This window comes from Siphateles boraxobius, unplaced genomic scaffold, assembly GCF_051911475.1.
Source record: "Siphateles boraxobius isolate OS27281-9 unplaced genomic scaffold, OSU_SipBor_1 8, whole genome shotgun sequence".
Lineage (NCBI taxonomy): Eukaryota > Metazoa > Chordata > Actinopteri > Cypriniformes > Leuciscidae > Siphateles > Siphateles boraxobius.
The window spans coordinates 5,887,082-6,297,500 of record NW_027509208.1 but is presented as its reverse complement, the minus strand read 5'-3'; the positions used below and the strand labels follow the sequence as shown (position 1 = coordinate 6,297,500).

Genomic DNA, 410,419 nt, shown 5'->3' with positions numbered 1-410,419 from the left:
AGGCTGCATTTCTTTGATCAAAAATACAGATGATTTTTCAGCAGCCTTTTCACTAGTCTTCAGGGTCACACAATCCATCAGAAATCATATTCATATTCTGATTTGGTGCTCAAGAAACTTTCTTACTATTATCAGTGTTGAAAACAGATCTATTTATTTAAAATAAAAAATCATTTGCATCATTTAAATATTTAAAGTATGTCTTTAACAAAAAGAAATCTTACTGACCTCAAACTGTAGTGTACTGTATATAACGTGACATAGAAAATCATCTAAAACCATCCCAAGAGTTATATTTGAAATGCATGTTACTACCAAGTGTAAATGCAGATGTGTCTGACATCTGATCAAATCACACAAGAGCAACTTAATGCTAGATATAAACAGGACCTGTGTCCTTCTCAACCACTTCCAAATTTCTGGACATTTTCAGGAGCTGTACCGGGATCACACACAATGAGCCACTCAGTCTCTGTCGAAGTGTCACATGTAACTGTCTATTAACTATTAATGGGAGTAACAACTGTCACTGAAATAACTGAAATAAGAGCCACTCCTCTTCACTAATCACGTTCAAGATGTCAGTAGTCTGTGGCGAGGGTCAGAGGTTAGAAATGCCATTCGGCCAAGCAGATACGGAGCAATTATGAGCAGCCTGCTTTAACCTTGTGACCCATGTGGGCCCACTGGACAGCTGGGATATATTGGGAATAAGTCAAAGCCATCATTTCTGTAAGCAGAGGAGAAATGATGGGACATAATTGACACGGCACCACTCCAAATGCCTCCGGCATGGCCCCAGTGAGGGGTCTGCCTAGGTCCGTGGGTAATGGCGTGAGAGAACATGCTCAGGCCTAACCAGACGTCCACAGACACAGAGGGCCAGTCCAATCTATTTCAATCAGGAGGGAATGTTTCACATTTTATTACTTTTTCAATTCTCTCATTCCGATCAGCCTGGCCCAGATAACAGTACTATTAGCCCCTTAGATCAATGTGTTTTTATTTTCCCTGCCCCTCTTCCCCCTAATGCAACCCCCTCCCTCAACCCGTATTGGGTATCGGAAAGCCAAATTACTTTATCTCTTCTCCCTTGGGAAGGCTGCCAAGGAAAAGTTGATTTGCAGCAGCACAATGGCACTCCTTATCCTCTCATCTTCACCACCCTCTTTCTCTCTCCCTCTTTTCATCTCTCTTTTTCTTTTTGGCTGGAAGAAGGAGCCAATCAAAGTGCAATGAAAGAGGAAGAGGAAAAAGATGAAGACAAAAAATAATTAGAGTTCTGGCTGATGAGCGCAAGAGGAAACCCACGGCTGAGTAGGGAATTGCGGATAGACACGGACCCCCCCCCCCCCCTCTCTCTCTACGCTGCAACCAGCACCGCTTCACTTTATCTTCCAGAATTACAGCCATTTATCAGTCTGTGCAGAAAACTGTCAGCCCATTACACGCTCTCGCATGCAGGCGGAGGGGGCCGTCCCATCAGAAGCGCTTCTAATGGCTGCGGCAAGTGGCCCTGACTGAGGGTCACAGAGGACATTCATTAGAAAACTGTAACTTGGCTAATCGCAGCTCACTTAACACCACATCATGGATGAGTGCCTGCCAATGGCACAAAAAGAGCTCCATTGTGTCGTCTGGTTTAGGTAAACAGTGTAAACGCACACCAAGGAGAATGAATGACAGTTCTGGGGTAGACACAGGGCACTTTGGGAGACAATTGCGAGTCCTACCAATTCCTTATCTACTCCACCACAGCTATTATCCTAAAAGTTAAATCAGGGTCCCTCATCATAATAGAAGAAAATAAGGTTTCTCTTGTAGCTCACGTTTACATGGTTATCTTTGCCTGTTGTTGTGAAACGAGTTTGTAGGCCTTGTACAGTAGCAGTGTGTTGGAGGTAAATATGATCAGGCAGGTTTAATGAGAACTCTGGGAGGAGTGCAGAGCTTTCAGTTTAATATCCCTTTTTTCAGAAGTTTAGCCTTAGTTTACACTGTCATTTACGTATTAAATTATATTTTTTTAATTTATTAAGTTATATGTTGACAGATCTGATTTGTTCCATGACAGATCCCTGTTGAATATCAAATTGAAGATGCAAATTGTTTATAGATTCAGTATGTGCATGCAGTGGATGTTTAATTATTTGGGGATGCATCTAAATTTGACAGCATTCATCGCATACAACATTGTAAAAAAAAAAAAGGAACAGAACTGTTATTTTTTAATGGAAAAAGGCTATAGCTGAGCTCCTCATCTGACGGGCATACGAATTATACACAGCTGCTACTGTAAACACACTCACGATGCTTGCCTCACCTCTGGCTTCTTCTGATTGGTCCACTGTTTTGAAACTGTCCTTTATAAGCTGCTCAGGGTAGCCAAGTCTGCGGTTTTCCGAATTGGGCTACCTTGAAACTGTTGCTGTGGGTTCATTTTTATTCCCCCATGGATTAAGGATTTGGCATATTGTATAAATATGTAAATAAAATGCTGGTATTTAAATGTTTTATATTCTACCAATGATGCAACTGCTAGAAGTTTTGTGAAGGAGGTTCACAGGTTTGGAGCCTTTGAGCTGTGTTTATGGTCACGAAATAGTTTTTTTTTTTTTCATTTGCCTATGTGACTGTAAAATTTATAGGAATTGCATATTTTGAGTTATAATATTTAGGATATGGTCATTGGGATATTTTTTATATGGCAATACACTGACCAGGCAATCCTAAAGCTGCTGCTACATGAAATAAAACTTATTTTAACTTGACATAGCTTAAAGTAACAACAGGTAGTTTTTTGCTCTCGGGCTCCCCCTACAGTTGGGAAACAGTATTGTCCTCTACTACTGTCGTAAACTGTCATCCTACATGGACGTGCATTTGTTGACAACCATGATAGCCCTGAACACTGTAGGAGGAGGTCACATGCAGGTGTTCTCGCGTGTGTGAAATGTCTTCATCCCAGGTACAGTGGCATATATTTCAGCATGTCATATGAATATAATTTCATGTGTTTTATTTTTTTTATAACGACAAATGATCGCGATGATCACTTTTACAAGCCAGCGTCATTATAGTAGCAGCCTAGTCTATTGGTTACCGTTTTTCTGAATCTATATGATACTTCAATGCAATCACACAGAAGTATTGCACAAGAACAAAATGAGGGTGGAAATTAGTCATCCGAAAAAATTGCGACAAGAATCCCGTTTGCCTCTGCATCTAGCAATAATCGGAAATTACACAATCAAGTAACTTTACACATGTAACAAATGAGAAGCTATTAACTCAATGATAATATTATTATCTTCCTCCTTTGTTTGTACATGTTGAGTAGACTACACTTTTTAGGTCAAACATTTGCTATTTGCATTTCATTGATTGCAAAGTTCCAATCAGAACGAGAATGCTAAAAGAACGAGAATAGCGTTTACTAGCTACCAGATTGATAATTCGCTACTCTACTATCATTACTTCATTCATGAAGATAAACGGAGGATAAAATAGCTTCCATAACATAATCAGGCAGCCAAAAAAACAAAGAGATAGTATGCACGCAATATACTTACTGGTCCAAAAGCATGACAGCCAAGTCAGCATCTGTCGGGAACCCCTCCTCCTCTTTCAGCTCACGCCAGCGAGAAAAAGCTGGCCCAATGTTGATCCTCGTTCTGCCTTTTATGCGATCACTTTCTCTTTTTCTCTTTTTGCTTTCCTCCGACAAAACCTTTGCTTTTTTTTTTCTCTGTGCTGCTTCGGCCATGACTGTATAAAATTTGGCTCGCACGTCCGACTTTAAGGAAGTGGGGGTGGTGGTGGAAGAGACGTATATGCCGTGAAGCATTCGAATTATGTAGTTCTCTTTGTTCGCCGGTTACTACCAGAAACCCGAAGTTTAAAAGTACAATTAAAAACGCTACAGACCCCGTCAGGCTATGGCAGACGTGTCATTCAAACTATTGTAAGTCGATGTACCATCACAAGAGACTTGGAAATGTATTATGAAGGTTGAAAAGTTACCTGTTGTTACTTTAACTTGACTTGACTTAACTTGACATCTTAAAAATGCTCATCTTAAAAATGAGTTCATGCGTGAAACACTGAAAAAGCAGCGCGAGGCATCACAAATGGTAAATAATGTCTGTCTAGGGGGCCATTCACACAGCACATTTTTTTGCATATAAAAATGTGAGACACAAAGCAATGGAATGGAAATGAATCTTTTTAAAAACCTGAACTACTTGAACATTGTATTTTTACAGCAGCGTGTCGTGCAAGCCGCTGCAATGGTCAAACATGTCAGTCTAGCGCAGGGGTCAGCAACCTATGGCACTCGGGAAGGATAATCATAGAAATTTGATGGATCTGTGCGCTAGCGCAGGTTAAAATCTCACAATTTAATAGCTCCTAAAACAGCCTGTGTGATTATGAGGATTGATTACCTCAAAATGTACATCCGTCTGCAAGTTCGAGGGTATTTATTTAAATTAAATACATACACCTCTTTAGCTATTGTCACGCGTCAGTGATTATCTCTCTACGTGCGATTGTTGGCACCCGTGCCATAGGTGGCCGACACCTGGTCTTGCGCATGTTTACAATGGAAACACTGGAATGCAAAAACAAGTTCTGTGTGAACAGCTCTAGCACGTTTACGCCAGAAAAAAAATATTTTAAAACGCAGCGCAGCAGAATGCAAAAATGAGTTCTCTGGCCAAGAGTACAGCTGCTTATTAGGGTGCATTTAATAAATTAATAGGGATGATTGATTCATTGACAGAGCGAAGAGCTTGTCTGCTTATCTTCATCTGTGTTTGGATCAAAAATCATTTGGCTTGGCAACAGTAAATGGAGGTGTATGGATCCACCTGTTCCATTAAATTAGTTCTTCCCTCCCTCCAGGTGACCCGTCATTGTCAATATTACCAATGCAGACCACTCACCTCAGTCTGACTAAATAGTGTTTGACTTCTCGACTTTAACCGCTATAATTGAGTTCATTTCACAGTTAACCTTTTTAGGAAGAAGAACCATGGACCTTATTTGCAAGTATTGATTGCATCACATGCTAAACAGTCTCTAACATATTTGAACGTGGTCTTCCTTAAAGCCATCTCCATATCTCTAAGGGGTGTGAGGCCTTTTCCATAAGCTCTATAATCTGCATTAGCAAACATTTGGATAATGCTATTCAAGCTGTACTCCATTGTGCTCACACTAGGGAAAATTTAGGTTGATGCAATAATCATTCTACAGAGAGACACATTCTTATTTAAAAAAAATCTATTAGTTATGCTGCATTCCATTCAACTCTGAAAAGCTGGAATGCTTTTTTGGAAAAGTGCAAATAAATGGCTCTTGGATATTCTTGCAAAAGTCCATAACTCCAATGTTGCAGAGATGTGGGTGTATGATTGGAGATCATGGCAGCACCTAAGGATATTAACTAGTTTAATATAAAACAATCAATTTTAAATAACTAAAATACCTCAATAAGTCAAAGTTACATCATTACACAATAAAACCTAAACTTTGGAAATATGTGCCTCTACCTACATTTCTGCAAAACGCTTACATACAATTCATTGAATTTTCCAGCTGAAATAAATATAGGCAGTAAAACATAATTACATGCATGGGCAGATGAATGAATTAATTATGTATTTGATTAATTTCACTTTGAAAGTGTCCCAAAACAAAATATTATTTTGCAGAAATGATGCCACAGACCTGTTTAGCAAACCTGTATAGCGAACATATGTGTAAAACAGGCAAATGACCTTCTGTGCACATGCTGAATAGATACTAACATTTATTTATCCTCCACAATATGGCTGTTGGGAGACTTTTGGTTGAGCACCTCCAGTCCAAAGGTAACTTTGTTGACATTTAACTAAACTAAACTAAACTAAACTAAAAGTATGCTACTTAATGATGTCCCTTCCTGTATGCAGTTAAGTAAATAAACTATTTAAAAACCCATTTCCTGTGTGATAAATTTCCTTAATTTATCTGCACACTGAAACTATATAAGTGTTCTGTTCGTATAGCCTTTAGGCAAAAATAAAATAAATAAATAAAATAAGTTCAGTAACATTCCCAATGACTGGTAAAGGAATGTTCCTCGCACCAATCATGGTTACTGTCTTTAGCCACTTACATGCTAATGACTTTAGCATTACCTAAAACACTCTGTAAATCTTCAGTTTGAGAATGGTGGGAAGCTTAAGGAAAGGCCATGTATGAACCACAAATGAAATGAGATCTCCACAAAGAGCTCCTTAACAAGGCCAATTTATCAGGGCTGGAATGATGAGCCAGAGGAACCAGCATGGCACAAAGCCCTGCTGAGACTGCAGTCTCATTATACCCCTGCAGCCCATGGTCTAAACCTACCACTCCACATTCAACCCCTGCGCGACTGCTAACAGACATATGCAGCGATCCGTTTCACAGGGCCTCTTCAGTTAGACTGGCTGATTATTCCAGAAGATTTAACAGGGCTCTGTAATGGTGGCAAACCCACTTGACATTGGGCCTAAATGTTTGGGTTGACGAGTGTAGGCTTATTACGCTTATCACACAGACAGACTTGTCTATTCTGGATCAATGCTGTCTGATTATTAACTTCAGTACATATTATTTAACATAGTTCAAAGTGAAATGTACCATTGAAAGTGCTATAACTCCACTTTGTGCCAGAATATTTCTGTAGGTTTTAAAACCTGTGCTCAATTTCCTCTCCCAGGCACTGATCCAGAACCATATGAATAATGGCAGATATGAATAACATGCACTCCATCAAATGAAACAATAGAAAGCCTTGAAGGTTGAAAAACAATGAATTCTAATAAATACTGGCTGCTGCATCGATTTGTTCTTCTAAATTGTTTTGTTTGATTGCCTGGCTGTTTCTTTTCAATGAAAGCAATGTAATAAGATGAGTTGTAATGTGTCCAGCATCAGGTTTGCTGACGAGGCCCATCTGAACCTTGTTCATGTATCAAATGCTTGACTACTCATCAGTTTGTGGATTTGTATTTCTATGAAAATCAATAACCTCAGACTAATGGGTTACTCTATCTACAGAACAAGTTGCAAATGTTACAGGTCTTGTATGATGGCCTCTTGCCATGGGACCACTAAGGTCATACAAATTTATCTTTGCCTGCATCAAAAGTATTAATACACTTCATGCTTATACACTTACTGCCACAAAAAAAAAGATTTTGATGAAATCAGATGATTTTGATTGGTTTTTCACATGCTAGATGTGGCCTACATCTAACTTTGAGCAGCATTCAATAAATAAATAAAAACGAACAGCTTAATGGTTCCATTGCATCCGAACATGATGTATAAAAAATTTAATTTTATTGTTAGCTTTCCAAGAGCTCAGCAAAAAGTCTCCAACAGCCAAATTGTGGAATAATGCTTTTAATAAGATACAATTGGAAACATCTCTTGCAAAAGGTAAAGGTTATTATTTTTTTTAATTTTTTTTTTCAGCAATCAGATAACAGGCCTTGACTAGGTATTAAACAACAATTTATTTAAATGTAGAGTATTGTTAAAATTTTGTATTGGTTTAAATTGAATTCATTTATTTTTACCACTGAAAAAAAGCATAGTTAATTAAACGTTGTCATACAAACAACCAAACAGTAACAATAAAGTCTCACGATAGTTGTAATCTGTTTGTGTTTGATTCGCTAAAAACGGCTGATTCATTTGAGTCATTCATTTGGGAATTGGACTAGTTGTGCTGTATGTGTTTGATTCAATAAAAAGTTTTTAGTTGGGGAATCAGACTACGCTGGTAAGTTTCACTTTGTTGCATAACACAGTCTCATGGCAATTTGTAACTATTTTACATATTGCCAATTTTGGTTGGTAATTCATATGAATTCATACAATCTCATTCATACGTTTTCATACGATCTGCTTATGCCCCACTGGGTTAGTTTTAGGGGACCTTCATGCTTAAGTTTTTCGTAAAAATTTGTGGCGTTTTCATACGAATGACATGGTCAAAATTCATATGCATGAATTTTCTCATGAGATCAGCTTGGCGTATCCAACTATTTCTTCATCTGAAAAAGTTGTGACTCCATCGGCAGCATGAATGCATGCTCAAGAACTGCCATTAGGTTCTTGTATAAAAAATTGGTTCTGATATGAATCTGTAGTGCTGTAGGTACAAATAATAATCTCTCTTACTGTATTTTCATACGTCACAAAGGACACCGCCTGCTATCCTTGGCTAGAATGTCAGCTTCACTCGTTTTGAACCTGAAATGTACAAGCATGGCAGAGGATGTCAAATGAGCAGATAATAACAAACACTGAAAGTGTGTGTGTTGGCATGTGCGATACGTCCTGCAATCATACATGCTTTGCTCTGGCAGCCCATAAGATGCTCCACATATGGACTTGGCAGCTTAGCGCTGTCTCTTCCTGTGTTCAGCAGGTGACTGTTAGCTACCTGTCTGCTGGTGCTAATTAGCCATCTCTTCCTATCACCCAGATGCCTTCAGGAAGTATCACACATGTACACAGACATGTGGTGTACAACAGCCAAGAGAATATGGCGGTTGCAAAGTAAAGGATTCAACTCATGCCATTTGGTATTTATTGGAAGACATGGAAAAAAGGAATTCTCAGGGCTTTAAGAGCTTTACTTTACAATGTTTGGATTCCTGCAAAGCCATTACACAAGTCATTAACTAGAATTCTTGTTTCTAAAGTTGTACCTCAACTCTGCCTCCAAAATTACAGTCTGGACTCAGAATTAAAGAATTTGTTTGGGTTCTACTTGGAATTCTTTATAACAGAACGGATAAATTTATGGCCATGATCAATAATGCACAGACATAATATTTGAGAATAACAGCTTGTACTTGCTTCTGTTCCGTCTACAAGAACAGATTTGGCTGTATGCTGTCAGATAAAATGTTCAAAATTGATTCAACAGAAAAAGCTTTCAGAGAATGCTTCAGTGAGTATAGTCTGAAAAGTTTAGTCATGCTCTTTGGTTAGGAGTTAATAGAATGCCTTTTTTTCTGGGTGAATGTACTCGATGACCCTGCGCTCAAACACAGAGATGCCCGCTATTCAAGAGATCTGAAAGAAAAACAGAGAGAAACTTCAGAAACAGAGGATGATGCTCAGAAAAGGCTAAATTCATCCATGTCTTTTCTATTTTGTTCAGTACTGCTGTGAACAGTTGTAACCTGTTGAATAAATCATGGGGCAAAAAAAGTTAAGCACGTTTTGCATTAACAAAAAAACATTTCAGTATTTTCATCACACAAAGCTATCATATTTACATTTATGCATCTGGCAGACACTTTTATCCAAAGCAACTTATATTGCATCTAAGGTACAATTTTTTTCAGCTCATGCATTCCCTGGGAATCGAAACCATGACTATGGGTTACTAGCGCCAAGCTCTGTTGAACTACAGAAATGCTGAAGCACACAGCTTCAGAAGACTTAGAATATAGTGCAATTGTATAATACCTTATGGTGCTTTTTACAATAATTGTATGGCTAGCTTTACAATAATTGTCCTGCCAACATTTTCACTGACCACACCACAAATGTTTTTTATTAGTATTTTTAGCAAAACATTTATTTATATTTGTTGGAAAATGTTATATTTTTACTGAATTTTGAAACTTAAAAAACATAAAAATCTTTTTTGTTGTTTTTTTTGCAAAAAGCTGGAAATTGTAAAAATAAAATGTAAAAATGTATGAAAATTACAACATACCTGATACAAAGCATTAGTGTTTGGTTTCTAATTTTTACAACACATTCCTACTGATACTTTCAAGACCATTACAAGTTATTTTTGTTATCAGTAGAATTAACACAAGCAGTGTTAAATACATTACAGAAAACAAAACATTTCATTTCGTAAGGCATACAAAATGAATGTATGGGATCGATGAATTTACATTTTTAGTAGCAATGCAGCAGTGTCCTGAAAGGAAGAATGACTGTTCTGTCAACAGGTCCAAAACTGACTGTTCATCCTTTCTGTTGACCCCTAGCTGAAACATAACCACTTGTTATGCGATACACCAACAAGAATCTATATATCCAATAACCTACACAAGAAAAACTTTAAATCATCAAAGACAGTCAGATCATCATAAACTGTAAATTACATTGTGCCTTCGGCAACAATGTGTCCTAGTCTCATCATCCTTCCAACAGTAATTCTCCAATAACTCTTGTGCTGTTAGTTTATTGCTGAGTGTTTTATGTGCTATAACGGGTGGCAAATTTGATTTCAGATGCTGATAGTGATGATGTGATCATCATGCAATTTACTAATAGCACCAGCTAATAATTCATACCCCACATTTCATGTTGGGTGGAAGAAGAAAAAAAACTTCAGGTGCTATAAACCCTAAATGTTGAGACAGTATTACAGAGCAGTACAACTGTCTTTACAGTCACTTTTGACCAATTTAATGTTTCCTTCCTGAATAAAAGTATTAATTTCTTTAAAAAAGTACTAACCCTAAACTATATACTGTGTGTGTGTGTGTGTGTGTGTGTGTGTGTGTGTGTGTGTGTGTGTGTGTGTGTGTGTGTGTGTGTGTGTGTGTGTGTGTGTGTGTGTGTGTGTGTGTGTGTGTGTGTGTGTGTGTGTGTGTGTGTGTGAGTGTGTGTGTGTGTGTGTGTCTGTGTGTCTGTGTGTGTATGTGTGTGTGTTTTGGAGAACAATTTCTGGGATTAATATAAACCACATATATGCGGTACACTGGCTGTACACACTAATACATTTGTGCATCTCTCTCCCCTATAAAAGCTGATCTAGTAAAACTCCATTGTTATTTTCTGACAGAGAGGATGCAGGTTGATATTGGCTCTCTGTTGCTGTAGTTGACCCTGCGCCCTGCGTTTTGCTGAGGGAGGTGGAGATTTGACACTCAACGGGTTATACTGTAACACCCCTGCTGCTCCTCTCCCCTTGGCCTGCCTCACAAACCCTGCATCTGCTCTTTAAAGCAGCAGCTTTAGGACTCAAACATATGGTGCTGCAGTGTAATCAGCCTCCTTCACTTTCTGCAACTCAAAGTAAAAATAAAGCTATTTGCTGGTGCATAATATGTTATCACTGCCGCCTTAGTGGAAAACCTTCTCATGGAGCTTGAAGACTACACATATTTAAATGTGATGACATTTTTTCCATGTTAAAATTCTTTCTCATATTCCATCTTAATGAGAGACATTCCGAGGTCAGTAAGATACTGTTACTCTTATTCAGCAAGGTTTCATTACATTAATCAAAAGTGCAGTAAAGACATTACAAAAGATTTCTATTAAAAAAAAGGATGTTCTTTTGAACGTTCTGTTAATCAAATAATCCTGAAAAGAATTTTTTTATCAAGGTTTCCACAAAAATATTAACATTGATAATAATAAATGCATATTAGAATGATTTCTGAAGGAAGTAATGGTTGCTAGAAATTCAGCTTTGCCATCACAGGATTAAATTGCATTATAAAATATATTAAACAGAAAATAATTCTTTTAAATTGTAAAAATATTTCACAATATTGCTTTTTTACTGTATTTTTGTAGCCCTTTATTTTACAGTTCTGCTCCCTATGTTCATACTATGTACCTCTTATAGGAATAACAATAACTGGGTAATAACTAGGTCCTAACCTAAACCTACCCCTAAACTTAACCTTCACCCATGTAGTTACATTATATTACCCAGTATTTTCTAAGGTAAATACACTGTAAGTACACATACTGTAAAATAAAGTGCAACCATATTTTTGATCAAATACATGCAGTATTGGAGCAGGTAAGAGACTTTTTTCAATTATTTCACATTAAAAATCATTCAGACTTTCCATTACATCAAAGCAAACTCATGAAGCACTGACTTTGAAATCTGCATAGTTTAGGACAATAACTTGCAATTGGACAGATTGATTCAATTGATACAAATCTGTGTACATAAACATAGTCGATGCACCTTTAATCAATAGGTTCAGTCTTGAGTGACTGGAGGCCGGTTTTGAGCATGCCACCCGATCTGATCCAGAGAAAGTCAAACCCCCATTTATGCTAACTCAGCCTCTGACCACAGCATTAGCCGCCCCGATTCTTGACACGATCTTGTGTGGCCTTGTACTTAACATGTTAATTGCTATTACATTTTCCAATGGCTCAGTGAATTGTTCCCTGAGTGTGGTCACTGACATCTTGACCTATTGTAAATTTTACTGTGATTTATTGGGATCGTCCGGCGGTCGTTTCTATCGTCATAATGGTAAAGCTCTGTGATGAGACCTCATGAATATTTCAGAAGCCCAATTAAACTACTGCTGACCCCAAAGAGCTTCAGAGCTCCCATGGAGCCAGGTAACATCAGGACAGTGTGGGCCGTATAGCTATCATCTTTCTTCCACCAAACCTAAGCCAGCTTTTCCTCAGCTTGAGCATTTTCAGTGGTCATCAACTTATCAAATGAAGAAGCAATATCTTTGTTGAGGCTCACATACCCATTCGCTTATTCATATTGTTTTTTAGGGTAATGTGATGAAAATGCTAAACAGAAACTGTAATATTTCCATTGTTCATGGAACATGACTTCTGCTATTCTCTGACGTCTGTTTTCATTGTTTAAAGATGAAAGGAATGATTTCCATTCCATAATGGAATTTAAATTCAAATGTCAACAGCAATTTCTCCTGCTGTACGCCCATATTTCTGCCGCTCGGAAAGTTTGGGTGCCCTTGCTTGCCTTTGCACCTCCAGCTGTGTTTTTTTTTTTCTTTGGTTTGCATCTTGTTCAGTTCTTCCATCACAGAGATCTACAAGCATTGAATTAAACAGCAGGCTATCTCTGTTGAAGGGAACTTTGAATAAATGGGGACACCATGTTGGCTGAATTAAACTCTCAGTGATTTTGGTATAATTTCACTGTTTCACCTGAAGCTCCTTGTGGACTTATTCCCCAAGTGAAATCGCCGTCCTGCATACAGATGCCCGAAGTAGATATGAGTCTCCGAAAGGGGTCGCATGAAAATGATGGACATTTTACACACCAGGTAAAAATAAGTTGTGCATGTGAGGGTGTTTCTTCAACTGCTGGCATTTTTATCTCCATATATCTCACATATTTCAACTTCTTCTTTTGTAATTTTTAGTATTAAAGTTGTCTTCATATTTTTTCTCTTTTCCAAAGGTCTTGAAAAATGAAAATCTATTAGAAGAAAATATTCAATTATTAGCTATCATTAAAATGAGGGTTGAAATAAACATACAGTAAATCATTGTAATATTTATTGTGTGAAGATATTTTTTGCACAAATTACAACTGTCCCTCATTTCCCCATAATTTCCACCAAAACCACAACTTTACCCACAATTGTTTTTTTTCTTCAAAAGTTGGTGTACTTTGTTACAAAGGATACAAAAACAGAAAAATGGTATATCAGAACATTTGTACTGTGCATTAATTTTGTCAAATTATACAAAAGTGTAAATATTATTTACACTAACGTGTTAGTAAGATTTTTTTTAAAGAAATTAATACTTTTTTCAGCAAGAAAGCATTAAATTGAACAAAAATGACAGTAAAGATTTCCAATAAAAATGCTGTTCTTTTTAACTTTATATTAAATAAAAACTAGAAAAAATATTACTGTTACCAAAAGAAAAACTATAAATCATCAACATTGATAATAATAAAAAAAAATCTTGAGCACCAAATCAGTATCTGAATGATATCTAAAGGATCATGTGACTGAAGATTGAAGTAATGACTGCTGAAAATTCAGCTTTGCCATTACAGGAATATATTACATTTTAAAATACATTAGAATGGAAAACAGTTGTTTTAAATTGTATAATATTTCGCATTATTACTGTTTTTGCTGCATTTTGATCAAATCAATGCAGTCTTGGTAAGCATAAAAGACTTCATTCAAAAGCATCACAAAATCTTACAGACCAAAAATATGTAGTGTAATTGTGTGTATTTTGGATACATAAAATGCTAATAATGAAATAAGTGGGTTTATTTTCTAAAAGTGCTCACCAAACTGGAACTTGACTGTTGGCCATCAGATGCTCTTTTATTTTGAGCTGATGACTGAAGTGTGGATGAAGAGGTTCACACTCTTTAAACGGTCACACACAATCTTACTCTGCGCTCATTTCTCTCCTTTTTCTTTATTCGCTTGATGTTATGCTGATGAGAGTTCGCTCCCTGTGATGGCCCATTTGACCAAATTTCTCCTGTGAGGGTCATCGGAAATTTGATTCAGCGTCCCCGAGGGAAATAAGAATGGCAGAAGGAGGCTGGCCAGGCCCAGGTTATAGAGCCACTTGGGACGGGGAAAAGAAGGAAAGTGGGGTGGTTTCCCATCAGGCAAAGCAATAACCTCACCTCCGTTAGGCGAGCAATAATATCGCCACAGGACCAAATAAAACTGTGAAAAGCTTCACATCAACACCACTTTGAAAGCCCACTGACTTAAACAGTCACAAAATACAAATGCTTTTGGCATTTATGAGCCGCTGTCATACAAGGGCATCAGTAATTCCACAGAAATTATTTCCCCCGGCAGTGTTGCTAAACTCTCCAGTTGCCTCTTCCACCACACTGTACAGCAACAGCTGCTCCATTAACAAAAATGTAGTCCTAGACTGACTTCCTGCAAATAATGCAGTTTTATATGACATAATGTCAGATATTGTACAAACAACACTTATATAACAGTTATATTAGCTTATTGTAAGTGCCTGCAGGTAGCAGTGTACACCCAGACTGACCCCAAAACACTGATGATATTTTATAGCCCATTATATCACCGTTCTAATGTGTCCCAGTCTTTACTACATTGTGATAAAATGCATCTATGTATTGAAAACAGACTTTACTGCCTCTCTGCCCACAAAATCTTATTTTGTAATTTATGCTGGCAATCAGTTTGTAACTTTGTGTTTTTCTTACATTAGGTGATATTAGAGATTGATGATGTGATAAAATTTTGACTTAGTGGTTGTGTTTAATTATTATTCATGTAGAGACACAGGCAGGACAGAATTTACTGCATCTGTACAGAGCAGTGGCTTTTGCACTGTGGTAATTTGTGAGGTGGATACAGGCGGTTAACACACTCTTTTCTAGCTTTATTTTAACTTTCTTTGGTTCTATCATACACCTTTTCCACTGGCGCTGGAGCCAGAGTTCATGTTTTGAAAATGTTTTTTCACATAAACAATTATTTAGTAAGCACCTTTATGCCATAACATGCTGCCAGTCAGAAGTTATAGGCTAATTAATAAAATTCATAGCAATCAAATAATGTGTGAGTGAATGAATGAATGAATGAATGAACGAACAAACGTCACTGTTACATACCCATATGTTAACCAAGACTGCATTTGTTTGATCAAAAATACTGTAAAAACAGTAATATTGTGAAATATTATTACAATTTAAAATAAGTGTTTTCTATTTGAATATATTTTGAAATGTATTCCTGTGATGGCAAAGCTGAATTTTCAGCATCATCACTCCAGTCTCACGATCCTTCAGAAATCATTCTAAACTGCTGATTTTGTCCTTAAGAAACATTTCTTATTATTAATAAATATTGAAAACAGTTGTTAGGATTCTTTGATGCATAGAAAGTTCAAAAGAACATATATTACATCTTTACTGTCACTTTTGATCAATTTAATGTTCCATAACTGAATAAAAGTATACATTTCTTTAAAAAAGTACTAACCCTAAACTATACTGTGTGTGTGTGTGTGTGTGTGTGTGTGTGTGTGTTCGTGCGTGCGTGCGTGCGTGCATGTGTGTGTGCGTGTGTTTTATCACAAAGAATCTGATGTAAACATTAAATGTAAAAGGGGCAGAGAGGCCGTAAATTTATATATAAAAATGTATAAATTTGACTATTGCCAAAAACTACATTGTCCAAGCGTACATGGTCAACAGAAAAAACAGCAGATGTGAAAAGAGAAGAGTCGACCTTAAATGCAGTCATCTTTGGTCTGATTCCTCTAAAGCTGGGTGCACACTGTACGATTCATAATAGTCCTGTAGGACTGCTGCTTGTCAGACTGTACTACCAACATGATCCCCACTGTTAGCCATCTAACAATGTGGGATACAGTTGTCATTAATGTCAGGCACGCAGAAAGACTCATCCGGAGTATGACATCATCAATCAGTGTAGTTATGTGTGTTGCATTTACATGCGGGATAGAATTGGTGCCTATCAAACAAAAACAATCTCTAGCGTGGATTTTTCTTGAAAGGAAAACTGAAAAAAAAAAGACGATGTGTGTGGAGCAAGCGGTGGTTTGTTGTTATCTCACTAATCAGATTCGGCGGTCCTATTATTTTTTTATTTGACGTTGTAGGAGAAGTCACACTACAGGACTGTGCGGCAAATCTTCTGACAGTGTCAGAATTTCGTCCGATGTAAAATTTGATCGCAATGGTCATTAATAGGCTGTCGGTGAACATACATCATACTAAAGATCAAAGACTTCAGATTTTGCCCAAGGATCTTTAAGGATTCACAACATTTGTCTCAGAATCGTACAGTGTGAACCTGGCTTAATTCTCTGTCTGCAAAGAGACTAGAACCAGTCCTCAGCACTGATTAAAGACTATTGTGTACTAACAGTCTGCCCCCATCTACAGTACCTAGAACACATACAGAGAAAAATACAAAGTAACTGAACTCCGGGTCCATAATGCTTATATGTCAGATTACCATTAAAACAGTCTCACTAGTGCCCTCTTATGGAGACCACAGTGTCACTCACCACAGTGAAAGTGGAGCATCGCACATGTTTCTGTCTTCACTGAACCGCTGAGCTCTGACCTCACACTTTCTCCTCCTGGAAGCTGAAAAGCAAATTCACTTCTGTTTAACCCCGGGGCCATGGTACTGTCAACTCTGAGGATAGAGAGAGAAAGCCATTCACCCAACTGATCAGCCACACTGACATGGGAAAGAAGCATTCATAAATAATGTAGGCCGTGCTGGGAAGAGCTCCATCAGGTTCACAGCCTGCCGTGGTCGCTCAGGTTGAAGACGAAAACCTTGTGTCGCCGTGGACACTTAGATCTGAGAATGACATTTGCAGAAACAGAGTGAGGGAAGCTAAGGACAGAGAAAGAAGGAAGGCAGAGAGGGAAAATGACAGCATGATGGGGAGGGAACAAAAAGTGGGCAAAGTGAAAGGAGAAATGGTGATAAAAAGAAGGGGGAGGGAGTAGGAACTGGTATGGAGGCTGATTTAGCTTCTATTGAAGTGTTCCAGTGGTGCTCGGGGTTAAAGAGCAAAGTGTGATGGATACGATCTCATTAAAATGGGAAAGTGAGGCTTTAATTTCATGCGCATGTTCCATCTTTATTAATGTCAAAAGCAGCAGGTAGTCAATTGCATTTGGCCTTCGATCACTGCCTGTGCATGCCCCAATGACAAATATCAAGCCATGGCATTGCTCTGAAGGAGATCGTTGTGAGTATCACTGGAACAAATTACTAACACATCACCAGGTCAAACCAGAGACACACGCAGAGAAATCAAGAGCATGGGATTAAGGCACATCTAAACAAAATCGCTTAAAGGGCTTGTTCACCCAAAAATGAAAACTCTGTCATCTTTTACTCACCCTCATGTCGTTCTGAATCTGTATGACTTCCTTCCTTACTTCTGTAAAATACAGAAGGAGATATTTGAAAATATTTTGAAATGTTATTTCAATTTAAAAGAACTGTTTTGCGTTTTTATATATTTTAAAATTTAATTTATTCCTGTGGTGGCAAAGCAGCATCCATTACTCTAGCATTTTTTGTGATATCATAAAAGTCCAATTTAATGCATTTTGCTTGCTGAAAAAAGTATACTGACCCCAAACTTTTGAACAGTCACCTATATTTTCATTTTTTTAATCTTTTTTTAAAATAACCTATTTTAACTTCGTTGTATGATCAGTTTATTTGTTAATTTGCTCTGAAGATGATACATCTTGTCCTTACGGAAGTGAAGGCACCTTCAGATGCCCTGCCTATAGCTATTGTTTTATGTAAATGTAAAGTGTGAGGTGAAGATGGTCGAGGGAAGTGCCTATATGCAGCCACTCTGTTGGAACATTGAACCTGCTTCTCATTGAGATGTAGCTGGCCTGTTAAATCCACATGCTTTACAGCACTTGTCAGTTCGATTGATAGCTACACATTCACTTCTGCAGGTGAGAAGAGGGGTAAAGCGTAAATTTTACGCACATATTTAATAACGTTGGTCACAAATCATAGGCAGGAACATGCATCACAGTATCCCAAAGAAATTGAGGCAAAATCTGATGTTAGAGAAACAAGCGCCAGTCATCCGAACAAACCCATTTCCCATACTCTTTTTAAAAATAGGGGACTAAACATCACTCTTACAATTCAGGGGATGACATCCATTGAATAGGCAAACAAGAAGTCCTACATTTGAGATGAAGTACATTTACACTACATTGCTTGGTAATATTTGCATAAAACTGTTATTTAATGTGGTTAATGCCATTCAGAGTATGTAAATGGTGTCAAGTGAAAGTCAAGTGAAAGACTATAGTGGAAGCGGGAAGTGTCAGTGTTTTCTCTTTCTATAGATCTCTCCGATGCTTCTCCATCACAAGCCAAAAACATATTGACTGATTAATTTTAGTGTTTTACTAGGCATCAAACTTTGCTCAAAGTATATTTTTTCTTGTAATATATATTGTACCCAGATATTTGTGATACTGAAAATAAAGTTTTAACAGTGGATTGGTAACTTAAGCAGGGAATGCAACATTGAAAACCCGGAGTGGAGCTAGACTGAAGTGATTGAATGTTGCGGATGTTGTGAAACTTGCATGGGTAAGACAGTGAGAACACACTGAGAACACTTACCATACAAACACTGTGTTTACAAAGTTAAAATCTACTAAAATATGTTATAAAATATAATGATGTGTGTAGAGCAAAATTGACTTTAATGCTCCATGACAAATATGTCCATCTGCTAAATAAATAAATAAAAGGTTAAATAAGTAAATGTTTCTATTTAGACAGACAGACAGACAGACAGACAGACCGACAGACAGACAGACAGACAGACAGATAGATAGATAGATAGATAGATAGATAGATAGATAGATAGATAGATAGATAGATAGATAGATAGATAGATAGATAGATAGATAGATAGATAGATAGATAGATAGATAGATAGATAGATAGATAGATAGATAGATACTTCTTGGTTAATGAGATCATCAGCAAGCAAATCAGTAAAAGAAATGACAATGGAGTGAGATGAAAAAAAAGAGACAAAATAATCTTGCAGAAGGTGGATTTGTGCAGATTCTGCCGTTAGAAGGCAGTGGAGGATGGCATCCCAGGGGAGCCTCCGTCAACTTCTAACACATACCTCATTGATAACGCACCGCCATAAAGGCTTCATAAAGGCTTCATAAATATGTATTATATTAGATACAGCTGCAGCCTAGATAACATTCTGCTCCATTCCAGGTCTCTGGTTTGAATGATTGCATGTCTTGTTTTAGAAGCTGATTCCAACAACCTTAATGTGTTTTTAAAATTGGGCTTTATCACAAATAACAGATTTTTGCACATATTTTAACTGATCAAATATTGCTTTTGATATATTTTAAAGCAAATTTTGATTGTTTTTATATAACTTTATGGTCTTTTAAAGGGAGACCAGCTGACATGCCTGTAGGCAATACATCAGAACTATGAGGGTGTAATTGCTCTAATTTTGTAGCTATTGAGTCCCTCTGGAATACCTGACAAATCTGACCTCCTGCATCACGACACTATACAGACAACACATAGAGAGAGGTCAGAGGTCAGGTCCAAGCTCAGGGTTGACCAAGCAGTGAGAGCTGAGTTTGTGCAGCTGCCGTCTTGCTTGAACTGGCTTTTATCACACCCGTGACCTTTTTCTTGCAGAGCCACGGAGCAATGCTGTTATGCTCTATATGAAGGGCTGGGCCACCTTTTAAACGATAAAAAGACAAGAAATCCAAATATATTAGTCTTGAACTATTAAAAGATACAGAGTACAACCTTTTTTAAAGGGTAAAGTTCCCCCAAAAAATGAACATTCTGTGATCATTACTTGTTCCAAACCTGCACAACATGCTTTCTTATGAAGTTATTTATAGCACAAGATTTTCAGTGAAGAATGACTTAGATCTCAGTCTGTTCCTTATACAAACCTACTATATGGCTTCAGAAGACTTTGTATATAATGCACAATTCTTTTTGGAACTTAACAGCCCCATCTATTTTCATGGAAGAGAGAAACTCACACATTTGGCTAAATTATTCCTTTTCCATTCCATGGAAGAAAGAAAGTCATAGAGGCTTGGAACGACATGAGGGCGAGTAAATGATGACAGAATTTTTATTTTAATAAAAATGCATCCGTTCCTGTCCTCAGGCATGAGAAGAATGCTATTGTTGCATAAGCGCAACAGAAAACCTTCTACCCCCGGCTCTGATCAAGTTCCAATAATGGATATATGTGCTTGAGTTCTCTCTGTAAGAGATGGTCTAAGGTTTATAGAGGACCATTGACTGGAGAACAAAACTAGAGCTCACTTCTCTAACTATGCTGGTAAAAGTAGCTGCACTCTAGCCATGGTGGGCCCATGAAGAGGGTCTCTGGAGAGTTACTCTGTGTTTGGACACCTGTTTGCATTTGCTTTTCCCCTCTGAGTGAGAAAGAGGGGACTATTGTGACTGGCCACCCACAAGGCAGACTGAAAAATATCTGCCACGCAAAGCAGAAGCGCCCCCTGTTTGATTATTGTGGTTTTGATCAACCTGAGCGCTCTACTACAACAATGTAGCATGTTCTGACATAAAATGTCACTTTTTATATAAAATGTGTTTGTTGAGAGCCACAGTTGCAGCTGGAACTCAATGCCACATTGTTCAGTGGGAAATGTATTCAAATGTGGAAGAGATCAATACCCCATGCTCAAAGTAAGCGTTCTTAATTATTGGACGTGACAGAGGAAGTATTGAATTTCTCCTGTTCTGTTGACCCAACACACTGCACTGACATTCTGCCTCCCAAGAGGGACTGGGCTTCACTATCAGCCTGCAGTGTCTGTGTGTGTGTGTGTGTGTGTGTGTGTGTGTGTGTGTGTGTGTGTGTGTGTGTGTGTGTGTGTGTGTGTGTGTGTGTGTGTGTGTGTGTGTGTGGTTGTGTGTGTGAGAGAGAGAGATGATCAGAGAGTGCGTGAGAGATGATGTCAGAGTGGTGCCGCCTCTAATACAAGCTGTGTTCCAAAAACTAGTGAGCTGACGAAAGAGATGGCAATTTAAGACACATTTCCTAAAATGCTGCCTCTTAAGATATTTCATTATGTCAAAATTTAAATTTCCTGATGAAAAGATAAAAAGTGAAATATATTGATTATAAACATTATAAACTACATAGAACAATACTGCATTGGAACAAAGCTATCAACTCCTGTAAATAATGTATCCCAATTTTCAATCAGAAAATCCATTTACAGTTTACTAAACTCAGCATCCTCCAAAAATAGACTCCACTACTGTCTCTTTCTTTGATTCAAAGCAGCTGATAAGCATGTGCCCAGTCATCATTCTTCTAACTAATCTAACTCTGACCTCTGTCCATGTGTTCACTCTCACCTTGTCTTTCCATCCCCAATCTAAAGACCTCTTCAGAGAAACTGTGCGCTATCTTTAGCAGCCTACACAATACAGTCTCCTTCCCTTGAGAAAGACCCCGTAACTGATACCAGAGCCCCTCAGCATTGTCCTCACGTTCACTTAAGACTTTGATTTACAACCTGTGTCAGGTAGCCAAAGCTCTAAATCCGCATCCTGCGTGGGGAGTCGGCGGAGGAACGCTGCTGATTTAGGGTCTAGGCAGAAAGGCTACGAGCGTGGATATTGGTGTCATCGCATGAATGTGATCCATCCTATTGTTATCTATGCAAGTTCCTATAGTGCGCTGAAAATGTCAAATGAGCTAACTGTTTCCATTTCAGGAGTCAGTCATAAAATATATGAAGTACTGGCTCAAAATCCTCTCTATTGTAATATGGCAATCTTTTGGACAGATTATAATACCTTTGCACAATTATTCATATAGTCTATATAAAATTGTATTAAATTAAAATTACTCACCTTCATATTGTTCCAAACCCGTAAGACATTCGTTCAGCGAGTACTTTGTTTGGGCAAAAAAACAAACCATAATTTACCACTTTATTTACAAAATACAAATCTCCAACGTGCATCTGTTCTTGTGTCAACACAACACGCATGTGTCGTGGTGCTTTCACACGTTGAAAATAAAGTGGTAAATTATGTTTATTTGTGCAAACAAATTACGCTTCATTAAATTGAGGTTAGACCACTGGAGTCACATGGATTACTTTAATGATGTCTTTACTACCTTTCTGGGGCTTGAAAATGCTAGTTGCAGAGGACAGAAAGCTCTTGGATTTCATTAAAAATATCTTCATTTGTGTTCCAAAGATGAACGAAAGCCTTATGGGTTTGGAACGATATGAGGGAGAGTAAATAATGACATTTTTGGGTGGACTAACAAATCTAAAATCTAAATTTACATGATATAAAATTCTAAATCCTTAAGATATGTTTAGGTTTTAAATTTTCCTGTTGTATAACTTTTGTTTTTGAATCTCAGAATCTCAGTCTCAAACTTTTGCCAAAAACTGCCATTAATAATAAACAAACATATAAAAAACAAAGAAAGGTGCAAACTAAATAGATTTGATGTCCCAAAATTCAGTAATGTGTGCAGCATTCTGCAGAAACTAAATCCTTGTCATGCCCACCTAAATAACATACATCATATAACTGTGAACAAACAGATTTTGTTGAAAATGATGTAAGTCAATGAAAGTGAATGAGTCTTGTCAATTAAACATTGTCCATCACTTAATTTGTGTGATTCATTGTTATTTGCGGTACATAATAGCTGTACTGCACATGTCTGACCGTATGCTTGTTTGTGCATGTTCAGGCCACAATCAATATATTTCTGACATTGTTGTGAGGTCAAGTGCACTGCTACAGGAAAGCTAAATCAGTAACACTCGGGCGTCTGCTAACATTGACATTGCCTGACCTTGTACCTAAACGCCTGTTATCATCAAACAGAGATAATGCAAGTCTGCACTTCCTTCAGGGGTCAAGGCCTCTGATAATGTTTTATGACCATCACCACTCCTCTCAGTGATTGGTATAATTGATAGGGAACATTTCATAGATCTTACAACAAATGAAGCATATTGTGCTCTAGTAGGAATGTGCTTTTGCACATGAGCACACAATCACACACACACATACACATATGCTTTGCCCCCTGTGAGTTGAGCTACAAATTGAGAGAGCACACCAGTAATACCCAGAGAGCAGAGAGGCTGTGACCATAACTGTCAGCAGCTAATAAATGTGTGAAACTGTGGTCTCTAATTTTCTCAATGACATGAAATAATGGGCAAAGCGTTCACTTCTGTGAAAGACTGTAATGTACCACTCATGACTTCCAGAGTAAACCATTAGCGCGACAGGCAAACCACACATGCTCATATGTCTTCAGATAAACTGAGCTGTTCGGGCCACCGTCATTTTCACATCATACGTGATTATAGGACAACTGTCACTTTTCCAGTTTTTTCACAGGCAAAACGTATTTATCCTCTGGGAAATATTGGCGTTAGCTTGCAGTGCTGTCAGATATTGGGTAGTTGCCATGACATGTGAAACAGTGGCAGCGGTACTGCAGTGTGACATTCATACTTGACCAAGGTGGCCAGAATTCTGAAATGAAAACTGGAGATATTTCTGTAGTGCTGCTGTCAATATATCATTGAAATTACAAGTGTTTAGTATAATGAACAATACTAGCTTTTTCATTCTACTCTAAACTGTAGTTAGAAACGCAACTGTATGACTGTTCGGAGTATCTCACAGCACCCTTCTCCTAAAACTAACGATCATTGACTGACAATGACTTTAGCTGAGACTTGTATTTTTTACAGCATTTTTTTATTCAAATTCATATATAATTATTATGCATACAGTTGTTGGACTTCATTTATCGGTGAATTCACGTTGATTGGGTCACCTTTTTTTTCTTTGAGATGACTGGGAAAAACTGTCCCAATCCTCAACCTGAATTAAGCCCTATTGAAAGCCTACATGAAATATTTTACTTTAAAAAATATATATTCACACACACACACACACACACACACACACACACACACACACACACACACACACACACACACACACACACACACACACACACACACACACACACACACACACACACACACACACACACAATTTGTGGAAAGAAACATTAAAAAAAATTTTTAACTTTCATTCAGCAAGGACACTAAGGACATTAAGTGACAGTAAGAAAGTATAATGTATAATGTATGTATAATGTTACAAAATTATTCTATTTCAAATAAATGCTGTTTACTTTGTATTTATCAAAGAATCCTGAAAAAATGTATCACAGTTCCAACAACACTATTAAACAGCAATACTGATAATGCTAAGAACCATCATTAATAATTGAGCACCAGATTAGTATGTTATAATTAGCTTTGTCAATATACAGTATTAAAATAGAAAACAGCACTTTTAAATTGTATGTATATATATATATATATATATATATATATATATATATATATATATATATATATATATATATATATAACTGTAAAAACGTGTATATATAAATCTAAATAATTCAAATTCTTAAAAAATAAATAGAAAATGAGAGCCTTAATGATCTATTACATAAACACACACATATACCAGACCATATACTTATCTACACAATTTATCAGGGGGAAAAAAACAAAATTGTAGTCATGTTCATAATTTTTAAAGGTTGTCTTGTTTTTCACATTTTCATCCACCCCCACCCTAGAGCTAAAAACATTAGCCAAATTCATTTTCTGCTTCATTAGGCCTCAGCGAGTTTAATATCGATAGAAGTGTATACACTGTAATTCTTCTGAGTTAACTATCATTATGTTATTAGTTGATTCAGCTCACTTTTAATCAGCGAAGTGATTTATTCTCCATTAGAACCCCGCACCTACTCCATCTGCAAATTTGCTGAGCTAGCCATACCATTAACTTTGATATTAGACTTAAAAATCAGTTATACAAACATACACTGAGACTATATTTCACTTACACACACACAAACCAACAAAAAGAAAATCACTAGAAGCAACCTAGAGAAAAACCTCTGTTGTGAATCATCTGAAACTAGCCAACACATGGATCCTAATTAATTAAGCATTCCAGTCCCTGGTTTGAGAACTAAAAATTTGGGAAATATTCTAAGGTTCTTGAAATGCAAATGCTTTTATAGACATATTCCTTTCATATATCAACACCAGCATATGATTTTATATTTAACCCTCTTGCTCTTTTGAGACTGACTTTGTTTTTAAACACAGTCAGACTCAACAGACCTCTCTTCACACTGGTACCTTTCCCACAGCTTTTAAGCAGGCTCGGGTAACCCCAGTGCTTAGGAAAACCCACTCTAAAACCAGCACATCTGGAAAATTACAGACCGGTATCCCTTCTTCCATTCGTCACAAAAACACTTGAATGAGTTGTTTTCAACCAGATCTCTTCCTTTCTTACACAGAACAACCTATTGGACAACAATCAGTCTGGTTTCAAAAGCGGACACTCAACTGAGACTGCCCTGCACTCAGTAATTGAAGCTCTGAGACTGGCAAGAGCAGCTTCCAAATCCTCAGTTCTCATCCTGCTGGATCTGTCTGCTGCCTTTGACACAGTTAACCACCACATCCTCCTGTCAATCCTAAAGATGAAGGGCATCTCGGGAACCGCACTCCAATGGTTCAAGTCTTACCTCTCAGGTAGGTCCTTTAGGGTGTCGTGGAGGGGTGTGGCATCTAAGACCCAGCATCTAGCTACTGGGGTGCCTCAGGGCTCAGTGCTTGGACCACTCCTCTTCTCCATCTACATGACATCACTAGGATCTGTGATTCAGAAACATGGCTTTTCCTATCACTGCTACGCTGATGACACACAACTCTACCTCTCATTCCAGCCTGACGATCCGACGGTAGCTGCTCGTATCTCAGCCTGCCTGACAGACATTTCTGGCTGGATGAAGGACCACCACCTTCAACTAAACCTTGCGAAGACAGAGTTGCTTGTAGTCCTAGCCAACACTTCATCACAACTTCTCCATTCAGCTAGGCTCATCATCCATAACTCCATCAAGGTCAGCCAGGAACCTTGGGGTTGTAATTGATGATCAATTGAACTTCACAGACCACATTGCTAGAACTGCCCGGTCGTGTAGATTTGCCTTGCACAACATTAGGAGGATCAGGCCCTTCCTAACAGAGCATGCTACACAACTCCTTGTCCAAGCGCTTGTTCTATACAGGCTGGACTATTGTAATGCTCTTCTGGCTAGTCTTCCAGCTTGCTCTGTCAAACCTCTGCAACTGATCCAGAATGCTGCAGCCAGAGTGGTCTTTAATGAGCCGAAGAGAGCACACGTCACTCCTCTCCTCACAAAATTCCAATGATTGCCAGTTGCCTCTCGCATTAAATTCAAGTCACTGACGTTTGCCTACAGAACAACCACTGGCACTGCTCCCTTTTACCTAAGCTCATTACTTCAAACTTATGTGCCATCCAGAAACTTGCGCTCTGTAAGCGATTGTCGCCTTGTGGTACCATCTCAAAAAGGCACAACATCTCTTCCTCGGACCTTAACCATGACTGTTCCCTGCTGGTGGAATGATCTGCCTAACTCAACCAGCGCTGCTGAGTCCATAGCCACTTTCAAGAAACTGCTGAAGACGCATCCTTTTCTGCAGCACTTGATCCAGTAATACTAACACTCTCTTTTTTCTTCTATTCTATTTCTTTTTTTTTAAAGGGACTGCGTTAGATTAAACTGAGAGGGGTCATAGCACTTACATATTGTTGCCCTACTGTTAGTTTAACTGCTTCCATTGTTCTCATTTGTAAGTCGCTTTGATAAAAGCGTCTGCTAAATGAATAAATGTAAATGAAAATGTTTTTATGTTCGGAGGTCTCCAAGACCCCAATAATGTAAAAAAGTTGTCTTTTAATAAATCAGAATAAACAACTGTCAGGAGTGTACTGCTTAAGTTTGTATGCCAGTCACATATATTGCATTTATTCTGTTATGTGGGTGGCGGATAAACCCAGGCGCAGACAGGATGCGGTTGACACAATGTTTAATAATAGACAAAAACAGGGAAAACAAAACCCACGAGGGGGCAAAACGGGACTGGAACAGGAATGACTAAACTAGACTAAGGGTGCTTTTACACTGGGCTCGTTTGCTGCGGTCCGAGGCCGAGCGCGATTGTTCCCGACGCCCCCCGCAACGTTGGTCTGGTTTCACACTCAACTTGATTCTATTGAACTCTGGTGCGTTTGCGTGCATCTTACGTCATTGGAAACGTGCACGGCGCATGATAGAAAACACGACGTGGGTCAATATATTGTGTATTTTTATTAATTTGGTCCTATTATGCATAGCTGAGTAAACAACACAGGTTTACTGTGTGTGTGTGTGTGTGTGTCGCATAAGCTGTCTTTCCGCTGCTTGCAAATGGACTCTTTTGAGGAGACAGTGAATTTCCATTAATGTGTTGCCCTGATTGCACGCACTATGCGCGAATACACAGCAGACTCACTCTTGCTCGTTTGCAAGGTAAATCTACATCCCTTACGTGTGTTTTATTTAACTAAATACATCATAATCGGCTAAAACGCATTCGCAGGTTACTTTGCTTCCTGAACAAGTGCGCATCCGAGTCCGTGTTGCTTTCACATACACGCGAACCGCGGGCACGGTTCGGCAGCAACCGAACTCAGACCACCTCCTCCAGGTAGTCTCGGGTTCGGTACCCCAGTGCGCACCCGGGTCCCATGACAGCGTTCACATTAACGATTTTTCATGCGAACCGTGCCCCGTTCCGAACTAAACTGCCAGTGTGAAAGCCCCCTAAGACTTGACAAACTGGACTATAAACTAACAACAGGTACAGTAATACACTAGACAAAACTCACAGGTAAGTAAACACGCAGATAGGAATCACAATATCAAACAACGTCAAACAAACAATGAACCGACACAGGACAGCAAACACAAGGGGATTATATAGGGAACACTAATGACGAGGACAGGTGAAACTGACTAGACAATAATGACAAGACGAGGGTAACAAGGGGGCGGAGTTACATAACAAGACAACACAAGCACATGGCCCAAATAACAGACCATGCGCTGTTACACAAAACATGATTGTCATGATCCTGCCTCACGACCAGGGAAAATCAAGAACACTAAGGCAGAATCATGACAGAACCCCCACCTTAAGGAGTGGCTTCCAGACGCTCCTCAAGGGGACATTAAACACGGGATATGACAGACTGTGACAAAGACACAAACCAACAATACATGACAAAAACTAACAAAGGCATACACGAAAAGACAATTACCGGGTTGGGGTGAAACATCAAAAACAATAAACAAGGCAGGGTAGGTGGAGGAAACACAAAGTTCTTAGGGGGCAGTCCAGGGTGAATAGGTGGACTAGGGGTCTTGGGTTGACAAGGTGATGATCTTGGGCGGGGAGTCCGGGGAGAACTGGATGGGCACACACACGAGGAACAGTCCGAGGGGAGGTGGAGACAGGGGAAACAGCCCGGGGACTAGTGGCAACAGGGACAAACGGAGAAACAGTCCGGGAATTAGTGGAGACAGGGGCGACCGGGAAGACAGACTGGGATACTGTATTGGCGGCAGCAGCAACAGACTCAGACACAGAGGAAGAGGAAACGGGACTCCTGACGGGGAACATGGTAGGCGAAGGGGCAGGACTGGGTGCAGCGCTCTCAGTGGCAGACTTGGGTGCAACGCTCACAGGGACAGGATCAGGGGCAGTGCTCACAGGGACAGGATCAGGTGCAGCGCTCACAGGGACAGGATCGGGTGCGGCGCTCACAGGGGTAGGCTTGGGAATAGAGCTCACAGACACAGTAGGCTCGGGGCAAGACATGACGGGCACATCGAGGATCTTGACAAGCTTGGCAAGGTAGTCTGCTAGAGTCTCGGCAGCAACAATGATAGGCAACCTCTGACGAGCAGACACCGCTTGCAGGACTGCTTCTGCAGCTTGATCGACCGCAGCTCTCACAGAGGCAGATTCGGTAACCGGGCAACCAGCTGCTGATTCAGGAACACCGCTTGCAGTAGCAGATTCAGGAACAGCGCTTAGCGTTGCAGCTTCCGGAACAGCGCTCTCAGCCACAGACTCTGGAACAATGCTTATAGTTGCAGCCTCAGGAACAGCGGTCGTGGCTGCAGACTCTGGAACAGCGCTTACAGCTGCAGACTCTGGGACAGCGCTTACTGTTGCCACCTCAGGAACCACGCTCGCGGCTGCAAATTCAGGAACAGTGCTTACAGTAGCAGCTTCAGGAACAGCGCTTACAGCTGCAGACTCTGGGACAGCGCTTACTGTTGCAACCTCAGGAACCGCGCTTGCGGCTGAAGAGTCAGGAGAGGGTGATGGGAAACAGGAAGTTCCCTTCCTTCTCTTTGGCCGCGGGGCAATGGTCACAGCGGGGCCCGCGATCGGCTGGCCGGGCTCAATGGGGGACGAAACAGGAATAGAAAAGACCACTTCTGGTTGGGTCAGCTCAGATGACAATGACTCCGAGGGGGCATCCCAAGAAACCCGTCTCCCCCGTTTACTGCGGAGGTCAACGGGTGTGGAAGATGCCTCTGGAGTCGAAACAAGGTGACTCTGGTCTCCCAGCGTCACGACGCCAATCGTACGACCCTCCGGGATGACAGGAAGCGTGCCGGGTGAAGACGACATGGAGGGAGCCTGCGAATCCTTCCTTGACAAGCAGGCCACCATATCCGGGAACGGGCGGCGAACCAGACTCTCCCGTTCAGCCAGAGAAGGCAGAACGTTTAGGCCCGCGATGAGGTAGCGATTGACTAGAGACTCAGGCAAGAAGAACCGCCTCTCCTCCGCGACCCGGGCATACTGTCTCAAGGTCCGCTCACCCTGGGAAGGAAACGGAAGCTTTCCATTCCTGGAATCGGAAATCGCCTCCTGCCACCAATGTACAAGATGGTCAGGATGATCGTCAGGCATACTGTCATCTGGGTTCTGTTCTGGTCGGTTCATTCTGTTATGTGGGTGGCGGATGAACCCAGGCGCAGACAGGATGCGGTGACACAACGTTTAATAGACAAAAACAGGGAAAACAAAATCCACGAGGGGGCAAAACGGGACTGGAACAGGAATGACTAAACTAGACTAAGACTTGACAAACTAGACTATAAACTAACAACAGAAACAGGTACAGTAATACACTAGACAAAACTCTCACAAGGTACTCACAGGTAAGTAAACACGCAGATAGGAATCACAGCATCAAACAATGAACCGACACAGGACAGCAAACACAAGGGGATTATATAGGGAACACTTAATGACGAGGACAGGTGAAACTGACTAGACAATAATGACAAGACGAGGGTAACAAGGGGGCGAGTTACATAACAAGACAACACAAGCACATGGCCCAAATAACAGACCATGCGCATGTACACAAAACATGATTCTGTCATGATCCTGCCTCACGACCAGGGAATATCAAGAACACAAAGGCAGAATCATGACATATTCATGTTATATATTACAAGTAATGTAACATTTTTATAGAATGTTAAAATAAGTTCTCATAAATTTAGGAAAAATCATAAAGGATCAACCTAATACCATTTTTAAATCTATTAAAATAGTCTTCTATTTGGGGTCTCTAAGAGCAAACAGAACAAGAGTGTTAAGCTTTGAATTCCTTACATTCACTGGGAAAAATAGAGGACGAAAACAAAGACAGGATAGAGAGAATAAATGAGTGCATGTGTTATTTATGTGAGCTGCTTGGAAATGCTGCTTATCCGCTTGCGATACTATAAAGGGGAATGTGGGTTCCAGAACACACTGAATAAGATTTGTTGGGGGGGAAGACACATGGCAGGGTTTTAATGCTAAATTGAGTTAGATAGGCAGCGGCCTGTCGGAGAATGTGTGCAGGATGATGAATTATATATGAAGTTAATCTCAGCATGTCTTGCAACCCTTGATGGCTGCCTGGGGGAAAAAAATAAGCAAAGTGTGGCGGCAGTGGACAAGCCTGACACATTTTCAGTCTCTCTGCTTCACACTCTGTATCCGCAGCGCTGGCAGGCCAGGCAACGGTATCTAATGAACAGGGGCAGGGATGGATGGCCGACCTGCACACTCTGTGGGAGATGGCAAGGCTGTGATATGCATCTGTGATGAACATGTGAGGTGGGTTTGTGTAAAGGAGAGGACTTTTGATCATGTGTGGTCTAGACCTGTCCTGACATGTTATACACTTAAAAAAAAAAAAATGCTTCCTACCCACAATGAAGTTCTATTACTTTTACAGTCTGGATAAGGATTTGTAAAAGAAAAAGAAAAAAATTATATATATATATATATATATACAGTTGTGGTCAGAATTAATGGCACCCCTGGTAAATATGATAGAAAAGGGCTATAAAAAATAAATCTGCATTGTTTATCCTTTTGATCTTTCATTAAAAAAATGCGCAAAAATCAAACCTTTCATTGAAGTAAAAGAATTGAAAGTGGAGGGTAAATCCCATTATATAAAATAAGTACTTTTCTCCAAAACACGCTGGCCATAATTATTGGCTCCCTGTTGTTAAGTACTTTTTGTAACCTCCTTTTGCCAAGATAACAGCTCTGTCGCTCACGTTTGACGTAACGTCACTGCGGCCAATCCCTGGGTGCCTCAGCACGGTGAGAGTTTGTGGAAAGAGTACTTTTTTCTCTTTTTTTCCTTCAAAAAAGAGCAACACAAGCGTTGACCCTGCATACTTTTCAGGATGTCATTCCGCTTGTGCGTTTCTGGATGCGGTCGTTCCCTGGGCCAGCAGAGGGCCACAATAGTTGCCTCTCGTGTTTGGGCATTCAGCACGCTGAGGCAGCCTTTGTGAATAGTTCATGTTCCCATTGCGGGAATATGACTATGGCAGCGCTTAGATCGAGACTCGCTTACCTCAAGGGAGGTGCAGTCCCCTCGCCTATGCCCCGATCTAGTGTCTATTCTGGACCTCAGAATAGACCTACTTTTTTGCATGGCCAGGGTGATCTGGGGATCACCGTGAGGGCTTCCCCGCCGAGGCAATCTCGGTGGGACCCTCATGCCTAACAAGCGCTGCTGCCGACAGAGCCTCCAAAAGAGCATGCTGGTCCTTCACATGGACGACCAGTCGTGTCTTTTGGCGCTCCACCTGACGACCAGATGTCGGTTGCAGCATCGGAGGGGGAGCTCCAGTCCCCTACTATAAAGTAATTTACAAAGAGCAACTTCTTGCCATAAAATAGAGAATATTGAGTATTAGATCCTGGACATCATTAGCCTGGGAAAACCCAGACAAACTTCTGGCAAATTTAGATTTGCTCTGCAAGTTAGTCTGGCGAAGAGCCCATTCAAGCTAATTTCCAATCTATCCAAATCGAGGCACCAATCACAAACGTTGAGGCGGGCTTTACAAGATGACGATCGATCTGATTGGTTATAAGGTCTATCCAATTGCGCCCAGAGGCTTTTGAGTGACGTCCGTTGATGACGCATCTTTGGAAGTGAGCTGTCAATGAACCTTCCCCAGACCCTAACTCAGTTACGACTGAGAAGGGTCTGGTTTTAACCAGGCTAGGACATCATCAAAATGTTTATATAATTTATTTATATATATTTAAATATAATTAATAAAACATTTAATAATATACACTACTGTTCAAAAGTGTTGTTAAAATGTTTAATGTTTTCGCTTACCAAGGCAGCATTTATTTGATCAAAAATACAGTAAAAACTATAATATTGTGAAATATTTTTTACTTATCTTTATTTTAATTTTTAATATATTTTTTTTTAAAAATTAAACTTTCGATACATTCTTGTGTCAATGAATAAGTATTAATTTCTATAAAAAAATCATACTAAATCCAAACGTTTGAGCGGTACAGTAGTGTACTTCATGTTATATTTTTACTTATATCGATAACTTAGACGCAATATGATTAAGTGTTAATAAAAATATAGATAATACAATTATCTAATTATCTACAATTAGAAAAAATATATTTTTAAAACTCCTTGTATTTGCAGTCTCATATAAATAGTGCATTAAGATAAAGAAAGAACTAGAAACACAAGCTTTCTGACCCGTGCAAAGTCACTGCACTCATGACAGTATTTATAACGTAATGTCAAGGAGCTCTACCATATATTAATGACATCTAACTCTTTAATCAATGCCAGATACACACAAATGCATGCAGACCTCTGATTTACAGCGGTAAAACCCAAACGAGAGTGAAGGGCATCATCATGTGCACTGTGTGATATACCAGTCAGGCCGAAGCGGTTTAACCGTGACACATGGAGCCACGACAACACCATCCAAGTGTGTGCGTGTGAATTTATGACATTCCGTGATGACTGAACGCACCTTCTTCTCTTCAATCAGTCGTCAATCAGCGAGTTTTATGAGTGATATCAGCAGACTGGCAGTGTCACAGTAAATTGGCGGGTCAGGGCTCACAGAGCTGATGGCTGTTGAAGGGGAGACAGCACACCAAGAGCTGAGTATCCCGTGCTCTCGGGCCACAACAAAGAGAATCACATAAAAGTGTGTGAGGTGTGTGGTGTTGTTCAGGTGCAAAGTAGTAACTCAGCATGTGCTGTCATTGTTAACCCAGAAGTAGTAGGGCGGCCATAAATCCACTTTGTTATAAAGGAATAAATTAATGTGAAGAAGATGTGACATTTTCATTGGGGGAGGCTTCAAGGAGTGGACTGCGGTTATGTCTCTTTTACTGGGCAGAAGGTTGTGGACCACATGTGAAATAGGAAGTTATGAGGTTTGGCTTTTTACAGAGACACTTTAGACAAACACAATACTGTCTAAAAAAAAAAAAATTCTTCTACGAAGAAAGAAATTTTCTTCTACAATGATCATTTTTATCAAGCTCTTACATTTAAGTTCAGTAATTTCACTTAAATGACAATTAATAGGTCATTTTCATTGACATTTAATTGAAATGAATGAACTTAAATATACGAGCTTGATAAAAATTATCATTCTAGAAGAAATTTTCAGATGGCACTTAGAGGCTTTTGCATCTGAAGTCTTCATATATATATACATATATCTATTAAGGAATTACATAATGAAAGGATTAAAATGGATTTAAGGGAATAAAGAAAAAGAAAAAAGAACATACTTATTATGTACATTAATTTAAAATATTTACAATAATATTTTATTTTAAAATATGCATAGGCTACAGTCAAATGTCTAATATGTAAACACCGCAAAACGTTTCTTGTCTCTTCACATTCAATTATGAATTACAGAATCACGTAAATAACACTGTCTATGAGTAGTTTCAAAGCTAGTGCATTAAGCACATATCTGTGGTCTCTGTCATAGACAACATGGTCAACAACAGCAGCTCTTAACACTGTAGAAAACTCTGTGGAGGTGACCCTCATGTCTGCCTCTTACTGTGCACTGACTGCAGGCTGTGTCAGTCAGTCATAAAGACATATAAAGGAAGTTCTGTGCTTTTTAATCTTTTACAGATTCTTTTTGTCTGTTTGTGAGTGGCAGCGCATGTGAAAGTCGCGTAGGACAGGTAGAGTACCATCAAAGGAAAGCTACACAAAATATTCTTAGAGGGCATATGCAAGAGAAGTTCTACTTGATCTACTAGCTGATGCAAGCCTGAAATATTTCATGTTTATTCCATATGACATCAAGGCACTGGGGAATAATCATATATTCTATAAGTGATACTAAACATGGACAGTGACTTTGTCGCCATGTCAAATTCAGAACCATAAAGCCTAAAATGAATGTAAAAATTATTTAAACAATTTTATAACTCAAATAATATAAAGGTTTTAACAGAAGAATGAATGTAAATGCTTTTATAAAATTATAATGAATTTAATTATAAAATGCACATTTCTTTTGGCTTTTGGCTTTTAACTGCCATTCCCTTACATTGGTAAGTGTTCACTGTATCATCTTTTTTTTCCTTCTTTTTTTTAAGAAAATGATGGAAGAGCTGATTTTTATATTTAGATTTTTTGTGTTAATCAACAACAAATAATCAAAACAAATGCTGTCAAGAGAGCTTAAATTGTACCAAACCCAGGCCATGTCCAGACTAATACGTTTCTGTTTGAAAACTCATATTTTTCTTTCCGTTTAGGCCTTCTGTCCACACTGAGACGGCGTTTTAGCAACAAAAACAAAGCTTTTTAAAAACACTCTCCAAAGTGGATACATTTGAAAAGGCTTTTTGGCATTATGTGGACTGTAAAACGCATGTATTTAAAACCAATCATGTAAGTTTAGTCATATGACACATATTGTAGGCTACCCATAATCATGTTTATACTGGTATTTTGCCAGTTATGTGCTGTTCACTTTCACACAGTTGCTAAAATATGTTACTTTGCACACTCTTCATATTATAGTCCCGCAAAGATGACAGAAATTACTCGTATTTGCTGTCCTGTGGCAAAACATGAGAGCAATGCGTTTAGACAATGGTGAGTGAGTCTGACCTGGACACATCAGTGAATGGTGAGATATTTTGCTGAATAAAATGATCCCGCCAAAAGAATTGCGTAATAACTTGGTTGTCTTGGAAATTTTATTAGGGTTTACGCATGCGCTGAAAGGTGATTGTAGCGTTTTCCGATGTTTCAGCGTGGATGAGAAACTTTAGGAAAACCCCTGCATACGCTAATGTGGGCGGAGAGCGGTTTGAAATGAAAACTCCTTTTTCAAATCTATCCGGATTAATGTAGACGTAGCCCAAGAATATTCCTTTAAATGGCAAAGAACACATCAATATCAGAGGTTCCACCACAAACAGCTTCCATACATTCAAACACTGATGATTCAACAGGATAATCTAATAATAATGTATCTGTATTTTGAATCCACCAGTCCAAGAGTCGGTTTTTGATGGTATGGCTCTATTTATGATTAATTTGTTCTGGCCAAAACAAGCACCTTGCAAAACACCAAACGCCAGAGATTAACTAGAGCTGTCGACGTCGACATCACGCTCCAAACTAACGACAACAGCGTCACTCATGAGTACACGTTCTCCTCCCGTGGTACACAGGAGCCCAACAGTGTAGCGAAGCACATTCGTCTGGATGCTATAAGTCCTTTGTATCCCAGGCTCTTAATGACTCCAGGAGGAGTGCGGTGAGTAATGAGCAACTGGGTGTTTGATGAACAGCAGGGTAATTCTGTAAGCCTCCGCGTCGAGGCCCAGAGGAATTGAGAGCGGGCCACAGCTGAGGCTGTCGGCAGCCGCTGACAGGCCCTGAGGTTGATTAAAGTTGACCTTGATCGTGAAGTGAGGAAGAGGGAGAGAGAAAGAAAGGGAGAGAAGCACCGCGTGTGGCTGTAACCCCAGCTGGCCGTCCAGCAATCACCAGAAAACAGCGGCTGTTGCGCGAAGAGTAATTGCAGTGGAAAAGACTAAAGGAAATCAATGTAGACCGATCGATAGCAATTTGATTTTTTTTATTGCTAATTTCTTTTGACGAAGGAGGGGGGTGCGAGATTGATCAAGTGCATCCGTACTGTATCGGCAGACTTTGTTATTCATTGAGAAGAAATGCCCAGCTGACTGACTGATAAATTGGCTGAGATCATTAAGTGTGAATAAATGCTTGTGATGAACACAAAATGAGCTTGACGGTTAACCTTGATGTGGATTCTTCTTGTGTAAATACACAAAGTTAGGGAAAAGGCATTATAGTGTCCTGTGAGGAGATATAGAGTAGGCCTACTTTTGAAAGCCGAAACTTACCGACTACGTCTTAAATACCTAAATGTATTGCTATATTTGTATACAGTTGCTTCAAATCAATGCCTCAAGTTAGACTTATTTCTACAAAACTTATATTTAATTCAAAACAATACAGATTTGATCAGAGAAACATGGAAATGATGATTCACTGAATCAATGAGGCAGTTTGCTCTTGATAATCTACTGCTTTTCTTGAAGTTATAAACATACCTGCTGCTTATGTCCTGAGCAACTTCGCTGTTGTCAATTATGGTGATATGTAGCCTACAATCTGTGAAGTGGCAGAAATCCATTGGCTCCATTTTCACTTCCTGACTCCTGAGTGAGAGGCAAACAAAGACCAACGATTACACATCATCCTGAATCAAACTAGTCCCGATTTCCATAGAAAAGTCCTTCTAGGTAGAATTCATACACTACCATATAAAGTTTAGGGTTGGTTAGATTTTTTTATGTTTTTGAAAGAAGTCTCTTATGCTCACTAAGGCTGCATGTCTTTATCAAAAATACAGTAAAAACAGTTATACTGCGAAATTTCAATTGCAATTTAAAATAACCGTCTTCTGTTTTAATATATTTTATTCCTGTGATGACAAACCTGAATTTTCAGCATCATTGCAGGCTTCAGCATCACATGATCCTTCAGAAATCATTCTAATATGCTGATTTGATGCTCTAGAAACATATTAATCATTATTATCAATGTTGAAAACAGTTGTGCTGCTTAATATTTTTGTAGAAACATGTACTTTTCAAGATTCTTTGATGAATATAAAGTTCAAAAGAACAATTTATTTGAAATCAAAATATTTTGTAACAATATAAATGTCTTTATATATTTTGATCAATTTAATGTGCCCTTGCTGAATAAAAGTATTCATTTCTTCTTTAAAAAAAAAAGATCTCAACGGTTCTCAATTATTTTTGTCTTAATTTGGCTAACGTCTGCAAAGTGATAGATGAATTTGTGTCAGAATACTGTAGAGTCTGATTGTTGAGTACCCAGGGTCATGCTGCTGATGAGGTTGTTACAGGGAGAAATAGACTGAGTTCCTCTCATTTTCTGTCATGGCATTTTCTGTTACACTGCTCCTATCGCTATCAGAAGCTGCCTGTTAAAAGATAAAATCATCTTACACTGCCCTTAATAACCACAAGTAAACAATCAAGTCTGGAAAACATCTTTATCTATGTGCTTTCTAATATCAGTTAGATACCGTGTTATTTTCTTTGCACTGAAGATTTGAAAGAGGCACCTAATCAACAAACAGATGCATCTCAAACGGTCCTCTCCGTGGTCTTATCCGGCGATCTCTGGCGGTGGACACACTGCCCTCTGAAGAAAGGCCATTAATCAGTGTTACTTCACCTCGCTGACACTCTCTCACTCACTCATTCAGTCACTTACAGCCAACTCTGTGCCCTCTTCTCCCTTTCCTCAACAATGAACGGACTCAATGAGCCTGTCAATCACTGTTAAAGCCCAGCCCCCCAAAAGAGTGTTACCTGGAAAGGTTTCCACAACCACTGAAATGACTTCTTTAAACCTTTTAGCTCAAAAACGGCTTTAATTTCCAGCACCTAAATTGTGCTTGTGGATAAACTTTGAGAAAAGGGGCCTAATTTCCATAACAGCGGGTGTTTGAAATGTGATTTGGCCTAAGGGGGAGGGAGATATGTTTGACCTCTGCTGCCACGCTGGCTCTGGCTGCAGTCCCAGTGAAGTGGCACTGACACTGATGCTGCTGACGGGTGGCTGAATATGTGAGTGAGTTTAATAGGAATCTCAAGACCAGCAACACACCGTGTCAATCACGAGCTGGTATGAGGTGTGTTTGGAGCTCTGACATGGGAGTCAATTCTGCAAATATCCACTTCCCCAAGGTTACATTAAGAGCATTCATCACCAAAGGTCATCGTTTTAATACACATATTGGAATCCGGACAGTCGTAAAAATGCACAACTACATCTTTATATAGCATCCCTCAATGGATCCATCTTGCAAACTGTCTTTTTAGTATACCAAAAAATGTAAATGCCCAAACATCCATCAGAAAAAGCACTGATTTGCATTGCCGTTGGAAATAACAGTGCAGTCTGAGCAGCGGAGGAATTTTTTTTTTTTTTTTAAGATTCACTGTATGACCCAAACAATCGTCTGTCTGATCTGGTTATGATGAGATGAATGATTTATGATGGTCTCCACACCCCACATAAAATAAAAGAGAGCGAGAAATACTAAAAGCGAGACTTCGAAAGACTCTGGCAAGGTTGAGAGGACTCCCTGTAAGTGCTGAATTAATTTATGACTCTATCTGAGCTTGAGCAGAGCTAAAATATTCGCTTCGCAGCACTGATTTTCTTGCCTTCTGTCTGAGGCGGCGTCTGCGAGCCAATGAATTAGCATCGCAGCTTAAAGTTGTTCACACACACACACACACTCGGCCCGTTAGCAGGTATCTACCCCGCTATGAGTGGAGACGGGGAGTTTTGGAGACTTCTTTCTGCTGCTTGGCTGCTCTCATCTCAGACTTGGCAGTGAACTTGGGGTCTGAGTCTGGGAGATTTGAAGACTACATAAATAGAATTTGGGATTTAAAGACTCTGCATGTTAGCACACGAGTGAAACCATAATTTGGTTTGACAAATAGGTAAGGGATAATGTAGGCTACAGACAGCCGGAAATCATCACAAAATTAATATCTGAATATTTTGTGAAAGTGACCAGATGAATGTACATTATCCCTGGAATTCTAATTATTCTGTTATCTTAAGCTTCCACTAAGAAAGAACTTCTAAAGACCTACTAACAATCTGCATTTCAACCAAACATATTTAGATATTCTCTTACCTGTTGTTGTTTTTTTGTTGTTGTTTTTTACCTGTTCTTCAAGGGGACGGTTTCAATTTTTTTTGCTTTAATTGGGGACTCCTATACTTCCAGTTATTTTTTTATGTTTTATGCTCACTACAGTATATTACATTTAACATTTTTAGTCCTTGGTTCCCAATTTTATTACAGTTGATATAGTAGTAACTGCGAGATGGCGCTAATGAGCTTTTCTAACATGTTGATATGAAAAGAAAGAAGTTTTATTATGTATAACTGTATACAGTACATATTTTGACATGGCCAATGGTAAAATATACACTTTAGCATCATTATACGCTCAATGCTTCAACTGACCAATCAAAATGAAGTAGCTAATATGGAGAAATGTGTAATATACCATTCAAAAGCTTAGGGTCAGTAAGATTTTTTTGGAAAGGAAGCATTAAATTGGTCAAAAGTGACATTAAATATTATATTTCAAATTAATCCTGTTCTTTTGAACTTTCTATTCATCAAAGAATCCTGAAAGAAGCATCAAGGTTTCCACAAAAAAAATATTAAGCAGTAGAACTGTTTTCAACATTGATAAGAAATGATTGAGCACCAAATCAGCATATTAGAAGGATTTCTGAAGGATCATGATCATACTGAAAATGTAGCTTTGCCATCACAGAAACTACTGTATTTACTTGTATCTACACAGTACATCATAATAATACAGTGTAATATACAGTCATTAATATACCTTGACAATGATTTACTGGTTTAAAATGTTTTTTGCAAAGATGCATTTATGGATACTAAATTGATCAGAGCTGAGTAAATAAATGCAATTAACTACAAGCGTTCTTTAATTCCCATCTCTCTCTCTCTCTCTCTCTCTCTCTCTCTCTCTCTCTCTCTCTCTCTCTCTCTCTCTCTCTCTCTCTCTCTCTCTCTCTCTCTCTCTCTCTCTCTCTCTCTCTCTCTCTCTCTCAATTTCTTCCTTTTTTACTTTCTTAACAAACAGCACTTTAAGTTGTTCAGGCACTGATAAGCTAAGCCGCAGCGACTCGCCGTGGCATTGAATGAGTCTGGTTCCAATACATCCCCTGCCCAGCCAATCAATCACTGGCAAGCACAGCAAACTAATCATTTATTGATGCCACGGCACAGCCATGAATTTCTAATAGCATTCGTCTTATTTAACAGTCCAGATCAAACAGAGAAAATCCAAACATGCTGGAAGGGAAGGGTTAGAAAAAAAAAGAGTTAATTCCTGAGCATATCCTTCTTTTTGGCAGCCAACCGACAGATATTGATGGAGAGGGCTGCCGAATAAGAGAGGAGGGCAAGGTGGAGGCATGAAGGGAGTTTGTGTGTGCGTGTTTGTGTGTATATGTATTAGGGTGCTGGTATTACAAATTTGAATTTCATGGAGCGTATTCAGATCAGGGCAGGTGAAATGTTTCTCTACCTCGGGGTGATGAGAAATAGATTTGATTATTTCATTTCTTTTTTTACTACTTCATCAATGTGTATGAACTGACAACTGGACTATGTGCACGTTCTGTCAGTATTTACCCAACTTAATATGCTTATTTTTGTTGAAGACAAGACAGGTCATAGTTTGCCTCACAAGAGTGATTGAGAGACCGTATAGCTGCATATAAAATGCTAAATATAACATATTTCAACATCTTTTTTTGACTTAAACCCATTTTAAACCGCGACCGGAATATGATATAAATTCTCTAAGTTGTTTTAAAGTGAGCTTTAAGTAAAAGTGTAATATTAATCTTTTAAATTGTGTGATGTAGCTTGATGCTACTTGTTGCTATTAATCCACCTGCTGCAGGACCCGTTCTATTCCATAATCTAAATAGATTATCTAAAATAATTCACATAAGGTAAGGTCCCAAGAATAGTTTTTTTTGTTTTCTAACAAGACTTAAGATAATAGGTGGATTATTCATGTATAGTGGGATGACCAGAATAAAGGCTATAATGGCTGAATTAAAACACAAGAATAAGGATAAAAGAAAAATGAAGAATAGTCGTCGATTGACATCAATACAGCATGAATGACCAGTTCTCCTCGCCAGACATTAGTCAAAGACCGTAAATGGGTGTTTACAGGGCAATAAAATATTTGATAAGCATCAATAATCAAAAGCGAATTTCTGATGGGTGCCAGCTCCGCGCCTGTGTGTCAGAGAGGTCATGCAAAGATAGCAGATGCACACAAGTCTCACATTACCTGCGGGGTCGGAGGAGGTTTGTTGGACCTCTGTCGCCCTCTCCTGGTGAGCACTGGATTAAATGTACATCTGAGAACAGTATGTGGTGACAGTGGAGTCAGATAGCTCTGCTGAGGAATCACACATGGAACAAGTAAATGGAACGAGAAAAAGAATCTCATATTCATGTTTCAGACAAGATATCAATGATTTATCATAATAGCCTCTGATTGCCCAGACACAAAGCAATGTTATTTTAGTATCATGTTATTTAGTATTGAGATACTATTATAAGTTTTTATTAATATTTTGAATTAGTTACTTTTATATTTTCCGTTTTCATTTTCATTTGAACGTTTTAGTCATTTTGTTGTGCATTTTGTCATTTGTGGTAGTTTTTTTATATATATTTTTCAGTTTTAGTTATTTTAGTACAACAAAATGAGAAACATTGCTTAGCAACTGGCTGAAATAAAAACATTTTTCTTATTTTATTTTATTTCAGTTGACATGTATTTCAATTCATGAAATGATCTTAGTGCTTTAGTTTTAGTTAACTATAATAACCCTAATGTCTCCACTTAAAACAATTTGAGCTTCCAATTCAATTCAACTTAATTCAATTCGATTTAATATATTTCTTATCAGATTCTTCCAACACTAAATGATTTAAGCTATGCCATATTCATAATGTCTCATTTGTGACTTTTTTTCTCTCTCTTTAGACAGTTTAGGAGGAAACACTGGAGACTAAGTTGTAAGTTAAATGAAACAATTGAGAACGTTCACAGACAAGGCTTAGATTAAACCAGGGGTAGGCCTTAGTTAAACTAATAAATTTAAGAAGCATTTATTAGAATATGCCTTAGAAAAAAACATTACTAGTGTTTACTTGAGACAAGACAATGGCACTGACACAGTTTAAGATATGTCAGTGCAAGTTGCTTTCAGTTAAAACAGCTCAAACGTGCATTTTAGTCTGGGACTATCTTAAGCCTTGTCTGTGAAACCAGGAACAAGTCTCCTGAACTATGCAACCTGTTTTAAATGAATTGAGAAAAGCATGATAAACTAATCTGGATGGCAATGAGCACAAACAAATATTTATTTTTTCAACTATATTCAGCGTGGAAAAACCAAGCTGAAATATTTCATACTAATAAAGACACATCCGATATTTCACACTGACCTTTTCTCAAAGCTAAGTGCTGAGTGTGCAGTTCAGCCCCGTCTGTCATTTAAGCTCAGCCCGACAAACACTTATCTTTCTCCGCAGCAAAGAGCCCCGAGTGTGTGTGAGTGAGTGTGTTCATGTGTCTGCATGAGTGAGCATAATATACTGTAATTAATCAGAATGCAGCCTGTTTGACTCCAGAGAAATAAGAGATGTCTGGTGCTGTCTACATCATCTCCACATGCTCAGTCTGTTCAAGGACATCCAAAACTATATCCATCATCATATTTGGTTTTTTTAATTTTGCTTATTTTGTTTTGTCCATGCTGCAATCTTAATATGAATTGTATTGCTTTGTAAAAATAGTGACATCTTTTCTCACTCCAATTCAATGAATATATGTGTCCAGCACATTGGACCTCATTCATGAAACGAAAGCAGAATGTGAACAGTTTGTAAAATCATTCTTATGTATTCAATTTAATGCAACAATTTGCACTGGAATGGTTGCATGAACATTGACATTTCTTCTGCATCAATGAGGTCCACTGACTGTATTTTATATGGCTGGAGCACAGAAGGCCTGACCTGATAGCACTTGACTCCTGCAGAATCCTTATCAACTATGCCGACACAATTTGTCCTGCTATGGACCGCTGCCTTAATCTGTGGAGAAACATGACAAAATGATTGGTTGGGGGGGGGGGGGGGGGGGGGGACACAGCTCAATGGAAAATCTCTGCATCTGCAGAAGCTATCTGTGCAATTGTACAGAGTAAATGGCAGAAAGTTTTAAACATGTCATTGAATGTCAAAATCCCACCTTGTTTTTTTAACCAACTGTTCCGAGGGATAAGCACATAGTGAAAGAAACGTCAAAGGAATATGTCAACAACTTTTCATGTGAATAGAGATAAGCTCCAATTCGTTTCTTGACTCAAGACATATTTTTTATAATCAAAGACCAATTGCTGCATGTTCCTGTATAGGAAAAATGTCAAAGAAATATTTTAGAAAATACTGCCTATCAAAGAAGGATACATCAGGCATGATGATTTAAAAAAAAAAAAAAAGAAGATTCTAATTATACACTTTTATTCCTTTTATAATATAGCAATTTTGTTGAAAGCAGTGAAAAGATCTATCAATAATCACTATAAAAAATACTACAATAATACTGATTAGTAGTAATATTACTACTATTATTTTAGTCATTTTAAATTAATTATTAAATTATAACAATAATTTTTATCATATCCCAGAGCTGTTTCTGAGGTATGCAAGCAGAACTTTTCAAATGTTTACAAAAATGTTAGTTCTTCAAATATTATACTTTGTATTATATCATTCCCAGAATATTTCCATTGTACATTCTGTGCGGAGTACTTATGTGTCTATGGACATAAAAATCATGTTGGTTAACTTGAGACTGTCAGCATTTGCTCTTTTTTTTTTTTTTTTTTTTTGCTTCACAAATTAAAACAGATCTAGGCAAACATTCACATGACAGAATAACTATTTTCAAAACTATTTTTATATCTAAAATGTCAGTATAGGAAATATACGAGGCAAACAAAATTACTGAAGTCACATTTTATTAGTTATTATGAGAGAAATTTATTGACAGTAAAATTCAATTATTTACTGTACCACTATTAGGTAAATGTATAGTATTTGCATATAGTACTATATACTATTGTATATAGTATTGTAATTACCACAATTATTTACATTTTATTGTTAATATTTTATATCACAGCTAATGTCATGAGCTTCATTCTTCCGTAACTGTGTGTTGAAAATACATGATGACATCACAGTTTGGAGATTTGTTGAGGGTGAGTCACGTTGTTGGACACCGGTCGACCCCAGAACCTGAGTCTGCTGACCCCTCCGTCAGGAGCTATGACCAAACGCACATGAGTCACAGGCCCACAATGCACCACAGACTCCCCAGAAAACAAGTGCCTGTGGTGTGCCTTCAGCTAGATGAGGAAGATTGTGATCACATTTACAGAGAACAAAAAGGAATAAAGTTGAAGATGAAGGCAAATGAAATTTGTGCAATTCATACTTTTTGAGGAGGAAGGAGAATTCTCCACTTGGGGCTTTTGTCAGAGCGCCACTGGTTAAGAATTAAATTCTTCTCCTCATCTGGGGTCAAACTGCAGGCCTCGATCTTGCAGGAGTCTGGAAAATTCCCTAAGACAATAGTTGTTTTTTTAAATAGCCAATATAAAAAAAGAAAAAGCACATTTCAAGCTTGGAGTTAAAACGGTTCAAAAGTTTGGGGTAAGTAAGATCTTTTAATGTTTTTAAAATAAAGACTCTAATGCTAACCAAAACAGTAATAATATGAAATATTATTACAATTTAAAATAACTATTTTCTATGTTAATGTATTTTAAAATGTATTTATTCGTGGATGGCAAAGCTGAATTTTCAACATCATTACTCCAGTCTTCAGTGTCACGTGATCTTTCAGAAATCATTCTCTAATATGCAGATTTGGTGATCAAGAAACATTTCTATTATCAATGTTGAAAACAGTTGTATTGCTTAATATTTCTGTGGAAACCGTGATACATTTATTTCAGGAGTTATTTTATGAATAGAATGTACAAAGGTCATCTAAGATGGAAAACATTTAAACAGAAAATGCAATAAAATTAGAATTAGCGTGCTTAAAATAAAAAAATACAAAATATTGAATACTTCTGGTACCTTTAAAATGGTTGGTGTCCAGCTCAATTTTGCTTATGATGCCAGGATGTCCTAGTCTGAGAATAGCCCACTCACAGCCTGGTACCTGCAATATGCCTTTCTCGTCCACCTGAAAAGCAATATAAGGGCCCTGCGTGAGGTATAACTGATATCTATGATGTTTCCTAAAATGACAAGACTGCTTTTACCATTAAAATTTTGGGCCGATCCAGGCGTCTGGCTGTCTCCCACCCATCACCCATGTTGTCAGCTCTCCCTAGGGCTACGGAGAAGCACACATTCAGACAATCACAGAGTGCTAATCTAGATCTCAAAATCTCTCATTTTATTCCATAATCTTCTCCAAAGAATCATTAAATAGTCCATAACTTATTTATTGGGAAGTGATGTTTAATATTCATAAAAATTGAGTATGGATTGTTTTTTATGATATGCCTGATTGAAAGCAGAGTTTGTTATCTGTAAAAGCAGTCTGCATTTTTGATGTTTCTCTTGGCTCAACAGAAAAAAACAAAAACATAATGCCTTTTTAAAATGTTTCTCAACTTGTCAGCCCAGACAGCAACATAGTCTTGGCCCACATCTGGGCCGTGTGGAATCCACGTGTACCAGGTGTGGATCTGGGCCAACTCTATGGTTCTGTCTGGGAGTCCAAAGAATCACTCACCAATCATATTGCGTGGGTGACCGTAGTGGGCATCGCTGTAGCCTACGCATACGCCTCCATTAACCAGGGCAACAAGATCCACTAGGTCTTGGCCAGGCACAGTAGACCAGTCCTTCTTCCCAATGCCATACACTTTCAGCCGTGCAATGCCGCCATCTGCAAACATCAAACAAAAAAATTAAGCTGAAATGTTTTTTTGACGTTGTATTTTAATATGCAGAAACAACTATAAGTAGGTTGATATTCCAGAAAAAGCGTAAAAACTGTATCAAAATATTGCTTTGTTTGTTTAAGCATCCTAACCAGCCCAACACAAACTCATTGGCTCAACCAACAGAGAGCAACAGTCAATAGAATATAAAAGTGTATATAAACGTTAAATATTTTGTTTCTATATAAAGTCAACATCAAATAAATTGTTTTATATTTCTCCATCGTTTTACATTCAATTATGTTATTTACATAATTGGGGTTTATGGGGTTCTTTCCCCTCATTAAAGCCATTAGGTACTCATTTGTGTACCTTTTGTCTCTTTATCAGATTTTCAAATACTTTTATGCTTCAAATCAAAGTTTGTAATTTTGTGCTTCATCTCGTAGCAGGTTCATAGCTTATAACATTTAGACTTTTTTTAAACACTGTAGGAAAAATACCCACAGACTACTGAAAAAAAGTAGCACTTTAAAGTATGGTTTAGTTCAGGACTAAAAATTTGACTGCAATGGCTGGCACGGGGAGTGCTATTATATTTATTTTCTGTTTGGTGATGCAATTACAAATTACAAACTTCAGCTTTAATTCAGAGCTAGAATTCTTTCAACAATTCGTTGAAAGAATCTTTTCCTGTAAGCACCTTGGGCAAGAAATAATCTGCTAAGAAAAATGAGTAAATAAAACACCACATAAAACCACAAATTTGGAAAAAAAAACACATTCACTCCAGTTTTAAGGTGGTATATAAATAAAACGTTAATATTTTATTATCCTTTTACAAGCCTTCATTTGTATTCATTTTACAAAATAAATGGCTCTCTAAGATGTTGCTCCGTTGTAGCATCTCTCCCCAGGCAATTTTTTATTATTATTATGAATGATCACATTCTCTGTTTTGTCATTTTTTAAAATTGCATCAAATGATTCATGTTGCGGAACATGTATTACCTGGATATATGTTGAGGCGGATATGGGTAACTCTGTGTGGATAGGTGACACTCAGGTAGTTGTGGCATGATTCATAGTAACCCGGCTTCATCTCTGTCATCGGGACAATCTCCTTCCAGCTGTCTGAGTTGAGCTGTTCAACAAAAATTCAGACTAAGTGCTGTTCCCTTTGGAAACACAGTCTGTAGATTTTATGCATTATCTAGCACACTAGACGATATTTTACACCTTTGCCACAGCTTCAAACTGGCTTGGGGAAGCTGCCATGCCTGTACGATCTCCTTCAAGAGTGAACAATGGAATCTGATCTGATTTAGAAGTGACATATATTAGATATAATCAAGGTAACCTTACACTTTATCCTTTAACATATACTTACAGGCCACAACCATAGATACCTACCAAGACAGGCCACTTGAATGGAGGCGTATGGGGCATAGTTCCCCGTGAAGAACGATGTGTCCACATCAAAGCCATGAATAACTCCTGGAACTCCTAACTGTACAATGCACCAGTCGTGACCTTTAACACAAGATGAGAGACACATGCATCTTTCATGAGATCACCAAATCTGTTGTAAGTACAGACAGAGCACTCTTTGAGATTACAAAACATGCCCCGAAATCCTGATCAAATGAGGAAGCATCTCAGTGTTGCAGTACATCTTTCTCACATGAGTTCATTTTACAGATCTTCAGAGAGACTGGATGGATGATAGAAGGACGTAGCCTGCAGCTATTCTACTCTAACTCATCCAGGTTCAATGGAACTCGCTCATTAGAGAGAAATGAGGAACACACAGAACCCTATTTCAGTTATACAGTGAACTTTGATTTGTGAAAATGGACTAATACCTGGAATTCTTTTCCTCCGGGTTTCCCAGCCATCCATCCATTTCCCATATTCAGTAAACGCTGAGGCTATGAATTCTGGAGGGTCTCGCTTCAGATAATTTTAGAACAACATTTTTAATATCAGATAATTCTAGAAAAGTTTGAATACATGAATATTACCTGAGTAGCCTACAAGCAAAATTACTTTATACCTTCAATAGATTTCTGGCAGGGGCAAACCACTCATCTGTGGCAAAAATCACCTTTAATGACAACAACGTTAGTACTTTATTAGCAAATACAGTGTAACAAAGAACATCCGAATATTTAAAATGCAGTGTTTTTCACCTTTCCTCCAGCTGTTTCACATGCGAGGTTGTTGAACTGCAGGAAATGTGGCTGACTGCTGACCGCCTTCTGTATAGGTCGCGTTGCCATGTTTATGCTGATTTGAGCTAATTCTTTGTTTAAAAATTAATTAGTTTAATATCACAAGAAGCTAAAAAGAGGTCGGTAGAGAAGCGCTAACTCGCTGCGACATAATAGGCTGACTGATAATATTTAACTAACGTTACCCTCTCCAAAACAAACTGTATAACAGAGCGAAGTCCATCATTTATGATCAACTAACGTTGAATTTTATGAAAGTAAAGAGTGGATTTTTAAATACACTCACGGGTCATCTGTAGTAACTAGAGTTAAGAACAGAAATGTGCAGATTGTATGTCTAATTTCTGGTTTATTAATACTTTGAACTTCATTCTCTACCCCATGTCAGTAATGTAGTCTTTGTGGAAAAACAGCGCCCTCTGTCGTACAATAACTAGATTATTTTCCATTTATTACACTTTTATAAATCTGAATTTCTGTTTTAACAACCTACATGTGGTGAGATTTCTTTACTACCACTTTACATTGATGTAATTATGCACATTTTATGCTGTCTCGTTACAGACTGGAACACTGCAATCACAAGGGGCATTTTACAAGCTTGAATTCAGGAACGTTTTTTTTTTTAAAACACACTATTTAAAAAAAAAAAAAATTAATTTAAGATATTTTCAAATAATGTAAAAAAAATAACCTAATTTACTTATATAGTATAGATATACTCCCACTGGAAATTTAACCAAGGTTAGCCTACATTTACATCTATATCGACCCAGGATTGGGCCAGGAATGAGTTTAGGCACTATAAAAGATACGGTTCATTGTGGCCTTCATAAAAACAGGGCCAACACATGGGACACTGCGATCTGATTAACATTTATAATGTGCAGACAAGAGTGAAGTCATAGCAATCCTTACCACTTCAGAACACCATATTTTTATGCCACAATGTTTTCATGAACTAACATCTTACTCATAAGACCATATATAAAATAAAAAAACAAGACACTTAATGTGGTAAAATAATTTTAAAAAAGACAGGGGACATGACAGTAAACAAATTTATTTTGTCATCTGCACTTTACAGTTGGAACTCCGGGAATTCAAATATCACATCCTTGCCTGTGAGCTTCTTGTAGACACCAGAGAAGGTCTCAACCTGAAACAAGAACCACAAATGAGCTTAAAATTAAAATTCAGTGAAGAGGCTAATTAAGAAATTGTGACAGTTACTTATAAATTTAAATGTAGAGCTGAAAATAAAGCTAGAGTTTACTAATTGATGGGTTTTTCAAAATGTATACACATCTCCAGTTAAAGTCAAGGATCAAAACAATCAAAGAACGATTACTTGCACAAATCAAATTTGGATTGCCTGATAATTCATCAAATCCCAAAATAGAACCCCAACTTTAACAATTAATAGTGTACACTGCATGGTTTACCTCCCCAGTAACGGCCCAAAGGGCTCTGGGAAGATGTAGGAATATACAGGACGCCGTCCACACCAGCCAGAGGCCAGGGACAAGCTTGCTATCCAACGTCGTGGAACGGGACTGTACGTCATGGCACCGAAGTGCTGCGCTCCCTTACGCCACACGGACAGAGCCACATGAGAGCCATCTCACAGGATGTCCACGTTGGGTTACTGCATTTAAGGATAGTACTCACTTTGTGTTCAACGTTGTTTTGCTGTGCCTTGTCGAGGTGGACCTTGATGAGCCTGCTGCTGTCCAGTTTCACGCGAATCCTTTTGCCAACAATTTCGCTGGGGAAGACCAGGTCCTCAAGGATAGCATCATGCACATTAGTCAGAGTTCGGCTAAAGGAGAAGACAGATTAAGTGGACAAGTTTAGTGTTCATCCACTAAACACTAGGTTCATGTCACCTAAAAACACGAAACATCCTAAATATAACAGATTTTTAATGTACACTGCATGGTTTACCTCCCCAGTAATGGCCCAAAGGGCTCTGGGAAGATGTAGGAATATACAGGACGCCGTCCACACCAGCCAGAGGCCGGGGACAAGCTTGCTATCCAACGTCGTGGAACGGGACTGTACGTCATGGCACAGAAGTGCTGCGCTCCCTTACGCCACACGGACAGAGCCACATGAGAGCCATCTCACAGGATGTCCACGTTGGTTTACGTCACGCTAACAGGCCAATCAGCACAACTCTGATATGGTAGGGAAATTCACACTGAGAAAGCAAGCACTACTAACCCTGACTCCGCAAACACAGCTTCCAAAATGCAACAAGACGACATTTACCTCCTGGGACGCTTCTGCTTGTTTTTTGTGCGGCTTTTCCTTGTGGGTTTAGGCAGGATTCTTCTCTGGAAAAAAATATCAAGATTAAAACCATTAATTTGGTTGTCAACGTGCTAATTCTTGAGCAACATCACATTATTGTGGGTCTAAATGGCATGTGCACTGCATGGTTTACCTCCCAGTAACGGCCCAAAGGGCTCTGGGAAGATGTAGGAATATACAGGACGCCGTCCACACCAGCCAGAGGCCGGGGACAAGCTTGATATACAACGTCGTGGAACGGGACTGTACGTCATGGCACCGAAGTGCTGCGCTCCCTTACGCCACACGGACAGAGCCAAATGAGAGCCATCTCACAGGATGTCCACGTTGGTAAATCAAAATCACACTAAAGCTAAGATTCATGTTATAGTCAAGGTTTAAGGACCCCATGAAATGACTTGACAAGTGTTATCTGGTACAGTGCAAACACTGTGCAACTGAAACAGAATGTCTGGCAGGATATAAAAGGGCTTGTTACCCTTTTAGAAATATCCAATAGGTCAGTGCAAGGTGAAGATCATCATTTTAAATCTAAAGAGCATTTGATTTGGACAAACTAATTTTAATAGAACATATCTGTGTAATGTGACTGACCAAATCAAATTACTCTAGTGCACTGGATTGGACATTTCTAATTTTTAGTTGTCCAGTCAAACTACCAGGTATGCACAATTTTTAAATATAAAGAGCATTTGAATGTTAACATCTCAATGTGTAGAATCACACTAGCATAAACAATGGCCTCAAACGAACAGACTTGACTAAAAGCCACAAGTTTAATTTGGATTTAATGAGGTCATTAAAAATTCCACTCTAAATGACAATAAAAAAATAATTTGCACTAAACACTAGGACAGTTTTAGCAGCAACTAAATGTACAACAATACATACAAAGTACAGCACACCTAACACTTGTTCTACATTAAAAATCAAATGCTTAAAAAGGACGAGTCTCACCTGTGCGATGAACACCACATGCTTGCCGCTGAATTTCTTTTCCAGCTCACGCACGAGCCTCACCTGGATCTTCTGGAAGGACTTCAGCTGGGGCACCGGCACAAAGATGATGATGGCTTTCCTGCTACCACCAACCTCAATTTCCTGCAAGAGAGAGAATGAATAGTGTAAACTAGCACACGATGCATAAATCTACGAAAGACTGAACCTAGTGTTCAACAAGTTTTACTTTTTACAGTGGAGGGCATGTGCACTGCATGGTTTACCTCCCCAGTAACGGCCCAAAGGGCTCTGGGAAGATGTAGGAATATACAGGACGCCGTCCACACCAGCCAGAGGCCGGGGACAAGCTTGATATACAACGTCGTGGAACGGGACTGTACGTCATGGCACAGAAGTGCTGCGCTCCCTTACGCCACACGGACAGAGCCACATGAGAGCCATCTCACAGGATGTCCACGTTGGTTATGTCAATTATCAGTTCTAACAGCTATTTATTGTACTAATGCTGTAGCTGAGCTCCTGCAATGGTTATCATCCAAAATTAATGAACCCAAGTTTTTACCTTGGCAGCAGTGATGTGGAGCTCCCTCAGCTGAGCCTTCAAATCAGAGTTCATCTCCAGCTCAAGAAGAGCCTGCATGAGACAGACTGAAGTTTATCATAAGAACGGTCGAAGAGGAGGATACAGATGCATGCATATCACATTTTTAAAAAAAAATGAGTTAGTGAATTATACCTGGGAAATGCCAGACTCAAACTCATCTGGCTTTTCGCCATTTGGCTTTACTATTTTCGCACTGGTACTGAACATGGCCTGTGTCTGAAACACAGAAACAGACTTGTAAGAATAAAAACACAACATGGTATAGTAAGATTAGTTCACTTAAAATGATGGTGTCATTTACGAACCCTTACTTTGCTCCAAACCTAAACTTTCACTATTATACACAATAAGATTTTAGAAAGAATGTCTCAATCTACTTACATTTTACTAAATATGAATGTGAAAAGAGTTTGAGGCTGTCAGGTCATACCATTACACAAATCTTCTCTAGTGGTACACAGATACAAGTCACGGGTTTGGAAAAACATGAACATACAGGTGAGTAAATTCAAATTGAGTGAACTAAGTTACACTTCAAGAGTGACATACAATCTAATGCATCTGTACAGATAAGCAAAGTGACATGCTATTCATAAGAAAACATAATTTAATCAATTAACCCAAATGTCTCAGCATTTAATCGAATAATTAATCTTATTTTTATATTCTAACCACGGCTGTTATAAGTAATTCACCGGCTACCCTTAAGAAAAACAGTTTCTAGTAACTCCAAGGGTGTTCTTAGCATGCCGTTAGCATTGATTAGCTAGCACAGAATCACTACATTTACATTACAAATTTTAATCTATCACAAATATAAGTCTTCGAGATATAGTACTTTACTTAATAGAGGCATTTTTGGGCATATTAGAACACCACATGGGCCGCAGTAATACTGTAGTACAGACACGTCTGCTAGCACATCTTAAATTTATAAATTCCTGTTTCTAAAATAACCATCCACTTACTTAAATACTCGCATCTAACGCATCTCAGTGTAAACACCATATGAAGCTCATGCGTGGAGGTAAATATTACTTATTTTCTACATTTTAACTTGATATCCCTTTAGCTGGGCACATTCAGTAGACTCACCTCTTTCAACGACGGCCTGGGAAGAGGCCGTATTCTCGCGAGAGGCCGGTAAAAGCGCGTTGGTATGTTGCATGATGGGAAATGTAATCATCATCCTCGACTGCAGAGGGCGCCCGTTCTTCTTATGTATCATGTTGTGTAAAGAAATAGTTGCAATATTCATCATCATTATACAATATTATAAATAGTTTCAGGGATTCTGGCTAGTTTTTTTCTTTTCTTTTACTGACTTGCTATCTATGAGGAAGTATAAAAACACACGTCTAATCATGTTTTACAGTTTTCCTCTCAAATGGAGTTCCATTGTGATTTTAAAAAAGTATTTTTTTTAAGTTCGCTAGTACGACTTCATTTCCTTTTTTGGAATCATTTAACAACCTTCAGGATTTACTACAAAGATCCGCTGTTCATAAGCATTTTTTACAGTGCTGTATGTTTACGATTCACTAAAAAGAACCGGTTCATACAAGTCATTCGTTTGGGAATTGGAATTGAACTACGCTCATAGATTGTAAAAAATGGCTACGCTGTTGTGCCGTATGTTTGTGGTTCAAAAAAGAATCGGCTCATAAGAGTCATATGTTTTGAAATCGGACTGGACTGGTCGCGCTGCACGTTTTCGACTCACTAAAATGAGATATCTCTCTCATTTAACGAGTAGCATCTACTACATCATATTGCTCTAAACGGTCACTTTTAATAAGACTGAGGTCATGTAACTCAATGTTTCTATTGCTGCTTTTAATATATATATATATATATATATATATATATATATATATATATATTTTTTTTTTTTTTTTTTTTTTTTTTTTTTTTTCAGTGTTGTCTTCTTCCTTCTTGCAACATGTTCACCACACTCCACTTCAGTTGGTGGCGGTATGGCACTATGAACTGGATCGGAGGTGGGGAATTATAATGTAAGTAGAAGAAGCTGAGAATCTGAAAATCGTTTGGTAATAAACTGGATTTGATACAGTATCGGGCGTTGGGATTATGTAGTGGGGCATATAAAACCACTCCTGTCGCTGCAATCCAGGTAGAGATGGGAGAGATGCCTCTTAAATTAAGAAGAGAACAGTTGGCCCTAGTATATTGGGCAATTTTGAAGGGTCATAAAGAGGATCATCCTAGTAAGAAGGGGCCAGTTGTTCAAAATATTTAATCTGGATCAAAATGATCCGGATTTGGAAATCCCATTTTTTCTTAATCAGGATCAGGTAATCCGTCTAACTTTTATGCCGGTTTTTCAAAGCAACATTGGACTGGATCACCCTGATCCAGATACACAGTTTACAAGATTACCAAATCCGGATTACCAGTGCTCTTAATGGGACAACATATCCTTTAGCTATGTAAAGAACAGGTAGAAGAGCCAACATGGAGTCACTGTAAATGCTTCTTATTTTGAGACAAAACACAAAAATAACAAAAACATCCACTTCCATTCATAAATTTATTTTATGACCCCTCATCTGAGCCACAACAAATAAAAAACAAATATACATTGTGGATATTTTGAAAACGTCTTAAAACATTTTTCTGAATGAGGGACTGACTGGACGTATAGTATGCAATTGTTAGAAATTATTTTTGACAGGCTCATCTCTAATGATTGTTTCTTTGAAATTAATATACGGTGATGAATGACAGAAAAATGGAATTATATTATTTTTGTTTGTTATTGAAATTATTTCATGGGGACAAGATCATTTTTATTTTTACTTTACTTTACTGAATGGCTTTATTGGTAGCCTATGTCTACTTTATCTACTTTATCACTGTTACAACGGTTACACAAGTCAAGTGCAAAATATAAATAAAAGTATATATACACTAAATGATACAAAAGTATTATTTGACCAATTTAAAAGTTTTACTACATTTTCTTCTTGGAATGCACTTGAAATCCTACCCCCTGTTGGGATCAGGATAATACTGTTTTTTTGGATCAAAGTTATCCAAATCATACTGACAAGTTTTGAACAACACAAACTGAAGGTTTGATCCAGATTAAAATTAGGATTGGATTCCATGATCTAATCTGATTTCAGACTCATTCTTTCCCTTTTGAACAACCCATGTTCAAGATTTGATCCAATCCGATAACCAAAATCCGATCAGTTTACCTTTGAACAACTGGCCCCAAGTTCTAATGCCCTGTCAAGAGAAGGAGATAAAACAGAGCTTAAGTTTTGGTTGGACAATATTGCTAGAGAAATGGAAGTTAATATGTTAAGTGTAAATCCAACGATAGCATATTCAAGATTTCCAGCTTGAAAAGGTAACAATAGATCTAACACTATTGAAAGAAAGAGAGAATGGGATTAACACATATAACTGTACATTTGAAATATATGTGGGAGGAAAATATGGAAATAATATTCAGGTATATACAGATACATACAATCCCTGCATACAATACAGATGCAATCCCTGAATTAAAACTAATAGAATTAGTGATGATGTTGCTGTGTATACAGCTGAGCTAATTGCTATATGGTTGGCTTTATTATGGGTGGAGGAATATGGATCGAATGTAGTGATATGGTCAGATTCAAATGCAGTTTTAATAAGTATAAATAATCTGCACTCTGAATCCAGGCAAAATATTGTTTATGATATAATGCATTTAGTGAATAGATTGATAAAGTCAGGAGTCAGATCATGTTGGGTTGGGTCCCAGCCCTTGTAGGAGTAATGGGGAATCAAGCAATAGAAGCAAGCAGGAGGAGGATATTGTCTCAAGAATGAGGTATGGACATACAGGATTGAACAGCACATTAGCTCTAATGAGAAAACATGCTGATGGTAACTGTGAATGATAATCAAGAAACCATAGAACAGGAACGAAAAACACAGAACAGTTAGCGGAAGTAAAGATAAAACTGAATGTTACCGATATATTGCAAAGAAATCCTGGGGAACAATGTTTTAGATGTATTTTTTATTTCTTGAAAACAGCAGGATTATTCAATAGAATTTAGCTATGTAGAATTCAGACCCACACTCCTATTCAGAAGGTGGCGGTAATGCGGATATAAGGTTTGCCAACCGCCAAAAATAAAAAAGAATAAGAAGAAAAGCGTTTGTTCAGCCGACTGTTAACGTGGATGCACATTCTGTGGAGGATTTGCTAGCGAAAGTCAAAACCAGTGGATCCATAAGCATTTTGTGAAAGTATTTGTCAGGTTATTTTTTATGGTCATTGAATTGTCATTTCAAATGCCACGACTAAAGGATATTGTAATGTTTATTCTGCTCTGAGCAGAGACTATGTTGAGATTGCCTGGCTTTTTCAATGTTCTACGCAGGACTCTCTGTAACGCTGCAGAAGATATGGGCAAGAAAGGAACATTTTTCTACGCTGTGAGGAAAGGATTTAAACCAGGAGTATACCAAACATGGTGAACAGGCAGCTAACTGTTATATGACTATTTTCTGTACTTGTGAGCGCTTGTTGCACTCAGCATTGCATGACCACGCATTATTTCTCTCCTAAAGGGAGGAATGTAAACATCAGGTGGATAAGTTTCCCTATGCAAGTTATAAGAAGTTTGCCTCTGAAAAGGATGCTTGGGGCTTTGTGAGGAGCCAATCTGCAGCACCATCTTTTGAAAGACCAACTGGTAATATCAAAGATGTTATACACCCCTTGTATACCTGAAATATTGATGATGCGTCATTATGGCAGATCTTTATAAGGGAAAGTATACTGGAGGGAGAGGGGTAAGATATGCATCTATTTGTGTCATGTGATATGACCATATATTTCATGCTGAAACAGGTTGTTTTTTTAGCACGGTAATATTCTTCATAGCAGGTCATTTTATTTTATGTGCTGGTTATATTTATCCAGATCTAAAAATGTATATCAAACATGTTGGTTTACAGATTGGTAATTCAACATGTAAATTATTTTACTAAAGATTAGTCATATGAATTTAAGCATAAATGTAAGACAATACTATATATATATATATATATATATATATATATATATATGAAACTCGAAAAAATAGAATATCGTGCAACAGTTCATGCATTTCAGTAATTCAAATTAAAAGGTAAAAGTAATATATTTAGTGTGTATACATATGGATGATTATACTTTTCAGAGGGCCGACATTTCTGTATTTAAAATCCTTTTATTTATTGATTTCATGCAATATTCAAATTTTTTGAGATTTTGAATTTGGGGTTTTCATAAGCTGTTAGCCATAATCATCAAAATTATAACTTTTGCACGATATTCTAATTTTTTGAGTTTTACGTGTATATATATTTCATATATTCCAAATATTATTATTTTTTTATTGCTAGTTTATGGAAAGATTAGAAATATGTATTTGTAAATAGTTTTTTCCCTCATATGTTCAAGTTTTTTATTAGAAATGTAAATCCTTGCCCAATACCCCATTATAAGAGACCGTTTACCATTAATACGTGCCATGTTGTATCACTGGATCATATTTCTATTGCTTATAGAATTTCAGTTGATAGCAGATGTCCTGAGATGTAATTATTTAATTAATTAACTTTATTTTTGCCTATAATGACAACGTATGTAAATTTGTGGCACAGCTTACCCCACTCATTTGCGTCTTATCTCTTATAGCTGGTCACAGTTTCTTTTGGTGTGTGTGTGTGTTTTTTTTTTTAAGCTAATTTAAAAACCTTTTTTGCCTTCTAGTTTATTAAATGGCATAACCATTTAAATGTTCCATAGGAATATGAGGCCTTAAAATCTGCTAATGATAAAGAATATCAAAATATACATCGCAGTAATTTACCCCAAAACTACTACGCAGATAAATGCGTATATATATGTATTAATAGGCTGCTAAACTATACTATAAAGCAAGTCATTGACATTAATTTTTGTTTGAATTTAAGGATGTGACTATGAGGTTCTGCCTCCTAGAAACGTGCCTGATTCCTCAATGGCTGTACCCCTTGGAAATAAAAGAGCCCATGAGGACTCTGAAGATGAGGGACCTTCCTGTCCGAAACGAGTGAAACTCATTGAGGTCCCACTGTCAAAGACAGCTGCAGCCAGTAGTGATGGATTTACGTATATGGGTAACTATTGTGTGTACTATCGTCTTGTTGGAGATAATGGAAATTTTAAATTTAAATCAAAACCGAATTAGTAGACCAATATTAACGTTGTAAGTTTAACCTTAGTTAAATGAAATGGGCTACTTTTTGCTTGGGGGGGTTTTCAGGTGATTCTGTAGTGGTGTACACAGATGGATGTTGCTCTGCCAATGGAAAACGAGGAGCGCGTGCAGGAATTGGTGTATATTGGGGTCATGATCATCCACTGTAAGTCATCTGATTAATGGCATTCTGGAAAAACAAACAGTGCAACTTCAGACAACAATGCTTTCATACCCAGTGTTCAACAAATAATTATAGTTCAACATTTTTACTTGCCTCACTGCAAAATAAATATTTTTTAATTGTTTGAACTTTTATTTCTTTTCTCAGTAATGTGGCTGAGAGGCTTTCAGGGAGGCAGACCAACCAAAGAGCAGAATTACAGGTAAAAATTGTGAGGTGCTTACAAACAGAGTTCTTTCTTATACCCTGTTATCGATAACTGTATCACTAAACATTTAATCACAGGCTGCATGCAAGGCACTCGAGCAGGCCAGAGAAATGAATTTTAAAAAGATTGTACTATACACGGACAGCAAGTTCACCATTAATGGTATGCACTCCCTGCTTTTCTGTTCAAAAACTTGTCTGGTCATGAATCAGTGTAGTACTGTTTTTTAATATATATTAATTGTTATAATATTATTTATTTATTTATATATATATATATATATATATATATATATATATATATATATATATATATATGTGTGTGTGTGTGTATATAGTGTGTTAAATTATTTTTTTTGCTTTTCCAAAGGCATCACAAGTTGGGTAAAGACCTGGAAGTCTAATGGCTGGAGACTTAAAAGTGGTGGGGTCATAATCAACAAGGAAGACTTTCAAAAGCTGGACAAACTAAATGCAGACCTTGAGGTCGTATGGGTATGTTTTATCTGTACGATATGGCATCTGCTATTCTGCGCGTATAACTTGTGCGTTTCAAGCATGACGTCCCAACCTTAGTGTATAAACATTCTTTTAGCATGTAAATGTGCAGCTGTAGACTTTCTCAGTCCATCAATTTTGATAAACGCAATATTTTTTGTAGGGCTGTGTTGAAAAAATCGATTCACCAATTCTGAATCGATTTTCATATTAATTTCTAAAGATCGACCTCGTCATTGAATTCACGCATGCGCGCGAAGTGGAAGGACATTAAAACAACGAACATGGCGGTCAGTAGCCTAACGTTAAGCAAACGGTTGCTTTGAAAACTCCAGAAACGCTCAAAGCTGCGATCTGTCTTATACCCGGAGTACTTGAAGGTTTTCACAAAACTGTGACACACTTGTGTTTTCTAAAGGTTTTGTAAGTTAAAATTTTATTTACTACTAGGCTACTGTATCACGTGCCGTTTGAACTGACGCGCTACAGAGATCTGTCACATTTAAAAGCGCTAAAACGTTGGAAATATTGACAGAATCTGACAGCTGAGAATTTGTTCCATATCAAAAGTAACCACCTCTGTCTAGTCTGTCGGTGTCAGTGTCCTCTTTGTCCGCGATTTTTCTCTGCATGAGAAAATGCAGTGGTCCAATCAGTAGTTAAGAGCCTGAACTTGCTTATAGTAATTTTGAAATTATTGCACATGAGTGGAAAAAAAATACAGCACAGAAGAATGTTTAATTTTGCGTGAGATTTCTTTGTTGAGCGTCAGACCGTGAGATTGAGGCTGAATGCGTGAGTGTCACGCCAGATGCGTGAGAGTTGGCAACCCCGACTCCATTAATTTGCAGTTGAATGACTATAATAATAGTATCAATATGTTGCATACCTGTAATTCAGGTAACAGCTGGAAAAAAATGCTTTTTTCAAAAACACTTATCTAAATCTTGAAGATCGGATCAGATCGGATCGAATCGAATAATGATAATCGATTCAAGATCTTGAGAATTGGAATCGAATCGATTCTTGAAATTTGAATCGAAACCCAGCCCTAATGTTTTGCTAAAGCTGATATCTCAGATGATTAAATGGTTAGTTCACCCAAAAATTCAAATTCGTTCATTAATCTCTCACCCTCATGTTGTTCCTAACCCGTAAGAGTTTCGTTTATCTTCAGAACATAAATTTAAGACATTTTTGATGAAATCCAATGTTCAATAACGTTTATTGAGAAGTTGAGTGATACCTGCAGGCTATTTGTTTTAATTATTATATATTTTTGAAGGAATTGTGTTAGTAGCATATCATGTATTTCTGTGGTACAAACATTTTTAGGACTGTCATTACAGCACTAAACATCAGAACCCTTCAGCTCGCTTTCCAATGTTGTCATCAGTGCTTGGCATTATACAGTGAGCAATAAAACAAATGCATGGTATAGCCAGTAAAATTTCTCTTATTCCTCATTTCTAGATGCATGTACCAGGTCATGCTGGGTACACAGGCAATGAGGAGGCAGACAGACTGTCCAGGGTGGGAGCAGCAAAGCCCCCATGTTAGCACACTGTTGTCACATTCGTTTTATAATGATGCATTGTTTTAGGTGCCTGTGGCTCTAGTTTGCTTATCCTTGATGGCTAATGCACTTTTTCTTATTTTGATCTTGTTTTGTTAGTGTTGTGATGTTGCAAACAACACTTGAGACAAGTTTTCTTATTTTCTGAAGATTGATGCCTATCTAAAATGTTTGTTTTTGATTGTTCTGTCAATTAAATTGTCATGTTCCTGAGATTGATTCCTGGTACTTATTTTTCCATCTCAGAAACTCTTTTTGCCTATAAGCACTTAGGACATTTTTTGGGTGCATTACAAGTGAAAAAAATAATTGTAGTGAGTGTGCCGCTGTTAGTTTCCAACATGACTAATAATGTGCCACGGTAATGTATTATTGATCCTTGTCTTTGAATGCGTCATCTTGTTTTTTTAGTTTTTTTTTTTACAAATGAGTTTTCAGCTGAGAAATCATCATTGCTTTAAAATGCTGAAATGCCTCCACACGAACAGCAGATGTCACTGCAGTTCATGCTGAACACTTGATGGACTAGATCTTATCTTTACAGAAAACAAGTTTTGCTCCTAGTTATTAGCGAGTCTTTCCTCTCTTCACTTGTTTTTTTTTTTTTTTTGAAGTACATGATGGTTATCCTAATAAAATTGTTTTTATTATTTTTCCTGATACCTGGGGGTTGCGTCATCCCATTCCATCAAATTGTTTTACAGTGAAGGATTTCTAAACTTTCCAGGGAATATTTCACCCAAAAATGTAATTGTTTACATATCCCCATGTTCCAAATCTGCATGACTGACAGTCATGGAGTCTATACAATGAAAGACATGTTTATGGCCCTCAAAGTTTATCAATCAAAAAAAATACCTTGTGTGTTCTGCAGGGATGGACAAGGTATGGCATGAGGGTGAGTATATGATGACAGATTTTTTTGTTTTTTATGTTGAGTGAACTAATCTTTAACATTGAACAGTGAGAGTCCTAGCCTGTTGTCCATGTTCAATGTTACAGAAATTCTCTCAGTGTTGTCGGGTTTTTTTTCTCAAGCTTTATAACTGTCCTGTCCGGTTTTCTGCTTTAAGCCTGCGTCTAGACTGAAGCCTTGACTGTTGTCTTAAATAGAGATAAGCTGCACAGCAGGCTGAGAAGGAGTGAAGGCATCTTCTCTTTTATGAAATAAACAGAGGTGAGAATCTCAACACAAGGGCCTCAGTGCGGTCCGTCCTGACCTTCGCTTGCAGGGCTCTCGGCTCCTCTGAATTCCCGCTGAGATCCAAGACCTTCAGAGCGGGATGTACGGACAACAGTTATAGGTCAGAAGACTCAGACTGTCCTTGCCTGCTGAAAACAAGGAGGATTTAGTGCTCGTAACCTTTCACAGCTTTAGGGTTCTTGAGCCTACCTTGTACAGCAGATTCTCAGATGTCTAATGAAAGTCTTATTTTGGGATCTGAAGCGGAAAACTGTCCTCAAGCCCAATGGAGAATGTAGATTAGCTCGTTTTGTAATATTTATGGTAGTTGGTTTGTTTCAACTGCTAACGTTTAGATCTCATCTGAAGGCTGTTTGATAATCAGACACGGTGATAATTTGTTGGAGATTAAGGGAAGGACGAGGTGCACACACACACACACACAAAACACCCCATCATTACAGCACATCTGGTCTCTGCTCTCTTCAAAAACAATGTCACGGCTGACTCGGGCCCTCAAATCTGGAAGGAAGTGTAGGGGAATTTCCACTAATCAATCCAACAATCACACGACGAGGGCTCTTTGTGTATGGACTTCAATGGAAACCACATTCGGAGCAGACACAGCGAGTCACAATCAAAGCCGTTACCACGGGAGCAAAGCTGCAGCTTGTAACCGAACAGACATCTGTTTCCATGACAGCTGTCTGGAACGGCATCAGCCTAACTAACTGCTGCCTCAGAACTAGTCTGACTGTTTGATATCTCTTGCGATAAAGACAGAGACGATTCTGTCAGAATCCCTCGCAGCTTCTTGTTATGATGCGTTAATGCGAAGAGAGAAGTTTGCTTTTGTGTTTATTTTGTTCTTGTTTGAAGCTGCCGGAATCAGAGGATGCAAAATAGTGGAAAGGAGAAGAAACACCCAAGAGAAGTAAACATATGGAGCGAACTACCCCGGTGAGCTCGATGGAAGCCTCTTCAGAGCGACTGAACTTCTGCGAAGGGTAGCTATAAAGACAAACAACTTAAAAACAAGTTAAGCTGAAACGACAACATTTGTGGCATAATGTTGATTACTACAGCAAAAAAAAACATCTGAGTTGAGAACAACAGTGAGAGGCACACAATGGAAGTGAAAGGGGCCAATCTGTCCCTTAAGAAAATTAACCATGGTTTAAATAAAACCACAAAACAATGGTAACTGGTAATGCACTAAGTATTAAGTAACTATAGTTTAACCGTGATATTTGTAGTAAAACTGGGTATACAAATGGTAATCAATCCAGCAAAAAACAAACAAACATGGTTACTACACCGTGGTTAATTTTCCTAAGGGGTAAACATTAAAATACTTATTGTTGCTATATAAGCCACCAAACGTGTGCACCATGCACCAACAATATGCATTGTTAAACAATTTTAGTGTGGAAAATTGTTGAAATTCTAAAATTCACATATATGCATTTATTATCTCTGTATCTTAATGATCTTATTGTGATCAATTCATCCATGCATAGACTGTTTTGGTTTGTTTGTTTTGTATCAGTGTGATCTTAAATCAGAATGTCAATCTGATCTTCCGGTCCTAGCAGAGGAACTCCTTAGAGTAACTCGAAATCTTTTTTTTTCTTTTTAAATATAACATATTTAAATATGTAGCTTGTGCTATCTTTCTTTAAAATCGAGATGACTTGGTTTGATCATTTTAATGAAATAATATTCAAAAGCTTGCATTCAAATCTGCCTCTATTCAGTACCAATGGGTTGAACCAAGTCCCTTCCTGCGTGCACTTTTTAAAACATTCTTTTATGATCCGTTTCACTCAGATGTGGTCTACTTCACAATATGGAAGACTTGATCTGTGGCTACTTCCATTACATTGTGACTTTAAATCTTCCATAAACTGGTCAGATTTGCTTCTACTGTAACCTCCTCACTCTAACCTCCATTTTTGCTTTGAAAACGAGGGACGAGTCAAAATTATTTTTTGTGGCATCAATATTATGCAGTGATGTGTTGTCGATTGAGCTTAAGTTGTACTGAACTCAAAATAGTCCTTTTTAATAAGCCAGTATTTCCAGTTCTGCATGGTTTAGATGCCCGCCTGGTGATCTGCTGTTTGCAAGGGCAAGGCCTTCCCGCAGAGAGTGGCTTGACAAGGTGAGCTCCAGCACTGCGGCACTCTGCAGCTTTCGTTCTCTCTCGCTTCACCCTCCCTATCTCTCAGACAGTACACCTGCTTAGGAGCTCTCCCAAACCCTCACTACTCTGAGATACCACCAAGCATTAACCACTGCATGGTCTTATATGCACATCAAAACGTAAAGTCCTTGACCCAAATAGTGCAGATGGCCATGCTCCGAACTGCCACTTAAAATCAGTGAGCTCAGGAGAGTCTGCCGTGACGCCTGGCCTTCAGGCTGCCTCAGACTGTGTGCGTATGAGTCTGACTCATCAAGCTACCAGAGAACTCAATTTAATCCCACAGCAGGAGAATCATTCTCTTAAAGCTGAAAGTTCCCCACCACGTGCTCGCACATGTACCTTCTCACACATAACGAAAGCGAGCCAGTCGTGCTGGATTTTTAATGATACATTTGTCAAGCAGCTACCGAGCAATATTTCCAGCAATTGTAATGGAGAAAAACAAAAGGAACATCTGTGTCTCTGTCACCCTTACTTGCACAAAAAGTTGTTAGATCGTTTAAAAATCTTTTTTTGTGTTCTCTCTCTCTCTCTCTCTCTCTCTCTCTCTCTCTCTCTCTCTCTCTCTTTTTTTTTTCTGTGTCACAAATATCTGAATGTCATTTTGTTACACATCACAAGAAAATACCAAAGCAGGTGGCATCTGTAAAAGCATTATGTTGGAATTTTCTCAGATTTAAATTCACTTAAAAATATTTTTGTGCAGTTTGACCTGAATGGTCATTTTAGTGGATATGTTAAGTCAGTTATGCAGGTTTAGTTCTCACAATTACAACCAGTAAGTGTCCAAATAATATATACATATACATACATATATATATATATATATATATATATATATATATATATATAGCTGCTTATTATCTTTCTTTATGATTAATGCAACTTGTTTCGATATTTTATTATTGCAATAATATTCATACCGTACATGTGCCTTAAGTTTATATATGGTATATTCTGTAACCATGCAGAAAGGAAAATATGTAATTTGTTTGTAAATGTTTATTTAAAATCATACCTCTATGTAACTACCTAAGTCCTCACCTTGATGAGGCTGCCAGTCAGATTTGGCGTGATTTCAGCTGCCCTTGACCATGAGACGAGATACCACAGAGAGGAAAAGACAGAGAGTTAGAGAGAGAATGGGAGCGGGGGTGACAAGGTGAAGAGCAAATGATGCCATTAAAGGCAACAGCTGCTTGCTGAAGCAGGGGCTGGACTGGTCAACCCTGCCACCCATAATGATAACAAGGTCAGTGGGGTCACACTGCTCAGCATCCTACCACCCCACTCCCCCATCCATCAGATTTCCTACCTCTAATTATGCAGCCGCCTTCTAACCAAGCATGAGATATTATTACACTGAGACGAGACCCCCCTCTCCTTAGATGCATAATGAATTATAGTGAGTCTTCTCTGAAGGGAGGCAGATTGCGACAACAGCCAAGCACAGCATCACTGAGATATTACAGCATTATAGCATCTCTTTTTCAAGCTCAGAAATGCACCAGCATGGGCTTGTGAAGATATTTCATCCTCATAGAGTTATTCAGTTTGTATAATGGTATCCATCAGAAAGCATGTAAAACATAGGGCCTGTCCAAATACCATCTTGCAATCTTTGCACTTGACCACTTGTCTACTTCCATGACGCATTTCTGGAATTTGGCCAAAGTGTTCAAGTGTAACTGAAGACTGCAAATGTTTAAATTTCACTTCATTTTCAAACATTTTACAAACTACATATAATCGCTGCAGTTTCTGCACCAATCAAATGTGCAACACTCAGTTGTACAAACAAATTATATGTAACATAATTAATTAAACTTACACTGGAAAGTTTTCCTAGACATGATGCGAAATCTGGGTATGTAAGTTCCTGAACGTGATGAATGATGGGATACACTTTAGCCTCAAAGACCGCTCCGAAGCGGTATTAGAGATAGTGTGGATGCACTTTTTCAGACCTGGGACAGTCTTGCTCGTACACTTCTTGTTGCGTGCACCAGCTCTTAAGTGGCCAAGACCGCAAGTGTGGGTATTTGGACAGGCCCATTACTTCCATCCATGTAGCAGTCTTAGCAACTAGTAAGCAGCTTTCTTTTAAAAGCATAGACAGTTTCAAAATTCATGTTTGAGGTCTGACTGTGCATAATTCAAGTCTTTTGAAGGGATGCCCCCCCAAAAAAATTTCAGTCACCATTTACACAAGTCATTCCAAACCTGTATAACTTTCTTTCCTCTGTGGATTTTAAAAAATGTCTCAATGTTTTTTGCCCATAGAATGATGATTTGGACCTGACTTTCATTGTATGGGGAAAACAGTTAAAACATTCTTCAAAATATCTTCTTTTAAAAACCCTTTTGAAATTATCAAGGAGAATTAGCCTTCCTGATTGACATAAGAATTGACATGATGACAGAATGTCAATTAGATAATCTGTCTGAAACGGAAGCCTTTGTGATTTGCTGAAGTTTAGATGTAGAAGACAAACAGCCTAGGCAGAACAGCATATTTTTTAAACCACTTGTTAGGATTGGGACATGTGAATTTGCATGAGGAACACTGTGTTGTATTAAACACTGAGTCGCGCTCATGTTCCTCCCGTGGCACCTGAGGGGCTTTAGAAAATAAAATCATAATTGCCACATCAGCCCATGAACCTGGTTTACCTCCATGCCCACAGCTCTGCCTGTGCACTGGTAGAGTCCCATGTTTAATCTTAATGAGCGTGAGATGCAGGCAGACACACAGTGGGGCGCAGGGCCCTGCTGAGCGCCAGGGTATTAGCAGAAAAGAGAGGGAGATGGCGAACAGCGAGATACAGCAGAGGAAGCATGCAAAAGCATGAAAAGAGATGAGAGTGTTAGATTTTTCATGTTTGAGGGCTCAGAATACATAGTTGTAGGATGTGAAATCAGGAAAGAGCTCTGCTGGACAGGAAGCATCAATTGACAAAAATTCCACAGATATCTAAATTCTCTGGGGAAATACTTTGTAGTTAATTACTTTGTTTTGTTTTGTGTTGTCTTTAATATTACCTACAGCATTTGATATGTTCCACAATATTTGTAGGCCTGTCTAATTATGTTAATTATGGTTTTAAGATCACTAAATGACCAAAAGTATGTTTAGCTCTTAACCTTCTAAATTACAGATTTGTTTTTTTTACAGTATTTCCAGAACATTCTTACGAATGTTTATATCGATGAACATAATGTTGTATATCGATACACAATATAATGACTTTCTAGGGAATTCTGTGCTTTCAGATGTTGCCTGTTGCCCATGTCTACGTCTGAGTGCAATAAAAAGGTTATTGTGACATTCTTTTCGTAATTGTGAAATGATTTTTTATAATTGTGACTTTGTATTACAATTTCAACTTTTTCCTCATATAATTGCTTATTTTTTATTTAAAAAATAAACTTTCATATATTTTAGATTCATTGCACACCAACTGAAATATTTCAAGTCTTTTATTATTTTAATACTGATGATTTTGGCATACAGCCCAAAATTCCTATCTCAAAAAAATAGCATACAGTATTACCTCACAATGTAGGCTACTTTTATATCTGACAGTTGCAACTATATTTCTCACATATGCAATCATTTCTTGTTATTGTGACTATTTCTCATAAGTGTAACTTCATATATCACAATGTGACTATGAAATGGATGTAGATTGTAGAGAGCTGTATATTCTAACAAGAATCAGACATTTATTTAAAATGTATTTTAGTAGAACATGATATCTGGTGCATTAACAGCTACTTTAATAAATTTATTTCAATTCAGATATTTGAATAAATGCTGAGCTTATACAAGATGGTTAGAAAATAGAAAATTTAAATTGACCGATAATCAGTTCCAGGATAAATATTGTCCCTTAATAAAATGTTAATTTGTGATATTGCAGTATAGTGGTGATATAAAGTAGATAAAAGAGGTGAGTTGAGCACATATGGAGCATTTAGGTGGCTAATAGGGGATCTCTGGAAATTTGGGATCACAAGAAGTGATCGCAAGTGTGGCTTGCCTGATTTGAGTCGCTATAGACAAACAACAGGCAATCTGGATGCAGCTGATAACAGCACAATATGAGTGTAAAATGAGATGAGGAAGAGTGCTCTTATGTGCTGAGGGAGCCTGTCTGCACCATCGCCATATTTTTCCCTCTCCTCACTCTCACTACAAAAGACAGGACAACAATTGTTTTTAGTTGTTCTCTGAGGTATTGCTTAAATTGAAAAAATCAACAGACCCAAACGTTGAAACTTGTTGACTCCTTTAAAGAGAGAGGACCTTCAAAATTGGATCCATTTACCCTAAAGTCAGTTGTTTTTTGGTTTTTTTGGCCATGGTCCAGTTAGCTTCTGCTGTTGTCATGCTATCTTTTACCTTTGTAGAATCCTTTCCTCGAACAAAACGATTCCACTGGCTAAAACTAAACTTTTTTTTATGGCTACTCTACACACTGCTTGATTGGTAGTTTAATTTATAATGTAATGTAAAGCTTCAATGTATATTTATTCTTAATTTATGAAAATGTTAGTTTTAAAACTGATCTTTTTAAATACATAAAGTATCACATTACATTACTAAACCTAAAAATAATCAAAGTAAATATCTCCCTCTCTTTGTTTTCAGTTAGCCTACAAGCTTAGCATTGTGTTAACTGGTTATAAAATCTCTGAATTAGCTAGAACAAGATCATGATAATGGGATATGTTTTTGATCAAGCACTGTGGAAGGAAGATATGATTTTGCAAGATCTTCACTTGAATTGCCATTTAATGACTAAATAACTTAACTAAATAAGAGCAAATAGCATGTATAGCTAACTTTTCATTATAATATAGTACAGCTGTATAACATGTTTTACTAATGCTCACAGTTGTTTTTATAGGGGTTCCTACAAGTGAGAAATAGACTATTTTTCGCAGTGAGCTAGCTGCTTTTCATGTCACAGCTCTGGATAGTTGCTTGTGAAAGTTTTGTGGTGGTTCTTGTAGTCACAACAATGGACTGTAAAAAATACGACTCATGAATGTTGTTATGATTAGTCACGTGACATTTACGTGGTGATTGGTTAAAAAATATTGATATGACATGGCTTTCTCCATGGCTGTATGTGTATCTGAAAATGCCCCCTATACCCACATGCACTCGCTACATTACTCCAATAATATTCCACTCAGTGAGTGAATGAAAACAAATGACCGAATTCGGACACTGAGTGCATTGGAAGTGCTGCAAACATCTTTTGGCGAGACATGGGGAGGAATAAATTCAGACCAACATTGCATGTGTATTCTTTAGCGGCTAGCCACTGAGTGTACAGTGGTTGTACACTCGTTATTGAGGTGCATTATGGAATGAGTGCACTCGATAATGCCCGCTATGGCTTCAAACCCCATTACAAATGGCTGTCACTTTAAATAAGCATATGGTGCAATTTCAGACGCAGCCCAGATATAAAACAGCATGAAATTCTCAACAACACCCCCTATCATCTGACTTCTCACAACAAGATCTCGGTCTGATTTATCCATCTTCACACTCTCTTTCAGTCTCTCTTTCTTCCTAATCTTAGCCAGTTATGCATAAATGACAGACAGTAATCTTCTGATAGAAAGAACCGAACTGAAGGCGGTGCTGTAGATAATACAGGCATGTTATGGAAACTCAGATGCTGGCTAGTCTGAGTCTCTGCAGCTCATCAGCAGACAGCAGGGCCTGCCTTCAACTTAATTAGCTTCCCCTGAGATCCTCGTCTGACGGCATCAACCTGAATGAACAGAGGCATTTCCGTGCATGTGTGTGTGTGTGTGTGTGCAAGCGACAGAAAGATGGAGAGAGAGCGACAGAGTGTGCAGACCATGTCCGGTCAAGTGAATGGAGAGAGGGGCACCATTATCAGCCCATCAGATGTGAAGGAATGTCTCCCCGCTGTGGGGCTGGGTCTCAGAGTGGCCCTGACATGCAACGATAGATGGATGGAGGGAGGAAAGCGAGAGAGGGAGGTTGATCTTGGCCCACATCTAGCTGTGCAGCGGGGAAGATGCAAAGAGAGGGAAGGAATATTGTCTCTGTTTCTTCTATGAGTCAGAGGTTTTGTTGTGCCTCATTTTCTGTCTCGCTGGAGCATGGCCTTCTGCAGCACAACTGCACCAAGCATGTGGGCAAACAAGCAGGCAGTATAGCATACCATTATTTTCTTTTTTAGATATGCACTCCCATGTTTCCATAACTCTTATAAGTGAAAAAGAGATGACTGTGATCTGCTAAATAGAACATTCATTGATTCTTGTCGGCCATAGGTGTATTTGAAGCATAGTTAATGGTTATATGATCAGACGCACCCGGTTGGTTGCTTAATTCATATATAGCCTATTCACACATACACAAAATGTATAAATGGCAAGTTAGAATCCACTAATTAGCCGATTGTAACCATAGAAACAGTACACTGCTTGAGTGCTTTTCATTATAAGTATCGGAATGTTAGTGCTGTCGTAATTTATCATATTATTATACATTTACAGATTACAAATATCAATGCTAAGGGTGCCAAAAGAAGAAAAAAAATCCTCAAAAAGGCAAAGCAACATTTCATATTGTTTTCACAATAAACAGTGTTTCTGCTGCATAACAGAGCTGCGGCTCTATGATGAGCATTGTGTTGTCCTGCACTCTCTGCCTGAACGAAAGCTCCACCCCTACTGGTCTACCAGTGCCCACGGTGTCTGATGTGCCCGCTGTGCCTGCTGTGACCCCATGGATAACTTTGCAGTGACCGCAACCACTGCTGATTGATCATCAGAGAGAAAGAACGAGAGAGTGAGGGAGGAGCATTCCACCCATATATAATGTTAAGCTGCCAAGTTGAGCAGATGGCACAACTCAGTGCATGAGTATGCGTCAATCCCCCCCCCCCCCTCTCTCTCTCTCTCTCTCTCTTTCTCTCTCTCTCTCTATCTATCAGCAAAGATTATAAAGGGCATTATGGGGTAAAGCAGTACTCTTGCTTACTACATGTTGTAATTTTGCATGCTTTCAAACTCTAAGAACCTTCTCTATTTTATTAGCTAAAATGCTATAGTGTAACCTATGTAAAATATATATGTGTGTGTGTGTGTGTGTGTGTGTGTATCAGTGGTGTGTTGTATTGTAACAAAGTAGGCTACTTCTTTACAGTAGGCTAGTATTTTTTGGGAGAATCTACTTGAGTTTTTATATTTCTGTCAACTTTTACTAGGTTTACTTCACATCCTAAATAAAATGTTTACTTATACTCCGTTACATTTCCCCAAAGCATATTCGTTACTTACTACAAAAAACTCGGAAGAACAAAGAAGACTGCAAGCAAGCATATGCAAACAAGTGCTCGCAGAACCTCTGTGGATTTCATTGCGTCCGTTGTCCGTTGGGTCATGTGCGCTCACTGCTCTCGCTGTCAGTATACAGTACAAGAGCGGCCTCTAGAGGCGAAATAAAATCTTCGTGGTTTTTGTTTTGACAAGTAACATGAGGCTGCACGCTGCACAGAGCGGGACACTTCAAAAATGGATTTAAAACAAAGACAACCAAACGGTATTTTATACAGTGTACAATACAGTACATGTTTTCATATTATTATAAAGTAATTCGTTTATTGACTAGATGCTGCATTAGCGAAGAACAGTTGTCGAGGCTGAGAGGATGCTAACATTAGTAGCCTTCCTCAAACTATTAAAACCTGCTATGGTTAATACAAAAATACACAGCTGACTCAAAAGTTTAATGTCACAATTGTTAGCATCTTTGTATTAGTGTATATCCATTTGTTCGCTTTTATGCATTCGGTATGCAGCAAAGTTGCATATTTAAAGTAAGCTAATGACGGTATCTTCGTGCAGCCGACAGAAACATAAGTCCAGAAATTTTTTCGCTTTCAGTTCGTTTTTATCGTCACTGTAACACATTTTGATTAGATAATCAAATGTTCTAAAATGGAAGCAAATAACGTGTATGTGTCTAATTTCAATGCTATGGCCTTTGTGTAGATATTTGAAGATGCCCATCTTTAAAGGGACATTGTGTAGGAATTTCTCCCATCTAGCGGTGAAATTGTATTTTGCATTAAAACGAATTGTGCTCTCCAGCGGCTTGCTTTTTCAAATGCGTGTTGCATCTAGGGTAGCTGTTATGTACCAAAAAGCTATGACAGGATGTCTTCTAATAGCACTACGTCGAGTTTTCCTTCCGGTGAACAGGTTTGTTATTTCAAACTAGAGGCATAAAGTCAAGGGAGAAGCCCATAGATAGAGAGTCCATAAAAGCAACGGGACAAAATATTTCAACAAAGTTTTTGAGGAATAGGGTGATTCAGATTTGTTTTGACACTGCTACTAGAAGATTTACAACTGTCAGACTGTCGTCAAGCTCAGTTTGAGCCTGCTCAGTCGCTCAGCCATCAGGCAGGAAGTGCAATCAAAGAGTATAGAAGTACCAAGAGGCGAAACTTAATAGAAGGTTCCATTGCAACAAATGCGCCCATGCGCAGAGCTGCAGTTCCGCCATATTGGACTGAACGCAACACAGCTGTCATAGAATTGAACGATACCGGTTCCAATTCAAAAGCAGGTAAGGGAACTAAATAGTTTCTAGTTTTTAATATCTCCATAGCCTAAACTAAAACGGCGTGTTGAATAATGTACAACAAAATAATGCTTATGGATCGGGTTATAATTAAACAATTTCGTCATAGAGCACGAGCTGTCAAATAGGCTATTTACCCGATAACTTTTGGGGATAACTCCCGTTTTCATACACTTCACAATTTTACAACACCTAACAACAGCCCATGTGTTCCTCATGAAATGATTAACAAATTCATTGAACAAGCCAAAACACAATGAACAGTGAGTTAGGTGAAAGGGACAACACATTAGTCAAGAGAGAATATTTAATAGTAATAGAAGATCATCACAAAATGAACCGTAATAAAACTGGTGACGGTAAGTAGATCACATCATTTCTAGCTGCATTAACTTACACACAACAAATCAAACATTGTGCAAGTAAAGTGCACACATTTACTACAAATATAATTGCAATGGTAAGTATATTAGCCTAGCTGTTATGTTTTAGTCTTTAGTTTTATTATAATTTAATTCATCTTGACTGATAAAAAAAAAACTTTGTACAACACATTTTAGGCTACATTTGATACAGAAAGAGAGAGTTAATGTGCAGATTTACAGAGTACTTGGCTTTAAAAAAAAATTCTGTTGCGCTTCTGTTTGGGCTGTAACGTTAAGAGTTGTCGATTTTGGGTCCGTAATATATGATGGATCCTGACTCTATTGAATAGTTTCACAATGTATACAATTGAGTTTTTGCATTTTTCCTTGTCACACAACTTCCCTGCACTCATGTTGTACATCCATATGCCGCTATTTACGTATGGAGACGTACGTACGCTGCTCACTTTAACGTTAATAAAAACCTTTTCTACTTTACCTCTCTGGATCTTTGGGGAATCTATAAAATGCTAGTTGATTGGTTGTACACTGGTAGTTGTTGCAGTTGATGGCAGAACACTGTTTTCTTTGTTTACAATTATTTCCAGACATAATGCTGTACAGTTGTGCTAACGTTAAACCCATTGGTTCAGTCCAAAATGGCGTCAGTGCGTCAGCAGCGCCATCTAGTGATTGTTACCAAAACTGCAACGGAGTTTCGCCTCTTGATACTTCTATACTCTTTGGTGCAATAATCAGGCTTCGGTCTTCTCCGTTGAAATCAAATCAATGGGGTCGCTGTGTCCATTTCTTTTACCGTCTATGGGACCTACCCGTCACATGTATATAAAGATAATAAATTCTTCGTTTACGAGTATAAGTCACATAATAAGCAGAGGTATTTGTAGACTATTGAGGACATATTTATGAATAAAAATATTGATTTTAGATAATAAAATACCTAATAAACTACACATTGTCCCTTTAAGCATGACTGTTAAATTAAATGGTATCACTTTACAATAAAAGTCCATTTGTAAAATTAATAAGGTTAATACAAGTATTTTCCATTGTTAATTTCAACATTTACTAATACATTTTCACATGTTAAAGTTGTCTCTTACATTAGATAATGCACCATGAATTAGCATGAATGATCAAGGTATAATTAATATAATAATTTTTTTAAACTTACAATAAACATTTGACTATTTTTTTTAATTCAAAGAAAACCAAATGGAAGAAACAGAGTTAAAACTGAACACAATATTGCTGCTCAAACTGTATAGAACTATTTTTAATAATATTGTTTTGCTCCTTTTGTATTTTACATTTATATGTACTTTAAAAAAAATTCATACTGAAGTACAATAAATATTTTCAGACTGAATAGCTGCTGTAAATTCAACTTTGCAATCGCTAGAAAAAAATGTGTTTATTAATTTTAAAAACTGTTATTTTAAATTGTAATGATATTTTACAACATTACTGGTTTTAATATAGTTTGATCAAATAAATGCAGCATTGGTAAAACTTGGAGATTAGACTTTGAGCCAAATTTGTATTTGTATTTTTTTTTTTTAAGAAAAAGTTCACAAAAAATAATCTAATATTTATCTACTTAATCTTTTTTAATAATTTGTAGTAGTCTGGACCCGACATTCTTCAGAAAAGCTTCTATTGTGTTCCACACAGGTATACAAGTTTGACACAACGTGAAGGTAAGTAATGACAGAATTTTCAGTTTTGGGCAAAATAAGTTGTTAAATCTAATGTTGCAAAAATATATTAAGTGTGTGGATGTCACATATTTTTTCAGTGGTAAGACGTTGTGTTAATTTTTGATATAAAAAAACCCAACAATTAAAATGTATAATTTTTAGCACGTTATTTAAGCAGTTTGTCCAGCATTGTGACTTGAAGCTACAATATGTAGGGGTCGCTAACCTCTTTCAATAACTAAGGTATAGATTGATGACAGTGATAAGCGGAATCGTGGAACTTGCCGTCATGCCGATGGATCTAATAATGTTTACTGGTGAGTGAAAACATTCTTGTTTTTTAACATGACTTTGGTATGAAGCAGGGCGAGATTGCTAATTAGTGACAGATCAGCGCCACACGCGAGTCCTGCGGATATTAGGGATGTGCACGAATATTCAATATGTAATTATTAATCGAATTTTACTACGTTGCTTTGCTGGCCGTTATTGCTGTGAGTCCATGATAAATCCTGAAGCAATAACTCACAGTTATAATCAAATGCACTGGGTGGCGCAGTGAAGCGTGTTTAACACATAAGTTGATTGTATTTGATTACATTATGTCGTCGTCTGCCTCGCGAAGTTTAGAATTACTTAGATGAACATGATATTACAAAATGGAATTACTTTTAATCAAATTAATTAATGATACTAAGCTATAATAATATCACCACCACAATGAGAAATCACATGAAATCCAAACAGCAGTTGAATGATGAAAGACAGCTGTCCATCACTGCATGTAAGAGCAGCTGTACCACGAGTGAGCCGAGATGATGCCGGTAGAGATCCACTTTTGTGACACGACTGTAGCGTGGTGTCGCGACGCCTCCCCACATTTGTACTTTGATGGGCGTTCCTCAAGTTTACCGCTATGGGTGTGGTTTTGAGCCAGCGGCCGGTCTAGAACAGAGGACCTGCGAGAGACTTCCCCCCGTCTACATATGCTCTGCTTCTATTGGATAGTCGCGTCGCGTTCAACGGAATTCATTTGCATAAAGATGGGCATCGGCCAGCTTTTTGACGCGCAGCATTTTTCCAAATGAAGCGCTGCCTTCCCGGGATGCTTTGCGGGCGCGTAAAAGTTGCGTGACGTCACCCATAAGCCCAATTTATACTTCTGTGTCGAACTTACCACGTAGCTACGCCGTAGGCTGTGCGTAGCGCGCGTACCCTTCGGCGTACCCTGACGTGCACCTCTCCAAAAATGTAACAACGCGTCAATTCTACGCGGACGCAAGCGCTGTGATTGGTCTGCCCAAACCGCTTCCTCGGGTTTCACATGCTCCCTCTGCGTGCGTCAACGCGGACAACGACGCAGAAGTATAAATTAAAACCAAAGTGTAGGCTACGGCGTAGAGGCTTCGGCGTAGGTCCGACGCAGAAGTATAAATCAGCCTATAGGAATAAAGTGGAGCGCGGCACAACAGAAGTGTCACACGGACAAGTGGCTCTGCACCGTTATGGTGCGTTCACACCGGACGCGAATAGCGCGTCAGGCGCAAGTGATTTCAATGTTAAGTCAATGCAAAGACGCGTTAAGCCCAATTTATACTCGTGCGTTGAACTTACGGCGTAGCTACGCCGTAGGCTGTGCGTACCCTCCGGCGTACCCTGACGTGCACCTCTCCAAAAAATGTAACAACGCGTCTATTCTACGCGGACGCAAGCGCTGTGATTGGTCTGCTCAAACCGCTTCCTGGGGTTTCACATGCTCCCTCTGCGTGCGACAACGCGGACAACGACGCAGAAGTGTAAATTAAAACCAAAGTGTAGGCTACGGCGTAGAGGCTCCGGCGTAGGTCCGACGCAGAAGTATAAATCGGCGTAAATCAGTATTACGCGCGTAAAAAAATTCCTGTGGCGCGAATGAGGCGTAGAGCGCGGCGCGGTAGACGCAAATACGCCTCATTGAGCGTATGGCGCGTTAAGCGCGTTGCGCGCGAATGATTTAGTTAGTGCTATTTGTGCATTCACGCGTTTGACGCGAATTCGCGTCTGCCGCCCGAGTTGAAAAATCTGAACTTCTGCGTCAATTCGCGCCGCGTTAAGCCCAATTTATACTTCTGCGTCGAACTTACGCCGTAGCTACGCCGTAGGCTGTGCGTAGCGCGCGTACCCTTCGGCGTACCCTGACGTGCACCTCTCCAAAAATGTTACAATGCGTCAATTCTACGCGGACGCAAGCGCTGTGATTGGTCTGCTCAAACCGCTTCCTCGGGTTTCACATGCTCCCTCTGCGTGCGTCAACACGGACAACGCCGCAGAAGTATAAATTAAAACCAAAGCGTAGGCTACGTCGTAGAGGCTCCGGCGTAGGTCCGACGCAGAAGTATAAATCAGCCTTTAACCAATCAGGAGCCTAGCTGCATGCTGGGGATATTATTGTTTTTCATAACATGAAGGTGCAACAATATAAACACGATAACCAATATGCTGACTCGAGTGCTGATTCTGTACGATATCTGCGCAGTCTGCTTTATTAGCGGGTTTTCCCGTTCGCACTGCTTGAGCTTATGCTTTTGTTCTTTATATTTTTTTGTTTACACATATTGTTTAATGTTTTCAACTAAAAGAAAACCTTACGCTATATAGTAGGCTTGTGTATCTTTATTCCCTAATCGTAGCCCAAGCTTTTTCAGAAATGTTGACAAAATTTTAAAAAAACTTATTTATTATTTATTTTTTATTAAAAAAATAATGTCTTTCTCATTAAACGTCATTTAAATAAACAAATATTCAAATACAACATTTTTTAAAAATGCCCATCCCGCCGGATATAAAGAAATAAGGGAATTTCATCCGCAAGTTCTAAATTCCTACTCACACAGGTCAGTTTATTTGACAAATTAGTTATTTGAAGATTTAAACTTGTGAGGTAACACAGCATTGTTTCACTTGGTCTAACATTACACTATCATACTAAACAGCGTGTTGAAAGTTATAACGTCTTTCTATGTGTTTGTTGGCTATATGAGACTAGCAGTAAGCTAGATCAACATTAGAATAACATACTGATCATATTCTAACATTTCATCATGTTGTTGAGCTATATAAAATTAATTTGTTTTATATACATTTCCTCACTTGTCTAATAAAGTATATGCAAGAGTGGCGTCTCTGTCTAGTCTAAGTTTGTCGCAAAGCTCTCGGGATCTCGAAAACGCCACGATGGTATTGATCCTCGTTTTAGTTCTCCTTTTGTCCCAAAGTCTGCTTGCCATGATCCATAATGTTTGAACGAAACAACAACATTGCCTAAACATTATGCAATCTGTCGCCATGGTTACTATAGTAGTACAAGCGGAAAACAAGGATAATGTGGATATTACGTCATTGACAGGCGACAAGGGATGGGCACTATTTAAAATTGTGAATTTCTCTGAATTTACAAATTCTTGGAAACATTTAGGATAATGTACATGATTGAAAGAAATATATAACATTATGCAAATGGTTTTTGGATATTTTGATACAAAATTCTTACATATTGTACCTTTAAGTGAAGATCAGATCAAGTTCTTGCATTATTTTATACAGAAATACATGCCAAGATTCACATATTTTTACCTGCAACTGTATATACAGCTATTTGCAGAGATTGACTAAATTAGCATCTCTATGTATGTAGCCTTAACAACCATATTCCTTTGCTGATTAGATTTATGTGCTGATCGCTGCCAGACGCAGTCAGGCTTGTGTAAGCATCTGTGCCCACTACTGGCCCTGGCATGGCGAAAAGCGGCTGGCACGAACCGAGCTGGTGTTGATACAGTAGTAGAAGTTTTTCGCCGCAGGTTCACTCAGGCTGAAGAGGAGCAGAGCAGTATGGGTAGCATGAGGTCATTCAACCGCTGCCCATTCATCAGCCTGCGCCACCAAGCCCCATAGCTCCTCTGTCACCTTGACAACACAGCCCACAGCAACCTGCCCTGCATGAAACCTAGCTATTGATTTCTTTCGCTCGTTCTCGGTCTGTGTTCAGCCGTTCGTTATTTCTCTCCCTCAGTCTCTTTCCTCTCCTCACCACAATGTCCCTTTTTGTGTTTCTAGCTCTGTATACTACCACCAACATAAGTGAGCATTCTCTTTGTTGATTTGGGATCAGTTTCAATTAAGAACCAGAGGAGAGATTCAGGATCGGAAAAGCTCGTTCTCTTAGTTTGGCTTCAGGTCTGAAGTCAGTCTGACACGAAAGGCAGGAGAGCACTAAGAAGTGCCATTACCAACTGAGGGCACTGCGGCATTTCAGATGGAAAGTCACTAAGGGAGAAAGAGTGGGAGGCCAGTACTTGAAAGATTTCCTACTAATGGGATGGGATACAGGGGATGACATGCAGCAGTGCACACGTACCTAGTCTTGTGTTGCCAGATTTGACGAAACGGCTAAAGATTTGGTCCATATTGTGGCTAATCTTAATAGATACTTCTACAAAAATAGACAAACAAACAAAAATGCCTTTAAATAAGTGTGCGGTTGTACAGAAAATACTGGAAAAATTGAGAAAATGTGAATAGACTCAGAACAGGATTTTGGACAAAAGTATAGTAATAATTGATTTTCATAGACATTATTCAGAAATAAAATATACAGTTCATGGATGTCGAATGCTACTTACAGCCTCAAAATTATTTTTTTCTTTTTTGTCTCTAAATTTGTAAATGTTTGCATATCATTCATTGTAAACATGACTTAGTGGACTGTTCAGCCGACTTAAGGCTCCAGACTCCCGGCGTGGGGGCACTAGGAGGCCCCCCTAAGCCCAGAGTATGGAGCCCCAACTCGGCTTGGCTCCCGAGATACACCCGCTCAAACTCCCAGCTTGACTCCAGTTACAACTCCAGTCAAGCCGACTTTAGGATCCAGACCACCCACCACTAACACCTACCCATCCCACCCAGGACTCTAATCAAATGGAATTTTTTTAATACTTCCCTGTCACTGATTAAATATATTGATGTTTGACTTTTTTTAAAATAAATACATTTTTATATTTTGTGAATCAATGATGATGTGGGCTTATTTGGAACACATGTGGGCTTAAATGGTGCCAAAGTACCAATTAAGCCCATGCCGGACTTCTGACTTTATACCTAAATTATCTTAATTTTATATTCTAAATTGTACATCAACTAATTAATACATTTTCAAATGAGAGGTAAATCTTGCATTTTAACATTATTTTTCTTATAAACTACGTCAATATCTATGAAAAAAACCTGGACTTAGATTTTGGTGGGCTTAATAGGTACACTACCCTATACATTAATGTTGTGGAATTAATATTATTTCAATTTTAAATACTGTTTTCTATTTTGATGTATTTTAAAATTTAATTTATTGCAGTGATGGCAAAGCTGAATTTTCAGCAACCAGTCTTCAGTCACATGATCCTTCAGAAAATAGTCAATGATAAAACAGTTGTGCTGCTTAATATTTTGGTGCAAATCATGACACATTTTTTTTCTCCCGGATACTTTGACGAATAGAATTTGAAATCGAAATCCTTTGTAACATTATCAATGTCTTCTCTGTCACTTCTGAACAATTTAAGGCATCCTTGCTGAATAAAAGTATTCATTTCTTTAAAAAAATACTGACCCCAAATTTTGTACGGTTGTGTATCTCAGTAATTTCTTTGACTGCATTAACATTGTGTGCAATATGCATCAGATGGTCAGCGAACGCACTGTCGACAGTCTATTTACTATTCGCCATTTACTTTCATTCTAGATTTAAAACTCAAAAATCACTTTATCCTAAAAGCAATGAATTTGCATTGCAAACGAACAACTGTAGCTTTCACATTTCACTCTCTGCTCTTTACTAAGCTGACCCCTGCTGATGTACGCTGAGCTGAAGGTTACGTTTGGTCACATGACTACCAGCTTTGTGGGCGTACAAATCAATATGTGACTTGTCGGCAGCAGGCGCACCCTTGCCGTAGTGCGTTGAGCTCAGAGTGTTAAAGGTTAATGTACATTTGCTTTTATCACTATGGCATTGTTTACATCTGTGTAACATGTGAGAAACATACCACTGTTGGTGAAATGCAACAACACACCCTTGTCCAGGTCTGGGAACAGAGCGAAGTGAGACTGTTAAAGCCAAGAGTGTAAAGCTGTGCCCTTGCTTAATGACCTTTTCCTCTTTCGTTAGTATTGAGCGCCCATCTCCCCTTCGCCTGAACAGCAGCCGTCTGGGCTGCCCACTGCTCCAGTGTCATCCAGCCTGGCTCATGGATCTTTATTAAATGTTAATCAGCCTCCTACAGCCTCACCCTACAAGATTTTTACTCTCACTCCCTCTCTCTTCTGTGGGTTTGCTCTCCTTCACCCAGCGGAGCTCTCATCCTTTTACATCAGTTTGAGAGCATTGGAATTTATTTTGTTCTTTGAAAAGATGCCAGATTGATTATTTTTGTCTTTTGTCTCTTTAAGGAGATATGTTTATCTGTAACTGCACAGATGACCTGCTAACTCTACATGCACTGAAAGAACCAACTCAAACTGGCAAAAGTTTCCATGCTGGTCCAGGTTGGTTAGTGCTTTTCTGGTTTTGATCTATAACTTTTGGAGTCAAACGGTTAGGGATTGACTTTTTAGTATGGCAGTACCGTTCTATTTGTGTTAGAGCTTGGCATAACTAGAACTTCATTATATAACTCTCCATGGCAGATACAAATTTTATTCTTAACCATGAATTTTCTAAAAAAAAAAAAAAAAAAAAAAAAAGACTTTTAAATTGTTCCTAATATAAATACTATTTGAAGCCTGGTTCTTCAAACAAACAAAAACAAAAAATGCTGTTAAGGAGGCAATTTAAAATATTCACTGTTTTAGCTGTATTATATTTTAAGTCATCTTAGGCCCTGTTGTAAGCTTTCTGAGAGTTGGTTTAGAAACAGACTATTGGCTGTTTATTGGTGTGTAACATGAAATATTGGCTTATCATTTTGGGTAAAACTTATATAACCATTATAGAATAATAGCCCGTCATTAATAGTCAACAGGAAGTAATGCATGACAAAAGAGTAGTACTAATTAACACTTGAGCTACTATTAACTAATATGGAAACAAGCTGAACTAATCAGTAAGAAATATTACATTTAGAAATTCCTTTTTAGTTAATCAATAATAACTGAATGAGATCAGATTAGCCTCATTAAGAACTATTAACTATGACAAATTATAAAGAATTGCCAGTTATTCCTAGAAAAACAACGAACAAAAACAAGCCCACAATAAACTGAAATAAATTCAAATGATTTTTGCTGAAAATAAGACCAAAATATTGCGACCTGCACCTGCTATATAGATCAGTGTTAATAACTTAATAAACGTTATTATAAGTGTACATGGCAACACTGCTAGAGCGTACCCTGTTAAGCGGTCTTTTCAAGAATAAACAAAACAAAGAATGAATAAAACTCCTTTGACTGTGCTTTAGTTAATATTGCTGAACATAAGTCTTTTGTCGCTATATTACTGTATTTCTTTGCTCAGTATAGTGCATCGGTTCCCAACAGGGGGGTCGCGGCCCACAAGGGGGCCTCAGCGAGCTCTTTGGGTGGTCGCGCCATAATTTGAAAAGTGTTAAACAGTGAGCATTAAAGCTACAGTAGGGAGTTTTGAGAAAATGTTGACTTAGCCTGAAAATTTGAACAAGCACAACTTACAGGTCCAACCTCCTTGCTCTCTGCTACGCTACAGCCCTCCCTCCACAGCTCCTCCCCCACAGCGGAGCCTGCTGTGAACGCGCAGGCTAGTAAACAGGACCACCGATTACGGCGGATTATAAAGAGTTATGGAACATTCACTAATAGGGACGAAACATCAACAATATGCTTTACATTGACTATGGCCTGCCCAGACTTTGACTACAAACTTGGTCCTCAAATCATTATGTATTTTGCAATACATGTAACTTTATAAGGTTGCACTCTTTCTATAAGTTATAAATAGCTACTAAGATAACGTTAAAGGATTAATTCACTTTTATAAAAAACTTTTGCTGATAATTTACTCACCCCCATGTCATCCAAGATGTCCATGTCTTTCTTTCTTCAGTCGACAAGAAATTAAGGTTTTTGATGAAAACATTCCAGGCATTTTCTCCATATAATGGACTTCAATAGGACACAAACGTTTCAAGGACCAAATGACAGTTTCAGTGCAGCTTCAAAGGGCTTTAAACGATACCAGACGATGAATAAGGGTCTTATCTAGCGAAATGATCGGTCATTTCAAAAATAAATAAAAAACGTTAAGTTTTATAAGCACAAATGCTCGCGCTCGAGCTGTGCAAGAGAGGGGTGTTCAGCGCGTACACGAGCGTGATTGACACTGCCTAGACATTCCTCCTGGCTCTGATTGGTTGTTTCTGACCGGGAGCGGTGTATTTCTGCAAATGGCAGTAGGACCACAGCTAGAGGAGCTTGATTTTTTTCACAGATTATCTGTCTCATATTCTACTTTCAGGACATAATGACAGTTGTAACAAATATTTATTTACAAATGTTACCTACTGGAGCTTTAAAGCAGCAGCAATTCGTAACTTTTTTTGTTCAAAATTTACTATATTTATATCATTAGCGAGTACATCATGAATCCATTTTCAAAACCGTGTTTTTGTCTTATCTTAAGTCACTATGGTACACCTATAATAAGTGTTTATTTTGGGACTATTTTACACTGGTTCAGGTCGTATCGCTGCGGTGTATTCCAGTGCCTTCGTGACTCGTCATAGACATAAACAGAGAGAAGGAGCTCCGGCTACAATGTTCTTCCGCAAGACGCATTATTCTGTCCATAAACGCATGTTTATTAATGGCTAGAGCGCCAAACGATCATGTTACATTAGCTGATTTTATTCAGGATCCCCTGGCTGACCAAAAAATGGGTTTTCAACGAGGTCCCAGACACCAGTCATATTGTAATAGGCTATATTAATTATTTTTTCCCTGCACACAGTGTGAATACTGATATTTTTGTTATTGCATTCCAAATAGGGCCAATTAATAGGCTACTCCTAGGCTTACGTTTTTGAATTTACAAATGGCCTACTCATGTTTTTGTTATAGTATTTTCAATATTATACGCTATTATTGGTACATAAACATATCTGGTTATAGTAATAAACATACTATTTGTTTAAAAACAAAATATTTTGTCATCCTTGCTGCAAGCTTACAAGAGCGACAATATCATTAAATGTGAAGGGGGGCCCTAAAATATTTTCTTGGGAAAAAGGGGGGGGATTCCCAAAAAAAGGTTGGGAATCACTGGTATAGTGGATACCAAACACACAAGATGCCAGAACGTTGCTATAGTTACCTAAGTGTTAATCATCGCAGTTTCGAGAGTGAGTTGTGTTCCATACACACATGGAACTATAATTTATAGGACTCACTCCTGAAACTTTAGTCTGCACATGGCCAAAAAGTCAAAAAAAGAAAATTGCCCAAAATATTTGACTAAACCATTATACTACAGCTAAATACAATACTACCTTGTCACTAGGTGGTGATAGTGAATCTGAAAAAAAGCAACAAAACGACTCGGTTACTAACGTAACCTCGGTTCCCTGAGAGGAGGGAACGAGTATTGCGTAAGTAAAAAAAAAACTCCTTTTCTCGAGAATATTGAAGTCTTTATGTAAAACGCATTGCAGCTGCACAGCTGACAGCAATGAACGAAGGAAGCTCGGTCATTGGCTGTGCTGCGGCAACTTGCTCGAACCAATGACGGGGCGACTCTGAATGCGCGACCAATGAGCGCGCTTCGTGCCCGCGCGCGTCAGAGCCCGCCAAGATGGGCGTGGCCAAGAGCTATTTATTGGGCGCCCCGTCATGAGAGTTCTTTAGGTTAAAACGACTGAAGCGAACTAACCAAGCACAAGCACGGCAGCTTACGCAATACTCGTTCCCTCCTCTCAGGGAACCGAGGTTACGTTAGTAACCGAGTCGTTCCCTTTCGAGAGGTCTCTCCTATTGCGTAAGTAGCTTACGCTATGGGAACACCATGCAAAACGCTGTGCGTGCTGAACTTCGCCTTATGATAGCCAGAGGCAGGTGCCTGAGCTGAAAAGCAAAGTTATCATCCAACTAGCCGGCAGAGGCGAGCTTTATATGTGGGAAAAATACAGAGCGGCTAGAAGGCGCTCAGTGTGACACAAGCACATACATAATCTAGATACGAACTCGTAGTTCAACTAGTATCATGCTGATAGTACATTGGAATGCAATGTCGGGACCTGTAGGTTGTAGAACCTGATAAATGTGGACGTGAGGCCCAGCCTGCCGCCGCACAAATATCCTCGATCGGTATCCCGCTCGACCATGCCCAGGAAGAAGCCACACTCCTGGTGGAGTGTGCTTTGACTCCCCAGGGGCATTGAAGTCCCTTAGCTTCATAAGCCAGCGCTATGGCCTCAACTATCCAGTGAGAGATTCTCTGCTTTGAAACGGCGGAACCTTTTGTACGGCCGCCAAAGCATACAAACAGTTGTTCTGTCTGTCTGAATAGGGCAGAACGCTCCAAATACACTCTGAGAGCCCTAACGGGGCAGAGTAGATTAGCGTCGTGTTCGTCTGCTGGAGACGATAGCGAAGTTAGGGAGATAACCTGTGCTCTGAAGGGAGTGGTGAGCACTTTAGGAATATACCCATGTTTCGGTCTAAGGACGACCCTGCAGTCGTTAGGTCCGAATTCTAGGCAGGCAGCGCTTGTCGAAAGCGCGTGCAGGTCGCCCACTCTCTTGACCGAGGCGAGTGCCAGCAAGAGCGCAGTCTTGAGCGAGAGCTGTTTAAGGTGCACGGTTCGGAGTGGTTCGAACGGGGGCCCTTTAAGAGCGTCTAGGACAGTAGCTAGGTCCCAGATCGGCACTGAGGGGGGGCGTGAAGGGTTCATCCTCCTAGCGCCCCTTAGGAAACGAATAATTAGGTCGTTTCTTCCCAATGGACGTTCCATAACAGGGTTGTGTGACGCTGTGATGGCCGCCAGATATACTTTGTATAGAATATAGAAGCCCTTGTAGAAAAACGAGTACGTTCGTAATCTCGCATGTCTCAGGGTTCAGGCCCTTGGAATTACACCAGTCACTGAACACTTTCCATTTCTGGGCATATAAGCGTCTCGTGGAGGGCGCCCGCGCCTCAGCGATGGTTTTTAGCGCTCCGCTCGTGAGGTTCCTGGGAACCCGTTGAGGGGCCATGCGTGAAGGGCCCACAGATCGGGGCGGGGATGAAATATCATCCCGCTGGCCTGACTGAGGAGGTCTGGCCTCAGTGGAATCGGCCGTGGTGCAGATTGCATTTGCATCAGATCTGGAAACCATGTTTGGTTCTTCCAGAGTGGGGCTATCAGAAGCACTGCGTTTTTCTCCTCTCTGACCCGACTGATGACCTGTGGCAGCATCGGGGGAAAGGCATATAAGGGGCGGCTCGGCCAGCTCTGGGTGAGCGCGTCCGTGCTCTTCGTGAAGAAAAGAGAAAAGAAAAGAGCGCGTTCTCCTTGGAGGCGAAGAGGTCGATCTCCGCTTTGCCAAAGGTTTTCCATTACCATTGAATCGTCAGCGGGTTGAGAGCCCATTTTCCTGGGAGAATCTTGTCTCTGGATAGCATGTCTGCCCCCTGGTTCAGGGCGCCTGGCACATGCGCTGCTCTCAGCGAGCGCAAGTTGCACTGGGACCATAAAATGAGTCTCCTGGCCATTGAATGCATGGAGCTCGACCTGAGTCCACCCTGGCGATTTATGTACGACACTACCGTCATGTTGTCCGTTCGGACCAGGTAGTGTTCGTTTTTTAGATGTGGAAGCAGGGCTCTGAGAGCCAAAGCGACCGCTTTCATCTCCAGACAGTTTATGTGTAGGCGCTTCTCCGGGTTTGACCAAAAGCCGGAGACAGGCCTCCCTCGTAAAGGGCCCCCCAACCTATTTTGGAGGCATCTGTCGTTATCATCTTTCTCCTTGTGTTCACACCCAGACTCACGCCTGACTGGTACCAGTCGGCGGCTTTCCAGTGCGTCAGGGCTTTTATACAGCCGTGGTTCGCTCTGATTAAAAAGTGGCCCGAACGCCACGCGTGAGTAGGGACGGGGCTCTTGAGCCAGCATTGGAGAGGGCGCATATGCAACAATCCTAGCTGGAGTACGGCTGATGCTGAGGCCATGAGACCGAGCATCCTCTGAAACCGCTTGACGGGGGCGCGCGCGCCCGCCCTGAATGATGTTGCAAGGCGCCGGATGGTGAGCGCGCGCTCTGATGAGAGAAGCGCTGTCATTTGCATCGAGTCTAGAACTATTCCCAGGAAAGAAATCCTCTGGCTGGGAGATAGTATGCTTTTTGCAAAATTGATTCTTAGACCCAGGCATTCTAAATGGCTGATAATTTAAGATCTGTGTGTTATTAACTGACTCTCTGATTGTGCTAGGACCAGCCAATCGTCGAGATAATTCAGTATTCGCACTCCCCTTCGTCTCAAGGGGGAAAGTGCTGCGTCCATACATTTCGTGAATGTACGGGGAGCCAGGGACAGGCCGAACGGAAGTACTGTGTACTGGTAAGACTGTCCCTCGAAAGCGAATCTCAGAAACGGCCTGTGATGAGGCGCTATTGGAATGTGAAAGTAAGCATCTTTCAGATCCACTGAGAAAAACCAATCTCCTGGGCGTACTTGCGCGAGGATATGCTTGGTTGTTAACATTCTGAACGAGCGAATCATTAGTGCTTTGTTCAGGTGTCTGAGATCTAGGATGGGGCGGAGACCACCATCCTTTTTCGGGACGAGAAAATAGCGGCTGTAAAAACCTGCCTCGCTCATAGAGGGGGGAACAGTTTCCACAGCGCCCTTTTCTATTAGTTTGCGCACCTCGGTGCGTAGAACCTGTGAACACTCCTTTCTCACTTTCGTCTCGACCACAGTCGTAAAACGTTGTGGTCTGCGAGCGAACTGGAGCGAGTATCCGTGCTTTACTATATTCAATACCCATTTCGGCATATCTGGAATGTTTTCCCATGCCGCTGCGTGTACAGATATGGGCTGAATACAGGCTAGGGGCGGGCCGCTGTGACGTAGGGATCCGGCCAGCGAATCGCCTGAGCTCGTAGCTCTCAGAGGCGTGGGCGCGCGCTGAGCAGCTGAGTGAATGGGCGCGTGTGTGCTTACAACAGCGCGCTATGTCTGTAAAACTCGCAGCCTGAGCTGGGGTTGTGTTTGACACTGTAAGGACAGTGTTTATAAGTGGGGGTGCATAAACAGTGGTAGGCACACGCGTCACTTTTATAATGTTTCCCGCTTTTACTGGGGATGAATTCATAAATGTGTGAACAGTGCTTGTGTGTAGTGTTGCGTACATGACCGTAGGCACGTGATCTACATTCATGGGGCGCGCAGCCTGAGCTGGGAATGAATTTGGCACTGTTTTGACAGTATCTGGGAATGCACACTTTGTGGACATGTGAACCCTTAGTGACACAGGCAGAAAAAGACTCTTTTTGTGTTTTTTTTTGTGTTTTTTCTGTGACTGGCCCATTGACTGCTGTATGGACATTTCCAGCCGCCTGTAAGGGGACTGGGTAATGTTTGAGCTTTTGCAGAGAGAGTGGTCCGGCTTTTGCGAGACACGCAGTCTCTCTTCTCATTCCTGTGGCTAGGACGGCTTTCGAGGCTCAGGGTTCAGCACAATCTTGGGCCGAGGACCCCGTCGCTCAGGAGGCGGCTTGCGGTTGTGGGAGCGCGAGCGGCGTCGAGCGTCAGCATGAGGCGCGGGCTGAGAGGCGGTTGGAGCTGTTCTAGCCCGCTGCGGCTGTGGCGGTCTCTGTCTGCTCTGCGATGAGCTGGAGCGCTTGGGCAGGAAATGGCGCATAGCTTGTGAAGCGTTCTGGGCCTCAGTGAAGCGTTCGGCGAAACCTTTAACCGCCGGTCCAAACAGCCCGCTGGTGGAGATAGGCGCGTCGAGAAACGGCGCCTTATCCGCGTCCTTCATCTCCGTCAGAGTCAGCCACAGATTGCGCTCGAGAACAGTCAAATTAGCCATGGCACGGCCAATAGACTGGGCGGTGGCCTTCGTGGCTCGCAGAGCTATATCAGTTGCGCTGCGTAGGTCCTTAAAGGCTTCGGGTTCGGGGCCAGACTCGTCCATAGAGCGGAGAAGCTTAGCTTGGAACACTTGAAGTACCGCCATTGAGTGAAGCGCTGATGCAGCTTGGCCGGCGGCGGCGTAGGCGCGACCGGCGAGAGCAGAAGTAGTGCGGCAGGGCTTCGAGGGGTGGGAAGCTTTGGCTTTCCATCCGGTGGTGGAGGGCGGGCAGAGATGATTGGCCACGGCCTCCTCGAGGGGCGGCGTTCCCTCGTAGCCTCTTTCCTTCGCGCCGTCCACAGAGGAGAGCGACAAAGAAAAAGAAGGCTTCAGACGCGCAGAGTGGGGGGCTTTCCATGACTTGGTGAGTTCGTCATGAACCTCCGAGAAGAAGGGAGAAGGCCTTTGCCGAGGGGCCTGCTGGCGCCCCTGCAGAAACCACTCATCCAGTCGGCTTCGTGTTGGTTCTTCGGGAGAAGACCAATCGAGCCCGAGGTCCTCTACGGCCTTCGAGAGGACGCGGATAATCTCCGTATCCATGGTGGAGCCCCCGCTCGTGCTAGCTAGCGTCGACGGGGCGGGGTCGAGAGTGGAGCCCGGCCAGTCGTCCGATGCAGCGTCGATGGACAAGCTGTCATCCATTCCCCCATCGTCCTCGGACGCGCCGAAAGTCACAAGGCCCACCGCTCTGCTAGAGGGGTGTGGGTCCGGCTGGGTGAACTGAACCGGCGGTGGGGAAGGTAAGAGCGGCGGTGAAGCACGCGGAGACTGGCTCGGCGTGACGTCACTGAGCTCCGGTTCAGGAAGCCTCTGTCAGCGGCGCTTTTTCTTAGTGCGCGGCTCAAACAGAGGGGTGGCGGCGATGGGCTCGCTCACGGCGAAAGCGGCGAGGCGAGCCCGCAGTGCGGAGAGACCCAGGTCATCACATTCCGGGCATCCGCCCTTGGTCAAAGCAGCTTCTGCGTGGTCCCGGCCCAGGCAGCGAGCACAGATGATGTGACGATCCCCGTCCGGGAGAAGGTCTCTGCACGACGCGCAGGAAGGCATTTGAAACAACGCCTCAGAAAATTGCTCTTTTACAAGTGTCGCGGGGCGAACAGATGTAAAGATACTTGCGTGTGTGGCACGCCGGATGGCTCAGTAGGATGGGGTTCGAAGGCGGCTGAAGGTGCCGACGTCCTCGTAGCAATCCCGCTGTTATGCTTTTCGACAGCGGCGAAGGCTTCAATAATCCGGAGGATCCAGCGAAGAAGGTTTTCGCTGAAGGAGCTTAAATCGAAAGAACTCTCATGACGGGGCGCCCAATAAATAGCTCTTGGCCACGCCCATCTTGGCGGGCTCTGACGCGCGCGGGCGTGAAGCGCGCTCATTGGTCGCGCATTCAGAGTCGCCCCGTCATTGGTTCGAGCAAGTTGCCGCAGCACAGCCAATGACCGAGCTTCCTTCGTTCATTGCTGTCAGCTGTGCAGCTGCAATGCGTTTTACATAAAGACTTCAATATTCTCGAGAAAAGGAGTTTTCCCATAGCGCAAGCTACTTACGCAATAGGAGAGACCTCTCGAAAGGGAACTTGGAGTTTTGTGTAGTTTTTGCATCCGTTGCTGACAGATACATTTGCAAACATCTTCATTAATTGACATTTAATGCAGTGTACTTTATTCTTGATTTTATATTAATTTTAGTTCCTGCTGGCTGAGCTATTGAAGCAGCCTAGCACAGACGCCAGCACAACAGCATCCAAACACGACATATGCTGCCGATCATTACTTTGGTCTTTTCGTCAGTGAAGTATGAAAGGTTTTTGGTCTTTCTTGAGCTCTCTTACCAGCCAGTTGGCAAAAATACCATTTACGTCACTCTCATTCACAGCTTTTGTTGCAGCAACTCTCTGCTCTACGGCTCCCCTCACAGTAACTTCATTTCCTGGTGTAATCTGAACCACCTCCAAGCGCGATTGTTTCATTCTCGTTCAGATGACCGCCCGAGTTATTTCAGTGTGTGCGTGCCATACACCCACTCACCCATCAGCACTATTCTACTTTAACACCTCCACTAATGATTTCTTTCATGTACCAGTAATGGTGTTGATTACACTGACTAAATCCTATAGAAGATCTTGATTATTTCACAAGTGATTATCCTAATTATGACGCACTGTTGTCATTTACATGCATTGCAGTGGATAAAGTTGCATAACAGATATTAAAATTGTTGTTTTTCTTAGGAAGATTTTTTTTACCCTGCTTTGAAATGTATAAAATGGCAGTTGTGTTATCTTAAAGATGTGTGTGTGTCTTTAAATGATACAGAGAGAAATAAAGGGTGAGAGGGAAAGATCAGGGATGGTGTCGCTGCAGGGCTCCTGGGATTGATTGATGGCAGCCGTATTTATGCCATCAGGTTCCCTGTGTGGAGCCAAAATGGCTGCCTGTTCCCACCATGAGTACAGGCACCCCCCGCTGCCGCAGCAAGCTAAAAAGCACACTGACTTAGAACCATAATGAAAGAGAAATATGAGCAGAACTCACATTTTAAACCCCGAGAAGCAAGGGAATTTTGTCATAATTTTGCGCAGGTTTGTAGGTGCTTTTATTATTATTGGTAAATAAAAATATTAAACAAAATAATAAATATTACTATTTTAATATTTGTAAAAAAAATACTACTACTGCAACGACTACTGCTTCTAATAATAACATCTAATATTACAATAATACTAATAATCATTTTGCTACATACTAATTTATTAATTTTCAAACATTAAACATTAAAGTCGTCATGAAATCAAAGTTTACCGTTCATATTTTTATACATAATATTGAGGTGTTTATTATAAATGATTTATCTGTGCACTAATTTTTTTTTTTAAATTCATGTACGCTTATAATCTTTAATCAAATACGTTACCCTTCCCTCCCCCTTCGAAACAACTTCTCTTCTCTTCCGGTCAAAAACCTATTAATAGAGGGCGTGGCTATTGTGGTCTGTCTCTTTTGACTTGGCTATCAGCCGCCTCATCTTGGTTCACGGGAGGCTCATATAAATATGGGGTGATTCCTTCCGGAAAATTTGGCTGCCCATCCTCGTTCTCATCGTCGGGTTCCTCAATTAAAAATGCTTCATGGGAGGGTAACGGTGGTGAGTCTGGTGGAGAGAAATCCTCCACAACTGATTGTAAACTGCCATTCAAATCTGCCTCCATTTTATTAGCAACGCCCAACCTCCAACGATCCAATCAATTCCCAAAGGACGAAGGCCCGCCCTACATTTCTTTCTAATTTCAGAAGCCGTTTCACTCGGATATACGTCACAATAAGGAAAAAAGGACAATCTCAACTTCCGTTTCATGACGACTTTAAGCTTTTACACCAGAGAGCCCTTAAAGCTTCTTTTGTTGCTGATTTATAAGCGCTTCTCATTACAAGTTTGGTAAGATGATTGGATCATGTTGCATTACTAAGGATGTGACCCAAACTCACAGTAGATGTAGAGATGAGTTCATATGGAGCAGCATTGTTGTATACCAAGTCGCTCTGGTGTTTCATTGTCTCAGAGTAAAACCTGCACTGCTGGCATGTGTAAAAAAAAAAAAAAAAAAAAAAAAAAAAACACCAGTGCTGTGCTTGACTGAGAAACACGCAGCACATATATTTATTTTATTAAGTTGCTGCCTTTGTGATTTGATTATCATACTAGCCTATATTGCAATTTCCGTTTTATTTCGATTAATCGTGCAGCTCTAGTGTAAATCTATTTTGGTACATACAGGGCTCCAGGGTTCCATCGCATACACTGCTGCATCAGAAACCAGACCTGAGTATGGCTATATCAGGGAAACGGAGAGGTATTTCCAGTCCGGTGGAATGGAGCTTGATTGAGCTTTAAAAGTTGCAGCTGGCTCCAAACTGAAGTATATACAAACTGAAAGTGCAGCAGTCTTGGCGAGAGCTTCCTGTCATCAGTATTCCTCCTGTGGGGCTTCCTAGCCGCAGTTCCATGGTTATGCTGCAGTTAAGCACTCTCTCACACTGTCTGTCGCTTTCTCTTTCTCTCTCTCTTTGACTGTCGGTTTGGGGGGTGGGAGAGAAGGAAGTGACCTACATAGCACCGTTCCCTCGCCTCGGCTGTCTTTTGCATTTCAAGGGATAATGAATAATTTACAGCTCCTCTCCCTCTTGTGAAAACGTGACAGCCTTCAATACAATTAACGAATTTAACAAGCCCCGGTGACAATCAGTGCACTGCCACTCAAAGGACCCGGATAAAGGCTTGGATCCAAGAGCCCGAGGCACATCATTGGAAAAGAGAGAGAGAGAGAGAGAAAATAACAGTGCCACAGGTGAGACTTTATTGGGAGCAGCTCACAGAAAGCTCAATGGGGCTGTGCAGCACATAAACATCAGAAAGGTTTTTACTATTCAACACAACGACAGCTAGAGAGGAGTAAACACTTTATAGTGCAGCTACTGGAGAATTACAGTCTGCTTTAGCGAGCCTTGTTTGTTTCTATTCATGTTTGTGCATTCGCATGACTCTGGCCTTGAGGAACATTATCAGGTTCTTCGGTAAGGGATATAAATTTTAACTGCGCTTTCCGGTTGGAGTTCAACTGAAGTCAAGGATCTGTGCCAGTGTCACCACAGCCCACTGCCTCGCTGGATTCCAATTATACTGCAGTGGTTGGAGCACAGTTTCTGATTCGGAAACAAACACGCACACACACTGAATCGCTGGGGGAGTGTGTAATAGTTTTATCAGGGTGAGCACAGGCACACAAGTTCACTCCAGCCTGCAGCTATGGCTGGGCTCCATGGGAGAAAGTCAATTACGGCAGGATGAGCCAGCCCGGGGTGAACATATGGGAGAGAGATAACGCAGGCAAGATGGCCGCTACACACTCCCAGCAGCCCCCGGTGCCCAAGTGTCACGTGCCGCTCTCTGCCCTCCTCCATATTTACCTCACACCACAGCACCAAACAAAGACCATCTGGAGACTGTTGAACAGAAATACAAATTCATAGAAAAGCCACTTTTTATTTATTTATTTGTTTTAAAGGTGCATTGTGTAATATTTAGGAGGATCTGTAGACAGAAATGCAATGTAATATTCATAACTATGTTTTCAGTGGTGTATATACCTTACATAATAAACCGTTATGTTATTATTACCTTAGAATGAGCTATTTCTATCTACAGGGGTCCCCTTACGTTGAAATAGCCATTTTTCTACAGTAGCCCTAATCGGACAAACTACTGCAGAGCGCTTTTCATCACTATGTTGTTATTCATGCAAAGAAGCTAGCTAAAGTCAGCGAATAAAACACGGACACAATAATGAACAAGTAACAATAATATTTGCAATAACATCGTTTTACTGAATAATAAAGTAAACATAATTTCTTAATTTATCTTTGTAAATAAATCTTTTCCTGTCGGCCACCGTAACTTTTGTTGGTTGCAATTCGTAACCTCACCACTAGATGCCGCTAAAATCACACACTGCACCATTAATGTAACAAAAATTAAAGGGGTGGTAAAACACGATTTCACTTTTCTAACTTTAGCTAGTGTGTAATGTTGCTGTTTGAGTATAAACAACATCTGCAAAGTTACAGCGCTCAAAGTTCAAAGCAAAGGGAGATATTTGCTTTTTTAAAAATTCAATTTCTAAGGACTACAGCAAACAGCCGGTTTTGGACTACACGACATTCCATGGGATATGCTGACGTCAGCATATCCCATTATTTACATCAGAGGTCTTCAATCTTGCTCCTGGAGGGCCACTGTCCTGCAGAGTTTAGTTCCAACCTGCTTCAGCACACCTGCCTTTGTATATTCAAGCGATCCTGAAGAGCTTGATGAGCTGATTCAGGTGTGTTTGATTAGGGTTGGAACTAAACTCTGCAGGACAGCGGCCCTCCAGGAGCAGGATTGAAGACCTCTGATTTACATAAACCCCTCCTCCGAGAATACTTAAAGGGTAACTTAACCCCTGGTCAAAGCCTGACTCCACCCACTGGCAATATTTGAAAAATGCTGGAAAAGTGGACAGAGCCCAGCGGAGAGGGGCATGCACCTTTGACGTATCTCTTTGTATGGAACCTGCCTACGTCACCAACCACCCCTTACGTCACGAACCACCGCAACCACCAATAGGAAAATTCAACTGCAGTAGCCACCGTTCAACCTGAAGAGGGCAGCACTCAGACGTTTTTACACCATATATTGTAGAATTAAAACAGTTGTGAGTGTGTGTGTGAAACACAAATGTCAAAAAAGTTACTCAAATCATTGAACAGTACTAATAAAGCCCCATTCTTACAGATCATTAATTAAAAAAAGTTGGTTTAGGGTTTAGTTACCCTTTAATAAGCGGGGCGAGGCCATTTTATATTGCTGTTTTGGAGATGAGTTGTCGCAATGGCGTTGAAATGCTGCTGTTATTTTGATCCGGATTGCAGGTCCACTTTGTTCAGCCTTCCTAGGGACGGAGGAGTTAGGGATCAATGGTTAAAATTTATTTTTAACTCGGTCCCTCATAATTATAATTTATGACCCAAATCTCCCTCTCTGTGCTGCACATTTTACGGAGGAAGGCTTCCACGATCTTCGCGAGTTCAATGCAGGATTCGCACATCAGCTTGTCCTGAAAGATGGAGCAGTTCCAACTTTAAAAACAGAAGCTTTTGTTTTACGAGCCACAACCTGTAAGTATGATTTAGTTTTCGTTGTGTGTTTTCCTGTAATAGTTCGTGTTGTTAATTGTACGTTGTAGAAAGGAAGTAAACAAATGACAACGCTGTTTGGCTCTGCAGACCAGGTTGTTAAATGCTCATTCATACTTAATGTTATCCGACAAACACTTAACATTACAAACTTTTTTTTAATCTCAACAGCGAACTTGGAATTAGTGTAAATTATTCTTTGATTAGAGCTTTAATGTTTATCTACATGCTTGTTTATCTACAGGCATGCTAAACATGGTTCTGTGTTTGATTTGGCAGCCGATGTTCAGTGTTCGTTTTGGGTTAATAGGTCTGTCGACAGATATTTGGCTACAATCGTTCTAAAAATACAAATGTAACGGTGGCATACAGTCAGAAACGATCACTATAGATCCGCAGTCTTTACTCAAAAAAATCCCTTTGATGACTGTAGTATAATTTGTTAGAACGAATATATGAAATTCTTGTTTATGAGGCTTATTTTTTTGTAATTCTATAATAATTAGTACAATAAAATAACAGCGTATCTAAAAAGTAATGCGAGAACAACAAAAAACAAACCTTTCTGAAACGTCGTTTAACAGCCGTTCTTGAACAGGTTCTGCTCAATCATTTCACTTACATTCTCTGGGTCCGATTGGTTTTATTGACGCCATTGTTTATAATACACCAAAGCACAAACTACCGGTAAAGGTACGGGGTGTGACGTTTCCGGACAACGTGCACTAGACGGTTGCCGAATCACAACACACTGGGCCAGCTAACCAATCTGAGCCCATTGAGTAGTTTTGAGGGACTGGCTTCATAGAACCCGGAAAACATCAGACTGTATACAAGGAGGGGCAGAGCATTGTAGAATAAAGGTAAAATATATGAAAAATAATGCAATTTTTAAAAAAACGAAGCATGAACACATGTTACAGTGCACCCCACAAACACAATCAAGCCTTAGAAAAAATGCGTTTTACCACCCCTTTAAAGTCGGACCTTAAAAGATGAAGAAAGGATAAATTTGATTCCAATTATTTGGAATAGTTCATTCTAAAAAAATTGTTTTGATCATTTACTCATTATCATGTCATTCCAAACATCAATAGCTCTTTTTCTGATTACATTTCTTGATGCATTCTGATGTAGTTAGTTAAAGGGATGGTTCACCGAAAAATTAAAATTCTGTCATCATTTACTCATTATCATGTTCGAAACCTGAATAACTTTCTTTTCTCTGTGGAACACACACACACACACACACACACACACACACACACACACACACACAAATGTTTATTACATAGACGGAAGTTGTATTTTGGGGTTAATTATCCTTTTAAACTTTTAACTATTTGCTACGTTATTACCATACAATTGCTGAATTCGGAACCGCATACTAGTATACTGCTCTTACTACTTTTACAATATCTTTCTATGACAAAATTAGTAGGAGTAGTATGCAGTTCCAAAATCACGACAGGATTCTGATCATTCAGATAGTTAGTAAAGCTAGTAGCTAGCCACATCAATGATTCAGATCTTTTGTACTCTTTTGTGCTGATTCACCCAAAAATGTAATCCTATAACCCTATCCTAGCAGTCTACTAACACTATGAGATTGTAGTACAATTACTTATAGTTAGTAGAATGTCTAAGGTGGACTATCGAAATGGTTTAAGCCAAAATAGTTTTTGGAAAAAAATGGATGAACTATCCTTTTAAACTATATTTGCTAGTTGCTATATCATTCCCAAAGGATGATTTTGATCATAATAATCTAGTTAATCTAGTTAATCTTTGATCATAATAATCTAGTTAATCTAGTAGCTAACTGGTCTAGCTAGTTATCCATAAACCTGCTTGAACTTGCAAGGACATTTATGCTGATCTAAGTTGTTGTTTTACATGGAATTATTCTTGACATCCAGGGTATCCTGAGCCCTAAATGTTTGGATGCTCAGCTGACAATCTAATAATAATTGCAACTTCAGTAGCTTTAGCACTTATGGGCTTAGAAACCATTTGCTGCATTGTGTAACCAAGGAGAAGGTATTTGTTCTTCTTTGCTTTCTTGTTTGTTTGTGGGTGATAGACGTGAGTTGCGATTCAATGCACGTCTCATCATAGCAAGCTCTCAAACAATTATGAGGAGAGAGGATGAGAAGAGTTATATTCTCTCTCTCTCTCTCTCTCCCTCTTTCTCTCTGTTTGTCTCTCATACACACATGGATGCAAACCCGTTCAAGTCCACACACTTATCCTTGTTAAACGGACACCGAGAGCTGCCCGTTGGCACAGTGAACAAAGTGGCGGGGGGGTTGGGGGCTTAACAAAAATTCCCTTTTCTGCAAAACCATAAGTTCTTCACTGCTTTGGATTAGCCTTCTTCCATTTCATACTGTGCCTGATGTAGATTGCTCCTACAACCGAAAAGAGGGAGAGAGAGTGAGGGAAACGGAGAAAAGAAAAGCAGCATGTCAGAGCGTGAGTCTGTCAAAAAGCAATCAGCAGCGTGAGTGCCTCGCCTCCTGCAGACCGCTGATTATGGCATTAGGCTGAGCCCAATTCTTCCCCTTGTGAGGCAAATCATTCCGCCTGCAATAAAGAACTCTGAGACAAAGGAGAAGTTAATTAAGATTAATTAACTTTTTTAATGACGCTTGTACACTAGAATTTGTGCGTGTGGCCAAAGGCGTTTATTTCGTCCAAGTATACTGCCATACCTTCATATTGTTCTCTCTTTCCCTGCCTTCCTTTCTCTGTGCTTACCTTTGTTTTATTCCAGTTATCAGCCCTTGATTTTATTCGGCAGTAAAAAGACTCTCAATGCCGCATAACTAGTTAAAAATCTACATTACTATAAATCTGGTTTGCCTTGTTCTACTTTGTCTGCTTCACAGTGTTGGAATGTTACTCCACAGGCTTTAATGTGCTTGTCTTCAGAGGCTGCTCAGTGCTTTTAATGAAGCCCACAGCACTGGAAGAGCAGTAAAGGCAAATGAGACCCTCCAGCTAATTCCCCATTTCTTGTGCTTTCTTTCCTCATGGTCAACTGACGATTCTAGGGTCAGAGTTTTAGGGGTGCTGAGCACCCAAAGCCCCACTGCCACCACCCACCCTCTTTTCACACAAAAACAAAAAATATGTCTATTGAAAAAATACTTAATAATTTTAACATTGGTTCAACTAACTCCAAAATCCAGATTTTTTTTCTTCTATTTTTGAGACCTTTTTCAGAACACCAGCTTAATTGTGAGAGTTCACACAGACATCCAAAAATCGAGCCCTGGCATTGTAGCCACATAAGCCCACATTACCCCCCACCCCCCACAGCCATGTGCATTTAAATGTGAGGTAGTTGGGGGGCATGCTCCCCCGAGAAAATTTAGATTTCTCTGACCTACATATGTGCAATTTAAGACTTTTGAAGGCCAAAACAATGGATAATAAATATCTTTAAAACCATGTCAGTGTGCATTAGATTATTTGTGAACACCTGCTCTCTCATCTTAATCTTTATTTTTCTCTCAGTCTCCTTATCCTGCCGTATTTCTTCCCCTCCTAAAGCTGAACTTTGACTGATAGTCTTTTCATTTTCGTCTGTCAGTGAAAAAAGTAAACATAGGCTCAATAATTTTCTTAGATAAGTTAATTTACTCAAGGCTACGAGATCAGCATTGCCAATAGGAACCTTCTACAAGCTTTGGAATTTGAAAGGTAATTTTAAATAATACAAATTATAGGCTACGTTTAACGCACTTAGTGGGATTGGCAGACGTTCCCTTAGGCATGCGTTGTGGAAACGCGTCAAACGCATATGCAGCATTAATGCACAGTGATTTTGAACGAATATTTAATGTCAATAATGGTTACATAATATTAAAACTAATCCTGCTATTGATAAGACTGCCGACCCTATAGAACAGTGGCAAGGGAAAACAATGTCCGGCGAAATATCGAACATTAAACTAGCTTTACCGCGTTCAACCACCGTGAGTGCATTTCACGCATAATCACTCGCGTTCAGCGGGGAGGAAGGGAGGTTGGTCGGCCAGTCGATCCATCTCGGGACCAGCGAGATTCGTTGAGATCATAATGAATCTATTTATTTAATAATTTATCTGAGGTGCCGGAACGCAGTTCCGGACCGTTTTGGCCCACTTTAACCCCTGCCCCACACACACACATACACATACACACACACACACTCTCACACACACACACACACACACACACTCACACACACACACTCACACACACACACACACACACACACACACACACACACACACACACACACACACACACACACACACACACACACACACACACACAGAGAGAGAGAGAGTAATGCTAGGAGTTCAGGAGTTAAGCCTGGTTCAGGTTAAATCCTCTGTGTGTGAGGAATGAATAAATAAATACAGCAAAAGAAAAACATTAAACTTTTCGCTTATTCTCTCTCCGTTTATGACTACAGTGGTGGCGACCCGCTGGACTAAAATAGTCAGAAAATAAACACTTATTATAGTTGACCATGGTGATTCAGGATACTGACTCCTGTACTCACCGATATGGTTTCGGAATCGGAACAACTATAGGTAACGTTAAAAGGAAAGAAGTGTGAGACACAGCTCTGGAGCAACTAAGTTGATTCACATTTCACAACACTACATAACTGGTTCTCACTCTGCGTGTGTTTCGTGCTGGATGACGGCCGTGCAGACTCGTGCTGAGCGGTGTAAGTACAGAGGAGTAGAAGAAGAGAAGAGGATGACACCATTTGCTAAGTGGGGCCAGGGATGTTTTCATTTTCATCCTTAAGACATACATTTTACACCACAAACTACGAAGTATGCTTTGGACATTATTTAACCTTGTCAAAGACTAACAAAATTTTGAGAATAACAACATTTCTTACTCCAAGTTTTAAGGGTGCTGAGCTCCTTTTTAGGGGTGCTGAAGCACATGGGGAGGGGCTAGCCTCGCCCATGCTGATAGTGTTTTTTTACACTCCCTGGAATACTGCAGGCTCAGAGAGAACATTTTCATGTAAAAAGTACACCAGATAACTGCGTTCACATAAGTCACTTTGCAAGTATAGATATCAACTTATCCCACTAACCCATATCCTAACAGTCTACTAATACTCTAATGGGAGTTAGTTGACATGTAGTCTCAAAGTTATTTATAGTTAGTAGAATGCCTGAAGTGGACTATCAAATAGGGTAACCCAACATAGTTTTTGAAAAAAATGGATGAACTATCCGTTTAAACTAGTTGCTAGTTGCTATTTCATTCCCAAAGGATGATTCTGATCATTCTAATTTAAGTTAAGATATTAGCTAGTTTCTAGCTGCATCATTCTCATACAATAATTTTTATAGCTATTAATCATATAGTTGCTAACTGGTCTAGATAGTTATCTAGCATAAACCTGCTTGTACTAGCAAGGACATTTATGCTGATCTAAGTTGTTGTTTTTTGAGCTGGGAATTGTTCGATGTCTTGATATCCAGGGTATCCTGAGGCCTAAATGTTTGGATGCTCAGCTGACAGTCTAATAATAGTCTATTTGTGAACTACTTTGCAGTGCATGTGCACACACTGTAAAAAAACATGGGCTTGGTCTAAAATATATTAGTAAATTTATCAAGACATCTTTTTTTTTTTAATAAGTACCTTTATTCAGCAAGAGGCGCAAAACTGTTCAAATGCTGTTCATTTAAACTTTGTATTAATGGAAAAATCCTGTAAAAAAAAAAAATACTAAGCCGGACAACTTTTTTCCGCTTTGATAATAATAATAATAATAATAATAATAATAACAATTTCTTGAGCACCAAATCAGCATTTTAGAATGATTTCTAATGGGATCATGTAACAATCAGCTTTGCCATCATAGGAATAAGTTACAATTTAAAATATATTAAAATAGAAAACATTTTTACATTGCAAAAATTTTTCACAAAACTCTTATCTTTTTGAGCAAACAAATGCAACCTTGATTAGCATTAGAGAGAATATATATATATATATATATATGTTATTTTTTATTTTTTTTCTCTCTAATGCTAATGCTCATCAAGGTTTGAATATTTGAACAGAAAGATAGATAGATGATTTTTCAATTACATATATATATATATATATATATATATATATATATATTATTGAAAAATCATTATATCTATCTTTCTGTTCAAATATTCAAATAGTAGAAAGACTAAAATAGTATTTTCTTTAAAAACGTACTCCAATAATCTTTGAAAAATATTTTCTAGTGCACATAAAAACAGATCTAGCTGAGCTTTGTGATGTTGTTTGTTTTATTTCCATCCACACATTAGAAACCCTTCTAACAGTTTTCCAGTGTTTATATGCCACCGCGCTCATACCAGTTCTCAGCCCAACTGACTGTCCGAGATGTGAAGTCTGCAACGGGAAAATGACTTAATGGCTTGCCATCTTTTGATTTTGTAGTTCTACAACAATTTGCAAAATGATCTAGCTTGCACTGCTTTTGAAAATTTTACTCTTCCAATCCTGTTTCAATGAGTAAAAGAGAGGAGGAAGGAGAGAATATGAGGGAAAAGTGTGTGTGTGTGTGTGTGTGTGTGTGTGTGTGTGTGTGTGTGTGTGTGTGTGTGTGTGTGTGTGTGTGTGTGTGTGTGTGTGTGTGTGTGTGTGTGTCTGTCTGTGTGTGTGTGTGTGTGTGTGTGTGTGCTGTGTGTTTATGCCTGTAGGGGGCTGGGACAGCCGCTGCACCCCAGTGTGCCTGCTGCTGCTTTACATTCTGCCGGTGTAGGCTGAGTCTCTCACAGCAGCAGTAGCAGCCAGCCAGCCATGCACATCCCTCATTCAGCCTGGCTTCTCATTTATCAGCTCACTCAACCAGCAATCTCTCTCTCTCTCCCTCTCTCTCTCTCTCTCCCAAATATCCTCTCTTTCTGTTCCCATTGTTCTGAACCTCCACATCCATCGTGGTGTGTGTGCCTGTGTGTTCATGCCTGTATAAATATTCAAGCCTCTTTCACTTGGTTGATTCCTATTTCACAGAAAGGAATTCTAACATTACTGCCCCCTTGAGGACAGACAAAGCAATTACTCGATATGTTTCTTTTATTAAACATTCTTCCATTCTTCCTCAGCAGAGCGCAGTGTTATCCAACGCGAGCTCTGCTTTGCTGCAGGCGGCTCCGTCCCAAACCTCAGCCCTATCTTGAGCGAACATCACACAGCCGAGATGAAAAAGAGGGAAATCGATGCAGGGAAGAGTGCGCCGTGTAGAGAGCCTGCTTTGCTTTGATCGAAGGTTGACTGACAAGACCTTCAGCCCTGTGATCTCCGGTATTATGAAGGACTGGAGCCGTGGTGGCACAACAACGTGTGTTTGTTGTGTTTTGTGTATTTGTGTCCATATGATTCTTTAAAAAATATTTACTCAAACCTAGCAAGCCGCCTACGGAGCCGGCATTTTAAAACTTCATCGGCGGTCTCCTGACACAAAGTCTTTTCATAAGGTCATCGTAATTATGCTGCCGCCTAAGATACCTTCTTTAGGTCAAATTTTAAAGCAGAATCACTATGCTACTATACTTTACACAGAAGGCCACCCCAGAATGCTGTGCGATGTGCATGGAAACAGCATTGCTATTGTTAAATGATAGTCCATCCAAAAATGATCATTCTGTCATTATTTACTCACCCTCGTGTCGTTCCAAAAACTGTATGCATTTCTTTCTTCTGCTGAACACACACAAAAAAAATATATTTTGAAGAGTGTTGGTAACAAAGCAGTTTTGGTTCCCATCGACTTGCATCGTATAGACAAAATACAATGGAAGCCAATGGGAACCAAAACTGTTTGGTTACCAACACTCTTCAAAATATCTTTTTTTGTGTTGTTGTGAATTGCTGATTCTACCGTTCAGAGTGCTGTTTGTGTCGCTTCTCAACTAGGTAGTAGACAATGAGGCAGCTAGTTAGGTTTTGGAACAAGGCTATTTATATAGCCTACATAACAAAATTGTATACAAACACACAACTGGCACAGCAAGGTGGGTCAGGACAAGTCTGTACTCTCTCCTCTTGCCTTCCTATTTCAGACGAGTGCAGAGGGGTGTGAGACAGAGGGCTCTGTCTGTATCTAAAGCCTGCTGGGAAAGGCCATACTCTCATCTCCCACACAGTAGAATACATATGCACCAAAATCCTCTTCACTTTAAAACAACCTTCCCCTTCAGCCTCCTCCGGTACAACCGACTAGGGAGGGAGTGAAGTTTACGGTCGTCTTATGAAGCGTGTCCTCTTGTCTACCTTTGCTGAGGATGGTGACCTCAGCTGGGGCTTTGAGAGATGCCTTGGCCCAGAGCATTGTGGATACTCTAAGACTGAGTGACACACACAGCATTGAAGCACTGGAGACGTGCTTTGCTGAACCATGTGATCCATGTCACTGCCTTGATGGGAAATATACAAATATAAAACCACTGACATTACCTTGCATTGATGTTTACATACAAGAGTTTTCAGCTGAAAACCTGCATTACCACCGAAAGAGAGACCATAATGTGTTTTGGTTCAGAAAATTCATGTCTGTCTTAGCTTAAAGGGGTACTTCGTTGACAAAATGGGCTTTCAATAAAACTTTTTCAATATAAAACTTCATCACCTATAATGCACTGGACATTCAAGACCACCCCCACCAGTCTGCTATGGATGCGCTTACCAGAGTCAAAAACCGCCTCGCTTTAGGTAGGAAATACTTCTTAGCAAACTTTTAGTCATAAAGGTGTCGACTTGCACATGGGAACAATACAAGAATTCAAAGAGAACTTTTGTGGGAAGGAGTTACTTTTGGTTTCCAGTGAAGGATCCACCACGTTGTAGGCAGTGGCTAAAGGCTTCAAAGAATTGGAGCGAACACCGCAACAGAAACAATTAAAAACCTCTGTTTTAAGTCAACATTTCACACCACAAACAGTTTTTTAGGCGAAATGGAGGGGAAAAACTGAAAGAAACTGCCGTTCTGTTAGTTCCGCCCAACCCCCGAAGCAAAACGCTGTCACAGACAGGTAATAAAGCTGTTGCCATAGCATTCCATTTTTACCATATGCATTTTAAAGAGTATACATAGCCTACAATAAAATTTTTAGTGATAAACCTTTTCTTACAATAACTGTTCTGGCCTCTGTCGATCCGAACATCTGTAGACAGGGATACAAAATCGCGGAAGTTTAATCTGTAGTTTTCACAAAAAAGTGGCAGACATTTGCATCTGTCTAGGTAACACGGAGAACAAGTAAACATTGTTCATTTACATGTTTTTGAAAGAAGTCTCTTATGCTCACCGATAATGCATGTATTTGATCAAAAATACAGTATAACTGTAATATTGTGACATATTACTATTTAAAATAACTGTTTTCAAACTTAATATATTTTAAAATGTAATTTTATTCCTGTGATGGCAAAGCATCCAGTCTTCAGTGTCACATGATCCTGCATAAATATTCATTGTAATATGCTGATTTGGCACTCAAGAAACGTTTCTGATTATTATCAATGTTGAAAACGGTTGCATTTTTTATATTTTTGTGGAAACACTGATATGTTTTTTTTTTCCTTTGATAAATAGATAGAAATTTTAACTTTTCAACACAAATATTTATCTGTTTCCAAACAGGTTTCCTAAACACTCCAAATGCCTTTTACTCTGCCCGTCTTCCAGTGCGCAGAAAAAAACAGGTATCCAAATGGCTTACTTCTAGTTGTCTATGCATGTTAAATTGTATAATATAAGTAGAAAAAATATTTGATTAACATAAAAAACATCACCTTTAAATTAAATTTACATTTTGAAACACTGCTTTCAGTCTGCTTACATGATCTTATGATCATATACACCAGGTAAAAAGACTAAACCCTTTAGCACTGGTTTCAGACTGATGACGTGGGTCGTTTTGAGCACGTTAGCCTTGTAGCCAGGCGCCTCTAAACACCGTGGGCAAGAATCTCACACAGAGAACAGACTGAGTCAGTGGCATTACTGCAATTATCCAATTAACCACCATATGTATTAGTCAGTGTGCACCTACACCTCTTGAGCACATATGGCTGTTGAATGAGACTATTGGTGCTGCTTAAACCTTCTTCACACATTGCAGACAGACACGGGGTGGGGCTCGAGAGCTTAGGGTTAAATTAAATATATTCTCTAAGCTTTATGCAAAACGCTTTTCTTTTTTTAAATCGTGCTAAACAGCTTGAATGTACAACTATCAGAAGTGATAAAAGAGTGGCTTTCTTTCTCCATGTTGTCTTTAAAAAAAAAAATTGTATGGCTGGCTCATATATAGTGTAGGAGAATATGGAGCTCACACCCGAGGAGGTGTGAGCTCCATATTTGATACTTGAATTTTATCACAATTTTTTGGAAAATTATGTATGGATATTTAAGTAAACATAATTTGCTTCAAGCCAGTGTTTATCTTGAAATATCACTAACAATATAAAAGTTACTCTTACGTTGAGTTTATAAAAATCATTAAAGATTTCAAAGTGTTCCATGACCTGAAGAGGTCCTTTACTTGCTAAAAAAGTATGTAGAAGATTGTGTACAACAGGTTTTTCAGGAAAGTTTTGATCATGTTGATAATTTAGGGGCTTTAGTATTATGCGTATCAAACATGATTTATTAGGCTTAATGGAGTTAACTACATCCTAACACCGGATTCTATTTAGATCAATAGCGCATAAAGCCTCCCATGCTATTTGTAAGGAGGGCGAAGTTGCTGCCTTTTTGTAGAAAATTCTAAAAATATCACTTATAAGGTTCCAAGATGGCAAGGATTAATAATATGTGCCTCAGTCAATCATCTTCATCAGAAAGAACGGACATGTTTCACCAACAAAGGGAACCCAAGGCTTGTCCTACAGCTAAACCAACCTTGAAATTCATACTAGTCTATGCTGGTCTTTTCAGCAGGGAACTTAAATAGGGACTCATGTTAGCAGAGGTGACAAGGAGGTGCTGTGTAAAGCAACATTTGTGTGGATGCTTGCTAGCCGTCTGCACCCCCTCCCCTCCTCTCTTGCTAAGCGGCTGCTGCATACTGTTAAAGACCCGGGCTTTCTTCTCATATCTGAACCCTACACTAACGCCCATTCTTTCTCTCCCTGCCTCATTCTCTCTTTCTCGCTCTATCCAGCTTTGCTTTTAACTCCACGCTGGTGGAGACTGTTTGTTGACACTGAGGCATATCGACAGAGATGTGTGAATGACAAACCGTGCTGTGGGTTTCTCTGCTTTCCTCCTCCTCTTGCTCTCTTTTTCGCACTCCTTTTCTCCCTCTTTCTCGCACTCATTTCACTCTTTCTCTCACGCCTCTTAGCCCCCTCATCTCTCTCTCTCTCCGTCTCTCTCTCTCTCTCCGTCTCTCTCTCTCCGTCTCTCTCTCTCTCTCTCTCTCTCTCTCTCTCTCTCTCTCTCTCTCTCTCTCTCTCTCTCTCTCTCTCTCTCTCCTCTCTCTCTCTCTCCCTCTCTCTCTCTCTGCGAGATACATTATTCAAGCCAGGCAGTTAAAGTAGGTCACACCGCCATAGCCTTCAAACATGCCTGGATCGGGGAGGTAGCAGAGGCATGTGCACAGACAAATATACACACACAACACGTTCTCTCTCACACACAGAGGTGGTGTCTTTTCCAACTCCCTTGTTCTGAATCTTCACCAAACCACTGATTGAAGTGTGGAGTTCAATCGCACAAAAACAGGGCAATAGTGTATGAGTGGGGGTGTGTGTGTTTTTGCATGTGTTTTTGCATCACCGTTCGATGCATATAGAGGAAGTAAATTTGACTACAGAGAGGTTGCGGAAACACTGATAGATAGATAGATAGATAGATAGATAGATAGATAGATAGATAGATAGATAGATAGATAGATAGATAGATAGATAGATAGAATGATGAAAATGAAATAATCTATATGTCCATCCATCCATCCATCGCTCTGTATTTACATTCAGTCACTGTGCATACCATTGTATACATATGCACATAACTGTATGTGTGTGTGTATAAATATATACAGTATATTTATATATAATCTATATGTGTGTGGGTGTTCATTTCGTATGTATTTTGTGCACACAAATAAAGAACACAGACTCAAAAGAAATCTTTACATACTTCCACAAAGAAGACAACAATTTGTTCCGTCTAACATTCATTTCCTGTTTACAAAGCTTCATATGCTTTCTCCAATACCATTCACAGTAGAACCGAGCCAACACTAGCTATAATCATAAGAAAAACGCAATATGGTGGATGAAACAGACATAGGAAGACACTCACACACATATCCAAACACGCGTACATACAATGGAATGCTAAGACCAGCACCTGTCACTGTCACATGGCATCCAAACCCAAAGCTGATGATGGCAGTTGGGTGAATGGATCTGAACCACCCTGCCTCAGCCAACCCCTCACACCTCTGACACACTCTACCCTTTCTCTCCACCTCTCTGCAGCAAATGAGTGTGAGAAACGCTCCCTCCTCTCTCCTCCATCATCATCTCTCCAGCAGGCCATCTGTCAGCGCTAATGAATGCACACTCATTTGCATGGCTGATGAGCGCTCCTCGTTTGGCGCAGCCTGAACGGAAGGTCGCGTTCTGTCGCTTCTGCAACAGCAAATTTTGGCAGCGAAAAAAGAGAGGGAGAGATAAAGCGAGGCAAAGACCTACAGAGAGATTAATGATGGAGACGGCGAGAGGAAAGAGAAAAAATCGTGACTGAAAATGGATCCGTAGAAGATCTACATCTTTGAAATATATAATTTTTTAACATGCCTCTACTAATTTATGTTCATTATACAAGTGTCGCTTTCCATACTTCATATATGTATTTTTATGCATGTGTCACTACGAGTAGGCCCATGTATATGTGTGTGTGTGTGTGTCACAGCCCTACACAGCGTCTGTGGAAATAAATCAGCTCCTATGAGGCTTCCCAGCCTATCACAATGCATTTGTCTCTTTCACTAGGGAAGACATGTCTGCACCCCTCCGCTCCTCTCCCTCGCTGCCTCAGCTCTTTCCCTTAGCGTGTATGTGTGTGTGTGTGTACATGTCTCTTCCAGTCTCCTCTCCTCCCAGCCTCCCCTGCCTTTCTCCTTTAATTACCGCTCTTTCCTCCCTCCACCCACCCCTCTACCACCCCCCCCCACACACGCACACCCCCAAATCCCTTGCTCTCCATGGCAGAGGCTGCTCTCGTTCCCCCTGCCTCTTTCCGCCTGTCTCCTCACTTCCCACCACAAAGCCTGTTTCTGCTGGTCCTAGAGCAGTGTTTTTCATTTTCTCGGGTTTAGGATTAAGAATTTGATTTTTGATCCCACACTATCTCTTGCAGAACGTCGAGATCTGTTGGATCGGTGGGTCCAGACAGGCTCCTCCGAGCACTGCGGCTACAAGAGCCTCGTTATTGGTGTGATTTAAACGTGCGTGTGTGTGTGTGTGCAAGTTTGTGTGTACGCTCACAACTGTGTTCGGAGTCTATCGATCGGTCTGTTTTTCCAGGCAGACAAGGCGTAGACCATTCTAAGAAACCCACTGTGGCACGTGCACATTGAACGACGCGTCGCATGTTCCTCGCTTTAGAGAAAGCCGCCGACATGCATTCATAGTCACAATAGTTAGCCTTGCTTGTGAATACTGAATGCGAGAGACATGGGTTCTGGGATATCAGCCAAGTACATATGCATTTCGTCTAATGGGAGTCTGCTCTCATATGCGTGATTGCCACAGGGTTGCGTTTCACTGCGGCCCAACAAGAGCAATGCCCATGAGGAACAGCACCCTTCACGCCTGTCCCCAGCACCGGCATTTTAGACACTCTCCCTTTCCATTAATTAGCTTCTCCATTTTCTGTTGGCCACTCTGACATTTTCCTGCTGCTAATTCGCTGATTAAACCTATTAACGTGATTAGGGAGGCATTTCCAAGACAGCTGCCATTATATGTGCCACGCCGTTCAGAGGCAACTAGGCTGCCTTGTTTTTCTGGGGTTTACTTGCATGTGTAGAGAAAGCACTGGACTGATGTTTTTCAGGACCAAGAGCTGTCCAATATGTTCTTTATTTCAGCACCAGGAGCTGTCCAGTGTTCCCACTTGTTTCAGCACCAAGAGCTGTCTGTTTGTGTTTCAGCACTTGGGGATCTCCAGATTAAGCAAAAAAAAGGATACAATGGTAGTTGTCTTAAAATGCTTTTCAAATCATGTCAAATGGGTTCAACATTTCGAAAAGCACTGTAATTTTTTTATGCCATTCCTTTTGCATCTCGGTTTTTGATTAAAAATAGAACCTAACTAAATCAGTTGAGGTTTTCTTGAAAGAGTTTGTAAATGAAGCCATTGTCAGCAGGGATTCAACGCAGACGTGGCCGTTGTATACCACGGTGTTTGCTTAATTTTCAATGAGGCACATTTTACTGGCACATAATTCATATTCTATATCAAATACAGACTCCCACACAACTGCACACGCTAGCGCATTCATATGGCTTTGTAGACTCTGTAGTCTGTGGGGAGAGCAGAGCAGAGACTGTCTACAGCTGAATTAATATGGGAGAGACTGATTAAGGTTATACATTTCCAGCCTGCCCTTTGTTCTCTGGCTTCGGGCAGACTGGGTTTGTTTATTTTGCAATACTTTTTTGTTTTTTAGCCTGGCAGCCTTTGCATCTCCAAAGCCGAGGGTCCGTGCTGTCTGTCTGTCGGTCAGATGAGGTGGGTAAGTCTGGCTCTGCATGCTCCACACTCGCTGCTGCTGCAGTGTCGCGTCGCTTCTGGAGACTGGCTCACACGCTTCTCTCTCTACCGCCTCACACATTCTGCTCACAGCTCCCTCCCTACGCTCCAACTCTCTCACTCCCCTCCTCCCTGTCTGTCTGTGTCTCTCCCTCCCTCCCTTCCTCTCTCTCTCTCCCTCTCCCGCTCTTTCTACTGCCTCTCCAGAGCGGCTGCAGTTCCCTGCTCCTCCACTCTCTCTCCCTCCATCTCTCTAAGTGCTGGCGGAATACCGAGCTCAGACAAAGAAAGCTCAGGAGAACAGACGAGAGAAGTGAAAGAGTGTGCTTTGAGGGACAGAAAAAGCATTTTAAAGAGAAACTGCAGAAAGACGGGTGCAGACTTTCAGACCTACGGTGGTTGAGGAGACAGAGGGAGGGAGAGAGAAAGACAGTGTCGCCATTTCAGTAGGTTTCACTTTGTTTACTTCTTGTTCTAGTTGTTTAGCCATGCTGGCATGTCGTGGCCTCATAATCTATGTTCGTTTATGAACAAGGAGTGTGCATGTTTGTCTGTGTGCGTGTGTTTTTAAGAGAGGAAGACGTTCTAATGCATTCATGAAGGCATCACTTTTGCATTCCAACACACAGAGCTGCAGAGTAGCTGTCTGACAAAGTAAGCTCCGCTACCTCTTTGCCTTTCAAACTGCAATGCTATGGCTATCTGACCGACTAATGGTTGTTCCCAACTACATATACGCATGACACTCAATAATTAGCGACCATACAATTGATTTTTTTACCTTACTCTGACAGTTGTTTCTTATGTAATACTTTTAAGCAAATCGTGATTTTGAACACTCATCTTTTTGGGCTAATTGTGAATGTTTTGCTGCAAAATGAAACGTCTGTCTTAAACATCTTCACCTCAGGATAATGACTGTGACTCTGAAAGTTGAGTGATTTGAAGTTGAATGTGAGTTGCGGCAGGGCTTTGCTGGATGGGGCTGTTGTTGATTTACCTGTGGAACAAAGAGCAGAGAAGAGTTGCTTGTACAACTGGTGCTCATTAAACAGCCACTGATAATGCAGCCATAGGTGTGAATATATTGCACAGAGGTGTTATATAATGTCAACCAGTGGCACGACACAGGCCGGTGTGATTTAGTATGCACTGGACCTCCATCATGTTTGCTTTATTATCTAATAATAATTATTATTACATTATAAATTATTATAATAATTATATTATAATTATATTATTATATTATAATATAATAATACAACTTTATTATTATTACTATTGTTGATGTCACGGCTGTTATTTGTATAAACAAATTATAATAATTTATAATTAACTTTATTACAATTATTATTATAAATTATTATTTAAGTATTATGGTCATTTATAATGATTAACTTTTATTAATTAAATATGATAATTACATTAAAGTAATGTTTTTAAAATAATGAAAGTTTTATTATTTTATTTAGTTAATATGTTATGTAATTAAATCTTAAAATCAACTAACAAAAACAAATAAAGCATAATTTTTATTAATAATAATCATTCTTCTTGTTAGTTGGTTGTAAGATTTCTTAATGATATTAATTAAATGTTTGCATAGATTATCGGGTGTGCAAATCTCACACACAACGATAGAAGCCAGTGCCTATATCTGCATCAGTGATGGAGTATAATTCTAGAGAAAGATTTAGTATATTATTCATTCAACCATCTGAGCACATGTTTATGCAATGATGGGTGATATTGTTGACTGGGGCTGTTTTGACGGTTGCCCTTTTCAGCTGATCTGAAAACAGTCAAATCTAGTCAAATAATAGCTAAAGAGAAGTTCAGGTGGGAGGTTCTGGACCTGGATCAGCAGTGAGACATCTCAGCAGGAGTTCAAGAGAGAGCTGTCACACTTATGAATACTGTATGTGATCTCACATGATTCCGGCATATGATCTGTTTACTCTTATAGGTACCTAACGATGCTTGTTAGTTAAGTTAATCTTACCATAGCAACATTCTTAGAAACGCAGATATGACAGTGACAGTGTCGTTACACTTGCAAAATGACTAATATACTGCGTTTCTGCTTCTTTTATTCCCTTCTTTGTGTTCTTGTTTTTCCTTTAGCTCCTGGTTTGGTTTGGGGAACTAACTGGCTAACTACAAGAGATGACATTAGATTATTGCAACGCTTCTGTAGAGAAATTAAAATGGCCTTACTTGTATGCCTTCCTGTCAGAAAAGTGCCGCATTTAGGATCAGAACCTGAGCAGGCTGAGGGTAAGCTTGGGTTTGAGGTGGAGAAAGAGTCCTCAGGAGAAGATGTGATTTGTCTGGCTAGAATCTCCATGACCCCAGAGGGTTTCCTTTCCTCAGTGAGCCATTTATACACTGAGGAAGAGAAAGGCAGTGAGAAAAAGAGAGGGAGAGGGAAACAGAGGAAAACCTTGCCTATTTCACAATCTTACAGGTTTAATGAGTCGCCAACCATCCCCACCACCCCTTAACCACCACACACACACATACACACACACACACACACACACACACATACACACACACACACACACACACACACACACACACACACACACACACACACACACACACACACACACACACAAACACAAACACTAACCACTCTGTCTGATGTGTGGCATTGGCTCAGACAAAAATAGCATAGTTGGTGAAGTAAGCTTGGGAAAGAACAAAATTGGATGGATTTCATTTATGTGTATATTATATATACAAGCACATTATCCTGACCTCATTTAGTTATGCCTGTATGTTTTGCTCATTTGTCTGTAGACTTTTTTCTGAGTTTGTGTTTTGAGAAATGGTTGACCAATTTTCAGATTATTCCGATTTTTTTTTAATAGTGGTTCAGTAGCGCATGGATTATTTTTTGTTGCATTAATTGGAATGTCACAGCTGTCTGAGCGGGAATCACATTCTAGTCATAATAATGCCATCGCAATGCTAACAATGGATTTGAGTGCATTTATGTGTACAAAAATCAGCTTGTTATAAAACCAAACACAAGAAAACATAAATTTTTTTGGATGTTAAAATGTAAACGCACGTGAGAACATTAAGCTGAAGTTCAGAATGAAACTGAGGTAAAATGCAAAAATCTGTCTTGGTTGTCAAATTATTTAGCATAATTGGCTATATTGGCTCATTGTTATTGCAGTCTTATAGGGCGATGACATAATGCTAGCATTAAGACAGAGCTAGTCTGCGCTTATGCTGTCAAAGTGAGTGAGATTTTGTTATTCCAGCCTACCTATCAAACTCTGCCAAACTCCCATCCAATTCCCCCTGTTTCCAGCAGATGTTACTTCAAGCTGGAGTGAGACTCTGGGCTTCTTGGTACTAGCATGGCGCTAAGCAAGCCATTTAATAATATATTCATGATTTAGTGTTGAAGTTGAAAGCTGTCACTCAATCTACTGTGTGTGCGGTACCAAAAAGTTTACAGGAAGTTTAAGTAGCTCTGGTGGTATTAATGGTGGAGTTTTGCTGAATCATGTGGTGCTATAGGAATGTTGTCAGGCTGACAGACAGGCTTTTATTGGCTGATGAGCATGGACACACACATACTCACCCAGCGGGCCATTCAGTGCTTACACCATGCTCATTAAGACTGAAGAACCATAATATCTCAATTGTTGGGTTTTTGTGTGTGTTTTTTTTTTTACAGTTTATGAATATTTATATGGAAATTTTTGGCTGAATTAATGAATCTGGTGCTAGTGGGTTACATGACTAAGGTATTCACTCTGCAGTAGTTTGTGATGATGATATAATAAAGATGTCGTCTTGTTCGTACATCAAACATAATTCTTAAGGATATTTTACAACTAAAATACATGAAAATGCAAAAGAATTTAAATAAATATAATCACAATTATAATAATGTTTTAATTAAATAAATAAAATCAAATATAAAAAATACATTTTAGAAAAAAATCCTTGACATATTTATTCAAAGTAAATATTAAATTCTCTTAAATATGCTTTCACTCTGAATGATTTAGCATCACCAAATATCCTTGACAGACTTCAGTAGTGAATGGCAAAGTATCACTATATTGAATGCTTGAAAATAAGCATTACTAAATAGCGTTCATGAATTGAAAAACATCTTCTATTCTGAGAAGACAAATCCAATTTTACATTTTTTTTTAACTTTCCCACTAGTAAATTATCTCTCTGAACAATGCAAAGTAGAATTCGGTAACGAAAAAGACCAATGTAGCTGTGAATCAACAGTTGCATTATGAATAAAGGTGGCTTTTTATTTATATATGGGTCATGATGTAGAGCTTATTTGGTTTTTTGGAAAGCTATGGATCTAAGATTTTATCACATACAAACATGTTATTGAATATGAAGGCTATAACACTTTTTTAGATTATTCTATTGCCTTTTTCATGGGAAGCCCTGATCTATATTAGATGCTACTGTGACCTAGTTGAGTACAGGGAGGGAGGGAAAAGAAAGAAAGAAAGAAAGAAAGAAAGAAAGAAAGAAAGAAAGAAAGAAAGAAAGAAAGAAAGAAAGAAAGAAAGAAAGAAAGAAAGAAAGAAAGAGAAAATGAAAGAGTGAGACAAGGAAAGACAGGGAATGAGAGATTTGTGTGAGGGTGAATAAAACATTCAGGGGCAGCCCAGGTTAGATCCCAGGATTCAGGATCAGCAGGCATGCAGTGTAAACAAACCCAGCCTTACCTCTTACCCCTTGTAAAATTCTGCAGCCCAACAGTGTTTCAGGCTAAATTAGGACCTTAAATAACTTAATATAGTTTCAAAATGTACTTTTTTAAATGGATAATTGTTATGTTCAAGGGAAATGGGGAATATTAGGAAATATCTAATCACTATCAGGATTCAAAAGGCTTATAGGCTTATAAACCTTTTTTAAGGTGAAAAATACTTCCTATAACTTTTATCGTCAAAGACCCTGTGTCCGATCAAATGTTATTTTACCTACATTCTTCAGTCACATGCTAGAAGCAGCCAAATTACAGTACTGTAACCAGCAACATGGACAAGTTGAATGACATGGGAAGGGTAACACTTTATTTTGATAGTCCAATTTTGAAGGTTTAGTCCACTACTTACTATAATTAACTTTGCAACTGCATTTCAACTAGCAGTCTTTAGAGCAGAAGTGTAAAGAATACCTGAAAGCCATATTTTAGAGTGAAAGTACAGATAACTTACAGCGAAAATATTCCCATTACAAGTTACAAGTCACCAATTCCGATACAATCAAAGATGCACTAGTCCTCAACACCTAAGAGACATGCCAGTGAAAAACAAGAAACCGTTGATTTGTGAGGAGAGCAATCACGTTTATTTTCTAAAATCGTAATAAAACTGAACACCACAATATTGCAACATCTACAAACACTCAAGTTAAGCTCAAGTGCTTAAAAAAGAACATAAGTAAACCAATATCCTTTAAAAAGAATTCTCTTCAATATAACGAATAAATAAAATGTTAAGTGAAATGAAATAGTCAAAGCCTTACTAGAACTGGATGTGCTGGTTTTGTCCTCATCCTCATCTCATATATGAAACACCTGCGATTCAGCAACTACCTGCTAATGCACTCACATATGCATAAAGTACACTTTATTTTGATGTTCCCCAAACAGACATTCTTCTGACTGTAAGAAACTTTGTAAGTACATGTCAACTTATTCTACTAACCTAACCTTAACCCTAACCTTAATCTAACAGTCTTGTAATATACTAATGAGAGTTAGCTGACATGTAGTTGCAAATTAATGAGAGTTAGTTGACATGTTAGTTAATGTTTTGATTACATTAAAATGAATTAATTAATTTTGTTGCCAAGTTACTTATACAGTAGTTAGTAAAATGTCTAAACTGGACTATCGAAATAAAGTGTAACCAAAGGAAGTTAAAGTCTGAGCTCTGTCCCAAATGATATCTGGCATCAGAGCAAGATAGCTTTTTCAGGAGGATCTAGCCTAGTATTCAAGTAAAATACCATTTTATTAGGCTCTCCTTAAGACCTAAAGCATAGATCTTTACACATCAGTTTTATTTCCCAACTATTTACATTCACTTAAGACATAACTGACTGTTAACGTGAATACTCCCCAAGATGGGTATTTTGACATGTAAGTGTGTTTGACCGTTCAAGTGCAATAAGCCACGTAACTTAATCCGGATCACACGTTGTCTGAGAGGCAGCTTTCTTTGTGCTCGCTTCGGGTGTAAGCACCGAATTCAGTTCTCTTGCACATTTATTTGCGCTTTTAATAACTTATCAAGCACGTTCTGCTTTTTATTTTCTTTATTTTCATTTTCTTTCTTTATAAATCTAGTGTGTCGGTAACTTTAAGCAGTCCTTTACATACATATTTACATACAGCCATCAATTGACAGCCTACTCTTCCGTGCTGTGCCTCCCTTGATATGCACAAGTAGACAAATTGGGGATTTACCGTTGCTCTCACAAATACAGTCAATCGTTCTCCAGCCATATCCACGGGTCTGATCATCGGGACATTGTAAAGTTGGTGGCAGCCTTTGAAAACGAGCATTGGTATATAAACACCCCATAGACTCCCATAGATCCCCCCCGTTCCCCATAGACCGCATACACTCTCCAAATCAGTACTGACCTGATTTTCCCATATATGCACAGTGACTCAGGAAAGCTATCGAGTCTGTTGAAAGCACAACGCATACACATGGCTATCCGATAATGGCGATGATTCACTCAAATCGGTGAGAGCATCACACAACATGAGCTGGGGCCACATATGGAGGCCTATTTCCTGTTGCATTTGCAGACCCGTGGAAGGGAGGGGGGAGTAAATGGAGGGGTCTCATCATCTTTCTTTTTGAATGTGAACAGGATTCCTTTTGTGTGTGTGTTTGTGCAGCGGGGGCATTTTCCTTAATAACTAATCTGGGGTGATTACACGAGTTCAGCTCTTAAGAGATCATCTGGTTTCTGCTCACTCTTTACTTTGTGTTGTTCTAAAAAGAAATGAGGATTGAGTACATTAGAGAGCTCAAATGGGCATGGGTATTTTGGGTCTGCAGACATAGACACGGGTTGCTGGGGTTGTTGTTGCAGGAGTGTGTTAAGAGAATACAAAGCATTCTAAAGAGGTGAACCGGTTCTGCTGCCTTGGCATAGGAAGAAGATATGGCTCTCGAATTCGTAGAAGATGACAGAAGGATGTTTTATTTTTGTGTGTGTGGAAGTGCTGTCTTAATTGCTTTTTAATGTTTATATAATCAGTCACGCATCCTATTGTGCACTGCAAAAAAATCATTGTGATTAATCAATCAATCAGTATTTTTGTCTTGTTTTCCAAGAAAAACATCTAAACATCCTTTAAACAAGATCAAATTACTTTAGAAACAAAATTGAATAGGATATTAAGATGTTTAGTTTATTTTTCTTTCTCTTTTTGAAAATCGTTTTTTTCCTCACTCTTACAATAAACCTCACTTGTTTTGTCAAATTTATGCTTAAACAATTTGCCAATGTGGTAATTAAAGTTGACATGAAATGAAAATTAACTTCTATATTTTTTAAATGCATGCTATTGATCTTATTGTAAATTATTCATCCATGCACCTTGTAATTTTTAATCAAAATGTGATAACTTCACAGACTTCTCCAAACATTTAGTCTACACTCTGCCCCTTTCTTACAATTGACTGCAAGCTTGCATTCACATCTTCCTCATCAAATCAACAATCAATGGATAGAACCAAGTCCCCACCCTAAAAAATATATCCCCAAACTACAATTATGGATTTTAGCATTTTTCTAGTCTGTCACAGTAAGTCCGGTCTCTAGTCTGACTAAATCATGTGCGCACTGGTGGCATCTGTGTTCCATCTGTCGTTCTCACCTTCGGTTGTCATTGTCGACCAGCCCTGTGAAAAGTTACATAACAACATCATACTGTACAACAGGGCTGGCATGATGCTTCAGTAGAGCATCACATCTTGCCTGAACCAACTAGCTATGGGGATATTTATATAAAATGTATAGCAGCACACACACACACACACACACACACACACACACACACACACACACACACACACACACAGACACACACACACACACACACACACACATAGATGGTAAGGAATGACCAGTCAGTAAATTAAGGAGTTGGCTCTAGGGTTTCTTTCCAGACACTGTTTGGGAGTGTCGGACAGAGAGCTCATAGAATGAGTCATGAAGTGGGAGAGCTGTTATTTTTAACACGCGCGCTCACGCACACACTCCGCCGTGCCTCACACAGGCTGCTATGCAATTGGTTCACTGGGGACAGTCCTGTGATGGAAGACGTGAGGCAACACCTCCATTAGAGTCCAGTGCAGGCCCTCCAGCACAGTGACTCAGCTAAAACACACTGCTAATTATTCATTAAGACCAAATGTGCCCACAGTACACAGCCTGCGTACAGCTCTAAGCACACTGAACAACATCAGATTCCCTTATCCCACATACACGTTGTGGTAGATATGGGTTTTTAACAAGATGAGTAATTTTTGTCATCCTTTGGTGAAGGAGAGCTAGATGAAAATGGCTCATTATTGCAATTATTCATTTTAGGGAAGCGAGAGAGAGCGGGAGAAACAGAGAGTGAGAAGGAAAGAGAGAGAGAGGGAGTCTTGGCTGGTGGTAATTAAAGCACGTCCTTCTCGATAGGACGCAGCGGAGGTCTGGCTGATTGCTCCATGGTTTCTCCGTCTCTGAATGCGTTGTGAATGAGACAGACAGGAGCACGAGCGCTGCATGCTGATTAAAATCATATTTCCTCTCCATCTCTGCTCAATCCGCGCTGATTTGCCTCACTGATTAGAATTCGCTGGTGACAAAGTTGGAGACAGAGCCCAATGCAACATATAGCTAATCACATTCCAGCGCTGCACCGGGCTCATAAAGATGGGGAGAATTAGCACTCATACGCTTTTGGACAGATGTGCGCTGAACCCAGCCTGGAATTACTCATCAGTTGACAAAGAGCGCTTTGGATAGCCGTATGGGTTTGGTTATAGATGTCAGGCTCTCGTGTGGTTCTGTTGGTTTTAAGCAGATAATAGCTCAAGCTCTGTTCCAAAACCTAGCAAGCTGACTCGCTTCCTACTGCCTGGATAGGCGCCCTAATTGTAAGTGAATGATTTGAAATGCTATGTGGGAAGAAATTGTATGCACCACGTAGATGACACTCTACACACAAAGTGCATAAGAGACTCAACTCACAATTGATTTCAATTCATGTGACACCAAAAGAACAGCACAATACTCATAATAATAATAATAATAATAATAAATATACACAGATCACATGAATTTGAGGCAAAAGTGACTCTTTCATTGTCACATTATCATGAATTAATTATGTTTCTAATAAATTTCTAGAGTTGGAAATACAGTATTTATGAGTTTCCTACAGTAAAATTATCAAGGGAAGTCGTTTGGGGAAACTCAGAATTGTTGCAGTGTTGCGTGTCCATATGAAATTGGCTTCATGGCTTCAAACAAGTCAGTTGTGAATGGTAATGAACGATTTGGCAAAGTTTATGTCCGACAGAGCTTATAGCCCATGCATGCTGTAATATCTCAGAGATAGTTTCACTTCCTTTGAAGGTCCTCATGGGAATTCCTATGCTCACTTTGGAAATCGCACTTATGACATGGTGTGCATTCAGGTGATTTTTGTAAATGGAGTTATTCTTGAAAATGATTATCCCTAGAAAATGATGGGAAATTTAGTTTGGTTGGTCAAGTCTCCTCATAAACCATATGAAATAATGTATTTGCTATTTGTCTTCATCAACAGTACATAAAATACCTACAAACTAAATTGTACAGTCAACGTTCACAATTTCATCTTATCGTGATAACATTGTTCTTATGCCGTAATTGACACGGTCCCAATCAACTTGTTAAGTCTGACGTCAAACATCAAAGTTTTCGGGTACAAACACTCTATCAGATCCCAAGAAGCAAACAACAAATGGTGCTTATATACACTCAGTATTTAATATGTCACGACTTTCTAATATGTCACGAGATTCAGAAGTCTTAGCTTTTAGAAAGTAACTAATTTCCCACTTGACTTGCCGCAATGCATTATTGGATTGCTTCTGTAAAATGTCTACTTTTTGGAACATATAGGACATCTTAAAATGCAGCCTTCGTAAGCAGCTCAATAGGTTCTAGAAGCGTATGCCTTGAATTGCTTTAACAATCGAATGGCTCTTTTACCTTCACAAATCTAAACAACCACTTTGACGCTCTTTGGAATTGTTAACAGATATGAGATTCCAGGCTCTCTTGTACAACTACGCTTGTTAGTGTGTGAAATACACATGTCTATTTGTAAGAACTGGCCGTGCTTTGTGCTATCCCAAATGCACACAAGAGCACATGCTCAGCAGCTGCAGGGGTAAGGCGTGGTGAGCCCAGTAGGATACTGTAGTGTAGCGCAGGAGATGTAATTAACAGGTATGGTGTGAAAGTGGCCAGATCAAGCTGCAAGGTGCCCCGCATTGAGAACAAGTTCATCATGACATTTTCACCTCCATTATGTGTCATGGGATGGCATTTGTGCTGTATTTAATAGATGTTTTGTGTGTATTTCTTTGTGTGCATTAATTTGGAAAATTGCTTAGTGTAGTTTGTTGGAGTTTTCTGTTGTTTTTGTTCTGAGTTGCCTTTTTTGTTGTGATATAATTATTGAATAGGACACAAATAAAAGCGACAGAAATTCTTCCACAAATTCTGGAATTAAAACCTGTTCACACTAAGAACGATAACCTTAGAGATTTGGTTAAAAAAAAAATCATTCTTAAAAGAATAGCAGTGCCCACCCCACAACGATAACACCTCAGAGGAACAATATCATTGGAATCACTTTCAAATTGATTTTTTCCAACTGATGAATGATAAAAACATTGACAGCCAATTAGAATCCAACCTGCTTTAAAGAGCTTGAGCAATTAAATGAAACTGACGAAAAAACTGCCGCGCATGCATATGATAAATAGAAAATTTTTTTGTGTTTGGTGTAGACGCTAATATAGATTGCTATACGGTAGTTATCTTTATATATCTCATTCTTGATGTGAAAGGCCTTTTTAGTATTGAATATATAAAGTATTGAATTATAAAAAAAAAATTCTCACTGTTGACTCAACTGTTTTCAACTTTGCATTTAAAGTAACACCAGGTATCTTTTGCTCTCGGGGTCCCCCTACAGTTGGGAAACAGTATTATCCTCTACTACTGTCGTAAACTCTGTCATTGTGCATTTGTTGACAACCATGATAGCCCTGAACACTGTAGGAGGAGGTGACATGCAGGTGTTCTGCTTGCTTCGCGTGTGAAATGTCTTCATCCCAGGTACAGTGGCATATATTTCAGCATGTCATATGAATATAATTTCATGGGTTTTATTTGTTTTCTAACGACAAATGATCCCAATGATCACGTTTACAAGCCAGTGTCATTATAGTAGCCTAGTCTATTGGTTACCGTTTTACTGAATCTATATGATACTTCAATGCAATGTTTGAGTGGTAGATAATAATCATATATCGTCAATATTATAATATCAAGCTACCATACATAAATCTGCAAATTTTACAAATCGATTTGCATTATAGCTTGAGGCAAGACAAATAATCATTACCTGATTCATGAAGATAAATGGAGGATAAGATAGCGTCCGTAACATAGTCAGGCAGACAAAAAACACCCCAGACTACGGGGTGTCATTGGTTGTTGCGTTAAATGTTACCCAGATACAATAGTGCTATTTTCTGATTGGCTAACAACACCAGACGAACAACACCAAAGGAGACCCGCTTGAATTCATGCCTGTTCTACAGTGAGAGCAGCGCGGCCAGAGTTTTGGGCGCGGCGGCATATTAAATATATTACAAATAGTTTTTCAGCGTGAGAAATACAATGTGTGGCGGGAGAGCGTGACAAAAGACCGAAATGAGTGACTGTCACGCTCAATGCGTGACACTTGACAGCCCTGCGATTTTAAGGAAGTGGGGGTGGTGGTGGAAGAGACGTATATGCCGTAAAGCAGTCGAGTTTTGTAGTTCTCTTTGTTCGCCGGTTACTACCCGAAACCCGAAGTTTAAAAGTACGATTAAAAACGCTACAGACCCCGTCAGGCTATGGCAGATGTGTCATTCAACCTATTGTAATTCGATGTACCATCACAAGAGACTTGGAAATATATTACGAAGGTTGAAAAGTTACCTGGTGTTACTTTAACTGGAGTCGGAAAATACCTTATTTATGAGTTATCAGCACTTGACTTAAGGGAAGTTGTGTTTGAAGTTGTGAGTGGTGAAACTCAGAATTTGAAATTATACTGGAGTTGCTGCGTTGTGACAACAAAAGTTCATGGCTTAAAATAAGTCGGTTGTGATTGCTAATGAATCTTTTTTGCAAAGTTTATGTACAATAGAGCTTATAGCTCACACATTTTTAAGTCCCCCTGTGGTTAAAATCAAGCTTTTAATGTTGTTTATGTCTATGTGGTGTTTTTAATATGCTTTAAGACAAACCATTTTCTCCTTAAAACTGCAGTGAACCAAAGACGGTCTGAAATCGCTGGTGTTTCTGACGTCACAATCTACCTTGTAATCAATCATGTCAACGTGTGATTGTCACTGAGTGGATCTCTGAGCTGGTGTGAGTGAGTGGAGGCAGGGAAATGTGTATATTCATAGAACCGCGTTCACTAAATGAGGAATGGGTGTAGAGTTACATTCAAGCTATTTTAAGGCATGAAGAATTTTTTTCAAGGAATCAACGTTTAAATATGTAATTTTGGGAATTATTTTATAATTGGTAAAATTATTGACTACAGGGGGACTGTTAATCGCTCACTTTTACAGTTTGCTTTTGTGTTTTTGTTAATGGTTAGGCAGCAGTATTTTTTAGTATTATTTTGTTCTGAATTGGCTTTTTTGTGTATTACTGAATAGGAAAATTGTGAAAGTGAAATTAGGATTCCACAAATCCAGGAATAAGAGTTATTGGGGAAAAAAGGTGATCACATTTGAATGCAGCCATTACATGTAGCTCTCAGCTAGTCGTTGCTGGTATAATTTGATGGGTAACATGCGATTTCTTCCTGTCAGACGATTCTGGCAGTCTGGGTGCTCACGTCTCCTTCGGGCCTGGCACCGACTTAGGTTGTCGAATGAGGGGCCAAAAGCTATTTTCCGCTGAACTGCTCTCTCTCTCTCTCTCTCTCTGAGGACATGAAGTCTCAGGAAGCCTTCGCCTTTCCCGTCGCTGGGAGAGAGGACTTCTGGTGCCTCCGTTGCTATTGACGACGTGTTGGTTGGATCCCACGCGGTTGCCAGGCATCATTAAGACCTGATGGCACGGGTTTCTCTCTCCATAAGCAAGCCTCGAGAATGGCAGGGGCAATTAAAGCTCTTCTCTGCCTGATGGAATAGAATGAGGCCTCAGGAGAGAGAGAGAGAGAGAGAGAGAGAGAGAGACAGAGAGAGAGAGAGAGAGAGAGAGAGAGAGAGAGAGAGAGTCAGAGAGGTAAAGAGAGAGAGAGAGAGAAATGAGATAGAGAGGGAGGCATTGTTCTCCAGCCCTACCTTTGATGAGGATGCGTTAGAGTGCATCAGGGTGGAAGATGGGTTCGTTTCATTGTTTAGCGCAGAGTGTCTTCGTGGATTGCATCCATGTCATGCACTGTATTGCTTGAGTCAGACTCCAAGCTCTGAGAGCCTTCCATGCAATGGCCATTTGCAGATTAACTGCATCTGGCAAATCGAGACAATTTCCATTAGTACTTAAATTAGGAAACTTACGAGAAATATCCTCAGAGCTCTGGTGCCATCATCTCAAAACGGGAGATGTGCCAGCATATGTTTTGAAGGAAAGGAAGCTTTCTTTTCAAAATACCTGCAATTGCATGCCTCTGATGTAATTGTAATTTCAGTCTGATCTAGTTTTCTCGCTCGCATTCTGCGTATAACCTATGGCTTTATGGCTAGTCATGTAGCTAATAATGAAGAGCTCTACTGTGCATGTGCTCTGATTCTAAATGAGGGCTGGAAAATGTGAGCAGCCCACACTCTCTACTGTGTGGGGATTGGAATTCTGGCTAGACTCTTTGCAAGCATCTGCATTACATTTGCACACACATACACACTCAAATTTGCATTACCGTCGCATTCACACTGAGTGAGTCACACCGACTGATAAGGTAGAGCAGAAGTCTAGACTCTTTAAAGCTATTTGAAGTATTGGGTGGCCAAACATTTTCCAACACTGACCATCGGACTTTATTACCCAGCGGACAATGCTAGCATACTACCATGCTACTCTCACTATTCCTGCAGTGCTACTAGATTTGTCAAAATGTGTTGTATACAGTACATACAGTTTGAACTACAGTATCATGCAATGCCATTGTGATAGAGGAACGGGGAAGAAATATACAATACCATTCAAAAGTTTGAGGTTTTTTTTTTTTAATAAATTAATAGTTTTATTCAGCAAGGATGCAGTAAATTGATCAAAAGTGATAGTAAATATTTTATTTTTATTATTCCAAAAGATTTCAAACAAATGTTGTTGTTTATTTCACATTCTATTCATCAAAGAATCCAGAGAAAAAAATAAGTTTCCACAAAAACATTAAGTAGTTCACTGTTTTCAACATTGAATAAGAAATGCTTATTGAGCACCAAACCAGCATAATTTCACAGGAATACATTACATCTTAAATGATTAAAATAGATAAAAACTATTTTAAATTGTAATAATATTTCACAATATTGCTGTTTTTACTATATTGAAATAAATGCAGCCTTGGTGAGCATCTTTTAAAAACATTAAATCATTTTTTTCAGACCAAACTTTTGAACCGTAGTGTAGGTCACAGTTTTTAATATCTTTTCTTTACTCATTATTTGATCAGGCTGGCAAATGTAAAGAATCTTTACATACAAAATTGATTTAAAAATTCTAAATGTTTTTGTTTAAGAGCTGACAACTGGACACCAGGTCATGTGACAACAATAGAGCATATTACTGTTTAAAATGTTTAAAGTAAAATAATGTTTACAGTTTTGAGTACTATTTATAATAATAATAATGGAAAGTCTAGACTATATACTGTGCCGTGTTTAGTGTGTAGTAAGCAAGTATTCCATACCGAACATAGCTGACATCTTTTTAAAAAGAGAGTATATGAAATGAATAATGTCTCATGACGTGATTGTTTCAGGGCTCTTGTAGACATGATGCCATCTGAATTGGGGCCAAGCAACCACCAGCCAAGCAAATCTGTCCGGTCACACCACATAAATCCAGAGCAATCTCAGGGTCCCTGACACCAGCACACTAATGTAACATGGACAAACATGTGTCTTGAATCAACAGTAAATATGATTTTGGATTTATACGTGCCATGTTTTTTTTTTTTTTGGACTGTCCGGTGGCGTGATGTTAGGCAGGGTTGAGGGGAAATTAGCTGGAGAGATTGCATGCCGAGTCTTGAGGGTTGTAGGGTCATGTCTCTCTGACTGGGTCACTCTGTTCCTGATGACTGAGCGTGATGCACACTCACACAAACACACATGCACACACTCTCGGGGGGGCGGAGAGGCTCACAGTGGTGCTGTGCATCTGGAGCAGTTTTTAGATGAATGGGATGTGACAACAGCACTGCCAGGCGAATGCCTGGGCAAAAGTGTGTTTTTTTTTTTTGACTGATGCTAAAATAGTGAAAATTCTCTAGCTAGATCATTTAAACACCATCTTGATACACAGTGACTGTAGTCTGTAAAACTTATTTTGATATCCTGATCATTTATTAAAGAAGTAGTTTTCCCCCAATTAAAATGCCGGATATCCAATACTGTCAGCGGAATTTTGTCTGATACCCAAAAACCATGCAGTTAACAGCAAATATTGTCTGATCCCCAAAATCAGTTAACAAAACTATTTTTGTCTGGTACCCAAAACTGTATTAATTATTGCTTCATAGCAGCATCGCCCTGTGACGTTAAAAACATAATATCTCTTGAAACATCACAATCATTTAAAATCAAGATTAAACAACAAAATTGCAAGAGCAATAGAAATAAGTAAATAATAAATAAGATAATAAAAATGAACAAATTATTCTATGATTAAATGGAATTATATGATTATGATGATTAGAAATTAAATACAAAAAACTAAATAAAACACAACACAGATGTATAGTCACTCTTTTGAAGCAACAAATGCATAGGTTGCTATTGAAAATCCTTAGATCTTTCATTACCTCCAAAGTGTCATTACAAACCAGTATACCTCTCTTTATTCTGTTGAAAATAAAAGACAAAATTTTAAAGAATTATACTGGTCACTCTTTTCCATGAAATAAGATGCTCCAGAAAGATGCAAAAGTACCATAAAAGTATCAAAAAGTGGTCCAAACAACTAGGCTTGCTATGTTTCAAGCTATATGTAATAGATTTGTGCGAACAAAGCCCCCGGCAATTTAAGTTGTAATTTATTGCCAATTTTCTCCTTCAGTAAGCTTTTAATGCTGTGACCAGTCAATGAGCTGAACTCACAAACCGAATCAGTCTGATTCGTGAACATTTAGACTGGTTTTGTGAAACACATTAAAAAATTCATTGAAAAAGATCTGACTCAAAAAAGAAGCCGTTTCTCAATATCTGTTCTTAAGTGATCTTGCGTCCTTGTGTTCCCGTACTGTCATCATCAACCGTCAATGCCTCACACAAGAGATTCCTTCTGAAAACTCGCAAATATGTGTTGGCACGTGAAAGCCATAAACATTTAACGTTTTGTTGTCTGCAGTATTTTAATTGGCATATTTAAAATAATCTTAACATTGACAAAGCTTAACATTAAATATACACAAATACAAATACTCTAAATACAAAATTAACACAAAAAAAAGTATTTTTAATAGGTTATGACATCTGTGATGTTATGTTTTATTTATTGTGTGTTGCGTGGCGCTGTCAGTTGAGCAACAAGATTACAGCGCATCTCAATTCTGACAAAGATGCGTTCTGTGTCCTCGTTTTCTTCCGAGTTCGTTCTTTCAAGGTAGCCTGGCTAGGCCAGTCTCCATGAGAACGCAGTCAGTTCTTTGCCTTCTTAGAATTAAGAAACAGAATGTTTTTCCAGGCATAATTACTTATCTCATGAACAGATAAGCTAGGGCAGATTGTAACGAGGTTAGTAGGAACTTTAATACGAGGAACTTTAATATCAAAAATAAAACAAATACAAAATGACAGTAAAAGACAGCAGCCCCTCACGGACGACTGCTGTCACGTATAACAAAACAAACACAACACAAGTGCAGGCCTGGCCCCTCTCGATCTCCACTGAGAGACACGAGACCGGTTCGTCGCGCAGGTGTCGCTCATCAGTCATCACGCCACCGGCCTCGCACCGCTCTCTCATGGCCCTCGGCCTCGTCCTGATCGCCACACAGATGTTAAGTAAATAGCAGCTCCATTAATGTTCCTCAAGAAAAAAATGTCACAACTTGAGGGTTAGTAAATTATGTCAGAATCTTTGGGTGAAGTATTCTTTAAAATCAAAACCTTGGCAATCTTTGATAAACCTGAGGCTATAATGTGTGCAACGCAGCCCGCAGGTATGCAGGATTCGCATGGGGAAACGTTGCTTTCGGATAGGACGTGCAGAGCTCTGAGACTGCAGACTCTTCTAAAAGAGCCCACACTTCTCCTCTCAAAAGAGAGAGAGAATTAGATTTTAAAGCTGTATGTCTCACTTTATGTGAGACAGAAGGGTGTTGGGCATGAATACTAAACAGTGTTTTCCCCAAATTACAAGCAAGCTGGGCCAGTTCGCTGCCACTGGGGGACAGCTGGAGCTCATATGCTTTGATTTGACCAAGTGAGGTTCAGATGAGAGCTTCCCATATTCCCCCAGTATGAGTGATTGTGCGATCTATCAGTGGAAAGAGGGGCGGTGTGAGAGCGAGCGCATATTTTGTTGTGTGAAGGAGGCCTTAGAAGGTGTTACGTACAAAGATCCGTCTTACTAAGGAAATTCGTTCAAGTCTGTATTTCTGTCATTGAAAGGTTTTCAATAGACATCTCCAGCATTTGGAGAGCACCCTTTGTGTCACTGGCCTTGGCGCTGACAGATACTTGCAAATCTGTGTCTGTCTGTCTGTCTGTCTGTCTGTCTCTCTCTCTCTCTCTCTCTCTCTCTCTCTCTCTCTGTCACACACACCACACACACACACACACACACACACACACACACACACACACACAAACCCAAATGCACACATTAACAGGATTTGCAAGGAGCATGAGATAGAAGTGTTAGCTTGTTGCCAGATAGACGACTAGAGCACTCAATATGTTATTGTGTGTTTGTCTGAAAGCATATGGTTTTCTGAAAAAAAGTTGTTGTTTTCATTATATTATATTATATTATATTATTATAGCACCTGTGAAAAAAGTAACTTTACTTTTTTTATTTCATAGTTAAAATAAAACCTCCCCAGCGATTTACCTTTTGTACAGTGTTCGATCTAAAGGCATAAAGGCAAAGACATTCATATTTCTCAAAAAAAAAAGAGATATAAATAAATATAGGTGACTTATGAAAAGAGCATGTTTCAAAACTTTAAAAGCTCTTCCTGTCACTTATTATATTTTTGAACAAAAGAAGAATGACAGATTTTTTTGTTGTTGTTTTATTTTTTCCTTGTTCTGAGACTGTGATTAATGGAGGCTTTGAATAGCTTCAGACATCTGTATGTCTTTCCTTATAAGTGTACCTCATTTCAGTCTGCAGATTTTATACAACTGCAGTTCATGATAAATTATTATTTTCCTTTAACAGAAAATGAGTTTTGAGGAACAGCTTTGAGGGACACACAGCGGACAATTCTGCCTAATCGCACCACACAGGAGGCGCTCCTCAGAAAACACATCTGTCCCACCATCAACCAGTAAATCTCAGGTAATGTGCTTTGCATTTCGTTTGTTCTTGGCAGTAAAGTTGAATTGTTACACTACTGTTCAAAAGTCAGGTATCAGTACGATTTTCTTTTTAAAGAAATTAATACTTTTTATTCAGCAATGATGCATTAAATAGATCGAAAAAAAATGTATCACGGTTTACACTGAATTAAGCTAACTGCTTTTAAGATTGTTGTTGATTGATTTCTGAAAAATAGAGTAATTCAGCTTTGCCACCACTGGAATAAATTACATTTCAAAATAGAATGATAAAATTAAAATAGAAAACAATTATGCTAAATGGTAATAATGTTTGACAATATTATTTTTATTTTAACATTGAAACATCTTATTAACAATCAACTTTAGAATGGTAGTGTATATTGAATAATTTTTTGTTGTCTTTGTCCTGCTTTTTTTTTAAGCAATCTTGCACACTATTACACAAGAATTAAAGTAGTTTAAATAAGTTTTTTTTTTATTGTTTATATTTTTAATGGCTTAATAACGTTATGTATGCTTAATAAAAAATGCCGGACAAGTGCATATTTCGTAATGACACTGTACATTTTAAAAACTACAACAAAGAGGCATGATAAATCTTAACATAGGGATATTGGTCATGGCATGTTATACAGTGATGTTTCCTTGTGTTTAGTGTGCAAGGCCCTGCAAGTGCCCAAATTTGTGATCATTATAAACTGATTCACATTGTTGGCAACTCGGGTGCAAAATTATGCACACCATAGATTTTCATACAATACATTTTCAACAAAAATCGTGATGCATTATGGCCGCATGTACCACATGACCCGTGTAGTTATCCATGATTCACAGTCTGTATTTTTCATAATAAACATATTCTTTTATCATCTATGGTCTCTCATGCTGTTCATAACCATCCCTGCTACAGACATCATTGCCCTTTTACTCTTGGTTTTACAGTTGCTCAGATAGTTGACGGAGGTCAGGCTAATTGCTGCTTCTTTTCTCCAGATGGAGGTGGATGCGGCCGAGAAGCGTCATCGAACACGATCTAAAGGTGTGCGAGGTACAGCGCACTCACATCGTATTAGCTGCAGTCTCAACCTACGGTCAAATCCATTCCCCCACTTTCAATCCATAACTGTGTCTTTATTGTCTTTCAAGAATTATCACTGACGTCATTCAGTAGTGATTAAAAAGGGTTTATTGATTGGACAGGTGAAGAAGGATCTGTGAGGCCGGAAAATTAGTCTGCTCATAATAATATTATTCCATTGGGTGATGAATCTCATGTTGAGATGTTTCCTTACTAATTGTTCTCGCTTTCTTTTCTTTTTTCTTTTTCTTTTTGCAGTTGCAGTGGAGGCTGCACAAGAGCTGTTCAGGTCAGTCTGCATACAGTATGGGAATCATTCAATTAAACTCACTATGCAAATCAGTTCACAACCTATTTACTTTCATAATGGGATTTCTGAGCAAAACAGGATATTCAAGGTGAAGCAAGGTATTGTATTTTGGTGTACACTGCTGTTCAAAAGTTTGGGGACAGTGAAAATGTTTTATGTCTTTTGAAAAAAGTCTTCTATGGTCACCAAGGCTGCATTTATTTGTGTAAAAGTACAGTAAAACTACTGTAGAAGTAAAACTGAAAAAACATTAACTGTTTTCTATTTAAATATATATTTAAAAAAAGTTATTTTTTCATGTCATGGCAAAGCTGAATTTTCAGCATCATTACTCCAGTCTTCATATCTTGATTTGGTGCTCAAAAAAACATTTATTATTATTATGATCAATTTAAAAATGGTTGTGCTGCCTAATATTTTTGTTTTTCTTTCACAATTCGTTGATGGATAGAACAGCATTTATTTGACATAAATATCTGTGGTACCTTTATAAATGCCTTTACTGTCACTTTTGACCAATGCAATGCATCCTTGTTGAATAAGTTCTAACATACACCTTCTGGTGCTACTTGGACACGTCATCAGTGAAGAACCGTCAACAGGTGTTTCGGGTCTTTAATCAACAGACACCCTCGCCCGGGCGACCCTGCCGGGGGTGATCAGTCCCTGGCCTGTGTCCAAGTGGCGAGCTTCTCCATATACATGGAGTAGCTACTCCACAGATGTAGCTACTCCGTCTCCACTCCACGTGCTACTCCACGGATCCCCCCTCCGGATCCACAGCCATCATGAAGCTTTTTCGGCAGCCTCAGAGATGTTCTTTATGGCTCGTATGCACAGTTGTCCTTTAACACCAAGGAGTTTAAGTGTTCGGAGCAACGACTGACCAGCAAAGCCCCGGCAACCAACCTCCACTGGCTCACTGCGTGCTTTCCAGCCGCCACTCCTGCACTCGTCCACCAGCTCCGCACACTTGTTTTCTCTTGCGCTCATTTGCCTCCTCCAATCTGTCTTCCCAGGGGACAGTTAGCTCCACATTGAGCACCTGCCTGGTCGATTCCAATGTTATCACCATGTCTGGGTGGAGTGAAGTGGCCGTGATGTGATTCGGGAACTTAAGCTGCCTTCCCAGGTCCACTTGAAGGTGCCAGTCTCTTGCATTGGCGAGTAGCCCATCTGAGGAGCGAGGCTGCTGATGTGCTTTCTCCCCATGTCTGACAAAGGAGATGGTTTGCTTGGAGGGATGCTGACTCTTACAGCTCTGGATCGCTGCGGTGATTGTATCTGCCAGAGCCCTGAGGACCTGGTCATGTCTCCAGCGATACCGCCCATCCCCCAAAGCCTTTGGACAGCAGCTGAGGATATGCTCCAGTGTGCCACTCCTTTGGCACAGTTGGCATGCTGGGTGAATCGACCAAGCCCCAGCGGTGTAGGTTGAATGGGCTGGGTAGCAGATCGTAGACCGAACTTATGAGGAACTTGATGCGAAGTGGTTCAGAGCTCCACAACTCTGCCCAGGTGATCTTGCGCTGTGCGGCGTTCTTCCACCTAGTCCAGGCGCCTTGCTGTTTCCTACCGACCATCTTGGTCAGGCAATCTTCTTCCGCCTCTGCCCGCGACCTTGTCCTGCACCAACTGAAGCTTCTCCCTCCCTCTTACTTTGTCATAGCTTGGCTTCGGAAAACTGCCCAGGCCTGCATGCCCCACCGCCACGCTGCCAACCAAGACACCATGCCTCAGCCGCAGGGGTGGTAAAAGTACTCAAAAATTATACTCGAGTAAAAGTATATATACCTAAATAAAAAATGACTCCAGTAAAAGTAGAAAGTCCTCCATTCAAACATCACTTGAGTAAAAGTACAAAAGTATCCGATTTAAAACGTAATTAAGTACCGAAAGTAAAAAGTAAATATTCAAACTGTAAATATCAATAATTAAACATTGCATATCACTCCCAAAACAATTGATCTGTTTTAATTGAACAAATTATTAGATACTGCAATTAAGAATTTGTTAGATTTGTAATCATAAGAGACAATGAAGCACCTTGCATCAATTCTAAACAATTTCATTAAGTTTAGTGACAGCATATTATGGTGCAATGACTGGTAGGCCATTCTTTGATACAAATTTTACAATTTCAATTCAATTATTGTGGTTTGATTCCGATCTTGATTCAATAGATTCATTTTGATAAATATTTGGCACAGTAGATGCATATTAATTTTTAAATTGAAAGAAAATCTCACCTAATTCTGTAAACATAGGCTACAGAGAGCCCTGTCAGCTGGTATTATTACATGTTAAAAATACATGTGATTCTTATTATAATAACAACTTTATAATATTTTAATGATATAAGTAAAAATATAATAAATATATAGTGCACATTTAACAAAACACTAATTTATACTAATATTACATATATTATAAAATACTAATTTTTCTAGCCAACTAACATGCTATGGTCATTAAATGTTTGTTTTTTTTCCTGAGGTAAATGTAACGTTATGTGACATATTGTTCTCCAGCTGTTTTATTGACCTATTTCCACGGTTGAAAAACACTGATTTATTGATATTATGTATAAGGTAGGCTATATACATTTCGGTAAGTTGTACTGTATCTTTCAACATAGGCTACCTATTATTGTTCATTTGTGTTTATTTACAATTAACTAGTAGTAAAGAGATTAACGGCACCCCATATAGCAGGCGCTAGCTATCGGTCACGTCACATTTAAAAGCACCAAAGCAGTATTTATTGTTTAAATTTCGTAATAAAATTGACAGAATCTGAGAGCTGAGAATTTGTTTCATATCAAAAGTAACCAACTCTGTCTTGTCTGTCGGTATCAATGTCCTCTTTGGTTCGCGATTTTTCTCTGCGTGAAAAAATGGATGTGTGTCGTGAGAGCGTGTGGAAAGTGTCAATTGCGTGAGTCTCACACTGAATGAGTGAGAGTTGGCAGCTCTGCAATAGACATGTGCCATAACATTAGCTGCATCAAACAGAAGATGTGCAAGATTCAAGGTAAGCGGAAATCTCGGGATCATTGCTGGGCAGAGCTGCACCTTCACCTATTTCTGCGGTCATCTTCCACAATGGCGAACTGACTGCTATGTGAGCGTATGCTGGCAAAGAGCTTGCGCGTTCTTTTTTTCAAAATAAAACCAAGTTTTTCATTGGTTTGGAAAGCCAGTGTAATAAATACTTGGAGCAGGCATGGGGAAATGTAACGGAGTAAAAAGTAAACTTTGCCTATAATATTGTAGTGGAGTAAGAGTAAAAGTAGATGCAAATAAAAAACTCAAGTAAAGTACAGATCCCCGAAAAAAATACTTAAGTAAAGTAACGAAGTATTTCTACTTCGTTACTTACCACCACTGCTCAGCCGTGCCTCCGCTCTGTCCACCACTTCCTGTGCCTGCCACTTCCTTCCCGTCTTAATGCAGATTCCAGCTGAGGAGACTTTGGCATCGGAGGAATCTCGGTACATACAGTAATACAAAAGTTTTTATTTTATTTTTATTTTTATGTTACTTACTTCAAACCTTTGATTAGATACCTTAATAATTAGATAATTTTACGACCAGAAATGTGTATATACGAAAGAAAAGCGGTTGATTTGTTGTATCTCGCCTTGCAGTTTCTGTCTTTAAAGACTAAGGGACAGATTTACTAAACAGGATAAATTAGCGTGAGAGCGCAATTCCAAAAAAGCACCAATAGGAGTGGAAAGTTCTGCGCATAATCTACTGATGACATGCAAACTAAAGAACACAGACGCAGCCGGATCATTTCCATAATGGCCAACGCAATCTACCAAGAGCAGCCCAAATTAGCATCTGGTTTCAGACATGCTTTTATTGACCGGTAAATAATGGCTCAAATACCAGTAAATGGACCAGCGCAAACCTTAGTAAGTCATCTTGCATGATTCATTTAAATACTTTCCACCCATACATTTTGCTTCTGAAAGGAAAATTCCTACAAATGAATATACAATAAGGTCAGCCGCAAAAATAACCCTGTCCACACCTTTTCAGTGAAAATTTTTCGCTGCTTGTCTTTAGTCAAGCTGTTTGTAAATCTGTCCCTAAAACAGTTGTATGACGAAATATGCATTTCCGTTCAAGGTGGCATCAAAGTATAATATGGCTAATTGATAGGTTTTGATGTAATTTATACAGTATGGCAAGTACAGGCAGAACCTATAAATAGACCTTTCAGTCAAATTGCCATAAGTGAGAACATATGATCTCCCAATTAGTATTAGTAAATATCTCTGCACTCCTAATGAAATCATGCATCATGATGAGAGCGAATGGTCTGTTTTTCCTCCAGGGCAGTGAGTCGTTTTACTCATATCTGCCTGTCACTTTTCCCCCTGCATATCTTTCCCTTAAGCACAATTTACAGGCCTCCTAAATGCCAGCATTTTCCTCATTAAGAATGGTTTAACACCCACGCTGTTGTTAAAAAAGACTCTTTTTTTATATTTTGATGCTACGTGTCCAATTACAATGACAGTGGCAAGGACACAAGGGTGTGCGACTGTGTGAGTGTGTTATGACCAGTTTTCCAGAGGCACATGTCATCTTTATTATGGTATCAGACCAAGCAGAGAAGTGAAATTCCCTCTCTCTCCTTCCCAATCATCAGGGCAATCTGCTTGATCAGCAGGTCCAGGCCTGTAGCTGCAGGCATCTTTAACACCAGTTACACTCACTGATGGGTCACCAGCTTGATCAGACACAGATCCCTAGCCAACATAACCAAGGGTAGATGCAACTCATGTGCTAGGCTAGACATGTTCCCACTCAATTTCCTACTCGTTTGCTATATTTGAAGCTTAAAATAGCTTCAGGTCTAAACATGTATTGTTAAACACGCACAGTCCAATTTCAAGACTAAACGTGGTGTTGGGGAATCTACTTTGAAACTGTAGCTTTCCAAGCTACAAGCTACTCCAAATTTGATGTAGTTAAACTTCTTTCATGCAAACTTTTGCAGAAAGTAGTTAGTTACACTATAAGCTACTAACAGAAAGTAGCTATCTGTTGTACACTGAAGCTACTTAAAGGGTACATTATTTTCCAATATATATAATTTCCGATTATATCATCATCAGAGACATATTTACAAAAACTAAAATACAGCATAATTTGTATTGAATATTAAATTATAATGTATATTATATTATAGTGTATATTATATTAAATTATATCATATTTAGTTTTATATTTATATAAAGTCTCATTTCGAAATCCTTCCGAAATCAATCTAATGTGCTGATCTGGTGCTCAAGAAACTTTTCTTATTATAATCAATGTTAAAAACAGTTGTCCTGCTTAATCTTTTTGTGGAAATCATTTTTTATCTCAAGATTCTTTGATGAATATCCAATATTAAGTTTAAAAGAAAAGCATTTAATTGAAATAGACATCTTTTGTAATAATATAAACATTTATTTACTGTCATTTTTGATTAAATGTATGCGTCCTTGCTGAATAAAAATATTTTGAACAAGGTTACTGACCCCAAACATTTGAACAGGAATGTATTTATGCGGTTGTTCATCAATATAAATAATTAAAAATGTGTGGGTTTTCTGGTTCATTTAGTTCTTTAAATGTGAACACACAGTACAAGCATGCTGTTGCAGTTGTGTGTGTGGTGTGAAAGCAGGCCTCACTCTCCAGTACTGGTAGAACTGATAGACACACAATTACCACTGCCAGTCAAGTAAGTGCATAATGAATACTTTAGGCAATCAGTGACACTGTAACTAATCTGGCTAGTTTTATGACTTGGATACTGGTTTGCTGGTCTGATCCTTTGCTCAAGCGGAGCAGAAGTTCTAAACTTGGATGTTTTCCCTCATGGCTTTTAACTGGCTGTGGACCTAAATGGAGCAGCCAGAGAGCCATATACAATATGAAATATGAAATATGGAGCCTGGTGAGTCATCGGCCTGGAGGACACTGGGAGCTCTCTAAATCTGTAATGAAGGCTGATGTGCCACGGTTCGAACACAGTCAGCAAGAACGAGCGTATGTGTGTGTCCATGTGCGTGTGTGTGACGTCAGCCTTGTATTAATTATTTCTCTTGTCCGCAGCTGTCCCACACCTGGGTGTGATGGTAGTGGACATGTCAGCGGCAAATACGCCAGACACAGGAGGTAAGAACTGGCCTTTCATTCATATGAATGTGTGCCCATCCATCTGAAAGTATCTTGACCACTTACAGAAAAGCTCAAGACCAATAGCAAAATTATGTCAATTAAATTTGAATCAGGCCTTTTTTCTTCCCTTTAGAAAGAAAAGCGTGACATCCTTTAAACAGCACAAAGTTGTGAAAGTGCAGTCAAAAGATTGAAATGAAGAGACTACAATGAACTAGAGCTGGCATTTACTAAAATGGAGCATTTTAACAAAGTATGATATTTTTTCTGGATTGAATTAAGCCATTCCATTACAATATTGTTCAATCCTTTACCGCTACAGAGTACTTAGCATTAGCATTAGCCTTCAGCATTAGCAGTTTTTGCTTTGTGGCCTAAAAACTTGCAACTGGACTGTTAGCTTGCAACACAACCTTACCTCTTTAAACATGGCTGTTGTTGGGTTAGTTCTCTCAAAAATTAATCCATATGATTCAAGCGGTTCACGTATAATGAGACAAGATCGTTTTATATGATGAACAGATTTAATGTAGCCTTTTATTCAGTTAACAGTGATCAATGCACAACATAAATAAAGCTCATCAAATATGGTAAACTGAAGCTCAGACGTGGTTGCTTGGAGCACAAGAACCAATAAGGTTTGTTCTCACATGTCAAGCATGTACAGTATGTATTATATTTTGTTCATCATATAAAACAATTGTGTCTTTTCAGAAGACTTTTACAATCTCTTGATGAACTTCTTGAAGCATCAAAGTTTTGGTGGAATAGATTTTCAATGGATGGACAGAAATCTATCAGATTTCATTAAAAAATATTTTCATTTGTGTTTTGAAGATGACTAAGAGAGACATGAGGATGAAAAAAATATGACAGCATTGTTCTTTTTAGGTGAAGTATCCCGTTCTTCGGGGTCTTTTTAACACGCAAATGACTTTTGCTGAATTTTAAAAATGTTCTCTTTGTCCAAATGGCATGAAACTTTGTACGGCTCTCAACCCTTTCGCACACACACACACACACACACACACACACACACACACGCACACACACACTAGGGTGACCACCCGTCCCGCGTAGCGCGTACGCGCACAGCGTTTGAAGCCCAATTCATGCGTCCCGCAAATTGAGACCGTGTCACGCATAATCAATGCTTGCTCAAAAAAAAGTCGGTCGCTCTATATCCTCGAGCCCCAGGCACCCAAACGAACATTACTTGACAGTTCAGCACGCTACTGTTGCCACACCCACGTGACCTCAGTTGAATTGCTGACTAGGTTGTTGTCAACTTTTTCATTGTGGTCATGACAGCGCAGTGACTTCTCGTTCCGTGAACACACACACACAAACAGAGGAATACATTTGTGAGACAATAAAAACTGCTCTCTTATAATTTGTCACAGGGTTCTCAAGTTTTATCAAAAGCTTGGAGTGAGATAACATGCGGTTAGGGGAGGAGTCCTAATGGAGCCCCGCCCCCGCCCATCCCCGCCCCCCAATTTTACCCATTGCTCATAAAATAACCAGCACAAATTGAAATTATATATATATATATATATATATATTGGGCTATATATTAAATGTTCTAGCCAAAAAATGTTAGACGAGCTTTCTTCCAACTTACCTTCTCCATCACGGTGTGTCTTAACCACGTGTTGTTGGTTACCTAGTAACGAACGTACGGTGGCCGAGAATGTTCTGTCAACTTCTGTGTGTTCGCGCATCTATGTTGCCTAGTAACGAACGGAGTCTGGCCGAGATATGTGCTGGCGACAGGAAACTTCTCTTTGTGTGCCTGCGCCTCGTATACAGCGTTATATATAAAGCTTGTAGGACAACTTGGTTGGCATTGCCTTTTCAGCGTGAGAAATACACGTTGTGGCGTGTGAACCGGTTGAATTGCGTGTGTCTCACGGCCAATGCGTGAGACTTGAGAACCCACATAAAAAAGTCCAAAATGCGGAACCACCACAAAAATAAATTTGGTGACAATGACAAATCGACAATGTGAACACTCAATCTGAACACACACACACACACACACACACACACACACACACACACACACACACACACACAGGGAGAGAGAGAGAAAGAGACAAACGTTACTGATTTATTTGCTCATTCGTTATGTTGTTCAGTTCATTGCATTTTGATGTTCATGTCATGTATTTGTACTCAATATATAATATAACTGTACAAATCTGTTCTGTAACAGTTATTAACTGAAGTATAGATTACATTTGTACAAATACATGAGATTGAAATAAATGATAAACTCTAAAAACTCAACTTTTATCTTTTTCAGGTTTGATTCTAATCATAAAGTAACATTATGTACAAAAAATGCTAAACTTTGACAAAAAAATAATTTTTATTGTTAGAATTGTGATTTCATAATATTTAGATATGAATCCAACTGGAAAAACTTGAAAAAGTTTATCGTGTATATATATACGTATATATATATATATATCGTGAAAAGATATATTTTAGTTAGTCAAATAGCAAATAGCATATAGTGGAGCTCTATAGCCATCTAGTGGCTAAAATGATAATTTTTTACTTTTAAAACTACATTTTCCAAAATATGGGCAACAATTTTACAAAATGATCTATGTTATCCCCATAAATGAAATTTAGAAATGTGGGTCTTTTTTAAATAGGTTTTTATACAAAAACAGCTTTTTATGTAAAATTCAATTAAAAAAATTCATTTATTTATATAAATTTAAAATAAATCATAAATCCTCCAAAAACTGCACAAGTGTTGAGTAAAAACATTAATAAACTGAGTAAAATTATATTTAAAAAAAACAAAAAAACAACAACTATTATTCTGTTACAAAATTGCATGTTATTGCCTGGTTTCTCTGGAGACCCCAAATACCACTAGTGTCAGCCCAAATGAAGAACATCAGAGGGTTAAAAATAGATGTAAATGGGCAATGAGCCACACTGCAATATCTAACTCTCATTAGCATACATCGGGAATATGTTTAGGATATCTGATGATAGGCGCAACATCATTAATATTCTATTCAACTTGTCAAACATTTTAGCAGGATTGTGCTGTTTGTTTCCTCTTTGACAAAATGCCTTTTTGAGGACGAATTGTGCAAGGAATACAAAGGGCACTGTTACAATGGCAACTTGAGATAATTAAAGTTTATACTTTAATACTGATATAAGTCCAGGGTTTGAAATATAGGTTTTCATTAAGAAAAAAATCTCATAGGAAGCTAATAGCATCTGATTTGACAACTGTTGTCAAAGTCACTCTCAGTCTGATCCACTTCCATGTTTAACAGTCTCAATCCTCTTGATGCTATTTACTGTACCTCAGAAGAAAGATAGAAAACAAGCAAGGCAGAACAGAAAAGATTGATGGATTCGTCTACTGTGTCACCCCATCAGCCAAGCCCTGTGAAACACCAACCAGAATTGCATTTCTGCTACAGACAAATGGTACCTCCAGCAGACCTCACTGAAAAGGCAGGGAGAGGGCGAGAGAGTGATGAATTACCCCCAAATGAGAGGGTGGGGAGAGAAAGGCGTTCCGACTGTGCTGTCAGAGCACGCTAACATTTGGGGGGCATTTGTAGGAACATTGTGGGAATGGCAGGGTTGTAATGAGGACACTGTGTTACCTGAGCGGGCTATGCAGTGTCTGCCGCCCTTTACCACTCCATTAAAAAGTAATAATGACAAAACAACCTCAGTCTTTGTCTCCTGCGGCATATATTGGGTTATATCACAGCAGAGGTTCGCACCCCTAATGTATAGCTGCTCTGATGGGGGTATGAACTGATCTAATGTATACATTGTAGGTTTATGTATTGTAATGGCCTCTCAGGGCAAAATATCATTATGAAACTGATGTGTACATCAGACTTTTCCAGTTCATAATGGAAAAATGTTACCTTCGTAGGTACAACAGCTTGTCACTTGGGCAATACCCTTAGAGGGACAACTTTGTACCTTATTTACCCTGAAAAGGTTCATGGTAGGGTGCATATTACTACTATAAGGTACTAATATGCACCTTTTAGGGGTAGATAACATACAAAGTTGCCCCTTTAAGTGTACCGTGCCAAGCTGGTGTACCCTTAAAGTTACAATTTTGCATAATTTTTTTCTGAACGTGTATGTAAGGGATTTATTTTGTGATAATGACTGGCTGACTGACTGTACATTAAGTTAAAGTGTAATTCTTCCTGTATATTATTGTAATACTTCTGCTAAGATAAAAAATAGTACAAGATAAAAAAAGACAAATACCACAACATTTTCGTAACAATTTTATAATTGTTAATTTATAACAATAAATAAATATAATTAATATAAATATAATAAGTTGTGATGAAACGGAAGTATCTATTTATCTATCTATCTATCTATCTATCTATCTATCTATCTATCTATCTATCTATCTATCTATCTATCTATCTATCGCTCCATCTATCGGTTGTTGTTTTGATGGAGGCAGATCAGAGTGTGAGCTCGCTGTCGATTGTAAGAATATGGATATTTGGAACAATCTGACCACTGAGTGTCATGATCGATGTACACGAGAGGTCCACAATAATATTAGTAAACAGAGTGGACTGCTAATGGTGAACTGAAGTCACATTATCTAAATTTTGTCTGCAAAAAAGGCCTATTGTCTATAGTGTAGAGATACATGAAGCACAGCTCACACAGAAGTCAGAAACCAAGCAGCTTTCTGTTGATCAATGCAGCAAATTTGCAGAACGTTTTCACCCTCACGCGAAATTCACGTAAATTCCTATTGAAATGAACGACGGAAAATGTGCCTGCACCTTAACTTGTTTATTGCAATTAATAAAGACATCATTATTTCATTTGAACGATCAATAAATATTAATTAGATGACATAACGTTTACCCAATAGTCGTACCTGATTTGAAAAGCAAAGTAGGCAAATTAAGTTTTGTATAATTATTGAGTCCAAAAAGTAGTGAGACAAATTTTTAAATGTCATGTCTAGTTATAATGGCTACTAATCCCCTGCAATGGACCAATGGTGTTGCATTCATGTTAAAATGTTAGAAATAACATGTGTGAGGGACCCTTTAATATGCCATTTTCTCGTCAGCTAAAAATACCCACCTTAACACCCTCCGTGATGCACACCACTCCTGAAAACGCGTTATCTGCACATTCTCCATTTTAATATAGCCTTTTTAGCAAATGCAGGGGCTTGTAATAAGAGATGTGTCAGTACAGGTGTGACTGCTATGATTTTAACAGGGTTTAGTAATTGCTTTGTGCAAATCATGTTTAGTACCCCTTCTCTCTTTTTTTCTCTCTCTTTTTTTCTTTCTTTCTTTCCTTCTCTCCTCCTCCTCTCCATCTGTGACTCTCTCGTTCCACTTTCCTATTTTTTCCTATTTTCTCTTCATCGTTTTTATCTTCACCACATTCCTGGCTCTTTGTTCCTCTACCTTTCCCTCACTTCTTCTGCGGCTCTTTTTCCATCCCTCTTTCTGGTCTTATTTCTCCTCCTCCCTCCTTCTCTCCCTTTCTGATGGATGACTCACATAGGCTAAAGCCCAGAGCTGTATAATTCAGGGCTTGACAGGTAGCACTCACTAAAAGAATAGGAACTGAGCCAAGAGCTGGTGGCAGTGGCCAGAGAATGGTATAGCTGTATGCTCTCTCTCGCTCGCTCTCTCTCTCTCTGTCTCATTTTTTCCATCAATATAACACCTGGCTAGCTCTACACAAGTCTGGCCTCTCCTCCTTTGTGGTAGCCACAGTGCATAGATTTTAATGCCAGCCTTTTTTATCCAGCATTGTATTTTCTCCCAACCAAAAAACAAAGAAACCATGCAGATGCAAGTGTGAAAGGCCAATACATGGCTAAAGAAAGAAAAAGCAATTGTACTAAAGCTTGTGGGAGAGACCATGAAAATCTAGCACAATTTAGACATTCAAAGGATGGATAAGCAGAATTTCTGATAATAAACACAATTGAGTTTACAGACCTTGACATGACAAGTCTGTTCATTCTTTGTTAGAAATGAGATGAAATGGAGAAAAATCAGCTCTTAAAATGTGAGGTTTGATTCTTTTGGGACACGTTGTTTTCATTGAGAAATGATCTGAACGTCTATTGACAAAGGAACATTTATGATTAAGGCCATTCAACTTTGCTCTCAAACAGCAGTTTGGTTGCGTCACAAATTGCCATTCATAAAAATTCACATTGGTTAAAATAAAACAGATGCGTTTAAATGTCAAAATATGTTTGAATCGAAGAGAGACCACCTTATTGACTTGAAAATGATCAGAATACATCAAATGTCTGCATTTTTGAACATAGGGCATTTTTAGCGCTTGCATCTCCGTTTTTTGTATTTTTTTTAAGAATAGGGAATAATGCAATTTTTTTAAATGCTGTATTCTGAGGTATAAAAAAAATGAGTCTGTGCATCGGTTACTTAAGAACCACTCATGTAATATGCTATTTGCACTAATGGAGTGTTTTATCAACATTAATGTCTTTTGGGTTGAATGGAAGTCAATGGAACTATGACCACAGACGTTGAGATTGTTGAGCCAGAGCTGCTTATGGATCCCTTTGTCTTTTCCTTTCTCGAGAATTTATTGAGATTTTGCATGATGGACGCTTACAGACGGCATTCATTTATAGCCTTAGGCCATAATTTACACCTTCATTCTATGTAGCAGGGAGAAATCATATTTGTGTGCCGGTAACTCACCAGCAGCATGCAAACAGATGGGCTCTGGACTGTGTGGGCGGCACATGCAGTTTTGTCCTCTGTCTCCTCTTCTCACTCACTCGCTTTTTTTGATGGGTCTTCAGAATGCAGTCTATGCGGTCTGTTGGCTTCGTGCTCGTCAAGTCATTCTAAATGATCTGTTCTATACATGCCGAGGGCTTGTTTGTTATCTGTGAGGGATTTGTAATTTGCCCAAACTGTTAATTCAACTGTGAGGCTGAGCCAGATGTCTTTTTCATGTACTATAGTCAGACAGCGTAAACATTATACAACAGGATATTTCAAACTTTTTTGAACCAAGGACCCATTTCATAACCCCAAAGTGTTCACTTGCAAGCATTGCAAACGGTATAATTGAATCTCATGTGTGCAGTCTCTTTGTGATATACAAATCTCCAGATTTTCGATCAACTTTGCAATATTGTATTCTTAAATACAGATTTTTGGAATATTTTGTAACCTCTGATCAAATTAATTTTATATAATAGTCAGTTCTAGTTCTCGAAATTCGATTGCCTGAGTGTTCCAAGAATTTTGATACATTGGACTGAATACATGAATTTTGGACTTTTCATTGTTTTTTTTCAATCCGCATGCTTAGTTTTGCACGTTTCAGACAGACTGTCAGTCTGTGCATTTGTTTTTTCATCAGCTGTGTCTGAAATCGCCTCCTTATACCCTTATTTAGGGCATTATTTGAGAGGACAGCTATTTGTAGTGGTGTCCGAAACCATAATGGATGTTATCGAGTGCACTCATTCAATCCCATAATGCACCACAAAAACAAGTCTACAACTGAAGTACACCCAACAGCTAGAGAATACCCACAATGCACTGTGAGGGTTGTGCTGAATGAATTCCTGCAACTCACCAGAAGATGGCGCCTGCAGCTGAATCATCCATCCATTAATTTTCCTAACATCTGGCCCAATGTGGGTACAGTGTACATAATACAGGTATAAATTAATTTTTATGTATTATTAAATTGTTTAATTAAGGTTTATACATGCTAGTTTCCATGACAGAGTTCAAGATTACTACTGGAGATGCCAGTTTGCTACAAATTATTCAAATTATTATTAAACGGCAAGCACTATGAAAAAGCGGCAGCCCTTTCGGCACACTTAGTGTCCGAATTCACTCACTCGTTTTCATTAATAATATAGTCCACTATATTATGGAGTGAAAGTAAAGTTGGGAATAGTGAATTATAGGTGCAATTTCAAACACAGCTAGTGACTCTTTCTGCAGGTTACATCGATAGACCAGTAGGGGGCGCCAAGTAACCATCTTTGTGTTTGAGTCATTTAATCATTCATTCAAATGATTCGATCAATAACACTAATTCATTCTGGAACAAAACAAGTGGCTTGCTGTATGCTGAACCATGTACTAGCATGCTGCTCACTATGTCTGCCATAGAAAGATATGATAAAAATAGTAATGGAAGTACTAGAATGCGGTTCTGAATTCAGCGGGTGTCTTTATGTCATTGAATCATTCATTCATTCTTTCAAATGATTTGTTCATTAACAATGTTATAAAAAAATTGTAAAATTAGTAGACTTGAATTCTGTTCCAAATTCAGCAACTTTCTGTCATTATTAATAATTGAGTCTGTCACTGAATCTTTTATTTAAACGATTTGTTCGGTAACACTGATTCATTCAGGAGCAAAACAAGTGATTGACTGAATTCGGATAAGCATACTACTACTTTACGATTTTTGCCTTTAAATGGTTGAAAAAGTAAGAATAATATGCTTCTATTCTAAAGTAAATTCACTAATTTGATTGATTAAAAACACTGATTCATTCAGGAAAAGAACCCGACCTTTATGAGTGATTCATAGTGAATAACTGTTTACTTGCTGTGTACTTTTGTTATAAATATAAGTGTTGTGTCTTTTCTTTTTTGTCAGATTTATAAATATTTTGTGTTTTGAATATAAAATACTTCGAAGATTTTTGTTTATTTTTATGTTAATGTAAGATATTCATTAGAAATATTCTTCCGAAATACAGTTGCACTCTCTCATATTGCTTGCAGTGCAATTTTTGCTCACATATTTAGACAATTTCCTCCGCAGACCCCTTGGCTATTTGTGACAGACCTCATTGCTATACAAGTTTCTGATGTGCGTCTATGCGATCTTAACCCATGTAACACGCCTTATGACATAAAGGATCTCTTGATAATTACTAAACGAGCTGCTTTTCCCGCTGGATGAATCCTGCAGTAAACACCCAGTAAATTTCCAATCTCGCCTTACTGTATCTCTTTATCATCCATATGATATCTCATGTAGATCTGAACCTGTGCGAAAGGCAGTATTATGCCTCCGAACAACATGGTGAGATGTAAAGCCTCACTCCAGGGTCAGACTTCACGAGTCTCTTCGGTAAATTGAAACCACCAAGGACATAATCACCGCAAACAGCCTCTCAGCATGTGTGGTAGTGTGATTGTACGCTGTGTTTTTAGGCAGAGGGGGAACCGGTGCTCCGCAGTGACAGAGAAGGCAACTGAGCTGCAGAGACAGAAAGAGCCCTGCAGAATGCACAACACCAGCACCTCCTTTGTTCTGCTTTTTGGGAGGGCGCAGAATGAAGGGAGGTTAGCTGGGAGATGTCTGTCAGGCACAGAATCACTGATCTCTCTCTCACTTTGTCTGTCTGCTCAAATGGCAAATCCCACTCCTGAGGGGGAGATCACCATGGTGACAGCGCCTTGCCACGCATGCCTGTGGATGCTGCAGTGTAGGAGCGCAGAGCAGCCGCATGCTCCTATGGCAACTCCACCACGAACAGCCAGCTGTACCTGCTGAATTCGCTTCCACGGCCCAAAAGTTTATACTCCGCAAGAACATACCTGGTGCCAAGGCGGCTAGAATCGACAATAGACCACAGTCTGAACGGCACGTGTGTATTCTTGGTATTCAGGCCAATTTAAATTAAAGAGCATTTCTATTGGCTAATCTGCGGACGCTAATTGTAACAGAACGACTATTTGAAGTCTTAATTAAAAAAGAATCTCTTGTTTTTAGAAACAGACGGAGAAATTATTTTCGTTCATCTTTCCGCCACTTTGAGAATAATATTTACTCCATTATTATGACGGTTGCTGTGGAAATGATCAAACAGAGCTGGTCCGGGCTAATATTCTGGCCATTGCTGGTATTAGTCAAGTTCATCAGAGGATTTGTCCACCAGGAGCTGTCTGACTGAAGTCATTATTTCTCCCAGCAGTGCTTGCAGATCTCTCTCTCTCTCTCTCTCTCTCTCTCTCTCTCTCTCTCTCTCTCTCTCACTCTCTCTCTTTCTCTCTCCGTAATTACCTTAGTCCCACTCAAAGCCTGCCTCCACCGCTTCCGTATTCAAATATGGTTTAATTACCTGTGGAATTTTAATTGGCGTGGCCTGCCAGTGGGAAACGCGAAGGTGTCCAAGGTCATTCCAAGTCGTTCGCGAAACGCTCTCACCCACACAGACGACACTGGCTGCCTGCCCGCACAACACGCATCACATAGAAGTGCAGGCTCTATAACCAGCACTTGCTTTAACAATAAAACGACAAAGAGAAAATGGGCACCTCACACCAACAGGCCGACTGATGCATTGTAGGGTTATGAGGTTAAAAAATGTGATTTTATGGTCCACATATTTTTAGGACACAATGTGCCTACCACAGTTATTGTTAGTATTGTGAAATCAGAATTAATGACTTTAAAATAACAGAATTTAAGGATTTAATAAAATATTTCTGTCATTTTGTTTGGTTATTTTGTTTTGTTGTGCTTTAGTTGTGGCCAATTCACTTTGTAAAAATTTGCTTTTAATGTAAAATTTTAAATGTTTTATAATTATATAATATTTTTACCTTTTACTTATAATTGTATTGCTATTAAATTATTGACATTTAGGGTTTGACTTGGACATTATCATAGTGTCAAATGTTATTTATTATATATATATTATATATATTATTCAGTACTTAGGTTTTTTTTATTTGATACTGTTTTTTTACAAATCATCAAAAAAAAGAAAAAATTCACGATAAGCTTTTTCCTCTGTACAGATAAAAACGTTATGGAAATGATTCCTGTTCTAATGGATCCGCAGAAACGAATAAAAATGCTGTATTATGCATGCCAGACAAGTAATTTGGCTGTCACTTTGTAAAGTAAGACTGCGCGCTTCCCTAAACACATAATGTGCATGTGCATGCCGTCACCGTTTTTACAGATTCACGTTTTTGAAGTTTACACTGAGAAGATAATGGTATCGTTTTAAAAAATGTGCCCTTTGAAACCTATTTCAAAGTTTGCGTTCTCAGGCCACCAAAACACAGTTGTCGTGTAAATAAACGTCCAGAACACATTAAAGGTTTTTTGTTTTCAGTTGAAAACTGTGTTGTGTAAGCGGCCCCTAAGGCCCTGTTTACACGAGAACAATCGCGGGTCAAAACGTAAAAATATTTTATCAGTGCCTTTCGTTTGCATGGCGACGGCGTTTTTGGGGCTTAAAAACGCAAAAAAGGGAAACCACCCTCCAGAGAGGAAATCTTACAAACGCTACACAGTCGCGTTCCAGTCTAAAGGGTAAAAACGCAAATCTGCTCACGGTGGCTCTCGTCACGTACGCTTTCACGTCACAGGCATGCGCCAGTACAGGAAAATAACAACCAGCATGTCAGATTATTTCCATACATCGAACCATCAAGCTGCCCTAGCAGCTCTGATAAACGTACAAAAGTCTTTTTGCTGTTCGCTTCGCCATGTTTTGATTTCGCGCTACTAGGGAGAGAAGTAGAAGGAAGGTTGTACGCAGGCGCGTGGACTTGGTGTTGTTGTGTGGCAGTGCTTCACATTGCCATGCCTGGAGTGCATACTACATTGAATTTCACACACTTTTGCGCCCCCATATGCACGCAGATTCCCCCCCCCCCCCCCCCCCCATAACGCTCGTCTAAACGCAGAATAAAAAGTGATAACGCAACTCCACTTTTGCGTTTTCTCTTCAGATCGTCTCCGTGTAAACATAGCCTAAGTTAATAACTAATGATGTTTACAACTGGAATGAATCAATCAAATACTTACTTAAGCTAGACAATGACTTTCTTCTAGATATGCTGTACAGTCAAAATAATATTTACATTCATTTCTTATCACTGTAAAGCTGCTTTGAAATGATCTGTATTGTAAAAAGCGCTATGTAAATGAAGGTAAAAAAAACACATTAATGGTTACTGATACCAACCACATGTTTTGTAATATTGTGAATAACCGTAACAAGTATGGTATATGTCATCTTTTAAGGCACAGCCGTTGTCAATTATATTATAAGTCACGCACAGATCCATATTTCCAGAAGTCCTTGGTCTGCTGGTGCTGAGTTGTGCACGTTAAGGCAGTATCTGAGGATGAGGAAGATAACTGCCGGCAAAAGGGATTTAAATCTAGAACGTTTCACAGTACGTTGAGCCCTGACCAAGCGCAAGAGCCACAAAAACAGGTTATAAAAACACCACTCACGTTTTTTATTGTCCTCTCGTCATTCAGAATGTGTGTGAGTGTTTGTGATGACGTACTTTTCTGATTCTAGGCAACCCAGTTTATATCTACAAAGCCTCACTCTGATGTGAATCTCAACTCCCAGTTGTTAACTGAGCTGAAGGTTTGAGGTTATGACTTAAAGGAAGCTCGAGGATAAGGTTAAATGAATAAAAGCATTAGCAAGAAATATTCTTTGAAAATAGACTAGCTCCATATATGGGATTTTTCCCAGAACTTTATTTTTTATTTTTTGCTTTAGCAGAGGCCAGAAGCCAGATTATCTTTAGCAACACAGTGTTTACAGAACTTACACATTATCTGAAATAATTATCTTCACATCATTGAATAAGTCAAAAGCTCAAAATATTGGTAAAAAGAATTCATCATAAAACCACATATAAACCTTTTTTGTATGAATACTAAATAATTGATTCATTGGGATGCCACATTCAAACCACATATGGTTGCACATGCTGTTTTAGTGCAATTAAAATGGAATTTCTCAAAAACCTAATGATTATTATGGGATTTGTATAATTGAGGTCTAAGGCTAGAATGAGCTTTGCCTTGTTTATATTTTGGAGGATGAGTCTCATAAACGAGTCTTGGCGGTTTAGGAATAGCACTGTCTTGTGGGACCAGAGTTCAAGCAGCACACGCATTTACATGAATAAATGTGCCAGTGGTTATTAATGCTTTGTTATGTCTTAAACAATTCTAATACTTCTTATCTCTGAGGGCTGAGCTTTGGCACAGACACTCTTCACACATTCAAGGTAATTTTTCAGCACTGTTGCGCATAATTCTCTGGGTTTTTGTTTTCTTTTTGTTGTGCAGCGTGTATGGATGCCCCTTGGCTAAGAAAAGGAAAACCCAAGAGAAACCTCTGCAGGAGCCAGCTTCCAAACGCCGTCCATTTCTAACGATGGCTGATGGAGAGCCCGCCATGTATGAAAGCTATGAGCCAGAGGCCATAGAGGAGGGAGAAGAGAGGGAACAGGATGTAGAGGAAGTGGAAGAAGAGGAGGAGGAAGGGGATGAGGACGGGGATGATGAAGAAGAAGAGTGCTCGGATGACAACGACGAACCAGGAGAGGAAGAAGAGGATGAGGAAGATGGAGAGGTGGAGAGAGGGGAGGCAGAGGAGATAGAGCAAATGGAGGAAGAGGTAGAAGAGGATGAGGATGTGGTGGAGGAGGACGGGGATGACGAAGAGCAGGAAGACGACGAAGATGAGGACGACGAAGATGAGCACGAGGAAGAGGAATACTATGAAAATCAGAGTCATCAGCAAGGTAAGCAATGTTGTCTGATTTATTGCATATCCTGAATGTTCGTATAACCATGGATAAACTTTCTTAAAACATTATTTGAACATTCACAGAACTTTCATAAATAACATGACAACTGTTCTTAGAACACAATGTGTGTTTGTGCGTGCGTGCGTGTGTGCGTAAAATATCTTTTGATAACTTTTAAAATCTTATGACATGATCTCAAGAAAAAAAATTATATTCATGTTACTGAAGAACTTAAAGATAATCAAAAGATAATCTTTACACAATGTTAGCCAAAGTTCCAAGAATGTTCCCTACCAGCTAGGACCAGGGAACACATTTATGTTCTAAGAATGTTTGCTAGTGTTCCCATTATGTTATGAAAATGTGTTGAAAATTCCATAAACATTAAAAATGTCCAGGTTTTTTTTCTTTCTTGGTTATATGAAGATTCTGGAAACCATTAGGAAATGTAATGTTTAGAATCTACAGAAAGACATTTAGTTTCTCTGACACACAGAATGCTGCATGAAATATGAATCAAGGGCAGCTTATTGTAGGTCAACCAACATTTCAAAGTATAATTGACAGAGTATGCAGTCATTAAAGTCAATGTTTTATTTCCGAAATTGCCTGTTTTCGTTTCAAGTCATGCAGTATATGTAATTTGCGGAATCACAATAAAATCTACATACACCCCTGCAGAGAATGGCCGGCCCTCGCAATCCTAATTAATGTGGATTTTACAGCAAGGAACAATCCAACTCCCCTTACGAAATTGAGGGAAAGCAGATGTGACTGCTTCCTTAGTATGCGTCTCACCCTCATTCTCTGGTGTCCTCAATCGCTTGTGACAGTGCTTTCAGAGTAATAGAGAGAAGAGGCTCTCTGAGTTATTAACTTTGGCCCCCCTCCACACATGCACGCAGCCGTCCCGGAGGTGTCAAATACACTCAACCCCCCCACCCCTCCCCGGTGAAAATGGGCTCCTCCTGAGGATATTTCTGGCTCTAGAAACAGAGCACCTCATCCTCTGCTTATCCCTGCAGTCTCATCCGCCTCTGTCCCAAATACTAGCAACACTAAAATCTTTTCAGTACAATTGAGAGGCTTTCAGAGCAGCCTGTGCTGCTTACATGTTATGAAACATACATATGTCTTCTTGTGAAGCATTTAAAAGGCTGCCTGATGATTCATGTACAGTACAGCTTACCATATTGCAGTTTCTCTAAAATGAATCCGTTTCTTTTCAGGAATACTCAAATATATTGCGCCATAGTGGCAGTTACCATCTTACTAAACTGCATTTGATTATTCAAATCAATTTGCACTTGTGTCATCGAGCTGTACGTGAAACCCTGGCATGACATTTGTCTTAGATTTGCTGCATCAATGCTATCGCTCATGAGACGTTACATTTTCATAATGATAGTGTTCAGGCGGCTTCAGATTATAGAGAGGACTGACATTTCGTTTGTGAATTTATCTTGACGCACAAGCCGCTTGCTTCTACAATAAATCAAAAGGCCCTAGTGCGCAACGTATTCGAGGGTGTATTTTTGGAGCGGTTTAGAAAATGTCTACAAATCTTCAAGCAAATTCCATGTATTGTTCTCCTTTTTCTACAGACGACAATTATTCCTGTGGTGGACAATCAAAATCCAATCAAATACTTGAGAAGGACAATAACAATAACAACAGCATGAACAATGAGGAGTATGAGAATTATGACGAGCTGGTGGCCAAGTCCCTCCTCAACCTGGGTAAAATCGCAGAGGATGCCGCCTACCAGGCCATGACCGAGTCAGAGATGAACAGCAATTCCTCCAACAGTGCAGGCGAGGATGACGACGATGACGAGGATGATGGGAGCGAACAAGGAGGCCATAAGGGAGAGTTGAGTGTCGACTTGGATAGTGATGTGGTACGTGAGACCGTGGACTCCCTGAAGCTTCTGGCCCAGGGACATGGGGCCGTACTTCCCGACGAGGGATACGCGGACGGCGGGTCTGGGGATACCTGCCCAGCTGGCCATGCTAATGGACGGGGCCACCCGGAAGAGAGCGAGGAGGAAGTGTGTCTCAGTAGCCTGGAGTGTCTACGAAACCAGTGCTTCGACTTGGCTCGTAAACTTAGCGAGACCCAAACGTCCGAGCGGCCCATGACGGAGCACCAAGGTCACCAGGCCATGCTACACCACGTTGAGCAGCAGCATCTGCATCCACATCAGCCTCCAATGCATCACATGCCCAGGTATGACAGTTGCCAGATGGACCAGCACAGACCCCTTGAGAGGAACTACTCAGACATGGTCAATCTGATGAAACTGGAGGAGCAGCTCAGCCCCGCTTCAAGAGGCTACCCATCTAGCTGCGCTCAGGAAGGGGATGAGGACACTACATCAGTGGCTTCCGAACGCTCAGATGAAGCTTTCGACATGACTAAAGGCAACCTGTCCCTGCTGGAAAAGGCCATTGCTCTGGAATCCGAGCGTGCCAAGGTTATGCGAGACAGAATGGCATCAGAACAGATGGTGGCTCGGAGGGACAATCAGCGCCTTCATGGAGAGCACAGCCCAAGGCAGAGCAGCAGTGCAGAAGAACGCAAGGCCCGACTCCATCACGATGGCGCAAAAAGAGCGTATTACCCTAAAGGTAAAAATAAAACTTCTAATGAGATTTTGCATTGCAGCAGAGATTTCAGTAGCTAGTTCCCTTTCATTATCAAGTTTATATAATATGGAAGCCATATTCTGCTACTGAGGAAACAAATAAAAATTATTATTCTATTATTCTGGTAATTTGTCACAACTGTGAGAAATAAAGTCAAATTTGAGATATTGACATTTTTTCTGGTAATTGTACCTTTAAATCTCACAATATGACATTATATCTCACAATTGCACCTATATATCTCACAATGTGACTTCATATCTCACGATTGCGCCTTTATTTCTCCTAATTGTGGCTTTATTTCTTCTAATTGTGATACTATACTTCCAGATGTGACTTTATATATTCCAGTGTGACATTTTATTTCTTATTTTAAACACTTTCTCACAATTAACAGTTTTTATCTCACAAATGTTAGATTTAAAGTCAGTATTTCCTTTTTTATTTCTTTATTCCTGGTAATTGTGACTTTAAATCTCACAATGTGACCTTACATCTCATATTTGCAACTTTATATCTCCTAATTGTGATATATCTCACAATGCGACTTCATCCCCCATTTTCACAGACAAGGCTTAAACCTAGTCCCAGACTCAAATATATTTTAACTGTTTAAACTGAAGGCAACTTACACGGACTTATCTTAAAATATGTCTGTACCATTGTTCTGTCTCAAGATGCACACCAGTAATGTTTTTTTCAAAGGCTACTTAAATTTCCTAATTGAACTAAAGCCTAATACTGGCTTAATCTAAGCCCTGTCTATGGAACCAGGTTCATATCTCACAATTTCGGATTTATTTTTTCCTATTTGTGATATTATAAGTTTATTTCTCATAAATGTGAGATATATTCCATTGTGAATTTTTATTTATTTTTAAAAAAATCGCACAATTTACAGATTTATTTTTTATTCTTATTGAAATCAAACGAGTGTATTTGTTTCCATAAATGAGCGTATTTGCAACAGTGATCTTTTGAGTATGAAAATAATTTTCTCATCCTGCAAAGCTGTTGCAGCATTTGTTTTCCAGTGTCTTGGGTCACTTAACATTCCGTCACACACTACGCCAATGACATTGATGACTATGGGGTCACTTTGGTGAGACAGAAACATTTTTGGGGCTTGTTTTAAACATCCAGGTCTCCCTGGTAGCAACTTCCATAATGACAACAGCTTATGTTGCTAAAATAGGTTGACATGGTAACATCAGAGACTTACCTTGTCAGGCATGAGTAATGGCAATCTGCATGGCCTGTTAGGAAAGCAAATCTTATCCCTTGGATTCCATACATGGTTTATTACCCTCAAATTCTTCCCAATCCACTCCCACTACTTTGGGAGTCAGCCATCTTCTCTGATATATGCAGATATTAGCAATCAGAAACGACAGGAGCATATAACAAACAGTTTTTATGTTATTGAGGATCCTCAGATTACCAGTAGTTACCCAACCTAACTGCTCTTCCTTTCTAGTATTTCAAAAGGTTCATCATTTGTCTCTGCTCTGAAGGCGCTGCTTCATATGTTTCATTACCTTCCATTTGCTCAATTTGCAGTGTGTTTTCCATTAAAGATAGTGTCTCTGTGCTTCCTATCGCAGTTTGCTGTTGTTTTCAGTGCACGACCACAGCGAGTCAGAGGGTCGTGTAATTATAGAATTACACCACGATTTCACACCTCGTCTCCAGAAACTATTCTTGGCTCTAATTATTGGAGCGTCGTTATTAAACATGTCGAGTGATCTCACTGTTATGACTGACAGGGTGCATTATTATTGCATGCTTGTGGAGTTTTACAGCAGTTATTTTTGGCTAATAAAAGAGGATATAGTACAGATGTGTTCTCTTAGCTAAACCGATTTAAATAACAGAGAATGCATGTATTGTATTCACAAATGTATTGATCAGCCAATGGGTGCTATGATGGTTCTCTGCTATCATTTGCTAGTTTTCTCTTTTTGGTCTCATGGTAGAGACTACGCACACCGCGAACCAAAACCAGTGAAAGATTAACATATTATCTTGCCGGTTTTCACTTGAAACTTGCAAGCTAATAATGGGGAACTGTTATAGTGGAAATGTTTACTTATTTAACAGCATGATTGTGAATTGGTCACTTGTATGTAATATCGATAGCACACATTAAACATCTTGGATGGAGTTAAAATGATGTGAGATGAAAACATTGAAACATTTATGCGTATAATGTATATTTCCTTATATTCTGATACCTAGTACCTAGTTTATGTTTTCCTACACACTGTAGGGTGAGTGTAAAATCAGCTCTTTTTTCTCAGTGTGCACAATTGTATATTCCATCTTTATAAAACTGTTTAGGATGGTAGAGATTGTTATGATAATCACCCACACATACGGTATGTATGGATGTTGTAAGGGCTGATATTATATTATATTATTATTATATTATATTATATTTATTATATTACATGTAATTAGTTGCAAATATATCTAGAATTGTTAATACATTCAAATTTTAAAGATAATATTTTTTTAAAAGTTATCTGTAATAATGTGGATATTTTGTCCTGCTGTACAGCAAAATTAAAATGTTAAATGTTAATTATTTTGACAGTATTGCACTTAGTTTAGTAAAATATTGCTTCAGTCAAAAAATACATTCTACATATTCTAAATTCTGCTGGGAATAAATAGACAAAATTCATTGAAATGAATGATGTAACTCTTTGTTGTATTGTCTGACTAAAGAAATTCCTCTACTGTGACAGGTGGATTTCTTTGAATTAAAATCCAGTAAATTCTGTCATTCTGATTCATAATCAGGGCAGTCAATTCATAAATTTATAATTTTTTCGAGAACACTGGTCTCCTGCATCACTGTCCCTCCTCTCAGCCACAAGTCTCATTCAGGCTATATCCTTCCAGTGTCCAATTTCAAAGCAAACAGCAAACACAGTGATGTTTGAACATAGCTGTAACAGGAGCATAACTGTTATCACAAGGAATCCAGACGGTTAATGGGATTTGCTTACTCTACCTGTAACAGGATATGCCAATAACTGTCTTTGCTTGCAGACTCAAGGGGAGAGAAAAAAGAAAGCAAGTGTCCGACCCCGGGTTGTGATGGCACGGGCCATGTCACGGGTCTGTATCCACACCATCGAAGCTTGTCCGGCTGCCCCCACAAAGACCGCGTGCCACCAGAAAGTAAGCCGAATTTATATGGCCGTTTGCACTTGATAAATGTTCCCATGCGTGTTTGCTACGTGCTGTCTGTGCTGTGGGCATGTTTTACCTCTCTTTTCTAGCATTTCTGTAATGCATATGAGTGCATTTCCTCCTCCACCCAAAGCAGTGGCGCTCTTTTTCATACAAACAACCTTTGCTTTTCTGGATGTGGTGATTGTGTAATTTTAGCCTGTTTTCTCAATATGGATATGCACTGATCTCTTGGACGCAAAGCAGATTTTTCAGCCCTACCTTTAGTCACACCTCTAATTGGATGAGGATCATGTCACAGGCGGGTTCTGATTAGTCAGTTTACTGCAGGCCCAGAGACGTAGAGCTGCAGGATGTGTCATAGACAACCTGATGGCTAGACTCATTCAGTTCACCAAAAATAAATCCGTTATAGTTGAAGAGAGATTTATTTTCCTCTAATGCCAATGCTTTCACACAACGTGCATGCCATTAACACATTGCATGCCTAGAATCTTCTTTCACCATATGGTGATTAACTTTATGATTAACTGATTTCAGCTGGAACGTTTCTTAGGAGCATGTGCATGTTGTTGTCACTGAACCCGTTCGGCTTAATGGAACACAAGGCTTTCATACTCACTCTGGATCCTCCTAACCTTCTCTCGCCCTCTCCTCTCTGTTTGTCCAAGTTCTTGCTATGTATGAGAATGTTCTAAAGTGCCCCACGCCTGGCTGCTCGGGACGCGGCCATGTAAATAGCAACAGGAACTCCCACCGCAGGTGAGTGGCTGGAAGGGACGTGGAGAGAAGGAACTGGCCGCACTGTGGGGACTGATGTTCCAGTCTTTTTACACATTTTATACAGGGAATTTGAGGAATAAATGGATATAGATGGAGCCTTGCATTCAGGAAGGAGAAGAGGGACTGACTTGTTTGTGTTGTGCTGAGCTTGACTGGATGATAGAAACACATAGCTCCAGGCTCAAATATTTTATTTGCACATTGGCAATTTTGACATGCAGACTGAAATTCCCACCTGGAAGGAGGGGCATGGTGAACTTTTGAAACTTACAAAAAAGCCTCTACAATTAATAAAATGAGCTAATATATAACCCTAATAAAAAATTCTATTTAATATTTATTTAATTATATTTAACTGATACTGTACATATTCTAATATACAATTATCCATATATATATCCATATACAGTTATCCATATATATATATATATATATATATATATATATATATAAAGAAGCTGTTTGTTACAAGATTAAACAGAATTTAGCATCACAATATGACTGCTTCTACTGCTCTCTTCATTTATAAGTCGATTTGAATAAAAGCGTCTGCTAAATGATTAAATGTAAATTTGAATGCCTCTAAAAATTTATAAAATAAATAATTTATTATATATATACATTATATTCTAAATTATAATTTAGTTTAATATTCATTTTAATTCTATGTAATTGATACTCTATATAATTCTAATATATAAATATCATATATAATTGAATATATAATATTTTTGTTTTGTTTTGTTATAAAACTGTAATGTTATAATGTTTTTACAATTACAAAATGAAGCAGAGAACTTGGCCTTTCCGAATCTGAATTTTCTTACGAATGAGAGCTCCACACATACAGTGCAACACTTATGCAGTTAAGATGTGCCTCCATGTGGACATGGTGTACATTCAGACAGATGCAGTCTCCACCCGAAGTCGCTGCAGGCCATGTTATATGGAACAGCTCCTATGGGACACACACATGCACACACACATTATTAGAAGGGTTGAGCTGAAGAAAACAAAATGTATAATAGAGGAATATAACAACCTTGTACATTATATATGGTTTGGCTACACATTCCTCATTGCATGGTTGCCATGGCAACTCAGCATAGCGACAGCCGTCCTTCTATCTGTCAGTCACCACTCGCTCACATTTTTCCCCCATAAAGTTCCATTCCTGCAAATACACAAGTACCCTGTGCTTATAAGCTTTATGTGTTTCTGAAATTGCAGAGCGTGGGGGGGGATCTGTTTGTATTTTTGTCTCATTTGTTTATTTTTTATATTTTGAGAGTGACTGAATGGTTTCCGTATTACCCGAAAACAATAAGAAAATTGCAGACGATAAGAAGACATTTTCCAACCATACAAAGGATTACAGAGAGAGAGAGAGAGAGAGAGAGAGATGACAGAAAAGTGGGAGAAAAAACAAACGGAGAGGGAGATAGAGAGAGTAATGAGAGGAAGAAACAACAAGGGAGAAAGAGTGCGAGTGAGAAAAGAGAAAAAAAGGAGAGCAAGGGAGCGTGGCTGGATGTTCTGAAGCTCAGTTTGCTGTAGTGTGTCTCTCTGAAATGACTGCGGTATCTCGCTGTGAGGAGCTTTCTGAAACCAGCCAGCCAGAAATGCCCAGCAGATATCTGCAAAGCTTTGCCTTCATACTATAGAACTAGGCCACATGAAATGCATAATTCATACATAAATATCCCCATGTACACACGCATACTAGGATTTTTCAAACACGTTGGAAGTCTGTATTTCTGTGAATGTCATAATAAGCGGACTATTCTATCTGACAGACTTGTCTCCATGTGCTGGTATTATACATTCCCTCATATCTCACTTTGTTCTTCAACTTCTGCTATCTGCTAGGGCGTGTGTGTGTGTGTGTGTGTGTGTGTGTGTGTGTGTGTGTGTGTGTGTGTGTGTGTGTGTGTGTGTGTGTGTGTGTGTGTGTGTGTGTGTGTGTGTGTGTGTGTGTGTGTGTGTGTGTGTGTGTGTGTGTGTGTGTGTGTGTGTGTGTACGTACGTGTGTGTGTGTGTGTGTGTGTGTGTGTGTGTGTACGTACGTGTGTGTGTACGTGTGTGTGTGCGTGCGCATGCCCTTACATGCTGCTCGTAACGTAATGTTAACACTACATAAATTGTTCTGCTGCTGTTGCAGTCTCTCGGGATGTCCCATAGCCGCCGCCGAGAAGATGGCAAAGGTTCAGGAGAAACATCTCCCCTGCGAAAGCTCCAAGTCCAACCAGGCATCAGACCGAGTCTTGAGGTACTGCGTGACCCTCCGTGAAATATGTTTAATAAAGATATAATGCAATAAGTCTGGCTTTGACTTGGAATGGTACTTTAAATCAATTCACATTTAACTGTATTTGTAGTAGAGCTTTATGTTCTAGATTCCAGAGTACAAGTTTTTCCAGTGCAGCTTTAAAAACAATTGTATTTCAATCTATTGGTCTATCTATCTTATCATTTTTAAATCCTAAAAATAATTTGAAGAATTCAAAAATGTAAATAGTTTAAATAAATGTAAATATAACTATAAATTAAATCATTTAAATAATATGAAACTATAAATTAAATAAATGAAAATATAGCTAAAAATTAAATAATTTAAATAAATATTTATGAAAAACCAAATGGAGGGAACAATCCATTTAAGATAAATCTGTTAATACAATGTTAATACAAAACAGGTTACAAGTAGTAATTCACAATATGTCCAATATGTCCACCCAACCTTGATTCCCTGTCTTTTTACTTGTTTCAGGCCCATGTGCTTCGTGAAACAGCTGGAGATCCCACAGTATGGGTACAAAAATAACGTCCCAACCAGCACTCCACGATCCAACCTGGCCAAGGAGCTGGAGAAGTACTCCAAGGCCAGCTTTGACTACAGCAGCACTTATGACAACCAACCTCATGCATACGGCAAGAGGTCTCTCACCCCAAAGAGCCATGGGCGGGACACTTCACCCAAAGGATATGATGGCAAGCTTGTCTTTATTCTTTCCTCTGTCATTGAAGTTGGCGAGGTAGCAAGAGTCAGAATTGATAAACTGGCCTTTCTCTAGGGGATCAGATTGAAATAAGATTAGCATTAGTTGTGTACTGCCTGCCTCACATCCTTGTGGTATTTTTCATTAAAAAAGGTTACTTTCTGTAGTCTATTTTGAAGTAAAGGCCTTCTCTTAATAAACGCATTAATTTGGCTTTTTTACAAGCATTCGTCGAGTTCAGTGCTCCTTTATTGGAAATCCTACTTTACTTATTGTCGTCTGAAATGATTAATAACCTAGGTGCACAAACCCAGTGAATAGATTTCCAATTTGCATGCAGATCCTTTAATAGAATTATGCCTGGATGGATATTTTTGACCACCAAATCCATGTTTGTGAAGAATGTAAAAATATATAGATATGTTAATTTAATTAATAATTTTTCATGATATTCTATATATGCATACTGTATTAATGCATATTGATACTGAAGGCAGTTATGTAACCTTTTTGCATGATGCCTAATGTCTGGGTGTATGTTTTTCAGTTTCCTCAAACATTTTGTTTCTCTGTCTTTAGTTCAAGCTTCATTTTTTTTTTTTTTTTGGTTTTGTTTGGTAATGTTCAGCGCCGTAGCTCTCAACTGCAGCCCTGGTCTTGATAAATGAGTGCACTTACATTTGTGAAGGAATCAAATTAACTGGAACGATTCTGTTCAAAATGGTAGCAGTTGATTTCACGCCCAAGCCAGAAATTTTAGAGATTTCCTGTCAACAGAATTCGGCTGGATATTTTGGTACGGTTTCATTAGCTGTGCTTAAAATAACTCATTTTCATTATAACTCATGGTTATTACATCAGGACAGTCTTGATTGCCCATAAGGAGCATTACAGCATGCCCTGCAGTGATAATATAGACAATGTTATTGAAATCAGAACACATACCACATCTATGAAATTAAAGAGCATTCTTGCAAGTGATGTTACATGCTTGCATGCTTTATCTTAGAAATTCAGTTTTTGATAAATGAGACAAATGAAGAAAATTAAAACTTGGAGAAAAAAAATAATGAGAATAACATTCAATTAATGTTAGGAATTAACGGCACTTAATTTAGACTCAGTTGGCAACATCAATTAGTTACACCCAGTTTAGTTGTATTGGCAGGATTGCTATTTGTCTCAATGCAAAATGAGATGAAGAATAAGATCGGATGGGAGAGTAATATACATCTTGAATAAGTGATTATAACTGCATTTTAGCAGCTGATTTGTCAGCTTCCAGTATTTGAGGATGCTCAGTTCCTTAATCAGTAACTGATTTTTTTCAAAGATATTTTGTCTGGATGCAGACCAAATTGTCCATGAATGTGGCTTTATATAAAAAAAGAAATGCTGTTTAAATGCTTTCCGTGCAGGTCTTAGATTTCATGTTAACAATGTGTAGCTCTCTGCATGAAACCTAGATACACTGTCAAACCATTTCTCCTCCTCTCCTCTCTCTCTCACTCTCTGTCTCTCTTTCTCTTTCTATCATTCTATCTATCTGTCTATCCGACTATCGGTCTGTCTATCTATCTGTCTGTCTATTTATCTCTTCTAGTATTCCATCTCTCACTCTCTCTCTCTCTTTCTCTTTCTATCATTCTATCTATCTGTCTATCCGACTATCGGTCTGTCTATCTATCTGTCTGTCTATCTATCTCTTCTAGTATTCCATCTCTCTCTCTCTCTCTCACTCTCTGTCTCTCTTTCTCTTTCTATCATTCTATCTATCTGTCTATTCGACTATCGGTCTGTCTATCTATCTGTCTATCTATCTATCTCATTCTAGTATTCCATCTCTCTCTCTCTCTCTCTCTCTCTCTCTCTCTCTCTCTCTCTCTCTCTCTCTCTCTCTCTCTATCTGTCTATTGCCCCATCCATCCATCCATCAATCCATCCAAGTGCAAGCAGCCCTTCTGACCTGGTATATGTGTGTGTGTGTGTGCAGCCAAGCGCTACTGTAAGACCTCCAGCCCGGCCAGCAGCACCACGAGCAGCTACGCTCCCAGCAGCAGCAGCAGTCTGAGCTGTGGAGGAGGGGGAGGAGGAGGAGGAGGGGGAGGAGGAGGAAGCAGCGCCAGCAGCACCTGCAGCAAGAGCAGCTTCGACTACACGCACGACATGGAAGCCGCCCACATGGCTGCCACCGCCATCCTCAACCTGTCCACGCGCTGCAGAGAGATGCCCCAGAGCCTCACTGGGAAAGGCCCGGAGCTCCTGGCACAGGTGAGGATCGACAACTTATTCCTGCCAGTTCTTCTCTCCCATGCTCACCCACTTGTACTGCTAATATATTTTTCTTTCTCTCACTGGGTATTTCTTAGTTTCTCTGCACTGCCTTGCTGTATGACTGTGCTTTGTGCCGGAAAAAGCCAGGTAGTGCGGTGAAATGAGGGCATGCCCATTTAGAGTCATTCTGGGCAAACCCCTGGTTCTCTGGCCCATTTGCACAGGGTGTGATTTAATACATTGAATGACAGCAGCTCCTCTGTTAGCTCCTGCGGGTCCTCTCTGCTACAGTCAGGGTCATCATATGAGCCTAATGGTCTGAGCGAGCCATGATTGCTTTAGTGACGCATCGATTTCAGACATAATCTGTATGGTGATAAAGAGAGCGAGGGGATGGAGAGGGCCAGAGGAAGCTGGCAGCTGCAGGAACGCTGGAGTAGTGGTGCCCATACCCTTTCTCACAGAGGCAAGTAGAATTAATGTTCGATTTCAGCCGTGGTCCAGGCCAAGCCAGCTCTCCCAGCATCCCTCTGGGTATATAGGAAAGACAATGACCTCTCTTTAAGGACAGTGAGGCAGCAGGCTGGAGGGAGAGGGGATGAAAATGAAAGGGAGAGAGAGAGAGAAAGAGGGACAGAGGTAGTGAGCTGCAGGGCTCTGTATATTCACAGCTGTACATGGAGATGTAGGGCAGCGCAGAGAAGATGCTTGCACACTCTTCTTTCATATCTTTTTTCCTCCAAATCCTTTCCCACAATGTAAAAAATGGTGGTTGTAGAATTTAGAAGAAATGGAGAAAAATGAAGGCTACTGTTTCAATGTTTTTTTTTTCAGTTAAATTCATCTACTTTAAAATTGTCAAAATCTGCCATCATTGTAAATCCAGAAAGACTTTTTTTCACGTCATTTCATCCTGTTTTAGTGAGGAATGTGCTGTACAATACCATATAATAGTTTGAAGCCTGTGAGACTTAGCAATGTCTTTAAAAGATGTCTCTAATGCTCACATGCATTTAAATGATCAAAAATAACGTAAAAACAGTAATATTGATAAATATCATTACAAATTAAAATATATATTTTAAATAGTTTCCTTTTTTTTAAACAAAAATCCCTTTAATGGAAAGCTGAATTTTCAGTCAAAAGTCATTCTTATATGATGATTTGCTGTTCAAGAAACATTTTTTAAGGAACTGAAAACAGTTCCTTAAAAGCACAGTTGAAAACAAAACACAGTTGTGCTGCTTAATATTGTTTTGGAAATAAAAAAAATTCAGGATTCTTTGAGGAATATAAAGTTTATAAAGAACATAGTTTATTTTAAATATATATATTTTTGTAACATTATAAATATCTTTGTCCCTTTTGATCAATTTAATGTATCCTTGCTGAATAAAATTGTAATATATATTTTTTTTATCATACTGAACCTAAAGTTTTGAACGGTAGTGTACAGAACAAAGTGTTTGTTGTCTCATAATATTCCACATACAGACCTTAAGACTTTGTTCAGTACATTAAACATGACAAGGTTAGTCAACTAATAATTTTAAGGAGTGGTACAAACACAGCTTGACATCAACACAAAATCAGCTACAACAGTGTAAATAAAACTGCCAAATGGTCAAACAATGCAACCATAAAATTATTCATCCCCAATGCAGGGTAGTTTTTTTGTGCATATTTAAACACACAATAAAAGCTACATTTGACAGTTCAACTAAGTGTATTATAACAGAAAATCTCCTTCGAGATCCTTTGCTTGTGTTCCTGTAAGTTGTTTAACAACTGTTTAAAGTCGGCATAAAACATTCGTCTTTTCTTCCCTATTGTGATGTATATCTGAGTGAAATGGCTTCTCGAATGAGAAAAATAACGCGGATGACTTAAAAAACAACAACAATGTTTACTAATAAATAATTTATATGATTTTTATGATTTCATAAGTAAACTAAAAACAATAAACAAAAAATGCAATTTACAAACAATGTTATTTTTACAAATAATAATTAAAATATTAATAATTAATAAAATAATAAATGTTTTACTTGATGAAAGAATTAGATTTAACAGTGCGTATAAACCATGTACCCATCCTCATCTGTCATTCTTCCCTTCCATACCCTACTCTGCTTCTTTCTCATCCTTTTACCTCTTCATTTTCCCCTTTACTCTTTATTCTCTTATCAATCCTCTTCCTCCCTCTTCTCTTTTTCATGGCAGAGCCCTGATGACAGAGATGGAGATGAGAGCGGAACCCTGGATCTGAGCCGGGCTGGAGGGATGGGGGAGGGCAGTGGGGGTACAGTGCTGACCCCCCTGCAGCCCATGTCGCCCCAGCGGCAGGCCTTGCTCAACAGCCACTGCTATCAGATGAGCACAGCAGAGTGCTGGGACCTGCCTGTGGACTACACCAAGATCAAACGCCTGGACGAGGACCACAAGGAGGTACTGCCCATCCCCCCCCCCCCCTGAGTCTGGCTGGACACGGACCGCAGCACTCATTCTACATAGTGAATTTAGATCATTGTCAGCAGCACTTATTTTCCCACTGTTTTTGTTGCACTGTAGAATGTGATCAGTATTTAAATAGATCAATATCTGAGAGTTTGGCACTAGCAATTACCAATTTGTATTATTAAATAGAAGATAATCCAAATGTGAATAAATAGTAACTAGAAGTTATTTTTATGGTTGATTATGTAACGTAGTGTAAATACTATGGAACTAACTAAACATTATTGTGTGTTTGCGTATCCCGACCAGAGTTGGGTATAATGCGTTACAAGTAACCTAATTAATCTAAGTAAATCTAGTAATCTAATTCCTTTTCGTGATAACGCAGTAATGTAACTCATTACATTTAAAATGTATGTAATTTGATTACAGTTACTGATGTCGATAAAATTAAGTTACTTGCGTTATAAATATATTGTTAAGAAAAAAATATTTAGTAAAATGCATTTCTAATCACGTTTGACCGGCTGCGTCAGTTAATGAGCATGCGCTTTAATGCATTACCGGAGAACACACTTCATGAGGCACACACGCGCACACACACTCAAGGTCTCTCGCCCTCTCCTTCTCCGCTGTGCGCGCGCTACACAGTTTGGAGCACAGTCTCTTCTGTCTCGCATGCTCGCTCGCTCTAGATTCCGGAAGATTTTAACTAATTTGCGGGCATCAGGGAGCCGCTATCAATATGCGGGAGACTCCCGGAACTTCCGGGAGACTTGGGATGTCTGCAATATTAAATTACGGAAAGAACAGAGTTTCACTTTGTAGTGTATTTTTGTAGTTTTAATAGGTTATCAAAGTAATTTGAAAGTAAAGTAATGAGTAATCTGATTACTTTTTACATGCAGTAATCAGTAATGTAATCAAATTACAATTATAAAGTAGTAATTAGTAATTTGTAGTGGATTACTTTTTTTGAGTAACTTACCCAACACTGAACTCGACACAGCAACCTCGACTTAACCAATGGCGTAAGCTTAGGGTGGAGCTACAGTATCTGTTTCTCTAACCAATTGCTGAGGAGGAAGAGTGTAAAGGAAACCTGTTTGAAAGCAATCATTATTTGTGAAGTTCTGTTAGTGATGATTCTTGTAGCAAAAGTAAGAAATTACACACTTCACATTTAAAAAATAAACTTTCTAAATGTCAGTCACATTTTCATTGTGAAGGTTTAATACAACATTGTTGCAACAACTAATATTAAATTTACTATAAAACTATGACTTAAAATTCTTAAGAGGAGACTTCTCTTTGGTTGTTCACATCTTCTTTTACCAGGCATTTGTTTTTTGTAAGCAACTAACTTGCTTATCCCATAATTTACTCACCCTTAAAGGGTTAGTTCACCCAAAAATGAAAATGATGTCATTAATGACTCACCCTCATGTCGTTCCAAGCCCGTAAGACCTCCATTCATCTTCGGAACACAGTTTAAGATATTTTAGATTCAGTCCGAGAGCTTTTTGTCCCTCCATTGAAAATCTATGTGCGGTATACTCTCCTTGTCCAGAAAGGCAATAAAGACATCATCAAAGTAGTCCATGTGACCTCAGTGGGTTAGTTAGAATTTTTTGAAGCATCGAAAATACATTTTGTTCCAAAAATAACAAAAACGACAACTTTATTCGGCATTGTATTCTCTTCTGGTTCTGTTGTCAATCCGCGTTCATGAGTCCGCTATAACATAATTGTTATATGACATAATTTTCATTTTTGGGTGAACTAACCCTTTAAGCCATCCTAGGTGTATATGACTTCTTTCAACCGAAAACAATCTAAGTTATATTAAATACAGTAATATCCAGGCTTTTCCTAGCTTTGTAATGGCTTTGAATTGTGCCCGAGTTTTTGAAGCTCCAAAAAGTGCATCCATCCATCATAACAGTAATCCATACTCCAGGGGGTTAAAGGGTAACTAAACCCCTGGTAAGAGCCTGACTCCACCCACTGGCAATATTTGAAAAATGCTGGAAAAGTGGGCAGAGCCCAGCAGAGGGGCGTGCACCTGAGACGCATCTCTCTGTAGGCAAGGGCGTGGTTAGCTGGTACCTTCTGACATCAGAGGGTACCACAACTTCGAATAGGAAAATTCAACTGCAGTACCCACTGTTCAACCTGAAGAGGGCAGCACACAGACGTGTTTACACCATATATTGTAGAATTAAAACACTTTAAACCCAAAGGTCAAATATTGTACTCGAATCAATGAACAGCATTAATAAAGCCCCAGTCTTACAGATCATTAACTAAAAAAAGTTGTTTTAGGGTTTAGTTACCTTTTAATAAATGCCTTCTGGAGCAACGCAATGGATTTTGTAAGAAAAATATCTATATCTAAAACTGTATAAACTATAATCACTGGCTTCCGTGAATGTCTGTGCTCACGATCACGAGAGAGTCAAGTTCCGGCGGAAGAGTGACCTCTGACCCGACGTATGATGTAGGACGTAGCATCTCTTTTATTAAAATCCACTGGCATTTTTCTTTTAAACTTCTCATTTTAGACTTCTAATTCGTGACCTGTGTTTTGTTTTGCTCTATCCTCTGTGCTTCCGCGTTATTCACTTCTCACCGCGGCTTATGCTATGCCTACGTCATGTGTCGGGTCAGAGGTCACCCTTCCACCGGAACTCCTCTCTAGTGAATGCGCGTACGCATGTTGCCGGAAGCCAGTGATTATAGTTTATAAAGTTTTAAATATGTTAAAAGTAATAATATTTAAAACAATATTTTCTTACAAAAACCCTTTGCGTTGCTCCTGAAGGCATTTATTAACCCACTGGAGTCAGATGGATTATTGTTATGATGGATGGATGCACTTTTTGGAGCTTCAAAAATTCAGGCATTACAAAGCTGGGAAGAGCCTGGATATTATTTATTATAGCTCCGATTGTGTTCTGCTGAAAGAAGAAAGTCATATACACCTAGGATGGCTTGAGGGTGAGTAAATTATCAGATAATTTTCATTTTTGGGTGAACTATTCCTTTAAGAAAGCTGTATTTCCTTTTATTGTAGTGATTTGAAGGACGGTAGGACTGTAAGGACATCTAGTGTACAGTACTGGTACTGCATGCCTTGAAATAGGAATTGGAATTATTATTATTTCAAAAGGGATTTGATGTTTTTGCTAAATTGTTGGGGAATTTGAATTCATGTAAATTTGGCTGTATGAGAGTTTTTTGTGTATTTTTTTTATATATGTAAACCGCATCGTATATTGTGAAATTACTATCAGGCCACTGTACTATTCTTCCTTCTTATTCTGCTTATATCCTCATTTCCAGGATGACCTGGACCCCTTTCAGGATCTATTAGAAGAGCAGCAGTATTCAGGAGACGTGTCCCTCCCCAGCCCCAAACACAAATTTGCTCCCTGCAAGGAGAGCAAGAAGGAGCTCCTCACGTAAGCATTACATCTGCGCTGGATAAGGACTAGTTGTTTACATGTGATGCTGCAGCATGATTTTTTAATATATTTAGTGTGTCCGTTGTGCACTACCGATGTTTTTTAAAGAATTTTATACTTTTAATCAGCTAGGATGGATTAAATGCGTGAAAACTAAACTAAAGATTTCTATTTCAAATAAATGCTGAAAAAAAAATTTCCACAAAAATATTCAGCAGCACAACTGTTTTCAACATTGATAATAATACAAAATGTTTCTTAAAGCACCAGATAAGCATATTAGAAGGATTTCTGAAGGATCACGTGAAACCAAAGATTGGAATAATTATGGTGAAAAATTCAGCTTTGCCATCACAGGAATAATTACATTTAAAAAAATATTAAAAAAGCAAACAATTATTTTAAATTGTAATAATATTTCACAATATTTCTTCACAATTTTACTGTATTTTTGATAAAATAAATGCAGCCTCGGTGAGCATAAAAGGCTTCTTTAAAAAAAATTTTTTTTAAATCTTACACACTTTATAGACTTTTAAACTATAGTTTCTACAACCTAAAACAATATTTTTTATATAAAATTATTCTTCAAATTATTTTCCAAGTTAAATGTTTACTCAGTATTTTATTTATATTGTGCTGGCCATCATATTAATCATCCTTTGACTTACTAACACCACCAGTCGTGGACACAGCATCAAGTATCTTTTATTTATCAATGCCATTTGTAAAAACATTTTAAAAAAATGATATATATATATATATATATATATATATATATATATATATATATATATATATATATTATTCGCAGTCAGTGATGATAATTTATTAAATATCAAGTTAGTAGTGTTCAGCTCACCTCAGCATTCATGTAAAATAAAACAGTTTTTATGAGGCTACTAATTCATTTGTGTGATATATTTTTTTCAAAGTACAATTCATTTATTTGAATGTAAGACTTTTTGATGATAAATATGACCCTGAGTGCACGTTAGTAGCAGCTGTGCAAGTATGCCATGTCTCATACTAAATCCTCTCTCAAGGCTATCAAGCTGCCAACTGGCTGACAAGGGCATGCGTGGTATGATGACATCTAACTCCCAGGATCTGAAGTAAGCCCTCGTTGTCTCGTGTTTACACGCCACCTCAGTTGACCTTCAAAAATGAGGTCTATCTGAGGTTACACTAATTTTTTTCATGTTTTCATTGCTTGCAGGTGCCCTACTCCTGGCTGTGATGGCTCCGGGCATATCACAGGCAACTATGCCTCACATAGAAGGTGAAGACTCACAGATATGCACATAAAAAATTTATTTGACCACCAGTGGATTAAAAAAATGTTTTTCTTGCTCTGAAGTCTGTCAGGTTGTCCCCGGGCAAAGAAGAGTGGTATTAAAATTATGCACAGTAAGGAGGACAAGGATGACCAGGAGCCTATCAGGTGCATTTTCTTTAAATCCCCTCATCTGTCCAAAGTAACTAGAAGTTGAATGTTACTTGTAGTAATTTACAGTTGTAAAGACCAATTGTACTGCAGTAGGAAGGAACCTCACTATATGTGTGTGTGTGTGTGTGTGTGTGTGTGTGTGTGTGTGTGTGTGTGTGTGTGTGTGTGTGTGTGTGTGTGTGTGTGTGTGTGTGTGTGTGTGTGTGTGTGTGTGTGTGTGTGTGTGTGTGTGTGTGTGTGTGTGTGTGTGTGTGTGTGTGAACTCGTCCCTGCTGTGCCCAATGTCTGTAGGTGTCCTGTGCCAGGCTGTGATGGCCAGGGTCATGTGACTGGGAAGTATGCATCCCACCGCAGTGCATCCGGCTGCCCGCTGGCCGCCAAGCGTCAGAAAGACGGTTATGTGAACGGAGCGCCTTTCTCCTGGAAGTCTGGCAAGACAGACGGCATGACCTGCCCCACCCCAGGCTGCGATGGCTCTGGCCACGTCAGTGGCAGCTTCCTCACCCACCGGAGGTACACCACTGTGGGATTGATTCTCAACAAGGCCATCATATAGCAAGAAATCATTTCCTTAATCAGTATTTTTGCATTGTTTTTCAATAAAAATATCTAAACTTCCTTAACTTCGTTAACTATTCAGATTGCTTTCGATAATTGAAATAAAGCTGAAATAAAATAAAATATAAATATTAGATGAACTTAAAAAACAATAGAAATGTTGATTTCGCTACTAACTAACATAAATAAGATAAAGTTGAAGTGCTAAAATGAGTCAATTTAAAACTTAATTTATTTTTTAAATAAATGAAATCTAAATAGATTTTTTTATAACTAATAAAAATTACATACAAAATTTCTAAAACTAAAACAAACATTTTAATTTGAAAACTTGGAATGGATAAAAAATGGAAATATGCTAAATAAAAGCTGAAAAATATGACTATAATAGTATATAAATAGTACTAAAATATGAATGCATTTCAAGACAATCAATGTTTGTTTTTCTTAATACCACATTGACATTCTTCTTTCTTATTTTTCTTATAAATAATAAAAAAGTTTAAGGGATTTTGTATGTTTATGCTTAAAACAAGAAAAAGAATTGCCAGTGGTTTAAGAAAAATGCTGTTAATTTAAGATATATTCACTAAAACATATTCATGTTATAATTATAAAATAATTTGTTCAAGTAAATTTATCTTGTTTATCTCGTTTTAAAAATTGCTAGTGGTTTAAGAAATATACAGTTCATTTAAGATATTCACTAAAAACATACAAATTATTGTATGACAATATGATATTGATATAAGTACATTTATGTCAATTAAGGATGTTTAGATAAAGACAAGACAAAGATGTGGCAGTAAATGTATGTGAATCAGTTAATGTTTTTCTTAGCCTTGGAAAATAATGTAAACATTTTTCATCATAGAGTTTAATCTTTCTTATGTTTTATTTGTATGTCTGTAGTCTGTCTGGCTGTCCCCGTGCCACATCTGCTATGAAGAAAGCTAGGATGACAGGGGTTGAAATGCTCACAATCAAGCAGAGAGCAAGTAAAGGTACATCGTTTTTCTTTTATTATATAATTAATAATGGAATTAAATAAATTTTACTCGCCATCAATGCCATTTTTTTTACAGTGAATGTCTCCATGTTCCCTTCCAGGCATAGAAAATGATGAAGAGATAAAACAACTGGATGAGGAAATCAAAGACCTGAACGAATCAAACAATCAAGTAGAGTCAGACATGATCAAATTAAGAACTCAAGTAAGAACATTTGCCATCTCTCAAATCGGGCATTGGCCATGTGTTCAGTCACAGAGATGCCTTTGTCTCTCTTTCTCTCTCCTGCCAGATCACCACCATGGAGACTAACCTGAAGTCCATCGAGGAGGAAAACAAGGTTATAGAGCAGCAGAATGACTCGCTACTGCATGAGCTCGCCAACCTCAGCCAGTCCCTCATCAACAGTCTCGCTAACATCCAGCTCCCTCATATGGTAAGAGCTAACGGACATGTGTCCTCAACTAGTGGTAAGAAAAAATCAGTGATCAAGGGACTACAAAGTCAGGATTCAAATGTCAAATGCAGGAAGGAAGTTATTAAAGTTTGTTCATGTATGACCTACAATAAATGTGTATCTGCATAGAATAGTCTTTTAGATCATATAGACTGCCTCTTGTTGAAAGCCAGGGCCTGAGTCTGCATATCAGACGCTACCAGTAGGGATGAAATTCCGGTTTCTATTGTTTCTCCCATCTGCTTCTTTATGTCTGTTGTTGAGTTCCTCGCAGTTCCATATGCTTCTGTGCTGAGGTCACTCCCCTTTACTGACCATTGTAGAAAAACAACCACCACTCCAACGACTGCTTTTCAGTTGAGTAACAACATGGCCGCTGTGGATCAGATGGTCCAACATGATGGAATCACAGAGCCTTCATATACACATTGAGACGGGGCGCGATTGGAAAAGCCTTGTTCAAATGTGGCAGCCATGTTAGTAAACAACTGAAACATGTCTTCTTGAATATGGCTCCTGAATTCTCCACCCCCACCGTTGATGGATGCTATTTAGAGTGCGCACGAGGGGTCCTGCACTAACATCAGACGACTGTTGCCTATTCATGTGTCATGCCGCTCAACCAAAACTTGCACTGCAAAAAATAATGTTCTTCCTAAGCATTTTTGTCTTTTCTAGTACAAATATCTAAACTTTCTTAAATCAAGCTACATTTACTTGAGAAGCAAAATGACGTATTAAGGGACAGATTTACAAAACGGGGCAAATTAACACGAGAGCGCAATTTCAAAAGAGTGCCGATGGGAGTGGAAAGTTCTGCGCATGATCTACTGATGACACGCAAACTAAAGAACACAGACGCAGCCGGATCATTTCCATATTGACCAACGCAATCTACCAAGAGCAGCCCAAATTAGCATCTGGTTTAAGACATGCTTTTTTGGGGCAGTAAATAATGGCTCAAATACCAGTTAATTGACTAGCGCAAACCTTATTAAATCACCTTGCATGATTCATTTAAATACTCTCCTCCCATAAATTTTGCATCTGAAAAGAAAACTCCTACAAATGTATATGTAATAAAGTCAGCCGCAAAATTAACAGCCCACGCCTTTTCAGCGCTAATTTTTTACTGCGTGTCTTTAGTAAATCCTGACAGTAGTTTTTTAACGCCAAAAGAGTAATAAAAAACTATCTGCAAATGGGGTCGGAAAAATAGTCTTGTTTCCCCTTTGAATAAAAGGGTTAGTTCACCCAAAATAAAAATAAAAATTGTCATGAGTTACTCACCCTCATGTCGTTCCAAACCCGTAAAACTTTCGTTCATCTTCAAAACACAAATGAAGATCTTTTAAATTAAATCTGAGAGATTTCTGTCCCTCCATTGACAGCTACGCAACTACCACTTTGTCGCTTCAAAAAGTTCATAAAGAGATTGTAAAACTAATTCACATGAATTTAGTTCAAATTTTCTGAAAAGAGACACGCTAGGCTTTTAGGCTTTTATTCAGATAAACATTGATCAGCAAACATAAACAGAAGCTCAGCCATACGTGCTTGACGCACGAGAACAAACCTCTTACAGAAGCTCAAATGTGCTGCGTAACACAAGAGAATGAACCTCGTTGGTCCTGGCAAGTCAAGTAAACATGCTTGAGCTACTTTTTATCATAACTGATGTGTGCGTTTGTAACGGAGGCCAGCTAGTAGTTGCTGTGCGAGTAAACCTCACTCCTCTGATCTCAAAAGGTTCTCTAGCGACAGATGCTAGGGGCTGCAGTCTTTAGCCTCCTTGTTAGAGCGCCTGACTCTCATGCCGGAGACCCGGGTTCGAGGCCCGCTCGGAGCGGGTCGAGTGGGACCCGGGTGGAGGGGTTACATGTTGATGAACGTTTATATGTAAGAAAATTTGGACTTAACCGCTCAATTCATATGGTTACTTTTAATATCTCTTTATAAAAATTTAAAAGCATATAGTGGTAGTTGCACGGACTTTCAGTGGAGGGACAGAAATCTCTCAGATTTCAGGATTAAAGGGTAACTCAACCCTAAGTTTTAATTTAGAAATTTATAAAATTTACAAAATTTCACAATCTTGTGAAATGTAATCCCTTGCTGTCTGGTTTTTAGATTTCGTTCGTGTAAACATCCATATGCAGCACAAAACTCCGGCATCATCCATGAATTCAGCGTTACCTAGCTACTTCTATGACAAGACCCCTGTTCCAAGATGGCGGCGGTTTTGACGCATGCTTAGAACCCCAAGGCGACATGTAGTGTTTATATCTATGGGGTTTGGTGAGCTGGTGCCTGCTTAGTCACGCAGTACCACAACATCCAATAAGAAAATTCAACTGCAGTAGCTACGTTCAACCTGATGAGGGCAGCACTCATACGTTTTTACACCATATATTGTAGAAATGTAAAAAAATTGACTCAAATCAATGAACAGCATTAATAAAGCCCCAGTCTTACAGATCATTAACTAAAAAAAGTTGTTTTAGGCTTTAGTTACCCTTTAAAATATCTTCATTTGTGTTTCGAAGATGCATGAAAGAATTGCGGGTTTAGAACAACATAAGGGTGAGAAAATGATGATAGACAATATTTATTTTTGGGTGAACCATGAACCAAGTTTGTTTTTCTCACCCCATTGGCAGATATTTAGTCCTATTTTATGCTTAAATTCACTTCATTTGGACCTTTTTTTTGTTTGTTTAGAAAACATTTAGCTTCTTAAGTAAATGTATTTTTAGATATTTGTACTAGAAAACAAGACAAAAAAGCTGAGGTATAGCAAATGTTTTGCGGTGTGGTGTTCTGTACTTCCACATGTAAAGTCGAGTATGTCAGTTTTATTGAGACCACTGACCTCTGGCGTTTAGCCAGGCTAATAGTCTTTTCTCTACACCTCTCCCTTCTGTAGAAACCGATGCCACTGAAAGAGGCCCCTGTTAAAAATTACTGCTGTTTACAGATGCCCCACAGAGTAAGAGATTCATTTTCCATAGTCTAACTTTATCCTTCTCCTCACTATCATTTCCCCCCCCCTCACTAGTCCTCCCCCTTATGTAGCACACACTACGATGTGTATGCATCATGAAGGTCCATACATATTACCAGAGTGTATCAGTGCCACACATATTGACCACTTCAGGGTATAGCGATAAGAAAGCTGGGGTTGATATATGAGCCATATTTATTTTTTGGTAGTAAACTCATGTAAAACACATTATTTTATCAGGCACAGTGATGCTCATCGATACCTGTCTGCTACTCATGGCGATCTGTTTAATATCACTCGTGAATGCCAGTAATACTTACATACTCATGAGCATGAATCTCACACCAGTGCATGCATACATAATGTATGTGCATTAATTCTTTTGTTATCCATCAGATATATATATATATATATTTATTTATTTTATTTTTTTTAGAAACATTGCAGTAGTTCGTTTGATTTTGACCAACAAACAATCACCATTTTAATGTGACTGGTCAAGCCCTGCATTTCCAGAGATCTATTTTCTATAAAACCCTAGCTGATATTTAGTTTTAAAGGCAGCGTTGTGGGTTCATTCCTCCCTAAAATATCCTCTTTTCCCTTCCCTTTCTGTCTTAATTGTGTTTGATTGAAAATGTATTGATTGATTTTGTTTTCAACCTCCAATGATCCCGATCTGTTCCGCAGGAGCCGATGAACGAGCAAAACTTTGACACTTATGTGAGCACTTTGACAGATATGTATACTCACCAGGACCAGTACCAGAGTCCGGAGAACAAGGCCCTTTTGGAGAACATAAAGCAAGCGGTTCAAGGCATCCAAGTGTAGCTTTGTGATTGGCTATTGGCCGAGTCATGGGGTCATGTGAAGAGAGCGTTAAGAATCGATAAGAAACAAAAGAAACCCATTATGTAAAAAAGTATGGATATGATTTTTTTGCTGCTGTAATTTATTGTATTATTTGGCATTATTTATGATTCTGTTATGCTTTTGACAAAAAATACATAACTTATTTGTTGCCTTGCTTTAAGATGACGACTACCAATGGCAAATGTTTTGAGGAACATTCATGTTTTGTACATTTTTCATATGACCTGACATAATGTGATGTACTGTTTATAGCTGCTAATGTATGCACATTTTATAGTGTATATGTATTTATTAATTGTAAACAAAAACCATCCATTATTTTAAATCTAAAGAGGTGCAGAGGGGATACACTGAGGGAATGTAAGGGCAATCAGCTTCGATCTGAGCTTCCCTTTATGGAACTAAGAACTAATGTGCTGCGCAGGCTGTTCAATGGGTGTACAGTGGTACATTTTTGTGGTTGAATTTTGGGTACATTTTGTAACAATATTGAGAAACGTCTTTTGGTTTCGGAATCATATTTATAGTGGTCAGTGTGGGCACTCTAATGCAGTATGTGTATTGTTTAATTTTTTGCTTGTTTTAGTTTGTTTTTTTCCGTTTTAATTCCCAAATTAGATGGAAAAATAGAAAAAAAAAAACTTGTGAAAGCAAACATCATGACACGGAAACTCACTGGTGTAAATCCCAAGAAATATTTCAAAGTGTGTTCTCTAAATGTAACGCCCGGCTGCTTGTTCAGGCCAATAACTACAGAAAATTTCAAGGAGACAATCCAACATTAATTATTAATTTAATGATCGTAAAATGTTAGTGGTAGTATGATAGAATATCAGCAATATATGACAACGAATCAATCATTTATTTAGATATGGGATGCAAAAGTTTGGGTATATGCAATTTCTTATTCTTACCATAGTAGAAGGCTGATGAATCTTTTTACTAAATGTAAAGTATTAAGTTTTATATAAATCTTTTAATACAGTCATGTTTTAGGGTTTAAACATGGGTGATCAAGTCCAAAAGGATGAATGCATTATGATTTAACATTTCTCATGTTCGATTTTGCACAGGGACACCTTTGTTTCCATGTTTTGGTGTTTTTATTTGTTTCAGGAGACCAAGGAGGTGCCCAGACGTTTGAAATGTGGGAAGTTTTTTTTTTTTGGTTTTGATTTGTTTTTTCTTTGAAGAAAGTAAATCTGTGTATGAATGTTAGTTTACCAGTGTGCTGGATATACAGGGTTAATGTCACCATCCATACGTCATTGTGTCATAGTAATGGAGCACTTGTCTTGTAGATTTTGTCCAGGCAATCATGTAGAGATTCATCTGGTCACGAGTGCACAACAAATACAACTATATCAGCAATGCAAACAATTAATGAACTCCAATCAGTTATACACAGTATTAAGAGAGGTCAGCTTGCCTTCTGTGGTTACCTGCGATTCACTTTCATTGATTCTTTATTTTACGTTCATGAGAAATCAGCGGCACTTTAAGCTCTACGAATCAAGGAAATTGAAGCAGGATGCTTTTCATTTTTTGATAATTAAACGATGAGGCGTCGTGGCACGTGTCTAGATTACAGTAGAGTGTGAGGGTTGTTTACTCGCTATAAGAGGGTTGTTTACTGACACGACCGGTTTATATTACTCCATCATATCTTAAGGACATGTACAGTTATAGTCTGGGAACCCCACGTTCGTCTTCGTTTAGTCAAAGCCCATTGAAAGCATCAAGCAAAGCCAGAAATAGGGCTGATTTTCAGTGGTGGACTTTAAAGCTATTTGTATTTATTCGAGCATGAGTCAAAGCTGTCACAGTGATTTTTAGTGTGAATTGACTCTGGTTGATGCTGACATCTTACGTGGGACTTTGTTTCGGAAAATCTATTATTTTTTATTAGTAAGACTAGCATTGCGTTTTCCGAGAGCTCATTCAAAAGGTGCTAGTCGCTCTTATTTATCATTCTGTAATATTCAGACATCTCCTCCCCAACCACAGCTCATTTCTCTCTCCGAAAGCTTTGTGTATGCAGCTAATTTCCCAAGATAGTAACGCTTTTAACACACTGATAGCAAAATACAATATCCTCTCATCCACTATCATAACTGATTTGACAGGAAAAGGGATTTTAAGCACAATTCCGCTGCTCATTTTCAGTTGGCACATATTGTACTATCTACTTCAAAAGGTTATCTGTGACTATTTAAATAGAAACTATCTATGGTGTCACATGCTTGAATGCAGAATACTTTTCTTATTAATAATTGTGAAATCATCAGGTTACAAGTTTCCATTTCAAATGGATTTTAATTAACCATTTTAAACCAGGATTTTTCTATTAAAAAATAAAGAAGCATAGCTTTCTTAATGTCTCTTGCTCTCTTCCTCTATCCAGCTCTTTAGCTATCTTTTTCTCTCTTATTTTAATTTTCAACCACATGGCATGATTTCTGTTGGTATGATACTTTTTTTGCTCTAAGTGTTTAAGATCACAAGTTGCAGTGATATTTCATTTTGAAATTGTGAACTTTGTACAATTTTTATCATGCTGGTGTTGACATCTCTTACTCAATAAAAATTGTGTTGCCACATTACATGTCCCTTTTTGTTCAACATACCGGTATAAGTTTGTAATGATTTTTTTGATTATTTAAAACATTACTTAGTTTGCATCAAGGATGTCTATAATATATAGAGTAAACAATCCGTTAGCATTCATCTCAGTTGCTCGACTGTAGCAGAATCAGATCCCCCAAAACACGACTTCCATCTGATCAGCATTAAAAGCAGCAGAGATGGAAACATTATCCATTACAAAATAGATCTGTTTCTGTTACAAAACATCTACAATAATATAAAGAAATACGTGGTGCTTGGTCATGTGTTTATTTTGTCATACTCCAGGACTTTTGAATGGCTTTTTGCCATCACAATGATAATAACCAGTTAGGTATCCTGTTAATTGTCTTACCATTGTGTAAATAAGCTATAATTAATAGTCACTGCATGTGCTGTGCCAGAGCTTAAGCAAAACGTATTTCTAGCATAGTCTACCTTTTATTATAAATCTTTATTTATATATAAATGACAACATTGTAATATTCATTTTCAGTTTCACAGAAGGACCTATGACCCATGGCCTACAGGAAACATAAGGTATGTCCCACATAGGAGTAAGTTTGCCCTAATTTGTTGTAAAATGGTAATGTGTGTATCAAACGTGTTCAGTAACTTACACTTTTTGTCATGACAAAAAAGTCAGCAATTTCACTTTCATTTCAATGGCAGCCGCTGTATAGAACTGCTGACTCTAAAACAATCCTTTATAACCTGGTTGGAACCACTGATCTATATAATGACAGATCAATGCTTGGAACATACACAGCAGCACTATGACTGCACAAAGTGTGTTTCAAAAACATACAATTTAGCCTATTTATATATGTCACTGAATACGTTTGACGTAATTCTGTAAAACTAGCAGTTGGAAGAACCTGGACCTGGAGGTGAATTACAACCATGTTGCAGGTTTGAATATTAATTGGAGAACGTATGAGACCCCGCAGGACGTCCATCAAGCATCAATTAATGACCTTTTTAATATTCATGAGCTACGGCGAGTCCCAGCCAATTAGGTCTTATATATATCTGCAGAGAGCTATCTGTATGATTCCATCTATTACATTTCAATGGCAGTTGATGTAGGCTATAGAACCGCTGACTCTAAAATAATCCTTGAACACCTGGTTGGACCACACACCGCAGCACTGTGACTGCACAAGCACATGTCCACACTGAACCCATTTGCAATACTGTTGAAGGCCGCCAAGGTGCGCAGGTTTCCAGCATGATGAGACAGTCTGTCACATGATGCAAACTAAAGATGTCTGCGACGGAAGAGGACACGGAACTCCGAGATCTACTGATCCAAAACTTGGAAAACAGTGGTGTTTTGAATAAAATCAAGGTACTTTTGCTGTCTATTTCGAAACACGCTTAAAGTCTTTATGAGGCTGGAAAAATCCCTGTCTCATACGGGACATATTTCGTTTTCTAATCACAATTTTTGTTAGCAGCATAGCATAGGGATGCTAAAGTTGTTATGGGAACAAATGGACAACAGCCACTGTTGTGATAACATTGAGTTATGGTTGTTCCCTATTGGTCTAACTTTCTTGACAACCCGAATTAGTGAAATATATGGAACCTTCCTTACAAATACCTTCTGACGAATAAAGTAAGATAAGTCTCTTTCAAAATTATGCATAGGTATTATCCTGCTATGCAATATCTCCTTAGGTTTAAACATGACAAATGTGTTAACTGTTCTTTATGTGGAGTATGTCCAAACATTGGTACACCTGTTCTGGAAATGTCCCTACACCATCACTTTCTGCAAAGATCTGTCCCCATACATTACTGTTAAACTTATCACTGGTTTTTCTTTGGTATGTAGGGATGTGCTGTTTGGTCTCCATGTTAACAAGGGTAAAAAAACAGGAAGAAATATACCTAATTAATCTATTGGTCATTTTAGGGAAATATCATATTCACAAAGCCAAATTTAGTAATTCTAAACCTTCCTTTATTGCTTTTGGTAAGGAGGCGGAACAGTACATCAAATCCATCTATCATTCAAAAAATAAGAAGGCTGCTAAAACCATTCAGTTATGCTCTATCTTTAATATATTTATTTGAAACTCCCCCTGGCTCTGTTCTTGTTTAATATTTTGTTTTCTGTATGAATGACTCTATAGGTATGTTCTCACTATTTGTATCGTTAAGATTAAAGTTTAAAAACAAAACAAAACAAAAAAACACTGAGTTATGGCAGTGCGCCCTTGCCTTATTTTCCCTCATATCACTAAAGATGAGACCTCAATGTGTCATTGTTTTTCTCAGCTGTTTTAATATTAAACTAATCATGCTTCTTAGATAACCGGCAAGTCTGCAAAAAAGTCTCTTGATTTATCTTATTTGGGCAAGGTGAGGAAGTCATCTAAAATTATCGGGCCACAAATAATCTGGTTTAACCTGTAATATAATTGTTTTACCCCGCTATGGATGAAACCACCTTTTTAGATCTTGTAATTATACCGTTTTTGTATATAATTGTGTTTCTTTATTGACTCTGCAGCTACAGTAACATCTCTGCAGTTTGAGCTGTACTGATCCCTGATCTGTTTGGTGCTGTACTTTTATAAATATGTCTGACTAAAGGACATATGGACTGATGATAAGTCTCTCTGGTTTACAGGCAGAGCTGCGTGCAGCGGTTTTTCTTGCCTTGGAGGAGCAGGACAAAGTTGAGGTAATTATAAATAGATTATCTTGCTGATTAAATGCTGTTACATTCATTGTGTTTTTTTGAATGAGTGCTCTGCAAGGTTCAATGTGTCATTTAGATGTCAACTCTTTTAAACAGAATAAAACCCCTCTTGTGAATGAAAACCTGAAAAAGTCTCTCAACACGAAGGATGGTAAGTTTAGATTCCAAAAAGTTTCGCTGTGATGAGATGATTTACGGGTGGAATACATACATTACACAACTTTTAGGATCTGAACAGGAAACACTCTGCATCATACACTTGCCGATTTTGTAAATTGTTATAGAGAAAAATTTGGGCATCAATCAAACTCTAAACGACTGAGAATCAAACACTACTAGACTTTCATGTTTTTCTCAAAAGCATGCACATGCACCTCATTGTTAGGAGACGCATGACAAATGAAAACCATGTCAAACATGTTTGATATCCTCCAACTGGATGGAATCATACTATGAAACTAAAAGAAAAGGTACATTTTGTGAAAATAATTGTTAGTATTCTTTGATGAATAGAAAGTTCAAAAGAACAGTATTTATCTGAAATAGAAGTATTTTGTAACATTACACTACCGTTCAAAAATTTGGGATCAGTACGATTTTTTCTTCTTTTTTTAAAGAAATGAATACTTTTATTCAGCAAGGATGCATTAAATTGATCAAAAGTGACAGTAAAGACATACAAAAGATTTCTATTTCAGATGCTGTCTTTTGGGTCAAATAAATGCAGCCTTGGTGAACAGAAGAGACTTCTTTACAGTATATACCGGTACTGTAAAGTCAGTGTCCAACAATTTATCTTCTTATTTTTTTCTACTTAAATTTATCTACTTATCTTATGGTGTTTTACTGCCAGCCACTTAAAGGCCCGGGATGAACTGTGTTTATAAAATGATGAGAAAACAAAATAAATTCAGAAAAATAAGCAGAAAAATAAATAATCTAGTGCTTGTCTAAACTGTAGGCAATGCATTACACGATTTAGACCTTTTAACAATATTTAACAAGATCTTTTATTTAATAAATATACAAATTATGCATTTTCAGCTTGTCTTGCTCTTCTTGCAGGGCGCTTGGTAGCAGGTCTTATCACTGACTTCCTGCAAGTCTTCAATTTAGACTTCACTCTTGCTGTGTTTCAACCTGAAATTAGCACGGTATGTCAGTGTCACGTAATATGCAACACTGCCATATATATTCAGAAGGGTTTTCAAAAATGTATGCACATGTGTTAGTATATCACATTCAAATCAATTAATCAGAAAAGATATCATATGTCATCTGTGATCTCACATCTCTTTCATCTAAAACTAACGTACCCTATTATGTGCTGTTTAGCTGAATGGGCTCGACAGTCGTGAAACTCTGTCTAAAGAGCTTGGCATCTCCGAATCGGAGGTGAATAAAAACACCCCTCTCCTGCTAGAGTTGGTGAAGAGGGGCCGGCATAAGGACAAGACCTCCATTTTCGAGGTGATTTTTGATGCTCTTCATTTCAGCCCGTCTGATCAATCCATGCCTTTCAGATTGAGTTACTCTCATTTTCTCTCCTGTCTTCTTTACTCAGGGAGACCGGGTGACTGACAGATCTTTTCCCAAGGTACTTTACCACCACTATCTGGTCCAGTCCATACGTTATCTCTCTAGATCTCTTTGTAACCTGTTTTTGCACCCACATGTACAGTAAGCACAGGTAGGGTTGATGCATTCTCAGGAGCAGATCCAGTCTCAGACTAGTAATAGTGCTAACCCACTCATTTCACTTGTGGTTGGAGAGCACGTCTTGGGTTGATTCATATCACCGGTTTACCCCCACATCACAAACCCTAGGCAATTTATTCAGGTCACACAAGGGAAGCATAATGTAAATGAACATCTTTAAGTGGTGCTGCAAAAAAAGGTTTTCCTGTTAACATACTTGTGCAAAACAAGCTTGTCCTACTTCTAGACTTTTTGTCTTGTTTTGCAGGCGCTTTACGTGCATTTGTTTAATCATGCCACTTGCGTTGCATGACTTCTGTCGTGTCAGACGAGACTTCAAGCACTATAGTCTCATGATTATACATTGTATTATCGTGTCTTGTTTTTAGGTGCTCAATGTGATTACCCCAAACATGTGATTTATATGAAAAATGTATATGAAAATAACAAATATACAATTTTATATATTTAAATATACATTTAAATAATTTTCAATAGATAGTCTATATATTCTTCACAGTGCAAACTGCAATGATTGTATTAATGTTTGTGGATGGTGTTTAGGAATTATTGCCACGTCAAATTGCTGATGCCCGCAAGAAATTTGACAGTCATGACAAGGTAACTTTTTTTTCATTTGTTTATTACTTTATAATAAATACAATGTACCCTTATAGCATATAATTATTATTTATCTATAAAATAATAAGTATTCATTACTTTTTTAGTTATTTTATTATTAATTTGGTAATAAGAAGTCATTATAATTTATATTATAATATTACTTTAGTAATTAATCACCATAGGATTAAATAAATATAAAAAACATTAGTGAGTGAATTTTTTTTTTTATCTTTTGATTTGATTTTACAGAACCGAAGTGGGGAGATCAACAGAGATGCAGTTATTGGCATTTTCGCTGATCTTTTCCCCCAGTTCAGCAGGTTTGTTTCAGCATTGTGGACTCTAAATGCCACGAACTCTAGGAAATATCTGAATTTACTGGTACTGAAACCTTCATTTATGTAACGACTGAGAGTGTTGGCATCTTCCCACATTGCTGGTTTGCTCTTCTGTAATCATATCTGCTTGAGGTTCTTGTTGTTGTGGTCATGGCCTTTCTCGTGACTTTGGAACAGAGTGTATTTCAGAACGGTGTCGTGTTAGCGGCCCCTAAGTGAATAACTAATGATCTTTGCAACAGAAGTGAATCAATCAAAACTAACTTTAGCTGGACAATAACTTTATTCTTGAGCGGCTGCAAAGCCAAAACAATCTCTGTTACTTTAATTTCCTATTATCACTGTAAAGCTGCTTTGAAACAATCGATATTGTTAAAAGCGCTATATAAATGAAGGTGACTTGACTATTTCAGCATACAAATCCGAATAAAGGTCTCTTAAATGAACAGTTCACTTAAAAATGAAAATTCTGTCATTTACTCACCCTCAAGTTGTTTCAAACCTGTATGAATTTCTTTCTTCTGTTTAACACAAAAGAAGATATTTTGAAGAATGTCTGTAACCAGACAGTTGATGGACCCCATTGACTTCCATAGTAGGAAAAAAAATACTATGGAAGTCAATGGGGTCCATCAAATGTCTGGTTACCAACATTCTTCAAAATATCTTCTACTTTCAGCAGAAGAAAGAAATTCATACAGCTTTGAAACAACTAAATGATGACAGAATTTTCATTCTTAAGTGAACTATCCCTTTAATGTGAAGGTCATTATAAAAGATCAATTGATATTATTTATTTTTCTGTAGTTTTAGCCTAGTGCATTTCTGTTGCGATTGCTATATAAATTGCCACATATTTCACTAATTTGATACTTTTCATATTTGCATATAAAAAGAAACATGCTGGACAGTTACATCACTGAAGAACTCAGAGCCAAAGGCAAGGACACAAACGATAGTAAGTTTTTGTGATCGTGTTTAGTTGTCCACCATTTTAGGGTTGCAATCTTTTTTGACATTTCTTGTCATTCATTGTAATAGTTGCTAATAGAGTTTTGTCTTCCACTTCTTTCTGTTTTCTATAACTTTACATAGCTATAGACTTTCAGGACTTCCTGGGAATGTACAAATGCTTCTTCATACAGTGTCGAAGTGTGGTAAGGAACCTTAAACGCATTCTTTTTTTGTGATGTCTGTTGTGTACCAATATAATGAGGTCAGTAATATCCTTTATAGCTTACCAGTGACAGTAGCGATGCACTTAACTCCTCAAGTAAAACTGCTGAAGATAGAATCATTTCATCTTCCAGCAGCAAGGTAAACTGACTTCCTGTGCTTCTGTGTTTGTTTTTCTGTCTCTGCTTATCTTTCTCTCACACACTTTCCTCTCACCTTCTGACTAGATTATAATATCTGATCTTTGTTGAATATCAAATATGAGTTGCTTTTTGTCATGTCTAATATTCTGTCTTTCACTCACCTGTCTATTTAGAAAAAAAAACAACTCTGAAACCACAAAGCCAAAGCTGGCTTTTGTTAGCCTGTTTACGTGCAAATCCCGCAATATGTTATCAAACATTTCTGTTTTATAGCACGCACAATTTTTATCTCTTTTTAATTTTCATTTCATCCGGCCCTTTAAGTTTAACCTTAAAACATAATTTGTTTTATGAATAGAAGATGCGTGTAGTGATAGGTAGCAGTGTTTCCTGTGTGTGATTCATTGGCATATCTTTTGTCGTTCATCTAGATGGTGGGTGATGTACAATAGTAATTTCATGCAGTCATTGTATTTTGACTCACAAAGGGAAAGGGGTTTTACCACATCGTAGGCAAGCGCTTTGACCTGCACAGAATGTAGTCTCGCACAACAAGGTGATTGTTTTAAATTAAGATTTATACACACATATGCCCTCGCTAGATTTATTTATTTTTATTCATTTTGGTCCATAATCTAAAAAAATATTTCTGTTTTTGAAAGAATTCTCATGCTCATCAAGCCTGCATTTATACAGAAATACAGTAAAAAAAAAAAAAGAAAAAAAACTGTAATAGTGTGAAATATTATTACAATTTAAAATTATGATTTTTAAAATATAATTTATTTCTGTGATGGAAAGCTGAATTTTCATTAGCCATTACTCCAGTCTTCAGTGTCACATGATCCTTCAGAAATCATTCTAATATGCTGATTTATTATTAATGTTGGCACCAGTGATGCGTTTTTTAGGATTCATTTATAAATAAAAAGTTAAAAAGAACAGCATTTATTTAAAATAGAAATCTTTTCTAACTAACTTAAATCGTTACTATTACTTTTTTTTAATCAATTTAACACATCCTTGCTAAAAAATAATTACTGACTTTTGAGCAGTAGTGTATTGTTACAAAATATATTTTAAATAATCGCTTTTCTTTTTTAACTTTAAATTCGTCAAAGAATCCTGAAAAAGTATCAGAAGTTATAAAAATAATATTAAGCAGCACAACTGTTTCCAACATTGATAATAAATCAGCATATTAGAATGATTTCTGAAGGATCATGTGACACTGAAGACTGGAGTAATGGCTGATGAAAATTCAGCTTTGCATCACAGAAATAAATTGTTTATTCAAATAGAAAAATTTGAATAAAGTATATTCAAATAGAAAACATTTTTTTCTGTATTTTTGATCAAGTAAATGCAGGCTTGATGTGCATAAGATAGTAATAGAATAGTAATTTTTCCAAACTTTTGACAGGTACTGTGTGTATGTATAGTTTTTTTTATTTTTTTTATTAATTCGAATTGTTTATTATGGCCCTAAATGAAAACAAAAATAAATACAAAAAATTATTAATTTTTATGAATTGTTAGACATTAATTACTTCTTCCCAAATTTCTTGTCAGGGAAAGTTCTCTGAATAGATATAGGTGTCATCAACTTTTGCCTGCATTTTTTGTTGCGTGTAGTCATCTGTGCATTTTCAGTTTTCTGTGCATTTGAAAATCTGTAGCAGGTCATCCTGTTTTTGTTTTTGTTTGTATGTTTGTTTTTTACTCGTCTCCTTCCAAATCTGTGTATGATTTAGTGAGGCTAGCATGTCATTTTTGTATAAGGGAAGCTGATGGTTGTATTCTGGTGCTCAGATACCCAGGTATAAAGGATTTGTTAAACACAGTTCAGCGCAGGAAGAAAATGCTGCCCCAAAGGTAAAGCACTCGCGCGTCAACTGTGATACAGGAGCTTTTGATCAGCTCAACCATGTGGCTTTCTTTAGGTCACATAAATGATTCATAAATGAATGGTGTCTGCACACATTTAGCTGTTACTAGGTAGAAGTAACCATCATGCCAACATTTAGATTTGTGCCCTCTTTCCATTATTGTCATCACATGTGAAAGTGAAATTTATTTCCCAAGACACAATTACGGCTTCGTAGTCAAGATGGAGATGCAGAAAGCGCTTATAATGTGTAATGGTGCTAAACGTAGCCCATGGTTGAATTGAAACCATCTTAACTCTTGATATAGTAAACTGGCTATTGCAGAGCTGATTTAAGCTAATACACAATAAAAACGAGATTCGTCTTTTTAAAAAAAGAAAGCAACTTTTAGGGGAAAGGGACTGACCAGGCTTCTGCTAGTCACCCAGGACTAGTGTGAAAATATTTTAACACTTACTAACACCTTTAACTTTTTTGAACAGTTTACCAGATTATCTGCATGTGTCGTCGACTCGTCTAATCACTTACTTTTGGATAATGTACACTAATTCTGAAACATTTCGTCTCAAGTAAAAACCCTCTTGAAAGTTGTCCTATACAAACTAATGGCTCAATTTGTGAGTGGGTTGAATGACGCTGCATTTTTTTCAGCATAAGCTGACGGTTAACATTGATGTGAGCCAGTTTCAGAATGGGCATTTTGACAACCCACTGTTCTTGTAACTTAAGTTCTTTTCTTTTAATCTTTTAATCCTCTATTGACATGAAGTTCCAGGCAATTTTACTTGAGAATGTCATGTTTTAAAACTACACCGGTGAATGGGGACTTTTTCTTCTTTGATTTCTTTTTTTTTCTTGCTCATAAAACCCCACTCGTAAACATAACACTCCAATTAATTATGGGATACCGTTGGATCCAAACTGAATCGTACCCGTAGTTACTTTATATGAGCATAGCAGATGATGCTAATTGTTCATGTTGATCAGATGAAATCTGTAGCTTGTGACCTTTTGATGTTGTTATTATTACAGTATGTTGATTATATTGCGTATTTGCCATAGGCTGGAGAAAGAAGACCTGGTGAAACACTGGGGTCTCAGAAGAACAGAGGGTCTGTTCAAGTGTTTGAAGGGTCAGAGGAGGGATTATTAGGGGATGGGGAAAACCTTCCCACCCCACTGAGGAGAGCACTGGAATTTGGACTGGAGGATGAGGATGAGGAAGGAGACTCATTCTTCGATGATCCTCTTCCTAAACCTCAGAAGACCTATGGCTGGTAAGGATACAGTCACTAGGAGAAATCAACAATCATGGCTTCTCATGTAGACCATTTACACTGACAAAGTATCAAGAAGTCATTCATTTTAAATGAAAGTTGGGAATTATACGTGACAAACTGTTGGTTTTGACTGCAACTTAAAAGAAAATGAAGACGTAAATTGTTTAATTCAGAAATTTCATGTAAATGTAAATATATAAATCACTGTTCAAATTGACAAATAAATAAACAAACTGTTTAAGTAAGTCATAGTTAAAATGTTAGTTAAATGTAACAATAAAATAAATGTTGAAAAAATATTCCCAAGTGTAAACTGTCCAACGGCGTGTTATTTTGCTCAGATGGCAGATAGAAAAACCTTTGGCAAAAGTATAAAGAAGAGCAATTTGTAAATATTATATATAAAAATAAGTTAATATGTTTATGAATTTATATGTTTGTTACATACAACTGCGTTTAAAAAAAAATGAATTAAATTAACCATTTCAAATACATATTTAATTGTCAGTTTGAAAAGTGTTTTTTTTTATGTAAACGAATACATTGACAATTACTCTATTAATCCTCTACATGTTGGAAACTTGACAGCTTGAGGCCATCTACACTGGACGCGAGTAAGCGACATCTGCAAATCCATTTGTGCTTTGTGTCAGAAGTAGCACAAGCACTTGAAGTACGTCAGAAATAGAACAGGGCATCAGTTTACTGTTGGGATTTTGTCGTGTCGCATTGTATCTAGTGTAGACCGCATTACTTATTATAATGGATTATATTTGCTTTTGTCTGCTATAGCTGCTTGGGTTCAGTGCAGGTGTAATGCATCTGAATACTGCGTGTAGGTACAAATGCCTACTAGCAACCAACAGTACAACATCCTCAAAACATTTAATTGCTGTCAGTGTGATCGCATTTATTACAGTCTTGGTTTGAGTGTCGTTGTGGGAGCAGATTCAGAGCTTTGAACAAGGACTGTTTCAGTGCCCACATGCTCTACTTAGACTGAAAAAGCTATAAAACCACTGACGCCTTTGATTGTAATTTCAGAAACATTCATCTGGGTTCTTTTTGTTTTTGAAGCACATAATTGTAGTTCATTTTTTACTGTTTAAATATGATGGGGCCCCCATCCATAAGTTACAATTATAAACAAGACCTCAAATAACTGCTCATACTGTACTGCAGAGAAGTGTTTTTGTTTTTTCTGACCTGTATCTTCTCCTTTTCACTCTTGCCTCTTAATCCTACACGTGAAAACAGTGGTTTATCTTCGTCAGATAAGCCTTATTCAGGACAGAGACATAACAGGTAGATCATAGAGCTTTGTGTATGCTTTGCACCTTGTCCCTCTTTTGCTTTCTGTTCCTGTCGCTCTTTCTCTCGCCCTCTTTCTGTAACCGTGTCTGTGCTCTGTCTGTGTTTTCCCCTTCCTGAGAAGCCAGCTCTGGCAGAGGGAAGGAAGTCTGTCAGGGCGATCCTTATCCCAAATGAGGAGGGGCACTAGCCTCAATGAGTGAGTGTGCATGGAGTGATCACACTGCCATTCAAGCCCACTGCATCCATCTTAACCCATGGGTGCGAAATCAGGCTGTTTACCCCCACTGGGGCTGTTTGTTTATAAAGCAGCAGAATACAGTGGTCAGTTCAGTATTAGAGAGCTACAGTGCCTAGCATAAGTGAATACACCCATGCTAAAGTTGACTAAAAAGAGGAATAAAAAATCATCTTTTGGGAATTGATCTTAATGCCTTAATTTAAAAAATGAGGACAAATCCAACCTTTAAGGACACCAATTTTCTTTTGTGAATGAATAATGTATCAGAAATGAATAAATGTATCATAAATAAATAAATGTTCTTCCTTAAAATACAGGGGGCATAAGTCAGGACACCCCTATGTTAAATTCCCATAGAGGCAGGCAGATTTTTATTTTTAAAGGCCAGTTGTTTCATTGATCCAGGATACTATGCATCCTGATAAAGTTCCCTTGGCCTTTGGAATTAAAAAAGCCCCACATCATCACATTCCCTTCACCATACCTAGAGATTGGCATGGGGCACTTTCCATAAGATCATCTCTCAATGCAAATCAAACCAGCTATTAGGCTAACTGAAATAAAACCATGCCAATCTCTGGGTATGGTGAAGGTTATGTGATGATGTGGGGATATTTTAATTCCAAAGGCCAGTGGAACTTTATCAGGATGCATACTGTAGTATCCTGGATACATGAAATAACTGGCCTTTAAAAATAAAAATCTGCCTGCCTCTATGGGAATTTAACATAGGGGTTTCCTGACTTATGCAACCTGTATTTTAAGGAAGAACATTTATTTTTTTACGAGACATTATTCATTCACAAAGAAAATTGGTGTCCTCAAAGGTTGGATTTTTTCCTCATTTTTTAAATTAAGGCATTAAGATCAATTTCCAAAAGGTGATTTTTTTTTTATTCCTCTTTTTAGTCAACTTTAGCATGGGTGTGTTCACTTATGCTAGGCACTGTAAATAAGCTTACACACAGAGTAACAATCGCATTCAATAACTGAACCGCCTACTTTAAATTTTCAAGACTCCTCACACGTATGTTTTAGAGCTTGACTAATTAATGTCTTGTTTATTAACTAACGTCATGTTAACTGTGATAAGACTTTCCAATATTATGAAAATTACCACCTTTGATTTTTACTTTCAATTCAATTACAAGTGTTGTTTGCGCCTATCACAATTTTGTGATATAGTTCATACCATAACATGATTACTTGATACTGTCAAAAAGAAACTCCAATAACTGGTACCCAAATTACAGGGGTACCACAGTGACTACAGTCATAAATGTTTTTTTTAAAAACATTTTACCTTTTATCCTTGTCCCTTTTTCCTTGTCTGCATTTGTTCTGCATGTTTCCTTTGTATATCTCTCTCTTAATATTCCTGACCTTGTTCTTCCGGGTGTCATGTGTATGTGTGGATACAATGTTGCTCTGTCTTGCCTCAGCCTGTCTGCTATAGGCAGTGATAAAGAGGGAGATGGAGAGGACATGCTTTCTGACTGTGATAACAGATCTGACTTTAAACCCAGGTGAGCTGGGATAATTCCTGTCTGTCTCCTGCCATGTAACTTTCCTCTTCGTCCACTTCTCATATGGATGTCAGCTCGCTGCACAAAGTGCATGCAGTCTCATCCTGTCTGTTTTTCAGGAGAGAAGGCTCGGGCAGCAGTTTAGGAAAAGCTTTCACCACAGACGCGCAGCTAAAGAGCGCGGGAGGATCCATCTCTGCCGAGAGCAGCCAAAAAGATCATTCATCTGACAAGAATGGTAGCGAGCCAGTTGTGAAATCGATCACGATTCCTTCTCAGATGATTCTGGATCGATAGAAATGGAACGCTAAATATGATTATTTAAAAGTGCAAACGAAGTTGTGCTCTGCGGAAACATCCACCGTGCATATAAAAACTGTGGCTTCAGAGATGGAAAAAAGTTTGAATATGGTTTATTTTACATCTTGAAAAAACAACATCAAAGGATGAAGAAAAAAAACCCATTCAGTCTTGAACTAAATATTTAAAAGGAATTAACGTATTTGCATAGAAATTAGGTCAGTCTGAACATTTTCCATTACACAAAATGAAAGCTGCAGAGCTGCTTCTGATATTGATAAAACCCACTATTTCTATTTGTGGGCGGAGCTGACGTATTTTAGTGTGCCATTTAATCTTTACACAGAATTTACCCTATTCAAAATTCATGAATCATCTGAGTCAGATCCTGACTCTCTGAATTGAAATTGAATCAACTCACGAAGTGCATAAAGATTCCCATGACTGAAATCATTTTGACAGTAATATCTTTTCTCCTTGATTGTTGTCTTAGGTACATCTAGTTCTAAAGATAAGGGTGTCAAAGACTTTCCCACACCAAATGAGAAAACCGGATCCCTTTTGCTGGGTAGGAACTCCTCAGTCATTATATATTTTTTTCAATGACATAAACATCAAACAAACCGTCTAAATGTCACATATCATTTCATTTTGAAAAACATGCTTTGCAGATGAAGACTATGACGATGACTTCAACAGGTGAAGACTGTGCCCATTAGGTGTTTTACTGCTCCCATGTTATTTTGCTCCATCTGAATCTAATGAAGTGTTCTGATCCCTCTCTCGTTTCTCTTCAGTCATCGTTCTGAAAACTCTAAGAGTGAAGTGAGCATCGATGAGGAAATAGATGAGGTCTCGATAGAGGGGCCTGACATCAGTGATAAGGTATAGTTGTCTCCATCCTCAATATTTGTGTTGACATTGCATCTTTAACCTTGTTTCAAAAGGATTTTAAATGACTATGGATCTTGATTGTTTTTGAGGTAAACTGTTCCAATAATAAAGCGTGTAAAGAATGTCAGTTAATTATGGTCCCACTTCAAAACTCTCTGTGAAGAGGGACAAATGTTAACAGTGGCCTTATTGATAAGCGTGCATTGTGTAAAAGTCAAGAAGTGAGAATGGGATGTTTTGTAAATGGAAAAGATGGGTGGTTAAAGAGGCCCAATGAGGCAGTGAGAGGAAGTGGCATTTTAAAAGGTTTGACCCTGACTGTGATTTAGCATCTTATTGATTTAGTTTCTCTCATTTGTTTTTTTTTTCTTGTAGCTTGATGAAACCACTCAGGATGTGAGCGTCTCACAGATAAGTTTGGGTGCAGACTACATGGAAGATGTTGCTTGACATCTAACTGTCAGTTCCTTATTTTGTACTTTACGTATTTAGTTGACATAATAAATAATTAAATACCATGTGATTGTTGCCTCTTCTCGTTTTTTTTTTCTATTGCCATTACAAAAAAACAATGGAAGGACAGGAAGGAAAGGATAGAATATTGAGTTCTCATTTAAAAAACAAAAACAACAACAAATCATTAAGTTGTGTAACTGTTTTAAAGTCAGTGAGAGTGTCGTAGAATTGGCACTGAAATTAGACTATGGACTGTGCATAAAGGCACAGGCAGCTTTGAAGGTCTGACATTCACACCTCGACCAACATGTTCCTGTACAGCTGCAGTGAAGCGCCGCCTCCTGCTTACAGGTCAGATAATTGTCATTCTTGTTATATAACGTTGCCCTGCCCAAGTTGTCTTTCCTCATCAGAAACCAGAAGGAACAGAAGTCAGAAACCTCACTCTGCATTCCATTAGACTTGTGTGTAGATACGGGTAAGTCGCTTCTTTTTTTTTGTTTCAGTCACATGCTACCTTTGTATTTGGAAATGCATGTCAGTGCCTTTTTTTAAATTATTTTTATTACCTACATATTTAATTATGCAGACTGGATATTTATGTTAGTCTTGAGTTGTGGGCAACAAATTAGAATCAATTTATATTTAAATTGGAAGGTTTTAGTGTTCAGAATTTGTATTCAAGGAGACACTTAACTGTATTGGCCCATTTGTCTGAAAATACATCTTTACTTTTTTTGTATTTTTTTTGTCTTTTGAAATACTTTTTTTCAAGCAATGAATGGATCTGCATAATTCTGTATGCCAGTAACTACTTAAGTCATGAACAACATTCTAAAAAAAACAGCAACCGTGTAAAGACTTAAATATTTTTATGCCTTAGATCCTCTATACTTTTTTTCCCATGTGCACAAAGCCCTTTCTCTGTATGTTCTTGAATTAACATTGCCCCTGTTAAACAACTACGACATGCAAACATAAAAGACGCTTTTATTATTGTTGTTTGGATCTATGATAAGCGCAGAGTTTTTTTCAATTTCTTTTAGCTTTTTATGTTTCCTGGAACAAAAAAAGTGAAGAACACAAAACAGAGAAAGTGCTTTGTGAACGTGGAAAAAAACTTATAGAGGAACTAAGGCATAAAAATATTTTAAGTCTTTTTTATATTTCCTGGAACCTGTGTGACATGACGTTATCGGCTTTCCGTGTTTGATACTTGGTTATGAATGCATGGAAAGTAGTAATTTGGTTGAGAAATGCTACTCTTTTTCTAAACGAACATCCCCTCCATTACTAATGACCACTATATAGGTTGTATGCATTGAATCTCTTGCTGTGTATGTGACCTGATTTTCTGCAGATATCCTCATTCTGCACAGATAAAATGTCAAACTACAAACCCATGATTGCACATGAGCTTTTCCTGGTGTAGAGGGAATCGTTGGATTTAACCTAATCTGTCATATAATTCAAAACGTCTGTCTCTGCATTCTTAGAGAAAAAAAGAACAAAACTATTTGTTAATTTTAATATATCTCTCATATTCTAGTCTAATATTATTAATATTTTTGTGCCTTTTTTTTTTTTTTACTTCATTGAGATAGGATAGGATAGTATAGAATAGAGAACTGACATTAAGTGATGTGGGAGAGAGCGAGAGCGAGGGGGACAGGATTTATAAATATACCCGTGCGGGAACTCAAACTCGCCCGATATTGTTATTAGCCCTCATATGTTCTTTGTTTCCTGTTTACACTTATGACCTTTGGGGTCTATATGACCCCAAACATGTATAGAGCGATTGTACAAAAAATATACATTTTAATAATACAAATTATTTATCTTTTTTTTTTTAATTTACATATATATATATATATATATATATATATATATATATGCTGTGTTTTGAGGGATATGAAGTACTTTTTTATCTATTAACTGCAAAATAAAATTTTATTTTGGTAAAGTTTTATGAAAAAAAAAACAATGATGATCAAATTTAAATATGAGTTGTTTCTGGATATTGATCTAGGTGTTAGATGCATAATTCTGCCATCTGCTGGTAAGATGTTTTTTATAGATAATATAGTTTTAGCCAGAAAGGGTAATTACCATATACTTCCAGCAGAGGCCCCATAGAGATCCATTTTCTGGATGTGACTTACTGCTCTTATAACAGATTTTGTTAAGAATATATATTTAAACGTTTTAAAATACATTAAATCAGTATTTTGTCAAAGTTTAGAATTATTTTTGTTGTGGTTTGAGGTCTTTTGAAGTGTCTTGTTATTGCAATAATGCTAAATAAATTAGCAGTAATGCCAAATAAATTTGCAATAATGCCACATAAGTTGCCACTAAAAGAAAAGACTTGATTGCAATTACATATTTCAATAATCGAAATGTATAAAATTACATTTCTTATTCTATTAACTTTAGAATAAGAAATTAATTTTTAAAAAGTAAATAAAAACAAACGGCTATTGGCGGATAGAAACAGGAGTGAAGAGTAAACACTTCTGTGTGTCGGTGTGTTTGTGTGCGCGCGTGTGTGTACTTTTTTTTTTTTTGCTCTAGCCTTCTTTTTATTTTTTTTGCTCTAGCCTTCATTTATGTGTGAACATTTTTAGATTCATGCAGGAATTGTTGATTTTATTTGCCAATTTCAATAAAAAGGCTCTCTTTTGTAGTCACACCATGTGTGTGTGTTTGTGTGCACGCATACGTGTGTTTGTGCGCAAGTGATCATGTTCGTTCCACATTGCATTTTTGACAAATGAATTTAAAAAAAATATATATATATTTTTCCATTCATTTCAATGTGGGGTCATATTGACCCCAAAGATCATGTTACTTTTTTTCCTTATTTTCTTTTACCTACCTTTAGAACAACCAAATCAAGCCCGGTTTTTTTGTGTGTATAGATAATGTAGAAAAAGTGACAAAATTGTATGCATCTGAGATGAAGGGAACCATGTTTATTTACTACGGAAAAGACCCCAAAGATAAATGAGGGTTAAGCTATTAGACAAGCATCTTATTCAATTATGTTAAAAAATCTGGTTGAATATACCATCTTTAAACTTAGATAGTTCCACTTTAGATTTCAGTCAAGTGGTTTTATATTGACACGTGAGCTCAATTTCGTCTGATGTTCTTCATCTTTTCTTTCCTAACAGGTGAAAATGAATGATTTCAACTATGAAAGCTCCAGCTACCCTGATTATGCAGACATATATAATGATATCGAGGAGCCGTGTTCGATCGAGCGCAGTGTCAACATTGAGAACTTCCTCCAGTTGTTTATTCACCCCATCATTTGTTTTGCTGGTTTCATCGGCAACACCCTCGTGATCGTGACGTATGCCCTCTACAAGCGGACCAAGTCCATGACTGACGTGTACCTGCTGAACGTGGCCATCGCTGACATCCTGTTTGTGGTTGCACTGCCTTTGATTATCTACAGCGAGCAGTACGGGTGGACCATGGGGAACTTGTCCTGCAAGCTGCTGCGTGGCATCTACAGCGTGAACCTGTACAGCGGCATACTGCTCCTGGCTTGCATCAGTGGAGACCGCTACCTTGCCATCGTCCAAGCCCGCCGCTCTTACCGGCTGCGTTCAAGCACTCTGCTTTATAGTCACCTGATCTGTGCAGCCGTCTGGATTCTGGCCTTGCTCCTCTCCCTTCCCACCTTTGTGTTTTATGAGCGTTACCAACCTGGCCCAAGTGAAACCAGCATTCCAAACCGTACAGACAGCGGCGACATGCCGTATGTGTGCTTCTTCTGGTTTGAGTCGAACGAGACAGCGCGTGCGATGAAAACCGTGGTGCCCAGCTCTCAAGTGGCGATGGGTTTCTTCTTACCACTGCTGATCATGGGATTCTGTTACTCCAGCGTCATCGTCACTCTCCTTCGGGCCAAGAACTTTCAGAGACACAAGGCAGTGCGTGTGGTCCTCACCGTGGTCTTTGTGTTTGTGGTCTGCCATATGCCTTACAATATAGCACTGTTGTATTACACCATCAACATGTTTAAAACGCAGGAATGCAGCCATGAGGAGGCTGTCTCATTGACCATGTCCATCACGAGAAGCCTGGCGTACCTGCACTCTTGTCTCAACCCCCTGCTGTATGCCTTCATTGGAGTGAATTTCAGAAACCACTTCCGTAAGATCCTACGGGACATCTGGTGCTTGGGGAAGAACTACATGTCAGCGAGACGGTCCTCACGCGTCACCACTGAAATGTACATTTCCACACGGCGCTCTGTGGACGGCTCGAACAATGACAATGGCACTTCGTTTACCATGTGATTGGGTGCTGATTAAGGGCGACGTACCCAGCATTGTAACTGACAGACTGATTAGCATCAGTCAAAAATGTTGTTCCAAACCTGTATGACTGTCTATTGTGTTCATGTTCTGACTGGAACAACATGATGGTGAGTAAATGATGACAGCATTTTTTTAAGGAATGTATTTTTCCTTTGTTATTTTTGAATTTGAGAAATTCTACCAATTACAAGCAAAAGAGGGAAAAGTGACAACCACATATAAAATATTTCCAGATGAGATAAATGTGGTCGTTCCTTCTTTGCAATGTGTAAAAATAACAACATGTAAAAAGTCCTCTGTATAGGCTACTAATTAATTTTTCAGTCGAAGTGCACTATATGTAGTAGGCTACTAATGCAGAAGTATATTATTTTTCTATGTGTAGGCCTACTGTAGCCTACTATTTACGTGTTGTACATATCTTTACCGATGCACAATGTACCTGAGATATAAACACTGTTTTATCTAATTAAATTAGGCAAAGTATTACAATAAAAAAAGAATGAAGAGTGACATTCTAAAATATGAACAAGTGCTTCTTTTATAATTCACCAAGCCCATCTCTGTAACAAATAGATCAAATGAGTCAATTTTTTTGTCTTTTCTTTTTCTTTCTATAGTTTGTCTGCGCTGCAATAATGCATGAATATCATTTCTGATATCTCCCAGTCACGTGACCCTAGCCGATACCCAGCCATTTTGACGGAATACATCCGTCAGCTACTCAGTGGCAATGGATCTATTATTAGGGGTGGGCCACCCCTAATAATAGATCCATTGCCGTGGGTAATATATATTATTAGTATATTATTATACTAATAATATAATTACATAAAAACGTTTTGACATTGGGCTACAGTGTGTTAGGTAAATGCATTTACCAGTAACGTTACTGACTCTGAAGCTAACTGAGCAGTTCCACGGCTCTCTTCTCTACTCTTTACTACTACTTTAATACTGTTTCTAGCTAATGTTGGTAGGTGTTTTTTTGACTGCTACAAAAAAAACGTAGAAAAATGTAGTCAACCCATACACCGTTAGAACCGTGAAAAAAATCCACAATAGTTCTATCATAAAGGGCGACAGCTAAACGTTTGATTAACAAATGATTTTCTGTTTAAAGCAACAAAAAAATATGTATATATATATATATATATATATATATATCGTAAAATTGGGAGCCTGATGTGTCCGGCTAAGACGAGCTTATGTTATGCTGAATGGTAGTGCACACACACATTGCGGATTTCTATAGCAACAGTGGATTTATAACATTTGATCCCAAACTCCGAGAAATCATTCATTAGCCTTCGAGGTGACAACTTACCTGATCCAAAATGAAGACTGCAAAGCTGGTTTGAGTTGGATTGTGTTGAGTTGGAAGCCAAACAGTAACACCGCCATCAGCGTTTTGCCTATTTATTGCCGCCAACCACTTGTTTCTCCGTTTTGTGTCTTTTGGGATACGGTATAAAGATATTCCTTTTGTATGATCACGTATCTGATCGCATCCAACTGCACAGCATCGCTCGGGCATGATAGAAATATTTCGCGACGAGCTGTATTATCACCGGCAGTATAGCATTTTCTATTCCGTCAAAATGGCTGCTCCAAATGGCGTGACGTCACGCGGGACGTCCCTATAGTTTGTCTGCGCTGCAATAATGCATGAATATCATTTCTGATCTGGTTAACATTTTTTTGAAACTCATCATATAGGTTTGAGTGTTATTGTTTCTACAAGAAGTCAAGCACACAAAAGACTTGCACATTATGCCATGACTTTTGAGACGGTACCTTGTTTTTTACCTGGATACACCTTTGCATACCCATTTGCATTACAGTCCTCTACAAAAATTAGTCCCCCAAAATTGCAGGTTGGTGTTTTCTTTGCATATCTTCACATATATGCGGAGAAAAAGAGAGATTTCCTCTTTTCCCCAAGTTTAGGGTTACAGGTAACATATTCTCTTTCCCAAAAAATCAAGCTAACATGATAAATGCTTTGCTTCAGAATGAACTTCTCCATTACGGAAAGAACACAGAACTACTTCTATTTGTTTTGTCATGTCCCAAAGCTCACTTCTACAATCTATATTTCTAGAAGTGCATGAATAACACCTTTCCACAGAGTGGATTGGAATCCACTGTTGCTTCAATGTATATAATGAGTGATTAATAATAAAGGATAAGCATTTCTACTTAAATCATTTCTATATTCAATGAGTGATTCAAATATACTTTTAATCATATGTTTGCTGTAAGTGTTAACCAGCTGCTTTTAGGTAAATTCTGATGTGACCCTCAACATGTGTTGTCTATATATCTGTTTCTAGATGAGTTAAGGTTACAGGGATCCAACTATACGTGACTTCACCTGATTTACAGAATTGTACCACTTTCATGTGTATTTGTCTAGAAACTAAAGTGAATAGTATCTGTACTTCTTCCTGAGGAGGGAATGTATTATCAGTATATTTTGGTAGTTTGTCCTGATGATAGTTAGCTCAGGCCCTCTTCAACATTGGAGAAACTGCGATTCCAGTGCTTTTGTGTGTGCGTTGTATGTTCTGTGCAGGACTTGTATAGGAGCTATGGGACACTTCGGCATGCAACAACAGACCTGAATACGCCTTTCTCCGACCTCCGAGGTCACCGCAGACCTAAGTCTAGGAATTGTGCGACAACTGTCTTGACTAATGTCGACATACTCTCATCTATCCATGTGTGGAAATTTGCTTAGACTATATGTTCTTAGCCAATCAGAAACTGCAACCTGAAGCAAGGACGTAGACCTTGGTGAAGGGTATAATTGCTGTGATCTTTGTCATTTTAAGCGGGGCGGCCTACGAACTCCCGTGTGAGTCTTGAAGCTGACTTCTGCTGTTGAACCTGCTAACTATCAGTAAAACTTTTCTTCAATTTATTATAATTCTGACTCCGGGTCTTCTTTCAAATATCTGGTCCTCGGATCCTAAACTGTTACCACCTAACACCACCATTTAGTCCTTATTTGTGTCTTCACTGGGGGGAAAAAGCTTTGGAGCTGCATGAGGGTAAGTAAATGATGACTGAATTATTTCATTACATTTTTTAGGTGAAATATCCCAAACATTTAGTTAGGATCCTGTGATCATCAAAATGTTTTCTGTGCAACACTGTCCTTGTTAAAATGAGAGACTGTGGTGTGTTTTCTAACTTCATTTGAGTGCTGATTAAAAAGCATCCTCTGTTGCCCCCTATTGATGTTGAACATAAGAGCACAGAGAACTCCAATAGTTAAAATTGCTGCTCAAAAACTATAGACATAACAGAGACAAACATTTGCAAAATTTCAAGGAAGCTACTATTTTATTAAAATAAAATAAAAATTTCTTATCGTGACAGATAGCTGTTGCTATGTGAAAATGATCATTAATAAACTTATTTATTCTCATTATGGGATTTTACAGCGCATTTCTTTTAATTGGTAGGCAGGGGCTGGCTCGCAAAACTAAGTTCAAAACAATGCATGAAGAGATTTATAGAGTGGGGACGGTGGCGGTTCTAGAGGTGACAACAAGCTTGGCCCCCCTTGTGGAGTGTGAAATAATTTTTACAAAACTGTTTTTTTCCTATCGTTGTTATCGTTGTATGTGTATTATTTTTTTATTATTCTATCTTTGTGGATTTGCTTGTTCACGTGACAATTCGCATCACATTCGCGGGAATCGCGGCAGAATAAGTCTGTCTCCTGCACGCGTGAGAGGAGAGAAGGAGAAAGCTGGTAAATGTCAGTTCAGTTGCAAGTTCATTCTTTAATGTGCGTATCGGGTGTGCGATGTGTATTGTCTATTAAAATATTGTAATCAATGTTTTAACTGTATACGAGGCACTGTGAGCTGACATCGCATTTGTCTCTCGTCGTTTCACTGCTGTGTGCGGTTCATAGGTAGGCTATGTCCCCAAATTAGTTTATGTCTTATATTTATATCATATTATGTTCTTATATTAGAATATCACATCTGCAAGAGTGCTGTTTTCCCGTGCACAATTGCAACTGTGATATTGATCTTATACAACAGTTAAATTAACAATAAGTTAACATTGGGCGTTACCTTTTAGACGTAATATTGTCAATATTGTTTGTTTTCCCTTTATTTCGCCGACTAGAATTTCAAAATGAAACCGTAGCAGAGTCTCAATGCAACAGAAAGCAATGATTTCTTGACTGAAATCCGCGTTTTGAAGGAATCATTTCTCCTTTCCCGAATGAATCAGCCGTTTGAACGAACTGGTTGAATTAATGAATCCCTCAACTCACTTATTAAGACCGTGGGTGCTTCTCAATATCCCTCCTCGTCTCCTCGCTCCTCTGTCCTCCATCCTATGACCCGGAAACCAATCAAGCACAGCCATCTTGAAGGACATCTCAATTCTCTAATTGCACCGCGAGGAGTCGAGGATGAGATATATCCAGCTGCAGACCCGCAGCACCACCAGTTTCAGAACCCCAGTGCCAGAACCCCAGCGCCAGAACCGGAAGTGAGGGAGGGGCGGAATTATTTACAATGACACAAGCATGGTTATTTTTGCAAGTATTTAAAAATATTAAAAATTGTTGCACCTTTTAAATAATATTTAGGGTATGTTTATATTACACAGTGAGTCACTGCTCGTTGTATGAACTATAACTGGTATGTGACAAATAAAGAGCAAGACAGTGCTCGTGTTGTTTGAAGACGTGAGAGTGCGCGCGCGCGGCCGGGGCTCTCTCTCTCTCTGCTCGTTAAGCGCCCTGTCATGCGCAGCAGTCATTCTATTCCGCCAAAAAGCGGACGATCTGACGGGTTTTAGAAGATTTAATACAACCTGAAACTAAAAAACAGACCCGACCTCTATTTGAGACCGGACTTATATTTACCCAGACCTGCAGCCACACCAGGCGTGTAAAGAGACAATCGTCTATTTGGGACTCGGCTATTATTTGAAGTACGGTACATTTTTATGGTTTCTTTTAAAACAATGCCGGATTTTCTCTCTCTTTTTAGATTTTTGACATTATTTTACATAAAGAAAAATGCATGCTGCACATGTTCTTGTGAAATAAAGTATATTTTATATAAAATGACCATAAGTTTCAAGCATTATTTTCACGATCAGGAAGTAACTCTCATAATACAATAAAACGGATAACTATATAGAATTATATTACACAAAATCAATGTTTTAAATGCTTATTGTACTATACCTTAATGTATCATTATAATAGGTATAAAGTATGACATTTCGTGTGTAATAATGACGTTTCGTGTCTAAGCAAATTACGCTCCAAAACGTTAGGTGGCGTTACTCGGTTTAGAACGTAAGCTCCGCCCCTCACTTCCGGTCCTGGCGCTGGTGTTAGAACGTAAGCTCCGCCCCTTACTTCCGGTTCTGGCGCAGAGGTTCTGAAACTGGTGGTGCTGCGGGTCTGCAGCTGGATACTATTGGAGAGGATCGAGGAGTGAGGAGGCTTTCAGAGGAGTCATGAGCGAGGATACACAGGTGTATCCTATGCGGAAGTGTTTTATTGACTAAACGTGACGCACGTATACATTCTCCTCCCCCTTCACATCGGTCACAATAATTTGAATTTATACGTTACCCTTGCTGTTTATATAAACTACACATCTCACATATTTCAACAGGGTATCTTGCTTTATTATTATTCATTATGCATTTCTTAAATAAACAAACTTCAACAACATAAGGGCAGATTCTTTGAGCGCTGCTGATGACGCTATGAAGTGACGCTCGAGTGATCAAGTATTCCAATGTATAAAAAAAGCTTTCATTCAATTCCTCCGTCCTCACTTTCTTTCCTTGCGTCCTTCCCTCACATCCTACAAGGGGAGGAGCTGAGGCGCTAGGAAAGGAAGCGAGGAAAGGAAACGAGGATGCACAAATAAGAAATGAGAAGCACCCCGTGACTTTCCGCCGCCCACTGGCGATTTTAGTTTCATATTTAAAGTACCCTTTAATCAAAACGTTAAAATTAGAAATCATTTCATGTTTAAATATTGATTTGAAAAAAATATCATAGCTTTATTTATGCAATTGTAAATGGAGTGTAAATATATTAATGCCGCTTCTGTGTCACCTCTAGACTGCACTGCACAGATGGATTTTGATTAAATGATTTAATTTGACTGGTAACAGTGGTACTGTATAATTATTGTATAATTAAGTATTATTGTATAAATAAGTATAATTACTGTATAATTTGAATGTTAGTATTTGACATAAAAGGTGATTCATAACTCTAAATAAGTTTAGAAAGAATGTCCATATATAGGTGAAAATGCTCCTGGAAATCAATTTAAGGTGGCAAATTAAATTAATTATAAATTCATTAAAAAATTAATTTCGGTCCCTGCTGTTAACTGACCACTGCATAGAATATTAAAAAATATGAATATCTTTGTGAGTCTGCTGTCAACAACAAGCCTAAACCAGCCATGACACCAGCACAAAAACACAATCAGAAAATATCATCTAATCATCAACAAAACATTGAAAATATTGAGATATATTTTTGTCAATATTGCACACCCCAATGTACGGTATGAATTTTGATTTCTTCAGGTCTTAAAAACCCTTAAATTCGATTGTAAAAAGTGTGCAGGAACCCTGTAAACGGTTAGACAGTTACCTAGCAAGTCAGTTATTTTCAGTAAATTAATTAATAAGCTTCTTGGTCCCCATTGCTTTTGCTCTATAGTTCTCACCAAAATTAAGAGAAAGAAGGACTTCATGTCAATTACAGTTACTGTGACTAATACTGAATATGTAATGCAAATGTAAAAATATAATGGAAATGCAAATACATTGTTGAATGATTATAAACATGGTATTTTGCCTGTTAATGCCTGCATTGCAGTGCAGAAAATGATATGACAACAATAAGGTCTAAATGTAACTGACCACTAACAGTACAACTGGCCCCAGCTTGCCCCCCCCCCCCCCCCCCAGTTGAAATGGTCTAGAACCACCATTGAGTGGGGAAATATAAAAATATATAATTAATAAATTGCACACAAAAAAATGTTTGGCCTATATAGCCTATTACAACGCTTGTCGTAAAGATAATGGTTCTTAATATCTAATGATAGCTGTCATCTCTGTGATGTTTTATATCCCCGTCACGGTGCATTATAATTACATTTACATGGTGAATCAGTTTACATTTACATTATAAAAAATTATTCAAAGGGCGAAAAATTACAAATGCGAACGAAAAATAGGCTAGGACTATTCTGAATCTTTTTTCAAGTCATTTCGTACATTTCCGCAGAATATAATTAAAATGTTAATAGCCAAATTCCCCAAACAAAAATTTGCGCACCTCCTATCCCCCTCCCCCAAGAAAACAAAAAGTAAAAAAACATAATAGGCTAAATAAATAAAAATAGGCCTACTAAACAAACAAAAACATTGTTCATTCATGTACTTTTTGGAACCTATTCTTATTTATTTATTTATTTCCTTTACATATATTGGAATGATATGTGTTTTTCCCTCCATTAACATATGAATATTGACTAAACAAAGTGTTTATTCATAATATACAATTCCATACACATGATTAAATACATACATAAATATGTGGTAGGCCTACATACATTATAATAATTACGTGCTCAAACAGCTCTTTTGCCTTTACTTTTATGCAAAATACTACAATATTTTTTAAGTCTTGTATAAAGCGAACTTTTTTTTTTTTGGCTTGAGACCTTTTTATTTTATGTAATTCTTAATATTAACAAATGCAGAATAATTTGTTAAGGTTTTGAAGCTCTTGTAGTCGAACATTTCTACGTCATGCTGCCGGAAGTTCCGGCGGAGCAGGGCGGAAGTAGGTACGTGGCTGCTTCAGCTGACATTCTGCACGATGGCGACAGAGGTTCAGAGCGGCGACCTCAACAGTGCAAATTCAAGCCGGCTCGAAGTTTCTATCGACGGTTTGACTCTAAGTCCGGATTCCGAGGGCGAGCAGGAACAGGCCGAGACCCCCGCCGCCCGCTCGGCGGACCAGAGCGCCGACAACCCTGTGAGTGTCGATGGAGAGGAGGGCGAACCTGCCATCGAGAAGAAATGGGGCTTTGATTTAGGCGAGCTCTACGGGCTGGCGCTCAGGTTCTTTAAAGGTATTTTATGTCACTATATACACTAATATGGACATTGATTGAACACAAACGTTCGTTTGCACGGTCATCTCTGTGCTACAGATTGAATTCGCACATTTGTTTAGATCTAGTGAGGTCGTGTTTTTTTTTTATTAGGGTCCTTTTCATTCTTAGTATTCGGTTTGGAAAAAAGTTCTGCTTATACGGGTCTTGTTGTTAACTTCTATCGCAGTGTTCAAGGGTTGAGGTCCTCGAGAACTGCCCTAACCGGTGACAGCACCACTGTGTGTCTGTCATGTGCCTGACTGATGGCTTAAACTCACAAAGACCATGACAGATTGCATAAAGATTCAAAAAAGACAAGTGAACTACAAGTGCTGAACTTGGTTGGTCTCTTTGTCAGTGAGGTGTGTTAGTTCAGCACTTTTAGGTTGTGTCTATTAAAATGTTTAGTCCTTTCAGCAGGTCTACACCCATTTCTTTTCTGTGGGCTGATGATGAATGAAGTGTGGCTGTGTCCATCAGCTGTATATTCTAAGTGCTGTGGCTCTCTAATTATGCACATTAATGCACAACTGATGTCCCAATCAAGATGTTGCAGTTTCCAGCTAATGCAGAGAACTAATGCCACTAATGTATCTTGCTCTTGACTTTCAAAGCATGCACAAAAAAGTCTTTTACACAATTTACTGAAAACTCATGATAATATTTTCATGATTTTGACACTGTATTGACTTAGAAATGTGCATTAGCTGACATTCTAAACTGGGGTTTGTGGGAGAACTATAGGGCGTTTGTGAGTTTATGTAAAGCTAATAATTAGATCATAAACATGTGAAACTGAAATAAAGTATTTAGAGTAAAAGCAATAGAAATGAAACACTTGCAGGTAAAAATAAAATGTATGATTTTTTTTAGCAAATCATGTGACCAACAACCGACATCAGAGAACAAAGTACAAATGAGTACCTCAAGTAAATATTTTACCTAAGGCATTCAACTGTCAAAAAAAGTTTGGAAATCCCTTTTCTAGTGTAATGGGAACAATTAGAATTTTTAAAGCCACATATTTGTGATGTTTTTTCCTTAGAGAAAGATGGGAAAGCCTTCCACCCGACCTATGAAGATAAACTCCGTCTGGTAGCCCTCCACAAGCAGGTGTTGCAGGGGCCTTACAACCCAGATGCTTCCCCTGAGGTGGGCTTCTTCGATGTGCTGGGAAATGACCGCAGGTAAGAGTGATGATTTGAACTTTGACCTTAATGTGCCTCCTCACTGTTAGTCAAATTAGCATTTTTAATGAATATGCTTTTTTAAATCGATTTTTCAGAAAAGAATGGGCATCTCTGGGCAACATGGAGAAGGACGAGGCCATGCTTGAGTTTGTAAAGCTGTTGAATAAATGTTGCAATTTATTTGCTCCTTTCGTCGCATCACACAAGATTGAAAAGGAGGAGCAAGAGAAAAAGAGGTCAGACTTGCAGATAAAGATGAAAGATTTTCTTTCTTTATCTTTTTGTCACACTTTTAATTTGGAAATAGAGATATAGGCTTCTCTCAGAGAGATCCACCGTGTCCACAAAAAGTAATTGGTCTCCAATAAAGAATTGATCACCCTAAACCAGTGTTTCCCAAACTTTTTTCAGTCGAGGCACCCTTTGAAAATTTAGAAAAATTTGTGGCACCCTACACTAGTGTTGTCACGATACTACTTTGATACTATACCTTGAAATGTATTGATTTTCATACCACAGGGAATAACTGCCGTATATAGGCCTACTGTCATATAGATATTTTTTAATATTATCAATTTTTTTGTCCATCCATTTAAAGTCTAGGAAATCATTAATTTCTTCTGCAGAGATCACTTTACATGATGACATATTTAATTAAGTCTTTTATTCATAATTCAGCAAAACATTGCTCAATTACCATTGCAAATCTCACCTAAATGTTTGCTCACTCAGTGTAGGCCTATTTGTGTTTTTATATTGGGATAATTTTGTTATAATTGCATAAGATAGCTTGTTTTTAATATATTTTATAATGTAATAATTTCACAGTTAATCTCCAAATTAATGTATAAACAACATAAAGACAGTATATTTTAAATAATTGTTTAATGGCATCTTTTTTATGAATGAAGCCCAGTATCACTGATAGCAATACTGCTACTGATGTCAGGAAAACACAGAAATTGAATAAAGTTATCAAACACTTTACAGTCTTCACTGCATAAATAATAAATTAAATATAGATGAATCCTTATTAAAGCTACAAGCGTTCTTTAGTCAAGAGCAGTGAGTAATTTTCTCTGTTACCTGTTCTTTGATTCTGTTGTCACTGCTGCACTTGTTTATCTCACACGCGTCCCATCTTCTCACAACTCTAATTTAAGATTTTAACTAATTTAAGACTGCTCTCATGAGGATACTCAACAAAACGGACATTTTGGCATAACTGTGTGTTATTATTCGTTCAAGCACGAAAGAGAAGTCGATTCTGGCACGCGATGCGCGTCGTCCTGTGTCAGCAGGACATTCACAGACAGCGCGTTCTCTTTTGTCTTTTCGCGGTTGCATGGTTTAAAAGCATTTGCATGAATAAGAACGTGATTATATAATGTAAGGCTAGCCAAAGGATGACATAAAAAAACGGATGCTGCGTTAATTGTGTTTAAATATTTTTTAACGCGTAAAACTGAAAAACATTAATCGCACGCGTTACCGTTGACAGCAGCACGGACATAACCGATGTGTTTGTGAATATGCGGCAAGACGGACGTTGTGACAATGTTTCGTGTGTATTTGACCGTAAGCGCAACAAGCCATGAAAAAGAGGCAGCTTTATGTGTGGACGCTGGGAATGAAGCACGGGAATGAAGCACGAGAATGAAATCATGCGGAACCCCCGCAATTCAACGAACGCAGAAAACTTATGATTTGCATTTTTTATTATAAATTTGTGTGCATTATTTGTTGTTAACGATGCGAGATTGATGATACATTTATTATTATTTTTTTTACACATTTTAGCAATTTTAAAATGTTTAATGGAGTTTTTACACGGCACCCCTGCTCTCGCCAGAAGGCACCCCAGGGTGCCGCGGCACCCCGTTTGGGAAACGCTGCCCTAAACAATGTTTAAAACTTGAACACTCTATGTAACCTCACAGATGTCTCTCACGGTGTGCATGTTTTCTTGTTTTTGCTGAGAAGGCAGGAGGAAGAGGAGCAGCGGCGCAGAGAGGAAGAAGAGCGTGAGCGACTGCGGCAAGAGGATGAGAGGCGCAGGCGTGAGGAAGAAGAGAGGCTGAGGAGAGAAGAAGAGGAAAGAAGACAAGTTGAGGAAGAACGACTCCGTGTAGAGCAGCAGAAGTGAGTCACACCAGTTTATTATTCCAGAACTGAACTAAAACGCCATAGTTTGAAAACTACATGTACACTACACCACTTTTGCCAAGATTTTTCCCCCGATTCGCAGTCTGGAGGAGTTGCGGTGGGCAAGTCATGTAATCGGTGTGCGGCTAATCATCACTAAAACCGACTATCACAGCAAGCCCACTTCAACTGATTCCATTCAGTCTGAGAATATCAAACATGTTTTGATATTTTGAGCCGAATATTGTTTTCATTTCTCATGCGTCTCTTAGTAGCGAGGCGTGTGTTTCTGCATGAGTTTGTTGTGTTTGGAATGCTTTGGAAGTCTGGTAGTGTGTGATCCTCATTTGTTTAGTGTATGATGCCCAGTTTTTCTAACCGTTTCTAACCACCAAATGTTTTTTCTAACCATTTACAAAGTTATCAAGTGTATGATGCCTTGTGTTTGTAGTCATTCCAGCCTTTAGAGTAGAGCCCAGTTTTGCCATTGGTATTTGCCATTTTTCCAGTCTCTTTGATACTAAATCGATATCTTAGGCAACAAATACATGGTCTTGGGCCTTGGCTGACCGATAAAATTAATTTACTAGGACTGTCAACACTTTTAATAATTCAAAGGGAATCTGTTTACTCATGACAGATGAAAAGGCGAAAAAGTCTTTAGCACCGCTTTGTAGGGCTGGGCGGTATATCAAGTTTGTACGACTTCTGCAAGTGAATCTCTGCTAAAATTAAAGCTTCCGTGAATGAACAACCCAAACAGACGGAGCACAATAGAATAGTAGCGCAATAATTCTGACTGAAATATACATATTGCCAAAATATTTGTCGTAGACATAAATGTGCCATATGTGGAATTTTTAACCTACAAGTAAGTATTTTTTTAATGAAAGTGACCATTATATCGGGGTAATCAAATGCAGGTTAATATAATTAGTTTGTGCTTTTGTTTTTATTTTCATTTTTAGTTTAGCTTTTAGTCAGTTTAAAAACAAAAGCATTATTTTTGTTTTTAGATTGTAATTTTAGAATGTAATGTGATTTTAACCACCTTTTTGCACATAATATATTGCATAGCCTACATTTACATTCACTATATTTGTTTCCATATCCTTCCATATCAACATTGTTTGTAGGATATCATTGGGCAGGATGTGAATTTCTTTTTTTTTTTATAAATACAGATTTTCTTCATCCAAATAAAAGAACTTAGAAAGTACAGATATATATATTGTATATCACCATTTAACCAAAAAATACAGAGACATGATTTTTTTTGGCCATATCGGCCAGGCTTACCACTTTGAACAAGCTTTCAATCATCTGAAGTAATAAGTCTTAATTTCAGCTGACACTAAATGGGATGAATAACTTTTGTGGTGCTTTTTTAGTACTGGTATGCTATGCGACTCTAGTGAGGTGCCACATACTTTATTGTGCACTTTTTTTTCTCACTTTCTCTGGTGTGTTAGGCAGCAGATCATGGCAGCGCTCAATGCGCAGACAGCAGTGCAGTTCCAGCAGTATGCAGCACAGCAGTACCCCGACAGTCCCGAACAGCAGCTCATCCTGATCCGACAGCTTCAGGAGCAGCACTATCAGCAGTACATGCAGCAGCTGTATCAGGTGCAGCTCGCTCAGCAGCAGGTGAGGGCCCAGCATTCATTCTCCCACTCCCATACATTACACTGCTTTTGTGATCCTTGATTACATTTTCAAATTCTACACTACTGTTCAAAAATTTGGGGTCAGTAAAACTTTTTTTTTTTCCAGTTTTTCACATTTATATATATATATATAATATAACATTTATGATTTCCATTACACAAGAGTAGATGTTAAAACTTCATGCCGATTTGTACTCGGCTTTCGCCAAGATAAGCACCAACTAAGGTGTAGCTTTACAGTAACCTATGCTTCTCCATCCATTTACGCTTCTTTCCAAATGGTGATGTGAATCTCCTTCTGCCTAGTGTGAATAGTATTTGCACACACAATGGCTGCAACCACAGTGCGGTCCCCTCATGACAACCGCCTGGATTGAGCAGAGTAGGGGACATCTCTAGGGTCTTCAAGTGGGCACCTTCCGTCCTCAGTGTTTCGTCGACTAGCCCACGACACCTCAAGAGGGCTCGACAGTGACTCTGGCGTCCCAGAGTCACCCCCCTCCGTCCCCCACTCAACTCAGCCCAGCTTACTGACCTTTACATCCCTCCTGCTGCTGAGACTGCTCCTTTGACCTAACCACAATCTCTCACAACCTCTCCACAACCCGACCATACGCGCCAACCCGTTTGACTAAGGCTGTCGAGCCCCACTGCGGACGTTAAAGCGGTCAGTGACAACGGTTCCGTATTGCATACTACCGCAAAACACAATATCTGTCGAAACACCAATCCGCATTCACGCAAAATACACAGGAACGTAATAACTGTAATTACTATGCAAACTATACAAATAAACCAACAGACTCATCAAATTTTCAAGAATTTTTCGAAACCATAGCATGGCGGCCTGTACATAGCCAGCCAGACTCTTTCCGTCTCAACCACAGCCAGTTGCTGCTCCTCTCTGCTGCTTCAGATAAGTTCTTTACTGTGCGACGCAACTCTTGGCCACTGAATCCGACGTCTCTGAGGAACCGGGGATTAGTGTGCCACAAATCCTCGACAACCCACTTCCACTGGATAAACGCGGACTCTCCATCCTCGCTGTTCTGCTTCAGTGGCCAGCTAAGCATACCGCAGTTTCTTCCTCTCATATGCCTCATCTACAGCATCCTCCCATGGCACTGTTAACTCTATCAGTTGAACAATGCGTGCTGATCCAGACCACAAAACAATATCTGGTCGTAGGTTAGTGGTGGCAATCTCAGGTGGAAAAATAAGCCGTTGATCAAGATCAGCCAGCATCTTCCAGTCCCTAGCAGCTTCCAGTTGTCCTGAGCGAGAATTGGTTTTAACACCTTTTCTTGGTGGTTGCTCGCCTGGGCGGAGGAATATTGTCTTCTGTGTGTAATGTTTTGCTAGAACAGGTGGCAACTTATTGGTCATGTTACGCTTGTCTTCCAATGCTAAAGCCAAAACCGACCTTGGCTAAGAGCCACCTTACATCCTGTCAAAATTTGCCTTAATGTGGCAGGTGATGAACACAAAGGACAAGAGGGATCCTCTCCTACCCAGAGGTTTAGGTTCTGTGGTGATGGGAGAACATCATATGTTGACCTGATAAGGAAGCTGATCCTACTCTCTTCCATTGACCAAAGGTCTTGCCAGCCCATCTTGCATTGTTCCACACTCTCCCATCTCATCCACTCTCCCTGCTTGGCCTGGGAAATGGCCTTTATACACCTCATCCTCTCCTCCTGCTTTCGCACCTCGTTGACTACGAGCTTCCTCCTTTGAGCAGGGGCTGCCTTGTGCCATTTAGGAGGAGCTAAACTGAGCCCAAAACCCCCTCTTCCATGCTGTACCTGTCCCACGATATCACCAATTTGAAGAGCAGCCTTTGCCTCTTCCACAGATTTCTTTGCTGACCACTTTCTACCAGTTTTTAACACAGGTGCTGCCTCCCTTACACATTTGTCGCGTGACTCTACTAAGGTCATTTCCAGTCTGACCTTGGCACACTTAAACTCCTCGGTTAAAGCAGAGACTGGCAGCTGCAATATTCCTTTACAATAAAGTCCCACTCTGCTGAGGCAGCGTGGAACTCCCAACCATTTCCTGATATATGAACTTATTAAGGCTTCCAGCTTATCCACTGTTGTCAAAGAAACCTTGTACACAGTCACTGGCCACAGCAACCTCGGCAGTAGACCAAACCGAAAGCACCAGAGTTTTAGTTTCCCCGGTAAAGCGCAGCCGTTTATGCTCTTCAACCCTTCCACTGCTTGTCGTCTAACTTCTCCCACTCGAACTGTGTCCTTTAGATCCCCATCGTACCATCTCCCAAGACTCTTCACTGACTTCTCAGAAACTGTTGGTATTGCCTCACCATTAATGAAGAATGTTTTATCTACCACCTTGCTTTTAATTATCGAGATGCTCCTTGATTTAGAGGGCTTAAATTGCATTCGTGCCCATTCAATGTTATCGGTTAACTTGCCCAATAACCGATTAGTGCCGGCTACTGTTGTAGTCATGGTTGTCATGTCATCCATGTATGCTCTGATTGGTGGTAGTCGCATCCCAGAAGCCAAGCGCTCTCCTCCTACTATCCATTTTGATGTCCTAATGATTACTTCCATTGCCATGGTAAAAGCCAGTGGAGAAATTGTGCATCCTGCCATTATTCCAACCTCTAAGCATTGCCATGTAGTGCTGAATTCTGGAGTTGAGAAATTAAATTGCAAATCTCCAAAATAGGCTTTCACTAAATTTATCAACATCGGTACCCTGAAAAAATCAAATAACAATAACAGTAAATAATGTTAAGTAGGGATGGGACTATTACCGGTTTCACTATAAACCACGATAAAATGTACTGACGGTTAGTAATATCGTTTAAAATTCAATTATCATTAAAACCGTGTTTGATTATCGCGATTTTAATGACTCACAATAAATCCTGTCCAGCCAGCAACAGTCTGACGCAGGCGCGCAATGTTGGGGTTTTTCTTTTTATTCGAGAAGGAATGGCGGAACGCGGTGAGCGTGTTCGGGAGATTTTTCAGCCTTTTAAGAGGAAAAAAATCTGAGGTGTGGTCATATTTTGGCATTTACAAAAATCCTGAGGGAAACTTAATCGAGGATGGTCACTCTGTCTGCAGAACATGCACAAAAAGAGTCGCTGTAATAACACTTCAAATCTGCCGAGTCGTCCTGTGACCATCATTCACTGTTGTAGCGAACGCAAGGCAAATTAACTTTGACCTCAATACTTAAAACTACGTCTGGGAAATAATTGTGCACAAAATGTTGTTTTGAGTTGAAATATTTTATCTCACTCACTTGAAATAAACTTGAAGCTTCCGCAAAGAAAAGTTCGCAGCAATAAGTGGCTTTGAGCCAAAGACGAACGAACAAGTTCAAACAACACTATTAAGAGTGACATTTAAGAGATAATAATGTATATTCAGTGTACACTTATTACATCGATTTTTTTTTTTACCACATAATTACAGGGACATATTGAATAGAGATTAATGTCTCTATTATTACCTGTTAAATCCATTTTGTACAGCGTACAAAACTCGTCCAGACAAGATGATCACAACAATATTATCAAATTCTGTAAACAATAAATCAACTCGGATTTCATTTTCAATACAATCAAAAACGGAGACGCAAGATGACAAGTTGTATTTGAATGAAATTAGAGCGCGCGTCCGTTGTGATATACATGTATGTGCGCTGAGTTATAATGCGTTGCTATCGACGACGGTCATTATAAGGAAATGCCACATAATAGAATCTTGCTTTAAAAAGTGCATAGAGCAGCTCGTTTTATTTGTTGTTTGTTGATTCTCAAATATAAAACTTGTTGAAATGTTTTCAGTGTGATCATCAGTTCTTTTTTAACACTTTCATCTTGTTTTAACAAAACCGTGATATTGATAATCACGATAATTTCGGTCACTATAATCGTGATATGAAATTTTCATACCGTCCCATCACTAATGTTAAGTAATTGTAACAGTAAATAAATAATGAAACAAAAGATTTCTGTTTAAAATAAAGTGTTCTTTTGAACTTTCTATGCTTCAACAAATCGTGGAAAAAAATGTATCATGTTTTCCACAAAAATATTAATTTGCACAACTGTTTTCAACATGTAATAACAAGAAAAGTTTCTTAGACACCAAAGCGGTATATTAGAATGATTTCTGAAGGACCATGTTACTGAAGTAATAGCTGCTGAAAATCAGTTTTGCCGCAGGAATAAAGTACATTTTAAAATATATATTCTAATAGAAAACAGTTGTTTTAAATTGTAATACTATTTAACAGTATTACTGATTTTACTGTATTTAAAAAAAAAATCAAATTAATGCAGCCTTGGTGAGCATAACAGACTTCTTACTGATCCCAAACTTTGGAGTGGTAGTGTGTATGTGCTGATTTTCATTCAATATGAAAAGTTTTAAAACTCGATAAGCCTGTTTATTTAGCTTTGCACTACTATGTAATTAGTTGCATTTTATTCACATTCAGAACAGACCTGCAATCCAATAGTTAAAGGAGAACTCCGGCGCAAAATGAACCTGGGGTGTAATAACACATTGGTACCGAGTCGACTGTTCTCTGGGATTTGTTTTCATGATAATCGAGTGTAAAGAGTTTTATCTCTAAAAACTGTTTAGCTTATAACGCCAGTATATGGGGCATATAATAAGTAAAAAGAAATCGCTAGTTAATACCACTAACAAGGCTCAAAATAGCCCCACACTAACACGGTAGCTTAATGAGGGTCTCTACATACAAACCGAAGCACTGAGAACTTTGTAAGTGTACAGACAGTTTAATAATAATATACTTTATAAAGACAGTACCATCGCGGAGCCATCTTTGGAAAACAGTCTCGACCAGTCGAACCACGAACGCCCTGCTACAAGCTGAACTGTGACTTGGAATCTAACAGTTCAGCTCACTTAGCACGGCGTTAGTGGTTCGACTGGTCGAGGCTGTTTCCCAAAGATGGCTCCTGCCTGTATACGCGATGGTACTGTCTTTATAAAGTATATTATTATTAAACTGTCTGTAAACTTACAAAGTTCTCAGTGCTTCGGTTTGTATGTAGAGACCCTCATTAAGCTACCGTGTTAGTGTGGGGCTATTTTGAGCCTTGTTAGTGGTATTAACTAGCGATCTCTTTTTACTTATTATATGCCCCATATACTAGCGTTATAAGCTAAACAGTTTTTAGAGATAAAACTCTTTACACTCGATTATCATGAAAACAAATCCCAGAGAACAGTCGACTCGGTACCAATGTTATTACACCCCAGGTTCATTTTGCGCCGGAGTTCTCCTTTAAGAACGACTGGTATAAAGAACAAAAATTGCAGTGGTAGCATTTGTTTTGCAGGTGTACAGTTATCAGGGTATACTGTTTAATGTGTTTTGCACACCTGTCACTGCAAGCTTAACAGGTTTTATTGTCATGTGATAGACTTTGACTCACTAATGCAATTTCTTTTGGTTTCTGTTGTCTTGTACCAATGTCATATTGCACTGTTTTCTTCAGGCTGCTTTGCAGAAACAACAGGAGGATGCTATAGTGCTGTCTACATTAGAGGCCAGTGAGGTGTCAGTGCCTTTTGCTGGAGAGGAGGTTCCCACACTGAATGGAAAGGCAGAGTCCACTGCTGACAGCTTAGAGCGAGAGCCAGACCTGGAGCCTGCAGACGAGGTCACTGAGAATGGACCCACCGGTGAGTTGATTGATCAGTTTTGTTTATTTCTACAACTTTGTTTGAGATGCACGGTATATCGTCTGCTATATGTTCATTTTTAACGCTATCGTTATTTGGCCGATATATTAAAGCAGATAAATAATGGATTATTTCCTTCAGCTTGTTCACCATGATGGTTTTGAATTGCTTGAAATATGATTGAATATGGAATCACTTTAAAAAGAAAAATACAGTTTAGTGCAACATGTGCATATAGGCTACATAAAATTATAATGAGAACTTCCTTATGTATGAACATACATTTGTTTTTGTAATCAGGCTCTCAAAAATGATATAAAAATTTGGATTTAGATTTATCGGCCACTATATCAGTTCTCTGCTCTCAAATATAGAGAATTATCGGTATCGGCCAAAATTTTCAAATCGCTGTTAATGTCAACTTGAAAACAAATTGGATTTACCTTTTTAATGTGTATTGTGAATCATTCATCAATTTGCATTATTTTAGAAATAAATTGAGGTGGGCCTGAATCTAGGGTTTCCCGAAATCAAAGCAGGTGTTCCGAATACTGGAAATTATAGTAGAGCAGCAGAGTCTTGAGTTGCCTGATGAAACATTAAAAACTGTTCACTGCCAGGAGTGCAAAATAATTAATCTGTAATGTTCGTTATTTGAATAGAAATCATCACTCATAATGCATTCAATCAAGTCTTCTCCGGTTTATTTGTGTTCACATACATGCAATACACATCATCTGCCAGGGCTCTTAGTCCAATGGTGCGAATATTTGGAGAAATAACGATTTATTATCACATGTTTGTAAAATATTTTGTCATACAGAATAACATTTCTATATATTTTCCACTGAATTATGCGATCTGAAGAGCTCATACAGCGAACACAGCGAGCTCTGTCTCTTCTCTTCCTGATTTGCATCAGTAATGATCTCAGCGCTCTCTCATTCGCTATACAGCTGTCAATCATCTGCTGACCATTCTGCATGAAGCGGTTATGTGTATACTGCCTCATTCTGACCTCCGTGATAGGGCTGTCGCGATAACCGCAATATTGCAGTACCGCGCTACTGACAGGCCAACCCCAGAGGAATGCAAGTAACCGCAGCAACCGTGAACCGCGTTTTCTTTTTTCATAAGGCCACCCTTCGTAGTTCGTACCATGTGTATTGAATGTTAAATAGGTTAATAATGATAACAAGACTGTTTCTCATGGTGATTTGTACAGAGGATTCGTGGATTTGGACTTAAGCCTAAACAGACAGTGAATGTGATCGACTGAGCGCGTGCGATTACCTGCGTCTGTCTTTGAAGTCATGAATTTGTGAACTTGTGTCTGAAAATCACTTTTTCATACTGTAGTGTTTCATAATTCGATGCATTTCAATTTAAAATAGGGCTGGGTTGAAAATTTTATGAAATTTTAACAATTCATTTTATTGTTTATCTTTACTGTACCTGATATATCCAAACAAATCAATATCAAATTGAATCAAGATCAAAATTGATTCGATTCTCAAGCTTGTAAATTGAAATCAAATCATGAAGTTGACACACTGACACACGATCTGTGTCAATACCCACCCCTAATTTAAAATACAAATAAAACCATCCATTATTTACCCATATTCCTGGTTCTCAGACTCTCCCCCTGTAATAGCAGCCCCCTCAATGTGGACCCGGCCACAGATAAAAGACTTTAAAGAGAAGATCCGTCAGGATGTGGACTCTGTGATCACGGTGGGCCGGGGGGAAGTGGTGACAGTCCGGGTCCCCACCCATGAGGAGGGCTCCTATCTCTTCTGGGAGTTTGCCACCGACTATTACGACATTGGCTTTGGAGTCTTCTTTGAATGGACTGACTCTACTAACGCATCGGTCAGCGTGCACGTCAGCGAGTCTAGTGACGAAGAGGAGGATGAAGAAGGTGAGGAACGTATGCATATGTCTCTAGCACAATGCTTATCTGATGATATTTAATTGTGCTCATTTCTTTTATTTTTACATTTAGATGACCTAAATTACCCATCTAATGCTCTCTTGAAATATTTATTTAAACACCAATAATACTTTGAAATGCATCTTTAGCAAATCCCAAATTGAATATTCATTATGCAACGTGTTCCAGTTACACTCGATTTTCACATTTGAACAATTTACAACATGTTTGTGGACAGAGTATTGCAACAGTTCACGCTTTTATGTAGATTTGTAATAAGAAGAGTCTGTAAGCCTGTTATCATAGAAACTTAGAGGACTCTCTGCAGTTTTCTGCCAAAATAAAAGCTCAAAGCTTTAACCTTTGCAAGTGAGGAAATTAAGTCAAATTAACCCCTATAATGGGTGTTCATATTATTTTGTCCAACCCCCCTGTATATTGCCATTTAGGTATTTTAGTTTGTAGAATCTTATTTCTTTTGGTAAAATTGTATATAATTTGAATATCAGATTATTGGTATCAGCCATCATTTTATTATTGGTGCATTTTTAAACTCTGGAAATCAAAAGGCTCCTTTTGATATAAAGGCCTGGATTGGTTGTTCTGTGATTCTGTCACATTTTCTGGTTGCACTTCATTTTACAGTACAAGTACTTAGTTAGTGTACTAACCTAAGAAAGTACTGGTTAATATAAGGTAACTACATGGGTTAAGGTTAGTTTTAGTTGTAGATTCAGGGTTAGTACCTATGTACTATAATAAGTGCACAGTATATACATGCGGAACAGGACTGTAAAATAAAGTGCTACCCATTTTCTGTAAATTAAGTCCTGCTCTCTTTCTCTCAGGTGAAGGGCAGTCTGAGGAAGAGAAAGCCAAGAAGGAGGCTGGGAAACCACAGGTGGATGAGATAGTGCCGGTGTACCGGCGGGACTGTCACGAGGAGGTGTACGCTGGGAGTCACCAGTACCCCGGCCGTGGTATATACTTGCTCAAGTTCGACAACTCCTACTCGCTCTGGAGGTCTAAAACCGTCTACTACAGAGTATACTACACCAGATAAGCCTGGAGTCAAGACTGTGGGACAGGAATATGTGCGTGTATGTTAAGAGATAGTTGGAAAGAAAGAAAGATCAAAACAAGGAAATTTACGGGATGTCTACTACTGGGAGAGGGACAAAGAGATTTAATATTGAGTGTGTGTGTGCGTGTTTCGATGTGTATGCAAACTTTATGAGTGTGTCTGTCATGCTGTTTGAGTCCAGGAAGAATGGGCCATGTACATGGCTCCTCTGTTTTGCACTCTTAAAGATATACTCTAGGATTTTGTGCTTAATGTCACTGTCCTCTATACCCAATGTGACTAATTTCAGCCTCTGTCTTCTAACTTCATCCAAAGAGGTGCAGGGTAAAGGTGTGTGTCCTAATTAAAACGGCCTACAAACATCATGTTTAGGTAATACACAATGGAGAAAACACACCTTTCTCTTGGAGAACTTCCTTATTTAGGTCAACACTGAGTAAATCCACCAGTAGTGTGTATCTATACTCGTGTTTCTCCCCCTATCAGCACACAGGACCGGAGTGCATCGGCGAGTGTGAGATAAAACGAATGGACAGGACTTTTCTAACGATGCAAAGATGGATCTGAAGGTGTTTACGAAAGAATATTTTGCAGCATTTTCTAAACCTGATGGATTGTGTCTAAAACATGTAATATTTATGAATCTCTGTGGTAGAGTAGGGTCATGTATGTGTCTGTAAGTTCTATAACATTTATCTCATCTCTACATCATTCGCTTATTTGCTTCCACAGAGCCCCAGATTTATTGTGTTCTTTCTTTTGTATTTTTTCCTCTTTATCATCAATGTGAGATTTATCAGTGTTGCCTTTTAATGTGGCACAGCTAGTAGTTCAAAATATTCTTGCCTTTCAGTTTGGTTATTTTATGCATGTAGTTACAGACAGCCATGTCAGAACTTAAAACTTAATGTATATTGATTTAAATTTTTACTTGTCACACACTTATACTTTGTTCTCTATAACAGAAAATAACAAGCATCTCTCATTGTCCTTTCTAATAATAATGAAGTGTTTGTATAGCTGATGAGACTAACTATCAAAAGCAGCATTGCTGATTAACATTTACTGTTATTTATTCAACCGCATTGAAGATTATTACAGTGAAGTTGCTGAGAATTTGCAGACTTTTTTTGCTTCAAAAATATCTGCTCTAGCCACTCTGAATTCGTAACTGACTGTATTGGTGAGTGAAATGTTTTCGCTTTCATGATTGTATATGTCAAAGATGCCTGTGTAATGCAGGTCACCGCTGTCCAACTGTGATCAAACATCCATATATACAGATACAGATGCTGTTACACTGTTTTCACATGATGAATAAAGAGGGTGCTGTGTGTTCGAGAGTTAAGAGCTGTGATGATTCAGTGTTCATAGAGAACGTCATACTAAAGCTGTCCAAAGACTAAATTAATGTCACATGTACAGTCGATTGGTTACAATAGTTCCTGTGTTTATTCTTTCCATGTATTTTTCTTTTTCACTTTTTTAATGCTGACTTCAGGCCTTTGTATAGTGAAATGTAACATTTGGGCATGGTATTCAAAGTACAGCTTTTGGGAAAAAGACCATGAGCAATAGGGTTATTGATCTTAAAAATTGTCTTCATATTTAAAGTGGAACCTCCAGGGATGTTCTGATCATAAAGGCATGAAGAAGTGTTTTTCTATCGGTTCTGCTAGTGTGATCTGATCTGTATGCATTTGAGGATGAGTGTCCTGAAGCATATCTTTGATTAAACTTGTGTTCCTCTGTATGTACCGCCTGATTCTTTTCTGATGCCTGTCTATTCATGTGCATTGTTCACATACTCATACGGTGTGTTGCAAAATACCCATTCACTGATTCTTGAGAGATTGAGCAAAACATGCAATACAAATGTATCTGCTTTTCTTCAAATAGAGCAAAATAGATTATTGCTAAAATGTTTTAAAAGGGTCCTTGATTATGATTTCACTTTTTTTTTAACTTCAGTTAATGTGTAATGTCGCTGTTTGAGCATGAACAACATCTGCAAAGTTACGATGCAAAGGGAGATATATAATATATATATATATATATATATATACATATATATATATATATGACAATCTGGTGAAGTTCAAACTGAGCATGATAATTTTAAGTTAATTTTAAGGATTTTAAGTTACTGTGAATGAGGCATGGTTGTATGTGCCAGACGAGCTGGTCTGAGTATGCGGTTTAAAAATGCTGTATTGATGGCAGAGGTCGGAGGAGAATGGCCGGACTGGTTCGAGCTGATAGGAAGGCAACAGTAACTCAAATAGCCACTTGTTACAACCAAGGTTTGCAGATGAGCATCTCTGAACACACAACACGTCAAAAGTTGAAGATGGGCAGCAGAAGACCATACCTGTTACGTGCTGGCAGGAATGAAGCAGAGAGTGAATCCAATCGCAAGCACTTTGTTTAACAAACAAGTAATCCCGAGGGAACTCCGAACAGGAACACGAAGACGAAGACAGGAATAGCAAACATAACAACGTCAAGAACTCACAAGGACTGAATTAAAGCACAGGGCTTAAATACACTAGCAAACAAGATAACAAGGGGGCGTGGCTAATAAGAAACACCTGGGAACAATTGACAAGACGCATGGCAAACAAGATACTTTTCGCGAAATTTAGCGATTCTTTTCGAGAAATGTATTGATTCTTTTGAAAAAAAATTGTGATTCTTTTCAAGAAATGCATTGATTCATTTCAAGAAATGCATTGATTCATTTCAAGAAAAGTATCGATTCTTTTTAAGGAAAAGTAGCGATTCTTTTTTGGGAAAGAAGCGATTCTTTTTTGGAAAAGAAGCAATTATTTTTGTAAAAGTATCGATTTTTCAAAGGAAAGTATCTATTCTTTTTAAGAATAGTATCAATTCTTTTTGAGGAAAAGTAGCGAGTCTTTATTGGAAAAGCAGCGATTCTATAAAAAAATAGCGATTCATTTTGGAAAAGTATTAATTATTGTGAAGGAAAGTAGCGATTAATTTTAATGAAAGAATCGCTTATTTTAAGAAAAAGTAGCGATTCTTTTCAAGAAATGTAGTGATTCTTTTTGAGAAATGTAGCGATTATTTTCGAGATTGTTATTATACATTTGTTACAGTGTAGTTACATGTTTTACAGTGTAATTATACATTTGTTACAGTGTAAATAAACATTAGTTGCAGTGTAATTATACATTTGTTACAATGTAATTACACATTTTTACAGTGTAGTTTTTCTTGTTTTTCTTTTTAATGAAACTAGCGTTTCTTTTTGAGAAATGTAGCGATTCTTTTCAAGAAATGTAGCGATTCTTTTTGAGAAATGTATCAGTTTATTTGAAGAAATATATAGATTCTTTTAGAGAAATGTATTGATTAATTTGAAGAAATGTAGCAAATCTTCTCAAGAAATGTATCAATTTATTTGAAGAAATATATAGATTCTTTTTGAGAAATGTATTGATTGATTTGAAGAAATGTAGCGATTATTTTCAAGAAATGTGGGTATTTTTTACGAACGCGCTAAACGCTGCCAATCACAACACAGTGGGCTAGCTAACCAATCACAGTGTTTTGCTGGAGGAAGTAGGGGCTTCATCGAAAATACGTGTTCAACCAGACTGGGGAGAGAGTAGCAGTAATAATGTAACATATGTGAAAAATAATGTGTTTTTTTAACAATCAAACATGAAAACATATTTTAGTACACCACAAAAACAAAATCAAGACTTCTTAAAAGGGCATAGGACCCATTTAACTCAAATGTGGCATTTCACTTCGTCTAAAAGCACCTAACATCATCTTCATTAATCATAGGTCAACTCCATCACACAAATTTTCAATTTATTTTATTTTTTGTTGTCTGTGTATTATTCAATAGGTGGAGCTAGATTTGTGGATATGAAGCCTATGATTCATATTAAACATTATTTAGAATGTCTGATACTGTAGGCCCATGTTGACAGATACAGGCTAGACAAAAAAACACCATTTCATTATGTTCATTAATGAATCTGCTTTTACAAACAATGAGACGATAACAATGGTAGTTTAAAGCAGGTAGTGACCCATCATTGTAATTCTGTCAGCCATAGGTCATGATTTCCCAATGCAAAAGGAAGTTTCAGCAGGTTCAATAATAACAGGAATATGACTATCTCTATAACCCCATCCAAAACTGCTACCTCAGCTGATTCCATTGACACAACAAACAATAGTCCACTTCCTTAACACTGCAGCCGAACAAAAATCTTATCTGATCCTTTCTAGCACTGTTTTTTTTCAAAGAGCATACTTGCAACCACAAGATGGAGCTATAGTGTAGATATGAAACATGGGCAATTCAAAACATCAAATTTTTCTCTTTTCACAAGAAAAATAGATAGGCAATTCATGAGCTATTTTTTTATTTGTATTTAATTTTATAATTGTATCTTTTGTAAACTTTTAAGTCATACCAAACTTATTATTTTATATATACGCTGTATTATTTCTAATAACTTAATTCACATGAGGAGAATTTATATGGAAATCTGTTCATCTTCTTGACTTTTAAAAGTGTTTTTACAGATTTATTTGGAAATGCTACTGAAATGTTTCTTATTTAATATGAAGAATTGAATCTGTTTAACGTACTTTGTAAGACCCCAAACAATGTTTTGACACCCTTTGAGAGGTTAATAAAATAAATATTGTATTTAAAATACAAATACTAGTAAAAATAAGCATTAATCAGTATTAAATGTGCTGTATATTTACTTAGTTTTAGGAATTTAACCGGTTAAGGAAAATTCAAGAAAAATGACTGAAAATGCAATAAAGAGCCTAGAAATCCTTGATAATTGGATCATCCACTCCAGGGTTTCCATGCAGCAGGCGCTACAGGCAGGTAACCACTCCCTCACAGCGCTGTGGATTCGCCGATCCAGTTCCAGTTGATACAGGTGGTTAGGAAGCCTTTTCCTTGTTTTCCATATACTTTCTATTCACTTTTCGTCTCGACTCACAGCTTTCAAAAAGCATGTTCCCCGTTGCTCCCGAAAACCAGCGGCAACGTCCCGGACTGCTTCTGCATCTTTCAAAAATTATGGCGGGACCTTTTGTGAATAGACCGTGTTCTCGCGGCAACTTTTGGGACACAACGTTTGGATTTTAGATCGCCTCAACCCGATCTTCATCTCAAATTTAAACAGGGTTTAAAATGCCGTTCCCCGAGAGAACCGTTGAGCCTCAGCTGGTGAACAGGTTGAGAGGGAATGATGTCTCCGAGAAGAGCTTCATAACTCCGGACGGTCGTAGAGTTCGCAAACCAGTTTTGTTTTCTTCTTTGGAAGAAGTTTGCTGTCATTCGCTCACCAGCATCCTGTATCAACTGTCCGATCTTTCGCGTCATGCCAGTGACATTTTCCTGGGAATTCAGACTCAGGCTGGGTTGATCTCGCAGAGGACATCAAGGATTCAAGTGCGTCTGGAGAGATTACAGCTCACCGCGCGCAAGTTTGATCCCAAAACAGTTAAAATACGTAAGTTTAGAGGCTCAGCCATGTATTTTTTGCCTTTTTTAAAGGTTGGTAAGACTTTTGTGAATAAGTCATTAACAAACATAACGTTATAGCAGATCATCAGTTAATAAACATAAAACTCGACCCATTTCATATAACTTACAGTAATTATGATTTCTTAAACATTGGCGCACAGTATGCTTGTTGACTTATTTGTGAAAGTTGTAGGCTGTTACGTGATTCTTGATTATGAAGAACACGTATCTAATAGTGTCACGTGCCGATTGAATGCCAAATGTAACTTTGAAAGGATGCATTATGGATTGGGTCTGCAAGACAAAAGGCGAGTGTGCATGATATGAGACAAGCACATGGCGTTTTGTTGGTGTAATGATTTGAGGTGAAGAGAATGCAGTTTCCCTTAAGGGCCGCTGTCCTGTCAAACGTGATAGATCTGCTTTAACTTACCATCTGCGCCCACCGACACCCTAACAGCAGCAAACCCCCCAAAGACACCCCACCTTCTTAAAGTTGCGTATTAGTAAGGATTCATTAAAGTGATCAAGATTTCTATTTCAAATACATGCTTTAAATCGCCAAATACATCTCCAAAATCAGCATTATTAGAATGATTTCTGAAGGATCATGTGACACTAAAGACTGGAATAATGGCTGCTGAAAATTCAGCTTTGCCATCAAAGGAAATTACATTAAAAAAATTATTAAGGTACAGTCATTTTAAATTAAACTAATATTTCAAAATATTACTGTTTTTAGTTTACTCTATTTCTGAAATTTTAGCCTTTAGATTTCTTTCAAAATCATAAATCTTACCAACCCCAAACTTTTGAACTCCAGTGTAAATGCATGAAGAAGTGTAAACTGACCATTTTTTGTACAAAACTTAAGTTATATAGCTACAAGAACTTTTATACAACTGTTTTTTTTTAAACTTATTATGGAGACCATACATTTATATAATTTGACCAGTTAAATTTCTAGATATTTCTTCTCCACCAATGAAAATGGCATTAAACAAAGCCATCAGACGGGAACAAAGCATGTTAGCTGAGTGAACACTGTTTCCTCTCCTCTGCTGATGCTCAGACTTTCTAAACTGCATTCTCACTGGTAAGAGAAACCCCACTCAGAGTGCTCCATGGAGCGAGAGAAAACGCTGATGCTCCCCACTCCACTTCCACTTTGCACTGTTTGCTTGCACACTGATACAAAGGATACAAACAGTAAAACATACTCTTATACTAAGGAGTCTATGGATTGGATTGTAATTTTTACTTGTAAACTGGCATGTTACCATTGACAGTCTTCTAAAAGAGGGTTGTTAACTGACACTGCTAATGAAATGAGTCATATGTGAATGGTGAATAAAGGTTCCCTCAAGTAGAGCTCTTCTTTGGATGTTCTGGCCTTCTGAGGATTGCTAATAATGAACAATTCAGCAGTAACATGTCACATCAGTCAGACAGACAGGATGCATGACTCACTGCGGTGCTCAGTACTGGAATTGACTAGATGGTCTCATGACAGTTCCTTAGTATTTGATGAATTGTTTGTCAATTCTTATGAATGCATACAATCTCATTCTTACATTTTTGTTCGACCTGCAGACACCCCCTTAGGGTTAGAGTTAGGGGTGGACCTTCATGGTGATGTTTTACCTACAAATTGTATGTTTTCACACAAGTCAGAATGCATACATTTATATGATATCGCAAACTAGTACTATACTTACAAATTCTCTTTAGATTAGCTTGGAATTGATAGCAATCTCTCACATAGTGCCATCCTCATTTTGGGTCAAAATAAGAATTGTATTTTATTGAATATACTGAGTAATTGTAGTTTAATAGATATTTGGTAGTAGGGCGGTTTCCCCCCCCAAAAAAATCTGCGATTTTTTTATAAAAAACTCGATTTACGATTTTCGATTCGATTTTCCCCCCCCTTCCATTTAAAACAAAATAACTGCAAACTGTAAATATATTTTGAAAATATATATTTATTGTAGTTAATTAGTGCATCAACATAAACAAAATTGCACTGTCACTGTGCAACAAAGATTGTGCAAGATCCAAATTATTTGTAGTGTATTTGGATTGAGCTAATAAAACAACAAAAAATCATAATGATTTATTGTATTTAATTAAAGTGCATCAACATGAACAAAATTGCACTGTCACTGTTCAGTGTGCAACAAAGATTGTGCAACATCCAAATTATTTGTAATGTATTTGGATTGAGCTAATAAAACAACAAAAAATCATGAGGTAACTCTTAATGGAATTGAACATGTACAGTTGAACAGTAACACCACTCTCCATAAAAAATGCATTTTAAACATGCATTTTAAACAACATAAAATGCATTTTAATTGCATTTTAAACATTCTTTGCGAGGAAAATTAGCCTATCAACTACAGCAGGCTTGAGGCAAGCTTGGTTACAGGTGACAATACCCCCACCCACACTAAAGACCCTCTCCGATGGGGCGCTAGTTGCTGGAATGGCCAGGTATTTTTTTGCCAGATGACTGAGTCTTGTGAAGTTGGGCTGATGCTGCTTCCACCACTCAAGTGGGTTAGTGTCAGGATCCACCTCAGGACCCAGTAAGTAGGAGGTGAGCTCTGCTTAAATTTTCTCCTTTGTTGACTGGTGGGACAGTGATGCAGCAGGTGCTGCTTTCTTGAAGAATGCAGCTAAAGTTTTCTTCTTAGGTGGGCTCTCTTCTTGACACATTTGTACAGTAGGACCTTCTTCCTCTGAGCAGAGGGCAGAAAGCTCAGTGACCGCTCTTTTCTTAACAATGTCCAACTTGTCCAGGGTAATGTAGGTGGTACGGAACCGTGGATCCATTAGAGAAGCCATGTCCAGGAGCTCGTCATTCTCAGGGTCACTGTATTTCTGTTCAAGGTAGCACATAATGTTTCTTTTTATTGTAGCGGTGAGATCTACATCTTTCTCTTCTCGCTGAAGGAGACTTGTTTTGAACAGATGCAGCACAGGTTTAATGTATGAAACGCTTACATAAGATTCTCCGGACAACGCGTCAGTAAAGTCCTGAAGGGGTTTGATCGCTTTATTTGTGGCATCTAAAACCTCCAGACCTTGCCATGTAGGAACAAGATGGCGGGTCTTTTTATCAGCACCCAGAACACGGACGATGGCTCTCTCTTGTTCGAGAAGACGATCAATCATTTTTTGGCGCGAACCCCATCTTGTCAGTGACTCGGTTACCAGTTGATGAGGAGGAAGACCCAGCTCTGCCTGAACCTCTGCCATGTCCCGTCTTTTTTTCCAACTGTATGAAAAAGCAGAAACTGCCTTTTTACACACTCCAATGGCACGGTCAATCCGTTCATCTTTCACACCATTCACTATAATAAAAAAAGAACTAAAAAACAAAAACAATATTTAGTTTTAGTAAGTGTACATTTTTTAAACATTCCCTACACACACAGCTAAGGTACAAAATACAAATTATTTTTATCTTTATTTTAGAAATGTATTTTTCCCATATTTATTGTAACACCATACTTATACCATATAGTCTTAAATGGTAATAGATAAATCAGTGTAGTACTAGTAGTATTGACCAAAAAACTACCTTTTAAAATAGTCAGGGGAAATGCATATAACAATGTTGAGTTGAAAAAATATAAACTTATTTTCACACAAACTTACCGACAGCATTGTGCAGTCGATGTCCAAAGCACTTGAGGTTTGGCCAATTATTGTCCTTCATAGCCCTGATTACATTGGAGCCACTGTCGGTCGTCATACAGGAAAGGCGCTCCTCTGAAAGGCCCCAGGAGTTCAGAGCATCCTTTAACTCTTGTGCAATAGTTTGGCCCGTATGGTCCTGAGGGAAATATGACGTTTGGAGACAGACGCTTCGCATCTCCCAGCTCTCGCTGACATAATGAACCGTAAGACACATGTAAGGCTGCATGGTTCGGCTCGACCACAGGTCAGTAGTGGCAGCGTAAAAGTCAATTCCCTTCAACTCGCTTATTATCTTTTGCCGAGTGTTGTTATACAGCTGAGGAAGAGCAACATCAGAGAAATACTTGCGGCTGGGTACTGTATATCGAGCGTCCAAAACTTTCAGCAAGTTGTTAAACCCTCTCTTCTCAACAGAGTAAACTGGCAGCATATCCGTAGCTATGTAGAGGGTAATTGCCTCCGTTATGGCTTTCCACCTTGCCCCGCTCTTCTCATACGGTACACTGCTTGAAAAGCTTTGTTGAAGAGTTGTTTGCTTTGCTAACGGGGTGCTAGCGCTAACGCCACTAGAGTCGTTTTCTGATCGAAGGCGGCGACACTTCTCCCACTCAGCCGCATGTTTTCGCTTTAAATGCTGAAACAGATTTGTCGTACTGCTACCAGCAACAACAACAGCCTTTAGACAAAGTTTGCATCGAGGTATTTTCTGTTCCTCATCAGATTCTGTAAATCCATACCAACTCCACACTACTGACGTCGATGAGCATTTCTTCGGAAGGAGCTGCTCTCTTTCTGCCATGTTGTTGTTTGTATATGAATACGCTGCCGTCGGGGGAGTGGCAGAGGGTTGCGCCGTAGGGAGCGTGCTACGGAAACTCTGAAGGAAGATTTGGCGAATGCAAAATGTATATGCTATACTGATGAGGGAGAGAAAAAAAATCTAAAAAATCGATTTTTTGAAAATGTGAATCGATTTGACCTACCAACTCGATTTTTATTTCAAATCGATTTTTTTCCCAGCCCTATTTGGTAGTGTCATAGTTTTTGCGAGTTTGAGACCGATGTTTCCAGAAGAGTTGCAGTTGTGTCAACTTGTGTGTGGGATTTGGAAATTGCAGACTGTCACCACACCCATGTTAGGTTGCATGTTTTCTGTGTAAAGATACAGTCTTTTTTTAAAATATGGAAATAATATGTGGTCATACACAGTGGTTGTCATATACACCCCTGGTAAAGAAAGATAGCATTAGAAAAGCTTGTTTACATTCTCTCCATCTCAGTTCATTTATAATACCAGATTTGGTTAACCAGAATTGATTCATTTTTTGTTTCTTGTGCCTTAATGTCTTATCTTGATAATGGTTTAAGGTAGGAGGAAATAGACTTTGGCTCATAGCTACTGTTTGTCAATGCTTAACCATACAGACACTGTTAGCCTATTCAATTCAATTTATTAATTTGCAAAGCACATTCACAATCAACCTTGGTTGACCAAAGTGCTGTACATAGAAAAGAGAGAAGGAAAATAAGAACAAGAAACACTTAAAGTTACAAAAGAATAAAATCACAGGAGAAAAGATACGTTTTTAACGTGGATTTGAATTCAGCTAAGCTAACGTAGGAGCTGTTCTAACAGGTAGAGGTTGTTCAACTGCGAAGACTGCATTGCAGGAGAGATCGTTGGACAGTCGATGATGATTCCGTGATCTAGCATTGATCTGAATGGGTAACAGTTACGTCGGGAATGTATTGCTTTGTAATCCTTATATTTGAGCATTTGGCATTTAAATGAAGGACTGTGTGTGTGTGTGTGTGTGTTTGTTAGTTAAAGGTCACTATGTGTATGTTTGTGTATAGCTAGCCTTGAAGGTGTTGTGCCAAGGCCAGCTTCTGTTGGCCTTGAAGGGGAAACACCTGATGATTAGTCAGGCTTGTCATCATAAGTTCCTTTGTTTTTCCAGACTGCATTTTAAGTTACTTTGCAAAACTTACTTGATTTTAGTATTTATTATTTTTTACGTTTTTAATTTAGGAGGGGACAGTAAATTAACAGCCAGAACGCATTGAAAGTTTCCTGTTTTCAGTTGTGTTTTGTAAGTGGCCCCTAAGTTAATAATAGGTTGATTAGTTAGACAATCCGCTATAAAACTGAAATCTCTTATTTATGAAAGTGGCTTACATAGAATAATAATAACAAAAAAAGAAAAGTATTCTTGCTATTAAGTGCGACAGGCATACCTTTGCCAACTGGCAAATTTAGTAACTTCAGAATAAAGATCATTGAAATAATTTTTTTGGTATTACCACATTACAGTTAAATGTATTTATACCACGGCTTGCTGTGGTGAACATAAACTGTCCCATAGTCCATATTTCTGTAGGGAGGAGAAGTTGTGAGAAGTTTTTTTTGTCTCGTTCCAGTGATTGAGATATCTGGGTGATGGCGTCGGATATGCGTTAGCATGCTAGATGTATTTCCACTGACATACCCAACAACTGCTAAACAATGCCGACACACAGTCCTTGTCTTATCCACCACTCTCTCGCCTGTACTACTGTAACTGACTGGGAAACCGAAGTTTTCCCAAACTTGCGATCTTAAAGAGGCCGGCGGGTCCTCTAACTCTTGTGGGTCGCCACCACTTGCCATACTCGTCCTTAGTGCTGCTATCTCTGACTCACTCACTGAACCGTCGACCTGACAAAAAACTGCATACATACTGCGGAGTTCGGCTACATAGGCGCCAATCAGAGCTTCAGAGCTAAGGCGGGGCTACAGATTAGGTGTCCCTACAGAACCCACGTATCTAACAGTAGTTCCACATTACATTACATTAATTTGCACGCAAGTTTTATTTATTTTTACACCGTGTATTCTCTGTGTAAATTCATGCACCGAACCGTGACGCCCATACCGTTTCGACTCAATGCGAATACATGTACCGCTCCACCCCTAATAGTATGCAGTTATCATTTTGTGGTTCAAACACACCATTGGTTAACATTTTTACTTGCCCTGCCACACTGTTGGTTGTGAAGATCTTTCAGTTTCAGTGTGTATTTGATGGTAGTTTTTCTCAACTGAATTGGTGAAAAGCTTGTGAATTGAGTCTCAAAGCAGCTCTGGAGATGAAGTTTATGTGTTCATGTTGACATATATTGAGACGGCAGACGCTGAAATCTACATGATTGTCATGTGCGTGTGAGTTTGTGTATCAGGCGAAACCCCGCCGTTCATTCACACAGAGACATGCAGAAATCACTTATTAACAACATGCACTGACTGGCTGTTGTTGCATTTATTTCTGCTGTGTGATACTATGATAGGCTCTTAAAGTCCCTGTAAAGTCAAAATGAAGTATGTCTTCTGGCTTTGCCATATCACAGAAAAATGTGTTATTAGACACCCAGCCAAATTTGAATGATAAAAAAGCCGGCAAGTACATAAAATAAACTATCAAAATCTTGAAAAAATGAGCAGTAGTCTCTGCTCTCAAACGCTGGGGGTGTGTCCGCTGGCTGCGCTGAAACCACGCCTACTCGTAGTAAAGCTGCCGTTGCCACACTTAACTGTCACCCGCTACAGCCGGAATGGATGCTCCTAGCAACTTATTAGGTTAATTATAACATAAGCGCACAAGGCAACTTACACTCATTGGTGGGCACGCACTGCCGATGATGTCACCAGTTGTCGGTGCGACGGGAGGATGAAGGCCGAAGCGGGAGATAGTCATTCGGCCCCATTAACAGTAACAGCGGATTATCAATGAATCCCAGTTGTCTCCGACGAAAGTTTATAAAACTATCCCGTGTAAAATGATCACTACAGAGGCGGGTTTTGTCGGTGATCCTCAGCTCTCCATCAAGGTGGCTTTTCACAAAATTAATCCACCTCTTCTTGATGTGATCATATTTAGTAAATTTAAATAAGGACACCGATTCTGTTTTGTACGTGATCGCATCCAGGTAGTACGCATTTCCATGACATAGCTAACTAGCAAACTGTAAGCTGTAGTAACTAATAATACTGACAGTAACTCGCGATTGAGCGGCAAACTGATGCGAATGTGCTCTATTTATATTGTTAGGTGAGCGGCCAGCCTCAGGGGCTCCAGTGCGTCATCAGGTAGGGGCGGGGCCAGGAGCTCAGGCACTCCAGTGCGTCATCGAGTACCCTTTTAGCCCCGCCCAAAAAATCCGTAAAATATCAATGGCGAAAAACTGTTTAACGGTCTAACTCCACAATTCAGTACTTCACAGTTCACAGTCTTTGTAATGTGTTTTAGCAATACATTTCTAACATTTATAATGTTTAGATTTTTTTTTTAAATTGCCTTTACAGGGACTTTAAGATTAATCCATATCGAATAAAAATGTCCAGAGCTTTTCATCAAATTTTATAATGATCTCGATATGATATTGTTTATCGCCCACCCCTAGGCTACTGCCACTTTAAGAGCTGCACGAATCCAATATACTGTTACACATGCGTTTTATTTCTCAACTGCGTTTACGTTAACTTAAGACTTAAACCGACTAGGTGACTAAGGATACTCGCCAAGATTTAAAATAATTTTGTGTGAATATGTCCATTGAAGTGTAAGAAGACGTGAAAGAGAACTCAATTCAGCATTCACACGCTGTCTGAAACGCTCCGGATGTGTGCACACATAAAACATCTCAAACCCAATTCCGAGGTCTCTTTCGTGTCTTCTTGCTCTTGAATATTTCAATTGGTAAGGCTTAAAAACATGTGCAAATGGTAAACTTTCGTGACGTTGCAGCACTGGCCGGTCGGCCAAGTGACAGTTTTGTCAACTGTTCCAAGCGTCGTTTACACTGTCCCCGGGCCATCAGGTAGTTCTTATTGTCAAGCGCTGAGTATGCCCTTTTAAATAAGGCAAATTGCAATGCAAAGGGACAGTCAGAGGATCATTAAGCTCTAAGGCACAATGATGAAAGCTCTTGGATCACCACTTGCACGCTTTTCTAACCTTTTGGTTACCAACCCAAATTGTCTGAACCACTTAACCACTCCAGGACGACTCCATAATAATCCGGCTAACAATATGGTTTACAACCTTTTTTTGGGTGATGCAATTCTGTTAGATTACAAATACATTGTTTTATTACTGTAACACTGGTGGTTTTCAAACGCATACAAACACACGTCTCCTACTGAGCTGTGGAATTTCTCTGTCTGTCCTCCCTGGATATTTTTAGTGTGTGTGTGTCTGTTCCTTCGGCTCCACTCAGGCTTTTTCTAGGTCTGCTGCTTGACTTTGTTTTGCATATGATGGTCTAAAAGGGTGGAGTTGATCACACAAACAATAGTGTTCCAGTTCACTATCTATAACTACAGTATATCAGTGAGTAAACGATTACACCAGTGTGCTTGCAGATCAAGTGATTGCTGTGTTCTCTGGGTGTTTACTCTACAAACCTCAGAGGTCTAATTAGGACTCACTTAGCCGTAGTTTTTATCGTTGTTATCCGATTGTTGTCAGTGTCTTTGCATCTATTAAAATTGCTAAAGTAAATTTTTGTGAGATTATCACAGTTAAGGCTTCATAATTCCTTGTTTTTCTCACGGTTAGGAATATCTTTTTTTTCTACTTCTCTTTCTTTAATTCGCTCTCTTTGTTTGGTGTGTTTTGTATGCATGGATTTAGAAGGGATTTCTGGGTCCAAGTCCAACCCAAAGCCAGACCCAGGGAAAATCATCACATTTAACCTCCGGAGCACTCGGCATAGGAAAAGAGCAGAATCATTCTTTCATTCACTGACCACCATCAGACCTCAGCCCCTGATATATGCAACAACGGCTGGTTTTACCCACACAAAATCAGTGTATCTAGAGCCTACATTCAGAGAAACTCACTAATATACAGCCTCGATTGCATATCAGCTGTTGGCCAAACTAGGCCTATTCCCAAAAGCCTGTTCAGCCGACCACCAAATTGACTGATTCCCATTATATACTGCATTATACATAGTTTCCCATGATACTTTAGCCTCTATGATCTGCGTGATCTTTTAGACTTTTCCTCAAACTGACGGAGGGAATAACTAGAAATTTTACTGGCTCTATATTTCAATATTTGTTTGGTTTTGAGCCAAAGTTTTGACTTTTGACTTTTTTAGGGATGCGTGATATATCAGTATCGTATTGGGTAGAGATGCACCGATGCATCGGTTGCCAATATTTATCAGGTTTTTGATCCTTTCTAAACCATCTGCATATAGGCTAGTCTATAACAAAGTCTGATAACAAACTAAAACTGAGTTGTATAACGTATGTTGCATAATCCAATGTTTTTCTCTGGGTAAAATTTTGAAATACTTGCCAAAACAAAATGAAAACTGTACAAAATATAGCAGGGCTCGAAAAAAAGGTCTCAATGACATCAGCCTAATATTCATGTGTTTTTATTGTTAATCAAACAACAAAAGAAAAAACAACCACTGCTCTTGTCTAAATTAATATATATTTAATTTACACATTGAAGTATATGCAGTGTTGTTTTACATTGAACTACTTTATTAAATTTTTGTACCTGAAAACTACTGTTAGACCTACATGAAAAGAACTGTTTATTTATGTAATTATTTGGGCCTGATGAATGTTAAATAGATCCAGTCTATATTAATATATAATTGTTTGTTAAAATCATATGGCAAAAAAACTATTATTACAGGTAGCTAGCTGTCAGTATTGGTTATTTATTTGTGCTACTCAGTTCCACTATTTTTACTTTTAGATTGCCGTCATCTAATGCTTACTTAATAATTTAAAAAGTGCTAAATACAATCTTTGATTATCTCATAATGAATATCAATTTATATCCATTTTCATACTGTAGCCTATAGCCTAATGTTGTGATGTCTAAATTCCTTTGCAGCATTGTAGCAGTGCTTTTTTGACGAAATAGTATTTAATTTTAATACTGGACAGTTAATTGTGGTCATTACATACATACTATATAGTTTTTTTGCTTGAGATTTAGGAAACAGTCCAGAAAGCAAAGTACAGTAGACAGACAGTGAGCTTTAATCTGCAAAGCCTTATGTCCATTTAAAATTAATTATGTCCATTTTTAGTCGCTTTTCTTCCCTGGCTCATCCCTTTGAAACAGGGAATCTACCCGTATAAGTGCTGGGATTTTAAGCTTGTAAAAGCCATGAGGATTAAAGCCAGATAACATCAGGCCTGGACATGTTAAAGTATGATTTCTCTTTCTGCTTGTAAATGGGACATTTTTCCCAGTGTGAAACCCCCTCACGTGTGTTTGAGTGGTCTTAGGAAAGTGCATTACTGTTATGATAGTATTTTCGGTACTGTCGAAACATCTACATGTTTTTATGTTTGATGCCTCTCTTACACAGCATCTTAGTACACAAAACCACTGTGTGCAAACAGCTATAGAGCAGATCCTTCCACGTTGCTTGATTAGTTCTTCTCCACCCAACTCACCCAACCCCAAAAAATGTATCTCTGTTCAGGCACAGCTTGTAAAGCATGTCCACAGGGCAAGGTAAGGTGCAGCCAGAGCACTTACTTTAAATGACTGCACACAATTCCAAATGGTTGTTTTGGATTTGAGATGACTTTGCATGTCCTTGGTGCTCATTGTCCAAATTTATTGAAGCCTGACAATAAGGACGGTAGTTTGTGATCATGATCCTTTTTTGCATCTATTTTGCAATCACTGCAATGCCAATTACATGCAGTGTTATTTAAAAAATAATAATAATAATAATTGTGGAAGTGAGTGGCTGAAGGTTCAGTCTATCTTTGAAGATTAGAAGATGGAAATTGTGAGATGGATGTGTGAATGTTTTTTGCGTTACCCATATGCAAAGATTTTGTAACCAATCTGAGGGATATTATTGATCCAAAGTTGCATGACACTACCTGTAATTGTTTTGTTCTGAATTATTACGGTTCTATTAAAGGGCATATTGCAGGTTGCAGTACCCAGTAGGAGTGTAAATATTAATCGATTCGTATCGATGCATCGATTATACAGCCGACGATTCGATGCATCGATGCGTCCGCAAGAGTATCGATTAATGTGTTTGTTTTCCCGCCTGTCTATTTTCAGCATCCGCTCATATGCGTACAAACGATTGTTGTTATGCACTGGGCTAACGTAACTAAACTGCCAGTGTGAATGCACCGTCAGTCACTCAGTGGGCGATTTCCAAGCTAGCAGTTACTAACGTAAACAAAAAGGCGCTAACGTGTACAAAAGGCTACTTCAACAGCTTACTTGAAAAGTCTAGGGTGCTTTCACACCAACTCGGAAGGGGCACGGTTCGCATGAAAAATCACTAATTATGTAAACGCTGTCTGTCATGCGGACCCGGGAGAGACCGGGGTACCAAACCCGAGACTGCCTGGAGGAGGTGCGCTGAGTTCGGTTGCACTCGAACCGTGACGCGGCTCGCGTGAATGTGAAAGCATCACGGACTCGGGTGCGCACTTGTTGCTTTTTACATGCTTTTTAGCTGATTATGATGTATTTAGTTAAATAAAACACATGTAAGGGATGATAGTGTTAATAATTTACCTTGGATAAGAGCGAGAGTGAGTCTGCAGTGTATTCGCACACACATAGCGCGTGGACTCAGGGCAACAAATTAATGGAAACCCACTGTCTCCTGCGTTTGCAATCAGCAAAAAGCCAAATGCGACACACAGTAAACAGGTGTTGTTCACTCAGCTGTGCATAATAGCATCAAATAAAATAAAAAAACACACTATATTGACCCGCCTTCTGTTTTCTATCATGCGTCGTGCACGTTTGCGATGACGTAAAATGCTCGGAAACGTACCAGGATTCGATAGAATCAAGTTTTGAACTGTATGCAGTAACTGTTATATTTGCTGTTCTATTTGCAATGCATTGAGCACAACATACACATTATGTGAATAGAATACTGTTCCTCTATTCTCAATAAAAGACAAATTATAAACATTTTTGTTGATTTGAAACTTAATAGATATCATGTAAAAATATCGATTATTGAATCGTATCGAATCATATCGCATCGGGGGGAATTCTGAAGTATCGAAAATAATCGAATCGTTGGCTTAAGAAATCGGTATCGTATCGAATCGTCATGTAGGCTCCGATTTACACCCCTAGTACCCCGTGAGTCAATGTATAGAAAAATTATGTAGGAACTAGATTCTCTTTAAATATTCATAAAACGCTACTAAGGGTTCTGGAGTCTTTTTTGTGAGAAAAATGTACTTCCGTATCTGAAAACCGCCTAACGGGAGGGAGTACGGCCAATTTAAACAATAAAAAAGCAATGGATCGCAATGACAGTTCGGACGCTGAGTAAATTGTAAATGTTTACTTGTATGACGGTCCTCAGCCATATAATTATGAGACTGCTATGCATGCAGCCAAGAGAGCAGGGACAGGCCAGGATTAGACAGAACAACGGTCAGAGGAGACAAATTGAGTTGTGGTGTGAGGAGAACCCATTTTGGTGACCATGAATAAAAAAATAATCATGATCACAATTGTCTTTCTGTATAAAAACTTTATATGTAGAAACAGCCAAAATAAAAATTAAAAGTTCAAGTGGTTTTGAAAGATTGAAAATTAATTATAGAACTTTGTATGATAATAATAAGTTTGGGCTGCAGACTAATAGTTATTATCACGGATCTCTGACGGATCCGTGACCATCATGTTTCCCGCCGGCGGCTGAACCACATGCTGACGACGGACCGAGCGGAACAGATGAAGGTGCTGTGACCGTGTGCACCGAAGGAACCGCACCAGCCCGGAGTCTCACTTGGTTCTTGCTTTGACTACCCATGTTGAACTCCATCATATCGCCGGGATTATAATCATCGGGTCAAAAGGGTAACGCTATAGACGTCTCTTCACCTGCACAAAACGCACCCAGGCACCTTTTTCTTGTTCGGAAACCTGTGGACTTGATGTCCTGACAGCATGGAGTTTGTGCAACCTCCAAAACACAATAATTTACCATGACGATGATAAAATGAAATACAATAACTACCGAAAACACACTGAATCACGACCGCTCCTACTGAATCCCAACCTACTCTGCACTGAGCAAACGCAGAGCCCGGCAAACGACTCCCTTTCGTGACGTTATATGACGCTACCTTGAAATAAAAAGCTTTTTTTTTTTCAACACGGTCAAGGAAACTTTCATTTTCTACTAAATTGGTGCCATTAAGTCTTTCAAAACATTTTTAAATTCTGCATTAACTTTTCATATGGTATTTTCATACAAGGTTATACATTTATTTAAAAAAAAAAAAAAAAAAATCCAATATGCCCTTTAAGGTGTGTACTGCACTGTTGTGGCGTTTTGGTGTTTGTGGAAATACTATGTTTTCCCTTAGTTAGATGCAGTCAGGTTCACCACTCTGGACATCTGGAGCTTAAGTAAGATGGATTAAAGACAGAAGGAAGATTTGAAATCACACGCACATTGAGGAGCAGAGTTACACAAAGAACAGAATACTGTAAGTTGAGTAAGGCGGATGAAAGATGCGCTTATGTAAGGTTTCAATGGACTGACGGACTGTCAGTCTTTAATCTTTAATCTTCGATATTCTGCCAGGCCCTGGTAGAGAGGCTAGTCAATGGTGTGCCTGTTTAAACACTATGTGGGTCCCAACAATGCAACAAATGACATCTAAGTATGTACATTTTCTAAGTACTGTCTTCCAACGTCTCAGAAATGTCTTTGGTCTGCATTCTTGTGTGAAATTAAATCACAGAATCCGTTGGACGGTTTGCTTTCTGTGTCTTCTTTTCAATGTCCTTTATTTATACAATCATTCTGCAATTGGAAGCTTTCTTGATGTCCTTGCCTTTCATATATCGGCTGGTCCAGATGTGTGTGTCCATTTATTGTTTTGTTTTTAAGTCCTTGATGTTCCTCTTGATCTTGCTCTCTCAGATCTCACCAGCCTCACCTACCTGAGTGTGACCTGATCCATCTCATCTGGCCTCGACTGACCTCATGTCCTCTTATGAAGCCTTTACTAGCCGGCGATGTATTGTAAGCCATGTTTTTAGAGTTTAGAGCAGTTTATAGAGTTTATTTCCCATCCTAAAGCCAGGTGGATTACTGGTGGCATTACAGTGCTATGAGGACCTTCTGCTCTTGTAGACTTTGAAAAATATGCCTTTTGTAGTTTAAGTCCTTGGTTACCGGGATTTACGGGCACTGTGGGATTCAAATGCATGAAGAAGCCATGTGCTTTTCATCTCAAAATTACATTAGATTGTAACTCTGTGAATAGGACTATTGATTCATGGCAGCTTTGATTGTCCTGTTTTTCTCAGTGGTCACTCCAGATTGGGTCTGGAACTACGTGTGTTTACTTTGTGCTTTCACCGGCCCACGTGCCCAAGGTCTGTCTGTAGGCTCAGGTTTGTTTTTCCATCAAAGAAGCCCTGGGGCAGGGCAGAGGGGCTGCTGTGTCCCGTAACATGCTCATGTTAGCGATGAATGTGATGAAAGCTGTGTTGTCCTTGTTCTCAGGCCTAATCCAATAGCCATTGTGTTTTCAGGGCTATCTCACTGCATAATACAACGGATCAAACAACCCATGTGCTTGCGGTGACATATGTTGGCATGTGCCCACGGCCCGCACATTCATTAATATGGGGGTCCATAGAAGGTAAAAAAATGGAAATATCTCCCATTTGGATGTGTGACAAGTTTTTCTCATTATAGGACAATTAGGTAAAGGTATGATAAAGATTTATTCCAATGAAAATATCTCATCATTGTCAACTAGAATTATTGGGTATCTTTTCCCATGCGATGAATCAATCAAAATAGTGGTGGGCATTTACTGAGAACTCCTAAAGTAGACATTGCAGAGAGTCAGAATGAGGGTTGAAAATCATTTTTGTGAATGAAAGATACAGTATATTATATGAAATGTCTTTTTTTAATGTGCAATTTTTTTTACTTGCATCTATAATTGAATCTCAAATGATAAAAAAAAATTCTGATAATTATGATTTTTTTTATATATCTATATATTTTTCTGAACTCTATTTATTGCTTCTTTTTTAAATTTCTCTAAAATACTTTTTTTTAGTTCTTGTCTAATCACAACTGACTAGAAAGGTAATGGGAATTTACTGGTCAAAAGCTGTGGAAAGTGGGAACCCTGACTTTCTGCTGATCACTGTGATTTTTACAAGTTAGACATTTTCCTGGTACAACATATTTTGTTGAAGTTTTGTTCACGCTGCACATCAACAGAAAACAGCACAGACTAAAAGATTTAAGAAGCCATATCATTACTGATTAAAATCGAGAAATGAATATTGTCAATCCAGAGCTAGTGTCCAAAACAGCTGACGTTTGTTTTAGCTTATTCACTTTGTGTGCGTGAAATGGACGCTGAACTTTCAGTTACTGATTTTAGCTAGGGTTGCACGATTCTTGCTGAAATGTGAATCACAATTATTCTCCATGGGAATTGAGATTCTCTTACACTATTCTCATTTTTTCAACCAAAACATTTATTGCACTTAAGTAAAAAAAAAAAAGAAGTGCTGTCTACACAGGACTTTCAGTTATAATAAAGTGCCGAACTTAAAAGTAACAAAAAACAGTCTCTTTTCCTAACTCGTACTGTATTTTGTAATGACGTTTGAGGTGGTTGTAGAGATTGGTGGTGTTACCTTGCGCTGCTGCAATGATGCACTGCTCACAGATTATGACTCTCCAGCTTTAAACTCGGTACACCACATGCCACAGTGCAATGTGCTCTGTATTGTTACATAATCACTCTCGCTGTCGCCACCAGAATTTTCCACACCGGCGTTAGTTACGTGCATTTACGCGTAATGTTAAGTGTTTACTGCGTGTTGTACGTTGCCATGACGTTCACACGTGCACAAAACTGCTACGATGGTACCTCAACGTTTCACAGACACACCGTGAAACATTGCAAAAATAGGCTGAAACCACTGAAACGTGGTGCCTGGGAAATGCAAGTTTCAAGATAATCGGCTCTCCAAAGATTACAAAAACTTTTTTCTTTTTTTTCGTCCCGTATTTAAAGGCAAAATGTGCCTCCTGAATCAAAGACAGAGTCTAGAGAACATGCGCTGTAAACGGGCGTAATACGCGTTAAAAACTAGGTTTCAATGGGTCTTTCCAGTAACTAATGATGAACATAAGGCGAACTGCAGTTTCATTTGCTCACGCGGTGGGGTGGACTTCTGACTTAAAGATATAGGCCTATTGGTTTTTGTTTTTAAATTTGGATAATCTCTTAATATAATATACATTGTCAGAGCTTGGTAGACGGGTAACTATTATATTTGTAGACGTTATTAGACAGATTAAATCATAGATTATAATTAATGTTTTTTTCAAATTAATTTATTGTTTATAAATATGAATCATATGTATAATAAATGATCTATCTGTCATACACAATTTATGGCATTTAAAAAAAGTTTTAAAAAGTGCTTAATTATTTAAATAAAAATGGGACGAATAATTACATAATAATGTAGTAATTTAAGTAGTAAATAAATGCTTATGGCACACCAACATATACATATACACTTTCTACATAACTGAAGAGTTATATATTAAAAAAAAATCAAATGTAAAATAATGTGTTCTGTTGCAAGTTCACATACTTGATCTCATGTTTTCTCATGGTTTATTGTTGAGCTGGCAAGTTGTCATGTTGAAATAATCAGTTCCAAGACCTTCACTCATTTTTATTTTATTTAATATTTTATTTGATTATTATCATTATTTTTTATAGGATGTATCAAATTTTCTTAAATTTTTATGCAAAACATAAAACCGACAAATAGATTATCAGATAGCATGTCATATGGCCAAAAATAAATGCAAAAAAAAAGAACAAACCTGTTTAGCCCTCCAAAACCATTTCAGCTCGAAACCAGAAAAACCAGTTTCAGACGAAAATTTTTGGTATCAGAAATTTTGGTGCATCCCTAGTCCTACCTTATCCCTACCCCTAAACCTACCAATACCTTATCCCTAAAATCAGACGAAAATAATATGTGAATAACACTAATGTAGAAGCACCTAATCCTGGTTTTAAGCTAACTTGAAGAAAAAAAACCCAGTAAACTTGACCCTCAAATCTGATTAATTGGAATGTTGTTCCAGAATCAACAAAAATGTTGATCCAAGAACATGTTGTACATGTATGAATCACGTTTACTGCCATGATCAGCCTTTCAGATATCTGGATGTTAATCTGCTTGAAATTACTCATTACATGCCAAGTGTAAGACAAAGAATGAAATGTAGTTAAACCAGAAACATGGCAACCAGCTCCCAGAAATAAGATAAGGAAAGCAATAAAAGCAATTATAAACATGAAAAAAAAAGTTTTAATTTATGAAGCATTTGTTTTATTGCAAGTGTTGAAGCTATTGTGGTCCAGGTGGCATTTATCTTGTCCATGTGTTCATGACTGGACTCCATATCTTGATCCTCTTCTCATCTTAGAGACTCATTTATTAGTCAGTTCTGCTGCTGCCGTGACAGAAGCTTTCCACATCAGTCTTAATCATGTCAGAATGAGGCCTGTTGGACTGTTTTTGGATTAGGGTAAAAAAACACCCTCCCTTTTGTTTGAGGTCAAAGGTGCTTTTCTCAGAGGTACTGCCCGTTTGAAAGGACAGATCATTAGCGTTCCTCCCAGACTGGAGAGCCTCTCCCATGGGCTGTTTGCTGGAGGCATAAGTCCAGGAATGGAAGTGTTTTTGTTTGGTATGGTATGGGTGGTGTTTGTGTTAGTTCAATGCTCTATAGTGTTGTTTGGACACGAACCTCAAAGCGGCCACATGAGGAATGTGTTGGGCATGGCACGGTACACCCAGGCACCACATAAACACAAACATTACTCAGAAGAATATGCACTAACAGTGCACTGGAGACTTGAATAACGCTGTACAGTTATTTCCTGAAGAGCAGGTATCGGCAATATTTTTGACATGAGGTGCTAATTGTTTATTTATTTATTTATTTTCTTGCAAATCATAGTGTCATATGAATTAGTAATACATTACTGTTCAAACTCGGTAAAGAGATGATAGGATTTTGACTGATTTTCTGTCTTGTGCTTACCAAGGCTGCAGTTATTTAATCAAAAATACAGTACAAACAATAATAAATTGTGATATTTTATTACAATAAAAACATTTTTTTTAAATATAAATTTATTCCTGTGATGACACAGCTGAATTTTCCAGTCTTCAGTGTCACTGATCCTTCAGAAATCATTCTAATATGCTGATTTGGTGCTCAAGAAAAAGTTCTTATTGTTTATCAAAGATTAAAACGGTTATGCTTGTTGATGTTTTGTGGAAACGGTGATTCCATTTTTGTAAGAACAGCATTTATTTAAAACAAAAATATTTCATCTTTTGTAACATTATAATCTTAGTTTTTTAGATCTTATAGATCTTAGTTTGCGGCTAAATGTGCTTTTTAACACGGTTTCATATCAAACACGTCCCTGCAGTTTAGCAACAGTAGACTGCATTTTACAACACTCACTTATATGGAATATTTGAATGTTAAGTTTGGGTTTTTAAGGAAGATTAAAAGCGCACCGCTGTGAATGAAAGGAAGGTGCGCTGGATGGAATGCGGAAGCGGCACAATAATCGATTTATCTCAATTATCTTGTTTTCATAATAGGGCATAAAAAAATTTGTTTGGTTCCGGTTTCCGACCGACCCTGTCAATTTATGTGCGACCCAAATTTATTTTATGAGCTTGGGGAAGAAATAATACAAATTAAATAAATACACAAATAAAAAACTTTTGAGGCGAACTATAATTTATGTTTTTGTACAGCACCGTATTTGTATAGCCTGTTGTCCTCCAGCAATGCTAACAAACGAGGCAGCCACGGGCGTTCACACATCGTTGTTGTCATGTAGATGCACTGCTGCGCTCGTGACAGGGCGCATGAACTGAACGAGCAGAGATCGAGAGAGAGCCCCGGTCGCGCGCGCGCGCTCTCTCTGCGGAGCCAGGCGAAAGTATAGGCTTCACCGTCTCAAAACTAAGCACTTACTTGCTCTCTGTCCCTCGCACATATTAATGAAAATACATTGACACGATGGCAAGGTTGGAAGACTAAAGTTTCATGTGGCGCATTCCGAGATTTCTTTTTTCCTGAATTACCGCTGGGTGGGAATTGTGCTAAAATACGTTGCCTTATCTTCTCTGAAAAGCGTTCCACGCATTCAGCTGACATATAAACCACACTTTAAAAAAAACTAAAAAACTATCCAGTGATGAAATGTTTTCTGTGATGACACAAATCTTGTGGGATGTCCTAACCGCCGGGATAATCACACAACTCACACACGTCCGATAATGACACGTCTAATTCACGAAATAATGATTCATTTGTACCGATTCGTTTTAATGAATGGTTAAAACAACTGATCTTTCCAACACTGAACTCACGAGACGTCTGTCTCGGTGTATAACTAATCGGTAACACTTTACAATAAGGAAACCCCGTTTGCCCCCGCGCGCACATTTAAAATCAGCGTGTGTGTAACATGCTGGGACACACAAGGTGGTAGAGTACATGTACAGACTTTTTTTGCGTGGGTAAGTGATGCTCTTAAGCAGGTGAGCAGGGCTCATGTCACCGAAAACATAAAGCTCATTGTGTCTGAGCGTCTGTGTGCCGGAGTTATAGCTCGTGGGCTGCTGTCGTCGCTCAGTAAAGATAAACATAGATTTTCCAGCCCCATCTGTCGCTCAGTCTCGCTCTCCAACCCCTCTCTCCTTTCCTCACTCACTCCTCCAATTTCTTGTCACTTCTAAAGCTCTTCTCCCCCTCTCGCTCCTTCTCTCGTGTCCCCTCTGAACTCTCTTATTAGACTTCATTTTCTCCTTCACTCTTCACATGACTTGGATTACATAGTTTGAGGGTGTGTGTGTGTATTCATATACGTGTGTGTGTGGCGTATAGCCGAGCCAGGGCCTCACGTCCCACTGTGACCAAGCTCTACAAAGGAAATGCCACACAGACCCCAGAACGTTTTATTTACCGTGAAATGCTCTTACAACAGTAATGCTTTGCGACTATCTAAAGGAACCAGTTTACCAGGGAGATTTTGCCCATGTGAGAAGTTGTCAGGAACATTTAAAAAGATCTGAAAATGTTTTCATTTACTGAAAATGTTTCCCTAAAAATGTTCACGTTCAAATTTTGTCACTTGCTCACAATCATTTCGTTCCAAACCGGTATGACTTTCTTTATTCTGCAGAACATAATATAAATATTTTTTTTAATTCTTTTTTTATTTTTATTTATTATTATATTTTTTTTTTTTTAGCAAACTGGATGATCCAGTCAGTTGATTGAACTCAAGAACCGGATGAGTTTTATTCATGAACAAATCTTTCAGATCTTTTGTGAAGTAAATTGAAAAGATTGTCGTTGACTCAAAAAACCAATTCATTTATAAAGAATGATTCTTTAGAATGATTCACAGCTTTGCTCAGGAACTGTCATGTACACACCAAACAGGTAACAACTTAAATTTCGGACTGTTTTTCACTTAAAACCATTGTAAAACTTCGGAAGACTTGTAATATAGTGAAAGAGTCATATAACCACTTTTATTGTTTTTTTTTCACTCGTCATTTTGAAGCTTGAATGCTTCCGCTTCGATGTTCATTCACCTTTTATTTATTGAAAGGAGTGGCCAAAATTCACCTATTGTGTTCCAAAGAATAAAGTAAGTCATATGGGTATGGGAAAAAAAGAGGGTGAGTAAATGATGACAGAATTTTTTGGTGAACTATCACTTTAAAAAGTGACAATATATGCTGTTGACACTTAAACAAGTTGTCTGGAAGCAAATGCTTCATGGAGAGTGTTGGCTTTTTTGTGGAGTGAGTGTGTGTGTTTGTTACAGTGTGTTAAAAGTTACTAATTTCTCCTCTCTCTTTGAGTCCCTACATATGCTCACTTTAAGAGAAGGTCAGACTCAGTTTCAAATTTAAAACAACACAAGATGAAACAAATAATAGGGAAAATCTGTGTAACTTCCATTCTATGTTTACCTTACCACACTCTTTCTTTTTTAAACATGCATATGCACTGAATACACACACACTAGTTGCTCTCCCACAACCTGCTGACATATATGCTCACCATAACAGTCGCTTTCTAACGGGAGGATGTTATTTAGGAAGAACTGGCGGTGTGGAAAAGCTTCAGCACACAGGCAATAAAATGATATCAAAACACATTTCACACACTTTCAGCTACAGGACCCCTCTGACACACCTCGACCCCCCTGAACAAACATGCTTTGTGTTGAAAAGTGTGCGTGTGTGGTCAAATGTGTTTTAGATTTATGCCTGTTCAGCATATTTGGACTGACCATTGCTAAAGAGTAAAGAGTTTGCACTTTTCTTCCAGACATGGTTTAGTCCTGTGGGATGAGAAAGAGCTAAAAATACAGAAGTATGTTTTCTCTGTTATACTCACTCTCCTGTTTGTCTTTGTCAGAGTGTGTGTGTGTGTGTGTGTGTGTGTGTGTGTGTGTGTGTTGAGTCTGTTTTGCCTTTGGGTCAGTGTGTCTGCAGCACAGCAGCTGTGTGTGCATTGTTAAGAGGGGGAAGACAGGAATTTGAGGATGAAAAAAATATGTAATTTATTTTCAACAGCAAACAAAAATTACTTAAAAAGCTCTAGAGGTGGCTTATATGAGAATTTTTTTAAATTAAAATAATCTTAAAATTTTGACGGATAATGATAAATACTTCAAAAAAAAAATCTTGTCAAAAAAAATGACAAAATAGTCATCAAAGATGAGAATTGTTGGCCTTGAGAGCCAAAGTAGTGATTTATATATATATATATATATATTATAAATAAATACATACACATACATATATATATATATATATAAATACTCTTTATATACTGAATGCTGATTAACAATGCTAAATGTATGGAAAAACACAAAACGCGCTACACGTTAACACGTCACAAACCTGGTGTAATTAAACGATCATCATCTGTATGATGAAAAATAATTGTATTTGCAGCATTCTCGTTTTCTCATCTGCCATTTGATTAGCACTGGTCTACTCTCAAATATATTTTACAATCAAACTATCATAACAATGTCATTTTAATTGCCTCATTTCTCTACATGATGTCTTATTGATGGTACTTTTTGTTACTACCATAGCAGTGTAAAGGACTACACTGGTCTTCTGATGTGATTTGACCAATAGCTCAGTTTTGCTTTTGATGTGAACAGCATTCATAAATATGTTCAGCTGCAGGGCAAATCTCAAACTTCTCTGACTGCCCAAACATAGAGTGGTTTGTTCATTTCCCACACTGACTGAAAAGATGCTTGCTGCTGTTTTAGATGGATTACCAGACAGCAGAGGAATGCTGTACTTGCCTCAGTACTTCAGTAGACAGAACAGACCGGACTCATCTGTCCTCATAAAACACAACATCTCATCCTGCAGAGAGAAGGACCTCTGACACTCTCACAATCATGGAAAATCCCTCGCAAACTCGCTTCCTCTGTGGATGAGCACTGATACTTTGTGAAACATGACCGGGACACAAAGCATTATGTTGCTTTCCTTTGTGGTTAGTTTCTCTGGTCTCAGGTTGGAGAAATGTAATGGTTTGGTGACAGTTGGCTGATCATATCAAGGTTTGATCACCGCCTAGCCCACATATTACGTGTAAAGTAATTAAACTCACAGCTTCATTGTTAGTAGAGAGATAATGCACAGACATTATCTGTCGAGAATTCATTCAAATAAATATTATAATTCTTTCAAACACATAATGTAATCTTACCACACTCTTCATCTATGTGTCTGATTTTAAGTATGCATAATGCTAGATCTAACGTTTCGTTCTGTCATTTGAACCCTTCCTGCTAAATTCAATCAATAACAGCTTTAACTTGTTAGTGTTGGAAAGTGACCATGGTATTCCATGATTTTAATGCATTTCCATTTCATGTTGGGTGGTTCTTTGCCTCCACATTGTGCGCATTCAATTTGTGTAACGCACACCTAGCCATGGATTATTCCTTACATATAGTACAGACTTTATATTCTTTTATAAAGAAAACTGTTAGCATGTTTTATGAGTTGACCGAGGTTGTCCGAATTTTTATTTGGTACCTTTGAAACCAAATATGACTATATGATTGGTAGGAGCAGAAGTTTCACAGATGTTCTGTGGTGTTTTTAAAGGCCCTCTGGGCTTTAGGTCTCTATTATTTGAGTATCCGAATGAAATCTGATCTAAATATTGACTGTGTATCCCAAATGTTCAGATCCAATTCGTGTTTCCCGCGCTGCTGTTTCGTTTTCGTTTTTTTTCTTGATTATTTAGAAACCAGAATTTTAATTTGTTACTTCTTACATTATACAATATGAATAAAGTTATCAAATATTGCTGTTCGGTTGAAATGATTGAAATACATTTCAAAAAAAATATTTATAGAGGTATATATTTCGAACATCAACTAAAAATATCAAGATATTTTAGCTATATCACCCAATCCTTATTTGATCACATTGTATGCATGCCTTGAATTGGGGGTGTGTTGACAGTCATTGTTATTCCACTTCCGAAAGCGTTAGCTTTATTTATGAAAGCTCAAACCTAGTTTAAACAGCAGTATCACTAAATACATTCACTCAAATATATGAATCATCGTTTAGAGAGTAGTTCGTAATCTTACCACACACAGTGTAATGTCTATCATGTCTAGAGTATTATTAAGAAACCGTGAATAATACTAACAATGAAGCTGTGAGTGTGGAAATCTGGACACTTCACAGGAAACCTTAGATATGCTTTTCTTGTGTTCTCCAATAATCAAGCAGACCTGAGAACAGGAGTTTAGGGTGTATCATGCACCTTCCAATGAATCATGACATATTTAATCCACATGCAAACACCACTAGGGAGTGTTTGAAACGTTGGGAAAAGGATTTGATCTCAGTTTGCTGTTGCTGCCCTGAGCAGGAGTTCAGGTTCTCTGGGCGGGGCTCTTGTTTCGCTTTGAATTGCGACTTGTCTCGTCTTTCACCTGCTTAATCACTTTAGGATTCATCCTGAACATGTGCATCTATGTGTGGAATTCTGCCCTTTAAATGTGTGTGTATGTGAGACATGTGAAGTGTGAATGGAAATCAGTTTGATCGTTGGGGAAGATACTTAACAAGTTAAAAGGTTAGTTCACCCAAAAATAAAAAATCTGTCATTAATTACTCGCCCTCATGTCGTTCCAAGCCCATAAGAATTTAGTTCATCTTCTGAACACAAATGAAGATCTTTTTGATGAAATCTGAGAGCTTTGTTCTCTCCATTGACAGCCTAAACAACTGAACCTGCGTCATCCATGTTCGGTTAAGCTTCTGTTTATGTTCGCTGATCAATGTTTATTTGTGAGTAAAATCATAAATGAAACCTGTTCATCATATAAATTGATCATGTCTCTTCAGAAAATTTAAACTAAACCGCTCATTTCATATGGATTAGTTTTACAATCTCTTTATGAACTTTTTGAAACATCAAAGTTTCAGTTGCATAGGCTGCCAATGGAGGGACAGTAGGGACTCTGTCATCTTCATTTTTGTTCCGAAGATGAACAAAAGTCTTACGGGTTTGGAACAACATGAGGGTGAGTAAATGACGACAGAATTTTCAGTTTTGAGTGAACCAACCCTTTAACACACATCTCATGATGACTTTCTTCTGTGTAACACAAAGGTATTTTAATGAATGCTGAAATCCAAACAACATTAAAGCCCATTGATTTCCATTGTAAGAAAAAAAAGACATTTTTCAAAATATCTTCGTTTGTGTTCCACAGAAGAAAGAAAGTCATACAGTTTTGGAAATAACATGAAGGTGAATAAATAATGTAAGAATAATTTTTTTTTGTTAACTATCCCTTTAATAGCACTGCAACTTTTAGATAATTACTCCCAACACGGATAAAAAAAATAGAAATCGCTATTAGTCGACAAAATATATTTTAATCTTTTTCATCTCTTCTGAAAACCCCACCACAATCCCCATCCCTCCTCTTCCTCTTCCTCTTTCTCTTTCTGTCTCTCTTATCTCTTTATCTTTTATTCACACTTGTCTATTGAGTGGATGAACATCAAATAAACCTCACCGTAGCTATTCTGAGGCTCGCCTGTAGCCTGACCCCAGTTATCCTGCTTCAGTCTCTCTCTCTCTCTCTCTCTCTCTCTCTCTCTCTCTCTCTCTCTCTCTCTCTCTCTCTCTCTCTCTCTCTCTCTCTCTCTCTCTCTCTCTCTCTCTCTCTCTCTCTCTCTCTCTCTCTCTCTCTCTCTCTCTCTCTCTCTCTCTCTCTCTCTCTCTCTCTCTCTCTCTCTCTCTCCTATAATCACAGCAGTGTGCAGCTGGAGAGTAGGGGGATGAGTGGGGTTAATCAGCCCATGAAGGGCTGTGGTTTCTGGGGGATCATTGGTCTGCTGGGACTCCTGGTCTGGAGCTTCTGAAGTCTTTGTCCTCCTCTGACAGGGAGGTAATTTAATAGCCTTTATAGTGTCCAATTTAAATGTCAGTCTAGAGACGAAAAAGCTGGATATCTTTCTCTTTCTCTTTTTTTGTGTTTTCTCCTTATACTTTCAATTGCTTACTTACATTTTCTTTATCCGTTTTCCTGTTCTTCTCTACACATTCTTAAAATATGATCTATTATAAACTATTAAATTGTGCATATTATGAAAGTTGTCTTAAATATCTTATGCAGAGCTATGGCATTAAACTAGGGAAAAAACAAATCAGTCACTTTGTAAAACATCTACCTGTGTAACTACATGTGCATGTGCGATTTATTTGCTGAAATACTTTTAATTGGAGATCAATGAAGAAAGATGCTCAAACAAACGTTTGATGTTAATGACAGTTTGACGCATAAGAAAACAAGAAAGATATTCTGTTTAATAGGCCGTGCAGTCTTGGCGTCTAATTTTCAAACGTATGATGTTTTTCATTTTCGTTCACTGGACATTTTAGAAAGATTAGTTTTGCCCAAGCCCATTTAAATGGCTGTATTTCTATCCCTCATATCCTTGTTTTCATTCATGTCAATTTACATATAACAGATTCGTTTGTCTTAATTTCTTTAAATTTGCATTTTTAAATAAAGTCTTACATTTAAAGGGAAAGTTCACTAAAAAAATTAAATTGTCATAAATTCATATCGTTCCAACCCTGTATTACTTTCTTTCTTCTGTGGAACACAAAAGATGATTTTTAAGAATGTTGGTAACCAAAGAATGATGGTGACCATTTCTCAAAATATCTTCTTTTAAACACCACAGAAGAGAACATCATGAGGGTGAGTCAATGATGGAATTTCTTTTGGGCGAACTAAGTTATTTAAACATGCAAATATCCTGCTTTATTATACAGACACCTCAACTGTAACATTTTTGTCAGAGTGTGTGTGTGGTTTGCTGGGGTGTGTGTGTGTGTGACAAAGAGGGGGAGTTGGGGAGTTTATTGTAAGCACTCACTAACAACATAACAACGTGTCTTAATTAGCCTGGGAGAGCGTGAGGAGGTGTGTGTGTGTGTTTGTGCGAGTGTGTGGTGTTAACTAAAACAGCTGCTTTTCTCTGTACCTCAGACATGGGGCCCACCAAGGCCCATTTCCCCCTCTAAAGTCACCGTGAAATCAAAATGGGCAATTCTTATTTTTGTTTTTGTTTTGTTTTTTATTTTGATGGAATATTTCTGTATTTATTATAAATTATTTATCAATGCACTTTTTTTTTAATGCATGTAATCTGTGTATATAATTTTAGTATTGTAATGTCAAAATTGACAGTCTAAAGTGTAGTTGCCTGTAGATGAACCCAGAAGAACTTCCCAAATCCCTGTAAGTGGTACATCAGCACCTTCCTCTCTTCCCTTTTTCTTTCTCACCCTCCCTCCATCCCCCCTCTTTCTGAGAAGCATATGGTGGAACACCCAGTCTGTCTTTCATGTGGTGCTGAAGTGGGTCCTGGGTCCCGAGTCCGACCTCACCACCCCTCCCACTGAAGACGCCTCTGTACAGAGACAGCGATGCAGGCGTGCTGGTGGTGGTGGGGACAGGTCTGAGTGATTCTGACCCAGAGTGCTTGCACATGTGTCACTCAGGGTTCTGTAACAAGGAGGAGGATGTGGTCTCACAGATCCACCTGGAACCCATCAGAACTGGCAGCTGCAGTGACACAATGACTTCACAATTGGTGATTGGCTCATTTATTTAGAAGGCGGGACTTATTCTTATACATTTTCTCCCATTCATATTAATATGCGTGAACCAACTGGCAGCTGCAGTGACACAATGACTTCACAATTGGTGATTGGCTCATTTATTTAGAAGGCGGGACTTATTCTTATACATTTCTCCCATTCATATTAATATGCGTGAACCATCATAGTATACAGTTATACTTTTTATCCTAGACCTAGTCTTTTAATCTGAAGAAATGAAAATCTATTAAATGAAAATTTAAAACTATGAAAACCTAAATGATGTTTAAATGATCATTAGGATTTTTAATCTATTGTGTAAATTATTTATATAATTTTTTTTTATTACAGCTACGATTTCACACCAAACAGTTTTTCTCATATTTTGCTCAACAGTGAAATATTTGATGTGTGAAAAAAAAGGGAAATACCACTTGTAACAATGCTGTTAGATTCGCACTCAGCGACATTCAAATATACAAAGAGCAGTAAAGAAAATCAGCCAATTAGCTGTCATTAAAACTGTCACATGGTCCTGAAGGACAGGGACCCAGCCCACGTCACTTACTCTCTGTGCTCCCATCATATTTAATGGATGCTATTGATCTCTCACCTCTGTCCCAGAACTGGTTTTGGACTCATTTTATACATGCACTTCCTTTCTGTATTCTTTCTATAAAAAGCTTCTCATTCCGTGGCGTTAAGGATGATGGGTATACAGGGAGCAATAAGCTAATTTGAGACACTTCTACGCTATATTCTCTCTGCTCAGGGTTGACCCAGGACTGATGTGGGCTGGCCATGCCAAAGCAGCATAGCGCTGGAGTTGGAGTGGGTCTATATTTACATCATTCAAGCCCACACCCTAAACTATCCAAACGCTTGAAATTATACTCTGCTTTGAAATGTGAAGAAGGAAGTTTGAATTTGGTGCTTGTTGGTTTAAATTGGGGTGAGGTTCATCCACGGTCTGCACTTCTCTGTGCCTCTTTCATTCGTCCTCCCCAACTTTTATTCTTGCACTGATTTCCTTTGTGCAAAAATAAGGAGCACCAGTCGTAGGGTCAGACATGTTACTGATCCTCTTGAGATCGCACACACATATCAGCGTCTGAGAGTCTCATGTCACCACTGATGCCAAGGCTAAATATGTAGTTTGTGTTCTCAGTAGTTCGAGGAACAGTTGTTTAGCCCCTGTCCCATCTATGACATGTAATTGACACTTGACCTATAAACTTAAGTTAATTCTATCATTGTTCCAATCTCCTGCTTCTTATCTTGTTCGAGGCATCGGTTTAATATTTCTGAAACGATAGCTAGTGCCTGTTCTGCTTGACATTCATTTAGAGGAGTAAACAATCTGTCAGGTGTGTCTAAGGGTTTTTAGGCTATTGTATTGTTCTAGTCATATAATAACCTTGCACACACATAATTAAATGCCACACGTTATTTTCAATGCTTAATAAAAGTTTGATTCCGCTTTGCAGTGGAACGCTCTAAAAAGTTTTTGTTGTGTGGATGTTTGACCCACGGATGCCACAGTTGTCAAGTTGACCGGCACAGTCCTATTTACCAATTTGATTTGTATCAACTTCTTAGAGAGACTTTATTTGTTAAATATGTGTAACCTTTTCTCATTGTGCATCAGTTTCCCATCAGACTCAAGGCAGTCATCAGTAGTAAACCCATAAACAAACTATCTCACAGTGGAATCCCTTGTTGCTCTGCGGGCAGTGATGGAATGAGATGTGGAGTCTTCCCATGCTGTCTTTGGCCATAATGAGACCACAGGCACTAGGAACTGTGTGAGAGTTGGTGCTATCCAGCATGTGGCAACACTTTTTATATTCCCCAAATCGTGTCTCTGCTTTAAACATTGTTCTGCACTCAATATTATTCTTTCATGCACGGTTCTCATGACAAATAGAAATGCAACTCAAGAGTCTTTTTGGAGCAAGTAATTAAAATATTGACTACAAGAGTCACATGGGCTAGTTTGGGGAAAAAATAGGTGATTTGCATGTAGAAAATAAAAATGAATTGACATTAAAGCTGTGTAGAAATAAGTATAATGATTGTTGGGAAAAAATACATTTATTAAAAAACAGATATTCTAAGATGTCAGATGCCATGACCCCGCCCCCACCCCCCCAATTGGTCCCCACATTCAATTCAGATTCACAACTCGGGGGAATTTTTTTTTCGCTGATTTTCTTTTTTAATGTTTAATATTAAGGAGAATTTAGAATTATTTGAAATGATTTAAACATTACAAAAATACTGTGCTTTTTTTATGGGTAGCACAAAAAATAATGAAATTATCTAGACTGTTTAATGAACACACGTGCAAGTGATGGGTGAAGTGTAGGGCTATTTAAAAGGAGTATTTAAAAATCTCCAGAGCTTTCCATGGAGTCCTGTGCACACAGATTTCATAAGGGCCTGGTTGTGGGTTCAAGTCACTTAGTAGCTATCGATTATTTTAGTAATCGAGTATTCTACTGATTATTCCATCGAGTAATCGGATAAAAAGTTGTGGTAATAAAAATAGATCCAAGTGAACAACAGCCTTTAAAATGACTTAAATATACAAATAGCTAACACTTTACAATATGGTTCATTAGTTAACATTAGTTAACTACCTTAGTTAACATACTAAAAATGAACTATACTTCTACAGCATTTATTGATCTTAGTTAATATTAATTTCAACATTTACTAATACATTATTAAAATCAAAGGTTTTATTTGTTAACATTAATGTACTGTGAACTAACATGAACAAAAAATGAAACTCACATTAACAAAGATTAATAAATACAGTTACAAATGTATTGTTCATTGTTAGTTCATGTTGGTTAATACATTAACTAATGTTAACTAATGAACCTTATTGTAAAGTATTAGTAAAATGGAACAGTGCATATATTATTTTAACTGATTCACCGCCTTTGTGATTTCATGATAGCACTATGCTATATTATGATTCTAAATGGTTTTAAATAGATTGCGTAGCCTTAGAAAACGGTGTAATAATGCGGTTCATGGATTCTCGTCTGTGGAATACGCCACTTCCGGTATTTTGCCGGTTACTCGACACGGGTAAATTGCAATCGAGGATTTTTTAAAATCGAGTACTCGGCTTTAATCGAGGAATCGTTACAGCCCTAAAGTCACTGTTACCTACTACCTTTATTAACCATTGTTTAAAAGTGAAGGTTGGTGAAAGCCCAGTGAGGTTCTTTATTGGCATCTGTTCTTCCATTAAGAATCTTTAACATAACCCCTACTTTTGGAAAAAAAATTTTTTAAGATTGGTCAAGTGTCTGAGCTGGTGTGTGACCCAGAAAACTTAATTAATAGCACAGAACCATTCTTATTTCCCTACTAATTCCTCTATCCATGGAATTAGCTGAAAAATCTTTGCTAAATGGCAAGATCCAAGTGTCCCCATGCATCTTTCTGAAGGAGCCTCTCCAAACCAATAGATTTTCTTTTGTTGGTTTGTTTGAGGCAAATTACATTATGAGCTCCATCACCCTCTTCACCCGTTGATGTTTAAGCGTTCCTCGCCTAGCAACCGCAAGCCTCTTCAGATGGTGCGTTATCTCCCTGGCAACCTGCCTGGCAGGGGTCATTGCGGTCAGGCTTCTGTGAACCCCCCCAGAATCCTCTCCCAGTGCGAGGCGGGCCCTTAGCATTGGGGTGTGTGTGCGCGCGTTTAGAGCACGTGTGCTGTAGTGTGGAAGTGTAGAGGAGGTGTGTTTGTGTATGCGGGTTTGGAGCAGTGGAGTGGAGAAGCAGGGAGTGTTTGTGGAGCTCAGGGAGAATAAACGGACATGGTCATGCCTGTCAAAGGGATCAGTTTCTGGGGTAACAGGACGAGGAGAAGCCCCTACTCAGGTACTGCCAGTGAGGGAGTGTGTTTTGTTTATCATGGGTCATAACTAAGTGAGTACTTTGTGTGTGATTTTTGTGAGTGATTTACTTATTACTTATATTATAATTTATTCCTATCTGTTATTTATATAATTTTATACAGTTATTCATGCTGTCCTGTAGAAGTGGATTTATGCATCTCACTGACTCTTCTTTGTCCATGACTCCTCCCCTGACTCTTGATTGACAGCTGACACCTCATTGTGCAGTTCTGTGAAATACAGAGTAGGTGCTACTGTTCGCTCTGCAGGAAATATTATCTAATGCAATATAGATCACATAAAAATGGTTTGACTATCACTAACAATCAATAATCAGGTGTCTTATTTCTTTTGTGTGTGTTAGAGAGTTGGATGGAGATATTATGTTAGTGAAATTTGTATTCCTGACCTATGTACTGTATTGTAGGCCTTTAACAACAGTTTGCCAGAATTGCCGGGCGGCTGTGGAGGGGTATGAAGTGTCTTTTGTGTGGTCAATCAACTACTTCTAGAGGTTTTACTCATCTTTAAACACACACACACACGCACAGTTGTGTTTTTTATGTTTTATAGGGACCTTCCATAGACATAATGATTTTTATAGTCTCCTTTTTATACTACCCCTAAACCTACCCATCACAGAAAACGTTCTGCATTTTTAAATTTTCAAAAAACATCACTTAATATGATTTATAAGCTTTTTTAAAGGTTTCCCCATGGGGACAAAAATGTCCGCACGAGGACAAGGATTTCGGGTATTGCCATCTTTGTGGGGACATTTTGTCCCCTATTATGTAGGATTTACCAGGCCACACACACACACACACAGGATAGATACCCCTCCTCCAACTGCATTCCCTGTTTCCTTCACACACATATGAGCGTTTTGGCAGTGTTCATTATCAGGTTTGCATGTCCAGCTGTGCCTCCAAAAAAGTGTTAGATTTGCTTGAATTTAATTTCTTTTTAATTGGTGCAGAATTGCCACAAGATGAATTTTAAAACTAACTGACATAAAACTTTTATTTATTTATTTTTTTGTTTTGAGTTGTTTATTTAGATCATATTTAATTATTTTAAGTAATTATTTTAAAATAAAAATTAATTGCTTTAATAATTATGTTTGCGTAAAGAAAATGATTCTGGCTTCTGTCTGCTGTCATTTGTAAGGCTGCTACTCAAATAAAAATGTTAATTAGATTATTTACATGATACTGAATAATTTATCAGAATATTTACTAAGTAGAGCCCTTAAATGAAGATAATTAAGTTAAATAAACTTAAGAAAGTATTGTGGAGGACAAAATCAATAAGATATACATTTTTTCAACATTGAAATATATATAGTCACAAATTAAGAGACCCTTCCTCTGACAAGATCATAAGTGGTCACAGGAGATGCATGTTAATACCGGTGTAAACAGCGATCTGTCTCTGGTGACCAGTTACGATTGGATCACTTGAGACGCATGTTAATGGGGACTAAATGATTACATATCATGTACTTACTATTTAGACATATCCCCTTTTATAAAATAACAATGAACATAATAGTTGTAAAATGGTTTTAAAAAGGCCACTCACTGAATAGCTTGAGAGAACAGTATGCACGCTCAAATAACAGAATTTCTTTAACTCGGCTAATGAGTCTCTTTTGTCTCTCTTCTCCCTCAATGCTGCTGTTCCTGACTCTGTGTGAATTGCCCCTGCTGCAGGTGAGTCTTACAGTCTTTATTCATTATATTGATTCAATTTATCTGAACCGAATACAAAACCTTCCATTCTTAAGACCCCATGAAATAATATAAAATTTGTTAAGTTGACTTTTATGACTATAAGTCCATGTTTGTTAGGTTTAAGGCCATCTATAAGTGTAATTCTAAATGTTGACTTTTAGCAGATATATGTACATATTTAAAATTGACCGTCTTTGTCCTCCTGGAACAAGAACAACATATTGATTACTCATTTTGCACTCACTCATTTTGTCCAGTCAAATAGCTACTTTCTAGAATGAGAATGATGTGCCCCCTAATACATGCTACTTTTGACACTATCATATCACGTGCATGACTGTGACGTACTGTTAAAAATTATTGACTATTTCCAAAAAGGTATAAGCCCTTCTGTATGTCCTGCCTAAACTTTTTTTTATAGTCAATGGAAGTACAAAAATGAAAACCGCTCCCATCAGTCCATGGTGTCTTAAAGATGGAAGTCAAAGGTCAACTTATAGTTGGAACATGCATTTTAAGCTGGAACGTAGGGCTGCACGATTTGGGGAAAAATGTCATATTGCGATTATTGAGGTCAATATTGGGATTGCAATAGCGATATAATAAACAAATGAGTCATGAGTCTTGCTTGGTTCTCAAGGAAAATGCACACACAGATTAGTGATAATGCTGAAATGTGTATTTCTCAACTCAAACTAACAAAAACAACTAAATGATTGGTAACACCTATAATCAATAAGCCATTGATGTCTGGATAAAAATTTTACTCTGTACACAATTTTGAACATTAATTATAGCCATCAAACATTACAGTGATTCCGTCATTACAATTGAAAGCTATCAATTTTTTAAACCATTTATTAGGCTTCAAAAATATAACTTGCTGCATAAATTATAAATTATATATAGACTAATCCTTATTAAAGTTACAAAAGTTCTTTAGTCAAGAGCAGTGAGTGTTTTCTCTGTTCCCTTTGTTCTTTGATTAACTTTAACGACAGAGATAATTAGTTGCTACTGTGTACTGTCCCTTTAAGACAGGCCGCTGCTGACAGAGACGCGGATCTCACACGCGGCTCACACTCTCACAAGTCACAACTCTTTACGTTCATCATAAGACTGCTCTTATGTTATGAAGATACTCGACAAAAATACATTTTGGCGTAATTGTGTGTGTTATTGTTCGTTCAAGCGCGAAAGAGAACTGTATTCTGGCGTGCTGTGTCTTTCTGTGAGTCACAGTCCCGACATTCACAGGCAGCGCGCTCCTTTGTCTTGTCGCGCATGATTAATCTGAAAGCATTCGCACGAATAAGAGCGGGATCATGTAACATTAGCTAAATGATGACAAAAATGAACAGATGCTGCGTTAATTGCGTTAATAGTCCTAATTTGTTTAGGCTATTTTATATAAAATCGCAGCATTTTGCATCATATAATCGCATAGGCTTGACAACGCGATTACGATTGCGATATGATTAATCGTACAGCACTACTGGAACGCTATATAAATTAGGAAAAAAATACACACCTTTACCAGTGGCATTAATTTGTCTTTTCTAGATTCACAATTCAATAAGACATAATAGTTTAATAGGCAGGTAGTGTACACTGATGCTGATAAAGTTTTTGTGTCAGAGCAACCACAGAGAGAAAGATGGAGACTGATGCCAGTGATTTAATGAAAGTGTGGCTCTACTAACATGCATCACATGACATGATGCACAGCTCTGTGTGAGTGTAAAACAGGAAATGGGCTCTTATTCCTGGACCTCACAGGTCACACAGTGCATGATGAGGACTGCTGTTTGTGAGTGGCTGTCCATAAAACTGCAGCGGATGATTTACACCCTGGTGCTATACCTGGGAGCGGGGCAGAGCAGAAGGATGGGAATGTTCTAGAAACTGGCTTTAGATTTTCCTCAGGGTTGGGCCATTCATGGGGAAAAACACTGTCGGTGATGGTACATGGCACTGCATTGAAGTTCATTTGTGTGTGAGATGAATATTTTTGTGTGTGAGATGAGTCTTTAAAGGAGTCTTTATTGGAGTTAAAAGGGGTGGTTGATTGCGATTTCACTTTTTTCATTTTAAATAGTGTGTAATGTTGCTGTTGGTGCATGAACAGTATGTGCAAAGTTTCTGCGCTGAATGTTCAACCTAAGCAGAGATATCGTCTTTTAAAAATCAGGAAGTTTAATGCCTACAAAAACGACTCGAATGGGACTACAACGAGATACTCCCGGGTTTTATACGTAACTAACCCATAATCAACCCTCCCTCCGGAATATTCAAAAAGGGGGCGTGGCCAAATTTCTGCTGCTTTGTCGAAGAGGAAGAGTTATAGTGGAGAGCTGTAGCCATGCCGTCGAAAGTGTGTTATTTTCACCCAGCTGTCAGGTCTTCTGTGTTCGGGCTTCCTACGGACGCTGTAGTTCGTCAACAATGGCTACAATTTATGTTTGATTATGTTCCTGAAAATTACAATCGTAATTTAGCTCTCTGTGCTGCGCATTTTACGGAAGACAGCTTCCAGAATCTCCACAAATTCAATGCCGGATACAACAAGAAACTGTTACTAAAACATGAAGCAGTTCCAACTTTAAAACCAGAGGCAGCAGTTGCTGGGCCACAACCTGTAAGTAAGACTTAAGCATTTTAAATGTATTTGCATGTATAATTTTAGTAATGCTTTAGTTTTATCAAGGTCGTAAACAAATGCCAGTGCTGGCTTTAGTAGCCCCTAGTTATGCTATTTCGTGTGTCTATGACAAACGCGTACAAACATTTTGGACCTGAATTTGTAATTATGTACTAATTTTGTAAATGTATTTTCCATATATACTTAATGACGTAATTTTTCGATTTGATCAAGAACGTAAACAATTGCCAACACTGTTTGTAGCTAGTTAGTTCTTTGCTATTTTGTGTGTATAAGACAAACGTGTATAAAGTTCAAAAAATTATATGTAATCGCAACAGCAAACTTCAGCTGCTGTTATCAGATGTTTTCACTTTCTGTTGGTATTTTAACACAGTTGCCACATGTACACCTAAAGAAAACGGTACACAGAGTAAACTAAGTTTTGTGAATAGATAAACGGTTGTTCATTATATCGACAAAACAATAACTTTATAAAACGGTATTACTCAGTCATTTTTTCAGTTATATTAAACATTTAATCAGGAGAAAACCGTATCTCAAAAGCTAACAAGCAGCAGTACCATTTTCAAATAACAGCATATTGAAATTCTTATATAATAATAGTAGAATAGAATAATAATAATGATTCAAAAATGTACCATTCAGAAACGTTTTGTAAGAGCCGTGTTTGGGGATGTTATGCTTGACTCTCTTTATTGCCGCTTTCTGGGTCCGATTCTGGCTCAAGCTGATACGCAGTATTGACACCATTATTTACTCGTCTGTAAAAGTAATGGGCGTGAAGTTTCCGCCACGCAGTTTAGCCAATTGCAACACAGCGGCCCAACTAACCAATTTGAGCCCATTGCCTGTTTCCGAGGGAGTGGTTTCATAGAATCAGGAAGTCAACCGGTCGTTCAAATGACAGAGGAGAAGGCGGCTTACAACAAAGGTGAAATTTATGAAAAATAAGGCTTAAAAAAAAAAAAAAACCACGAAGACATGTTATACTGCAACCCATAAACACAGTCATGCAAAGAAAAAAAGCAGTAAACCACCTTGTATTTATCAATACAACATTACCTAAAAAAAAAAACATTTATTTTTTCAGTTTGTTGACTTTTTTACACTCATATTTTGAGTCTGTAAACAAGCACCAATGCTAAAGTTTTCTATGTTTCATAATCATTTAACAACATGCATTCTTTACTTCAATGAGCTCATTGTTTCTGCCTTAACTTAATGCATTGTTTAACAATGAAACTGAATGAAAATTTATTGAAATGCATTACACACAGTCCCCCCTGATAACAGATCACTCTAAATTGTAATTTAGACACATGCATTTTCTGTAAAGCTCCTTTGAAACAATATGTATTGTGAAAAATGCTATACAAATAAATGTGAATTGAATTAAATATAAGCTACTGTGGTGCGGTATATATGCCTCGCGCTCAGCACACATGAAGCTTGCGCAAAGCACTGGCAAAAGTAGCCTAATGATTATGGATGTGTCGGGAAACGATAGCAAGGAGATATTTTAATTGTTTATTAATGAACAAGTGTTTTCTAAACGTGTTGGCTGCAAAGATGATTATTGCGAATTTGCGATGCTGACTTTTCATTCCTGCAGTAGTGAACGCACGTGCCCGCGCCTATATGGATTAGGTAATCAAACTATTTATTTCTAATTGTTTCGTTTAAAAGTAGACATATTTTGAACATATATAGAACTATTTTTCATGTATGTGAGGCAAGTATCCTATACGCTGAGTTTTGGTTTATATGTGACGCGCTCCAGTTCTTGTAGTCGAAGGCGGATAAACTTTCTACTCTCGAGTGTATTCTGTGCGCTTTTAAGTGCCTTATCAGATTTACCGTGTTACCGGTCTTGGCAGCAATTATCTTGTCGAAAATATTGCATCGTGTGCTTATGGCATCGAGTCGGGTACATAGGTACACTTTTGATCATTTCCACATATTTTCTATCTATCTGGGTTGGACGCTTACGCTCTCACACACACACACACACACTACAGTCTCATGTGCGACAAGGCACGTCTCTGGGCAGCCGCGTAAACTAGTGTTTTTCCGCCACAGCCAATCATGCTGCATGTTTATTGTTTCACAGACGTTGACGAGATTAACCACTTATGGCTCGTTTCCACTGAGCAGTACGGTACGATACAGTACGGTTCGGGCCGGGTCGGGTCAGTAAACCATGATCCAGCTAGCGTTTCCACCGCCAACCCGTTTCCACTTCCAGTACCCTACTTGATAGGCGTGGTGTTTTGCCGGAAAGAAGCGATCAACGTCATTTTCGCGCGAAGAAGAAAGCGACAAAGTAAACACCAATGGATGGCATACAGCAGATCTTGTCCTTGCTTCTCGGCATGTTTGTCACAAGAAGACAAGCGCCGACATTAGGCATTTCTCAATACCAAGTATGTAAAGTTCTCAGCAGAATGACTCCCGAGGACGCGAGTCCGGTAATTCTCCAAATGGAACAGCGCGTTCTTGAAAGCGTCACTCAGCTCGCTCTGCATGTACATTTTAGGCAACAATAAAACGAAATATGTTATAAAACACCACTCTGCCTCTTTTCGTTTTCATTTAAATACATTTTTAACATTATAGGCACACAAATGTGGTTCAGGCAATGTATAGACCTGATTATATACATGTTTAACGTTATCCTATTTATAACAAAATGAAATATAAAACACAACCCTGCATCTTTTTGTTTAAATTTAAAAAAATATTGAACATATTCCAGGCAATATGTGCATTTGTACAAATGTTGCAATAAACAACATTACAGTGATAATCTCGTAATAAAAAATGACAAAACTCAACCCTATCTCTTTTTGTTAAATTTCAGTTCTATCAATAATAGCCATTATAAAAGTATAAATAAAAGGTAACGTTACAAGAAGCTATACAATAAGAAATAAAGCAAACAATTCAGTCGAATATACAAATTCAGCGCTAGTCTAACGTTAACTTTACAACGGAAAAGTTATAGCCTAAATATATGAAACTTCACTTAGCCCTCAGCCAAAACGATTGGCCAGGGAACGAATTATCGATTCACGAGACCAAAGATCACCCGTTAGATATACACAAGACGAATTACCACTACAGAGTCAGCGGCAAACGTCAGAATGACTAGCCGAGGAAAGGCTGTTCCAGGTGGGGAACATGAGCGCCGAGCGCCCGGTGATCGCCTGGAATGGATCAAATTATCATAAATCATTATAAATAAACCGCAGATTTGAGCTTTAAACAACTACATTCTCGCCTCAAAAACTCTTAAAACTACATTTCGTGAAAGAATAACCGTAGTATTATATTCCAACTCTATATTAAAAAATGGCGCTTCTTATGTTGCCGTTCCCCTTGTAGCTCGCGCAAGTGACTATACTCTGTCAACCAGTCAGCGTTCTGCAGTGAGTCTAGCTCCTCCCTTTAGTACCGTACCACTGTGCTAGGTACCCCAACGGACGAGTACCCAAAAAGTGGTACGGTACGGTTCGGCTTTTTGGTACCATTCACAACTTTTGACAGTGGAAACGCAAATAATTGCGTACCGTACCGAACTGTACCGTACCGTACCGCTCAGTGGAAACGAGCCATTAGGTACCGAAACTTGGTACCGAAAAACAAGACATGTTTCGATACTCTGTAGTATCGAGGCAATTCGGTCGGTACCTAAAAAGTACCGAACTCGGTACCCAGCCCCACCCACCTGTGAGGAAATGTGAGGTTGAGTGTGAAATAATCCAGGCATGAGGTCATTATGAGAAAGTGAAGCTTGCGCCCCTACGTGTGTGTGTGTGTGTGTCTGTGTGAAAACCTTCAGGCTTGTTTCATTCTATCCGTGTTTCGTCTCATGGGTTATTAACTCTCATTTATTACTGTTCATGTTATTACTCCTTGTTCTTGCCTGAGGAGAGAGAAAACTATCAATCTCTGTCCATAGTTTCGCTCTCGCTCTCCTTTCCTCCACCTTTCTCATTCCTTATTTTCAAACTGTATTTATCTTCTTTACTGTCCAAAGGGAATTGAAATATTGGAAAGGGAGAACTTTTGTCATTTATATACTCCCGGTCCTATCAGTAGTTTATAAATAATGAAATCATATACTGTATATATATATATATATATATATTATATAGCATGATATATGTATACTACTCTTCAAAAGTTTAAGGTTGGAAAGATTGCTTTTAATGTTATTATGCTCACCAAAACTGCATTCATTTAATTAAAAATACAATAAAAACTGTAATATTATGAAATAATATTAAAATTTAAAGCAATTTAAAAAAAATATATTTTAAAATGTTATTTATTAATGTTGAAAGCTGAATTTTCAGCAGCCATTCCTCCAGTCTGCAGTTTCACATGATCCTTCAGAAATCATTCTAATAAGCTGATTTGGTTCAATGTTGAAAACAGTCTTGCAGCTTTATAATATTTTTGAGAAAGTGGAATGTATTTTTTTCAGGAATCTTTGATAAATAGAAAGTACAAAAGAACAGCATTTATATTAAATCTAAATCTTTTGTGACATTATAAATGTATTTACTATCACTTTTACTCAGCAAGGATGCATTCAATTGATCAAAAGTATTCATTCTTACTGAATCCAAACTTTTGAATAGTGTATATCATATCACTTAAAGTCCCCCTGTGGTGAAAATCAACTCTTTTTTTTGTGGTGTGTTTAATATGCTTTAAGACAAACCATCGGCAAATTCATCAGTCAACAACATTGCTGAGTATTTTCTCCTTAAGGGCCCTTTCACACCTACCTTGTTTGGTCCGGACTTTTCAGTTTGGTCCGAATCAAAATTACAGGTGTGAAACCTACCCCGGACCACGGTCCGGACCAAACAGTGTGAAAGCATTTCTGTATGGTTCGGACTTTCAGACCTTTTACAGGAAGTTCCGGTGGTTCCCGCAAAGCCGAAAGAACAGAAGGTGGCAGGAAAAATGAGCCATGGTTGCGCATGGGGAGAGGAGGAGACGAGGATTTTAATTGAAGTATGGTCTGATGACATAAGAAGTCAACTGGAAAAAACGCACAAAAATGCAGACACTTTCCAAATATAGTTGCAACGATATGCGTCTGTTCATTCATGTTGTCAAAGTTACCCACCGAATTGATAATACGCTGACGTCAGACGCACGTCCATTTACAAACCAATCAATGTCAAGATGCAGCCCACATAGATGATGACGACAGGACACAAGTATGTCACGTAAAGTTCTTTAGTGCGCTCGCATAATTGCAGTGTGAAACCAAACCAAAACTTTCTGAAAGTGTAAAATGTATCAAAACGTGAACTTTGGTTCGGACCTTGGTGCGGACTTTCAGGTGTGAAAACGCCCTAAAACTGTGGTGAACCAAAGACCGTCTCAAAAACACTGTTTAAAATCGCAGGAGTTTCTGATGTCACAAACATGTTGTAAAGAATCCCGTCAACATGCGGGCAGGCTTTAGCATATCATGAACTGCTGGAGTCTCAAGAGAAGCAGGTTATCCCGGTATATTTTTCTGTTAATATGAAAAATCAGGTACATTTAGCAAAATAGCGGGTGAATTATGTGTATGGTGTATATTGCAATGTTAGGAACTATATGCCTTTCTCCACTGACGTTCTAAGTTGTTGAAAGCATTTCTAAATTAAACCAGTTTTTCCACTTGCCATTGTAGTGTTTACTACAGTGAAGTTGATCGAGTGGATCAGGTATTCTGAGCCCGTGTGATTGAGTGGAGGCGGGGCTCATTTGCATAATCATAAATCTGCATTTACTAAATGAAGCAAGGGTGTAGAGAGTTATATTCAAGCCATTTATTTTTTATATCATGAGATTGTCCTTTTTTTATTCTTTTATAGGTTTAACAAAGTAGAGTCAAATTAATAATTAGAAAAATTAAAACAACGCTACAGGGAACGGCTTTGTGAGAGAGATTTTATGAGGCATGCAACTTTCCCAACAGTCTCTTCACACCTATAGACGGATAACGACCTGTCTGCCTGAAGCTATCTGTGTTTGAATGTCCAAAAGGGATATATCATGGAAAACAGGATTCCATTGCAAGGGAGGAACTACTACGAGGAATGTTGTTCTGGGCCCAGCAGAGAGAGGAGGCCCATACAACTTTTGTCAATCTATAGTTTACATATAATCTTAAAGATACAGCAGGAAACCCATATAGCGTGATTAATCCTAAGAGTTACAAAAGATGCTGCTCAATGTTTAAAAGCTAAATTGTTGCTTTTGTTTTTTTGGAAGAAGGTTTGATTAACATTTGTGGTATTTGAGTAGGTATGGCCTTTTCGTATGGATTCTACTCTTTCTGTCACAACTTCTGTCTCCTTGTTTTTTTCTTTAGCTCTATTTGGTTGACTCTGTCTGTGTATCTTATCAGTCTTTGAGAGGAGATATGCCGAATGACTAGAAAACATTCCACTACACATACTCTGTAGAGCTGTCTGTCTTTTTATTCTCATCATCTTGCTTTGCACTGCGTCTTGGTCCACAGTGATGTTCCCTGTTTGTTTTGAGTCTAGTAATTAAGTTGTTCAAAATCTACTGAGTCTGAACATCTTCTCTTAATCAAGCACACATGCCAACAACTATTGTCTCGTATTGTGATATAAATCTTTTCTGACAACTGTGATCATGTGGCCTTCACTGTTTTCAGCTAGATATGGCACTTTCCACAAATATGTTATTGTTTTTAAAACAAATCTCATGAACTATATTTTTTAAATTGTGACCATCAGAAGTAATATATAATTTGGTAGAAAGACAAGTAAATAATCTTATTCCATTTAGCACAAATTATGTTAAAGAAATAAATATCAAACATTTTGGTAAATATACATTGATTAATATTTGCTAAACAAAATTGGTCTCAAACTAACTTGAACTAGAAATTAAAATGTACACATACAGCCTTCTGCAACCCATTCATTGTAGCAAGGTTTTTTCCATTTATATACATTTTGTCTGTTTAATTCTGTGTTAAATGTTTATTTAAAGTTTAATGCCATAAAGTCAAGAAATCAGAAAAGGATGATTTTTAAACTATTATAAACTTCATACATTTTGGCAACAGGCTGGCAAATTTAATTAAAAATGAATGCAAAAATGAAACTGCATATTTAGTTGGATCTCATGAGGTTAAAAAAGGTTAACCACCTGCATTCACTGGCAATTTGTTAAAAAAAATTTTTTTTTTAAGAGTTTCAGAACCCTTTTTATGTTGTCTTCGTGGAAACTGCCATTTATATTCTTCTCTTCTTCAAAGTAAAACAAAGAGACCGTATTAAGGTGAGAGTGTCACTGAAGAGAGGACATGGAGGAAAAAGCACGGAAAATAATCAGGCTTATTGTACTATGAAATAGGCAGAAAGATGATTTAGAACTGATAATGTTTACCCCTGCATGGTTTGATGCAAAGAGACATGCATGACCAGCTTCAAGAGTTTTTAAGTTTTTAAAATATGCATCATCAGAAGTTTATAGCCCATTTTTGAAGCGTTTAAAGTGTAAATCGGGCTGTCATGACTCATGAGGCCTTTTATGAATCTCTTTATGACGGGCCACAGATTGACATGGGTCATTCTCACATAAGGGTCGAGGCCGTATCCCTCATTAAAATCTCAGTGGCCCTCTGTCACTCACGTTCCGCTGTCGTCTTCATCGGCGTGCGTCGGTTGTGTCTGACAGCTGGATGTGTGTGTGCTTGTGTGAGTTTTGCATGCTTCCCGCTGCAGAGGGCAGAGCGCCAGCCCTATTGTCAAGGTAACAGACGGCTCTCCGCCATGCGTCTGCCTGATCAGCATAACACAGGCTGACTTTCTCTCTGCCTCTCTTTTGACCCCTCTTTCTCTCACCTCCTCTTAAATCAGACAGTAATGGGCCTGCGGAGAGTGAGACCGTATGGTTTGCTTACAAAGGAAGGTGGGAGAGAGTTGTAAAGATCTCCTGTACTTCAACTTGGTTTATTTAAACAGAAAGGAGACTGCCGTAGATTAGCTTGAGGCCACGGTCCCTAACACTTCAGCGGCTCTTACTCACAGTCTATGCTTCTCTTTTCCTTTCTCCTTCAGTTAGATTAATCACCTCAGTTTCTCAGTCTCATAAAAAAAAAATGTCCCGCTCATGGTCATCCAAAAAATGGAAGTGAATAGCGACCAGCCTCAAACCTTTTAAAAAAAGAAGCAAAAGTTATCACAGAATGATCCCATGCAACACAAGCCATTTATTCAAAGTGTTCTGAGGGTATACAATATGAAATTGAATGTATTATTTAAAGAAAATCCCGACATGGGCCGTTGGCCTGTGCATGGCTACACGTTACACCGTGTCCTAACCAGACGCGATGCAATAAGATTCCAGGGACAAATAATTTGTCTGTCCACACTAGACGTGACGCGACTGCGAGATGCGTCAAAATCAATCAAAACCCACAGCCAATCAAAACAGCGCGTGGGCGGAGTCTCGCAGCAAGTGCAAGGCACCAGAGAGTACTAATCTTGATGGCTCTCGCAAGAAAATGGATAAGTAGGCTACATGATCAAATTCACAAATATTACACCATTTAAACATTATTAAAAGTTGCGATGCCGCGACACGCAATAAAATGTGTCTTTTCCATGTTAATCTGAGTTTTTGTCCTAACCAGCCTTACATTTACATTTATTCATTTAGCTGACGCTTTTATCCAAAGCGACTTACAATTGCTATATATGTCAGAGGTCGCACGCCTCTGGAGCAACTAGGGGTTAAGTGTCTTGCTCAGGGACACATTGGTGTCTCACAGTGGATTCGAACCCGGGTCTCTCACACTAAAGGCACGTGTCGCCTTGACAGCGACACGCGACTATTCTATTTTAGAAACGGTTTATATTTTTCTGCGACGTAGCGCCGGAACAACAAACTCAAAGTGTGACGATGATAATCTCAGGTTCTGTTTATGTGCTTTTATTTAATGTTAGAAGCGTGTAATGTGACTTTGAATATCATTTAGTGCTCACAGCTTTGTAGCTGTAAAAGTAACAATGGATAATTCACCTCAGATTTTGAAATTAACCCTCTGAGGTCGACTATCGCGCGGGTGATAGTCTCGCTTTTTTTCTTATCAGTGCAAAAGAAACTCAAAATACTCTGTTGATTTTGATCTTACATATTAAGTGTTGTACATCATTAGATCCTGATAAGTGTCTATTTTTTTGTGGATACTCACAATAAAAACAAAGTGTTGTGCTTTTCACCAAATAAAGAAAAACAAACATTATGCGCGTTCAGCCTTCTCTCCGTCAGTGAGGTCCATTCTGAAACGCGCCTGAAAATTATTGGTAATTCCGCGAATACTTGTCATACAGGCACAAGTGTTTTTCCATAATGAAGCTTGAACTCTCTTCTTTTAAATTAATTAATTTATATAAAAAAACAAATATTCTCAGTTTATGTAATCTGTATGAAAAGAGAGAGATGTCAGTCTTTTTCTTTCCAGCTCATTATACCTGATTACGCGTTAATGTGCCACGCCCATGGAGAGTGCGCGGTATTCAAACGCAAATGATCTAAGGCAAGCCATGCAAACATGCCAACACCCACCAGCTGGATTATAAAACACATCGTTTTTAGTAAGTATCTTACTACCGCTGTGTACACAGCGTATCCCTACGCTGTGAGCAATAATACTATCTAAAAACCCTGTAAAATGTACCAGAAGTGCTGGTAGTTTCATTTCGAGGAGCAACGGATCCAGCTGATGTAGTAAGTCATTTCTTCTTAAGTGCTTTGTTCTAATCGCGATATTGAATAATGTCTGTAAACCGCAAAAAGACTGTTTAAATATGAATTGCGTGTCTGTGTATAGGCTAAATGATGAATGAACGGCACAGGTGGGCGTGCTTTGTTTACTACAGTTATACAGCGCGTGTCTGTGCCGTTCATTCACTCTCGCACCTACATTAGTAAACATGTACATGAACACATCCAAACTATATTGCTATCCTACTAAGATGAGTAAAAATAGACTGAAATATGTTGAAATAAAATGTCTGCATAAGCAACAAACTGCAAATTAACATGTGTATGCTAATCATACACAATATGTTACAGACTAAATATGAATGTTTAGACAAGATTTTGTGATTAGTTTTGGATAGATTATAAAGTTTTGACTGTAAAAAAAGACTACTGTCACATTAAATAGGTACGCTTTTGTTCACCAATTTCTGCTCATATGTTAAATATACTATAGTATGATGTTTTGTCAAAAATAAAGTAGGTATTTTGAATTATCAACTAAGATGTTATTATAGTGTTTGTTCCAATATTAAAACTAATGAATCCTTACCTTTTTTAATACTTATGATAAAATGTATACTTTTTACAAAGAAAGAATACACTTGAAATATTGTTAAAATTGTAATTTTTGTTGTAATTGTAACCTATTTGTAATTGGTTAAAATTTTTAATTGTAAAATATGTATATATAGATAATTCATTTTGTCCTTGCATTCTTTGGGATCCTGTGACACTCGTATGTGAAAGGCTAATTAATATGCAGCTCATTATGTATGTGGCACATTATCTGGCCTTTGTCTTCTCAGGTGTGAACACGGCTCCACGCATATTGCCTTTCCAAACAAAAGGTGTCTTATAAAATGTAAATCAATGTATTGTTTTGTGTAAATGATTAGGAAGGATGATTTCAGATCATTTTGAAGCAAAAAATTCTAGGCAACAACACCCATTAGTCAAAAGTCTTGTAGACACATATTTAGTATGTGTTTTGTGGCCTTATTTCAGAGACTTAAGTTTTAGTTTTTTCAATAACCACGCATAAACATTATTCTCATAAAAATACAAACATGTACATACATGTTGCTCACATATTACGGTAGCCCCGTTTGTGCTATATAGAGTGAATTTACACCTTTGCCATTAACATGTTTATAAATAATTGGAAAAAGCACAAATGTCAGAGCATGTCAGAACACCTCCAGGACCCAGAAAACACCTCAGACCCAAGAGAGTTAAACAAATGGAAACAAGAACTTTCAAACTGTGAACGAACAAGTGTATTATTTGACAGATTGTTTTAGTAACTCAGTAGCCTATGTATTTGAATAATGTTTAAATGGTGTAATATTTGTGAATTTGATTATGTAGCCTACTTATCCATTTTCTTGCGATTAAGATAAACACGCTGTTCTGATTGGCTGTGGGTTTTGATTGATTTTTAAGCATCCCACAGTGTCGTCTAGTGTGGACAGACAAACTATTTGTCGCTTGAATCTTATCGCGTCGTGTCTGGTTAGGACACGGTGTAAGTCTCACAAATCACAAATCTTGAGGATATTTTCTTTACTTGCTTACTCAACTCTTTTACAAACTTAGTCAAACTTGAATGCTTTTCAAAGATTTAATGCCACCAAAGGACCATTTAACAGTAAGTAACAGAGGGAATCTGGCACTTCCCACAAGTCATCATCCTGTTTTCAGGCTCCACACTGGTGATTCTCCTCTCAGGAGAACCGTTGAGGTTTGTGGCGGGTTGCCAGATTGGCTGTCAACAGATCAATGGAACGTGTGGAGCCCTCGCCAGTTTAATTCTCCTCCTGATTGTGACTGTTTTCTGAGAGGCTCTCCGGGGACGCCAGGTCTCTTGGTATGCTAATCCAACGGCATTAGATAAGCCCAGCTTTCACTCTCTTTTTAGCCGTTGCACAAACATTAAGACAAATGAGAGATTTTGTGTCCAAAAGAAGTTGGAAAAGTCCTCACTCATGAAAAAGATTTTGGCTGCTTATACAACACAGTATTCTTTATCAAGGAACTGGAAATCTCAATTATTCAGATAAACACCCAAGAATAATCAAAGTTTTTTATTTTTCAAGTTCAAGTATTATAATAATAATAATTATTATTATTGTATGAATATATTTTGTATATATAATATATTTATATAATTGCATTTATTTTTTTATTATTTTAAATCTATTTTAAAGAATGCACATATTTAAAAAAAAAACGCAAATATATTCTATGTTAAGACCCAATAAATGTATTGTTGAAAATAAAGACTTTATTTTTTAAATAAGCAACTTTCTGTTTAAGTGTTAAATATGTTTGGCAACTTAAAAAAAAAATTATATACAGTATATCATTTTTGTTGCAATATTCATTCACATATTTTGGGTAAATTAGCCTACCATGTAATCAGAGAATCAGACCTGTTCTTGTTAATTTGATGTTGGACTGAATTAATTTAAGGTTGTATTTGTTCAGTTTAGATCAATTTTTATTACTGTAGGTGTTTGCGGAGCAGATCTGCTGTCCTCTTCTCATTCCAGTCCTGTGAGCTCACTGCGATGATCCTGCACTCCTCAGAGTATAAAATACCCAAAGCGGTTCAAACTATGCAAACACCCAAACACACACACGCACATATTCATACGTGATGGTTATGAACACGTTGATTTGCATGGCTGGCTGCATTCCCATACAAGAAGACATGAGTGACATTTATAGTATTTTTGTTAGAAAGACAGGGAGAAGAGAGATCATTGATATGTGATATTTTTTATGCTAAAACTAACCACTTTCTGGAGTTGTGGTTGAATCAATCATATGTTGTATAATATGTTCAAGCCGATCTAAATTTCTCAATGAATGTATAGCTAGAATTTGTCCTCCAACACTGTAGAAAATATATAATGTGTATTTTATGCAGCGGTTTCCACTTGATCCAACCCTTTAAAATGATTGTCAAATTCAGCCATGTTGCAAAATAGAAGTCGAATTGATTCAGTCATATTAAATAATATTCATGACTTGCACAAAAAACAGCTAATTTAGATAATAACACAAAAGGTTTACTAATATTTTTTTTTACAGTGAATATTTATGAATTCAACATGAGTTGTCAACAAAACATGCACTGTCACAAACCTGGTTTCTTTTCATTTTAAAACTTGTTTAACAGCATGCTTTTAAAAACTCGCACAAAGCATGCAAACATGGCAACAATAGTTACCACACATCCATTTAAAACACACCTACACGCCAGCTGTCACTGTGACTAAAACCGTGGCTTAGGGTAGAGCAGATGACTTCTGCTAATGAGTAATATCTCCAGATATACTGTGCATGGTTGATGTTGTAATACATCAGTGCCGTAATAGCAGTTGTTGGGAACTGAACGAAAAAATCACACAGGCATGCACTTAAAGGCCCTATATTGTAAGACCTTTGAAGCTGATATCTTGAACGGTATTCAGGGTTCCTTTGACCTTTATAGGCATAACATACTGAGAATATGTGGAGAATCACATACAATCACTCTTAGTCTTAGCCAATGAAAGCTGTGACTGAGTCCAGACCTTCTGCCGTCAGTCTGAAGCTCTGGCTGTGCGAGACTACTCTCACAGTAGCCTACAGCTTCCTCTTTTATCCAGGATGGCAAGACAGGAGGAGGAACAAGGAGCTGAGTAGCCCTTCTGGCCTGACGACACTCTTTTTCCTTTCCTTCCTGTCATTCTCTCCCTCCCTTTAGCAGTCAATCCCACCAGTGACAAACGTAAACAAAACCACTCTGTTGTGACATGACACACACTTACAGGAAGGGGAAAGGGTTGCGGACAGGATGGCCTGAAGAGCAGATGGAATCTAGACATCACCCCCACGTCACATCACTCCATCAGACACGCACACAAACGCACGTTTACATAACCATCTAGATCAGGACATGCCATAGACACATACATTGTTTATTTTATTTAAATTTGGCATCGAATTGTTGTTCATCGAATTGTTCATCGAAGAAGCACAACTGTTCTTAACAATAGCTATGTTTCCATCCATATTTTTATGTGCATTTTGGGATATATCGCATAAAGGCTGGATGGAAACCAAGATGCGCATAAATTCTAAAAGTGAGCATAAAAAAACGTATGCACTCAATTGAGGTGGATACATTTTTATACAATAAGACATGCAAATAAATTTTGATAGAAACACATTACCAAATGTATCCCTCATGTGACTGCCTCAACAGTGGATGTGATTAGATAACTGGACTGACCAGCGGATCAAATGTTGGTTTGATAATCTTGAAAAGATTTTTTGCCAAAGTCTGTCATCATAATGATTTGGTATAGTGATAGGTCTTAATTTGTGTTCCGCAGATGAAGTGCGAGATGAATTCGCAACTTTGGATGGAAACATAGCTATTGATTATATTATGAACGGTTTCTTGGGCACCGAACCAGCGTATTAGAAAGATTTTTGATGGATCATGTGACACTGAAGACTGGAGCAATGGCTGCTGAAAATATATTGAAAAAGATTTTTGTTAAAAAAAATGAAGCCTTGGTGAGCATAAGAGATGTTTTTCATACACATTACAAAATCTTACTGACCCCAAACTTTGAGGTTTTGCTAATTTCTTTGGAAATAATTCCCTCAAAAATATATACATGCCAAAAACAGTCTAACTTCTAACGTCCCATCATGTTATTTCATATTTTTACATTTTTGTGCCTTTTTTCTGTAGCTTGTTTAAATGGCAAAATTTTATACTATGTATCAATTTCTTTATTTGTGTCAGTTTCACTCTGTTCCTGTGCTTTAAGGTTGCATGTCACCTAGGTTGTTTCATTATGAGCCAACGTGAGTGTGTGTACACAAGGTCTGTATTGTGTTTGTCTGCGTGCATTAGTCATTAGGGAGTTTAAGCTCCCTGATAAAGGCCCTCGTGTTTTAGAGCTGACTCTATCAGGCCATCTGACTGGTTTTAGATGGCTTTTGTTTCTATTCACTGAAACGTCAACATCCTCCACCCCAAATGAGGAGCGCTGAGTGCAGGTTGGAGTCAGCTGCATGCTGGGTCACCGTTCAGGGGTGAGGGGTCAACACCTGCCTTACTTTGAGCTTTAACATGTTTGGGCTCTTTGTTATAGGTTTTATTGGACTTCTTTTGGAAAGAGCTCATTGGCATTTTCAGTTTGACTTAAATTAATTGGCCAGGTAAATTCCTAATGTAATTAATTGACAATTATCAGTAACATTCATGTTAAAGTTGGATGCCTTTGTTAATGCACATGAAAAACAGTATTTGTCATGGCATAAGATAATGCATATTTGGCAGCTGGCAGTCATTTTATGCTTAATTTAGTCTGTAGTTTAGAGGAAAGAGCCGTTTCTTTGCATTTGAAACGTTGCACCGCACCCTAGTGGTCAATAACTAAAAAATACAGGATCCAGAGTGTCATGACTAAATGGATGGACATATTTAAATGATTAGTAAGACTTTCCAATGAGCTAGTCATTGTAAGTTCATGTTTGCTCAAGTCCATGAAATAATATTAACAGATGCAACTTTTGTATCAGTAGGCTAAATGTTGAAACGAACATTAATAAATGCTTTTGATTGATTTGTCAGGGTTAGTGCTTAACTAATACAGCTAAACAAATGGAATCGTATTGTAAAATCTTACCAAATTATTGTATTATTATTATATTGAAAAAAACATTTATTGTGTGTTTAAGACAAGCAGATGTAGAGTTTAAGCTTAAATTATCTAATGGTACTAAAGATACTATTGTATTTCTTGCTCTCTTTTTTTTTTGTTATAGCCTGGTATAAGAACTTAAAGAAAGCATTGGAAACATGGTGCTTGTCCTCAGCAGACACTGAGTTTTTCCATGAAACTTCCTCCTGTGGGCCCTGTGCTTGTTTGACACCCTCTTAGGAGAGATACAACTCTCATCCCAGTGATGATTCTTTCTACCAGTTATGAACTAGGTGAAAGAGTTTTTGGGCCGAGGAGATAGAATTCTGTCCACTGATAGTTCACCCAAAAGAAGATTTTTTTGTCCATACATTGTAAGTTAGTAGTCACCAAAACTGTTTAGTTACCAACATTCCTAAATATATATATATTTATATGTGTCTTTTGAAAAATTAAAGTCACATTGCCAAAGAATGACATTTTTGGGTGAGCTATTCCTTTAATGACAATAACATTTGTTTAAATATACCACTGGTTTTCACATTGACTTCATTCACAGGACAGAGTGACTCAGAAACAATAAAAACAATCTTTTTTGGGGTGTTTTATGGCTTTTGGTTTCATGACACACGCACACAGACGTGCTTGGGGAAAAACACACGCTCACGGACACATCCTGTGGAGTACCTGCATGCCAGCCTGTTATTGTGAACACTCTATAAACCCATTTTCCACATGGACAAAATGACATGTTATAGTCTGAGAAGAGACCTTAATAGTGGCTCTACGCTATGAATTATAACATTGGGAATAAAGTTTATTGAAAACTGACAGACCACACTTGTGTGGCACATACACTGCCATTCCAAAATGTGAGGTTAGTAAGATTTTTTTTTTAAATATATTTTTGAAAGAAGTCTCCAATGCTGCATTTAGTTTATCAAAAATACAGTAAACGGTAATAATGTGACATTTTCTTACAATTTAAATAACTGTAATCATTCTAATGATTTGGTGTTCAAGAAACAATTATCAATGTTGAGAAAAGTTGTGATGCTTAAAATTTTTGTGGAAACCATGGTATTTTTTCGGGATCCTTGGATGAATAGGAAGTTCAAGAGAACAGCATTTTTCTGAAATAAAAATCTTTTGTAACTCCATAAATGTCTATACTGTCACTTTTGCTTGCTAAATAAAGGGATCTCCGGCATCAATACATGCTCAAAAATATTTGGAGCATCAGATACAATTGATTTGTATTTTGTTTTGTTTTTAACATACTTTAAGTGCCACAGAAACAAGCACACAGCCATCTTTAGAATTTTGTCTTTGAACTTCCGTTTATGCGGTAGTTCTGTTATTTCACGCTGAAACATTATTACATTACAAGTCAGAAGTATGGAAACACTCAACTGAATTTATGGTTCTATGATCTTTTGATATGATTAAAGGAGCCGTATGTAAGAATGTGGCCAAAACTGGTACTGCAATCACTTTCAAATTACTGTAGAGCGGTGTATCCCCTCTCCCTCCTCCCTGACTCGAGGTTGCCAGATAGGCTGCAGGATACAGCAGGAACGTTGGCTGCTACAAGAAGCTTTTTCTGTTAATTATGTTTATGCTTCAAATGAGAGATGTTTTGAAAAGTAATTGTATATCGCAAACATTTACTAATGGCGATTAGCCAAATATAATCGTAAAGATGTACGCTCGTATGTGACAGTACATTGTTAGAACAGTAGCTGTTAGTCTAACTTGTAACGGACCGGTAGGTATCTGTCATTAACTAAGTACAAGCACAAGCCTCTGTCACTGTGTGTAACCGATATCAAAGATACAGCTATTCATTTAGCTGACGCTATAAGTGAAAGCGACCAGCTGTATTTTTTAACTTACCCTGCAGTACACGTCCATAACGCTAAAATATGTGATGTGAAAGATTACGTGTCATTCTATTATTTTTGGCTGTAGAACTTGCATGATAAACAATAATGGGCGTGCTAATGTTGTTTTCCTCAGCGTCACATCATAATGACAGAGAAACGGGTTCTGATAATGCATTGCTAATGGTAGTAATGACGACTCGCCGTTTTTATTACCCAAACAATTCCTTACCTTTTCAATTCAATGACCCACCTCCTCCATATGAATTAACGTAACGTTACTTTGCACGAATATGCATAGCTTTGTTCGACTGTCATGAATATTTGAAATGTCCATTTACATCAAGTACAAGTTAGCCAAACATAGATGAATCTTACCTGTCCAGGAGAAAATTAGCAACGTTGGCATCTGTCTTCAAATTCTTCTCCGTTTTCAGCCGTCTCCATCTTTCAAAGGCATCTCCTATACAGATCCTTGTTTTATTTCGGACTTTGTCACAAAGTATTTTGGATTCATAACAAGTTTTTTTTTGTTTCGCAACGTTAGACATTTTTTTAAATCCGATTCCGACACGTTTGTAGCTGCAGCTGTGGTAACTAGCAGAGCTGGCAACCCGGATGCAGCAACACTTCTGACTTTGTGATTGGTAGATAGGTGGAGCGTGGCACATCAGACCAAAACACAACATGAAAACATCAACATCAGTTGAGGGCTGCAACTTCACTTTTTAAATCACAATATCCTGGCCGGACTACTGTTGTCAGTGATATAAGTATTTGAAATGAACATGATTTCTTAATGTCTAGTGACATATCAGGGCCATATGATTAATTCAAATACATTTCTTACATACAGCTCCTTTAAATGCTTGAAATTAGCATTGTAGACAGATATATCATTATGTAAAAAACCTCTTACATTTGTTTTAATAAATTTGATTATTTTACTTTTACAGTATTCTTAAATATAGATATTAATTAAAAGTCTTTAGGTTGTCCTGGGTTTGAAAGGGTGTGCATGACATTATAACATGCTTTTAGATTACAATTTAGTGTCTTGTTAACTGATATATTGACCGAGGGGGATTTATTGATCAGTAGTAAAGAGTGTTGATCGTATTACCCAGGGCAGAGATTTTGATGCGTGCGGAGATTGAGCATGTTTACGATGAAGATGATAGATCAGATAGATCAGAATTGCTCCTTTCATTCCTGTGCAAGCATACCAGAGAGAGAGGAATGTGTTAAGGAGGTCATCATGGGTCAAGAAGTATTTGCGGGACCTTGTTCTGGAGGTGATGGCCAGCCTCTCAGGTTCATGGGAGCTAAAGGTCAGAGGTCACCCAGAGGGTTCTGTTAGTTATGGGTCAACTCATGATGAACTCTCTGTGAATAGGAGCAGAGAAAGAAGTGATGAGAGCACTGATAGCTCAACTTATCTTTAATGGCTTCTTCCTGTTCTCCTCTCCTTCTCTGCCCGCTTCAGTGCCGCTTTATGATTTTATCTTTCTTTCCCACACAAGTACAAATCCTGCAATTCGGTAGTCAGGCCACATTGAATTAAACAAATATTTTGCAATATTCTCCCAACATAAGCTTACTGAATTGCAAATACACACGCACACAGAATTTATATAGTCGTATACAGACACTCTTCATTCTCACACGGACAAATAAACCCAACTCATAAATGTGGGGACAGAGCAAAATAAAATCCTTTCCTTGGCATCTTGGTAAACCGTTCCCAAGTGTCCTGCCAATTTGGAAACCCCTTCATTTAGTAAACAAAATCTCCAAGCAAAATGTGGTGGAAAAATGTTGTTGTCTGGAAACAGAATGAATATATATCCCAGACACACTTTTAGATGCATTTAATTAAGGGACTTGTGGTCTTTTTACATTTTTTAACTTGTTTATTTATTTATTTTTTAAATTAAAATGGCAAGTCCATTTTGTTGGCTAGCCATTTTGTTTGCTAGCTAAGCCACACAGGTTAAGGTTTTTGTGAATGTGAAACCTTTACCTGCTGGTCTGGTCTGAGCGTGTGAAGGTGAAGAAAAATATGCCTCTTCCCCCTATTTTTGGGGTACTGATCATGTGTACAGACTCATGACATGTCTTCCTTCAGAACTCTGCTCAGGTTTCCTCTCTGACCTGCAGTCAACAGCAGTATGCCACAAGCGTGTCAGAGGTTCGCTATGTGTTCCTGCAACAAGCAAAACATGTGTAGCATCAGTCTCATTTTTAACTTCAAAGCAGAAGCCTGTTGCTGATTGGATGTTGTAATGGACAATAAGGCCTGAAACATACTCAAGTTATAAATGCTGGCTTGCATTCTTTATTGTGGCAGTAAAAAGCATTGTACTCAAGGGGGCGATAGAGCTAACTTTGTATGTTATTAACTAGGACGGTTTATGTGTTCACTACTGTCCAGAAGGTTGGAGTCAATGAAATGTATATTTTGTACAGTAAAAACATTTATAATGTTATAAAAGATTTCTATTTTTAATCATTGCTAAACATTCTATTCATCATAGAATCCTGAGAAGAAAAAATAGATCACAAAATATTAAACAGCACAACTGTTTCAACAATAATAATGTAATAATAAGAAATGTTTCTTAACCAAATCATCATATTTGATTTCTGAAGGATCATATGACACTGAAGACTGAAAGTTCAGCTTTGCCATAATAATTGTAAAATATATTAAATTACAAAAGCGTTATTTCAAATTTTAATAATATTCCACACTCAAAGTATTACTTTTTACTGTATTTTTGATCAAATAAATGCAGCCTTGGTGAACATAAAAGACTTTTGTGGACAAATTTGTGTCAGTAGTTTGCCTGAAAGTGAAAATCAAATTGTGAAATTATTAAATTAGTGTGAAGCATTTGACCTCTTTGAATGATGCTATTTGATCAGATCACTGCTTTATTAGTAAATAACAGAATTAGCTTGATAAATGCAGAAGCTGTTGTTCAGAGTATGTCTTTATTCCAGATTCATCGTGTGTATTATCTCAGCAGTTGGGCGCTTGGCCCTGGTGAATTATTTACGACGTGGAGGGCCGTTGATTGCAGTGCTGAGGATAAAGGTTGGATCATCTAGCTGTGTGTTTTATGAGAGTGGAACTGTTTGTTATTAGATGTGGATATATAGAGGTTTTCTAGAACAATTGGACCTCTGTGTCGCAGGCTGCTGCGGGGGTGAAAGTTTAATTATTAATTATACACACTGTATTTACGACCTGAATTTGTTTGCTATTCCCAATGTGAAAGTCAAACAACCTGATTGATTTTACCATGTAGCGTGTTTTGAAGTTGGACGGACACTGGTCAGTCTGTTGTAAATAGAGATTTTCTCTTTGATTTGATAAATTTACACAAATGACATGCTGGTTTACATGCTCATAAATTCAGATCTTGGACTTTCAGATAATATAAAAACAGCTAACAAAAAATACCATGGAATTGCCACATTTTTTAGACATGAACCATCCTAATTCTATGGTGTTATTTAAGTAGTCTACCTGCAGATTTCTCAGCCCTTCATTTTCCTCTGCCTGTGGGCTGTGTTTTAATGTTTGTGTGTTTGCCTACACAAAACACCTCTTCAGTGTTTTCCTCCTTCACACGTCGCTGGCATAGTTTGTGTGTGGTTAGCTGGATATTCTGGTCTAGGCAGGTCTAGCTGGCTGATCTGCTGGTCTTTACTATTGTGTATGGGTCAGTGGATGTGTTGGTCCTGAAGTCTTTAGTCGGTAAGGCAAGTCAGTTTTGACCCAGGATCAGACTTCTTTGACAGATTTGTATTGGGAAGGACCCCAAAAGATAAGGATCGTCTTGTGAGGGGACAATATAAAGTAAAATGATTTAGTAATAAATTATATAGTAATTAAAATATAAAGAAAGCTGTATATTTGTATGCATAAACTTATGTGTGTGAAAAATATCAATTTTGATATTATGAAATTATATTTTAATATAATTAAATAAATATTTATTTATATCTAATTACTATATGTGTGTGTGTGTGTGTGTGTGTGTGTGTGTGTGTGTGTGTGTGTGTGTGTGTGTGTGTGTGTGTGTGTGTGTGTGTGTGTGTGTGTGGGTATACTGTATTTCAAGAAATATATCGTATATATAAAAACATGCAGCTTTAAAAATGTTCTTGATATTTTTACTATATAAGCTACATGTTTTTCCTGATATGTTTGCTATATATATATATATATATATATATTAAAGGAAACTATATGTTTTCCCATATGCTAATTATTAATAGTAAAATATTATCAATTTAAAAGATCATTAATATATAAATTATAGGTATATAATTTTAAACATTGCAAATAAAAAGATCATTTGAATATATGTACATTACATTTCAAAGAAAAATGTACAAAAAATTTATTTAAAAATCATAACACTGTATGCGCATTTCTTTTTTCTTAGTGGTAGGATACGTTTTGTAGAATATGTTTTCTCTACACACCAGTTTGAAATCCTCTGCCTTAGAGGATAGTAAGAGAGGGAGGGAAACCCAGAGGAGGAAGAGAAGTGGAGAGTCCAGTCGCCCTTCCGTGGTTGCCGTGCAACTGGAGGGGAGGGGCAAAGATCAGAGGGATAGGTTGGGGGCTGGTTTAAGGTCATATTTCACCAGCGCTCTAGTTGTTTGTAATCCTAAACTTTCAATCCTACAGTCAGTGTATGTGGGTGCTTTCTCTGGACAACTGTCACCCAGAGATCAGGGGAATTCCTGCTCTGGCACTCTGCAAGACTGACTTCAGCGAATGAGATTGTATCGCCCATGGGTGTTGAAGTCCCAGGTGAGCGACAAACACCCTCGCGTAGTGAGTGCTGTGACGTTGGAAAGTCAGGAAGAGTATCCGGTGGTGGCTGTCCTCAGCGGCAGGGAGATAACATGGTACACAGCTACAGACGCACCTGATCCTGTTACCGGCTAATGGAAAAGGAAAAGAACATGCGCGCTCATCCATCATCCTTTATGAAATTTATGCTGGGGAAGTCTTCAATCCAGGTGTCTTAGACGCAATTTCACATGGGTGTAAGATGATCACTGGCTTGTGATAATAGGAGCATTTAAAAGTACTAAAGCTAAATGTTAAACCTTCTTGAGCCTGATTTTCTTCAGCTGCAACTTGAGTTTTAAAGGTTTTCACCAAACCCCCCGAAAAATGGTCTTATTGTCACAGTGGTGTGGCTTTTAAACCGGACCCAGTCTTCTTGGTGGACTTCAAGCTTCAGTTGGGGGAAGACTAGCGATTTTCCAGCCTGCTGCTCGAGTTAATTACTGCTTGTGGATTGCAGCACTCGTGTTGGGATTTCTAGGACTCACATCGGAGGTTTTCCCTATCTAGCGAACCAAAAAAGACCGAAAGTTGTCATCCAGGTTGCAAGACACCTGTGGATGTGGACCAGTGAATTTCTACGTTTGGTAGAAGTTTGAGTTCATTTTGTGAAGCAATTTTTGGACAACCGATTTTCTTTTATTCCGCAGGAGCCTCATGGATTTAAACCCCAATTACTTCATGATCCTTACGTATAAACCATGTGATGTAGTTCTATACTTTTGATTCCAGACTTGTGAGAAACAGTTCGTCGTGGCGTCCTTAACTTTTGAGTTTTTAAGTGACCTTGACCTTTTTTGCCTAATTTTTGAGAGGGTATGATGAGGGACAAGCGTTCTGGGTCTTTTAGGAGGGACAGGGACAAGACAGAGAAGGCCGCCCCGATCTCTCGTGCTCTCAGCTGGCTGAGCGTGTCCTCGCTGTCACAGCAGACCCGGAAACTGTTCCGCAGCCAGAACAACCTCCATAGACACTCCCAAACTCCACATGGAGGGGATGAAGACGGTGATGACTGGGTGTATGAACCCCAGCACTACACAGGTGAGGATACACGGTTTCATGGCATTCGTGTGAGCATGTGTATTTTGTGGTCCGAGATCTGAAAGGCTCCTGAGCTCTCCTCATTAATGTCAAGTAAAATTAGGTAAAAAAAAGTGTAAGGTTAGTGTTATTTTAGATCCCTTATTACTGTTTTAATCTCCTGTTTTTATCAAATTTTTAATAGTCTCTAAATTAATGTCAGTAAAATCTACATGAATAATAATTATGAAATATTTAGGTTTTAAATGCATTAGAGCACTTCAGTTTCATTTGGAATTACTTGTAATTGTTTTATTCTTGTGTAGGACTGAGAATGTTGAGATGAGATGTTGGGAAATAAATTGTTCATTTATTTATTTGTTTATTTGTATTAAAATATTAAATTTATGTATATGCATATTCATTACATTTTTTAAAATAGCCTATATATAAGCACAGTATACACTTACTGTCCTGTTTAGAAATATACTTTGAACTTTAAAACTTTCATTTAGATATTTTCCTTGCTGTATATAATAAAGTAGTGATCAATTTGCTCCATGGGATGTCTGGCTTACCAGCTAAAAGATTCATCTATTGTCTTTGGATTTATTGTTCTTGCAGGAAGTGAGACAGTAAGTTGTTTACAATGAGGGAGAACTGAGGTCACTGTCTTTTTTATTGCGGGTTTGTCTTTGTTTTAGCTTTTAACACGTCTCCCTGAACCGACAGGTTAAGTGAGGGCTGTAGGGCTGGACTGGAGACAGTTGACCGGAGGGCTTTGAGTTCAGAAATGGGAAGAGAGTGCTAAAAAAACGGATATAGCGACTTACACGCCTGCGTAAATGGGTGATGTCACTGACTGGTGGTGATTTGGGTGTAAGAGCCAATGTCAATTGTGTGTGTGTGCGCGGAAACAAGGGGAAAGTTGTAGTCGCTCCGTCAGACACAGCTGTTCAAAGCTGCTCTTTCAATTAATAGACTGAATTACCTTTTATTTGTTTATTTTTAATTACCTTTTAAATGAAAGTAACATCTGCATGAAAGTTGAGTTGAGGTAAGTAAAGCAAAATTACTTGGATACCAATGTTTTTAGCTGACAATTATGAATATAATTGGTTCTTTATGTGTTAAAATATGAAGTTTGTATGAAAACAAATGTGAGTCGATTAAAACTTTCAGGTGTTAATCTTTCCAGGGTGAAACTGATTTTCAAAAGCTGATGAAAAGAACGTCAATCTCATGCATCTCTCTTTGTGTTGGCCTAAATGTCCAGTGGCACATACTTTGCTTTGTAAATCTAATGACAAATCTGCCACTCCTCATGAAAGCAGAAACTCCACCCTGATATCCCTGTAGACTTTGTGTTTATTGGTTGACCAGTTTGAGTGTGTGTGTGTGTGGTTTTGGAGCGGAGCTGTAACTCAATGCTGGTTTTAATGAGATATTCTATCAGGGTAGAGTAAAGTTACTGTAGGGGTGACGAGTCTTTCCTCCGCTGACTCTGTTAACTCCCACGCTCCTCTATTTGACATGACTTATGACAATCACATGTTTTGTAGAACAAATTTGCTTTTCATTTGTGTTCCATCATGAGCATAGTGATGCTTTATCAATGTGGCTTTACAAATACCGGTGCATTTATAGTAGTCTTCATTTCGACAGAGTTCTGAATCATTTTGTGTAAAGTAGGGCTGAACGATTATGGAAAATAATCTACTTGCGATTTTTTTAACCAATATTGTGATTGCGATTTAATATGCGATTACTTTAAGTTCTTTAACTTCTGTATTAGTCGACAAAGACAAATAATAAATCTTTATACAGTAGGGATGGGAATCTTTAGGCAGCTCATGATCCGATCTAACACATTTAATTAAACCAATTACATGTTAAGAATTTTAAATGGGCTATAAACTAATATAGCTTCAAAATATAAAAGCTAGTAAATAAAGAGGAAAAAAAAATTACAAGCAATAAACAAAGAGTGCTTTCAGTATTTAAAAGTAGGCTGTCTGAACGTTTTCCATTCAAGAGCTTGGATGATTTCCCCCCTCAGTTTAGATACGATAAGCTGCATTCACACTAATGCACATATCTCTTTTGAAATTGTAAATGTGGTTTGTCCTGTTGGTTTAAGATATAACTGACCGTGTTTACATTAATTTCGCGTCAAAAGCATGTTTGTGTTTAAAAAATAAGCTCAGACTCGATTCTGAAATTCTCTGAATCGCTCCAGAATTGTTGGAGAGAGAATAAATAACACAATATCACATACATAAAAAATAAACTGTTTTTTCCTGTATGCCAGACCTATGCGTAGCGGGCCAAGTTGATGCTTGATCTGCAGACTGCTTTTCTCTCGCGTGTCACGTGACCAGTGTAATCGCAGCTTTTGCGGTTAAAAAATCGCATTTCATCATATCGCGATATTATCGCAAATGCAATTAATCGTTCAGCCCTAGTATAAAGTCATAAATCAGATTTTATCAATCAAATACTCCCTTTTCAGCAGTTGGCATAATATAAGCAGTGATAGATTGTGACATTCTCTACTCCATTAAAAGCATTTTAAGCAGTATTTTCCTAAATATTTTATTGTTATTATGCATGCAGTTTTTATGAAGTTATATTAATGTAGAGACTAGGCCTTTTAAATTGGAAAAATTAAACCATTTTTTAATTTATTAAACTTATTTTTGGTCACAATGTACCATTTAAATGAATAGCAAATCAAAGAAAAATAATTGTGGCTTTTTCTTTAATATGCATGTATATTACATTTAAAGTCAGCATGAAATGGAAGTTGCAATATTCTCTATTGTGATCCCTTATCCCTATATCCATGTGAAATGACTTCTTGAACAAGAAAAAATGTAGAGCGGGAATTGATTGGATTGTTGGAATGTTGGATGTTGGATTGTTGGAATGAGTGACAGGTTGTGCACCCTCGGGCCGGAAAACACGTCATCAGAAAAGAGGTGCTGTTTCAAGAAGGGGGGAAGCTATTTTGATTAAAGATTACGAGGGCACGTGAATTTTAAAAAACAATGAGGGTGCACGGATAAATCATTTATGATAAATACCGCTGTATTCAATAAAAAATAAGAATTGTCAATTCTTATGTAATGGCGACTTTAAACTCATGACATGCACATATGCGTGCAGACACACATGCCCAGTGTTTTCCCTGAGGCAGGAAATACACTCCTTTTCCATAGCAGAAAACAATACAGGAAAATTCTCCAAAAGCCCCTAAATTTCAAGTCTATATTACAATCCTGATGTTACCAAGCGTACAAGCTTCTAAATTTAAAACATATATTTATTCTTTTGGCACCTATGCTGGTACATGCAGGCCTAATTAAACTGGCCTAACTGCTGCTCCTGCGCTCTTTATTTAAATGCATCCTATAATTTTGGGCTGTCAGGCCCTTGTAGTTGACCCATAATTTCAGGGTGCGGGTTGCCCGGTCGGTCAGGATGTTTTTGTCGGTTACTATGGCAGTGAATTGACTGATTGTTTGTGTGGCTGTCCTGATTCTCCCTGGGACAGGCTCACATGTCTCGAGACAAATGTCTCAGACCGAGAAGTCTTGGGACACAATCTCTGCTTTTGCTGCTTGTGGATTAATGCGATTTTGTTGATTTTGTTTTTGGTGAAATGAATTCACAAACCAGTGCAAAACGTGCATCTATTTAGCCATCAGGGATTTTCATATACACTGACTGGATTAAACCTCATGCATTTTGTTTGAATTATAAATATCCAAATAGTCTCTCACTTTATTAATAAAAAGTATTTAAAGAATATATTTATTTTATTCTGTTGTACAGTAAAATAGAAAAATGAATTGAGTAAGTTAGATAAGAGATCTATGTTAGGCTGTTATTAGAAGATTAATGTGGAAATGTCTCAGAAATATGCAATCTGTCTGTATAACGATATAAAAGCATGGTTAATCCAAATATTATGTAATAATTTCTAAGATAATTCTCTCAGTGCGATCGAATCTCGTTTCGTGATCGACAGCGACGTGATGGCGTGGAGGGTTAGTAGTCTTTAAACGATTCATTAAAGAGCCAGCTCATAAGAGTCATTAGGTGTGCGCATCGGTGTATGACATCAAGAACCGCGAGAACGATGTGAACGCATACGAAGCCGTCTGCACTAATCGCTCTCGCGGTACTTTGATGTTAAACACCGATCCGACTGCACAGCGCTGCTTCAAGTTGAACACACGGGTTTTAGTGAATCGTATTACATTGGTCAAGTTGTCTGTTTGTTTGGCGCGCACGTGTTTCTTGCCATTTTTGTGGTACGCGATCTTTATATGTTCTCACGTTCGTTTAGAGTGCAAAGTCATTTACTACTCAGTTAAAACGTGATTTATTTTGCCTCAAACCACAACCACAATCATAAACTACTTTTACACTTATTTACTACTTCGTTTCCTTAGTTTTGCCCCTTCCAAAGTATTGTCTGATGACATCATCACAAGAATCTGTTATTGGTTGTCGAGTTAAGATTATTAATTAGAGAATGTGACTGTCATTCGTACAAGATGACTTTGATGGCTGCATTGGATTACAGCATTCAAATCTAACTTTTTTTCTTTCTCTCTTTGTTCCTATGTGCGGTTTCTGATGGGCTGCTCTTTGTGACACTCAGGTAAGTGAACCTCTGTCTCTGTACCTCAGTAAATGACAGTAATTCTTAATCATACAGAATAAATACTCAAATAGAAGCAAATAAGCTTCTGCAATGGCATTGGTAACTGAAAACGTTTACGTTGGTGTGATGGCACGCCACTAGGTGTCAGTATTATATATTTACTCATTCGGCAAATGCTTTTATCTAAAGCAATGGGTGGTGCATTTTAATGTGCATTTTTTTGTTTTCTTTTGTTTAAGAGCTAGCTAAACAAAATAACTGTGCTCTTCCTTCAGTGTGCTCATTTCTGCTTTTTTCACATACTATTGGAATTATCTTAAACATGACTTGCTGATTTGAACCACCCCTCAAATAGTAATTAGAGCATTTTGGAGATGATTTTGATACCTATATTTCCGAGTTGGGTTGACCCATTACCTTTTAATATGGTGCAGAAATTGTTGTTTTGTCATTTCTTTGTATGTACATTTCTACACTTAAGGAAAGTTTTAGTTAGCTAGTTTACAATAGCTAGTATTACAATTGATAATGTTGACCCAGTCTTTTACAATAGGGGGTATATGTGCTACTGGCACACATCAATACAAACTATTAATAGAGCATGTAATTGAATAAATGTACCAATATGTACCAAAATACAACATGCATGCATGAACAAGATCATCACAGTCACAGTGACAAATTACATTTATTTATTCATGGCCTCTTACATTTCCACAGATACACATACAAACATTTCTCATTCATGCCTGTAGGACTTATTCGAACTGTTTGCAGCTTTTTGTTTGGGCTTTTAGTGAGCATTGATTTTTCCTCTTGCCAAACTCTGTTGTTGTCACCTACCAAGTGTTTTATATCACTGTTTGTCACTATTTAGCTCATTAGCTGCTTTCATCATTAGTCTTTGTACTGTCAATTCTTACCATTGGAGAGAAGTTTCTGCTAAACCTCATCTATAAATGTAATCCTAAATGCAATTGAACATACTTTTTTCCCCCGAATGAGACTCCTTTTTCTTAGCTCATCAGTTGTCTGTCCCAAACCATGTCAGCGGAATTTTTTTTTTTTTTTTTTTTGCTCTGTTCTGTGTCTAGGTCATTTGACTCCTCCATTGGAAATCAATGAACCCTTATAGATACCACTAATTTGGTTCACTAATTTGCTTTGAGTCCACCTGATGTCATTTCCTTTTGGCCCCTCTGCTCTTCTTAATGATGATAGTGATCAAACCTGTACCTTATAGTGTCCGCTCCTGTAAATGACCAGAGTCTAAGCTACATCCATCCATAAATGTGCAGTAAAGCTGACTGTGGCACATGCAGCGGACATGTAAGCACACAGCTTAGAGCAGTCAAAGATCTCCATAAAACATGTATTTGGCACACAATCGCAAACACACAGGACTGTCTGTGAAGGGGGTTGATGCTGAAATGGCTAGCCAGGATGGGTTTGATAACACAGCAACACAGTGTGACGAGGGATTAAGTGATTGTGGTTTATCAGAGCACAGTTCAAAAAGGGGGTAAGCCTAAGCCCTCCCCTGTCCTGGAACTGCTGACTGTCCGAAAACATTTACAAATGCACACACGTGCTTGTGTAGGTGTGTGTAACTGACACTGTGCAGTAGAGTGTTTTTATTTGCTTTTAACAGCACATGAATTATTATTGCGCGAGCAAAATTGAGTCCCAGATTTTGTACTGTCTGAACGTGTAATGACAATTTTTTTCTTTTATGACCTCAGGATGGTAAAATATCTATTGGAGACTTGCTTAAAAAGTAGGTCATCAGGTTTTTTTGGGTTTTTTTTGCATACTGTTCTATGAATACTGTTTTTATGAATAATGCTAGGGCTGGGTTGACAAGTATTTCTCATTTTGATGATCTAATATCAATTCTGAAGTCCAAAGATTGATCTTTTTAGTCTATGCTGCTGTTAATCTTCTGATGCGTGAATAAAGCTTCACTAAACATTATTATTAACTCCCATCCAACAATCGCTATTATAATCATGCTTCTGTTAAGAAAAAAAATAATTATTTTCAAATGTAATTTTGGCACTCTTTAATGTAGCGTGACAGATCGCTGTCAGTTTAAGCGGCTGCATGAAAGCGCACGTGATCATCTCTTTCTCTTTACTAGTTATAATAACACAAAAAACATGCTTGAACCTCCGAAGGGATTTTGAAAGACATCGCCTGTTAGTGATGTCTTATGATTTAATAAATCTGTCGTAGGTTTTTATGACATCCACCATTTAAATGTTTATATTTCAACAATAAATTGGAGTAGCAGCATAATATTATATTAATAATAACATAATTTAATTCATCAGCCAATACTCCTGTCTTCAGAGTCATATGATATGATCCTTCAGAAATCATTCTAATATGCTGATTCATTATTCCCATTATGGGAAGATTAATATTTTTTTTATAATCTGTAATACTTTTTTCAGGATTCTTTGATGAATCAAAAGTTTAAAAAAAGAACAGCAGGGATGTGTGAAATTGATAAAAAGGGATGGTAAAGACTTACATTGTTAGAAAAGATTTCTATTTTGAATAAATGCTGTTCTTTTTAACTTTTTATTCATCAATGAACCCTGAAAAAAAAGTATCACAGGTTCTAAAAAAATATCCAAAAGAATCTAGATTGGATCTAAATTGTCAATTTTGAATCAAATTATGTATCAAAATCGACATGATTTATGATATGTGTCAATACCTCACCCTAAATACTGCAGACAGTACTCATTTGACATACTGCTTTTCACATACTATCGTCGGGGCACGTGTTCAGATGTGGCGCAACAGTTGCGGTTATTTTCTTTTAAACAACAATGTGCCCTGCGTGTCCATACATGTCTTTTTCAAGTGGAAAATGCAGAGAAAGCTCGAGCGAGAAAAAGGCAAGGGAGTGAGATAAACAAGGAAGAGATGAAGGGAAAGGGGGAGTGTTTGTGGTGTGAGAAGAACGAGAGCGCTGGAGAGAGAGGGAGTGTCAGTGAGTTTGCAGTCTGTGAGCAGGCCTGCGTGTGTATCTGGATATGGGCTCGCTTGCGGGTGTGGGATTGATATCTCCAGGAATCTCTAATGGACATAGAGCCGGAGCCATGTCATCCCTGGAAGGTGGGACATTCGTGGGTCTGCATGCATGCTGTATTTTGTTGTATGTGTCCACGTGTGTGTGTTAAAGAGAATGATTGACAGTAGGGGAATCTTTGCTTGATGTTAAATGGGAAGGAGGGTCTTTGTGGTTAGTAAAATCTCTTCTTGCTTTGGGATTTCCTCTCTTTCTGTTTCCTTTGTTTGTCCCTTTTCCTTCCTTTTTCTGTAACAATTTGCCCTTTTTATTTTCACGTTGATCTATATTGCAGTATAAGAATTAAATGACATATTGTTTGTGGTTTTGTTGTTTGTTGGAGTAGATGAATCTGTGTAAATGAATGTTGTGAGTGTGTGTAGTCAGCAGTTGCTGCAGACATGTGTCGTGGCATAGTTCTGGCCCGTGTGCTGTGGACATCAAAAGTGTGTTCGCCCAGATACCTCACGTTTTCTTGTTCCCTCTCTTTTCTTTCTCCCTCTGTATGATATTTTCAGCATTATTAAGTCAGATGTAAATTTTTTTTTTTTTTAGAGCAGTAGTAGATCATTTCTATGGCAAACTCCCCTTTTTTATTATGTTGCGTCTGCTGTCACCTACAAAAAAAAACACTTTTGTATGTTATTAAATTAATGTTTCAACATCAACTAATTAGTTTGAATAATTATTTAATAATTCATTGTTCTATTGTTGTTTTGTCACACATGAATTCATTTAGTCATGACTACTAGATTAAAAGGATTAAGCATATCAAAATATTTTTGATTATTAAGTAATGGAATATATCCCTGTACTTGATAATTAAAAAATGATAATAATATATTACTACATCATACTGCAACTCATTATTTATAATTTGCATTTGACCAACTTTTGGCTATTGATGTTTGTTTTTTTCTGGCATACACCAATATAATTTTCTGGCTTGTAACGATAAATAGATTTCTGAACTCATCTACCTAAATGTTGCCCTACTTTTAACGATGAGTGAATTTTCAGATGGAAGAGCAGATCAAGCAGTAAATCGGCCTCATTAGACAAAGACGCAGGTTTGTTTCTTGCATAACTTTTGATTTGACCCAAGATACTGCCTCCATGCCAATTTACTGGGTTTCTTTCTTTTTTTGAAGTTTGAAAATGTGGTCTGGCCAGATTGATTTACTAAATTGATGTTTGGCTTTCTATTTTACTGCAAAACGAAGGAACAGAATTTTGATTGGGAAATGCCGATTTCAGATTTAACTGGCACTTACTCAAGCCAGTTAAACCAGATGTAGTGTTCATACTTTTGATGTGTTAGTGAGGATATGTGTGTAGAGAGTTTGTTTGTGTCTTGTTTGTGTAACAGGGGTGAACTTTAGCCATGTGTGTGAGTTGTTCATTGTTTACAACTGAGACACTGTAGCTATGCATGGGAGACCTACATAACCCCTAAGTTCATAGTTAACCTATATATAAACTGACACATGTAAGACAATTATAGCAGCCATGTGAAGCAAAACACGCGGTCACATGCACCACTGCCGGTAGTTGGTCCGAATTAGTTTGAATTATTCATGAATATTTTTAATTTCTTTTTATTAATAGTGTTTTGTTTATTTTGTATCTCTGGGAAATTACTAGTTTTAACTTTGGTTTTAATTTTATTTTAATTGACTAAATCGTTCCATCTGCCTATGATGACAGGGAACCTTAACAGGTGATCAGAAAAAACTAGTCGTTGTACATAAATCAGACATCAGGCTTCTTGTCTAATTGGGTGGTTCTTTTTGACCAAATACACTAGTATTCTCAAAGTCAGGATTTGGAAATTTTGTGTTTTCGTTCAGAATTTTGTTCATAGTGACATTAATAGTATCAGATCAATTTAGTTTTTGTTCTTTTATTCTTGTGTCTTTATTTATTTCTTTGGTTAAAATAGTTTTCAAACAAAAAAAAGTTGTCTTTATAACATTTTAGTTCATATTTTATATATTTTTAAATGTATTGTTCTTATTTTATATTCGTTTTACGTTTAATTTAATAATATGAACGAACTAAATCTTCACATATGAGAACATTTAACAAGGTTGCAAAAATAAAACACTGAGTTGCAGTGTTGTTGTTGTTGTTTGGCAACTTCTTGTTAACCTTGATTCTGTTTTGGTATTACCCTCCATGACCTCCTTGATCCTGTTATACTACAGACACCTGTGCTTCTGGTATATGAGAGGTTGTGACTCCCAGGTTGACACCGCCTACACTTTGACCCCCACGAGGAGTTCTCACGCTTACTGTCTGCCACATTCCTTGCTGGTCATTTTACAGCATGCTAAGTGCTATGTTACTTAAGACGCCACATGACATTCAAATACTTTTGTAGTATCACATGGTTTGTGAAGAACATCTGATATTTTCTTAGAATTTCTGTAGATCTTAAGCTTTTGTTGTGACACTTCTGAAACTGTTGAAAGGATGAGGGTAGGGTAGATGATGAGCGTAGGGTATGTGGGTTAGTTTCAGTTTGTGGCAGATGTTAGGCTTAGTATAACAATATGTTGTGTATATCAATACTTGAATGGTTCACCAGGTTATTGTTGCCCAACCGTAATGCAGTTTAATATCCCATGCACCGCTAGAGGGTGCTGTTTCTCTCTTTGTCCTGTTCACTAAACTGTGATTGTCAGAGCTACGCAATTTCAGCAGTTTAGCAGCACCCAACACAATTCACTTTAATCAGATTGTATTTAGATTAGCACATGTGATTAAACGCTCATATTAAAAAACACTCAGTAGGACTGTATAGCAGTGAACTCAATCACTTCTGATAGCAGGAAGTCTGATTAGTTTTTTCTGAGTCTCTGACTGGAAATGTAATTTGAAGGAAATTGCTCTTTTTTTGGAAATGATCAATGCTGTTTATAAGGATCTTGTGGTTTAATGTGCAATTTAGACTAAATCTGGTATAGATAATATGTAATTCAGTGAAAGGCTATAGCTCTGTGTTCAACGTTTACCTTAAAGCCAATAGACATCAACCTGTTTCTGTGCTGGTGAGGTGCTTGTGCTTTTGCATTTAGGCTTAATTACCTGTAACATGAGGGCATCTGTGTGACTGTGTGTGTCTGTCTGATAATCTGGGTTAAGAGATTAACCCGAGATGAGTAAGAGGAGCCAAACACTGACCAAAACGATGGTGGGATAAAGAGGATGATGGTGCGCCCTCATTTGCATCCAGAGAGGTGGAGAGATCAGCAATAGCTTCACAACTGCGGTCTCTCACATAACCCAATATCAGATCCCCAAAAACTGTCTGAAGTAACACATGAAGATTTCTGTGTTAACAGCTTGAGATGTTTTCTAATTTATTAATTATTTTTTACTCTAACTGCCATTGCTTGAAACATCAGTTCTCCAACATCTGAAACTTTCTAAACTGTGATTCCCTGTATAGTTGTGAACTTTTTAGCTGGTTTTATTATTTAATTTTAATATTGTTTTAATATGTTATATTGTATTATATATAATTTTAAAAAGATAATTAACACTTTACAGTAAGGTTCCATTTGTTAACTAGTTTACAAAATTACAAAATGCTTCTAAAGCATTTATTAATTTTGATGTTAATTTACTAATACATCAGTAAAACCAAAGTTTTATCTGTTAATATTATTAAATGATCAGAGCAAACATGACCTAAAAATGCATTAACTAGTGGGACTTCATTGGAAAGTATTCCCTTAATATTTACTTAGCAGTTCTAAACATTTAAGAACATTTAAAAAGGTTACACAAAAAAACCCATCAATTTCCTTTTCTTTTTCTTTTTTAACAAAAATATATTTTTTGATACATTTTTAATTATGACTATCTAACATTTTAAACTTTCTAAATTGCGAATTCTTGATGTTGATGAAATTACAGAGTAGCAGAGAATTTATTTTTACGTTTTTTTGCTTGTTTTAAATACGCAACCCCGTGTAATCTGAAACTCTGCAGATTTGGGGCTTTTGTTTGCGCAAATCAATTCAATTCAAGCAGCCTCATTCAAGCAGACCAAAACAAAAGAGTGCGGAGAGGAGGAGAGGGGTTTGTCTTCTGGAGGTCCACTGAGAGTCCCTCATGTGCTGCAAAGATCATGCCCCCCTCCCCCTCCCAGGACTGAAGACAGGAGGGCAGGGGACAGATCTGAAGTTGGCGGATGAAGGGATTGGGTGAGAGGGAGGGGATGAAATCTAGGACCGCCCCCAGGACAGCTCCGGGCCTGAGGATCCTTCAGCATGCTGACATATGCTCAACACCTCTCTATCGTGCATGTGGTGGACAGCTGCTTTCAAGAGCGGGATGCCAACCTTTGCACCTGCAAGATGGGCAACACTCCACCCTCACAGCTCCAGTCTTCGGCCCTGGATCCAACCCAGACCCCCAGCAGCAGGAGCGAGTGCGGCATCAGACGCAGACTGCTGGCCTCGAAGGTCCATCAGAGACCCGAATCACTGTGGACCCCTAAACCAATGCTAAGAGTGGAGGGCAAAGGATCACAAGGGGACACACTCACACGCGCCCAGTCCTGTTGCAAGAGGAACTCTCTATCTTGCTTTCCCTGTGAGTATAAGGCAATGTTTGTATGGTTTTGAATGTTGTAATAGGTTGGCTAGTGTCATTCTAGAGAATTTAGTTGCTAGTTTAGTTTGATATGAATGGAAACGTCCAGATAACAGTCCAGTGACAACTTGACAGCACTAAATATGTGTTGAAAAGGTTATTTAAAGAGAGCTCATCCACGTTCCTTTGTGACTTTCTTTCTTTTGCAGAGCATAAAAGAAGATATTCTGAGAAATGTGAATACAAAAACTGATTAGGCAGCACTTTTTCTGAACTTTTAAAAGTCTTTGCTAGCACCATTTATGTTGCTTTCAGCGGATGTGCTTGCTTGTGTCAGAGCATGCCGCGTCCGCTGTCATCATCTTTGGTGTGACCGCTTTTGTCTGAGGCGTATGAGCCAATCGACGCACAGATTGTTCTGTTAAGACTTTGTGACCTTTGACCTTTCGAGATGTGACTGAATATCTTTGGCTTGACCCCATGGGGCCCCTTCTCTTCCTGTCCTTAATAAGGTTAGCTTCATTCACTCAATATCACGCAGAAGGCCATTTATTGATCTTTCATAGCATCACACATATGGACGGTTGGCCATTCATGATTTACCGATATATGCGATCAATGAGCGACTCTAAAGGTTATAGTAGGAAGTGTGCCGGAAAAGTCAAGCGCAAAAGGTGAGAGGCTGATCGATGTGGATGTATTCATGGTGTAGCTGTTTAAGCCCATTTCGAAGAGTCTTTAATCATGCATAGTGTTTAGTTGTCTAGATAGGCTCTTTAAACATATGTTTGCATGTATTGATTGTCTATAAAGAGTCATATCAGATGCTCAAATACAGTAGAATGATAAGAAACAGAAGAGATCTGACCCAGAGGCCCATGGGAACCCATGACAATAGGAAACAGCTGACTGATCTTTCCTGATTCTGATGGAGGGGACAGAACTGACCCAGATACAGCATCCCCATCACCTCACTTGAGTGTATTATTATCTGATGAAACCAGTGAAGGGGAGGAAAAGGAACGGAGAGGTGAAGAGGGGAACAATGAATGAGTATGAATGGGCTTCAGTTTGAAGAGGGAGGAGAAGGTGTGATAAAAAAGATGGAAATACTTTATAATGCAGGTTACAAAAAGGACAAAAAAAGGCTTTAAGGGAGATTTAAGACGTATTGTAGGATTGAAACGGTTTAGAGATAAATGGATATGCCAGTGACTACAGAAAAAAGTTTTGTTTGGAAAAAAAAGCTTTGAGCCATACATATTAGCTTCAACACAATACGTTATGCCTGTTTTCTGCATAGTGAATGATAATATGATCAAATCCCATAGACGTTAAAGTCACAATGAAATGGATGTAGCGATCTTTTTCTTGTGACGTAAATCCAAGTGTAACCGATTACTGAAAAGGAAAAAAATTAGGGTTTTGTTCTATGTAACAGCTGTTGATTGAATTTTCTGATGTGAGCATTGCACTCAAAAGTGGAGTCAGATGAACGCAAGCTTGCAGACGGGGGTTTAAGCAGATTAAATGATTGGAGAAGTCCTGCATACATCACCTGAGAGAAGTCTTTCATTGATTAAACATAACAACTTAAGGACAAAACATTCTTTAAAAATTAAACATGCACGGTTGAATTGCTCACAATAAGGTCTATAACATGCATTTAGAAAATACAAAAAAGCTGAATTTTATTTTAATGCAGACTTATATAAAGATGAGAATTTTGACATGGGCCATTAAGCATCCACCTAGTACCCACCCATAGGAACCTAGCTATTTATTTGGATAGGCTGCATAGCATCGCCCTCGCAACATCTTACATTTACGCATTTTGCAGACGCTTTTATCCAAAGCGACTTATATTGCATTTCAAGGTACACATTTACATTATTATCACTTCTTGCTTTCCCTGGGAATCAAACCCATGACCTTTGCGTTGCAAGTGCCAATGCTCTACTGTTTGAGCTACAGGAACTTTTGCACAGACAATAGTACAGAGACAATTGCACAGAGACAATTCTCTGTTGTGGCCTAATTGTTTCTTCTCAAGAAAGGTGCTCAGGGTCTGTAGAGTTTAGTTTTAAAGTTGCTCTGGGTTGCTCTAGTGTAATTGTAGAGCCTATGGTCTGAGCTAATGTATTGTGACAGCTCAAGATGCTCCATAGATCAGCTCTGCTTTGTGTTTAGCATACTACTTTCATGCCCTGCTGAATTAACAGTCTTAGTATATATAAGGGTAAACTCACACTCTATCCCTCTTTCCTCTCTTGCTTCTCTTTTGGCAGTTATTTTTCTTTCTTTCTCTGAATCTTGTATTGTTCTGTGACACTTGTCATGGATGAAGTAGGGTTACAGTATAAGACGCTGAGCAGGTGTTTCACAGATCTCTGCTAAGCTGAGCTCAGGCAGTGTGGCCAGTGGTTGGTCAATTGTTCTGTATATCCTCTCAGGGGACTGACAGAAACTGGCAGGAGTAGACACTGAATAATGAGACATGTTTAAAGAAATTCATTTCTCAAAGGAGTTGGAAATCTGAGCCAAAAATGCATTGTTGGCAGAAGCGATGAGAAAATCATAGAAGATGGATACCCTGGAGAATCTGAGAGACTGGTGTACAGTAGATAGTCAAAGCAAATTACTGTCCATAAAATGTTACAGAGTAGGGCTGGGTGCTAAAACGCTAACAATAATTAGCAAATATAATTTTCCTCGATACAGTTGTAACAAAAGTTTGATAAAAGCTGAACGAAACAGCACCGCGCCACACTGACCATTTATCTGCTTGGCTCAAACGGCAGCACAGCGCGAGTTTACTCGCTGATCAGTCTCCATCACAAGACCACTAATGAGATCCAGTGGGAAGCACTCAAATTCCGTGAAGAACACTTATGTCTCTGAGATTCAAACTAGTTTAAACCAGATAAAACTGCGCCGACATTCTGAACAGCACTGACAAACAGGAGAAACATTGTGACATGAACGATCCAGTTAGAAGGCTTTTCAATCTTCAAATCACCATCATTTACCATGGATTTACTGTAGTAACACTCACTGGTCGGCCCACAGCGTCTCACCGGGAAAACTCTCGGTGCACCAGATGGCCAGTCCACACCTGAACTGCACCATGGTATTATTGCAGAAATGTGGTATATTCATATTGAATTTCATTATATTATTAATGTAGACATGTATTAAAGGAGTAATGGAATATGATTACAATATAGTTGTTAAGCTATAGCATTTGTATTTATTCAAAAAATGTAGGCTATGGTTTTTAATAACAAAAACCATTTAGTTACATTTTACCATGGTAGTGAGGTGTAAAAAAGTAGAATCCTAACTCAGGAAGAATATTTGACCTTATGAGGTAATTCAATTTTTACAATGTTAATGTTTTTATTAATGAACATAAATGTACATCTGCATCCTAACTCAAGCTGCTTCTACTGTCAACTCATGCTACTGTCAAGAGACAAACTGTTTTCTAAGAGACAAACTGTTTTCTAAGAGACAAAACACATAATATTATTAATATTGCAGCCAGCACTGCAAACTGTGCCGAATAATATTCTACCTCAGATTTGTGAGATGTTCTCCAGTGTTTGTCATATTCTGACAATAAAGAGTAGTTTAAACACCATTTAACTTTCTGGATTCACTCAGCATCAAAAATCTACCTTTGAACTTAAAATACAGATTTGTCATTTATCGTGACAATTATCGATATCGACTGACATGAAAATGTTTATTGTGATAATTGTTTGGGCCATATCGCCTAGCCCTATTACAGAGGTACCAGGAGTATCTAGGCCACCAATTCAAATTTACAGTCATCATCTGGTTCCTGGTGGATGATTATGATGGTGAATGAGTACCTGGATTTATCCAGCGTTTGTCCGTTAAGCATTGTTTGAGACTCCAATATAAGAGGATGTATTGGCATCATTAGCGTGCTCATCCCGGCCCCAGCGGCCACCTCAGGGCAGATTAAGGATGACTGACTGCCCTGATGATCATCAGACCCCTGCTTAAGGAGGCCAAAGTTATTTTGGTCCGTTGCTATTGTTTGCAGAGGTCCTTGTATCCTTAATCCCAGTGAGGAATTGTGGGTAGCCTTAGCCCCTTGCTGTGAATTGTGAATACAAAAGGCTTCGTCTTTACCCTGCCTAACTAACTCTTACAGTTCAGTTCTGCAGCATGACAATGGCACTTTGTTAATCGACGAATCCCCTCAGGCATGCACATTTAACCCCTGCTGATGGCAGGACTGGGATAAAAGAAACCTCATTGCTTATGTTACCATTCCTTAAAGACAGGTGGATTTTCTTACTTCTTTCCTCTTTTCATCTCCCCCTCTTTCTGTCCCATTGCCTTTCTCTCTTTCTGTCCCATTGCTTTTCTCCCTTTCTGTCTTTCTCCCATCCCCACCTCTTTCAACATATGTTACCCTCCCTCATTAAGAGTAGGGGTGGAGCTACTCAACTGTAAAGGAGTGTCACTGTGTGAGGTCAGTGTCCTGTGTTTTTTGAGGAGGACTGAGAGCTGTCAATCATTGTGGAAGGCGGCTGCTTTTGTTTTTAGATGACATGAGTTTCTTGATTGTTAGTGGTACTTACATACTTAGGGTTGCAACAAACTCTAACCCCAAGTATTAAACACTGTGTCTATGGCCATGAATGATACCTAAAATTGTATGACTTGTTGAGGTGAGAGATATGATTTTTATACATTGGACAATAAACAGGGCAAAACGACAGGTCACCACTAACAATTAAGAAACCTCTATGGGTATCACTTCAATAGCCTTATAAGTGGGCTAATATATATATATATATATATATATATATATTTATAAGGGATGCTAACCGATGACCGTTTGACCGATGGTTGACCGTCTCAACGTTAACCGATCAAAGTTGTCGGTAGTCGGTTAAAAAAAAGTGATCTCTAAATTAGGCTATTATAGACAGTGGACTAAATGCTACTACAGTTAGCCATCTCATTCCAATATATTTTTGTGTGAAGTGAACAAATCCCTCACACTCAATTTTTCATAACTCGCCTGTTTGTACTTAATAAACCAATAAAAACATTTGGTGCGAGGTCACAGCGTTTGGGTTCGCGCTCACAAGGTTTGCGAAAAGTAAAGGCTACAGGCTAAAACACTGGAGATTAGAGCCAGGGCAGACGACAGGATGAAGCGTGCAAAGAAAAGTAGTGTGTGGGACCATTTCACCAAAAAGAATGACACAGTAAGTTGCAACTTGTGTGATACAGTGCTTAAATACAGTAGTAATACTCTAGAAATACATTACATCTACATTTCAGTGGTAACAGATAAGGTGATGATGATGTTCATCTTTCTTTATTATTGTTAGCACTACCTCAAACTAAAGTGGCGTCTCTTCGGAGCTGTCATTTTCTTAAATGAGCCGCTGCAATGTTTCAATGAGCTTCTAACGCTAGACTAACGCCTTTATTTTCAACGCGATCACCTTGTACCCAAACAATTTCAAAACTAAGGAGCCATTTGTCCTCCGATTACATACAAGCTCCTCGGCGCCGCGTTTGCGGGACTCATGTTTCGCGCTGTTGGGGATTTAAAAAAAAGTGCCGTGAGTGGAAGCGCGGCGCCGGGGCAGTGTGTGTGTATGTATGTGTGTGTGTGTGTGTGTGTGTGTGTGTGAGCGGGAGGCAGAGAGAGATGCGACAGAGTTGCGAAATTGCAGGCGCGGCTCGAAATGGCTGTTATTTCAAATAGCGTGGCATATTTTAAACTAATCGGTTAACCGGTTTCAACCGGCTACTGAGGCTCGGTGGTCGGTCAAGAAAATTTTTAGTTTTTCGCCATCCCTAATATATATATATATATATATATATATATATATATATATATATATATTTTTTTTTTTTTTTTAATTATGTATAATGTGTCTCAAAAAAATGTAGATATAGCTTTGGTGTGTGTGTGTGTGTCTATTAAAATGTCCATATCGGTGCCATTTCTTAAAAACACAAAACAAAAAGTAAATATGGATTTACATTGATAACTATGAAATAGAGTATCATAGAGACTTAAGGGAAGGCTCTTTTGACTTGGCCACCATCTTCAAAAGCCCTAGGAACATCCAGAAGACCCTAGCTACTGCAAAAGTTACCTGGTGTTACTTTAAGTCTATGTGATACTCTATTTCATAGTTTTCAATCTAAATCCATGTTTTCTTTTTTCTTTTTCTTTTTTTAAGAAATGGCACCGATATGGATATTTTTGGGTGAACTAACTCCTTTCAGTTGTAAATCTAAATGTTTGAGTGGTCTATTCATCACAGGTCAGGCTCTCCAGTCACATGCACTGTATCTGTAATGGGTCCTAAATTAATTAACTTTAGAGAGCATTTTCATGTGGCTCTTTGTATAGTGTGTTGGTTGAGGTTGACAGGAGGTCACTACGGTCATGTTGAGACTAGAATGTAATTTTGTGTGTGTGTGTGTGTGCGTGCGTGCGTGTGAGATTAAAAAATGGCTCACTCCTGGCCTGCTCTGCATACACTTCTGTCACATTAGTGCCTCTCCATCATGGTAAAACTGAGTCTAACTGAGTCTTTCGGGCTTGTTTGGTTTAGTTTAGGTAATTAGGTTTTAGTTTAGGTTTAGCTGTTCCATCATGGCAGCTGTAATTAAATTTTGGTTGACGGATTAATCGCTTTAGGGGATTGAGGGTTAAGACTAGTTTTATTTAGTGCTGGACATCAGGTGTTTGCAGAGTAGAAATAGAGAAGAAACAAATTATAGATTTGGAGTTAAAGTGATTTCCAGGCATAGAAGAATTCTTGGGAATTAATAAAATCTTAAAAAGTGATTGGAAAATCATTGATCAAAATGTGTGGCCAGTACTGTTATCCTATGTTTATTGATCACATTTTTTATTGCCTTGCTAACCTAAACGTTGTTGTCAATTCAAAATTATTGTGTAAAAATTGTGAGACTGATTTGTGATCATATTAAAAATATTTGTTAGATCTGGTTGGGGAAAAAAATCAGTAATGTTTTGCAGCAAATGTATATGAATTAATTAGCTTGTATGGAGTTACATTGCAGCCATATAATTTCTTGATGAAAAACTGAACAAATCACTTGTTGTAAATTGTAAAAACGTGTGTGTGTTTTACACATACATATAACATATACATACATACATATATATATATATATATATATATATATATATATATATACATACATATAACATATACAAACATATTAAATGGGTCAGTGCCCATGCCAGCAGCCAAACTCCTTATTGTTTTGCTCTGATCAGTGTTGTGGTTTTCTCCACAGATTAAGATACAAACACTGAGCCACACTGTTGTATCCATCTCTACCTGTATCTTATTTCAGGTCTGTTAGTCATCTCACAGCACACGAGCAGGGTGTCAGGTAATTAGGTTGCAGGTCATCTCTAAGCAGAGGGCTCAGATTCAGAGCATGAGGTCTGACAGGCACCACATTAATTGATCGGTTCCCAAAAGCCGTATCTCTTAAATGTGCTAAATGACAGACGAAAGGTCAACAGGGGTTAAAAGGCAGGGACAGACTACTTTCACCAACCATTAGAGATAATTAAAGTGAATTATTTTGGATCATTTATACAGGGAATGCCAGGCCAGCCCCCATGGCCATGGAAAACAAAACTGTTCTTTTTTACACTGATTTGTTAGTGTATCTGATTCAGTCTTCCATTATTCACTTTTCACTTTCCATTCAGCTCTAAGTTAGGTTGTATTACATTAAAAAGTCTCCAATTTATATGTCATGTGTTGAAGACACACACACACACACACACACACACACACCAGTAACAGGATTTGGACGCAGCAGGTGTTTGTGATCTTGAAGCGGATAGGTGAATCAACAGCAGCTGATTTAGCTTGAGCTCAATCTTTAATTAAGTCTCATTAAATCTGATAAATAGGTCTGCCAGTTGATCAGGATTTTATTCATCTGGCCACATAAAAGCTCTTTGGCTTTGTTCACACTGCACACAAATCAGATTTGTTTCTTATCTGTTCTTTAGGACTGATTGTTTGTACTGTTGAAGTCAGGTTTGTTCAGACGGTGTAGACACTTGCTGTGACCCAATTCAGGGGCTGCATCCTTTGAAGGTCGCGTCCTTCAAGTGCGCGGCTGACGCAGTCTTCAAAGGACGTACCGAGACTCGTTTTAAAAGGGAAAGTATAGTTGATTGCGTCACCGCGGCGTGATGAAGGCTGTCCCAATTCGAAGGCTCCTTCAAAATGTGGCCTGCAAATGCGTCCTTTTTTCCCGTGAATGCAGGATGCATCAGAATGATCCTGCGCAGCCTTCCCTACCCCAGAATTCATTGCGCGCCGGAGACGAAATTGCCAGATTACGCTTTTAAATGTAAGTATTGGATTTCAGTTTTATCGAGTAATACAATGTATCTAATGATAAAAATGAAAGAAAATTATATAATAACGGTAAAAATGTTGACTTGTATGTTACTAGAATGTGATTTTATATGGGCTGGTTTATACTCTTTAGACTTTATTATGTACCCTACATAAAGTGACCATGGTAAACATTTTTAGATTTAGTTTTTAGGCAGTTATAATTTTAAAAAGTCCAGGACAAATGTTACTGCCACTCATCACAATGGCTGTCACCAGTTGCTAGGCGACAAAAGCCAGACCGTCCCATTGAACAACTGCCTGGACACAGCTAGCAAAAATTTGTTAATGTGACAATAAATTTTGTTAATGTCATTTTCCAAATAACCAGTGGTGGAATGTAACAAAATACATTTACTCTGTATTTAAGTATAAATTTCAAGTACTTTAGATTGTTATTCAACTCCACTTCATCTCAGAGGCAAATATTGTACTTTTTCTGAAAAACTGACTTTTTACATGGATATTAGATTTTGATATTAGATATTAAAAAAAAATGAACAGTATATAATAGAAACACCAAAAAATATGTCTTCTAGTTCAGGGATAGGCAATGTTCGGACCTGCTGAGTTTAGCTCATAGGACAGTTTTGCATGTTAAAATAGTTTATGGTTTGATTTTTGAGTAGGCCTATGTGAGATAATATCATTTATTCTTCCCTTTTTCCTGAGTCAGCCCTGCAAACCTGTCTGTAGACAGTGGAAATATGCACTCATCTCAGATGATGTCCCGCCGGCAGAGGCTTAATTGTTGCGCCCGCTCCAGCAGCACCAGAATCTCCTTACTCGGCTCAATAAAAGTCTACAGAAAAATGTTGTCTTCATATCTGTTTTATGTATACTGTTAATTTAAATTTGTATTTTGTTTTTCTTATCTAAACGTAACTTATCTTGTAAACACTTGTAAAAAGTACTGTAAATAAAAATGTAGCCTATAGAACCCTTTATTTTGTTTCATTTACAAATTAATTTACTACAGAATAATTTATTTATTACATTTACAAGTTATAACTTGCAGTTACAAAAATAAAAAAATGCAAAGAAATGATTTTTTTGTTTCATTCACAAATTTTAATTCACATAACCAGTTTATTTCTCTACTAATCTGTCCATTCTCTCCCTGCTTCTCCTGTGATCTCCTCTCCTCTGTCTCTCTGAAACATGTCCTCCCTAAATATCTCGATCAGATCGTCCTCTCGGTCTCGTTTACTCTTGGCTGGTGCTGGTTCCTCGTTCTTTCCTTCGCGGCCTTGGAAAAGAAGGACGGTAGACAGGGTTGCCAGGTCTGTGCAACAAAAGTAGCATAAAAAGCCAATCGGCTTTCTCCACAGGAATCGGCATTCTCCACAGGATTTGTGAAAATTATAAATGTTTTGGGGTTTTTGGAGCAGCAAAATCGTACTTACAGGGGTGGAAATCAACCCGCGGAAAATAAGTTTACCCGCGGCAACAACTTAAAAGTACCCCAATTCCACAGTAAAACCACAGACTTGGCAACAGTAACGGTAGGCCGCATTCAAAGGATCCTTCGAATTGGGAAAGCCTTCGTCGCGCCGCTGTGATGCAATCAGCCTTCGCAGGATGCAGCCTCAGAATGGGGACACAGCTCTCATCTGATATATACATCAGTTGCTGTCAACTGTGAAAAATGTTTTGAATATGTCACAGAGCAACATGACATGGTCTATAAACTTAGTGTTTTAGTCCAAGCTTTAGTCCAACCATGCAAAGACCTTTGATCTTACTGTGGAATTACATATAGAGAATTGCATACAGAAAATTACTACACGGTGGGATTTTTGAATGCAAGTCTAAATGACTCGGTTCATATCAGCCTCTAATCGTTTGGCTCTGAACTGATGAGAGAGTTGTGGTCCTGTAAGGATGGAGAATAGGGAGGAGAGATTTCCACCATTCTATCACCGGCCAGAGTCAGAACTCCGTGACTCCTCAGAGTAGCCTAGAAATCTAGACGCATCCTAGCGTCAGCAAAAATGATTTTGCAGCAAGTGTAGTCTACCAACTCTCCGTTGACTTTCGAGCTGGAAAAAACAAAAGCCGGTCAGGCCAATCAGATCGTGTATAGAGTCGCGGGCGGGCTTAACATGATGACGACAGAGTTACAACAGTGAATAACTCTGTCGTCATCATGTTAAGCCCGCCCGCGACTCTATACACGATCTTATTGGCCTGACCGGTTTTTGAACTTGAAAACAAAGAATGGCTGCGGCTGCTGGCGAACAGCGGTCTTTCGATTCGGCTTTGGCCGCGACTGGAGGATTTGAAGTAAGAACAAAGAAAGGCTTTGCTCTGACTAGGTCACCTTCTTCGTTGCTCTGGTTGGTTGTAGCGCTGAAAGACAACCGTTTAACCGCCCCCTCGAAATGAGGCATGCCAATGGAGAGTTCCCAGACCTAACATCTTGATGTAGATTAGACCCTTTATGATTAGACCCATATGCCTAAACCCTTGACGAAGGGTTTAGGCAGTGAGAGTGTCAAAGATGTGAACAGAAGATGGGACGCTACTTGAGCTCTATTAAATGTTGCTCCCTTAATGCTGCTTGGTCTGCACAAATTCACAAGTATTGTTCTTATATACCGAAGATGAAATGAACACAGAGTGACTGCGCTGGAAACTTCACTTACAGTCATTTAGAGGAGAGTGAAAGTTAACTTAAAGTTTTGTTCAAACCTATTGTAACCACTAGATGGCGCTGATTATACAGTGTTTCACAGTCCTCTTGACACCTGCCATTGGAAAGGGTTTTTGCAAACATTTTAAACATAACATTAACTTTATTATTTATATTGTCATTAACATTGTCCAACATGTATTATTCAGTCTTTAAGTACTGTTTATTTATATACTTATACAGTTTATTTATATTTTGAATTATCTTTAAATTAAGATACAGTAATTTTATTACTTTTTTATTAGTTTCTGTTTAGATATATATTTTATGTAGCTTTAATTAAAATTTGTAGTTTTTATTTGTTTTATTTTTAGTACTTTTAATGCTTCAACTATGTACTGAATTCAGTGAAGAAGTTATTATAATTAGATCAACCTACTAACTAACAAATAAAATAAATACATACTGCTATTTGCATTCGGTGTTGCAAAGATGTACACCTATTTGGATACAGAGAATTGCTTTTGTTGTTAAAGAAAAATATGTGGGCCCTCTCGAAGGTAATCCCAGAAGCGTTTTAAAGTTCAATATTTTATCAGTGAATTACCCAGACTCCTTTGGGAGTCCTCAGAGGGAGAGGCAGGTTATAAAAGTGGTCTTAGGATCTATATGAAATGAACTCTCTTTTAACATCTCTGGTGCTTCATCATATTGATAGGCCACAGGAGAGGAGGAGGAGGGGAAGATTTGAGTGATTTTTCGAGCCCCTTCTTTCATCTTTCCCTGCATATTTCAGAGAGGACAGGTTTGTGGGATAGGATTACTGGATATACAAACCCCCTTTACACAGCCCCTCACCCTTGAGCTTGCACTTGAGGGTCTATTTGCCACTTAACAAATTAGTCTTTCCAAATCCAGATGCCTATTTGAATATTTTCTCTGCTTCAAGATAGGGATGCACCGATCCGATACTCAGCATCGGTATCGGCTCCGATACTGCCATTTTTGCCGGATCGGGTATCGGTCAGATGAGGCCGATCCAAATCCGATATTGTGCGTCTACTATTCTGTGTTATAGTTAACCCACAAAAGGCACAAATATTTGCCCCACAAAAGGCACAAAAACATTATAAAGCACCATAATGTTTTCGTGCACTATCTTATAAGTGTTCTGAAGCCATTATGTAGTATAATGTGAGATATAAATTAATATTTAAGTAATTAAATTCAAGATCACATAAACTTTTTCCCTCTGCTGCGGCTGTCAGTCATTCTCCATTCAGCATCAAACAGCGCGTCACGTTCGGGTACGACAGTCAACATGATGAAACTCTCTCCAAGATGATTCAATGTTAATATTATTATACTTGATCTGTAGATAAAGGTCTATGGTTTCGCATAAAACAACTTTATATTGCTGAACTTTATTGCTGTAACTAAATCATGTTACTTTCTACCGTGTGTCTGTTAGATCACAACACTGGAGTCAGAGCACTATCATTGTTCTTCACGCGCACAGTAACTGATGTTTAAAACTGTTAAAAGAAAAGGCTCAATAAACTATTGCATAGAGATAGATACTGTATAATACACTACGCATCAATATGTATTTCCTTTGTGCTTTGAACTTTTCAATGCGGACTCGACGTGCTGCGCGCTGTGACTCCGTGTTGCTTCAAGCGCATCATTCTGCGCTCGGGATGCGCATAAGCGCTTTGTGCCGCACTGTACTGGAGCCTTTTGCGCAATGAAGGATTATTAATAGCCTTTCTTGTTCTGTCCTATCTATCATATGTTGCTGCCTCATTAAACAGCTGTGCTATACATTTAAAACATGTCTCAAATTACATAGCCTAGGCTACTATAAAAAATTATCTTTTTGATTTTTGTTATCTTGTTTTTCATGAATGTATTTTACAACAATACGTATAAAGAGCAATGTGTAACGTTTTACAAGATTTAGTGTTACACTTATTGTCTCTTACTTGTTCCCCACTAAATGTTTTTTTTTTCACTAAATGTTCAGATTTTATACAATTATTGTGCACTCGTGATATTTCTAGACTAGATTTTACTGCTGAACTATCCACTAATCTAGTTTATAATAGCATTTTTGTCATATATTATGATCATATATTTTTTGGATTTGTTGTTTTTCTTTATAATGAAGTTGTCTGTATTAAGTAGATGGTGTTTAACTCACAAAAGAGTGATTATCAGTTCAACACACAGTTATTGAAATTCTACTTGATTTAAAAAAAAAAACTGCGCTGGTATCGGATTGGTATCGGTATCGGCCGATACTCAGAATTTTGGGATCGGATCGAATCGGTTTTGAAAAAGCGGTATCGTTGCATCCCTACTTCAAGATGGCTAAATGATAGAGAGTCGGACAGGCCAAATGATTAGCCTTGTCGGTAAATTAGCCTAAATTGTAACAATGGATAACTAAGCACTATGTGTTTTAATGTGCAGTGAAAATCTGCAGCACTATCATGGCAGCTGTCACGTGTGTCTTACTTATTAAAAGCTTGTTAATTTGCACATCCCCATGCTCATGCTTCCATTAAGAGTCTCTATGGACTGATCCGTAATTGTTATCTCTCCCAATTTTCCTCTAGATATGTGTGTCTACCTATGTCTGTGAATGTGTGTCTGTCTGTCTGTGTGTTAGTAATGCAGCATATTTATTCCCAGAATCCATGATCTCTCATGTTAATGACAAAAGGAATAGATTGGTGTCCCGTTGGTGCATCCTGGCATCATCACGTCCTGTTTCCACAGCAACAGCGACTCCATCTTCTTTCCTGAGGCTGAAGTCTCAGTGGAAATCGGCTGTTATATTCCTAATATTCTCCCTGCTTGTTCGTTTTTGTAAAGTTTTATCAGTTTGAAGTGTCCTATAAGAGCCCTGTTACTCCTGGCAAATTTATTTTGTTGTTCATCAAATCCCGGGATTTGTCCAGAATCTGATGAAGTTTGAACTCCGGATGTAGACTGTGACTTAATCATGCACCATTTCATCGACTTCCTGTCTATAGTGGCAAATATGGGTCATTTTGCTCCAGTACATTGGAATCACACATATTTACCCTCATCCCCAGAGATCCCCCCTCATCATGAAATCTAGCTCCATGCTGCTTATTGTCTCCTAATGAGGCCTAGCCATCCTGCAGCTCATTGCTTTTGACGCTGTTTATTTTGTCCCACCTTGGAGTCAGTTTGGTGAGCTTTGGCTATTGCGGAGCATTTTTTACCCCTTTGTTAAATTTAATTAATTAAAATAAGCAAAAATAACACGATTGTGTAATATTTTGTCACAACTTAATTTAATTGTGTTCAGTCAACTTAATATATTTAAAACTGAAGTTTACTTAATTAATTTGTGTGAAAACTACATGAATATTTTTTGTTGACAACTAACTGGGCAGTGGATCTGTAGTTCCCAGCATGCTTTGCAAGGGACTGCATTAGGAGGGTAAATTTAGGGATTAAAGTGTTATTTTATGTGTTTTTCAGTAAATGGAAATATGTTGTTAGTTAATGTTAGTATTTAATGTTCAGTTATGTTAGAAACTTAGAGGACTTTCTGTAATGTTTTTGAATTTTGTGGTTACCATTATGCAGAAGAGTGGCGACTACATGTGTTTAGGCTGTGTGCACTCATTATACACTACAAATGCATTAAACGTTACTCACAGACCTGCATAAGTCATATCTAATATTATTATATTAAAATTTGTTCTAATTAAATTGAACGTTAGTAGGTACTATCATTGGAACTAACTGTAGAGTCCAATTAGCTAAAATTATAATCTTGTTGATTTTAGGCAAGACAAAAATTAAATCTAGTTAACTTGTCAAAACTTTATCTAGTAGGAATGACACAATTATTTTAGTAGTCTTGACTAAATGAATTTAAGTTCATACAGCAAGATTACAACAAATCATTTCAAACAAATTAGATTTTGGTGGAAAAATGTAATTCAATGTTGTGCAAAAGTTTTCCTTAATTTAATTAAGTTGGTTCAACAGCTTATTTTTTTGAGTAGGTTAAATTCACCTTCTCTAGTACATTAATGAACCTTACCAACCCCTGATGACCCATTAATATGCTGCAGCTATACTGATAAACCTGAAAGTGAATACTTAAGGTGCCCTAAATATACACTACCATTCAAAAGGTTGGGGTCAGTAAGGTTTTTATAAATTAAATTAATACTTTTATTCAGCAAGGATGCATTAAATGGTTAAAAAGTGATAGTAGACATGTATATTCTTACAAAAGATTTATATTTCAAATAAATGCTGTTCTTTTGAGTTTTCTATTAATCAAAGAAAACTGAAAAATGTATAATATATTCCAAAAAAATATTAAGCATCACAACTGTTTTCACAATTGATCATAAAAATTTTCGTCTGAAGCTGATATGTAATTGCCGCTTCTCCGATGGCATATTTTAACGGTGTTCAGCTGATATGGTTTCTTGAATCTAAGTTATTTTAGTCTGTGCTGTATTCTGTTGATGCATGAACAAAACTTCAACTTAGTTTTAACTATTTGAGTGTTTTAATATATTATTTTCGGTTTCGTTTTTTTTGCCAAGTGCATCCTGAATTTTCGGTTTTGGCCCAGGATTTTAGTTTCGGTGCATCCCTAATCTTATATTTCTTTAACATCAACATCACTTTTATTTCAAAGAATACTCTTGATCTTTAATATGTTATTGAATTTGTCCCACATATCAAAGCAAATATCACATGTGCATTTGCAGGACGGTCTTTGTCTCAATCTTTAATTTAATCAGGATTAGACAGAACACACAACGTCTTGTCCACCCTGATGAATTCAATGAGCTGCATTAGAGGTTGATAATGTGATGAGACAAGCACACAGTCTCTGAAGCATCAAATTCACATACTATCCCCATGACCTTTTACATCCAGCATCTCCACCTATTGCATTTAATGCACAAAAGGCTTGAGACAAAGTCTGCTTTCCAATTATTTGACCTGTCTCTCAAATCCATATTGCAGAAGACTTAGTTAGACAGAGGTGTGTGTGCATGTCTGATATGTCCTGTGACGCCCCAGTGTGTGTGAGGTTCACTTGTTTCCATGCATTCTGCCTCATCTAATTCTCTGTTCAGTGCATTAGGGAAACAGAGAGCTTCGTGTACTTTGGCAGGTCATCGCAATGGAACATCTTCAGCTGATGAGGTGCCATGAGACTAGTGCTCAAACTGAAGCTTGTCTTCAGTAATGGCTCCCCTCAGACAGCTGCTGTACATGGGGTCCACAAATGCTAAACATGTTTATGCATTTGACAGATGTTTTAAAACATGCATTCCAAGAATGCATTTTTATTAGTATGTGTGGTCCCAGGGAGTCAAACCTATGCTCTATCAGTTGAGCTCCAGGAACCACAAAACATATACACTACTACTCAAAGGTTTGAGGTCAGTCAGATTTTCTTTTTTTGTTTTAAAGAAATTGATACTTTTATTCAACAAGGATGCATTGAATTGATCAAAAGTGGGAGTAAATACATTGAAAACGTTACGAAAAGATTTCTGTTTTAAAAAAAAATGCTGTTTTTTTAACTTTCTATTAATCAAAGAAAACTGAAAAATGTATCATTTTCAAATATAATCATCAAAGAATCTTGAAAAAATATTAAGCGGCACAACAGTTTTTAACGTGTAATAATAAGAAATGTTTCTTGAGCACCAAATCAGTAAATTAGAATGATTTGTGAAGGATCGTGTAACACTGAAGACTGGAGTAATGATGCTGAAAATTCAGCTTTGCATCTCAGTAAATAGAAAACATTTATTTTAAATTTGAATAATATTTCATAATATTTTATTAGTTTTTACTGTAATTACTTGACCAAATATGCAGCCTTGTTTGAGCATAATAAACTTCTTTCAAAAGTATTTCAAACATCTTACTGACCCAAACCTTTATCATGTTATTTACAAGTATGTCATGTTAAATGGGTTATTCCCTTTTAATAGTATTGAAACAGAAAGGCACAAATAAATTTCAGTCAGCCCTTAAATCTCCCCACAAAACAGACAGAATTACGGCTCTCACCATGTCTGAACAAAACAGCCTTAGTGTCCAAACAAATGTCTCTAACGGACCTAACTCCTCCGCTCAGAGAGAAACTCGCTGAAAAGACTTTGTGTGAGGGGGACACATTAACAGCTACCCGCCTGGTGTCCTGTAAAAAAGGCAACTTGCTGGCCATTGCACGCCTGTTTGTGTTTAGAAAACAGACTGTTGTTGGTCTTATTTATAGCCAGCTAGGGTGGTTATTCTCTTTTAGACAAGAAAACGGAAATGGAGGCCAAATATAACTGTTCCTGGGGTGCAGGAAGCTGATTTGACATTAGTTAAAGCAAAAATAAATCAATAAAAAATTCACACAATAGTAGGACTACATTTGGTTATTATTAGTAATCATTGGAATCCTTTTATTTTCTCCTGATAAAATAATTTCCTCTATCCCAGTTTAATATTATATGCAGATACAACTGTAAGCAAGTTGTTTTCTGGTAGTAAAATGTAATTATATATTTATTACATCTGGTTAATGATTATACATTATTCTTCTTACACTTTTTAAAAACTTTTGATAATTTTATATGAACATACATATAAGGTCTTTCCTCACAGAGACTCTTGTGAAGCTGGGAGGAGAAAATTGCACTTTTACCTACATCCTATAGGAGTTTCTCAGGAGTTTCCCCACACTAACTAGTGATCTGAACACATTTTCTGTGATTTTAAATTCAGAAAGAAGCCGACTCATCACTCGCAACAGCTAATGCTTTCCCCTCCTTTCTGATCTTCCCCCCTTTGAATTTTGTTTTACTGCATCTCTCTTTCATGCTCAGCTTTTCTCTGTTCTCACCAAGGTGTGGCTTTCTGAACGACTCCGCTTCAAAGGGAATGATTTTTCTTTTCTTTGTGCATCTCTGGTTTTTCTCCCTTCTTTTTTGTCAGAACTTTATTCATCTCATCAGTTCGGATGGCGTTTGTTGTCTATTGAAGGTTCTCCTCCCTCAGTTAGCTTGTACGTTATGTGTGCTTTATTCAGTCTAGCTTTAACCATTAGACGTTCATATTAATAAGTTTGTTCTCGTTGACGGTACAATAGCGGGGAATGCCTTCACTGAGAGGCCCAAGCCTATTATTCAACACAATGCTTGACCTTTTATACACACACATACTCTCTTGCAGACACGCTACGGCCAGACATGGCTCGAGTCTCCTTTTCAGGACACGACACAATACATCGCTACTCCTGCATGAACACAACTGGCTTGAGGAAACTTCACGCGGGATCGGTGGAGCGCTCTGTCTGGATGTTTCTGTCGTCCTAGCAGGCCATTCCTCTGTTAACAAGCCTTATCTGCAAATCAAACTAAATGCTAATAAGCACAGGCCTGATTTCAAACGCTTTCCAACCCTGCAGCCTTTTATTGCCCTTCTTTCAGAACCAAGTAGGCTATGTTTGTTTTTATGCAGATTTCTTTGTCTCATGTGTGGCGGTAGACAGTTGATAAGTGTTTTACTGCTACTGTGTCTCATAGTGAGTGATTGAGTGATTTGTTATGGGTAGATACAAAGTGTTTGGGGTCTGAAGCAAAAGCAGATTTACAGGGAGTGTGTGCGCATGTTTTGCATTAACAAAAGATTCCTCTTGACTCATGTTGATGACCTCATCAGCTTCAGGCCTCCACTGCGATTACTGAATTTTATTTATTTTTATTATTATTATATTTTTTTGTGTCTTCATAGTCATGCTCTCCCTATATTTAAATTCAAACTATTTTTATTATTTTACATATTTTTTTGCCAAAGTATTAATACTAATAGTAAATGATTTAATTGTTAACCTTAAATAATGCAGTATGCTATAAATAAAACAAGACAATTTAAATACAGAGAAAGTACCAGGAATGGTAATAATAACAATTAATATATATTTTTACTTATTTCAAATTTAAATTACATTTTCATTTACATTTATTATATTATTTATTATTAAAATAAATAGTATATATATATATATATATATATATATATAGAGAGAGAGAGAGAGAGAGAGAGAGAGAGAGAGAGAGAGAGAGAGAGAGAGAGAGAGAGAGAGTAATATAATGAACTAAAAAATACAAAAATAGTAATAAAATAGAAAAAAGGCATTAAAGGGGTGCTCCACCCAAAAATAATAATAAATTATTCTCTCAGTATTTACTTACAGACACAAACAAAGAAGTTTCGAAAAATAATCCACATTTGAGTATTTACACCGCTGCACAAACAACCGTCACTTCTTGCACGCTCACGACGTGCTTACATCGAGCTTAACAGAATCTTTTTTTGGATGAGAATCCCTTTAATGAACATTACAATTATTTTAGAGAAGAGATGTACAGACTGCTAGTAAATATGGTCGTCAGTGTCGTGATCTGAGCATGTGTATCTCACAGTGTGTAGTTTCTCTAGCTCTTTCTCTTGCTTTCTTTCTATAGCGGCCCAGTGATTGCTGAAGTTGCAGGTCAGTCATTAAAACAAGGTAGACAAAAGTTAGAAATGAGAGAAATGAATGTGTATAACTGTTAGTCTCTTGAGAGTTGTTTGATTTTGTGTCAGAGGTGTAGTGGGAAAGTGGCCCTGTATCATTAAGACTGACCTTGAAGGGAAGAAAACAATCTTTCTAGCTAACCTGCAATTATATATGGATTTATGTGCATTTGCTCTTATGCTTAATCTCTAACTTCTCTGAAATCCTGATGCTGCATTAATTAATTCTGTTTTCATGCCATGACACTTATTTGTGGATCAAATAAGGTTTCATAGCCTGCAAAAAAACATAAGACCCCAACTTTCCCTCTTTGCTCCAAACTACCTAACTGCAGATTGAAAATGCAGAATATTTGTATTAGTTGTAGCAGAGTATCAGTGACAGCTGTGTTTGTGTTCAGAATGTGAGAGCTGACCTCAGTAAACTGAACAAACACTCTGAACAGGTTCAGTGCTGGCATGAGGTCTCCTCGTACCTGCCACACACTCTCTGTTTCTCTTTTTCTAAGATAAATCAGACAAATGCTTTTAAGATCAGACCAGCAAGCCCACAGGACAGGGTTTAAGGGGAAAGAAGAGGAAAAATCAATAGGGATTACGTTAATAAGCACCAAAAGTAATGGCAGGAGAGTGAATGAGAAATGGGGGAGGATAGAAGTTTTTGAGAGGACAGAGAAAAGGAGAGAAGGGCAAGATAAGAGATGAACAGTGTTACGCATTACAAGTAACGCAAGTTATGTAATCTGATTTTTTTCTCTAGAAACTAGCAAAAGTAATGCATTGCTTTTAGGGCTGCAACTAACGATTATTTTGATAATCGATTAATCGGACGATTATTTTTTTCGATTAATCGATTAATCGGATAGAAATTAAATTAGATTTTTTTTATTATAACTAAATAAAACCGTAAATCAGGGTATTTATGTGTAAAAGTGTACTTTAAAAAGTGCAAAAGCCACACATTGAGTTTTACTAATATCAATATTTGCATTGTTTTTAATGATAATTGCTGATGGCAAGTTGACAAACATGATTATTGTTAAAAAAATGATATCCAACATATTATGTTTTAACACAATTTTTGTTAAAACAAATTTACACAGACATGTTGTTCAGATGTGAATATCTGAACTAAAAACAAACCAAAAACATCTAAAATATATAATTCATTTAATTTTTATTTAAAATTAATTATATATAAGGAATATAAGGATAAAGAATATAATATATATTATATATAATATATAAAAGAATAATATAAGGATAAATTGATTAAATAAATATAGAAAGACTGAAAACAATTGTGTGAACGTAGAGCCGCAGTAGATCGCGTTTGAAAAACAATTAAAACTTAGTAGACAAATGCTATAAAAAGAGAACGGAATGGAGGTAACGTTACCCAGCAAGCTAACAGGCTTGAGTAAAGGACAGGAGAAATTATGCATTACACAAGCATTCGCTGAAAACCACTGAGTACAGTGACTAAAAAACAATATTTTACTGCTGCTGTTATTAACTGCCTTTATATTTAGTGCTTCGCTTTGTAAAGACCGTTTTAATTTAACCTATTTCTGCGGTAGCGCTATTTTAATCCATCACTTACGTTGCGAGCGAACTGATTGCGCAACCTGATGCTCGAGACAAAATACAGACATCCCAAGATCCCGGAAGTCCCGGGAGTCTCCCGCATATTGATTGCGGCTCCCTGATGCCCGCGAATTAGTTCAAACTCCCGAAATCTAGAGCGCGCAAGCAAGAGCGCGCATGCGAGACAGAAGAGACTGCTCCAAACCGTGTAGCGCGCGCGCTCGGCAGAGCGCCTGAGGGAGAGAGACCTTGCGTGTGTGTGCGTACCAGTAAACGCTCCCCGTGACGTAAGCAGACCAACTAATCGATAATGACATTCGTTGACAACGATTTTCATAATCGATTATAATCGATTTTATCGATTAGTTGTTGCAGCCCTAATTGCATTTAAATTTACAACAAAATATCAAAAATAATAAAGTTACTTTTTCAAACAAGTAATGCAACTTACTTTTTTTTTCCTGTTTTTTGACTTTCACCTCTCCTGTCTCCAAGTTTGGAGAAATTGGCAATGGCGTTGAACATGACGTTATTGTAGTTCTAGACTAAATATGAAAAATCTTTATTCATCTCACTTGCACAAGAATAGATTAAGTATTCCTCAAAATAAATAAAATCAAAATGCAAAATTAGGATATTATGCAAACCTGCAATAATTGAATATGTTAAATAACACCATTATACTTTATTTATTTAATCTTACTTTATAAACCAATGTCTTTGCTGCTGACCTTCAATAATCTAATTCAACCATACCAATAAGCAAGTGTTTTTTAAAACATACATTTGCATTTCCTTCAGCCTGAGACTCCATTTCACTCTTTATGTGAAAGGGCCATTTGCCAAAAAATATATAATTATATTCTAAAGTCGTAGATTGAAAATAAAAGTTGAATTGACGTTAATATGAATGTCATTAATCAAGTCGCATATTTGATTAGTGGCCTAAAATAGTACTGAATCCTGAATGCTTCTTATTTTTTTTGTTTTAAATGTATCAAAATCTTAAAACTTTTGATTAATGCCAAATTTTAAATAAGATTTTTTTATTATTATTATTATTATTATACAGAGTTGAATTGAAAAATTAATATAGATGTCACAAATTAGCATATTTGATTAGTAGCCCAAAATAGTGCTGAATCCTGAATGCTAATTTATTTTATATCAGTATTTTAGTTTTAAATTTTTCAAAACATTAAAACTTTTTGTTTATGTCAAGATTAAAATAAATAAATAAAAGATTTTCATTTGCTCTCACACTTTTTGACCTTTCTGTATGATGGTCCATTTTGAGTTTTCTCCTGTGATGATGATTTTCACCTTTCACAATTGCAGGAAATGGTTTGAGAAAGCATACGTGTTTGTGCGTGTGAAGAGGGAGGGATATGACAACTGCTCCATTACAAATACACACACGTAATGTGGGTCTATCAGATGCAGAGAGCCCAGACCAAGTGTGAAAAGTGTAATAGATTCAAGCACTCTGATTGGCAGTTCAGCTTCATCCGAGAATCTCATGAATAGATTTCTGACACTTAGCGAACATGCCTCACATCTGAATGCGGGAAACAAACTTTTGTGCAATTATCATACATTTGCCATTTCTTTTAAAGTGACTAGCCATGAGGTATGTCACACTGTGCGCATAGTCGGATACATAAACACACACACACACACACACACACACACACACACACACACACACACACACACAGATAGACAGTCTGAAATGACTGTAATCCTGCAGTGACAGGCCGAGATGTTGAGCCGTCTGTGGTGTGAGACCAGAACAATGTCGTGTTAATTACTGCAGCCGGCGTGAGCTACATAATCCTGATACTGTACACGCGCCAGACAGCATGGACACAGCGAGTCTGGAATACACACAAATGCACGTGTAGATAGAATAGGATCGAGAGGAAGAGGCCGGATATGGGCTGTATGCAGAGAAAAGCCTTACTGTGTGAATTTGGCAGTGAGTAAAAGAGAGCAGCACACACTTGTTTCCTCTTTTAGATTCACTTGTTACACATTGAAAAAAGCATGTTAACCAGCAAATATAAGCAAGTAAAGATAAGAAATGGCTTAGTGTGAGTTTGGCTTGTTGTGGGTGTGATTGGGATATTTTAGAGGGGGAGGGGTGTTCAGTGCATTACCTCCTCTAGTTCAGTAATCATTTGCAACTCCATTCAGGTCCAAATTCACCCACCCTTCATCCCCCTTCCATTCAGATCCCTCTGCACCCCCTCATAATGAAAAGAAACAGGGTCATGGTGTGTGTGCGCATGTAGACAATGAGGCAGATTGTCTGTGTGATCTATATTCCAGTGGTCTAGATTCAGTGGCTGTGTGCTAACACGGCAAGCCGGCTTATCAGTGGGAGACCCGTTCCTTCTGTCCTCCAGAGAAGACCGAGACGGATGCGCACATATGTGAATGACGAAAGAATGAACACACATGCCTGGTTACAACAGATGAAAGCAAGTACCAGGGTCCGAAGTGAGAGTTTTATTGCTCGGAGGTTCTTCTTTCACAAAGAGACTTAACTAAGTTCTTATTTATTCTTAGAATATCAGATGATTCTGCTAAAATTTCTTAAGAGAAATGATCAGCTATTTGATTTATTCAGCGATGATAAATCAAATTGATCAAAAATGACAATAAAGACTTATAATTACATTTTTTGCAAAAAATATTATTATACTAAAGTTCTGTTTCTAAAAATATAGATTTTCAACTTCATAATAATAATAACTTTCTTGATTACCAAATCAGCATATTAGAATTTCTGAAGGATCATGTGACACTGAAGACTGGAGTAATGATGCTGAAAATTCAGCTTTGCTATCACAGGAATAAATGACGGAAAAAAAAGAATGTTTTAAATTGTAATCATATTTCACATTATTACTGTTTTATTTTTTTATCAAATTAATCTAGACTTGGTGAGCATAAGAGGTCCCTCCCGCAAAAGCATTACAAAATCCTCATCCCATAGATTTCTTTATATTGAAATCATTGACTTTTTATTGCAGGCTCTGGAGGGGTCTTTTTCTCAGGAGAAAAATCTGAGCAAAAGCTTAACTCATTTAAGCAATTGTGATTTTGTTTCCTATGAGCTTGTATTAGAGCAGAAGCAGTGCGGATGCTTCGGATGAACTGATCATATAGGAGAGCTCCTTGGAAACCGAAGCACAGATGAACAGAGGGGCATATACTACACCCCTCCCTCCAAGCCCCAGGGAGTGTGTGTGTGTGTAAGGGAGGAGGTGTTTCCCAGGGTTGGGTTGAGGGTGTGTGTGTGTGTGTGTATGAGTAGGAGGGGCTCATTGTTGAGGCGATAAGCGTTGATCAAATGGGGAGAGGCACATACTGACTTGTTGGCAAAAGAACACCGGCTTGTCGACACACACTAGTTGTCCAGCGCTCCCGTGTACTGGGAGGTCGTCACAATTCTACACAGGGTCCACCTGCCTCACACACTCTGGAATAATGGTGTTCATCGGGACTTCTCTCAAGTCAATCATTAAATACTTCAAACGGAAGGGTAAGAACTCTTTGGCCATATTTTTTCAGTGCTGATTGAGATCAGACAGGTTTCTAGTTAGTTTTCTGAACTTGTTTAAATATCTATGTGTTTTGTTAATCTCTCAGCTTGTGGTTTCTTCTATTTTGAAGGGATTTCATTGAATGTGCCAGGTCTTTGATTGTCAGGTGTGTAAGTTCAGAGTTCAGATAGAGCTGTAAATCTGTATTTCAACATGGACTGATGAGTCATTTCCTGTACACTTAATAGAAAACCTAAAACAAACGTAAACACCTTGATCCTGCACATGATGACCAGAGAATGATCAATGACCATGTATGAACAATAGTGGTTGTGTGCATCTTTTTTTATACCTACACTATTTTCAAATATTTATGTTAGACATGTACATTATATCAGTACTATATCAGTTATCAGACAATAATAGTTTTTTTATAGTTAAATTTAATGTTCATCTTTAGTAACACTAATATTTTAATAACATTGTTAATTGATGTAATTTAATAAAATGTAATTTGTTACAGATCTCAAAATATTTAATTGGATATTTATTTTTTATTTATTTTTAGATAAAATTGTATAGAATTTATAGTATAAAAATAGTATGTAATATTACAAATTAAGAAAGTAATATTACTACTTATAACTTACAATATTAACAATATTTTAAGAATATTGCAAATATAATATATTTTTATTTCTTAACACTGTTAATCAGAATTTATTATCAGCTCTTTTGAATAATGGTTGTATACAATTTGGGCTTGAACCAGAAACTGGTTGATCTACTATGTAACCTTTAGTTCATTGACATAAAATGCCTTATTAGCTCAATTAAAAGGCAAGCCTTAAAAAAACATAATCCAATAATTTTAATAAATATTTTTTGTTTGATATCTCAGGAGTACAGAGCACAATTAACAAATTATAATATCATATTGATAAAATAATAATAAATTAAATTACATTGTGATTAATTTTTAATTATGATAATTTATCTTTTGAGCTGAAATTTGGTGGATGAGCTCATTTTATATCAGTGCTACACGTGGTGGTAACTGAAAAAAAGTGTGTGTGTTTTGTGCGGGTATGAGCAGGACCAGAGGGATTATGGGAGATTTCAATAGGCTGATTCTGAGTGCTGAGCTCAGGCTGATGTGGAGATTGATGTTGGGCACAATGCAGGTTTTTGTTCCTGCTAGCACTCTCCTCACTCCCCAAGAGCACACAGACAGGTTTAATGGGTTGGGGACCGGGCTATCTGAGTACGAGTGTATGTGTGTGTATTGCCCATTCTAGAATCATCTGATATTTACTGGCACTTCAAAGGGCTTGCTCACTTTTATCTCTCCTACTGAGAGTAGTAAGGTTGTTTAATGCTGTTTGTGCATCTGGTTTTGTCACCCTGCAAATGGTCCTCTTGATAGAATAAACAAATTTGCTTGAGGACCTTTTTTGCAGTGATTTGTTCAAGAACACTTTTAGAGCAAGAGCAATTTTATTTAGGGTCACTACACTACGCACACTACCTTCCAGTTCTGTGGAATTCTGTTTGCACAGATTCTGTGTTGGTCTGGTTATGTGACAGTGTTGGCTCGTTGGTAGATTATTGACCTGATTAGTTGTTACCATACCAATGAAGTCATGATTACATAACATTTAGGTACTAACCCTAGGCAAAAGCACAAATTAAATTAAAACTCAATGCATCAATATTTCTGACTGTGGACTCTTTCTAGGGACAAGCTAAATGCCTCTGCACTTTGGAAGCTCAATGTTTGGTGGCTTTTTGTCATGTTTTCGCAGTCCATTTATGTCCTGAACAGAGAGATTCAGCACTTGATGATCAGCGTCGCTCAGTTTACAAACGGCTGTATTTGTAACGTGTTTTTCTACAGTACTTAATGCCCTCTGTATCATCCCATGTGTTTGACTGCTTTGTCCCGCCTGATGTCTGCACATTCACAGATGATGCCTTTGAGGAGAAAGCGTCCCTTTGAAGCCCAGCATTGATTTGAACAATAAGTTCAAAGACCCAGTGTTGTGGTTAATAAACGGAGATAAACCTGACGAAGGAATAAAAGAACATGTTTTCACACTTGGTTTGATTGCCCTAAGTTCGATTCCACCACCTTCCCCCTGCCCATATTGTTTTCACATTGTACTTTAGATCCAAACAAGTGTATGTTGGCATCATCACTGTCTCTTATATATATATATATATATATATATAGAGAGAGAGAGAGAGAGATTTCTTAATACAAATTTTTTTTTTTTATCGAATAAATGAAGCTTTGTTGTGCATAAGGGACTTTTAAAAAACATTAAGAATTTTTACTGACCCCAAACTTTTTTCATGGTAGTGTATTGCTCAATATTAATCTCTATTTATTTATTTATTTTAAATTCAAATTGAAATTCTCACAATGGCATTTGGCCTGAGAGATACCTGAAGCTGTGCACAGAAGCCCTTGATAGATTCATTTGCAGTCACACATCATCATGTGTTAGTTCTGAAGAGGGAGTAAGAAATCACTTCTATATTGAAAGTCCTGATGCCTCATGAATGAAGACAAAGGCCTCCCGTGGGCTCAGCTTGTCAGTCTAGCAGTTCTCACATGACGGGCCATCACGGCGTAATGGCCCAGCGCCACCTGTGGACAGAGCTCCTCGCACCTGTGAGAGAACCCCCACCTCTGCTCCTCTACTTTCCCTTCCTCTCACGTTATAATGACCAGCCTGTTGTTCTTGTTTGTTTGCTGTCGGGACAGCTGGGGGTTCCAGCTCCAGGGGTCTTTCCTTCAACATTCCCCAAGGCTCATTTTGCACCTCTGCTAGGTAGTTTACTGGCCTTCCTGTTCACTTTGGGTCACTCTTTGGTTCCAGTTTTTTGGGTTCACTGACTCAGTTAAAAGTGTAGAAGAGTTTAAAACAAAAATAGTCCTTTTGGCTCTGTTTTGACTCACGGTGAGTCCACAAATGGACACATTTGGCGGCTATCACTTGCATTTGGCAAAACGTGCATGTTCTTTGTGTTGAGTTCAATGAGTTTTGCTAGAATAAACAGCCAGAGGTGGACAGTAACAAACTACATTTACTTGAGTACTGTACACTTTTTGAGTATCTGGGAGTAATTTTTTTTTTCTGGAAACTTTTTACTTTAACTTCAATACATTTGAAAGTAAAATATCGTACTTTTCACTCCACTACATTTCTGTCAAGGTCCTTGAGTAGAAGGTAGTAACGTCAGTCAGGGGATAATTTTGGTTGCAGAGGTTGCATTTTGGTTGGAAATGAAAGTCGGTTTGACGTCAGAACCCGTCAGACAGACGTTGGATTTTGGTGTCCACCGACTGATGTTGGACACCGACTGATGTTGGACACCGACTGATGTTGGACACCGACTAAACCCAATTTTCTTTTTCAACCACAATACAACGTCTGTCCAACGTTGGAGATTAACATCAATCTGACTTTGGATTCTAATATCAACCTAATTTTCGTTTTTGACGTTGGGTTTGGTCTTCTAAATGCAAATTTTGTCATTATTTTGGAGCACACTAGCTTATAGATAACAGTAAGGCTAACGTATTCATACTAAAAGCCAAAAAACTTTAAATAGGGCACTATTTGAGAGAACAGCCATTTGTGTGTCTGAAACCATTGTGGACGTTATTGAGTGCACTAATCCAATCTCACATTCAATCCCACCACTGGAACTGTGTTCTAGAAATAAATGTGATATTGATATGAGGGTAGGTAGGCAGGCATAGATTCAGACGCATAGGGTACTGTATATCACTGTATATCACATTAGGTAAAGTATTACATACAAGAATAATAAAACAATGCATTGACATTTACTTTTTACTTTTGATACTTAAGTACTTTTAAAAAAAAAGTACGTCTGTACTTTTACTTAAGTAAAAATCAGTATTTACAACTTTAACTTGTAACGGAGTAATATTTGACCTGTAGTATCTGTACTTTCACTCAAGTAAGGAAGTTGTGTACTTTGTCCACCTCTGTAAACAGCTACATTTCGATCATGAAATGTTTATTATTCATATTAATAAAAGTGTCTTTCTTTTTTAGCTGTATCTAATTTGGATGAAGAGAAAAAGTGGACTGTGCACTACACAGCTCCATGGCACCAGCAGGAGAACGTCTTTTTGCCGGGCTCCAGACCGGCCTGCGTGGAAGACCTGCACCGCCAGGCCAAAGTTAACTTGAAAACAGCTCTCAGAGGTATGAGCCGCACACACCAGAATCTGCCTCAAACCTGCTGCAGTTCTCACGAGATCAGTATTGCTATGGGAACAAACACACCGGGCAGCAGGTGAACGTGCCCATGATGTCACTCGTTGTTCTAAAGTGCACACTGTACACCTGTGAAACAGCCTGTAACAGTACAGCTCAGAGCGGCACAGATCAAGGTTCAATTAGCAGATTCTCAAGACTGATCTAACAGTGCAGGTGGCTGATGTGAAGCCTGATTAATTATACAGGCACAGGTGTGTAGGTCATATTACTCTATTGGAGACCTCAAGCCTCAATGGCAGAGGAAGACTAGAGGACAGGTAGAGCTGCACCATCAAACACTTTTCCCAATGCTGTTTATACTTCCCACTCACTTGTTATGTCTTTTCTTTGGTGGCAGTCTCTCTTTGGTTAGGAAAAAACTGTCTTATTCTGCCAAGACAAACAACACTAGGCACATGTAGATCAGAGGAAGTTCACAGGTGTCTTGAATGTTTAATGACAGGCTAAAAAGCTTTTGTAAACCTGCTTGTCTCTATTTAAAGGCTTAGCTGACGAATAAGTGTTGAAGGAAACCGTAAAGGATTAGCAAACCAAATAAATAGTGGTTTCGGAGAATTAGAGGAAGACATTTTAACAATCTGGCTGTTTCAGTCATTTTAGACTCTTGATTTGTCTCCTATGTGCATTGCTCTTGTGCAAATATGTTGTTTGATTCTTTTTGCCCATCTCTTGGCATTTTTAAAGCTGAGGAGTGCAATTTTATGTTGAATATTTTTACTATTTCAGTTTAATATGCAAAGACAGCCATTAAGTAAGCCACTCTGATTTCTCTAAAAGTGTAAACACTATGGCTCTCGGCCAGCATCTTGGCCAGCCCGACAAAGAATTTATGAGATTTTTTTCTCTGACCATTGGTGGATGAGGGAGTGGTTTGTGAAAACTTTGCGGGGAAAAAAAGTCAATATTTTTTTAATTCGGTTTGTTGCCGTCAGTGGCACAGAAAGTGCACACTTCAGCTATTTAATGGAGTGCATCGCACAGCTGCAGTGAAGTGTCATAAAACAAACATCAGGAAATAATGAAAGCAGATGAGCATTTTTTTTTGTCACCAGAGAGACTGCTGGATTCACTTGACTGAATGACTAAAGGGATTGTGGGATGTGTGCCAAGGGGATGGAGCTGCCATCTGCAACATTTAGCTTAGATGCCTGATGCAGTCTGTCACACACACACACACACACACACACACACACACACACACACACACACACACACACACACACACACACACACACACACACACAGCAGAACAGATCTCAGTCTACTACTCGTTTCTAATCTCTAGTTCTCTCTCATCCAGAATATTTTTGTAAAGGTGTTAATCATAAACTTGCATTGAATTATCTTCTTCTTAGTTGGATCAGACAATTTGCATCATTCGTCATTTCCATGAAGACGAATTTTAGAGGGAGCTAAATCTGCTTCTATACTTCAATTCATGTTTGAAAGTTCCTAAAATCTTCCTTTCGGGCTGGTCCTGATGTTTCTGCTCTGTTCCCACAGAATGTGATAAACTGAGGAAAGATGGTTTCCGCAGCTCACAGTACTATTCACAGGGACCCACCTTCTCAAGCTCCTCAAACTCGCAACATGAGGATGAGGACATCGAGGGTGATGACGCTGATAAAAAGGTAGGCCTATTTAACAAAATATTAGAGACCATGTGTAGACCATATTTTGCATTGTTTGTGTGTAGTTCTGGTTATTGACGTTGACTTGATATTTTGTACTATTTAATAATATTGAATAATAGTTATATTCAATGCATATTGAATATAATAATAATTATTATTATTTAGCACTTTTTTTATATATATATATATATATTTCCCCTATACTCCTTTTCTATACCAAGTTTTTTAAATATGCTAAAACATTTTTGATGCCTGATTTTTATTTATTTATTTTTTTTAGATGAATTCACGTAGTGTAAAGGAATTTTTTTGTTTGTATAGATTTTCAATATTTGCCACCATATTGGTTATTGGCCACAAAAATAATAATGAATTAATTAATTAATAAAAAGAGTGATTGTTATCAGACCAGATCAGAAAGCTGACTGTAGCAGCCTGTGGGATTTGTCTGCCCTCTGCTGGAGAGAGTGTCTGCCTGCAGATGGGCTTCTGGGTACTGAATCACATGTTCCTCTGTGGAGTTCCCGCCTCAGTTCTTCAGTATCTCTGCTGGCTTCATTAATGTTGTCAGTCATGTGTGGCCCCATTATGAGAGCTGAACCTCAGGAGAATGACACTCTAATGAAACTATTATTCACAATCTGGTAAAATAGTTATTTACTGAGATATTGTGATTTAGAAATCTGCTGTTTAGCTTATGAGCATTGAAGAAAGGGGATTTTAATGAACGGATTCAATAGGACAATCATAAATGTTTAAGTAAGAAATAATGCGGTTTTGTTTATAGCACACCAGTCTTATAGTACACCATACCCTTGCCCCATTCTCCATCCTTTCTTTTATTGCTCCTCATTACACTGCGTTCAGGGGCCCCGGAAAGGTCAGACACAGTAAAAGCAAAGATTCGGGGTTCCTTTTGTCCTCCTGCTGCCCCTGGCCCACCCTAAAGGATCCCATGCTCTTTTAACCTCCTTCACCACCCTAGACCTGCTTTCCCAGCCCACTGGGATGAGGTTAACTCAGGTTACAGTGCTAGACTGGCCTTATTCTTCTGTTCCTCTTTCCTATTATTTTCTTGTTCATTCTTTCTCTTCTTTTTGTTATATCATTAAAAAACAATTTTACCTTTAAGATTCTGGCTCATGAAACATAAAAATTGTTTGCTGCTTGAAAAAGTTTTCACTGCTTGTTTTATTTTTGGTTTAAAATTTAAAGGAGAAAAAATAAATAATAGTAATTTAATTGTTTTATTGGAGCAGGCTAAAGTGACAATATATAACAAAATTCCTGTTGTCAAAAGTACCGACTTAGGTACCAACTCGGTACTGAGATCTTAAAAATGTGATGATGCCAGCATTTCCCTCTAGCATTTTGAGCGCTGTTGAACGGATTCTTATGGCTCGTTTCCACTGAGCAGTACGGTACGGTACAGTACGGTTCGATTCGGGTCGGGTCAGTAAACCATGATCCAGCTAGCGTTTCCACCACCAACAGTACCCTACTTGATAGGCGTGGTGTTTGCCGGAAAGAAGCGATCAACGTGATTTTCGCGCGAAGAAGAAAGCGACAAAGTAAACACCAGTGGATGGCATACAGCAGATCTTGTCCTTGCTTCTCGTCATGTTTGTCACAAGAAGACAAGCGCCGGCATTAGGCATTTCTCAATACCAAGTATGTAAAGTTCTCAGCAGAGGGACTCCCGAGGACGCGAGTCCGGTAATTCACCACATGGAACAGCGCGTTCTTGAAAGCGTCACTCAGCTCGCTCTGCATGTACATTTTAGGCAACAATAAAACGAAATATGTTATAAAACACCACTCTGCCTCTTTTCGTTTTCATTTAAATAAATTTTAAACATTATAGGCACACGTGGTTCAGGCAATGTATAGACCTGATTATATACATGTTTAACGTTAGCCTATTTATAACAAAACGAAATATAAAACACAACCCTGCATCTTTTCGTTTAAATTTAAAAAAATATTAAACATATTCCAGGCAATATGTGCATTTGTACAAATGTTGCAATAAACAACATTACAGTGATAATCTTGTAATAAAAAATGACAAAACTCAACCCTATTTCTTTTTGTTAAATTTCAGTTCTATCAATAATAGCCATTATAAAAGTATAAGTAAAAGGTAACGTTACAAGAAGCTATACAATAAGAAATAAAGCAAACAATTCAGTCAAATATACAAATTCAGCGCTAGTCTAACGTTAACTTTACAACGGAAAAGTTATAGCCTAAATATATGAAACTTCACTTAGCCCGCAGCCAAAACGATTGGCCAGGGAACGAATTATCGATTCACGAGACCAAAGATCACCCGTTAGATATACACAAGACGAATTACCACTAGCTGCTACAGAGTCAGCGGCAAACGTCAGAACGACTAGCCGAGGAAAGGCTGTTCCAGGTGGGGAACATGAGCGCCGAGCGCCCGGTGATCGCCTAGAATGGATCAAATTATCATAAATCATTATAAATAAACCGCAGATTTGAGCTTTAAACAACTACATTCTCGCCTCAAAAACTCTTAAAACTACATTTCGTGAAAGAATAACCGTAGTATTATATTCCAACTGTATATTAAAAAATGGCGCTTCTTATGTTGCCATTCCCCTCGCGCAAGTGACGATCTCTGTCAACCAATCAGCGTTTTGCAGTGAGTCTAGCTCCACCCTTTAGTACCGTACCACTGTGCTAGGTACCCCAACGGAAGGGTACCCAAAAAGTGGTACGGTACGGTTCGGCTTTTTGGTACCATTCACAACTTTTGACAGTGGAAACGCAAATAATTGCGTACCGTACCGAACTGTACCGTACCGTACCGCTCAGTGGAAACGAGCCATTAAACACCTCTGATTCGCCATTGTGTTCACGTGCTCAAAATAAATGTCTGTGATTGGCACCAGTGATCAATGCTTCAAACACTTGTTCTAACATATACATAATACACTTATTTATTCATTTATAATATCTATGTGTTGTAAATAGGCCTGTCCGTGTGCTTACCATTACAGAACATGGGAGCGTTTGAAAGCAGGCGTCTATCAGCGGATATATTGGGGATCCGCTGATAGACGCCTGCTCTCAAACGCTCAAGCGCTCAGTGAAGCGCGTCAAACACGATCAGCCAATCACAGATATATGTGTTGAGCGCGTGGATACAATGGCCAATCAGAGACATATGTTGAGCGCCTGCAAAACAAAGTTGTTTAATAGTCCGTTCAACAGCGCTCGAAATGTTGGTATCGTCACATTTTTTTTTATTATTACCGACTTGGTCCCCAAGTCGGTACTTTTGACAACAAATATTGATTTTATTTTTGTATTATTTTGTTTTTGTTTTAATCAAGGCAAGAGTAACACTGGAATATATTTTTTTGTGGTTTAATTGGCCGTTTATATAAAGTTTTAAAGAACTCCGTTCTGAAAATAAAACCTTTTTCTTTCTTTGTAACCCCAAAGAAACTATTCTTAAGTTGTCTTCATTTTTTGTGCAAATCAAGGTAAGCTGTCATTCAAAAATTTAATAATAAAATTTGGCCACTTGTAAAATGTGATGTCATACTCTTTATTTTACACTGAAAGTCAATCCACACAGATACAGAACAGGTAATAAAATGTTGAAACAAAAAACAAAAACTCAGGCAGTTGTGAATAGGTTTTTGACTATTGGTATTGACCTGGATGTATAATTAAATGTAGTGTAGTGGTTTAATTATATTTGGTTTGTTTGGGAGGCTGATGGTCCACTTGTAACTCTGTGAACGGCGTTCACATTTCAGAATCACAATGCGTGAACAGTTTTAACGCCTCGCTGGTTTTCCCCCTCTCTCTGCTCCCTTTCTCTATTCTTATTGTCTCTATTCTAGTTTCTCAGTGTGTTTATGTGTGTGTGGTTTGATGGTCAGTTGTCCGTGAAACCACTCTGTATACTCCTGGTGCTCCTATAAGTTGGGGCACACAATCCTTAAACAACCCTTGACTAAAGCTAAAGAGAAATAAGGGGTGTAGCAGCTCTGAGTCTGAATATTAATGCCCTACTAGTTTACTACTACTAAACTTACTGTTTACTTATCTCTATAAGCCTATTGTAGTCATGAAACTCACTGTGTTTTCACATCTTTTCAGTCTACAGCATCTTCAGGAGAGGAAGAGATAGACTCCTGCCAAATGAGAGCACAAAGTCCCGCACAGGAGGAGGGGGTTGAGGTTGATGGACAAATATCATGGTCCAAAGCCCCGCCCCTGCCCACTCCAGAAGAGAAGATGAGGCAGCAGGCTAAGGCTGTTCTCACAGATATTGTTCCAATCGATGTCACAGGTAAGAAATATATCCCATCAACTGTCAGTCAATCATGACAGCACTGTAGAAACGTTACAAAATGTCACTTTCACATTGTGTCTCCGATGAGTTTGTATGTTTGTCAGTCTAGAATTCATATTGTTGGTCTGTGTGTTATGTTACATTACTTTCATGTGGATCTTTCATTAAAATCAGTAAAATCTTAGAAATTGTAACTGGAATTTATTTGTAATTCCTCATAAATCATTCCTAACTAATTTGTCTGTACCTATCATTTGAGCACTGCATGCATGATCACTACATACCGCCTGTTCTGGTTGTATAACCACATGGATAGATCTAACAAGAATGTGTCTGAGTGTATTAACAGTTCTCATATTAACAGTTCTGTCATTTCCTTCTATCTCTTTGACCTTTGAGAGTCATCTGTTTGAGCATTCAGTCTCCCTGCCGATGCATAAATTCAGCTGTGCATCACTATGAACACCTAATCCAAAAGAACAGTCTTTCCTACTAGTCTTCTTCAGACAGAATAAGCTCTCTGTCCAATCCCTTTAAATAATTCCGAACTTTACTACGACTCAGGAAGAGTCTGTATTATAGAAGCTGTATTATACTATAAAGCACACACAAATACACACCACACACTAATTCAGTCTGCAGCTCTGTGACTTAGTCAGGCATCCCAGCGTGCTGAGGTTTAGTCAACAGTGCCCAGTCTCTGGGGTTCCCTTGCTTTTGCAGTGCTACAGCACATCTTGCAGCACCAAAGTGCTTTTATATAAAATACTGTTTCTGATTTATTTCAAACCAGGGGTTTCCTCTTCATATACTTTGTATAGAGGAAGATCATTGTATTTAGATAGAATTCCTCTTAGTGTACAACAGATCAAAGAGATCAGAGCCGTATCCACCACACTGCCAGGCAAAGGCAAACGCAGTATTTGCATATTGTCAACTGAATTACTTAAATCAGTCATTGCACCCAATATTAAGGTTTAGTTTTTGAACAAGATGGGTGGTTGTAATAGCTGTTTCTGGAACTTCTGTATATTGTAATATATAGCTTCTTGCTTTCCTGACACAGACACACTTAAACATAGACACACTTAAAACATGAATGAGTGTACAGTAGATATGAATGCCGTTTTGTTTTTGTCTTTTTTCTAATTTTGGCCTGGTTTTCACATTATTTCGCTTATGCAGAATGCGTGTGGCTATGCATGAAAGTTTACTGGTACAGTATCTGTATGTGTGTGTGCTCTGCATGTGTGATGCATGTATGTTACTAACTGGCCCTTTTGCCTGTCTGCCCTCGTCAACTGGTCTCCAGGGGAGACGTTTGACAGGCAGGCCAGCATCCGCCGCTCCCTAATAAACACTGACACTCTGGTCCGCCGGCCCAAGAAGGTTAAGCGAAGAAAGACTATTTCAGGGGTGCCTGACAGCGTCCAACAGGAACTAGGTATGGTATGGCTTTGCCAGCTTTTTGTGCTGCTGCTCCTGCCTCACCTGTTTCCATTTAGATGACTGTAGTCATCTTCATGTAGTACTGTAGTTGTCATGACCATATAATGTAGTTTGTCATGACCCTGCCTCTCTTTCCCATCTCAATGCATTTTCTGTGCATTGATTTTAGAAGTCTTAGGATCATCCTAATCTGAGCTCTTTGACTTCCCAATTCAAAATAAATTCAACATTACTTATGTCTTATAAGTCTATTTTCAAATCATCTATTGATTTGCTAATCATTACAGAATCTCTCATGCCCAAAATGTGGATTTCTTGCATGCATACTCTCAACGCTCTGTTATATAATCTCAGCATCCAACAGCTGCATCCCACATTCCATTTCTCACCACTCCCCTGGGTCATCGTCCCTGATTCTATTTAGTTTGCTTCCTGTTAGTGTGAGTGCTCATATTTGGAGCCATTGTTGGAGATGGCATGACACATTTTGCTTTGCAGCCAACTGAAGCCATTGCATAATCCCCTATCCAGAAGATTCTTCTGGCAAAACACTTCATATTTTATCAGGAGAGTGATGGAGGGGTAGGGGGGGTACAGTTAAAAAAGATGTAGTATAAGTAAAAAATAGTGGAGATAGTCCTCGTAGGATTTTTTTTTCCTGTTATGCCGAAGTATATCAGCAAATTTCATATAATTTTCAATAACACTAGCATTCTGTTAAAATGCCATATCTATTTGCGCTAATGCCAGATTATGGGGATTGTGGAAAGGGCATTCTCTATCAGTCTTTGTATTTGCTATTTGTAGGTATGCTTTTAATGAGGCCTTTACAGGAACAGATGGGTGTGGGGGATAAATAGAGTGTCAAGCACTTTAAAGATGTTTTGCTGATAGCAATGCTCAATAAATCTGCATTAAGTCCCATTCTGTTGTTTATATATGCAGGGGTGAGGGCTAACTTCATGCACCAGTGTCCTATCCCTGGGTCTAAAACTTAAGATGATCTGATAGAAATGCTTTTAAGACACGTTTTTGTCTGGCAGTTAGAATGTCATGATTACTCTTGTATGGTAATTTATTCTCTAACATTGAGCGTGACATTAAGAAGATGCAAGGTTGCACTTTGCTGTGTGTGTATTATGGTAACAGGAGGTATAATACTTTAACAGCCTGTGGTTTTCAACTAAACTCTAGAAATGTGATTGCATGATTAAGGCCATAAAGATGTGTGGTTTGCGTGTGAGAGTGTTGTGGAACTGCTAGACCGTCTGCCTGTCCTCCTTCGAGCTCCACCTTACTAACATCATTGACTTAGTGCAAACTCTCAGTGACACTCAGGAATGGACAACAAATTTGGTGCCAGCCATTAAGTTATCAACCTTAATCAAAGTTTCCAGAAGTCATCAACATGCCTCATGTGGCTCAAGATAATCAAGTTAATTAGCTCTCAATAGAGAGGGTTAATTTGATTGGCAGCTGATGTCACAAAGAGATGGAGGGGAGAGAAGCAGAAAAACAAGCAGCTGTAGTACTTGTCATAATTGTCTCCTTTCTTTTTTTTCTCTGTAGCAGCTAAAGGGCACGGAGGAGAGCTTCGGCCACAGTCCATGTTTATCCCTGGACAGTATTCAACACTTGGGCGAGTTATGAATAGGAATTCAACTCTCCGTCGATCTATAACGAAAGATTCTGGCTGCCAAACTGAGGAGGTGAAAATTGTCCCACCCTCTATGAGGAGAATACGAGCTCAAAGGGGCCAAGGAATTGCTGCTCAGATGGCCGGCATCTCCACTTCTGCCATGAACATCTCTTCTGTCTATGATGGGAACTCCCCTAGAAGTTCTATTGTTGTAATGGAACCACAGTTTGGCAATGATATCCAACGTTTTCACAGCTTGCCACGAGGTGCACGGGTCTCTCTAAATGCAGAGCCCCTTTACAGTAGCACCCCTTTCAGGCAAGAAGACTCCACTGCAAAAGCACCTCAGCAGATTGGAAAATTACAAGTAGATGAAACTGTGGTGCACATGAGGAATGCCCCCAGGGTATGTAACCAAGCCCGGCCAAAATCTCAGGAGGTGAGAGGTACTCAAAAGGACTGGGTATCTGTCTCAGGTCCAGCCTGTGTAGTTTCTCCACATGCAGCCTACTCAACCTCCCTTATACCTAATGCTACTCTGTCATGTTCTGCTGAGGTTATTGCACTTCACACCACATCAAGCCCTGGCCAGAGCCCACTTGCTGGGTCACCATACACTAAAGCTAGACCTCTTAGCATGGTCTCAGCTGTCAACAGTGAGAGCACTAGTAGTGTAGGCACAGGATCACACACACCAGAGTCAGGCATGAAGGATACCTGCAGTGAGACTGGCCAGTCTGATAGTAGTTTGCACAGCCACAGCACTATTGCCGCAGGAACATTGTCTTCAGATGAGCAATGGATTTACGACACTCCTGAGAATGTCTTGCCCAGAAGGACACTGACTTCCAGCAGCTCAACACCTATAAATCATCTCTATAGTAGCCTTGAACGCTCCTCAAAAGGCACAGACTCTAGTTCACTTTACTCAATGGACAATGATGGCTACTACACTTCCATGCATCTGGATTCAGGTCTTAGGTCAAGGAGCCAGGGTAGTGGCCATGGTCATGGTATAGGAGGAAGAGCAGGAAGACACAGTATGTATGAGTGCCTGGGTCAGCAAGAAGACAGAACCAGCTTGTACAGTGACCACTCACTGTCACGCTCCATCTCTCTGCGCAAGCCTAAGAAACCGCCTCTTCCACCAGCACGCACAGACTCTCTACGACGAAAGCCTAAGAAAACCAGCTCCCCTACTGCCAATATTGGAGGGTCAGATATTCGCAATGGTTCTCTTCTCAATGAGTCACTAATTGCCACACTCCAACAGTCACTTCAGAATGGGCTGAAAGGCAAAGGGTCCTCCACCTCACCATCTCACAGTCCTTGCAGCGACTATGAGGACCCCTGGATGCTTCGTCCCAGGAGCCAGAGCAGCATCAGTGCAGGCAGCAGTGGTGTATCAGCAGCAGGGATGGCTCATGTGTACTCCATCTGTCATGTCACACCTTCTCATAGTGACACTAGTAGCCTCCGTTCTGATTATGCAGACTCTTGGGGATACTACATGGATTATCCTCGTCCATCTGGAGATCAAACACAGTCACCATGCACCAATTCACTTTCTGCTGGACAAGTGGTTGAGATGGTAAATGGAAGAGGCCTCCACAATGGTAACCAGGCGACTCTTCCTCCTGCTCAGGAAGGAAGTATAAAGCCCAGAACAGGCACCTCATCACCAGACAGGGTACATCGTTTGACTTCTCCATCAAGTGGATACTCAAGTCAATCCAACACTCCAACAGCTGGCACTCCCGTCCCCTCTTTTATGAGATGCATGTCCCCATCAGGCAGCAAGCCCAAACCCAGAGTGCCTGAAAGAAAGTCATCCTTGCTCTCATCTGTATCCATATCCTCTTCTTCCACCTCTCTTTCCTCTAACACCTCTGATTCCAACAGGAACAATATTCCTCCTCCACCTCCTCTTCCTGCTGCCCCCGTGGCTCTTTTACCTTTCGATGCTTCGTCCTTTCCTCCTCCCCTTGCGCCTTCCAACCCTGTGTGCACTGCAGACCAGATTTTTCCTCCTCCGCCACCTGCTTTACCCACCACCCCCCCTCAACAAGCATCCATGAGCCCTCCTTACATCAATTCTTCCCCAGAATTTCCACCTCCTCCACCTCCAGAAGTGTTGATAGACCCTGCCTTGTCGGGCCTCAATAGTTCTTTCAGCCCTCCACCACCTCCTCCACCACCACCACTGCCTACTTGTTCCTCCATCCCTGCTTATTCCTTACCCCATAATCAACTTCTACCCAGCATGACACCACCTACACCTTCTTCTACTTGTTTGAAGGAAATTAAGGGTAGCCTAAAACCAGTCAACTTAGAAAGAAGAACAGTGTCGCCTCACTCTGAGCAGCCTAGTAAGGTAGGCATGCCTCTGATCACCCCAGTTGCCCTGCAGAGTGTGCAGCTTCGGCCAGCAAAGCGGCCAAAAAACAATGAAGTTAATCAGTTGGCCAGACCCCAAACACCAGAGAAGCCTCTCAAACTACGGTATCCCACAGTTCCTCAGGTTTCTTCAATACCTCCAAATTTAAGCCCATCATCTCCAGAGAAAAAACTCTCCATCCAGCATAGCCAGGATAGCCATGTTGAAGCACAACCTGACTGTGATGTAAAATCAATTTCTGAACCAACATCCTGCCTCACAAATGGGTCCATAGATCTTGACGAGGTTAAGGCCACAACTGAAGTAGATGGTTTGGAGACTGCCCTCTTATCACCTGCAGAAACACAACAAAACACTACACCCAAGAAAAAGCCTCCTGTGGTTTCCAAAAAGCCCATGTTTTCTCTCACCTTTTCATCAGTGGATCATGTCAGTGATTTGCTGAGTGCTCAAAATGACGTTAACGTATCTACATCTACGCCTGAAGGTTTTGACCCCACACCTCAGGAGTTCTACCAGACTTCTGGTACCATCATTTTTGATGCAGACATGGGTACCATTGAAAGAAAGGATGGAGAAGAGGGATATGATGAAGAAGTAACCAGCAGCACAGAATCTTTTGGATCTAAAGATGATGAAAGTGGTGAGTTAGATTTTTCTCATTTTACTCTGGGAGATCATTTATAAAACTGGATGACACAAAATCATACAATTTTAAATACGCAGACCCGTTTAAGGAGTCAGAGGCACTATTGGGTGACATGTGATTTCAAGCTATAAATTACATAAAGAAAGATAATAGGAACGAGGTGATGCACATTAGCACTTCAGCTTGTATTAAAACAGCATTGTCAATAAATAAAAAAAACTTGTTTATAAGTATACATGCATTTAAGGCAAGAGGTGGCTGATTTTGCTCACCTCTACCATGAGTGTGTCAGGGCTTAGAATTGGACATCACTCAAGCAGCCCTTTGGGTTTAGTACTTATTTAGTTTTACTTTTCTCTGTCTCTTTCCCCAAGTCTTTCACTGTATTCATTCAGCAACCCCTCCCCTTCCACCATCTGTCCCTTTGACTTCTGATTCTCTCATTCTTTTCTCATTCTCTCCTGTTTTACCATTCTCTCTTATCCTTTTGTTTTTCATTGTTTTTTCATTTATAGATTCTCTCACCAGTTTTAAATGCATGTTACACAACTCTATAATATTTATGAAACATCAGGTAAATAAGTAAGCAGATAAATTAAGTTGCATGTAATAAAATAAATAAATACATGTAAAATAAAAATAAATATTTAAATATTTTAAATAATATAAATTCTAAATAATTAGTATTAAGAGTACTGACAACAACTATACACAGACCACTCTTGAATATGGTAATTAAAGCAGTGTCTATTTAATGAGAGTGTACAGTATACACATTGATACTTTTATAGGTGTTTCTCTTAAATTTATACAATTATTACAGCATAGAGCAAAAGAGAAAATGTGCATCTCTCTCTCAACGTCACCAGTGTTACTGTGTCCTCAGACTCTCCCCCTCACACTTCTAGTCAGGGTTCGGATAGAATGGGACAGCATTCCTTAGGGAAAACCATTTAAACAGGATGGGGTGGGGGGTGGAGCTGACAGTGGGTAGAGGAAGAGAGACGTGAGGGAGGGGTATGGAAGAGAGCGCGTAACGTGAGATCACCCTCAGTGTCTCAGGCAAGTGCAGATGTGAGATGAGAGGAGAGCAGAGCAGAGCAGCGCAACTGAACTCTGGGAAGGTGGATACAACCATAACAATGTAAGACAATATAAAACTTAAAGCTTTTTAGTGTCTTCATGTGGGTTTTTTTTAAGAGTGTGAAGTATATTTGTGTGTCCTTGGATTTATCGATGGCTCAAGGATGTGTCTTGGTACTTATCAGAAAACGTCAGCTTTTAAAACAATCAAAATCCTACAATTCATGTATTTTATGTAAAACCATTCAAGCTCTACCAGTGTTTATCTACATAGATTTTCCTCTCTTTGAATATTTTTGTTTGTTTGTTTTTTAGACAAGTTTGTCTGAAACATGCCTATGCATTTTGACATAATATTGAGTTCTGGAATGAGAGTATCTGTTCGTCAGCTGTGTCCTGTTTGCAGCGTGTTCATTTATTTTCATGTCATTAGGCTCTGCCTTTGAAGTTTATTATCATCATTACACTTCCATTACACTTATGCATCTGGCAGACGCTTTTATATAAATTGGAGTCAATTGCATTCAAAGAGTCAAACCCATGACCTTGGTATTGGAAGCGCAATGCTTATAATACCATTCAATTTATATATATTTTTATATATTTATTTATTTAAAGAAATTTAAATACATCCTCTATTATATGAGTTTAATATATGAATTATTATGAATTAAACCAGGTGAGGTGTTTGAGTCCAGCACTTTGAACGTCGCTCAATCTCCCAGCATCAACGGTGACAGCTGTGGGGACATGGTGACCCCCACGCGGCCCCGCACCACAGAGGACCTCTTTGCTGCCATTCACAGGTAAATACCCAAATACTTTGCTCAGTTTGCTGGTATCCCTTTTCTAGTCTCATCTACTTCATTTCCACTCCATCCTTCCCACCTCCCATAAACTGCAATTCAGAACTTTAAAGTGGGCTGTCCTATCCAATCGCAGATACATTCATCAAAGATGTAGCGTGGAAGGAAAGCAGCCTGTAAAGAGTAGGGCTTCTGTGGTCTCTGTCTGTCAGATTGAGAAATGCTACAGGCTGATACTATAACATTGGATGCTCATGTACATTTGGGTGTGTTAAAGAAGCATGCACTCTCTTCTAATTCAGTCATAAAACTCTCATAGGCTTACTGCAGTTATTCATGTGAAAATGCACCTCTGTTGCTTAGCGTATGGGGCATTATTTAAAATTCATTATGTTGTTCACACAGATGTATTACGTATGCAGGCTCTTCCATAGTCACGTGTAATGGGCAGGTTTTTGAAGTTCTTTAGCACATCACACAATTTCATTCGAGAGGATTTGGTTACCTCTGTTACCGTGTGTGTGTGTGTGTGTGTGTGTGTGTGAGTGTGTGTGTGTGTGTGTGTGTGTGTGTGTGTGTGTGTGTGTGTGTGTGTGTGTGTGTGTGTGTGTGTGTGTGTGTGTGTGTGTGTGTGTGTGTGTGTGTGTGTGTGTGTGTGTGTGTGTGTGTGTGTGTGTGTGTGTGTGTGTGTGTGTGTGTGGCTTTGCTCTTCCTTATGCTCTGGTCTGCTGCAATCTCACACAGATATTACAGTAAAAGATATCCTTGAAATGGAAGACCAGTTTAGATGTAGTGTGACAGTGCACCAGATGCTATATGTGCTCAGTAAATCCTGCGGTTTGGCTGATGTCACTCTCATAGCACTGAGCTTGAGATGAATCAAATTTAAAAAAAATGAAAGCTAGATTACAACCACAATGTATACAGCATTTATCTCAAAAATTTACCTAATGTGTTTTGAAGGACTTTACTGCAAAAAAAAAAATCTGTATTTTGTGTTTTGAAGGACTGCATAAAAATCTGTATTTTTTTGTTTGTTTTCTGGTTAAAAATATATAAACATGCTTAAACCTAGATATTTACTTGAAGAACAAAATTACATATTATAGAAAGAAATGATCAACAGTATGTGGAAGCCATGTGCATATTCCATTAATTCCAGTGAAGACAAGCCAATGTTACAGCACACATGACAATCTAAAATCCTTTGTTGCAACCCTTTTTCTTTTTTTTTTTCTTTTTTTTTTTTTTCAGAAGGTCTAAGTCTCTGGCACACAAAGCAAAGTCCATAATCAAGTAGTTTACAGAGACTGCACTGGAATAACTTGCCTGGTTGGGTGATGGGGTCTGGCTCACAGTCTGTGTTCCAGTTCATCTCAAAGCGTGTTTAGATTCACACCAGACTTCGTTAGTAATTTCTTCATGAACCTTGTTCATGCTGGAGGGAAAAAAAAGGCCCTCCCGAACTGTTGTATCTTAAAATAAGTTTACCATTTTACCTCTGCAAATTGTTTTTTGGCTGTTTTAATAGCCTTAAATAATATTTTCTAATTTTAATCTTTTATTAAATCTTTTTAATAAATCTTTTTATTTTATTATTTTTATATATATAATTTTTGAAAGAGCTTTTTTAATATTTAGATGGGGGTTTTCAATGTTTTAGTTTTAGATATTGTATCTCTGACGCTTCAACTCTTGCTTCCACATCCTTTGTCATTTTCCCACACTCTGTCATATCTTTCATTGTCTTCCTCCTTTTCCTTTCCTGATCCCTCCCATCCTCCTTTTCCTTCTCTTTCGTTCAGCCTGGACCAGTTGAACATGAACACCCCCCAACATACGAGGTGCGGTCTGGCAAGTAATTAGCTGTTGACGTATTCCTCTCGTGGTGATGCTAGTGTGGGATTAGCTCTATAATCTCCCAGCGCATCTCAGACGTGGGATGAATTTCTGCTCCATCCCGCAGATAATCCCATGCTCCCTAATCTGCAGCAGTTATGCCATGCTAATGAATTTGATTTGTTCCTGGGCACAAATGCTAGCTTTCATTGACCCAAGGTCCCCCTACTGGTGGGATGAATGAACAGCCCACTTGGTTAAAGTGACGCGGGGCAGTTTGCCCAGTTTGCTTTGTTGATTAGGCTTCCATTATGTCTGCACTTCCATAAAGTTGCAATGCTTGCAGTATTCCTCTTTGGTTTGGCTTTTAAAGGACTGAATTTGTATTAAGCAAACATCCCCAACCCCCCTTCTCCGGCTATTTATATCCTGCATTAAGATATTCCTGCTTTTCCAATTTTGCAGTGAGGTTTTGGTTTGCTGGGGGCTAGTGGAGTTTAATGAGAAAGTGGAACAGAAATCAATGAAGGGGATAGGCTCATCAAGACTGAAAAAATTAATCACTAAAATTGAATTGAATTTTATTCAGGATGTTCATCTTCAGGAGTAGTTAGATTTGTTGTTAATTGAAGTAAAGCATTTTAGTTAAACATTTGTCTGACATATTATTCTTTAAATAATAGTTTAAATCATACACTAAATTTCATTAATGTTTATATGCGGATTCTCTGCAGTCTACTGCTAACTAACATAAACTTAAGCTGCTATTTAATATAAAAAAAATACAGATGCAGTACTAATATATTGTGCATCCCTACTTTGGTTTAAACGGCTTACTTTATGTTTTTACAAAACAATTTATTTGATGTTATTTTACTTTTGTCTCCAGGTCAAAGCGGAAGGTCCTGGGGCGCAAGGAATCTGAAGAGGAGCGTTCACGAGGTCCTCTATCCCCACCGGTCACCCCTACAGGAATGGTCCCCGGTTCGACTTTCTCCCTGCCACGGCAAACAAGCTCCATACAGCGCAGCCTGCGCAAATCCCCGACCAGCAGCGACACCTTCAAGGCCCTCCTGCTGAAGAAAGGCAGTCGCTCCGAGACCAGCTTCCGCATGTCTGCCGCCGAGATGCTGCGCAGCACCGACCCGCGCTTTCAGAGGACTCGCTCTCTCGACTCCTCGCTCGATCCAGCATCTCCGACTGGCGAGAGCCCCTGCTCTTCTCCAGGCCGGAACAAAAGGTCGTCTGAGGACTGGGCGCGCAACGAGGGAATGTTCTCAACGTCCCCGTCATTAATCGGACCGAAGTACGGCCGATCCCGCACACCGCCCTCTGCCGCCAGCAGCAAGTACAACGCCCGCAGCCGGATCCTCAGCAGCCCCATGACAGTCATTTGCGAGAGGGATGGGGAACTCACCGACTGTGAAGACCCATGCCCTGTTTCTCCATCAAACATGCCCCTTCACGTCTCTCAGGACTCTAACAGCACTTTATGTGAGCAGAGCAGCAGTTAGGAGAAGAAATGTCTCCTTGGCAAAGGCAGAATGTCTTCTCGGCACCAGAGATTGACTGAGGGCAGAAGACCAGGAGTCGAACTCTCGAAGGTCTTGCTGCCCGCTAATCCAGGCAGCGCTGCCTGATATTGTAGTGTGGGCGAAAACATGCGGACCCGAGGTAGATCAAGCCGTTAGCTCAAGTAGTAGGCGGTGTACTGCTATACCTATAGCTCTTCACAAATAAACTAACCTATCTAATCAAATTTGACCTTCTTTTCGGAGGAAACTGCTTTCAATGGCAATACTAGACTCAAATTTTCAAAGCCCAACAATTACTTCTGTTATTTTGTTCAGCCTTTTATTTCCACTCTTCAGCATTAACAGTCAGATTTGTGTGGGCTTTTTTGGTGAAACTGTTTACGAAAGTTGTATTGAAGGAATTACTATGTGACTGCTTGTTTTGGCTGTAGTAGTTCAAGTTGATGGATATTGTGTCAGCGCTGTGGTCCAAAGAGGTGCGTCACTTCTCAAACTTCACAGAGGCAGCTCTGTCAGCGCCTTTCAGTCAGATATCTTTAGTGCTCCGGTCTTCAAAGATCAAGATAGAGAGCACAGCGACCAATTTCTGCAAGAGACTTTTCTATAAGAATTGTGGGCCAAGAGATTGGAGTAATGACGGCTTGTTTGTGGAAACAAAAAGAGTTTGTTTGGTTTTTGGTGTGTAGGTTTGCACTGTTCATTGTCTCCTTTTATTTGTCACTTAAAAAAAACATTGTGTCTGTGTTGGTTATTTTAAAGAGTTAATTCTTACATCTTACTTGAAACAAATGACCGGTTTTACTTGTAATTGTTTTGGTTACCAAAGAGCTGAACGGGACATTCTCTCTAACTAGCTGAAATGTGAGGGCATTAGATTGAGTTCTGTTCTGTTAACATCTAGTGAAAGTGACCGCTTTATTACTAACCCTCCTGTTTACCTGTCAAGCTTTATTTTATTTTTTTTCTTGTGCAGTTTTATAATGTTTTTTATGTATATACCTAAAGAAATGTTAAGTAACACCTGAACTTATTTTCAAAGAATTTGTACATTTTAGAAACCTTTGCTAGGAGTGGCTTCCTTTTGTAGAGTATTTATTTTAGAATAGCCAGAATGTGGGTTGATATACTGTAGCTGGAGGTGGGCGTTTTGGGAGGGAAGTGAGTGAAGTGTGATTAGAGGGGACATCCTACAGACATGTGGTCAGAGTCATTAAGTTCAGATTCAGCAGTCACAGAACTTCTATCCTGTTCCTTCACCCGTAGTACTGATGGAAAAGCGGGTCAGAAAATAAAAGCAGAATAAATAACGATGGCAAAGAGGAAGCAAGCTGCTAACCCTCTGGAGTTTGTCTCTGTAATAAAACATGGTGATATTTAAAAATGGCCCATCTGTCTTGTCTCTGTCTTTGATTCACTGCCACCTGTCAGCCGCCAGCCCAAACCACAATCTCATTAGCACCGTCACCATGACACCCACAGCCGTTCATCAACTCGTAAGGCTTTGCAGGACCATCAACCCCTACTTCTGTCTTACTGACCACCATTTAAAACTCGATCCTGTGACCTGCACCAACGTCGTATGTATCCAAAATAGGTTATATCATGAAAGAGGTCATGAATCATTGTTTATGATTTGGATGCAAGTGCTACAGGGAAATAGAAGTAAGTTCCCTCTTTCTCCCAAATGCTTTTGTGCTGAGCGTGTGAACACGATATTCAGGCAACTGTTACCTCAGAAATAAACCTGATGACGATGCAGACAGTGTGTTTGGCCTTGTATGATTTCTTTAGCTAGCACCTGACTCAGATTATGTCCTTTGTCAGATGAAGTACAAAAATAATTTTCCTCTGCTTATCTCTATTTAAAAAGTAATTTAAAGCGACCAAAATAAAAGTAAATGAATGACGTTTCTCCACAGAATTAATGTGTAGACTTAATCTAATTCAAACAATTAATTTTAATTAAAGCTACACTATCCAACTTTTTTGGAGAGTGCAAACAAATCCTTCTTCAAACCATGAATACAGTACGCATATATGTCTAAACATAACCGAAATGTCACCTAACCTGCCTAGAATACCCCGTCAAAATATATACATATTTTTTATGTACTTCTATACTATTTTATTTGTATTATTCTATATTTGTATAATTATTCTAAATTTACAAAAATGATTTTCTGTTTTAATAATTTCAATGTATATATTTAACCAACCGATAACCATCTTTGACATTTTTAAAATAATTTGTTTCAATACACGAGTTATTGTATTGTGGTTTGACGAGGCCTATTCATACGCGCAGCCCCAAATCACAACCAAAACAATGTTCTTCCGCAAGATGTGCCGTTTTATTTTTGAACCACTAGAGGGCCAAAGGTTACGATGTGTACCAGTTATTTTAAGATCAAAACGACAAAGTACAGAAGAACTAGTGTCAATTTTATTCACTGTTATTGTTCCCTTACATTTTTAGATTCAGGATGTAGTGCAATATAAACAGCTCAAAATGCAGATGAGATTATGTATTCATATTTCACAACAATAAAAGTTATTGATTCAGTCGTGTCATTCAGTACTTGCACCTTTAAACGTCCATTACATGAGTACTTTGAATGATACATTATTAGTAACAAAAACATTTAATCAAAAATAATTAATTATCTCAACATTCTTTTCATAATGATTTCATAGTTAAATGTAGGTATTTAAAATGTGAATATTGCTGTAAAATATATTGGTCAGACATAAAATCAGTACAGTGTTAAATTCTCATATAAAAACATTCAGGCACTTGCATGTATGTACATTGTAAACAGAAGCACCTACATTACTATTGTTAAGTTCAAACAAACAATTTGCTCCTCTTCATTCAGATCACAAGGCATCCCTGTTTGATCCTTAGGCTTTTTCTTCGTCGTCTTTGATCAGCCACACCTCATTCCTGCGGTTGGTCAGTTTGAAGGGGCTGTCATATCCGGCTCTGTAGAACGGAGCCTCTTTGAATTTCATCCCATCCCTCTTGAGGCTCTCCATCAGTTTCAGAAGCTCCTCACGGCTGCTCTCACTGTTGGCAAAGCCTCCATACGTCCTGCAAAACACGGCCAAGCAAAAGTGAAGCTATGGCAACAAAATCATTTTTAACCCAAAGAACAGTTTGACCTGGCAACAAACTAACATTCTAAAGTTCGGGGTCGGTCAGATTTTTAAATGGTTCAGAAAGAAGTCTCTTATGCTCTTCAAGGCTGCAATTATTTGCTTAAATAAATAAATAATATTTCAGAATATTACTGTTTTAATTTAAAATGAATTTTTTTTTATTCTAATATATTTTAAAATGTTATTTATTCCTGTGATGACAAAGCTGAATTTTCAGCATTATTACTCCAGTCTTCAGTGTCACATGATCCTTCAGAAATCATTCTAATAGGCTGATTTGCTGCTCAAGAAACATTTCGTACAATCATCCGTGCTGAAAACAGTTGTGCTGCTTATTATTTTAGTTGAAATCATGATACATTTTTTTTCCAGGATTCTTTGACCCATAGAAAGTTACCCATAGAAACATTATAAATGTTCTTACTGAAACTTTTGATCAATTTAATGCATTATTGCTGAATAAAAGTATATATTGAAACTAAACATTTTGACCCCCAAAGTTTTAAACAGAAGACCAGCTCAATTTAATCTCCGAATTTAAAAACCACAAACATATATACCTCACAAACATTGTGGACTCTTTCCGGTTCTCTATGAAAACATCTGCGTCGGTGGGTTTGGGTGGGTCAGCCTGATGTTCCTCAGGGATGAAGAAGGAGATGGTGAAGGTGCTTTCACAAGTGGGTCCGGCCCCAGGGTCAATCATACAGCTCACTGGTGCCGTCATCTCCACCTTACACTCTGACACATGACAGTACAGGACAAGTGCTCAGATAAAGCCGATATCAAAGGTCTTTCCTTAATGAAAAGGTGCAGAAACATGCACTGATCTAAATGTGCCAAAGCTATTTTGCAGGTACAATGTCACCTGGTGAATCATTAACACAATTGAATCTGTGGTAACAACCTGGCACATGATTTTTATTATTATAAAAGCATCTTGAGATGTGATTTATTGTAGGAAAGCATTAAAACTTTTTGTTTTATGCATGAGGAGATTTCTACGGAGCCCCGAAGGGGACGAGGTGGTGGGAAAAATTTGGATGGGAGAAATTTTTTTCTTCTTTCTTTCTTAAATCTCTTCTTCCCTCGCAATTTTGAGCCCGGACAGACACTTCCTGTTTAATGTCCCGCTGGCAGTGTTTCAGAGCTCCGGTACGTTAATGGAGCGTTTCATCGTGTCTGAAGAAATACGGTCAGTGCTTAACTCAAGGAGGTCAGTGAAGTTTGCAAGATATTCACAGATTTGAACTTGCCGGATCAATATTCATGAGTTAAACGTTGTCAAAACACAAATGACACCTATTTTCAATCATAGTAACTTAGACAACGAGCTACAACCCTATTTTCCTCAAAACAAGCTTTATAATATAAATGTGTCTCTAAGCAAGTGGTTGATAAGTCCGAATAAGGGACCGTCTGCAAAGTTCAAAAACCCTTTTGCACATTTTATATTATGAAACATATACAATAGTTTGACTGTGACGCACTGTAGCTACTGTCACCAAATTCAGTTCACACATCACTGCTCTCCTGCTGGTTATACTACAATACTTACTTTGATTTAAAAAAATAAAAAAAGCATAATTTTTATGATTATTATGAAACAAAATCAATAACTTTACTGTTTTTAGAAAAACTGTTATACAGTATAATGCCATCAAATTCAGTAAGCAAATATACTGCAAAAGCTATGGTTGTAACTATTATGTTAGCTGCGTACCAATATAATTTTTTTGAAAAGAATAGGCCTGCTTATTTTTTATGTGCTATTACTTGCCAAACTAAGTGACAAAAACAAGTTATTGTTGTATAACCAGTATTAGAGTAGTGATGTGTGAACTGAATTTGGTGTTAGTGAAGTTATTGAATATTTTCCATAATACAAAATGTGTAAAAGCACAAAAATTTTATTAAACTAAGTGTTGTAGTAGACAAGAGGGAGACCATTGATGTGCAAACTGAATTTGGTGACACTACAGAGTGTAACATTAAAGTTAACGACTATTTTTGTATTAACGTTTTTGGTTATATTGTACTTTGCAGGCGGTCCTTGTTCGGACTTGTCTCCAAGCCGCCTTCTCATAGAGATCAATTTATAGGCTATTATAAAACTCGTGTTTAGGAAATTTGGGTTGCTCGTTGTCTACGTTACTGTGATTTTAAATAAGTGTTATATGTGTTTTAACAACGTTTAGCTCACGAGTTATTGATCCGGGAAGTTCGAATCTGTGAATATTGCAAACTTCACTGACCTCCTTGAGTTAAGCATTGACTGCGTTTCTTTATATTTGAGTCCAAGTTCAAATACTGAAACTTTCCATTAACATACCGAAGCTCTGAAACACTGCCAGCGGGACATTAACCCTTGTGCGGTCTTCGTGGTACACTCATGATCTTGGGGGCTATAGAGACCCCAGGCAACAAAATGTAATTTTGTAACAAAATAATATTTTTTATATAACAAATGTAATTTTAATCGGTTTATTAATGTTTTTACTCCACATTTGTGTAGTTTTTGGAGGATTTATGAAATATTTTAAATATATATATATATATACATACATATTTTTGAAATACCTGACATGAACATCAAAATGCAATGAACTGAACAGCAATAACAAATGAGCAAATAAAGCAGTAACTTTTGTCCCTCTCTCTCTTTCTCTCTCTCTCTTCGTGTGTGTGTGTGTGTGTGTGTGTGTGTGTGTGTGTGGTGGTTCCGCATTTTGGACTATTTTATTTAACAAAATATAAGACAGCAGTTTTTAAAGTCTCACAAATGTATGAAGTGCCACTTCATTTCTGTCTATGTGTGTTCTGCGTTGTTTCTGATTTTGATGATGAATTTTGTCCATTTTCTAGGTGTGACTTTTTTTTTCCACACTAACATAAAACCAAATATCATGACAATATAAAAAATAAATTGTAGATCTAGAAAGTGTTGAGAGTCGTACAAAGTTTCATGCCATTTGGACAATAGGACAATTTTTTTTAAAACTAGCTAAAGTCATTTGCGGGTCAAAAAGACCCTGAAGAACACTCATTAAACAGGAAGTGTCTGTCCGAGCTCACAACAGTTTTTGCGTGGGAACGCAAATATCTTTGCGAGGGAACGCAAAAGATTTTTTTATTTTTACATTTTTTATCTCCCATCCCTAATGTTTTCCACCACCACGTCCCTTTAGGGGCTCCTTAGATTTTTCACCAAATATGTGCTTATGCCATTTTGCATTGTATTTCTGTTGTGTAATGAAAATGTCGCAATCACAGGGGCTGACGTAAGGAAATAATAATGAATCAAATCTGGAGTGTCTACTACATGGAAATCTGAGTTTCTAGTCGTCTACAGGTCCATGAAGACTTACTTTTGTCATTATTGCCCTGAATGTATTTGAAGAGTCTTCTGAAGCCTGTGCCTAAGGCCGGGTCCTGCTCCATGCCAGTCACAGCTGTGGTCACCCAGTTTGTTGAGTGGTAAGTGCGGACCTCGTAGTCTTCACCCTGAAAACCATCACTTCATCTGATTATGACTGGTGTCATTAAAACAGTAAACAAGGTCTGCTTCCATATAAACATGAGCAGACTAAATCAAAAACAAAATGCAAGCCATATCTCTGCAAATAAGCATTAAGTAAATATTAACAAATCTAAAGTCTGACAAAGTTAAGCCAGGAGATTTTGAGTAGGCTACTGTACTAACCTTACTCTGCTGAGCAGTGAACTTTGGGTGCTGGAGTCCAGAGGAAAAAAACGTTTGACCGATGGCTTTAAGCATCTTGAATTTGAACTGTAATGCTGAGCGAAATTAAAAATATTTTATTAGTTGCAAATAATTTACGACGTGTGGAAATAATTGGAGATATTTCCTTGTTTCATATTTCAATATTAAGTGGGCCAGGTATTTACAATAAGATGATGACTGTCCAAACGTTGCTCAGTTGCGCTGAAGTCATTTTACTACAATAGTATATAGGCCTAACTTACTTTAGTTAAAAACTCACCTGCTGTCCGCCGTGGAGCGTTAAAATGCAGAAAATGACTGAAAATCCAAAGAAGAACGAGCGCAGTATATCGTCCGTCTCAGACAGTTGTATTACATAAAAAAGATACAGTTACGGGTGCTGTTATATACACTCTATGCTGCTATGTAACACAACCGTAGGCTTAAGTAACACTTACACTACCACTTCCGTGTTTTCATGTTACATCACTCGCATGAGAAGTTTCCGATTGGTTGTGAAGAATATGTAAATAAAGTCACGCCCCAGCAACGCTACTCTGGGGAAGAAACATTACATCACTACACCTTGTAACAATGGAACAAAAATAATTGAAAGCAAATTACAGAAGTAGATGGGTTTTTTTTTTACTTTAAATTTTATTAATTCTAAAGCATTTTATTTAAATATAAATAAATATACATTTGAAAGGCATCAAGTTACCTTGCAGTAAAATATAAGGTCAACTAGAGTCAGGTTGCCAACACCATTACTTCAAAGCCATACATTTTTCATCATCACATCAATACTTTACCACAAACTAAACTAATGGATGATTGCAGACACACTTTATCTGAAGTATTCCACTCACACAAAACACCTGTAAACATATTTTTCAGAGAAATATCCCCAAAGTGCATGGTCAGCCAAAGAGAGTGTGTAACCCATCCAAAACTGAAAATACTAGAATTACTTCGTAAACAATACTAACAATAAGCATAAGCAACTATCATATCAACGAATTTAACCCCAAAGTCTTGTTACAATGCACTGCAAATTTCAACATAACCTGAGCACCATAAACTTGCAATCAAAATGCATACAAATAAAAATACACAAGTATCTTTTTACTATTAAATGGATCTCCTGTTTGTCACTTCATCTTCAGAGCCGTGTTCTTCCTGCGTGGTGGCTCTCTCTGGACCTGTCTGGCTCTGGCACCGAAGCCCAGGGACTGAAGAGATTCAGTGAGGAAGCGTTGAGTAGGAGATACACACAGCATTATCAGAAGCTTAGCATCCCCTCCTGTGCCAGAAAGGAGACAGAAAAGAGGTCAAAAGGATGGTCAGGTGAGGTTCGGGAGATAAGAAAGAAGAATGTAGCCAGGCAGGCTCTGTCTATGACACTTATTGTGGTTGTGTTCTAACTTGACTGGTAGAACTGGTTTTAACTGTAGTTCAAATAAAAGCAAAGCACACTTGCACAATATACAAGGAAAAAGTCCAATAAAATCTTTCCAGTTCCACTGTGTCTAAAATATAAAATATTTGTCCTTTAATTGAATAGCTAATTTAATTTAATTTAACTACAAAGCTGAATTTCATATGCAATCCATCCACAGGCAGGCAAAAAGGAATATATGGCACAATTAGGACATTAGTTGATAAATAATATATCTAATGTAAATGGTAAATGGTAAATGGACTGCATTTATATAGCGCTTTCACAGACCGAATGGCCACCAAAGCGCTTTACATAGTTGCCTCACATTCACCCATTCATACACACATTCATACACCGACGGCGGTGTCAGCCATGCAAGGCGCCACCCAGCTCGTCGGGAGCAGTTGGGGTTAGGTGTCTTGCTCATGGACACCTCGACACTTGGTCAGGTGGAACCGGGGATTGAACCACCAACCTTTCAGTTTGTAGATAACCTACTTAATGTTTAAAATACATTGCAAAAAACAATAATATTAAGTAAGTTGCACTGTGACAAATGGCATTATATGTTCAGAATACATGAATGTAAAAATGTCATTCTAAATTGAAATGTAACAGGTCACTAGATTGCTCAGTTTTTGTATGTTCAAATGTTTGGCTCATCTTCAGTCATATTTTCAGGAAGGACAGAAGGAAGGAGTGAGGGAGGATGAATGGATGGATGTTTTATGGACTAGTGTGCATGTTCAAGTGACTTGTATTTTACAGTGAATGTGCTCTCACCGATGGCGTCCTGTAGCAGATGTGTTAGTTTGCTGTTGCGGTAGGGGACATGGGGTCGTCGTTCGGCCAGAGCTCCCAGAACGTCAGACAAAGCTGAGAGACTGCGGTTTATACAGGAGCTTTCCCACAGAGCAGCACCGGTCACACCTGACATCCCTAAACACAGATAAACATTCATGATTAAAGATTATTCACATCTTCATTTACAAGGAGCATTTGAATCAAATCTGACCTACGATTTAACACTCCATAAACCTTATCTAAATATGATTATGACTGTTTTATTGTAAAATGGCTTAACTAGTAACAACTCAACAGAGCACAACACTGTATCCTTACCCACACACTCGCTCCCTGCCAGGTCCACTAACTGCAGCTTGGTCTTGAGGGGGGTATGTGTGATGCTGGGTCGGGGAGAAGGGCATGGTGAGTGACAGGGGGAGTGGGACGGCGAGGAGACGGGGCTAGATGAGCGTGAAGAAGCGGCCCTGCGGCAGCGCGGGCTCCACAACTCCTTCTGAGACACTCGCTGGACGTCCTGTCTGGCATTCTGCAGCCTACGAGCTGTAACACACAGAGATCACACTGTATGAGTATATAAAGTTGTAGTAAAACTATTTCTTGCAAGTGTTATGGTAACAAAGTGCCTTTTAAGCAGGTCAGTTCACTCAGCAGCCATCTTAGTAATAACACCAGACTGCTACTTTTCAGTCATAAAACTATAGCTTTTAGCTACCATCTAGCCCAAAATCTCAGAAACTGTTCCAATTTTACATAATTTTTTATATATATATATATATATATATATATTAAAGACAGTAAGAAAGAGATTTTAATATATTATTATTTACTATATATCAACGTTAATCTAACGGATCTAACATAAGTTTTTGTTTACATACATATATAATATATAAAAATATAATATTATATACACACATATATATTGTGTGTGCATCTGTGTATACTGTATATGCATAGTAATTTTGTTATTTTATAAGTTTTTTAATGTTTATATAGTTTTTATTACTATATATTATATACAGTTTTATTTATTTCAGTTTTAGTTTGAGTTATTTTAGCACATCAAGTTAATGTAAATAAAAATTAGAAATGTTTCAGTATTATATTTTTACATTTAATTAATTTAACATTCATTTTAAAAAGCAAAATATATATTTTTTTCAGTTAACTATAAAAACCTATAGTAATATATTTTTATAAATAAATAAATAGTATTTTTAGGGATAATGTGGTCTAACTGATGCCTCTATTAAAAAATGATTGGCTCTTTTAATTTAAGAGTGGAACTACACTGAACAAAATTATAAACACAACACTTTTGTTTTTGCCCCCATTTTTCATGAGCTGAACTCAAAGATCTAATACTTTTTCTATATACACAAAAGGCCTATTTCTCTCAAATATTGTCCACAAATCTGTGTTAGTGAGCACTTCTCCTTTGCCGAGATAATTCATTCACCTCACAGGTGTGGCATATCAAGACGCTGCATGATTATTGCACAGGTGTGCCTTAGGCTGGCCACAATAAAAGGCCACTCTAAACTGTGCAGTTTACTGTATTGGGGGGGGTCCGAAAACCAGTCAGTCTCTGGTGTGACCACCATTTGCCTCACGCAGTGCAAAACATCTCCTTCGCATAGAGTTGATCAGGTTGTTGATTGTGGCCTGTGGAATGTTGGTCCACTCCTCTTCAATGGCTGTGCGAAGTTGCTGGATATTGGCAGGACCTGGAAAACGCTGTCGTATACACCGATCCAGAGCATCCCAAATTTGCTCAATGGGTGACATGTCCGGTGAGTATGCTGGCCATTAGTGCTGCACGATTAATCGCAATTTCCATGTAATTGCTCTTAAATCGAGATGGCTTATCACGATTTTTAAATCGCAAAGGCTGCAATTATTTTGTATGCGCAGCTTGTCATTGATGTACGGCTCTGTAAACGCTGCTCCATCTGAAATCACTGTGAATTTGAATCACTTATAACGTGAATTTGAAAAAACAAAAACATGAGAAGCATTTAATAACCTCCTGTCCAACAAAAGACAACATTTAATAACATGCTTTTAATCCAAACTCACTTCATAACGACAGTTTAGCATCCTTCTTTGAGATGATGTGGCTTCTTAAACTGATTAATCATGACAAATAAACACACAACTGCCTTATTCTATCATAGCATTTCAATCTCCTGTTTATTCAGCTACAGCGACAGGGATTTCCTGGAATGACGGGCATTATCTGTTTCTGTGGTGGTGCATATTTGGCATGTCTGTACGAGAGCGCCCTCGGTGTTCAGATGGAGCAGCATTTACTACCGATCAGCCGCACTGCACTGACAAGCTGTGTATAAAATAATCGCAGTCTTTGCCAAATCGCGTGCGGTTAATTGTGCAGCCCTATTGGCCATGCAAGAACCGGGATGTTTTCAGCTTCCAGGAATTGTGTACAGATCCTTGCAACATTGGGCCATGCATTATCATGCTGCAACATGAGGTAATGGTCGTGGATGAATGGCACAACAATGGGCCTCAGGATCTCGTCACGATATCTCTGTGCATTCAAAATGGCATCAATAAAATGCACATGTTCGTTGTCCATAACATACGCCTGCCCATACCATAACCCCACTGCCATCATGGGCCACTCGATCCACAACGTTGAAATCAGCAAAACCGCTCACCCACACGACACCATACACACTGTCTGCCATCTGTCCTGTACAGTGAAAACCGGGATTCATCCGTGAAGAGAACACCTCTCCAAAGTGCCAGAAGCCATCGAATGTGAGAATTTGCCCACTCAAGTCGGTTACGACTACAAACTGCAGTCAGGTTGAGACCCCGATGAGGATGACGAGCATGCAGATGAGCTTCCCTGAGACGGTTTCTGACAGTTTTTGCAGAAATTCTTTGGTTATGAAAAATGATTGTTGCAGCAGCTGTCCGGTTGGCTGGTCTCAGAGGATCTTGGAGGTGAAGATGCTGGATGTGGAGGTCCTGGGCTGGTGTGGTTACACGTTGTCTGCGGTTGAGAGGCCAGTTGGATGTACTGCCAAATTCTCTGAAACGCCTTTGGAGAAGGCTTATGGTAGAGAAATGAACATTCAATTCACGGGCAACAGCTCTGGACATGCCTACGGTCAGCATGCCAATTGCACGCTCCCTCAAAACTTGCGACATCTGTGGCATTGTGCTGTGTGATAAAACTGCACATTTTAGATTGGCCTTTTAATGTGGCCAGCCTAAAGCTCACCTGTGCAATAATCATGCTGACTAATCAGCATCTTGATATGTCACACCAGTGAGGTGGATGGATTATCTCGGCAAAAGAGAAGTGCTCACTAAAACAGATTTAGACAGATGTGTGAACAATATTTGAGAAAATTGGCTTTTTGTGTACATAGAAAAAGTCTTAGATCTTTAAGTTAAACTCATGAAAAATGGGGGCAAAAACAAAAGTGTTGAGTTTATAATTTTGTTCATGTACAGTCGTCATTTTGAGTGTTATAATTTTACTTATTCATTTTATATAATTATATGTCTCCTGCCCATTATATCTCTGATGATACACACGTAAATCCACTTTATGGCAACCTTTATGAGGTCTTTTAGTGCTACTGTGAGAAACCTTTGGAGTGAGCACAGAGCTTTTTTTTCAGAGTAGTGAGAAAGTGCTTGAGTGTGTGTATCTGTAGATAACTAATGCAGTGGGTGTGTGAGAAAATAGAGTTGTTAGAACGAGCGTTTGTTTGTGCGTCTTTAGATAATACGCTCGGTCTCACTTAACAGCCATAACCGTGTGTGCTGCAGATAGCGGCGTATGGCTTGAGGGAACAATTCAGCTTCAAAACCTGAGTTGGGGAATTGAAGAAACACTGTACGGTATATCATACCTAGAGCCAGTGCATCTGGGCTTCTGGAGGTGACGGTAAGAGTGACGATGAAATGAGATCTGGAGGAGTCCATGTGCACCAGGGTGGGACTGTGAGATCTTAGTTTCAACACAGAATTGATCAGCTGCATCACCTCTGCAGAGCTCCGTACCAACCTGGCACACAAACACATGCAAACCTGTGACAGTCACATGCGCATGGAGCTCAAAGTACAAATGAAAAGTAGGTCGAACAAACCAAAAAATGCAGATATGTACACTCTAGTGCAAAACACATGCATTAATACACCCCAAAAAATTATATTGCACAAAAGGGAGCACAATGCCTTAAACATAAAATATTTAAATTTATTTTTTTTTAAACTACTGTGGATTTTATAGGGCCAATAAATATTAAAATTATTAACATGGCATAGGTTAAAAGGGAAAAATGCTTTGACATCAACAACAACAAGTGGTTAATTTTGATCTTTTTGTAACATTAGTTAAGACTTTATACCTCGGTTTCACAGGCAAGGCCTAAACCCAGTCCTGGACTAAAATGCATGTTTGAGCTGTTTTAACGGAAAGCAAGTTGCACTGGCATGTCTTAAAATATGTCAGTGTCATTGTTTTGTTTCAAGATGCACACCAGTAATATATTTTTCTAAGGCACATTTATAAAAGCTACTAAAATGTCCTAATTGAACCAATACCTAATCCTGACTTAATCTAAGCCTTGTCTGTGAAACCAAGCCTAAGTGTCAAAAAAACTCAAAGAACATTTAGATTAATGTTAATTTCTGCGTATACTAATACATTTTTAGCATTTCCATGTTGTAAAAATAGAGTATTTTGAATGAACAAACATAACACTGAACAGTAGTATATTTATTTAAAAAAGGGTTAGGATTAATTAAGGGTTAATTAAGAGTTACTTAGATTAATGAATAGTTGTTAGTTTATGATACTCATTGAATTAACTAATTGAACCTTATAATAAACTTTGAAAGTTGATAACTTATTTTGTTATCCTAACTTTGCACTATGCCACTGTGCTTGCATTGTTAGCTGAATTTTGTTATTCGCTCTGGCCGTTGTATTTTGTAAAATTGTTAAAATACAAATGTATTAAAGTTGAAAATTATGATAAGTTATATCTTCCTGCTGACTGCTTTGACTCACTCATTTGTTAAGCAGGGCACCTCACTGGTGCCTGTGCTGGTGGTGATGACCTCTCTCTTCACCCCAACTGTCACCCCATCTTCATCTCTGGCCAGCAGGTCCAGAACTTCATTATTATAGACCTCCACCACGGACATCTCCACCGTATGACTGTCCGCTGGCTTCTCAGAGATCAGCCTGTGACATATCAATACAGGCAGAGAGTCAGGTATCCTGCGTGCAATAGGGAGATGAGTAAAACGTATAGAGATTTTAGCTGGGCTGTGAAAGGAATGTGAGCCGAGGCTTACTTAAAAAGCTCATTGGCTGCTTTTGGAATGATGCCCCGTTGAGAGACCTGAACTGCAGCTGTGAGCTCCTCAGACTGGGAGCCAATCATTGTGTGTGTCTTCCCACTGCCCGTCTGACCATATGCCATGATACATACATTATACCTGAAATGAAAGAGAGATTAATAGTATAACTATTATAATCCTTACAAAGACTCCCTTTGACTTTGTTGGCAGTGTTGTGCCAAAATTGGTGACCACAACAAATCTGTGTCTAGAGCTCGCTGTTCACATGTTCAAGAGTTTTCTGTCTCATATTCTCAAATATCTTAGATTGTTTTTCCTTGCAACTATTTCCGTTTGCTAGGTTGCAAGCCATTATTTTCTTTATTCTTGTTTTTATTTTATTTATTTTTTTGTTGATTTGTGTAATGCCACATTAGGAATAATGTACTTTTTTAAAAAGCACTACAAATAAAAACTCTCTAATATTCAGCAAATTTTTACCAACACTGTTTTTATCTGCCACTGTCTTTATACAAGCATACTTACTCACTTCTTTTCCTGTTTTTTTTTTAAGAAAGAAGCATGTGGTAAAACTAGGAAGCATTTTTAAGTGTTGTACATTTTTCTAGATCACAGCAAAAAGTTTTTTAAATTCAGTCTGTCCAAAATAATACTACTACTAATTAATAATATCAATCATAAATGCATAAATTACAATTAAAATTGTATATAAAAATTATATATAAGCATCATTTGATTCCAGCATCTTCCCAAAGCGAATAGTTAAACTTGTTTGTATTACATAGGATACTCACCCATCAAGTAGAGAGGTTAGAAGGGGTTTCACCTCCTCAAACACAGTCTCTTGGCTGTCTTCTGGACCATGTACTCTGCAAATCAAACAAATAATGGACACATTCTACATCACCAACCAAAGCGCCTGTTTCAAATGTTCGCATTTTATGCAGTGTGCAAATACCTTTCAAACTCAAATATTTTGTTCATTACAGGACTTGAGGTTTTGGCGCAGTTCACAAAAACAGAGTCCTGCAAAACAAGGATGTTCAGAGATGATTATTCCAGGGTGTAGGGTGGGCCAATACAATTCATAGACCACATAAACTACACTACATATAATCAATTCACTCACATCATTAATGGCCTGGACCACTGCTTCACATAATGAAGACCTTAAAAAGGAAAATGAGATTTAGTACGCCTGGTTACAACACATACAGCGTTCCCTAAGCATGTGGTTTCTGTACTATGAAACAATATTTTTATTTAAATTGCAGCACATTTTTACTAGTAATTTACAAACTTAAAAAGAATTTAAATGTTCTAAATGAATCATTTTATTAATTTAAAAGCCATTAATCTACCGCTATTCTTTCAATACATATTTAGACTACAATACCCATTGGTTGTAGGTGATCCTGGGATGTGATCAAAGTGTAGAATTGGACGCACCCTGCAGTGAACCCTGATATTCCCCCTCAGCTCCTACAGAGAGAAATGTGTGTGGTGCTCAAACTATTTTTTAATGTAACTAAATCATCCTAACTGCTTACACAGTCATTTTTAAGGATAGGTAAGGTAGAAATTGGTCTGAAATATTTATTTCTGAAATATTCATGTGTCAAGTCGCAGTAGGTAATAGCATAACAGTGTACTCCCTACATCTGGACTTGAAATAAATGGCAACACGTTACCCTATGAATACATTAAGAACAGTGAATCAAAGCAGAGAACCGAGTACGTACAACCAAGGTGTTGTGCAGAAGCCTCCTCCTCACCCGCTCCTCTCTGCACTTCACTTTCTCTTCCTGTAAAGCGTGCTCAAGTGCAGTCATCTGAACCCGGAGCTCTACGGAAAACAAATGCAACAAAAACTTCTCAACTATCTATTTGTTTGCATTAAAATATGAACGCATATAGAAACCTCTAATCCAGGGATCCTGCAGTCAGACAATATAATGACTTGACTATAAAAAAAAGTTGATGTTGTTGGAAAGAATCTTTCCGGAGCCAAAGAAAAAAAAACGATAAGAAAATACTTGAAAGCACAGAAATTAGACACTAACACTATCTAACTCTGTCCAATAGCTACGATACACCAAAAAATGAAGAGTGTGTTTGCCTTTCTTGAGCTCAGTTCTAGTAATCACTTCGCTTGGTTTAATTAAAGGGTTACCTATATCTCTGTGACCAGGTGACTATATTGAACAGCGCAATGATTTTTAGTAGTAACAAACAAAAGATACACAAAATATGCTTGTTAATAAATCATTGAACTTATTATTTTTTTAAATCACATAAACTTCGATGAAATGAGACTTTGATGTGATTGGTTCAATAAATATTAGGTTTATGTGCTTTTAAATATAAATATTGAATTTTTTTATTCTTGATAGCTCCGCGTGTGAACCATGGAAAGATCTATTAAAAAACAACATGAATTTATATTGGACTAAAAAAAATGTACCACACGCCACTGGAAACTGGAAATATGTATCAAATAGTATCAACCAACAGAATGTCACAAGCCAAACTTATATAATCACAGTGGACAAATGCCAACAACCATCACCCTATACTGTTATCTTAGGGTGCACACTTAAAATCCTTTAGTCAGGAACATGTTTTTTCATTTTCACTTCGAGACACAGTGATGAGCGCTTTGGCTTGGAGTTTTACAAATACAGCTATATAAATGACAAGGGATAAGATCCACAGGCCCTGTGGGAGGCCTGTCACTATAGTGTGCAGGTGACGCACGGGACACATGACCGTGTTGTCCCTGCTGACAGCAGCTTTTCCTAGAGGAGAGGCTGGGGGAGGGGATCCGTGGATTATCTCTGAACACCGCACCACATACCTACTGTCACAACACGGATGGTTTTGTGATAGAGAAGGAGACAGATAAAGGAAGAGACAGATGGTAAAGAATGAAGGGAATGAGAGCAGAAGATTAAATAGAAGAGGAGATGAAGGTTGAGGGTTAAGGTTCCTAATCCAGGACGTCTTATGACCTTGCCGTATGACTGTACACATGTATATAAGTGTACATGCACGTAAATAACAAGTGAATGAGATCTGTGAAGTGTATCTGGAGGTACAAATATTCACAGATAATGCAGATGAACTGATGTATTGGTATCTGAGTTCATCTCAGTAAAGAACACTCACTCTGAGGGTCATCACTTTGGAGATCCAGAGTAGCATTTCTGGCCGTGCCCACACATTCAAACAGCTGCTTGCTTTGCTCCTCCAGCTCTTTAGCAAACACCACGTAGATGGTAAAAACATCCCTCAAGTCCTGTTTCAGCATCTGAGAGCAAGAAAGACCATACAATGATGCTGAATTTGCAACGCATTGCATTTTCAAAGCATTTGTAGTGTAGGATTTGTTTCAAAACAGTGTTTTTGCAATCACCTGAACTTCAGACAGGAGTTTGGAGAGAGTTGCATTTGTGGACTTCTGCACTTTCCTCTGCTGCTGATGTTTCTTTCTATTGGCATGAATTTCCTCATCCCTCTCATGGCGAAGTTTACCCAAACACTGGAAGTTTAGGAAAGGTGAATGGGAAACACATACAAACTGTTCAATACATTTACATTGCTTTTAACCTTTGAAAAAGCATTGTGGAGATGGTAATTCAATGGAATTTTGATACACAGTTTATAGTGTTAAGTTGGAGTCATGTTTTTTAAAGAATTCTCTTTTGCTCACCAGGGCTGCATTTATTTGATCAAAAATACAATAAAAACAGTAATATAATGAAAGATTATTACAATTTTAAATCAATCTTTTATATTTTAAAATGTAATTTATTCCATTGATGGCAAAAATAAGATTTTCATTTTTGAAAGAGAAGACTTTAGTCTTCAGTGTCACATAGTCCTTCACAAATCATTATAACATGATGATTTGGTGCTCAAGAAACATTGCTAATTAGTAATGTTGAAAACAGTTGTGCTGCTTAATATTTTTGTGGAAACCGTAATACATTTTTTTTTTCAGAAAGTTCAAAAGAATATAATTTATTTGAGATAGAAATCTTATGTAATAAATGTGTTACTCTCACTTTTGACCAATTTAATGCATCCTTACTGAATAAAAGTATTAATATCTTTCAAAAAACATCTTTCGAATGGTAGTGTATATCATAATACAGAATCATATTTATTTACAATGTTATTTACATTGTTCACAAAGCTACTAAAAATATTACCATAATCTTATTATAATAAATCTCCAAACAAAAAATCGGTGATTTTTGGTATCTTTTTGTATTTCAGTTGTATTCTGTCTCTGGTCTGTATTGCATACCCGGATATTAAGCATGTGAGTAAATTAAGTGAGACTGGTGAGCACCTGTCGTCTGTCTGCACTCTGCAAGCCACTTATCTTGCAGTGAAACCATCTGCCAGGTCAAACTCTTAACTGCAGCGGCGGGTCGACCACCATTAGGGAAGTTAGATACATTTCACACTAAATTTGCTACATAAATCCGTACCTTAGCGAGTCTCAAATGAAGGAGAGCATTCTCGGTTTCCAACTCCAAAATATGCTCCTCTTTACTCTGAATGGAGAAATAGGGAGAGAGCTTTATCATTACATTTAAGCATAGCTATACAGATGTAATACAAATAACAGAAGTCAAATAAAATAAATGACAACATTCATCAGCCATCAACAAAACTTAACTGACACACATGTGGCCGTGTCTCAAAATCTTAGCGGGTTGCCTACCGAGACAACACTTTTTTTTTTCAAATGAGCCTAGTACAAAGTCCAAAATGCTGTCTATCCTGGGTCAGCGTCTTACTAGTTTTTGAGACATTTAACAATCACTTACAAACAGTGATGGGGGTAACGCATTACAAGTAACATGAGTTACGTAATGAGATTCCTTTTTTTAAAGTAGCGCATTGCTTTTAAATTTACAAGAAAATATCGGAGTTACTTTTTCAAACAGGTACTTAAGTTACTTTGTTTTCCCATGTATTGACTGACAGCTCTCTTGTCCTTATGTTGACTGAAATTGTCAGTAAGGAACATGATGGTTATTATTGTTCTAGACTAAATGTGAGCATGCAGCAAAGTCGTTATTTTAGGGTTTTTTGGGCACAAAAAGTATTCTCGTCGTTTGATAAACTTAAGATTGAGCCACTGTAGTCACTTGGACTATTTTAACGATGTCTTTAATAACTTTTCGGGGCCTGCAAGTTCAATCCCTGAAGAAGCCTATGGAGGAGTGATCCAGCTCTCAGATTTCATCAAAAATATCTTAATTCGTGTTCCGAAGATGAACGAAGGTCTTACGGGGTTGGAACAACATGAGGGTGAGTAAATACTGACAGAATTTTCATTTTTGGGTGAACTAACCCTTTAATAAAGTGATATTAGATTATGTCTTTGCTGTTGACCTTCGATGATCCAATTCAACCATACTAAAAAGCAAAAATGATTCTTCTGCAATCCAGAATGGCAGCACAGCTGAGGGTTTGTTTGATATGAATTTGTATTTTCTTCAGCCTGAGGCTTATTTATTTCATTTGCCAAAAATATAACTTTTTTGGTTTTTAAAAACAAATAAGCAGGCCCAGCCCAGATGAGAAAAAGTAATGCAAAAGTAATACTTTCAATAAAAAGTAACCAAGTAACACAATTACTTTTAGTTACTTAGTTAGTTACTAATTAGTTACTAGGGAGTAAAGCAATATTGTACCTTTCCACATAACACTGCATTCAAAATACAAAAAAAGAATGCTAGCTGTACCATGGTGCATTGATGGTATGAGAATGTAGAACGAGATGTTATACTGAATGATTACCATATTCCTATGCCATGTATGTGCTAAATGAAAACCATAGTATTAGCATGTCTACTGCATAGCCTAATAGCAAGCTACTTTTTGTGGGTGGCTTCACACAACAAAAATAAGAATATGGAGGTCTAGTAACTGATATTATATTATGTTATATTATATTATATTATGTTGTATTTATACTTTATTCACAATACAGCCTTGGCAATATAACAGCATAATTATCATAACGACAGTAGACATGTCTGTAAATCAAAAGCAAAAGCACGTCAAAGCGACATAAACATTATTTACAAGCACATCAATTTTGACATTCAGAGAAAACTCACCCGTAGTTTGTGCTCTAGAAGGTGGACTTGATGAGCAAAGATTTGGTCTCTATTAATAAAGAGCGGCATTGTGAATGAGAGTTAAAACAGGATGTGAATGAAGCATTTGTTATACAGTAGTGCAGTAGTGGACTGTATCCTACATAACGAGCTCGTTTGTGGTTTGTCGGAAGTGTAATCCGATTACATGCCTGGCCTGCGCACACTAGCCTATTTGGCGTCCTCTGATCTATATTTACCATGATGAATATCGTTTTTCCATGTTTTAGTACAATGTATGAAACTATATGTGCATGTATTAACAATGTGGGCTTGATATGGGAATTTTGACTTATTTAAACCCCTTTACACATGACAGCAATCACACCTTTTTTTACAGTCTATGAATCACACCTGCATCACACACTGATGAGACTCAACAGGCCGATGACGAAGCTATTGTCATGAACGCCATTTGAGATTTGGCGCCTCCTACTGGTTACTTTATCAATTGTTCACGGCGCCGTTGCATCTATCACAGAGGTGATGTCAGGTAAGGTATCATGGGGCAGGTCGTTGGAGTACTTGCCTCAAAATGCCACAATAGTACTTGAAATATATGGATAGAATAATTGCTAATTGCAACATTTCATAAGGTTATCGTTCCTAAAAAAAATTGAACATCTAAAAGTATAGCATCAAGATTTGCTAATAAAATAACTATATTATTTTATATTAGAAATAACTTATTCTTGTTTACAATGTACAATTTACTGATTTTACTCATTTTACCTGAATACAGTGATGTTGGGCTTAAACAGTTGTTTTTTATGTATATTTTGAACATAAAATGATTGCAAAATGCCTGACTCAAATCACAAAGAGCAATCTGTAAAATGTGCATAAACATTTCTCGATGATTTACCAAAAAAAGTGGCCCTGTATTGACTGTAGGACACATTGCTCTCCATTAATTTCTTTATTAGGGGGTGAGATTTAGAGTACAACAGGCTAAATATGTAAACCGCTTTTCCCCTGAGGTAAAAATATACATTGGGAGAGATTATTAAAAGCAGCCTATTGGAAGCACAGGATAGAGGCTAATTTTGCCTTTTGGCACATATGACATTCTCTAAGGCAGGTTTCTGTTGCACAGTGTAAACAGGTCCTGTTCTAAATTTCCAAACAAACTGACTCCATTCAACTGATCGATAGAAACGAACCACAACATGATTTTTCATAATCCAATCAGGTTATCATTGATATGCATGTGTAATACATGGACAGGCCCAGTTTAAATACCAATAAAACTTCTACTATAAGAGTAACTCAGCCACCATAGATGATTAACACAAAAAAGGGAATGTCATTAAAGCTGGCATACTTCAATAAGTCATCTTTATGTAGCACAAATCACTAAAGACTGAAGGGAATACATTAGTTTTAAGTGCAAAATACATTAGATTCACTCTATATGATACATTAGAGATGATTTTACACCAGAAACCAGAACTGGCCATGTGTAAATTATACTACAGGTTTCCCTTGCTTTGCAGTACATACAAGTACTGACTTAACTATTTACTTTAGAGTCACCATAGCCTCTTAACGATTTGTAAACATATATTTTGAATATGGAAACTGGTTTCAAGGCCTGATTAAAAGCACACGATTCCAGTGGTCATTTGTCTATATCAGCATTATTCAGCCCTTATTCCCTCTCTACACACATGGCAATCCCCATTCCACCACCTATACACAGTGAAGCGACCCCTTTCCGCCCCCCTGTCCTCTGAAGCGCATGGAGCAGGGTCACCAACACTCTACAGCCAGACATCCCAAGAGGATGTCCAAGAGAGATCGCACCTCCACACACATTAACCTGAAGGAAAAGAGACAAATGAAGTGTTAAATTATGAAGCACACACATGGATGTCAAATAAATACTTAGGAACCATGTTGTAAAGGTTTAAAATTAATACTAGACACTATCCACACAGATATATATGTAAATACAGTATATATGTGTGGATATACATGCATGTATAAAGTGGAGGAAATCACACACCTTGTCAGGGTTTAGACCGAGCTCCTGTACCACTGCAATGGCCTGAGCAGCAAACGCTTCATTTACCTCGAACAGGTCCACCTCGTCTAGCTTCCATCCGGCTTTATCAACCTGGTTAGAAAGCAGATACAATTCACTTCAAAAACCAGTATCACTGCTAGTGCAAAACAAATAGGCTTTTAACAATAAATTGGTGAGGACTATGGAACAAAACATTTTAATTGAATTAGCTAATGTTATCATTTTCTCCTCTCTTGTAAGTCACTTTGGATAAAAGCGTCTGCTAAATGCATAAATGTTAGTGATATTGCATTACATTATATTATAAAGCACCCAAAATAATTTCTAAAAAGTATCTTGGCTCAAACAAACAATATAACAGCATAAATCATAACACACACACAATTATAATTATATCATAGTACATAAAATTATATTATTCCTCATTCTTATATTAATGGACAATTCTGCTCAACGTTTTAGATTTATTTGAAACTCTAAATCTGGGTCTTTAATGGATTATACTGGTCCTCTGAGTGCCTGTAAGCATAGTGTGTGTTTCAGGACCAAGCACTGATTACAAGCATTCATCCATTCATGTGGTTGAATTAAAACCTGTGATGACTCAAAAGACACTCACAGCTTTTCTAATGGCTGGAATTGGCCCTGTGCCCATGACTGAAGGGTCAAGGCCTGCCTGAGCCCAGGAAGTGATGCGTGCCATTGGTTTTAAGCCCCGCCTCTGGGCCTCTGATTGGCTCATGAGAACAGTAGCTGCAGCTCCATCATTTATGCCTGTTAAACAAAGATCATCACAATGGAGAAAAGCACATTAATGTCTGTTACGCAATGAAGATGTCATAATTGAGTGTCAAACGTCTCCGTTTACCTGATGCATTGCCAGCTGTCACAGTACCAGAACCATCCTTCACAAAACAGGGCTTCAGTTTGGACATTGCATCAATATTACTGCCATGCCGAGGGAACTCATCAGCTTTGACCTCGACTGGACCTGATATGGTAACAAAGGTTTTATTTTAATTCATATTCAGTCAGAGATGAATGCAAGCTTAAGGAGAAAAAACAATCCACTTGAAAAAGTATCTGAAAACAAAAATGTACTTGAGAAACTACATAAGATATTAAGACTTTCTTAGGCAACGTTCATGTACCAAGCATAAATCTAACAAAATTTGTGAAGTTTATGCTTAAAGTGTTTCTATGATTATAAAGATAATTTTACAAGTAAACAAAACAAAAATACTGAATAAGAAAATAAGTTTTTTTTCGGCAGTACAACGCTGCCTCGAATTAATTCACTACTGTTCTAATATTTGAGGTGAGTGAGGTTTTTTTTATGCAATTAATAGTTTTATTCAGCAAGGATTCAACACTGACAATAATAAATCAATAAATATTTCTTGAGCACCAAATAAGCATAATAGAATGATTTCTGAAGGATCATGTGACACTGAAGACTGGAGTAATGATGCTGAAAATTTTGCTATTACATTACATTGTAATAATACTTAACAATATTATAGTTTTTCACAGTGTTTTTACTTTTAAACTTTTAAACAAAAGTGCATATAAAACCTTTATTATTGAACATATAAGAGCCTCTTGCCTTTCCTAGAGGGAACATTGACTGGCACAATCTCCTGGTCAAAATATCCAGCCTTCTGAGCTGCTTCAGTTCTGTTCTGTGATGTCACAGCAAGCTGGTCCTGAGCCTCACGGGACACCCCCCACTGCTTGGCCACATTCTCCGCTATCACAGGCACACAACCAAAACTAGATCAATTATCCTATTATAGGGCACAATAAAGGTAGGCAATCTGTTTTAAGAAATTACCTGTGAATCCCATGTGGTAATTGTAAAAGGCGTCTGTGAGTCCATCAATCAATATACTGTCCTGCAAAGTAGCATCTCCCATCTTCACCCCTGACCTCATCTGCACTATATGAGGAGTCTGACGGAAGATGTTGGATGGTTATCATTAGATCAAGATACATGTTTTTAGTAATGTAGACTCAAATGTGCCTTCTTTTTACTTTAAGATCAGTGTCATAGATATCTTACCCGACTCATGCTCTCCATCCCTCCTGCTACTACTATAGTGGATTCTCTCGTCATGATGGACTGGGCACCAAGACACACAGATTTTAGGCCAGATCCACAGATCATCTGACAGCTCCATGCGGGCACAGAGTATGGGATACCAGCACCAACACTTGCCTGCCGGGCAGGGTTCTGCCCATGACCTTAATAGAGTCAAAGTAGGAGAAGCTAAAAGAGGACTCACAATCCACAAGCTAGAATACAGTACATGCAGTGCTATATTATTACCTGCAGTGAGGACATGACCCATGATGACCTCCGAGACCTCTTCTGGCTTTACATTGGCCCTCTTCAGCACATCTTTAATGACTAATGCCCCCAGATCATGGAGGGGTACACTACTAAGGGCTCCATTGAATGATCCTGTGAATAAAATAGGCAAAACATATTTGTTCTGTTGTTTTACCTGAACATTTAATTATAATTAACAGAATTTAATGCTAGAACATCAAGGGATCATATTTAAAGAGGAAACACACCATATGCAAATAGACAGATATGTGCAAACTAGTTTTAATGCTATATTAGTATTATATATCCTGCAAATGCTGTGATTATAAGGTTTCGCTGACCGTGACCAATCATAAAATTTCTCCTGGCTATGGCGATACAATAAATTGACCAATCAGAGCTCGAGAACAGTGGGGAGAACGCACATCAACCAATCAAAGCAGCTCTACGTTTCTTCTGCACCATAGTACCATAGTAAGACACTTCAAGACTGCCGTGTAGCTAGAGCGTTAGCTAATTAAAATAAACTAATAAGAAACATATTCTGACGGTATAAAACTGCAGCGAACAGACACTCTTTCATCAACTTCATCGTACAGATTATTTGGTTAACGTTAACTTGTTAATTCAGGTAGTGGCACAGGAGATCAAACTTTCCAGTATAATCTGTCAACAAGCTGCAACAGGATAACCTACAGTTAAGAGCTACAAAGAGATGCTTAGCATCGTGTGGAAAATATGATATAAGGCATGAGATGAAGTTTACCTATAGGAGTCCTTGCAGCGGAAACAATAACAATCGCGTCCGTGTTCATCTTTGCTGTAGCGCTGTTTTTCCCGGCAGGTTCCTTGTGTTTGGTGGGCTGGTTCTCTATTTACATGCAGGTTGTTTCAAGGAGCCTCCTACCTCACGCTCTCTCATTCATTTGATAAGATAGGAGTACGAACGAAAGCATCATCATCGAGATCTAAGTCTGATTTATTGGTTTTATTTTTGTGTAGCGCCATCTTATGGCGTGGACGGTTAACAAAAAGGGCAGCAAAACGTCGTCTATGCACCCTGAACTTAAAAGTACTAACGTTACTTTACATCAGAAACACTTCAAACATCACTTAATAATGCTCACCAAATTCAGATTTCAAAGCATTTTTACTGCTTTTTTGTGGGGCATTAAATAGATATAATAAATCCAAGACATTGATAAATTAAATGGAATGATTTTGATAGAATTTATTCAAAACAGAAAATCAAAGCAAGGTTTGAGTCATATTAAAATTCTTTATTGATATTTGGTCAGTACATGAAAAGGATTGAAATCAGAATTTAACAAGATACATCTCAAAAAACTACACACAAGTCAAACAAAAATGTTTTCTCTCGTCATGTAGAGGAACAAAAAGTTCAACATCAGGAAACTAAGGACTCTCTGAACTTGCAGCTTCAAGACTTAATTGAGCTTTATGGTACGATACATCACACGTAGCTAAATGATTTCAGAGTTCTAACGAGAGAGCAAATGAACAGTACAGAACCAAGTTTTCATATTACAGTGGAAAATGGTTTTAAAAGTCATTCATTAAAAAAAATTCAAATATACAAACACAATGTTGCTTTTTTTTTTATAAACGTAATCAGCAATTGAGCATCTTGCAAATGCACTGAAATAGGTTATGATGGGAGGTCAGGTAGAAAACAAAAGTGATGCAGTTGACCATTTCTCAAACAAGAACTAACTGGCCTGAAGTGTGTGACTTTCTTGTTTGTCATGAGTTACTTAAAAAATGAACAAATCTTTAAGAACGTTACAAAACAGACCCTGTGGAGGCATTGGAGGTGTTGGTGGCAACTGTTGCTGCAGATGAGTCCAGGCCATTCTGAGTGCTGTGCCGCGTACCCGCAGTCCTGCTGCCTTTGGAGACAGCAGTGGCCTCATGGGAGTCAGCATTGGAGTCTGTATCATTCGAGTGCTGGGTCACTGATGTCTCACTGCCTGTAGGTGAGTCCACGCTCTCATAGCCTGCACTTAGCTGAGTCACGTACCCTTCTCCACCCCTATGGCTCACAGCATCTTCTGAGTGGTTGGAGAGTTTTGACATGCCACCATGGGCGGGGCTGGAGACAGAGGGCGATGGTGGGTAATCTTCATCTGCACTGCTTGCTTCCCTATACAGACTGGAACCAGACACGCCCCTCTGAGATGAGTTCCCGTTGGCAGGTCCATTGGACACCCTTCCGCAGTCTTTACCCACATTTGAGCTTGAGGTGTTCATAGGTTCACTTTGAATGGAAGGTTCGGAGGCCGTTGAAGGGGAAGTTCTGCTCGGACCAGCTCCACTAGAAGTGCCTGGGGTTTGGTTAATCTGAGTCATCTGCTGCCTGGTCTCCCTCAGCTGCTGCTGAAGAACCAGAATGGTGCTCTGCATGCCCTCCACCTCCTCATCCAGCTGAATAATGAAGTCATTCAGCTCTGGACCACATGAAATGCAAAGGAACAAATAACGTGAGTGAAGTCGATGTCTGTTTAAAACAAACCATGAATGGAGTGGACGAATGGAGAAAGGCTTTGGCTCACCATCTTGGCTGCTCTTGAGCTCTTCGCTGTACTTCTTCTGCAAGGCTAGCTCGGCCTCCAGCTGGGCGATGCGCCCCTGAGACAGCTGCCTGCCCAACTCCTGATTCTCCTGGATCAGCATGCGACATTTCGCCATCAGCTTCTTACCAGTTTGGCTGCAAGGGAAACAAGTCTAACATCACATCGTGAACATGGCCACAGGGTCAATACAAGTGGCCACTGCATTTATGAACTGGGTGGTAACATTAGCCAACCAGAAAGAGTTTACAACAAACTCTCCATTGACCAGACTGGTAAATATCGTTGACCAGTAGAGTTTACATGCACCTAAGAAAATGGCTTAGTTCTGCAGAAAGCAGTATTATGAAACTAGTAAACATGGTTTAACACGCTTGGGTTTCTGTCAGAGAATGTGTCTTATTTAGGCATGTTAACGCATAAGCGGGGTACTTACAGCTTTTTGAAAAGTGCACATGCATGAAAAAGATCAGACATCTAAAGTAACAACAGACTGGAGAAAGCCAATTACCAATCATGCCCTATGTATAAGCATTTTAAGAATGCACTGCTAACACAGTGCAAGCAAGCCCAATGACGGATAAGCAGTTTCCTTGTGTGCATGTAAACAGTCAACGACAAACAAGACAATCAAGTAACAGTTCAAACAATTCCGGGAAGAGATGAATGAACAGTTATCAGACCAAATCAAGTTTAAACATCAAGTGCAATACATCTGAACATCTAGTATGAAAGCATTCCAATAGGCCATTGACCAAGTTGCAAAACCAAATTCATTAAAAAATCTAAAAGCAGAAAGGTTCACAGATTCAATAAAAAATGAGTACCTACCTGTTAATCTAAAACCAGCTATGAGCAACATGGCAAAGATCAACTAAGGCTTCATGCTATTGTGACTGGTCATAATAAATGACAGCAAGTAAAAATTATGTTTGAAATTTTCCCAACAGCAGGCAATGAAATGTCTTGTATTATCACTGAGATAAAATAATGCAAAACTGGATGTGCAAGAGCACGTCATTTAAATCAGCAGCATATTTTACTCTTTATTTTGGGGTAAGCAAATGCAACCCTTTTCTACTGAAAACTCAGCAGAGACTGTACAGAGACTGCAAAGATGCATTCAGTACCATTCAACCTTGAATTTAATGGTCACTAGGATGCTTTGATGTCGAAATACAGTAGTTAGTAATACTACTGTCCTCAAAATAAATGATTTGGAATAATTTCATCATAGCAATTGCTGGCATTTAACATTTAAGCACAAATAAAATGTGAGGTAAAAATTGACTTTCCTTAAACTGGTTCAACATCTTTTCTGGAAAATCTACTGCTAACCTCCAATTAATTATCTGATGAATTATTTAATGCCACTTTAGAGCAGACAATATTTCAAAAGACTTGGTAACAAAGAAAATGACCGTAACCAAGTTGTTTTCATAGATTTGCAAAGTAGAAGCTCTAAAACTACTCTTGAATCACACAGATTTTAAATGCAGCTATAAAGTCAAATTGTAATCCGCTCGCCATAAAATAACTACCGAGCAAAATACCTGCGAAGGAATTAAACGTGACCCGAGAGAAATAAACAAAGTAATTAAAATCCTCACTGGGTGAAAGCAAAATAAAAAGTGATTAGAAAGGTGCACAAGTTAAAGTACAAATTATCATACACAGACATTTGAACAGTTTGAATAGTTTCCTCTAACACACATTGGACATTTGCATTCACATTGAAAAGGACAATTATGTTTGCATCTGCAGCAGCGCAACAGCCAATTTAAAATGTTTACCAAGTCGGTCAATTCATTTGAACCACACTGCTGTAAATGCAAGGTGCATTTCCAGAGCAAAACAAAGTATAATATTAAGAACAGAAAAAAGTAGGTTTAAGACACTGTACCGTATGTCGCACCTGTGAGATGAACATATATCAAAGTCTTTGCAGATCAGAAAGTCTGATTACTTCCCCAAAGTCTTACATCATAAAGGCTTCTGCCCCCAAAGTCTTAAGATTGCTTAACTCCTCCCCCATTTCATTGGATCACACTACAGTCCCACCTCCCTGTTACATTCTAGATTCTTAACCAGAGTCTCGAAGTGTCTACAATGGAGTTTAAATGGGGGCATTTTCCTCTGCAACACATTTAGTAGGGCCATGTCATGTTTTAAATGTTCAATCAGTGATCTTTAAACTACAGTTCAATCAGCTCCAGAGCCAACGCTTTGCTCAAGTCTTTCATAGGCCACCTTTTTTGTTACAGGAAGCTTTCTAACATGGGCTGTTGGGGCTGGAAGGGGGGCGTTTCCGACGTGACCACCTCTTCAGGAACAGTCCCGATTCCTTCAGGCTTCTGTACCATGAGGGGTGTGGGGGGGGAGAAAGCTGAAACAAAAGTGTCACCTGACCAAAACTGTAGTGTTTTGTTTTGATTTTACATTACGGTATGTGTAATAGCTGGGCAATACGAAAGAAAAATGTCTTTTGTTCTGAGCTTTGGCTTTAAAGTCTGAGTCTCGTTGTGAGCAAAACATTTCAGTCTTCCCCCACCATTTTCTGCACTCCTGCAGAGGAGAAGGTGGGGGTTGAATCAGGAAAGTCTTGACTTTTTGTTTGGAGGGGGAGTTATTTTAGTTTACCTATCAGGTGTAAATTTCCAGGCACTCAGTTCATTTTGGGCTTGCTCCAGTTTGTCTTTAGTCTGTTCCAGTTCAGCCTTCATTTTGAGGAAAAATAAGTTGATGGCTGGGTCCACCATGGACGATCTCAGCTGAGCTGCACTCGGTTGCTGGACTTGCTTCAGATACTGGATTTGGGTCTGCAAGGTAAGAGAGACCATTAGAATGAATCTTAGCATGTAAAAAAATGGACTCTTTAGCTCTGAAGCTAGTGTATAATGTAATTATGTTAGAATTAAATCGATTTTTAATATAATTTGTACCTGCAACGATTGTAAAAATTAGCAAAACTGACTGTGAAAGTTGCACTTAAAGGTGCAATGCTGTAGTCATCCACTATTCTACATTCTCCACCAAAAATTGCTTTTTGTTTGCTGTTCCCATGTTGAAATGCTGGAAACAATATTCTCATTTCTGCTTCCATACAACAACTTTGATTAATTACAGTGAGTATTGGTATGACTAACATTTGGAAACACATTTGACTAGAACCCATCAGCAGCTATTACTTAGGTAAATATCCAGTGATGCTTCACAAAGAACAAATGCAACAGCCTCGTGTAAAATCTTTACACTTATATTCATTTAAATGTACATCCACCTGCTTCGGAAATGGAAGCATCTACTACTGTCCATCCGAAACAGTCATTATCATTAAAGCAAATTGACCTATTTCCTCCAATAATAACTGACCATGAAGCAGAAGTAAAAAAGGAGATGTAGTAACGCACTTACTGTACAATCTTGCATTTCCTGTTCTTTAGTAGCAAGCCTCATGACCAGAATGTTCTCCCTGCGTGCAGATTCCTGCTGTTGCTGCTTCAACTTCTCCTCAGACTCTTTCAGGCCTGTCACATCATTGGCTGCAAACATTTCAACAGTAAATAGGTGCATTAGTTATCAACACAATTAATTTTCTGCACAACATAAATATAACATCTATTTAACACGAAGACTGAATACTCTAAGCAGGAGTAAACCACTGAAGACCATTCATAATTCAGAACATCTGGGATGTGCAAACTTACAGTTTAAATCAGCATATTTTGCCTCAAGCATCTGGACATAAGCTTCATGCTGCTTCCACCTACACCAGGAACAAAACAAATCAGCTTTACAATCAGGAAAGCTTCAACATACATATACCCTTAGAGATTATTGCACACCAGAATGGTTACACACCTAGTACAGAGCTCCTCTCGGGTCAGGGTCTTCATGTCAGATTCACTAAGGCGAACCTGCAAGGAAAATAAATAAATAATGAAGATTTATAAAGGAATCTTCTTGGCGGTAAGAGATTCATATAATCAGATTAGACTGCGACAATGAGCTCACCTTCTTCGGAAGAGGTTCTTCATTGGTCATTCTGATCCCTGTGAAGCACAAAGCACACAATTCAAGCATTCGGTGAAACAACTCCAAGATGCACGGGGTTTTCAAACAAATATATATGCAGGAATGGTCTAAAGGCAGTTGCGTGGATTTCACACCCCTACACATGTGCAATTACAAATATAGGCCACGAAGGCAAACGATTCGCTCGTTTTTAAAGAATGCAACAATGACAATAACAAAATGCCTTTTAAATCAACCATTCGTAATGATGCATAAAAAAAATAATGATCGTAAAAACGCAGTGAAAATGGAAAATATCAGTTGTTTGGAAAAACGAAACTGCTCCATTAATCGTGTTTACTGCTAGTGCTAAAGCATTTCATGCTCATTTTCCACGTTTATTATTTGTATAAGCGAAACAGCAGAGTAATCTGATCGGCCTCCAACTTATTTAGCTTATCATTGTGTCAAAAAACAAAGTTAACCTTGTTCATGGAAAAGGAGTTCGCCAGTTTAGAGAGTGTTAAATACGCTATGCGCTGCAAACAGTCGCGCCAATCCGATAGTAACACGATGCACGTTACTGTCGGGCGAAATGTAAAGCTTAAGTTGCCGATAATGCATGTTTTTTCTTAAAATAAAGTCACTAAATTACCGTGAAAGGACGCGGAGGAATAAATATGTGCCGGCGCCTTCTTGGGGCAGTTTAGCTGTCACAAAATGGCGGAGAAGGAAGAGACTCTCCCTCTCGGAGAAGCAGCACTTTATCTGGAATAACAAAATAAAAACTCTTAACACTTACCAGACCCAATTCACTTCGCCCAGAATGACGCGTATACCTTTTCCAATAAGAGATCTTAAGCGCTTATGTTGACTTATATGTTTCTCGGAAGGGGGGCAGCTACGATTTTTATTTAAACGGAGTGGAACCTGTCCGCCATGACCAGCGTGTGCGCGATGTTGTTCAGCCGCACAGCATCAGTGTGTTAGCGCGAGCGCTGAGGGGGAGGAGCACGTTGCCATTACAGTGTTGTTGTTGTTGCCATGTTGCAGTTGTAGTCAGTGAGAAAACGGGTCTCTATCTATCATTTTAGTTAATAGTTAAATGTGATAAGTATAACTACATTAATTTTAAATAGTAGTCGTTACAAGGTTAGATGTGTAAAAGGGGAAGGTAAATATAAGTTAGCTTCTTCCTTCTCCTTTTTTCTGTATTTTTTCTCTTCTTTTGAACATGCTGAGATTTTGTTTTTATTATCTTCTTGTTAAAATATGTTCTGTTACTAATGATCCTGTTCTGTAGAGGAAAAAGAAAGCAAAGAAATACAATTATTCATTTATTCAAATATCTATATAATTGCGTACTATATCTAGTGCATGATAAAATAAAAACTGTGACCCCCTAACACAAGTGAGTAGCAAGTATAACGTTAACGTTACCCACATCATGTTGGCGCCACCACATATATAACAAAATTAAGTAATGACATGACATTATTAATTACTTTAGTTTGCGTCTTCCTTTCGTCCAGTGTTTGTGCTTCCAAAAGTGGTCGCTCTATTTAGATTTGTTTTTCAGACCATTTTGCGTGTTTATCTTGCCGGATCTGGCAACACTGAAGTTTTAATATTAACTTTACATTGACGTTAACTAACCAGATACACTTATGAGCATGTGCATAAATGTTTTTCATAACGTATATGAGGAAACTATAGATTCCTTCGTCATACAAAGGCTTGAGTAATTATAAATCTACCGTTGATGTGCTCTTGCTGTAATTTTAATATTAATCCATTTTGCTCAATTACTTGGATTAAATGAGGGATATATATATATATATATATATATATATATATATATATATATATATATATATATATCGTCATAAACCACGCATTATATGTTCTTAAATTAAACAATTTATTTTACAGACTACAACTCACTGCAAAGTAAGGCCAGAGAATGTGGTAAGGCCTAGAATGACTGGCTGAATTATACCAATTGGCACAGGGGGTGCACGGTTTATGCATCCTCTTTAACTTACACAATACAATTTATATATCTCAACTGAACGGAATTAATCTTTTAAACAACCTCATCTAATATTTGAAATGTAAAAATCTTTACGTTTCAGTCCATAACCAAAGCAAAAATAAACACTTTTGCGTCTGACCCCTATTTTGATGTAATGGTACGCTCTAGTCCAAGTTGAAGTTGAATTTCAAGGGCAGGTTGTAATGGAGCGAGTTTAGGGCTGTTGCTGTTCAGTGCGAGGCGTTGTATGACGGACTAGAGTATGTTGTGCAGAGTCGGATATGCCCGCAGGTAAAGCTAAAGTCTGAATCAGCTCTCGTATTGTCTTTGCAGCTAACTGAGTAATCGGTGTTGTTTATTAAATCAGCGGTATCAATAAACTGCGCACTTTTATGTGTTTGGTAGAGGGACCAAGCTAACAGCATCATACTATTAGTTTGCGTAACTGACATTACGAGTGCAGTTTTAATCAGCAATATGGTAACGTTTGATCATTTTCATAGCCTGATAATTGTTGATTTAGAGTTGCGTACATGTATTATCTGCTGCCAAACAACAGCTTAGCTTGTTATAAATATCTAATCCATTAATTATGTTTAACGTTAGAGCTGACGTTAGATTTTACTTGAACTAACCATACAAAACTGTTTGGTCAGTCGTAATGAACGTTATCATATATATTAGTTAGGTTTTTTTTTTAATTATTTGATGCTAGGACACATTTGATGATCTCTATAAAATATATCTATTTATTTTTTTTTGTGTGTAAGGAGTCATTTGTATCTTCTGAGGGAAATCCAAAACCTGAAATCATACAGACTTATTTTATAAAAATTGAGCACTCTAAAAACGCATTTTGTAAATCCATGTACCCTATTTCAAAAACTTCCAATCCATTGTGATCTCAACCTCAACACAGTAATCCAACATTTTTGACTTGTTACCCTGCCAAGTTGTTGCAATACTTGCATCCCTCATATAGACAAATATTTCATAGTTTTTCTTTATTACTATTCATTCTAGGTGCGCTGCCACCTTGAACCCTATTTTGGGTGCTGTGTCCTCTAGACAGAAGCACACACTCCCTGACCTCCCGTATGACTATGGTGCACTTGAGCCTCACATCTGTGCTGAGATCATGCAGCTGCACCACAGTAAGCACCATGCAACATATGTCAACAACCTCAATGTCACTGAGGAGAAATATCAAGAGGCACTGGCCAAGGGTAAGTACAAATTCTATTTGCTTTATCATAAGTGGGCCCGATATTGGTTCTTCAGTTGCTGGCCATTGTAAGAAATGTCACTCAAAGATGATAAAATATCTAATATTAGATGAAAAACTTACCATAAAATATCTAAAAACTTCACCTAAAAATGTTAATATAAAAACAAAAGATAATTCAAAATCTTAAAGCTTCAGTCCGTAACTTTTTTGGGTTAAAAATTATCCAAAATAAATATTTGATACACTGCATGTTGTCTCCCTAATCAAACACACATGATTCAACCCATCAGCTCATTAACCCATGTGATAATGAGCTGATGAGTTGAATCAGGTGTGTTTGATTAGGAAGACAAAGTACTCCAGGACAGGTTTGGGAACCTCTGCTTTACGTCGTTACGTAAGTAAGCTATATTGCGTGTGAGGATGTTGGAGGTGTAGATCTATAGCCTTTTCTCACAGCACTTGATATAATTAAACTTATCAATTTGATGGCGGATCCAGAAAGGCGCAAACGACAATCACCAGTGACAACTGGAGATTCACCCGTTGTAAAATGCAAAACACTTCAGAGTGGCTACAGAAAAAAAGAGACTGCAACCGGGCCCATGCGAAAACAAGAATAAATAACGGAAGGGCTTTTGAAGGGTGGCGTGAACTCCGTGTTTTGAAGGGGTTCAAATGGATGTTGAGACAGCTTTTTTTTCTGCTGGACAGGTTGAAAGTAGAACATTTATTTGCACATAACATTTAAAATACAACTTTACAAATCCATTAACGGAAAAAAACAGAAAGAAAAAACATACTGTGCGGGAGAGAGTGAGAAGACTATGGGGTCTTATAAAACCACATCCCCAAAATCTCATTAAATGGACATACAATTACATGATCAAGCAAGACAATACAATCAATACATCAATCATTTTAATATAACAAATTAACCAGATAAACAGGTAAGACATAAGCAATCGATATATTTAATCAAAGCGATCTACTGCAATGCTTTTTTCCCCTTATGCTTTCTGTACACCTAAAGACTTTGAAAAGATTTAGAAAAGACTTTATAAGATTATCAGCTCAAATCTAAAGACTAGGGTTCACAGTTTTTAGTCTCAGACTAAAGACTTGCGATAATATCAAACATGTTTGATATGAAAGACTAGAGAAAGACTGGCATAAATCGGGTCGCCGACTGCAGATTATCACCTCACATTTAACGATGGAGACGACGGGAGCGCGCCGAGACTCCAGTAAGATTCCTAAAGACTGCCGGTCTTTAGTCTGGGACTGTGAAAATCCTTTGGTGTACGCACGGTATTAAGACAGTTGTCCGGGGTAAGCTGAGTGAAATCCCTTAGCCTCTGGTTCTCCTCCACCATTCGGGGAAAGATTTGTCCAGAATATGGTATGATTAATATGACCGCAGATTATCACCTCACATTTAACGATCGAGACGACGGGAGCGTGCCGAGACTCCAGTAAGATTCCTAAAGACTGCCGGTCTTTAGTCTGGGACTGTGAAAATCCTTTGTGGTACGCACGGCATTATGCTCCCGTCGACTCGATCGTTAAATGTGAGGTGATAATCTGCAGTCGGCGACCCGATTTATGCCAGTCTTTCTGTAGTCTTTCATATCAAACATGTGTGATATTATCGCAAGTCTTAGTCTGAGACTAAAAACCGTGAACCCAAGTCTTTAGATGAGAGCTGATAATCTTATAAGATTATCAACTCACATCTAAAGACTTTTATAATAAAGACTTTTCTAAATCTTTTCAAAGTCTTTAGGTGTACAGAAAGCATTATTCGGAACAAAAGTGGCTGTTACTTACTTGTTCAGATTACATTTTCCAGTGAAGATTCTTATGTTGGTTATACTTCCAAAAAGTAGAATCTGTGATTCCGAATGACAGTATCCACACCGGCGCGGTGACTGACAGCCGCACATTCTCCTCAAGACATTGGATTAATCCGAGGCACAACCCACGTAAAGTTGATAATTCCGCGAATATCTACAATTGCAGATTTCGAACAGAGATGGCGACAGAGGAAAAACTAGGGACTGAAGCTTTAAATAATAGTATACCAATAATACTAAAATTACACTGCTTTATACACCTCATTTCCTCAGACAACTTGAGGTTCACTTACAAAGTAGGCCAATATAGTTTTCATAAATGGTTCAGTGGAAATTTACTATGTTCTAATGACTTAGAATTGTCTTCATTTCATATAACAAGTCTTCAGGTTTGCTCTTGCTATTACAGGGGATGTGACGACCCAAGTCTCCCTTCAGCCTGCATTGAAATTTAACGGTGGCGGTCATATTAATCATACCATATTCTGGACAAATCTGTCCCCGAATGGTGGAGGAGAACCACAGGGTGAGGGATTTCACTCATCTTACCCCGGACAACTGTCTTAATTTGCATGTGTACACGTGAATGGATGTCAAACATGATGAACTTATATTCATACTGCTATTTCTTGTCATTTATGAAGTACTGTATATAGTTGTATATGAAAAGCCTTTGTTTCTCTCGTATTACAGGTGAGCTGTTGGAGGCCATTAAGCGTGACTTTGGTTCATTTCAGAAGATGAAGGAGATGATGTCAGCTGCCACAGTGGCAGTTCAGGGCTCAGGCTGGGGCTGGCTGGGCTTTAATAAAGACAGTGGAAGACTGAGAATTGCTGCTTGTCCTAACCAAGACCCTTTGCAGGGCACTACAGGTAAATATTCCTTAAGGAATGGTAGAGAATAGATCTATTTTGGTAAGGTATGAATCCCTAGACTTGACCCTGTTTTTTCCATACACTCTTAACAAGACCCTCAGTGTATACTCATAAAATGCACCAAATTTATTCACGACAGTCGACCATATCCACCTTATTTTTCAACACGGAAGTAAGTTGTTTTCTGTGAATGTGTGACACTTCGGATTCATTAGCTGCTTTAGGTAAATAACTAGAAGAATATCAATGTGCAGTAAATGGTAAAACTATTTGCACTACAAACCAGTGTATTTATAGTTACAACAATACATTAAAATAATATGGTGAGAAATTCTATTTTGCTGTATAAAGTAGCACAAGCTGTTTTGTACAGCTAAAAATAACTGGAAGCATGTGACACAGGAAGCCAGACACATTCAATTTACAAATGGCTGCGACTGCTCCTACATTAAAAATGTGGTGGATATCCCTATATGTAACTGTTGTATATGTTACTTAAAGGTACACTATGTAATTTTTGGCCCTCTAGTGGTAAAAACAAACAAAACTTTATGCATTTTGCTGGAGAACATTATTTTGATTGTGCTTTGGCTCTGCGTGACTGGAGATGAATGACCCTTCACAATAAATAGTGCTTTAAAATTAACTGTTAGAGAGCTATATATGGCAATGTATCTATTAAAAAATACCTTACTCTCCTGTTAAATATCCGCGTAGCTTTTACAACACTTCAAATCTCTCGAGATTTAGCTTCTCCATGTCAACCTTTCTTAAAAACACGTTTTGGATGAAGGATTGATGTATTGACTCATTAATTAAATTGTCGATTTTGAACAAAAAAAGTTACATAGTGTACATTAATGGTATAGCAATATTCTGGTGGACTCCATAGAGAAAGAAATCAGCTGTTTTTATAGTTGTCTAAAACTATAAAAGTCTTTGAACTTTAATATACCCTGTTTTCTTCTTAAATTTGAGGTCTTGTCCCACTACTTGGGATAGATGTCTGGGAGCATGCATACTATCTTCAGTACAAGAACGTTAGACCGGACTACGTTAAGGCCATCTGGAATGTTGTGAGCTGGGAGAATGTCAGTGAGCGTTTCCAAGCTGCAAAGAAATAAATTGGAAAAAACAACACAATGTCCATTTATACCTTCAAAGCGCACACACAACCATACCACATTACAACCATCAAACTTAACGAAAACTCTAGAGAGGGTTTATGGTTCTGGACAAGCTCATTTTACACACAGAATTGTGCATTGTAACTTGTAGCTTGCATTTTTGTTGAGTCGAAATCGGGAATAAATACATTTGTTTGTCAGTATATGCAAATTAAAAGATTATTTGAACTGAAGTAACCTTTGTGTTTTCTTGTTTTGTTTTTATGAATTTTTACCCTAAATAACATTTTATAAAATATTAATAATATATCAAAATAGAATGTATGCAAGTTATATTACTAATATAAATTGAACATGTCATTCAGTGCAGTGAGACTTGTTAAAATTATCTTTTTGATAAACTGACAACAGATGCTTCCACATTGTTAGACGTTTCATTTAGAAGAGTTTAAGTGTGCGTGAAGTGTTTTCTTGTAGCAACAGCAGAGGGTGCCAAATACAAGCAGGTTTAAAATATATGGAGGGCTCTGAAAGAATGGCTAGATAACCAGACTTGAATGGGGTTTGCGGTGAAAAAATCTCCCATAACTATTCTTCCACAAACTGAAAGTGACGTGACTGGTGATTGTTTCTTTCAGTTGTTTTGTCTTTCCCACTGGCACATGATTTTAAGAAGTGACCCTCATGTGGCTTTTGTAATCAAATTGTTTTTTCTTTTTATTTCTTTTTATTTTATTTATTTATTTATCTTAATTCTCAACTGAAAATAGTAATAGACACAGACTTTGAGGGACACCAGATGAGTATTTCTTAAAATTATTATTAATTACAGTGTTTTGCCGTTTTCTTGCATTTCAGGGTGTTTTGGGAACACAAATGCATTCGTTTATATCTTGAGAGAAAATTTAAGAGACAACAATTCACAAGGTGTCCAAAGCACACGCAATTTTGAAATATAGTGGCCAATTCAATCATTTTAAAACAAGTTTCCTTTTTGTTTCATATCTTAATCAAATTGTTCTGACCAAGTCCTGAGACTGTCCTTTGAAGAGCATTTCAACAGTTCTTTTATTTCATTTAAAGTTAAAATACAGAGAAAACATCGTGATGGCTTTAGAGTCTCCTCCAGTAAAAAGAGTTTACTGTTTTCCTGCAGGTTTATGCATTTGCTGTTTTGCGATATTGCATTAGCAGTTGACCATTTTCCTTTAGTTATTGGCCAGAGTGAGCTTTTTGATCCAGTGGGCTCCCTTTGAGTTCATGTATTTGGTGCAGTTTAAAACTTTTATTAACTAGAGCCCAAAAACACGACCCATGAGGATGGTGAACACAAATTGAGTTTCATACACCCACTCTCAACCTGTTTTGAGTCTGATTTCTCTCACTGACATTTCTTGCATTCAGTGCAAATCAAATTCGCTTCTAATGAAACGTGAAATTTGCTATTAGTAACCTTAGACGATTAGGTTCTGAGTCATTAAGCGGAGTGTAAGATTGATCCAGAAGTCCCCAGGCACTGACTTTACTTTGTTAAATCCCTGTGATCTGCCGAAGCCTGATGTCATTCATCATCAATTCACTGTGAGACACATTTGATCACTTTAGAAGATGCGGCTTCCTCAGGTTGTGGCTTCCATGAGGGTTCAGGTGCAGCAGAAATGTCAAACGTTTTATTCTCAAATTCTGCCGGCTCATTGGAAAAACCCTTTAATGCTAGTCTTTTTGGCATGTTTTGGTGTGGCCTACTTTTTGCCTCTTAAATTCAGAGTGCCAGAGTTTGCTTCCTTCTACCATGGCTCGTAAAGTAGACAGGCTTACAGTCAAGAGTAGAGTTTCTTCAGCTTCTGGAAGGAAAGAAGGAAAATACCAACATCTATTCATCAAGCTCAAGCCTCCCTCTTTTACCAACCTATCTGTCTGCTGCTCATTTTCTAACGCCCCCCTCTCTTTTTCCAAGATCATTGTGACCCTTTTTCCTGTTTTCTCTTAAGCACTGCTCTTTTTTTCTATTGGTCCTTCTATCTTTCTTGTGGTCTCCTTATTTACTCACCATATAAATGAAACGTTTTAGTGTTTTCCATAAAAGATTGATTGTGTCGGGGAAAAGTAAAAAACCAGCAGCCTTTTGTCAGTAACACGGCCTCCGCCTGCTCTCTTAATTTCTTTTTCTTATACTTACTAACTTCAATTTCACTCTCTTTGCCAGGAAAAAAAATGTGTCCATGATCAAAGATAGTTGCACATAACTAACAGAGATGCATATTGCTTCTCTTCTCTTGATGGTTGACACACCTTGATAAATCAGAAGTGATTTTTCCACTCTTGTCATATCACTGACAGACTTTTGAGTATTTTTGCTTCTACACTGATTCATTTAGAATATGCAAGATAAATGTCCATCTCAGACTTTTAATTTGCGATTTCTAGAAATAGCTTTTTATTAAGGACTGTTGTGTATAAATGGGAACATGTCTGCTCTGTAATCATGACAGAGGAGTCAGGAAATGAATCTGTTGACCCTCAGCTTGAAGTTATTGTCTCTGTTCTGCACAGAAGAAATGTTTTTTTCACATGATCCAGTGACTCTTTGAGCCGTAGCCACACAGTGTGGTGTGTTTCTTTTCGACATATTCTCTATTTTTATTGTTGATAGATGGACATTTGAACGTTGAACCGTTTGCCCGACCACAATTACCAATATGGTGCTTATAATGGAAGGTTTGGGTTAGGAACAGGACCATGTTTTCTTTGCGTTAAATTAAGTATACCATTATTATTTCTGAAAGCTCAATTGCGTGTAGACCAGGAATTGCTATTGAATAAATTGTGCCTTTCCAAACAGCTCCAGAAATCGTTGTTTCTCATTCTTGAATTCAGTACATTTCTAATATATAATGTGGTTGCTTAACTACACGTTATGGTTCCTCATGTGTTCCAAGACTAAAGGAACCATCAGTGAGAGAGTATGCGAGTATCATGCTTCATTGTAAGTTTTCTCAGTCAGTAGCACTGCTGTCATTCTGTAGCCATTAATATACTAAAGATAAAGCACTTGTTCTTCTAGCACAGTGGTTCACAACTGGTTTTGTTTCAGGACCCAGAATTTACATTGGCATCAAGTGGCAACCCAAAACAATACCAAACTTTTTTATAGAAGAGTGACCAAATCTTTTTTATATTTTAGTTTGTTTTAGTAATTTTATGTTGCTAAATTTTTTATTCGTTTTTTATTGGTTCTATATAACTCTGTTTTTATTTCAGTTTTAGTCATTTTAGTACTTCGACTTATTTGCCATAATGTCTAATTTAAGTTTTTATGTTTAAGTTTTTCATCTAATATAAAGGGTCCTTATACTTTCTCCACCTAATCAAGCTTTCATCATACCAGTGCTTTCGCTGAATTTAGATTAGTAGTTTAGGTTGACATGCAGAGACGTTCTGTATCTTTGCGTATCTTGTGCACATTGACACATCCGTTACTGCAGTTTGCTCCTAAACATTGACCTGAGAGAATGAGTGCTTGTTTGTGTGTTATCTGAGGTGCCTATTTTGCTGTATAGGGCCCAAGGTTTATCTTTTTATGCCTTATCATAAAACTTCTTGGGACCTAACCGGAAATAGCAATTAATCCCATTGTATTTACACCCTTTTTGAACAGTTTCCATGTCTATTTATTGCGTTCTGATTCAAAGTGCTCACAGTATCAACACAGGAAGTACATGAAAAAACACAAGCCAGATAAAATTATAGAAAAAATATAATGCATAAAATTGTGTTTAACTACTGATGCTTTTATATATCAGGGGTTGATTTTTATTTACATACTTTATGAAGAGATTTCATTATCTTTGTTTTCTTTTTTATTTGTGGGTCACCTTAAAACTGTCATCAATTATTTGATTTGTTTTTTTACTCTTGTCACAGACTTTCAAATAAAATGAAAATATTTTAAATGTTTTTTTTATGATAATCTATAAAGGGAAATAAATCATTTTAATAGTTATTGTGTGAAAATCATATATATTCACATGTATTTATTTTTAATCCTGTATATACAAATTATGACTGACATTTTAAAGTTTCCTTTTAAAGTTTGTGTACTTGTTTGAAATTTGAAGCATGAGCAGTGTCAGTGTATATTTGAGATTAAATATGTGCGTTCTGTGTGAAGAAATTAATTTGTGTATAATCGCCAATCAAGCTAGCATATATTTTAATTCTATATATTTGTTTGTTTACGATCCATACAGTGCTAGCCATGAAATTAGCTTTATCAAAAAGTCAAAGGATTCCAAGAATATTTAAAATGTAAATGTACATGATGTTTTTAGAAAAATTACACAATTCCCCTGTTATGCATGTAGGCTATACAATATTGTATACTGGTCAAAAGTGCCCAAAGTTGAAGATCCTTCCAAAAACATCTGCGGTCAGGGCTAAAATTGCATATTCAGATTTGATTGCTCAGGTTTCCTGGCAGGCCAAGGTAAGAGGTGTTACAATCGAATCACTTTCAATAGGAAAAACAATGACTATGGTTTTAGTGAAGACTATAGGCCTTTCTAATACACAAGGCTGTGTTATTTAAAGTCTGTTAGTCAATGTGTGTGTGTGTGCGTGCGTGCGTGCGCCACAGAAATGTACATTTCTTGTAAATCAGACCTGCTTTAGAGTTTGCCACCTTGAAAGAAATGTACAATTACTGAACAGCAAAAAAAGCTCAGTTCATAAACATTGAACAATCTCTGAGTAGCACAGCCTTGCAAGCAAGAGAAGCAGCTTAGCTTTTATCTCTCACTCACATGTCGTCAGAGAACTCCATCATAAAGCATACACATGTTCAAGAGATTTACCCTGCCAAAGAGAACGTGGTGAGATCTAAAAGAGAAACACCTGCCTAAATAAGGATCAAACTTCCATGCACTCTCGTTCAAGCACTACTTTGAGGAAGATGGATCTGTGGGTAAACTTTATAGCTAATTAGATGGAAAATTGATTTGTTTTACTTTGAGGCTCTGTCCAACATTGTTCAAAAGAGGCTTTCATGAGAGGTCAATGTGATTTTATGTGTAACATCTGGTTTTCAGTGATCTGATGGTTAACATGAAAATGCTTTGGCTCTCAAAAATGCTTATATAATTAAGGAAAACACCAGTATCTTCCGTTTTTTTCAGATGGTATCACATATGAAGAATTTTTCAGTATAGCAAGTCTATGACAACCATAAAACTCTTGTTGGTTTAAAATGACCCATGAGTTTAAAGCGCAATTGGGCTTTCATTTCCTACATGTTTTTATAAGGGTTAGGTAACAAGAAGCCTGCTAGACTTTGCGATATCATCCCCTTCTTCTTTTCTGGTGGTAGATTCTTACCGAATGCCAGCTTTATAATTCAGTGTTTGAATATACAACTTTTAAGAACAATGGTAGAGGAACCCCCTGCGAGAACTCCGCGCCAGCTGAAATGAACACAGATCTGCAGTGCCAAATCATGAGGCAACGCATTTCAGACTGATAGATCAGTTGGCCCATGCATAAAGGAACAAATAGCCTAGGTACAGAGAAACGACCATCATTACTCTTAATTGCCATCTGAAAAGGTATTTGAGTTTGATAAACATCAGGTATTAACCGAACAGCTTCAGTTAATGTAATTGGCCTGATTCAGCTCAATTGTTAAACTGAAATCAACATCACTTTTGGCATAATTTTGATTACCAGAAAATAATTTTGACACATGCCTCGTTTTCTTCATATAAAAAGAAATCGGAAACTAAGGTTACAGTGGGGCACACAATAGAAGCAAATGGGGCAATTAAGTTTTGAAGGGCTTAAAAGCAGAAATGTGAAGCCTTATTTTGTAAATGCATTATATATTTAAATAGTTCTTACAGATTTTATTTGAATTTTACAGACTTTTTAGTGGTGTTATATGACAAAGTTTTAACGGTTAGTAAGCACTTTTTCACATAAAACTAAAAAAAATCACTCAGAAATTGCTAGTAATTTTTATAATTAATTACATAGAAACAGTAAGTAGCCTATGTTTGAGACTGAAATAGTTTTTTCTTGTTAAACTGAACTTCGAAAAGCTGTTTTTTACAGTGAGCCTAAAATCAAACATATGTGACAAAACCAGTAATATGTCGCACGGGTATATTTGTGGCAATAGCCAACAATATGGGTCAAAATTATCGATTTTTCTTTTATGCCACAAATCATTAAGATATTAAGTAGAGATCATGTTCCATGAAGATATTTTGTTAACTTCCTACCATACATATATAAAACATTTATTCTTTTGAGTGAATGCAGCACAATTGCAAACATAAATGGACAACTTTAAAGGCAATTTTCTCAATGTTTCGATTTTTTTCAACCCTCAGATTCCAGATTTTCAAATATTTGTACCCGGAGCCCGATCTCATGAAAGTGCGTATCTATACAACTAATGTTATTTCTCGTGGAATTTATACGCCAACAAGAGTTTTTGCGTGCATATGCTACGCATTTTTCGCGTGCATATGATACGCACTTTATGGCGTGTAATACGGACGCACTCCCCACCCTAATCCTACCCCAGTGTTTTTTAGTGCGTGGAATACACACACTAAAACCATTTTGGCGTATAATTGGCACGAGAAAAAAAATTCGTGGTATAGATACGCCCAGGGTCACATATTATGTATCGTGGTCCTGTTGAAACAGTGAGTATTTTAATGTTTACAGATTAGCATTGTTTCTGGAATAGTACTTTTAAAAATTGATATATTATATTATTAAAAATAAAAATGATATATGGAATATTAATTCATACGCAATGAATTATTATCTGTTTCTACATTTAGCTGTCTAAACATGATTGCATGATTCCATTTTTTTTTTCAAGGTACATGGGAAATCTGGGTCCATTTTTCGGCAGATGTGATTCTTCTCCTTTTTATGGAAAAAATTATCGCATCATCATCTCACTGGAGGTTACAACGCATTTAAAAAATGCCTATTGTCAGAAAGACGCTGAGGTTCTGGAATACGTCTGAGGAGACTCTGCATGTCTGACAGAAAGCTCCACTCAGGACGTGATGTACTATACCCAGGCGTAGCACACTAGCTAATTCTTGTCATCAGACGGTTCTAAATATCCCTCTGTTTGCACAAGGAGCTTAAAAGAACCAAATGAAAGACAACAGAGACAACAAATGGAAAGAATTCACAGTCTAGGTCAGCATGAACACTTGTCACTTGATCATCATCGCTTGTCTTTTTTCCACAGAAAGGTCATGGCTTCAGTATCCATCCATCACTCCACGCATCTGTTGGTCCAAATGTTTTGGTTGATCTATCTTAGAAAACAACTCTTCCCCCACCTTCCTATTGTCCCAGTTACTAATGGCCATACATCACTTTATCCTCCGATAAGAGTTTTATGAGTTTACTTTCCACAAATACTAATAGTGTAAATAGTAAAATAGTGTACTTTGGTGTTAATTATGACACCATTGCCTTCTGCTTAGCTAAATTGAACTCGTTTCATAATTGATGAGCTTTGCAAGATTGACAGTTATTGAAGTGAATTGAAAGTTAGTTTAGTTTAGTTTAGTTTAGTTTGTAGTTTCGTTTAGTTTAGTTTAAGCACTGGCCTTCACGGACCATCTGTTTTATGATCAATGTATTTCTTGTTTTTCCAGATAAACAACGTTGTTCCCTATTAAAGTTATCAATCTTTTATAATTGATCTTAATGTCTGCTGATGCATGATACTGTTAGAGCATTTCACTGACCATTTGTTGAAAAGGTCAAAAATAATAGGGGAACATATATTTTATGTTTCAAGGAGTTTTTATGCCCTTATTTGTTGGCATGCAAAAAGTGTCTTAAAGTGATTTAAAAATGTATGTATGTATGTATGTGCTCTTTAAGTGATTTTGTTATGAGTCTCAATTGTCTTTCAGTGCTTAGAGTCTCCTATCATGTCGTTAATTGCTAAATACAGACCTGGCCCTTAAGTCTGAAGAGCATGAACGTCAAAAGTTCAAAATGGCTGACAGAGAATCAGAGGTTAAAGAGCAGGTTTGATATATGGGCTCAAAGGGCAGACTAGAATTACTTTAACTTCTTAACACCACCTGACCTCCCTTTTGGCAAGTTCTGACAAAAATCAGCGCCAGAAGTATTGTGCAAAAAGCTGTATGTCTGCCACAAAACAATGTGAACATCAAAATCTAATTCAGAGTTCAGCATTAAAGCTTTTGTTTCTCTCCTCTGTTTTAACTGTGTGTGTACATTTGACAGAATATGTTTGCACATTCACTTTTGTGTTTGCTTGTTTGTAAAGGATTCTCCGTGCCAGGGGTTTTTCCATCAGCAGATCTTTAGACAGAAACAGATGCTCCAAACCTCCATAGCCGAGAGACTCCAGGAGAAAGTACACAACTAACCTTTCAAGAAAGAAATATTTATGTCTCTTTTAATATTGTTGTTTGTTTACTCATTTCTCTTTTCATTCAGTCCACAATTCATTGAAAAAAAGATGAACAATAAATGGATTCACAGAACTTGGCTATCTTAAATAAAGGTTACAGTTGCAGCTTCGTAATTAGCAGTATCTGTTTTAAAAGCGGTTAGACTAGTGCAAAATGGGTCAAAGAGTGGTATGGGCACTGATTACAAAAACAGCTAAATTATGAAACGAGTCAAAGGGAACATTCTTAACAATTCTGAATGAATGCCAGGTATGAAACCCTTAAAAAACAGAAAAGAATTGACTAAACCCTCTTAGTCTCAACAAAAACTCCATCATGATATTTGAAAAGCTGGAATTTATGGCAGGTCTGGAAAGTACTTAAACTAAATGCATAATGGCAAGCAAAAACCCTTGAGCTATATGGAAACAGAGCAGTGTGCAATGGAGCCCTGAGCTATGGAAAACAGTTATATGGTCTGATAGCCATCTTTAGCCCAATTTCCCACTTCCAGATGGTTTACGATAAGGCCAAACGAGGCCTTTAGCCTATACAATAACCTGTTAATGAGGGTGTGAAACTGTGCGGTTGAACTTTATTTTACAGTACGTGCACTAAGCATTTACATGTACTTATAGTGTACTTACCTAAGAAAGTACTGGTTAATATAATGTAACTATATGGGTTAAGGTTAGTTTTAGGGGTAGGATCAGGGTTAGTACCTAGTTATTACAATAAATATAAAAAGTACATAGTATGTACATGGGGAACAAGATTGTAAAATAAAGTGCTACCAACTGTGCTGCTGTATAGTGACCATGGATTTATTCAGTACAGACACTTTGGAAACAGAACCTATCTAAATCTGTGCTGATATAAATCATGTTAAACCAACTAGCCTAACACGAGTTGTCTGAACAAACCATGTCATATGGGAAACTGTTTCTGATTTGTTAAGAGTTTTTGTGTTCATGCAAATTATGTGGTGCTGTTATAGGATAATCACAGAGACTGTAAGGGGACAGGGTAATGGGGAAAAAATAGTTCAGTTGGGAAAAATATGAAGAGGAAAAATATATTTCAGTGATTTTGTGATCTAATGCGAAGTTTCTTAGGGGAACACAAACATTTAGCAATTGAAAAGCGTTACAAGGAACATATTATTTTGCAATTACTGATCCTTAATGATGTTCCATTTTCATGTTAAAATGTGATTCTTTAGCACCAGAATGAGGTAAACGTCATTGAACCTTCATGAATTAGGATCTAGGGCATCCATGTAATTTTCCATTTCCTTCATTCTTTCAAGAACTGATAGTTTCCTTTATTTTGAAAGGTCATACTACATAGACTTGACAGCAATCCATTAATTATTGAAGTTATTCAGAGGGTGGCCTTGATAAGTGTCCCACTTATGTTGTGCACTGTGCAGTCCCTCTAAATACATCAGTACTGAGATGAGGCTGCACGCTTTGATCACCTTCTGTCCGTCCAACATCCATCCATCTTCTATACACGCTTATTCTGTTTAGGGTCACCGGGGAGTGTTGGAACTTATCCCAGCATATCTCAAGCCAAAGGCAGGGAGACGCCCTGGACAGGTGGCCAATCCATCACAGGACCGGCCATGATTGGACTTTCTGATATATGAGGAACATCTTGCTTATTGGCCAGGGAGAACAGCCAGGTGTTGTACAGTTTCATTTGGGCTTTTACACAATATTTTTTATTAAATTTAAGAGATTAGCACACACCACAACTATAGGAACACATAGGCACAGAGGAACTATATCCTTGGAATCACTTTTTTGAAGCTAATGAAGGATAAAAACATTAACGGTATAGCTACAATGAACAGTCTGTACTTCTATAGGCTGCAGCCTTATTTTCATTCCTGTAAAAAAATAAAATCAGGTGCTATGACTAGGTCTATAATTCAGAATTTAGTAGTATGTTAAAGTAGTGTAGCACTATGCTATTCTGGCCTCAGATCTGTCAGTTTGGCATGTCATATCGTAATGAAAGTAGGTGGCAACAAGCGAGTCCTTATAATCAAACAATTTGTTCAAAACACTGATTGATTCAGTAATAAAATAAGCAAGGGCATCACTAAACTCTTTTTACTGACCACAGTAAATTACTAATGTTAAATCCATTTGATGGTGGGAAATGCTGTATTGCGGACCTGAGAATCATTTCCTTGATAATATTTCAGCAATCATTTCGTGTATGTTTACTTTCAGTTGTTTAGTATCAGAAGTAATGTCAGATTCACGAAAGAATCTTTTAATGTAATCAGTCAGGCGGGTTTGAAATTGTTTGTGATTGAGTTTGATTTATTCGGAAAATTCACTCCCACACTGAATTGTTAGCAGCGGTTTCTCACTTGCACTTAAATAAAAGGGTACTTATTAGAATAGACTTAGTAAGTGATGGACGAGGTAAATATTTATCTACTATCCACTGTAGGACTTTAAACTAGCAAATGTAAAGACAAAGACCATTTATAGGCCTATCCGAGTATAGGCATTTCAAAATCTATTATATACAGCCCCAGTAAAAAGGCTTAAACTTTTTAGTGAGTCATTGAATCAGTCATTGAATCTTTTGAATCTCTTAAGTTATGGACTCGTACGAAACAAATTACTTAATAATGTCTTTATGAGTGTGTCATACATTGCTTAGTTAACTTTATTTTGTATGATAGTGTGATTTAATTATGTTGTCCACATTTTTGCTTTCTGATATTACAAAACGTGGTATTGTTGCATGGTTGCTGTTCCCACACCCACAGTCCTGCTCTGGGACTTGTCGAAGGGGAAAAGATTTTGCAATTAAACTTTCTTGATGATGTTACTGTAATGAAAGTGATTAGTGATAAACGCTTGAAAATGATAAAGTGCTAAAATCCATGCTGCAATGATTATGTATTGAAGAGAGAGAAAAAATATCTATACTCCAAAAGAGTTCTGGTACATGCTTAGTCAGCCCATTCTCATCCCTAGGCGTCATGAAACTGACGCCTTGGGAATCATTTTGACCATGCTTCAATATTCGACGCTTTAGGCACCCTTTAGCGTCAGTTACATGACGCGATCCTAGGGCGTCATCTTACTGACGCTTTACCTTTAACGTCAGTTAGATGACGCTATCTAATCCTAACCCTACCCCAGACCTAAACCTACCCGCGTCATCTAACTGACGCTTAGGTAAAGCGTCAGTAAGATGACGCCCTAGGATCGCGTCATGTAACTGACGCTAAAGGGTGCCTAAAGCGTCGAATATTGAAGCATGGTCAAAATTGTCATTTTAGTGACGCCCTGGGGTGAGAATGCGTTGGCTTAGTTTATGGCACAATGGGGCTTAAATTTTCAAGCTTAATTTCTAACAGCTGTTTAAATCTCGGGTGGTGACTGGGATGTTTTACAATTATTGTGATTACTCTTTAATTAAAAGTAATTATTGGCGCAGATTAACACAATGACAAATGGAGAATGAAATGTTTTGTTATTGAGGGCAACTGGTGAGCTGAGCAGGTGGGAAGGGCTGTTGGTAGAGGCAAGAAAAGCAGAGTAGCCTAAACTCATAATTCGGGAGGTGTTGGCATGTTCAGAGAGAGACCTGTTCCGTCACACTGTGTTCTGTTGATTCAGTTCAGGATATTAATGCAAGCTATTAATAAGCCATTATGCTTTATATTCCTTTGGAAATCCTGTTGCCGTGGGGCTAAGTGAATGAGAGCAACTTTTATATTTTTCCATGTAGCCTATGACTTGACTGACACTTAATGAGTTTTCAAGATGTTATTTCTGTATGGAATTTTGCAAATTTAATGACACTGCACCACAGCCAAGAGACAGGAGGGGGAAAAAAACATTTTCTATTCATCCTTATATATTTTTGGTTATTGTACTGTACAGATAAATTGTGCATGATTTCTTTGCCACACTTCACCATCTATTATCATTAATGCTATAGATCAGCTCATATGCTGGATGTTTTTTTAAAACCTTTCCTACAGAGTCAGCAGTGTTGTATGCTACCATTGCACCTACAGAGTTTATTAATCCCAGTCTTGCCCAACTATGTTTTATGAGTTTCAACATGTCATTTCTCCTGCCTGCTCGTCTCTCGCCCCTTCCACCATTCTTCTCGCAGTGCTGGACTATGTAGTTGGCCACAATGTTTGTCTCCTTGTGTCTACGCACACATGATGATAATTCTGGCACAGGAACACATCCCAATGGAAAGCATTAAAATATAATTCAAGTCTGACGACCATGCAAGGATGTGGATAAGATGAATGTCTCTGCTGCGCAATTGTCTGTCTGTCCAGATGTTTTTTCTGTCTTTTTTCCCCTTCTCCTTCACTGCATCTGTTTTTTCGTGCTGTCCATCTGAGCAGTATTAGAGGTATCACTGAACTGGTGTATCTCGAGAGGAGAATGGTTTTATCATCAGATGATGCAACAGAGAGGGAGTAACACAATGTTATCCGGTTCGATTTCCTCTCAGTTCTCCTAGAATGACTCACTTAATTATGGATACTTTGAACTAATAATTATTTCTAGTGTTATACTGGCAGGTATAAAAAAAGATGTTGGTGTTGAATGTACAAATCAACTGATTGTCATTTTTTATGACGTTTTTTAATGTTTCCAACTGAAATGCAGAACCATAACAATAATGAAAAATTGCATTATTCAATAAATGCATTTTGGTTACTTATAATAATAAAATAATTAATAAATAAATGATTATTATAAAAAAAAAACCTATATAATAATAATGATGATGATGGTTTTTAAATAACCATGTGAAAAAAGCATATCAAACCAATTATCAGACTTTACAGAAACTTTACAAGTTTCAGCAGCCATTGTTTCCAACAACAAATGTACTCTTGTTATTTCTTAATTCTTCTTTTAGATAAAAAACCTTAATCATTATTTAAAAACAACATCCGCAGTGATTCAATAGTTACCCAAAATAAGATATACATTTGCCCTATACGAAAAGGTCAGACCTTCTTAGAAGTATTTTCTCTAATGTCAGTAATTCAGACAAATAGGTATAATGGAAGTTCTTTATCTTTCATCACACATCACATCTAATACTCCCTCTCACTCAGCACTTCAGACCAGTTTGATTGAGTTCACGTCAGCATGAAGTGCAATTTGAACACTCCTGTAATTGTTACATTGTTCTTTGTACTCTAGAGTTTCACCACTCCAAACATCAGGTCAGGAATGAAGAGCAACTTTGGAGCGTGGCGTGAATTCTTCCACAATAACATAGATATTCCACCTGCGGTGCGTTTGAGCCACAGCCAGGCCCACCATAAGCCCCTCATGTGTTTCATTTTTCAGACAGAAGAGAAGGCAAAGAGTACGAGGGGACCTGTGGATTTTTCCATAACACAATCTGAGGAACCAGAGGAGCTCTGTGTTCTACAACTGCCTGTTGTTCCACTATACTGAGACTTAATAGCTGCATTAAAAAAGAGCAAAACTGATCTGATTAAAGCCAGAGGGGCGACCATTTAAAACAAAAAACAAAAAGTGTTTTGTTATTGCAGCATATTTGTACCATGATTTTTTTTTTGATTTCAACAGCTGATTTTTTTTTTTTAATCAGCTGTTGATTAAGGAAGTTAAGTGATTAAGTTTTATATAAGTTTTGAGTTTTAAGTTAAATAGGGTGAATCTGTTTTGGCTTCCAAACAGTAAAACATTTCCTTAATGTGCGAAAAAAAAAAATCCTTAGTGTTTTATTTTATAATCCATATCAGGTGTGAGCAATTTCTTCAAAAAGATTGAATAGTTGTTGCTATATGTCACGTTTAAGCGACCAGAAGTTTGCCTGTCAGAGCTAATACTGCTTATATAGTTACTGCACTTACTGCACTTTACTCCCTCTATCTGGATCCATATGGCATTCATTCAATTAAATTAAATTTAAATTAAAAACACAATTATTTTAATGTTTGAGTTGTGGGTAATGCATGTGCTAATGAAACCAATGGTACATATAACACCTAATTTTGAATGTGTGCTAAAAGCAACAAAGTACAAGGCCATTTAAGACCAATTTAATGCCTGCGTCCAAAGATGCATACTCTCTTGAATAGGTCATTTTGAATAACTTCACGATTGCTAAAAAGTACGCTCTATGGCTATCAGTAGCTATGTGTAAGAATGTAATCTGTCATTATCATGTGACCTACCAGCATAAGTGATGGTGCTTCACAAATCCTCTCCCGTGGCCTCATGGGATAGGGAAGTGTCCATCATACAAACACTTCAGAATGTCATCGGAAGTTATAAGTCATCTGGATACTTTTTGCCGATTCTTTCAAGAGTACTGTGAATTCAAACATACTTTTTTTCACATTCTGTTTTTGCCTATAGGAAGTATGCGATTAACATGCCGTCATCGTTTTATTCAAGTGGAAAATCGATTAATGCAAAAGAGATTTATGATTAATGAATGAATCATTATTAGAGATGATTCAAAAGTGTATATAGCCCTATATTTTTATACAAATTATATTTCAGAAGGGTATTCGTTCTTTTACTCAAGTATATGTGTTCTGCCTGCTAATTACAAGAACATTAGAGCTATACTTCAAGAATTCTAACATACTTCATTGACTGAAGTATTAGAATTTTAAAAATAATCACATGCAACAAAGAATGAGAAAGTCACGTTACATTATTACTCACATTTCCTCTGAGACAAATCAATGAATTATTTCTGCTGAATTGACAAGTTATCCATTCCTGCAGCACTAAGACACATGTGTTACAGGGGAAAAGGTTATTCATTACCACAGAAGTACCCTCCTTCATGAAGAACAGACACCACGGGCATGTTTGTTTTTATTTTTTAAGCACTCTGAGTGTTCTCTGATGGTTCTTAAACACTAACAGGAGGCGCTGCCACCACACTGCTTTGACTTGGTTTTAAACGTGTGACTTCATCTTTCTCCAAGTGTTTACCTCTTGATGATGCTGCCATGGAAACGCAGTCATTTTGTAAAGGAAACAGAGGAATAAAAGACAGACTATGATCAAACTCACACACTATCGACTTGTCAAGCGGCCATAAATATTAGAGCTTCATTTGGTACAGTGTAAGAGCAATATTAATATCAGTCTGTTGATTTGCTTTTTGGGGACCATCTGACTAATCGTTTTTCATCCAAAAATAATAACTTGACTTGATCTGAAAATGTCCAACAGTTCACTTGACACGCAAACTCAGATGCAGAGGTAAAGACAACTGATTATTTTGGCAGAAGTTTAGGTTGATGTCATAAGAAAGTGAACAATCCTGTGCTGAAGGCAAGAGATATTCAAAAGTTGTGTAATTGGATGTGAGATCCTGTTATTTAATCCATCAATCCACTGCCAAATCCAAAGGGGAAAAACATACGGTAAAATACTATATAAATGAGGCAAAAAAAAAGATTAATTAAAATAATGCTAGCAAAGCTAACACAGATATACATTACATGTATAAAAGTCAAATAAAACTACCCCAAAGTTAACCTTTATTTGATGTATAGTATTCATCTATATCTAGTGATCAAGCTCTTACATGTCAAAATTGCAGAGGTGTACAGTAACAAAGTACCTTTACATGAGTACTGTACTTAAATACACTTTTTGAGTATCTGTACTTTACTTGAGTATTATTTTTTCTGGAAACTTTAACTTCACTACATTTGAAAGACAAATATCATACTTTTTACTCCACTACATTTCTGTCAAGGTCCTTGATTAGAAAGTAGTAACGTCAGTCAGGGGATAATTTTGGTTGCAGGGGTTGCATTTTGGTTGGAAATATAAATCGGTTTGACGTCAGAACCCCCCGACGTCAGTTTGACGTCAATTTTGGTTGGAAATGAAAGTCGGGTTCTGACGTCAGAACCCGACTGATGTTGTTTTCTGACGTCAACCCAATTTTCCTTTTCAACCACGATACAACGTCTGTCCATCGTTGAAGATTAACGTCAATCTGACGTTGGATTCTGAAATCAATCTGATTTTCATTTTCAACGTTGGGTTTGGTCTTCTAAATACAAATTTTGTCATTCTTTTGGAGCACACTAGCTTATAGATAATAGTAAGGCTTAAAAGCCAAAAACATTTTAAAGCCTCAGAATGGGTGTCCGAAACCATTGTGCACATTATTGAGGGCACTTATTCAATCTCACATTCAATCCCACTACAGTGTTCTAGAAATAAATTTGATATTGATATGAGGGTAGGTAGACAGGCATAGTTTCAGAGGCATAAAGTAAGTATTACATACAACAATGCAACAATAATAAAACAATGCATCGACATTTACTTTTGATACTTAAGTACTTCGTTAAAACGAGTACTTCTGTGTTTTTATTTAAGTCAAAATCGATACTAAACTTTTACTTGTAAAGGGAGTAATATTTGACCAGTAGTATATGTACTTTCACTCAGGTAAGGAAGTTGTAAACTTTTTCAACCTCTGCAAAATTGTAACAGGATATATAAAACCATCAAATCCATTTGATAAAAATCAACTGGTTGCTTTATTTAATTTTTTTGATGGGGAACCAAAGTTCAGTGCATCGTCAAACTCACTGCAGGAATGTGAATGATTTTGTTAGTGACTGTGTCAGTCGATTGATTTATAACTGTTGTTAAGGAGATGTAAAACTGAGCTTTGGATCTTGATCAAAGAAAATAACAAGTGGAGCGGGAGGAAAGGGATTCCCCAGAGACGACAAACGAGCTGCCCGGAGAATTATTACAAGCCAGTACTTTTACTTTTGCCTGAATGTGTGTTTGTTTCTGTAGATCCCCAGATTTAAAATGGTGCTTTCTATGAAAAAAAAAAAAAAAAAGTATATGTACTTGCATCACATCTCATCAATGAACAAACAATCTTGACACTGCAATGCGCAAATAAATACACATTTAAGTATTTATTTCCTAAAGCAGATTGTCCCTAAAATATAATGCTATAGTAATGCTATACAACATGCAATATAGCGGAATAGTCCTGCCTTCTAAAAAAAAAGAGCCAATCGCTGATTGGTAAAGTCATACATCACTGCAGCTGCCTTTTGAAGCTCATGTTGCTATGCTCTGAGACACTGCACATGTACATCGGCTGGTCCGGCCTGAAAAATGCAGATTTTTTCATGATTTGAGCATTTCTAAACAAAATTTATGAGACAGTTGTTGTCACATTTCAATGGTGATTTCAAATATGAAATTTACAGTTTTGGAGAACTTGATGTTTCCCCATTCAAAGTTATAAGAGTTATACTTGTATGACTGGCGTTTCAAAGATGGCCGCCGTGTGAAATGACTTGCCTTAAAGGGACTTTGCTCTCACATGTTGGTGAGAGCAAAGTCCAATACAATATTGTGTCCACCCACAATATTCTAGCCTGGGTTTCCCCATGCTGCCTTGCATGCAGGGCGATTTTATTCACGCTGCTAGGCCGTCTGAATTCCATGGACCAGATTTTCGCCTCAGCGAGGGGACCAATCACAGAACGGGGAGGGAGCAGCAAGACGATGACGATATCTATGCGACACACCGAAGCAGTTTGTTTATATTTGTTTGAGTGTCCATATATACCATCTACCATCATGTTTGTCTAGCACAAACGGCAATAGTCGCTAAACGCCATTGTGTACACATAAATCTCTGACCCATCGTCTTCTTCCAAGTGTAATTTCTGTCGCTCTACATACGTCATCTGGTATAATTGAAACGATTGGCTATGAGCTACGTACAGGCGTATTTGATAGACATTCGTAGGACCCAATAAACGGCTCTGGGCATTCGCAAACCACGGCTCAAATACTAAAAAATGAACATGTGGATCCCAGATCTACGTCTCAATGAGACGTGGGTCTGACGTTAGCCAGGCTAGCAATATTCCATAAAATAAAGAAATAAAAAATGGTCCATTATGATTTCATGGTGACTTTAAGTCTTTACTGTTGTCGAATTAGTGCATGAAATGATGAATGAGCAATGTCAGAAATAGAACTGGGGGTCTGCGTCTACACGCTGTGTGTGCATCTCATATTGTTGACAGCATCATTGATTGTAATGGGTTATTTGCTTTTGACGTGTCGCGGCTCATCACTCGCATCCGGTATACACACGATGAAAATGTTTTAAACTTTTACGGTACAATAAAGCATTTGGCATGGTGTTCTTAAGACCTTTTGCACAGTGCAGGTGTTAATCTTCATTCATCCCTCAGCAAGCACACTGAAAAAGCTCTTTCAGACCATTCATCTTACACCAGACAATAGCCATTTGTATGGATGTCACTTCCTGAACTTGGGAGAAGAAAAAGTGGAATCATGTTGTATGTGAGTGTAACCAGATACTGAATATTATATTAAAAAAATGAACAAAAATATATATACTTTTGCACACACAGCAGTCCTGTCACGTGGAGTGGTCCGTGGTTACACCCAAACACAATAACAAATGGTGCTCTGTCAGACGGGTGGAGTGCTGCATTTTTTGTCCTCATGAGTCTCATGTCTAGCAGTCATAATGCGCACAGGCAGAGAGATGATTATGTAACACTGTGTTTAATATCAGTGTCCTCTTACTGCTGGAGTAATTACCTAAATCTTCAGACTGTTTGGTAATTGCACAAGATGTGCTCATACAAAGCACATTATATGAATATTATACAAAATAGAAATGTATATTGAAATGTGACACTTTTTATGTGATTTCCAGAGTCCCAGGAACGTAAAGCCTCTCCATGACAGGGCTCCTCGGCTGGGAGCACCGGCTGGACGCAGGAGCTATGGGTCCTCAGTCTCTCTCCTGCATGTTTACATCTCTTCTGGTGAGTTATGACAGGTTTTCCATGTGAAGGTTAGGTGAGTCTGTGTTTTGGCAGGTTTCTTCCTAGCTGGAATGAAAAAAGAAGACGATGAAGAAAAAAAAAACAGGGAAATAACTGCAATGCAAGAGGGAGTAACCACCAGAAAACTCCAGAAACATATTGCATCACGTCTCAGGTATTTTAGGAGACGAAAAACCTGTGAGCAATTTTCCTTTGATTGTTTGAGTTTGTGATAAAGGTAGCAAAAAACAAGGTATGAGGGAAACAATGTGAATATAAATCACATAAATTGTCTGATGATATCTGTTACAAGCTCCGATGAAAAGATATATCCACATAACCAGATCTTGCATTTTTTCTCTGTTCAATGACCATACATTTTTACATCATAATGTGGCCCTTTCAAAGCACATTCCTATTTATGGCTGAAAAAAATCATTTTCTTTTTTCAAATATATGTTTTTTTATCATTCCATTTTAAAAAGTTACTGGTGACTCAGTGTTGTTATTGTTAACTGAAACTATATATATTTTTTTTAAATAATGTTGAAATAAATTAAAATATAAATATTTGATGAAAAACCTAAACTAAAAAAATGTAATTTAAAATGCTGCCTTGTCACCCAACTGAAATAAAGTACTCTTTTTAGTTGACATACTAAAATGACTAAAACTGAAATAAAATAACTAAAGCTATATAGAAATATAAAAAACTAATAAAAATTATAAAAAGCACATTGCACGTTGTGTTCTGACGTTAACTCGATTTTCATACAAATTTGAAATAATGCTGACTTAAAATAAAATATAAATATTAGATGAAAAACCTAAACAAAAAAAAAACTTGAAATTTAATATGCTGCCTTGGGAACTCACTGAAATAAAGTACTCTGTTTAGTTGACATACTAAAGTTACTAAAACTGAAATAAAACAACTAAAGCTGTATAGAAATATATAAAAAACTAATAAAAATGTTAAAAAGCAAATAACAAAATTACTAAAAACTGAAAATATAAAAATAGACATGAGGGATGAATACGCAAAGCATTGTGCACCATCTCCTTTATGTTCTTATATTTTAAGCATCAGTCTTAAAGCTTTGTATCATAAATCTTAAGGTGTCATACGTTTTCTACATGTTATAACACATCTGAGCTGTGATGTAATGGACTTTTCTTCATGCCCAACTGTGTTGTCAACAATGTTTTAATTTACAGCCTCTCACTCTCTCCTGTGTATCAACAGTGCACATACACTTTAAGCACACCAGCACAACCTTTGACTGCTTTTAAACGATTTTACAGCGGTGGGCCTTTTGCCCTTCACCACAGAAGGGCCAGTACCGCTCACAAAGCACAACGGTTTTACGCATGACTAAATTGGGTGCCAAACATGGCGTTATAGAGATTAATTTTAAATGACCAATCACAAACTAGGACTGGTGGTAGTTTTAAAACATTAAACTCTGCCAGTTTGGCAGGGAAACCCAGTCTATGTAAATCTATGTTAAAAGTGCACAGGGTACATATTAAACTTCCAGGCGCTAGAAAAACACCAGAGCTCAGATATAAATGACTTAGCTTATATCTGTCCTGGTCAAACTATAGTGTGAGACTTGCAGAAAGCCAGAATCCCTCTCCTATGTGCCAGTCAATAAGTTCATGATAAGGGCATGATCCCAATAATGTAGTCTTATTGATTGTCACTGTAAAGAACTGCTAAAGTCATTCTGTGATGTCCTGGATTGTATATTCTGGACATAAAACTCAAACTGGCCTTCAGCACAGTCTGCTTTAGTCTGCCACTGGCTGAGGCTGGTAATCTTGCTCAGATACTGTGAGTAAGACAAAGCAGAGAGGCAAAAATGTATCAGGACACATAAATAGTATTATGCCAAATGCATTAAACAGGCAAAATGCATTTACCTCGGCAAAATATATTTCTGTCATGACAACTGAATGTTTGGCATGCTAATGGATATGACAATGTATGTTTGGTCTTAGCGGAATAGATCTGATGCTGCTGTTATTGCTGCTGCTGCTGCTGCAGAGCAAGTATGGGACTCTCTACTATCCAATACACACACAACACACTGCTGTGAGCAAGTAAGACATGCTGCTGCTTTACAAAATAGCATACATGAATTACCCATAGCAGATTTATACAGGTGGAGGGTTTCTGTAAGCACATTGCGCTACAGCAAATGCTGACCATGTATTTGAAGGTTGATCAGCGAGCTCATTGGCTACTGATAGTCTTATGGAGAATAATGTGATTGCAAGCAGATTGAGTTAAGGACATATCAGCCTGTGCCATTTAGAGTTTAATGACAGACCTTTGTATATTTTATACATTTATTTTCATGAACAAGGTATGAGTGATTTCTGATGTTGGTATGAGAATACCGCCTTCATTTTGTGTCTTATAACTTGGAAATGCTCTTCACTGCACATTAACATATTTTATTTTTGTGTTACAGTACATTTATTTGAGAGAATTCAGTAATTAATGAACTGCTGGAATTGAATTGTGTATCTCAGCAAAATTATAGTGACTCAAACAAATTAATAAATGAAAAACACGCAGCTAAGGTGGATTATAAGCATTATGGCATTTCGTTATTTCATTTCATTATGGCAGGTTAATCTCTCTCTCTTTCTCTCTCTCTCTCTCTCTCTCTCTTTCTTTGCTCTATCTCTCTCTCTCTCTCTCTTTCTTTCTTTCTTTGCTCTCTCTCTTTCTTTCTTTGCTATATCTCTCTCTCTCTCTCTCTCTTTCTTTCTTTGCTCTCTCTCTTTCTTTCTTTGCTCTCTCTCTCTCTCTCTCTCTCTCTCTCTCTCTCTCTCTCTTTCTTTGCTCTCTCTGTCCTGACTTTTCTTCGATGATTTAATCCTTTTAGTATGAGTGGTAACATTTTCCAGCCCAAGTAGCGCATGACCTACTTTGAAAAGAGATGCACAAATAGCATGTGGAAAACAGTTTAGATCCTGCTTTACTTCAATTTGAAACTATAATTTTATTTAAAAAATTGGTAATTTTACCTCATAAATCAAGTGAAACTGGTTCTTATCTAATGAAAATTACTGAGAAATTATCACAATAATCCAACAACCAAAAAGAGAAATAGAGAAACGTTTACAATACGATTAACAAATGTATTGTAAATCTGCAGTTGAAATGAACCACATTACAAGGCAGTCGTAATTGCTTGGGCAACTTCCTTGGTTTTGCCTACAGGCATTAGGGTTTACAAAAGCAACTGGCCAAAACAAAAGAGAGAACACTACGTGTGTAGCCATTAATGGGATTGTTTAGTTAGATGCCTCACATGTGTGGTTCTCCACTAAATTAAAGGGAAAGGATTTTTTAATGCTTTAATTCCCTGTAAAGCTTCGTTCAGCATACCTTCATTATTGTCAAAGTTTTTCAGAACACTACATTTGCATTTATGTAACTGACCTTTGATAAGCACATTACCTTTTATGCCACAGATTAGTCTTATAATACCATAAATACTAGGGGTGGAACGGTACACAGAAGTCACGGTTCGGTTCATACCTCGGTTCAGACATCACGGTTCGGTACGATTTCGGTACAATGGAGTGAAAAGCAAAACAAAAATGCAGCCTTAAGCCTTGTATTTTTAAAATAAGTATTATTAATAAAGGCATAGAACCAGTTTATTTGTAGTGCACTAACAATAGTTTTATATAATTTAATTAGTTTATAAATTAAATTAATAAAAGACAAAGACCCTGCGATATGTTTGGTATGTTTGAATGAATTTAAAATTAATTTGCCATATTTCAGATCAATATATTTGTTTTTCTTTATTTTAATTAACCCTAACTTTATTCTCATCTAAATTATAAATAATTGATTTCCGTATAAAATAATACTAGGCTAACATTAAAAACCACATTTGATTTTCTTTTTTTAATCAATGTAGAATGTGTAATTCAAAAGTACAACTGTGTGTGTGTGTGTGTGTGTGTGTGTGTGTGTGTGTGTGTGTGTGTGTGTGTGTGTGTGTGTGTGTGTGTGTGTGTGTGTTCGTCCGTGCGTGCGTGCGTGCGATTTTGGTTGGGTGATAGTTGTAGGTTACAGTTTGACAAGAGAGTGTGACAAAAATACAATGTTGTGTTTTATTGCGAGTGTACACAAATATATGTAAACACTTTGCAGTTAGAATTATATGTTTACGGAGTATGTTTTAGTTTCCACTGTTCGATCGCGCTCGCGCCCGCGCCTTTCTCTCTCACACACACACACGCACACACACACACAGTTCGATCGCGCCCGCGCCTCTCCCTCTCTCGCGCGTACACACACAATTCAGCATTGCAATATTGACATCGCAGTCTGTTCAATATGGTATGGTGCGTTCAGACCAAACGCGAATTGAGCGAATTTTATCGCTATTTAGAGTTTTATTTATTTTTATACTCTACGTGTAAATTCGTGCACCGAACCGTGAGGCCCGTACCGATTCGGTTCAATACGAATACATGTACCGTTCCACCCCTAATAAATACACAATTAGGCCTAAATGACAGCAAACAGACCTTTTCGTTGTCATTTTGTGACATTGGAAACTGCCATCAGTAAAATTATGAAAAAGTAACAAGCTTTAATCCACAGCCAATCAGCAACACTGTAAAACCGAACAGTTGTTCTAACTAGCACTTTTTAGTTAACTTTACTTAAAGTCGAATAATTAGTTGAACTTACTTAAAAAAATTTAGTAATCTTTACTGTTTGCATGCTATGCCTTCTTTACTCAGAAAACCCAAGTACACATTACTTGACTGGTTTGAGTACCATTTTGCAAAAGAAAAAAAACAACAACAACAAAACAGGCGGGGCAAATGGTTTTTGAGGCGGGGTAAATCTTAATAGACTTTTCACTCGTTTCTTTGACTTCTGCAGTCATCGTTCTTCTTAGTTGCATTTGCTCATTTTACAGTCATCTTGAATGTTATTGTCAAAACAACTAACAATTTTGGGAGAATGTCACATAAGTTGACTTCATAAATTCATGTTGATTTCCTAAAATTTCTCACCATTATTGTGATAAGTGTTCCCTTTGGTTGGGCACTTGGAACTTCATTTATATTATTGTAATTTTCTTCCAATTGATGCAGTGATGCGACATGAAATCAGTTAATTGATTCCACAGGAAGTGAATTAATAAATTATATATATATACATACATACTCACTATATTTATATTTCAATTGTTTCCATGTTTTGAATGAAAGTAGTAATGATATGTATCATAAATATATTTAATGATGATCTTTTAACATTTTATTGCTAACACTTATGGCATAAACTTTTAATTGGGTTGATATATATCCCCTCTATATTTGTGACAATATCTTGCAATTTTGCTTGAGTCACACACAGAATTCAACATTCAGCATGCAAACCACAACAATGGTAACGTTTTTTTATTATTAATGGAATTAATTAGTTCATTACAATTTTATTTACTGTCTCTTGTCAGTATAACCCCAATAACGATAGCAAATACAATTTAATGGTAAAATAAAGCCAAAAATAGTAAAACAAAGCAATTAATTAATTAATGCCGCAATGCACTCTGGGAGTACACTTCCTCAGATCACAGATAGAATTAAGTTGACAAAACTTAAATGTATTAAGTAAGAAGAACTTGATGCAATTAAGTTATGCTTACTTAATTGAATTAAGGCAACGAGTTACCTTGCTTGTTTTTTTAAGTAGATTCTACTTATACGGGTTTACAGTGAACCTTAAATGTTTCATTGACTGTTGATTGGTCTCTCTGAGTCCATTATTGTTTTGAAAAAGGTAAATGAAATTTGTGTTGAGTAGTGAACTTTGTGATCTTTTCGGCTTAGTTTAAAGTTGTCATTGGAGTAACTGGAAACCTTAGATATTTGATCATGGTTCCCATGTGGCAATATTGTGTCGTTTCGTTGCGATGACAAGATCAGTGACCTGCTCAAATTTCCCTCATGTTCTCCAAACCTACAACATCTTCCATGTTTGTAAATATATTTGCCACAAGATATTGTTCCATTGCACGCCACTCTGCAAAAATCTCTTTTGTATAGACAGTCTCTCTATCACTCACTTCCTCTTTTAACATTTCTGGCAGATGTTTTTGTCCGGTCTCATTTTGCTCTCTCTCTGGCAACCCACTTCAAACTCATTATTTGTAAAGACTGTTCCTCTTACAAACGATGAATCAATACATTCTGAACTTGCAAATAGCAAAAAGTTCTTGATTTTTACTGTTTCTCATTGATTTGTGATTTGAGCTCTACAGATATTTGTTGACGGAATGAGGGCAAGTTAAGAACCGTTGTAGTATACTCTTAAAATGGATAGAAGATCTTCTGATATTTGTCTGTTCTTTAAAAATAACCATTACAACACTCTGGAAAAAGACATAAGAGATCCCTTAGGCATGTGGATTATGAGGTGCCAAATAAAACATCAATGGGTTTTAATTTAATGATAAGAAACTACTGTACTTACAGATAAGAAACCTTGCCTTTTCACTCTTGATTTGAATCCAGCTGATGCCAAAGTGAGAATAATTATGGCAGGCATGCCAAATGATGACGCACCTTTCTAACAATGCCAGAATACATGGATGGATGCCAGTCATTGAGCTGGCATACCATAATTATGGTTTATTTTTAATGATGGGAAAGTATTCAGTGTTTATCTTGTACAAAAGATGGGAATAATAAATAAGAATGATAAAAAAGGCATATAAAGTGCAATAAAATTTATTGCATGGCGTGAAGGAGGAAAGAACTTTCTAGGCATTTGTAATTTTGGAAGTTATAGGCTTTTAAATGTGTCAGAATAAAAGGTTATGGCTAAAACACCTCATCCGAAATAGATTTAGAAAAGGAGGATAAGTTATTACCACCTATTATTATGCGGAAAGCCCACCACAGTTGCATGACCACAAACACGTAGGCCTACATTTCAATCAGAAAGAATTCAACCGTTCTTGACAATGTTCTGGATATATAAAATGCATTAAGATGGTGACTGTAATATTTCCCTGATTTGTATTATTGTTTTTTGTACTCTGTTAATACATTGTACACATAACAAAAAATATTTTTGACTTGTTTTTTCTAGAAATGTAGCAGTGTGGGTCTTTAAAGAAGGTGTGATTTGAAAAATGATTCGCAGTAATCTGATTGTGATCAATATAATTAATATAAAATATAATTCTTTAAAATTATAAAATAATAAATCACAGACTTGGTGTGTAATGAACAGAAGTCTATGGTAGAGACCTGCGCGGGACTGTTTTCTTCATCCCGCTCCCGCCCGCGCCCGCCGAATTTCTGACCATAACCGCCCGCTTCCGCAACGTATGTGTTACACTCCCGCCCGCTCCCGCAATATGTATATCCACTCCCGCCCGCACCCGCAAAACTGGTTAGAATTTATTCCCGCACAATAATAGAGATGCATTGATTTTGCGTCTTCTCCCGTCCCGCAGGAAAAAACAAGTATTTGTATTGCTATCATTAAAGAGCTTCATGGGTTTGTTTGTTTCGTTTCCCTGGCCTGCATCTGACGCACTGATCATTAAAAGATAGTCGTATCTTAGGATCAAATACAATCATGTATTTGTATTTATTTAAATCCATTTATCTAAATGTATTTTTATTTAATGTATTTTTTTATTTAAATGTATTTATTTATTATTTATTTATTTGCTGTTTTTCTAGCTATTCTTCTACATATTCTAATACATT

At 38.1% G+C, this 410,419-nt stretch overlaps 13 protein-coding genes, 1 long non-coding RNA gene and 4 other non-coding genes across 57 annotated transcripts; 8 read left to right on the top strand and 10 right to left on the bottom strand.

Annotated features, from left to right (window-relative positions):
- Positions 1-44,943: 44,943 nt before the first annotated feature.
- allc (allantoicase) lies at positions 44,944-49,527 on the bottom strand. Its single transcript, XM_077220886.1, has 11 exons — positions 49,100-49,527; positions 48,964-49,014; positions 48,773-48,860; positions 48,321-48,440; positions 48,147-48,226; positions 47,919-48,051; positions 46,757-46,912; positions 46,278-46,351; positions 46,090-46,198; positions 45,440-45,567; positions 44,944-45,350 (listed from the first exon to the last, which is right to left on the bottom strand). Exons 1-11 carry the CDS (start codon positions 49,187-49,189, stop codon positions 45,180-45,182), a joined length of 1,200 nt encoding a protein of 399 aa, XP_077077001.1. The 5' UTR covers positions 49,190-49,527; the 3' UTR covers positions 44,944-45,179.
- A 661-nt stretch (positions 49,528-50,188) lies between these two features.
- On the bottom strand, positions 50,189-167,961 carry rps7 (ribosomal protein S7). Of its 2 annotated transcripts, none has more exons than XM_077220891.1 (7): positions 167,957-167,961; positions 53,154-53,237; positions 52,980-53,051; positions 52,415-52,558; positions 51,416-51,480; positions 50,813-50,963; positions 50,189-50,300 (listed from the first exon to the last, which is right to left on the bottom strand). In XM_077220891.1, exons 2-7 carry the CDS (start codon positions 53,226-53,228, stop codon positions 50,223-50,225), a joined length of 585 nt encoding a protein of 194 aa, XP_077077006.1. In that variant the 5' UTR covers positions 53,229-53,237; positions 167,957-167,961; the 3' UTR covers positions 50,189-50,222. The 2 variants fall into 2 exon arrangements, with proteins under 2 accessions (XP_077077006.1, XP_077077007.1); XM_077220892.1 differs by lacking the exon at positions 167,957-167,961 and adding an exon at positions 54,117-54,153.
- On the bottom strand, positions 50,565-50,785 carry LOC143729862 (small nucleolar RNA SNORA73 family). The gene has a single exon (XR_013200118.1). It is a non-coding gene; the product is annotated as a small nucleolar RNA SNORA73 family (small nucleolar RNA).
- On the bottom strand, positions 51,067-51,287 carry LOC143729861 (small nucleolar RNA SNORA73 family). Its single transcript, XR_013200117.1, has one exon. It is a non-coding gene; the product is annotated as a small nucleolar RNA SNORA73 family (small nucleolar RNA).
- Positions 51,569-51,788, bottom strand: LOC143729864 (small nucleolar RNA SNORA73 family). Its single transcript, XR_013200120.1, has one exon. It is a non-coding gene; the product is annotated as a small nucleolar RNA SNORA73 family (small nucleolar RNA).
- Positions 52,659-52,879, bottom strand: LOC143729863 (small nucleolar RNA SNORA73 family). The gene has a single exon (XR_013200119.1). It is a non-coding gene; the product is annotated as a small nucleolar RNA SNORA73 family (small nucleolar RNA).
- Positions 57,188-61,956, top strand: rnaseh1 (ribonuclease H1). Of its 3 annotated transcripts, none has more exons than XM_077220888.1 (9): positions 57,188-57,296; positions 57,431-57,523; positions 57,621-57,745; positions 59,013-59,198; positions 59,345-59,444; positions 59,610-59,664; positions 59,748-59,832; positions 60,040-60,164; positions 61,641-61,956. In XM_077220888.1, the coding sequence occupies exons 2-9, from the start codon at positions 57,456-57,458 to the stop codon at positions 61,725-61,727; spliced, it is 831 nt and encodes a 276-aa protein (XP_077077003.1). In that variant the 5' UTR covers positions 57,188-57,296; positions 57,431-57,455; the 3' UTR covers positions 61,728-61,956. The 3 variants fall into 3 exon arrangements, with proteins under 3 accessions (XP_077077003.1, XP_077077004.1, XP_077077002.1); XM_077220889.1 differs by having other exon boundaries at positions 57,194-57,307; XM_077220887.1 differs by lacking the exon at positions 57,188-57,296 and having other exon boundaries at positions 57,314-57,523.
- On the top strand, positions 76,601-109,350 carry LOC143729575 (uncharacterized). Its single transcript, XR_013200020.1, has 3 exons — positions 76,601-76,652; positions 106,394-106,455; positions 109,243-109,350. It is a non-coding gene; the product is annotated as an uncharacterized LOC143729575 (long non-coding RNA).
- myt1la (myelin transcription factor 1-like, a) lies at positions 111,729-179,560 on the top strand. Of its 7 annotated transcripts, XM_077220881.1 has the most exons (24): positions 111,729-111,969; positions 112,096-112,177; positions 130,457-130,576; positions 131,572-131,626; positions 131,915-131,945; positions 138,089-138,151; positions 151,316-151,773; positions 153,384-154,409; positions 157,485-157,616; positions 158,300-158,390; positions 160,573-160,680; positions 161,182-161,402; positions 163,404-163,681; positions 165,908-166,132; positions 169,487-169,605; positions 170,655-170,723; positions 170,828-170,890; positions 170,969-171,052; positions 171,350-171,571; positions 172,529-172,620; positions 172,727-172,830; positions 172,919-173,062; positions 176,010-176,072; positions 176,778-179,560. In XM_077220881.1, the coding sequence occupies exons 4-24, from the start codon at positions 131,572-131,574 to the stop codon at positions 176,916-176,918; spliced, it is 3,789 nt and encodes a 1,262-aa protein (XP_077076996.1). In that variant the 5' UTR covers positions 111,729-111,969; positions 112,096-112,177; positions 130,457-130,576; the 3' UTR covers positions 176,919-179,560. The 7 variants fall into 7 exon arrangements, with proteins under 7 accessions (XP_077076996.1, XP_077076997.1, XP_077076995.1 ...); XM_077220882.1 differs by lacking the exon at positions 112,096-112,177 and having other exon boundaries at positions 131,572-131,617; XM_077220880.1 differs by lacking the exon at positions 112,096-112,177.
- A 1,223-nt stretch (positions 179,561-180,783) lies between these two features.
- Positions 180,784-194,241, top strand: cep43 (centrosomal protein 43). Of its 10 annotated transcripts, XM_077219901.1 has the most exons (21): positions 180,784-180,936; positions 182,227-182,280; positions 182,395-182,449; positions 183,364-183,452; positions 183,634-183,768; positions 183,863-183,895; positions 184,561-184,617; positions 184,870-184,940; positions 185,855-185,916; positions 186,054-186,115; positions 186,195-186,275; positions 188,090-188,152; positions 189,229-189,443; positions 190,704-190,751; positions 190,882-190,956; positions 192,441-192,524; positions 192,644-192,762; positions 193,318-193,392; positions 193,496-193,523; positions 193,622-193,709; positions 194,094-194,241. In XM_077219901.1, the coding sequence occupies exons 1-21, from the start codon at positions 180,853-180,855 to the stop codon at positions 194,166-194,168; spliced, it is 1,653 nt and encodes a 550-aa protein (XP_077076016.1). In that variant the 5' UTR covers positions 180,784-180,852; the 3' UTR covers positions 194,169-194,241. The 10 variants fall into 10 exon arrangements, with proteins under 10 accessions (XP_077076016.1, XP_077076019.1, XP_077076018.1 ...); XM_077219904.1 differs by lacking the exon at positions 192,441-192,524 and having other exon boundaries at positions 180,785-180,936; XM_077219903.1 differs by lacking the exon at positions 190,882-190,956 and having other exon boundaries at positions 180,786-180,936.
- Positions 194,242-194,513: 272 nt separating this feature from the next.
- ccr6a (chemokine (C-C motif) receptor 6a) lies at positions 194,514-199,034 on the top strand. Its single transcript, XM_077219911.1, has 2 exons — positions 194,514-194,652; positions 197,354-199,034. The coding sequence occupies exon 2, from the start codon at positions 197,360-197,362 to the stop codon at positions 198,488-198,490; it is 1,131 nt and encodes a 376-aa protein (XP_077076026.1). The 5' UTR covers positions 194,514-194,652; positions 197,354-197,359; the 3' UTR covers positions 198,491-199,034.
- A 6,232-nt stretch (positions 199,035-205,266) lies between these two features.
- On the top strand, positions 205,267-222,186 carry acbd3 (acyl-Coenzyme A binding domain containing 3). 3 transcript variants are annotated; one of them, XM_077220424.1, is made up of 8 exons: positions 205,267-206,679; positions 207,749-207,890; positions 207,989-208,129; positions 209,877-210,035; positions 211,511-211,685; positions 217,227-217,413; positions 219,053-219,337; positions 220,198-222,186. In XM_077220424.1, the coding sequence occupies exons 1-8, from the start codon at positions 206,424-206,426 to the stop codon at positions 220,410-220,412; spliced, it is 1,560 nt and encodes a 519-aa protein (XP_077076539.1). In that variant the 5' UTR covers positions 205,267-206,423; the 3' UTR covers positions 220,413-222,186. The 3 variants fall into 3 exon arrangements, with proteins under 3 accessions (XP_077076539.1, XP_077076541.1, XP_077076540.1); XM_077220426.1 differs by having other exon boundaries at positions 206,362-206,679; positions 219,074-219,337; XM_077220425.1 differs by having other exon boundaries at positions 206,362-206,679; positions 219,071-219,337.
- A 3,141-nt stretch (positions 222,187-225,327) lies between these two features.
- nhsl1b (NHS-like 1b) lies at positions 225,328-345,929 on the top strand. Of its 13 annotated transcripts, none has more exons than XM_077219886.1 (8): positions 225,417-225,955; positions 326,948-327,100; positions 328,679-328,806; positions 332,953-333,145; positions 334,461-334,592; positions 336,167-339,277; positions 341,046-341,172; positions 343,901-345,929. In XM_077219886.1, exons 1-8 carry the CDS (start codon positions 225,634-225,636, stop codon positions 344,523-344,525), a joined length of 4,791 nt encoding a protein of 1,596 aa, XP_077076001.1. In that variant the 5' UTR covers positions 225,417-225,633; the 3' UTR covers positions 344,526-345,929. The 13 variants fall into 13 exon arrangements, with proteins under 13 accessions (XP_077076005.1, XP_077076001.1, XP_077076006.1 ...); XM_077219887.1 differs by lacking the exon at positions 225,417-225,955 and adding an exon at positions 285,216-285,670; XM_077219892.1 differs by lacking the exon at positions 225,417-225,955 and adding an exon at positions 293,284-293,453.
- Positions 345,930-346,967: 1,038 nt separating this feature from the next.
- Positions 346,968-351,921, bottom strand: hebp2 (heme binding protein 2). Its single transcript, XM_077219912.1, has 5 exons — positions 351,710-351,921; positions 351,409-351,503; positions 351,074-351,209; positions 348,266-348,446; positions 346,968-347,637 (listed from the first exon to the last, which is right to left on the bottom strand). Exons 2-5 carry the CDS (start codon positions 351,481-351,483, stop codon positions 347,448-347,450), a joined length of 582 nt encoding a protein of 193 aa, XP_077076027.1. The 5' UTR covers positions 351,484-351,503; positions 351,710-351,921; the 3' UTR covers positions 346,968-347,447.
- Positions 351,851-365,369, bottom strand: kif25 (kinesin family member 25). Of its 3 annotated transcripts, none has more exons than XM_077219900.1 (16): positions 365,173-365,369; positions 363,529-363,594; positions 362,445-362,570; positions 362,198-362,339; positions 360,772-360,875; positions 360,426-360,511; positions 360,159-360,198; positions 359,988-360,055; positions 359,824-359,898; positions 359,024-359,167; positions 358,734-358,910; positions 357,571-357,725; positions 353,993-354,217; positions 353,654-353,809; positions 352,559-352,732; positions 351,851-351,981 (listed from the first exon to the last, which is right to left on the bottom strand). In XM_077219900.1, exons 1-15 carry the CDS (start codon positions 365,239-365,241, stop codon positions 352,581-352,583), a joined length of 1,785 nt encoding a protein of 594 aa, XP_077076015.1. In that variant the 5' UTR covers positions 365,242-365,369; the 3' UTR covers positions 351,851-351,981; positions 352,559-352,580. The 3 variants fall into 3 exon arrangements, with proteins under 3 accessions (XP_077076015.1, XP_077076014.1, XP_077076013.1); XM_077219899.1 differs by having other exon boundaries at positions 351,854-351,986; XM_077219898.1 differs by lacking the exon at positions 351,851-351,981 and having other exon boundaries at positions 352,067-352,732.
- A 746-nt stretch (positions 365,370-366,115) lies between these two features.
- acat2 (acetyl-CoA acetyltransferase 2) lies at positions 366,116-370,570 on the bottom strand. The gene is made up of 9 exons (XM_077219436.1): positions 370,339-370,570; positions 369,570-369,704; positions 369,303-369,484; positions 369,075-369,192; positions 368,847-368,990; positions 368,109-368,231; positions 367,860-368,014; positions 367,220-367,330; positions 366,116-367,033 (listed from the first exon to the last, which is right to left on the bottom strand). The coding sequence occupies exons 1-9, from the start codon at positions 370,385-370,387 to the stop codon at positions 366,863-366,865; spliced, it is 1,188 nt and encodes a 395-aa protein (XP_077075551.1). The 5' UTR covers positions 370,388-370,570; the 3' UTR covers positions 366,116-366,862.
- A 261-nt stretch (positions 370,571-370,831) lies between these two features.
- Positions 370,832-377,170, bottom strand: wtap (WT1 associated protein). 6 transcript variants are annotated; one of them, XR_013199977.1, is made up of 8 exons: positions 376,980-377,170; positions 376,178-376,215; positions 376,025-376,080; positions 375,871-375,929; positions 375,578-375,705; positions 374,067-374,982; positions 372,146-372,300; positions 370,832-372,040 (listed from the first exon to the last, which is right to left on the bottom strand). XR_013199977.1 is itself a non-coding variant. In XM_077220509.1 (8 exons), exons 2-8 carry the CDS (start codon positions 376,205-376,207, stop codon positions 371,376-371,378), a joined length of 1,272 nt encoding a protein of 423 aa, XP_077076624.1. In that variant the 5' UTR covers positions 376,208-376,215; positions 376,980-377,170; the 3' UTR covers positions 370,832-371,375. The 6 variants fall into 6 exon arrangements, 2 of the variants coding, with proteins under 2 accessions (XP_077076624.1, XP_077076625.1); XR_013199978.1 differs by having other exon boundaries at positions 374,079-374,982; XR_013199979.1 differs by lacking the exon at positions 376,980-377,170 and adding an exon at positions 376,833-376,940.
- Positions 377,171-378,360: 1,190 nt separating this feature from the next.
- On the top strand, positions 378,361-383,532 carry sod2 (superoxide dismutase 2, mitochondrial). Its single transcript, XM_077220954.1, has 5 exons — positions 378,361-378,503; positions 379,236-379,438; positions 381,706-381,822; positions 381,990-382,169; positions 383,151-383,532. Exons 1-5 carry the CDS (start codon positions 378,475-378,477, stop codon positions 383,294-383,296), a joined length of 675 nt encoding a protein of 224 aa, XP_077077069.1. The 5' UTR covers positions 378,361-378,474; the 3' UTR covers positions 383,297-383,532.
- The last annotated feature ends 26,887 nt before the right edge of the window (positions 383,533-410,419 follow it).

Coding starts and splice junctions, on each gene's coding strand:
- rnaseh1 (XM_077220887.1), top strand. CDS start 57,393: ATGTTGAGATTGCCTGGCTTTTTCAATGTTCTACGCAGGACTCTCTGT. Junction 57,524..57,620: donor CCAGGAGTATACCAAACATG/GTGAACAGGCAG, acceptor TCTCTCCTAAAG/GGAGGAATGTAAACATCAGG. Junction 59,445..59,609: donor TGGGGTCATGATCATCCACT/GTAAGTCATCTG, acceptor TTCTTTTCTCAG/TAATGTGGCTGAGAGGCTTT.
- kif25 (XM_077219900.1), bottom strand. CDS start 365,241: ATGCCGCTCTTTATTAATAGAGACCAAATCTTTGCTCATCAAGTCCAC. Junction 362,571..363,528: donor TTCATTTGAGACTCGCTAAG/GTACGGATTTAT, acceptor CTAAACTTCCAG/TGTTTGGGTAAACTTCGCCA. Junction 353,810..353,992: donor GGCAGGGAGCGAGTGTGTGG/GTAAGGATACAG, acceptor ATCTGTGTTTAG/GGATGTCAGGTGTGACCGGT.
- sod2 (XM_077220954.1), top strand. CDS start 378,475: ATGTTGTGCAGAGTCGGATATGCCCGCAG. Junction 381,823..381,989: donor TGGTGGAGGAGAACCACAGG/GTGAGGGATTTC, acceptor CTCGTATTACAG/GTGAGCTGTTGGAGGCCATT. Junction 382,170..383,150: donor CCCTTTGCAGGGCACTACAG/GTAAATATTCCT, acceptor CTTAAATTTGAG/GTCTTGTCCCACTACTTGGG.
- cep43 (XM_077219901.1), top strand. CDS start 180,853: ATGTCTGCGACGGAAGAGGACACGGAACTCCGAGATCTACTGATCCAA. Junction 189,444..190,703: donor CCTCAGAAGACCTATGGCTG/GTAAGGATACAG, acceptor ACGTGAAAACAG/TGGTTTATCTTCGTCAGATA. Junction 190,752..190,881: donor TCAGGACAGAGACATAACAG/GTAGATCATAGA, acceptor CTTCCTGAGAAG/CCAGCTCTGGCAGAGGGAAG.
- ccr6a (XM_077219911.1), top strand. CDS start 197,360: ATGAATGATTTCAACTATGAAAGCTCCAGCTACCCTGATTATGCAGAC.
- hebp2 (XM_077219912.1), bottom strand. CDS start 351,483: ATGCTTAAAGCCATCGGTCAAACGTTTTTTTCCTCTGGACTCCAGCAC. Junction 351,210..351,408: donor TCACTGCTCAGCAGAGTAAG/GTTAGTACAGTA, acceptor GATGGTTTTCAG/GGTGAAGACTACGAGGTCCG. Junction 348,447..351,073: donor TCAGGGCAATAATGACAAAA/GTAAGTCTTCAT, acceptor GTCATGTGTCAG/AGTGTAAGGTGGAGATGACG.
- allc (XM_077220886.1), bottom strand. CDS start 49,189: ATGGCAACGCGACCTATACAGAAGGCGGTCAGCAGTCAGCCACATTTC. Junction 45,568..46,089: donor GGACACCAACCATTTTAAAG/GTACCAGAAGTA, acceptor CTATTGTCTTAG/GGAATTTTCCAGACTCCTGC. Junction 45,351..45,439: donor TTCTCCTTCCTCCTCAAAAA/GTATGAATTGCA, acceptor TTCCTCATCTAG/CTGAAGGCACACCACAGGCA.
- wtap (XM_077220509.1), bottom strand. CDS start 376,207: ATGACCAATGAAGAACCTCTTCCGAAGAAG. Junction 375,930..376,024: donor CGAGAGGAGCTCTGTACTAG/GTGTGTAACCAT, acceptor TTCCTGGTGTAG/GTGGAAGCAGCATGAAGCTT. Junction 374,983..375,577: donor AGGAAATGCAAGATTGTACA/GTAAGTGCGTTA, acceptor CTTACCTTGCAG/ACCCAAATCCAGTATCTGAA.
- acbd3 (XM_077220424.1), top strand. CDS start 206,424: ATGGCGACAGAGGTTCAGAGCGGCGACCTCAACAGTGCAAATTCAAGC. Junction 207,891..207,988: donor GTGCTGGGAAATGACCGCAG/GTAAGAGTGATG, acceptor TCGATTTTTCAG/AAAAGAATGGGCATCTCTGG. Junction 217,414..219,052: donor CACTGAGAATGGACCCACCG/GTGAGTTGATTG, acceptor CCTGGTTCTCAG/ACTCTCCCCCTGTAATAGCA.
- rps7 (XM_077220891.1), bottom strand. CDS start 53,228: ATGTTCAGTACCAGTGCGAAAATAGTAAAGCCAAATGGCGAAAAGCCA. Junction 53,052..53,153: donor TTGAGTCTGGCATTTCCCAG/GTATAATTCACT, acceptor TGTCTCATGCAG/GCTCTTCTTGAGCTGGAGAT. Junction 50,964..51,415: donor AAGCAGAAGCGTCCCAGGAG/GTAAATGTCGTC, acceptor CTTCTCCTTTAG/CCGAACTCTGACTAATGTGC.
- nhsl1b (XM_077219885.1), top strand. CDS start 297,687: ATGCTGACATATGCTCAACACCTCTCTATCGTGCATGTGGTGGACAGC. Junction 298,012..326,947: donor CTCTCTATCTTGCTTTCCCT/GTGAGTATAAGG, acceptor TTTCTTTTTTAG/CTGTATCTAATTTGGATGAA. Junction 339,278..341,045: donor ATCTAAAGATGATGAAAGTG/GTGAGTTAGATT, acceptor GAATTAAACCAG/GTGAGGTGTTTGAGTCCAGC.
- myt1la (XM_077220878.1), top strand. CDS start 131,572: ATGGAGGTGGATGCGGCCGAGAAGCGTCATCGAACACGATCTAAAGGT. Junction 151,774..153,383: donor AAATCAGAGTCATCAGCAAG/GTAAGCAATGTT, acceptor CTTTTTCTACAG/ACGACAATTATTCCTGTGGT. Junction 154,410..157,484: donor AAGAGCGTATTACCCTAAAG/GTAAAAATAAAA, acceptor CTTTGCTTGCAG/ACTCAAGGGGAGAGAAAAAA.
- acat2 (XM_077219436.1), bottom strand. CDS start 370,387: ATGAACACGGACGCGATTGTTATTGTTTCCGCTGCAAGGACTCCTATA. Junction 369,705..370,338: donor CGCTGCAAGGACTCCTATAG/GTAAACTTCATC, acceptor TTTTATTCACAG/GATCATTCAATGGAGCCCTT. Junction 368,015..368,108: donor GACAGCTGGCAATGCATCAG/GTAAACGGAGAC, acceptor TTTGTTTAACAG/GCATAAATGATGGAGCTGCA.